The sequence below is a fragment of the Loxodonta africana genome, chromosome 4, assembly GCF_030014295.1.
Source record: "Loxodonta africana isolate mLoxAfr1 chromosome 4, mLoxAfr1.hap2, whole genome shotgun sequence".
Taxonomy (NCBI): domain Eukaryota; kingdom Metazoa; phylum Chordata; class Mammalia; order Proboscidea; family Elephantidae; genus Loxodonta; species Loxodonta africana.
Genome location: NC_087345.1, coordinates 97,833,471 through 98,321,057, shown reverse-complemented (window position 1 = coordinate 98,321,057; position 487,587 = coordinate 97,833,471). Strand labels below are relative to the sequence as shown.

Below are 487,587 nucleotides of genomic sequence, written 5' to 3'. Positions count from 1 at the left end.
CAAGCTAGCATTAAAATCAGGATGACCATACTCCAAAGTATCTTCTACACGTTTCAGATATGTTAATCTCAGACCTGATGTTGCTAATTACTACAATGAATTCCAGAAATGAGAATTCACTGGTGAAATTAGTGGCATTCACTATATGGGACTACACGAGCATCCTTACATGAACATAGAATAAGAATCTAGCAAGCTCCGTGGCCTGGACTGTTAGTGAAGCCATGTGAGGCTTGATCTCTCTGAGTCTAGCTATTAGATCAGAGGGCTCTGGTTTCCTGATGGTTACTATGAAGGTGAGTGAATCCTGTTTCTAAAATATCGTTCAGTCTGCCTAAACTGAATATTTCATGCCAGTTGTTGTCAGTCACAGAAAGCTACAGAGAGCTGGGATAACAACAAGCTTACAAAACAGGTTGTATGCACTATTTTGTGTCTGCTTGATAGAAAATAATAAATGTCTAAGCGTATGGCAGAGTTTGGCCTGAGATCTGCTTTTATGATAACGGTCTGTCCTTATTGCAGAGTCCATGAGTGGTGTAAATAGTTAACATGCTCAGCTGCTAATGGAACATTTGGAGGTTAGAGTCCACCCAGAGGCACCTCAGAAGAAAGGCCTGGAATCTACTTCTGAAAAATACCAAAAAAAAAAAAAAAAAACCGAACCCATCACCATCAAGTCAATTCCGACTCATAGCAACCCTATAGGACAGAGTAGAACTGCCCCACACAGTTTCCAAGGAGCACCTGGTGGATTCAAACTGCCGACCTCTTGGTTAGCAGCTATTGAAAACCCTGTGAAACACAGTTCTACTCTGACACTCAAGGGGTCACCATGAGTCAGATTGACTCAATGGCAACGGGTTTGGTTTATCCTTATTGCATAATAGCTTACCTTAATAACATCAAACTTCTTGGAGACCACATTTATCTACATAAACACCTAAGAGAGTGTACCATCCAATTGTCTTAGGGCAGTTTGCCCTGGGTTACTGGCACCTCTCATCCACTTACACAAGCTCGAAACCTGAGTCAGCTTTGCTGCTACCCTATTTCTTTCTTTTTTTTCTTTTTCAAAAAATAAATCAAACCAAGCGGCAAATCTAAACTGTTCTAAGATACTTTAGATACACTCTTCACTACTTCCACTGCTACTCATCCAGTGTAGCTCTTCATTATCTATCACAGGGATTATTGCCCAAATGTCTTTCATCTTAGTCTTTGCTTTCACATTTCTGCCATAACACTTCACAAGGGTAATCACGTCACCCACTGTTCAGAAACATTCAATAACTTCTCTCTCTCTCTTTTGTTTTTATTATTTATTTTTTTTAACAGTATAGAAGAGAATTCCTTAAATTGGAATTTGAGGACTGTCCCCATTCAGCACCGGTTTACTTTCTGGCTTCATATTCTCCCCTACTTCTCCCACAATAGCCACACACAGGCCAATTACTGCCAAGTCCTTGCTGTTGCTCTTGGGGTTCCCTCTGCCTAGAGTACACACCTTTCCTTCCTTGTCCTTCAAAGCTTATGTAAATGTCACCTCTTTAATCTTTCCGGATCCCCTTAATCAAAAGTAATCCTTCCTGCGTCTGTTATAACGTTTATCCAGGTTTGATGAGCATCATAATTAGTTGTTTTCTTCTGCCTCCCCTCCAAATTTAAGTGTCTTGAGGGCATGTACCACATCCTCTTCATTTTTTGACCTTTATAGCACAATCATATAGAGTCCCTTGGTGGTGTAAACAGTTAAGTGTTTGACTGCTAGCATTTTGGAAAACAGGCCTGGCAGTCGGCTTCCAAAAGTTCACAGCCTTGAAAACCCTATAGAGCAGTTCTCCTCCACATGCAGTGTTGCCGTGAGTCAGAATCGATTCTACGGCAACTAACAACAACAACAACACAGCACAATAATAGTATGTGCTCAGGAGATACTTTTGAACTGCATACTAGACATTCAGTTTAACAGTGGTTTTATTAAATGTCTAATCTAAAAGCAGTGACATTCAAACTTAGATGAATACAGAACTATGGTGGTGGTGGCGGGGTGGACAAGAAGATGTTACACTCACAGATTCTCCTGTCTCAACACCCAAAATGCTGATTTAGGGTCTAGGGCAAGCATTTTAAGCACAGACCAGGTCATTATGAAGCAGATGGTCTCAGGACCATCTTACAGTTGTCTATTAGTGAATGGTAGAACATGAACAAGGCAATCCTTGGAGACTGAACCCTGGTGGTCTACATATAAGCCCACATTCCCCAGCCTCTACATCTATCCATGTGGATAAAAGCACTTGGAAAGAACAACAACAATAAAGGTCTAAAAGTAAGGCTCTCTCTGTGTGGGAGATAGCCAGTCCCAGCCCCATCGGCAGCACCAGAGTTCCTAGAGTCGTAGTTATAGCTGGTGGGAGCACCTTAAGAAGGAGAGGTACGCTCTGCCTCTGTGGCTGGGTCTCCAGGGAAACACCTGCTGAATTTGCTCTCAGTGGCCCACACGAGTAATTCACAACTCTTTATTTTTTTTACTGTGATCCAGTGCTGCTGCTGGTGTGAGCGATTCCTCTCTACCTGGTGGTCCCAAGAAACCTCTAAATTCAGTTCAAGACCTTGTGTGGCAAGAGGAGAAGAAGCACAGCTCTCCAGAGAGGTGCAATCAGCAAGGACATTTGCCCTGCAGTGCCATCAGGGTAGAGTCATGCAAATATTGCTCCTCTCAGGTTTCAAACCTCACTGATTAGCCAAACACTGAATTCTCTTCAGGAGGAGAGAATCAGGCATCATCATTTCCTGAGAGCCCTCTAGCCTGGGTTACTGTCACAGCCTGCCCTCCTCTTCAACCTGCTGCTTAGAAATGCTGCTTCCTGATGCCACATTGTTTAATTAAGAAGCTTTGTTAAACTCTAATGCTGAGTTGGGCCTTACAGGAAGAAACAGCATTGTAACACCTTTTATTTTGAGAGTGTAACCAGAGTTTTTCAAGATTTTTTAAAAAAAAACAGATAAAAGAAAATCCTTGCATGTCCCCACTGCTCCCAGAACTTATTTTCATTTTAGTGGTAAAGATCACAGGAGCCATAATTTTGTGATCTGGGATAAGTTACCTAACTGACTTGTTGTGCCTTAGTTTCCTCATTTGCATAAATGAAATAATAATACTACCTCACAACTGGTGATACAACTGTTAAACAGTAGACTGCTAACCTAAAGGTTGGCAGTTTGAACCCACCCAGCAGCTCTTTGGGAGAAAGACCTGGATCTGCTTCCACAAAGATTATAGCCCAGAAAACCCTACAGGGCAGTTCTACTTTGTTTCACGTGGTCACCATGAGTTGGAATGGACTGATCGCACCCAACAACAACCTCACGGGATCATTGTGAGGATTACATAAATTAATAAGTGAATTAATGTGGCCATTACAATTATTGGAGCCCTGGTGGCACAGCGGTTAAGTGCTAGGGCTGCTAAACAAGGTCTGCAGTTCGAATCCGCCAGCCATTCCTTGGAAACCCTATGGGGCAGTTTTACTCTGTCCTATAGAGTTGCTATGAGTTGGAATCAATTCGACCGCAACAGGTTTGTTTTTTGGTTTTATTATAATTCTTACCCATGAAGAATAGAACATTTTCTGACATTAAACTAATACCACTTTAACCAAAAATAACTAGACATTTGCCACTTTTCCTGGTTGCTTCAATGACGGGGTGGGGGTGGTGAAGGGGGCACAGCTCTTTAGACCTTGCCCCGTATGACCGAGAGGCAGAAATCGCTTATCGGAGCACCACGACCCAAGCGTATGCTAAAAACCTCAGCCAATGTCGTTCAGGAAGAGAAGATTTCTGATGAATTTCTGCTGCCCAATTCATGCACAGAAAAAGAACAGCAACCAGTGCAATTAGCAAGCAGATCTTCAAGCAACCGGATTTACACCTGGACATAAACATGTTCGCTGAGGCTGGGATGAACATTTGCTAAGGCAAAAAAAAAAAAAAAAAGGCAAAAGCTTATTCAAAAATTGTAAAGCTAATGATCTTGCACCAACAGCACAACCTTGAGCTTACTGCCACATAGAATGCAAAGTGTAAACACTCAATGGAAGAAAACAAGCAACAATAATGGTTCTTCTTGTGACCCCAGTGCTGCGACTCTTTGAGTGCTTTTGAGGTCAGTGGAAACACTTTCCTACTTGCTGATAGTTTTTTACGCAGTTTTGTATGTATTTTATGATCTGACTTGATACAGATGAGAAGCACTTTATCAGTCAGCATGGATGCAATAACTGCTGCTCTTCCTCCGATTTCTTATCCCCAGAAGTGGAAATAATCAGCCCTTTTTGACGTGTTGTTGAGGGCTGTAGGTAAAATCATTAAGGTTCCTTCTGTGGCTTAGGGACATTTGTGGAATTTCTCACAGATGGGGGTTGGGAACTGGAGCTGTGTAAAAGTAAACACACAGTAAACATTCCATTATTTAGAATTCCAGTATCTATATCTCTCTATTAACTGGAAGAAGGGCATAGTGGAAGAGATAGAGAACATGAAATGAATGGACCTGGGTAGGGATGCTGTTTTCCAGCTTCCAACAAGTTAAATACCACTATGAACTTTCAGTTGTCTTATCGCAAAAATAAGGTAGACAGTAGATCAGAACTTACAGGATTTTCATGAGGATAAAATGAAATAACACATGTGAAACTGGTGTGTACAGTGCCTGGAACAAAGAGTTCAATAAATGTTGAATAAACATGCAATAATAGAAAGTATTTGACCATGATTAAATTGAACAATATCTATATTATAATAAATGTTCTCTTCTTTTTTTCTGTCTCCCCAACATCCAATTCCTTCCCCACATTAAGGGAACTCCCCATTGCATGTTCGTGATGAAGTGACCCCTTTGACTATTAAAGAAGTAAAAAATGGGAAGGCACCCTCTACTTACCTCCTAGAAACTAGGAACAGGCACATTATTATATATTTTACTAATTTGTCATATCTATGGTTCATTGTCTGTATTCTCCCCAATCATCTAAGCTTCATAAGAGCAAGTGTTTTATCTAAAATTCAAAATGTTCATTACTATATGCCCAGCATCTAAAATGGTGTCTGACACACAAAAGGTGACAATAAATCCATGTAGAATTTGGTACTTCTACCCAAAATACTAAGTTTCAAAAAAAACAATGCAAAATTAAGAGACAACAAGACTCAATGGAGATGCATGTCAGCGGATCCACCGAGCACTATAGCAGAGGAAGCAGCATGCCCAGAATATTCCTGCCTTTCACCCTCCACGTCCTCCTTGTTCTTGCATGTTTCCCAAGATCGCTTTTGCAGATTCCTCCAAATTTTGTAAGCTGCCCAGTACTCTTCCTATAAATCCCTTTATTAATTAAAACAGGACTAGTTTATTTTACTTGCAACTATGTAACTGATACGGAGTTGATGCTTCTCTCATGCCTGCTGAACAGTAACTGCTAAAATCCGCATTGCTGGGAACCTATGATGACAGATGCAATCCTATTTTTGATGGTGTCACATATGGCTTGAGCTAACTACCCATATGCTTAATCATCAGTTTAACAACTAGGTTGACAATTAGCTGTATTAGAACCTTGCCCTTCCAGCTCTAATAGCAATAAATTCAACAATCATACAACTATCTCTACTGAATGTGAGCAATGTCTTGAACCAGAGATAGTTCTTACCTTCAAAATGGCGACACGGTAGTAGGCAGAGACTTTTTTAGGACATAAAAAGCACTAACTATAAAAAAAAAAAAAAAAAAAGTGGTTTAAACCTCTGTTACTTGAAATATAATTTTAAGAAAATGGAAAGGTAAGCAAAATGATGCTGAGTAATAGTGAGTGGGAGTTCAGAGATGGTGAACGGGGTTGCTCTCTTAGATAGGGTAGTCAGCCAATGACTCTCTGAAAGGGTGATATTTGAGCAAAATCATGAGTAAAGAGGGATCTAGCGATATCTGAAGGAAGCACATTTCAGACAGAAGGAACAGTTAATTTGAATGCCTTGAAGAGGGGACGTGACTGGTTATTTGGGGAACAGCAACCAGCAGGGGAGGATGTGGTGGCTCCAGAGCAGAAACAAGGGGGAACAAGGTAAGAAATCTCAAAAGTAATAGGATTTAGGGGCAGGAGCAACCTCACAGAGCAGTGAATCTTAATATTGTGAATATGAACTACCTGAGGACCCTATTAAACTGCAAGCTTTGATTCAGTAGGTCTGGGGTTAGGGCCTGAGGTTTTGCATTTCTAACAAGCTCACAGACCACTTTTTAAATAGGAAAAGTATAGGGCCTTGGAGGGTACTTTAAGGAGTAGCATGATCTGCCAGCTGTGTCTAAAGGATCACAGAGTCAGGGAAAACAAGAGACTCTTGAAATGCATTGAAGAGATGATGGTGATTTGAACTAGGATGGTTATGAAGCATATGACAAGAAATGGTTGAATTTTTAACATATGTTTAAAATAAGGATGAAAGGCCATTTGCTAAAAAATTTAATTTTCCATGTGAGATTAAGAACGAGGCCCAGGATGACTCCAGGATTTTGTACTAGTAAATAAATATATGAGTCTGTAGGGGAAAGTTCCAAGGTTGGGACATAAACTTAAGAGTAGCGAGGGTATAGATGATACTTCACGCCATGAGGTGAGATGAGATCACCAAGTGACTGTAAATAGAAGAAGATATCCTAGGGCTGATTCTGGGTGTACTCTGAAGTTAGGAAGTCAGGAGATGAGGTGGAACCAGTGAGAACTGAGAAAGAATTGTGTCTCAGGAGCCAAGTCATGATAGTTTTTCAAGGAGAGCGTTGCTAATGTGTCAAATTTGCTGAGTGATTGAGTAATATGGAGACTGAGAATGTCACTGGATTTGGAAAGGAAGGGGCCACCGGTGATCTTTATAAGAGCTGTTTTGGTGGAATAGTTGTATAAATGCCTGAGCAGAGTGGGTTTTAGGAGCCCTGGTGGCACAGTGGCTAAGCGTTAGGCTGCTAACTGAAATGTTGGCAATTTGAGCCCACAGCAGCTCCATGAAAAAGATGTGGCAGTCTGCTTCCATAAAGATTACAGCCTTAGAAGCTGTATGGGGCAGTTGTGCTCTGTCCTATAAAGTTGCTACAAGGTTGTTTATGAGTTGGAATTGACTTGACAGCAACAGGTTTGCTTTGGCTTTAGGGTGGGTTTTAGAAAGAATGAGAGGGGAGAAGTAGAGACAATTTCTACAGATATTTAGTGGGGCTTTAGTGTAAGAGACAACAGAGAAATGAGATACAGCTGGAAGGGAAAGCAGAACAACAGGAAGAATTTTTTTTTGTGATGGGAGTTATTACTATATTCTGTAAGTTAATAGGAATATTCTGTATATCAATAAGAATGATTCAGTAGAGAGTAAAATATAAGAGAGAATTGCTGGGGTGAGGTCCTAGAAAAAGTGGGAGAACACAGTGGAGAGAGTGGCCTCAGAGCCACAGCAACAGAATACGTGGGCTTAGATCTAGCAAGGTAGGTAGGTATGGGAGCTCATGCAAGTTCTCATTGGTTCAATCTTCTCAATGAAAGAGAAAGAAGGTCATTAGCTAAGAGGTGGAGAGAGTGGCCTCAGAGCCACAGCAACAGAATACGTGGGCTTAGATCTAGCAAGGTAGGTAGGTATGGGAGCTCATGCAAGTTCTCATTGGTTCAATCTTCTCAATGAAAGAGAAAGAAGGTCATTAGCTAAGAGGGAGGAAAAGGGAACAGACATTTGATAAGAGAAGATCAATTGTGACATAGTCTTCTTGAAGGATGGGAGAAAGGGTGTACCACGGAAATGCTATCAGGTTAGCAGGAAGTACAAAGGTTAGTTTTGAATTTGAAAGAAGAAAAGTCAACATGGTTTTGTCTTTGTTCCAATTACATTCAGCTGTGTCAGTGTAGACTGAGAATAGGCAGAGAGTTGGAGGCAAACAGGGTTTTGCCAGACAACTATGTTGCAAGGAGGAAAAGCAAGGAAAATGAAAGTATATGAAAAAAAAGGTTAAAATAATGAACCATAGAATCTAAGCAGAAAAGGGAAGAGAAAATATGAAAAATTGAGAGGTTGTGAAAAGGTGATCATTTGATTATATGTCCTTATGAATGGAGTCAAAGAAATTTCAAAATTCAGGTAACAGAGGGAATATACTGATTAATAGGAGGTTGTAATCAGAGAGAAAGAGGATTGAAATTCAAGTAATGGAGGTTGTATAATTACTGGTAATAACCTGGCCTGGGTTTTGGTATAGGAGGTACTGATAAAGATATTATTGCAAAACAGGAGATAAAGGAACTGAGAGGCCAGGGCATTGAAAAGGTCATCTACCTAGGCACTGAAATCACCAAGACTTAGGTGTAGGGTGAGCAAGTCTGCCCATTCCTATTTTAGCATTGAAAGGCCAGCCTCCTGGAAAACTTCTCAGTCCCAGGTAAAAAGGAATGGTTTTCCTGGGACTGTCCCTGCAGGCTGGGGAAAACTGGGACAGTTGCTCACACTACTTATGACAATGGTACCGCTGGAGATAAGACAGTAAGTGAAAGGGTAAAATCTTCAAGAAATGTGGACGGATGACCCTGGGTTAGAGAGGACTCCAAAAAGGAATGGTGCTGGTGTCACCTGGTGTTTTTAGAGAAGTCCAGAAAAGAAAAGGAAAGTGGCCTGAAAGGACATTCAGCCTTTCTCTGGTCTGAGAGAGCTTCATGGAAAGTGGTGACTTAAGGGGAAATCTAAGTTCAGTCAGACCATGAAGTCCAAGAGGATGAACATGGTTGGTAATATGCTGTTGATTGACCATGAATGTATGAAGCAGAGAAGTGTAAGACAAGGTGGAAATAACGTAAAGATCAGTTTGCGGAGAACCAAAAATAAGAGAGGGTTTAAAAAAACTATTAGAGGATCTACATAAAATTCAAAGACAATGATTATAGAAAACGTTTCTAAGATAATATAAATAATGAATGTTAGCTCCCTTAAAAGAGTAAAAAAAAAAAAAGAAAGAAAGAAACTGATCAATTACTATAGAGTAGTTTGGAAGTAATTATAGAGATACAGTTTTATAAATGGACACAGGGACAACAGATTATTTCAAAGGTAAGTTCTTCCTTAACTTTAAGGAAAATATATTGTTTCTTAAACTATTGTATGTTTTAGGGAAAAAAATGCTCTAATATGTTGCTTGTGGGAATATTAAAGAGTACAATCACTTTGGAAAAAAGTATGACAATGTCTTATAAAGTTAAATACCACATGGCACAATAATCCTATTCCTAGGTAGGAGTGGGAAATAAAAATTCATATTCAGATAGGAACCCGTACTCAAATGCTTATAGCAGCTTTATTACTTATAATTACCAAAAAAAAAGGAAACAAACCAAATGTCCTTCATTTGGTGAAAGGATAAACATTCATATACTCAACAGTTTACAAAAAAAATGGATACACACAACATATCGGACAAGTCTCAAATGCATTATGTTAAGTGAAAGGCTTCTTTTCTATCATTCTATTTATAGGATATTCTAGAAAAAGCAAAACCACAGGGACAGAAAACAGATTGTTAGGTATGTTACTAAACAGGTTAGTAGAAGCTGGGGCTGATGGGGAGATTGACTAGAAAGGGATTGTCATGGATTGAACTGTGTCCCCCCAAAATATCTGTCAACTTGGCTAGGTCATGATTCCCAGTATTGTGTGATCATCCACCATTTTGTCATCTGATACAATTTTCCTATGTGTTGTAAATCCTATCTCTATGACGTTAATGAGATGGGATTAGCAGTAGTTTTGTAGATTCCTACAAGATTAATCTACAATTTAAAGCAATCTCTTTTGAGATATAAAAGAGAGATGCAAACAGAGAGACAGGAGGGCCTCGTACCACAAGAAAGAAGCACGAGGAGCATAGTACTTACTTTGGACCCAGGGTCTCTGTGCTGAGAAGCTCCTTGGCCAGGGGAAGGTTGATGTCAAGGACCTTCCTCCAGAGCCAACAGAGAGAGAAAACCTTTTTCTGGAGCTGATGCCCTGAACTTGGACTGTAGCTTCCTAGACTGTGAGACAAGAAATTTCTCTTTGTTAAAGCCACCCACTTGTGGTATTTCTGTTATACCAGCACTAGACATCTAAGACAGGGTTACCAGATTTCTTTTAGGGGTGAAGAAACTCTTCTATATCATGATTATAGTGATAGTTATATAACTGTATGTACTTGTCAAAATTAAGAGAAATGTACAGTAAAAAATGTGAAATTTACCTTATATAAATTATATCTCAATAAACCTGGCTTAAGAAAACACAGCCATGATAAAGCCATAAAAAATTATAAATTTTATCAAATCTCAGCCCTAGAGTTAACAAATTTTTAATATTCCCTGCGAGGAAATAGGAAGTACACAAAGAGCACTTTTGCTGCGTACAGAAGTACAATGTTATCTTCAAGAAATGCTCTTAAGCAACTGTATTGCAAGCTGAGCTAGTCACTGTTATCCTGAAATACCGTATTACCCCCCCCCAAAAAAAGACAAAATATATTTATTCAGATTTGGCCTTTTGACAAGACATTTTTTCCGGAATGAAGGAACTGAGCCCGCCACTTCAAGGGAAATAACTGATAGTATTTGTTGCCAATAATAAAATTTGACTTTTAAGCAAAAATTAGATTTTGGGTAACATTCATCCACTGTCACAGTTTTCTAATACCTAAAAGCTTTTTTGGTGAAATGGGGTGCATACTAACAAATCTGATATTTTGATATATTGTATAATAAATGTGTTATTGTTTTGATTATTTGCATAACTCAGTGAACCAATATATTCCAAAGGACCAAAGAAGGACATTACAAAATCATGCATGGGCAAAAGGTACGTTCAAATGCAAGACAGACCAATGGATTTTTATGTAACAGAGGACAAAAAGTTAATTGACAGGTGTCTTAGTCTGGGTTCTACAGAGGAGCAAAATCAGTGAAACATATGTAGATATGTATAGGGAGAAATTTACTTCAAAGAAATGGCTCACACAATTGTAGGGCCTGGAAAGTCCCAAATCCATGAGTCTGACAACAGGCTGAAGACTTCTGCCGGCTCACGTAGCTGATGAACCCAAAATCTGCAGGTCAGGCAACAGGCTGGAAGCCTCTGATGGCTTACAGGGCTGCCAGGATTGGGTTGGCAAATCCAAAATCTGCAGGTCAAGAGACAGGCTGGAGGCCTCTACTGGCTACATCCCAAGAACTGAAGATCAGGATGATGAGAACATTGCAGGGTGGAGAGAGAACAAGCTTTGCCAGAACATCTATTTATGTACTGGATACAGGCCATACCTTCAAGGAAACTCCCCATGCAACTGATTGGCTGCTCACAACAGACCACAAAATGGAAGATGGTTATATTGTGTCTGCCAAACCACCGAGAATCATAGCCTAGTCAAACTGATGCATAACATTAACCATAACAATAGGGTTGTAGATTTCACATTGTAAATAACCATTAAAAACTACTACTTTTCATGTTTTTGTGTAATATTAAAGACGAATATCTACAGTTATTTGGAAGGACTATTAAATTACTTCTCCTTGTTTCAGCTACATATCTGTGTGAGGCCAGGTTTTCTTCATATACTTCAACCAAACATATTGCAAAAGACTAAATGTAGTATCCTAATCTGTTCTATTAAAGCAGATATTAGATTTGAAAAAATAAATCACTGTTGCTTTTCTCACTATATTTTGAAGAATATTTATTTTGCATTAAAATGTTATTTATGTTAATCTGTAATGTATTATTGTTTTAATGAATTGATAGATCATTTTAAAATTCTCATTGAAATTTCCAATACAGTGATAGATGTAGCTTAATAAGTTTTAAGTGTGTGACAGAATCCTGATTCCAATATGTCTAAGAACTAATGAGGGGTGGGACAGAGAAAATGCTGGGGAATTTTGAGCATGGATGAGGAGATGAGATAGCCAAATTGCTCTCCTTAAAAAATTAAGAAAATGTGGATCTGGGGAGAATAGATGAGGAAGATTGAAAGAGAAAGAATGGAGGTATAAAAAAATAATGAGAGAATAGAGCTGAAGTAGATGAGACAGCCGATGAAGAGCTCTCAGGTCACAGGCACATGTCCAATCACCCTTGATACAGAAGTCAGGGACTGATGTGGTTGACACATTCTCCAGCTGACCTCCTGTGGCTCGTCCTCAGCTGTTATCCCTAGAGCTACATACCTTGGCCTCTTACTGACCTCACATGAAGACAGCTCTTCTGCAGCTACATTTCACAGCACCCATCTGCAATATTGAAACTCACAACCTCTTTGCCATATACACCTACTGCTGCCCTCTCTTCTCTCCCTACTAGCCTCCTGACTACATTTTGGTTTCTCTAAACAGAAAGGAGGCAGCCCATTAACATATGCCCCTCAACACTAGATGATGCATGTCAAGGTCTCCCAAGAACTCTCTCAAAATTCTCTGCTGGGTCCCAGGGTAACCTCGGCACCCACAATTCTACGGACAGGTAATCTCCAGCTGAAGAATAAAATGTCAGTCTCCTGAATGTTGACAGTCCCAGTTTCAATGGAAAGCTGTCTTAGAGCCCGCTTTCTTGGTTTAGAGGCTAGAGGTAGCCCACAGAGAAGTAAGGATAAATTCCAATCATTCTCACCCTCAGCCTTTAACTCACATTTCAATTCTTGTCTCAAATAAGCTGGAATGATGAATGGGGCCATATGGTCACAATTAAGGAGCCCTTGTTGTGCAGTGGTTAAGTGCTTGGCTGTTAACCGAAAGGTTGGTGGTTCGAGACCAACTGCAGCTCCGAAAAAGAAAGTTGTGACAGTCTGCTCCAGTAAAGATTACAGCCTTGGAAACCTTACAGTGTAGTTCTACTTTGTCCTATAGACTGGCTATGAGCTGGAAATGACTCCACGGCACACAACAACAACATGGTCACAAAGCAGCATAGATATCTCAGTATCTCTCTTTAGACTCTGAGGGGAAGTTGTCACCCATTGTTCTCTAAAGGCCCAGTTCTATAGGACTGGTTCCCTGGTAAAAAAAAAAAAAAAAAACTTTGAGGCTCTGAAATTTTTATACAGGAGGTGTATTGGAGAGTGCACTCCGGGTCTGCACATGTGAGGCATGAGTGAAGAGGGACTGGACAAAGGGAGCAGTTAAACTGTGAAGAAATTGCAATAAAACTCTTACTCAACCCCACAGGGAGCTCTACAGCCAGAAGAGCCCTTCAGAGTTGACCCAGATTGGGATAAGGATTTGAACCCCGCAGGAAGAGGGCATCAACTTGGGGGATGGGAAAGTGAGAGTGAGAGAATAAGAGTTACTAATAAATTCAATAAAGGACTTCCATTCTCTTTTTGCTCCTTTATCCTTGACTGTCCATTTTCAAAGGCAATTTGCCATACCATCTCACTCAATTTTTTCTTACTGCAGAAAATAAGAGAATATACGAGGTTAATGCCAATTTTCCTCAAACTTCAATGCCACAAATGGAGAAGTTCCCAAAGGTGGTACCAAAGACAGAGATGAATAGTCATTGATCATGTCTTCCATTTTAATAGGCACTTCACTCTGAAAGTAGCAACCAGGCTACATCCCCCTTGACCCATCACAGGGCTTTGAATTTATTACCTTTGCTTTCTCTAATTAGACCTTTAGAGACCTAAACAAATAATACAATCAACTGGATTTTGGAGGGGAAACTAACTCTCAAAGGGAAGTATTGTATTTTCTGTTAAGATTTCCTCATAATTCCTAACGGAAAATCTACTCTCTACTTGCAATGTCTGTATTGGCACAGTCCACACCATAGAAACAAGCTTACTGAAACATAAGTATTTCCCCACAGCGTATCTAATATAGATCGACTTTAAGAAGCAGAATGATTTCTGATAGCGGTACTTTATACTTAAAATGCAAGGTGCTTTCAAATCTGGGACCTTGGACAAATCACTTTCTTTCTCATTGTCTCACTTTCTTTGTCTCTAAGAAGCACTAGGAGGGAAGGGAGAGGCAGGAGCATTAATGCATATTCTGTAAACCAAGCAGGGTTTGCTCTGAGCATAAAATGTGTTTAAAAATATGTGAAGTCATCCAAAATTCTAACGGACAATGAAACGAAAATCATTATATGATTTTCTCAAAGAAAGCATATTATGATACAGGGACTCTCAAACTGAGTCAAGATTTGACTCAGTGTGCATTGGAAGCACCTCTCATACTTATTTAAAATGAGAATATTGCAGGGTGGAGATTCTGATCTAGTAGCTCTGAGATGGAGTCCCCAAATCAGCATGTATGGCGAGAACCCAGGCAATTGAGATGCAAGTGGTTCAGACAGACACACATTTAGGGATGCTTAGAGCAGCACAATTATGGTGACTGTCATGGATTGAATTAGGTCCCCCCAAAAACGTGTGTATCAACTTGGTTAGGCCATGATTTCCAGTATTCTGTGGTGGTCCTCCATTTTGTGATTGTAATTTTATGTTAAAAGGATAGGGGTGGAATTATAACACCCTTACCAGGTTATATCCCTGATCTAATGTAAAGGGAGTATCCCTGGGGTGTGAACTGCCTGAAAGGGAAGGAAGCTAAGAGTTGGGGACCTCATACCACCAAGAAAGCAGCACTGGGAGCAGAGTCGGTCCTTTGGACCTGAGGTTCCTGTGCTGAGATATTCCCAGACCAAGGAAACACTGATGACAAGGATCTTCCTCCAGAACCAGTAGAGAGAGAAAGCCTTCCCCTGGAGCTGACGCCCTGAATTTGGACTTGTAGCCTACTCAACTGTGAGAGAATAAACTTCTCTTTGTTAAAGGCATCCACTTGTGGTATTTCTGTTATAGCAGCATTAGATGACCAAGACAAAGACCATGTTTCTTTCCTTTCCCGTTCTGCTGGTCACTAGTATATGACCATGGTCAACTATACCCAATGGTCCTGAGCCTCAATTTCATCACATGTGCAGCTGAGACTATAGCCGTATACATCTCTCTTTCCCATACCTCGAGTAGATGCTCCCTATATATTTTATGCATATATTTATATTATATTATTATATACATACGTATTTTATTTTTTTTATATATAAATGTAGTATATATGTATATAAATATGTATATATATATTTAAAAAAAAAAACCCGTTGCCATTGTGTCAATTCCAACTCATAGTGACCCTATGGGACAGAGTAGAACTGTCCCCATATAGTTTCCAAGGAGTGGCTGGTGGATTCAAACTGCTGACCTTTTGGTTAGCAGTCGAGCTCTTAACCACTGTGCCACAAATCTCCATATTATATGTACCTTATATATAAATTCTTTAAAGGATTGCATGAGAAGTGGAAAAGATGTTATTTATATAGACTCAAACTACTGTACAAATGGTTGTTGTAGAATTTTATGCCTCTAAAAAAACTCCTAGAGAAACGGAGCTTAGTAGGAATGGGAGGAGACATGGTTACGGTGAAACAGCTCTTGAAATTTTAGGTGAGAAAAGGCAGAAAGGAGGCTCGGATGACATTCTTCTTGGAAAGATGAGAGTGAATTGTGAAACAAAGAGCTAAAGTCTGGTTCTTCTCAAATCTGCTTACTCCCAGCAGTGTTGTAAATACACATTTTCATTTCAATGGTCTTCCAGATCATAAATACTATTACCATTTCTGTATAGGAGTCATGATTTTTAATAAAGGCCATCCTACCATGATAAGTAGTATTAAAAAATAGAGTTTTTGCTCCTAAGAAATTTTCCACTAATATGTTTTACCTTAAGTTTAAAAGGCATCAATAGCCATTGTTGTTGTTGTTAGTTGCCGTAGAGTTGTTTCCGACTCCTAAAAACCCTATGGGACAGAGTAGAACTGCCCCATAGGTTTCTAGGAAGCAGCTGATGGATTTGAACTGTCGACCTTTTGGTGAGCAGCTGAGCTCTTAACCACTATGCCACCAGGGCTTCTCAAGAGCCATATACCCACCAAAATATACATATGGAATTAATTATGCTAAGTGTTCAAAAAAATGGCTTCCAACTCTGATTAAATCAACTTCCCATTATTCTTTTTCTCTAACAAGAGCAAAATTAAGTAGGTTATAATTCAGGCTACCTTTGACAGGTACTTAAAAAGGAGAAACCAAATCACAGTAGCGTTACCCTTTTTGACATGTAAAAAGTGTTCAGAGTTCCTGTTGCTCAGTCACCACCTGGCTTTGCAGGTGATTAACAGCTTTCTTCCAATTACTTAGGCAGCCTTAACAGTTATTAAGCGCATTCAAGAATAGAAAGCTCTTACGGCACTGGACTTGGCAGGAAAGGGTGTTTGTAGATAGACTCATAGCACACTCAGTAAGACCTTAAAGAGCCACTGTAATAGATCTAACCCCTGGAAGTTCTGCAAAACTGTCCATTGCTGCTTCTAGACTGTGCAGCTTGAAATAGGAAAACATGTATTTCCCCATTAGGAGAATGCAAGGCTTGGCTGAAACTTGTTCTGGGTCTATCCATTTCTCTGATGTTAAAAATAAGCGATTGAGCTTCCTCACACTATACAATGTGTTCAGGAAAGCTAGTGGAGGTACATTCCCAGTAAGAAGCAGGCCAAGATGATTACACAGGCAGTCTCAATTATCATACGGGCAGTCCCTGGCTTTCGAATTTATGTACAACTCGTACTTAAGAATGAACTGCCATAAAGCCTATTGTACGGAAAATTTAAGTTAAATACATACAATGGCTCATGAAAACATTACTTGGTTTGGAAGTCCTTCTTAAGTGTTTTATATGCATAGAAAGGTAAAATATATACCATATACTAAGACAAACATTTGACTGATGCTAAATAAGAACCTTATGTACTTGTTCCAACTTACTTACAAATTTTGACTTACAGACAGACTTAGGAAGGGATCTCATTAGTAACCCGGCAACTGCTTGCACTATACAAATGAGATGGAAAATTTGGACGACATGTAGAACGAATTAGCAAGCACTGCCTAGAACACAAAGCAAGTCATCATTATATGAAACATTTAAAAGTTTATATCCTAAAACTCTTCTCAGGTCATTGTGTCATTAAGTGCAATGCTTGGCTAGCATATTAACTATTAATAGTGTCATCTTCTCTGCAAATAGATGACATCTTTGAAAAATACATTCTTCCAGAAAATCGCTGAAGACAGTTGGATCATTTCAAGGGCATTGATATACTACTCATTAAAGAAAAAGAGTATCATGATGCAGGAACAAACATGCAGTGAATATGAAGCAATTTTTGAGTCTAAAAATGTCACATTAAAAAGCCAACCATTATCTATTTTTGTCAGTACCCAAATCAGGAAACTAAGTCTTGTACTTGTTAAGGAACACTTAAAACTGTGAGATCCCCCAGTGCCCAAGACAGTGGCTGGCACATGGTGGAAAGTCAATTGAAGAATGAATGTTTTTGCTTTTGATTTGCCAGATCACAATATTTATCAGAAATAGATCTGTTGACAGCTTGCATTAATAGGTAAATTTTATTAATTGAGCATTAATTTAACAGCTTATAATTAGTAAAATGAGCAAAACAACTCCTAGAGGATAATGAACACTAGTCAAATTCACACCTTGCTCATTGGCTTGATCTAAGAAGGTCCCTATTATGTTGATAAAGATCTTATAACACTTGGAAATTGTACTTTATTTGGGTCTACCCGGTATATAAAAGTGTGTTTGCAAATATGTTTTTTAAGTCGAGTGCATTTAACTCATTGAATTTAACTCGTTAAACCAACAATGCCCAGCTTCTTTAGCATTCTTAATCACGAATGAGAGACACTCTAGTGAGGTAGTTAAAGCACAGACTCCGGTTTTAGATTCCTGGCTTTGCCTACTTCCTAGCTGTGATACCGTATGCAAATCATTTCAGCTGTGCCTTCATTTTACCATCTGTAAATTATTATTAGTGGCTTAATCAGGGGAGAATTAACCAGTAAGCAAGGTACGTGGAAACCCATGTGAAACCGTGCACCACAGATTAGTGAGTAAGCACAAATAAGCCCATGTGTACCTTGCTTATTGGGTAATCTGTTCCTGGGCCTAATAATAGTGCTGTTGTAAAGATTAAAATAGCCAATACAGGTGAAGCACCTAGAAAGCAGAACAAAGTGAGCACTATATCGTTATTAGTCATTATGATTATTCATTATTTACTTTAATACTCTTTTAATAAAACACACAGAAAATAACTTGGTTTTCACAAGTATAGGTAATCACGAAAATCAAATAAATAAGGGAAAGGAAAATAAAAATTTAAATATGTTAATTAGTTAATTGATTTTGATCAGTTCCATTTTTCAGTTTCCATTTTATCAACCTAGAATCTCTGAGACTTATTTTGGATAAGAATTTATTTTGAAGATTGAAAAAAAAAACCACTGCCATCAACTCAATTCTGACTCATAGCAACCCTACAGGACAAAGAAGAACTGCCTCATAGAGTTTCCATGAGATTTGAACTATGGATCTTTTGGTTAGTAACCATAGCTCTTAATCACTACACCACCAGGATTTTCATTTTAAAGATAAACAAGCAAACAAACAAACAAAAAACAAACCCATTGCTATGAAGTCAATTCTGACTCATAGCGACCCTGCAGACAGGGTAAAACTGTGCCATAGACTTTCCAAGGAATGCCTCCTATATTCCAACTGCCAACCTTTTGGTTAGCAGCCATAGGTCTTAACCATTATGCCACCAGGGTTTCCCATTTTGAAGATTAAAAAAAAAAAAAAAGATAGCTTCATTAAATTCCAGAATGATCAACTCATAGCTATTTGGATGTGTTCTGTAGAAAAACGGCCCCGTGAGGATATACACATCCTAATCCCCAGAACATGTGAATGTGTTACTTTACATGGCAAAAGGGACTTTTCAGATGAAATTATATTAACAATTTTGAGATAGGGAGATTATCCTGGATTATCTGGGTGGGTGCAATGTAATCACAGGGTCCTTACAAGAGGGAGGCAGGAGGGTCAGCATCAAAGAAGGTGTGGCCACAGAAGCAGAGATCAAAGTGGGACAGCCACTACTAGTTGGCCTCTTGAAGCTGGAACAGGCAAGAAACAAATTCCCTTCTAGAGACTCCAGTAGGAACACAGCCTTGCTGACACCTTGATTTTAATCTAGTGAAACTAATTTCAGATATTTGACCTCCAGAACTGTAAGGTAGTAAATCCGTGCTGCTTTTATATCACTAATTGTATGGTAAATTGTAACAGTAGTAATAGAAAATTAATACAATGGACATCTCTGTGAAGTCTTTTGTATCAATGCCAAACCAAAAACCAAACCCACTGCCATCGAGTCGATTCCAAATCATAGCGACCCTATAGGACAGAGTAGAACTGCCCTGTAGAGTTTCCAAGGAGCACCTGGTGGATTCAAACTGCCGACCTTTTGGTTAACAGCTGTAGCACTTAACCACTGCATCACCAGGGTTTCCAAACAGTTTATCAATTTTAGGAGTTTATGAAGAGTTGCTTTTGTTCTCTTGAACCATAAACTCAGAATCCCCTTCTGAGAAAATGGTACATCCAGTTGTACAAGTCACATTGGTCAGCCCTTTCCCCTCATTTTCTATATCATCTATGTCTATTCCATGTATGAATCCTGACAGTTCTATGTTTCTGACCCATCTACTTCCTTTTACCTCCAATATCACCATCCAAGTCTAAGCTGACATCATCTCTCCCTCCTTTATCTCCAGCCGCACCTGTCTTCTGAGCTCTTAAGATGTTCAGGTCTTTTGTATTTGCTGTTCCTTCTGTTTGGAATGGTTTCTACCTTAGCTTCTCACAAGGTTGCCACTTTCTCAGGTCTCAGCTCAAATATCGCTGCCCCAGAGTCCTTCCCTTCCATCTTAAAGTTTCTCTCCCATCTCTTTACTCCCTACCACATCACCCTATTTCTTACTCAGGATTGTCACAATCTGGATTTATCTCTCTCTCTCTTTTTTTAAATTTGTTTAGGTACATAATGGCCAGGACTTTGTTATCTTACTCACTGCTCTAACCGCAGCACTGAAAATGTTGTCTGACACATAGTAGACAATATTTGAACAAATAAGCAGTGACGCACAGATGAGATACTTTTTCCAGAGGGGATACTTTTCTTTCAAGGAACCTCACTTGACAGTGAAATGCTGAAATTTTAATGGAAATTTAGTTTACAGTCCACTGATTGAGTCACAGGTTCTACTCCATTCCATTTCTAGGCAAAAAGAAATATGACTTCTCAGAAAACCAGTTGTGTACCCATTTTTAAAAATGTGCTGATTTGTAGAATCTACATGTAACCCCCAATACATTATGGTCAAGGTATTACTCTTAGAGTAAAAAAAAAAAAAAAAAAAGAAACTTTTTTTTTTTTTTTAGAGTAGGGAGACCCAATTTGGCAACATTAACCTTTTTTTTTTTTTTAGCTCTGGAATTTAGACTAAATAGTTCTGGAAGACTAATGATAATGGGTATGCCTCCAGTTTCTTTGCTGTGGGAACTGAGAGGAAAGTCCTAGGTAAACATTAAACTAAGGGAAGAGAGGACTGAGGTTCCTCAGTTTGGACAAATAGCCATGGGCCATTATAGGAGGCAAAAGCTAATGTGAAAAGGGAAGAACATTTTTGGTGGAACATGAATTTTTTCATTCCTCCTCTTAATGCCAAAGGAAAGGGAAATATATAAAAAAATCTAAGGACACCTTAAAAGGCTATTTTACTAAGACTTGTGGAGATAGTGACGGCACAAGGCAGTTCTTCTCTGCAGCCTGTGGGGAGTACAGCCTACAGGGCAGTGAAGGGTGATTTCCCATTTGTAGTTCCTGTTGGAGCATAATGTGGACTCAGCAGCTCCAGCAGTGAGCCAGAACAAAGACCATCGTGGAATGGAGTTGCCACAGGGGAGGATATCCTGTCTTGGTGACTTCACTCATCTCTGGCCTCCATGACAGTAATCCTCACATCAGTGACAAACAGCACATGGCAGCCAAGAGACATTCCGCCAAAGACTCCTGGGAAGATATGGGTTTAATTAAGGTGAACTGTTAAGAGTGGGGAGTTGATTCTGTTGTTGTAATTTTATTTTTACTTCCAGACTGGTATGCTATGTCAAATGCATTATATTCCTAACGCATTACTTCAGTCTTCACTGAAATTTAATCCTCAGTCTTAACAGTGAATGGCTGCTTGAGGAATCAGCTCTAATATTCTACCTCACATGACAACCACAATAATAATAATTATATAGTGCTTTATAGTGTTCTGTATCCTTTCAGCTGTTCAATAATGTAGCTATGATTATAATCCTCATGTTCCAGGGAAAGATCTTAGTAAGCTCTGGGGAAAGAGTCATGCACTTCCATTTTAATCCCTGGTTCTTTTTAGTCAGACTGAGAAATTCAGTGTTTAAAGGCAAAGCTTCTCACAATATTTAGTGTGTTGTTGTTAGGTGCCATGGAGTCAGTTCTGACACATAGCGCCCCCATGCACAAAGAACCAAACACTGCCCAGTCCTGTACTATCTTCACAATCTTTGCTATGCTTGAGCCCATTGTTGCAGTCACTGTGTCAATTCATCTCGTTAAGGGTATTCCTCTTTTTCACTGACTGTCTACATTACGGAGCATGATGTCCTTCTCCAGGGACTGATCCCTGCTGACACGTCCAAATTATGTGAGAGGAAGTCTCACCATCCTTGCTTCCAAGAAGCATTCTGGTTGTACTTATTCTAAGACAGATTTGTTTGTTCTTTTGGCAGTCCATGGTATATTCAATATTCTTCACCAATACCACAATTCCAAGACATCAATTCTTCTCCTGTCTTTCTTATTCATCATCCAGTTTTCACATGTGTATAAGGCGATTGAAAACACCATTGCTTGGGTCAGGAGCAGCTTAGTCCTCATGGTGACATCTTTGATTTGAACACTTTAAAGAGACTTCTTGCAGCTAATTTGCCCAATGCAATGTGTCTTTTGATTTCTTGACTGCTGTTTCTATGGGTATTGATTGTGGATCCAAATAAAATGAAATCCTTGACAACCTCAATCTTTTCTCCCTTTATCATGATGTTGCCTATTGATCCAGTTGTGAGGATTTTTGTTTTCTTTGTGTTGAGGTGTAATCCACACTGAAGGCTGTGGTCTCTGATCTTCGACAGTAAGTGCTTCAAGTCCTCTTCACTTGCAGCAGATGCGTCATCTGCATAATGCAGGTTGTGAATGAGTCTTCCTCCAATCCTGATGCCCCATTCTTCTTCATATGGTCCAGCTTCTCAGATTATTTGCTCAGCATACAGATTGAATAGGTACGGCGAAAGGATACGACCCTGACTTTAAACCATGTAGCATCCCCTTGTTCTGTTCCAACGACTGCCTCTCGATCCGTGTACAGATTCCTCATGAGCACAATTAAGTGTTCTGGAATTCCCATTCTCCTCAATGTTATCCATAATTTGGTATGATCCACACAGTCGAATGCCTTAGCATAGTCAATAAAACACAGGTAAACATTTTTCTTTTATTCCCTGCTTTCAGCCAGGATCCATCTGATATCAGCAATGATATTCCTGGTTCCATGTCCTCTTCTAAATCCTGCTTGAATTTCTGGCAGTTCCCTGTCGATACAGTGCTCCGACCACTTTTGAAAGGTCTTCAGCAAAATTTTGCTTGCATGTGATATTAGTGTTATTGTTTAATAATTTCCACTTTTGGTTGGATCACCTTTCTTGGGAATAGGCATAAATATGGATCTCTTCCAGTTGGTTGGCCAGGTAGTTGTCTTCCAAATTTCTTGGCATAGACGAGTGAGCATTTCCAGCACTGCGTCCATTTGTTGAAACATCTCAATTGGTGTTCTGTCAATTCCCAGAGCCTTGTTTTTTTGCCAATGCTTTCAGTGCAGCTTAGACTTCTTCCTTCAGTACCATCAGTTCCTGATCAGGTGTTACCTCCTGACATGGTTGAATATCGATCAGTTCTTTTTGGTATAATGACTGTGTATTCCTCCCATCTTCTTTTGATGCTTCCTGCATCATTTAGTGTTTTCCTCATAGAATCCTCTGGTATTGCAAGTCGAAGCTTGAATTTTTCCTTCAGTTCCTTCAACTTGAGAAATGCTGAGCATGTTCTTCCCTTTTGGTTTTCCATCTCCAGGTCTTTGCACATGTCATCATAATAATTTACTTTGTCCTCTAGAGCTGCCTTTTGAAATCTTCCGTTCAGCTCTTTTACTTCATTTCTTCCTTTTGCTTTAGCTACTCAACGTTCAAGAGCAAGTTTCAGAGTTTCTTCTACATCCATTTTGGTCTTTTCTTTCTTTCCTCTCTTTTTAATGACCTCTTGCTTTCTTCATGTATGATGTCCTTGCACAATTCGTCTGGTCTTCAGTCATTAGTGTTCAAGGCTTCGAATGTATTCTTGAGATGGTCTCTAAATTCAGGTGGTGATATATTCAAGGTCATACTTTGGCTGTCATTGACTTGTTCAGATTTTCTTCAGGTTCAGCTTGAACTTACATATGAGCAAGTGATGGTCTGTTCCACAGTTAGCCCCTAGCCTTGTTCTGACTGATGATATTGAGCTTTTCCAGATGTAGTCAATTTCATTTCTGTGTGTTCCATGTGGCGAGATCCACGTGTAGAGGTGCTGTTTATGCTGGTGAAAAAAGGTATTTGCAATGAAGAAGTTGTTGGTCTTGCAAAATCCAATCATGTGATCTCTGGCATTGTTTCTATCACCAAGGCCATATTTTCCAACTACCAATTCTTCTTCTTTGTTTCCAACTTTTGCATTCCAATCACCAGTAATTATCAATGCATCCCAATTGCATGTTCGATCAATTTCAGAGTAAAGAAGCTGGTAAAAATCTTCAATTTCCTCATCTTTGGCCTTAGTGGTTGGTACATAAATTTGAATAATAGTCGTAATAAGTGGTCTTCTTTGTAGGCATATGGATATTATCCTATCACTGACAGCATCATACTTCAGGATAAATCTTGAAATGTTCTTTTTGATGACAAACGCAACACCATTCCTCTTCAAGTTGTCATTCCCAGCATAGTAGACCATATGATTACCTGATTCAAAATGAACAATACCAGTCCATTTCAGCTCAGTAATGCCTAAGATACCATCCTTATGCATTCCATTTCATTTTTGACAACTTCCAATTTTCCTAGATTCATATGCTTTGTGCATTCCAGGTTCCAATTATTAATGAATGTTTGCAGCTGTTTCTTCACGTTTTGAGTCATGCCACATCAACAAACGAAGGTCCCTAAAGCTTTACTCTATCCATGTCATTATGATTGATTCTACTTTGAGGACACAGCTCTTCCCCAGTTGTCTTTTGAGTGCTTCCAACCTGAGGGGTTCATCTTCTGGCACTATATCAAACAATGTTCCGCTGTTATTCATAAGGTTTTCACTGGCTAAATCTTTTCAGAAGTAGACTGCTGGGTCCTTCTCCCTAGTCTGTCCTGGTCTGGAAGCTCAGCTGAAACCTGTTTGCCATGGGTGACCCTGCTGGTATTTGAATACTGGTGGCATGGCTTCCAGCATCACAGCAACATGCAAGCCCCCACAGTATGATAAACTGATAGACTTGTGGGGAACATTTAGCATACATGAATAATTTCGTTCTTAGCTTTTTTGCTTACTGTCCCAGAATACCCTTCAGGACTCTGAGAGAATGAGAGAAGGGAGAAAAAACTCAATGTAATACAACCAGTATTGATAGAGTCCTTCCTTCCCCAACTTTTATTTAGGATGGCCTGGCCCCTGTCCAACCTTTAACAGGTCATTCTGAAGAACCAGCAGATAGAAAACTGCAAATAGGTTGGGAGGACTCATGTCAGAAGGAACCTCTGTCCTGACTGTCTTAACCTGATTTTATAGACGTGACATATTGTAAAATATTAATGTAACCTACTATTAATGTTCATATTTTACAAAAAGCATTCTGTGGAAGCTATAAACATTCCTTCATTTAAAAAGAAAAGAAAAAAATGTATATGTTCTCAGTAAGTGGGGAAGAGAGTGAATTTTTTTTACATGGTTTGTTGTCCCAGGTGCAGGAGTGTGGCACCTAAGTCCATGATTTTCTCCGTAGTCTATCAGGACCTAAAACTGTTTTACAAATAAGAAAATTAAAGGTCTGAGGAGTTTAACAACCAAGAAGTGAGGGAAACTAGGCCTCCATTGCCACAATTACTTCTCAGAATTTTTTGTCAAGCTTTTTTGGAAATTTCAAAGCTAACTCTCAATTTCACAGTTTTCATTCAGATTTCCTTTTTTTTTTGCAAATGAATATGGCTATTAAGTATTGAATTTCTCTCCTCTGAAATTACCATCAAATTTTTCATTCCTTTGAACTAAATATCAGAGTATCAACTGACCTTTCAGTTCTACCAGTCTATAAATGTGTTCTTATTTCTGTAGCAAGAATTTCATTGTTAGCCCAATCTATGTCTAGTGTTGGCATTCTGATATGTCTAGAAAACATTGGCATGATTCTGACATGTCTGTTTTCATAGTCTGAGAAGCCTTTTGAAAAAGAATTCATCTAAAGGGAAGAAGGAACCAGGCACGACACATTAGTAATAAAAGGGAATAAGAATTTTGAGTACGACATTGTCACTCCAATTCATCTTCAGCCTAGATGCATGTCCAGAAAGAGAGAAAAATCTAACTAAAAACTGAAACGGTAGTTTCCTACAAAAATCTCCAGAAATACTGGTGTACAAGCAGTGCTGCATAGGGACAACTTATAACTCAAGTGGAGGAGAGGCCTTCTACCGCCTGCCCATTCACGACTATGAGAACTTGAGTGCATTGACAATGATACCTGGGGGAGCAATGGTGGTGCTTACTAGAAGATTATGGTGCCCCAAAGGATCTTTGGAACCTAATGGAGCAATAACAGAGACCCAAGTAGGCATAATTGTTCATGAGAACACATGAGATATCACTTTGGGTTTCCTAGAAATAACTGGTAAAAACTGCAGAGACTGGTGGACTTGCATCTGCAAGTGGGGCCAAGAGCCAGTGAAATTAAGTTTTTGGTTGTTTTTATTTTTGTAATAACCTCATCTCTACCATCAAGCTGGAGATGCCTTGGAAACTTAAATTAAAATATTCTCTGCTTTAAACCCATTGCCCTAGAGTCAATTCTGACTCATAGTGACCCTATAGGACAGAGCAGAACTACCGCACAGGGTTTCCAAGAAGCGGCTGGTGGATTTGAACTGCTGGCATTTTGGTTAACAGTCGAGCTCTTAATCACTGTGACACCAGGGCTCCTTTGCTTTAGCTTCTGTTGAGTACATAGGACTATAAGGGGTGAAATGGGGTTGAGGGAGAACTCCAAGAAAGCAACACATTCTCATACCCCATGTCCTAAGGTTATTTAATTATAATGTAATTGTAATTGACATGTGCAGCTGCCTACATCCACTATTTTCCAATACAATTCCAGGGTTCTGTCATATCTGCTAGTTTCTGTGCCCATTTCTTCTAGCACTTTAGCCAATTGCAGAATTGAGAACAAAAAGTAAATATAACAGGAAATCAATGGGTAGGAGCCTCAATGATAATACCAAAACCTTCCATCTTCTACTAATAAACCATTCAACACATTCATTTTTTACTGTTTACCTAAAGCAAAATGAGATAAGTTTAGAGCATTCCTGACATGTGTATATATTTCTGGCACATATGCACACACATTTGTTGTTGTTGTATGCCATGGAGCTGATCCCAACTCATAACAACCCTATAGGACAATGCAGAACTGCCCCATAAGTGTTTCATGGCTGTAATCTTTACAGAAGCAGATTTCCACATTTTTCTTCCTTGGAGCAGCTGGTGGGTTCGAATTACGCACCTTTCAGTGAGCAGCCGAGTGCTTAAGTATTTCACCACCAGGGCTCTTAAGACACATGCATACATATACACAATTATATATTTTAACTAATGTGCACGTATTTAAATATATTTTTATATGTATATTCTTACATATTTATAGTATTTTGGATCAAAATGCCCATTTCCCGTATTAGCTCTTCAATATTGTACTGTATTCTACTCTTCAGAAATATTTCCATGCAATGTTGTTTGTTTTTTGCTCTTAAGAGATGAGCCACTTTTGTTGTAGGTTAATGGGGGACATGTTGTCCTAATAATCGTTTTTTCATTCGTAAATCTATCAAGTTTGGAAATTTTTGACATTTTCAGAGAGATTAGAGAAAGAGGTACAAAGGTCATGTGCTTGTTAAAGAAAATTGCTTTAGATGTTTTCAAAATGGAAAAATGCTTTGATCTGGCCATTTACACAGGTGCAAATGTAAAATTGTAGTGGGCAAGCTGACACTGGTTTAACCTAGGTACATTAACGAAAAGCACAAGTCAAAATTGCATCCAGCTGAGTGACCCTTTGATCTAGTCTAATGTAAAAGTATTACATAAGGGCCCAGGTCTTATCTTACTGAAGACAGAAAAAATAGTCTTGACCTTGGCCCAAAAATGAAGATTTGCTGGTCAAATCATTGGGTAGGAAGACCATATAAAACATTCTAAGGTTTTCAGCTTTGGTTTCAGAGGACTCGTGTTTTGGAGAGGAAAATTGATGAGGGTCAAAATTTATTGAATGTACAAACATACTGGTGTTCTCTTAGTCTCTGAAGAAGGAAAAAAGAGCAAGAAATGGACAGATAAAGAGAATATTTATAGTCAGGCCAGCTTCTGTCATACGCTCTTGTGGCAACATCATAAAACATTTCATAGATATTTTATTGTGTAATCTCATGGCACATAAAATTGTTTAATATTGGTGAGTGTGGTATGACAATAGCAATTCCATTGCTTTGTAATCACTGATCTTGAATCTGGTACTTTGCTTTTCTGAGACTTGGTTTTCTTGTTTATAAAATGGGAGAAATAATTACTTATAAATATCTTTAGGAAATTGTGAGGAATAAAGGAGAAAAAGGTTTTTATACAAAGATAAGTGTCTTCAATGAAATCTACCTTTGACAGACACTTAATGTGACCCCTTGCACAAGCAAGCATGAAGGGCCAGGAACCTTCCTGCAAAGTAGCAATAAAGAAAGAAGGGAGGGAGGAAGGGAGAGAGAAAGAGATAGACAAGGAGGAAGGAAAGGGGGGAGGGAAAAAATATTAAAAGGGAGGGAGGTATTACTGCCACAGCCATAATTCAACTGTGCAGAACTCTCATTATGAAATTTTGCATTGGTCATAGTGCAAAGAGAGGGGAAGGAGGAGAAAGGGATTCTCATCTGGGGCATGGAAACTCAAGACAGAGGAAAAAAATTGAAGTGGGAGTAGGGGGTCAGGGAGACAATGAGCATCATGGGAGGGAGGGAGGGTAGAAGAAAATGAAAAAAAAAAACGCTGGTAGGGTTTTTGACATGTTTTCTCTAAAACAATTTTTTTTTAAATAATAACTTGACTTAACTGAATTTAGTCAAATTGGTTATTGTGAATAGATACAGTGCTACCCACTAAATAATTTCCTATTTAAAGGAGCAAACCAAATGAGATATCCACTTGCCATGGTTTACAGTTTGTAAAACAAGAAGGTGAAAACCTGGTTTTTAGTTTTGTTTTACTCCCTGTGTATAGGTTTTAGAGTATAGGTATTGTTAAGAAAATTAAGAAATACATATATACATATATATGTATGGTTATAAATGAGAAGTTTAAACCCTTGAGAACAAACTTTTCAAGATGCCCTCAGGCCCTTTAGCAGTTCCATTTCCATATAAATAATTGACACCTAATTATAAATAATTTTGATCTGTTCATCGAAACAGGTCCCAAATGGCTGCTGGTAAGCAATGCTTTGTTTGACTAGTTCCAATTATTGTATTAATTAAAATGTAATTGAACAGCCAAGTTCAGTTTCCATTACTCTATTAATTGATTCATTAACATAATAGAGAATCGACAGTAAAAACTGCAATTTTACAGTTAAGACTACCAATTTCAGATTAGCTTCCCCAGGAAACATGAATTACTGTATGTTACTGTATATCATGGCAAGCATTCTTTTTCTGGAATTGGGGGAGAGAACAGCAGTTGCATGTAATTTCACATTTTGGTTCTTTAATCCTCAAATTTTACACATTTATAACAGTATTTGTTAACCTATTTGTATTTAGCCTTCTTATTCCCTAAATCTGTCACATCACAGTATTGCTAAGTTTGTCTTTAGCTTCCCAATCGAAGCTTAAGGCAGTTTTGTTCAACCAACTTATTTATAAATATCTGAACTTTACCAAAATGCGTTGTTTGGATTGTATAATTTACAGCAGAGAAGGTCAGGGGGAAGGGGGAGAAGATGAGAGAGAGAGAGGAAGAGAGAGAAAAGAGGCAATGCGACTTCTTAGTCATAGCTCTGATTTCAGACACATAGTATGAAGGGCTAGATTAATTTACACAGGCTTTTTTTTTTTTTTTGACTTTCCAGTGCTCTTTCATATTTAGAGAAAGAGCTGGCTGGTCTAGCTGTTGCTTTCTTGCTTTAAGAGTGTTAAGAATTCCTGGAAAAGGTCTAGAGAGTAAGTCAAAGTTAATGAGTTTGACAAATTTCAGGTGTCTCTTGGCCTTTAAATAAAACTTCTGTTATTGTTGTTAGCTGACATTCGGTTGGCCCCCACTCATGGCAACCTCTCTGAATTATGATGTTGGCAAAGAATATTGAATATACCATGGACTGCCAGAAGAACAAACAAATCTGTCTCAAAAGACATACAACCAGAATGCTCCTTAGAAACAAAGACAGCAAGACTTTGTCTCACATACTTTGGACATGTTATCAGGGGGAATCAGTCCCTGGAGAAGAACATCATGTTTGGTGGAGGGTCATTGAAAAAGAGGAAGACCCTAAATGAGGTGGACTGACACCGTGGCTGCAACAACAGGCTCAAGCATAACATTGCGAGGATGGCACAGGACTGGGCCGTGTTTCATTCTGTTGTACACAGGGTCGCTGTGAGTCCGAACCAATTCAATGGCACCTACCAACAACATGGCAAAACCATGCACAACAGGATCACGGTTAGGATACATAGGGTTTTCATTGGCTGATTTTTGGAAGTAAGTCACCAAGCCTTTCTACCTACTCCATCTTAGTCTGGAAGCTCTGTGAAATCTCTTTGTATCATAGCAACATGCAAACCTCTGCTGACAAATGGGTGGTGGCTGTGCTTGAGGTGCACTGGCTGGGAATTGAACCCAGGTCTTTCACATGGAAGGCAAAAATTTTACCTCTGAACTACCACTGCGCCCAAATAAAGCTTCTAGTCTACAAAAATGGTGAGACCAGAGCTGTGTCTTGTCTGTGGCCTCATTGCACACAGCCATAAGTCATTTTAGTAGAACTGTCACTATGAAATTTTGCTTTGGTCTTGGTAAGAAAAGAGGTGAAGTAGGAGAAAGGGACTATCATCCTTGGAGTGGAAACTCAACACAAAGGGGAAGAAAATTGAAGTGGGAGCAGGGGGTCAAGATGACCATGAGCATTGACTATATTTTTACACAAATAATGAGCACCTTCTATGTTTGTTTACCAGCCATGCAATCCCCACCTCCCCCAGATATTTTCATAATTGTGCTATGCCAATTTTTTTTTACAGTGAAAATACGGGGTGGGGGGGTGGGGGGGTTAGCAAACAAACGTAGAAGGTGCACGTTATTTTTGTAAGAATCCGGTATCAATTTCCTTGCCCACCCTGTCCCACCCAGGGCTGCTGCTACCCCCCGCCCCAATCATGCCAACTCATTTATTCTCCTTTCCCCTTTTCACTGTGCTTCCAGTAAATGGTCATCTTTTGTTGTGATAAAACTCCAATTTCTAGACCCACTCCAAATTTGTTTGGACAGTAGAATGAATACTTACTCCCATTGTGTTTGGAAAGAAAGTTTTTGGAGTAATAGTATATTAATCAGTTGCTAAGAGTGGACACTACGATGAGAAGACAGAAACTCTGTCTGTCTTTGTCATTTTTTGCTTCCCACTCCAGCATCAAGACCCATACCCGGTCTCTTAGTTATCTTGTGCTGCTATAACAGAAATACCACAAGTGGATGGCTTTAACAAAGATAAATTTATTCTCTCATAGTCTAGGAGGTTAGATGTCTGAATTCAGGGCACCAGCTCCAGGGGAAGGCTTTCTCTCTCCATCAGTTCTGGGGAAAGGTCCTTGTAATCAATCTTCCCCTATCCAAGGAGCTTCTCAGTTCAGGGACCCTGAATCCAAAGCACATGCTGTTCTCCTGGCTCTTGTTTCTTGGTGGTATGAGGTCCTCCTGTCTCTCTGCTTGCTTCTCTCTTTTATGTCTTAAAAGAGATTGATTCAAGGTACAAATTAATCTTGTAGATTGAGTCCTGTCTCATTAACATAACTGCCTCTAATCCTGCCTCATTAACATCATAGAGGTAGGATTTACAACACATAGGAAAACCACATCAGATGACAAAATGGTGGACGATCACAGAATACTGGGAATCATGGCCCAGCCTAGCCAACGTGAACTTTCGGTGTATGCGATTCAGTCCATAATGCCTGGCAAACAGCAGGGCATAATAAATGTTTGATGAAGTAATGGATAAATAATCTTAAAGTCACCACAGAAAGCAGCTTTATTCTCCAGGCCTATTTGCCAGGTTTCATTGTTCTATTTCTCTTTCTTTGCCTTTTCACAAATCCTGTTGTTTTGATAAATGGACTCTCTGTGGAAACAATTTAAGTTACCACGATGTTAATTCTTATTCACATTTTATCTTAACCAAGATGAAAACAGATTTATATGGAATTAAGACTGACTTGCATGAAAGTTTAAATGCGTTCAGTATCAGCCTGAAATGGAGGAGGCACTTGGCTGAACTCTGAAGGCGTCGAATCTGATGCTTCATTAAAATTTCCTGGTAGCTCTCAAAATGTTACCCCAGCACTCAGGCAATGATCCAGGATTCCTGCTATGGGTAATTTAAAATCTGCCAAAGCCAATGGTTGTTCTTTCAAAGTTAGAGAAAAGAATTAAGTAGGTTCAACATTGTGATTCTCAAGGCCAGCTTCCAGTAATGATGGACTAGATAATTTGGATCAATCCTGTCACTCAGGGCAACTAGGAAAACTGGAAAAAATACAAAAATCTGTTTCCAGGCATTGGTCAGATAAAACAGCGAGGAATATCAGGACAAGACTGGGAAGAGAAAGAAACTCGGATGAGGTTAGCCCATTAACTGGGGCTTGTTTTACCCTGGGGACATTTGCTGATCTTGATGAGGCAGCTGGGGACAAAGTAGAATTTTCACACCTTAAAGGAATAGGAGGAGTCTGAGTGGCACAAACAGTTAAGCACTGGACTATTAACCAAAAGTTTCGTGGTTTGAACTCAACCAGAGGCACCTCAGAGGAAATGCCTACTAATCTGCTCCGAAAAGGTCATAGCCATGAAAACCGTATGGAGGGCAGTTCTATTCTGACATACACGGAGCCACCAGTAGTTGTAATTGACTCCACAGCAAGTGATGGGTTAGCCGGTTTGGTTAAAGAGATAGAGGGCTGTCTTAGCTATCTAGTGTTGCTATAACAGAACTATCACAAGTGGATCGCATTAACAAAGATAAATTTATTCTCTCACAGCCTAGGAGGTTAGAAGTCCAAATTCAGGGTGCCAGCTCCATGGGAAGGCTTTCTGTCTCTGTTGGCTCTGGGGAAATGTCCTTGTCATCAATCTTCCCCTGGTCAAGGAGCTTCTCAGCCCAGGGACCAGAAGTCCAAAGGACAAGCTTCTGGCTCTTCTTTCTTGGTGGTATGAGGTCCTCTTGTCTCTCTGCTTGCTACTCTCTTTTATATTTCAAAAGAGATTGACTCAAGACATAACCTAATCTTGTAGATTGAGTCCTGCCTCGTTAACATAACTACCTCTTATCCTGCCTCATTAACATCATTGCGGCAGGATTTATAACACATAGGAAAACCACGTCAGATGATAAAATGATGGACTATCACAAAATACTGGGAATAATGGCCTAGCCAAGATGACACACATTTTGGGGGGACATAATTCAGTCCATAACAGGGACTGAAGGTGGAATTTGGTAAACGCATTGCAACTTGGATTGGGACCCAAAAAGATTATACCTCAGGAGGAAGGGTGACCAAGAAATAACCCAATTCTCTCTCTACTAAAGCCTGGCTTCAAACTATCTGGATCACCCAGAATATCACTCTGAAATTGAAATAAAATGATCCCTGATTGCCAGTGCTCCCAGGCACCTAAGTAACAAACAAAAAGTCTCCTGGAGGAAAATAGTAATATTTTTCTATGCCTTGAATTATTTCTAGAAGCATTTCAAACCAAAGTCCGACACACAGTCAATGATATGGCAAAGCCCATGAAGAGATAAGACAATATGGATGAGAACCAGAAGAAAAGAATAGACAATAGGAATATTCAGATGTTCCAAATATCATATGAAATTATCAGACATAGTGGATTTCAAAATCTCTAAAAGTAATTTAAAATTAATTTTATTTCAGCAAAGAGTTATTGAGTACTATTCTAGATACAAGGAATCCTGGTGGCACAATGGTAAATTAGCTCAGCTTATAACCTGTCATAGTTATCTAGTGCTGCTATAACAGAAATACAAGTCGCAGGCTTTAACAAACAGTAACTTATTTTCTCACGGTTTAGGAGGCTGGAGCTCTGATGGTGCAGTCTGAATTCAGGGTGCTTTCTCTCTCCACCGGCTAAGAGGAAGTTCCTGCTCTCTTTGAGCTTTTGCTCCTGGGTGATCATCATATGGTTTGGCATCTTTCTTCCCCCATCTCTGCCCCTCTCGCTTGCTTGTTTAATCTCTTTTATATCTCAAAAGAGACTGACTCAAGATACACACTAATCCTGCCTCAATAACATAAAAAAGTGATTAAGAGTTTATGCTGCTAACCAAAAGGTCAGCAGGTCGCATCCACCGGCCACTCTTTGGAAACCCTATGGGGCAGTTCTACTCTGTCCTATAGGGTCACTATGAGTCGCAATCAACTCTCATTTGGTATTGATTTAGTAATTCTCATTGACACAACCTAACCCTGAATCATTAACATAACAAATACAACCCATTCACAAACAGGATTATAACCACAGGCAGAGGTTAAGATTTAAACACATACTTGGGGGGGAGGGACACAATTCAATCCATAATGTAACAGAAAGATTGACTGTTTGAACCCACCTAGCAGTACCACAGGGAAAGAACTGGCTACCTGCTTCCGCAAAGATTGTAGCCTAGAAAACCCTATGGGGGCAGTTCTACTCTGTCAAATAGGGTCCCTATGAGTCAGAATTGGCTGGATGACACCTAACAATAACAACATTCTGGGTACATTCAGGGATATAAATACAAATAGTCAGTGGCCCACTTTCCAGAAATTCACAAGGTAGTCATAGAAAAATATGTATACATTGTTTATGCTTTAATTTAGTAGGCATTTTTGTGGAGGCACTGTGAGGCCCTCAGGATAATACAGAAAAAAAGAAAAAAGGAGTTTCTAACTCCATTAAGCTTCCACATACATGGAAATGGCAGAGAGGCATTTATCAAAGAATGTCAATGTTGTTGTTTGGTGCCATTGAGTCAGTTCTGACTCATAGCGAACCCATGTACAATAGAATGAAACCCTGCCTGGTCCTGAGCCATACTCACAATGGTTGTTATACTTGAACCCATTGTTGTAGTCACTTTGTTAATCCACCTCCTTGAGGGTCTTCCTCTTTTTCAGTGATCCTCTGCTTTACCAAGCATCACATCCTCCAGGGACTGATCCCTCCTGGTGACACATCCAAATTATGTGAGACTTAGTCTCGCCATCCTTGCTTCTAAGGAGCATTCTGGCTATACTTCTTCCAAGACAAATACGTTTGTTCTTCTGGTGGACCATGGTATATTCAATATTCTTCGCAATGCCGTAATTCAAAGGCATCAATTCTTCTCTGGCCTTCTTTATTAATTGTCCTGTTTTTGTGTGCATATGAGGTGAGAGAATATCAAAAATAAATGTGAAATCACACCTGTAATTTTCTGAAAGAGAGGAAAACAGTGCTGCAAGAACACATGTTAGAAATAAGGAGCACTGCCTAGGTGACTAGGTGGGAGGAGAAGATGGAGGAGGCTCACCTGAGGAAGAAATGATTGGTCTGTGCTATGAACAAAGTTTAGGATTTTACTAGTGTTGCCTTTTAAGGGAAACCCTGGTGGCATAGTGGTTAAGACCTACAGCTGCTAACCAAAAGGCTGGCAGTTTGAATCTACCAGGCACTCCTTGGAAAGTCTATGGGGCAGTTCTAATCTACCCTATAGGGTCCCTATGAGTCAGAATTGACTCAACTGCAATGGGTTTGGGTTTTGGGTTTTTTTACTTTTTAAAATGACAACTGAGTCCATGTATCCCTGACCTAAAACTTTTAGAGACTCTGCATTCACTATAAGAGAATGTCTGTGTAATGGGTTTATTATATGGACTGAATCAGATGGTACAGAACCAATTTACAACTCAAATATAAAAATAATTCCAGCCCAGTCTGAATTAAAACTTCAGTTTCCCAACCAGTTCAAAGCTGGGGGATCCTTCTACAGGAAAAGAGGAGCCATGGTCAACTTTTTTGTTTTCCTCTGATTACCCCCTCTCATTCTTTTGTTAGGTGCTCTTGAAGCTGAAGCCTGTGCCTCAATCACCCTAATGTGTTTCTATTTCTTAGCTAACCTCCCTCATGCCCCTTGCTTAACCACTTTGTTAGCTTGTTTTGCAGAAAAATACCAAGTGTTTCAAGAAACCAAGGGCAGAGTGGTAAACAAGAACCAGACTGAACCAGGTCTGGCCTGAGGACCACACAACTGTGACCCTTTTGCAAGTGCTCTCTCCGCCCTGAATTACATATGCATGAGATTTCCCAGAAAACTGATGAATATGTATAACTTCTTAGATTAAAATCCCAATGAAGGGTGTAACCTAACCCCTGCCCAGGAAGTCAGATGTGGGCAAGTCCCCCAGCTCCTTGCACTGCTGAGTTGCAGTAAACTACTTTCTCTTTCCTCAAAACTCGGTGTGTATTGTCTCTTGGCCTTACAGAGCCCAGGCAGGGACCCACTTGGTATGGCAACACTGTTGAGTCACTTTTGACTCATTGAGACCCCATGTGACAGAAAAGGTCTCCCCACAGGGTTTTCTAGGCTGTAATCTTTATGGGAGCAGATCACCAGGTCTTTCTCCTACAGAGCTGCTGGGTAGGTTCAAACCGCCAACCTTTTGGTTAGCAGCCCAGTGATTAACCATTTCACCACATCTAATTCTCTCTTAACCACCCATGCCCTCCCAGCAGCAGCATCCAAACACTGCCTCTCTTGTGGAGCACTTTCATGAGCTCTTTGGTGGGATCTCCATACCACAATTCATGCAGTGGATGAAGTATTCTCTGGTGAGCCTGTTTGAGACCCCTCCACCCCTCAACAGCTCCTGCCCTAGGAACACAAGCCTGTCTCTTACCACAGAAGCATCCTGACACTGGAAGGCACCCTCTTGGTGGGGCAATCATCTATGAGGCCCACTTGGCCCGACAGTGCTAAAAGAGGAAATTGGCGTCTGCTACCCTTGCTCCCAGCCTTTGGGATTCTCTACTCAGGAAATAGGTACAGCCTTTAGGTCCATGTATACTTTCCTAGGATTCTTTGGCTGCCCTCTGATTCTGGCAGCTCTACCAGAAGGGCTAAGAGTTGGACAAGCATCAACTCATTGTTGAAATGCTGGCTTCTCCTATTTTAGACATCATCTGCCTCTTTAAATCAATTAATTTCACTCTCCTTTCTTCTCTAACCTCTCCCTCCCTTAACCTGGACAGAGAAGAGGAAGGGAGGAGAAAATGCAATGTACTTTTCTCCTAATGGAGATTCACTGCCTCTATTAATCTCCTCTTCAACAAACTGAGTTTTTATATAAGCCTGGAGGAGGGCTGGAGAGAAGAGGAGAAGGACTGCTTTGGACTGTTCTTAATAAGACCTAATGAGGTGTCTGTTGTTCCTCTTAACAGCAACTGCCTTCCACTTTGGGGCTTTAGCCAAGTTTAGAGATAACAAGAATTGTATTTAACATGCAGTCTCATCTGAGTTCTTAATTATAACTCAAAACGCATTCCTCATGTGACTGCTGATTTCTGTTCCCGCCTTTCCTCATACTCCTACACTTCAGGTGTTCTAGACTACTTAAAATATCCCAAACATGTCTTGTTCTTTCATGCCTCCCTAAACCATTGCCACCTCTGCTTGAAATCCATCTCGTTCCCCACTTGGTCTGCCAAACATCTATCTTTCCAGACAAAAGCAAACATCTCTTTGGTGAAAACATTCTCCTTTTGTTCTCTGAATGCTTCTTCATATGTATCTACTATTATGGCAGATATTAAATTGAAGGATAATTATTGAATTCAACAAAAATTTATTAATTACCAAGAGATGAAAATCTCTGCTGTCATGGAGTTTACAGTCTCATCTCCATTAATCTAGGATTTCCATAAAGGTGGGAAGTATGTCTTATTTACCTCATTTTACCAGACACAAAGTAAGCCCTCGTAACTATTGAAGGGTAAATGAACGAGTTGTGAAATAAGTATTGGGAACACAGAAGAGAGAGAAACTCCCACTAAAAGCATCAAGGAAAGCATTTTTCAGGTGATATTTGCTGTAGGCTTGGAAGAAAGGGTAAGATTTCATCAGGTAAATACAGAGAAGGGCAATACAACTTGAGCAAAAATCCAAAGTTGAGGAATAATGTTGAGTGTATTAATGATGTATTCTGGGAACAGTTGGTATTCCTCAGGAATAGAACAGATGTTGCATGGGGCAGGGGGCAAATATATGGCAGAAGTTAAGGCTATATGAGGTGTTTGGAGCCCAACTTTAGAAGACCTTGAATGTCAGGATGAAAAGCTTGGGCTTTTTTTAGGTAATAGGGATATATCACTCAGTGTGAGAATCTTATCAATCATGATCCAATCATTCATTTAATCAATAAGTACTAACTAAATGACTGTTACATTGTTCTAGGCATTGGGAATACAGTTGGGGGAGAGAGACAATAAGCAAATAAACAAATAAGTGTCAGATTGAAATAATTACGGGGAAAAAGGGGTAAAAAGTGGTAGAAGATTAATTTAAAAAAAAATGGAGGTCAAATAGTGATATCAATTGAAGAAAAATAAACCAGTATGGGGAGACAGGGAGTTAGACAGAGAGGAAGGCAAGCAGGAAGGGGTATATTACCGGAGGCAGATGGTCAGGGAAGGCTTCTCTGATAAGTGGCATTTGAGGTCAACAGGAAGGAGGGAGTAAGTCCTACAGTATTTGGAAGATTAGTAGTTCCGGGCCTGGAGAGTGGTGGTGCCTGAGAGTTGCGAAATAAGTATTGAGAACACAGAGGAAGCTATTAGGGCAGCCACGGAGTAAGCATAGGACAGAGTTTTTGGAAAAGGAAGTCAGAAAGATTGGGGCGGTGTGAGAGATAACAGGATATAAAGATGAAAAATAATTAAGGCTTGATAACTGGTTCTTTTCCATTGGGATGGCACATGGAGAATTACAATCATCCCAACCTGACCACTATGAATTCATTCACGACCCAGGTGCACACCTCCTGCCCTGGAGGAGTGCAGATACCTCCATACTATTACCCAGCTGTTAGTACTCCCAAATAAATGGAGGATCTGATGGCATGTCCAGCCCCTCCAGTGAACAAAAGCAATTTCGACATTGTTGGATACGTGGATAGTGCTTCGAAGTGTAAGTGCTGGGTTTTTCACCTCCAAAGAATGGCGAATTATTGAAAAACACTCAGCTTGATTCTTTTTTTCCCCTGGAAACATATTTTTTTTTTCTTATAGCATTTAATGCATAGGAGCCAGGAAACTTGCCAAGTATTATGTATAGAAAATATTTTCGACATCTAAAAAGTCAAGTCAGCAAGAGAGGTGATTGAATATTTACATAATTAGAAAGCATGGTCAGAATTTAAATAAATCATTATAGGCAGTATCTCCACAGAAAGCCCTAAAGCTCCCACCTAGCTCCAAATTAATGCGAAGGGAAAAATGGCACTAAATTACACACCAAGCTCACGCTGTAATAATTGCTCAGACCTCAGTCAATAACCTGGCCAATTTTAAATTAGACAGAGACAGTATTTTGCAGATATCCATGCCTATCATTTGATTAATATTTACAAACAAAAAATGAGTTCTCACAGCTCTCTGGTGAGGCATGAAATATTTTCTTTTTCTCTATTTAGAGGCAAAGAAATTTGCAAGAATCACTTTAAAGATTTTTTTTTTTTCCTTTTTAATGATTAAAAATCAGGGATAAAGCAGAAAATGAACTCTGTCTTGTGCTCTGGTTGAGAGGACAATTCTCATTTCCAACTTCCCGGAGGTTTGAATTCCAGCCATTGTGGGAAGACTGACAAAACTTATCTAAATTGCCATTTTTCAAAAGCTTCCTGCAAGTGTGGTAGGGAAAAATCGTTCCCCTCCCAACTCTCACCCTTATATAAATAGAACGTATCCTCATTAGGATTTCATTTTAGATTCATTGGAATGGACTCAGGTTTCACTTCTGAAGTTTCTATCTAACTAGGTAAAAAGAATACCCATCAGGAATTAAAAAACATTTTTGGGTTAAAAAAAAAAGAATAGAAATAATTCTTTAGTGTAGATGTCGTTAAGATCATCTTTTTTTCTTTTTTTCATGTAGTTCCTTGAATAGAGAAAGCATATGATTTTAAACTATTCATGATTATTGCTCTCTTCTATGTAGAAGCAGGCTTCAGGGGTTTGAAGTAGAAAGATGGTACAACTGGAGAGGAAAGGAAGTTAGAGTTTAGCTATCTAGTTTAACCCCTTCACTTTAAAAACCAGTGCCGAAGGGGCTAAGTAACTTACCCTAGGTAACATAGTAAAAAAATCTTACTCTGAAATTAAATATGTGTTTGAGATTCTGAAATGAAATTCTCTGTTCAAATGAAATACTTAAGCTCTTAGGGACTGAAATAGATTTCAAATCTCCCAGTCCTGGCTTGCTGCAGCATCCTGCTCTCCATGAAGTGGGATAATAATGCCTACAAGATATCATGCATGAAATGTGTTTGGCATGTAAGTATTCAAGAAATGTTAGCTATTATTGTTATTAAGAAATACTGTTCAGTGGCCCTCAAACATTAGACAGCTCTTACATGCCTGTAAGTTTATGTAATAAAGAACCTCCAAGCTCAGGCCCTTAACACGAATAGTTGCTTAGCTATAAAGCCACATGGAGATTTAACGACACAGAGTATGTGAGGTAACTATGCAACCCCATCATCCTCACTGACATTAAAAAAAAGAGCATCTGCCATCCCAGACATTCTTCCCTGGCCTGTTTTAAGGACACCTGAGATTCAGGTTCAGAGTATGGTGCCAGGAGCTTCCCTTGGGAATGAGGCAATCTCAAGGTGGATGCCCACGTGCATGCCCCACAGGAACACAGGGCTGAACTCCTTCCAGATTTTCATGGAGACGTTGGTCAGCACTCAAGATGAGGTCAAGGTACCACCTGGTTTATGCAGGCACTGACAATAAACAAAACCAAACCCAGCGCTGTCAACTTGACTCCAACTCATAGCGACCCTAAGTCTTGCCCAAGTATGTCAGGTGTAGGATCTCTGGCTGAAGAAGGAAGGAAAGGGAGAATATTTCTGGGTCTGAACTTCTTTATCCTTTCTTTCCACTCCCTGAATTCTGGGTAGCTGTACCTTTATGCTCATAGCATATGCCATGAAAGTTGTTAAGTAATTGTTTATTTAAGGTCAACCACTGTATAAGACTACTAGCTCCAGAAGAACAGGGACTGTGTCTGTTTAGTTTATTGCTATTTCCATAGTGTCTAGTGTAGTAGCTGACACATAGTAGGCACCCAGGAAACTCTGCTAAACAAATGAATGCACGCATACATTCTTTGTGTGATGACAAATGTAATAGCCTCAGATCTCCTCTTTGCAGACAGGTAATGGTGGTGGGTTGGCAGAGGAAGCTGAACTAACCTATTATCTACTTTGTTCTGAGCATTTGCATATGTTACTTCAGGAAATTACCACCTCACAAAGGGTGGACAAGGGAACCTAAGACAGCTGCTTGTGACTAACAGCCACGTGCGTTCCACTTCAAGTGCATTAAATTTGTCTCCTGCTTTCTTTTCCTAATGTTCATCTGGGAGTGCTCAAATTCGGAGTCATTTTAGTTAAGCACTAATTAACTAATTAGCAACAGTCAACTTTTTTTTCTTTCAAGCTCTCGAGGATCCATTGCTTCCTTTCTGTTTTAAAATTATGTCTAGGACTTGGCTCACGTATGTGGAAATTAAAATATAAGTGGAAAATTTCTCCTGTTTTCTACAACTCCTTAACATCTTAGACCCTGGTCATGTCCCAAAGGCTTTGTCCCTTTTATTTAAAAAAAACCCGCTGCCTTCGTGTCGATTCCGACTCATAGTGACCTCATAGGACAGAGTAGAATGCCCCATAAGGTTACCAAGGAGCAGGTGGTGGATTCGAACTGTTAACCTTTTGGTTAGCAGCCTTAGCTCTTAACACTGTGCCACCAGGGCTCCTGTTCCTCTTATAGGTGATAGTATTTGCTCCCCCTCAAAATCTTACCTCACCAAGAAAAAGAAATATAGATTTGTATAAATTTTATAGGAAAATAAATACAGATGAATGAAGAAGAGATTCAATTTCTATTTTCTGCTGTTTATATTCAATTCTATATTTAGATTGATGATAATAATAGAGCTTAAAGAAGATAAGCAAACCAAACCCATTGTGGTCGAGTCCATTCCGACTCATAGTGATCCTACAGGACAGAGAAGAACTGCCCCATAGGGCTTCCAAGGAGCAGCTGGTGATCTGAATTGCTGACTTTTTGGTTAGCAGACAAGCTCTTAACCACTGGGCCACCAGGGCTCCCAAAGAAGATAAACTGAAATAAAACTGGCAGTAGCCATTTTGTGGGAGCACAAAGTGGAACATACAGGAAGTATCCCACTTCCTGGCTTACTCTAGGTAGACCAGGGTTCTGGTAACTCTCCTGCTTATTAGCTCTATGATATTGAACAAGTTATTTAACCTCATTACATCTGTTTCTCATTTGTAAAATAAGGATAACAATAAAACCAGTTGTTGTTGAGTCGATTCCTACTCATGGCGACGTCACGTGTTTCAGAGACCTGTGTTCCACAGGATTTTCAGTTGGTGTGGTCTTTCACAAGTGGATCACCAAACCTTTCTCTGAAAGCACCTCGGGGTGATTTGGAACCTCCGACCTTTCAATTTGTAGCTGAGTGCTTAACTGTTCATGCCACCGTTAATGCATATAAATTGCTTTACACAGTGTTTGGCACATTCATTGGTCAGTGCCAAATAAAAAGTACCTCTTATTATTTATTTATTTTTAATAACATTTTATTGTATTTTGGTAAGAGTATACACAGCAAAACAGGTTCCGATTCAAGAATTTCTACACATATTGTTCAGTGACATTGGTTATATTCTCCGCCCCCCCCATTATTGCACAGGGTTTATTTGTTTGTTTTTACAAAAGCAGGATAGCTATAACAACATTAATCTACCGTGGCTGAAGTGGTCAGTGCCTCGTCCATATTTCCTAGGATGTTGGAGTCATTTATTTTATTTTATTTTGTTGTTGTTGAGAATATACACAGCTAAGCATATACCAGTTCGATTGTTTCTACATGTCCAATTCAGTGACCTTGAATATATTCTTCAAGGTGTGCAACCATCCCCACCTTCCTTTTCTGAGTTGTTCTTCCTCCATTAACATAAGGTCATCGACCCTAAAGTTCTTGCTTAATCTTTCTAGTTGCTGTTTTCACTTTGATCCCATATAGATAGCTCTTAAAAGAGCAGAATGCTTAAGGCAGACTTTTTTTTTTTTTACTAATTAAGCTAAACTATTGTTTGGTTTTAAGAAGACTTCATGGGATAGTTTTGGTTTAAGGTTTAAAGATTTTCTAAGGGCAATAATTTCAGGACTGAAGTTCTCATGGCTCCAGAGAGTCTAGAGTATATGAGAATTTGAAATTCTGTTCTGCATTTTCTCCCTTTGATCACGTTAAAAGTAGCTTTTATGATCATTCACTCAACAAACATTTATTGAGCATTGCTATATGGCAGGCACAATATTTGTTGCTGGAGCTTTTTTTAAATTATCCATTTTAATGGAAAAAAAATCTTCATCCACGATATGGTTTTTCTTTGGTAATTTCCAGAACTTTCTTTCCTCCACAAATTTTCTCATTAAAAACTATTTCGTTTATGGTGATGCTGATGATTTAAACATTTTTTTCCCCTCTAAATTATAAGGCCATTTAGACATAGAATTATTTTGAGAATGAAGTACTCTAATTATGGATACTATGTGTGTTTCAAGGGTTTTTTTTTTTTTTTTGGTATGTGTGTTTTACATAGAAAGGGTTTTAGTCTTTTTGTTTCCGTGGGCTAAGACAGAGATAGAATAGATCAATTACAGTGTTGTCAGTTATCCAGTTAATCTAGGAATGTAGAAAGTCTGATCAGATTCATTAGGGAAATCTGAAATTAGGCCAGAATAATTTTCTAAATGAACTAGGAAATTGTTGACTATTCGTAATGGACTCTTTGGCTACCTAATATCTGAGCCACCTTCTGATGTTGGGGACTCCCCCACTGTATAAATGTGCAGGTCTTCCCATGAGAGAAATGAAAGGAGGCAGACACTACCTCTTCTTCTCCTTCAGCAGCAGGCACATCACTTGGGCCAGACAATCAGGTGTTCTCACTTTGGACTTTGAATCTTGAGACAACTGTGCAAAAGAATGGGGACAGTTGATACCAGATTTCCAGAAGCAACATTGTAAATCCAATAACAGCTGTCTTCGGTGACCAGTAGTGGTAGGGCTACACAGATGCTCTAGCTGGACCTATTTGTGACAGGCTCAGCCTGTGGCTGTGTTTCTTATTGCCAAGCCTTCTTGATTCTAGGCCTGTTTTCTAAGCCTGGTTCTCTATCCTTTCCAAGGATTCTGTGAGCTCCCCAAATCCTTCAATAATTCTTTTTGCTTAAGTGAGCTAAAGTTGGTTTCTGTTTCTTGCAACCAAACGTCCTAACTAAAATGATATTCTTCTTCCCTTTCACTGGGTAATAAAGCTGAGCTATTTCACGGAGTATCTGCTCTACTTTGAACTTGAGGAGAGTCGCCTTTTCTTCTGCCTTGGGAGAAGTGTCCGCATATGCCTGGAGAAGACACACCTGACTGGGTGCAGAAGAAGATTCCGGTGAAATTAGAAAGAAAGTAAAAAGAAGAAAGAAAAGACCAACTAGGGATGTTCATGTCTCCTAGGACCTACCCTGATGTCTTTTAGGCCTCAAACTAAAGTGATGCTTTTGTTTTTATGTCAGCTCTGATGACTTTGGGCATAAACATGATTCTACTAGAGAAACACACACTCACACACCAGGAAAGGCCTCTAAGAAATATTGTATTTAGTTTTTAATACATTTTAATTTTTAAGGCATAAATGAACAGCTAAGGATAAAAACATAATTATGTAAATGGATAGCCAGTGATAGTCATTAGTAGGCATGCAGACACCACATGGAATTTTTACAACCTCAATCTGTGCTCTGGCCATTCTGTTACATGTAATGGAAGAATGTCAAGATACGAATTTTATTTCCTCAAGACAGAGATTAATAGTCCCTTTTAAGGGTAGAACGGTGAGGAGGTAAAGCATTCTCAGCCTCTTGTTTTCCTTAAAACCCTTGAGAAAGAGCATGCCATAAACCATATGGGTTCTACCATCTAGTTTCAAGAAGGTAGCATGCTGTGGGGGAAACAGCTATGAGTCTAGGGCCTCACCTCTGAGCTTACTCCTTTAGTTATTCCCTCAATTTCTGTTACATAAGAGGGTTTGCTTATCTTAACACCTTAAAGCTGAGGTGTCCTGTAGCCTTAGGTCTGTTGTTGATTTAATACTTTAGTAGGAATCAGAGAAATTAAGAATTGGGCTTAGAATGTGAACAGAGAAAGAAAAAAGTAGAGATGTTTACACAGCATATGAATAAAGTAAATATTGGAAGAATGGAACCAAGCCCAAACAAACAGGAAGTGGGAAGGTGATCTTCAATTACAGTTTTTGCCTACATCCTAACTTCAGTGTGATGGTTCCTTGGGTTGTGCCACTCAGGTGGAAGCATGTTTAGGGCTGGAGCTATGTCATGTCAGTTCAATCATCCCCTGCTCTGAGGGTGCTCCAAGGGAACCCTAGGGCCTATCTGAATGCAATATGAACACCTGTGACACTGGGGAAAGGAAAGACAGGCAGACCAAGGTGGTTTGCATCAGTCTCTCCCACTGAAAAGCTGAATGAACATGAGCAAGTTACTTAGGCGCTCTAAAGCCTGAATTTTCTCATCTGTAGTAAGAGGATAATTACATTGCCTTGTGAAGTTGTAAAATTAGCAATATTCTCTTACACTACCTGGTGGTGCAAAAAGAACAATCACCAATTGGCAGCCAACATTATTGCAATTGTTGCTGTTTTTATAGTTATTATTATGATATCTGCCTTTTGGAACCATAGGATGCCCTAGACAACTCTCTGGAACTGATTTGTGGATGTGGACCTAGGCTGTTTGGAGAGGTGCATAGAAAGAATTCCACCTACTCTATCTTGCTGAAGTGAAGACATTTCCAGAAGAAATTAATATGCTTAAAATTGCACCAAAGAAGTGCACACTTAAATAATATTATGAAGTCATTCTTCAGCTCCATCCCAAGGAGAGGTGCGTGCCACTCTATGGTGTTACACAGGTTATCTTTCCTAATGTAGCTCTAGGGGAAATGAATACAATTTTTGAAAATGTTTTGTAGGAGGATTAAATGAGATAGCGTATTAAAGGCACTTAAGAAAGGATTCTGGAAACATGGCTACCATGCTGTAGCGTTCTTCCTTTCCTGAGCAACTCCAAGCTGCTTAGCTCTCCTGAGTCAAGTGACTGCTGGCACCTACTGGAAAGTGGGTATAAGTGAAGCCTCAAGTTCCATGGGGCCCTGTTGTTGTCGTTGTTAGTTGTCATTGAGCCAATTCCGAATCATGGCAACCCCATGTGTGCAGAGTAGGACTTCTTCATAGGGTTTTCAAGGCTGTGACCTTTTGGAAGCAGATCCCCAAGCCTGTCTTCTGAGGCAACTTTGGGTGGGTTCAACCCAACCTTTCTCATAGTAGTTGAGCACTGAACCATTTGCACCACCAGCTGCATAGGGAGGAAAAAATGGCCCGGAGCTTCTTCCACTGTGATAACTGGAAGTGGTTGGTTAATAGCATTGCAGCCTAAGGGCTGTAGTAAATATTTTCGTATTCTTCCCTCTCTTACTCCATTATCATACAATGTAAAATGTAAAAGGGGTTAGTGCATTTTCAGTTGTGTGCATGTTAGCTGTACCATGTTAAGTGGAAATACGACCATTATTGTCTTTATTTGGAGATTATGTATGGTATAAAGAGATGTGTATGGGTACCAAGTTGACAAAGGGTGTTACTTTTATGTGTTAATTTGACTAAGCTGTGGTTTGGCCAAACACTAGCCTAGTTGCTATCATGAAATCCCTATGATTAATTCAGCTGGCGTTGGGTAGAGCAGATTACCCTCTGTAATATAATGTGTAATGTAATGTAATGCAATAACCTTACATCTAATGTTACATGATGTACCTTTCTATGATGCAATCAGTGTAATATAATCAATCAATCAGTTGAGGTCATGCCAGTATGAGGTGGATCCTAAACCTAATCACTTCTGATTTAGAAAAAGACCAGAATAGACACAGGGACACCCATACCCACAGGGAAAGACAGTTGGCATGTGAGAATTGTCTACAAGCAAAGGAATGCCAGGGTTTGCTGGCAGACACCAGAATTAGGAGAGAGGCTCACCCAAGGAATGGGTATGGCCATTGGACTTGTACCTTTTGTGAGAAAATAAATTTCTGTTCTTTAAAATCACCCACATGTGGTACTTCTGTTACAGCAGCACTAAGTAAGACATCCACCAAGAAGACATAAAAATCCTAAATTTATATGCATCCAATTATAATGAGGACAGACAACTGCTTTTCCTGAAAGACCTTGGCTAAAAACTCTCACTTTTGGGGACTTTCACTGGAACCGGCATCGAGTATGGGGTATGGAGATCTTATTGCTAAAGGTTCCTGGTCCTCGCTGACCCTTAATATGAGTTCCCTTTGACATCTGGGTAGTGGCTAGAAGATCGTTGCTGCTTTTATTTTTTTCAGACATGAAATATTAGACATAGTGGTGGGTTAATAGCATTGCAGCCTAAAAAAAAAAAAAAAAAAAAAAGGGCTATAGTAAATTAAAAAAATAAAATAAAATAAATACCTTCCTATTATTCCTGGGGCAGAAGTTAAGAAAACCTGGGTGCTGATTTATACTAAATATCAAGATTTTAAATTGTAACTAGACATTGATTTCTGGTGAAGGATAAGTCCAAGGTTAAGGGGTTTACACAAAGATATCATCCATGCCCTCAGGCAAACTAATCTTTAGTAAGGAAACCAACCTACGAAAATAACTGAAATTTGTAAGGCACAGTTTAACAAATGTGATAAGAATGGTAGAACCAAATGTATACAAAGCATAGTATTTTTTAAGTGTCACAAAGAGAGTTAAAAATAAAGGGAATGTTAAAGTATGGTGAAAAAAAAAAAAACCCATATTCAAAGTCACTGACTCAAATGCAAGGTGAGGAAAACCCAGGATTTTAATTCACATCCAGTGCTGGAATTGCCCAAGGCTAAAAACGCAATAATGTCATATCTGTGTGGGTCCTGGTAGGGCGTCACACAGCCTCAATCTTGCATTTAAGTATAGTTGGGTTTTTTCCTTTAAATTATGATTTAACCAATTTAAAAGATGTAGAAGATCAAACTGTAGAAAATGAGGAAGTCCCTGGGAGACCCTAGCCTCACCCAGCTTTCTGTAGGAACTGTCTTGCTTGGCAGAAGAGTTTGATTTCTCCCTTCTCTATCCAGGCTTCCTAAGAGCGCATCTTTGGGGGAATGCAAACACAGAGCTCCCACTGCCTTCAAAGGGCAGCCTGGCTGAGTCAACATGATAAGACTAAAAGAACGCAGTTGACACAAGCTGCGGGTTCCCAAATAGTATCCTGCGGCACCACCCCGCAGCCCACCACATGTCAACTGCAGGGCAGGAATCTACAGAAAACATAAGGGAGCTCAGAAAATGGGCTTGTAGAACAATTTGTCTTTTTAATTACCACAGTGCCTGACATAAACTAGGCTGAAGTGGTCACAGGTCAGGCTTGACCATTCCAGCATCCCCTTTTCTCCATCTATCTGAACATAAAACAAGTCCACAGCTCTCTGTTTCAGACATAGCCTTCTATTCCCTGAAGAAATGGTGGAGCAGTTGAAATCCCTTGATAGTGAATTTTATGTCTAGACTAATACCAAAAACCCATTGCTACTGAGTGGATTCTGACTCATAGTGACCTCCTAGGACAGAGTAGAACTGCTCCACAGGGTTCCAAGGAGTGCCTGGTAGATTTGAACTGTCGAACTCTTGGTTAGCAGCCATAGCACTTAACCACTATGTCACCAGTGTTTCCATCATATATCAGTAAAAAAATTAAATTCCTTTTAACATAACTAATTCTGTATAAACTCCTTGCCTGCTTGCCCAGAGAGAATAGCTCTTGGGCTAGAAAATCAGAAAAGATGGTCCGTGTTACTCATTGTATATCTGAGTGTCTATAAAGAGAAGGAGAGGTTAAGGGTTGACTATTTTTGTTGTTATTGTTTACCTGACAAACATTAATTGGGGGTCTACTCTGTCAGGTACTGATTAAGTACTGTTGTTGTTAGTTGCGATCAAGTCAGCTCTGACTCATGGCAACTCCGTGCACAGCACAACAAAACACTGCCAGGTCCCACACTACGCTCACGATCACCAGTATACTTGAGTCCATTGTTGCCTTCCAACCGAAGGGGCTCATCTTCCAACACTGTAATGAACAATATTCTTTTTTTTTTTTTTAATTGTACTGTAGATGAAGGTTTACAGAACAAACTAGTTTCTCATTAAACAGTTAGTACACATATCGTTTTACAACATTGGTTAACAACCCTACACTCCCCACTCTTCCTTCCAATCTCCCCACTCTTCCTTCTCAACCTTGGTTTCCTTATCACTGGCTTTCCTGCCCCTGGGCTGGTGTGCCCCTTTAATCTCGTTTTGTTTTATGGGCCTGTCCAATCTTTGGCTAAAGGGTGAACCTCAGGAGTGACTTCTTTACTAAGCTGAAAGGGTGTCCGGGGACCATACTCTCAGGGTTTCTCCAGCCTTTATCAGGCCTGCAAGTCTGGTCTTTTTTTTTTTTTTTGAGTTAGAATTTTGTTCTACATTTTTTCTCTAGCTCTGTCCAGGACCTTCTATTATGATCCCTGTCAGAATAGTCAGTGGTGGTAGCTGGGCATCATCTAGTTGTACTGGGCTCAGTCTGGTAGAAGCCGTGGTAGATGTGGTCCATTAGTCCTTTGGACTAATCTTCCCTTTGTATCTTTAGTTTTCTTCATTATTCCTTGCTCCCGAAAGGGTGAGACCAGTGGAGTATCTTAGATGGCCCCTCACAGGCTTTTAAGACCTAGACGCTATTCACCAAAGTAGAATGTAGAACATTTTCTTTATAAACTATGTTATGCCAGTTGAACTATGTTCCCCAAGACCTTGCCTTGCACAAGTTGTGCTGGCTTCCCCAGTATTGTGTACTGTCTTACCCTTCTCCAAAGTTACCACTTAACTATTGTCTGTTTAGTGTTTTTTTCCATTCCCACTCCTCTCCTCCCTCGTAACCATCAAAGATTGTTTCTTTTTGTGTGTAAACTTTTTCATGTTTTTACAGTAATGGTCTCATACAATATTTGTGCTTTCGTGATTGACTTATTTCACTCAGCATAATGCCCTCCAGATTCATCCACATTACGAGATGCTTCACAGATTCATCATTGTTCTTTAGAGTTGTGTAATACTCCATTGCATGTGTGATGGTTTGAATCATGTCCACCCAAAAATGTCAACTTGGTTAGGCCATGATTGCCAGTATTGTGTGATTGTCCTCCATTTTGTGATTGTAATTTTATGTTAAGAGGATTAGGGTAGGATTGTAACACCACCCTTACTCGGGCCACCTCCCTGATCCAGTGTAAAGGGAGTTTCCCTGGGGTGTGGCCTGCACTACCTTTTATCTCTTAAGAGATAAAAGGAAAGGGAAGCAAGCAGAGAGTTGGGTACCTCATACCAGCAAGAAAGCAGCACCAGGAGCACAGCATGTCCTTTGGACACAGGATCCCTGTGCCTGAGAAACTCCTCCACCTTGGGGAGTTTGAGGACAAGGACCTTCCTCCAGAACTGAGAGAGAAAAAAGCCTTCCCCTGGAGCTGACACCCTGAATTTGGCCTTGTAACCCACTAGACTGTGAGAGGATACATTTCTTTTAATTAAATCCATTCACTTGTGGTATTTCTGGTATAGCAGTACTAGATGACTAATACAGCATGTATATACCATAGTTTATCCATTCATCTGCTGATGGGCATCTAGGTTGTTTCCACTTTTTTTGCTATTGTGATCAATGCTACATTGAACATGGGTGTACAAACGTCTTTTCATGTGACAACTCTTATTTCTCTAGGATAAATTCCTAGGAGTGGGATTGCTGGATCATACGGTATTTCTCTTTCTAGATTTCTAAGGAAGCACCATATCATTTTCCAAAATTGTTGTATCATTTTGCATTCCCACCAGCAGTGCATAAGAGTTCCAATCTCCCCACAGCCTCTCCAACATTTATTATTTCCTGCTTTTTTGATTCCTGCCAGTAATGCTGGGGTGAGATGATATCTCATTGTAGTTTTGATTTGCATTTCTCTACAGGGTCGCTATGAGTCGGAATCAACTCAACAGCACTGGGTTTGGTTTTGGTTTTTTTAATGGCTAGTGATCTCGAGCATTTCCTTATGTGTCTTTTGGCCCCTTGAATGTCTTTGGTGAAGTGGCTGTTCATTTCCTTTGCCCATTTTTTAATTGGATTATTTGTCATTTTGTTGTAGAGGTGTTGGATTTTCTTGTAGATTTTAGATATTAGATCTTTGTCTGATTTGTAATAACCAAAATATTTTTCCCCGTCTGTAGGTTCTCTTTTTACTCTTTTGGTAAAGTCTTTTGATTAGTATAAGTGTTTAATTTTTAGAAAATCCTAGTTATCTAGCTTATCTTCTGGAGTTTGTGTGTTGTTGGTTGTTGTTTGTATCCTGTTAATGATGTGTGTTAAGGCCTCTAGCATTGATCCTATTTTTCTTCTATGAACTTCACAGTTTTTGGTTTTGTATTTAGGTCTTTGATCCATTTTGATTTAGCTTTTGTACATGGTGTGATGTATGGGTCCTGTTTCATTTTTTGCAGAAGGACATCCAGTTTTGCTATCACCATTTGTTAAAAAGACTGTCTTTTCCCCATTTGATGGACTTTGGGCCCGTGTCAAAGATCAGGTGACTGTAGGTGGTTGGATTTACATCTGGGTTCTCAATTCTGTTCCATTGGTCAATGTATCTGTCATTGTCCCAGTACCAGGCTGTTTTGACTATATATTGAACAATGTTCTGTCGTGATCCATAGGGTTTTCACTGGCTAGTTTTTTGAAAGTAGGTTGCCAGTCTTTTCTTCCTGGTCCTTCTTAGTCTAGAAGCTCTGCTGAAACCTGTCCACCATGGTGACCCTGCAACATGCAAGCCACCCAGTACAGCAAACTGACAGCCAGTGGTGTTGATAAATACTGGGAATATAGTAATGTACAAAACAAAGTTTCTGATCTCAGGGAGTTCAACTTCTAGTTGAAAGCAAACAATAAACAAATTAATAATGTGCAATGTATTGGGGAGGTATCTTGGTTAATCTACTGCTGCTATAATAGAAATACCACAAGAGGATGGCTTCAACAAAAATTTATTCTCTCATAATCTAGGAGGCTAGAAGTCCGAATACAGGGTGCCAGCTCCGGGGAAGGCTTTTTCTCTCTGTCACTGTGGAGGAAGGTCCTTGTCATCAATCCTCCCCTGGACTAGGAACTTCTCTGCCCTGGAACCCTCAGCTTAAAGGATGTGCTCCACTCCCAGTGCAACTTTCTTGGTGGTATGAGGTCCCCTTGTCTTTCTGCTTAATTTTCTCTTTTATATCTCAAAAGAGATTGATTTAAGACACAACCTAATCTTGTAGATTGAGTCCTGCCTCATTAATGTAACTGCCCCTAATCCTGCCTCATTAACATCATAGAAGTAGGATTTACAACACAGAGGACAATCACATCAGATGACAAAATGGTGGACAATCACACAATACTGGGAATCATGGCCTAGCCAAGTTGACACATATGGGGGCGGGGGGCAGGACACAATTCAATCCATGACAGTGGCTGATCAGTGCTATAAAGAAAGAAGAAAGCTGGATAATGGAGGTATGAATTGCCAGACAGTGAGAGAATTACTGTTTTATGTAATCGATCAGAGAAAGCCCAATTGACAAGTAAGCAGGGACATGAACACAGTGAGGGACCCAGCTATTATGATATCTGGAGGAATAACATTCCAGGGTGAGGGCACAATGAGTGCAAATGAGGTGGGAGTGTGACTGGCAGGTTTAAGGAGCAGCACACAGGCTGCTGTGGCTAGCCAGAGTAGATTGATAAAGGGGGCGAGCACTAAGAAAAGATATCAGAGAAGTAATAGGAGGCGGAATACCATGTTAAGTCTTTTAGGCTGTGGTAAGGACTTTGGATTTTATTCTGAATGAGATAATAATCCACTGAAGATTTTGAATAGAAGAGTGATGTGATATGATTTAGCTTTTATAATTATTACCTTGGGTGCCCTCTGGAAAATAGGCAAAAGCAAGCCAAGGACTGGAAACGGAAAAACCAAAAATTAGGAGGTTATTGCAATAATCCAGGCAAGTGATGATGGTGGCTTGAATCAGGGTGATAACTTGATATAGATATTCCACAGAGCCAAGATGGACCCCACCCAAAATTTGGTGTGGATGTCAGGACTAATGATGCCACACATACACACCGAGGGGTACGGACAGGTTTGTTACTCACAGAATGAGGCTTTTGGGGGCAAACAGGGCAGGCCTCACAAACTGGTCCAAAAATTATTTGAAAGAGCAGGGAAAGGAGGCTGGCTTGGAGTTTTTTGGTGGTGGCAAGGAAACGAGGCTAGAGTGAGTGTTCATGGTTTGAAAGTCCAGCTGGCACTATGGGAGGGAGCACTGGGCTTTCTTACCAGCTTTCCCAGATGTGGGCAGAAGGCAAATAAGCAGGAGTGAGGCTTAAAAGCTGTAAGCAGTCAAACATGAAAAAATGGAGTCAGACTTTTTATTATATAATGGTAGAAGTGGTAAGAGGTGATCAGTTTCTGGAATTCTTTTAAAAATAGAAATCATAGTATTTACACCGTGAATGGAATTTGGGGTGTAGGAGAAAGAGAGAAGTCAAGAATGACACCCTCTCTTACTACATCTTATACAAAAAATTTAAAAAAGCTAAAAAAATCAACATGAAATTTATTTTATATGTTCATTTTTTTCAATTTCTAGATTGAAGGTTTTACTGAAATATAAAGACTGGTACTTTTTCTCTTTAATCCTCTGTCCCCTTCCCAGCCATTTCCTCTGGGAACTAGGATGGTGCTCCACAAATAAGAATGTTCAAAACAGTGTTTGTTGATTTAAAATATTTACAATAATATATCATTAAAGTATTATGTTGACTTAAAATTATATGCTATCTTGCTAATCCTTCAAGCCGAAAATTTTTTTAAAGTCCTAAAAAATAAAACTGGGATTTCAGGCCAGTATTTATCACAGATTCATTTAGCTATCTGGGGTATAATAAAAAATCTTTTACTTACAACTTTTATTTCAAAAATGACCTTTTATTGCTTTATAGCTAATTAAGGAGGCAGCTACATTATAATAAAAGTATCCTAAAATAGGCACTGAGAATTCTGGTTTTTATTCTCATTTCTGCCACAAAGGAAGAAGATGTGTGGTCCTCGGTCCGTCATTTGAGCCTCATTAGTAAAATGTGGGGATTGGATTCAATAATTCCCAGGATTTCTCTTGCAGTGACACACTGTGGGTGCTGACAGCAACTGCGGAAGTTTCCAGAACGCTCTGTTGTGTGTTCACACAATTACTGTAATAGGAGCTTTTCCCTTTCTCTGCCTTCAAAAACACAAGTGAAAAGCTTTTACAGTTAGAGATACCTAGAGAAATATGTAGACCTCAAGTCAGGAAATTTTTTGAGAACTATTTTAAAATAAGTTTTTTTTCTTTTTTTAAACAAGCTACATATGCCCGTTATAGAAAATAAAGAAAAGATTAAATGATACATGAGAATATTTAGTGAAAACTAATCAAATTGGCTGTTCTGAAATTCCTGATCTCTTGAGATTTAGAAAGAATAAGGTCAACAGAAGCTATATGCCCTTAAAATTTTGTACGTTACTCTGGAAATCAAAGGGATTTTAAAACATTAAAATGTAAACTAAAATAACCTTGGCCCTGGACTATTAATCTTAAATATCAAAGTATGACTCATATAAAACTGTCAATATTATGGCTGTATGTTAGATATCCCTATTGAAAGAAAAGAAAATGTTATATGTAATTTTTAATAAGTCAGTAATTGAAAGTGTAAAAAAAAGAAGGCTAAAAGTAATGTAAAAATCTTTGTTTTATTGGCAACTAATTTTTTTAAGGAAGCACTTTCAAAACTGAAATAATCTGATTTAGAAAAAAGCTGTATTTCACAGACAGTATCCAGTTCCACTGAAATGACTCTTTTAATGGTCTTCAGTGGCTATTTGCTGTATCCAGTATTCTGTCCAATGAGAAGGATCTCAGTCTTCATCCTGCTTAATGTCTGTCGAATTTGGGACTGTCAGTCCCTTGGTGACTAAAATACTCCTCCCTTGTGGTTCTTTACTTCCACGCTGATGATTTCTTCTCCAGCTCATTTTCCTCTACCAGTCCCTGAATGTTGGCATTTATGCATGTTTAAACTATTTTTTTTAATCCATTAACTTAGTTTTAGTATTTTCGGAGTTGATGACTACCTTAGTTACCTAGTTCTGCTTCAGCAGAAATACCACAAGTGGATGGCTTTAACAGTTTGTTCTCTCACAGCTCACCAATTAAACCCATTGCTGTCGAGTTGATTCTGAGTCATAGCGACCCTATAGGACAGAGTAGAACTGCCCCATAGATTTTCCAAGGAGAGCTGAAACCAGCTCTAGTGAGAGCCTTTCTCTCTGTGTCATCTCTGGGGAAAGGTCTTTGTCTTCAGTCCTCCTCTGGTCTAGGAGCTTCTCAGTGCAGGGATCCTGAGTCCAAAGACTCACTCTCCTCCTAGTTCTTCATTCTTGGTGGCATGAGGTCCCCCTGTCTCTCCGCTCCCTCCTCTCTTTTATATCTCGAAAGAGATTGACTCAAGATACAACCTAATATTGTAGACTGAGTTCTGCCTTATTAACATCATACCCAAAACCCAATGCTAACATCATAGAGGTAGGATTTATAAAACATAGGAAAATCACATCAGATGACAAAACAGTAGACAGTCACAGTCCTGGGAATCATGGCCTAACCAAGCTGACACACATTTTTGGGGGACACAATTCAATCCATGACAATGACTAACACCTCTCTTTCACTAACAGTTCTGTCTCAACAGTCAAACCAGTACTTCCAATGGCCTCCTGCACGTGGATGTTCTACTAGAATCTTAGGTTTAACAGTGGGTCCCAGTGGAAATCATTATCTCCTCCACAAGCGAAAGTGTTCTCTCCATTATGTTCCCCATATGAGATAATATTACTACCCAACAAATAAACAAGGACAGGAAAACTTAGAACCACCTTTGGGCCTTTGTTTATCTAATTTCCACATTCAGTGGATCACTAAATCCTATCAACTCTAGGTCCACAGGCCTCTTAGAAGTACTCCCTCTTTTTTATCCCCACAGCCCTTGTTCATTGTCTTACTACTTTTGCTTAGACTATCCTTTTTTTTCTCTTAATTCCTCTGCCAGGCTCCAGCATATACCCCTCAAATCTACCCACCTCACTTTTTTCAGAGTTAGTTCCCTTTCTGAAACATATATCTGATCATGTTGTGTAAATACTTATCAAGCTCTATAAAATACTTATCATCATCACAAGCTCCTTGTTGCTCAAAAGATAAAAACAAGTTTACTGGAATTCTCTTCCTCAATCTGATCCCAGATTGTCCTCCAACATTTATCTCCACTATGTTTCTCAGTCTCCAGCCATCCAGAATATTTCATTCTTCTCTAATCATGTTCTGCAATCTCACCTTCGTGCATTTGTTTATACTCTTTTACTTGAACTGGTTTTCCCTTTCACCTAATCTCCCACCTGTTCAAATCCCACTCAACCTCCAAGGTCCAGCACAAACCAAACCCAGTGCCATTGGGTCAATTCCAACTCACAGCGACCCTATAGGACAGAGTAGAACTGCCCCATAGAGTTTCCGAGGAGCGCCTGGCGAATTCGAACTGCTGACCCTTTGGTTAGCAGCCGTAGCACTTAACCACTACACCACTGGGGTTTCCAACAAACAACCTTTATGAAGCCTTCCAAGTGTTCCAGACATAAGAAATAATTGTTCCCCATTGCACTCTGCTGATATTCACCTTGGAAATTGATCATATTGTGCCTTGCATTCTAGTGGTTTTAGTAAACTTGTCCATATTCCCACAGGCAATTTTTTGAACGGAAAGGCAGTGGCTGCTCATCTCTGTATGCCCAGAACCTTGTGCAGTGCTTGGCACATGAGAGGGTTTCAGTAGATGTTGCTATATTAAATCGATGGGTTTTAAACAAAGTTCAAACAGTGATTGGAAACTGTCAATCATGGAAGTAAAATCTAGAATTTAGCATTGATTTGGGCTATGCTTATTTAGATTTAGAGATTTAGAAACACTAATCGAGTTTGAGAGAGCAATTCAAAATACACTAGAATGAAAGAGATTTTTGCCTGCTTAATGAGAAAAAAGGTGGGGAAATTCATCAGCTCGGGTTTTCTGAAGCCAGCTGTAAGATGGCACCTGCCTGATGGAAAAAGGCAAGAGGCAAAGAGGGTTGGATGCCAGGCTATGCCCAGGTTAAAATATGTCAGATCTTTGTGGTGGTTAAAAAGGAGTTCCTATGAGATTATAGCCTATTAGGAAAATTGGCAGTTTTCTTGCTGTTTATAATTTTTATTGTTTAATTTTATCCTCCTTATATTCATTAGTAGTTAAAAAAAAAAAAAAGCCGACATAGCTTAGTTGTGCTGAAGGTAACTAAAGTTAAGAATTTGTCTATGACTGAGCCAGAGTTTTCAAGAAAGAAGAGTGGCATTGATAATGGAAATGAAGGTACCCTAGCAGAAAGATACAAGTCATGCAGTTAGACAAAATATTGCTTGGAGATTCTTGTTCCAGAACTCTTATCTGTTAAAATCTTGAGAATTTCACATTTGGTTACAAGGATAAGGAAAAGGGGCTGATTACAAATGAACAAAATAAAATTTCCCTCAGCAGAACTTATTTCAACCTCTATAATCTGATCTTTTCTCATAGCTCTTCCATCTCAAGGTCCACCACCAGTCATAAGTTCTACCCCAACTTCTAGCTTGTCATTAATCAAGGATACCTATTTTGATAGCTTACAGCTTCCCTTTGACTTCCAAATTTCCTGCAAGTGCATCTAACTACTGGAATTCATTTACATCCAGAACCTTAGCTATAAAAAAAAAAGAGTCTAAAAAAGCAGAAGAGAGGTGACTGAGCCAATCCATAATATCTAGCGTACATTTTAACCTCCAAAGTGAATGTGTGAAAGACTCTTGGTCCCTCACCAGATCTAATGAATCAGAGTCTTTGAAGCATGAGTACCTGCTTGTTAACAAACACCTCCTCACCCTAAGTGATTCTTATGCTTAGAAACATTTGAGAACAGTTGATTAGAATGATCGAGATGATATCCACAACATACAATCATATTATACATATCCAGGAACTTTTTTAAAAAGATATAATTAAAAAAATAATACTGAAGGCATGCTGATATAATTTACTTTTATGGACCTGATTCTACTCTAAATCAGAAAGTGAAATGCTGATCATTCGTGTAATCGTTCACTATATGATGCCAACTGCAGAAAAATTTCTCTCCTCAGTGTTTTGCTCTCTCTAGCTCCTCATGCAATTGGGACAAATATCGGCAATTTGATTACTGTATTTTATTACAGGAGTTTGCCTAGTGCTCTCTCTGAGTATATTTCAAAGTAATGTCCCATTCAGCTCTCAAAATTTGTTCTTTTCTAGCTTGCAAGCTAGGAAACTGTTTTAGCATCATTCCAAAGGGAAGAGAAATTCCTCATTTAGGAAAAGCAAAAATGTATGATGTTTCTTGGTCTCAGTAAAGATTTCCATTGAATAAATGATCGCATGTGACTTCTGATGATGTACTGATTTAAATTTGTTAAATGGCTCAGTTCAGAAATAAGTGAGAATTTACAATTTTAATCAGACGCATCAAATCCACCTTGCATATTGCCTTGCTCACAGTGCCTTGAACAAATGTTTGCTGAATTAATGAAAGATGAATTCCCTGTGCTGATTCGCTTTGCTAAGATAATGCATCTGTAGCCATTTCCTAAAGTGACAGTAGTGTTTCCTGGAAATAATTGTGGTTTCTGAGGTTTTCTTTAATGTGAATTTTCATCATGTAATTAAGAGGTTGTTTTAGTCATTGTAGGTAACACTGGCTGCTGTAACAAACAACCCACAAATCTTAGTGGCTTACCACAATAAAGGTCAATTTTTCACTGTGTCATGGTTCAACTGAGTGTTCAGTAAGCAGTCTTTCTTCTTATGTATGATGAGGAATCCAGTCTACTTGTATCTAGTGACTCTACCATCTTTTAGAGAAATGATCAGCAACCATTTTCTGTAAGAGGCCAGATAGTAAATACCTTAGGATTTGCTGACCAAAAGGCAAAATTCAAGTTCTTATGTAGGTACTTAAATAAGAAAGAAAACAAATTTCCACAAGTATTATTTTGATGAAGTTTAAAATGTAATAATAACTGAGTACAATTTTTATAATGTAAGTCTACCAATGAGAAGAATGGAGCTTTTTGTTAGGGGTGATACGATTTTGCCTAATCGGGGTCAAAGTTAGTTTCTCTATCATCAAAATTGATTTCAAATTTTTATTGGTCAATGCTGAGCTGTAATGAGCCTTTATGTATTTCATCTTTTGAAAATATCTTTTCACACACATTGGTGTTGTTACTGTTGTGCTCTGCCAAACACTGATACCAATTCATGAGCATATGACTTTGAGCATGTTCACTTACATACCATTACAATGCAGATTAATCACTTCCGATTGAAGATTGGATGAAAGCTCTTCAACTGAAAAATTAAACGGATTTTGAAACATGGAAATTTGCTTTGCACTTGCATCAATTTCCAAAATTGCTGCTGGAATGGTAGCTTGAGACAGTAATATATTTATCACTGCAAATATGTGTGCAAATGGAGATTTCACTTCTTATTTTTCAATGTGAAAGCAGAGAAGGTGTATAAAGCAGCTTGACGTTAGTTACTTGCAATTCAAAAAAACATTAGCTATCATTGAAATTAGAAACCCTGGTGGTGTAGTGGTTAAGAGCTTTGGCTGGTAATGAAAAGGCCAGCAGTTTGAGTCCACCAGGCCCTCCTTCGAAACTCTATGGGGTGGTTCTATTCTGTCCTACAGGGTTACTATGAGTTGGAATCAACTTGACGGCAACAGGTTTGGGTTTTTTTGGTTATCATTGAAATTACTTAGTATATGTTTCTCATAAAGTGCTACTTTGTTTTGTAATTTCTGGTTGGATTCACTAAATATTACCAAGTCTGTTGCAAAGCTAATTCCCAAAGCCATTCAGTGTTTGATAATAGTGGTTGAGTGTGGCTTTCCTTGTTCACAAAAATTTTAATCTTGACCCTGAACTCAGAATAATCTCAATGAAACATTAACACTGTTAAGCCATCAAACTGCATGTGGTAGGGCAAATCATAATATTCAGCTTCTATTTCTCACAAAAATTCATGGAACTCATGATAGGTAAGTCCATGAGAGTGAATGAAGTTCATGGCTGACACTTTTGCATCAATAACACATGATAAATTCAAATATTTTCTGAAAAGTTCCTGTTAATGAATATTGCAATGAGTAACAATAGGTTTTAAATACTTTATTTTTTCCTTACCTTTGTTACTTTCTTCAGCTAAACTTTTTATGCTCCACACATATTTTTGCCACCAACAGTTGTAAGACATCTTAGCAGATTCCACTTCAGGTTGTATTTAATTAATATTTTCCTAAATTCTTGTTAAAATATTCTCACCTATAATATTCTACAGAAACAATTCACATAGGCTAATTTTTAAGTGACTTCAAATTTTGTACTGAGTAAACAATAACAGATCAGTGTAGATAACATTTACTCATCAAGAACCAAGACAAACCACTCAAAAGCATTTGGCTTGTTTTGTTGTTAACTGTTGATTTTTATCCTAATGTTCTGAATTCTTTGAGCAACTTTTCTCATCAAAAGACTAATACCATATTTTGACATAAATAATGCATGAACTTCTACTTTGCTTTGAACCAATGAATTAGCATAGCTTGTTTACAGAAATACCTCAAGTGGGGAGGGTACAGTTGGCAAAACAGCTTAGAGGGTGAGTGTTACTTGCATAAAAACACAGTAGTTTTAAATTCATTTTCTCTGGGTACATTTCTTTGGCTGCTGCAGTCAACCACAAGTAAACAACTTTTCTTGCTTGGCTGACAAATGAGCCACTTGATATGGTTGCATGTTTTAAATTTTTTAATTCTTGTGAAGATCTACCATGATAAAACATCTACTGTGACGAATTATTTTGTTTTAAATTTTCTAATTTTTCTCACCATTGCTTTTTTGTGAATCGGAAATATGATGAGTGCTTAGCCTGGTAATATCAATGTATATTGTATTCTTTTAGTATGGTTATTACACTAGTTTCCTATTGCTGCTGTAACAAATTACCATAAATTTAGTGGCTTAAAACAACACATATTTATTGTCTTACAGTTCTGGAGGTTAGAAGTCCAAGGGGGATCTTAAGGAGCTAAAATTAAAGTGTTGGCAAGGCTTCGTTCCATCTAGGGGATTTAGTGAATAATCTGTTCCACTACTTTTCCCAACTTCTGGAGGCTTTCTGAACTACTTGGCTCATGGCCCCCAGGCAGCAATTGCATCACCCCAATGTCTGATTCTATCATCCCATTTCTTTCTCTGACACTGACTCTCCTGCCTTCCTGGTATCAGAATTCTTGTGATTACATTGGTCTTACTAGGATAATTTCCTCATTTCAAGATTTTTAGCTTAATTATACCTGCAAAGTCCCTTTTGCTATGTAAGGTAACATATTTACAGGTTTTGTCCAATTTCCTCCATTTGTCTTTTTCTTAATTTAATGGTGGCTGAAAAAAAAAAAAATTTTTTTTTTTTTTTTTAACAATGGAGCCCTGGCTATTAACCAAAAGGTTGGCAGTTCAAATCCACCAGCAGTTCCTTGGAAGCCCTATGGGGCAGTTCTATTCCGTCCTACAGGGTTGCTATAAGTTGGAATCGACTCGATGGTATGAGGTTTGTTTTTTTTGTTGTTGTTGCTGTTTTTTTTAACAATGACTGGGAGCAATGGTGGCACAGTGGTTAAGCCAAAAATCGGCAGTTCACATCCACCAGCTGCTCCTTGGAAACCCTATGGGGCAGTTCTACTCTGTCCTAGACGGTCACTGTGAGTTGGAATCAACTTGATGGCAACGGGTTTGGTTTTGTTTCAACAACGGCTATTGAAGCTGTTTGTGATCAGCTGCTAACCTAAAGGTTGGCAGTTCAAACCCACCGAGCGATGTCATGGAAGAAAGGCCTGGTGATCTTCCATAAAGATCACAGTCGAGAAAACCTTATGAGGCAGTTCTACTCTGTAACACGTGGAGCCACCGTGAGTCAGAATTTACTTGATTGCAATGGACATAATGATGGTTATTAAAGTGATCTTTGCTGCAAGACTTAATCACTTCGATCAACAGAAATTTCAGGGGGCCTTTGTGACCAAGGAAACCCTGGTGGCGTAGCAGTTAAGTACTACAGCTGCTAACCAAAGGGTTGGCAGTTGGAATCCACCAGGCATTCCTTGGAAACTCTATGGGGCAGTTCTACTCTGTCCTATAGGTTCACTATGAGTCGGAATCAACTTGATGGCACTGGGTTTGGTTTTGGGTTTTGTTTTGTGGCCAAAGAAACCCTAGTGGTGCAGTAGTTAAAGCAATCGACTGCTAACCAAAAGGTTGGTGGTTGGACACCTCCAGCAGTTCTGCGGGAGAATGATGTGGCAGCCTGCTTTTGTAGTGATTTACAGCCTTTGAAACTCTATGGAATCGCTAACTCTATGGGATCACTATGTGTTGGAATCGACTTCATGGCAGTGGGTTTTTGGTTTCGTGACTAAAATTATTTCTCAATCATATCAAGGACACTTTTGGATCTAAAAGCTATTGCAATCCTTTGATGACCCAAATTTTTATACTCTATTTCCTCTTATTTCTGCTTGCAACCTGGCCAGCTCTTTCCTGAGCTCATCTCTTTCATATAAGTACCCTGGAAAATGCAGGCAACATTAGCTAGTATACACTACTAAAATTGTTTTCCAACCTCTTCCCCTAGAGCGACAATTCAATAAGCACATGGCTTGGCTACCAAATTATTGTCACCAAGAGATTTTTGCAATTATCTTTTCCACAGTATAATAATACTCTCCTGATTTTCAGCCTGCTGACCACCTTCCTGTTGATAAGCCAGAGTGTCCAATATTTAATGGAAAATTTAAGTATTACTTAGGCTAAGTGCTTAATATGTTAAGTAGTACCCTGTAACCATTGCCATCAAGTCGATTCGGACTCATAGTGACACTGTAGGACAGAGTAGAACTGCCAGATATTAGATAGGCTAATTTAGGGATTACAGGCAGTTAGTTAACCTTAAAATCTCGGTAGTTTAACACAATTAAATTTAATTATCCTTCATGCTGTAGTCCAATTTCGTATTCACTGGGCAGCTTTCTATGCAGTGATTCAAAATCTAGTCTCTGGAAGGAGATTTGAAAGAGAAATTTAAGTCTCCAAACATAAAGATTCTGAGAAGATATTAACAGGGAATGAAACAGGAATTTAGGTTTCGGATAGATATTAAAACAAATTAGAAAAATTTAGAAAAATTCAGCCAAAAATAAATTCAGTTTAGATCTAAGAATGACTAGATGCTAAGTTCAAGAACTGGCCTAAAGCTGTTAAAATATATTAACGTATTTCCTGGGATGCTCCTATGACTAGGCCTGATCAAGGAGCCTCGATCAACAGGTAGGCATATACTGGCCTCAGCCATAGGATTCAGAGGGTGGCAGGGAAAGGAAACCAGGCAGATGTTACACTCTCTCTGCAATGGGCATCCTAGCATGGTATGTGAGATCACCAGGACCTAGGGAGAGTTCCTACTTAGCTGTGGGGGTTGTCATTCTTTCCTTGTGTTGATCATTAGTGACACTGTAACTTTGGGAATTGGTTTAAAGTTTAGGAGTAATTTCTCTCTTGTTTTGCTTTGGAACTTATTTGCAACAGTATTTACATCAGGGTTAGCTGTATATTCTTTTCTATCATTAATATTCTGTTTTATGGTTACTATTTTTTTTATGCTTTATTTTCTTAGTTAAAGCCAATAATGTCAGTGACTAAATATAATAGATTTAAATAAACAAAGAATGTAATCTCAACCATCTTATAAAATAGATATTATTGTCAATAAAAGCACACTATGTGTTAGGATATGTACCCGTTCTAATAAATGAATATGAGACTCGCCAAGATTAATTTAGTAAGAGACAAAGAAAGGATATGAACTCAGGTCTGATACAGTGCTTTCAGATTTTTCAGAATATTTAGGAGAATTTTGGATAACTAGCATTGGCTGTTCCAATCAACACAAGACATGTAGGTATGTATCTTTGAAAACTTAGACTAAAACAGAGGTGCATATAAATGCTGGCATTTCCTTGAGTTGAGGTAAAGGCTGGGAATCCAATATTGATACAGCTAGATGGATCATGGGCCACTGCAGAGGACAGTGGGTAGGGTGGCTCTAAGTAGGCAATTTTTTTCAGAGGTTGTTGTAGGGTTCTGTCTGTCCACCTATCTACCTACCTACCCATCTACCCACCTACCCATCTACCCACCTACCCATCTATCCACCTACCCATCTATCCATCTACCGATCCATCCATCCATCCATCCATCCATCCATCCATCCATCCATCCATCCATCCATCCATCCATCCATCCATCCATCCATCTGCCTGCCCGCCCGCCCGCCCACCCACCCACCTGCCCATCATCTACCTATTGTCTGTCTGTCTGTCTATCTATCTATCTATCTATCATCTATCTATCATCTATCTATCTACTGTCATCTATCATCTCTCCTTCATTTGCTCTAAATGGAAGGAAATTCTGACGTTATCTCTATGGATCTCACAAAATCTATGCTTCTCTTACAGTTTTGGTGTTTAGAAGTCAAGTCGCTTTGTGAAATTTCCTAGTCTTTTCTGAGCTGATGCCTCATGACTCTGCAAGTCTCTGGCTAAAAAAGTCACTCATGAGACAGCCCCCCTGGTACAGCTATAGGGAATCCAGAGAATCAAGGACAAGATTGGATATGCCAGAGCCCTGGTGATCTGGACTCTGAGGCTGCCTCTAGGCTCAAAAGAAGAGAGCTCTGTGTTTGAATAACAATGCATGTAATGGACTCAGGAGGAGAAATGCAGAAAGTGTGATAAATATTTGCTATTAGGGGAAAGATTAACTCTGGTTTTGGAAACCTGAGTAAATGAATATCTCTTGAGAAGAAAATTCAGCAGGTTAATTGATAGCAAGCTAGTGGCTTTAATTTGCTGTTTGTGCCTTTTGAAGGAATGTCCTAATTAGGGGTGAGGATCTTCTATCAGCCTCTTTGGCACCTGATAATAAAAATAATAATACTAATAATAATAATAGGTAACTTTTGCTCAATCCTTATGTCAAGCATTGTACTTCTGAATAATTTCATTAAATTCTCACAACAGGTCTATAAGGAGGTAATATCGTTAAATCCATTTTATAGATCAGCATACTTAGGCTCCTAGGCTGATAGAAGATATCTGACTCTGCCTCCCTGGGTTCAAAAGCGCACCTAGCCCCAGAGATCAGGGGAAGTAAACACACTTGCCTGTACAGATAAGAAGAGGAAAGAAAATTCTGGATCTTGGGTTGGCTCTGCCAAATCCTGAGTATCTGTTTCTGAAGTCCTGGGGTTTTAACATGTGCAGCATTTATAGGTCTGTGGAAAGGCAGAGGCCATCTTTGAATATCCTGTGGACATGGATTCTCAGCTTTCATTGGGTCAAGGTGAGCATGGAGAGAGTTTGGGGCTAGGAGAAGAGGAAGGTAGGTTTTACTGGGATGGGTGGCATGGCTTTGTTTGGATTCAGGGTTCTACAAATGTGATCACCCTTACTTTAAAAAAAAAAAAAAAAAGAAAAGCCATTGCTGTCAAGTCGATTCAGACTCATAGTGATGCTGTAGGAAAGAGCAGAATTGCCCCATTGGGTTTCTAAGGAGTGGCTGGTGGATTCAAACTGCCAACCTCTTGGTTAGCAGCCAAGCTTACACTGCACCACCAGACCCTCACTTTGGGCTTCCTAAAATGCTTTCAGGATTTCAATCATGAATTTCTTCTATACTTATATATAAGAAGTAGACAACGAAGTGTGTCTGGACAACTATTTCTGAATACTCAATAAACCAAAACCAAACCCATTGCTGTTGAGTTGATCCTGACTCATCGTGACCATATAGGATAGCATAGAATGGCCCCATAGGGTTTCCAGGGCTGTAATCTTTACAGAAGCAGACTGCCACATCTTTTTCCCATGGAGCAGCTGGTGGGTTCAAACCACTGACCTTAGATTCTATATATTGCTGCTGCAGTTTCCCCCGGGGTATCTATAACTTAGAGTAGGGGTTGACAAACTATGGCCTATGAGCAAATTTGGCCTGCCCTCAGTTTCTGTAAATATAGTTTTATGGGAACATATTGATCCTCATTTACTTATACGCTATCTATGCTAAGTGGTGCAAACGGTTTATGCTTGGCTGTTAACCTTAAGATTGACTATTTGAACTCACTAGTGATACTGCAGAAGAAAAGACTTGGCTATCTGCTTCCATTAAGATTACCAAGAAAATCCTATGAAACAGTTCTGCTCTGTAACACATGGGGCCACCATGAGTTGGAATGGACTTGATAACTACTAACAACAACATGCTGCTTTAGTGCTACAAAGGCAGTTAGAGGAAAAAAAAAAGATAATACAAAACTCAGAAATGGTTGACATATATCACATACAGGATAATAAAAAATAACTTTCGGAAAACATGGGTCAAATGTGTCAATGCAATAGCTCTTGTTTTTATTCTTCATCATCGCATGGTGACATGATTTACCAGTGTCCTCCTTTATGTAGACTGAAATTTAACTGAAGTGGTACGATTCTGTTTCCACTGGTCTTGTTTTGTGGTTGAAATTATTCAAATTACTGAAATAAAATCAAGCTATTTTAGTCACAGCAAGGTAAAATTACCTTCCTTTGGAATATCTTTCAGAGATGATGAAATGATGCACAAAGCCCTGTGCTGAGAAATGTATTTACTTCAGACGAAAAACCCAAGTTACTAGAAAAATTCAATTTGAAGTAGAAAATACATGCTACTGGATTCTTTATGGAATAGTAATATGCCACCAAATAGAATATGATTTTATGCAGCACTGAATGTGCTCTTGGAAAGATGATTTCCTAAACACACTTGGGAGAATATAATTTGAATATAAATGTTCTCTTATTTAGCACTTAAAAGTTTATATGAATTTCAAATATATCAGAAGAGATCACTTGGTGAATTGAGAGGAAAGTGTTTTTTCCTTCTCTGTAAAACAGAGAAGTCCAGTAAAGGCGTCTCCAATTATACAGTCTCAGCTTCTACAGCAAATATATTCTTAGATGAAGTGATTTCTCCTGGAATCTGGTGTGTTTCAGGGTTCTCTTGAAAAACAATGCGCGTGCTCACACACACACAGAAAGAGAGAGAGATAAATTTATTTTGAGGAATAATCTCATGTGATTGTGGAGCCTGGCAAGTCCAAAGTCCGTGGGTGGGCAATAGGCTGGACATTCCAGCAGCATTGTGTACAAAATCCATAGGTCAGGTGATGAAGGAGTGAGAAGAATTTTGGCACAATGTCTGAAGGCAGAATCTTCCCTTGGGAAATCTTTACTTTTGCTCTCAAGGCCTTCAACTGATTGAATGAGGCCCACCCACGTAATGGAGGGTAATCTGCTTTATTTAAGGCACTTGATTTAATCAAATGTAAATACTTCATAACAGAATCTAGACTAATGTCTAACCAAACAGCTGGCCACCATAACCTGGACAAATCGACACATACAATTAGCCATCACATGATATTTGGTTCTGGGCATGGCCCAACACAGGCACAGGAACAACTAGAGAATATTTAGAAGAGAACAACCGAAATTTTTTATGAGAACAGAGTAAAGAAATTGGACAAGTTTAATCCTGGAAGGAAAAGGTTCTGAAAGGATATTTGAAAAAGAGTTAACCATTACGGCCCAATGAGTAGGACCAACATGACGTATATTAAATAGAAATATAAGGAAAAGAGAGTTCAGCTGAAGGTTCAGAAAAACTCAAATACAGGATTTAAGGGTGGAATGGATGGTTAGGGGATGCCGAGTTTCCCATTTCTGAATGTGCACAAACAGCTATTCTGAGGGATAATTGTGAATTTGGAATTATTATAAGTAGTTATAAAAGAAATCATAAAGGATACATATTGAAATTCTTTATAATAAAAATGAAATAAACCTATAAAAACAACTCATTGAGGAAAGCATTGGAAAAAATATGGCAAAAGATTTCTAACAGCTATATGTGAAGATCTTAGTCTTATTCTGACTTAAAAGAAAAAAATTAAAGCACAATAGATAAGTGAACAAAGGATACATGTAGACAATTCACACATGATAAAAGAAACAACTGAAAATGTTTAACCTTACAGTTAAAAAAATTCAGATTAAAGCAGTAATGAAGTGCCATTTAAACCTATGAAAGAAATACGACAAAGGATTAAAATTAAATTGATAATACTCACTGGTGGCTAAGTTGTTTTGAAACTAATTTCATATATTGCCAATGGCATTGAACATTGGTACAGCCTTTGGACAGGCAGTAAAACAAACTAAACCACATCATATAGAATTGTTCATGACTTGCTTCATTAAATCCATTTTTGATAATGCAGCCTAAGGAAATAACTTACACAGTATGAATTGCAGCAGCATCTATAAAAGTGAAAGATTTAGAAGGAAATAAACTATATTTCCAACAAATCAATGAAATATTTACCAGCCATTAAAAAGTAATGACCCTCACGTGTCTGTCAGTTTGTCCTACTGTGGGGGCTTGTGTGTTTCTGTGATGCTGGAAGCTATGCCACCAGTATTCAGATACCAGCAGGGTCACCCATGGAGGACAGGTTTCAGCTGAGCTTCCAGACTAAGACGGACTAAGAAGAAGGACCCGGCAGTCTACTTCTGAAAATCATTAGCCAGTGAAAACCTTATGAATAGCAGCAGAACATGGTCTGATATAGTGCTGGAAGATGAGCCCCCCAGGTTGGAAGGCACTCAAAAGATGACTGGGGAAGAGCTGCCTCCTCAAAGTAGAGTCGACCTTAAAGATGTGGATGGAGTAAAGCTTTTGAGACCTTCATTTGCTGATGTGGCATGACTCAAAATGAGAAGAAACAGAGGCAAACAACCATTAATAATCAGAACCTGGAACGTACAAAGCATGAATCTAGGAAAATTGGAAATCGTCAAAAATGAAATGGAATACATAAACACCGATATCCTAGGCATTTGTGAGCTGAAATGGACTGGTATTGGCCATTTTGAATTGGACAATCATATAGTCTACTATGCTGGGAATGACAACTTGAAGAGGAATGGTGTTGCATTCATCGTCAAAAAGAATGTTTCAGAATCTATCCTGAAGTACAACGCTGTCGGTGATAGGATAATATCTATACGCCTACAAGGAAGACCAGTTAATACGACTGTTATTCAAATTTACACACCAACCACTAGGGCCAAAGATGAAGAAATAGAAGATTTTTATCAGCTGCTGCAGTCTGAAATTGATTGAACATGCAATCAAGATGCATTGATAATTACTGGCAATTGGAATGCAAAAGTTGGAAACAAAGAACAAGGATCAGTAGTTGGAAAATATGGCCTTGGTGATAGAAACAATGCCGGAGATTGAATGATAGAATTTTGCAAGACCAACGACTTCTTCATTGCAAATACCTTCTTTCACCAACATAAACGGTGACTATACACATGGACCTTGCCAGATGGAACACACAGAAATCAAATTGACTACATCTGTGGAAAGAGACAATGGAAAAGCTCAATATCATCAGTCAGAACAAGGCCAGGGGCCGACTGTGGAACAGACCATCAATTGCTCATATGCAAGTTCAGGCTGAAACTGAAGAAAATCAGAGCAAGTCCATGAGAGCCAAAACATGACCTTGAGTATATCCCACCTGAATTTAGAGACCATCTGAAGAATAGATTTGACGCATTGAACACTAGTGACCACAGACCAGACAAGTTGTGGAATGACATCAAGGACATCATCTATGAAGAAAGCAAGAGGTCACTGAAAAGACAGGAAACACCAAGACGGATGTCAGAGGAGACTCTGAAACTTGCTCTTGAGCATCAAGCAGCTAAAGCAAAAGGAAGAAATGATGAAGTAAAAGAACTGAACAGAAGATTTCAGAGGGCCTCTCGAGAAGACAAAGTAAAGTATTATAATGACATGTGCAAAGAGCTGGAGATGGAAAACCAAAAGGGAAGAACACACTCGGCGTTTCTCTAGCTGAAAGAACTGAAGAAAAAATCCAAGCCTTGAGTTGCAATAGTGAAGGATTCCATGGGGAAAATATTAAATGATGCAGGAAGCATCAAAAGAAGATGGAAAGTATACACAGAGTCATTGTACCAAAAAGAATTAGTTGATATTCAACCATTTCAAGAGGTGGCATATGATCAGGAAGCAATGGTACTGAAGGAAGACGTCCAAGCTGCTCTGAAGGCATTGGTGAAAAACAAGGCTCCAGGAATTGATGGAATATCAAGTGAGATGTTTCAACAAACAGATGCAGCGCTGGAGGTGCTCACTCGTCTATGCCAAGAAATATGGAAGACAGCTTCCTGGCCAACTGACTGGAAGAGATCCATATTTATGCCAATTCTCAAGAAAGGTGATCCAACCAAATGTGGAAATTATAGAACGAGATCATTAATATCACACGCAAGCAAAATCTTGCTGAAGATCATTCATAAAATGGCTGCAGCAGTACATGACAGGGAACTGCCAGAAATTCAGGCTGGTTTCAGAAGAGGACGTGGAACCACGGATATCATTGCTGAAGTCAGATGGATCCTGGCTGAAAGCAGAGAATACCAGAAGGATGTTTACCTGTGTTTTATTGACTATGCAAAGGCATTCCACTGTGTGGATCATAACAAACTATGGATAATACTTCTAAGAATGGGAATTCCAGAACACTTAATTGTGCTCATGAGGAACCTTTACATAGATCAAGAGGCCGTTGTTCAGACAGAAAAAGGGGATACTGATTGGTTTAAAGTCAGGAAAGGTGTGTGTCAGGGTTGTATTCTTTCACCACACCTATTTAATCTGTATGCTGAACAGATAATACGAGAAGCTGGACTATGTGAAGAAGAACAGTGCATCAGGACTGGAGGAAGACTCATTAACAACCTGCGTTATGCAGATGACACAACCTTGCTTGCTGAAAGTGAAGAGGACTTGAAGCACTTACTAATGAAGATCAAAGACCACAGCCTTCAGTATGGATTGCAACTCAACATAAAGAAAACAAAAATTCTCACAACTGGACTAATGAGCAATATCATGGATAAACGGAGAAAAAATTGAAGTTGTCAAGGATTTCATTTTACTTGGACCCACAATCAACAGCCATGGAAGCAGCAGTCAAGAAATCAAAAGACACATTGCATTGGGCAAATCTGCTGCAAAGGACCTCTTCAGAGTGTTGAAGAGCAAAGATGTCACTGTGAAGACTAAGGTGCGCCTGAGCCAAGCCATGGTATTTTCAATCACATCATATGCATGTGAAAGCCGGACAATGAGTAAGGAAGACCGAAGAAGAGTTGACGCCTTTGAATTGTGGTGTTGGCGAAGAATATTGAATATACCATGGACTGCCAAAAGAACAAACAAATCTGTCCTGGAAGAAGTACAGCCAGAATGCTCCTTAGAGGCAAGGGTGGCGAAACTGCGTCTTACATACTTTGGACATGTTGTCAGGAGGGATGAGTCCCTGGAGAAGGACATCATGCTTGGTAGAGTACAGGGTCAGCGGAAAAGAGGAAGACCTTCAATGAGCTGGATTGACACACTGGCTGCAACAATGAGCTCAAGCATAACAACGATTGTAAGAATGGCGCAGGACTGGGCAGTGTTTCGTTCTGTTGTGCATAGGGTCGCTGTGAGTTGGAACCAACTCGACGGCACCTAACAACAACAACAAAAAGTTATGAACATCTAATAACATAAATGTTATTTATAATAAAATGTTATGCAGAAAGGTAGAAATAAAAATGATACATACTATGATTGCAACCACGTAAACTATGGAGGCAAATGAACAAAGAGCAAAGAAAAATAAAAAACAAAGTACCAAAGGTGGGGAGATTATGGTGAATTTTTCTTTTACAATTTGTCTTTAAAGTAGCATTGTATTTATTTAAAGAAATAAAATTGAAACCTTTTAGGCATTACTGTGTATACTTTTTAAATCTTGAGACGTCCATATGTGCATGTGAAAAACTAACTGGCTTAGTTTTGGGAATAGAAATGTAAATAAAAATGCATTTAATCAATTTGTAAACTCATTTTCCCTAAATGTCAGCAATAGCCAACATTGTTTCGAAACACTGAAAATATACAGACTGATATGATAAACAGATGTTACCAACACAGTTAAGCAGTCTGTGTACGTAGTACCCCTCCTCTACATATAAGCTGTTGTTAGGTGCTACTGAGTCAGCTCCGACTCATAGTGACCTTATGTATACCAGAATCAAACGTTGCCCAGTCCTGCGCCATCCTCACAATCATTGCTGTGTTAGATCTCAGTTTTGCAGCCACTGTGTCAATTCATCTTACTGAATGTTTCCCTCTTTTTTTGCTGACCCTCCACCAAGTATGATATGTTTCCCCAGCAATTGGTCCCTCCTAATGACGTGTCCAAAATAAGAGGGATGAAGCCTGGCCATCCCTGCTGCTAAATAGCATGCCGGCTGTACCTCCTCCAAGACAGACTTGTTTGTTCTTCTGGCAGTCCATGCTATATTCAATATTCTTCACCAACACCACAATTCAAATGTGTCAGTTCTTTAGTCTTCCTTTTTGGCTGTCTAGCTTTCACATAGGAGTCCTTGAAGGCACAGTGGTTAAGAGCGTCACTGTTAATCAAAAGATCGGCAGTTTGAATCCACCAGGTGATCCTTGGAAACCCTGTGGGGCAGTTCTACTCTGTCCTACAGGGTCGCTATGAGTCTGAATTGGCTCAACGGCAATGTTTTTTTTTGGGGGGGGGGTGGGTGGCTGGTGGTTTGCGGTTAGATTGGCTCAATACCACTATCCTAATTTGGTGTTTATCGTCCCCAAGCATTTAAAAATATTTATACTTTCACAAATATATCCCTACACACTACAGATTGTTTTGTACATTTAAAAAAAATTATATAAATGTTGTGCTATGCATCTACTTTTCTGCATCTTGATTTTTTCCTAAACTTTGTCTTTGAGATTCTTCCCTGTTGCTATATGCAGTTCTTACTCATTTCCAATGCCATAGAGTATTCCAAACTATAAACATATCACATTTTATTGGTCATTGCTCCTACTGATTGACATTTAAGTAGTTTCTAATATTTTGCTATTAAAATATACACCTCCTTGTACATGTGGATGAGAATTTCTCTAGATGGCTGTTGTTCAGTAGAACTTTTTGCAACGATAGCAACGTTCATTGTGCTGCCCAGGATGGTAGCCACTAACCACACAGTGGCTACTGAGCTCTTGAAACGTGGCTCATGCAATTGGACTGCATTTTAATTTAATTTAGAATAAAATAGCCACAAATGGATAGTGGCTATTGTATTGCACAGTGTAGCCCTGGATCCCTATCCTTAGGAATACGTACTGGGTCATGTGGAGAGTACATTCTTAACTTTAGATATTGCAAAACTACCTCCAGAATTGTTTGGAGGATTGTATAATGTATAGTCCCACCACAGCCACTGCCATTGGGTCAGCTGTGACTCATAGTGACCCTATAGGACTGAGCAAAATTGCCCCATAGGGTTTCCAAGGCTATAATCTTTACAAAAGCAGACTGCCACATGTTTCTGCCGCTGACCAGCTGGTGGGTTCGAACCACCAACTTTCCACCTAATAGTCAAGTGCTTTAACTACTGTGCCACGAGGGCTGTTTATAATCCCACTACTGGTGTGCAAAAATTCCTGCTGGTTCATATCCTCACCAACAATGGTGTGATCCTACTTTTTAATTTTGTCAATTTATTTTTCAATTTTGCCTTTGTGGTTTTAATATACACTCATCCAACTCTTCGTGAGCCAAAGCAAATTGGGAAACGTTTATCGGTCATTTTTGGGTTTTATCTTATGAAATACCTGTTTTGTCTTCTTCCCATTTTTCTATAGAATGTTTGTACTCATTACTTTTAGTTTTTTTTTGTGTGTGTTTACCAACACTTTGTGATTATATATTGCCAATCAATATCTCACTAGGGCCTGTGACTTTTCTTTTCATCAATTTCATATAGCAGAACTTAAGTATGACTTTAAGATACATGCTTTTTGAGGTTTTTAAAAGATATCTTGAATTTTCCTCATGAATTTATTTTACTTTTCACACTTAGGTGTTCAATCTATGTGGAATTGCTTTTGTGTGAAACAAGGATATAATTTTATGTTTTTGCTCTCACATAATTAATTTTCATAGCCCCATTCATCTTCAGTGTTACTCCTGTCACACAGTAAGTATCCATATGTGCGTGGGATGGTTTCTGAGGCCTTGATTCGATCATAGATGTTGATCTCCCAAATATTTATTCTTGCAGCAAAGACTCTTAATTCCAATAACTTTATAACTTCTTGATATATGGCAGATTAAGTCTCCCCGTGCCCAAATATGATTCTTCTTCAAAATATTTTTGACCATTTGCTTTCCTATATTTTAGAATCACCTTAGAAGAGCTTTTTTTTTTTCTTATTAGAACTACCAGGGAGAATTGGCATTTTAATGATATTTAGTCTTCCTGCCTGTTTCTTCATTTAACTGGCTCTTTTAAAAAATTGAATCCCTTTGGTTCTCACTTCTGACCCTCACTGTTATTGCTGTTAACATCTTGTTCCAAGCCCCTATCATTGTTTGTGACAACACCTGCGGTAGTAATGTTCCTCCTACTTCTGCACTTGCCACTCCCTCCTGATCCTGCCTATTCTCCATACAGTGCCCCAAGTGATCCACCTGTCAATCAGATCATGCTGCAGCCTGGCTCAAAATGTTCTAAGGACTCCCATCTGACTCAGCATAAGTTACAAATCCCTAACCATGGCCTAGGAAGACCTTTGTCACCAGGCACTTTTCTGACCACATCTTCTGTTAAGTTTCAGCTCACTCACTCCACTGAGCCCCAGGTAAGCACGCTCCAGCTCAGACCTGTACACAGGGTTCTCTCTGCACTTCTCTTCCTCCAGGCATGTGCCGGCTCCCCCCTCATTTCATTCAAGTGTCTGTTCCAATGCAGCCTTATCTTAGATAGGACTTGCCTGCCCACGTGTCTAAAGTATTTCTCCTGCCCACATCACTTTACCCCAGCCCAGCTTCTTTTTTTTTTTCATAGCAGTAATTACCACCTGACATCACATTTACTTTTATCTGTTTATTTTCTGCTTCCACCATGAGGATGTGAGCTCCATGAGAATAGAATAATGGCTTTGTGTGTTTTCTTCACAAGGGGCCTAGAACTGTGCTGTTATAGTGTGTCCTCAAAAAATATTTATTAAGTATAGTTTTATATTTTTCCATAAGATCTTTTGTCTCTCATTGATAGACATATTCCTGGATCCTTTATATATTTTTTAGAAGATTACATTTTCTGTAGTTTTCTTTTTTCCCTCTTTATAGCTGTGGTTTTGTGAAAGAAAAAAAGTTACTCAAAAGTAAATTCATTGATATTGTTTCTACTTTTACATATAGTCACACTCTTATTCCAGTTTTTTAAAGCACTGAAAACTGGACATAAACAGGGGAGCAAGTTTTAAGTACAATATTTTGGTGGTGACAGGAATGTATCGTGCCATCTGTCACTCAGAATAAAGAAGAAAATTCAGAATCTGCCATGCAAACAATCTCTAAGGACAATGATTTAATCCTAATACAAAGGCAAAAGGCAGGGGGAGGGGGTTGTCTGTGGCTGAGGGTACACAAGAATCTGCAGCTTGGGTTAGCCTATTCTAAACTCCTCCAATGGTTCTATTCTTTGCCAATATATTTCACCACAGATGCAAGCCACTATGGCTCAAGACGCATTCCTGCTTTTCTACCTGGAGGTCTATTACGTAAGGGCAATTACTCTGCAAAGAGGTGACAATTCATTCATGGAAGATATTGAATTCTCGGGCTGAAAACTGTGCATCAATAATCAAAGGTCAGCAGACCACAGTAAGAAAACTTCACCGAAATAGTGCCACTGCAGATGGGCAGCATCCAGGTGCCACAATGAATAAAGTGTGTACAGAGCATAAGCATCTGCTTAGTGCCTCAGGGATCCTGTTGGCAGGCACCTCTCTGAGATCAATTTAGTATCATACCATTAATGCTCTACACCCAAAAAAATAAAAAATCTTGCTCCAAAACCAGTTGATATCATCAGTGCTTACATGCTAGATCAACAGGGCTGGACCTGTGTAGGCGTGGGATCTGCTGACCTTCAGAGGAACTGCTATCTAGTTAACAACATGGAGCTTTGATAGATGAGATAATGTTTAGTCAACTGAAGCTCATCTTTTACTCAGTACATATAATTTCAGCTTCGTTCAACTGAATAACTTCTGCTGCTCCAACATTCAGGGTATTGACTGCTGTCTTAGAGCTTTGATATACTGTTATTTTGATCATGGCAATTATAGGGTGTCTCTATATTGGCTATAGATAACCAGGTTGTTGGGAGGATGAAAGGGGCTCCATGACATTGCAACGTAATTGAACAACCCATGATTATCTTCACCAGCATATAAGGCAAAGAGGAAAACTAATATGGCAGTCTGGTGAAAAGGAAGAAAAATGATACAGGTTACCATATATTAATGACCAAAGAATCATACTTAAATGCACTTTGGGTCCAGAAAAGGGAAAATAAAGGAAGTGGAATAAAAACCATTTCCACCAAGGGCTGCACTTAAATGAAACAAGCTTGCTCAAATTAAATTCATGCTTCTTAGTTCTCACTTTCCCATAGTATTGGCATAATTCAAGGATGGCATTTTGCCAATTATTGCCAGCATGAGAAACAGCACATTAGCCACTTCTTCTTCAAGGAGCAAAGTTCTTAAGAAACAATTGATTACTGCTTGCTGGCAGATAAAACAGTAGTTCCCCTGAGGATAAACCTTGGGTGGGGGGGGGACTCAATCTGAACACATTCATCGCTTTAATGGTCCTTGGAAGAAGAGCCTTATTTTTTCCCTTTTTTCTGTTCAACATTAGAGGAATTTTGTTTTGTTCAGCAGTGGTCTGCAAGCTACTAATACACTCAGGGCCTCACAAAAAGCTACAAAGGATTTGGAATATGTAATTTCAAACTTCTTGGTTCTTCTTCCAAAATGGCATACCGTATCTAAACGATCTGTCTAAAATTTGTTACTGTCCTCAAGTTGTGGTTGTTGTTTGTTAGTTGCTGTTGAGTCTATTCTGACTCATGGTGATCCTGTGTGTACACAGCACTGCTCCACTGGGTTTTCAAGGCTGTGACCTTTCAGAAGCAGATTGCCAGGCCTGTCTTCCCAAGAGCCTCTGGGTGGGTTCAAACCACCAACCTTTTGACTAGTAGTTGAGGGCTTAGCTGTTTGTGCCACCCAGGGACTCTCCTTTCCTCATAAGAATGAGTAAAATACATTTTTTGGAGGATTTAATGTGAAATCCCAAATCAATGTCAGAAAAAAAAAAATCACAAGAAAAAAAAGGCCTTCAAATTAACAGATATCCTCTTGGAGACTAAATTGCTATTTACCATAGTAATATAGCTGATAAAAATAAACCTCATGCCCTGCTGAAATTTCAAATATAAAGAGGCTGCAGAAAAATTGTTTGTGATGAATCCAGGGTGTACAGAGAGACACTTAAATTTACACATTCAATAAATACTACACATGCCAAAGGAGTACGACATTTATAAATTATCGCTCAGCTCAGCTTGCACTAGGTTGTTGCCATAGCAATGGTGACGGGATAGTTAAAAACCACTTTACCATTTCTGTAGCTTGTGGTAGTTCTCGGCTATCCATTTCAGTTTTTATTTTCTTTAAAGAAAAATGCCTCTACACAGCATTATAAATATAATTTGACAATATATGCATCTTCTTTTCACTTGAGTGCAAAACATAAGAATAGGAAAACATTGGATTAACTGCCTTTATTGGGCATCGGCTTGTCTTTTTTTTTTTCTTCTAAGATTCTGGTGCACCAAAAATTTAACATGTAATATCATAATCCCTTCTAACACTGGGGCTCTTTATACTCTGGTAAAACAAAAAAATAGAGATGTGAAGGATCAACTCTTGAAGTGATTCCCAACCCTCACACGCTCCTTCCCTATACGCCTATCAGTCAGAGTCCTGGCAGGAAACAGATGGCCTACTCAAGCTGGCTAATTAAAGAGTTTGACAAATGGACTATTTATAAAGATGTGACTGGAGCTCAGGAAGCTAACAAGAAATGGTGCAGGTACCTCCCAAAGACAGAACAGCCAGAGCTGTTACTGCTCCTACGCCAGAACCTATAGAGGGCCGCTGTACAGAGAGGACCACCCATCAAGAGATGCAGTCCTCGGTAAGGTGACATAGCCAACCACGTTAGTGACCTGGCAAGGCATGAATGACTTGAACGTCACCTCCTCCAGGTATCCTGTCAGTTTTCCTCATTGGCCAAACCAAACCAGAATCCAGACAGCAAGGGAACCCATTAGTAGTCTATACAGGTCAGCCCCTAGGATGTAGAAAAGGAGAGAGAGGATCTGAAGTTTTAAGTATAAAGGAGTGGAAGGCAATTGGCATGTCGAACCACCTGTGGAAAAGATGAACACATTACACAAGAGACACAAAGACTCACAAGTGTTATAAGGTAAGAGAAATATTTAATTTTGCACAAGAACGAGCTTATACTGAACAAATTCAACCAAATAATATCAAGTGCAGTAAAACAAGGAAATAGGGATGACTTTTCCTGTTAGAAAATATTAAGTAACCATGCCTGTGTATTATTTTTTATCGTTACAATAACTTGTTTCAGATTTCTTTTCAGAGTGTGTACTATACATAACATGTTACAGCGTCTTTGCTTTGCTTCGGAAAATATAATTCATTCACTGCCTTATGGGGTTTGTTTTGTCTGTTTGTTTGTTTGCAGTGAGGAGCCTAACTAATGGTGACGATTCTGATCTAGAGTAAAATTTTCTGCACCAGTGAAGCTAGAGGTTTTCTGAGATCCAATGGGCTCGGGTTTACATCCAGGGGTCACGATGCCATTGTGTGTGTTCCACACTCATTCTTTTACACGGTGATGTCAGGCCCAGGAGAGGCAGAACAGTGGTCTCGTTTTGCCTCGAGAATTTTCCTTTTGTGATTTTCTCAAGCTCCACAAATTTCATAATTGAAAGTTCAGTCAGCTATTAACAAAGCTGCACTTAGCTGCCCACAATTCATCCAATTTAAGTTTTAACTTTTTTTTTGGTCTTTTTAATGAAAGAACATTGTTTTAACCAGAAATCTCCCATGAGACAGTTAACTTCACAGTTCCTGAAGGCACTGTGGATCCACTGAGCAACAGATGTGGCCATTCTGGAGAAAAAAAAGTAAGAAGAGGGGTATGAATTTTTAACGACATTGGTAAATGCTCACGCTGATTGATTGGTGAACACTGCCGTATCTGTAAAGTTTGTTATCTACTTCTGAAACCCAAAATGATGAATGGTGCGATCACTTTTCACGTCTCTGCTATGACAGAACCGATTATTATGCCGAGTTATTTGTGGCAAATCACAGGCTGGCTTTAGTTACCCACATGGCATCCTCTTGTTTCACATTTGTTCTTTTGCAGTGAAACCTGTGTGAGCTGGAACTCGACCAGACTACCTTGTTTTCCTGGTTCTCAAAAATTTTGCACCTTTGACAGGATGCAATCTTTCCACTTTTCTATTGCTCACTTTAGTGAAAAAAATTTGAATTTTCCTTCTCTGACAGGTTTCCACCTTACACAGGTTCTGGCTTTCTCACGTTTGAATGTATTTATTCATTTGCAAAATATTTATTGAATATATTGAACACTAGATACATAGATGTATAAAGCAAAGTGATCACTGGCTTCATAAGAAAAAAAATAAGACTTACCATTTATTGGGGGAGAAAACTAGAAGTTCCAAACAAACACATAATCACAAATTGTGAAAAGTGCTAGAAAGGAAACAAACTGGGTGCTATAATAAGATTAATAAAAGACTGGCTACTTAGACAGGGAGACCAGGGTCCCTTTCTCTGTGGAGGTTATATTTAAACCAAGACCTGAAGGAAAATAAGACAGCCACGTGAAGAGGGAGGCCAAAAGCACAAGGAATAGCTTGAGTAAAGGGTTTGAGGTGAGAAAATAATCGTGTAGTTAAGAAACTTAAAAAAGGCCTGAGTGAGGATTTGAAGTTGGTGAAGAGAACAGTGTATGATATGAAGTAGGAGAAACAAGCAGGGAAGGGCTCATAATTCATTTTTTATACAAAAGTACTAAAATAATAGTGTCTTAACAAGAAGAAAAAAAACTCATTTCCTATTCTTTTGATTCCTTGTACTCTCACTTTCCTCAACTAGCTAATTATAATGATAGTGTTAATACATCACAATGATATTACAAGCATAATGATAATATCCTTCCGCTTCTGGAGTGTATACTCTGTGTAGACACTTCGCCAGGCACTTTAAGTACATTATCTCATTTCAACCTCACAGCATTCCCAGTGGGATTGCTATTATTAATAGTACCTTTTAGATTCAGAAACTGATCAGAAAGCTTCAATGTCATGTCCAAAATCATACAGGTAACAGATGGTAGAGCTGGGATTAAAATTCAGGTTAGTCTGACTCTGAAATTTATCTTCTATATTTTCTCTCGGAAAATTGACTTTAGATGATTTGAAAATGTATTATATTTTAGTATGATAGAATCAAATGTGTCTTTGTTGTTATAATAAGATAAAACTTTAAAATATGTGTAGCCTGAGTTGAAGCACACTAAATAAAGGAAAAGTCAGTCTATATCCAAGAACAATAGAACAATATTATCAACTTAATCTAATCCTCTTCCTTTGTAAATTTTGATCAAGCAGACTGTTTTTTTCTTTTTAATTCTTACAGAATCATCTCTCAGCTCTCTTGTGCATTTTCAAGCTTTGTCATCATGTTCAGAGGCAGAGGTTTTCTGACCATACTTGGTTAACATGGTCCTTCCTAATCCCTTAACTCCATAAAATGTTCCCCTAACAACAGAACTTCAAATTATATAAAACAAAAACTGATGGAACAAACAAAAGTAAGAAATTGTAAGCCCACAATCATCACCAAAAATTTTAATATCCCTAACTCAGTAATTCATATTAGCAAGCACACAAAAATTAGTAAGGGATGCAATAATTGAAAACATGTCAACCAACTTTACCTAAAAATGACCCAAATGTCCATCACCAGGTAAAGGGATAAATTGTGATATTTCCATGCAATGGAATTTGACTTGGCAATAAAAGAATCACAAACTACTGATAACCTCAAAAAAGGAAAAATGTCAAAAACATTATGATGAATCAAAGAAAAATCAAAAGCCTTTGCAGTTGAGTTGATTCTGACTCATAGCAACCCTATAAGACAGAGTAGAACTACCCTGTAGGGTTTCCAAGGAGCGACTGGTGGACTCAAACTGCTGACCTTTTGGTTAGCAGCCGAGCTCTGAACCATTGTGCCACCAGGCCTCCTGAATCAAAGAAGCCAGACATAAAAGAGGACATATTGTATGTGTCCACTTACATGAACTTTTACAATAGGCAAAATTAATCTATTATGATGAAATACAAATAGAGGTGGCCTATGGGGAGTAGGAACCAAATGGAAGGGGACACAAAGGTATTCTTTAGAGTGTGGGAAATATTCTATATTTTGATTTATCAAACTCATCAAATTATACACTTAATAACTGTGAACATCACTGTATATAAATATAAAAATAAAAACTGACCCATTGAAACTTAGTCTACTAGAAATAGTAACCACCTCCTGTCAAAACTAATTATTTTTATATAGTAACAGTTACAATATGTTTCCTTATTGTTATTGTTGTTAGGTGCTGTCCAGTCAGTTCTGACTCACAGAGACCCTATGCACAACCAAACAAACCACTGCTTGGTCCTGGGCCATCCTCACAATGGTTGCTATGCTTGAGCCCACTGTTGCAGCCACTGTGTCAATCCATCGCATTGAGGGTCTTCCTCTTTTTTGCTGACCTTCTAGTTTACCAAGCATAATATTCTTCTCCAGGGACTGATCCCTCCTGATAACGTGTCCAAAGTATGTGAGATGTAGTCTTGAAATCCTTGCATCTAAAGAGCATTCTGATTGTATTTCTTCCAGGACAGGTTTGTTTGTTCTTTTGGCAGTCTATGGTATATTTAATATTCTTCGCCAACACCACAATTCAAAGGCTTTGATTTCTGGTCTTCCTTATTCATTGCCCAGCTTTTGCATACATATGAGGCGATTGAAAACACCATGGCTTCGGTCAGGTGCACTTTAGTCCTCAAGGTAACATCCTTGCTTTTCAACACTTTAAAGAGGTCTTTTGTGGCAGATTTGCCCAATGCAATCCATTGTTTGATTTCTTGATTACTGCTTCCACAGGTGTTGATTGTGGATCCAAGTAAAATGAAATCCTTGAAAACCTCAATTTTTTCTCCCTTTATCGTGATGTTGCTTATTGGTCCAGTTGTGAGGATTTTCGTTTTATGTTGAGGTGTAATCCATACTGAAGGCTGTGGTCTTTGATCTTCATCAGTAAGGGCTTCAAGTCCTCTTCACTTTCAGCAAGCAAGTTCGTGTCATCTGCATAACACAGGTTGTTAATGAGTCTTCCTCTGATTTTGATGCCCTATTCTTTTTCACATAATCCAGCTTCTCGGACTATTTGCTCAGCATACAGATTGAATAAATATGGTGAAAGGATACAACCCTGACACACACCTTTCCTGACTTTAAACCATGCCATATCCCCTTGTTCTGTTCCAATGAATGCCTTTGGATCCATGTGCAGATTACTCATGAGCACAATTAAGTGTTCTGGAATTCCCATTCTCCACAATATGTATACATAATTTGGTATGATTCACACAGTCGAATGCCTTAGCATAGCCAGTAAAACACAGGTAAACTTCTGGTATTCTCTGCTTTCAGCCAGGATTCATCTGACATCAGCAATGATATCCCTGGTTCCATGTTCTCTTTTAAGTCTGGCTTGAATTTCTGGCAGTTCCCTGTTGATATACTGCTGCAGCCACTTTTGAATGATCTTCAGCAAAATTTTGCTTGCATGTGATATTAATGATATTGTTTGATAATTACCGCATTTGGTTGGATCACGTTTCTTGAGAATAAGCGTAAATATGGATCTCTTCCAGTCAGTTGGCCAGGTAGCTGTCTTCCAATTTCTTGCATATATGAGTGAGCCCTTCCATTGCTGTGTCCATCTGTTGAAACATCTCAGTCCGTATTCCATCAGTTCGGAGCCTTGTTTTTCACCAATGCCTTCACTACAGCTTGAACTTCTTCCTTCAGTACCATTGGTTCCCACTCATATGTTACCTCCTGAAATGACTGAAGGTCGACCAATTCTTTTTGTTATAATAACGCTGTGTATTCCTTGCTTATGACCCTGTTATTTCTGGTTCCATTTTTAAAGAAATCACTGTCACTCTTTCCATAAAAATGCTAACCTCCAAAGTTAAGACAGTCAACTTTAAATTTTCATTAATATATAAAAAAAAATAAAAAATTATTTTATTTTATTTTTTATATATAGTACTTAAAAAATCCTGCTACTATTAATATTTTAGTATGTTTTCTTAAAGTCCATTTTAATATTTTCAACCTTCTTATAATCAAAGTACATACACATTTATATATCATATTTTATTTTAATTTTTATTATAAGCATTATCATTTTAATGACTAATAGTATAATATTATAATATAATGTAATAGTATATCATTATATATAGTGATAATATAAAACAACATGATAAATGACTTCAATATATAATATTCTATCCTATAGAGTCACCATAATTAAACCATTTTTCTATTATTGGACATTTGTTTCATCCTTGATTTTGCATTATAAATAATGTTGAAATGAATATTGCCATGCACTTAACTTACTACATGTTTTAGATTATTTCTTTACATTAGATTCTTAGACCTGGAGTAAGGGGACAAAAGATATCTGTGTGTGTGGCATGTTGGGGGGGGTAACTGTTGACAAGTATTTTCAATGGCAGTAACAGCACATCTCTATCAAAATTGGAAATTACCATGAAACCTTTTTTATTGTAGCATGTGAAAATAATGATTTATTAAGCTACTTTACATTTCAGTTTCAACTACTTAAAGGTTGAATATATTTCTCTTTTATTTTAATAGTACTTTTTTAGTGAATTGTTTATTCATCCTTTGCTGATATATGTATGGGGAAACAAGTATTTTTCTTATTAATTTTCATGCTTTTACTCTAGCAAAGAAGTCATATCTGTTGCTAATATTTGTCCTGTCTCTAGTGGTGAATTTTCATTTTGCTTGTCTATAGAGGCTCTAACTTTTTCTTTGAGGTCTATCCTTTCTAAGCTTAAAGAAGTTATTGCTTTTCTATAATTTTGATAAATATTTGATTATATTTTCTTTGTTTTGATCTATTTTTAACACTTTGTCCATGTGGAATTTAATTTCATATACAACATAATGGTATCTAAAATTATTTTCTCCAAAACCGTTGTTCAGCAATTCTAACATATATGGAATAACCCTTTTCTCCAGCATTGATTCACAAAGCTCCCTTGATCATACACCAAATTCTTCATTATTATAATGGTGCCTATATATGTTTTTTTTTTTTATATATATGGGGAGGAGCCCCGGTAGTGCAGTGGTTAAGAGCTACAACTGCTAGCCAAAAGGTCAGCAGTTCAAACCACTAGCTGCTGCTTGGAAACATATGGGGCTGTTTTATTCTGTTCTATAGTGTTACTATCAGTTGGAATTGACTCGACGGCAATGGGTTTATACATCGGATATTTGTTTCCATTTCTTAAGTCATCCATTCTAATGTCAGTACAGATATCTACTTTCACTTCAACTTTCCCAGTTTCTCCTTTTTTATTGTACTTTAGGTGAAAGATCACAGTTCAAGTTAATTGCTCATACAAAAATTTATACACATTTTGTTATGTGACAGAAGTTGCAATCCCTATAATGTGACAGCACATTCCCGCTTTCCACCCCGGGTTTCCCATGTTCATCCAACCAGAGAATCCTGTCTCTTCCTGTCTTCTCATCCTGCCTCCAGATAGGAGCTGCCCATTTGGTCTCATGTATCTTCTTGAACTAAGAAGCACACTCTTCACGAGTATTATTTTATGTCTTATAGCCCAGTCTAATCTTTGTCTGAAGAGTGGGCTTTGGGAATGGTTTTAGTTTTGGGTTAACAGGGCATCCAGAGGCCATGGCTTTGGGGGTCCCTCCAGTCTCAGTCAGACCATTAAGTCTGGTCTTTTTACATGAATTTGAGCTCTGCTCTATACTTTTCTCTTGTTCCCTCAGGGACTCTCTGTTGTGTTCCCTGTCGGGGCAGTCATCGGTGGTAGACAGGCACCATCTAGTTCTTCTGGTCTCAGGCTGATGGAGTCTCTGGTTTATGGGGGCCCTTTTGTCTCTTGGGCTAATATTTTCCTTGTGTCTTTGGTGCTCTTCATTCTCCTTTGCTCCAAGTGGGTTGGGGCCAATGGATGCATCTTAGATGGCCGCTCGAACTTTCCCAGTTTTTGATAGATGAATGAAACATTTAGGGAAGTCAGAAACTTCATCCTGAAAAAACTCCAATTTTTCCATACCTCAGTTATTTCAGAATTACGTCTAGAGTCTCCATAGGAGTTATAAGTGGTCCATTGGTGTCCAATTCTTGAAGTTTCCTGCTCAGTGATAATTTATTAAATGAAAGGACCCTTAGTCTCCCTGCCTCCTCCTCATTTCTCAGTTGGACACATCCTTCTCTGTTATTAGGAGCCCAAAGTATAATTGCCTAAAAGCACTCTTGCCAGTCATAAGGGTGATTCTCTATTAGATTTCCAAAAGGCTTTTATTACTTTTGACTCAAGAGTTTAACTTCTGAGTGGAGGAAGCATGTGTTTTTTTGACCTAAGCAAATTAAACTTGAAGCATTTAAAAATGGAAGGAAAAATCTTACCCTGTTTTACCCAACTAATTCCTATTCCTCAGATTTCACTTACAATGTCATTTCCTCAGGAAGTACAGATTCACATGTTGTATGACCTCTTAGTTCAGTGTACTTTTCCTTCATCACAGTTTTTAATGTTGTCTTTATCTGTGTCACTACTTTATTAATGTCTACTTTCCCAACCACCAACAATAACAATGGCCAGCAGTTATTGAGTATGAATGTACTGGGCATAGTATGAAAATTTTCGTATATATCATTTCACATAATTCTTTTTAAGAAAATTGAAAGGTTTTATTGAAATATAAAATAGATTTTAAAATTTCAATTGTGACAATTGTTGAACCCCTGCAATGTGTCAGCAATTTCCCCCTTTCCCTTTACATCTCGGTTCCCTGTGACCATTCTTCCAGTTTTCCTGTCTCTTCCTGCCTTCTCATCTTCGCTTTTGGGCAGTTGTTGCCCATTTGGTCTCATATACTTGCCTGAACTAAGAAGCACATTCATCAAATGTGCTACTGTTTGTTTTATAGGCCTGTCTAATCTTTGGCTGAAAGGTGGACTTTGGGAGTGGCTTCAGTTCTGAGTTAGCAGGGTATCCAGGGGCCATAGACTTGGGGGTTCCTTCAGTATCTGTCAGACCAGTAAGTCTGGTTTTTTTTGTGAATTTGAATTTTGTTCTACATTTTTCTCCTGCTCTGTCCAGGACTCTCTATTGTGATCTCTGTCAGAGCCGTGGGTGGTGGTAGCTGGGCACCATCTAGTTCTGGGCTCAAGCTGATGAAGTCTGTAGTTTGCGTGGTCCATTAGTCCTTTGGACCAATATTTTCCTTGTGTCTTTGGCTTTCTTCATTCTCCTTTGCTCCAAATGTGATGAGACAAATAGATGAATCTTAGGTAGCCACTCAAAAGTTTCTAAAACCCTAGACGCTACTCACCAGAGTAGGATGCAGAACATTTCTTTTTGAAATATGTTATGCCAATTGACCTAGATGTCCTGAGACCATGGTCTCCAGCCCTCACTCCAGTAACCTAGTCCCTCAAGATGTTTGGATGTGTCTAGGAAGCTTCTATGACTTTGCCTTGGTCAAGCTGTGCTGACTTATCCTATATTGTATATTGTCTTTCCCTTCACCGAAGTTAACACTTGCCTACTATCTAGTTAGTGATTTCCTCTCTCCATCCTTCCCCTCCCTCGTAACCATCAAAGATGGTGTTTTTTTCTGTGGAAACCTTTTCTTGATTTTTAAAATAGTGGTCTCATACAATATTTGTCCTTTTGTGATTGACTTATTTCGCTCAACATAATGCCCTCCAGATTCATCTATGTTGTGAGATGTTTCACAAATTCATCATTGTTCTTTATCATTGCGCAGTATTTCATCGTGTGTATGTACCATAATTTGTTTAGCCATTTGTTGGTGGGCACTTAGGTTGTTTCCATTTTTTTTGCCATTGTGAATAATGCTGCAATGAACATGGGTGTGCATGTCTATTCTTGTGATGGCTCTTATTTCTCTAGGATACATTCCTAGGAGTGGGATTGCTAGATTGTATAGTATTTCTAGATTTTTAAGGAGGCACCATATTAATTTCCATAGTCACTTAATTCTTATATAGCAATTTTCTAAAGTAAGTTCTATTCCCAGGTAGGTACTGTTATTCCCATTTTTCAGGTGATCAAACTGAGTCACAGAGATTGAGGAACACTCCCTGAGGTCTCACAGTTAGTTATGGTTGAACCAGCCTTCAAATTCAGGCTCTCTGACTCCAGAGGCTGCATTCCTGACCTCTAGACCACGGCTGTCCAAAACAGCATTCTGCAGTGAATGGGGATGTTCTCTACCTGTGCTGCCCAATATGATAGCCATTAGCAACATTTGGCGATTGAACACTTGAAACAGGGCTAATGTGACTGAGGAATCGAATTTTTAATTTTAATTAATTTAAATGTAAACAACTACATGTGGTTACTCACTACCATAGTGGACAGCATGGCTCTAGACAATAAGCTGCTAGACAATAACTTCCAGGAAGGACTGTTTTTGTTTATCATTGTGCCCCTGGTACCTATCACAATACCCTGCACAACTTATATTTATTGACTAAAACAAATAACTCAGAGGGGTGTAAGATGAGGAGACAGTAACTTAAAAAATAGTCCTCTGAAAGCACCAAACTGTGAAGACTGGTCACCTCCAAAGCAATATCTGGAGCCTGTTTTACAAAAATAAATTTTATTTTAAAAATAACACAAAATGAATATAATCAAAAAAAATGAGTATTTGGGATAAACTGGATAAACCTGAGCATATTCTTATAACTCATATTTAATCAGAGGAAAAAGGGAAATTGCATCATAGAGCAACTTCTGAGAATCAGCACTTCTCTGACAAGAAATGACTTAATGTCAAAATATACTTTCTGGAATATATTCCTACCAAGAGCCAAAAGATTCTAAGAGTTGCTCTTTATCCCAGAAAACATGCTTATATTTTTCTGTCTATTATTGAATGCATTTTTCTTAACAGAAGTACCTGTCTGAGCTATATTTGGTATTGTTTTCATACCATGAGCTGGTATATATTTTTGTTTTCACATATCAGAACACTTGGATAAAAGGTGTAAGGGAACTCAACTCTATTTGGTAATTAACTGTCAGGATTCTCTTTTGCTCATTAATGCTGACATTTGGAGATATGTACCATTAAGTGAACTCATATTAAATATGTATTAAAGGAACATTGTATATACATTATTGGTAACCTTTATTAGTAGTAGTAACTTTTATATTTGCTAACACACTTTCAGAAAGAGCAATAAATGTCCCTCAAAATGCTTTGCCTGATTGACAAATTGCATTGATTGGAAGGGCTAGAAAATTTTGTTTGAAATAGATAAAAATGATGTCTCAAATCATTTTATATTTATTTGTCCTGTTACCTCAGGCCACTCTAGTAAGAATCTGTACTGTGTGAATCTGAATTAAATTGCTCTATTGAAAAAATAAAATAAAATGGAAATGCTCATTCAAAAAACCAAACAGTTATAGATATCTGGTTGTGCTATTGATAAAATGTGACATCTCTGCATTTCTTATTGTTTTTGTTAAGCCTTCCAAATTATTTATTTCAGTGGTGATTCCAAAATTGTGACTATGAAGGACAGTGGGCACTAAATCAAATTTCCATAAGAACAATGCTTTCAACTTTGTTGCTATCTATGAACTCTATATATTCTGTCTACATTATTTGTATTTTTTCTGATTGATGTAAAAGGTACAATGCTCTATTCTTCTTTGAGAATAAACATAAAATCTTTATAATGATTTTTTTCCAGCTGTAGTAATAAAATGTAGTACATAATACATCTTTCATTTTTCAACTCAGTGTAATTGACCACAATAAACCAGAAATATGCCCATTTTTTGCCACATTGATTTCCACTTTGGAAAATGTAATATATCTACTTCATTGATATATCTTACAGACCTCATAAAAGAGCCAGATAGAAATCAATAAAATAATATTGTCTTCCATCATGAAAGAAGAAACATGAACACTGTTGTAGTTCTTTGTAGATGTGTACTGTTAGATACTCCAGGGCAATTTCAGTAAGCTGTCTTTATCTTAGTGATATAAATAACGCATCATTCTGTTTTCTGGCCATGCCCCCTTCCTCTCCTTGAACAGACCATACATATGACAGTCTGCCTTGATACTAATAAAGCTGAGTGGCACTCCTACCCGTTTGAACAATAAATAGAAAAAAAAAAAAGCTTTCCACTGCCCAGGTTAAGTACATTAATGTTGATGAGCCTTGGAAGCAGCTGGCAAAGAGCTTGTTACTGGAATTTAATGGGCTTTACCTTGCACTGGCAGAGAGTACACTCAGTGCCATGTTTGATCCAAGAGGATCCAGTGAAGCGAACCACATTCATCTCATCCAGGCAAGTTTTGGTGATGTCATTGCGGATAGTGTCTGCCTGGCAAGGGTCAGTGACACAGTGTGAGCAGCACTCATTCTCTGGGAGGACGCTGAATTCACACTCCACCTCTGGGCAAGGCAGCGGCCAACAGTCAACTTCCCCTTGCTATAAGGAGAACAGACATGCAGAGCAGAGGGAGAGGAAGGGAGGGAATGAAAGATGAAGGGAGGGAGGAAGGGAACAGTGTTTACTCAATACTCAATTTATTTGATTGATATTTATACTCAGGCCTTTGAAGCCATAAATCTTGCACGGAATCTACAGAAGCCCTATCAGAGTGATGAGATCTATATTGCAGCTAGATTTTAGAAATGCCATTAACAATTCAACAAGAATAGCAATAATAAAAAGAAAAAAAAGCAAAAACCATTTCTCTTAAAGCAATAACATGTGTATGCCCCGTCTTTCCAATGACAAAGGAGACATTTCATATGCAAGAGGTTTTTATTTAACTTTTATGGGATACCTTTTTCATTCTTTTGATCTTTCTCCCCCTAACTTCTTATTTATTCCCTTCTACATAAAGGTATGCCCATTTACAAGTAAATAAACTAAAAATGTGAAAGGAACTTTTCTTTGTTCATTTATATATTTCTCAGTGTTAAGACTTCGAAAAAACAAAAACAAAGTGATTCCAGTCTTTATTATTCTGTGTGGGAAAATTGTGAGAATTGAATCTTTTTTTAATGTAGTTCCCACCTGTTTCCTATTTTCTTCATAATTCTGAATCTCATGGTTTTGGAGATGAAAGTAGCCTTCAGGCACGAAAACTGACCTTGCTCTTTCAATTGATTTTTGGGTTGAAAGTATAAAATGGAAGCAACAAAAGAGGATTGCCTTAAAAAAAAAAAATCCTCACACAAATAGAAAGGAACCTAGCCATAACTTTAAAAGTAGCGTCTTCTGTGAAACTTTCTGTTACAAAGACACATAGACCAATTTTCCTTTTCACTTACACCACTAAAAAGAAACAAGAAGTTTGGTCAAATGAAAAAAGAACTGAGTTTTTCTTTATCATCAAGTTTTTAGTTTCTTGTTTACCTGCCTGTTATTTCTACTAGAAGTTTTATAAATATATACAGAAATTCAATTCTAACAAGTATTTATTGCATATCCATATTATGTGCAAAAGAGCGTACTGACCAGACCAGCATTGACCAAAATAATCTTTAGGATAAAAGAAGGGTTTTTTTTTTTTTTTTTTTAAGTCTGAGTATGATTGATAGAAATGAGTTGGCAAAAATTCTATCTGGAAAAAAAATGTTATTTTATTTTATCTTTTTCTATGAATGCCACTGTTATATCTATGATTGTTTCTCAATAAGCCTAAACTGGATGAGACAGGGGAGGCTGGGAGAGGCTTTTCTTCCTTTGAGCTATGGAGATAGTCCTGAAAGGGATACCACTCTCAGAGAAAGAATATACAATGTGTGTACCACATCTAGTCCTTCTTGGGTGTTGACTGTATAAACATCATCTCATAATCTGACTCAGACTCACTTTTTGTAACTGCGAACACTATGGCAAGATATCGAGTATGGGGCTGAGAAGAGGGCAAAGTTGCTTTCCTATTTAGATTCTGTACCTAAAATTTTCTCTATTTCATATAGCTGAGCTTACCAAGCAGCGACACTGTTGGCAATTCTGGACCCAGGTATCGCCACTGTTGTACAACGTTTCCCCATTCTGATGCAGGCACTGGCTGCTAAGCCTTGGGTCACATTCGGGGCAGCAAAAAAGATCAACCGTGGGATTTTCACAGTCACAGACCATCCGTCGACATGTTACAAATCCACTCTGTATGAGAAGAAAAAAAAAAGCCTCCAATTCTCATTATATAAAAATCATATAGCATCTTAATCACATGTTGACTTGGAAGTTGAGATAACTCCCACTGTTTACCCAATATAATTAATTTTCTTTAAAGTTCCACTTCATAATTGACACATAGAAATTACACAAGCCAGAGAACTTTCAATTTCCTTTCCACACACTATTCCTCAAATTACCTGGTCAGGGTTAGGAAGAAATTCTCCAGAAATGGCCAGTATAAAATGTCACTTATTGCATGGCCATTGTGTGTATATAAATGTATGTACAGTAGTCTCTCCTTATCCACAGGGAATACGTTCTAAGACTCCTGTGGATGCCTGAAACCATGGATAAGTACGAATCCTATATATACTATTTTGTCCTATACATACATACATATACATATACATATATACGTATACATATATATACATACATATACAATAAAGTTTAATTTATAAATTAGGTACAGTAAGAGATTAACGGCAATAACTAATAATAAAATAGAACAGTTATAACAATATACTGTAATAAAAGTTATGTGAATGTGATCCCCAGGCAGGACAGAACAGGAGGCCGTGAGATTTCATCACACTACTCATTTAACATTTTCAGATCACAGTTGACCTTGGGTAATTGAAATGGCAGAAAGCGGGAAGTGAAACCATGGATGACATAAGGGGTGGGGGGAGTCTTACTGTATGCATATATATATAAAAAAAGAATAAATGTGTCTTGGGAAAAGTACAGCCAGAATGTTCTTTAGAAGTGAGGTTGGTGAGACTTCGTCTCCTGTACTTTTGACATGTTATCAGGACAGATCAGTCCCAGGAGAAGGACATCATGCTTGGTAAAGTAGAGGGTCAGCAAAAAAGAGGAAGACCCTCAATGAGATGGAGTGACACAGTAGCTGCAACAATGGGCTCAAACACAGCAACGATTCTGAGGATGGCATAGGACCGTTTTGTTGTTCTGTTGCTCACAGCGTTGCTATGAGTCAGAACTGACTCCATGGCATCTAACAACAACAACAACATGTATATAAATATACATGTATTTATATAATTATATAGTAATTTGAATTCTAACTAAATTTGTTTTGTGTGAGGGTACATACGTTTATATTTGGGTAGCTATTTGATAAGTTTTATGTCTTGCTAAGATTCTGGAATATTTTTAAGAACTTGTGTTTTTGTACAAACTGCTATCAATTTGTTTCATAAAAACCGAATCCTTGGAGCACAGTATTATTCACTTAACTATAATTTAAGTGTCTATTATCAATGAGGAAGATATATTAGAATGCCTCCCTAAAACTGAAATATAGCTCATTTAGATATTTTTCAATCTTTTGTCTTATGTCCATTCTGACTTCATTCATGCATTCGTCCCAGTATGATACAGTGGCTATGAGAACATTAGAGTAGTTACTAATAAAATTTTATCAACATGTGAAGAGCTAAACCCACTGTGGTATATCCATATAATGAATTACTATTCAGGAACAAAAAGGACTGATAATATACACATAAAACAATATGAATGAATCTCAGAAGCATAAAGTTCAGAGAAAAATGCCAGACACTAAAGAATATGTACTGTAGGATTGCATTTATATGAGGCTCTAGAAAACACAAATCTAATCTACAGTGACTGGAAGCAGTGGTTGGGGCTAGGGATATGGGACTAAGAAAGGGCACAAGATAATATTTTAGGTTGATGGAAGTGTTCTGTTATTTTAATGACTATTAATTATTTATATTAATGACCAAGCAGATTATACATTTGTCAAAATTCATCAAGCTGTACACCTAAAATGTATGCCAATTACACTTCAATAAAACTGATGAAAAATTTGTATTTATACCAACCTGACATGAGCACACAGAGCACCGGTCATTTTCCAACACCCAGATCTGACCATTGTGCTTAATTTTCCCATCATGGATACAGTCCCCTGTGCAATTCTTTCCATGAGGACACCGGCAATCATATCCACCATCCACGTTAAAGCAAATGGTATCATTGGCACAGCTGTGCCTTCCGGTCCCACACTCATCGATATCTACAGCCAAGAAAAAGCAGCATGTAATGCTCTCAGAATCTGCTCAGTTTCAAGCAACGGCAGTCAGGGCAAGTTGTCTCCTGACATAAAGCATTCAACTGCAAATCCATTTTCATCTCACTGGCACTAGCACGCAGCTCCTAGTAAATGTGGACTAAAGTAATGTTAATGATCTGGGGATTTCACAGGAAAATAGTATCACGTTTGATTTGAAAAGCCAGAAAACCTTGGCTGGAATTTCAACTATTACATCTCTGTAAATACCATCAGGCTTTATGAAATAACTTCTATTTTTGGAAAGTAAGAATATGACTCAATTTATCAAGCAAAAAGACTGGGCAGTGGAAATTCTAAAATTGCCTACGACGTTTCATTGGAGGAAATCATCCCCAATGTTAAGATGGCATTTACAGAAAATCCTTTCTAAATGAGAGATTAAATGTCATGGGACCCCTGAGGCATTTCATTCAATTTCAAGCCCTATTCCTCAGTGCCACGCTACCACATGTGAGGTTTTTCCAGTGTTCTGCCTTGGTGTTTCCCCTTCATTTTCGCATGGTCCTTACACCTCACCCCTCACCTACAGAAGGCCAAGTGACCATCAGCGATTACTATCTCTCTCACGAAGAATACCTACTTCTTAACTTTTCCATTTCAGGTTATCATTTCTTCCCTTGCCTGACTCAGTTGGCAACTGCCCATTCTTCACCCGACGTCACCTATTCCATGGCAATCACAGCCTAAAGCATTTTCATACAGATGAAAAGCACACATATCTCGACCCATAGATCAAGTCCATAAGAGGAGATATGATTCATTTTATTTATCCCCATAATTTAAAGGTCACAAGCCAAAATACATTTCAGGGATATTGTATGAGTGGCAGTAAGCAGTTATTTCCCATTTCATCTGTTTCCCCTTAGTAAAGGTCAAGAAAGAAAGAATTAAACCACAGCAGGAGAAGTGGGTTAGAGAGAAGGCAGAACGGATAACTTTAACCAGGGAAACTGTAGAGTGATTTTCCTTGAAGATCTAAAAGATAGAGTTCAGTAAATAAGAATCTTTCTTAAATGGTTTGATTTTAACATTAACTGAAGGCTTGAAATAGTCAAGATTAATCTTAATGATACTTAAATTCTCAGATACTTAAAGACTGACATAAATCCATTCTTAACAATCAAATAAACCACATAATATACTTTCTCTCTTTTTACTTTGATTTTTACTACTTCCCATCTCAAGAAAACTAGTAAAATGAGACAATGGCTGAAAGTGTTTTATTATAATTACAGTGAGCCTTCTTATAGCTTGATTGGTCAAGGCTGATACTGTTTATAATTATGGGCTGTGACAAAAAAGAAAATATGTTAGTCAACATGAGGATAATTTTTTTTTTTTTCTTAATTTTAAGGTACATACTTCTTCCAGATCAGAGAAGATTTTCTCTGTTTTGGGAATGGAAATAAAATTTTATAAATTCATCCTGTATTTGGTCTATTCGAAATAATATGCTATATTTGATGAGTTAATCTTTGTCTCCCGTTAAATATTCTTATAATTAGGAATTATGGTAAGCAGAAAAAAACATTAACTATAGTTATTTGGTCTCTTTGACCACAAAATTTACCAATATCCCTTATTCCACACTTTTTCAATATTCACTATTAGAACATTATCCCATTAATGCCAACTGTTGGATTTTTACAACCATTTACATTTTGCCTGACACTTAAAAATAAAAGCTTTGCTACCATGGAGTGCATTTTCTTTCCTTACTAAGGCAGAGTCCTTGGGTTTGCTGCAGAAGACAAAGAAGAGAAGATTTCCAGTCATAAGGAGAACCTCTGTTCTTGAATAAATCCCATTTAAAAAATAAATATTTTTAAAAATTGCTATAATAATGGTTGGCATGTACCTACTGTACTTGGAGAAATGTGTAAGCAGAAACATCATAATGGCCTAATTATGGCTTTTTGCTATCTAATGGGATTTGAAATAGCTTGAACTCATCTTGCCTTTTCTGCTTGTTATTTACACTGGGTTTTACAATGCAGGGCCTCTTCTCAAATGATTGTTGGTACAGACTTTTGGGATTCATTTTTAAATGGAGTTTTATTGTAACATAAGATTCACAAATTGAACATACATAAAAGTGTATATACTGCTATGTAAAAGTTTCAACTTTAAAAATATTGGTAACTAGTGAGAGATGATTGAAGAAATAATGCTGCTAAAATCATCAATCGTTTCACAATCCTCATCTTACTTGATCTAACAGCAAGATTTGACACAGCTCACTCCCTCTTCCTGATAAAATTTTTTCACTTGCATCCTATCACGTTGGTAACTCTTTCTGGATCTTTCTTCTATCCATACATTTCTCGAGGTATAGCAATTATCAATTAGCCAAGCAAAGAGTAGACAAAAACAGCATTGTAAAAGACAAAAGCCATGTTTGAAGGTCTAGAGTTTACAGCTATGCAGATCTGTTAGGAGAACAAAAGTTTTGGTATGGTTGGACTATCTAATGAGAGAGCAGAGGGGCTAGACATGAAGCTGAAGAGGTACTCAGGGCCCAGATAAAGGCCATGATAAGATATTTGAACTTTTATAAAGGCAATAAAATTCCATTTTAGGGGGGAAAAAATCTGAATCATATTTTCAATTTAAAAATATTTCCTTTGGCTTCATTTTGAAAAAGGAATTTGAGTGCATTAAAACTTGAGGCCAGAAGACCAATTAATAGGTTGTAGTCCAGGTGAGAGATGATCTTATAATGAAAGCAAACACATAGTGCTTGGTTTGTACCAGATTCTAAGTGCTTTTCGTGAAATGACTCATTTAATCCTCACAACTCTTGAAGGTATAATTATTATCCCCCATTTTATATATCAGTAAACTAAGGCACAGAAATACTGTATAACATTCCCAAGGTCACACGGCCATTAAGGTATAGAGCCCAGATGGGGGTTCAAGTCAGACTCCCAGTCTAGCATTTAAGCACTGTGCTGTACTAGGTGATAGCAGTGGGGATGGAGAGAAAGAAACAAAGAAGATAGAATTAACATGACTTAGTGAACCACTGGAGTCCCTGGGTAGTGCAAATGGTCAAAGTACCTGGCTGCTAACTGAATCATTACAAACTGTTAGCTGTTTGAGTTCTTCCAGAGAGGCACCTTGGAAAAAAGGCTTGGTAATCTCCTTCCAAAACTTCAGCCATTGAAAACTCTGTGGAGCACAGTTCTAATCTGACTTCCATGTAGTCACCATAAATGAAGTCAACTCAACGGCAACTGGTAGCGAATTGAACCCTTGGCTTCAAAGATGAGGGAGGGGTCAAGAATGATGTTTAGAATTTTGGCCTGGAAAATCTGGTTCATGCTAGTTACAGAAAGAAGAACAAAGTTTTGTTAGAGACTGGGGGTGGGGGCAGGGATGATGGGTAAACATGAGTTCAATTTATAACATGTTGAATTGTACTTTCCTCTTAGGTTTCCAAATGGAGCTGTCCATTAAATAGTTTAATCTATGGTTCTGGAGCTCAGAAGATAGGACTGGGCTGAAGGTACAGATTTGGTACAGATGTACTTTTCATCTATTCCCCTTCTCAAAAGTGGTTCTGCAGACTCAAGTTTAAACTTCTTAGTGAAACTACCTCCTCTGTTTGCACTCACCTCTCCTATCTCAACTTGCCAATAATCTCACCATTCCTAAAGTCCCAAAACAAACACTAGATACTCTGAGAAGCCTTCCTGATTCCAAACAGGAAATAATTTGTCTCTTAGTTCCCTTACAGCACTGCATTTATATTTTTGCTCAAGTATTTATAATTTTCAACCTTGCCTTGTTGTTTTTACATCTATTAAGAAACTCACCACATTCTATCTTGAACGGCAGTTATTGTTGTACATATTTTATCTCTTCTACAAGCTGAGAGCAGTGACCACACCTCTTTCATATTTGTATTCAGCAAAATTCAGCATATTTGTATTCAGCAGGTGCCTGGCAATGTACCTCAAGGTATATGCATATATTCAATAAATACCTGTTGACCTGAATTGGATTACTTTCCTTTTTCTCTTTTTCTTAATTTAAGAATTTACAGCATATTTGGCTGGAACAGAACACTCAAAAGACACTATCCCGTAAACATTATACTCTTGGTCTCACAAGTTCAAAAAGTCTCACCAAGCTTAAACATCATCAAGAAACTATTGCCATAAAGGGAGATATGACCATGAAAATAAAAGACACTTACGTGAAATAAATAATGAAATACTGGGCTTTATTCCTAGACAGAGACAAATTTTCAGGCATAGCAGAAGTGATGCATGGATAAGGAAAATGGTACTCTAGCATGCTACCTGGTGATTAAATAGATAAGCGAAACAACACAATTTGTATGAATGCATCTTATAAACATATATGTTATAGATTTCACAATTGCAGCCTGAAAAACAGTGAAACAGTGCATGGTTATTTATTCAGATCTTTGAGTATGAAACTTATACTTCAGAGTAATTGTAAACCCACTGCTGTGGCTTTGTCCACTTGGAATGATTTTTTTGTTTGTTTTTTACCAGCAACAGAAAGATGGCACCTCACCTGGTCATACTCTTAAAACTGCATCCTTCTAAATATGAATATTACAATTGCACAAATCATTGAAATTGCAGTAAGTGGATAGTTGTTTAGAAGAAGCACTTTGGTCTTATTTTACAACGTAGGTGGGTCCTTTTAAAATACTCCTCCAGAGCACATTGTCCTGTGACAGAGCAGTAGATTCTTCTGATAATCTTTATAAGCTCTATTGGTCTATTGGTAGATAATAGCAGAATAATCTTTTCAGAATAAATATTTCCCACTGTTTTTGTGGAATAGCCTTGAAAAGCATTTTCTGTACAGGGTCTCATAAAATCCCTCACTTTCCTATCTTAATATTTATCACGTATTATTTTTATGGCTAGTTTGTCTTTTTACTTTTTGTACTGAGTGCACTGATTATGCTTTTTTCCTGTTCACTACTATAAATCTAACATACTGTTGGTTATATGCCTAACACGGTACCCAGTAAACAGTAATAGTTGAACAAATAAAATAGTAATTACCAATTTGGGGTAGAGGGAGATAGATTTTATTTATTTCTATTAAAAGCTTAACTATCTATTGATCTATCATCCATCTCAATCTTTTTCTTTAGACAAATAAAATTTATTATCTACTATAGGGTCACTGGAAACCCTGGTAACATAGTGGTTAAGCGCTACGGCTGCTAGCCAAAAGGTCACCGGTTTGAATCCACAAGGAGCTCCTTGGAAACTGTACGGGGGAGTTCTACTCTGTCCTATAGGGTCGCTATGAGTCAGAATCGACTCGACGGCAACAGGTTTTTGGTTATAGGGTCACTATGAGTTGGAATCAACTCGATAGCAATTGGTTTGGGTCTTTTTTTTTTTTTTTTTAATATGTCAGGTACTGTTCTAGGTACTGAACATATGACGGCTGAGAAGTGAACAGAAGCCATGAGCTTATACTCTAGTAAGCAGATAATATTAAGCCTGTGCTGCCTATTAGAAATCTAATTTGAGGTGCCTAGTAGGCAAATAGATATATGAATCTGGAGCTAGGGATGAGGTCAGAGTAAGGAATACAAATTTAGAAATGAAGGACATAATACAGATGGCATTTTAAACCTTGGAACTGGTTGATCTGGGGATTGTGAATACATGGAGAAGACTGCCAAGGTCTGATCCTGAGACACTTGTGTGTGTAGTCCTCACACAGTGAGGAAAGGCCTTTAGGGCAAAAGAAAGCCAGGAAAAAGAGATTTCAAAAGCCAGGTGAAGAAAGTTATGTTTTGATAGGAAGGAGTGATTAATTGGGTCAAATGTCTGAGTGTTAAGTAAGGTGACAATGATTGGCCAGTGTATTTGGCAAAGTGAAAATTTCCAGTACTCTTGAAAAGAGCATTTATCAGGGCAGTGAGAAAAGTCTTACCAGCATGTTTTAAGAGGTAAATGGAAGTGAGAAAGCAGAGATAACAAGTACAGAATATTCTTTTAAGGAGTTTAGTTCTAAAGGGGAGTAGAAAAAGGAAGAAATATTTGAATAATCAAGTGATGTTAAAGGAGTTATTTTTTGTTTATTTTTTAAAAATGGGTGCTATTCCAGCTTGCCCCCACGGATCTGTCAGTTTGTCGTATTATGGGGGGTTATGTGTTGCTGTGATGCTGGAAGCTATACCAAGAAGTCCACGCTGCACTGAAGGCACAGGTGATAAACATGGCTCCAGGAGTTGACAGAATACCAACTGAGATGTTTCAACAAACGGATGCAGCAATGAAGTGCTCACTCGCCTATGCCAAAAAATTTGGAAGACAGCTACCTGGCCAACCACCTGGAAGAGATTCATATTTATGCCTATTCCAAAGAAAGGTGATCCAACTGAATATGGAAATTATCAAACAATATCATATGCAAGTAAAATTGTGCTGAAGATATTTCAAAAATGGTTGCAGCAGTACATTGACGGGGAACTGCCAGAAATTCAAGTCAGATTCAGCAGAGGACTTGGAACCAGGGATATCACTGCTGATGTCAGATGGATCCTGGCTAAAAGCAGAGAATACCAGAAAGATGTTTACCTGTTTTTTATTGACTATGCAAAGGCATTTGACTGTGTGGGCCCATAAAAAATTATGGATAACACTGCTAAGAATGGGAATTCCAGAACACTTAATTGTACTCATGAGGAAATTATACATAGATCGAGAGGCAGTCCTTTGAACAGAACAAGCAGATACTGTGTGGTTTAACGTCAGGAAAGGTGTGAGTCAGGGCTGAATCATTTCACCATACGTATTCAATCTGTACGCTGAGAAAATAATCCAAGAAGCTGGACTATATGAAGAATGGGGCATCAGGATTAGAGGGAGACTCATTAACAGCCTGGCATTACACAGACGACACAACCTTGCTTGCTGAAAACGAAGAGGACTTAAAGCACTTACTGATGAAGATCAAAGCCTACAGCCTTCAGTATGGATTACACCTCAACATAAAGAAAACAAAAATTCTCACAACTGGACCAGTAAACAACACCACTGAATTTGTCAAGGATTTCCTTTTACTTGGATCCACAATCACCCACAGAAGCAGTCAAGAAATCAGACCATGCATTGCATTGGGCAAATCTGCTGCAAAAGACCTCTTTAAAGTGTTAAAAAGCAAAGATGTCACCTTGAAGACTAAGGCACACCTGACCCAAGCCATGGTGTTTTCAGTCGCCTCCTATGCATGCAAAAGAACAAAAGTCCTTTAGTAGGTGAAAGGGTGTGAGAAGCAAGGTACAGTGGAGGATTTGGATTTTGAAAGGAGCATGGCCACTTCGTCCAATAAAACAGGGGGGAGGGAAGGCAGCAGCACAGAAATAAATGGAAGTAGATTGGTATAAGTGGAAGTTAAGTAATTCCCTAATGACTACTTCTGTTTTCTCAGTCAAATAAGAAACAGAGCCTTCAACAGAGAAAAAGAGAAAGGAGATGGTACCCAAGATATGAGGAGACTGCAGAAGGTATAAAATGGCTGTATCAGAGAATGGAGGGGAAAGAACCGGGGGGAATGAAGTAGGAATGTTGAGCCTTGCTGATGGCCCTTGTGGGAGGGAGCCTCTTAGATGGTTCCCAGTGATTCTTCCCTTGTGGTATTCACACCCATGTGTAATCCTCTCCCCTTGAAAATTAGCAGAACTTATTGATGCACTTCTAACAAAGAGAATATGGTAGAAGTGATGGAATGTCACATCCAAGACTGGGTTATAAAAAGACTGTAGCTTGCATTTTTGACTCTTGCCCTCTCTTAGATTGTTTACTCTGGGGGAAGACACCTCCCACGTCTTGAGGTATTCCTGAGGTGTGGTCCACATGTTGAGGGATCCAGACCTACCAATAGACGTATAAGTGACCTTGGAAGCAGACCTCAGTCCCTTGCACTCCCAGCCGAGACAAACCTTCAAAATGAGACTGCGGCCCTAGCTGACAGCTTGACTGCAACCTCAAGGGAGACCTTGAACCAGAGGCACCTAGTTAAGCTGTGCCCAGATTCGTGACCCCTAGAAATTACCAAAAAACCAAACATGTTGCTGTCGAGTTGTTTCCAACTCATAGTGATCCTATAGGACAGAGGAGAACTGCCCCATAGAGTTTCCAGGGAGCAGCCAGTGAATTACAACCACTGGTCTTTCGGTTAGCAGCCGTAGCTCGCCATAGCTCTTAACCAGGGCACCACCAGGACTCCTCATAGAAATTGAGAGATAATAAATGTTGTTTCCACCTGCTAAGTTTTGGGATAATTTATTCTGTGTCAATAGATAACTAATACAGCTCTCCTGAAGCATGTAGTCATAAATTTAAATAAGATCATCAGTGAAGTTATAAATTTAAAGATAGTCAGCAGAGTTATGTGTTTTTTCTATTCACATTTAAATGCAGAGGAAAAGGTATGCCGGGGTATCAAACAAATTTTAAAACAGTCTAGCTACAGAGGACAAGTGGAAGAGATAGAAAAGAAGGGGGATGAAATACAGATCTCCAGCTTTAATCTATATATTTTTGCATAATTTGAATTATTTACAAATCAGCTTATATATATTCTTTATGTTTATAGTTTAAAAAAAAAAAAAGACAATCTTAACAAAAAAGTAGCTTCCCACAAAACACTTACAGGATACGGGCAAAATAACCTACCTAGGAAGAGCAAAATCACAATTTTTGATCTGGCCTCTGAACTGTGATCTGTGGCTCCCAGCATTCATTCTGGGACATTCACAAATGCAAGGTAAAGCCCTCAGGCAGCAGTGAAGGTTATTTGCAAATGCAGGTTTTAGCTCCTAAACATTCCTATTCTTATGTGAAAATCCAGATGAGGCCTCTGCTCTGGGTCCAGAGTTTTGCGGTTCAGACTCTGATGCTGTTGCTGGAGAAGAAGTGCTATGAGCCTTGGCATCCACCACCCAAGTCTGTTTCACTTTTCCCTGTGTGAAAAGCCTTTGAGGCCAAAGGATAAAAGGCATCTTATCATTTAGGTATCAAGTACTGCTAAGTTAGATTCTCAAAGGCTTTCACTGACTGTGTCATCTTAGCTGCATTATTCTCTCAGGCTGTTGCTCTATGAAGGTGTAAATACAAACGGGAAAAATAATGAGTTCTTGAGTTTTGTTTTGCCATTCCTGTGCCAAGACCTGTGATTGGCAAATCTTTCCAATTGTGAGTGGTTTCTGTGGGCGATTTTTCACTACGCTAGGCTTATACTCTGCCTATACTTTCTAAAAATCTTGTGCCTTAAGAGAGTATAGAGGGCTAAAGTAGTCTAATAGTCAATTCACTGAAAATAATTCAAAATTAATAGCAAGGAATTAAACATAATCTAATTAAATTTTTCACTCCTATTAGATTGATAACGTCTTGAAAGCACGGACCATATTTTCTTTACCTAACACTCAGCATTCACTGAGCATCTCTTACTTTGCCAGGCAAGCAGTATGTTAGGAATAGCCCAGCGTAGCATGTAGTGTAGATATTATCCTTGGCCATATCATCGCCTTATCGTTGTATTTCCTCTAGCCTCGTTTTTCCTCTATCTTACTTTCCTCACTTATTATTATTATTATTATTATTTTTACCTATTTGTAGATCAGATTTTGTACGCTGCCATATAAATTTTTAAATTTATGTGATATTATGGGTTCATTCATTCTAAAAATACCCTTCAATAATTGCAAGTATCTGTAAAGAATTGGTTTAGTGTCACAAACTTTAATTATCTAAAAATCAATTAACTACCAATATTAGCAAACACAAGTTACATTTTAACATGTTTCCAATCATTGTGGTGTAAACCCATGACAAAAATCACCAATAACTTAAAAATTTAACTGGATGTCTACTACTTATATCTTACAGTAGATTCCTCAAGTTCAAGAGGAGTTCTTGAACTCTAGATCTTCTTGTACTGACCTTCACAAGACTCTCCATTTGGTGAAAACATCCCATTGTCATGGTAGCCATCTCTGCACTCACAGTGGTACCATCCTGGCAGGTTAATGCAGTTAGCACGGCTGTCACACTGAACAAAGCCATCAGAGCATTCATCAATGTCTGTTTGGAAAAGAAAGTAAAAAAGGGGTTACAAAATTGCCCACAGAAACTAGAAATTCCGCTACAAGTCTACTAAAATTTTTAATGTCAGAAAATCCTTGAAACTGAAAAAATTTAAAAAATCAAGGAAGTCTACTTAGTTGTTAAAAGCTATACAGTAAGAATATAGAGGTATTAGTAACAAGGGAAACATCTTTATAAAACTTCTTTGTTGAAAGTCATTCAGCTGTAGAAATTGGAAAGAGACCATCTGTGATAGTCATCAGTATTGTTCACCAAATATTTCCAATTCTTCGTCAGGACACAAGCTAGGACTGCAGTTCCCAGGTCTCTTCAAGTCAGGTGCTGCCATGTGACTCGTTTAAGCCAATAAGGAGTCTGTCACATTACAGCAGAGCCTTTAAGATGCAGTATGTGATTCACATGTTCCCGTCCCCCATCACAATGACCACCCAGACTCTGAACACTCTACCAGCCTGAGTTCCTGAGTGAAGATGACATGGAGCATTCCTCATCTACCTGGGATGGATACATAATCGTGAACTAGAAATCAACCTTAGTTGCTGAAAGTCATTAAAATTTTAGGTGTCTTATTATCATCAGCATAGCCTATCCCAAACTGACTAGTAACCACATCTTCAACATGTGGCAATAGAATTCATACTTCATTGATATGCTTTGTTCTTTCAAGATACATGCCATTTATATCACTTTTAAGTGTGTTTTGTGTATATTAACTTATTCAATCCTCAAAACAAAAAACTCTTCTTATGTAGACAGTATATGGAACTTCTGGAAAAAAAATATGGCAAAAGAAAATTACGGTTTAACCAAAGTCAGTTGCCTGGCTTTCAGGACTGTGCTCCTTCATACAACTAGACCCAGACTGAAATTGGTAAAATATCTGTACAAAGAAACCTACATATTTTTTGTCTCAGATATTTTGGGGCTTATTACTCTTCCCAAATGTTGTAAGCCTTTTTTTTCTCTCTGTTCAGTCTGCCGAATGGTGGGAATATGCAACTCCATTCAAGTCCCTTCCTGGGCTCTCTGTGGGCAAAGTAATCACTGGAGTTGCCTTACGAAGTGTCCAGTTCTTCTTATATACCTCCTTGTTTTCTGGGGAGCTTTGGGGTTGACTCAGATCCTATTAAATTATCTACTGGCACTGTACTACTGAGACTGCCAAAAAATTCTGTATGCACCACCCCGATGTTGAGTCCCTTGCCACGGAAGATGTCAACTGCTAAAGCCCTTCTTACATGCTTGGCTCACCTAGATCATATTCCCCGCTGCAGTGGCAAGACCTAGTTATGTCTCTCACAGCACTGCAGGTAAGGCCAGCTGCTTATTAGGGTCCTTTCCTTTAGACAGTCTACTCCAACTTGTCAGAATTCACTTCCTTCCTATTTTAGCCTCATCTGACTCCAAGTACCTGGAAGTATATATTCCTTTTTTCTCTTTTAAATTTCCTCTCTTCTGATGTTCAATTTTGAAAGAGACAAATTGAAAAAAAGCATCAGAGGAATAAACTATCGCTCGTATACAAGAACTAGTAAGCCAAGTTTGAACAAGTTATTTTCCAACCTGAATAAAAATGTTCAAAAAGATTACTACAGGATCCCTAGGCTCCTAAGACAGAATCTTGGTTATAAGAGCCTTAATTTTATACTCTGTAGTTACATTGGAGACATGGTGGTACAGTGGTTAAGTCCTTGGCTGCTAACCAAAATGTTGCCGGTTGGAATCCACTAGCCGCTCCTTAGAAACCCTATGTGGCAGTTCTGCTCTGTCCTATGGGGTCGCTATGAGTCAGAATCAACTTGACGGCAATGGGTTTTTTGTTGTTGTTGTTGTTATTTTGGTAGTTACATTACATAGAACCCTAAAAACAATTTTTATGTAAAACTATGATTTTGTTACATATTCTGTCTTAGGAAAGAACTAGTTCCAGGAGGCAGTCAAAGATGGCGGAGCGGTCAGACACTTCATAACGTCCCTCTTACAACAAAGACCGGAGAAAACAAGTGAATCGGATATGGATGACAACTGTGAAACTCTGAGCATCAAAGACAAGGCTGAAGAATTACACCAAACGCCAAGTGGAAAGAGAGACAGCACAAAAACAGCAGACACGGAGAATTACAGATCACTGGCATCCTAGCAGCTGAACGTTCTCAGCCAAAACCCCCATCACCTGGTGCAGTCAAGCAGAAGTGACTCTGCACTCACACCCAGTGCCAGGGAGGAGTGCTGCCCACCCTGGGAAAGTTAAGTGCATGCATCTCACCTACCGTGCCCACTCCAGCCCCCCCATGCTGGAGGCCTATGGGCCTGCGGGCCCCCCAAAACTCCTCGCCCATCCCCCCTGCCTACAAGTGATCTCAGTCTGGCAGCATCCATCACTGCCCCAGCCCCTAAGCTGGGAGCCCACAGACTGGAGGTGCACCCGTTTGCTCAGCCACTTATGCTGGGGGACCACGAATTGTAGCATCTCCTACTCCCTCCAGCCACCTGTGTTGGAGGACTGAGGGCTGGTAGTGCCTTCTATTCCCTCCAGCCACCCATGCTAGGGATCCGAGGACCAGTGATCCCTCTTACTCCCCAAAGCTACCTGTGTTGGGGGCCTGAGGACCAGCTGCACAACCTCTCCCCTGACTCGCACTATCAGTCAGGGGCTTGTCCTTTAGCCGGGCATCCCACTAGACAAGTGACCTCCCACAGCCTTGCCTCACACATAGTCCCCCAGCCCTGCAACCAGAGGTTTGTGCCTGTTCCAAACACCCTTGGATAGCCCTGCTCGCCCCGGACTGTCAACGAGAGTTTCCGCATCACCCGCCCAGTGAATGAGCACCCGGGCATCCTTGCCCTGACCACTCGGCAGCTGGCAGAGTGCACACACAACACCCAACCCAGTGATAAGAGAGAATGCCCCCGTACATACCTTAATAAAGAAATACTATATTGCTAAAAAATGCTAACCATCACCTGAGCCTTCAGCAAGTTGTAATCTTTTTGCTGGTGGAGGATCTTGCCTCAATGTTGATGGCTGCTGACTGATCAGGGTGGTGGTTGCTGCAGGTGAGGGTGGCTGTGGCAATTTCTTAAAATAAGGCAACAATACCACATCAATTGACTCCTCCTTTCATGAAAGATTCCTCTGTAGTTTGTGAGGCTGTTTGAAAGCATTTTACCCACAGTAGAACTTCTTTTAGTGTTGAAGTCAACCCTTTCAAACCCTGCTGCTGCTTTATCAACTAAGTTTATGTAATATTCTAAATCCTTTGTTGTCATTTCAACAATGTTCACAGTAGCTTCACCAGGAGTAGAGTCCATCTCAAGAAACCACTTTCTTTACTCATCCATAAGAAGCAGCTCCTCATCTGTTAAAGTTTTATCATGAGGTTGCAGCAATGGCAGTCACATCTTCGGGCTCCACTTCTAATGCTAGTTCTCTTGCTATTTCCAACACATCTGCAGTTATTTCCTTCACTGAAGTCTTGAACCCCTCAAAGCCATTCATGAGGGGTGGAATTAACTTCTTGCAAACTCCTGTTAATATTGATATTTTGACCCCTCCCATGGATCATGAATGTTCTTAATGGTATATAAAATGGTGAATCCTTTCCAGAAGGTTTTCAACTTACTTTGCCTAGATCCATCAGGGAAATCACTGTCTATGGCAGTTATAGCCTTAAAAAATATACTTATTAAATAAATATACTTCTTAAATACTTCTTGAAAGTTGAAATTACTCCTTGACCCATGGGCTACAGAATGCATGCTGTGTTATCAGGCATGAAAATAACATTAATCTCCTTGTACATCTCCATCAGAGTTCTTGGGTGACTAGGTACATTGTCAATGAGGAGTAATATTTTGAAAGGAATCATTTTTTCTATGCAGTAGGTCTCAACAGTGGGCTTAAAATATTCAGTAAACCCTGTTATAAACTGATGTGCTGTCATCCACGCTTTGTTGTTCTATTTATAGATCAAAGGCAGAGTAGACTTAGCATAATTCATAAGTGCCTTAGGATTTTTGGAATGATAAATGAGTATTGGCTTCAACTTAAAGTCATCAGCTGCATTACCCCCTAACAAGAGAGTCATCCTGTCTTTTGAAGTTTTGAAGCCAGGCATCAACTTCTCTCTAGCTGTGAAACTCCTATATGGCATCTCCTTCCAATACTAAGGCTGTCTCATCTACATTGATAATCTGTTATTTAGTGTAACCACCTTCCATCAATTAACTTAGCTAGATCTTATGGACAACTTGCTACAGGTTCTACATCCATACTTGCTGCTTTACCTTGCACTTTTATGTTATGGAGATGGCATCTTTACTTAAGCCTCATGAACCAGCTTCTGCTAGCTTCAAACTTTTCTTCTGCAGCTTCCTCACCTCTCTTAGCTTTCAAAGAATTTAAGAGAGTTATGGCCTTCCTCTGGATTAGGCTTTGGATTAAGGGAATGTTGTTGCTGGTTTGATCTTCTATCCAGACCACTAAGGCCTTCTTCATATCAGCAATAAGGCTGTTTCATTTTCTTACCATTCGTGTATTCACTGGAGTAGCACTTGTAATTTCCTTCAAGAACTTTTCCTTTGCATTCACAACTTGGCTAACTGTTTGGCATAAGAGGCCTACCTTTTGATCTATCTCAGCTTTTGACATGACTTCCTCACTAAGCTTAATCATTTCTAGCTTTTGATTTAAAGTGAGAGACATGCGACTCTTCCTTTCACTTGAACACTTAGAGACCCTTGTAGGGTTATTAACTAGTCTAATTTCAATATTGTCATGTCTCAAGGAATAGGGAGGGTTGAGGAAAAGGAGAGAGACTGGAGAATGGCTGGTCAGTGGAGCAGTCAGAACACACATTTACCGATTAAGTTCACTGTCTTATATGGATACAGTTCGTGGCCTCCAAAAGCAATTACATCACAGATCACCATAACAAATATAATAATAATGAAAAAGTTTGAAATATTGTGAGAATTACCAGAGCATTACACAGAGCCACAAAGTGAGCATATGTTGTTAGAAAAATGGTGCCAATAGACTTCCTTGATGCAGGGTTGCCACAAACCTTCAATTTGTAAAAAATGCAATATCTGCATAGCACAATAAAGTGAAATTCAATAAAATGAGGTATGCCTATAAACAGAAATTAAGGGAATTTGTAAAAAACAGACCAAATTTACAAGAAATATTAAAGGGAGTACTTTAGATAGAGAACCAATATCATCAGACAAGAACCTGAGATTAGGACACAGGGCAGCATTAGCCAGATGCCAACCTATATAAATAATTCGAAAAAATAAAATAAAGCTAAAAGACTGAGAACAGGAAACCAGAGACGTCAATCTGTAAATGAAAATGTCAAAAGAAAAAGGGGAGTAAACCACGTAGGTACAGAACTTTCATATGGAGAGAAAACCAGGGTGATATCAAGAAATAAAAGACTGATTAAAAGTTGGGAAGATAAAGGTAAATTTCAAGGCACTACAAAGAAAGTTAACAAACCTATTCATCAAAATAAAAAATAAGAAAAACATAAAGACTCAGTAAACACAAAATCAATAACAATGAAAAGAAAAACACAAACAAAAAGAACTCAGCACAGAAAATTAAGCAGAACAAAGAAACCATCAATATCACCAAAAAAGTACAACAAAATGACAGCAGTAAACTCATATCTATCGATAATCATAGTGAATATAAATAGCTTAAATGCTCCAGTAAAGAGATTGAGAGTGGCAGAATGGATTAAAAAATACAACCCATCAATATGCTGTCTACAAAGGACGTACCTTAGACACAAAGACATAAACTAAAACTCAAAGGATGAAAAAAATATATCATGAAAACAACCAAAAAAGACCAGAAGCAGTAATATTGTTCTCTGATAAAATAGACTTTATGGTAAAATCCACCATAAAAGATAAGGAAGAACATTATATAATGATTAAAGGGTCAATCCACCTGGAGGACATAACCATAAGAAATATATACTTACCCAATGACAGGGCTTCAAAATACATAAAACAAACTCTAACAGCTTTGAAAAGAGAAACAAATAGTTTTGCAATATTAGTAGAAGAGTTCAACACACTACTTTTAGTGAAGGACAGAACATCTAGAAATGAATGCAACAAAGATGCAGAAGATCTAAACGCCACAATCAACCAACTTGACCTCACAGACATATACAGAACACTCCACCCAACAGAAGCAAGGTATACATTCTTTTCCAGTGCACATGGAACATTCTCCAGAATATACCATGTTTTAGGCCACAAAGCAAGCCTTGACAAAATCCAAAACATCAAAATAATACAAAGCGTTTTCTCAGATCACATTGCCATAAAAGTAGAAATCATTAACAGGAAGAGAAAGGAAAAACAAAAACATGGAAACTGAATAATACCTTGCTTAAAAACCACTGGGTAATAGAAGAAATCAAAGATGGAACTAAAAAATTCCTAGACAAATGAGAATGAAAACACATCTCACCAAAATATTTGGGACACAGCACTTAGAGGTCAATTTATAGCAATAAAGTCACATCAAAAAAGAAGAAAGGGACAAAACCAAAACATTAACCCTACAACTCAAACAAACAGAAAGAGAGCAGCAAATGAAGCTCACAATCACCAAAAAAAAGGAAATAATATAGAGTACAAATAAATAAAATAGAGAACAGAAAAACAATAGGAAGAATCAACAAGACTAAAAGTTTGCTCTTTGAAAAGATCAACAAAATTAACAAACCATTGGCCAAACTGACAAAACAGGAGAGGTAGCAAATAACCCAAACAAGAAATGAGATGGGTTGCATTACAACAGAACCAACTTAAATAGAAAAGGCCATAACAGAATACTACGAAAAACTGTACTCCAACAAATTTGAAAACCTAGAGGAAAGGGACAAATTTCTAGAAACACATAGTGCCTACCTAAACTAACACAAACTGAGGTACAAAAATTGAATAGACCCACAACAAGAGATTGAAGATGTAATTAAAAAAAAAAAACTCCCAACAACCACAAAAAACCCTGGCCTGGAAGGCTTAACTGGAGAATTCTATCAAACATTCAGAAAACAGCTCACACCAATACTATTCTACCTATTTCAGAGTATAGAAAAGGAAGGGGTACTCCTGAATTCATCCTATGAAGCCAGCATAACTCTGATATCAAAGCCAGGCAAAAGCACCACAAGAAAAGAAAATTACAGACCAATATCCCTCATGAATACAGATGCTAAAATTCTCAACAAAATTCTAGCCAATAGAATACAACGGCATATCAAAAAAATAATACATCACAACCAAGTGGGATTCATACCAAGTATGCAGGGATGGTTCAACATTAGAAAATCAATCAACGTAATCCACACATAAACAAAACAAAAGAATCACATGAACATCTCAATTTATGCTGAAAAGGCGTTTGAGAAAGCCCAGCACCCATTCCTGATAAAAAACTCTCAGCAAAATAGGAATAAAAGAGAAATTCCTTGACATAATAAAGGGCACCTGCACAACACCAATAGCCAACATTATTCTCAGAGACTGAAAGCATACCCCTTGAGAATGGGAACCAGGTAAGGATGCCCTTTATCATCCCTCTTATTCAACATTGTGCTGGCAGTCCTAGCTAGAGCAATGGGCAAAAAAGAAAAGAAAAGAAATGAAGGGCATTTAATTTGGTAAGGAAGAAATAAAACTATTCCTATTCACAGATGATATGATCCTATACATTAAAAACCCCAAAGATTCCACAAGAAAGCTATTAGAACTAATAGAAGAATTCAGCAAAGTAACAGGATATAAGATCTACATACAAAAATCAGTTGGATTCCTCTACATCAACAAAGAACTTTGAAATGGGAAATCAGGAAAACAGTATCATTTACAACAGCCTCTCAAAAGATAAAATACTTAGGAATAAATTTAACCAGGTACATAAAAGACTCATACAAAGAAAACTACAAAACACTACTGCAAGAAACCAAAAGAGACCTACACAAATGGAAAAACATACCATGTTCATGGATAAGAAGACTAAACATTGTGAAAATGTCAATACTACTGAGAACAACCTGCAGATATAATGCAATCCCGATCCAAATTCCAATAGCATTCTTTAATGAGATGGAAAAACTAATCTCCAACTTTACATGGAAAGGAAAGAGGCCCCAAATAAGTAAAGCATTCTTGAAGAAAAAAAAGAAGAACAAAGCAGGAGGCCTCACACTACCTGGTCTTAGAACCTACTATACAGGCACACGGTAGTCATAACAGCCACGTACTGATATAATGACAGCACACAGACCAGTGGAACAGAATTGAGAATCCAGTAGTAAATCCATTCACCTATGAACAGCTGTGATCTTTGACAAGGGCCCGAAGTGGATTAAATGGGGAGAAGACAGTCTCTTTAACAAATGGTTCTGGCAAAACCAAATATCCATTAGTAAAAAAATGAAATAGGACCTATACCTCACAAGCATACACAAAAAAATAACTCAAAATGGATCAAAGACCTAAAGATAAAACCTAAAGCTATAAAGATCATGTGAGAAAAAACAGGGACAATTCTAGGGGCCCTAATACATGGCATAAATAGAATACCAAACATAACTAAAAATGCAAAGACAACAGAAGATGAACCAGATAAATGAGACTTCCTAAAAATTAAATACTTACGCTTATCCAAAAGATAAAAAGAGAACTTACAGACTGGGAAAACTTTTGGCCACGACATATCTGACAAGCATCTAATCTCTAAAATTTGGAGAACTCTTCAACATCTCGACAACAAAAAGACAATCCAATTAAAAAGTGGGCAAAAGATGAACAGACACTTCCCAAAGAGGACATTTAGGTAGCTAACAAACACATGAAGAAGTGCTTGCAATCATTAGCCATTAGAGAGATGCAAATAAAACTACAATGATATACTATTGCACCCCAACATTACTGGCACTAATCAAAAAATCAGAAAATAACGAATGTTGGAGAGGTTGCAGGGAGATTGGAACTCTTATGCACTGCTGGTGGGGATGTAAAATGGTAAAATCACTATGGAAGATGGTACGGCACTTCCTTAAACAGCGAGAAATAGAAATACCATATGACTCAGCAATCCCAATTTAGGTATACATCCTAGATTTATAAGAGCACTGACACAAATAGACATATGTATACCTATGTTCATTGCAGCATTATTCATAATAGCAAAAAAGATGGAAACAACCTATGTGCTCATCAACAGATGAATGGATTAACAAACTGTGGTATATACATACAATGGGATACTATGCAACAATAAAGAATAATGACAAATACATGAAACACCTCACAACATGGATGAATTTGGAGGATATTATGCTGAGTGAAATAAGTCAATCACAAAAGGACAAATATTGTATGAGGCCAGTATCATAAATAAACAAGAAAATGTTTACTTACAGAGAGAAAAATTCTTTGATGGTTACCAGGGATAGAAGGGGAGGGAGGGAAAATTACCAAATAGATAGAAGATTTGTGTTACTACTGGTGAAGGGAAAGGCAATACACAATATGGAGGAAGTCAGCAAAACATGACCAAGGCAAGGGAGGACACTGGGAAGAATGCAAGAACAAAGGTCAATAAAGGTAATTACTATAGCACAGACAATCCTGTAACAATAATATTAACAGACAATTTATAAATGGATACATAGGTAGACAGGTATGCCAAGAGGTGTGGGAGGGCGTAAGGGAACACACCCATCTGCAGATAAAGGTTTGTTGGTGGATATTTCCATACACACAATTGCAGGTGCTGCTTATGTATTAATATAGACAATAGAACACACAAGGGTCACAGTCAGGGCAACTTCTTAGACATAACCAAACACCTCATGGGACGAAGCTCCTAGGCTCAAAGGTGAAGGATCATAGACTCAGGGGACATCTATCAATTGGCACAACATTGTTCATAAACACAAAGTTCTTCATCCTACTTTGGTGAGTAGCATCTAGGGTCTTAAAAGCTTGTGAATGGTCATCTAAAATACCACTATCAATCTCTTACCTTCCAGAACAAAGGAGGGTAAGGAAAACCAAGGACTCAAGGGAGTACTTAGTCCCAAGGACTAATGGACCACATGCAATATAGCCTATATGACCCCGAGACCAGAAGTAGATGGTGCCGGGCTACTACTACTGACCTCTCTGACCGGGATCACATCAAAGGGTCCCGGGAAGATTGAAAGAAAAATTATAGAACAAAAAGTCAAATTCACAAGAAAGACCAGACTTAATGGTCTGATGGAGATTGGAAGAATCCCCAAGACTATGGTCCTAAGATACTCTTCTGAACTGGAACTGAAGCCATTCCTAGAGATCACCTTTCAGCCAAACCACAGACAGTCCCATAATAAACAATATACCCAAGATTTGTATGCTAAGGATTGTATTTTTTCACCATACTTGTCCAATCTGTATGCTAGGCAAATAATCTGAGAAACTGGACTATATGAAGAAGAACGGGGCATCAGGATTGGAGGAAGACTCATTAACAACCTGTGATATGCAGATGAAGTGAAGAGAATTTGAAGCACTGGCTGATGAAGATCAAAGACTGCAGCCTTAAGTATGGATTGCACCTCAACATAAACAAAACAAAAATTCTCACAACTGGACCAACAAGCAACATCATGATAAATGGAGAAAATATGGAAGTTGTCAAAGATTTCATTTTATTTGGACCCACAATCAATGCCCACATTCAATGCAGCAGTCAAGAAATTAAACAACGTATTGCTCTGGACAAATGTGCAGCAAAAGACTTCTTTAAAGTGTTCAAAAGCAAAGCTATCACTCTGAGGACTAAGATGTGCCTGATCCAAGCCATGGTATTTTCAATTGCTTCATATGCATGCGAGAGTTGGATGATGAAAAAAGAAGACTGAAGAAGAATTGACACCTTTGAATTATGGTGTTGGTAAGGAATATCAAGGAATATTGAATATACCATGGACTGCTAAAGGAATGACTAAATCTGTCTTGGAAGAAGCACAGCCTGAACGCTCATTAGAAGCAAAGATGATGCGATTTCATCTCATGTACTTTGGGCACATTATCGGGAGGGACTAGTAGTCCCTGGAGAAGGACACCATGCTTGGTAAAATAGAGGATCAGCAAAAAAGAGGAAGCACCTCAATGAGATGGATTGATGCAGTGGCTGCAACAATGGGCTCAAGCATAAGAACGATTGGGAGGATGGCACAGGACTGGACAGTGTTTCATTCTGTTGTACACCGGGTTGCTGTAAGTCGGAACTGACTCGACAGCACCTAACAACAACAGACATTTAGAAACAGCTAGCAATGGTATTAGGATGCTGTTCTAAAGCACAGAAAATCTAAAATTGTAAAGACATTTAGCCATCCAATAAGTCATGAATAGCAGTCATACTCCAGAGACCAAAATCTACTTAGATAATAGAAATGTAAGGCTCTGTTGAGTGGAGATTTTCCAGGAAGCACATAGTTTGAGGCAATCATTAAAAACAAACCAAAAAACAGAAAACAAGAAAGGAAAATGTATGTTCATGTCTTATTTTCCTTGTCTCCCTCAGGTATGACGGCACATGATGGAGTGCCTCCCACAATGCCACAAGCCACTGGCTTCAGAGGTAACAAATACAAAATGACTTTTGCCATCAGCTTTTAAATGGTCATTTTAGAAAATAAAAAAATTATTTCTTTGTAAAATGAAATGTAGTTATAGACTGAGACACTTGAGTGATAAACAACCTCTTTCTCATACCTAGTAAGAAATCATTTCTAACATAACATAACTAAGAACAATTGAAACGTGCAAATGTCTAGGAACACCCATGGCTAAAATAAACTCTAATCATTACTTTAACCCTCTTCCTTTTAAGCTAAGAGAAAAATTGAGTTGCTGTTTTCATATTGTGTACAAAAGAAAAGAAAGCTCAACTCTTCTTTAAGATGAGCACTCTACTTTTAATGGCAGTCAAATAAAGAGAATACTGTCTTTCATACTCTTTATCATTAAAATATGAACTTATTTCTCATAAAAATAGTGTTTGGCCTATTTACATCAGCATTCTGTGCACTTGTAGTTAAATTATATTGATAAACAGCAGGCAATTAAAGAGCCTCAAAACAATTAATTAACTCTTGATTACCCACATGTGGGTTATTTGCTTTCTAGATTATCTGCAGTTTTTTTTTTTTTTAATGCAAGGTCATTTCTCTCTGCCTTTTGTTGAGTTTCTAGGGAGTCTGCCTTCAGTAGAATGCAAACTCATTTGTGAGTGCTCAAAGAATGCAAACTCATTTGAACACTACATTGTTTTTAACAAATTATGTCAAATTTGGGTATAAAATATTGTCTAAAATTTCCTATCAGAAGGCTGATATGCTCATCTAAATTTCTGAAAAAACAATATGATAACATATGCAAATGAACTTTGAAAACCATAAAATGCTCTGCACAAATTGGGTGGGAACATTGCAGATTTAATGAAAATTGTTTCCACTACTTTAGAGTTCATAATTAGGAAGTTAACAGCTGCTCTTAAAAAAGAACAGATATAATTTATCATTTAATCCTCACAACAACCATGTGAGATATTAGTATCTCAATGCTATAGATGAGGAAGCTTCCAGAGCAAATACATTGCCCAAGGTTATACAACAGACAAGTACTCTCTCAGCTTCAAGTTCAGGGCTGTTTCCCCCACACTAGATTGCCTCTCAAGATCAACATTTGGCCACCCGGAAACAGTCTATGCTTTGATATATCTCAGGGTGAATGAATCCCAGCTCTCTGCCTGTTAGCTGCATAATTTTGAAAAAGTTACTAAACCTCTCTGATTTTTCTGTTTTTGAAATAGGAATCAATTATCTATTTCTTAATAGTATGCTCTTAGCATGCACAGCCTCACAGGAGTAGTAGTACCTGGCTCATAAATGGGCATTTAATATGGTTAAATTCCACTCCCCACCTCTGAATAACCCTTCAAAGTTTACAAAACATGTTCACATCTGTCATTTGATTATGTGAAAAGGAGCAGAGGGAAGCATAGTTGTGTAAGTGGACAATCAGGAGCCACTAAAGGTTCACAATAGAGTGATGTGATCGAAGATAAACTTCGGAAGAGCAGGGCAACACCTGTGTCGGACAAATGCAAGAGGACAACACTAGAGACAGGAATATCCTTAAGAGTCTGTTTTTGATTATGTAGGCAAAAAGGTAATAAAGATTTGAACTAGGGTAAAAGCAATGGAAATAGGAAAAAAAAGCATGTTTTCCTCAAATGTTTACCTTCAGTCAGTATATGTCCTTCTCACGTTCCCTGTGTTGATTTCAGCCAGCCAAGTTCATGTTCCACATGACTTGGAAATACCAGAGAGAGAAAGAAGACTGGGACAATCCAACTTTTCTTTCGGTTCCTGGAGTCTACCAATTTCATTTTCCTTTGAGTCTTTTTGCATATGCTGTCCCTGCTATCTAGGATGTTAGAAGGTTCTTCTCGTTCATTCTCATCTCTTTATCTGATTAACTACTTCTCAGCTGTCTTTGTCTCATGCTAAAAGTGATTTCTTTGGAGACGCTTTCCTGGACTCCAAAGGCTATGCTAGATCTCCTACTGCTCGTATTTTTTTTTTTTTTTTTTTGGCTTTCTTCATATTTTTATTTTGCCTTTATAGCACCAATAACAAGACTTTGGTGTTTGTTTGCTTGGTCTAAGCTTGTGCAAACATCACATTGACTTAATTAGTATAACTTTAATTCTAAAGAAAGACTTCTCCCATGTTTTTTCCTTCTTTTCAAAAGTATCCTTCTTTTCAAAAGTATCTTGACTCTGGATTTTGTCTTGTCACCTAAATTTTAAATTCAGCTTTTGAATTTTTTCACCAAAAAAAAAAAAAAGGTGGGGAGGATGCGGATGGGAATGGGAGAGGGAAACCTGTTAAGATTTTGTTTGGGATTACACTGATTATATAATGCTGGGAGAACTGACATCTTTACACTATTGAATCTTTTAATTCATACACATGATTTATTTCCTTTTTCTCTAGTATTTTATAGGTTTCCTTTTTTAATTTACAATAATTTTTAAAGTTTTTATTGTTATAAATATAATGCAACATTTGCCAATTCAACATTTTTCAGGCTATTTTATGTATTTCTGGACAAATAACTTATGTATATTTTACCTGGACTTTAAATATTTTGTGTCTTCCTTCTTTTGTAGCCATCTTTGTTGAGGTATAATTTAAATACAATAAAATCCACCAATAATTACATGAGTTTTGATAGGTGTGTAGTCATGTAGCTACTGGTACCATCAAGATATAATATTTCCATCACCTCTAATATCTTTTTTTTATCAGAAGAGTATGAAAATTGTAATTTGTTTAAATATTAATGTTTGTCTCTTCTAATAAATTCTTATTGGTAGAGTCATACCATATCTCCAACATCTGAGGAACTGTACACATGGTTAGAGATTCATAAACACTTGGTGAATAAATACTTTTTTTTTTTTTTTTAATATCAAGTAACTAAATGGCAAGCTCACCTAATTACTGCCCTAGACAGGACAAAAGAGAGAGCCAGCAGGGTTGTCAGCAGAAAGCACTCATGGAGATGCAGTAACAAGCTGATAACATGACACCTTCCTCATCCTCCTTCCAAAATTTATATAAAAAATTTACTGTAACATGAAATGCAACATCAAATAATGTAAATGTGAGATTTTATTTTATGATATATAATTTTATATGTTTAACAAGACTTATGATTGCAGATGGAGGACTGAAAACATTTTTTAATCTTTTTTCCCTCCTACCCTAAAAAAGACCCCAAAAAACCCTGTAAACGTGAAAGGAACAACAACAACAAAAAGTATAAACTGGCAACAAAGACACTACCAACAGAGAATATAATTTAATAAATTTTTATCTTTTTTGGAGTAGTGACCAATGAGGCAGAGCAAAGAAAACCACAGCCAAGAGTCTATATGGAGTGATGAGATGCCACAGCTGACGGGGGTAGTAATCCGCCCTGTAGAATTCTGAAGAGGCCTGAAAATTGGAAACACCATGAACAGCTGAGATGTGAGATAGAGCTGAAAGTAGCTGGATTAATTAAAAGTCTACTGATAGTCTACCCACCTCATCCTGCCTTGAACAGAATCCTGAGAGAAAACAATTACCCCCAAAACTAAAAGAGACCGTTTTTCTAAACAGGTAATAAATCAAGTATCTGTGGAAAACTAAGGTAGCTAGCGTAGAAGGTGTCAGCGTCTGGAACAAAGTCCTCTGCATTTCAGTATTTAGAAAGCTAAAAGCATAATCTGACTCCCTTTTAGCTCACATAGGTAAGTCTAGGAGCCCTGTTGCCGCAGTGGTTAAGCGCTCGGCTGCTAACTGAATGGTTGGCAGTTTGAACCCATGAACCTCTCCATGGGAGAAAGATGTGGCAGTCTGCCTCTGCAGAGATTTACAGCCTTGGGGGCCCTATGGGGGTAGTTCTACCCTATTCAGTGGAGTCACTAGGAGTCAGAATTGACTCAATGACAATGTTTTTCTTTTTTCTTTTTGATAAGTCTGCCAATCAACAAACCTTATCCTGATATCAAAGCTCAAAATTAGTTTTTCTATTTATTCACTCTTCAATATGAATATGTAATCAGGGATTATCAGATATTTGAGAAATATCTATAACATTTAAGACAATAAGAAAGCTACACCATCAGAAAACCGACTCTGAAAAAGAATTCACAGAAAACTTAAAACATTCCTAATTAATGTCATTGGAGAGATCTGAAAGAATATTTCATCTATTAAAAAAAGAACACAATGCTATAAAAAATATTTAGAAAATAATAAAGAGTTCTTAGAAATAAAAAATATGATAGCAGAAATAAAAAAAAACACATAATAAAAGGTTTGGAAGATTAAGTAGAAGTCTCTCGAATAGTAGAACACATAGTAAATAGATGAAAATTGTGATAGAAAAAAAGCAAAGAGCACCAACCCAAAAAGTCCAACTTCTGAATAATGAGAAACCATACAAAGAGAAGAGATAACACAATGGGAGAAAAAATATTTTTTATAATAATAATAATTGAAGAGATTTTCCCAGAAATGAAGCCTTCCGATTAAAAGGCTCCCTCAAGGTCTCCAAATAATGAACAATACTTCCTAATTGCTTACAACGTGGCAGCCACTGCTGTATGCAATTTACCTGCATTTATTTATTTACTGCTTACAGCAGTTTCATGAAGCGGTGGCTATTATTACTCTCCCCATTAAAGAGGAGACAACTTTATTGTTGTTGTTAAGTGCCATCGAGTCTATTCTGACTCATAGCAGCCCTATGTACAACATGCCCTGTCCTGAGCCTTTCTCACAAGTGTTGCTATATTTGAGCTCATTGTTGCAGCACTATGTCAATCTATCTTGTTGAGGGTCTTCCTCTTTTTTGCTGACCCATTACTTTAACAAGCATGATGTCCTTCTCCAGGGACTGGTCCTTCCCTATAACATGTCCAAAGTATGTGAAATGAAGTTCACTATCCTTGCTTCTAATGAGCATTCTGGCAGTACTTCTTTCAAGACAGATTTGTTCTTTATTCTGGGAGTCATGGTATATTCAATATTCTTAGCCAACACCATAATTCAAAGGCATCAATTGTTCTTTGGTCTTTCTTATTCATTGTCAAGCTTTCACATGCATATCAGGTGATCGAAAACACTATGGCTTGGGTCAGGAGCGCCCTAGTCCTTAAAGTGACATCTTTGCCTTTGAACACTTTAAAGAGATTTCTTGCAGCAGATCTGCCCAATGCAATATATTCTCTGATTTCTTGACTGCTGCTTCCATGGGCATTGACTGTGGATCCAAGTAAAATGAAATGCTTGACATCTCCAATCTTCTCTCCATTTATCATGATGTTACTTATTGGTCCAATTCTGAGAATTTTTTTTTCTTTATGTTGAGGTGTAATCCAAACTGAAGGCTGTGGTCTTTGATTTCATCAATAAGTGCTTCAAGTCATCTTCACTTTTAGCAAGGAAAGTTGTGCCATCTGCATATTGCAGGTTGTTGATGAGTCTTCCTCCATGCCCCGTTCTTCTTCATATAGTCTAGCTTCTGGGATTACTTGCTAAGCATACAGATTGAATAAGTATGGTGAAAGCATACAACCCTGATGCACACCTTTCCTGATTTTAAACCATGCAGCATCCCCTTGTTCTGTTTGAACGACTGCCTCTTGCTCTACGCATAGGTCCCAAATGAGCACTATTAAGTGTTCTGGAATTCCCATTCTTTGAAGCATTATTCATAAATTGTTATGATCTACACAGTCAAACGCCTTTGCATAGTCAATAAAACACAGGTAAACATCTTTCTGGTATTGTCTGTTTTCATATGAGATACACCTGACATCAGCAATGATATCCCTTGTTCCATGTCCTCTTCTGAATCAACTCTCATTTCTGGTAGTTATCTTCTGATGTACTGCTGCTTCTGCTTTTGAAGGATATTCAGCAAAATTTTACTTGGGTGAGATATTAATAATATTGTTCAACAATTTCTGTATTCTGCTGGATCTCTTTTCTTTGGAATGGGTACAAATACGAATCTCTTCCAGGCAGTTGGCCAGGTAGCTGTCTTCCAAATTTCTTGGCACAGATGAGTGAGCACTTCCAGCTCTGCATCCATTTGTTGAAACATTCCAATTGGTATGCTATCGATTCCTGTAGTCTTGTTTTTCACCAGTGCCTTCAGTACGGCTTGGACCTCTTCTTTCAGTACCATTGGTTCTTGATCATATGCTACCTCCAGACATGGCTGAACATCAACCAATCCTTTTTGGTACAGTGACTCTGTGTATTCCTTACGTCTTCTTTCAATGCTTCCTTCGTCGTTTAATATTTTCCCTGTATAACCCTTCAATATTGCAACTCGAGGCTTGATTTTTTTCTTCAGTTCTTTCAGCTTGAGAAATGCAGAGAGTGTTCTTCCCTTTTGGTTTTCTATCTCCAGGTCTTTGCACATTTCGTTATAATACTTTGTTTTCTCAAGTTGCCCTTTGAAATCTCCCGTTCATCTCTTTTACTTCATCATTTCTTCTTTTCTCTTTAGCTATTCAATGCTCAGGAGCAAGTTTCAGGGTCTCTACTGATATTCATTTTGGTCTTTTCTTTCTTTCCTGTCTTTTTAATGACCTCTTGCTTTCTTCTTGTATGATGTCCTTGAGGTCATGTCATTCCACAACTCATTTGGTCTTCAGTCATTAGTGCTCAGTGGGTCAAATCTATTCTTTATATGGTCTCTAAATTCAGGTGGAATATACTCAAGGTCATACTTTGGCTCTTCTGGACTTGTTGTAATTTTAAATTCAACTTGAACTTGCATCTGAGCAATTGATGGTATGTTCCATAGTCAGCCTCTAGCCTTGTTCTGACTGATGATAATGAGATTTTCCATTGTCTCTTTCCACAGATGTGGTAGATTTGATTCCTGTGTATTCCATCTGGTGAGGTCCACATATATAGTCACCATTCACGTTGTTGATAAAAACGTATTTGCAGTGAAGATATCATTGGTCTTGCAAAATCCTGTCATGCGATCTCTGGTGTTGTTTCTATCACCAAGGCCATATTTTCCAACTACCGATCCTTCGTTTCCAACTTTTGCACTCCAATCGCCAGTAATTATCAATGCATTTTGATTGAATGTTTGATCAATTTCAGACTGTAGAAGTTGGTAAAAATCTTTAGTTTCTTCATCTTTGGCCTTAGTGGTTGGTGCGAAAATTTGAATAATAGTCATATAACTGATCTTTGTAGGCATACATATATCATTCTATTACTGACAAAGTTGTACTTCAGGATAGATCTTGAAATGTTCTTTTTGACAACGAACACGACGTCATTCCTCTTCAAGCTGTCATTTCTGGCATAATAGAATATAGGATTGTCTGATTCAAAATGGCCAATACCAGTCCACTTCAGCTCACTAATGCCTAGGATATTAATGTTAATGCATTACTTTTCATTTTTAATGACTTCCAATTTTCCTGGATTCACATATTTTGTATATTCCATGTTCCATATACAGGACGTAGTCGATGAAATTTTAAGCAAAATTTCCTAAGGTTGTTGAGAGACAGAGCTAGGATTTGAACTCAGGCACTAAGCCAAACTCTTATCCCATACAGAATGCTGCTTCACAAATGAATTAAACAAAGACCTACGTCTAAATACACCATTAAGAAATTTCACAACAATAAGGATACAAAGCAAATCTTAATATCTTCCAGTAAGAAAAGTATAGGTTATATATGAGGGAATGAGAGTTCATCCAGTATCACATTTCTTGCCAGCAGCACTGTATGTTGTAAGACAGTGAAGCAATGACTTTCAACACGGAATTCTATATTCAACATTGCAGTTAAATACCTATGAAAGAAGAATCAAGATATTTTAAGACATAAAATACCTTAGGCTTATGTCCCGTATGTTTTTTTTTCCAGTTTTTTAAAAAATTGTGCTTTAAGTGAAAGTTTACAATGCAAATCAGTTTCTTATACAAAGACTTATGCACACATTGTTATGTGACCCTAGTTGTTCTCCCTGCAATGTGACGGCACATTCATCCTCTCCACCCTGTATTTCCTTTGTCTCTTCAACCAGCTCCTGTCCCTTTTGCATTCTCATCTCGAATCCGAACAGAATCTGCCCATTTAGTCTCATGTATCTACGTGAGCCAAAAAGCACAGTCTTCACCAGCATCCATTTATGTGTTATAGTCCAGTCTAATCTCTGTCTGAAGAGTTGGCTTCGGGAATGATATTAATTCTGGGCTAACAGAGAGTTCGTGGGCCATGTCTTCTGGGGTTCATCCAGTCTTAGTCAGACCATCAAGTCTGGTCTTTTTACTAGAATTTGAGTTCTGTACCCCACTTTTCTCCCAGCTCCATCAGGGACTCACTGTTTTGTTCCATCAGGGCAGTCGTTGGTGGTAGCTAGGTACCATCTAGTTCTACCAGTCTCAGGCTGATGGAGTTTCTGGTTTATGTGGCCCTTTCTGTCTCTTGGGCTCATATTTTCCTTATATCTTTGGTGTTCTTCATTCTCCTTTGCTCCAGGTGGGTTAGGACCAATTGAAGCATCTTAGGTGGCCACTTGCTAGCTTTTAAGACCCCAGGCGCCACTCATGAAAGTGGGACGCAGAACATTTTCTTAATAAACTTTGTTATGCCAATTGGCCTAAATGTCTCCTGATACCATGGTCCCCAGACACCCATCCATGCTAATTTCACTCAGCATAATGTCTTCCAGATTCATCCATGTTATGAGATATTTCAAGGATTCATCATTGTTCTTTATCATTGCGTAGTATTCCATTATGTGAATATACCATAATTTGTTTATCCATTCATCCTTTGATAGGCACCAAGGTTGTTTCCATCTTTTTGCTATTGTGAACAGTGCTGCAATGAACATAAGTGTGCATATATCTATTTGTGTGAGGGCTCTTATTTCTCTAGGATATAGAGTGGGATTCCTGGGTTGTATGGTAGTTCTATATCCAGCTTTTTAAGGAAGCGCCAAATCAATTTCCAAAGTGGTTGTACCATTTTACATTCCCACCAGCAGTGTATAAGTCCTATATATTTAAAAATATATATATATATTTTACTGATGATGTAGTTCAGTAAAATAAAGAACTAAATCAAGATAGAGGAACACCTATCAGTAGTTCATTATCTTCTCCTTCTTGAAATACTTTTTTTTTTTTTTTCCTTTGCAAGGGTATACCATTTTCTCTTCTTCCTCTTACCTTTTTGGCCTCTATATCTTGGTCTTCTTTGTAGATCTTACCTTCTCAAACTCCAGAAGTTTGAATTCCCCATGAATGCACCTGCAAACCTTTTCTTTTCTGTTTAATAAATTCTTGGGTGATTTCATCTAGTACCAGGGCTTTAAATACCTAAATGCCACCAATACACTAAAAACTACCTATGATGGGTTTAATAGTGTCTCTCAAAAATTCATGTCCTCTGGGAACAGAAGAATGTAGCTTTGTGAATAGGATATTTGCAGATATAATTAGGTAAGGATCTCAGGATGAAATCATCCTGGATGTAGAGTGGGCCCTAAATCCAATGACTGATGTTCTTACGTGAAGAGGAAAAAACACATGTGAACACAGAAACTGAGATTACAGTTTTGTTTCCACAAAGCCAAGGACTGTCTGCTCCAGCAGCAGCTGAAAGAGGCAAGGAAGGATGCTTCCCTAGAGCACTGAAATGGAGCATAGCCCTGCTGATACCTTGAATTTAGACTTCTTCTATTCTGCGAGAGAATAAAATCGCTGTTGTTTTAAGCCACTCAGTTCGTGGTACTTTTCTATGGCAGTACTAGGAAAATAAAATACTACTTCATTTATAGTTTCATTCTAAACCTCTCTCCTCTATTCCAGACTTGTATATTCAATTTCTCACTTAACATTTCCACTTGAATACCAAATTGCTCCTTCTGAAGCCTTTTCCATCTCAGAAAATGTGATGCCATCTAGTAACTAAGGAAAAAAACCTTCTATTAATTCTGAATTTCTCTCTTTCTTATACTCCATATCAAATCCATCAGCAAATTGTATTGGTAATGCCTTCAAAACATATCCAGAATCTAATAATCACTTCCATCCAACCTCTATGTTTACCACTCTAGCTCAAGTCACTATTACTTCTAAATTGGGTTAATATAACAGCTGAATTAATCTGCCCGATTCTGCTTTTTCCCTCCTATAATCTTTTTTGAATTCATAGCAGCTACATGTACCTTTTCCATCTTTTGTCTGTTAGCTTGTCATACTGTGGTGGCTTGCACGTTGCTGTTGTGATAGAAGTGATGTTACTGGTATTTCAAATACCAGCAGGGTCACCTGTGGTGGACAGGTTTCAGTGGAGCGTTCAGACTAAGACAGACTAGGAAGAAGGACATGAGAATCTACTTCTAAAAAAAAAAAAGGCCAGTGAAAACCTTATGAATAGCAATGTAACATTGTCTGATATAGTGCCAGAAGATGAGCCCCTCAGGTTGGAAGGCACTCAAAATATGACCGTGGAAGAGCTGCCTCCTCAAAGTAGAGTCGACTTTAATGATGTGGATGGAGTAAAGCTTTCAGGATCTTCATTTGCTGATGTGGCACAACTCAGAATGAGAAGAAACAGCTGCAAACATCCATTACTAATTGGAATGTAGAATGTATGGAGTATAAACCTAGGAAAACTGGAAGTCATCAAAAATGAAATGGAACACAGAATTGATATCATAGGCATTAGTGAGCTGAAATGGACTGGTATTAGCCATTTTCAGTCAGACAAACATATAATCTACTATGCCAGGAGTGACAAACTGAAGAAGAATGGCATCACATTCATTATCAAAAAGAAAACTTCAAGATCTATCCTGAAGTATAACACTGTTATTGATAGGATAATATCCATACACCTACAAGGAAGATCAGTTAATACGACTATTATTCAAATTTATGTACCAACCACTAAGGCCAAAGATGAAGAAATTAAAGATTTTTACTAACTTCTGCAGTCTGAAATTGATCAAATATGCAATAAAGATGTATTGATAATTACTGGTGATTACAATATAAAAGTTGGGAACAAAGAGGGACCAGCAGTTGGAAAGCATGGCCTTGGTGATAGAAATGATGCCAGAGATGGCAGGATAGAATTTTGAAAGACCAATCACTTCTTCATTGTAAACACCTTTTCGACAATATAAACGGCGACTATACACATGAACTTCACCAGATGGAATACTCAGCAATCAAATGGACTATATGTGTCGAAGGAGATGATGGAGCAGCTCAGTATCATCAGTCAGAGCAAGGCTGGGGCCAACTGAGGAACAGACCATCAGTTGCTCCTATACAACTTCAAGTTGAAGCTGAAGAAAATTAAAATTAAGTCCACGAGAAGCAAAGTATGACCTTGAGTATATCCCACCTGAATTTAGAGATCATCTGGAGAACAGATTTGATACATTGAACACTAATGACCAAAGACCAGATAAGTCGTGGGGTGATATCAAGAACATCGTACATAAAGAAAGCAAACGTCATTAAAAAGATAGGAAAGAAAGAAAAGACCAAAATGGATGTCAGAAGAGACTTTAAAACTTGCTCTTGAATGTTGAGTAGCTAAAGTGAAGAGGAGAAATGATGAAGTAAAAGAGCTGAACAGAAGATTTCAAAGGGCAGCTTGGGAAGACAAAGTATTATAATGACATATCCAAAGACCCAGAATTAGATAACCAAAAAGGGAAGAGCAGACTCAGCATTTCTCAAGCCAAATGAACTGAAGAAAAAATTCAAGCCTGCAATAGTGAAGGACTGTATGGACAAAATACTGAATGATGCAGGAAGAAATACACAGAGTCCCTGTATCAAAAAGAATTAGTTGATGTTCATTAATTTCAGGAGGAACATATGATTAAGAACCAATGGTACTGAAGGAAGAAGTCCAAATTGCACTGAAGGCATTGGGAAAAAAACAAGGCTCCAGGGATTGACAGAATACCAACTGCGATGTTTCAACAAATGGATGCAGTGCTGGAAGGGCTCACTTGTCTAAGGTCTATGTCAAGAAATTTGGAAGACAGCTACCTGGTCAAACGACTGGAAGAGATCCATACTGGTGACCATTCCAGTGAAAAAGATCCAACAGAATGTTGAAATTATTGAACAATATCATTAATATCACATGCAAGTAAAATTTTTACTGAATATCATTCAAAAGTAGATGCAGCTGTACATCAAAAGAGAACTGCCAGAAATTCAAGCCAGATTGAGAAGGGGACATGGAATGAGGGATATCATTGCCGATATCAGAGGGATCTTGGTTGAAAGCAGAGAATACCAGAAGAATGTTTACCTGTGTTTTGTTGACTATGCAAAGGCATTTGACTGTGTGGATCACAACAATGTATGGATAATGTTGCAAAGAATGAGAATTCCAGAACATTTAATAGTGCTCATTCGGAGCCTGTATATAGATCAAGAGGCAGTTGTTCAAACAGAACAAGGGGACACTGCGTGGTTTAAAATCAGGATAGGTGTGTGTCAGGGTTGTATCTGTTCACCATACTTATTCAATCTGTATATTGAGCAAAGAACTCCAGAAGCTTGACTGTATGAAGAAGAATGCAGCATCAGCATTAGCAAAAGATTCATTGACTACCTTTGGCATGCGAATGACACAGCTTTGCTTACTGAAAGTGAAGACAACTTGAAGCACTTATTGATGAAGATCAAGGACTATAGTCTTCAATATTGATTACACCTCGACATAAAGAAATAAAAAATATGAGTGGACCTATAAGCAACATCATGATAAACAGGGAAAATATTGACACAGTGGCTGCAACAATGGGCTCAAACATAGCAATACCTATGAGGATGGCACAGGACCAGGCAGTGTTTCGTTCTGTTGTACAGAAGGGTCGTTACGAGTTGGAACTGACTTGATGGCACCTAACAGTCGCAAAGATAAAAAAAAAAAAAAAAAAAACCAGTGCCAAAATGTATGTCAGATTATGCCATATCTCTGCTCATATCCGGTCTCCCATTCCTGGAGGATTTTAAGAGGAAAGTGTCTTGTGAAAAATCTGTGTATGCATATCCTGTTATCAACTCACTTCTACTTCTAAGGCTGTGAATTACATTTCCCAGAAGCCCTTTTCCTTTGATTCTGTGTTAGAGTTTACCAATTAGAGGACCTCCTAAGATTTGCGAAGGAGAAGTAAAGCAGAAACCGTTACTTTTGGGAAGTTACAACGATCAGCAGCAGTAGCTTCCTGTGAATCCTGGCTTCTCCAATGGTTCTGGTACATCAGTCTGAGTGATTAGTGACCATTGCACAAATTCTCTGGCTGCAGCCTTGCAGAATTTCACTTCCCTAGTTCCTCCCACAACAAGAAATCCTAATTTTTGATAAAACACATTATTCTCTTAATACTTGTGGTGGCCCCATTTTCCTGACTCAACAAAGATGGATAGAGAACAGTCTATGTACCAGAAGATACAATGGAGAGCTTGATTTTAAATAACATATGATGAAGCGAGAAAAAAAAATTTTTTTTAATTTTTTTTTATGATGAAGCGAAAAAAGAAAAAAGAATGTCAATTAGAAGTCTTTGGAAAAAAGCAAAATGTTTTAATGATAAGAAATACAATCATGCTAGGTATATATTATTTGTCTCCCTTAGCATACATTATTTACAAGGTTACAATGATACAAATACTATGGATTTTCAATTTTTAGACTCAAACCATAGTGAAAGCATGACATATTTAATTGTGGTTACTGAGGAAAATTTAAATGTCAACTTGATAATGTGAAAAGAAGATGAAAGTTGGGAGATGGATCTGACCAATGGAAGTTGGGAGAAAGCAGGAAATAGGCTGGGAGTAGAATCAGTATCTTTATCTTACATAGTGAAGAATCAAGAAAAATGTGTATAGTAGATAAAACAAGAAATTGAGGTGAAATGTATATTGCTCAAGGCTGAAAAGATAACCAACAGAGGAACTGAAACTAGTGATATATTGGAACGACAGGGGTAGGGAAGACTGATACTATAAGGGAGGTAAATCTTCACCTGTCATAGCAAGTACTCTACTGGTAAAACCTAAAATCGACCAATTAAGCAAACCATGAAATTAATACACTAGCAGAATTAAAAGCAGAATTCATCCTAGCAGCTTGTCTCAACTGGGGGTTCACAAGAGAATTTAGTCCTAAGGCCCTAAGGCACCTGGTGTAAGTCATGAATTGACTTCTTTCCTATGAATCTGGTATGGTATTAGTCATGTAGCATCCTTGGGAGATGTAAGAAAATAGTTCTTCAAGTTATTTTCTATGTTTTGTAGTTAAGATGAAGGCCTTCTTTTTAGAAAGGCTGCTAGAAAATGAGCAGGAAGTGAGTTAGGAGATTATTGCCTTTCACTTGAAATTCTATGTTGTTTGATATTATTAAACCATATGTCTATTTTGCTTTCATACACATAAAAATATTTTAAAGGATATTCAGAAGTTTCAAGAACAGTCAGAAATGTTTAGTATAATAGGATAGCAATTCAGCTAGTAGAGATGTCTAGATCACAAAAAAATAAAACAGCTTCTCTGGAAAAAGATACAGTGGCTGGAACTTACTCAGAACTGAAATTGGAAGATGCTACGATGACTGAAACTGATTGGATGAAACTACTAGAGTTTAAATTATGTATAGAGAGAAAGAACCAATAACAGCCCTTGGGGAAAACTGGGGAGGGGGTGGAGAAGGAGGGACTGTCAGCAGCAAGGTGAGAGGATCACAGGTCTAACCACAGGAACCAACAGGGCTATCAACAGTGCTAAGGAACACTGGCAATTGCCTCTTGATATAGGTTTAAGGATAAACAGCTTCTGGTTTAATATATAATTGAAACTTCCTTTTATTTAAAGTATTAAATAAAACAGAATTCTGAAAATGGAATTCCGAAAAACTCCTTAAAACGTCTCATAAAATCTTTGCAGCTTCTATACACTGCACAAGGTGCTCAGTGTGTAGGAGATGAGATTTAGAAGACTTTTACTTATGCATTCATTTAACAAGTATTTATCAAATATCTATCACATAAAAAGTTTATGCTAGACAGTATAGGAATATATTTAAGAGCTCACATTCTAATAAGAAAAATATAGCATGAGTATAAGTAACTCAGATACAAGGTAGATATGAGGTCTGAAGGGAGAGGACAGATGAAGAAACACGTACGTTCAGGAAAGAGGCATTTCCTCACTCTAAAACTCTGATCAGGGAAAGCTCAGTGAAAGCTAGGTCACTGGAGTAAATCATGGCTGATCACAAACTTCCAGCTTTATTCCCAGAGATACTAGCAAATTACATAAAACATGTATTCATTTATTATATTGTGATCAAGTACCTTCTTTTAAGGCAGTCACACTTTTTTTTTTATATTAGATATGATAGTTAGGCCATGATAACATGAATGTTAAGCATCCACTGGCTTTTCAACAATAAGTAGACTGCTCTCAATCAGGCCGAAAACAGCAGAGTCTTAATTCCTGTGTTTCCCTGAGCCACTTTCTAATAGCAAGGATTAGACTGCCTACTTGATCTACGTCAAGATTATTTTCAAAGGAAGAAAGAAGCTGATTTTCCCAAGCTATCCAGTAGGAATAAGAGGGCTACAGTGCCTTTGCGCAATAATTTACTGCAAGCTTGGTAATTATTAATGTAGTGCTGCAAGAGGCTTTATGCATTTTGATGAGTTCACACTTACTGGTTTATTCAGGAAAACGAGCTTTGAATGGCATGCCAGGAGTGGTAAGATGACAGCTAAAATAACTATTCTGTATTTATTTTGCAAACTAACTGACAAACCTATATCACAAGAAATACTGCTTGGAGTGAACTGGGCTCACCGATGCCAATAAACAAAGAAATGCAATACCACAGTTTCCATGTATCTGAATAAGAAGTTGTCAGAGAGAGCTTTGAGTGAGTCCTAACCATGAAATGTACTTCTATTGGCTTTGAGGAAGTGTCATATCCCTGACAGACTGTCTACTTTCAGCCCATTTTATTATAACGACTGCTTCCATCTCTGCTAAAACACCCATTAGCTTGATACAGGTTTTTCAACCAGTGACAAAACATCACATCTCTCCCACACAGATAACTGAAGGAAAAAAAAGATACCAAAAAGAGAGCAATTGAGCAAACCCATAATCTCTTCCAATTACAATTATGTGAAACAGCCTACGGGTTTCTTACAGACATGTTTGCCCTTTAATAGTACTCTAAAACCTCTTAAGTGCACAGACTGATGGCAACTGTCTGATTCTGTCAATACGTGGTCACTTAATCAAACTTTTCCACACTAATTATATTTCTTGTTCACTTTAACAACTTATTTCTGCACGATCAATCAGATCAGTCGTACAATCCAATGTTGTCGCTAAGGCAACACCAAATGCTAGATAAAAGGGCTTACCTTAGTGTTTGATTATATAGAATTAACCTAATTGTGTACTTGGACAATGTTGCTTAAAAAGAAAAAATCATTTAGGTTGCTGTTTTATGATTAACTGATATAATGAAGGGAGGGGGATAACTGAGAGTTGTTGTTTACCTACTCTGTGCCAGGTACTTTACTTGTCTTTTGCATCTTATTTTCATTACATTATTGGTTATACACACACATACACACACACACTTTTTTTTTAGATTTATATAAGGATAGGAGAAATGGTATGGAAGGATCCAAAGAAAAAGCAATCTCTGTATTAACAGAACTGCCACAAGCTATTTGTAGTTTTCCTGTGACAGAACATGTGCTTCAGAGAAGTTCATCCTGCTACTGCTCAGAGGTAGGTGCCAACTTTGTAAAGAGGCTTGGAAAGAAATTTTTCCTTCTAGTAGCTTCAGTGCACTGCCAACAATATGAAGCATTTGGGAATCTAGTTCTATCTATAGTATCTCAGTATTAAGCTTCTGGAGCATGGGAAATTATCTAAACGGAGTGAGAAGGGAGTGAGTAAATAAATTACGGCACATGTATAACAGGTAATGTCACACAGTCCCTTAAAATTATGTTTTTGAAAACTCTTAATGACATGGAAAAATGCTCATGATAAAATGCCCCGTGAAAGAAGTAGGAGAGAAATTACAAATGAAGTATTATTTCAATATGTAAATGTGCATATGCATTCATGAATAAAAGATAGCGGGTACATCCTGTTAGTAAGATCACAGGTAATTTTCATTTCGCTTTGCATGTTTTTCTTTATTTTATGAATTTTCTACAATTAAATATACATTACATTTATAATTTTAAAAAATTTAGGCAAAAGATATTGGAGTTCATGAATAAAATCAGGATGGGTTAGAAGAGTAGCTCATACGTATACCTTACACAATGTCTTAAGAAGATGGTCAAGGCCTCTAGTTGCATCTCCCACTGCACCCTTTCTACATGTCCGGCACTCCAAGAGTCACACAAGTCCCCCCTTCCGTGTACATGAACTAGACTCTCCTGCATCCATGCTCTTGCCTACAAGCCTCCTTCTTTCCAGAATATACATTCTCTTCTTTTTGACTCATCAAAATCATATTTTCAAGGCTCTTCTTAGGTCTTACCCATGATGCCAGTCCAAGTTCTGCATGCTCTAGTTCTCCTACTCCATTTATTGTTGAACTTATCACAGACTGCCTGTGCCCATTAGTCTCATCAAAGCAGAGTTTGAGCCCTATAACCGTAACAACCAAACCCATTGCCACAAGCTGATGCCAACTCATAGTGACCCTATAGCACAGAGTAGAACTTCCCCATAGGGTTTCCAAGGCTGTAAATCTTTATAGGAACAGATTATCACATCTTTCTCCCATGAAATGGCTGGTGGGTTCAAACTGCTGACATTCAATTAGCAGCTGAGCACTTAACCACTGTGCCACCAGGGCACCTACTTTGCCTGTTTAGAACAAAAACAAACCCATTGCCATCAAGTCAAATTCTCGTTCATACTCGGGACCATATAGGACAGAGCAGAACTGCCCCAAAGGGTTTCCAAGACTGTAAATCTTTACAGGAAGGGATTGTCACATCTTTCTCCCACAGAGCAGCTGTGTTCGAACTGCTGATCTTTCAGTTAGCAGCCAAGCGCTTTAACCACTGTGCCACCAGGGTTCCTTGAGGGCACAAATCTTATATTCTTCATCTTTGAGTCTTTCTGTCTCTAGAATACAGGCTGGTGTGTTGTTGTTGTTAGGTGCCATTGAGTCAGTTCCAGCTCATGGTGACTCTACAGGACAGAGCAGAACTGTCCCATAGGATTTCCAAGGAGTGGCTAGTGGATTTGAACTGCTGACCTTTTGGTTAGCAGCCAAGCTCTTAATCACTATGCTGCCATGGTAGGCCTCAATAAATATTTTTTGAACTCTGATGAATTTATCCTCAACAAATAAGGCTGAGTCATGAGTAGGATGCATTTGGATTCACATGTGGGAGTTTCAATGCAATTGAAAGGCCATTAATGAAAGGAACTTATTTAAGCAATCGTATTTCTTCAAAGGAAATGATTCTGTGCTCAATTTAAGACAATAAGTTTTGGTGTTTTAAACTTTGGCCCACAGTGACTAGCATAAAACAAGAAGGATGTCTGGACTTTAAAATCAAAGATAAAACATCAGGGAGGCAGGCCTGAAAGACTGATCTATCAATTGGTTTGGTAGTTCAAAGAGTATAATATATACTGATACCTACCATTTTATTTTCCATTCCTCAGCACTTTCTTTTTAGAATTACACCAATAATAACCACTTCAAAATCTAAATTTGAGACTTTAAAGCTAATTCATAAATATTAACTTGGTCCCATCTTTTAACTGGAACTATGTCAAATAAAATGGATAAAACAGCTGTAATGCAAAACAGTATAAAATTAAGCACTATAATACTTCTCTCTATGGTAGATGATTTTAAAAATAGAAAAATCTTTAAATCACCTTTATTTATGGCCCAGTGGCATGTTCTCCCTAAACTATGGAGATAGCCACTGTAATTCTTTCCACTCTAATATCATCTGTGCCTGGAGAACAAAAGAACCTCACTTAACTAGAAAAGTAAAATTTATTGGACAGGCAGGGATAATTAATCGATGAATTCTAACTCACTGGCTGTAAATTTTTCAACCTGCATATTTAATTGCTTGTTATATTAAAGAAAATAGAGTCATAGTACCTACTAATAAGATAAATTCCTGGAAAGAATAAAAATATATGTATTTATGCTAATTGTGGCAGAGATTGCTAACAGTTCACAGAAATCTATTCCCTTTTCTTCTTTGGTACAAAGTTGACTATGTGAGTTTCAGCCAATGGAACAGGAGTGGCCAACACTTTAGGAAGTTAAGTGTTCTGCCTCTACCTTCTTTCTTCCCTTCTGCTGGTGAAAACAATGAACAAGGTCCCAGAGAACGGGGGAGCCATGATAGAAGGAGCCTGAGCCCTACAATCAGAAACACTTACTTTGGACAGTTATGTGGGAAATAAACATACTGCAATTAATTCATAATCCATTTCGGCTCTATTTGTTATCACTGCTAACATTCCCCTACTTCAATATTATACCTTACCAGACAACCTATCTGAAATCTATATCCTTCATGCACATGTGTTTGGGATATCCAAGTACCATTTACTGTATGCCCTGTTTATTTCTTCCCTGTTCAACATGGATTTTGTCTTTTCTAGAAACTTATGTAATATATATAAGCTATGTATGTCCACATTATATTTATTCACTCATTCAAACAATTTTCCTAGGACCTGCTATATATCAGAACTTGGGGATACACTGGTGAATAGGATATGGGGCCTGACTTTGAGAAACTCCTAATTTAGTAAGGAAGACAGTATAACACATATATTAGTACGGGTTATAGTATATAACACATACATAGTATAACTAATATATTAATGTGTTTCCCATTTCACTTTTTCTCTCTTCTCTCAATGGTAACCCAAGGGTCTTCTCCCCCCCTTCCAATACTCCCTTCCAGATCACACAGAAAAAAACTAAGTCACTCACTATGAAAGCAGCAATAAACACTGGGAAATTCAAAGACTTAATCTTAGATGGACAGATGGTTAATGATATTTGGAAGAATCAGGGATGGGTTTGATGAGATGGTGGTAGGTCTGGGGAAGCATCCGAAGACAAACTGAAGGTAGCATAGATAGGACCTGGTGCCCAATTTGAATTGGAGGACTTTTTTTTTTTTAATCACCAGGTAATAAAAAGCAAATGAAAGCAAAAGCTTTGCTTACTCATGAGACAAGGCACTCTCTTGTAACTCTGCCTACCAGAATGCCTTCAGAGAAAGTGAAGTTGTCCAGGACAAATAAAGTGGAGGGCTCTGGGAAACACAAATTATACACGTAAACATCCCTACGCATACTCTGGGGATACTGATCCCAGAAAATGACTGGTCTGGTTGCTAAAAATCAGGGACTCACCATGAAGAAACTTGGGATATTACTGCAAATATGGCATCTGTGTTGATGTCTGGGATGCAAAGTTACATGATTTTTAAAGATTACTGGCAGTCCATGAGTTACGAATGAGACAGTTCCTAAATCTGTATTTAAGTCGCATTTGTAGGTAAGTTGGACCAGGTACATACGGTTCTTATTTAACATCAGTCAAATGTTTTCCTTAGTGTACAGTATATATTTTAGCTTTCTATGTATATGAAACACTTAAGAAATACTTCTAAATACACTAAAACATCTTAAACACAATACAGTACATAATAATACAGCAATAATAAAAGTAACTACATATGGTACTGTATTGAAGAGAATCTGTGTATGTGTGTAGGTATAAAAAAACCCACATACAGTGTTGTAAAAAAACATTAAAAAACAAGTTCTTAAAGCAGTTTAGATAGAAAAAAAGAAAAACAAAAAAAGATCACTTTAATGTTACAAAAATTTACCCTCAATTTGAAATGACGGAACCAACCTGTACTCGCAAGAAAATCTTCATCACAATCACCTTCACGTGTTGCATGCGCAGCTATTAAATCATTGAAAAGGCTTCTAGCTTTTTCTTGCACTAAAGTAAGGCTAACAGGTATATTATGTTGATTTTGGTCATTTTATCAAATTATCAATAGCCTTTCCATTTCAAGAATTAAACCACTGTGTTGCTTGGTGATAACTGTAGCTCTCACCAGGACAGAGCCCTTCACATGCTCCGTTATTCTCACTTTATCCTTTAAAATTGTTCCGACTGTTGGCTGGCAGTAGCCTAATACTTTTCCAATGACTAATGGCATTTCACCTCTTCCCAATCGCTTTATTATTTCCACTTTATTTCAATTATTACCTTTTTCCTTTTCTTTCATGAATCACTAGCACTTGCATCCAATATGATGAACGACTGAAACTGCACAAAGTTTTCACGAGCGTCACAAAGTAGTGTGTGTGTTTATTATAACAAACCATTGTATTCAACTCAAATTTTTAATATAATAGGCTTTATGGTAGTCTGTTCTTAAGTATTTAAGTTGTCCGTAAGTCAGGCGTTCTTAACCCGGGGACTTACTGTACTTTTAGGTTAAGTATTTTACTCACTGCATATAATTTTCTTATATAATTCGATAACATTTTCAAGTACAGAAAATATGAATTTTTCCAAAAGATTAATGTTATCTATGACCCAGTTGGTAATTTGGGCTTGGTTTCCCACATGACTCTTCATTCTTCAATATTATGAAGCAAATGAGTGATATTTCTTACAGCTTGTCATTGTTAAAGATGGTCCTAATATTAAATTCCTATAGTCATTTCCTAGAAGAGTTTCTAAGCCTTAAGGATGCTAAACGTTCCTACATATTTCCTTCAAATGAATTACTTTTTCTGTCTGATTGACTCAAACCTTCTCTTCCACCCAGATCGATTGTTTTCTGGAATTCCAGCGAAAATTCCAGTTACAGGGGCTTTTATTATGAAGGTAATTATTCTGTAGTTTAACAAGTGGTTGTTGCCTTCTCCTGGTTTAAAAAAAAAAAAAAAAAAAAGACTTCTACCAATATTTATTATCACCAGCTTTCTTCATATTATATAGAATGTCTCCACAAAGCAAGCATTTACCAAATGATTTTTGGTACTTGATGTTCAAACTATATAAAAACATGAAAAAATAACAAATATGAACTAGTTACTTGTGTTTACATTTTGAGAAGCCCATCCCCAAATCCCCACATTAAAAACAGTGTTCTTTACCTCAATGTTTTAAAGTTATTGCTGTTGAGTTTCAAGTTTTATTTTGCCATAGGCCAAGGATCCCAAATGTGCCATAAAATATGACCTATAATTTGGGATTCTCATCTCTGAGGTTTTATTTGGTCAGCTTCTATTACCTACTGTATTTATCTCCCCATTTCAACTGGACCATGGGGGGCTGGCTAAAGCTGAACATTTCCTATAAATGAGTCTCTTCACCTCTATCTCCCAGATTGATTCATGACCTAATATAACCTTTGACCCTAAGAAGGCAGATTTCTAAGAGAATAACTCCTTGTCAGTTTTGGACTGTTCTTTGGCTTCATATCCAGAGTAAGGTGACCCTATTAAATACACCTTAGAACTCCTACCTCAGCAAATATATAAAAATGGTCTTCCTTCTCAAAATAAAAAATTAAAAACAAACGAAGCACTAAAACAGCCATTACTATAAATATAATGCAAAGGATTTATTTTTTAAAAGCAAATATACAGTCATTTACACACATTGAATGCTTAAAATAAATAAAACCTATTTTAGAAAGTAAGTTATAAAGTAAGACTACTTAAGGCAACAAATTGGACATTTTGAGAATAAAAGAGTTTAAGTGGTCCAAGCTGAAGAGAGAGATGATTTCTATACACACACCATCCTAGGCAAACATACACACACAAAAAGGGAGAGCTGTTTTCTTCTGTAACCTAATGCCTAAGTATCCTAGATCATTCACACATGCTAGCCCCACCTAGCCTCTGCCCATCTGTTAGTCTGTCATACTGTGGCGGCTTGTGTGTTGCTATGATGGTGTAAGCTATGTCAGTATTTCAAACACCAGCAGTGTTATCCACTGTGGACAGGTTTCATTGGACCTTCCAGGCTAAAACAGACTAGGAAGAAAGGCCTGGTGCTGTACTTCCAAAAATCTGCCAGTGAAAACTCTATGGATCACAGAATATAGTGTGAGATTTCAACTCACTTCTTTGGACAGGTCATCAGAAGGGTCCGATTGCTAAAGAAGGATATCGTGTTTGGTAAACCTGAAGGCCAGTGAAGGTAAAAGAATCCCTCAATGAGATGGAATGACACAGTGGCCACAACAATGGACTGAAACATACCAGTGATCATGAAGATGGCCCAGAGTTGGGCAATGATTCGTTCTGTTATACACGGGGTGTCCATGAGTCGGAACCAACTCAATAGTAACTAACAACGACAATAACAAATTACTATATTGCCTTCAGAAACAGGAGTAAAAACTAGTCTTCAGTTATAGAAACTGGGGGGAGTAAGAGAGGGAGCATTAGCATGAAGGGAGGCTGTGGGTTTGGGAATTCAAGTAAAGGAGCCATCAGAATTGGGAGGTACTTAACAAGAACACAGTACCGTAGCCTCACGTTAAGAGACAATTTTTACAAGGACCTGGGTTTAGGAATACAGGTTGACTGGAAAGCCTCCTTTCCAGAATGGGGAAACCGTGTGATGGCCAACAGCACTATACCTCTGAATAGTAACTGAGGTCAACAAGTCAGGCTTGGGGCAGTTCATCCCAGACCGGACTGAAAGCAAAGATGACTGCAGACAAGTCCATGGTTGAAGTTGGATGGGGAGGGGTTGGTGGGCAGCAGACTACTGAATGTACAGAAATCAGTGAATCTCGTGGTGGGAAGTAGGGACTTGTGAGGACTAGAAAGTCAGACACAGTTTGAGAAGGTTATCTTTTTTCCCTGAGCTCCGATGGCCTTTACTGGTTCATCACATGTCTACAAACACGAATGACTTGCTATATCACTATTTCGGTAAGTGCCTTATACCCCTAGCCCTCTAATTGAGCTCATGTTCCTTGAGTGCATAGGGGAACATTTCTTATGACTATCTGATACCTCATATTACATTAAAAATTTTGTGAAGGAAAAAAATAGTAGGCTTTCCTAGAGCTCATTAGCCCTGTTTCATTGTTAATACCATTATACACTTCAAAGACTTGCTGTTACAAACAGAGTCAGCCACCTAGATCATCTAAGTGCAGAGTAGACATCAGAATCCCAAATTGGACCACCCTAACCTTTTAACCCATGAGAAACCTCAGATTTATGTTATTAAAAAGTTACAGGGGCCCATGTGACAGGAGGCCAAGAAACCTGAACTCAATCCCCCAATTCAGAGAGCTCCTTGATCTTGCCTGCTGTGTGATTCAACTTGGCTGAGTTTCTGAGCAGTCCAGCTAAGCAGGAGACAAAGGCAGCAGCAAATCTGCCTGGGAACGGACAATGTGTATTATTGCCCCACTTTCTTTATTTTATCGGGGGCGGGGGGCTGATTAAGGAGAGGATGGCTAGGCACCAGGCACTGGGGATCTGTCAAGGTTAAGCTGTTAAGGCTCGCAGGCTGTAGATATACATGTGCCCAAGGTGTACACTGCTTTCAAGTCCACTCTGCCAAGCACAGCAGTTAGAAAGCACCAATCTGTACTATTCATAAGTTACCAAAATAAGCCCTTGAGCTTCTATTATTTCCATAATACATTAGGTAGGAGGGGGATATTCCCTTTAATTTGATGATATTAAACCAGTGTAGTTGGCATGACACAAGGGAGAATAAGGTCCCTGCAGCTTCCTTTGGGGCTTTTCTATCCAGTTCAACCAGACAAATATTTATTGGAGCCTAATAAATTCTATCACCACCCATGTGTCAGTCTGTCATATTGTGGTGGGATAAACTGGTATTTGAAGAGGGAAGCAAAGACAAGGATTCAAGGAATTTTTCGAGGTAATGAAATTTGAGTATATTTATAGTCTGAAGAAATGGGGCCAGTGAAAGGGAAAGATTGATGGTACAAAATACAGAATGGATAATTGGTTAAGCTTTAGTTCCATTTCACTATTTAGTCCATAAAACAATTTTTTTCTTCTCCATTGTTTGCTTCAAGATAGAAGGTTAAAAAGGGGAGGGCCCTCTCAGAAAGGAGAGAAAAATTTTAGGTGGGATTTTTTTCCCCTCCTGTTCCTGCCTCTGCCATCAGCAATATCCCAAGTCCTGAATTTAAAGCAGAGATCACTGCCTTAAGGGCAATATTATGTACATATGGATAAATGCACTAATATTATGTACATACGGATAAATGCACTAATATTATGTACATATGGATAAATGCACTAATATTATGTACATATGGATAAATGCACTAAAAAATGTACATATGGATAAATGCACTAATGTTATGTACATATGGATAAATGCACTAATATTATGTACATATGGATAAATGCACTAATATTATGTACATATAGATAAATGCACTAATATTAATCTCAGTCCCATAGATCCATTGCCATCCAGTCGATTCCGATTCAGAGCAACACTACGGGACAGAGTAGAATAGCCCTGTAGGGTTTCCAAGAAGCAGCTGGTGGATTTGAACTGTTGACCTTTTGGTTAGCAGCTGAGCTTTTAACCATTGTGGCATCAGGACTCCACTTAATCTTCGTAAGTCATCATTATTCCATATTTTTTGGGAAAGGGTGGGCCTGCTTTACTGTAGAGTGAATCTAATTAAGTAGATCATCATATATACCATTCAAGGATACATTTTCTAGTAATTACAAGATAAGAAAACTCATTAGCTATTAAAACTATTCTGAACATAACTGAATCCCTTTCTCTACTGATTTGGAAGATCTCACAGTGCCCCAGGGCCATCATCATAAATATTAATTCTCATTGAAAATGCAGAACTATCAGTCCAGTGATACTTTGTAGTAGAAATAGCTTTCTTTTCTATTTTTAGACTTGCTAAATAAATTGGCAAACAGGTTGGAAGAAATAAAAGGTTAATGTCACAGATATTAAAATGTACAGAATTACGACTTTGTGTCTGTTCTCTAGTGCTATGATTCTTTCCAGTGGAAAACTTTCCAGCATGGTTATTAGTAACCTTGTTTTAATAAATTTACTTCAGGTCAAGAAAATAGCATAGACTGGCATATGTCCCCACAACAACTATTTTGGGGGAAGTATTATATAAATGAGATGATGACATATTTCTATGGTTTAAGGAACTGCTTTTTGGTAACATGTGATGGAACATTTCTCTTTTCATATTCATAGAGCTGTATCATTTCACTGATGAAAGGGTATGACAGTTGACTTTCCAATTCAAACAAAAATTGTTCCTAAAGTTGTGAGTTAAAAAAAAAAAAATCAAGTCAATAGGAGAATGCTATTAATACATTTGAGTAAGTTGCACCTGCAGGAGAAACTACTAGAAAGCAAAAAAAAAAAAAAAAACAAAGTTTCTTTAGTAATGGACAGAAAAACAGCTATATTCAGGAACTTCTTTATTGAGAAGAAAAGCAAAGCAAAAATATTGACTATAGTTTATAATTAGAAAAGCTAAATTATATAAATATTTTAACAGTCTTCAGGGCTGATTGCTTCAGCTCTCAGCTATTTATGTAGTGTTCCCAAGGAGATGCAGTATTTTATCAAAATGTGTGGAAGCATTTGTTGGGTATTTACAGTATGCCAGGCACTGGGTGAGGCCCTGAGGGTATAAAGACACAGCCTGTGCCCTATGTAGTCCTCAAAGTGTGGACCACCTGAATTGGAATTGCCTGAGGATGACTGATAAAAATACAGATTTCTGATCTTTTCCCTAGGCCAGTGAAACCAGAATCCAATATAAAAAAAAAAAAAAAAAAAATAGAGTCTGATAATTTGCATTTTTTGATATATATATATGAGCTCTGGTGGTGCAGTGGCTAAAGTGCTCAGCTGTTAATATGAAGATCAGCAGTTTGAACCCACCAGCCCCTCTGTGGGAGAAAGATGTGGCAGTCTGATTCCACAAAGATTTACATACCCTATGACCAGTCCTACTCTGTCCTTTAGGGTTACTGTGAGTTGGAATTGACTCAGTAGCACTGGGTTTGGTTTGATACACACATACATGTATGTATATATATACACAGACATACATATATACATATTAAAAAATATATATATATACGTATATATACGTATATATACGTATATATACGTATATATACGTATATATACGTATATATACGTATATATACGTATATATACATATATATACATGAAATTGCCCGTGAGAACACACAGGTTGTTGTAATCTACCCTTCTGTTATTCTAGATACAAGTAGTGAGTTTAGGCTAAATTATTTTGATTTTCCCAGAACCAAGTTAATAGAGATATGTTTTCAGATTATGTCCTTATTTTTTCTTTCATCGGATGCTACACAAAGATGGCCTGCAAATGTCACTATTGTGCATTTGCCATGGAATGAGGTCATTACTGGCATTATTCCCTATATCAATCCATACCCATTCTGAAGCTCTATTTGAGAGCTATATACTAAAAAAGCATCCCTTAAGGCAGTGGTCCTCAAAGTGCAGACACCTGAATCAGAATTGTCTGAGAATGCCTGATAAAAATACAGACTTCTGATCTCTTCCCTAGGCCAATGAAATCAGAATTCAATGCAAAATAGAGGCTGATAATTTGCATTTTTTCACATGTTCCCCAGGTGATATTTGTGCATCTTAAAGTTAGAAAACCATTGTCCTAGGGAGTCAAGGAACGTTCTCCCCTCTAGCAGTCAGATCTGTGAAATGGGCTCTCTCCCTTTCTGTTTCAGCCTTCAAGAGGCTTAGTGTCAAAACCGATGTTTAACTGTAACAATTAGCATATTTTATCAAATCGAAGACTGCATTAATTGTACATTGCTGCATTATTATTTTATGCATCACTAAGAATAAGAAATGCTGCCAATTAAACAATGACACACCATCAATTGCAAGATGCATTCCGATTTTAGAAATGTTAAAAAGTGAAATATGTGCATCCTGGGACCGATGAAATATGGTCTATAGCCTGTTATCACCCACATTTTTTTTGTTCTATTTCCCTTTCTACTCCACACCTTCTAATCCTGATTTAGAACCTTACATTTTTATTTTACCATTCCCTAAATTCTATTCGGCATGAGAGAGAGTATAAATAATGATATTGTGCAAGATTTTGCCATAATAGAAAGAGGTACTAGTACAGAAGTTATAAAGAAGAGGAAATAAACTCTTGTGGGAGAGGGTTATCAAAATAAAAGTTTTGAAAGATGAACAATTTGCTAGGAAGCTTTGTGGAGGGTGAGGGTACCCTTATGTAGAAGGAACAGGAAGTGCAAAGACAAAGGGGCATGAAACTCACATCCTGATATAGTTGCTGTTGTTACGTGCCATCGGGTCAGTTCTGACTCATAGTGACCCTATGTACTACATAACAAAACAGAGGGTTCAAAAATCAGACAGAGTTCCAGTATGTGCATCGACATTTACTAATTGAATGACAGTCCCTCCACTGTTCCCACTGCCGTCGAGTAGATTCTGACTCATAGTGACCCCATAGGATTCCCAAGGCTGTAAATCTCTACAGAAGCAGACTGTCACATCTTTCTCCTGCAGAAATGCTGGTGGTTTCCAACGGCCCACCTTTCGACCTTTCAGTTAACAGTCCATCGCTTTAACCACTGCACCACCAGGCCTCCTTTGAATGACACTGGGATAATCTAATTTCAAACCTCTCTGGGCTTCTGTTTGTAAAATAAATTTAGTAACAGGACTTGCTTTATAGGGTTGTAAGGATTAAATATAAGAATACAAATGGAGTATTGAACACACCCAATACTCAGTGCAAAGTCCCAATTACAGTTGATGATGATGATGACTGCTAGGGTAAACAGTCTAGTAGAGAAGGAATGGTAGCAGGAGAAGATAAAGTTGGAGTGGTTTGTAGGCATCAGAATTGGATGCCGCAAATTTCTAAGAGCCTTAGAATTTATATCAAGGATGATAGGGAGCCACAGGAAACAGGATGGTGACTGATCTGATTCTCATTTTAGACCAATTACTCTGATGTCAGTTTGGGAAATGGATGCCAGGGGACGGATCAGGGAGGTAGGGAGTCCACTTAGAAGGCTCCTGCAATAATTCAGGTGGGAGATGATAAAAACAATGGCAGTAAGGATACAGATTAGGAAAGACTTCCTGGATAGATTCAAAAGCTATTTAGGAGGTAAAATGACATGACTTGGTGACTAACGTGATGTAGTTAAGTGAGTGGCTGGGAGAAGTCAATAAAGTTGCCCAGATTTTTGTTTGAGCATAAAGAATTACTTTTAGATAATATGTGTATATTTTAGAGATTCACAACTACTTTTGCTGTTAAGAAAATTAAAAATTCAAATAGAAAACCTTTAAGGTCAACCTATCATTAGTATTCATGGACACCACTAAATAAAGAGAAGATAATGTTAGGCAGAATAAATGGCATGGATAGTAGGTTAGAATTATCAGAAATGGATGACGTTAACTAGGAAAAGAAAACAAGACATTAATTACAGAGTTCATACGTCCTTTGTCATCTAGCCTAGTAGGAATTTCACAAGAAAGTTTTATGAACAGCTATAACCAAAACCAAAAACCCACTGCCGTCGAGTTGATTCCGACTCATAGCGACCCTATGGGACAGAGTAGAACTGCCCCATAGAGTTTCCAAGGAGCGCCTGGCGGATTTGAACTGCCGACTCTTGGTTAGCAGCTGTAGCACTTAACCACTATGCCACCAGGGTTTCCATGAACAGCTATAGTGACTGCAATATTTTGACATACAGGTAAGTCCTTTTATAAGACATCCTTTTATGTTATAGCTAGGGATTGGAATAAGAGTTGAATGATCTCTGTACTACAGTCAATTCAGAATTTTTTTAATAAAAAAAAATTTATTTAATGAGAAAGTGAAGAGAAGAAACAGAAATGGACTAAAGACCAAAATAAGAGAATCAGGGAACTGTGACTTGGACACGTACTTGATCATAGCCTAGAAACCTGAGAAAAAAGTGCGTACAAACATTTTCATTATTATGTGGCATTATTCATATTACATTTTTCCCTAGGTTTTTTTTTTTTTAATTTCCTACCCTAAACCAGAATGGAAAACTTGACCTTCATCCCTTAATATTGCCTTGAATACAGAAATATCTTTCATGTGTCTAAATTTAGACTTGCTAAATTACAGACTCTTACTCTAATTTCAACCCATCTTGATAGTATATCAAAAGCCTGGTGCCTATTACAGTTCTTAAGAGAGTAAATATATGTCTTTTGTGCTTTAAAAAGGTAAGTTATTGGGTGCCTGCTCTGTGTTCAGCTCTATGCTACGCACTGGGATACAACTGTGGAAAACGCAGATATAGTCTTCATGGAGTTTATTGATCTAATGGAGAGAATGATTACTGAATATGTACTTACAATGCTGAGTAATATACTACAATGTAGGAATCTTTGGGTGTGTTGGAACAGCAAAATATAGTACCCAGTTTGAAAGACGGGAGTCCAGAAGGCTTTCCAGAGGAATACACATCTAATTTGAAACCAAAAAAAAAAAAAATGTGTAGGAGTTAGCCGGGAGAAGAAGGATGGCAAAAGATAAAAACATGTTAAAGCCAGGAGCAAGAGAAATCCTGGTTTCTGCATATGTGCGAGTTTATGTGTGTCTTGGGGATGGGGGTGGGGAAGTAGTAAGAGAAAGGCTGAAAATGTAAGCAGGGGTCAGATCATGAAGGAGCTTAAAGGCCATATCAAAGTGCTTGGTCTTTCTTGTAAGTTAATAAGAGACCACTGAAGGTTTTAAAGAAGGAACCAATAGCATCATTTAGAGAAAGCATTCTGTCTGAAGAGTGGAAAACAGGTTGCAGGAGTAGTAGCAGGCAGACGGGTACCCAGGCTGGTCAGCTGATCATCACCATAATCTAGGAAAGGGCCTGACTCAGTGAAGTAGTCATGGGAAGGGAGAGAGCAGAAGACAGTCAAGCATGTATCATCTTGAAATTGAATCATAGTAGAGCCCCTCATTTGGCTAAAAGTAGGCTAGATACAGAATGAATTACAACATGGAGCAGGAGAGAAAAGGTCAATGAACATAAGAAAGGAAAGAATACTAAAATGTCCCCAAAATGTGCCCAGCATTATGCTCTGTGTTTAATATCAGTTACCTCATTTAATTTTCCGTCATGTTATAAAGTACTTACCACTTCCCTTTACAAATGAGAACATTTCCCTAATACACAGCCATTTGATAAGGGAAGCTGGGAATGCTGGCACAAGGTTGAGGTGGATATGGGAACTTTTAAAGTCATAAGGGGCATTCAGGTAAACACATATACACAAACACAAGCTATAAAATCTTATGAATTAAAAAAATAATTAATTGAATACCTGAATACTAAATAATTATGGAAGTAAAAAGGAAAAATATATTGGGTATGGTTGGCCTGAATGGCAAGACTGGAATCATTAAAAATCTGTATGGATGAAAGGAAAGAAAAGGAAAGAGACTTGATTCTATACGTAATTGTAAAAGAAATAACATGTGAGGTGGTTTGGTGGCGGGGACAGTAGCTCTGTCCGTGGAAGGGATGACACATAGGCCTGATGAAAGGCAAATGCACAAATCCAGCAGATTATTACAATTTCATGAAGGAGAGTATAGAATCACATAGTGAGGAACCAAACTTAAATAACATGTTTCCAAGTTATAGATTACTTTATAACAAAAATATGGATTGGTTTTTATGTAACTGTGTTATTTTCACATTTGAGATGGTTTGCTTCTATTCAGACTGAATTTTGATTTGAAATCTGATATCATAAAAATGACACACAATATAGTGAGAGCACCGACGCATAAAAGTCTTTGGATTTGGTATCCAAATAAGGTAGCATATGCTATACTTTCACAGTTTATCGTATTATCACTACAAGATTTTAAAAAGAATCATCTAGAAAGTAATATAAACTGATTTTTAAAGGCTATAATTAAAAGGAATGTATACATAATAATAGACCCAGAAATTAGTGAAATTGTTTCTGACATATGAATCGTGATAAACAGAGTTACTTTAACAAGATTAAACTGACCCATACGCATTTGTGATTCCAAAATACAGTGAACAGGAGACTCTACCTACCTACCCACCTAGGTAGGTAGGTAGGTAGATAGATAGATAAATATATGTGTGTGTGTATGTGTATATATTGCACTGTGATATAGGTAGTCTGTTAATTAGAAAGCAATAACTGCAATACATCTAGCATGATAAACTTCTTTCTTTATTTAAACTAATCATTGCCAAAAATAATGAAAAAAATCTTAATTTCAATTTATAAGTGGTTCTTTTTTTACACCTCTCTAAATATTTTTAAAGTTACATTTAGATTTGTAATTTTATAGGGTATAAAAACTATGGCCGGGGGGCGCAGCCAAGATGGCAGACTAGGCAGACGCTACCTCGGATCCCTCTTACAACAAAGACTCGGAAAAACAAGTGAATCGATCACATACATAACAATCGACGAACCCTAAACAACAAACACAGATTTAGAGACGGAGAACGAACTAATACGGGGAAGCAGCGATTGTTTTCAGAGCCTGGAGCCAGCGTACCAGTCAGGTACGGCACAAGCACAGAGAGCTGCTCCACCCCCCTGAACTAACCCCGGGAAGGGGCCCAGTCGGGTCGCGCGGGCAGCGTGGGACACAGCCAGTAGGAGAAGTCCCCGGGAGGCAGTGACTGGTCTTGGAACGGGGAGAGCAGCGTCCCAGCCGGGGTACCGTCCTGCCGGGATTTGGACTGGACGCAGCGGATTTTCTGGAAAAACAAGTTTCCCAGTGATGGCTCGGAGACAACAATCCATATCAAACCACTTAAAGAAGCAGACCATGACAGCTTCTACAACCCCCCAAACAAAAGAATCAAAATCTTTCCCAAATGAAGATACAATCCTGGAATTATCAGATACAGAATATAAAAAACTAATTTACAGAATGCTTCAAGACATCACAAATGAAATAAGGCAAACTGCAGAAAAAGCCAAGGAACACACTGATAAAACTGTTGAAGAACTCAAAAAGATTATTCAAGAAAATAGTGGAAAAATTAATAAGTTGCAAGAATCCATAGAGAGACAGCATGTAGAAATCCAAAAGATTAACAATAAGATTACAGAATTAGACAACGCAATAGGAAGTCAGAGGAGCAGACTCGAGCAATTAGAATGCAGACTGGGACATCTGGAGGACCAGGGAATCAATACCAACATAGCTGAAAAAAAATCAGATAAAAGAATTAAAAAAAATGAAGAAACCCTAAGAATCATGTGGGACTCTATCAAGAAGGATAACCTGCGGGTGATTGGAGTTCCAGAACAGGGAGGGGGGACAGAAAACACAGAGAAAATAGTTGAAGAACTCCTGACACAAAACTTCCCTGACATCATGAAAGACGAAAGGATATCTATCCAAGATGCTCATCGAGCCCCATTTAAGATTGATCCAAAAAGAAAAACACCAAGACATATTATCATCAAACTTGCGAAAAACAAAGATAAACAGAAAATTTTAAAGGCAGCCAGGGAGAAAAGAAAGGTTTCCTTCAAGGGAGAATCAATAAGAATAAGTTCAGACTACTCAGCAGAAACCATGCAGGCAAGAAGGGAATGGGACGACATATACAGAACACTGAAGGAGAAAAACTGCCAGTCAAGGATCATATACCCAGCAAAACTCTCTCTGAAATATGAAGGCGAAATTAAGATATTTACAGATAAACACAAGTTTAGAGAATTTGCAAAAACCAAACCAAAGCTACAAAAAATACTAAAGGATATTGTTTGGTCAGAGAACCAATAATATCAGATATCAGCACAACACAAGGTCACAAAACAGAACGTCCTGATATCAACTCAAATAGGGAAATCACAAAAACAAACAAATTAAGATTAATTAAAAAAAAATACACATAACAGGGAACCAAGGAAGTCAATAGGTAAAAAATCACAATAATCAAAAAGAGGGACTAAATACAGGAGGCATTGAACTGCCATATGGAGAGTGATACAAGGCGATATAGAACAATACAAGTTAGGATTTTACTTAGAAAAATAGGGGTAAATAATAAGGTAACCACAAAAAGGTATAACAACTTTATAACTCAAGATAAAAGTCAAGAAAAACGTAACGACTCAACTAACATAAAGTCAAACACTACGAAAATGAGGATCTCACAATTTAATAAGAAAAACGCCTCAGCACAAAAAAGTGTGTGGAAAAATGAAATTGTCAACAACACACATAAAAAGGCATCAAAATGACAGCACTAAAAACTTATTTATCTATAATCACGCTGAATGTAAATGGACTAAATGCACCAATAAAGAGACAGAGAGTCACAGACTGGATAAAGAAACATGATCCATCTATATGCTGCCTACAAGAGACACACCTTAGACTTAGAGACACAAACAAAAATTCAAAGGATGGAAAAAAATATTTCAAGCAAACAATAAGCAAAAAATAAGAGGAGTAGCAATATTAATTTCTGACAAAATAGACTTTAGACTTAAATCCACCACAAAGGATAAGGAAGGACACTATATAATGATAAAAGGGACAATTGATCAGGAAGACATAACCATATTAAATATTTATGCACCCAATGACAGGGCTCCAAGATACATAAATCAAATTTTAACAGAATTGAAAAGTGAGATAGATACCTCCACAATTATAGTCGGAGACTTCAACACACCACTTTCGGAGAAGGACAGGACATCCAGTAAGAAGCTCAATAGAGACACGGAAGATCTAATTACAACAATCAACCAACTTGACCTCATTGACTTATACAGAACTCTCCACCCAACTGCTGCAAAATATACTTTTTTTTCTAGCGCACATGGAACATTCTCTAGAATAGACCACATATTAGGTCATAAAACAAACCTTTGCAGAGTCCAAAACATCGAAATATTACAAAGCATCTTCTCAGACCACAAGGCAATAAAACTAGAGATCAATAACAGAAAAACTAGGGAAAAGAAATCAAATACTTGGAAAATGAACAATACCCTCCTGAAAAAAGACTGAGTTATAGAAGACATCAGGGAGGGAAGAAGGAAATTCTTAGAAAGCAACGAGAATGAAAATACTTCCTGTCAAAACCTCTGGGACACAGCAAAAGCAGTGCTCAGAGGTCAATTTATATCGATAAATGCACACATACAAAAAGAAGAAAGAGCCAAAATCAGAGAACTGTCCCGACAACTTGAACAAATAGAAAGTGAGCAACAAAAGAACCCATCAGGCACCCGAAGAAAACAAATAATAAAAATTAGAGCTGAACTAAATGAATTAGAGAACAGAAAAACAATCGAAAGAATTAACAAAGCCAAAAGCTGGTTCTTTGAAAAAATTAACAAAATTGATAAACCATTGGCTAGACTGACTAAAGAAATACAGGAAAGGAAACAAATAACCCAAATAAGAAACGAGAAGGACCACATCACAACAGAACCAAATGAAATTAAAAGAATCATTTCAGATTATTATGAAAAATTGTACTCTAACAAATTTGAAAACCTAGAAGAAATGGATGAATTCCTGGAAAAACACTACCTACCTAAACTAACACATTCAGAAGTAGAACAACTAAATAGACCCATAACAAAAAAAGAGATTGAAACGGTAATCAAAAAACTCCCAACAAAAGAAAGCCCTGGCCCGGACGGCTTCACTGCAGAGTTCTACCAAACTTTCAGAGAAGAGTTAACACCACTACTTCTGAAGGTATTCCAAAGCATAGAAAATGACGGAATACTACCCAACTCATTCTATGAAGCCTCCATCTCCCTGATAGCAAAACCAGGTAAAGACATTACAAAAAAAGAAAATTATAGACCTATATCCCTCATGAACATAGATGCAAAAATCCTCAACAAAATTCTAGCCAATAGAATCCAACAACACATCAAAAAAATAATTCACCCTGATCAAGTGGGATTTATACCAGGTATGCAAGGCTGGTTTAATATCAGAAAAACCATTAATGTAATCCATCACATAAATAAAACAAAAGACAAAAACCACATGATCTTATCAATTGATGCAGAAAAGGCATTTGACAAAGTCCAACACCCATTTATGATAAAAACTCTTACCAAAATAGGAATTGAAGGAAAATTCTCAACATAATAAAGGGCATCTATGCAAAGCCAACAGCCAATATCACTCTAAATGGAGAGAACCTGAAAGCATTTCCCTTGAGAACGGGAACCAGACAAGGATGCCCTTTATCACCGCTCTTATTCAACATCGTGCTAGAAGTCCTAGCCAGGGCAATTAGGCTAGACAAAGAAATAAAGGGTATCCAGATTGGCAAGGAAGAAGTAAAGTTATCACTATTTGCAGATGACATGATTATATACACAGAAAACCCTAAGGAATCCTCCAGAAAACTACTGAAACTAATAGAAGAGTTTGGCAGAGTCTCAGGTTATAAAATAAACATACAAAAATCACTTGGGTTCCTCTACATCAACAAAAAGAACACCGAAGAGGAAATAACCAAATCAATACCATTCACAGTAGCCCCCAAGAAGATAAGATACTTAGGAATAAATCTTACCAAGGATGTAAAAGACCTATACAAAGAAAACTACAAAGCTCTACTACAAGAAATTCAAAAGGACATACTTAAGTGGAAAAACATACCTTGCTCATGGATAGGAAGACTTAACATAGTAAAAATGTCTATTCTACCAAAAGCCATCTATACATTTAACGCACTTCCGATGCAAATTCCAATGTCATATTTTAAGGGGATAGAGAAACAAATCACCAATTTCATATCGAAGGGAAAGAAGCCCCGGATTAGCAAAGCACTACTGAAAAAGAAGAAGAAAGTGGGAGGCCTCACTTTACCTGATTTCAGAACCTATTATACAGCCACAGTAGTCAAAACAGCCTGGTACTGGTACAACAACAGGCACACAGACCAATGGAACAGAATTGAGAACCCAGACGTAGATCCATCCACGTATGAGCAGCTGATATTTGACAAAGGACCAGTGTCAATTAATTGGGGGAAAGAAAGCCTTTTTAACAAATGGTGCTGGCATAACTGGATATTCATTTGCAAAAAAATGAAACAGGACCTATACCTTACACCATGCACAAAAACTAACTCCAAGTGGATCAAAGACCTAAACATAAAGACTAAAACGATAAAGATCACGGAAGAAAAAATTGGGAAGACCCTAGGAGCCCTAATACAAGGCATAAACAGAACACAAAACATTACCAAAAATGATGAAGAGAAACCCAATAACTGGGAGCTCCTAAAAATCAAACACCTATGCTCATCTAAAGACTTCACCAAAAGAGTAAAAAGACCACCTACAGACTGGGAAAGAATTTTCAGCTATGACATCTCCGACCAGCGCCTGATCTCTAAAATCTACATGATTCTGTCAAAACTCAACCACAAGAAGACAAACAACCCAATCAAAAAGTGGGCAAAGGATATGAACACACATTTCACTAAAGAAGATATTCAGGCAGCCAACAGATACATGAGAAAATGCTCACGATCATTAGCCATTAGAGAAATGCAAATTAAAACTACGATGAGATTCCATCTCACACCAGCAAGGCTGGCATTAATCCAAAAAACACAAAATAATAAATGTTGGAGAGGCTGCAGAGAGATCGGAACTCTTATACACTGCTGGTGGGAATGTAAAATGGTACAACCACTTTGGAAATCTATCTGGCGTTATCTTAAACAGTTAGAAATAGATCTACCATACAACCCAGAAATCCCACTCCTCGGAATATACCCTAGAGATACAAGAACCTTCATACAGACAGATATATGCACACCCATGTTTATTGCAGCTCTGTTTACAATAGCAAAAAGTTGGAAGCAACCAAGGTGTCCATCAACGGATAAATGGGTAAATAAATTGTGGTATATTCACACAATGGAATACTACGCATCAATAAAGAACAGTGACGAATCTGTGAAACATTTCATAACATGGAGGAACCTGGAAGGCATTATGCTGAGCAAAATTAGTCAGAGGCAAAAGGACAAATATTGTATAAGACCACTATTATAAGATCTTGAGAAATAGTAAACCTGAGAAGAACACATACTTTTGTGGTTACGAGGCGGGGAGGGAGGGAGGGTGGGAGAGGGGTTTTTATTGATTAATCAGTAGATAAGAACTGCTTTAGGTGAACGGAAAGACAACACTCAATACTTGGAAGGTCAGCTCAATTGGACTGGACCAAAAGCAAAGAAGTTTCTGGGATAAAATGAATGCTTCAAAGGTCAGCGGAGCAAGGGTGGGGGTCTGGGGAACATGGTTTGCGGGGACTTCTAAGTCAATTGGCAAAATAATTCTATTATGAAATCATTCTGCATCCCACTTTGAAATGTGGCATCTGGGGTCTTAAATGCTAACAAGCGGCCATCCAAGATGCATCAGTTGGTCTCAACCCACCTGGAGCAAAGGAAAATGAAGAACACCAAGGCCACACGACAACTAAGAGCCCAAGAGACAGAAAGGGCCACATGAACCAGAGACCTACATCATCCTGAGACCAGAAGAACTAGTTGGTGCCCGGCCACAATAGATGACTGCCCTGACAGGGAGCACAGCAGAGGACCCCTGAGGGAGCAGGAGATCAGTGGGATACAGACCCCAAATTCTCATAAAAAGACCAAACTTAATGGTCTGACTGAGACTAGAAGAATCCCAGCGGCCATGGTCCCCAGACCTTCTGTTGGCACAGGACAGGAACCATCCCCGAAGACAACTCATCAGAAATGAAAGGGACTGGTCAGCGGGTGGGAGAGAGACGCTGATGAAGAGTGAGCTAATTATGTCAGGTGGACACTTGAGATTGTGTTGGCAACTCTTGTCTGGAGGGGGGATGGGAGGATAGAGAGAGAGAGAAGCCGGCAAAATTGTCATGAAAGGAGAGACTGAAAGGGCTGACTCAAGAAGGGGAGAGCAAGTGGGAGTAGGGAGTGAGATGTAGGTAAACTTATATGTGACAGACTGATTGAATTTGTAAACGTTCACTTGAAGCTTAATAAAAGTTAATAAAGAAAAAAAAAAAAAACTATGGCCAAAAGTTTTTATGCTCTGGGACCAAGAAATAATATGAAACAACCGAAATACGTATTGAAATACTAAAGGCATTTTGAATGTTACCTAAATTTTGATCTATGAACACTTTTATGAGAAGATATCCATTCTATCCAGTGAAGACTTTGAGTATAACTCTATTAGGGTAATTCAAAAACATTTTTCTCCTCAAAAAGAACGAGGGCTGGTAAATTAGTTACAACCTCCAGCTAGGGATTTAAAGGCCAATTTCAAGACACTTCAACAGGTTGAGTTAACCCAGCAGATAAGTTCTTCTCTATAAATTTCCTACTGACATGGTTTCACAACAGAACAAGTCCCGTCTGCAAAGCAGGTAACAATTTTTTTTTTTCAATCGGAGCAGAAGCATGATTGCATTTTTTAAAAGTACCCTGTCTATGGAAAACCAATTTAGTTCCATTAATGAAAAGGAAGCACAATGTGATTGAGAATGTAATACGGAATTATAGTTCATTAATTCTTCAAGTATGTAATTTTTCAGGCTCCTGACCCCCCATTGATTTCTGCACACCCCCATAGGTCCTGCTAAACGTGAGCAAAAGGAAATTTAATCATGTTGCTATATCATGTGTGGCGAGGGTGGTGTGCCACAATTATGTGGAAACATTGTGAAAGGGATTTTTCCAGTTTCTGCAACACCATGGAGCCCTATTAACATTTCTTTGCTGTCAAAAAATGATCAATCACAGACCCACAGACAACCAGGACTGTGACAATCTCCTATTACGTGACCAATAGCATCAAAAGAGATGACACTTATAACGATCGAAGCTGATAATTCAGAACACTAAATTAGGCATGATGAATTGGATATACGCTTTAATCTTTTTTTCTTTTAAAAAAAATTTATATACAATGTATTTTCCTAATTGTATCTAGTGCCATGGAGTATGTCAATGTCCATTAAAATTTAAAGTACAAAAATAGTGCAAACTAGTTGATAGAACACAATTATAACTTTGGGTGCTCAGAGAGGTACATTCTGATTTTCTTTTATAAGAATTATCTCTCCAAAAATATAATGTTCTCCTTTCTGCCGGCTTGTCCTTGTAACTTAAATTGCTCCATATTCCCACATCTCAGACACGAGGCAAAATTGTTCACTGTCATCCCTGAATATGGGGTCAATTAGTGAAGGCCAGTACATATAGTCTGAAGAATTGGACAGAAGTGCATTTTTTTCAAACTAAATTGAGCAAAATGTTGTATGGTGCTGCTACCTTGCCTTCTAGAGACAGCTAATTTTCTCAAGCCAGCAATGGAAGCTTCACTGCCAACCCTACTGGGGTTCTTCCATGAGGAATCAAGGTCAGAACAACCCTATTGTGCTTTATCAATAGGCTCGAAGCACAGCACACACTTTATATATTAAGAGAAAAAAGCCAGGTAGAAACATATAAAGAAGTGTTCTGAAAATAGCTGTGTGAACAAAGGCCATTTTAGCAGCAAGAGAAAAATCTTCCATAGAGGTCAGCTTTAAATAGCCCTTACAACCACTTCCTCTCTTAGGTGGTGAAGTAGTAAATGGGACAATCTTTGAAGAGTTTCGGCTATACATTCTTCCCTCTTTATACATATTTTTATGCATAGCTGGCAGAGTGTGAATGGATCTGTCACCTAGAACACACAATTCAGACACAAGCCAGTTGTTAGCCCACACTGATACACTGTCATAGATCTCAGGTCAGCAGTGACATGAATTGAAAGGCTAACCACTTAAATTTGAGGATGTTTATTAAAAATTCACTCACAAATACATTATTTTTTCACTGGTTTGTTGTCCAGCTCCTTCATTCTAATGCAAAGCTCTGTAAGGAAGAGATTCTTATTTATCACGGTGTTTCCAGCCCTTAGAAGGGGTCCAGCCACATGGTAGGCATTCAATAAATGTTTATCAAATGAATAAATTAGCTAATTTTATGTACAGTGTTGATATTTTCATATTTGTCAAAAATCTTTATTGAAGTATCAAAATGAGTTTTGAAGCATTTCAGTGAAATACATACAATATGAGAAGTTCTTATTCTAAGCCTCAGAGAGATCTTCTCTTGGGGCACCATGACTATAAGACAAACAAACGGTACAAAAAGTGTGATTATAAAATGACATTTATCTTTACTTGGGTCTAAAATAGCTTTTAAGTTTTCAACTTTATTTTACTAGGAACTTACAGCTCAATATTAACCACAAAAATTTCATACTTAACTGATAAGGGCACGTAGATGAGAGTCACCCACATACGAAATGAACAAAAGAAGAAAATGAGGAAGACAGAGAGACCATAACAAAAGTGATATAGACTTTTTACATTACTGATAAAACAGCAAACAGCCCAGAAAAGAAGTATCTCTGAGTGGGTTATAATAATTATTTTGTATTTTCTTCTTCTTTTGGGAAAGAAATTCTATTATTCCACAGCCCACCAGTGTATTTTTTATTTATAGCTAATACTTTGAAGATGAAATAATTCTAATATTTGCTATTCTTGATAATAAATGAAGAGTGATTTTTTAAGAAAAATAAATGCAAAGCTTAGCCAATTAGGAAATATACTAGGAATTTATTTTCACAAATATATAAAGCTATAATATCCAACCCTCTTAAGATATTTTATGGCCAAGTGTGTTTCAATATTGTTTACTTTTGAGTCTGTTTGTATATATGCATATGAGGGTGATAAATGGAGTCAGATATAGGTGATGGAAGATTTACGGTTGAGACAGCAGAATGGGCAACAGCACAGAAACCAGCAGCAACAACAAAATTACCAATAACTAAAAAAGCAAAAGGGTACAATTTGATTCCTTATGTAAAGAAACCTAAGTTTCTGCAGCCAACTGCATATGACAGTCTCAAATTCCTTATCCCATCCCATCTCTAAGAAGGCATACTGGCACCAGATTCTAAGATTCTTAATAATACTTCTAGATCTGGTAGAAAAAATCTAAGCAGGTATCCTTTTCTGTCAAGGCAGTGGTGGAAATAGTAGCTGGGGGAAATAGGTGAAAGAGGAGATGTACACAACAGGGCTGAGTCAGTGGCTGACGCAAGGTCTGAGAGTGAATCTCTGCAAAAATGGGACTGCTCTTCAACTATATAGTTTGAACTCTAACATCAAACATTCAATGAATGTTAGCTATGAAAGCAGAGCTCAAATATTTTCAGACCCTATCTCAGCTGAGCTCTCCCCTGAGCCTATCAGATCCTCAAACCAGAAAAAATTATGGATAAATACCAGGGAAGCCAGCACAACTTGTACAAGACAAGGTCATATAGGCTCCATGGATATATCCAAACTCCCTGAGGGGCTGAATTACTGGGCTGGGGGCTGTGGGGACCATGGTCTCAGGGAATATCTAGTTGAATTGGCATAATATAGTTTATAAAGAAAACATTCTGCGTTCTACTTTCGAGAGTAGCATCTGGGGTCTTAATAGCCTGTGAGCAACCATCTAAGATACTCCACTCGTCTCATTCCATTGGGAGCAAGGAAGAATGAAGAAAACTAAAGACACAAGGGAAGGATTACTCCGAAGGACTAGTGGACCACGATTACCACAGCTTCCACCAGACTGAATCCAGTATAACTAGATGGTGCCCAGCTACCACCACTGACTGCTCTGACAGGGATCACAAAAAAGGGACCTGGACAGAGGTGGAGAAAAATGTAGGATAAAATTCTAACTCACAAGAAAAGATCAGACTCTATGGGGCAGTTCTACTCTGTCCTATAGGGTCGCTATGAGTCTGAAACGACTTGATGGCACTGGGGTTTTTTTGGGTACTGGCCTGGAAGAGGATGGAGAGACCGCGAGAGTATGGCCCCCAGACACCATTTTAGCTCCGTAATGAAGTCACTCCTGAGGTTCACCCTTCAACCAAAGATTAGAAAAGCCCATAAAACAAAAGGAGACTAAAAGGGCAAACCAGTCCATGGGCAAGGACTAGAAGGCAGGAGGGAATAGGAAAGCTGGTAACAGGGAGCCCAAGTTGAGAAGGGGAGAGTGTTGACATGTTGTGGGGTTAGTAACCAATGTCACAGAACGATATGTGTACTGTTTAATGAGAAGCTAGTTTGTTCTGTAAACCATCATTTAAAGTGCAATTTAAAATTATGGATAAGGCACTAAGTACCCTGCCCACAAACCACAGTTCTCAGATGGGGACAACAAACAGTTCTCAGATGGGATACAAAGAAGTCCAATAAAAATGTGGACCAAACTGCCTATGTGTGAGTAAAACATAACGAAAGGAAATGGAATAAACACACAGAACTATGGAAAATAAACACTAAAAAATATAGCAAAGACAGAAATATCCAGCATAGAAGAATGTATAACTTCAAAACAAAAGAAAATTTCCCATAAGTGCTTAATAGGAATATATTAATTATATAACATAACCTTCAAAAACAAGATAGTAAAACCACAAAATAGAAAAAGAAAATTGCAGACTTAAGGAAATAAAATAGAAGACCAAAACAATACCTTTCCTGAATAAATTACAAACAACAAAGAACAGAGTATAACAAAAAAAAAAATAAACCAAATCCATTGCCGTCGAGTCGGTTCCGACTCATAGCGACCCTACAGGACAGAGTGGAACTGCCCCATAGAGTTTCCAAGGAGCGCCTGGCGGATTTGAACTATCAACCCTTTGGTTAGCAGCCGTACCACTTAACCACTGGGCCGAACAGAGTATACTTGGTTTAAAATCAGGGCTTCAAACTGGTTCAGTCATGGCTCATGAAAGTGAAACCAGAACAGTCCCGAATTTTTAAAATTTGGGTGATTTGGAACCAAAAGCTTAATGGGAAAAATTACCAGTCGAAGCGCTGAAATGGGAGACTTGGAAGAGGCTTAGCGAGCTCTTTCATGAGCCTGATGGGTGATTGGATTATTGCCAGGACTGAGGAGTACGACACATATTCAAAGCAGTGTGGTAGGCTGCCATCTTTGAGCAGGGTATGCTGTTTCCAGCTCTGCTCAAAATCCGACTTGCCAAGAGATGTGGTTGCTATGCAACACGTACTCTGCTCTTGTTTTCTAAGAGGGAGATGAAGTTTCTAGCAGGCCTGTGACCCATAATTTTTCTTGTTATTGTTCTGGTTCACCCAAACTTTAAAAATTTGGGTCTATTCCCGTGTTGCTTCCTTGGGCATGATTGAACCAGGAAGAACTGGTTTGAAGCCCTGCTTAAAGTTCTCAACTTTAAAGAAGGATTTTGATAATTACAGAATAAATAGTTGGAAGGTAAAAAAAAAAAAAAAAGAGAGATTTAAGCAATCAGGATGAAGCTAATAGATATGGAAGACTAGCAAACACAATTCAGTTTAAGGGTAATTGGGGTCTCTAAAATAGAGAACTTAATAAATGCAAGAAGAAATGTGTTCTAAAAATACCTAATATGAGAATTCCTCATTATGAAGAAAGATTTTAATTGTACATAGAAAGAATATACCATTTTCTAGAAAACTGGGTACAGAATGATCAATACGTAGACATTCCGTACTCATATCTTTGCATGGAAGGCATCTTGAAATTCTTCTGGTCTTGGTTCAGGTACTACCCACTGAGAGAGGCCTTCCTGAACCACACAATCCAAGAGCTCCCCGTCTTTTTTTTTCACATTACCCAGTTTCTTTTTTTAATTTCATTGTACATTTACCATCTGAAAAAAACTACATATTTTGGTAACAAAAAAAGATGCAAATCTCATAAATCTTGAAAAATATAAAAAATAAAAATGAAACACTTGGAAGCAGGGGTATATCATTGACAAGAGGGACTTCATCAATATATTGAAATGTTTAATCTATGTATCTAGAAAATACCTTCAGCCATTTAATATTTTTCATAATCTTTCTCTTTTTTTAAATGTTAGAGGAAACTTTTAAAACATACCTTGTTGAAAAACCATAAAATACCTCATATGCCATTTTAAATGGAGTTTGGAGAGATAAAGTAAACAAGATATTTATTAAAAGGTTGTATCATATACAAATCTGATTACCCGTATTTGTATATCAGTATTATGAAAAAATACTGTTCAAATCAAGAGAAGGTACCCATATCCATTGCTGCCGAGTCAATTCCAGCTCATAGCAACTCTACAGGACAGCGTAGAACTGCCCCATAGGGTTTCCAAGGAGCAGCTGGTGGATTCAAACTGCCAACCTTTTCATTAGCAGCCGAGCTCTTAACCACTATACCACCAGGGCTCCAATTAAAGAAGGCAGTGCTCCAGAAATTTTGCACTTCTGTTCTTCTGCATAGAATCTTCTTCCAGATTTTTCATGGCTTGCTTTTCTCTTTTAGGTATTTATGATAATGCCACTGGCTCAGTGAGCCCTTCTTTGGATGTCTAAAATTGCAGCCTTCAAATGCACCTATACTCAAACCTTCCTCCTTCTCTTACTTTTCTCACTAAGACACATACTATCTATTATAGGATTCATACTATGCTGCAGCATAAATATAAATTACAGGACACATCCTGTTTGCTACGTGTGTCTCATCTAACACACTATATAATCGACTTATTTATCTTGTTCATAGCATGCCTCTCTTCCCTACAACATAAACTCCAAGTGGACAGAAATTTTCATTTTACTATTGTATCCTCAATGCCTAGTACAATACCTTGCACATAGTAGTCACTACAACAAATATTTTTTAAATGAACAAATGACTGAAGAAAACAAATAGAAAAAGCTGATCACAATTGAGCATCATCTCATTAGATTCTATTCTTAATCCTTTTTTAACTTACTTAAAACCTTAAGTGTTAAGTAAATGGAGATATTATAATTAGGACTTGCTTTGAACTCCAAGGATTCATTTTCAGTCAGAATTTTGCAGGCAGATAATTCTACAAACTGCTAGATACTTTAGTTATTAGAAGCTTAGAACATCTGTGCTTCTTGATTTGCTGTATCTTTGCTACAAAGCACTGACATCTGCCTATACCTGGCATCAGAGAGATATGAAGTACAAGAGCAATTTTCAAGGAAATGTAAGATGAAGTCTTGACCAAAGGTCTTGCATTTTGAATATATTCAGCTCTAACATCTTGGCTAACATCTTAGTAGAGGTATGCTGCGCATGCTGAATGTGTTGGGACTGGAGGAGAAATGTAAACGTTAACTTTGACAGAGCATCTCATTTTCCTAGGCACATTCCCCATAATGCAGATTAGGCACTCAGCATAGTGTCTGTGAAACGGAGCTCAATTCATTTCAGTTCTTTCCGTTAACATCTCAGTTCCCATCATCTTTCCCTTTGAGTCACCTCCTAACTCTTCTTCCCACTCCCACTTTTACTCCTTTATAATCTCTTCTCCGCACTCACACCAAAATGATCTCTGATAACGCGATCCTGGCCATGTTTAAAACACTGAATAGCTTCTCTGTGGTTGGAGGACAGAGACCAAAATGTAAGCCCTCATGGTTTGTCCCCTGCTACCTTGGAAGACTCATCTCACACTGGGCTCCTCTGGCCTTTGTGCTCCAAGCATATTGACCTCCTTTCCATTCCTTCAATGTGCCATACTGCCCCTGTCACAGGCTCTTTGCACATGCTGTCTCCTTCCCCTCCCAGTTCACCTATTTAACTCTTATCCTTCCTTTAGATGTCAGTTCAATCCAATTGCCTAGTGAAGTCTTTCTGACATCCTGAGTAGGCCAGATCCTTCCATTACAACCCCAACCACAATGCGAACGGAAGTTTTCGTAGTCGTGCAGTACGGCTCCTCTGTAGGGCTTATGAAAGTTGTACTTGTGAAATATCAGTGTGCTTGTTTGGTTAAGTCTGTTGCCTCACTAAACCATGAGCTGCTTGAGGGCAACTGATGAGTCTTTTTGGGTCATTAAATCACAGTGCCTTCCCAGTGCCCATTCTACTTGCAGGCATGTGCTCAATGACTCAACACATTACCATTATCACTATTCCCATCATTACAACCTCGTTCCCTGCAAGACAGCTTTCTTTTGATTTACTCCTAAGGTATCCAAAAAAAAACCAAACCCAGTGCCGTAGAGTCGATTCCGACTCATAAGTGCCACGGCTGCTAACCAAAGGGTCGGCAGTTCCAATCCGCCAGGCGCTCCTTGGAAACTCTATGGGGCAGTTCTACTTTGTCCTGTAGGGTTGCTATGAGTCCTAGGGGATATCTTTTCTTAAAAGTAATTCCAAATAAACTAGCACACCTTTGATAAATCACTTATATAATTAGTAATTGTACTTGCCCTTGACCATTAATATATAACCTGAACAAAGCTAACATGCAGTTTTGAATTCTGCATAGATCTCACTAACAAGATAAATTCTATTCTTTGCATATTTTGAACCCACCTCCCCTCCCTCAAGGAGCTCTGGTGGTGCAAGGGTTAAAGCATTCGGCTGCTAACCAAAAGCTCGGCAGTTCAAACCCACCAGCTATTCCATGGAGAAAGATCTGGCAGTCTGCTTCCATAAGGATTACAGCCTTGGAAACCCTACAGTGCAGTTCTACGCTGTCCTATAGGGTCCTATGATAAGGGCTTTGGTTTTTGGTCTTGTTTCCCCTCCCCCATGGACCATGTATATTTTCAATTCTCTCTTTTGGATTTTAAATTCCTGGAGATAAAAGCTGGGATGTATTTATTTTTGAATACCACGTGCTACCAAACATTATCACTGAAATATAGGTGGTCCACTAAATGCTGAATTAAATTTTCTTTTAACTTGTAATTTCTCTCTGATTCTATTGCTTTATACTGTTCTTAGTCCCTATTTTCTAGGCCTCTATTTCATCAGTATATACATATATATATATACATTTATTCTGTACTAACTTTCTTGAAGAAACTATACCTTTTCTTGTACAATATCTTAAACAAAATAAGATCTCTAAAATAAAGCCTGTCTAATTTTAAATATAGAGAAACCAAAAAACCTCATCCTCTGCTGTATATATTTTCACCAAACTTAAAAAAAAGAAAAAATTTCATCCTATCACAGAGCATCTCAGGTGTGGGTAAAGAAAACGGAATTAATTTTCAATTTTGAAAAGAAATTTAAAGTAAGAGATTGATCAAGATGGATAAAGGCCCAAGGAGATAAAAGGGAGATACCCAAAAAACTTCATTGCCCTTGAGTCAATTCCGACCCATAGCGACCCTATAGATAAAAGGAATTAAAAAAATACCTTAAAAGTTCTGGGAGTACCACAACGAAGTCATAATAAGGCTATTCTACTTTCTCCCTTCTAGACCTTGGTTCGATTTTATTCAATTTGTAGAAAAGTGTACCTATTTAGTTAAGGCCTGGAGCCCTTGTGGCTCAGTGGTTAAGAGCTCAGCTGCTAACCAAAAGGTCGGCAGTTGGAATCCACCAGCTACTCCTCGGAAACCCTATGGAGCAGTTCTACTCTGTCCTGTAGGAGTGCCTGGGTGGCACAAGTTAAGCTCTCAACTACTTGCCAGAAGGTTGGCAGTGATCCAGCGGCTTCTCAGAGGACAGGCCTGGTGATCTGATTCTGAGTGGTCAGGGCCTTGAAAAACTCTATGAAGTAGTTCTACTCCACACATGTGGGGTCACCAATAAGTCAGAATTGACTCAACAGCAACTAACAACAATAACCTTGCCTAGTGGTTAAGAGCTCAGCTGCTAACCAAAAGGTCAGCAGTTCGAATCCACAAGTCGCTCCTTGGAAACCCTATGGGACAGTTCTACTTTGATCCATAGGGTCACTATGGGTCAAAATCAACTCTATGGCAATGAGTTTTGGGTTTTTTTATTTCCCACAGTTATTGTAATTAAATAAAAACATTAAAATTAAAAAGAAGGCAGCAAAAACCTCCCAGAAGAGAGTAAGGTGCACCCGGAGTTCGGCAAGAGAGACACCTGGCAACAAAGTCACAAATGGAAAGTACACCTAACAAAACGTGCATACAGGTTTTCCTAATGAAGCTGGCTTCTCCTGGATTGAATTCTAAGAGTAATTTATAAGAGAAATGTCTTAAGGTGATGGTCAATGTTTTATTATTTATTTTCGAAGTCTTCAAATGCCCATTTCCTCTCTCTCTCTTTAAGGAAAAAAACCAAACCCATTGCCATCGAGTCAATTCCGAATCCCTTTAGTTAAGTAATAACTTTATAACAACCTTTCTCAGAGTCATTTTTTGCTTCTTTGTTTTAAACTACCTTACTCAATACTGGATGGAGCTCAGAGAATACATAGGGATGGATTTTGATATGTCCTTTTGATTTCTGCTCTTTTTTTAAAAAATATCAGAGGTTTTAAGCCAGCTTTTGATAAATGATAGATCAAAATCGCTTTGAAATTTAATTTTTTGAATAGTTCCTGAAATGCTATTACTTTGCTTGTTGATTAAGGTGAGAACACGTTGCTTTAGATCCAAGCACGTGGGCAGGCAAGTTAATAAAGTTTTAGTAAAAAAATAAGAAGCTTGACTTAGCTTGTAGAGCTCACCTACTCTTACAGCTGTATCATGGGGTTGCTTATAAGATCAGATTTTTTTTCAAAAATTAGTTTAGAATCTGCTCAAGTACATCGACAAGGATACATACACCTGAGACTCCAGTCTGGTGTGCCGAAAGGCATAAAAGTAACCATTTTGTTCTGAAATATTTTAAATGTTTAGCACCTGTCCTCATACTTGTCCATCACGGTACTTCCAAACAACCAAAGTAGACTGATTTTGAGTAGAACTGAATTATCATATATCCTGCACGATATTGACTCCACAATTTATATTCCCAGCTAGTTGGATGCCCTACCACATCATAAAGAATTATTTAGTACTACCCTCTTAAAAGCTCAAGCATAACAACGATTTTGAGGATGGCACAGGACCAGGCAGTGTTTCGTTCTGTTGTGCATAGGGTCGCTATGAGTCGGAACCGAGTCGACGGCACCTAACAACAACAACCCTCTTAAAGTTGAAGAATACCTGCTAAAGTTGAAGAAAACCTGCTAAATATGAGTTTAGTTTTAACATTGTTTACTTTAACGCAATTAAATCGCTCTTTCTCACAATATTAAATCAACAAGGTCAGGTGCTTTTTCAAGTACATAGGGAATCAGAAGACAAGACTTTTTGATACCAGGTTCTGCCACTTTCTGGCTGAATGAGAACAGAAAACTGATAACACATTTATGCCTCAATTACCTCATCTCTAAAATGGGGGATCTATCTGTCTTATATATCTAAAGGGCTTTCTAGGAGTGTCAAATGGAATAATGTATGCTAAAGCTGTATAAAACTCTTAAATCATATTCTAATAATCTGAAACAGCAACATAGCTTTTATGGAATTATTTTTATGGGTTTTTAAAAACTAGCCAGAAGGCTTTCTGGAACCAAGAAATGGGTTCTTGGGATGGTTGTTGTTGTTGTTGTTACCTGCCACCGAGATAGCCCTAGACTCATAGTGACCCCAAGCACAATGGGTTCAGACTGTTGTGACTGGGTTTTCACTGGCTGATTTTAGGAAGTAGATTGCCAGGCATTTCTTCCTAGTCCATCTTGGTCTGGACGCTCTGGTGAAACCTGTTCAGCATCATAGCAACACACAAGGCTCCACTGACAGACAAGTGGTGGCTGCACATGAAGTGCGCCAGCCAGAATCAAACCCGGGTCTCCAGCGTGGAAGGCAAGAATTCTACCACTAAACCACCGCTGTAAAGACTGGTTTTTAAAATGTTCTACAATGATATGCACTTAGAGAAGAAGCCTTTTCAGAAGCCAGTCTGAGCAGACTTTGTACCTACTGCATATGAAGAGCAAGTTTCTATGAGTTGAAAATTGACTCAAACGGCATCCAACAACAACACTCTGTCATAGCCTTCTTAAATGCATAATTTCTTTTTTATGGGTTCATCACAGTAGAGAACAGTTATGTGGTAAGTCTACATGAATTTAAGGGAAAGAGAAGGTGTCTGTTGAGATTGAGTTGGGAGTAAGGGGCAGCCAGCACCCTCACTGCCTCGCTTCACAGTGCTGATGGCTCATGAGGGTCCATAGAAAAGCACCACACAAATGGTACAAAGTATCCTGTGAGTACGGAGGTAAGACAGATGCTATTCCATGGACTTCAGATGTTCTCTCCTCCTTATCTTTCTCTCCTCACACACATGAGTCTGTCCCTCAGAATGATGTGGCCCCTGGGGCACCTCCCAAAGTTCAAAAAAAACTGGTTCATGTCAAGAATGCAAGGCAGAGTAACCTCATGGATTTCTTGCTCATACTCACAAAAATTCCACACCCGTGGTAATAAGATATGGATAGTATATAGAAATTAAATCTATAAATGATAACAGCAACAACAACAAAAATTGAGTGTCAAATCGCTGATACTATAGTGATCTCAATGCGTAAATGTAATCCTTTGATGTATGTTATTCCCCAGAAATCACATGAAAAACCAATTTGCTTTTAAGCCATAAGCAATTTATTTCCTTAGACCAATTTTATTGTTCTAGATCGTTCCCCATTTATAAAACATAAATTCTTATCCAGATATATTCATACACTAATATAAAAAAATTAAAAAAATATAGGAAACATAAAAATCAGAAGGCCACGGTTTGCTGGATTTATGGAAATTGACTTTAAGTTCCAAAGTCACCATAAGGAAGCCTCAGGGGGTTTTGCCATTCGTAAGCCATAGATTCCAACTCATCTCTTATAACAAATGCCAATTTCTGTGACCTCCGAAGTAGAAAAAGCTTGAGTTTGAATTTAAATTATTTCAATGCTTTTAAGTCAGTATTGAAAAGAATCTGATTGCAAAAACTGTCAATTAACTAAATCGTTTACATGTTAACCTCATTTTGTGGTTTTTTAAAACAGGTTTAAATATTTGCATGGGATGTATTTACATTTCAATGTTCTGAAGCTTTCGACAATTTTATAAGTGATTCTGTTTCCATTTTTTAGGTGATTTCCATACGCATATGATTTCAGTTCTCTCAGGGAATAAATAAAGCTTTCTACTCATTCTTGGCTAAAGTCTACACTTAGAGTGATCAGTTTTTACCTAAGAACATGCCATTAATGGATAACTACTCTTGTTATGTTTTTTTACTCTTGTGTTATGTAGGTTTTAATTACAGGAAATGTTGTTAAAATTCTTCATTTTATAGAAATTTTAAAAGCAAAAAGGCAATTTCATGTTACAATCTACACTGGCCACTTGATAAACTGAAGGCAGAATAAACTAATGGAAGGCTATAATTTGAGTCGTAACTGGAAAGTTATATGTTCCTTTAGGATCTTATTACAAAACACTCTAGTAAATAAAAACACTCTTTTAAATATCTGTAACAATGCAGTTGCCTTTATAGTTGTTTAAACACTAACAATCAAACCCATGGATTAAAGGAGAAATCCCAGTGGAATGGGTATTATCTATAATTTCATATTTCTATAAAAAGTTTTAAAACTTAAAAATACCAAACTTACATGCAAAACAATTAATTGGCTCATTTTAACTACTTCTCTTTTCACAGACTGAATGAGAGAATAAAATGCATATTCTTGAAAAACTTCAGAGATCTTTCTGAAGTGAAAGTTAGGGTTCCTAAATGCCTGGGAGCCATTTTCTCTCTGAGAGATTACAATAATGTAATAACAGACAACTGAAAAATATGAATGCAAAATATGATCTTAACTTGAATATAGAGATCTTAGAAATAAATGGGAAATTTTTAATGTGGGCAAACAAAGAAGCAAGATCAATTAGGGATTAAAACAGGTAAATATTGAAAAGTAAAAAGTACGTGATGATGGCTTGAATTTTTAAAATTCAGTTCAACAAAAATTTTTAAGCTCATGCCAAATAAACACAATAGTACAGCATGCATTTTTGAAAAAGGATGTGGAGAAGGAATTACAAAACAATTTCATCCTTCCATTTTTCCTAATATTTGCAAGGCTGATTCTTCCTTTTCGTTTTCGTCTTAAAGAAGTTAGAGACGGGGTCATCAGTTATACAGAACAGGTGAGGTGGGAGGGGGTGATTCAATAGAGCTCTTAGACTCTTGAGGAGATAGAAAAGGGCATGAAGTAGTTATTTTGGAAAGTGGAAGAGGAACATTCTAAGGAATGGTAGCTTTGCATTTCGTTTTGAGATTTGTGTTCATGAATTTTAAGAGTGGCCAGTCAATGCAGCTCTGTATTTTTCTCCAGCCTCAGTCAGCTAGTCAGGAACACAGTGGAGGAGGCCAAAAGCTGTATTTGATAAGGGCTCAGTTTTTGCTATATAATACGATGTAGGGAGAAAGAGCAAGAGAGTAAGGGCATTCATAAAAAAGTGTTTAAGTTGATGAACGATGAGATCAGGTTGGGTATTGGAAAAGAATTTAGATAAAAGATTTAGCATTCTCAACAAAGTCAAACAATTAACGGAGTGAAGGTACTACAGCATGTGAGATGGAAGGGTAGGAGGTGGTGGCCAAAGAGTAGGAAGCTTGAAAGTAATTTTTGGTTGTAGTGTAATTATAAGTAAGAAAAAGGTCAAGGTTATGACCATTTGAGTGGATGGTTGAGGTAGGATGAAGGAGGTGAGAAGAACTAAAACAAAACAAAACTAGGGGTTGGACCATCTACATGCATGCAAAAAGAGCCAAGGAGGGTATGGTTGAAGAAAATAGTCAACCAGATGTAGAAATCTGCAATGAATAAAAGAGAGTGAACAAAAGGAGGGGTGAGGATTGTATAGTCTGAAGGCATAAAATTTAAAGCTTAAATTCCATTCCTTTAAAAAAGTCTTCTCTAACCACTAATGCTCACTCTTTACTACATTACTCTATTTTCACTTTCTTCCGGTATTTCACATCACATGAGATTATTTATTTATATGTACGCTTTCTAGATCCCCCACCAAAAAGTAGGCTTCATGAGAGCAGGGACCTTGTCATCTAGGTCACTATGATTTCCAGGGTGCTTAGAAAAGTGCCTAGCACATAGTAGGCATATAATAATATTTGCTGAATGGGTGAATGAGTGAATAAATAAAGCTATTTATTAGGCATTTACCATATGTCATGTACTATAATTATTAATGAAAAAACAAATATTTATAAGAATAGCAGCTTTCTCCATGAAGCTTTGACTCTATAGGGAAAGAGCCGAGCTCTTAACCATCATGCACCAGGGCACTTAAACACATGTACATATATGTATATATAATTATATATATTACATATATAGATATCTATATCATATAAATACATATATATAATTGATCATTAAATGTATGATTTCCCTCCTAAAATGTAACCTCCTTGAGGAGAGGAAGCCTCTGCCTTTTTCAACCTGTAACCCCAGCACCTATTCACGTATGACTACGTCTGAGTAATTAGAGTGGCCTTCCTAAAGTGCTGTGCACACCAGCTCAATGACAGCAGTCTGTGAAAAATATCATATAACGATAGATACTTCCTTAAGCTTTGCTAACAAATGTACCATGCAATTATGATTATCTCTTGTTAGATGATACCTCTTCAGCCATCAAATCTACTATGGTGTATAACCTGCTCCTTTAGCGTCATCTGAAAAGTAGTGCATTAAAAAGTGTTTCTGTACTCTGTATCTAAGCCTTATTTATAAAGTTGTTTTGTTTGGGAAAAGTTAGAGAAAGATACTATTTATGTTTTACTCTTCCATTTCTAGCCAAAAATATGTTATTCTTACAATTCATTTCTTCATGACTCCTTTGCTAATGATCTCAGTGGGCAACTTGTTTTCTGGTTTCTTTTTTCCTTGCTTTACAGAAAAGCCCAATAGCTATAAATCCTGTGGACAATTGCTGTTATTTCAGTTACCAGGCAGTTAGGTGAAGGGAGAAGACACACTGGATCATGTTAACAAGGCAGCCAAAATCCATTAGCTTTCTGGTAAACTTCCCAGCACACTGTAGACAGTGGATATACGTGCTATGGGGGTTCATTCTTTCAGTGTTATTGCTTGTGTAGCAGAATGATTTCTGTGATCATCACATTCTACTTTGGAATGACTACGGTTATGTTCTCTGGCACAGCCTGATGGGATTTTGGAGCTTGGTCTGTATAAACATTCTTGAAATCAAGAACAATTTTATATGCTTATATTAGACTCCTTTTCGGTAAAACACACTTGCAAAGTTCTAAATACCCCCACTATTCTCACACATAGTTGGTGGGATTGGTGGGAGTATAACTTGGGCACAGCCTTTCTGGAGGGCTTGGAGAACCTTCTAAATTTTAAAATATTCACATAATTTGACTCAGCAAATTCAGCTGTAGGAAACAGCCCTATAGAAATGTTTTCAAATCTGCATACAAATGTACATACAAGGATGTTCACTGCAATCATTTGAAATTGCAAAACAACTGAAAACAACCTAAATGTCTGCTAACAAGAGAAGAGTTAAATTATATACATTTACACAACAAAATATTATGCAGTTCTCAAGAATGAGATAAAGGAGGAGCGGGGCCAAGATGGCAGAGTAATCAGATGCTTCCTGTGGTTCCTCTTACAACAAAGACCCCAAAATACAAGTGAATTGACTATATATGACAACCTAGCAGCCCTGAATATAAAAGACAAAGTTGAGGAGTCGGACTGAGTGGCAGGGGAAGGGAGAGCCAGTTCATAAGCAGGAAGGAATGACCACACCTGACCTGGCAATCAAAAGCATTAACAAGGCCAAAAGCTGGTTCTTTGAAAAGATCAGCAAAATCGATAAACCCTTGGCCAAACTGACAAAAGAAAAACAGGAGAAGAAGCAAATAACACAAATATGAAATGAGATGAGCGATATCATGACACATCCAACTGAAATTAAAAGAATCATAACAGAATACTATGAAAAATTGTACTCCAACAAGTTTGAAAACTTAGAGAACATGCTCAAATTTCTAAAAACACACTACCTACCTAAACTAACACAAACAGAGGTAGAACAACTAAATAAACCTGTAATAAAAGAAAAGATTGAAGAGGTAATTAAAAAACTTCCCCCCCCCCAAAAAAACCCTGGCCCTGACAGCATCACTGAAGAATTCTACCAGACTTTCAGATAAGAGTTAACACCTTACTACTAAAGGTATTTCAGAGCGTAGAAAAGGATAGAATACTCTCAAATTCATTCTATGAAGCCAGCATAACCCTGATACCAAAACCAGGTGAAGACACCACAAAAAAAGAAAATTACAAACCAATATTCCTCATAAACATAGATGCAAAAATCCTCAACAAAATTTTAGCCAACAGAATTCAACAACATATCAAAAAAATAATTTACCGTGACCAAGTGGGATTCATACCAGGTATGCAGAAAAACAATCAATGTAATCCATCACATAAATAAAACAATAGATAAGAACCACATGATCTTATCAATTGATGCAGAAAAAGTATTTGACAAAGTCCAACACTCATTCATGGTAAAAACTCTCAGCAAAATAGGAATAGAAGGAAAATTCCTTGACATAATAAAGGGCATCTATACAAAGTCAACAGCAAACATCTTCCTCAATGGAGAGAGTCTGAAAGCACTCCCCTTGAGAACCAGAATCAGACAAGGATGCCCTTTATCACCACTCTTATTCAATATTGTGCTGGAGGTCCTAGCCAAAGCAATAAGGCAAGAAAAAGAAATGAAGGGAATACAAACTGGTAAGGAAGAAGTAAAAGTATCCCTATTTGGAGATAATATGATCTTATACTCAGAAAGCCCCAAAGACTCCACAAGAAAACTACTGGAACTAATAGAAGATTTCAGCAAAGTATGAAGACACAAGGTAAACAAAAAAAATCAGTTGGATTCCTCTAAAAGACGTATACAAAGAAAATTATAGGACACTACTGCAAGAAATCAAAAGAGACCTACTTAAGTGGAAAAATATGCCTTGCTCATGCATAGGAAGACTCAACATTGTGAAAATATCAATTCTACCCACAGTGATCTACAGATACAATGCAATCCTGATCCAAATTCCAACGACATTTTTAATGAGATGGAGAACAAAATCACCAACTTCATATGGAAAAGGAAGAGGCCCCAGGTAAGTAAAGCATTACTGAAGAAGAAGAGGCCTCATACTACCTGATTTTCGAACCTATTATACCGCCAAGGTAGTCAAAACAGCCTGGTACTGGTACAACAACAGATACATTGACTAATGGAACAGAATTAAGAATCCAAACATAAATTCAAGTACCTAGGAGCAGCTGATATTTGACAAAGGCCTAAATGAGGAAAAGACCGTCTCTTTAACAAATGATGCTGGCATAACTGGATATCCATGTGCAAAAAGATGAAACAAGACCCACACCTCATACCATGTACAAAAACTAACTCAAAAATGTATCAAAGACCTAAATACAAAATATAAAACAATAAAGATCATGGAAGAAAAAATATGGACAATGCTAGGAGCCCTAATACACAGCATAAACAGAATACAAAACATAACTAATGATGCACAAATGCCAGAAGAAAAACTAGACAAATGGGAACTCCTAAAAATCAAACACGCTCATCAAAAGACTTCATCAAAAGAGTAAAAAGACGACCTACAGACTGGGAAAAAAAATTTGTCTACAACATATCTGATCAGGGTCTAATCTCTAAAATCTACATGATACTGTAAAACCTCAATAACAAGAAGACAAATAAATAAAAAATGGGCAAAGGATATGAACAGGTTCTTCACCAAAGAAGACATTCAGGCAGCTAACAGATACATGAGCCATTAGAGAAATGATCATTAGCCATTAGGGAAATGCAATTCAAAACTACAGTGAAATACCATCTCACCACAACAAGGCAGCATTAATCCAAAAACCACAAAATAATAAATGTTGGAGAGGTTGTGCAGATACTGGAACACTTACACACTGGTGGTGGGAATGTAAAATGGTACAACCACTTTGGAAATTGATTTTGCATTTCCTTTAGAAAGCTAGAAATAGAAATACAATATGATCCAGCAATCCCACTCCTTGGAATATATCCTAGAGAAATAAGAGCCCTCACATGAATAGATATATGCACACCCATGTTCACTGCAGCACTGTTTACAATAGCAAAAAGATGGAAACAACCTAGAAGCCCATCAACAGATGAATGGATAAGCAAATTATGGTATATTCACACAATGGAATACTATGTAGTGATAAAGAACATCAGTGAATCCATGAAACATCTCACAACATGGATGAATCTGGAAGGCATTATGCTGAGTGAAATTAGTTGCAGAAGGACAAATATTGTATAAGACCACTATTTTAAGAACTCAAAAAAGGTTTAAACATAGTAGAAAACATTCTTTGATGGTTACAGGGTGGGGAGGGAGGGAGAGGGGAATTCACTAACTAGATTAAAAAAAAAAAAAAACCCAGTGCCATTGAGTTGATTCTGACTCATAGCAACCCTATAGGACTAGATTAAAAAAAAAAAAAAAACATAGTAGACAAGAATTATCTTAGGTGAAGGGAAGGACAACACGCAATACAGGGGAATTAGCACAACTGGACTAAACCAAAAGCTAAAAGTTTCTTGAATACAACCAAACATTTTGAGGGACACATTAGCAGGCGTGGGGGTCTGGTGACCATGGTTAAAGGGGACATCTAAATTAATTAGCATAGTAAAGTTTATTAAGACAATGTTCTCATCCCACTTTGGTGAGTGGCATCTGAGGTCTTGAAAGCTTGCCAGTAGACATCTGAGATGCATCAATTTGTCTCAACCCACCGGGAGTAAAGGAGAACAAAGAACACTAAAGATACAAGGAAAACATTAGCCCAAGAGACAAAAGGGCCACATAAACCAGAGATTCCATCAGCCTGAGACCAGAAGAACTAAATGGTACCCAGCTACCATCAATGACCACCCTGACAGGGAACACAACAGAAAATCCCTGATAGAGCAGGAGAAAAGTGGGGTGCAGAACTCAAATTCACACAAAAAGACCAGACTTAATGGTCTGACTGAGACTAGAGGAACCCCAGAAGACCAGGCCCCCAGACTCTCTGTTAACCCAGAAGTGAAACCATTCCAAAGCCAACTCTTCAAAGACTAGATTGGACTATAAAATGATATTCACGAACAGTATGCTTCCTGGTTCAAGTAGATACACAAGACTAAATGGGCAGCTCCTATCCAGAGGTGGGATAAGAAGACAGAAAGGGATAGGAGCTGGTTGAATGGACACAGGAAACTCGGAGTGGAAAGGGGATGTACTGTCACATTATAGGGATTGCAACTAGGGTCACATAACAAAATGTATGTAAATTTTTGTATGAGAAATTAACTTGAGCTGTAAACTTTCACATAAGGACAATTTAAAAAAAAAAGGAATGAGATAGAACTAAATATAGTGACTGAAAAACTTCCCACTTTTAATAAGTAGAAATATCAAGTCATAGAATAATAAATATTATCCTATTTGTATGTGAGTACATGCTAGATATGTATATAAACACATTGAAAAAGATCTAAGTTTATACACCCAACAATTAATAGTGGTTACCACTAGTGGAGGGTTTGTAACCTTGAACTGAATAATTCTTTGTGTGGAGGGCTATTCTCTGCCTCACAGGGTGATTAGCAGCATCCCTGGTCTCTACTCACCAGATGCCAGTAGCACCCCCACCCCCAGTTCTGACAACTGAAAATGTCTCCAAGCATTGCCATTTGTTCTCTGGGTGCAAAATTACTTCTGCGTGATCTAGACGGATGGAGAGTAAACCAGCTGGCACATCTGGTGGTGGCTGGCAAGCACCATGGTATCCCGATGCATCAGGAACGTTCCTCAAAATTGTGCTCCGCTGCTGCTGAGGCTGTGGGGAATCTGCTAATGAAACTGTTGCTTGTCTTCTGGCCCTGTACTCTAAGTGCCCCTCAGATTGCTAAAATGAGCTCCTAGCCTCTCTAAGGGCCTTGTGGAATGTCCCATAATAGGAATCTACTCCATTGGGACATAGGACACCAGAGGTGGCAATGAAAGTAGGTGGTGTGTTTGATCTGAAAGTATGTATATGTGTGTCTCCTTGCATAATGCAACACCAAGACAAAAAGAATCTAAGATAGGTCTCAACCTGAGTGACAGGCATCATTTTTATGCTTTCTTTCATTAATTTTAATAATATTAACATTTTTCAGCACTTGCTATGTGCCAGACACTGTGCTAAGTACTTTGCACGAATTAGCTCATTTAATACTCACAACCGCCATAAGGGATACTATTACCAAATCCTGTTTACAGAGAAGAAAACAGATTAGGAGAGATGGAATCACGTGCCCAGTATTGGCACAGGCTGTAAGTGGTAGAGCTGGGACAGCGAACTGCAGCACCCTGACTCCAAAGCTCACATTTCAGACTATGAAGCCGGTCTGCCTCCATTTTGCAAACTCTTTCTGACATCTAATCTTATGTTACAGTTTATGCACATTCCTTTGATTCAGTCCAGTGGCAAAAGAGCTGCTGGGCACCAAAATATTCCTTTTACGGCATTTAGTTCAAAGAAAAGGATGAGACTCTTGCTCCAGGCAGGCTTTTCACGCACAAAGAGGCACTACTTTTAAACAATGCTTGTTAAAAATACATCCTTTAACGTTACTCTTAAGTTGTCTTCTTGATTTTGTTTGCCACAAAAAGGCATACCAGAATTTGTTCACCAGAATACCTGATAAAGTTCTCCTCACAGAAACTTTGCACACACCCGTTCTTATGCTGGATATCACCTACTTGTTCCAACCCACTAAATAACATAGTTTTCCCTTTGAACATTTATCTTTGTTACTTGAATGACCGATGTCCAGTTTCACTCTCACTTTCTTCACATACCCATTCCATTTGAGGAATATTCCTCCAACCCCTCTTCAAGCTTCCTTCATTGAGTCACCAACTCATAACTCATAGTTCATAATATACTCACCCCATTTCAATCTACACGTAAGTACTAGTTTATTCTTTTTTGCTTATACAGGCAGTTTCCAGGTTACAAACGTCGGATTTTACTGGGCAACTCCTACTTGCCCTTTAATATTGTGTAAATTTCCCTCACTTTGAAACGACTGAACCAACCCCTACTCAAACAAATTCTCCATCATAATCACCTTCACTGGCCGCACGTGCAGCTTTTAAGTCACTGAGAAGGCTTCAAGCCTTTTCTTACACTTAAAGTGAGACCAAATAAGAACTGTATGCACCTGTTCCAGCTTACCTGTGAATTTAATTTAAAGACACAGAAACGGATCTAGTTTGCAACCCCAGGGACTGCTTGTACAGTATGTCAGTAGCCAAATTTCTCAAAATCAGGGGGAGCTATTAGTAAGTCACTAATTAGGGTTATAGTTGCTTCCCTTGTCAACTAAGAACACCTACTTTCTTCCAACAACGTCTCCTTGTTGTAAGAGCCAACATCACCCACTAGGAAATTAGACACATCTGCATTTTCGTTATGACTGCCGTAAGGAGCCCTGGTGCAGTGGTTGGTTAAGTGCTCAGTTGCTAACCAAAAGGCTGGCTGTTTGAACCCACCAGTTGATCTGCAGGAGAAAAATGTGGCAGTCTGCTTCTACAAAGATTACAATTTAGGAAACCCTACGGGGCAGTTCTACCCTGCCCTATCGGGTCGCTGTAAGTTGGAATCAACTAGATGTAAAGGGGTTTGGATGAGATACAGTGTACATAATGAGGGCCAGGTTCACCAATTAAGAGATGTAAGAGATATGGGCCAGGTAGGTTATACCCTACTTAGGGTAACAAATGATTACTCTTTTCAACAGAATTTTTTTTAAAGCAGCGTATTTATGAATTCCATAATAGTTATTTCCTATATTAGATTGTTTTGTAGCCATAAAAACCATCCCATAAATGATTACTGGGTTGATTTCCAGGAAGTACTGCACCAAGCACCATGAGGGGTTAAGAAAATGTCCTTGTGCTTTAGGAGTAATAACGATACAAGGTAGTTTGGGGAAGTGGAATAGAATTTATACAAACATAGGCATTAAAAAAAAAATGGTTGGATGTGTCAACAAAAGTTTCACAGAAGAGGGTAAAATGCAGAAAGGGTTACTTTATGAAGCATGTCTAGGGCCGGGTGTAACTATTCAAATCAAGAGTCACAAACCCGCTGTGTGATCTTGGCCATGTTATCTAACCTCTCTTAAACACTAGTTTTTTTTTTTTTGTTGTTGTTGTTTGTTTGTTTTTAAATGATCACAGAAGTAGTTATACCCGCTTCTGAAAGTTGTTGCTAGGATAAAAATGGGTTCATGAATGCACAGTGTTTGGCAGGGGGTGAGTTTTCAATAATGATAAGCTGATGTGTCAGGAAATCTTAAAAGGCAGTTCAAAATAACAATTGATATTGATTTTACATAATAGGAGAGTGTCATGTATTATCATAGAAGAGAGCTGTTGGTTTAGGAAAATAGGTTGATGACCTCTTTCAGTATGTAAAGTGATGGTCCCTCCCCTTCTAGAGCTAGGCAGGATGAAAGAGAAAGGTGGAAGGTGCATATTTAAAGGTCTGAAATTGAGAGTTAGAAAGAGAGAATAAGGGCCTCAGGAAAAACAGGGAGAGCCTAGAGAGAATAGAAGTAGAAAGTATCCCAGGGCTTTAAGGCAGGAGACACCCCAAAGTGAGAATTAACTTTTTAGTGGTGGATCTGTGAGGCCAGAGACTAACATAATTTTGAGGGCCTCTTCAGGAAAAGAGATTACCAAAATGTTTAAACTATTGCCAATTTTACAAAAATATATGGCTAGGTGAACATGTTGCTAGCTCCTTGAGATCTGCTCTCGGGTACATACATATATACATACCCGTTGTCATCGAGTTGATTCCATCTCATAGTGACTTTATAGGGCAGAGCAGAACTGCCCCATATGGTTTCCAATGCTATCAATTTTTACGTAATCAGACTGCCACATTTTTCTTCTGCACTCTCAGATAATATAGTTTAAATATTTATTAATGACTCCAATAAAATTTACCATAATTCTCTGCATTTGGCTCCTACATAAGCTAAAATAAGCTAATTGATTTTAGATACAAACTCTTGGCTCTCACTCAGCACAGGGTGCAAAATTACCTGTGTAACAAGGGATTCAGGACCCTCTGGCTTGTAGTTAAGTCTTATGATTTAAGGAAAGTGTCCCCTCCTCATAATTCAGGATGTAAAGGTTTTTGGCATTCTGTAATATTTAACTTATTCTAGATTCTTGCTCACTGAGGACTGTTTATAGGCATCTGTGTTTTAATTCTTTTTGCTATAAATGGTCAAAAACAGGATGATCAGAAAGAATAATAAATTGTCACCTTTTCAGAGTCCATTAGATTGATTGATTTTCAAGTACAAAGAAATAAACAGTCGAAGTCAACTGATTTTATTTTCCTTCAATTAAACATTTTTTAATAAGAGAATGATAACAAGTAGTAAAAATATACTTGGGTTTATGTAAAAAGCCCAAAGCAAGGTTAATTTTAAGACGTGAGTTGGACCTTTTAAAATCTGGAGAAAAAAATTTTTTGAGTGAGAGAGTAATTTATGTTTTAAAGGCTGCTCAAGACAAATGAAAATACCTCATCTAAGAAGGACAAGAAAGAGTTCCACATCTTAAAAGGCTAAAGATATTAGAGAGTTCCTTTAACTTGTTTTGTTGACGCTTTTGATTAAATAAGAGGTCCAAGTTCATTCCTATTCAGTCTTACAATTATCTTCAGACATGAATATGGAGAAAATTGGCAATGGAACCCTGTCTAACACTTGAGAGTATACTTTTCACACATTTAATCAGCTGTTTGCTTGCCTACTAGGTCCCACCAGTAGGAGTTTATCATGAAACCTTCCCCCTGTAAATTATAACTGCTGGGATTACAAGCTCCAAAATTCACTCTTCCTGGGTGCAGTTCTTCTGGAGTTACCGTTCCAAAGAAGATTAGTAGTTCGCAATCACTTAAAAGGTATTGCTATTATTTTTGTACCCACCTGTTCTCTCTCCTGTCATTTAGATAAAATGTTTCCCTGTGTATTAGACACTCAGAGAGATAAACTTCCAGGAGAAAAAAAAAATGCATTTTACTTTCTGCATCTTCATATACATGCCACATTGGGCTGGGCATGAACAGGAGCTTAATAAATGTTTAATTTAGATAATTTGGCACCTACATTCCACAAAGTTTGCTGCCACTTAAAGACATTGAATCATGTGCAGCAAAGACCACATGACAGAGCAAAAAGTGCACAGATTACTTGAATCTGACAGCCTTGGGCATGATTCCTTATTCTCCTCTTTACTGGTTATATAACCCAGGGCAAATTAATTTTTGAACTTCAGTTCCCTCATCTGATAATATGAGTTACTGAAGGGGTTAGGAATAAGGTCATAATAATAGCTAATATTTACTGAACTATTGATCTGTTTATATGTATTTACTAACTTAATCATCTCAACCATGCAATAAAATAGGTTTATTATTATTACCATTCCATTTTAAAACAAGGAAACTGATACACATACAAGGTTAAGTAACCTGCCACAGTTTGCAAAGCTACTCAGGGTTAGCACCCGAATTTATACCTCCAAGTCAGGACTCTTAACTCTTAACCATCATGCTACACCCCTCCTTATTATTACAGCAAGTGACGTAAGAAATGTAGTCTGAGGCAGTTACTGTTATGAAGACCTGTAACAAGAAGGGTCCCAGAGAATCCCAATGAACCAAGGCTTTCTAGTCCCACTGCAGGAATCCTGCAGGCCATACGTATTCCTAAAATTTCATCATATAGACTGTGCTTGAATATCCAGGGTGGTCCATTCCATTTTCAAATCATTCTTGTTAGTACACTGCTATATTTCTTACTTACAGCCCAAACTTGGCTCCTGCTAAACATACCAGTTTTACTCTTTGGAGACACAGAAAATAATCTAAAATGGACACAATAGCTCTTCACATGTTTAAAGATAGCTTTCATACCACCTTTCAGTTTCCTTTTTTTTTTTTTTTTTCCATTTCTTGGTTAAACACCTAGGGCTTATTCAACTATTCACTTATATTTGCCAGACCACCTATCTGTTTAACTCTTTTCTGATCAGCCTTCCATTTGCCAATAACCTCTTAAAATATGTTGGCCCAAAGTGAATACAATACCCATATACTGGAATAAATAATACAAAATTCAGGGGGACTATTATTTGCCCCCACATGACTGTCAGTTTGTCATGCTGTGGGAGCTTGTGTGTTGCGGTGCTACTGGAAGCTATGCCACCGGTATTCAAATACCAGCAGGGTACTCACGGTGGACAGGTTTCAGCTGAGCTTCCAGACTAAGACAGACTAGGAAGAAGGATCTGGTGGTCTACTTCTGAAAAAAATTAGCCAGTGGAAACCTTATGAATAGCAGCGGAACACTGTCTGATTTAGTTCCAGAAGAAGAGCCCCTCAGGTTGAAAGGCACTCAAAATACGGCTGGGTAAGATCCACCTCCTAAAAGCAGAGTGGACCCTAATGAATTCCACAAAAGCCAAAGTATGACCTTGAGTATATACAACCTGAATTTAAAGACCATCTCAAGAATAGATTTGATGCACTGAATGCTAATGACCTAAGACCAGACGAATTGTAGAATGATATCAAGGACATCATACATGAAGAAAGCAAGAGGTCATTAAAAAGACAGGAATGAAAGAAAAGACCAAAATGAATGTCAGAAGAGACTCTGAAACTTGCTCTTGAACATCAAGTAACTAAAGCGAACAGAAAAAATGATGAAGTAAAAAAGCTGAACAGAAGACTTCAAAGGGCAGCTCAAGAAAACAAAGTATTATAGTGATATGTGCAAAGACCTAGAGTTAGAAAACCAAAAAGGAAGAACATACTTGACATTTCTCAAGCTGAAAGAATTGAAGAAAAATTCAAGCCTGGAGGTGCAATATTGAAGGATTCTATGGGCAATAGTTGCAATACTGAAGGATTCTTTAAAGTGTTAAAAAACAAAGATTTTACCTTCAAGACTAAGGTGCACCTAACCCAAGCCATGGTGTTTTCAATTGTCTGATATGCGTGTGAAAGTTAGACAACGAATAATAAAGACCAAAGAAGGATTGACATCTTTGAATCGTGGTGCTGGCGAAGAATGTTGAATATACCATGGACCACCAAAACAGCAAACAAATCTGTTTTGAAGAAGTATAACCAGAATGCTCCTTAAAAGCAAGGATGGAGAGACTACATCTCAGATACTTTGGACATAGTATCAGGAGGGATCAATCCCTGGAGAAGGACATCATGCTTGGTAAAGAAGAGGGTCATTGAAAAAGAGGAAGACCCTGAATGAGATGAATTGACACAGTGGCTGCAACAACTGGCTCAAGCATAACAACTGGGCAGTGTTTCGTTCTATGTATGTAGGGTCGTGATGAGTCAGAAACGACATGACTGTACCTAACAACAATAACAACATTATTTATCTTGCTTTGGATACTCTATTTCTACTAACATAGCTAAATTTGCATTTTCTTTTAGAGTAAACACATCTACTTTTGGCTTATACTTAACTTGGAGTCAGGAGCCAACAAAAGCATGCAAACTATTTAAGTTGGTTACCTTTACCTTGTGCAACTGGTTTATGTAACTCAAATGCAAGACTGCATTTCTAATTTATTAACATTCATTGACTGCCTACTATTTGCAAAATATGATGCTAAACCGTGTGTAAAAGCAAAACTGTAGGCTTTACCTCTCACTGTCCATGGAGACCATATTCCAGTGGAAGGGAATGAAGAAAAGAAGCAACAAGGAGAAAGAAGGACAACTAAAGAAGAAAAACAAGGGGTAGGACAAAGGATACAATGAATTTCTGCCAAAGATGGCAGGGATAAGAAACCAACCAAAAAAAAAAAAAAAAGACTAACCCCATTGCCATCAAGTCAATCCTGACTCATAGTGACCCTACAGGACAATAATTTTTATGGAAGCAGAATACTACATCTACATCTTTCTCCAGAGAAGCTGCTAGTGAGTGCGAACTACTAACCGTTAGGTTAGCAGCTAAGTACTTTAACCACTGCACCACCAAAGCACCTTCAGAGCAGAATCAAGGCTTTAAAAATAAAACACTGATAAAAGCAGTGTGGCCTTATTTGAGATCTAAAAGCGGGACAATTCCAAGAGGGTCTCTGAAAAGTTTATTAACCATATAGGACAGATTAGAACTGCCCCATAGAGTTTCCAAGGCTGTAATCTTTACAGACTCCCACGGAGTGGCTGGTGGGTTCAAACTGCTGATAGATATTTCAGTTAGCAGCCCAGTACTTAACCACTAAGACACCAGGGCTCCTTAGTGTTGTTTAAATTGCAGTTTGAATGACTTTGAATCTTGATTCTTTATTTCATCATATTAGCTACTCTCCCCAATTTGCTTCATTCACAAATTTGATTGATTTTCTTTGACTTGATCCTATACCTGTATTTGACATGTAACATCTTTTTACATCACATTTTTGTTTGAATCTAAAAAATTTCACTTAGAATAATATATTTTATTCTCTAAAATTACTGTAGGTTCTTAAGGAAGATGCCTATCACGTGAACAAAGCTGACTGCTAAAGCATTTGTTGTACCTGAATTCTAATGGCTTCTTCCAGAAAGCTTACATGACAAAAATAAATGAAAAGTAACCATAGATGAGAGCCCTCAATGAGGATGTAGAGGCTCTCTGGGGGCATCTGAAACTTAGTGACGAGAAAGAAGCAGCTATTCCCAGCTCCACTCCTAGTGAATTCCATGAAGAAATCACATCACTATTGTTTCTATTTTTCATCCCATTTTCAGTCTATCAACCTGAGTTTTGCCTCACAGTCTGCAGATTTATGAGAGACCAGAGTTCATCATTCTCAGAAGTCAGTGAGCATCAACAAAATTATACTGACTTTCAGGGGTCTGAGAAATGCATAACCTGAAAACATTATCGCTATAAACACATAGCTTAAATATAATTTTAAATTCAACACTGAACTCATAAGAAAGAAATGGAAATTCCATATGCCACAAGAAGAAAAAAACTGAACAGTAGATTTGGATTTTATGGCCCAAGTGGTGACAGCAGAGAAAGCTTTATTCTGCACAAGATCTAAGACTCCAGTACAAAGTAGGATCCCTGAAGGGTTGCCTCTTAGTTTAAATGCAGAGTGGGAAAAAGCAAAACAAACAAACAAAATGAAACATCCACCAGCACAGGACATAAGGAGAAGACGGTCTGTTTCTGTCTATGCTCTGAGTAGGGATTTTAAAAAGGCTTGCTTTTACATAGTTTTAAGGTTGGAACTTCAGAAAGGAGCCCTGGTGACTCAGTAGTTAAGTCCTTGGCTGTTAACTGAAAAGTAAGCAATTCGAACCCACCAGCCACTACATGGGAGAAAGATATGGCAATCTGCTTTCGTAAGGATTACAGCCTAGGACGCTATGGGGCAATTCTACTCTGTGCTATAGGGTCACTATGAGTCAGAAATGACTTGAAGGCATCGAGTTTTCAAATCGTTCAAGACATGAAAAAAGGAGTTAAAGCCACAAGAAAGAATTAGAACTAAGGGAGGAAAAAAAAGCGAATTGAAAAGAAAATTCTCAGAAATGAAAAAGGTAATTATTAGAAAAAAACAAAAACTCAATACATAAGTTAAACAGGGTGTTAGACAAAGTTGAGGACATAATTAACAAACTGAAAGATTGTTGTTGTTGTTAGGTGCCGTCAAGTTGGTTCCGACTCATAGTGACCCTACGCACAACAGAACGAAACACTGCCCGGTTCTGCGCCATCCTTACAATCACTGTTATGCTTGAGCTTATTGTTGTAGCCACTGTGTCAATCCACCTTCTTGAGGGTCTTTCTCTTTTCCACTGACCCTGTACTTTGCCAAGCATGATGTCCTTCTCCAGGGACTGATCCCTACTGACATGTCCAGACTATGGAAGATGCAGTCTCGCCATCCCTGCTTCCAAGGAGCATTCTGGTTGTACTTCTTCCTAGGCAGATTTGTTCATTCTTTTGGTAGTCCGTGGTATATTCACAATTCAAAGGCGTCAATTCTTCTTCAGTCTTCCTTATTCATTGTCCAGCTTTTACATGCATATGATGCGATTGAAAATACCATGGCTTCGATCAGGCACACCGCAGTCTTCAAGGTGACATCTTTGCTTTTCAACACTTTAAAGAGGTCCTTTGCAGCAGGTTTACCCAATGCAATGCAATGTTTGATTTCTTGACTACTGCGTCCATGGGTGTTGACTGTGGATCCAAGTAAAATGAAATCCTTGACAATTTCAATCTTTTCTCCATTTATCATGATGTTGCTCATTGGTCCAATGTGAGGATTTCTGTTTTCTTATGTTGAGGTGTAATCCGTACTGAAGGCTCTGGTCTTTGATCTTCATTACTAAGGGCTTCAAGCCCTTTTCAGCAAGGAAGATTGTGTCATTTGCATATTGCAGGTTGTTAATGAGTCTTCATCCAATGCTGATGCCCTGTTCTTCTTCATATAGTCCAGCTTCTTGGATAATTTGCTCAGCATACAGATTGAATAGGTATGGTGAAAGGATACAACCCTGACGCACACCCTTCCTGACTTTAAACCAATCAGTATCCCCTTGTTCTGGCCGAACAACTGCCTCTTGATCTATGTAAAGGTTCCTCATGAGCACAATTAAGTGTTCTGGAATTCCCATTCTTCGCAGTGTTATCCATAGTTTGTTATGATCCACACAGTCGAATGCCTTTACATAGTCAATAGAATAAAGGTAAACATCCTTCTGGTATTCTCTGCTTTCAGCCAGGATCCATCTGACATCAGCAATGATACTGCTGGTTCCATGTTCTCTTCTGAAACCAGCCTGAATTTCTGGCAGTTCCCTCTTAATATACTGCTGCAGATATGATGAAATTACTGAGCACTGAGACAGAAAGAAGGGACGGAAAATACAAAAAAGTTGAGAAAACATGAAGCACAGAAAGATAAGGGCTTATATACATCTAATAAGAATTCCAGAAGAGAAGAATAAAGAAAATGGGAGAAAAGCAATATTCAAGGAGATCATTTGGAAAATGAGTATTTTCCAAAATTGATGAAAGAGATGACTCCTCAGATCCAAAAATCCAAAGAAGCCCCAAGCAGAATAAATAAAAACAAAGTCATGCCCAGACACAATGTGTTGAAACCATAACCCCCAAGGAAAAAGTTGTTGTTGTTGTTTGGTGCCGTTGACTCAGTTCCAACTCATAGCGACCCTATGCACAACAGAACAGAACACTGCCCGGTTCTGCGCCATCCTTACAATTGTTGTTATGCTTGAGCTCACTGTTGCAGCCACTGTGTCAATCCACTTCGTTGAGGGTCTTCCTCTTTTCCGCTGACCCTGTACTCTGCCAAGCATGATATCCTTCTCCAGAGACTGATCCCTCCTGATAACACGTCCAAAGTATGTAAGACGCAGTTTCACCATCCTTGCCTCTAAGGAGCATTCTGGTTGTACTTCTTCCAAGATGGATTTGTTCGTTCTTCTGGCAGTCCATGGTATATTCAATATTCGTTGCCAATGCCACAATTCAAAGGCATCAACTCTTCTCCCGTCTTCCTTATTCATTGTCTAGCTTTCACATGCATATGATATGCTTGAAAATACCATGGCTTGGGTCAGGTGCACCTTAGTCTTCAAGGTGATATCTTTGCTTTTCAACACTTTAAAGAGGTCCTTTGCAGCAGATTTACCCAATGCAATGCGTCTTTTGATTTCTTGACTGCTGCTTCCATGGCTGTTGATTGTGGATCCAAGTAAAATGAAATCCTTGACAACTTAATCTTTTCTTCATTTATCACAATGTTGCTCATTAGTCTAGTTGTGAGGATTTTTGTTTTCTTTATGTTGAGGTGCAATACATACTGAAGGCTGTGGTCTTTGATCTTCATTAGTAAGTGCTTCAAGTCCTCTTCACAATCAGCAAGCAAGGTTGTGTCATCTGCATAACGCAGGCTGTTAACGAGTCTTCCTCCAAACCTGATGCCCCATTCTTCTTCATATACTCCAGCTTCTCAGATTATTTGCTCAGCAAACAGATTGAATAGGTATGGTGAAAGAATACAACCCTGGCACACACTTTTCCTGACTTTAAACCAATCAGTATCCCCTTGTTCTGGCCGAACAACTGCCTCTCGATCTATGTAAAGGTTCCTCATGAGCACAATTAAGTGTTCTGGAATTCCCATTCTTTGCAACATTATCCATAATTTGTTATGATCCACACAGTTGAATGCCTTTGCATAGTCAATAAAACACAGCAAACATACTTTTGGTATTCTCTGCTTTCAGCCTGAATCCATCTGACATCAGCAATGATATCCCTGGTTCCACGTCCTCTTCTGAAACCAGCCTGAATTTCTGGCAGTTCCCTGTCGATATACTGCTGCAGCCATTTTTTTGAATGATCTTCAGCAAAATTTTGCTTGCATGTGATATTAATGCTATTGTTCTATAATTTCCACATTCGGTTGGATCACCTTTCTTGGGAATAGGCATAAATATGGATCTCTTCCAGTCAGTTGGCCAGGAAGCTGTCTTCCATATTTCTTGGCATAGACGAGTGAGCACCTCCAGCACTGCATCTATTTGTTGAAACATCTCACTTGATATTCCATCAATTCCTGGAGCCTTGTTTTTTGCCAATGCCTTCAGAGCAGCTTGGACTTCTTCCTTCAGTACCATTGGCTCCTGACCATATGCTACCTCTTGAAATGTTTGAGCATCGACTAATTCTTTTTGGTATAATGACTCTGTATATTCCTTCCATCTTCTTTTGATGCTTCCTGCATCATTTAATATTTTCCCCATAGACTCCTTCATTATTGCAACTAGAGGCTTGAATTTTTTCTTCAGTTCTTTCAGCTTGAGAAACGCCGAGCATGTTCTTCCCTTTTGGTTTTCCAATTCGAGCTCTTTGCACAGGTCATTATAATACGTTACTTTGTCTTCTCGAGCTGCCCTTTGATATCTTCTGTTCAGTTCTTTTACTTCATCAATTCTTCCTCTTGCTTTAGCTGCTTGATATTTGAGAGCAAGTTTCAGAGTCTCCTCTGACATCTATCTTGGTCTTTTCTTTCTTTCCTCTCTTTTAAATGTCCTCTTGCTTTCTTCGTGTATGATGTCCTTGATGTCATTCCACAATTCGTCCAGTCTTTGGTCACCAGTGTTCAATGCATCAAATCTATTCTTCAGATGGCCTGTAAATTCAGGTGGGATATACTCAAGGTCATATTTTGGCTCTCATGGTCTTGCTCTGATTTTCTTCAGTCTCAGCTTGAACTTGCATATGAGCAATTGATGGTCTATTCCACAGTCGGGCCCTGGCCTTGTTCTGACTGATGATATTGAGCTTTTCCATCGTCTCTTTCCACAGATGTAGTCAATTTGATTTCTGTGTGTTCCATCTGGTGAGGTCCATGTGTATAGTTGCCGCTTATGTTGGTAAAAGAAGGTATTTGCAATGAAGAAGTCATTGGTCTTGCAAAATTCTATCATTCGGTCTCCAGCACTGTTTCTATCACCTAGACCAATTTTCCAACTACTGATCCTTCTTCTTTGTTTCCAACTTTTCCATTAAAATCACCAGTAATTATCAATGCATCTTCATTGCATGTTCGATCAATTTCAGACTGCAGCAGCTCATAAAAATCTTCCATTTCTTCATCTTTGGCCCTAGTGGTTGGTGTGTATGTTTGAATAATAGTCATATTAACTGGTCATCCTTGTAGGTGTATGGATATTATCCTATCACTGACAGCATTGTACTTCAGGATAGATCTTGAAATGTCTTTTTGACAATGAGTGCAACACCATTCCTCTTCAAGCTGTCATTCCCAGCATAGTAGACTATATGATTATCCAATTCAAAATGGCCAATACCAGTCCATTTCAGTTTACTAATGCCTAGGATATCAATGTTTATGTGTTCCATTTCATTTTTGATGATTTCTAATTTTCCTAGATTCATACTTAGTACATTCCCAGTTCCAATTATTAATGGATGTTTGCCAGTGTTTCTTCTCATTTTGAGTCATGCCACATCAGCAAATGGAGGTCCCGAAAGCTTTACTCCTTCCCCTTCATTAAGGTCGACTCAACTTTGAGGAGACAGCTCTTCCCCAGTCACCTTTTGAGTGCCTTCCAAACTTGAGGCTCATCTTCCAGCACTGTATCAGACAATGTTCCGCTGCTATTCATAAGGTTTTCACTGGCTAATACTTTTCAGAAGGAGACTGTTGGGTCCTTCTTCCTAGTCTGTCTTAGTCTGGAAGCTCAGCTGAAACCTGCCCTCCATGGGTGACCCTGCCGGTATCTGAATACCGGTGGCATAGCTCCCAGAATCACAGCAACATGCAAGCCCCCACAGTACGATAAACTGACAGAAAAAGAGATCTTAGCAATTAAAGAGGGAGAAAAATACGGTATTTTTTAAAATGAACCTCAGTTTACCTTAATCCTTCCTCAGTTAAACTCATAGTAGACTTGTGAACAGAAACCTTAAAACCTCCAAAAACAATGGAATACTTCCTTTACAGTGCTTAGAAAAAACAACCTAGAATTCTACTCCTAACTAACCACAGAGTAAAAATGGGATAAGGATTTTTACAAATAGAAAGTTTGCCACCTAATAGATCCACTCTAAGAGAGTACTAAAGTATGAGCTTAATGAAGAAAGAAATGAAAAATAGAAGGAAGGAATGCGCTGCAAGAAGCAAAGGTAATTTGAGTACAAATAAAATGTTTCATGCTGGATACTCTTTGAAATAGAAAAGACCAAATCTCCCAAAAGAAGCCCTGGTGGCACAATGATTAAAGGTAGAAGTTCAAGTCCATCTAGGGGTACCTCAGAAGGAAGGCCTGGTGACCTACTTTAGAAAAACCAGCCATCGAAAACCCTGTGAAATGCAATTCTACTCTGAAACATTTGAGGTCACCATGAGTTGGAACTACCTCAACGGCAAATGTTTTTTGTTTTTTTTTAATCCCATAAGCTGAGAGAACCTGAGAGCTCTTCAAGTCTTTATGTCTTTTTAATGTTTTTCCAGGATATCAAGTCTGTACCTCTTCCTATCATAGCTGATGAACAGTTCATCAAGTTATCCATGTTTTTAAAAATATTATAATTTATGAATGAAAAGAGGTAGAACATTCCTAGCCAAAGTTTGGGGGTACCTCAAGGAAGAGAAAGATCTTGTCTGCAAGATGTGCACTGAGACAGGCAACTACAAACTTACACATTTCAAGGCTGCTATGTGAGTGGCCGCAGCCCTCGTGAGACTAGCTTTCCTACATAAACTCTCTGTCTCATAAGGAGTAACCCATAGTATGATTTCCAGGATATACTCTTAATTAAGGAAAGCATCAAACGGAAGAAGGGTTTAAAAGAAAATTATTTTTCACCATATTCTCTTTTGTCCTTTTAAATTTATACCCTGTGCATATATTTTTAAAACGATTGAAATATTCAATTAATTTTAGAATGAAACCAAACAAAAACCTAAAAATACTTCAGTGTTATTTTATTTTGTTTGCTTAGAATTAAAAAAAAGGGGGGGGGTGGGATATGGATTCTAGAAAGTCAAGTGTACAATACAAGTTATTATACAAAGGTAATAGATCCGCTCAATAATTATCAATTTAAAACAAAAGTGAAGATCTTCTCCATATTCCCCAAATAATTCCACTTGGCCTTTGTCTTAGAGACCTGCTCTCTAACAGCTTGAAAGATTTTTCCTCCCTCAGATTCACTCCATGATATGTCCTCATTTCCAGTGTTAATTAGGTAGGCCTTACAAAAAAAGCCTGAAAAATGTCCCCATCACAGTTGTTATCTATCATATATGACCGATGCATGGAAAGAGTGGGGAAGATGTTTTCCAATTAACCTGAAGGACTTGGAAGAATGACACTGAGATTTAACACTGAGAACCTGTAACTACATTTTGAATGGTACAAAGACTTAAAAACCAAGACTTAAAAAAAAAAAAAGACTTAGAGTCCCATAAAACATTAATTTTTAAAGATTTGCATGAAAACTAAAATAGAAGAGTTTTTAAGTAAATACAAGATACGCAAATTGCTACATAAAATATTTTATACCATTAAAATATAGTAAAAACTGTACTTAAAGCTAGTTTATAAATGAACCAGTAAAAGAAGAATCATTTATTTTTCTTAACCCTACTTTCATAACATCACAGGGTATCTCCAGTTAACTCAAGGGACAAGCAAAACCTCAAATAGTTCTATATTTAAAATTTTATTACAATTTATTTTAAAAATTATAACAAAATCATATCAGGTATCATTTCTTGACTACTTACCATGTCTCAGACATGGTGCTGAGTACTTTACTTACATTACTTTATTTAATTCCCACGACAAACCCAAGAGGTAGACATTATCATTGTTATTTTATACATGTGGGTACTGGAGCATAGAAAAATGAAGTAACATGAAAAAGGTCACACAGCTGGTCAGCAAGGGAGCTAGAACTCAAGCCAATGTCTCTCTCACTTTAAATTTTGTATTTTTAACCCTTATGTTAAATGCTTCAAGGAGGACCAAAGCTTGGCATATCATTAAGCAATTAATGGTAATTTGAAAAAGGCTAAGTGACGCCTACATAAAGAGAAGATAAGGAGTACTGGTGCACAGTGGTTAAGAGTGTGGCTACTAACAAAAAGGTCAACAGTTCAAATCCACCAACCACTCCTTGGAAACCCTATGCAACATTTCTACTCTGTCCTATAGAGTCGCTATGAGTCAGAATTGACTCGATGGCAACTGGCTTGGTTTTTATGTTTTAAGTACCCAAGTTAATTCATATAAAAACTATGGTCAAAAAGACTTTTTTTTGTTTGTTTGTTTCCTTCTTTGATTTAAATTTTGTAACAGGAAAAAAGTATCACTGGGATCTAAACCACTAGTTCCCCAAAGTAAATACGCATTCATTCATCTAATGTAATCCGATCACTTTTATGATTAGAGATTAAGTTTCAAAATCAAATGTAGTCTCAGCAAGTTGAGTAGAGGTCCCATTTTAGACAGACTCATAGAGTCCCCCATTCCACATGTGGGTATGTGCCCATGGTACAAAAGCCACCAAATGATCTGTCTGCCTTTCCCTTGAAAAATTCAGATCCGGAAAGTGACTTTTAATACATAATGAAGGACCAAAGCTTCTTTTATCTCGTTTTCTTTATTACAATAAAGATTATTTGATGATTCTTGAATCAAAATTTATATACGTTAAGTTTATATATGTTCAGCTAGCACAGAATAAGTTAGAAATAATACTAAAAAAAAAGTTCATCCTCGTGGCAAAGGTATCTAGTTTTTCTTTTTTTTAAACTACATTTATCAGGTTATCTCAAATTTTTTACTCAAATTCTCCTCTTTTCCCACGATGAGGTATGTACAATTTGAGAATAGAATTCCACTGTGAATCATTTTGGTAAGAAAATGTGTGCTGTGGCAGAGATGCTTTGAGAACTTTCTCTTGATTCTGAATCTCTTTCAGTCTTTCTATGAAAATAATATGAAATGATGTAAGCTCATGGAGAATATGCTAAAAAAAAAAAGCTATGTGATCATGAAATTAAATAAATATATTATTTTTATAATAAAAAATGTGCTAATTCAACCATATCAGTAAACAATATGGTTTGACACTGATAATAAAATCTAACTGTACATACTGTTGGAGCCCTGGTGGCCAAGTGGTTAAGAGCTCAGTTTCTAACCAAACGGTCAGCAATTCAAACCCACCAGCTGCTCCATGAAAACCCTATGGGGCAGCTCTACTCTGTTCTACAGGGTTGCTATGAGTCAGAATCAACTCAATGGCAATGGGCTTGGTTTTTTTTTTTTTTTTTTTTAAATACTGTAAAAGGAGCCCTGGTGATGCAGTGGTTAAGAGCTTGCTGCTAACCAAAAGGTTGGTAGTTCCTTGGAAACTCTATGGGGCAATTCTACTCTGTCCTATAAAAAAAAATAGGGTCGCTGTAATTTGAAATCAACTCGATGGCAACAGATTTTTGTTATAACAGGAGCCCTGGTGGTGCAGTGGTTAAGCGCTCAGTTACTAACTGAAATGTCGGTGGTTTGAACCCACCGGCCACTCTGTGGGAGAAAGATGTGGCTGTTTGTTTCCTTAAAGATTACAGCCTGGGAAACCCTATGGGGCATTTCTACTCTGACCTATAGGGTCACTATGAGCTGGAATCGACACGATGGCAGGGGTTTGGTTTTGGTTTGGTTTATCTATAACAAGAATGATGTAAGTATTTTTTAAAGCAATCAACCTCAGTCTATTTGAAACTTTCTTGGAAGTACAGCAACACCTACCTGTGCCTGGGGTCTCATTTTACCACTCTGAAACTATGAATATTATAAAGCTACAAAAGTACTTAGGAATGCAATTGAAATTTGTATTTACTTAACCACTTACTAAAAATTATTGAAATCTTGTGTTTTGATCTATGGCAAAGAAATGCCTTACTTTACACACAGGGAAAAAAAAGAGAAAAAAAAGATGCCACTTATTACCAAAATGTCTGATCTCCTCTTTTGATATTGCAACTTTTTTTTTTTTTTTTAGTTTTCCCACTTGAAACCAAATTTTTCTGCTATAAGCATTTTAATTTGATTTAGGTCAGCAATTGCTTATAGGAGACTGTCAAATATTTTAGAATTATACTTTAAATCATGACTGAAAGATTTATTTTTAGCATAATAAGACAGCTTTGCATATTAACTTGATCATCAGACACATGTTTGCTGAGTTTTAGCAATTGTGTAATAAATACAGCATGGCAGTGATAGAGCTGTTAAACCTCAGCACATAAAATTCTAATACATTTTACTGAGTTATCCAAAAAAAATAATATCCCTGCTAAATCCAAGTAAACATCTGATGGAATATTGTTGTTAGGTGCCATCAAGTCACTTCCGACCCATAGTGACCCCGTGTAATACACAAGGAAACACTGCCCGGTCCTGCACAATTCTCACAGTTGTTGCTGTGTTTGAGTCCATTGTTGCAGTCACTGTGTCAACTCATCTCCTTGATGGTCTTCTTCTTATTCTTCACTGACCTTGTACTTTACCAAGCATGATGCCCTTTTCCAGGGACATGTCCAAAGTACATGAGAGGAAGTCTCATCATCCTTGATTCTAAGGAGCATTCTGGCTGTACTTGTTCCAAGATAGATTTGTTCATTCTTCTGGCAGGCAGTCCATGGTATATTCAATAATCTTCACCACCACCACCATAATTTGAAGGCATCAATTCTTCTTCAGTCTTCTTTATTCATTGTCCAGCTTTCACATGCATATGAGGTATTTGAAAATACCACGGCTTAGGTTAGGCACACCTTAGTCCTTAAAGTGACATCTTTTTTTTTTAACACTTTGAAGAGGTCTTTTGCAGCAGATTTGCTGAATGCAATAGTGATTTGATTTCTTGACTGCTGCTTCCATGGGTGTTGATTGTGGGGAGTAAAATGAAATCCTTGAAAATTTTGATATTGTCTCCATTTATTATGATGTTGCTTATTGGTCCAATTGTGAGGATTTTTGTTATCTTTATGTTGAAGTATAATTCATACTGAAAGCTGTAGTCTCTGATCTTCACCAGTAAGTCCTTCAAGTCCTCCTTGTTTTCAGCAAGCAGGGCTGTGTCATCTGCATACTGCAGGTTCTTAATGAGTCTTCATCCAATCCTGATGCCCCATTCTTCTTCATATAGTCCATCTTTTCAGATTATGTACTCAGCATACACACCAAATAGGTATGGTGAAAGGATACAACCCTGATGCATACCTTTCCTGATTTTAAACCACGCAATATCTCCTTTTTCTGTTTAAAAGACTGTCTCTTGGTCTACGTAAGGCACCGCATGAGCACAATTAAGTGTTCTGAAATTCCCATTCTCTGCAATGTTATTCATAATTTGTTATGATCCACACAATCAAATATCTTTGCACACTCAATAAAACACAAGTAAACATCTTCCTCGTATTCGCTCTCACTCAAGATCCATCTGACAACAGCAATAATATTCCTTGTTCCACATCCTCTTATGCATCTGGCTTGAATTTCTAGCAGTTCCCTATCGATGTAGTGCTGCAACCATTTTTGAAATATCTTCAGCAAAATTTTATTTGCATGTGATATTAATGATGTTGTTTGATAATTTTCGCATTCTATTGGATCACCTTTCTTTGGACTGGACACAAATATGGATCTCTTTTAGTCGGTTGGCCAGGTAGCTGTCTTCCAAGTTTCTTGGCATAGACACGTGAGCACTTCCAGGATTGCATCCGTTTGTTGAAACATCTCACCTGGTATTTCATCAATTCCTGAAGCCTTGTTTTTTGCCAATGCCTTCAATGCAACTTGGACTTCTTCCTTCAATACCATCGGTTCTTGATCATATGCTGTCTCCTGAAATGGCTGAACATCGACCAATTCTTTTTGGTACAGTAACTCTGTGTATTGCTACCATCTTCTTTTGATACTTCCTGCCTCATTCAATATTTTCCATAGAATCATTAAATATTGCAAGCCAAGGCTTGAATTTTTCTTTCAGGTCTTTCAGTTTGAGAAATGCTGAGTGTGTCCACCACAGGTAACCCTGCTAGTATTTGAAATTCCGGTGGCATAGCTTCTAGCATCAAGCAACACTCAAGCCACCACAGTATGACAAACTGACAGATAAAGTCGTGGGATGGAATATTAGGATGCTTAGTTAAAAACAGAGATAGACTGCACTTGTGGGTGATTTTATACAATGGCTAATGAAGAAGGCCATAAAAAATTAATTTTACTTGGAAAAAGGCATACACATAGCCCTACTACAAAGCTGGTAAATGGTTTTAGTCCTTCCTACTGACAGAAGGGAAACCCTGGTGGCGTAGTGGTTAAGTGCTATGGCTGCTAACCAAAAGGTTGGCAGTTAAAATCTCCAGGAGCTCCTTGGAAACTCTATGGGGCAGTTCTACTCTGTCCTATCGGGTCACTATGAGTTGGAATCGACTTGACGGCAGTGGGTGTTTTTTTTGGGCACTAATAGAAGGGTGTAGGTACACATACAAGGAACCCTGGTGGTGAAGTGGTTAAGAGCTCGGCTTTTAACCAAAAGGTTGGCAGTTCGAACATAACTAGTGATCCTTGAGAGAAAGGCCTGGTGATCTGCTCCTGTAAAGATTATTGTTGTTAGGTTCCACTGAGTTGGTTCCGACTCATAGCAACCCTACGTACCACAGAAAGAAACACTGCCTGGTCCTGTGCCATGATCACAATTATTGTTATGCCTGAGCCCACTGTTGCATGCACTGTGTCAATCTATCTCATTGAGGGTCTTCCTCTCTTTTGCTGACCCTCCACCAAGCATGATGTCCTTCTCCAGGGACTAATCATTCCCGACAACATGTCCAAAGTATGTAAGATGAAGTCCTGCCATCCTTGCTCCTAAGGAGCATTCTGGTTGTACTTCTTCCAAGACAGATTTGTTCCTCCTTTCGGCAGGCTATGGTATATTCAATGTTCTTTCCCAACAGCACAATTCAAAGGCATCAATTCTTCTTCGGTCTTCCTTACTCATTGTCCAGCTTTTGTATCCATATGATGTGACTGAAAATACCATGGCTTGTGTCAGGCGCACCTTAATCTTCAACGTGACATCTTTGCTCTTCAACACTTTAAAGAGGTCTTTTGCAGGAGATTTTCCTAGTGTAATGCGTCTTTTGATTTCCTGACTGCTGCTTCCATGGCTGTTGATTGTGGATCCAAGTAAAATGAAATGCTTGACAACTTCAATCTTCTTCCCGTTTATCACGATGTTGCTTACTGGTTCAGTTGTGAGGACTTTGATTTTCCTTATGTTGAGGTGTAATCCATACTGAAGGCTATGGTCTTCGATCTACATCAGTAAGTGCTTCAAGTCCTCTTCACTTTCAGCAAGCAAGGTTGTGTCATCTGCATATCGCAGGGTGTTAATAAGTCTTCCTCCAATCCTGATGCCCTGTTCTTCTTCATATAGTCCAGCTTCTCAGATTATCTGCTCAGCATACAGATTGAATAGGAATCGTGAAAGGATACAATCCTGATGCACTTTAAACCTTGCAATACCTCCTTGTTTCTGTCCAAACAACTGCCTCTTGATCTATGTACAGGTTCCTCATGAACATAATCATGTGTTCTGGAATTTCCATTCTTCTCAATGTTATCCGTAATTTCTTATGATCCACACAGTTGAATGCCTTTGCATAGTCAATAAAACACAGGTAAACATCCTTCTGGTATTCTCTGCTTTCGGCCAAGATTCATCTGACATCAGCAATGTTATCTCTGGTTCCACGTCCTCTTCTGAATCTGGCCTGAATTTCTGGCAGTTCCCTGTCAATATACTGCTGTAGCCACTTCTGAATGATCTTTAGCAAAATTTTGCTTGCACGTGATATTAATGATACTGTCCGATAATTTCCACATTCAATTGGATCACCCTTCTTGGGAACAGGCACAAATATGGATCTTTTCCAGTCAGTTGGCCAGGTAGCTGTCTTTCAAATTTCTTGGCACAGACGAGTGAGCACTTCCAGCACTGCATCCATTTGTTGAAACATCTCAACTGGTATTCCATCAATTCCTGGAGTCTTATTTTTCACCAATGCCTTCAGTGCAGCTTGGACTTCTTCCTTCAGTACCATCGGTTCCTGATCAGATGCTACCTCTTGAAATAGTTGAACGCTGACCAATTCTTTTTGGTACAATGACTCTGTGTATTCCTTCCATCTTCTTTTGATGCTTCTTGCATCGTTTAATATTTTCCCCATAGAATCCTTCACTATTGCAACTCTAGGCTTGAATTCTTTCTTCAGTTCTTTGCTTGAGAAACGCTGAGCATGTTCTTCCCTTTTGGTTTTCCATCTCCAGCTCTTTGAACATGTCATTATAATACTCTGTCTTCTCAAGCTGCCCTTTGAAACCTTCTGTTCAGTTCTTTTATTTCATCATTTCTTCCTTTTTCTTTAGCTGCTGGACCTTCAAGAGCAAGTTTCAGAGTCTCTTCTGATATCCATTTAGGTCTTTTCTTTCTTTCCTGTCTTTTTAATGACCTCTTGCTTTCTTCATGTATGATGTCCTTCATGTCATTCAACAACTCATCTGGTCTTCAGTCATTAGTGTTCAATTCATCAAATCTATTCTTGAGATGGTCTCTAAATTTAGGTGGGGTATGCTCAAGGTTGTACTTTCACTCTCATGGACTTCTAATTTTCTCCAGTTTCAACTTGAACTTGCATATGAGCATCTCATAGTTTGCTCCACAGTCGGCCCCTGGCCTTACTCTGACTGATGATATTGAGCTTTTCAATTGTCTCTTCCCACAGATGTAGTTGATTTGATTCCTGTGTATTCCATCTGGCGAGGTCCATGCGTATAGTTGCCATTTATGTTAGTGAAAAAAGGTATTTTCAATGAACAAGTCATTGGTCTTGCAAAATTCTATCATTCGATCTCTGGCATCATTTCTATCACCAAGGCCATATTTTCCAAATACCCATCCTTTTTCTTTGTTTCCAATTTTTGCATTCCAATCACCAGTAATTATCAATGCATCCTGATTGCATGTTCAATCAATTTCAGACCACAGAATCTGGTAAAAATCTTCGATTTCTTCATCTTTGGGCTTAGTGATTGGTGTGTAAATTTGAATAATAGTAGTATTAACTGGTCTTCCTTGTAGGCGTATGGATATTATCCTATCACTGACAGTGTTGTACTTCAGGGTAGACCTTCAAATGTTCTTTTTGATGATGAATGTGATGCCATTTCTCTTCAAGTTGTCATTCCAGGCATAGTAGACCATATGATTGTCCGAATCAAAATGGCCAATACCAGCCCATTTTAGCTCACTAATGCCTAGGTATCAATGTTTATGCATTCCATTTCATTTTTGATGACATCCAGTTTTCCCAGATTCATACTTTATACCTTCCAGGTTCCAATTATTAATGGATGTTTGCAGCTGCTTCTTCTAATTTTGAGTCATGCCACATCAGCAAATGAAGGTCCTGACAGCTTGACTCCATCCACATCATTAAGGTTGACTCTACTTTGAGGAGGCAGTTCTTCCACAGCTGTTTTCTGAGTACCTAACCTGGGGGGCTCATCTTCCAGCACTATATTAAACAATGTTCCACGGCTATTCATAAGGTTTTCACTGGCTAATTCTTTTCAGTAGACTGCCATGTCCTTCTTCCTAATTTGTCTTAGTCTGTAGGCTCAGCTGAAACCTGTCCTCCATGGGTGACCCTTCTGGTACCCAAATACCAGTGGCATAGCTTCCAGCATCACAGCAACACACAAGCCCCCACAGTACAACAAACTGACAGACACATGGGGGCCTGTAAAGATTACAGCCAAGGAAATCCTATGGTCAGTTCTACTTTGTCATATGGAGTCACTATGAGTCTAAATCAACTGGATGGCATCTATCAACAACAAGCAGGGCTTGTGACTTGCTAGTCCTGGTTTGAAGTCCTGCTGAGAATTTGCATTTCCACCCCAGGTATACTGAATCAGAATTTACATTTTAACAAGACCCCCAGGTGATTCTTATGTATGATAAATTTTGAGAACCACTGTTGTACTAATGGTTCTCAGAACTGGTCCCTAGCCGGCAGCACTAACATAGCCTGGGAACTTGTTAGAAATTCAAAATCTCAGCAGTGGTTCTAACCTGAACTCACTGGTTCCAAGCCCTGACAATAAGATACACAAACACATGTAGGAATAGCCTAAAGAAAAATGTGGGGGATAGTGTGGGAGAGATCTCGGCTAAAGTAACAAGGATTGGTAAATGCCATGCAGGTTAAGACTGTCTTTTAAATCACTAATAAATCCTTTTACTTCATCCTCAGGGATTCCATTGCAAGGGCTCAACAGATAGGCACTGCAGCCAGGAATTATATCCTTTCTATCAGGAGGTACCAGCCCCTGGAGAAGGACATGTTTGCTAAAGTAAAGGGCCAGGAAAAAGAGGATGGACTGACACAGTGGCTGCAACAATGGGCTCAAGCACCCTGTCAAAGGCAGAAAATTTTCAAGATCTGGAAAAACAAGTCAGTCCTATCAAGTTCCAGCTTTCATAGGTTTCAGTGTACTTAGGAAAGCTTGACAATCCTGATTCTTCCCTTACCTTGGTAGGAAAAAACTGCCACAGTCTTCACTGTTAAGAAAACAGGATCAGTTAGCAGTTGAGGGTGTTCGCTTAACAAAAGGCAGAAACCTAGTGAGGGACAGTACATGTAAGAACAAATATGAATTGAAACTAAAAGGTTTTAATTCTCCCTGAAGCACTCCCTGGGTGGTGTGTTCAACTACTAGCTGGAAGGTTATTCATTCAAATCCACCCAGAGGCGCCTTGAAAGACAGGCCTGGAGACCTGCTTCCAAAAGGTCACAGCCTTGAATATTCTATGGAGTAGTTCTACTCTGCCACACACGGGGCTGCCATAAGTTGGAATGAACTGGACAGTAATTAACTACAACAACAACAACAACTAACCTAAAGGTTGGTGGTTGGAACCCAACCAACAGCTCCAGCAGAGAGGCCTGGCAGTTTGCTTCCATAAAGATTACAGCCAAGCTCCACTCTGTAACACATGGGGTTACCATGAGTCAGAATCTACTGAGCTGAAATGGGTACGGTCTTCTTTTTTTCCTTATTGAAAATAAGGGAAGAGGATCCCCCTCCTCCTCCGTTCGTTCAGAATTCACTTTAGAGAACTTGTAATTGTAAAATAATTTCTCTCTTTAAAAAGCGTGCAAATTAAAGATGTTTCCTCAAAGACCTGGGAGCCATCCCTTTTGAAATATAATCATCAAGGAAGATCATGTCCCTAACCTCCCAGTTTCCTGGAAGGAGATTAATATAACATCATGTGTCCTGCCATAAAGATACTAGGAAATTAGCAATTTTATCTTCAATGCCTATGAGTTCAAATTCCACTCCGTGGTACCTAACAACAACATCTTGAATTCATGAATATAATGGGTTGTATACACTCCCGATATAAAGGGTCAAATTCCTTTATGTCTTTGCATCATATTCTGGTTTAATGCTTATTCAATTAATAAAAAAAAAAAAAAAAACACTTTTCTTTCTCTTCTATTTTTGTGGAGAGGTTTTCTGGGTTGGGAGTAGATTTTGTTTTTAGTAACTTTTTCCCAACATATGGTAATAAATTCTTAGGCAAAAAGCAAGGCAGAGAGAGAAAGAGCTGTCAGACCTGGAATCAGAAGACCTGAGTTCTAGATTCTGGATCTTGGAACTGTAATGAAACACCTTGTGTGAGTTACTTCTGTGCCTTAATTACCTCATTTGCCACATGAGAGTACAGGACTAGATGACCCTGAGAGGCCTCCTTAAAGTAGCATTCATTTAAAAAAATCAATCAAATATAGACCCTACCACACCGTCTTTTTCCTTACCATTTAAATAATCATTCATTCTCACCTTTATTTATTCAGCAAATATTTATGAAACACCTACTGAGTTGTAGGTCTCATATCTTGATGACACAAAAGTGAACAAGATATACCCTATACCTCCCCAAAAGTTTACTGCCTAGGGGTAGGAATGAGGTGAGGTGGCAGTACCAAGAAGACAAAGCTGAGTAGATAAGCAGGAATCAAGTCTAAAAGGGCTTTATATACCACATTAAGAAATGTGGCTTTTATTCTGAGGGCATTAGGAAATAGTGACTGTTTTTTCATCATGGGGTGATATGATCAGATTTGTTCTGTGATACTAGGTGCACACTGGACTGGAGAGAGACAAACTTAAGCCCTGAATTGCTGTAATACCATCCAGATCGGAAAGAAATAGGCTGGTTGTAAAGTGATGGATCAAAGGACTTGGCAGGTGATTGGATGTGGAAAAGAGCATGAGAGGGATTGACACTCTGACTACTGTCCTAGAATACTTGTTGGGTGAAGCTGCCATCCACTGAAATAAAGAAAAGAAATAAAGCAGATTCTGGTGGGAAAAGAGGAGAAAGAGCGATGGAGGAGAGGAGGCATGAATTATGGAGAAGATGCTAAGTTTGGTTTGGGGACTTTGGATTTTTTTTTTTTTTTTTTACGGAAGCACAGCAGAGACACTGGATATCTAAGTTTGGATCACCCTTCTCAGAATGAAATAAGTTAGTTCTCATTATGAATCATTAAAGATTCTCTCACCAGTGGTTCTTAACTCTTTTTAAGTTATAAAACTCATATGAAAACTTTAAAGGTTACAGATCCTCTCTGCAGAAAAATGTACATATGTATAGATATTCAGAGGATTCGTGAACCCCTAAAGTCCATCACGGAATGGCAGGGTTCCAGGGATTTCAGGTTAATGATGTCTGCTGGAGGCAGAAAGAAGGCAGTGCTTCATAGCAAGTAACTCAGAGTTCTTCACTCTGAGTAGATAAGGCAAATGTACAAAATGGTTTGATTGTTCAGAGTAAAGAGTTCCCGCAATGCCAAACAGCAGATGTGGCAGAAGATTGGCTGATGCATACAGGGTACAAGGCACTGAAAAGTTATGTAACTTATCCAAGATCACATAACAAGCAAGTGGTAGAAGTAGATTTTAAACCCGCATCTGTCTTACTCTAAGCCCTTGGCTGCTACAGATAGCTACTTAGATTAAGTCTGTAATTGTCTTCTGATAGACTGAAAGTTCAAAATAGTTACATACAGAAAGATAAGTGTTCTGTTGGGTTATTTTTAACACCAGTATTAAATTTTACATTGCTAGAATTAATTTTATTCCATTCTAGATTTTAATAATCTCATTATATAATTTTTTCTAGTGGAAGAATGATATTCAGGGTTGAGTATGGCCATTATTCATCTCACATTTTCTTTGACAAACTTTATTTTAAAATTCTGCACCATTATTCCCAAACCAATAAAATACCTGAAAAAGCCAATATTTCAGTATCCAGACTCTGTACCAAAAGCAGCACAAATACAATACTCAGGAAACACGGTCACGACAGGAGCTGACGTACAGAGGTCCACAGCACACCTAGATGTGTGTGGGTGTACCCACGGGGAAGATCACAGCACAGAAACATTGGAGAACCACTGCATGAGAAGTACCAGATTTTGATCTAGTAAATCCTATAACAGTTTATTACCAGAAATCCGTATTTTTAACACGTAACAAGTTAACTGACTGGAGCCCTAGGGGCGCAGTGGTTAAAGAGCTCTGCTGCTAACCAAAAAGTTGGCAGTTGGAATCCACCAGCCACTCTGCAGGAGAAAGATGTGGCAGTCTGCTTCTGTAAAGATTTCTAGCCTTGGAAACCCTATGGGACAGTTCCACTCTGTCCTATAGAGTTGCTATGTGTGGGAATCAATTCCATTGCAGTGGTTTGTTTTGTTTGTTTGTTTGTTTTAACAAGTTAACAAGATCTGTGGGTGACCCACAAGCACAGTGCATTTGGGGAGCTCACATTTCGGAAGTGATCCACATATAAAAGTTAGCCACTATGCACTTTCTACTAGAGATCTTTGAAATCAGTTATTTACTGAAGTTTGAAAAACACCACATACAGGTACTTGTAGAAAGAGGTGATCTAGTGATGCAAGCCCTTTCATGAGGACTTGTCCTGTGCACAGTGGCAGTATTTTATTCAGTAAAACATTCATTTCTCAAATGGACCAGAACATTTTCTGTCTCAAATTCTAATCAGCCAGTGTGCTTATTAAACCAGATGGCTCGGCAAGTGGAATGGAGGTCACGCATGCACTGCATCGACTGCACTGAAATATGTGGAGAGCAACGTGGATGGTAACCGTCAATCACCGGTGGCAGCTAGCCTTCTCTCGGAACCACCACAGTCTCTGAGGTCATGTGGTATGGAAACTCACTTAAGCGACAGCAACAAAAACTACTGTTGACATGATTTAATTAGGAGCTAATACACAATTTTTTTATTCCCAAAGTATGCTTTTAATTAAATAAAGCATTTTACTTTGCATCATAAGCTATATACAAGACTACATATATATTTTACATATTCTTAAAGTTTGTAGAATTAGTGTCCACCAAAGAGAGTGAACTCAGAATGGACTTGGGTGAAGAATAATTAAGGAGGAGAAGACTTTAAACAGTTTCTAAATAAACAACAGTGAATGAAGACTGAATGAGCCAGGTAAGAACTTATTTAAAATTATCAAACATGGACGCAGAAGATAGTGTGTTAGGAACTCTGCTGGCCATAAGCTTGAATTCTGTACTTTAATATAATCATATAGATCCCAGAAAAAATGGGCTCCAAACAAGTAAAATGAATTGTGAAGTCATGAAATACTGGGCAACCTCACACATCTTTCTGAGAAAGTTCAATATGCTTCTAGTTATAATAGCTGCAAAACCTCCTTAAAGTGGCTTTGGGGGATGGCTCAAGGATTACGCATCACTGAAACATCCCACCTCCTCCCTTGCAGCACTTCCTTATTAATAGCTCCATGCTTTGAGAGCCCACTCAAAATTTGAAACATTATTTTCCTCATGGATTACTTCATACATTGGCATAAAAATCCATTTTCTAGACGATGAAATGGTATTCTTACCTGCTTCACAGCTGGGCCCGGTGAAGCCTTGTGGGCAAGCACACACATTAGCTGCAATACAGGCTCCTCCGTTTCTACAGCCATCTTTGCAAAATGCTAAAATAATTCAGATACATAATCTCAGCACCTTAGAAGCAAGTAGTTCAAGATACTCCAAAACCAACTTATCTTTTTTTCTCTCAGAGATATGAACAATGAATTAGGAAAGCTGTTATATTTTCATATTTATATAATGCTTTTTATCCATATAAGAAACATAATTTGTAAAGCAATGCTTTTTTCAATGTTAAATATTTCACCTCTAAATAAAATGCTTAAGTTTTTTTTAACAAATAAACAGTAACTGTATATAACATAAAGTACATTAAAATGCAGATTGCATCTCACCATAACAACGCACTTGAAAATAAAACTAAAAAAAAATGTCAGTCATCCTAGAAGTTTTCTTAAGGAGCAAACTACCATCAAAAGAATGAAACTAGGAAATAGGAAATATCTGAATTCCATGGGGCTGTGACCATTCTACTCATTGGCCAGAACCAAAAACTTGTTGCGTTGCCATTGAATTGATTCCACCTCATAGCAACCCTATAGGACAGAGTAGAACCACCCCATAGGGTTTCCAAACCAAGGAGCAACTGCTGGATTTGAACTACCGACCTTTTGGTTAGCAGCCCAGCTCTTAACCACTGCGCCACCCACTGGCCAAAGTACTAAAATATTAAGGAAACACCTGGTCCTTCAAAATTTTCTAAACTAGTCCTTATCCAATAGCAAAAAAGAATTTGCTATAGCGGTATTCAGGAAAAGCCTTACATTCTACTGCTAAGAATAAGTCAGGACCCAGGATCATGGGCATTGCAAAGGCATGACATAGACTACTGTAGTAGAGTGGGTTTGGGAGTGAGGGGACATGTCTTTCTTGTGAGTAGGAAAAGGGGTCAATGCCTGAGCCCTCTCAAAGGTGATCTATATTACCCTCAAAGAAGGTGAGAAAAATGAGACGGGTGAGACTGACTTCCCTTAAGAATTTCTGCTTCAACTTCAGTTTAGCCTTTGTCTCTGTAAGGCCCAGGGGCTGCTCCCCGAGCCTGACAAGGCCTGTCATAGATGAAACTAGATCAGCTTGGTTCTAGGTACTGAAGCAAAAGCTTTTTCTCCTGTTTTCTGGCATGTGCTTCTTCTAATTAGTTAAGATGAACTTTCTTTATCCTAGGCAAAAAGCATATCCAGATCACCAAGGATTTGCACAGGGATTTTGTATTTAAACTTCATCAGTAATAAAGGGTAGATCTACCTGACCATGTTTGCCAAGCATATCGTTCTTGGAGTAATACGCATAGGACTCAACAATTTAAATCCCACACCTAAACTATCTACTGCTCAGCTTCTTTTTCCCTATTCCCAACAGAGCTGCACACAGGAACTAGAAATTCTTTATTCAGGCCACATGTAATTAAACTTCCAAATGGAATTTATAGATTCTTGAAAGATTTCTTTCCTTCAAAGGTAAGAGTTATCTGTCTGCATCTGTTCATGAATTCAAAGTTCTTTATGCCATATACTACTATTTGCATTAAATTGAAGTCAGAGTCAAATAGACTCTGAGAAAAGAGAGAGAAGCTGTGGAGCTCTTTGATGAAATCTTAAGTCCAAACTCTCCGAATATCTGGATGCTTTGGGAAAGTCCTAAGGGTTCATTTATACTGTTCTATGGACTCTATTAGTCTGGTGTTTCTTGGTATTTATTTAGTTTTACCAAGCAAGTCTTTATAGGATTTGAACACCAAAATGAGTAGGCCTTCTTCACAGTGATCTGTATAATAATTTCCATAGACTTCTTCACGCTAGAGTCATCCTCTGGCCCAGATATATCTGGCTCTAACCTGCTGTTGTAGACAAGGCCATAAGATTCATGGTTGTGGTGCCACTATATTATCAACTATTTCTTGTTATTTCCTACCTCCAACATATACAATATTGTAGTATATTGAGTGCAGTGAACTACAAATAGTTTGGTAGGGATAAAGGGCACAGTTCATTTCAGGAATGAGTGGTTTTGCCTAAACTAGACAAATCACAAGTAAATCTATATGATATAATGACTAGGGATTTTATCCTACAGGAGTTGGCAGACTATCCAAAACAGATTCTCTGTTTTTCCTCGAGAGATGGGGGTGAGCTCATCTGATGAAAGAAAATAGGACAGTGGTGAAGGGTAACTGTATGGATGGTGGTGTACCACAGTCAGAACATCTACTGATGAAAATGGAAATCTGAGCTCAACAGGACATTTAAAAGAAATATCAATTGGTATTAACAAACCAGCTAAAATGGGAAAATACAACATGTAGAAACCCAATCAGCACAATTAATTTATTTTCTACAGTAGTATCCAACAGCTCAAGAGCGAGACAGTAGAGAAAATTCTCAGGCTGACTCAAAATGGAGATATTTCACAGTGAATTGTGGCAGTAGGACAAATGGGCTGATAAAACCAAATCAAACCCGTTGCCATCTAGTCAATTCTGACTCATAGTGGCCCTACAGGACAGAGTAGAACTGCCCCATACGGTTTCCAAGGAGTAACTGGTGGATTTGAACTGCTGACCTTTTGGTTAGCAGCCTGAACTCTTAACCACTGTACCACCAGGGCTCCAATGGGTTGATAAAAACCAAAAACCAAATCTGCTGCTGTCGAGTCGATTCTGACTTATAGCAACCTTATAGGACAGAGTAGAACTGCCCCATAGAGTTTCCACAGGGCACCTGGTAGATTTGAACTGCTGATCTTTTGAGAGAAGCTATGGAGCTCTTTCATAAAATCTTACACTTAGCCATTAACTGCTGCCTAAAAAAACAGCTGCCGCGATATGTACATGCTTGGGCTCAAAATAGAAAAACTGGTAAACTGAAAAGGAAGCGTCCAAAAAACTGAAGCCCTAGAACTGTGGAAGGAACAGAGTGAACAAACTGGAGGGAGAGAAACTTACGGTCAGAACAGTGAAATGTTGAAGTTTAAGATTTTTAAAGATGGAGCTATTTTGGATAACAAAAATGCCCAAGATGTGGTCATGGGTATGGTTTTCTACAGAGGAATTAAAAAAAAAAAAAAAATTTTTTTTTTTTAATGTAGCGATGAAAAATCCTGCAGAGTTAAGGTCAAAGAACATTAAACTGAAGGAGTTGAACGATTTAGCCACTTGACGCTGAAGTAACCTAGGAGGATAGCGAGACCTTAGAGGAAGACTATGAGCCACACACTACAGCTCTCAAGGACTGCGGGACATGTCCACAAGGTAGATAACAGTAAAACAAAGAGGTGGCAGGAGGTAGAGATGAATTATTGATGAGGTGTTGGCATTTAAACCTTTTACCTTTGCATGTGGTTCCATTCCCAGTATAGCCCGGCTTGCAGACACAGTTGTGTCCTCCAACAGTGTTGAAGCATAAAGCATTTTCATCACAGTTGTGCTGATTTGTGATGCATTCATCATGTTCTGAAATTATGAACACATTTTTTTTTTTTTACTTAAATACAGTTTTTCAAAAAACCATATTTTTAACTGCACCCACCTCTTGGTTATTGCATGTTATTTCTTTCAAACACAGACATACACAAATTATAAATTATAGAAGAGTCCAGATTTTGAAGTAATCTACTCCTCTTGAAGTACATACATAATTTACACATTCACAAGCCTTGAATGCAAAAGGATTTTGACAAAAGGCCCACCAAAGTAGGAAGGGCTAGAAGGACAGACAGGGCAAAGATGGGTGTCTACGGAGCGGAGACAGTAGGTGAGAAAACTTTTGCTACTGTGGTTAACTCTCAGAGGTAGATTCTAGAGCCTGCTGTATTAGGTCTCCGCAGGTAGTATCGGGGGAGCTATCCTTGGGATATAAATCTGCTGACTCTTTCCTGTAGCATGCTAAGGGTGACAGGGAAGGATCTGACACTGCATTGCTCCTTGAGTCCTGACCTGCAAGATAATGGAGTTGAAGCCCTGGAAGTTAGGTGCTGGACAATAACACCCACATCTACTCTTGCAGGCATACGTACGTGAACTGTTGGGGGAATATCTGACCTCCTTAGTAATTTCCCTCCCCTTGCAAGCAAAGTACTACACTTCTATTAAATAAGCAAACTTACTCTTATAATATGTGCAAGTATAAGCTTTAAAATACAAATTTGATATACAATCAATATGATACCTCCTCTAACTGCTTATCACTTGACACTTTTGAAAGCACTGAGTCATCTGATCCTCCCAGCACCCCTGTGAGAGAGGCAGAACTACTATCATATCACTATTTTAAAGATGAGTCGAATGGGGCTCAGATGCTTAGGTAGCCTTCCTAAATTCTTCTGAAATTCTATTGGATAACATCAGAATTCTATCTCAGCGTTCAGCAAAAATGTAAATGTAAGAAGTAAATAAAAAAAAATACAGTGAATATAAAAAGGAAAACAGATCTAACCTCAAAATCAAGATGAGTAGGAAATAAAATACAAGTGAGGAAATGCATACAAATTAGCTGCCATCTAAAATCCCTACCGTGCATGACACTACTTACTACTTAGTCTCTTATGTAAATATTGTTTAGGTCTAAAATTGAATATATTTTTAAAACATTTATGCTGGAAAAGCCATTAATTTACTATGCTGTAAATCATCAATGCTAAAAGAAATATTTGCTTTTAATTTTAGAACTCTTTGTATTCTGGACATTATAATGGTAATGTGTCTGCAACTTTGAAAAAATTTCCTGTGGCATACACAATTGAGATTAGGTTAAAATCATTCAGCTTAACTACTAAATCGGAACGCTCTCTGTTTTATTTTTTAAAAATAAAGATTAACTTTCCACTATGGCATTATTTTGTTTCCAGTGCTTTTGAAGCACCACACTACGATAGTTTTAATTATAGCCTTGTAATAAAATTCTTAGAGATTATTCCCAATAGTTTATCAGAGGAGAGATTCCAGTCAGTAAGGTTTCAGCACTGCACAAATGGCCATCTTATTGGCTCAATTCCTAGCTGAATTACCCCCAAATGGCACAAAATTCTAGCCCTCTTATCCAGCAGCAGGGTATTTCATAGTTTGTATAAACGCATGCTTAGCACTGGTATTTTAGAAAAATAGCTGGATTATACATGGGTCTCCTAATTAGGGCTACCCTTGAGGACCATCATAAAATTTCAGAAGGACCATAATGGTCCCATTAGTCCCAATGAACCTACCTACCTCTGGGTTCAGCTGCCTGAAGCAAAATAAATCCACACTCTGAAGTTTGCACCTGCTGCCAATTTTCCTCCCAGTGTAATTCAAACTGCTTCAGTTAATCTATAAATCTCTATATGCACAGCCATAGGCCCTTAAACGACAGCTGCTGATTGATTTAATGCTGTTTTCATCCCTGCCTGGGTTGTCTTCTTAATTGGACCGTACTCACTGGGTAGAAGAAGTGCCTAACAAGATTCAGTTTAGCACCCAGTATGATAATGTTCAATAAACGCTAAATAATGACGCAACCTGGGATGTGGTTTCCTATGTTGTCATTTGCTCTCACGGTTACTGAAATGAGTGTGTTCCTAAGTAATTCAAGGGTAAAGGCTGTTTTCAGGTTTTTAAATACATTCGTACCTTAACACTTACTGTTGCCTGTGCCTAAAGCGCCCTCTCATTGGTCCTCCTGGAAAGTCATCATTTTTAAAGATTACAATAAAATGTTATGTTTTGTGTTAAATTGCCTTACTTCCTCTCTCTTGAGGTGTAGTGGTTAAGTATTATGGTTGCTAACCAAAAGGTCAGCAGTTTGAATCCTCCAGGCGCTCCCTGGAAACCCTATGAGGCAGTTCTACTCTGTCCTGTAGGGTCGATATGAGTCAGAATCTACTCGATGGCAATGGGTTTCTTTTTTTTTTTTTTTTGTCTGTTTTCCCTGGCAATGTACAGATGGCTCTGTTGTTATTTTTATCATAACTATCTCTTTTTCCTTGTTCCTCTATCCTCAAGCACCACCCTGGGATTGTTAATAGTTGCATTGTTCTTGGTATTTCATTTCAGCATTCAAGGAATGTTTCTTGGATTAATGACTGAATAAATGAAGAAAGCTAGGAACTATCTTTATCTGCCATTATTATTCAAGCCAATTCTAATTTATTAGATTGTAGACTAGATGACAGAGACCTACTGAAAATCTGAGCTGTTTTTCACACTGACTTTATTGTGGTGGTGTTTTATTTGATTTGGGATATTTCGAGTATTAATTACAGTACCAGGACATATTTTTACAAACAGACAATATTAGTTCCTTAACACTAATATTTGTGAGTTTTTTTCAGACTACTTACAGTAAAGTTGGCCATAGATATACTCATAATTATTAACCAAAGTGCACAGTGATCTTAGATAAAGCCTTTTAAAATGTCTATAATCTCATGTAAGAAATAATTGTAATTTGACAGTCCTTCCCAAACAGAATGTGAATGGAAAAACGAGCAAATATTCTGTAAGGTTATCTCGATAAATAATTATTGGTGCTCTGTATCCAGTTTTGATCAAATGGCAACTTCTTGCCCTTTCTCTGACTCACACATCCCTGAGGACTCCACCACCAACCCACCGGTCAGCCTCTCCTAGGCCATCTTTAATAATTCCTCTAACACTTTCCAGATATAGTAAGTAAGATTAAATAAGGAGGGAGATTCTAAGACAAAATTCAAATCAATATTATATTTCAATGTTTCTGAACAGCGCGTCAGTATATAATAGTGAATGAATTTCAAGTTTTATTCATGTCTACTGAAAAGCCGACATTTCAGATCTGATGTCCCTAATATTCAATCCATAAGACACAATGCTATTTTCACATCCTCAGTAAAAATTTCATTGTTCATGTGATATGATAGTCCAAGTAACAGCTAGGATTGAAATCAAAAGTACCTCTCTCTAACTATTCTTCATTAAAAATATTAGCACATTTATTTTAATTAAAGTTTAATTGTTCTTTGTATCTATGAGAAAAATTTAAATGAAATTAAAAAAAAACATATAGAAAGAAAACACCACCACTCAACAGAACTAACTAAAAATAATATGGATGTCAATCATTGTAGTACATTATCTTTAGAATCCATGATCTTATAATAATAACTGGCAAAAATCTGTCCTTGGTGCCATAATTTCTTTGCTCTACATCTCTACATACTACTTAACTGACTTCTTACCAGTGACAAGGCTCATTGCAATAAAATTCCTCTACAGAAAAAAATATATATATACACATATATATATATATACACACACACACACCTGGATTTGTCTAAAAGCAGGTTTATATGTAACAATGGTGGTGCAGTGGTTAAAGTGCTCAGCTACAAACTAAAAGGTCGACAGTTCAAACCCACTGTCAGACATGGTAGTCTGCTTCCATAAATATTTACAGCCTTGGGAACCCTGTGGGGCAGTTTTGCTTTGTCCTATAGGTCTCTATGAGTTGAAATTGATTCAAGGGCAGTGGGTTTGGTTTGGTTTCATTGATTAACTGTAACCTGGGTGATTTAATGTATTTAAAATATTTTAAGACTGTAAACCCAACACTGTCATCAGTAATATCATATATTTGCACTTGAATTGAGCTTTAAATTTGGTATTCATATTGAGTTGTTTCCAGACAAAAGGGCCACTCTAAAATTCACATCATTTTTATCACTATGATTCAACACAGACATGCAATACATATAGCACATGTTCAGTATGATATAAAATGAAAATACTGTAGAAAATAGGAGTGAAAAGTAATCACTTAAATATATCTACATTCCAACTAAATTAAATACATTTTTCTTCAATGTCTATTGTGTACTAGGATGTTCTTGAGATACAAATATTATAAACAGGGATAGTTCTCAACAAGCTTATGGTTTAGTTGTGGAGATAAGACAAAACCACAAATGCCTTTAATACATGGCTTCATTATGAGAAATAATGAGATAAGGAAGTAACCTCTATTTATACAGGGCTGCAAGACATCAAAGGAAAAAAGCCATTTCTGGTTAGGTCAGGTAAAAGTCCAAGAATGACTTCATGGAGAACAGGGCATTTTACACGGATTTTTTTTTTTTTACATGTGTGTATATGTGTGTGGGGGGTGTAGATTCAGAGTTGAAACACCATCATGTAATCTGTTTTGTTTTTGAAATCTTGAAAGAATGAACCTAAATGATTTTTAATAATCATAGCTACAGCTCAGTTCTTTGTAACATATATGATCTCATTTAATTCTCATATTAGGAAATTTATTGCTATTTTATTAAAAATTAAACTTGGTTTGGAAAGGATAAGTAGCTTGGTCACCAAGGTAGTAAGTAGTAGAGTTGCAAAGTCAGATCTGTTTGACTCCAAAAACTAGGTTATTAATTACTACGCAGTAGAGCGTCCTGACATATTTGTATTTGTATTTTCTCCAATCTATTTTTTTCATCCTAGTGTTCTTCTTTGTAATTTTCCAGAGATCTTCACAGTTTATTTTTATTGAATGTGGTTTCTTCTATCACTTCACAATCAGGAAGTTATCATTACTAACTCTGTTCAATAGAAGCCTTATTAGAATTATAGACGGCCTTAGGGCAAAGGACTGAGTTGCTTTCTATTCATACTAAAATCCATGTTTTCACAAGGTCGAGAAAAGCTTTTAAAAGAAGAGGAAGATATCAATAGGGTCAAGTATGAATCCCTGCAAAACAAGCTAACCAGCTCACAGAGGTTAAACTTCAGCGATAATTTTCCCAACTTAAAAACCTGTTGCAGCTCAACATTAAGCCAGGTTGGCAAGTGGACACCTCCACTGCCTGATAACCCTCTCCTCTGGCACCAGCGGCCAGGCTCTGGCCATGCTGTTCATGGTTTGTGGATAACTCTGCTTCACACCCCTAGCAATATCCTAGACTTTCTGGTTGACATATACATGAGGCTTCCCCTGCTCCCCTGCAGCTCTCCTCCCCACCTTGCAGCCCATTAAGCCTCAGTTTCTAACTATGGCTTATCCCAACCATGTCTCAGCTCTAAGCAGTTTGGATTTGGTGCTGGAATCTTGCGCATGTGCAAACCAGGATCTTGGCATATGCCCAGGACCTGAGGAACCCTGGCCCTGAACTTGACCCCAGGCTTGAACATCACTGAAGAGGAAGATATTTTCCAGCACACCATGGTGCCTGAGCCCATTTGCAAAGCAAAAAGTCCTTTCCTTTGCAGCGTGACTCAGCACCCGGATCTCCTAATTTGGCCACGGGAGGGCTCAGGGTTTTGGATTTTGGGAGCCAATCCCTGTCCCCTGAGGACTTGAGGACATAAAAGCTCCCTGCTCCCCTGGGGCAGGGAGCCTGTGGTCTTTCCGCTGCTAGGTCCCATATTGCTCCTTGTTTGCACAAACAATAAACTTTCCACTTTCCATTTCCCTTGCAACTTGTGGTGTGGCCTTCGTCTTACTTTGATCAGCTAATAGGACAGGACAAGAACCACGTTCAGTTACAAACATACACAGCATATGCATACATATATGTACGTGCATATGCAGAATATTCTACTCATCTAGTATTAGAACATACTATACCTTCATATTTGGCCTACTGCCCTCACAGAACCTTTCTTCTTCTATGATGGAGTTCTCCACCCACGAGAAATACACTGACAATGTTGTATCTTTGATACTCCTCTCCAAATGTAGAAGCGCGAGAAAACAGTAGCTATAGTAACATACAGGTAAAAGTTCCACAAAGAGAAAGCTGCTTCCCTTCCCCTGACCCAGTGTTTTCTGAAATAGAGCTTCCACAATGACTAAATTCTCTCTTAGAATGTGGCAGAATATGGCCCTAAACACAGTGGCAACCGATTATTATCCTATTATCTGATTCTTGGGAACCTCAGCACAAGGTTCCTCAGGTTTGTTGTTGGCAGCTGTCATTAAGCTGTCCCCCACCTCATGGCCATGCCTTGAACAATGGAACAAAATATTGCCCAGTCCTGTACCTTCTTGCTGATCACTTGTAGATAGGACCACTGTGATCCATAGGGCTTTCATTGGCTGGTTTTTGGAAGTATATCACCAGGCCTTTCTTTCTAGTCCATCTTAGTCTGGAAGCTCCTCTGAAACCTGTCCAGCATAACAGCAACATGAAAGCCTCCACTGACAGAAGAGTAGTGGCAGCATATGAGGTACATCGGCCAGGAATCAAACCCAGGTCTCCCACATGGAAGGTGAGAATTCTACTACTGAACCACCACTACTCCCTCCCTCAGGTTTAATTAGGGATGAATAGTCTTGGAGCAAGGAGCCCATGGGAGAAATGTAAATTAACTCTTAAGAAGCTTATAAAACATGAAACTACATGTTTAGATTGATAGTTTATCTAAAAAATGTACAGCTGCTTAGTCATTTTTCCTCTTATATTTATATAGACCAAAATTGCTTGCTTTAAGCTCTCAGTGGGTTTTGCAGAGGCTTGTTGATAAATTTCACTCATATGTGTCCCCACTAAAGTAAATATGTAGTCATCTGTAGCGACCAATAAAGAGCATCAAAACAGTACAACCCTATAAAAAATATGGCAACAATCTGTGAACCCTTAGATAAAATTTATTCTCTCTATTCTATCAAACTAAACAACTCTTATGAACTTGTCGACAGCTCCCTATCACACTGCTATGTATTGAATTGCATCCCCCAAAATATCTATTGGAATCCTAACATTTATGCCCGTGGATGTAATGCCATTTGGGAATAAGGTATTCTTTGCTATGTTAATGAGGCCATATCAGTGTAGGACGTGTTTTAAACCTAATGACTTCTGAGATATACAAAGAGCAGTTTAGACACAGAGAGAAGCAAGCAAGCACCAACAAGGGGAAGACAGATGCAACGTGGAGATCTCCAAGGCACCAAGGAACACCAGTGCTAGAGAAGCTTATACAAGGATTTTTGCCCAGAGCAGACAGCCTTACCCAAGAGCCAGTGTCCTACATTCAGACTTCAAGCATTCTAAACTGTGAGAAAATAAATTTCATTAAAGCTATCCACCTGTGATATTTCTGTTATAGCAGCACTAAGAAACTAAGATAAACACTCATAATTATTCTACTGCAGATCTTTTCAAAATGAGGACAAACTGGGTTCAAAGGCTGTTCTGTATTATCAGCCTAACAAATTCTAGCTGGTTTGGGGATCTGTAAGGAAGAATTGGAAATCTTTCCTTCTCGCTCCCTCCTTTCTTCCCTTCTGGTATATGATGGCATTGTGATCATTGCCACCAGCAGTACAAATCTTTGCAATCAAAACATTACGTATCTAATGATTACTGATTTTTAGAGAACATTATTACAACTCATTAAATGATTTTAAATGACCTTGATCAACTTTTCTCTACTAGGACTATCAGTAAATATGAATGGTAAAAATACGAAAATTATGTAGATATCTTAATGGGCAATAACAGGGAGACAAAGTATGTACCATATTTTTACATAAATAATACATGCCTTCTATGTTTGCCAGCCATGCTCTCCCCCAGTGAGGTAGTGAGGTATTTTTGTAAGTGTGCTATACTATCTTTTTTTTTTTTTTTTTTACAGCAACATGTAAAAAAAACTGGCATAGCAGTGCTTTTGAAAACACCTCATGGGAGGACGGTGCAGTTGGCAAACAAAAGTAGAAGGCACATGTTATTTGCATAAAAATACGGTAGTCTGATTTCAAGATAGGCTTGCTTTTAGATGCTATTTTATCCTTGACCTTGAGAAAGTTAGCCAATCATCCTAAGTTTAAAATGAAAAATTAATACCTATATCAGAGAGTTGCTGTGAAGAATAAACTTAAATGATGAAAGTAAAGTCCCTGGAAAATAACAGATATTCAGTACATATTTTAGTTACCTTCTCATCTTATTTTCTATTTCAGTAGGAAAGTTTCTTTGCCTTTATTAGCTAGGTAATATCCTCCATTTTCTACTTCATTGCAATTCTGTGGAGAAAACCTAAATGACCCAGACAGTTTGTTTTCTTCACAATCTTTTCTGACATTAGACACATTTTAGACATTTTTCTGTTTTCCAAAATGCTGATACAACTACATTCTACAGTTTCATCCATGAAAAAAGGCCTGCCATCATACTGACCAAAAGCTATTTTGTTTCTCATGATTACTTATTTACTCACTTCATATTACAGAAAAAAATCTATTTACAAGGATGTCACTTTAACAGGAATCTACATTTAATGCCATTAAAGTGACTGCAAAAATCATACTTTATACTTGCTAAAGGTCCACATCAGCAGCAAACTCACTAAAACTCATTTTTACCAACCAAGCATTTTTTGTTCACTATTCAAGTTTCCTGTTTACTGACCACACCAATTCAATACTGACTTCTTGTATTCTTCAGTGTGTTTGGCAACTCTGAGTTTGTTCAGATTTCCTTTCTCTGACATGCTTGGTTTATTTTCTTCTAGTCTTTTCACTGGTATGTTCAGCCTCCTCTCCCAATCCTTATTTGATCAAAAATCTTAACAACTGAAGCACAGTACCTTCATTCTCACAGTAATTTCACAAGGTACTCTAAAATTATGATTTTATGGAAAACTTCTGTTTTGTGTTTAGTAAAATAAGCTTTGTCTAAATAATTCTAGGGCAAGCTATCATCCAGATGATTGACATTTGTTCTCTCAAGACATGTTTATGAAGCTTTTGCTAAATGTTCTAGTGCTCTGAAGGACACAGAGATGCATGAATTGAGATTCTTGACCTCAAAGCACTATGTAAGACTTAGTGATATGAATAGATATACCAGTATATAATTTGTAAATTGTTAAGTGCTATGAGAGAAAATAACAATAATGGCAATAGCTAATTTTTGAGTGCTTTTAGGACATGCTGTAAAGCACTGTGCTAAATGTTTCATTTGCATTATCACCTTCAGTCTTCACAATGACCTTCTCATATAGGTACTATTATTATCCCCAATTTTACAAATGGGAATACAGAGCTTTCATAGACGAAGTACATGTCTCGTTATATAGCTAGAACATGACAAGGCCAGGATTTGTCTTCAGTGCTTTAAAAAACTACAACGTATAAACAAAGATTTCATTAGGATTAAAGAGGAAGAGATGAGGATGGACCAGGGAGTCTGGAAAAGCATCATGTGAGAAAAAGGCCAGGCAGGCAGACCTCACAAGATAGGAGGAGTTTTAACAGGAAAAAGGTAGAGTGCTTTCAACGTGGAGTGAAAATACACACAAGAGATAAAAAGCATGGGGGTGGTAGGGCCATGAAGTCCTTGAGTTGGCACATGATGATGACTGAAAGAGAATAGTAAAGAACAAATGTTGGTAGGGTCAGGAATAAAGCATGATTTTATCTAGTAGGCAACAGTAGCTACTTCTTGATGTGTAAGAAAAGATAGCATGATAAGATAAGAGTTGATTTCTGAAAAAGTAATCTGACAGCCTACTGTCAATTTGTTGTACAGTGGTGGCTTGGGTGTTGCTGTGATGCTGGAAGCTATGCCACTGGAATTTCAAATGCCAGAAGGGTCATCCATGGTGGACAAGTTTAAGCAAAGCTTTCCAACTAAGACAGGCTGGGAAGAATGACCTGGAGATCTACTTCTGAAAATAAAGGCTAGTGAAAACCTTATTCATAGCAGCAGAACACTGTCTGATACAGTGCTGAAAGATGAGCCCCACAGGTTGGAAGGTACTCAAAATACAACTGAGGAAGAGCTGCCTCTTCAAAGCAGAGTCGACCTTTATGACGCGGATGGCGTCGAGCTTTAGGGACTTTCATTTACTGAGGTAGCATGACTCATAATGAGAAGAAACAGCTGTAAACATCCATTAATAATTAGAATGTAGAATGTACAAAGTATGAATCTAGAAAAACTGAAGTCGGCAAAAATGAAATGGAATGCATAAAGACCTATATCTTTGGCATTAGTAAGCTGAAATGAATTGATATTGGCCATTTTGAATCAGACAGTCATATGGCCTACTATGCCAGAAATGACAACTTGAAGAGGAATGATGTTGCATTCATTATAAAAAAGAACATTTCAAGACTTATCCTGAAGTACCATGCTGTCAGTGATAGGATAGTATTCATACACCTACAAGGACGACCAGTTAATGAGACTATTATTCAAATTTACAAACCAACAACTCATGTCAAAGATGAAGAAACTGAAGATTTTTTCCACCTTCTGCAGTCTGAAATTGATAAAACATGCAATTAAGATGCATTGATAACTACTGGTGATTAGAATGCAAAAATCAGACACAAAGAAGGATCAGTGGTTGGAAAATATGGCCTGGGTGATAGAAACGACACTGGAGATCACATGTCAGAATTTTGCAAGACCAATGACTTATTCATTCCAAATACCATATTTCAACAACATAAACAGAGACTATACATGAGGACCTTGCCAGATGAAATACACAGGAATCAAACTGACGACATCTGTGGAAACAGACCACAGAGAAGCTCAATATCATTGGTCAGAGTAAGGCCAAGGGCTGACTGCAGAAAAGACCATCAATTGTTCATATGCAAGTTCAAGTTGAAGCTAAAGAAAATTAAAACAAGTCCATGAGAGCCAAAGTACAACCTTGAGTACATACAACTTGAATTTAAAGAACATCTCAAGAATAGGCTTGATGCATTGAACACTTATGACCAAAGACCAGATGAACTGTGGGATGACATCAAGAACATCATACATGAAGAAAGCAAAGGGTCATTAAAAAGACTAAAATGGATGTCAGAAGAGATTCTAAACTTGCTCTTGAACATAGAGTAGCTAAAGCGAACAGAAGAAACAATGAAGTAAAAGAGCTGAACAGGAGACTTCAGAGGGCAGCACGAAAAGACGAAGTGCTATAACGAAATGTGCAAAGACCTGGAGTTGGAGAAAAAAAAGCAAGAATATGCTCACCATTTCTCAAGCTTAAAGAACTGAAGGAAAAACTCAAGCCTCGAGCTGTAACATTAAAGGATTCTATGGGCAAAATACTGAACAATGCAGGAAGTTATCAAAAGAAATACTGGTCAACTTTCAATCATCTCAGGAAGCAGCATATGATCAAGAACCAATGGACTGAAGGAAGAAGTCCAAGCTGCATGGAAGGCATTGGCAAAAAACAAGGCTCCGGGAATTGACAGAACACTGACTGAGATATTTTAACAAACAGATGCAATGCTGGAAACACACAGTCTATGCCAAGAAATCTCTAAGACAGTTACCTGCCCAGCTGACTAGAAGAGATCCATGTTTGTGCCCATTCCAAAGAAAGATGATCCAATGGAATGTGGAAATTATTGAAAAATATCATTAATATCATACACAAATAAAATTTTGCTGAAGATAATTCAAAACTGGTTGCAGCAGTGTATCAACTGGGAACTTCCAGAAATTCAAGCCAGATCCAGAAGAGGACATTAAGAATACCATTGCTGATGTCAGATAAATTGTGACTGAAAGCAGAGAATACCAGAAAGATGTTTATCTGTGTATTACTGCCTATGCAAAGGCACTCGGCTGTGTGGACCATAGCAAATTATGGATAACATTGCAAAGAATGGGAATTCTAGAACACTTAATTGTGCTCACATAGAACCTGCACCAAAAGGGAGTTGTTCAAACAGAACAAGGAGATACCGCATGTTTTAAAATTAGGAAAGGTGTGCATCTGGGTTGTATCCTTTCACCATACTTATTCACTCTGTATGCTGAGCAAATAATCAGAGAAGCTGGACTATATGAGGAAGAACACAGCATCAGGATTAGAGGAAAATTCAACAACAACCTGCATTAATGCAGATGGCACAAACTTGCTTACTGAAAATGAAGAGGACTTGAAGCACTTACTGATGAAGTGATGAAGATCAAAGACTACAGCCTTCAATATGGATTACGCCTCAACATAAAGAAAACAAAAATCCTTATAACTCGATCAATTAGCAACATAATAACGGAGAAAATATTGAAGTTGTTAAGGATTTCATTTTACTTGGACCCATAATCAATGCCATAGCTACAGAGTCAAGAAATCAAACTACCATTGCACTGGGCAGATCTGCTGCAAAAGACCTCTTTAAAGTGCTAACAAGCAAAGACTTCATTTTGACGACTAAGGTGCGCTGGACTCAAGCCATGGTATTTTCAATTGTCTCATATGCATGCAAAAGATGGACAATGAGTAAGGAAGACCAAAGGAGAACAGATGCTTCTGAATTATGGTATTGGTGAAAAATACTGAATATATCTTGGATTGCCAGGAGAACAAACAATATCTGCCTTGGAAGAAGTGCAGCCAGAATGCTCCTCAGAAGGGAGGATGGTAAGACTTCGTCTTTTGTCCTTTGGACTTGTTACCAGGAGGGATCACTCTCTGGAGAAGGATATCATGCTTGGTAAAGTATAGGGTCAGTGAAAAAGAGGAAGACCATCAATAAGAAGGATCAGTACAGTGGCTGCAACAACGTGCTTGAACATAGCAATGATACCAAGGGTGGTACCCAACTGCAGTGTTTTGTTCTGCTGTACAGAGGGTTGTTATGAATTGGAACCAACTAAACAGCACCTAACAACAACAACAATCTGTCAGCAATGTCTAGATGAGGAGAGACTAACTTTCCTTGAAAAAGTGGACTTCCTGTATTAGCAAGCTAACATTTCTTTATTTTTAATCTCTCTTTCTCTCTTCCTTTTATTTTTCTCCTTTTGAGTCATAGTCACATTATTACTGAAAGTTTTGAGAGGAGTCAGCTGTGCACGAGTCAGAGAAAGAGAAGGAGATGGAGACGAAGCTGAAGATGAAGAAAGATGAGGAGGCAGCTAACAGACAGGAACTGAGTGCTTATCACCTGCCAAGCACTGCACTGAGTAATGTTTATGAGCAGCATAAGGAAGTACTATAGGACCTAAGGGGAATCATTGGGAAACTGAATTTTACAAATCATAAGACCGAAATCCCTTTAAGGCAGGCATTATGTCCTGTTCATTTTTATATATACCAGTCCCTATGCCTTTGTGGAATTACACCACAAAATGGACGAGATGTGGAAAGATGGGCAGATATAGACACAGAACTGATAGGCCCCAAAGTGAATGAATATTCGGTCCAAGAGGAAGAAAGGCATTAAAGATGACTCAAGTTCTGAATCTGGGTGATTAGAAGGATGGTGGTGAAATGAATAGAAATAAGAGGGCTTCTTACTTGTAGAGATTTTATTTCTTGATCTTGTTATTCTAGTTTTTTTCATTTGCTTGTTTTAATTTTATGGAAAAGGAGAAAATAGAATTAAGTTAAAACATAAAAGCAAAGAACAATACTAAGAAACTGAATTTACTCTATTGATGATGATAATGATAATAAGCTGAGTAAACACCGTCCACCTAAAATCTGTCTCTTAGACAACCACTGAGGTGATACATCTCTGGGTTTCACTATCATTTACCACAATATCCAACACCGTGGCTGGCACTAAATTGGTCTGCAATGAATATTTCTTTAAGAGTGAATCAATCGTTATAAAACTTGTCTCTATCTAACATGAAAAACATTCAGAGACCTACTAATGCAAACTAGTCAAGGTAGGTATTCTGTAGTGATGGTCCTGACCGTCCCCTGCTTTCTCTTTCATTCCCTTCACTGGCCGTGCCAAACACTCAGCTCTATCCACAAGCACGTGCCCCATGCCCATCCCCTCCTTACACATAGCCTCGCCACCCACTTCACAGGAAAAAACCAAGGTCATCGGAAAGAAAATCCTCAGATTTACCATTCACAAATAAATTTGCAGCTAAATCTATCCTGAAACCTCTCTTCCTCCTAAAGAATCTACGCATCTCCATAGACCTCTCCTTCCCTCCCTTCCAGTGACCACATTCAGGGACTGATTCTATTTCCTTAGCAATGCTCATTTCCATCCATCCATCTCCATCCCTACTGCTCCACTACTCCCCACATCTGGGCACTACACATCTTGTGTTTGGATTACTGCAACAGCCTCATGATGATAACACTGCCTCTTGTTTTTTCCATCTCTAAACTGTTATCAGAATGACTTTTCAAAATAAAATCTGATCTGTCTCTCCCATTCTCTTGAAATTTTTTAAATGACACACCATTGTTTTTCCTAGCCATCAAGATCCTTTGCTTTAGGGAAACTACCATTTACAATTTCCCCAATGCATCATTTTATTAATAATACAATTTATCGAGAATCTACTAAAGGCCAAGGACCATACCAGCCAATTCCTGAATAATTTAATATATGCTTTTATTTTGTCACACATGCTGTTTTCTGCTCAGAAAGCCCTTCCCCACTTTCTTTACCTAATTCTTTTACTCATCTCCCACTCAGGTCAAACAATGCCTTCTCCTTCAGAAAACCTTCCTTTAAACCCTCTCCGTCTGGTAATTCGGATGAGCCCCATAGAACCTTGCGCATGATCCCACCATAACATTTGAAAACCAGAATGTGTAGTGGTTAAGACCAAGGACTTTGGAGTCAAACTGTTTCAGTTCAAATCCTGTGCCTCTTAATATCTGTGAGACCTTGGGCAAGTTACTTAATCTCTGTGAACCACAGTTTCTTCCTCTTACAAAATGGGCCTAATAATAACAATGCAGTAAGGTTTCCAACAGGATCTGGGGCAGTACCCGATATGTAATAAAAATATGATTAGTCATACCAAATGGGATAAACAGATGATAAACAGCCTCACATCAGATCAAATTTTGCTACCAAATAAATTTTTAGGATAACCATTTGATTTCCAGAACTTTCTAGATTTGAGGAATTTCAGAATTGTAGATAAGGGATTGTGGATATGTACGTTCCTAATAGAGGTGTGAGAATTAAACGAGGCAATGTATAGAAAGTACTTAGACCAGTACTGGCCCAGGTGGTGCTTCAGTGTATCAGACTAGCCCTTATCACACTGTCCAAGAATTATTAATTCTCTCATTTGTCTCTACCATTAATCAGCATACTGCTTCAGACAGGGAATTTTTATTATGAGCTTTGAATCCTCACTTCCTCCCATAACACCTGGCATATTTTAGGCGCTTGGTGAATGTAGATGAATGAATGACAGGCTCCAATATGTACAAAATCAATATCCTATAGTTTTTCAGAGTATATTACATTTGGAGTTCATTACACTCATTCAAAATCCATATAACAAGCCTGGGATTTAATATTTAGAAAAATACTTATGCATTGCTTAAAGGACCATGATGATTCAGCTCTTCAAGGCAAAAGTTTAAGCTCGTGTCTTCTAAGTTTCCTTGTCAGTGCTGCCCCTGAAAGTTGGCAAGAATCATATCTTTTTGTGTATTGACATTTATTTGAAAGGAAAGGCTTTCACTAAGCTAGGGAAAATCTCTGCTGGAAAAAAAAAAATCATCCCCATGTCTCCCCATATGCTCTATTCTTTTATTGAAAACTCTAAGGCCTGCCTCGCTTTAATACCTACAGAACACATAATAAGATTAGAGAGCATATTCAGCAAACTACACCAGAAAAAAAATAGTATCTCAAAACGAAATGCAATATAAAATAGGAATTTTTGAAATATAAAGTTATCTCAGGAAAACAACACAGTCCTCCTACCTAAACAGCCTTTCCAATGCATTTTAAGAAGATCTTAGAAGATTTCCACATTTGGATCAGACACTGCATTCTGACCTTTCGCTTTCCAACTTACGAAAACTAGAATGAATCCTCAGATTTTATGGGACTATGGGGCAAGAGAGAATCATCAACCTTAATTGAGGCTTAATTTTTAAAAACTGAGATTAATTACAAAATCATATTCCTTAGAGAATGTTATTTGGGTTTCTACTACAGCAAAATGTAAAATATAAGACTATTTTCTGTCCTAAATGATTACTCTTCAATATCTTGATAAAATCTACAGATGGACGTATATCTTTGAGTACTTTTATATTACGCTTTTGTGTGTGCTGCATGCTTCAGAGCATTAACTATCTCTGACTTTTTAGAGCTAACATCACTTAAGTATGGTTAAGTTGCTTCCTTAAATATTTCTATTTGCAGTAATGTGTTTATTGACGTTACAAATCTGTGAAAAGGTCTACTATGCTTAATTAACTAAAAGTTGTGGTTGTTACAGGAGGAATAAGGCGGAATCCCTGTACTGCAGACATTTATAGATGTTATTGCTTAATAAAAATAATACACATATATCTTTTTATGTGTGTGCATATGTGTGTGTTTATGTATATACATAGATACAGATATATGTATGTATATACATGTGTATGCATGAATATATATATCTTATAGATAGACAGATATATAGACAGACGAATGGTTGTTAATTAGCAAGTTGTTGGCTAATTTATACCTGTGTTTTGTTCAGTTCTTGAGTGGTAGAAACCAATTTAGGAATATATTAAAATCATTTTTTTGTGATTTAGAAAGCCATCTTTTTAAAAATCCATAAAGAGTTTCCTTTTCTGATAATATGGTCAGAGTGCCTTTTCTTTTTACATTATTTTCTTTCCTTAAGAATTTGAATTGGCTTTTATTCCAAACATCATTCAGAATCACTCACTTATACTTGAGAATTTCCTTCCAAAGAAGTAACTCTCTTCTCACTGCTTCTCAGAGGTGAGCTTCTCTCCCAGGAATCACCAAAAGTTTTCCAAGGAGTTTGATGAAGACTTTAATTTGCCAACTCATCAGTCACTTTTCCTGAATGGCAACTACCCCACCTCATCAGGCTGACAACTCTTCCTTTCTCCTTAAATTACGCCCTTGGGCTCCCGAATCTGACCAGATTTTTGTTTGGATAAGAATAGAAGTTTGATCTCAAGACAAGATGTGTGATATGAATAACAAAACAACATAAGGAGATGGATTTTGATCCTAGCTTTCTTTACTTTCTCTTGTCTTCATTTTACCGCTTGACTTCTTATGTCTCTGCTTCCTGCCCTAGTTCTCAGTTACAAGCTTTACTTACTCCCCATGCCAGTTTACTCATTTACTCACATTTTCTTTTATTCTTCCATAATATCAATTAAATTTTTTTTAATTGTAACTTGTGATATATTTTCATCACAATCAGCGAGGTCCTGCTCTAAGGAAAATACCTCTCTTTGCATTCACCACTCTTATTCTACCCTCCTTAAAAAAAAAAAAAGTTTTGTTTTGTTTTGTTTTTTTTAATTACACCCAGCACATTCTTCATTACCTCATCAACCTTCTTTCTTCTTCCTCCTTTCTCCTCTGGGTCCCAGATCTAGAACAACTGGCAAGTAGGCGTAAAGGACTTCTTCTTTTGTGTTATTTAAACATGTTCCACATACCTTCCCACAGATGATAAACTCCATACACTCACTCAGAATGTTCCTTTAAGATAAGGTGGGGCAAAAGGAGACAAGTAGGTAGGCAAGATGGAAAAGTTTTGTAGCTACCAATAAAGAGCTGGGTCAAGTAGCCTCTTGGGCCTCTACAGAAGATTGACCAAGCTCACTGACATACTAATATTCCTGCTTCTCTGTCATCTAAACATCCAAACTGGCCTCTACATTCTCCATGCTCCATCCCCAAAACAAAATGATGAACTAAATCAAAACGATTTTTTCTGAAATTGGGATGTGATCATTCTTAAAAGTTCTGGAGCTAGGAGAAACAGAATCATGGGATCATGACTTGAAACTTCTGATAAAAACTAAAAGAAAAAACCTGTTGTGGTCAAATCAATTTTGACTCACAGAAAATCCATGTGGGTCACAGTAGAAATGCACTTCATTGAAGAAGACAGAACTCATTCAGCTACATTTCTGAACAACTGAGTGTTAGAGAAAGTACAATACTGATGTTAATAACAGATTAGTTTTGGGATCGGGAAGGTAGAAATGCAAAGACTGATTTTTCCTCCCTTTTAAGTTCCCATTTCCCTTGCCCACTACCTCAGCACTTCCATGGCTCAGCGTCTTTGCCTAAGTGAACATGTTCCATTAGTTGGTGGTGATTCTCTCAGCCACAGCATTGAACACCTGGACAGCAGTTGTTTATTTACTTAGCAATCTTCCATTCAGATTGTGAACTCTCTGATGGCAAATATATGCTTTGTTTTCATACCACAATTAACTTAACGAAGAGTGGTTAAAGGGGAGGCTCCCCCCCCCCGCCCCCCGCCCAGTCAAGTTGATTCCAACTCATAGCGACCCTATAGGACAGAGTAGAACTGCTCCAGGGTTTCCAAGGAGCGGCTGATGGATTTGAACTGCCAACCTTTTGATTAGCAACTAAGCTTTTAACCACTGTTCTTCATAATGGGTATCAGTCAACTCCCAACTACCCCTAAACATCTGTGTATGTTTGATATGTAAATACAACTTCAAGAGGAGACTTTTAAGGTCCTACTTCAAGCATATATAGCCTCCGAATTTTCAGTAGGTACCCTTGCTAGGTCCTGAGTGTTTAGTAGAGTGCCTGATTGGTACTTAGTTCTCCATCTATGTTTGTTGATTGAATTTTTGCATGCATGGGGAAAAAAAAAAGAACCAGTTTTGCATGATACACCAACAGAAGAAAAATTCCATCTAGGATGTTTTAAGAAATTCCTGGCCTGAAGCTGAATACTTGCAACAGTCTTTTCTTCAGGCCTACTTAGATCTATGATCCTGAATTCTCTCTCTCGGTTGTCCCTATTCAACCGTTCAAGAGAAAAATCTCTACAGAAGTATTCATTACTCTGTGTTTAATCAAATATAACAACACATTATTATATCTCAAAGTCTTTTCTGAGTTGAGCTGAAAACCACAAGTTTGTCAGCACAAAAAGTTAACATTTTTTTCTTCCTTTGTGATTACTTCTGGCAATGCAGTATTATCTAAGGTCAAAAGAAAATCAAAGATAATTTAAATAAATCAAAAGATATAGGGACTTCAATTATAATCGTTAGTCTGTTCTAGCATCTTTACAAAAATTTTTCCCCACAAATATTCCCCCTGAATTTACTTTTTCCCATAAAATAATTTTTTAAAGTGGCCATATATATATACCAATAGATTTGAATGTTTCTGCTAAAATGCGAATATAGCCACCTGTAGCCTTCTTATTTCATACAGTAGGCAGAATGATCCTTTCAAAAACATAAAATAGATCATGACATTCCTCTGCTCTCAACCCTTCTCTGGCTTCTCTTCACACTTTGAATAAAATTAAAGTTCATGTCATGGCCCTCCAGTAAGGGAATCTTCTACCTCTCTCCTCCTTCCAGTGATACCTGCCACCTTGTGTTCTCAAGTAGACAAAGCACCTCGCTGTCCCTTCTTCTTGAGATGCTACTGACCCACATGTTTTCATGGCTGACTCTCTCACTTATTGTAGGACTCTGGTCAAAGGGCACCTCCTCAGACAGGCTCTGGGTGACACCTCTTCCTCACCCTCATTTCTTCATTTACAGTACTTATTATGTACTTATGGTCTTTTTTTTTTTTTTTTATGGTCTGTCTTCCTCATTAGAGTAAGAACTCCATAAGGGCAGAGACCATAAGTTGTTCACTGTTGTATCTACGGTGCCTAAAAAAGGATTTATTCACGGTAGAAACATAGAGAATTTTAAAAGGGGAACTGGACCTGAAAGACACATCCTTCACCAAGTTCCTTATTGGCTACACGAAGAAAGGGAAGCTCATGCAGATTAAACGACATATCCAAGGTCACGGTAAGCAATGGAACTGGACTTCAGTTATCTATACCTGTAGCCAAACACCTTTTGACTAAAAGAAACATGCATGAAGGAGAAGGAACACCCATGCTAAAATATAGCCTATACAGATTTTCACCCTTTTTTTTTTTTCTAAAGTCTCTCTACATAAGCTGTAATAGTTTTTAATCATGGTTTATTTTTGTTTTCCTTCCATTCACCAGCAGTGAGCCCTAGTGTGATCTTGCAAATCCCAGAACATGAAAGCTAACAGGATGTGACAGCTGGTATGTCCCATGCTCGTCACATTCAGTGGTCTGTAACAGGGTAAATGACACAATTACCTGCTGTAATTATTGCTGCTGACAATACAGTCCCCCTGGTGAATGCTTTATGAAATTCTGAACTGCTTTTCTTGTCAATCCAATCAAAATCTCTGCCTATGTATTTCAGACAATTTTTTGCTAAATAAGTGTTTAAAAATTAGGCCCCAAATCCAAACGGACATTTATTACTTAGTGTAATTCAAGTATTATGTATGAATTCTGCTTTAATCTATTTTGGGGTGGGGAGGCAGGGAAACGCAAATCTTTCTAACAATTTTTGCTTTAAATCAAAAGTCTGTTCTCATTGGTTATAAATGCATAGAATACTTTAGAGAAAAGCAAATGCACCAAATAGTAAAGACCAACTGAATAAATACAGCATCTGCCAAAAGCCCTGGTCTAGAGTGGTCTGCTGTACACCAAACTTGTTATGGATTTCATTTCAACTATAAAGACACTTGAGAATACACACAGACACAAACAATTGTAATAGTTGACTGCTCTCAGTTTGGCTGCCAGCCAAAATCTTTCTTAAATTACAGGTAGGCTGTCAAAATATAAAATAAAAAATGCACAGGGACATACATACCTACAGCTATAACTTGTTTCCTTTTTCTTTAAAAAAAAAATACAATTTACCAAATTCCCCTTCTAAAACAGAGATTAGCAGATTGAATTGTTTACCCAAAGTATTAAAAAGTAAAAAAAATATGAGGAAGGAATATAAGCTCTTTTTGCAAGTGCATTCAAGGGCCTTTTCCCCTGTATGATAACACCAATATACTATCAGGACTGCATTAACAACTAGATGATTTTGATTTTGCATATAAGTGGTTACTGCTTTAATGATGTAATATATTCCTGGAAACTGTACCAGAAGGCCGATTATCACTAAATGGAACTAATCATGTCCTTATTGGGTTCACATGTTTTAACACGGTTTGGCCTCATCAGCAGAAACCAATGAATAAATGGGTGAGGAGTAAAAAGTAAAGGGCACAAGCTTGATAATCAGTGCTGAAAGTGCACAGCAGCGAAACGCAACATGAAAAAAGAGGGCTGATGTGTAACTCGACAACACTGACTTGAAACAAACAGAGGTTCTCATTCCTTAGTGACACAAAAGAATTGAATCCATCTTCAATTGCTTTTAACATTCTTTGTAACAAAATTAAAGCAAATAAGTGTTATAAAAACATCAAGATGGAAGTCCTATATAAATATCAAAAAGTATGAGTAAAGATAAGGGTATAATTGGTCACATGTAACTTAAGGTAAAGTTTTAAATTACAACAACATGCAATGTTAGTTAATTACCCAATGGCAATCTGTTCCCAGAAGGAGACCAAAAAACTAAATCCAAATCCATTGCCATTGAGTTGATTCCGACTCACAGTGACCCTAAAGTACAGAGCAGAACTGTCCCTAGGGTTTTCAAAGGCTCTAATCTTTACGTAAGCAGACTGCTACCATCTCTCTCGTAGAACAGCTAAGTTAGAAATGCCAACCTTTCAGTTAGCAGCCAAGCACTTTAACCACTGCCCATCACCAGGACTCCATAAAGATTACAGCTTAGGAAACCCTGTGGGAGTAGTTCTACTCTGTCAAATAGGACCATATGCACTGGAATCAATGCAACAGCACAGAATAACAACAACAATTTTAGTATTACTTTTGGAAAGTGAAAGCAATGGTAAATCCTTTCTGAGTTTCTTAGACTTTGCAGTTACCCAGTGGTTGCTAAAGAACTGCGGGATATACACCCATATATGGCAGAGGCTGGTAAACCACTTTGCTACAAGCCAAGCCAAAAAAAGGTCTCATGCAAGCTGAGATCAACATGATTAAATCTGTTCATCTAGTCTCCAACCCTAGTGGATTCTGCAGAACTTTCCCAGCTTTGGGACCTGCCCTCTGTTGCTGGTCACCATCTCATTCTGGGATCTTTGGACATGCTGTTTTCTCTTTCTGCAATGTTCTTCTTCAGCTTCTTCATACCTTAGGACCCCAGTGGGGCCTTATCTGACCACATAATCTACGTAGGTTCCCAATGTTCATCTCTTCAGCAGGGCTCTATAGCTCTCATTCATAGCACCTAGTTAGCATTTGATATTATTCATCCACTTGCTTGTTTACTAGTCTTCCATCTTCCTAGGTTGTAAAATCAACAAAAGCAGGAATTGTGTACCTAGCACTGTGCCCAGAGCGGGCTCTCGATGAACATGTATTGGATAAATGTATTCCTCAGATGAAAGGGCTTCCCCCCACCCCCCATGTATGCCTTTTATCTACACATCATAACTCTAAATTTGAATTCTATAGATCTGGATACTAGTAAATATGCAGTTGAGTGATAAGACTAACAGCTTCTCTATTCAATGTAGAATAAATGTAATACCAGGCTTTTATTTAAAGGCAGTTACATTTCAAGAGACATGATATTATATATAATATTGTTAAATTTGGGTAAAATGGAGACCAATAATTTTCTTATGAGTGAGAACTATTTCTATACACTAATTTTCTTACAAGTGAGAACTATTTCTACACAAATGGCCTAAATAGTTACTTTCAACCTGAAGCATGAAAGGGTATAATTTCAGTTCTAAAATATTCGGAGAATCTACTATGAAGGCAAAAATAGCAGGTTAACAGAGTTCAATGTTATTTTCAAAAAAAAATCATTCAAAAATAATCTCAGGAGAGTTGAAAAAATAAAAGTCTATCGAAAACATTTTTCGATTATCTAATCAATAGAATTATCTAAATCAAGATCGATTTTTAGGCCTAGTCTACATCAGGTTAAAGAAATATTGCATTTCGGAGTAGGATGCAAGGTTGTGTTTTCCCTGCAGTAACGAATCAGAGGCCAGAGCATCACAAAAATGTCAGAGGCAAGCTTGTTTGGAAATGTACAGGATGCTACCTTTACAGGCACATATATTAACACATGGTTTTCATAGACTCCACATTTCAGAGATGGGCTGCTTACATACAATGAGATAACATATTGGTATCTCTTTCTGGTATTTCTGGGTTAAAAGGTTATTTTCCTCGTTCATTTCTATGAATATCATGGTAATTGACTCAAAATGCAGACTAAAAATATTAGCAAATCATCTGCCCTGATATATTACCACCAACCACCAGAACTGGCTTGCATTGTGCTATATATATTTGCCAACACTTTCATAAATTGTCAACTACACTGCAGCTGTTATTTCCTAACCTAGAACTATAAGTACCTGAACGGTTTTAGAACATCATTTTCGCTCTAGAAATTTCTTTTTTAAGCTGCCTTTTTCCTTCTGAAAAAAACTGCATAGATAGCATTGACTTAGCCAAAAAGAATACCGTTTAAAGGAACAGACTTGTTGGTTACATGTTCTAATAAACAGTAAAGCACTGTTACTTTGTCCTCTGTTACTGTCCCATTAATCACACTGAGGTATTTCATTATCCATATAGAGTCAATACTTAAGTGCATACTTTGCATATTTAATATTCAGCCACTTTGGGGATATATAATTTATATTTGTATAGTCAAGTAAGAGTAATATGAGCAGGGAAATGCCTCATCATTTGGCTGGCATTATATTCAGACCACTATTTAGCCACTATTTACTGAGCACTTTCAATGTGCCAAATACTATAACATGTGATTTACTTTGTTCTTTGATTCAGTTTTCACAACAACCCTATAAGATAGGTATTGTTATCCCCATTTCATAGATGAGGCAAATGAGGGGTGAAGAAACTCATTCTAGATCATATAATTTTAAGTGGAGGGGCTAGCATTCAAAGTCAGGTCTGTGGAATTCAAAGTCTGAACTCTTAAGTATTAAAATAAGTTAGGAAGATCTAATTGATTCAAAAGTCTTCATTTGAAATCTTATATTTTAGGAAAAGTAAATATGTTACCCTTTAACAGTGCTACCGACCAACAGCAGCCACATGACCACACTGTGGATTTGGTTATCACCAGGCACTAGTCCATATTCAAAATCTCAGACTTGATGCTTCACCCTGGGAATCATCCTTTAAGAAGTCAAGGACCATATTTATGTTATGAGGTCCCCACTACAAGAAGGATGAAGATTAACAAAAACACATCAACAAAACTGTCATAACGATAAAGAGACTACCTCAGAATAATAACTAAGGAAAGAGTTAATAAAATAAAAAAAAAGATACCCCAGAGATTTAGTAACTCTACTAAATATTGTTTTGAGTGCTGTTACATGGAATGAAGATTAGGCTGAGTTTCCTATGCTTCTGAGGGCACACGAGAACAGGGGAGTCACTAACCCAAGAACCAGTACTTCTGCCTTGAGAGCCTCATTTGTATGGGCCTCTGACTTAAATCCCCTTCCCTCAGCTAATTCACCCAAATTCTATTCTTTATGGAAGACAGAATTCACATGCCATCTCTTTTCAAGAAAATGTTTTTGACTGAGACAATCCCCATCGAATCCTCACCCTCAGAACTCTTGGGCATTATTATATAAAACTTCTCTTAGCTGCTATGATTTGTTATAAAAACTCTCCAACATGGCTAAGTCCCTTGAGAATATGGTCTGTTTATCTTTTTTTTTTATATTATATGCAGGTGAGGTATGAAAACAATGTTGTACTACATGTTTGACTTTCTTGAGAATTAAACCAGTGAAATAAAAAACATGATGAAAGAGAAGAGGTATCTACACACGTTATTTTTGTAGAGTTAATTAATAAAGTAGCAAAAGTAAAAGTTCGACCTACTGTGTGAAAAACACATCTAAATAACTCATAAGTTAAGGAGGAACCAAAATGGAAATTATGAAATAATTATAACTAAATAATACGGAGAATAAAATAAAACTTGTAGACTATAGCTCGATTAGTAATTACATGTAAATTTGTAGATTTAAATACATTTATTGAAAAAACATGGGCTTTTCAAAACAAATAGACTTAGGCACCAGTATTTATTAGTATAGGTTTAGGCAAGCTATTGAAAAATCCTAATGCCTCATGCTTCTCGTTATGCAATAGGGATAATATTAGTAAGCTTATAATGTTCTTTTGAGAATTAAATTAAATGACATAAGTTAAGCATCCAGAACCATGCCTGACACACTGGAGGCATTATTTTTTAATGTTGTTACCCCTTCTCCCCTTAAAAGACCAAAAGACCAAAGTGATAAAGGGATGTTGACCATCATTTAATCAATGACATTAAATATCTGACAGGAGAAGAAAGGACTGTCTGCATGAAGCCTAGAAAAGGAAAACCCAAAGAAGGAGAATTCAGTTGTATTCTTTTATTACCTAGGAAGTGGTACACTGGCCAGATACGTAAGTATCCCAATATCCTTAGAATCATGTCAATAATTCCATTTGCTCCAATTAACCCTGTAGTTTTTGCCACAGGGAACACTAGAGTCTTCTTGACTGCACTATTGGATGGGACTACCAAAGACAATTGTGTGCAGAAAGTTCAAAATAGAATAGGAAAGAGGAAAAGAAAATAGAAAAATAGGAAGAAAAAATACAAAATAAAGAAGTCAGATGAAAAAACATTCAGACAGGCAAAAGAAAAGCCAGAATAGCTTGGTTAATAGAAACTAAGAGCAAGAGAGCTTTGATAAAGAGGCAAGGGCAACATTCTAAAAATCCAGGAGCGACATGAGAAAAGGGATTTACAGTAGGCATTCAGGAGGTCGCTAGTGCACCCCATGCTAGCAAATTCAGAAGAGGAGAAAAAGCCAGTTTACAAGAGCTGAGTAAATGTCTAAGATGGATGGTAGCTAGAGTGGGGTTCTCCACATTCTACTAAATGTCAAGTCCACAGAAACTTGCCCAGGTTGGTTCAGAGTAGTGTGGCAGGTAGGGGAGGAGAGAAATCACAAAAAGTAATACACACATAAAACACTTTCACTTAAAATATACAGATGTGCATTTACTTGTCAGTCTCTAATGGAGGGCCAAGTCTTTTGCTTTGACTTCCTCAAAGTCTTTTTTTCATAAACCACACTGCTAATGCATTTTGTAGAATTTCCTAAGGGACAATACATTCTGACACAATAAAAGGTTGCCACCTGAAAAGCTCCATCTTAAAATAAACCTTTTACTTGACCACATTTCCTATACATAGCTGACATCAATCCAGTTCCTCCCATTATACAACTTTCAGAGCTACTTTAAATAAGAGAATGTAGGTGAAATTACTCAGAAAATTATAAAGCACTTTATAAAAGGGCTGATTATTATAAGATGGGGAAATATTTATATTACTGTCATCTCTTAACCCTCCTGTCTATTCAACAGCTATTTGTTGACCACCTACTGTATACCACACACTGTGCTTGGTGCTGGTTATACAATGGTGAAGAAAACAGCATGTCGTTTGCACTTGTGGGGCTCAGAATATAATGAGGGAAACAGACATTAAACAAGTGGATGTACAAGTCATGGTAAGTTATAAAGGAAACATAACTGTTATAAACGAAAAAAGTTTTGGATGTTTTCTGAGAGAATAACAGAGGAGACCAATATTAAATTAGGTGATCCCAGATAACCTCTAAAAGATGAGACTTTTAAGTGAGATGTATGTTATATGTGGAAACCCTGGTGGCGTAGTGGTTAAGTGCTACGGCTGCTAACCAAAGGGTCAGCAGTTCGAATCCGCCAGGCGCTCCTTGGAAACTATGTGGCAGTTCTACTCTGTCCTATAGGGTTGCTATGAGTCGGAATCGGCTCCACGGCACTAGGTTTGGTTTTCGGTTATGTTAAATGTATGTTATATAAAAGTATATTAGCATTTGTATGAGACCTGGCTGATGTTATTGAAATGCACAACATACAATTTTGAGTGAGAAGAATTGAACAGGAAATATTCATGGGCAAAATCTATTAAACAAACCTGGAGGAGAAAGATCTAAATCCTGTATGGAGAGTGAGAGAAAAATGAGAAATCAGCAAAGCTACGGAATGCTTTGACAATATTCCATATTTTGAATCAGGGAATTAATAGCTCTCCTGTGGGTAAGGCTGACTACTATCTTCCCCCAAGGGCTCTGGTCAAGTGTTTATTGAAAATATATCCTATAACCACTCATCTATACTACCTCACTTGCTCTGCTGATCAGGATCATTGCCTTCAAGTCCTGTGGATGGCAAGATGGAAGCTCATTCTGCAGGTGGCCCAGCTAAACTGGCAGAGTTAGGGGTGGACTATATCAGCATGCTGACCAACACAAATATAACGTGAATCACATATGTAAGTTTAGTTTTTCTAGTAGACCCACCAAAAATTTAATGAAATTAATTTTAGTAATATAGTTTATTTAACCTAATATATCAAAAATGTTATTATTTCAACATATAATCAATATAAAAATTATTATGGAGATAATTTTTTCTTCATATTAAGTCTTCAAAATCTGATGTATATTTTACACTTAAAGCACATCACAATTCAGACAAGCCAAGTTTCAAATGATTTATAGCCATATGGCCAGGGGCTAACCTACTGGAAAGCACAGGTCTGGACAGCTTGTTCTTTTTCTTCTTCTCCCTGTCCTTATCATTCCCCATGAGGACTAGGCCTGCCTAGAGAAGAAAGTAGAAGAGGGAGTCTACAGACAGCAGATATGATGGTAAATAATGAAGTAAATGGAATAACCACACCCACCCACATGTATGTGATTGACATTTATGAACCAAATGAAATTAACCACCTCATCAGCCTTATCTCACCCCACATGCACATAAATCATTGTCAGCTGAACTGGGTTACTTGTTATTGCCTAATTATACCTTGAGTTCCTGATTGCAAAATTTTGCTTGGAAATACAGTCCCTTTCTTTGCTAATCTTGACATTTTACTCCTTATTGACTATCCAGCTGCACAATCTAGAAATATGAGTCATCCTAGACTCCTCCCTTGCCCTTATTCTGTACAATACACAAATCATAAGTCCTCTTGGGTTTCACGAAAGTGTTCTGAATCTAACCAATTTCCTCCATCTCCAAGACTATCACCCTGGTCTGGGTCACCACCATCTATTTCCTGGAGGACCCACCTAACTTGTCCCCACAATTCCACTCTTACCTCAAACCAAACCATTCTCTACATAGTCCTTATAGGAATGTCTTTAAAACAATTCAGATCATATTATGTCTTTACTTATAACATTCCAATGGCTTAACCATGATACCTAGTCAAAAATCCAAATGCCTTCCATGGCTTAAAAGATTCTGTTTGATTTGGCTTTGTCCTACCCCTTCATTCTCACCTCAAGCCACTTCCCCCCTTTCTCACTACCCTACAAATCTAAGGCCTCTCTTCAGTCCCTCAAACACACTAGCCTTTTATTCCAACACAGGACATTTGCATATGCCTGGAAGTAGTTATCATTTCTCTTGTGTATATCTGTCTCCCAAATACAACTGTAAATTATTTGAGGCCAAGAACTTGTTTGTATGGTTCACTACCCAAGGCTAGTGTTCAACAAATCTTTTTTATTGCATCATAAATATGAAAGGGTTAAAAAACTCTTATGGCCTCTCAAAGTAGCATCATGATAATCATAATTTAATTTACTGGACACTTTTTTTATTATAATCAGGAATATGAATAATAAGGAATTACATGAAACACTTTACATTGAATCTCTTGGTCTTCACAACAACCCCATATGGTCAATGTTATTATCCCAACAGTAATAACGATGATAAAGCTAAGTCTGATGGGGTAAATATTTTGCCCGTTATCATTCAGCATTAACAGAGCTGGGATTTGAGCACTGATGTGTCTGTCTTCACAAATAATGAACTATTCTGCCTTCCTACATTGCAAAAAGGTTTAAATTAAACACTTAATTTTTCTATAACTTTCATAAACAACCACATTAACAACTCAAAAACTGTAAAAACAGTACACATGAGATCAGTTTTTATGCTCTACATTGTTAGATATCTCCTGCTGACATTGCAGTGCTTCGGCGGCCATTCTGGGAATGTTGTTGCATAGCAACAAGCATTGTTTGACTGAATGATCTTCCTGATTGTATTTTGTCCATTATAATATGATTAACATTCTATTCATAAAGAAATATCTAAGGACTGAGGTGGCCAAATTTAGTACAATATATTATAAAGCAGCAACTTTACAATAAAACATAGAATGTCTTTTCTCTACAGGAATACATTAGTTTCCAAATACTTCTTTCAGTCATCAAACATATTTGGAATCCAATATGGTTTGTGGGTGACTACACGTAACTGAATATGTTAAAACTTTAGTACTGAATCAGTTATGCACGGTAGGGTTGGATAAAGGAGCTCTGGTGGCGCAATGATTAAGAGCTCGGCTGCTAACCAAAAATTTGACAGTTTGAACCCACCAGTAGCTCTGCAGGAAAAAAGACCTGGGGATCTGCTCTTGTAAAGATTACAGCTGAGGAAGCCCTGTGGGGCAGTTCTACTCTGTCCTGTAGGATTGCTGTGAGTTGGGATTGTTTCAATGGCACACCACAACAACGAAAACAACAGGGTTGGATAGAACTATGTTTACTTTATTTTATACTGGGGAAAAACTGTTCCACAGATGCCAGATCCTATCCAGAATTCTCACAGCCACATTCCCTTGTACCCAGACTGAGCAGGAGCAGATGGCTAGCTCTGTAGACAGTCATCACCACTAGCACAAAAGTAAAACTACATACATATCTGAAAAATGGTGGCTTTAATACTATCATCTTCTCATATGAAAAATAATTTAGTGACATTTGTTGAGGAGAAAATGCAAGTACCTAATACACATCCAAAGCATGAACCAGGAACAATGCAATTCCTGCTCAGCTGACTGTATTTCTCTTCTTCAGCTATTTATTAAAATGTTTTATTTCTAAGAGTAAGGAATAAAATAAATTATAAAATTCAATCTAATGTAGCCCGTGATTTAAAAATGGATTTGGAAAACATGAAGGATAATAAGATGATTCACTTTTTCTAAGTGTCTGACATAAAGTCCAATTCCACTTGACAACTTGAAAAGCAACCTAAAACATGTTGATTAAAATGCCCGTTAGTGCAGATGTATTGCAAAAAAAAATTTAAATAGTGAAAAAGTAAATTATAATGAAGAGGAAAAGAAAAAGGAAGTATAACCATGAGTAAGGTGCTATAGCAGAAAGATAACAGGATTTGATGTCTGAAAACCTAGTCAAGGCTCTGGTATTTAAAAGCTCCGAGGCTTGTGCAAGTTTCTTAATCTTTGAAGTTATGATTGTCTCCTCTGCAAAATGGTGATAATGTTGCATTTCTTGCCTAATTCACAGATTTTTGTGACACTAGAAAAGATGGCTGAAGTCACTATTGCACTTCCCCAGGACTCAGCTTATGAGTCCCAAGGGATGGGTGCGGGCGGGGAGAACAGGTTGTGTTCCGTGACAGCAGGCAAGGGTTCCCAGATGATTCTTAACCTGGTAATTACTCTATCCAAAGTGAAAAAGACTTTGAAAACACACATAATTCGTTAAAAATCAATTAGAAAAAGATTGATAGCCCAGCTACGTAAAAGGGTCAAAGGACATAAACAAGCAATGCACACGGAAAAAAAAAAATGAACACATACATGAAAACATTGATGTTCATATTTACTGGTAATAAAATATATTGAAAACATCACAATACACACACATATATTTGTATTTATCTACATATTTTTTAACTTACAAAATTGACAAATAAAAATGGAAAACAGTACCAGTACAAGTCAGAGTTCAGAGAACCAGCCTTCTCATACCCTGCTGGTGGGTGTAAACTGGTACAAACTGTCAGAGGACAATTTGATAAAATGTATCTAAAGTTTTAAAATGTGGAGAATCTGGGCACAATGAATTTTCTTCTAGAAAGGATTCCTGAGGAAATTATCAGCAAGGTATTCAAATATTACTGTACCACACATAATCTGTAAGAGTCAAATTCTGGAAAAAGCCTACAATTTCAACCACAGATGACTGGCTAAATAAATTACGGCTTATCTATTTATATTATGCTATACCACCATTAGAAATTATGCTGTAAAATAATATTATTGATATGAGAAAATATGCTAAATTGATAATTTTAAAAGATTAAAAAAGTGTGATGGTATGATTCTAATTTAGTTTTAAAATATGTGCAGGTATTGCATACAAACAGATAAACAAATAAAAGGTTATTTCTAACATTAACATGAGTATGTCAAGGAGATAGGATGCTGGGAGATTCTAATTTTCTTTTTGTGTGTGTGTATGTATGTATTTATTATACTCAGTGCATCTATTTACATCTGTACCAGAAAAAAAAAAGACTATATAACAGATAACATGTAGTAATATGAAAACAGCAAGTTAAGGGTTTTTATGTATATTAAATCATCCAGTGTAAAGCTTTTTAAAATGTGTTTGTTTTCCCTTGAATTTCAGTAGGGCTTCTATTGACAACTAACTGACAGGTTGGCAGTTGGAACCCATCCAAGTGCCTTGGAAGAAAGGCTGGTGATTTGCTCCTAAAAAGTCACAGCCTTGAAAACCCTATGAAGTTCAGTTCTACTCTGCACACCTGGGGTCACTGTGAGTCTAAATTGACTCAACGGTGACTTTTTTTCTTTCCCTAATGATAAATATCATCCAAACTGATTTTGCTGGAATGGTTCCATTAATTGTACAAAATCACACAGATTCAGCAAAATTTAAAGAAAAAAAAAAAAGCTTGTCTGTATTTTTAAAAATATTTAGAAGAACTTAAAAGGCATTAGAAACATAGGTAAGAGTTTCTACTTGAAACAGTACCAATCAGTTCACCAAGGCAAACCTAACCTAATCACAGAGATGTTCGATAGAATAAGACAAACTAGAAAGGGATAATATTGGTAGAACATTTGGGTTGAAAGTACCTTAAACTTAGATCTACTACTTTTATAAAAGAATGTTCAGTTACCGAAATATCACAGGGAGCAGAGGGAGATTAACAACCTCATTCCACCCCTCTGTGGACATTATCTTAGAATAACACACTTCGGTCATTCTGTTTCATGAGAAGAGAAAAATTGGCTTGGTTTAGTAAAGAACAATAAACCAGAGTAAGAGTCTAGCTGGACTTACAGAGAGATGAGCTCAATTTTGTGGCATGTAACTGAGTTCAATTTTGTATAATATATGAGAGCAATTCTAAGTAATGTAATGAAGAAATGAAAAAGAGCCATGGCAACCACCTACTAATATTTCAAAGATACACCCTAAACTTCTCCTTAAGAAGAATCAGGCAACTGGTTGTGACAAAACATCTTCACTTAATGCAGCCTCAGCTTTCTGGTGAAGAACTATTTGGTTGTCAATCTTCTGAAGGAACTAATAAACCACACAGATATCCTATACCAGTCAAGGTGGGTATAATTTCTCCATTTTAGCAAGAATACACATAAGTATATACATACAAAATACTTCATACTCTAATACATTTTTGATTCTGTTAAAATCCCATGTGATGTGTTTTGATGCTCTTAGTACACAGTAGCTATTCAACAACCATTTCTTGCGTGAGTTAGTGGGCCTAAATGTTTACTGATAATCACTCCTCACGTACCTACTATGTCCCAGCACATACTTCCACGATTATGTGAGTGTGCCCAGACCCCTTAACCCACATACACTGTTAACCAATCCCACTCAAAGCCCTGCTTTGAGATATCCCACCTCCCGCTTTACTGATTGCTCGCCTACCAGTCAGAACATGGTAAACTTAGTTCCCGATTCAACCCTATAGCTATGCTCACATAACTGAAGAGAACCAGCCTTCTCATACTTCGCTGGTGGGTGTGAACTGGTATAAACTTTCAGAGGACAATTTGATACTATGTATCTAAAATTGTAAAATGTGGAGAATTTGGGCACAATAAATTTTCTTCTAGAAAGAATTCCTGAGGAGATTTTCAGCAAGGTATACAAATATTCCCGTGCCACACATAATCTGCAGCTTTTCAGAATGCTGGATTTCACTTTGTGAGATTCAATGTGTTCCTGGCTCAAGCTGCCTTTGCCCTCAATCAATCTCTTTACTTTCATTTAAACAGAGTACACATTGTCACTCAACTACAGTTACATAATAAAATACAATTTTAAATTACCTAATTAACATACTTTATAGTATAGGAATCTGAAGTGAGGAAAGGCTGAGTGACTTGCTCAACAGCCTGGGACAATTTAGTAAGAAGGAAAAGTAATATCTGCTGGCCATTGTCATAAGTATTTCAAACACCTTATCCTTTAATCCTCACAATAACTTTGTAAGGTGGCTATACTTTCTCCATTTTATCAAGAAAGAATCTCTGCAAGGTTTAGTAATTGGTTGTTTTCCAGCTAGTCGGTGATAGATCTCTTAAAAAACCTCTGATTTCCTAACTCCCAGCCAATGTTTTTCCAATATATCACATTCTTTTTACCCTTATTTTGTAACCATCTTTGTAAATTTATATAAGTAAATGGCCATCTGACATTGCTTATAGTTTTGTTTAGCAATCAATTCATTTTGTCTTTTATTAATTTTATTGGAATATATTATTATCTTCCTACATAAATTATAATGTCCCCAAGAATATTAAAAAAACAAAACAAAAACCCCCTGCCGTCGAGTTGATTCTTACTCATAGCGACCCTATAGGGCAGAGAACTGTCCTACAGGGTTTCCAAGGGGAGGCTGGTGGATTCAAACTGCAGACCCCTTGGTTAGCAGTCAAATGTCTAACCACTGGTGCCACCAGGGCTCCACTGATTATAATGTCCCCAAGAGTGTAGGTCTTATTTATATTTGTGTCCAAATAGCTATTAATAACTAAGAAAAAAAATGAAACAAAACATAGCACTTACCTGTGCCAGGCACTGTAGTAAGCTTCCTACATGTAGATTAACTCATTTAATCCTCACATCAAATGTGAGGTTGTTAGCTGTTGTTCACAGCGACACTCTGTGCAACAGAACAAAACACTGCCTGGTGCTGTGCCATCCTCACAATTGTTCCTATGTTTGAGCCCATTGCTGCGGCCACTGTGTCAATTCATCTCCTTGAGGGTCTTGCTCTTTTTTGCTGACACTCTACCTTACCAAGCACGATGTCCTTCTCCAGTGACTGGTCTCTCCTGATAACATGTCCAAAGATGAAGTCTCACCATCCTCACTTCCAAGGACCACTCTGGCTATACTTCTAAGGCAGATTTGTTCATTCTTCTGGCAGTCCATGGTATATTTAATATTCTTCACCAACACCATAATTCAAAGGCATCAATTCTTCTTTGGTCTTCTTTATTCATTGTCCAGCTTTTGCATGCTTATGGGGTGACTGAAAATATCACGGCTTGGGTTAGGCATACCTTAGTCCTCAAAGTGACATCTTTGCTTTTTAACACGAATATTTACCCAATGCAATATGTCATTTGATTTCCTGACTGCTGTTTCCACACGCATTGATTGTTGATTCAAGTAAAATGAAATCCTTGACAACCTCAATCTTTTGTTTATCACAATGTTGCTTACTGGTCCAGTTGTGAGGATTTCGGTTTCTTTACGTTGAGGTATAATCCATCCTGAAGGCTTTAATCTTTGATCTTTATCAGTAAGTGCTTCAAGTCCTTTATGCTTTTAGCAAGCGAGGTTGTGTCATCTGCATATTGCAGGTTGTTAATGAGTCTTCCTCTAATCTTGATGCTGCATTCTTCTTCATATAGTCTGGCTTCTTGTATTATTTGCTCAGCATATAGACTGAATAAGTATAGTGAAAAGATACAACCCTGATGCACACCTTTCCTAATTTTAAACTATGAAGTATACTCTTGTTCTGTTCAAATGACTGCCTCTTGGTTTAAGTGTGAGATAGATATTATTACTTTCATTCCCATGTATAGAAGAGGAAACTGAGGCATCAAGAGTTAGGTAACTTGCCCCAAATCACACAATGGAGCCACACTTGAAACCTAGGTGATCTGACTCCAGAATGATGCTTGTGAACAATATTATACTACCTAGTGAATGTGAAACGTCCAAATTAGTGAATGTGAAACATTCAAATTAAGGAAAACCAAACCCCAAACCCATTGTGGTGGAGTTGACTCCAATTCATAACAAGTAGGACAGAGCAGAACTTCCCCATAGGGTTTCCAAGAGCGGCTGGTAGATTTGAACTGCCAACTTTTTGGTTAGCAGCCAAGCTCTTATCCACTGTGCCACCAAAGCTCCAAGTTAAAGAAAGGCCAGGGAAAAACTTGAATGGAGCTTAAAATCACTCTTGGCCTATGCAGCTATTTTTGACTGCTAAGTCAAAGTACTGATGAGGCACTTAATTCTGAGTGGCTCTACCATATACAAACTTTCAAATTTGAGAAGTTACTTAAGCTTGTTTAGCTTTAGTTTCTTCTTTTGTAAAATGGGAATAACACCACTGACTTGAAAGGTGAGTAATTAAATGAGAAAATGAATATAAAAGGTTTAGCATTGTCTCCAGCCTATTGTAAACACAAACAGCTCTCATTATTTGTAGAATCCTGATGGCTCAACAGTTAAGTGCTCCTCTGCTAACTGAAAGGCTGTTGGTTCACACCCACCCAGCCACTTCATGGGGAAAGACCTGGCTATCTGCTTCCATAAAGATTAAAGCCAAGAAAATCCTATGAGGCAGTTCTACTCCATCACATGCGGATGCTATGAGTCAGATTTGACTTGACAGCGCACAACAACAACAAATTAGCAAAGTGCCTTATGTACTCAGTAACTAGTTGTTTAGTTGTTTAATGAATGCTTGGTTTTATGAGTTCTCCTGAAGAGGATATACCAAGGTGCAACAGCACACATCCATTCTAAATACCTAGAGGGAATCTGAGGCAATTAGAAACCAAAAGTGTGGAGGGAAATGCCAAGGAGGATAGCAGGGATCGCTTGACAATTCCATCTGGGACTAGCACTGACATATAACTTAATGGGCATGAACTCGATGACAGTGAGATTTGGAGCCAACTGAAGTTTAAAACTTATCTTTGGTTCACATGCGTATTTCTAGGGATGGTCATACTCCCCCTAAAATGATGGATGCAGAAGACCTGCATCCCACTTCTGGCCAATGCACCTCACACACCACTAACACCCTTCTATCAGTGGTGGTCTGCAGATTGGTATCATGCTGAACAAAAGGAGTGCTAGTGCTACAATGGTTAAGCACTCAGCTGCTAACTGAAAAGTTGCCATTTGAACTTACCCAACAGCTCCATGAAAGAAAGACCTGGCGATCTGCTTCCATAGATTACAGCAAAGAAAAACCTATGGGGCAGTTCTACTCTGTCACATTGGGTCACTGTGAAGTGGAATGACTCAATGGCACTCACAAAGCAACACCATGCAGAACAGGTTTCAGTGGCCCTTTCAGACTAAGATGGCCTAGGAAGAAAGGCCTGGCGATCTACTTCCAAAAATCAGCCATGAAACCCCTGTGGATCTTAATGGTCCAACCTACAACCCATAATGGGAAGGCTCAGAATCGGGCAGCATTTAGATCTGTTGTGCATGGGGTCCTCTTAAGTGCAACGTCAACTTGACAGCGGCCGACAATAACAAAATGATGAAAGAAGAGAGTAGGCAAGTGCTCTCTGTTCTTATTTGAATTACTGTTCCTCCACTTACAATATCTGTGAATTTGAGCAAGTTACTTAACCTCTCTGAGACTCAGCTTTCTCATTTATGCAATAGGGTAAATATCTGCTATATGGGTCATTATGTTAGTTAAATATCCAGCACATGGTAAACATTCACAAGCTAGCTATGGAGTCCATATAGATGCTGTCTACTCTAAAGTCTATTCTTAAATTCTTTTGATAAAACTCCTTCCAAAAACACAAAAATGCACTGATCACATGAATGCTTTAGCCAAACACTTGTTTGTTCTCACTCTAATACAGAAAGAATATCAACTGTTTGTTTCAAGAAATATTTATTAAATTCACTCTGTTTTACTCTGTGGGTGTGGAAATGAAAAAGACTTAATATCTGTATTCAAATAACAGGAAAAGACATATATGTGAATAACTAAACCAAACAGACTTAATTAAGAGCAATATAATGCTGATAAGAAAACCTACTGAAAATATAGTGACTAGAATGGCGAGTGCCAAATCAACTTGGGCTGCATGCCATTGGCTGTTAAATTAACTGGCACATTCTAATGAGAAGATTCAAAGAAACTTTATATAGGTGAGACTGTTTCCTGAGCTGTGGAAGATAAGTAACATTTCAATAAGTGAAGAGAAAGGAAATCTGTTCTGGCCACTGACCACCACATCAGCAAGGACATTCTTGAAGAATAGTACAATAAATCCTGCCATAAGGAGATAGATGGGTTTCAAAAACCCAATCAAGTAAAATAAAGGTAGCAATATTTTGAGGTTAACAAGAAACAATATTTTTCAGTTAATACGTGATGGCATTGTGTGACTGGAAGGAGAGGGATTTTGCTGCCACTCCTGGTTTTAGGCAATGTAGCTGTTCAGTTTTCTTGGCTGTAAACAGGTGGATCTGCAGAGTGCAGGGCCCTGGGTTTGGATGTAACCCCATCATACGGGAGAGGCAGTAGAAGCAGATGCAGAGGGTTATAGGAGCAGACTTTGGGATTGACACGTGTTGAGAACATTGTAGGTTTCTCCCACTAGAGGGTTTTGGAGCATGCCCTCTGTTGAAGTCTTGCAAAGTTAAGTGCGCTTTGAATGAACTGCTAACTGTTTTAAATGATCACGAATCAGTCACTTCTTACCTCTCCTACCCTCCCTTACCTCTTAAAAAAAAAAAAAAAAAACTAAACCCTGTAGCTCACTTCTGTTTGAGAATGGAGGCTAGAGGCAGTTATATCAGCATTTGTGTTATTGTGTGGTACCTAATCACGTTCTACTGTAAGTTTTGCAGAGCAGAAGCCTGTGGTTTATAGATGTGAAGCTGGGAAGCTAGGCTATATGAGTGCTATTCTGCGGGCAATGAGAAGTCACTGACGTTTCTGGAGAGGAAAATAACTACACTTAAAAGGAAGGTAAAGCTGGGAACAAAGTTGAGGGCATAGTGAAGAGGCAAAACATTTTGGACAGTGAGAAAGCAGAACATCTAAAAAGTCCAAGTAAACACAGTGAAAGTCTGAACTAGGACAGTTACAGTAATAATACCACCTGTCTTAGTTTCTCAGCGGTGCTTTAACAAACAGAAATTTAGTTTCTCGCAATTTGGAGGCTAGCAGTCCACATTCAGGGTACTGGATCTAGGGGAAAGCTTTCCCTCTCCGTTGGCTCTTGGGGAAGGTCTCTGTCTCTTTTCAGCTTCTGGAGCCCTAATGGCGCAGTGGTTAAACAGCTCAGCTGCTAACCAAAAGGTCGGCAGTTTGAATGCATCAGCTGCTCCTTAGAAATCCTATGGAGCGGTTCTACTCTGTCCTACAAAGTCACTAGGAGTCAGAATCAACTCAACAGCAATGGGCTTTTTTTTTTTCCGGTGGCATTTATCATCCTCCATCTGTCATCTGTGCTTCCTTGCTTCTGTGTCTAATCTGCTCTTTTTATATCTCAAAGGCGATTGGCTTAAAACACACCCCACACTGATATGGCCTCACTGACATAGCACAGAAAATCCTATTTCCAAATGGGATTACATCCATGAGTTCTTAAAAAATTAAACCCTTTGCCATGGAGTCAATTTCAACTGGTAGTGACCCTAGAGGACAGAGGAGAACTGCCCTATAGGGTTTCCAAGGCTGTAATCTTTAAGGAAGTAGACTGACACAGCTTTCTCCCGTGGAGGGGCTGGAGGGTTCAAACCGCTGACCTTTCGTTTAGCAGCTGTGTACTTAACTACTCAGCCACCAGGGCTCCTTTTTCCATAAGTATAGAGAATAGGATTTATAACACATATTTCTGGAGGACACAATTCAATCCATAACACTACTTCATATTATTATAATGCTTTATTCAGCAGTTTTTAATGTAGCTTACCAAAAATAAAAAAAGTTTTTTTTTTTTTAAACCAAGCATATTAAGGAGGAAGGGCAATCTACACTATATTCCCTTTTTTTTTTTTTTTTTTTGCCTATCCAGCATCCAAACCACCTCTTTATTTTGGAAACATCATCCATCGTGTCAGCCCAGGTAGGAGGACACAATGAAAGCCAAAAGAAGGCAAGATACTTTCTCCCCTTCGAATCTCCTCCCGTTTAGATACATGGCCATGTGATGCAAATCAAGGCAATTACAAGCTTCTGCCCAGAAATCCTGAATGTGAAGTGAGTGACTGGAAGGCATCAGGATAGAGTTCATTTCATTCGTTTTCATGCCCCCACAACAGCATCCTGCAGTGTCACTCAGCAGCAGTGGTGACAACATCCTATGATAGGCCCATCCTGAGTGTCTGTTACTACTTCGGAGGCTTCAGAAATGCCTTGGCCATTCTTCATTTTCCAGATTGTTCCTTAAGCTTTGTATGGATTCTTTGAACCAGAGACACCTTTCCAGGAAATCTCTTTAAACTTAAGGCAGGCAGAGTTTTTTTCCATGATTTACAACTAGGAGCCTTGTCTACACACAAACGAATCGTATTTTCCGTTTCCCCATCTCCTTTTGCAGGTAACTTGCAAGCAGTCCCATAGGGTTGCTATGAGTCAGAATTGACTCGATAGCAACGGGTTTGTTTTTTGGGTTTCCAAACAGTAAGAAATCCTCTTTTACTGATTAACTCACTTATGGTCAGATCCTGAACACTGAATCTAGGTGTTCTATTCCCTTGGATTATTACATGTAATTTCTATGTAACATCGTGACACCTCTTTCGAAATCATTAACTCTTACCTTTCTTAAAAGATATTACATGTATCAAACAACAAAAGGGCCATTAAAAAGAAAAACAACATTCAGTAGTTTCACCTCCACGGATCCTTTGTATTTATCAACAAATTTTATGCATTTTTTGGTCTAAACAATGTATTATACCATAAACTTTGTAATGAATTAAATTTTAAGAGTCTTTAAAATTGACCAAGTAACTGATACTACACTATAATGATGTATATAATACATACATATAAAATGTTTTACATATATATTCTACTTGTGATTTTACTGTTTAGAGTTATTATAATTTAATTTCACAGGGAAAACCAATCCATGTGAATTAAAAAATATATTAAAGTGTCTGCTAGTTCTTCTGGTGTTTATTTCAATGTGACTCATGAATTTAGCAGGCACATGAGTCATAAAAAAGCCAAACCTTTGACATTATTTCTATAGTAAAACTTCTACAGCTTAAGATGGCCATATTTATAATTACTTTAATACTATAAACCATGGATAACAAACTAAAAATACTCCAATTTATGGGCCAGGCAGATAAAGTAAATGAATGAACTGACTGGGTATAAGAGTTGTGTTTGAACATGAGTTTTCTTACTGGAACTTTTGAGTTTCAGTGTCTGGAAGATGAGGACTGTGGTAAGCTAGAGAAACCTTGCGCTTCGAAGATGACAGCTGTAGCTGAAAGTTGTGGTTTAGCACTGCAGAGAACAATTTGGAAATCTGGCTGAAAATCCAGATTTTATAACTAAATCTTTTGATTATTTAAATGTTGAATCATTAAAATGCCCAAATGCCAAATAAATTGCCACTGAGAGCCGACTGTGGTCCATAGGTCACTAATTTGTGACTCAGAGTCTCGCTGGCATGCAGCCTTCCCAAATTAAAAGGCCATTGTCATAACTCTGTATTCTGGAGATCTCTGACGGCAGTAATTTCCCAACAACCACCTATGTCTACAAATGAATTTTTAATGGAGCTTTCAGAATTATTGTCTGACAACTTCCTTCATGTTATTAGGTTTGGAAATTTTCCAAAAAAGAGGCAGATGAGAAATGTAATACATTATTATTTGATACGCAGTTTTAGGCAAATGATGACTAGGTACCTATTTCTACATGATCGTGTGTGTGTGTTTCCAGTGAGTAAACAAAAACTAGGAAAATGTTTCAGAACAAACTATACCCTTAACTTTTACAGCATAAACCAACTATTAAAAAAAGCAACTCAGTTGTTAAGATTAAAGTGAGGAATTTGGGAATAAATAAAACTGGATCTCCCTGCACCTCCTCAACAGACTTCCTCTTTAACCTCCCCCCAGAAACAGCAGACTTGCTCCAGAAATGATTGGTTCCACTCATAATTAGAAAACAGAACCGACTGCAGCCTGGGATGGAAGCTGAAAAGCCTTTTGAAAGACAGTTTGGGAAAATTCAACAGTGTTAGCTAATAATAACAGTGTAAAAAAAATAATAATAACAGTGTAGCACCCCAAAATTATTGGCTTGAAATAACACAAATTTAGTATCTGACAGTTCTTTAGGTCAGAAACTCAACACAGGTCTTACCAGGCTAAAATCAAGACGCTGGCAGGGCCAGGTTACTTTCTGGAGGCTTTAGAGGAGAAACTGTCACCTTGCCTTTTCCAGCTCTGAAGATCACCCACATTCTTTATCTCATGGCCCCTTCCTCCATCATCGAAGATAGCAACATCGCATCTCTCTGATCAGGGACGGAGTACCACATAAGCAAGGCACACACGGCCTTACTTGTACTTATTTACTAATCTGTAGTGCACAATTTCACTGGTTTTTCATCAGAAACCCATGTGAAATTGTGCACTACAGATTGGTAAGTAAACACAATTAAGCTCGTCCGTACCTTGCTTATGTTAACCTGCCGCTGTCTCTGACCCTTCTGCTGTAGTCACATTTCTTTCTGACTGAAGTCTGGAAAGGTTCTTGGCTCTTAAGGACTCATGTGATTAGATTCGCCTCACCTGGATAATCCAGGCTATTCTCGTCATTTCAAGACCCTTACCCTTAACCACAGCTGCAAAATCCCTTTAGCCACATAAGATAACAAGCTCAAGAACATGCACATCTTTGGGAGCCATTATCTGGCCTGCCACAGATCACAAAAATAGTAACTATCACATATTGAGTACTTACCATATGCCAGTTACCACACTTATTGCATGTTTCATCCCATTTAATTCTAAAACAAAGCCATGATTAATACGTTCCATCTTAAAGATGAAGAAATAAAGATAAGAGAGGTTAGGTTAAGTTGTTCAAGGCCACAGCTATAGCCTGGAGAGCAAGGACTCAAATCCAAGAGGTCTGAATGTGCTATAATCCACAAGCTAAAATGCCACAGATTGTTCCTGGAGAAGAGCGGGCTGAGGAGCCCTAAGGAGATCATGGTTCGATCTGGACAAACTAAAGACCTCTTGGCTGTTTCTGTTGTGTTTTTTGCTGTTGTTGTTTTTTTGTTGTTGTATTTTACCGCATTCATTGGACCTGTATATGCAAATACAGTTTTAAAAATGCCTCAGGCAGTGACTTAAGGGTTATGGGTTCGTTCTCGAAAAATTCTAAAATCAGTTCTCATTAGGCCACACTGGAAATTTGCTTTAATGAAGTTTCAAGAATACCAACAAAGCTTCTGTCTTCTTTGAAATCAAATACCCTAACACCTTGATTCCAGGCCTGCATTGGCTGTTAGAAGTATTATCAATTTAATAAACAACTTTTCATCAAGAAAGAAAAACAAGATAAAACAAAAACAAAATAAAACACTGGCACTGTCAGTGTGCACATCTTAATTAGAATGTGCACAACATGACTGAAATGTTTCAGAAAGCGTAAAACATGCCTTATTATTTTCTGTAGGACTTTCTGGCCTTTTCTCTTACAGTTCTATTCACACTAAACTTGCTATTACACAATTGCCCGTACCCTATGCTTTTATTCCTATGTTCCTTAGTGAAATGTCCAAACTTCTTCCCCTTCTGAAACGTCTATTCATTCTTAAAAACTTCAATTTAAATGTCACTTAGTCAGTGATTCAGCCTGCCCATATCCAGGCTTAAACCAGATTGATGACTGCTTCCTCTGGGCTTCCTACAGCTCTCTGCACATTTCTCTGTCACAAAATGTACCACATTGTACTATAATGATTCATTTATACTACCTCCATCTATTAAATGCAACAGTAACCTTACCATGCTCCTATATTCAAGGGTTGGTGTAAAGAAAAGTGAAAGAAATCTGGGACATCTCATGAGTTCACGCCCACACACAGTTCTTATGCAATACATTTTTACTATTCTCTCTATTTTTATTCTTCAAACTGGTGCTGTTTGGCAGTATTCGCTGCAGTGGTTTGGTTAACTATACGTAATATTCATTGTCTGTGGTTGGTAGCTTCTAATATGGTCCCCAAGGATCTCTACTTCCTGGTATTCACACCCTTGTGCAATAACCTCTCCTTTAGTGTGGGCTGGACCTAGAGACTTACTTCTAACCAACAAGCTACAGCAAAAGTAAGACTACTACAAAAGGTGGTAACCTCCATCCTGCCTGCTGGCCTTGAGGATGCAAGCTGCCATGTCAGAGAGGCCCTCACGGCTGGGAGCTGAGGGCACTCTATAATTAACAGCCAGGGAGGACCTGCAGCGCTCAGTCCAACAACCCTTAAGGTACTGAATTCTGTCAACAACCACATAGGTGAGATTGGAAATGAATCCCTCCCCAGCCCTGCATGATACCTTGATTGCAGCCTTTTGAGAGAGAAGCAGAGGACCCAGCTAAGCCGTGCCTGAATGAATTCCTGACCCACAGACTGTGAGATAATAAATACGTGTGGTTTAGGCTGCTGGGTTTGGGATGATGTATATGCAGCAATAGATAAATAATACAATGCCATTCACTTTGATGAAAAAGAATTTTGTTTAAGCAAAAGGAAACCTTTTCTTTGGTATCAGAAGTTATATGAAGAAAGTACTAATCACAATCACTAAAACAGGTGGCAACAGACAGCAGAAAGCAGGATCCCAGCAGTCGTGTGGCTGTCTGCCTCACCCTAGCAGAAGCACACAAGAGAGACAAAGCTTCTGATTTGAGAGAAGAAACTCACCCTCAAGACCCAAAAACCCTTGACCTGGATGTGACACTGCAGAGGCAGATGTGACACTGCAGAGGCAGCAAGGGCTGGGGGCATGTGGAGGGAAGGTGAGCATCAAGCTGAGAGAATGTCACTGGGAGGTTACACGTCCACTCTTAGATTAGATCAGCAGCAGAAGCAGATGAACCCTGTTCCATGGGGCACTCGAATAGTAAGGAGGCATAAAGAAGGTCAAACTTTCATTCTGGCTAGCACGTCAAAGCCAACAATCAAGAAATGAAATGAAAGGCATCTGTTGAGCTTAAACTTCTGTAATCCTGTCTCTACAGGTGTCTGTTGCTAAGACACCACTATTATTACACTCCTGGCATATATAATCTTTTTATTCCCCTACATGAGTTTTCAACACTATGCTTTTCATATAAAAATCTCAAAATTAAACTCAAATAATACATCCACATGGAACAAAGGTGAATTTGGTTTTACTGACTAACCACATCAAAGCAGGTGAGGCTTGCTAACAAGGCAGCTCCCAACTTCTCAGTGCTTGGGTGAGCTGGAATAGAGGCTGGCTTGCATGAACACATACTACTGGGTGCTCTGATGATCAAACCACTGCCGGGCTGGAGGTTGTACGTGGATACAACAGCTGCGCTGACAGGCTGCATAAAGGGCCTGGAAACCACGACATTGGAGCTGATGTGCTTCTCCCACTCACTGACAGATTCAGATAAGGCAGACTCATTTCCAAGCTTTTCATCTTTAAAAAGGCAATTCCAGCTCCCTGAGCCTTTAAGCCCATTCCATTTTGAGCTGACTGCTAATTGTATGCATGCACATATGTGTTTCAGAAAAGAGATAAGCACATTGCCTTGGCCTCCTCACTGACTCTGCAGACACGTCTCACTTCTGTTCTCTGCAAGTTTTCTAAATGTGTCCCGAAGTTTGCTAAACATTAACCCTTCCCAGGAACCACAGTGCACACTCTTTGAGAGATGCTTCCTTAATTGTTTAAAAATAGTTTTCATCATTAATTCTTTGAGTCCTGAAGCTTGGTATTTTAATTTGCATTTGCAATCATGTTTATATTTTCAAATACTTAATGATAGCTAAACATCATAATAATATGCAATAGGAAATGAATGAAGCATCTTTTAGCTTTAGGGCCCATATTTCAAATTTTAAAACCTAACATCTGATTTTCATGTTTTATAAAAAGGATGACATATACCATCATTTTGTTAAATTTTGCATTGCTGATTCCAGGAAAGAAAAGTTGAAGTAGTTGTTCATAAAAATGCAAAAGTCTTTCCCAATAGTCATGGCAACTAGTGGCCAGATGGTAGGATTGTCTGAGTGTCTCATTGTGATTCTTTAGAAAAGAAATCCACATAAAAGCACCCAGGCTCATAAAATCTCCTGTGCTTGAGAACTCACCAGGCTGACTGATTCTTTACAGGCCATATTCTTTAGTCTGGGAAGATTAGTATCCACAGTAAGGCCTTGGTTGCACCCATCTAATTCCTGGGGTATCACAATCTAATGCTCACTCGCAAGAACAACAGGAGCCTCCTCCACCCTCCAAAGAACGACAAATCCTCCACTGAAGGAGTTTTTCTAACTTCCAGAGATAGTGTATTCAGTAACACCAAGTTTCCTTTCCTTTTCTAAGCCCCTGTTCACAGGTACACATTAAGTACAGTTGAATAAACAATAATACATTGTGTCCCTTGCTCAAACAAAGCTATCCATTTGATGAAAATTAATGAGTAAGTTAAAAAGTAACCAGACAAAAGTGCCCAGCTGAAAGGATCCCAGAGTAATATGACATTTCCTCATGAGAATAGTTTGTCTAATAATATAATAATAATAGCAGCTAACATTTTTTAAATGTTTCTCCTGTGCTAGGCATTATACTAAAGATAACGTGCCCAGATAAAAATATTTTACAACTAAAATCATCTTGTTTATTTAGAAACTGTTTGTTAAAGTTGATATGCATATTTTTCACTGCCTATTCTTTGTCGTTCCTCTGCTCTGTGGTTGCTGGCATTCTATCCTCTCTGCCATTGCCCCCAGTATTCTTTCTTCCCTTACCATGTATGTACCAGTAATTGTTATGGTACACCGTACACACATACACACACTCTGATTCAGCTGTCTTACTCTGTACTTGTGATTTTTTTTTTTAACGTTTTATTTGGTGCAAGTATACACAGCCAAAGATATACCATTTCAACAATTTCCACATGTACAATTCAGTGCCATTGGTTACAGTCTTCAAGCTGAGCTACTATTCTCGCTGTTCTTTTCCAAATTATTCCACCACCATTGTCTTAAAGAGCCCTGGTGGCAAAAGATTTAAGTGCTATGGTTGCTAACCAAAAGGTTGGCAGTTCAAATCCACCAGCTGTTCCTTGGAAACCCTATGGGGTAGTACTACTCTGTCCTACACAGTCGCCATGGGTTGCCATTGACTCAAGGGCAACAGATTTTGTTTTTATTATCTTAAACTCACTGCCCCCTATGCTTCCCATCCATCCTTTTGAGTTACCATTGTCAATTTGATCTCACATAGATAGTTCTTTAAAAGCACACAATGCTCAAAGCAGATGTACTTTACTAATTAAGATAAGCTATTTTTTGGTTCACAGAAGACTTCAGGGGATAGTTCTGGTTTAAGGTTTAAAATTTAAAGATTATCTCAGGGCAAGGACTTGTAGTTCTTATAAATGAATCAAGAGCTCTTATTTAATAGCTGATTACTGCCCACCCATACAACATGTGACCAGCTTCAATTTAAATTCTTGTCGGAAGAAGACAGAATATAAAGAAATACTGTCACTGCAGCCTTTCTGAAATATTATTTCTTTAGATCATAAGGAAATTACCTCTTCTAGCATCATTTATATGGAGCTTTAAAGAAACACACACGAAGCAGCTATCTGAGGAAGGGGCATGCATGGGTTGCAAGTGGCTTAAAATCCTTGCCTTCGTTGCCCACTAGTAAATAGTTCTCTGAAACCTTCTGTACATGGCAATAGCATCCAAGATTCTTTGAAATGCTAGGAACCAACAGTAATAAAGAAAAGTGACAAAAACTTAATACCATCATAAAAGCCACAAGTATATCTCCATAATCCTCAAACTAAATGAGTCTGACAAACAGGATGCTAGTGATGATGGAGGAAAAAAAGTCACTATTGAACACGTTAGAGAAAAAGAAGTGACCACAAGGAAAAGACCATAAAATGTAAGCAGTAGGAACATTCAATATCTATAAAAAGTTGAGTACTTTCAGAAATGAAAGTTCCTTGGGGAAACACTACAGGAGGTTCCTTGATTAATGATAACAAAGTTCAAGTATCTGGTAGAGTCCATATGTGCTTAGACACTTTATGGACCTCCTGTGATACGTGACATAGACCAAAGCCAGAATCAGAAAGCCCTGGAATACCAGGCAGCGTCAGGAGAACCATGTTGAGCAGGGAACGGAGTAGTATAATTTGAAAGGCCCTAAGAAATCCCCTCTGCCTTCTTGGCTGAGGCCTCCAGGTTTACCATCGGAGAATCATTTCCCTAGGTTAAGAGTGGTTTTTGAGGAGAAAAGGTAGAGTAGATTTTGTAGTCAGAGGACAATAAAATGATACTAAGTACCATAAGAAGTGAGTAAGAGAAGACATCACTATGGGCCTAATGGAAGGGAAACAGGGAAAACTAAGGAATTATGCATCTTAAAATTTTGCATGGATGATTCTAAAGCAAGGATTCTCAGCTGTGGCACTATTGATATTTTGGGCCATATAATTCTTCGCTGAAGAAGCCTGTCCTGTACATTATAAGATGCTTAGCAGCATACCTGACTTATACCCACCAGATGACAGTAACATACCCCCCCACGTTATTACAGCCCCAAAATGTCTCCAGACATGGTCAAATGACCTCTGGGGGAAGATGGCAAAAACATCCTCATCTGAGAACCACTGCCTAAAGGATCAATTTACTCCCTGAATTGGGCAAGGCCATTAGCCTGGCAGGAACATATCCACTCCTTCTGTCTACTCTTCTCGTTTTCCTGTCCTCACTTTAAAAGGTCACAGAAAAGTATGAAGATAACAAGCTCATCAACAGAGAGGAAGAATCAGAAGTCTTTTTTATTGTAATAATCAGTTTAAGTTCTTAAGTTTGAAATGAGAGCTTCTTCACTCAGAAGATGCTTATCATTTGATAATTCCAAAATCAGCATTCTTGGTTCCATCTTCATTTCTGGAGATGTTTTCTTCCTTGTCTTTAACACAAGGCCAATTCTAAGAAGAGAAGCCCAGTAACACTGAAGATTTTCCCAATTTAATTAATGCTTATGTGAGTGATCCAAGAAAGCCATTAGCCCCAGTAAATAATCTAGGAACTTTGTTATGCATAAAAATTGAGTTATTTCTCAACCAGAGATAATAATAAATGGGCTTCCAACATCCTGGCTCATATGAATCCAACTCTTTTCCTTTCCGTTTTCTCTTTTCCCTTTTCTCCCTCCTTTCTCTCTTTCTTTCCTTATCTACACTCAGGCTTTCCTCTATGAGTATAGAAAAGAATGTAAAGAGGAGAAAAATCATGAAACATTAATTAGGAGGAAAAAAAATAACACCCTCACCAGGAGGAAAATTATTTTAATGAGCTTAGAAGCGTATAAACTGCTGTGTTATTTGTACAAATGTTACAAGTGAGTCATTAGTTCAACTGTCTAATAGAGTCAGAGGCCAGATAACAGTGATTTATATTTCTTCTACTGACTTCTGATTTAAGATTATTATTAAAAGATTTGTAGGGGAAAATTTTCTCTTGGAGTTGAAGCTAATGAGCTGCAATAATCTATATGAAAGTCAGTTTAATTACAGAACATTATAAATTGAATAATGTATTTCTACATAAAATATGAATCTTTTTGCTTTACTTATTTTTATATAGTTGCAAATTAGACGGTGAATAGCTAAGAACTAAGAGTAAGGAGGCTTGTTTTATGGCACCCATTTTGCCTTTCACTAACTGTGTGACCTTGGTTAAGGGAACTAATCTGTTCGAGCCTCAGTTTCCTCATTTGTGAAAGGGAGGGGATTGAACTAGATTTTCTTTAAGAATTCTTCCATCCAAAATTTTACGATCGGGGGAAAACATAACTCAAATCATCATCTGAAACTGAAAGAAAAGCTGTGCAATTCTACCAACTACAGAAGGTAATTACTCTGTAACATACATAATTTCTATGCCAGAGCTACAGGGTTATAAAAGCAAAAAAGGCTTCTTTTATTGATCAAAGCTCCTGACTATAAAGTGTATTGCTCTTGGATTCGTCTTTAAATTAGAATGCCTATGATTAGTTTTCAGATGGGGTAAGCAGCTTTGAGAGTCTGCTGGGTACAGTGTTGACAGCGTCAGTTTGTAAAGTTTTGTTGGGGGGAGGCTCTTCAACAAGAAACAGGGCAGAAGTACAGAAGCAAACTAAATTCTGAACTCTAAGAGCTCAGCCACAAACATCAGGGAAAGGCTTGTCAGTGGTGTCCAGGCATTTATTCTGGAATTCCTTCTACTTCAAGTATGTAGATGTCTGTTATAAGAATTGAGGGAAAATAAATTCCAGTCTTTATCAAAGAAACAAAGTCCTGCTCTGGTCTTGTACGCATTCTTGAGATGGTACAGCCTAGATGCCTTCAGCCGCAAGGCAAACCCCCCTGAGAAGAGTCATTTCTTCCAGGCTTTTGACAAAGCAATTCTTTTATATAAAAGCTAATATCAAATTGTAGGAAAGAAAGTTCTAAAGAGGTGAAATTTAAACATTCATTTCCTTTACTAAACTCTGAATATGTGCTGACCCTACATGGTCTATTATAAAGATAACTTTTGGCAATGATCACCTGAATCAGGACTGCAAAATGAAAAGCTACTCATATTCTCTAGAAAATCTGACTTTTGTGTACAGATATAAATTCTCAAATTTGTATACCTAGTCTTAGTAGACAGGAAATTTAAGGGCAAGAAAGTTTCTCTTCTTCAAGTGGAAACACGGAAATAAGTGGTGCTAGTTGGAAATGCCGGGGCCTCGTTAAGAAGATATATCCCATCATCTGCCAGGTCTTGAAATTCTTGGCTCCTTCTATAGGCACAAAAAGCTTGGCCTGAACAGGTTTTCTTTATAGTGATTTAGGCCTTCCTTAGCATTTTTGCAAGGGGATACTTCATTTATATCATTAGATACTTTGGAATCCTAAGGGAAAATTCTCCCTAAGTAGTCAAAAACAAACAGTAATTTGTGGGATTTTGTCTGGAAGGAAAATGCACTGGGAGATACAACGCCAAAGCAGAAGATTCTCTGTAATGGATGAAAACTAAACCATCTCATGGATTTACACCCGACAGACAGACTCAGAATGGAAATGAATCTCTTGAAAATACACTGTCCTAAAGAAACAATCCCTACTCAACACTAGACCAAATTGTGTATCACATACTATTACGTAAAATCTTTAACACTTTTTAAGGGTATAAGAAACACAAAAATATCACTACGAAGTATTAAAACATACAAAGCTTTTTAAATCTCTAATCCCAAAGAATCAGCAGACCCCTTGAAAATTGCCAGCTCTCTTATTTTTAATGAGCACATCATAAAATATCACTTTCTGAGGTACGATAGTTTTATCTTAGATTGTTTTTGTTGTTGTTCGCCATTAAACTGGAACTCAGGCTTACTGAAACTACTGATATAGAAAAATGTACTTTTCAGAGGTGTGAAGAATTTCAATTCTCTTTAATATTACTAGCACCCCAAAAAACTATTTCTGAAAAAAAACAACTCATCACAGGATTTATGTCATTATTCATTATTCAAAAATCTACCATAATATAAATGTTTTTAGGGGTTGTTTCTCATATTTACTATTAACACAAGTTTTGAGTATAGTTTAAAAATATAAATGTAGTACAATATTAATCTAGTTATTTAATTTGTCTTTGTGTTCCGAACAGGAGATACAAAGCTGATCCAGAACAGCCAGGTATTCCTTTCCTTAGCACAGATTCAGGATTAACTACCGAATCAAGATGTGCTTTTGCTTAAGACATGTTTTGTTACAAGGGAGTATTTTTAGAATACTGTTAGAAAAAAAAAAAAAAAACAGTCAAAAGAAAAGTTTAAAAGTAAACTTAACGCATAGAAAGATTTTATTTTATAAATAGCCTCCACTTACCTGTACATGAATAATCATCAATTCTGATGTATCCAGTTTTGCAGATGCACATGAAAGAACCTGGGGTATTGACACACATTGTATTCTCACGGCAGTAATGGCGCCCTTCCGCACATTCATCAATGTCTGGGGAGAAAAAGTAGGGCCAAAGGGTCAACAGTGGCCAATATACTAGAGTTTCCCTATAATTTGCCTTTAGTGGAGAGAGGAATAGTTACTAATTTAATAGCATTTGAAAAATACATTCAAAACATCTCTTTTAATAGGATGTTTTGAATATGTTTTCAAACGACAGAATGTTGTTCAAATGACAGAAACTATACGAGCTTTTCCCAACAGTTCTTGCTGTAGTTTCAAAGAGGCCTGTCTATTTCAACTTGCATCACTCAAAATACCTTTTGAAATTTTCAGTGCATTCATCTACCTGCGTTTGATAAAATGGATCAGAATGTACCGACTCAGCTGCCTTAGTATCTCAGAAGCTTCATAGTATAAAACAAGAGGGCCATCAGTTGATAACTGTAGAAGCTGGAAGATATATATATTTGAGTCATTTCGTTTGGCTGACACTACTGAGCCTACAATATATTATTTTTTGATTCACCACCTATTCTGCACACTTCAGGAGACCCTGCAAGAGATAAGTAATGTATTCAATATACACCAGAACTTGAATAACTTCACTTAAAGATATAAAGCCAATAACAATGTAATTTATTAGGGATAAAAGTAGAGACATAGCAAACTCAGTAAGCGTCTGAACAGAGATTAAATTACAATGTAGCAAACTGATATAGATGAGAAGTTTTAATATTGTAAAATAAGACATTATGTTGAAGATCTGCTGAGGTGATTCATACACCAAATTTCTAGTATAAAGACTTACAGATGCTAAGACATAAGAGGCACTAGTATTAATTGTGAAGAATGTGAATTTTGACAATAAAGCTGTCCCCATTTTACAGCACCTCTCTGCGTAGAACATGAGGTATCTCACTGGTATTCTATCATCATGTAAGACTGTTTTCTAAGTGCCTTGATGCAATGACCAGACAAGATATTTCTCCTCTAGACATTTGCTTTCTCAAATCCCTGTGATTTGATAAAATGCTCCCGACAAGGTAACACTGACCTTAACTGTACTATGAAGAGAAATGGAACAGCTATAGGAGCTGGCAGGTAACCCACCACTACAGGGATCCTGTTATGCCATAACCGGGACACAATTCAATCCATAACAAACCTCAATCATAGTTCCAGTGCCGGGGGCATCAAAAGTGGAACTGACACATCCCAGGAATCTATGTTTTACAGCTATACAGCTCTTGGCATCATCTGAGCTAACACCTTATTTTAAATTTGGAAAAACTGAGGCTCAGAGAACCTCAATTTTCCATTCTTCCCCACAGTCAACACAATAAATTTCAAACTTCTTATCCCGGCCTGCAAAGCCCTTCACAGTTTGGCCCTTATTTCTCTAGCTTTATATTTTATAAGAAGCCCTGGTGATGCAGTGGTTAAGCACTCAGTTGCTGAACAAAAAAAAGGGGGTTGGAATTCACCAGCCACTCCACGAGAGGAAGACATGGCAGTCTGCTTCCATGAAGATTACAACCTTAGAAACCCTATGGGGAAGTTTTACTTTATCCTACAGAGTTGCTATGAGTCAGAATCGACTCGACGGCAACAGGTTTGGTTTTCTTTTTGGTTTTACATTCTATGACTGCACTTCCATCTCCCCTTTCAGTGTTCTGGCCACACTGAGCCTCTGATCATTCTTGAATGGGCCATACATGCCTTTGCATATGCTATTCTTTCTACTTGTAACTACTTCTTTCACCGCCACCCCAGTAGTCTTGTAAACCAGTGAATTCATCCTTCAAGATTTTGTTTAAATGTCCTTCTTGTGAAAACTACGCTGTTGTTGTTATTGTATGCTGTCAAGCTGATTCTGACTCACAGTGACAATATAGGATAGAGTAGAACGCCCCTATAAGCTTTCCTAGATTGGCATCTTTATGGGAGAAGATCACCAGGTCTTTTCTCCCTTGAAGCAGCTGGTGGGTTCGAATCACCAATCTTTCAGTTAATAGCCAAGCACTTAACCATTGTGCCACCAGACCTCCTTGAAAACTTCTCTAATGAAGTAAAATGCTTCCTATGAAGTGCTACCTTGGAATTTTATAAATATTTCCATATAGATGTAACAATTGTACTTTTATTAATTTTTGTAAGCTTCTTTCTCCCAAATAAACTATATACATACATCTCAAGAGCAGAGATTATCTATTAGTGTTGCTTAACTATGGCTGCACATTATATTAATCTAAGATGCTTTAAAAAAAAAAAAAAAACACTGGTTGTTGGACCAAAACCCCACTCCAAATTCTGATGTAATTGTCTGGGTTGGAACACAGGACACATATATATATATATATATATATATATATATATATATATATATGTTGTTGTTAGGTGCCGTCGAGTCGGTTCTGACTCATAGCCACCCTATGCACAACAGAACGAAACACTGCCCGGTCCTGCGCCATCCTTACAATCGTTGTTATGCTTGAGCTCATCGTTGCAGCCACTGTGGCAGTCCACCTCTTTGAGGGTCTTCCTCTTTTCCGCTGACCCTGTACTCTGCCAAGCATGAAATATATATACATACATACATATATATAATTATCATTTTTATACATATAAGCAAATCCACTGCTGTCGAGTCCATTCTGACTCATAGCAACCCCACAGGGTTTCTGAGGCTGTAAATCTCTACAGAAGCAGACTGCCACATCTCTCTCCCACAGAGCTCCTGGCAGTTTTGAACCACTGACCTTTCAGTTAGTAGTTGATCATTTTAATCACTGCACCACCAGGGCTATATATATACTGGTTAAGAGCTCAGCTGATAACTAAAAGATAGGCAGTTCAAATCAGCCAGCCCCTTCTTGCAAACCTTACGGGGCAGTTCTACTCCATACTATAGGGTAGAGTCGGAACTGACTCGATGGCAACAGCGTTTATATATATACAAAGACCAGACAAGTTGTGGAACGACATCAAGGACATCATACATGAAGAAAGCAAGAGGTCATTAAAAAGACAGGGAAGAAAGAAAAGACCAAAATATGTCAGAAGAGACTCTGAAACTTGCTCTCGAATGTAGCTAAGCAACAGGAAGAAATGAAGTAAAAGAGTTGAACAGAAGATTTCAAAGGGCAGCTTGAGAAGACAAAGAATCACAATGAAATGTGAAAAGACCTAGAATTAGAAAGCCAAAAGGGAAGGACACACTCAGAATTACTCAAGCTGAAAGAACTGAAGAAAAAATTCAAGTCTCGAGTTTCAACATTGAAAAATTCCAATGGCAGAATATTAAATGATGCAAGAAGCATCAAAAGAAGATGGAAGGAGCAAAAAGACAAATAACCCAATTAAAAAATGGGCAAAAGATATGAACAGACACGTCACTAAAGAAGACATTCAGGTAGCTAACAGATACTTGAGGAAATGCTCACGATCATTAGCCATTAGAGAAATGCAAATCAAAACTACAATGAGATTCCACCTCACTCCAACAAGGCTGGCATTAATCCAAAAAACACAAAACCATAAATGCTGGAGAGGCTGTGGAGAGACTGGAACACTCATATACTGCTGGTGGGAATGTAAAATTGTACAACTACTTTGAAAATCAACTTGGTGCTTCCTTAAAAAACTAGAAATAGAACTACCATACGATCCAGCAATCCCACTCCTTGGAATATATCCTAGAGAAATAAGAGCCTTCACATGAACAGATATATGCACACCCATGTTCACTGCAGCACTGTTTACAATAGCAAAAAGATTGAAGCAACCAAAGTGCCCATCAATGGCTGAATGGATAAATAAATTATGGTATATTCACACAATGGAATACTACACGTCGATAAAGAACAGTGATGAATCTGTGAAATATTTTATAACATAGAGGAATCTGGAAGGCATTATGCCAAGTGAAATTAGTCAGTTGCAAAAGGACATATATTGCATAAGACCACTATTATAAGAACTCAAGAAATAGTTTAAACAGAGAAGAAAATATTCTTTGATAGTTATAAGAGGGGGGAGGGAAGGAGAGTGGGAGAGGAGAATTCATTAATTAGATACTAGACAAGACCTCCTTTAGGTGAAGGGAAAGACAGCACACAATACAGGTGAGGTCGGCACAACTGAACTAAACCAAAAGCAAAAAAGTTTCTTGAATGAACTGAATGCTTCAAAGGCCAGTGTAGCAGGGGCAGGGGTTTGGGGGACATTGGTTTCAGGGGACATCTAAGTCAACTGGCATAATAAAATCTATTAAGAAAACATTCTGCATCCCACCTTGGAGAGAGGCGTCTGAGGTCTTAAATGCTAGCAAGTGGCCATCTAAGATGCATCAATTGGTCTCAACCCACCTGGAGCAAAGGAGAATGAAGAACACCAAGGACACAAGGTAATTAGGAGCCCAAGAGACAGGAAGGGCCACATAAACCAGAGACTATATCATCCTGAGACCAGAAGAACTAAATGGTGCCTGGCTACAACCGATGACTGCCCTGACAGGGAACACAACAGAGAACCCCTGAGGGAGCAGGAGAGCAGTGGGATGCAGATCCCAAATTCTCATAAAAAGACCAGACTTAATGGTCTGACTGAGACTAGAAGGACCCTGGTGGTCATGACCCCCAGACCTTCTGTTGGCCCAGGACAGGAACCATTCCCAAACCCAGCTCTTCAAACAGGGATTGGACTGGACAATGGGTTGCAAAGAGATGCTGGTGAGGACTGAGCTTCTTGGATCAGGTGGACACTTGAGACTATGTTTGCATCTCCTGCCTGGAGGGGAGATAAGAGGGTAGAGGGGGTGAGAAGCTGACAAAATGGACTCAAAAAGAGAGAGTGGAGGGAGGGAGCAGGCTGTCTCATTAGGGGGAGAGTAATTGGGAGTATGTAGCAAGGTGTATATAAGTTTTTGTGTGAGACTGACTTGATATGTAAACTTTCACTTAAAGCACAATAAAAATTTAAAAAAAAAAAAAAAGAAGATGGAAGGAATATACAGAGTCACAGGACCAAAATGAATTGGTCGACATTTAACCATTTCAGGAGGTAGTATATGATCAAGAACCAGTGATACTGAAGGAAGAAGTCCAAGCTATACTGAAGGCATTGGTGAAAAACAAGCCTTCAGGAACTGATGGAATATCAATTGAGATGTTTCAATAAACAGATGCTGCACTGGAGGTGCTCACTTGTCTATGCCAAGAAATTTGGAAAACAGCTACCTGGACAATCAACTGGAAGAGATCCATATTTATGCCTATTCCGAAGAAAAGTGTTCCAACGGAATGTGGAAATTATTGAACGATATCATTAGTATCACACATAAGTAACATTTTGCTGAAGATCATTCAAAAGTGGCTTCAGCAGTATTATCAAAAGGAACTGCCAGAAATTCAAGCTGGATTCAGAAGAGGACATGGAATCACGGATATCATTATTGATGTCAGGTGGATCCTGGCTGAAAGCAGAGAATGCCGGAAAGATGTTTACCTGTGCTATACTGACTGTGCAAAGGCATTCGACTCTGTGGATCATAACATTGCAAAGAATGAGAATTCCAGAACACTTAATTGTGCTCATGAGGAACCTGTACATAGATGAATAATCAGTCGATCAAACAGAACAAGGGAATACTGCATGGATTAAAGTCAGGAAAGGTGTTCATCAGCAAAATGTCCTTTCCCATACCTATTCAGTCTATATACTAAGCAAATAATCCGAGAAGCTGGACTATATGAAGAAGACCTCGCCATCAGGATTGGAGGAAGACTTATTAACAACCTGCTATATGCAGATGACACAACCTTGCTTGCTGAAAGTGAAGAGAACTTGAAGCACTTCCTGATGAAGGTCAAAGACGACAGACTTCAGTATGAATTACACCTCAACATAAAGAAAATAAAAATCCTCACAACTGGACCAATAAGCAACATCATGATAAACAGAGAAAAGACTGAATTTGTCAAGGAATTCATTTTACTTGGAGCAACAATTGACGCCCATGAAAGCAGCAGTCAAGCAATCAAAGGACGTATTGCATAGTCCAAATGTGCTGCAACAGACCTCTTTTAAGCGTTAAAAAGCAAAGTTGTCATATATATATGTATATATATATATATATATTTGTTGCTGTTGTTGTTAGGGGCCGTCGAGTTTCCTCCAGTCGGTTGGTCAGGTAGTCTTCTAAATTTCTTGACATAGAAGAGTGAGCACTCCCAGCACTGTATCAGTTTGTTGAAACATCTCAGTTGGTATTCCGTCAGTTCCTGAAGGCTTGTTTTTCACCAATGCCTTCAGTATAGCTTGGACTTCTTCCTTCAGTATCACTGGTTCTTGAACATATACTACCTCCTGAAATGGTTAAATGTCGACCAATTCATTCTGGTCCAGTAACTCTGTATGTTCCTTCCATCTTCTTTTAATGCTTCCTGTGTCATTTAATATTTTGCTGTTGGAGTTCTTCAATATTGCAACTTGAGGCTTGAATTTCTTCTTCAATTCTTTCAGCTGGAGTAATTCTGAGTATGTTCTTCCCTTTTGGTTTTCTAACTCTAGGTCTTTTCACATTTCATTGTAATACTTTGTCTTCTCAAGCTGCCCTTTGAAACCTTCTGTTTAGATCTTTTACGTCATCACTTCTTCCATTTGCTTTACCTACTCTACATTCAAGAGTAAGTTTCAGAGTCTTCTCTGACAACCACTTTGGTCTTTTCTTTCCTCCCTGTCTTTTTAATGAGCTCTTGCTTTCTTCATATATGATGTCCTTCATGTCATTCCACAACTTAACTGGTCTTCTTTTGTTAGTATTCAAGGTCATACTTTGGCTCTCATGGACTTGTTCTAATTTTCTTCAGCTTAACTTGAACATGCATATAAGCAACTGATGGTCTGTTCTGCCGTCGGCCCCTGGCTTTGTTCTGTATGATATTGAGCTTTTCCATGACCTCTTCTCACAAATGTAGTCAATTTGATTCCTGTGTATTCCATCCAACAAGGTACACGTATATAGTCACAGTTTATGTTGTTGAAAAAAGGTATTTGTAACGAAGAACTCGTTGGTCTTGCAAAATTCTATCATGTGATCTCTGGCACCGTTTCTATCACCAAGGCCATATTTTCCAACTCCTGTTTCTTCTTCCTTGTTTCCAGCTTTCACATTCCAATCACCAGTAATTATCAGCACATGCTGACTACATGTTTGATCAATTTCAGACCGTAGAAGTTGGTAAAAATCTTTAATTTCTTCATCTTTGGCATTAGTGGCTGCTGTGTAAATCTGAACAATAGTAGTATTAACTGTTCTTCCTTGTAGGCCAATGTATATTATCCCATTACTGACAGCACTGTACTGCGGGCTAGATCTTGAAATGTTATTTTTGATGATCAACACAAGGCCATTCCTCTTCAATTTGTCATTGCCAGCATAGTAGACCATAGGATTTTCCAATTCAAAATGGCCAATACCAGTTCTTTTCAGCTCTTTAATGCCTAGGATATCACCGCTAACGTATTCTATTTCATTTTTTATGATTTCCAATACATATAATATATATATAATTTTTTTTTAAATTTTCTCCATGGTGAGTCTAATGTAGAAAAAAAAATCATTAAAATACTTCTGTAAAGGACCAGATAGTAAATATTTTAGGTTTTGGGTGCCCTAGGATCTCTGTCATAACTACTCAACTCTGCCGTTGTGGCATGAAAGCAGCCATAAACAGTACGAATGAAGGAAGTTGCCAGCGTTCCAATAAAAACCTATAAAAGCAGGTGGTAGGCCAGATTTGGCCCACAGGGCATACTTTAATGACCCCTGGTTTAATGCCTAAAATGGTTGAGGATTATTGAGTGTACAATAAAAAATTTAAACCACAATCTAGTGTAGAGTATCTACAACATTATAGGAATTAATAAATGCTACCGAATGAATGAATAAATACTTCAAGGCTCATTTCCGTGAGATCTAAGAATGGTTCTCAGATTTTCTGACTTCTAGTGTAACAGTCTTTTCAGGATACCACACTACTTCTAAATGTTTGTACTGGTCTACAAGGAAAATATCACATTCAATTATAGCCTAAAAATCAAACTGCAAGCCCTCTAGGGGAATATGATGAAAACTCAATTACTTCTAGGATCTTAAGATCATAATAGAAGTCAGGTGGAATTATTAATGTGCTCAGCTGGATCAATGAGCTTTAACCCAGCCCCTCAGAGACGGTTATGCAGAGCGTTGAAAGCTATTTGAAAAGCCAGAGCAGGAGTCGCTTAGGTTTAAGCTTGTAAACTGGAGGGGTGGACATCAAGAAGTCCATGTGCACAAATGGATAAAGAATTTACCCTTGGGAATGAAAGACCCAGGAATATAGAACACAACTCAGTGACAACACCTTGGTCTCAGAGAGAAGAATCACACTGAGTGCAATATGGCATCACCTCAAAACAAGAATAGTTCCAGTTAAGAGACCATGGTTCATCATAGAGGCAGAGAATCAACTTCAGTGCCTGGGGCAGGACTATGAGTCCCAACTGGAGCAAGTGTTGATTCCTGCAGGTACTGTAGCACTCTCCAAAGATAAAACATTATCCTATTGAAGCCTCCCCCAGCAGGAATATCAATCAAACATGACAAATCAAACTCATAAGTACATGTGAAACACTCCAGATCCTTCCCAAAATACTTTAAGGATGCGAATGTTTACAGCATTAAAAGCCTATGGGAGAAAGTAGAGAAAGGAGTCAGTGAATTAGGGTTATTTCTGTTAATAGGACCCTATTTACAGCTGCAAGTGAGTGTATAATTGGTTTATAAAGATAAATAGAGATAATTTCTGTAACAAGGGTTAAGTTGCCCTTCTATAATACTATCTTTTAACGTTAATTGTTGGGTCTACGTCCCAGGTGGTTGGGGGGACATTAACCTGTCCAATTTTTTTGTATATGTTTCCCTTTTAAACTATCATACTGTCAGAAAAAATTCAATGAAAGGTTGTAAAGCAAAATCAAGGAGGCTATTTAATGTGAAAAACCTTTTAGAAATTTGAATGCTTTGCATGATATAAACTATTGGTTTCATGACTAAGAGATATAGAAGGCCAGGCTTATTTTTTGGAGCAGTGTTATAAGGGAGAAAGAAGTAAAACACCAAAACATATCATTGTAATGCTGTATACCTAATTGCCACTTGCTTTTTCTGATTTCTCATGCCCTATCTTCTGAGGAAGAAGTCCCCAAAGATCTTCATTTTCATACTAAAACTGCAAGGCTATATAAATGTCATTTCCATTTACAGTGCTGATACTCAAAGGCACAAAAAATGGCATGACTAAAAAGTAATCTAGTGGAAAATCATGTTCAGATTTAGTCCAGTGTTTATTTTAGTTCCAAATCCCAATTCAGAAATTTAATGACTTAAATTCTTACGATTCAATTCAACTCTCTACACATTTATTGAATGTCTTCCATGTACAAGACTCTTTCCTAGATTCTTGGTCAGATATCAATGGATGGCCCTAAGGGGTAGAACTAAAACCACAGAGGGATACCAGGGGAAAGAGTTTGCCTCAATATATCTTTCTATTAAGCAGAAAGAGCTGCACAAAGTTGGAAAAAGCTGCCACAGAAGATCTTAGCTTACTGCCAAATGGAAGCATTCAAACATGAGCTAGGCACGTTGTAGAGATTCAAGTAAAGGGTGCATAGCTGGACCAAGTAGCCTTTAACGTCCCTTTCAAATTTGGTACAAAGAAAGTTACTATCCTAAGAGGGCTTACAATCCAAAAAATAATAATATCATCATAATAATCAATTATCATCATCATCATCACGCCTTAATGTTTTAAGCAAGCATTCCATTACTGCATTTTAAAGAGCAGTTATCTCTAAGAGAGCTTCATGGTTCCTTGAAAACAGACTATTACATGGTCAAATAAGTGTCAAGATCACTATATTACCATAGCTCCCCCTACTTTCCTCCTTAAAACCAACAGTATACATTAGCAAATTACAAGCTCTCAGATATTTAGTCATATTTTTAAGCCTTCATTTGTTTATTCATGTATTCAACAAGTATATAATGGGCATGCATTATGCTCCAAGTATTGTATTAGGCAACAAAGATAAATTCTAGCTGGAGAAAATGACACATAACAATCATAATGTTATCAAGCCACACCTAATATAACAAAAACATACACAATTTGCGTTGAATTGGGAGCAACTAACATTAAAAAAATAAAACGAAACACAATGTCTGCTTGTTCTAAGAAGCTTTTAATACAGAACCATTTGAGAATTTCTAGGTTCTAGAAATATAAATAATTTCATAACTCTGCTCTCTCTCCAACTTGATAATGAAATTAAGAAGCCAGGACAGAGTTACATGAATAACAGTATGAGGTAGTATATGCTAAGTGCCAAAAAATAACACTACAAGGACTGGTGTTCAAAGGAAGGTTGATGACTAGGAGTAGAGGCAACCTAGGAAAATTTGATGGCATGGCAGGGCTTAAAGCGGATTTTGAAGAAAACATAGGATTAAAGTGAATGACCTGCACAAAGGTGGAAGGAGCTGCCACAGAAGGGAGCTTCAAACGTTGTTGCTGGGTGCTATTGAGTTGATTCTGACTTACTGTGACCCCATGTGACAGAGCAGAACTGCTGCGTAGGGTTATCTTGGCTAATAAAGATACTCAAAGATGAAGGGGAATACTGGAGATATTCAAGGCTAGGATGGGCAGCATGGGCAGCAGAAGCATGAAACGTTGATGAACAATAAATAATCCATTTGACTGAAGTTTGTACAGGAAAAGAAGGAAATATAGTTATGGGATAAGGGACACTATGTGACTGCACTAAAAGTCCAACAAATAAGAGGAAGTCACCTTCTTTGCTGTGATATAAAGACATTAAAACATTTGGAAGGAGAGAATAGGGAGGTGGCACAGAAAAATAAATTTCAGGGGAGGTGGTAAAGGTGTGCAATTGAGGTAATGGTACTTTTATGAATTAATGAAGGTATGAGCCTTGTTGATGTTGTTCTTAGGTGCTGTCAGGTTGGTTCCAACTCATAGTGACCCTATGTACAAGAGAATGAAATACTGCCCAGTCCTGCACTATCTTCACAGCCGATGCTATGTTTGAGCCCATTGTTATAGCCACTGTTTCATTCCACCTTGTTGAGGGTATTCCTCTTTTTCACTGACTCTCTACTTTACCAAGCACGATGTTCTTCTCCAGGGACCGAGCCTCCTGATAACATGTCCAAAGTACGTGAGATGAAGTCTTGGTATCCTCATTTCTAAGAAGCATTCTGGCTGTACTTCTTCCAAGGCAGATCTATTCATTCTTCTGGCAGCCCATTGTGGTTATTAAATCTAATCTCCTAGCCCCAGTAACTTCATTCTGCTACACCTTTATTGTTTTCTTTATATTACTTATCAATATCCGAAGGTATCCTATTAAAGTTGTTTATTAATATGTCTGCTGTCTATCTATTTCCATTGGAATATGAGATTCAGGAAGGTAGAGACCTTGTCCAGAAAAATGGCTGACCCTCATTAATTATCTGTTCAATGAATCAATGAATCCCTTCAAGGCCTTTCATCTTGAAGGAGAAAAGGGACAATACCCTCATTCACACTGGTCTGACCTGGAGCTCAGCTCGGCAGAGTGAACCCACTGTCTTTCCAGCATGATGCCCATGCATTTACTTAGACATAGCCTATGTAAATGAACAACAAACATGAGCCATCATGGTGACGCAATCTTGTAGAGTAGAAGAACACTGATGTCGGGATAAGGAAGCCTGGGTTCTAGCCTTGGCCCTACTACAAACCTGACAGGCATTTCATCTCTCTGGGCCTTAGTTTTACCACCTATAAAACGAAGGCTGGATGTTTTCTAGGTCATTACCAGCCCAAGGTCACAGTAAGCCTTGGTGGTACAGTGGTTAAGAACTTGGCTGAATCTACCAGCACTCCTTGGAAACCCTGTGGGACAGTTCTACTCTGTCCTACAGGGTCAACATGAGTTCGAATCGACTCGATGGCAATAGGTTTTTTTGTTGTTGTTGTTCCCAGCCATCAAAAGTCCCTGAGTGATGCAAATGGTTAAGGTATTTGGCTGCTAACTGAAAGGCTGGATATTTGATTACACCCAGAGGTGCCTCAGAAGAAAGGTCTGGTGATCTACTTCCAAAAAATTAGTCATCAAAAACCCTCCGGAACACAGTTCTACTCTGACACTCACAGGGTCGCCATGAGTCAGAACCGACTCTACGGCAACTGGTTTTTACAATCCTCAAACTTTACAATTCTGACAAAGAGAATGCAAGATGTACAGGGTTGCAGTGGAGAAGCTGATTCTCCAGGACTTTGTTCACAGTCACGTTCCACTAAACTTAAAAAGCAGAAGTAAACTGTGTTTCTTGAACTTGAACTTGAACAACGTCTCTTGCCCCAGGATAATTCAAGCTGGTCTATTTTAGAAGCAGGAATTTATAAATTCCCTTTTATCCTATCTGAAAGCTGAGGCAATCTTTGTAATTATTCAGAATCGTAGATTTTTAGGTCTGAAAGATCCTTTAGAAATCACCTAACTTAACCCCAGCCATTTACAATTGAAGAAAAGGAGGCACAAGAATCCAGGGACAAATTAAAAAGGTGGTAGGAATCAAATCATGCTTTCATAAGCCACATTAAAATATTTGGACTTCATTCTTTCTATGTGAACTGGGAAACATTTTATGAAGGGATTAATTTACTCAGATCTGTGTTTTTGGAAGATCCCTCTAGTGTCCATTTACACAGTTAATCAGTGGCAGTCATACCTGGAACAATGTTTCCAGACTCCCGGTCCCAAATTAATGTTCCGTTTGGCTCAGGGACTTGTCTCCAGACTGACCTTTGAGGTAGTGGGCACTCAGGCATAAGGTTCCCTATCTTGCGTGCTCTGCCACATCCCAGAGCTACCCTCACCTTAGAACCTTGGATAGCAGGGATATTTCTAAGCCTACAGCATTTATCCCAATTTTACCCTGTAAGAGAATTATATTAGCATATTAATGAACACTTTCTTTAATGCCTTCTTGCTTAGCCAATAAAACCTCAAAGTCATGCAGCTCAGTTGCATAGACTACACATACTGAAGAATAACACAGATCAGTATGGGTTATTGTTAAGTACTGGCCCACCAGCTGTGAAAAACTGGCTGGGTAAAGTTGGCAAAGAGATCAATAACTTAATTTACATACCAAGAAAAAGGCTAAGTTCTGAGAAATATAATTCTGAAAAGAGATTTGAGAGTAACATTTGGGAAGATAAGAGTATTTTTTTAAAAAATTAAAAATTTTCAAGTATAAATAGGCTGCTCAGTGAAAAATCGGTAAAGCATAAATTAAAATGCCATTTACAAATAAGCTAACAAAGGAATTGCCAGCAATCATATGTTTTAAAAGCAATGGTATTACAGAGTTTGTTTCCCAAATATTATTAATTTTTATTTATTAAAAACTATATCCATCATACACTACTGAAACATGGTTTTTTGACATCTCAAAATAAGGGTCATAAGTTTCCTTTATTTTTTTTAATTTCATTGATTACAAATTGTACTCTACATTCTTTAAGAAAAGTGAAAGCTCTAGCATTGCATCAATTTTCTTGCTACTCTTAATACAATTATTCCTAGTTTGGGGACTCCTAAATTGAAATAAAAAAATATGGAGACATGCACTAGGAAAATTGGAGACAGGATTGAGTTTGGGTCACAAAATAGTATTTATGGTATTAAGGAAAAAACATAAGCATGAATAGCTCAGCCATGAAATTACTACTTATTGAATTCTTACTGTGCCCAAAGTACTAAGTTAGATACCAACGGCATAACTTTTAATAAGGCGGATGCTGTATTTGTCCTTGCAGAACTTGTCTCTCTGGAAAGGGAGATGAATAATAGTAATACAATGTCATGGCAGTTTAATAAGGATAGGACCAAGGTGATGGCTCCTAATCTCATCTTGCAGGTAAGTCAAACTTCTAGGAAGACAAGCTTCTAGGATGACAGCTGAACACAGTACTATAGGAGAAGTAGAGCTAGCCAGGTGTGATGGGAAAAGAGAGAGCGTTTCAAACAAGGGAACTATATGCAATTGCTGGGAATTGAGAGATCCGATACACTCAAAGAATAGCAAAATGTTCAACTGGGCTGATGAAGTAAGTAGGGGCTCTTTATGTAGAGGTCTTGCAAATCATACAAGAGTTTGACATTATCCTAGGATCAGTGGGAATCAAAGAAGTTTCTTTAATGAATTTTTTAATATGTCATATGTGCACATGGTATAATATTTAATAGATACAATACAGTGTACAGTGAAAGTAAGTTGAACTTCAGCCACTCAGTTCCCTGTACCTAATCCCTGAGATAACCACTGGTACCAATTTCTTGTGCAACTTTCCAGAGACAGTCTATGCATATATAAACTCATCTATTTTTTTTTATAGGTGTGTATGTGTTTCCCCAAGAGTGATCACCAGAAGTATATGATAATATGAGTTGCTAGGCACATGTTTTTTTAATTTCAGGGTAGAAGATGGACTAGAAAGAAGCAAAACTGGAAGCTAGGAGGAAACTCACTTACTACCTTGGGTTCCTATGTTTGTGACAATATAATCTAGTTCAATAAGGAAGGAATATGGTAGAATCAGGAGCTAAATTTGATTGCACTCTGGGACGGACTGGATGCCTGATAAGAGAGGGAAGTTCTCAAGGATAGTATCTTCATTTCTTACCTGAACAACTGAGTGAATTTGTAGTGTGTGAAACTGAAGGAATACATTTGCGTTACAAAGGAGTATGGTTTTAGACATGTTGAGACCTGATAGTGCAATGGTTAAGAGCTATGGCTGCTAACCAAAAGGTTGGCAATGTGAATCCACCAACTGCTCCTTGGAAACCCTATGGGGCAGTTCTAACCTGTCTATAGGGTCACTATGAGTCAGAATCAACTCGACAGCCACGGGCTTGCTTTGTTTTGTTTTGATATGACATATCCAGGAACCTGGTTGCTCAGTGGTTAAGCATTCAGCTGCTAACCGAAATGCTGGCAGTTCAAACCCACCAGCTGCTCTGCGGGAGAAAGATGCGGTGGTCTGTTTCTGTGAAGATTTATGGCCCTGGAAACCCTACGAGGCAGTTCTATTCTGTCCTATGGGATTGCTATGAGTCAGAATCAACTTGACAGCAGTGGGTTTTGGTTTATGACATATTCAGTAGAAGTGTCATAAGCCATTTAGATATGTAGGTCTATAGCTCAGGAGAGAGGATTTGGATGGAGATAAAGATTTGGAAGTCATAAGCAGAGAGGGTAATTAAAGTCATAGCGCTAGACAAGATCACTTAAGAAGAGAGTGCAGAATGGAGAGAAAAAAATTAAAATGGAGCTCTGATGAACTTGAACATTTAAGAGGCAAGTAAAGAAAGGAGACTGGGAAAAGTTGCTCAGAGGGGTAGCAGAAAAATAACGATCAAAATGGCCACCCATTACTTCTTGAGCACACAATTTACATTTAGGGGAGTTCCTACCTTCCCAAGATAAAAATCACATTCAATTTTTCAGCATCCTTAGCAGCTAGTATATAGGTCTGTGACCTAGGACATCAGCTCAGGGGTACTAATGCTGAAATTCAATTCAGAAGAGAACTTGATGACTAAGGAAGCAAGTATAGTGGAGGAGATATCCAGCGTTCAGGATGGTTAACAGTGGCATAGATTCTGGAGTGCAGTCCTGGGTGTTATCAGTGAAAAATGTGTGATATTTGTATGAGTTGTGGTGTTAACACCAAGAAGCAGAGGTCTGGGATTTATGCTCAGGTGTGATAGGTGTTGTCTTGGCTGAATATCACCTAAACCTGTTCTTCAGCCCTCCCAGAGATACTGTGAGGCTCTTTCAATACGTTCCTTTTGTACTTAAACTGCCAGCAGGGATTCTATTGTTTGCAACTCAGAGCCATGATCCGTATAGTGAAGAGTCATGAAGACAAGGTAAATAAGTATTCAAGGAGAAGTGATCAATAGAATTAATTGCTGCCTGGTCAAGTAAGACACTGACTGAAAGGTGTTCATTTGATTTCTCAATATGGAAGATATCATTGACCTAGGTGAGAACAGTTTGGAAGGGATATGGGAAAGAATCTAGATTTAAGTAGTTTGAATGTGTAAGACATGAAAAAATGGGTGCACTGAGTGTATGCTGTTAAGAAAGAGACGAGCATATTCAAATGTTGATGGGAAGGAGCAAACAGAGATAAAGAGGTTGAAAATTAGCTGAGATGAGGGGCTGGAGAAAGGTTCCTCTGAAGGCAGAAAGAAATGAGATTCAGTAACCAGGTGGACTCATTACTCCTAGAAGGAGGGGTGTCTATTCGAGGGAGACAAGGGAGAAGGAAGAAAGGATGGGGTGAAGCATGTGGGTTTATATAGTGAGAGTAGGTCTGGGATAAAGTCAGAGGTTCTGCATTTCTAACGAACTCCCAGGTGATGGTCCATATTGCTGGTTTGCTTCTCCCATGGACCACATGCACATTGTATACTAAGGTCTTAGAAAACAACTGCCAAAGGGTATAAAATAGAACTACTTATTTTATCAAAGCATAAAATCATCATGACCCTCGTTTTATCTGTATCTGGAAAAAGGGCATAAATCTTAAATGTTGCCTCTACTAGAAAGTAGTCAGATTTCTGAGAATAGGGGCTTAGACTGCTTTGCTTATGACCAACACCCACTATATGCCTAGCACATAGTACATGCTTGACAAATATTGTGAATGAATGAATATTGAACAGACTCTCTGTATGAAATCTGATGATAGAATTCAATCATAAATCAAAAATCCCAAGAATAATTTCTCGATTCATCCCAGAGAGAAGAAAGCAGTGGTTTTTAACTCTATTTAACACACAGATGTATCACTAAATGATAACTGAATTTATTCTTTTTTATAAAGCTTCCAAAGAAATCATGAACTCCAATGGACTTAAATATGAGTTTTTACAGAGAAGTGCACCCTTGAGAGGAAAAACATCAGCTGAGCACATAAAGTCACCCAACGATACTGTGTTGTTTCAAAAGGAGTACATGGGCAGCACTGAATGCTGCCTCTACGTCCTCTGTATGAGAAACCATGCCTTAGAAGAAATTCAGAAAATTTTCATCATTATTAGGTTTGATTTTAAAATATAAAAGTTCTCCCTTCACATCAAAGGAGAACCTGGCTTCAAAGCAAAAAAATGCCCTTTTCCTCTAATTTGAATACCTTAATGGTGTTCAAGTTTACAAATTAATGGAAATTACTTTTGGGTCAGAGAAAGCTGAAGTTAAGTGTTACAGAGAGTAAATGATAAATGAGCCCAGAAGAGCTGCTAATGCAAGTTCAAATTTAGCTATGTCACACTGGGAGAGATTTTCAGAACTTCTGCACCAAAACTCAATTGGAGGAGGAATGATCCTCATGGAAAAAAAAAAAAAAATCCATTATGTCCTCAACATTGTAAATATGTAAAATACATGTTCCCCAAAGCCTAAAAATGCTTTAATATTACCATATATTAATTCTGAAATCTGTCTCATGTGGCAACTTTTTCACTGGCTTTGATGAATAGGCGATCCCATTAAAAGGCCAATTCATATTCAGAAACAACAGAAACGCTTTTACTCTTCTTGCTTGTTTGTTCTTCACGTGTAACCTTAGATTTTTTTTTAATTTAAGAAACTCTACCATAACACACCATAGAGAGTGCATTATTAGCCACAGTCTGGAAAGTCACAGTGTCTGCTAGAATTCCTTAATTAATCCCATAGGACTCGGTCCTCTGGTTATTTATACCTGCTCTGTTAGCAGGCTTCCCATTAAATGCCAGTGGAGACTTGTGTGCTGGGTTTGCAATTGGAGAATCAAGCTCCATCCTACTTATTTCCCTTTATAGCTCTGGAAGCAGCTCTGTGGGGCTATCACTCTTCTTGTTCTTAAAAGGAAACCTCTCAGATTGCCTCTATATTCCATAGTTAATGATATAATGTTATGTAGATACTAGCTATGCCAGGAATTTATCACTAAGTGAATTAGGTGTGAGGTAGTAAGCAGCTGTGATAAAGAAAAAAAAACAACAACAACAAAAAAATCCTTTGCCGCCCAATCGATTCCAACTCATAGCGGCCCTATATAGGACAGAGTAGAACTGTCCCATACGGTTTCCAGGGATCCCGTGGTGGACTGGAATTGCTGACTTCTTGGTTAGCAGCTGTAGCTCTTAACCACTACACTACCAGTGTTTCCAATAAAGAGAGAGAGAAAGGAAGGAGGGAAAAAGAAAGGAAGAGAGAGAGAAAAAGTTTGTTTTCCTATTGTCTTCTTGCGTGGGTTACTTCTATGTCCCAGCTTATTATAGTTTCTCTAATGCCAATGAACTGCTATCTGGATAGACTACAGATTTGTTTCCTTTTCAGAAACATTCAAATTTTAAAGCCAGTTAGCTGCTAAAAAAAAAAAAAAAAAGAAAGAAAGAATGTCTTTCTAAAGAAAAATCTATATACTAGTGCTACTTACAAAAATAAGAATTAGGTTATATATCTAATAAGTAAGTTAAAAGTGGTGAAAAGAAACAAAATGTGGAGATGGGTGACACGAATTTGAACTCTGGATTAACTATTTTTGTCTGAGTAGGGGATTTTGGACAGGTCATATGATTTCCAAACTCTTCAGTTTTCACATCTATATAACAAAAGATTATAAATAATGCTTGCATCATAGGACTGCTGGATAAAATAAGGTGATACATGTGAAAAGCATTTTAAACACCTCCAAAGAACCATATGGTTATTGGTAGTTGGTGGTATTTTTTATTACAGCCCCATTTGACAAACAGAGAAAGAAGAATACAAAATAGAAAAGAATAGAGCACTTTTCATGAAACGTTATGCTCACATTACTTTCTATGTGGACTAGAATCCCCTGAAATGCAGAACAAGAAAGGAGGTAAAAGAGGAATCATTAGCCAAAGAATAGCACTAAAAAGACAGGAACAGGATTGGAGGATACAGCGTTTCTTTTGATACAAAGGGTGAAATAAAGAAGAAACTAGAAAGACGCTGAACTTCATGTCTAAATATAATAATTTATTTTTGAGGATATGACTGTGTCTAACACATAAACCCATTGCCATTGACTTGATTCCAATGCAGAGTTGCTAAACCAATGTTTATTAAGGTTCTGCTATCTAGGCTCAACTAGCATTTATTAAGCACTTTCTCAAGTTTTTTTTTCTCAAGTTCCTGGGTGGAGAGAATGGTTAAAGTACTCTGCTTCTAACAGAAAGGTTGGAAGTTTGAGTCCACTCAGAGGTGACTCAGATCAAAGGCCTGATGATCTACTGCAGAAAAAATCAACCATTAAAAGCCCTGTGGAGCACAGCTCTACTCTGACACACATGGGATCTCCTCGAATCAGAATCGATGGTAACAGTTTGGTTCAATTTTTAGACATGCTAGACATTTGATGTTCAAATGCGTCGGCTTGCGAATTATAGACAGAATTCAAATCTTAGGTAAAAATTTGAAGTCTTCAGTAACAGCAATGGTGGTGATAGTAAAACTTTTGGGACTTGCGGTCCTTTTAGTATGCATGTCATTTATCAGTACACATATAATTTAAACAAATAACGACTGTTATGAGTTGACAAATTCCTCTCTTACACTATGCAAAACAAGTTTTTAAGCCCAATACATATGCATTTGATACATCTGAATCTCCTTTCAGCTATAAAAATCATTATGACTTTTGTGCATTAGACTTCTTGTGCACAATATAAATACAACTAAATAAGCTCAATGCTTATCCTGAATAATTCTTTAGTGATGAGGTGGCCTAACAGTGCCCATCTGTTCAGCATATCTAAACACTTCAAACCATCAATCGACAGATATTTCTTAAGCTCTACATTGTCTCTATTTTAAAAGAATTCAAGGAAAATAAACAGAGTCTATGATCATAATACATTTATATGGGAAAATACACATGAATCTGAAACAGTAAACAATATACAATAAAATATTCTACAACTGGACAACTGAATATAAACTGGTACACAATAATGTGCTAGTTCTTCCGTCAGATAAAAAATTTTAAAAAGATTTGAGAAATTAAATCTATGTGTGCTGAATTCATCAGGGAAATCTTCAAAGAGAAGATAAAAATCAAGCAGAGTCCAGAAGGATGATTAAATAGTGGCTAGTTGGACCAAAAAGCAAAAAGAATTTCTGCCAGATGAACCATAATGAGTAAAGGAAGTGATGAAGATAGCTGAGGGACACCTGCAGGACTGAAGGAAGAGTTTCTTTTTGAGGAAATACATGGGCCAAGCAACAGAGGACCTCCAACCCTAAGCAAAGAAGTGCCAGCTTGATGGGATAAGCAACAAGAAGTCACTGTGGGCTCTCAAGTAGAAGAAATGGTGTTTTGTGGACGTTTATCTGGATAATGCATCCTGGTTGGGGAGAAGGTGGGAGAGGAATTAGAGACAGAATGACTAAATGGAAGATAACAAAGTATCTGGTAGTAGGAGTAGGAATAAAGGGGAATGAATGAATCCAGGATAAAATGGTCTATCAACAAGATATTTTGTACAGTTGGGGGGGGTTCAGATTATACCAAATGGTTTCCCATATTCTTATTAATTTTAAGGAACTGTCTCACAAACTCACTGTAGAATTTATTAAGAAGGTATCAATTATCAATTACCAACTTAAGTAATTGTGTGTGATATGCAATTATATAAATGATTCACTTGTGTAGGACTCTTGCCCTATTCTTAGCACAATGTCAAAGGTTTAGACGGCAGAAGTGCCAGTGATTTTAAGGGGTTTGGAAATCAGGAAAAATCTTCACCATAATGAGCACTGCTGAGTCAACACAGCTGTAATCCTGGCAACTATTATGCACTGAGGAGAGAAACTTACCAAATGAATGCCTTCCTAAGACACTACCTAAAATGGGATACCAAGCTGGCCCTAACATAATACTGAAAAATGGACTGTCAAGAAGGAAGACAGAGGCAAAATATCAAAAGCTCCCATAATTTTCAGTTTAAAGTGTAGACAGAACCATTCTGAAAACACTCTGAAAAGCATGATACACAACCTAATTTTTGACAACTTTTGTAGATTACAAGTATGGACAAAAGACAAAATCTAAGGGGAAACATACAGTTCACAGAAAAACTTAAAATAGGCCAAGGTCCTTTAAGGTATTTTAGAAGGCCCTGGTGGCAAAGTGGTTAAGTGTTTGTCTGCTAACCAAAAGGTAAGCAGTTTGACTCCACCAGCCGTTCCCTAGAAACCCTGTGGGACAGTCCTACTCTGTCCTATAGGGTCACTATGAGTCAGAATTGACTTGATGGCAATGGATTTTTTTAATGGGTTTATATATAAAAGCTGGACAAGCCATTCATTCATAAAATTCTAACACTAAACCACATTTGTAAAAATCTAAGAAACTGCAAAATTCATTCAAGAACAAGAACCTATCATTTGCATGGCTGAGATACTGATGGAGAGGTGGTCTTGGGGACCAGAACATAAAAGGGAAACATCTGGAAGAATTTTTCTCTCTTCATCAGATCCATTTTTTTTTTCCTTATGCAACCTTCAGTCTACTTCAAACTAGCTTTTGCCCCCACCATTGTACCAAACTCACCATTTCTGATGTCCCCAGTGTTATCCATGAGGTTACATGCAAAGTACATCTTTCTGTCTTCATCTTTTATTGATCTCTCAGAAGCATTCTACTATCTTCTTGAAATCCTCTCATTCCCTTAGTTTCTGCGACAACACACTACCTTCTCTTCTCTCCTCCTACATTGCAGCCATGCCCATGCCTCTGCTGTCTCTCACCAAATCATTCTTTTCTATAAAATGTTCAAATGGAGTTTTTCAGAACTCCCTATGTAATCTCTTCCACTCCAATTATCTTTGCTACCATATATATGTCAAAGAATCCCAAATTTTGTCTAACAAACTTCTCTGAAGTCCACATCCAAGTATATTCAATTGGCCACTCAACTTAGACGTCTCATGGGCACTACAAACACCCAGCATCATGATTTTTCCACTTAATCTGTTCCTTAAGTAAACAGCACCAACATCTGCCAATTTTCTGGCCAGAAATCTGGGAATCAACCTTGAAACCTCTGTTATCCTTATTGACTATAATCAATTGATCATCAGGTCTGGCTAGTTTTACCTCATAAATGCTTTCAAATGTGTTCAAATATCCATTTCCATTTTTTAGTGCAAGCTACCACTGTCTCTCACCCATTGATTTCACTGTACCCAGTCTTAACCCCTATTCATCCTGCAGCTAAAGTGATTTTTTTTTAAACACAAATATGATCATGCCATTTCACTACTTAAAACCTTTCATTGGCTCCCCCACGCTTGTTGCTTGAAACTCTTTATCTTTAACTGCCCTTCAAGGCTCAGATTCCCGTCATCCGCCTCATCCTGCAAATCTCCCCTGTTCTCTGTCCTACAGCTGCTGGCTTTCCTTCAGTTCTTACGAAGTGCTTCTTTCTACCTCAAGACTTTAAGACATGCTGATTCTTCCACCTAGAAGATTCCCTTCCTTCCCACACTAACTTCTATGCCAAGCTGATTCTTATTTACCTTTCAGATTTCAGAATAAAACTCTTCTTCAAGCAAAATATTCTCTGACCTCATTACCCAGCACCAGACTAGATCAAGCCTCCCTATTACCCTACTGCTCTTTTAGGGTACTTGCCATATTTGTAATTAATTGCTCTCTGGTGTAATGATCTATTTATTATCTTTCTTGCCGGAGAAAATATAACTCACGTATATCTTATTTACTGCTTCAACCTTAGCTTCTAGGCTTGCACAAAGTAGGTACTCAATAATATTTGTCAAATTAATAAATTAACTCCAACACTTACCAGTGATACATTAACCCTGATCAAGCAAACAGTAGTACAAATCGATAGTCTCAATTATAGTCATAACATTAAAACAACATCACAGTTTTAATACAAGTAAAATTTATGTCACAAACTATCACTTCCTTATTTTTATATGTATGGCAAATGTAATTTCTTAGAGACTCAGAACTCTGTAAGACCTGAGGCTGATATCTAACATGTACAACTGAATGAAAACAATAAAAGAGTTGCTTCTAAGAAGTAAAAAATCTTTAAAGTTAGTTACCACAATGCCAGAATAAAAAGGAAAACCAAATGCGATAATATAAGAATACTATAAAACCTTTGTAACATGGAATGAATTAACAAAAGGTAAAATAATACTAAACCACTTGCTATTGAGTTGATTCTAACTCACAAAGACCTAATATTGGAGTCCCTGGGTGGTGCAAGGGGTTCCTGGTTGATGAAAACTGTTAACATGCTCAGCTGATAACCAAAACATTGGAAGTTTGAGTCCACACAGAAGAGCCTCATAAGAAAGGTCTGGCAATCTACTTCTGAAAAATCAGCCATTGAAAACCCTATGGAGCACAGTTCGACACTGACACGCATGGAGTCACCATGAGCCAGAATCAACTTAACAGCAACTGGTTATACTAACATTAGAAGTCCTATGTACCAAAAACTAACTCAATAGTAAGTCAACATGTATTTTCATCATTTTCTGAACTGATGAAGATTATATTTTTTTAATGCCACCATAAAATTACAAACTATTTTTTCAGTATGATGCATTCAAGATGGAAAAACAGATGCCAATGTGTGTTACACATAAACTGTAAATAAAAACTGAGTGATTTAGTCATTATGATTAAACTACGTTTGAAAAGGTTTCAATAATTTTACGTAATTAAAAGAAATAATTTTATCGAAATCTCTGCCTTCTTCCTTTAAATCCTTTCCCTTTTCAATAAAAAGCAACACTATCTACATGGTGCTCAAGCTCCAAACCTTGATTCCTCTTATCTCCTATTTACCCTATTTCTACAATAAACCATTTGTAAGTACTGTTGGTTCTACTTTCAAAATACATCATAAATACATCCCCTGCTCTTTACCTCCTCTACTACTTTCCCAGTCCAGGCCACCAACATCTTTGCCTAGACTATTACAACAGCCTTCCACCTGATCTTCCTGTTTACACTTTTGTTCTCCCCACACACCCAAGCCCATAGGTCATCCAATACAGTGCGACCACAGCTATCCTTTTGTATGTAAGGCTATCCTTTTCAATACATCCCCCTGTTGTAGTTGTGTGCCATCAAGTCAATTCCTACTTATAGTGACCCTATATGACAGAGTAACACTGACCATTCTCCTACTTAAAACAAATTTAAAATCGTCACAGGCCACCCTACATTAGCTGGTCCTGCCCAATTCTGCAACTGCATCTTCTCCGACCCATGCATCTACTCCATCATGTTGTCCTCTCTGTTCCTGGAAAACACCAAGCAAGTTAGGCTACGCCATCCCACCACTGTATTTATTATTATTATGCTTTAGGTGAAAGTTTGCAGCTGAAGTTAATTTCTCATTCAAAAATTTATACATATATTGTTTTGTGACATTAGTTGCAGTCCCCATAATGTGACAGCATACTCCCCATTTTCCACCCCAGGGTTCCCTGTGCCCATTTGTCCAGTTGCTGTACCTTCCTTCCTTCTTCGCTTATGAACAGGAGTTGCCCATTTGGTTGCATATATTTAATTGAACTAAGAAGCGTGTTCCGCACATGTATTATTTTTGTTTTATAAGCCTGTCTGATCTTTGCAAAGTGGGTTTCAGGAATGGTTTCACTTCTGGGTTAGCAGAATGTCTGGGGGAGCAGAGTTATGGGGATTCCTCCAGTCTCTATAGGACTAGTAAGTCTAGTCTTTTTTTGTGAACTTGAAATCTGTTCTACATTTTTCTCCTTTTCTGTCTGGAACTCTCTGTTGTGACCCCTCTCAGACTGGTCATTGCTGGTAGCCAGGCACCATCTAGTTCTGGTCTGAAGCTGGTGGAGTCTCTATTCATGTGGTCATTTAGTCCTCTGGGCTAATATTTTCCTTGTATCTTTGGTTTTCTTTATTCTCCTTGGCTCCAGATGGGATGGGATCAATAGATGTATCTTAGATGGCCACTCACAAACTTTTAAGACCCCAGGCACTACTCACTAAAGTGGGATATAGAACACAGTCTTTATGAACTGTGTTAGGCCAACTGGCCTAGATGTCCCCCAAGACTATAGTCCCTGGCCCCCAGCCCCAGCTACTCGGAGTCTCAAAGTGTTTGGATGTGTCTAAGAAACTTCTATGGTTTTGTATGCTCCAGTTGTGCTGACTTCCCCTATATTGTATGTTGTCCTTCCCTGCACCAAGTTGATACTTGTCTCCTATCTAGTTAGTGATTTCCACTCTCTGTCAAGGATTTCATTTTACTTGGAACCACAATCAATATCCATGGATGCAGCACTGAAGAAGTCAAACTATGTAAAAAACAAACAAACAAGAAAAACCAGACTTACTGGTCTGACAGAGCTTGGAGAAACCCTGAGAGTATAGCCTCCAGGCACCCTTTTAACTCAGTACTGAAGTCACTCCTGAGGTGACGTTTAGATAGGCCCATAAAACAAAACTATAGTAAATGAGCACACCAGCCCAGGGGCAAGGACAAGAAGGTAGGAGGGGACAGGTAAGCTGGTAACAGGGAACCCAAGGTCGAGAAGGGGAGACTGTTGACATGTCGTGGGGATGGCAACCAGTGTCACAAAACAGTATGTGTATTAATTGCTTAATAAGAAACTAATTTGCTCTGTAAGCTCTTTTCTAAAATACAATTTTAAAAAATCAATGTTTTACACTCTAAAAATCTGCTGTAAAAACCTCTTTAAAATGTTAAAAAGCAAAGATGTCACTTTAAGGGCTAAGGTGTGTCTGACCCAAGCCATGTTGTTTTCAATATCCTCATATGCATGCGAAAGGTGGGCAATGAATAAGGAAGACCAAAGAACTGAAACCTTTGATTTATGGTGTTAGCAAAGAATATTGAATATACCATGAACTGCCAAAAGGACGAGCAAATCTGTCTTGGAAAAAGTCCAGCCAGAATGCTCCTTTGAAGCAAGAATGGCAAGAGATCGTCTCACAAACGTTGGACACGTTATAAAGAGGGACCAGTCCCTGGGGAAGGACATTATGCTTGGTAAAGTGAAGGGTCAATGAAAGAGAGGAAGACCCTCAACGGGATGGATTGAGACAGCGGCTGCAACAATGGACTCAAGCTTAACAATTGTGAGGATGGCACAGAATAAAGTACTGAGTCTATGGCAACTAACAAAAAAAACAATAATGCCCTCCAGAGTCATCCATGCTGTGAAATGTTTCAAGGATTCATTGCTCTTTATGGTTGCATGTACGAACCATAACTTGTTTATCCATTCATCTGTTAATGGGCATTTAAGTTGTTTCCATCTTTTTGCTGTTGTGAAAGTGCTTCAGTGAACATGAGTATGCATATGTCTGTTTGTGTGACAGCTCTTATTCCTAGGAGAGGGTTGCTGGATCATATTTCTATTTCTAGCTTTTTAAGGAAGCGCCATATCATTTCCCAAAGTAGTTATACCATTTTACAGGGCCACCAGCAGTGCATAAAAATTCTCACCTCCCCACAGTCTCTTGAACATTTGTTATTTTGTGTTTTTTGGATTAGTACCAGTATTGTAGGGGTGAGATAGTATCTCAATGTACTTTTTGATTTGCGTTTCTCTAATGGCTACTTATCGGGAGCTTTTCCTCATGTGTCTGTTAGACACCTGAATCTCTTCTTTGGTGAAGTGTTTGCTCATATCCTTGGCCCACATTTTAAATTGGATTATTTGTCTTGATGTTGCAGTATCTTGTAGAGATTAGACCTTTGTCGGATATGTTGTAGCCAAAAAATTTTTCCCACTCTGTAGGTTCTCTTTTTACTCTTTTGGTGAAGTCTTTTGATGAGCTTAAGTGTTTAATTTTTAGGAGCTCCCAGTTATCTAGTTTTTCTTCTGGTATTTGTGCATTGTCAGTTATGGTTCATATACTACTTATGCCATATATTAGGTCCCCTAGCATGTCCCTATTTTTTTCTTCTATGATCTTTATCCATTTAGATTTTATATTTAGGTCTTTGAACCATTTTGAATTTGTTTTTGTGTATGATGTGAGGTATGGATCTTGTTTCTTTTTTTTTTACAGATGGACATACAGTTAGGCCATCACCATTTGTTAAACAGACTGTCTTTTCCCAATTTAATGGACTTTGGCCCTTTGTTAAATATCAGCTGCTCATGGATGGATGTACGTCTGGGTTCTCAATTCTGTTCCGTTGGACCATGTGTCTGTTGTTGTACCAGAACCGGGCTTTATGTTATTGTTGTTAGGAGCCGTCGAGTCGATTCTGACTCATAGCGACCCTATGCACAACAGAACGAAACACTGCCCGGTCCTGAGCCATCCTTACAGTCGTTGTTATGCTTGAGCTCATTGTTGCAGCCACCGTGTCAATCCACCTCTTTGAGGGTCTTCCTCTTTTCCGCTGACCCTGTACTACGCCAAGCATTATGTCCTTCTCAAGGGACTGATCCCTCCTGACAACATGTCCAAAGTACGTAAGACTCAGTCTCGCCATCCTTGCCTCCAAGAAGCATTCTGGCCGTACTTCTTCTAAGACAGATTTGTTCATTCTTTTGGCAGTCCATGGTATATTCAATATTCTTGCCAACACCACAATTCAAAGGCGTCAGTTCTTCTTCGGTCTTCCTTATTCACTGTCCTGCTTTCACGTGCATATGATTGAAAATACCATGGCTTGGCTCAGGCGCACCTTAGTCTTCAAGATGACGTCTTTGCTTTTCAACACTTTAAAGAGGTCCTTTGAAGCAGATTTACCCAATGCAATGAGTCTTTTGATTTCTCGACTGCTGCTTCCATGGTTGTTGATTGTGGATCCAAGTAAAACGAAATCCTTGAAAACTTCAATCTTTTCCGTTTATCATGATGTTGGTCATTGGTCCAGTGGTGAGGATTTTTGTTTTCTTTATGTTGAGGTGCAATCCATACTGAAGGCTGTGGTCTTTGATCTTCATTAGTAAGTGCTTCAAGTCTTCACTTTCAGCAAGCAAGGTTGTGTCATCTGCATAATGCAGGTTGTTAGTGAGTCTTCCTCCAATCCTGATGCCCTGTGCCTCTTCATATAGTCCAGCTTCTTGTATTATCTGCTCAGCATACTGATTAAATAGGTGTGGTGAAAGAATACAACCCTGACGCACACCTTTCCTGACTTTAAACCAATCAGTATCCCCTTGTTCTGTGCCAACAACTGCCTCTTGATCTATGTAAAGGTTCCTCAGGAGCACAATTAAGTGTTCTGGAATTCCCATTCTTCGCAATGTTACCCATAATTTGTTATGATCCACACAGTGGAATGCCTTTGCATAGTCCATAAAACATAGGTAAACATCCTTCTGGTATTCTCTGCTTTCAGTCAGGATCCATCTGACATCAGCAATGTTATCACTGGTTCCACGTCCTCTTCTGAAACTGGCCTGAATTTCTGGCAGTTCCCTGTCGATACACTGCTGCAGCCGTTTTTGATCTTCAGCAAAATTTTGCTTGTGTGTGATATTGATGATATTGTTCTATATTTCCACATTCAGTTGGATCGCCTTTCTTGGGAATAGGCATAAATATGGATGTCTTCCAGTCAGTTGGCCAGGAAGCTGTCTTCCATATTTCTTGACATAGACAAGTGAGCACCTCCAGCACCTCCATCTGTTTGTTGAAACATCTCAATGGATATTCCATCAATTCCTGGAGCCTTGTTTTTCACCAATGCCTTCAGAGCAGCTTGGACGTCTTCCTTCACTACCATCGATTCCTGGTCATATGTCACCTCTTGAAATGGTTGAACATCAACTAATTCTTTTTGGTATAATGACTCTGTATTCCTTCCATCTTCTTTTGATGCTTCCTGCGCCATTTAATATTTTCCCCATAGAATCCTTCACTACTGCAACTGGAGGCTTGAATTTTTCTTCAGTTCTTTCAGCTTGAGAAACACTGAGCGTGTTCTTCCCTTTTGGTTTTCCATCTCTAGCTCTTTGCACACGCTATTATAATACTTTACTTTGTTTTCTCGAGACGCACTTTAAAATCTTCTGTTCAGTTCTTTTACTTCATCATTTCTTCCTTTTGCTTTAGCTGTTCAACGTTCTAGAGCAAGCTTCAGAGTCTCCTCTGACATCCATCTTGGTCTTTTCTTTCTTTCCTGTCTTTTCAGTGACCTCTTGCTTTCTTCATGGGTGATGTCCTTGATGTCATTCCACAACTCATCTGGTCTTCAGTCACTAGTGTTCAGTGCGTCAAATCTATTCTTCAGATGGTCTCTAAATTCAGGTGGGATATACTCAAGGCCATATTTTGGCTCTCATGGACTTGCTCTGATTTTCTTCAGTTTCAGCTTGAACTTGCATATGAGCAATTGATGGTCTGTTCCACAGCTGGCCCCTGGCCTTGTTCTGACTGATGATATTGAGCTTTTCCATCGTCTCTTTCCACAGATGTAGTCAATTTGATTTCTGTGCGTTCTGTCTGGCGAGATCCACGTGTATAGTCACTGTTCATGTTGGTGAAAGAAGGTATTTGCAATGAAGAAGTCGTTGGTCTTGCAAAATTCTATCATTCGATCTCCGGCATTGTTTCTATCACCAAGGCCATATTTTCCAACTACTGACCCTTCTTCTTTGTTTCCAACTTTTGCATTCCAATCGCCAGTAATTATCAATGCATCTTCATTGCACGTTCGATCAATTTCAGACTGCAGCAGCTGATAAAAATCTTCTATTTCTTCATCTTTGGCCCTAGTGGTTGGTGTGTATGTTTGAATAATAGTCTTATTAACTGGTCTTCCTTGTAGGCGTATGGATATTATCCTATCACTGACAGCGTTGTACTTCAAGATAGATCTTGAAACATTTTTTTTGATGATGAATGCAACATCATTCCTCTTCAAGTTGTCATTCCCAGCATAGTAGACTACGTGATTGTCCGATTCAAAATGGTCAATACCAGCCCATAACAGCTCACTAATGCCTAGGATATCGATGTTTATGCATTCCATTTCATTTTTGATGATTCCCAGTTTTCCTAGATTCATACTTTGTACATTCCAGGTTCTGATTATTAATGGATATTTGCAGCCGTTTCTTCTCACTTTGAGTCATGCTGCATCAGCAAATGAAGGTCTCGAAAGCTTTACTCCATCCACGTCATTAAGGTTGACTCTACTTTGAGGAGGCAGCTCTTTCCCAGTCTTCTTTTGAGTGCCTTCCAACTTGGGGGGTTCATCTTCCAGCACTATATCAGATAGTGTTCTACTGCTATTCATAAGGTTTTCACTGACTAATGCATAATAGGCTCTAAAATCAGGTAGTGCGAGGCCTCCCACTTTGTTTTTCTTCTGTAATGCCTTACTTATCTGGGGCCTCTCCCCTTTCCATAAAAGTTGGTGATTTGCTTCTACATCTTGTTAAAGAATGTTGTTGGAATTTGGATGGGATTGCATTGTGTCTATTGATCGCCTTGGGAAGAAATGACATTTTCACAATGTTCAGTCTTCCTGTCCATGAGCATAGTATGGTTTTCCACTTACGTAGGTCACTTTTGGTTTCTTGCAGTAGCGTTTTGTCTCCTTCTTTGTATAGGTCTTTTATGGAAACCCTGGTGGTGTAGTGGTTAAGTGCTATGGCTGCTAACCAAAAAGTCAGCAGTTCGAATCCACCAGGCTCTGCTTGGAAATGCTATGCAGCAGTTCTACTCTGTCCTATAGGGTCGCTATGAGTCGGAATCGATTCGATGGCACTGGGTTTGGGTTGGGTTAGGTCTTTATGTCCCTGGTTAGATTTATTCCTAAGTATTTTGTCTTCTTGGGTGCTATTGTAAATGGTAATGATTTGGTGATTTCTTTTTTGAAGTTCTCTTTGTTGGTGTAGAGGAATCCAACTGATTTTTGTATATTAATCTTGTATGTTACTACTTTGCTGAAATCTTCTGTTAGTTCCAGTAGCTTTCCTGTTGATTCTTTGGGGTTTTATGTATATAAGATCATATCAGCTGCAAATAGGGATAGTTTTACCTCTTCCTTACCAGTCTGGATGCTCTTTATTTCTTTTTCTTGCCTTATTGATCTAGCTAGGACTTCCAGCGCAATATTGAATAAGAGTGGTGATAAAGGGCATCCTTGTCTGATTCCCTTTCTCAAGGGAATGCTTTTAGTTTCTATGTAGAATGATTCTGGCTGTTGGCTTTGTACAAATGCAATTTATTATGTCAAGGAATTTCCCTTCTGTTCCTATTTTGCTGAGCTTTATCAGGAATCAGTGTTGGACTTTTTTACCTACAGTAGACAAGGGGGAGCTGCAGATTTGTGACATTTGACACTGCCCCACCCCCTAAGAAGGGGCCTCACAAACCCATAGTGGGGGCCTGAGGGCCGGTGATACCGCCCACTCCATAGCCACCCATGATGAAAGCCTGAGAAAGCAGCGCTTCTCAGCCATGGAGCTCTGGTGGGGGAAAGGCATACAGTGGTTTGGAAGCTTGCGCTTAACTTTCACAGGTCTGATATCATTCCTGTTTTGTTCTGGAGGTGCCTACAGATTCTCTCCTGCTTGCTGCACCAGTTGCAGTGAGTTTGGGCTTGGGACGTGGTTGCTTGCCTTAGCCTGTGTGCACTGGGCAGATTGAGTTAGCAGGATGCCAGTAATCCCGTGATTCCCCATGTCCAGTGTTTTTGAATTGTCTCTCCTTCCACCTGTCACTCAGTCCAATTCTTTAGCTTTGTCTTTGATGATTAGGGTTTCTACATAGAAACTAAAAGCATATATATCCAATTCACTGGTTTTTCCAGGTCTTTGTTATAAGAGGGATGACACGAAGCATCTGACTACTCCACCATCTTGGCCTTACTCTGCTAACACCATTGTATTTTGGAAGCAGAACTTGTTTTCTAAATTCTAAGGTCCACATATGGGGAGGAGTTTTGCCCTAGGATGGAACATACCCAGTACCCATCCCTACATGATTTACATAACATAGAAGATGGGATTTGAGACTTTTTGGGTTGATTACATTTAGATGAGGTTTTGACTTGGAGCTGATGCTGGAATGGGGTTAAGGCTTCTGAGGATGTTGGGATGTGGTGAACGTACTTTGCTGGTGGTACGGATATGAATTTGGGGGGGGCGCAGAGGGCAGACTGTACTGGGTTGAATAGTGTCCCCCCCCCAAAAATTCATATCTACCCAGTACCCGTGAATACGACCTTAATTAGAAACGAGGTCTCTGCAGATGTAATCAAGATAAGGTCGTAGTAGGTTAAGGCGGGCCCTAAATTCAATGACTGTGGTCCTAACAAGAAGAGGCATGGAAAGAAAGCACCACCATGTGAAGGCAAAGGCAGAGATTGGTGTGATGTGTTTACAAGCCAAGGAACTCCAAGGACTGCCAGCAACCACCAAAAGCTGGGAAAGACACATGGAACAGACAGGCCCCACTTAGAACCTTTCCACCTGTTAATCCTTCGGTTTGGAATGCTCTATCCCAGGTCTGTTCCACCTCCCATGGCAGTTTCCCTATTATTAAGTCTCAGATAAATTGTCATCTCCCCCGAGAGGCTGTCCCTGACCACCCCATTGAAATTTACCCCCAATCAAGCTCTATCATATCATCTTGTTTCATTTTCTACCTCCTTCTTCCTTCCTATTTATCACTACTTGAAATTATCTTCTCTATTTCTACACTTACCCATTTATTCTCTGCCTTCCCTCTTAGAATGTTAGCTCCTGGTAACAGAAACCTTATCAGTCTTGCTCACCATTTACTGCCCAGAGCCCAGAAAAATGCTTGGTACATACTGGGTGTTCACTAAATATTTTTAATGAGTGAATATATTTAACAACAATAAAAAAGAATGAGCAGCTCAAAATAAAAATGAGGCTCATAAAATCAAGATTTAAAAAGATGTATCACATGGATTTGTACTATGTGCGTTCATATTATAAACAATAACAATATCAGTGGGGCTTATTACATATTGGATATCACAAATATTACTACAAAAATACATTATTTTACATGTAAAGTCTAACTCTACAGTATGAAGGATAAAAATCATTAGGTAAAAATCCATTTCTCATATACTGTATTTCCAAACAAGGAATTTTAAAGAAATCTGCATTATGAACTGGGAAGGGTGGGAGTCATATGTCTTTCCTTTATCACAGAATAATACCAGCAAAAATGAAGTGATCCCTGTAGGACTGATCCAAAGGTCAATTTCAAAATGGACATTGCTTTTTAAAGCAGAGAAAATCTGTTTAAAATTAAGAGAAACAAAAAGAGTTGGTTTCTCAAGGGCCAACTAATCATCCCATGGCTAAACAGAGACTCTGTGTATATACTTCAGGTTTTCTGTCTCCAATGACTTACGGCACACACTTGATGTTTGGAAAGGATTAGTCTAGAATCCTCCTAATTCTCCAAATGACCAAACATCACAAAATTAGTGCTATCACTTGCAAGATGCACAAGTTATGTAAGTTGCTCAGAACCGTAGTCACACAACCAATGGGAACGATTCAAATCCATGCCTCAGCAAAATTATAAATTACTACATGTCATAGACCTCAAGACTGTTCATGAGTGGTCAAACCCACGCCACTTGCAAATGCCAAGGGGCTGCTCGCTGGATTTGGACTGTTTCCAGGAGATAATAAACTACCACGAACGTTAGTTACAACTCCTAATAATAACTAGGAAACCTCTTACTCCAATGGAGCTATTTACTAAACGCCATAGCACATAAATATAACCACTGAGATTACTTACGATAGCAAAGGAAAATAACAGTGGGTACTTTATCTTCCTGTTAATTGATTGCCTTTGTTATACAACATTGTCTGGAAAAATCTGACTACTATTCTAACTGCAAGCCACAGTAATCATGTCGATATATGAGCTGAGTACCTAATTATGAAAAAAAGCAATTTCACAATGGAAGTATTGTTCTAATTCAAGAAACCAGCCATATTAACTTATTACTCTGACATATAGCAGATATCTGAAAAACTGTAATTTGAAAGATAATTATTTTTAGCTGATTAATATGCTTCAAATTAAATTCACTGCTTTTAATGGGCCCATCAACTTGACAACCTGGGAAATTAATAAATTCTGCACACAGTAATCCTGGGAAATTTCTACAGCTGAGCTACACATCATTACAAGGATTACCTTCACAGTAGGCATTGTCCTCTCGAAGGGCCCTGAAACCATCTCGACAGCTACAAACCGCCCTGTCATTCAGATTTCTGCAGACAGAATTCTCCATGCAGTTATGCCTTTCAGAACAAAAGTCATAACCTGAAAGAAAAAAAAAAAAATTTAAGGTAAATTAAATCACGACAAAGCAAATAAACTTCATCTACTTAATTGTTTCCTTTGACTTGGAAGCTATGTTTCTCTAAATGACTTTTTTTAAATACCTTCATCCAATGTTTATAGAATCACATGCAATGAGTACCAAAAAGTTCTTTTGCATGTTTAACTAAATTAATTTCTAATTCAAGTTAATTCTATATCTTGTTTTTAATTTTATAAATGCTACCTAGTCCCTAATATTTTCATTATAGTCCTTCATATATCTGAAACGAAGATTCTTAAAGTCCAAAATGAAGATCTACAAAAGAGAAAGGTAACATAATGAGATGGTAATCTGAGAGCTACTGTTGAACACTACCTTTAAGTATGGTTTTTAATAGAGACCACGCCAGACAAAATTGTGTATTTAAGAAATGAAACAAAAAGCTTAGCCTTCTTTAAAAATTAATTTTTTTTTTCTAAATGTGTTAAAAAGTGAAAATTACATCACTTTAAACTGATTTTCTCTAAAATCTGCAAGGCAAAGTATGTCCACTAGAAAGAAGAAGAAAGTTTTATGAATAACAAAGATTTCAAAGATCCCAGGGTCTTTATGAAAAGAAAGAAAAATGGAACATGTTATGATTAGTGACACCAATCACGTGCAGTTTCTCAGGATCTCTTTTTCCTGTCTGAACTCTCTTGTTCGGAGATCATACTAAGATGCTAAAATGAAAAGCATCAACACCAGAGTCCATATTTAACGGAAACTGCATGATTATACATCATTCAAACATTTTTCAAATTGCTTGATCATAAGTTATCTATCTCGTTTTACATTGTCTAGTGAATTACTATTTCAGTCCATGTATAAAAGAAAAGAGGGCCAGGGGAATATATTTCTTGTAGCTTAGAATAAACTGCCTAAAGCCAAGAAAAGACTTTTATTTGAGAAAATCAGAGGATGGAGGTTCTAAAGTGGTTTAACTTATTCGGTAACCAAATTTCCATAGAAAATGTGACTCGATGAGTGAGTGGATGAAGCTATACTACGACCATCAGATACACTCTGGCACAGTACAATCGGTGGTGTCCATTCTGATTTTTGGGTGCCCATTCTGACTATTTTGAGTATCACCCCAAAGTTAAAATACAACTCGCATAAAATGTAACTATGAAGTATAGTACAATCCTGCTGGTACAATTTGACAAGACTTAAGAAGAATGTTCTCCTGAAATGTAATAATGGCATTAAAAAGGAATACACAAAGAATGAAATTAGTGATTTCTAAGAAAACAAAACAAATAGAAAAGAGGTGTATTAAGACGAGAAAAATACAGAGTTCATAACAGCATTTAAATCACTTGGCAACTTATCTTTTGACAAGATTCTTCAGAATTTAAATTTACGCGATTAAAGCTGAACATTTAGAAGTAAAATGTTCATTCTTAAGAAGACGAAAAGCTAAAAATGCTTTCTCCTAGGGTCTTTTTATTTCCTTCTTTAAGTAGCTAAATTCTTAAAATGTATTCCATTGTCTTTTTATAATACCTGAGGGGGAACTGTTTCAGCTAAAAAGCCATCTTCACTCTCTATACCAATAGCTCAGCACATTACCAAACTAAAATGAAAAATCTTCAAAAATCACTTCATATTTATTGTAAATTAAAACAAATTCACACACACACAAAAATGGCCTGCTTTTTTTTTTTTCTTAAGACACACAGAGAATCAAGATATCAAGTTCTAAAAAAAAAAGTTCTAACAGTGCTAAATCTCTGTATGACGTTACCTATAATGTTTCAAACAACTTTTAGGCAGCTGTGACTAAGAACAGGCACTGTTCCTGATGTATTTTTATTTTTCTTTCAAAGGTTTATATTTTCAAAACTATCTTTCAAGTTTTTACTTTGCTATATTTTCTCTTCTCCCATTTTTCAGACTCCTTCCAATACTGTCTACGCCATAGGCTGCCTCTATCTGTGAGCATCCACTTCCAGTTTTGCCTCACTAATGGTGAGGCTGCTCATCTCAGCATCAAACACCGTGCACACAGACCACGCAGCGTTTAATAACTTCAAGAATTTTCCAACTAAGTAAATAGTATGATCTGCCTTTCTCTATTTTAGGTTAAAGTCAGCTTTAGTTTTTATCAAGTAGGTTTTTATTAACTGAAAGAGTTGAAAACTGAAATTTTCAGTCAATCAAATTCTAATTTACTCTAAATGATGTCAAATAACTATTTTGATTTATTTCTCAACAAATAAATTGACTGGATCTACTGGTTGTTTTGCTGCTTAGATACAAAACGCCAGGGTCAAAACACTAACTGCTGATGGGTAGAACATTCAGACTTGATTAAAGTGGGTTGTTTTCAATCTCTAGGGAATAACTTCAAAAAAAATCATAGTATGGATTGGCAATAAGCCATATTCCCATTACCTTCATAGTTACATTTCTATTCACGTGTGCTTGGCTCGTAGAGCTGACAGACCTGGGTTTGCATCCTATCTCTGCCATTTATTGGCTGTGTGAATTACTAGCTTTTTAAGTTAATTAACTTTTCTAAGCATTTAGATTTTCTCACCTATTAAATTAGGATATCTGTCTTACAAATATGTGAGTTTCAAACGAGATCATCTATGTAAAAGCACAGTAAATACAGTATATGTTAATAATTAGGAAACCCTGCTGGCATAGTGGTTAAGAGCTACGGCTGTTAACCAAGAAGTCAGCAGTTCAGACCCACCAGGCACTCCTCAGAAACTCTGTGGGGCAGTTCTACTCTATCCTATAGGGTCACTATGAGTCAGAATCAGCTCGATGGCAATGAGTTTGGGTTTGGTTTTAGTTAATAATTAAAACTACTAGAGTATTACTAATAACCTACAAACTATATTGAGATCTGTATTACAGAAAAAATTCATATAGACTAATGGAATAGAAGAAATCTAACTCAGCATAATCCTTTTATTTCCTCCTCTGGATTTTGACATCAAGGATACCAAATCTTCTATTTCTATTTTAATCTTTGTAAAGTTCTTTTTTTTTCTAATAAGTGTAGATTTTTCTATAAAGTATTAATATGCATTTCCCTATAACTAGATTAGTAGATAAGGGCATATAAAAGGTTGTGAGTAGCTAAGAACAATACACATTAACTGTTACACATAATAACCAAGAGACAGAGAATACAATGCTTTTGTTATGAATATTTGATAGTTTTGCCAAAAAGTACTTCCTCCTTTCTGGGGGGGGCGGAAAAAATAGCCCGGTTATATCTTGGATGAACCACTCATCCCTACTGTCAGCCCAGGTGCTTATAGGAAAACGGACTCTACCCCTCTACAGATGAGGCCATTCCAATAATGAATTCCACTGACCTGGACACAGTAATTTGTTCAGGTAGGGCCATAGGATCCAGTTCAGGTTAATAAAGTCCATTGAAAAGCAATTCTGGAACTTTTGTTCAACTTATGAGGACAGTGAATTGTCTCTTCCACCTATCTAAGTGTCATAATGATGTGAGTATAACGCTGTCAGTAGTCTACTTTCTAAGACATAAAAACCCATTGAACCCATTACACATAGAGCCTGAAAATACAGTCAACTCCGAGGAGACAAACCGATAGATGCACCTTGGTGAACAAGGGTCAGAAGTCTGAATCAAGTTTCCTCTGAAGCCAATTTACTGTCTGCTTATTGGAGCTAATATACTCCATTTATTACTTATTCCAGTGGACTGGGTGCTCAATCACTTGCACCTAAAAGAATACTAATTTACAAGATGATAGATTATCCTAGGGTTTCCTAAAGTGTGGTTCTTGTACATGGATGAACATAAAAAGAAAATACTAATAGCAAAGGATTTCTTTTAATGTGTGTAAGAAATACATTAATTTATATAACTCCATTATTTTATGGGTACCAATGCCGAGGAATGAAACTACATTTAACTAACAGCAGATTTTTAAAAATTTAACTAAATAATACTATTACTAAATCACAGATAACAAGAATCATGAATGTGATAATTGAATAGAAAACTATGGATTATCCAGAAGTTGGGAAGAAGGAGCTGTATCACCGTCTCTATCCTGTTGTAATTTGGTATAAGCGAATAGGAAAAAAAGTGAGAAAACACTCATGCTATACTGCTTCTGACTTGCCACTATAGAAGATAGCCATCTGCCGGGTACCTAGAAAACAGTCTTCGTTGAATTTGATTTGGTGCCTAGTGATTTGAAGCCTTATATCTGTGCACAGCTTGGTTTCTGACCAACCACTAGCTGAACCTCTAGGGGAAAGGTCAACACTTTAATCTCATGTTCTCCCCTTAGGGAATATTTACTCAGTGTTGCTGAACAACTTCCTCCTGCAGATGAGAATGAATATAGCATCGTTAGCACTACAAAAGCAGGCCTGGAAACTGGAGGCTAATTTCATTATGAGGGAATTTGTCACAATTTATGTGTAGGTGCTGACTCAAAATTTAAGCCTTGAGAACTTGATTTTTTTTTTAATTATTATTATTTTGGTTAAAAATGCAGAGAATGCCATAAAAACTTATTTGTTTATTCTGTATGGAGTAATCTTTACTATAAATGGTGCTGAATGTTTTGAGAAGGGCCAACTTGTCCAACTTGTTTGAGGATTACCGAGACCAGTGGTTCTCAATCTTGGCTACACCAAAGAATTCATCAAGGAGTTGTTGTTGTTTTTAAATAGTGATCACAATGCCCCATCTCATATCAATTATATCAGAATTTCAGGTGTAGGGGTGTATATCATGGTGTATTTTGTCAATGTAATTTTTGAATGTGCTGTATAAGCACAGTAATTTTCAACACTATAAACAATTTAAATATAACACATTTATGAAACTACTTTTTCCATTTCCTAACTTGCTTTTTGTAATACATCAGGACCCTTTTAAAAAGAAATGGTGCAGGTGAAATCTTGACCAAGGTAACTCAACAGTAAGGGACTTTTTGGTAAATCCTATAACATTCACACTTTCTCAACAATAACAACCAAAATATCTGTGTGTGGTAACATAGGTAGATATGTACACATATATGCATATAAGAAGGCATATGTGAGTATATGGGTGTGCACGGATAGGTGTATCTGTAGGCATATGTAGAGACGTGTTTGTATGTGTTGCATATATATTAATATATATAATAAAGCACATAGAAGGCAGAGTTATGGAGACTCCCTAGACATAACCAAACGCCTCACAGGTCGATTTACTGGGTTTGAGGGCTTAGGACCATAGTCTTGTGGGACCACCCAGTCAATTGGCATAACATAGTTCATGAAGTTTATATTCTACATCCTAATTTGGTAAGTACTGTGTGATGTCTTAAAAGCTTGTAAGCAGCCATCTAAGACACAACTATTGATCTCTACTCATCTGGAGCAAAACAGAAAGAAGGAAGCCAAAAACTCAAGGAAGAAACTACTTTATAGGACTAATAGCCCACATGAACCATGGCCTCATCTATCCTGAGACCAGAAGAACTAGATGGTGCTCAGCTATCACTACTGACTGCTCTGACCAGGGATACAATGATCGTCCCAAAAAGAATGTGAGAAAAATGTAGAACAAAATTCAAATCCTTAAAAAACTGATAGAAACTAGAGGAGTTCCCAAGATTGTTACCCTGAGATGCCCTTTAAACTTGGAACTGAAACCACTCCCGGAGGTCACCTTTTAGCTAAATAACAAATTGGCTCATAAAATGAACAATATCACCAAAGAGTACTGATCTCTTTTTAAAAATCATCTATATAAGACCAAACAGTCAACATTTACCCTAAAGCAAAGATGAGAATATAAAGGGGATGGGGGAGGGGAAGAGAAGCTGGATTAATGGAAATAGAACAACCAGAATGGAAATAATGAGAATGTGGACACGTTGTGAAAGATGTAACCAATGTCACTGAACAATACGTATAGAACTTGTTAAATGGGAACCTAATTTGCTGTGTAAACTTTCACCAAAAACACAAAATGTATTATAAAAATGGATATAGCCAGGGCTTCCCTTGATATCTGAAAGACCCGAAACCAGCATCTTACACAAATCATGTTCTATTCAACTTTGACAAACCTCTAGGTTATTCACTTCTCTAATTTTTGAGTAGTCCCTGAATACTTTCAGTGGATTAAAAATGGCCACAAATTTTAAATGCTCTTCCTGTCTATGGTAGACCTATTTCCCCTACACTTTAATCTGGGCTGGCCTGTGACTACTTTGACTAATGCAGTACGGTGTTGTTGTTGTTAGGGAGCATTGAATTGGTTCCAACTCATAGCAGTCCTATGTACAACAGACCGAAACGCTACCTGGTCCTGCACCACCTTCACAAGCATTGCTATGTTTGAGCCTATTGGGTAGCCTACTGTGTCAGTCTCTCTCACGGAGGGTCTTCCTCTTTTGGGCTGACCCTCTACCAAGCACAGTGTCCTTCTCCAGTGACTGTCCGTCCGGATAACATGTCCAAAACACATGAGAAGAAGTCTCGCCATTTTCCATTCCAAGGAGCATTCTGGCTGCACTTATTCCAAAACAGATTTGTTTATCTGGCAGTCAATGGTATATTCAATATTCTTTGACAACACCACAACTCAGAGGCATTAATTCGTCTTTGTTTTCCTTATTAATTGTCCAACTTTCACATGCATATGAGGTGACTGAAAATACTTTGGCTTGGGTCAGGGGCAACTTAGTCCTCAAAGTGACATCTTTGCTTTTTAACACTTTAAAGAGGTCTTTTGCAGCAAATTTGACAAATGTAATACATCCTTTGATTTCTTGACTGCTGCTTCTAGGGGTATTATTGTGGATCCAAGCAAACTGAAACTTGACAACTACCATCTTTTTCTTCATTGATCATGATGGTCCTTATTGGTTCAGTCGTGAGATTTTGTTTTCTTTAAATTGAGGTGTAATCCATACTGAACACTGTAGTCTTTGATCTTTATCAGTGAGAGCTTCAAGTCCTCTTAGCTTTCAGGTTGTGTCATCTGCATATCATAGGTTGTTAATGAGTCTTCCTTCAATCCTGATGTTGTGTTCTTCTTCATATAGCCTAATTTTTCAGATTATTTGCTCAGCATACAGATTGATTAAGTATGGTGAAAAGATACTATCCTGACACACAACTTTCCTGACTTTAAACCACACAGTATCCCCTCATTCAGTTTGAATGATTACCTCTTGGTCTACGTACAGGTTTCACATGAGCACAACTAAGTGTTCTGGAATTCTCATCCTTTCCTATGTTATCCATAATTTGTTATGATCCACACAGTCAAATGCCTTTGCACAGTCAATAAAACACAGGTATTCTGGTATTCTCCACTTTCAACCAAGATCCATCTGACATCAGCAATGATATCCCTCACTCCACATCCTCTTCTGAATCCAGTTGAATTTCTGGCAGTTCCCTGTCAATGTACTGCTGCAGCCGCTTTTGAATGATCTTCAGCAGAATGTTACTTGCATGTGACATTAAAGATACTGTTCAAGAAGTTTCACATTCTGTTAGATCACTTTTCTTTGGAATAGGCACAGATACAGATCTCTTCCAGTCAGTTGGCCAAGTAGCTATCTTCCAAATTTCTTGGCGTTGATGAGTGAGCACTTCCAGCACTGCGTCCATTTGCAGAAATATCTCAGTAGGTATTACGTCAATTCCTGGAGCCTTGTTTTTTGCCAGTGCCTTCAGTGCAGCCTGGATTCTTATTTCACTACTATCAGCTCTTCATCATATGGTATCTCCTGAAATGGTTAAATGTCAACCAATTCTTTTTGGTATAGTGACTCTGTGTATTTCTTCCATCTTCTTTTGATGCTTCCTGTGTCATTCAATATTTTGACCACAGAATCCTTCAATATTGCAACTCCAGGCTTGAATTTTTTTTCTTCAGTTCTTTCAGCTTGAGAAAAACTGAGAGTACTCTTTCCTTTTGGTTTTCTAACTTGGGGTCTTTGCACATGTCATTATAATACTTTACCTTGTCCTTTTGAGGCACTTGAAATATTCTGTTCAGCTCTTTTACTTTGTCATTTCTTCTGTTTGCTTTACCTACTCTACATTAAAGTGCAAGTTTCAGAGTCTCTTCTGACATTCATTTTGGTCTTTTCTTTCCTTCCTGTCTTTTTAATGACCTTCTCTTTCTTCCTGCATGACATCTTTGATGTAATTCCACAACTCAACTGGTCTGCAGTCATTAGTGTTTGATGCACCAAGTCTATTTTTGAGATGGTCTCTAAATTCAGGTGGTATATACTCAAGGTCATACTTTGGCTGTCATGGATTTGTTTTAATTTTCTTCAGCTTCAACTTGAACTTGCATACAAGCAATTGATGGTGTGTTCCACATCAGCTCCTGTGCTTGTTTTGACTGATGATATTGAGCTTCTCTAGCATCTCTTTCCATAAAGATAGTCTATTTGATTCCTGGGTATTCCATGTGGCAAGGTCCATGTGTATAGTTGCCACTTATGTTGCTAAAAAAAGGTATTTGCAATGAAGAAGTCATTTGTCTTGCAAAACTCTATCATGCAATCTCCAACATAGTTTCTATCACCAAGACCATACCATATTTTCCAACTACCAATCCTCCTTCTTTGTTTCCAACTTTCACATTCTGATCACCAGTAATTATTAATGCATCTTGATTGCATGTTTGATGAACTTCAGACTGCAGAAGTTGGTAAAAATCTTCAATTTCTTCATCTTTGGCCTTAGTTGCTGGTGAGTAAATTTGAATAGTAGTCACATTAACTAGTCTTCCTTGTAGGAATATGGTATTATCCTATCACTGACAGTGTTGTACTTCAGGATAGATCTTGAACTGTTCTTTTTGATGATGAATGTGACATCATTCCTCTTCAAATTGTCATTCCTGGAAGAGTAGAGCATATCACTGTCTGATTCAAAATGGCCAATACCAATCCACTTCAGCTCGCTAATGCCCAGGATATCAATCTTCATGCAGTCCATTTCATTTTTGATGACTTCCAGTTTTTCTAGATTCATACTTGGTACATTCCACATTCTGATTATTAATAGATGTTTGCAGCTGTTTCTTCTCATTTTGAGTTATGCTCCATCAGCAAATGAAGGTCCCAAAAGCTTGACTCCATTCACATCATTAAGGTTGACCCTTCTTTGAGCTCTTCCCCAGTGGTATTTTGAGTGTCTTCCAACCTGAGTGGCTCATCTTCCAGTACTATATCAAACAATGTTTCACTGCTAGTCATAAGGTTTTCACTGGCGAATATTTTCAGGAGTAGGCTGCCAGGTCCTTCTTCCAAGTCTGTCTTAGTCTGGAAGTTCTACTGAAACCAGTCCACTGTGGGTGACCCTGCAGGTATTTGAAATACTGGTGGCATAGCTTCCAGCATCACAGCAGTGTGCAAGCCACCACAGTATGACAAACTGGTAGAAGTGATGAAAAGCCAGTTCTAGTCCTAGCCTTTAAGAGTTCTGAGTCACCATTTAAGAAATCTGACTGTCCCGCTAGAAAGATCACACAGAGAGATCCTGAGATTACATGGAAAGAGAGGGATCCCCAGCTGTGCCCAGCCTTCCAGTTACCACCAAAGTTCCCTGCATAACAGCAAGGCCATCTCGAAACCCTCCAGCTCAGCCCAGCTTTCAGCATGTAACTGAGTTCAATTTTTCATAATATATATGAAGTCGATTCTAAACAACGTGATGAAGAAATGAAAAAGAACAATGGCAACCACCTACTAATATTTAAAAGATATATCCTAAACTTCTCCTTAAGTAGAATCAGACAAGTACTGCAACTGGTTGTGACAAAGAAGGAAAACATCTTCACTTAATGCAGGCTCAGCTTTCTCGTGAAGAACTATTTGCTTGTCAATCTTCTGAAGGAACTAATAAGCCACACAGATACCCTATACCAGTTAAAAAAAAAAAATTTTTTTTTAAGGTGGGTATAATTTCTCCGTTTTACCAAGAATACGCTTAAGCATATACATACACAACACTCCACACTCTACTACATTTTTGATTCTGTTAAAAGCCCATGTGATATGCTTTAATCCTTGTGGTATACAGTAGCTACTCAGCAAACATTTCTTGCAGGAGTTAATAGACCTAAATGTCTATTGATATTCATTCATCAAGTACTTTTATGTCCCAGGAACCATTCTGGGTATCCAGTGGTTAAAAAGGCAGAAACGGTAGGGCATTAGCCCTACCTTTGAGAAGCTTACAGGAGCTGGGAAAACAAAGACAAAAAAGTAAGGTATGTGTGCGTGGGAGTGAGGTGTGTTAGCTTTTGAAGGAAATGCAATAGGTGAAATGATTGAGAACTACAATTTATGGGGAAGACGCTCTTTGGAGTGGCACAGAAGAGTTCCCTAGCCAAGCCCTTCTGAATTCCTGGCCCTCAATATTGTGATATATAATAAAATGGTTTGTTTTAGTCGTTGAGTTTTGGGGCAGTTTGTTATGCAGCAACAGATAACTACTCAAAGTGTGGTACTGCTGACATGCAGCACCAACACCACCTGGGAGCTTATTATAGATGAGATTATACAGCAGTGTTAGCATCATCTGGGAGCTTATTAGAAATACAGATTCTTGGTCACTCTCCATACCTACTGAATCAAGATCTGCATTTTAATAAGACCACTAGGTTATCTGAATGCATATTTAAGTTTGAGAAGTACTGATACAGTCTTCCTTTGGCTGCCAAAACATTCTAGTCAAGCTGCAACCTAGGAGTTCAGTTCCAAATCAAATGAAATGACCAAAATGAATATCCTTACTTCATATTAAATTCCACACATGCTCTGAGCAAGGCACTTATCCAGATACTATGAGGGGTAAAACTAATGGCCCTCATCATATGCCTCTTTGATTCTAGTTATTTGTGGAAGTGTTTTTAGTTCTTAAGGGCTACCCTGAAAGCTCCCTGAAGGGCAGACCAAGTCTTAAACCACTTTGTAATTGCCAAAGAGCTTTGCACAAAACTTGGATTTTAAAACTCTTAATTGAATGGATAAAAGGAGCTTTAAAAAGCAAAAATAAACAACATAAAAAGAAAAACAACAACTATACCACCCCACTAAAAACAGGAGAGGGGATCTTATGTCTACTTTTAATAGAAAATGAAACAAACTTGTGTATATTTTATAAAGTTTCTTCTTCTTTTTCTATTTAAGTCATGCTGTACATAAGCATAAAGGCTATCATTCAAGCTACATTCCAGATGTTATACTAAGTATTAAGGATATGGAGATGAATATCGAGACCCAGACCTGCCCTCAAAGTGCATAGTCTAATGCAAAAGACAGATTCATAAACATATAATTTCAATATAATACAGAAAGGCACATATAAATTTGGGATTGACCTTAAAGAGTTGCATATAATCAATGCTTTAGCTCAATACTTGAATCTATAATAAAATACCAAGCTCAAGAACCTTTAGTGATGGGAACTCATTGCCTCTTGAAGTGGCCCATTACATTTCTGACTAGCTCTAATTTTAGTGTTTTCTTATATTGAACTAAAAATCTAAGTACCTTCTACTTATTGGTCCTAGGCCCGTCATCACAGAGGTCACATACAACAAGCAATGCATATCTGATTGTTGCTATCTTCTCAGTAAACCAACAGGCTATGAATGAGGGAGAACTGAATTGAAAAAAGAGGGATTTGAAGTAGTCATAGTGGAAAGTATGCTAGGTAATAGGGAAGAAATGAATATCAAACCAAAAACCATGCCAAACAACAGTGACTGTCAATAAAATAACAGCATTGTTGGTAACTGACTTCAGCAATACTATGCTGACTCAGAACAAGCACACAGAGAGCAGTATAGAGATCCAGAGCTTGAGAGGCACAAGACACCTAGCAGAGTTGGGGCATGTACGTTTAAATTCAATGCAATAAATATGCCTTCACTGTCTATTGTGTGCCAGGCCCAACTGGTAAAGTTATCAATTAGGAAAATCTTTAAGGAAATATTATCAATCTTTGAAAATAACTTGCATATAGAAATCTCCATTTTAATGTCAACTGTACAAGCTTCCTAGAATGACTCACGCACATGTTGTTGTTGTTATTAGCTGCTGTCAAGTCAGCCCAAGACACACAGCAACCCCATGCACAATGTGATCAGATAGTTGTGATCCACAGGGTTTTTGTTGGTTGACTTTCAGAAGCAGATAGCCAGGCATTTCTTCCTAGTCTTCTTTGCCTGGAAGCACCACTGAAACCTGCTCAGCATCATAGCAACATGCAAACATCCACTAACAGAGAGGCGGTGGCAGTACATGAGGTGCATTGGCTCAGCATTGAACCCAGGTCTCCTGCACAAAGGGTGAGAATTCCACCACTGAACCAACCATGTCCCAGACTTATGCACATAAATCACACCAAGAAAAAAAGAAGAAAAAGAAGTCTTACCTTTACAAACTTTGCAACAGCTATGAGACAAGGTAATCTGATGAGACTCTGGACAATTCAAAACTGGACAGCCTGAATTCTCAACGAGCTTCATGGTCTGGTCCTGTTGGAAAAGAGAAAAAAATGCTTCAAACTTCTTAATTAGGGCTTACTGTTTAGCTTCCAGATCCAACATCTGAAGAGACTCTTCCTGTATGAGAATGAAATTTCAATTCTCAGAACCTCTGCACAGGTCAAAGGCTCACTCCTGAAATTAAATCACAACTGGGAAGTCTTTCAAAATAGATAAGCAACACTGAGAATTGGAGTATCCCACTGCAGCCATGTCTACAATTTGCCAAGCACCTGGATAATCCTAGAAAATTCTGTTGGTTTTACATACATTTTGGCAATCCAAGTGGCCATTTCGGCACTCCAAATGGCAAATTTGGCAAAAATACATCTTGAATTAGATCTACAGCTCACTTTGAAATAAATAATGAATTTTTTAAACATGCTCATTTCAAAGTTTTCTAAATTATTGTAAAGAGATTCTCACAGGTGATTTTGGTAAGGAGTAACTGGAAAAATAAGAGCAGAGTCCATGTCTCTCTTGTGAATGAATTCTTAGCACATCTTCTGACATATAGTTGGCATTCAGAAAAGTACTGAAGTAATAAATAGATCAATGTAAAATCAATACAGTTTTAGCAAGAGTGGATAAAATCCTTCTCAAAGAGAAACCAAAATACAAAATACTTTTCTGATAACTATAGTAGCCCTCCCCTAGAAGCAAACAATTGACTTCTATATTCTCAATCTCCAATCTCTTAAGAACAAGGGTCATTAACTATGCTATATTATGCTTACCGGTAATAAAATGAACTCTTGGAACTTGCAGACTTCCATTTTAACTACTGCTTAATAGCTTAGTTTTTTTTTTGGATGTCACTTCTACTACGTACTGCTGTCATGCATCAGCCTTTTCTCTGGTTTACTTATGTAAAAGATCATCATAAGCTCTAACGCAGAAAGTGTCAGAAGACATGGATACGGTGGAGTCAAATGCTTTGGTTTGACAGTAATATCATATCTGGGAATCTTATAATGTTCTTCTCTGTGTTACTATAGAAGTCATAGACTCCCACACACATTTTCAATGCCAATAAAAGTAAAAACCAGGAACCAGAATTGATTGCCCAGAGAAGGGAAGAGTGAGAGCAGTCCACTAAGTAAAAGTATAAATATGGAGCTATGGGTCCTGAAGGAAGAAGAAACAATGGAAGTCCTTAGTCCAAAAATTCAGTTGATAACTACAAAAGCTTATGATAATATGTATAGTGGTGTTACCTAATCAATAGCGCACACACACAAGAGTTTGAAGACTTAGTATGACAAAAGAATGTAACTATTTCATCAGTTATTTTATATTAATTACATGTTGAAACTATAATGTTAGGCATATATAGATTTAAATACAGAAATTTTAGCTCAATAAAAATTAACAGGTGGTTTGTATCCTATTCCTACAGGACAGTACTATATTTGAGGGTAGGAAATTATGCCTTTTGTTTGAGCAAATACAAGGTAACATTCACTCATTCATCAAATATTTACTGAGCACTTGCAGTGTTGCCTATATACGGGCCTCTAACAACATTAAATTAAAATCAAGTAACTTTATAGCTACTTTAAAACCAAATAGGCAACTATCCCAGTAAATGTCTAAATCATAATTATCAGCATTATGGGACACACTCTAATCACATAAAAAGTATGTATCTGTAGTATATTTATACACATACACACACATAAACATTTAAGTAGAGAAACTTCAAATGCTCTCAAGATTTTGAGCTGATACTTTAAAGTTACAATTTACCATTAGAAATCAGCAGACAGAAGTGTCCACCTTCCTTAAAGCAATATTTCTCTGATTGCCTTTTCTCATTTTGGATTTACTACATCTCACTTTAAGTCTTCCAATCCCTATATCTATAGTGAGAGCTACTCTACTCAAAACAGCATTGGTGTACAGTTGCTAATAGGGAAACATTCACCTTGAAGTACAGGTTCAGCAATTCATTTTAATGTTATGCCTCAGCTCTCTTATCTTTAAGTGGTAACACACATCATAGGATAGACGATTTAAACTAAAGAAAAAAAAAAAAAACCCAGCTAGAATGCTTTGAAATGGGCATGAAGAAATCAGCACTTTCACATTCTAGAAACCAAATCTATCACACAGTCTTGCCTCTTTACACCTTCTCCTTCTTTATCCCAAAGGATTTCCACCTAAAGATATATATAATCTGTTTAGAGTTGACTTCTTTCAGATTTAATATTTCTTGGCAAAATTCTTAGGATTTTTCTTTCCTTAACCCTCAGTAATCATACAGATGCTGTGATGTTTAATTTTACGTCCAAGTTGGCTAGGCTATGGTCCTCATTTATTTGGCCAAACACTAGTCTGGTTGCTGTAATCTAAAGGGATGCAATCGACCAAGCAGATGAAAAGGGAGTTTTCCTAGGGTGCGCTCTGCCTCCAGACTATAGATATTTTGGCACACTTCGCTCTTTCCATCGCCTGACCTTCAGAACTTAGAATGTAAGCCTGCAGAACTCTTCAGCCTATCGAATGACGTACAGATTTTGGACTTGCCAGCCCCTCAAAATCATGTGAGTCAATTCCTTGAAATAAATCTCTCTCACTCACTCTTTCTCTCTCTCTCTCTCTATATATATAATTTCACTGGTTCTGCTGCACCAGAGAACCTAAGACAGGTGCTTGCAGTTTATTTATGGTGCCGGCAGAATAAATCACCTATCTTAATTTTCTCCATAATTCATATATATTAAATCAGCCCCAAAACCCATCTGAGGGAGACTTTTAAAGAGTAAAATGAAGGATCAAATATAAATGGAACTCTAAGGTAGAAACTTTATACGTATACAGTTTCTTTCAGATAGAATACAGTTGAAACATAACATTATAGTTTACAAAAGGCAAATATGGGGAATGTTTCGAACCATATTTAGTTTTTCAATTAGTAGGTCAAGGAGCAGAGTTCAATGGAATCACATTTGCTTCAGAAGCATAGGTCAAGAGACCACGGCAAGTAAGTTTGTGAGGAATTCCCCTTCAAATAACTTAAAATACTCTTCCCAGAGGGATTAATGTAAATATCAGTTTCATCTCCATTCAACAGATAATTTTTATTAGCCTATTTTAATTGAACTGACTGATACTTCTCACATGGGTCAAAACAATGAGTGACAGCGAGCTGAGTGTAACTTTATAATTTCTTCACCACAGCAAACCAGGAGCATATCTGAATTTGGAAAATAGAAGACAACTTCGTAAAACTTCACTTTGACAAAAGAGCATTTTTATTGATTGGGAAGTTATTTTACAACAATTAATTTATATGCTTGCAAAAAATAATGGGATTTCTTTACATTTGAATTATAATTAATATTTTGAATTTTTTGTGCCTTAAAATTTGAAAATGTTTTATAAGGGTGAGCTTTCACAGAAAAGTCTACTGTGTTTACAAAAGTGAAACAATTTTAAAGGACCCATAAAGAGTTTCCTTACCTTGCACTCATAGAGAACACACACTCCAGAAGAGGAATAGACCGTGTTTCTTTCTCCTTCAAAGTAGGTTCGTCCTTGAAACTGGCATATTGCTTTAGAATAAAAAATACATATATATTTATTTTTTATTAGGAAAAATAGCATAGAAGTGTTTAGATCATTTGCAACAGTATTTCACATGCTCACAAATCTTTTCAAAGAGTTTGAACGACTATAAACCTAAATTCAATCTACTATAAGGCACATGTAGGTTTGGGAGTTACTGCCACGCTCACTAAGTTCAGAGAGTAAAATAAGGTGCAAAAAGGATAAGAATTAGACCTTTAAAAAGTAATTCCTATAAGCATACTGGAAGGCTTGCTAGATGATGTTCTCCTAAGGGCCTTGCTTCCAAGAGGCATATTAAGCAAGTGCTTAAGGCAACAATAAGTCAGGGTCAACCTAAATATGAGAAAAGTTCATTTTTGTTGGGCAATTGCAGAATTTTAAAACAGAAAATTAGAAAGAAGCTATTTTAATTTCAGCTTACATGAAAGTTTTACATTTTATGGCTTATTATTTTCTATCCAAGTATAAATGGGTTAAACAGCCCGGTGGTACAGCAGTTAAGTGCTCAGTTGCTAACCAAAAGGTTGGCGGTTCAAACGCACTAGCCACACCATGGGAGAAAGATGTGGCAGTCTGTTTCCATAAAGATTACAGCCTTGAAAGCCCCATGGGGTAGCTCTACTTTATCCTGCAGGGTCACTATGAATTGGAACCGACTTGGCAGCCACAGGTTTGGTTTTAGGTTTTTTACATGTGGGTTAAAAGACCAGTTGCTATTGAGTCGATTCTGACTCATGGCAACCACATGTGTCAGAAGAGAACTGTGATCCATAGGGCTTTCAATGGCTGATTTTTTGGAAGTAGATTGCCAGGCCTTTCTTCCAAGGCACCTCTGGGCAGACTGGAACCTCTAACCTTTCAGTTGGCAGCCCAGTGCATTAACCATTTGCCCCACCAAAGGAAACAACATATGTTTTAGGAGATCCTATTTTTTTTATTTGGGATGTTGGAAGGTATTAATCTGCCCCTGCCTTGCTTCCATAAAATTTTAAAATATAACTTCAGATTCAGTGTGGAAAACATAATTTTAATTAGTGAAAATGCATACAGAGTATCAAATAAATATTTCTCTGAAATTTCCAAGATATTTACAATTCACACAAACTTGTAGGCAACAGAAATTCTTTGCTTGTTTTTAAATGAATAGACCGTATTCTATTCACTTAAAAACAAGCAAATAATCATGTTGACTCATCATGTAAACAAAAGAGATTTTTCCTGAAGCTAATGAAGCTTGACATTCAAGATTCCTCTATGCCCCAAACACCTTCCAAGACCCTAAGCTAAGTTTTGTTTCCGTAAATCTGTACTGTTTTTCTTTGAAAGCACGCCCAATATTGCAGATGCTCCAGAGCTACGTAGTGGCTAGATCAAAGGCCAAGATGGTGGCATAGTCAGAGGCTTCCTGTCATCCCGCTTAAAACAAAAAGCGAAAAAACAAGAAAATTGGATAGATATGATGATCTAGGAGCCCTAAGCAGCAAAGACAAGGCTGAATAATTAAACCGAGCAACTGGTGGAAGGAGAGAAACTCAAAAACATTGGAAATGAGGAATTATGGATCACACGATCACCAGCATCCTGCTGGCTGAATCTGTACAGTGCACACAGGTTGAGGCAAGTACCAACATCCCAAGTCAAAACCCACCCCATCTGGTAAAGCCAAGCAGCAGCAAATCTGCACATACCTCCAGAGGCAAACAGGGGCGACACCAGACCTATGAAAGTGCAAGCTCTCAACTTACCAAATGCATACCATAACCCAATAGTAGGTCAATAGACAACTGAACAGAGGGTCATAAGAGCAGAATTGAGACAATGGAAGTCAGAATAAATGAGACTAAAGATAAATCCATTGGCACCAATTTGTTAGAGAAAAAAGAATGAAGAAAGCCTAAGAATTACGTGGGACACTATCAAGACGAAAAACCTATCAGTGGTCGGAGTTCCAGAGCAGGGGGGATAACATAAAACACAGAGAGACTTGTCAAAGATTTGCTGAAAGAAACTTTCCCTAATATCATGAAAGACAAGAAGATATCTATCCAAGGAGCTCAACGAACCCCACACAGGGTAGACCCCAAAGAAAGCCAGCAAGATGTATTATAATCAAACTTGCCAAAGCCAAAGCCAAAGAACGAATCCTGAGAGTGGCTAGGGACAAACGAAAAGTCACCTACAAAGCAGAACCAGTAAGACTAAGCTCAGATTACTCAGCAGAAACCATGCAAACAAGAAGGCAATAGGACATATATAAAGCCTTGAAGGAAAAAAAAAAAAAAACTGTCATGCAAGAATTATATATCCAGTAAAACTGTCTCTCAAATATGATGGTGAATTAGGATATTTCCAGATAAACAGAAATTAAGGGACTATGTAAAAACCAGGCCAAAATTACAAGAAATACTAAAGGGAGTCCCTCTATTACAGAACCAACAACAGACAATAATCCAAGACTAGGATACATGGCAGGTCAACCAGATACCACACCCAGATAAGGAATTCACAAAAACAAAACAAGGTAAAATGCTGAAAATAGGGAAACAGAGATGTCAATACATAAATGACCCCAATGTCAAAACAAAAAAGAGGAAATAAATGGTCATGGGACTTCCATATGGAAAGGAAGTCAAGGTGATAGCAAGAAATAACAGACTGATTTAAACTTAGAAAATGAAGGTAAACACAAAGAAAGCTAACAAACCTACCCATCTGCAGTGTGACAGATCACTTTTGTGTGGCCTTTCTAGCCACGGTTGTGTAATTCTCACCCAAGTAATTGGGCGAGACTGTGAGATAGGGAAACTGTGGCCCGCCAAGGGGATTGATTAGTTGTGCCATCCCGCTGGGCTTGAAATGAGCAATCTCAGAGTATGGTCTGTGAGTTCCGTGTGGCCATTGCGATGAATTATAAAATCCAGTACAGAGTGCTGTGGGAGGGACAGCTGGTGTTAGAATTGGTAAAGATGGCGAAGAGAGGACACTTGTCTGGTCTCTGCCTCATAGGAAGCAGCCTTGGACTGTTGATCCCTAGTCTCTTCCTGCCTCATGAAGTTAGAGGAGGTCAGATGCCACCCCTACGCCGTTCTTACACCATCAAAATAAAAAAGAAGAAAAACATAAGACTCTGCAAACAAAAAATCAACAATAATAAAAGAGATGAAAAGAAAATACATAAAAAGAACTCAGCACAGAAAATTAAGCAGAACAAATAAACTGTCAACACCACAAAACAACAACAACAAAATGACAGCAGTAAACTCAAACCTATCTATCAATGATTACACTGAATGCAAATGGCGTAAATGCACGAGTAAAGAGACAGAGAGTGCAAAACGGATAAAAAAAAGTTGATCCATCTATATGCTGTCTACAAAATACACACCTTAGACACAAAGACATAAACTAAAAATCAAAGGATGGTGTCTTAGTCATTTAGGGCTGCTATAAGAGAAATACCACAAGCAGGTGGCTTTAACAAAGAGAAATTTATTCTCTCGCTGTCTAGTCAACTAGAAGTCCAATTTCAGGGCGTCGGCTTCAGGAGAAGACTGTCTCTTTTCACTGACTCTGGAGGAAGGTCCTTGTCATCAATCTTCCCCTGCTCTAGGAGCTTCTCTGTGCAGTAACCCCAAGTTCAAAGGATGCGCTCTGCTCCCGGCACTGCTTTCCCGGTGGCATGAGGTCCCAGTCTCTGCTGGTTTCCTTTTGCGTTTATCTCTTGTAAGATAAAAGGTGGTACAGACCACACCCCACGGAAATTCCCTTCACATTGAATCAGGGAGGTGACCTTAATAGGGGTGTTAAAATCACACCCTAATCCTCTTTAACATAATCTAATCTTGCCTCATTAACCATGGGCAGAGATTGGGATTTACAACACATAGGAAAATTACAATCACAAAATGGAGAATAACCACACAGTACTGCAAATCATGGCCAAATCAAGTTGACACATATTTTGGTGGGACACAATTCAATCCACAACATATGGGAAAAAAATACATCAAGCAAACAATAATCAAAAAAAGAGCAGTAGTGGCAATATTAATTTCCAATAAAATAGGCTTTAAAGCAAAATCCACCACAAAGGATAAGAAAGGACACTATATAACGATTAAAGGATCAATAAATCAGGAGGACATAACTATAACAAATATATACACACCCAATGACAGGGCTTCAAAACACATAAAACGAACTCTAACACCACTGAAAAGACAAATAGTTCCACAATAATAGCAGGAGACTTCAACATACCACTTTCGACGAAGGACAAAACATCTAGAAAGAAACTTAAAAAAGATACAGAAGATCTAAATATCACTATTAACCAACTCTACCTCATAGACATATATAGAACACTCCACCCAACAGAAGCAAGGTACACATTCTTTTCCAACACACATGGAACATCCTCCAGAATAGACCACATTTTAGGCCACAAAGCAAACCTCAACAAAATCCAAAACATCAAAATAATACAAAGCATCTTCTCTGATCCTAATATCATAAAACCAGAAATCAATAACAAAAACAGCAAGGAAAAAATTATCAAAAACATGGAAACTGAACAATACCTTGCTTAAAATCACTGGGTAATAGAAGAAATCAATGATGGAATAAAAAAAATCCATAGAATCAAAAAAGAATGAATGCACATCTTACCAAATCTTTGGGACACAGCAAAAGCAGTACTTAGAGGTCAATTTACAGCAAAAAAACACACACACATCAAAAAAAGAAAAAGGGGACAAAATCAAAACATTAACCCTGCAACTCAAACAAATAGAAAGAATGCAGCAAAAGAAGCCCTCAGGCACCAAAAAGAAAGGAAATATTAAAGATTAGAGCAGAAATAAATGAAACAGAGAACAGAAAAACCATTGAAAGAATCAACAAGACCAAAAGTTTGTTCTTTGAAAAGATCAACAGAATTGACAAGCCACTGGCCAAACTGACAAAAGAAAAACAGTAGAGGAAGCAAATAACCTGAATATGAAATGAGACAGGAGACATCACGACAGAACCAACTGAAATAAAAAGGATCATAACAGAATACTACGAAAAGCTATATTCCAAAAAAATTGAAAACCTAAAGGATATGGTCAAATTTCTAGAAACACACTACCTGCCTAAACTACTGCCATGCATCAATCAGTTTGTCATACTGTGGTGGCTTGTGTGTTGCTGTGATAATGGAAGCTATGCCACTGGTATTTAAATACGAATAGGATGCCCATGATGGACAGGTTTGGGCTGAGCTTCCAGACTAAGAAAGGCTAGGAAGAAGGACCTGGGCGTCTACTTCTGAAAAGAATTAACCAGTGAAAACCTCGTGAACATAGTCTGATATAGTGCTAGAAGATTAGCTCCTCAGGTAGGAAGGCACTCAAAAGACGACTGGGGAAAAGCTGCCTCCTCAAAGTAGAGGCGACCTTAATAACATGGATGAAGTCATGCTTTTGGGATCTTCATTTGCTGAGGTGCTACTACTCAAAATGAAAAGAAACAGGTACAAACATCCATTAATAATCAGGGCGTGGAAAACTGGAAATAGTTAAAAATGAATCAGAACACATAAACATGGATATCCTAGATATTAATGAGCTGAAATGGACTAGTGTTGGCAATTTTGAATGAGACAACCATATGGTATTCTATGGTGAGAATGGCAAATTGAAGAGGAATGGATGGTGGTTGGGCATTGCATTCTTTATCAAAAAGAACACTTCGAGGTCTGTCCTGAAGTACAACATTGTCAGTAATCGGATAATATCCATGTGCCTACAAGAAAGACCAGTTAATATGACTATTATTCAAATTTATGCACCAACCACCAAGGCCAAAGATGAAGAAATGAAAGTTTTTACCAGCTTCTGCATTTTGAAATTGATCAAACATGCAACCAGGATGCATTCATAATCGCTGGTGATTGGAATGCCAAAGTTGGAAACAAAGAAGAAGGATCGGTAGTTGGAAAACATAGCCTTGGTGATAGAAACAATGCTGGAGATCGCATGATAGAATTTTGCAAGACCAATGACCTTTTCACTGCAAATACTTTTTCCATTAACATGAAAGGTGACTGTATGCATGGACCTCACCAGATGGAATGCACAGGAATCAAATCAACTACATCTGTACAAAGAGGTGATGGAAAAGCTTACTATCATCAGTCAGAACATGGCTGTGGGCCGACTGTGGAACAGACCGTCAATGGTTTATATACAAGCTCAAGTTGAAACTGAAGAAAATTAGAAAAAGTCCACGAGAGCCAAAGTACGACCTTGAGTATATCCCACCTGAATTTAGAGACCATCTCAAGAATAGATTTGACATGTTGAACACTAAAGATCGAAGACCAGACAAGTCGTGGAATGACATCAAGGACATCATACATGAAGAAACCAAGAAGTCATTAAAAAGACAGGAAAGAAAGAAAAGACCAAACGGAGTCAGAAGAGTACATAAAGCAAACAAAGAAATGAAGTGAAAGGGCTGAAGAGAAAATTTCAAAAGGCAACTAGAGAAGACAAAGTATTATAATGACATGTGAAAAGACCTGGAGACAGAAAACCAAAAGGGAAGAACATGCTCAGCACTTCTCAAGCTGAAAGAACTGAAGAAAAATTCAAACCTTGAGTTGCAATACTGAAGGATTCTTTGGGAAAAATATTAAATGATGCAGAAAGCATCAAAGAAGATGGGAGGAATGCACAGAGTCACTGTAACAAAAAGAACTGGTTGAGGTTCAATCATTTCAGGAGGTAGCATACGATGAGGAGCCAATGGTACTGAAGGAAGAAGTCCAAGAGGCACTGAAGGCATTGGCAAAAAACAAGGTTCCAGGAATTAACGGAATACCAATTTAGATGTTTCAACAAACGGATGCAGCACTGGAAGTGCTCACTTGTCTATGCCAAGAGCTTCGGAAGACAGCTTCCTGGCAAACTGACTGGAAGAGATCCATATTTATGCCTACTCCCAAGAAAGGTGATCCAACTGAATGGGGAAATTATCGGACAATATCAGACGCAAGTAAAATTTTGCTGAAGATCATTCAAAAGCAGCTGCAGCAGTATATCAACAGGGAACTCCAGAAATTCAAGCCAGATTCAGAAGAGGTCACAGAACCAGGGATGTTACTGCTGATGTCAGATGGATCCTGGTTGAAAGCAGAGAATACCAGAAAGATGTTTACCTGTGTTTTATTGACTATGCAAAGGCATTCGACTGTGTGTATTACAAAAAGAATTATAGATAACATTATGAAGAATGGGAATTCCAGAACACTTAATTGTGCTCATGAGGAATCTGTACATAGTTAAAGTGGCAGTCATTCTAATGGAACGAGGGTATACCATGTGGTTTCAAGTCAGGAAACGTGTGCATCATGGTTGTACTCTTTCATCATATCTATTCAATCTGTACACCGATCAAATAATCCAAGAAGCTGGACTGTATGACAAACATGACATCAGGATTGGAGGAAGACTCATTAACAACCTGCGGTATGCAGATGACACAACCTTGTTTACTGAAAGTGAAGAGGACTTGAAACACATGCTGATGAAGATCAATGACTACACCTTCAGTATGGATTACGCCTCAACATAAAGAAAACAAAAATTCTCACAACTGGACCAATAAGCAACAGCATGACAAATGGAGAAAAAATTGAAGTTGTCAAGGATTTCATTTTACTTGAATCCATAATCAATACCCATGGACGCAGCAGTCAAGATATCAAAATATGAATTGCATTGGACAAAGCCGCTGCAAAAGACCTCTTTAAAGTTTTGAAAACCAAAAATGTCACCCTGAAGACAAAGGTGCCCCTGACCCAAACCATGGTATTTTCAGTAGCCTCATATGCACTGGAAAGCTGGATGATGAATAAGGAAGACCGAAGAGGAGCTGACATCTGTGAATTCTGGTATTGGTGAGGAATACTGAATATACCACGGACTGCCAAAAGAATAAACAAATCTCTCTTGGAAAAAGTACAACCAGAATGGTCCTAAGAAGCAAGGAGGTGAGACTACGTCTCACATACTTTGGACATGTTATCAGGAGGGATGAGTCCCTGGAGAAGGACATCATGCTTGGTAAGGTAGAAGGTCAACTAAAAAGAGGGAGACCCTCAAGGAGATGGATTGACACAGTGGCTGCAACAATAGGCTCAAGCATAACAACGATTGTGAGGATGATGCAGGCAGGACCAGGCAGTGTTTTCTTCTGTTGTACATAGGGTCGCTATGAGTGGGAACTGACTCAATGGTACCTAACAACAATAACAACACCTAAACTAACACAAACTGAGGCAGAAAAACTAAACAGACCCATAGCAAAAGAAGAGATAATAAATAAGCTTCCAACAACAACAACAAAAAACCCTGGCCTAGACAGCTTCACTGGAGAATTCTACCAAATTTTCGGAGAAGAGCTAACACTAATATTACTCAAGCTATTTCAGAACACAGAAAAGGAAGAATAATCCCAAACTCATTCAATGAGGCTAGCATAACCTGGATACCAAAGCCAGGCAAAGACACCACCAAAAAAGAAAACTACAGGCCAATATCCCTCATGAACAAAGATGCAAAAACTCTCGACAAAATTCTAGCCAATAGAATTCAACAGCATATGAAAAAGTAATATGTCATGACCAAGTGAGGTTCATACTAGGTATGCAGGGATATTTCAACATTAAAAAAATCAATCAACGTAATCCACCACATAAATAAAACAAAAAACAACAAAATAGAATCACATGATCATATCAATCAACTCAGAAAAGGCATTTAACAAAGTCCAACAACCATTCCTGATAAAAACTCTCGGCAAAATAGGAATAGAAGGGAAATTCATTGACAGAGTAAAGGATATTTATACAAAACCAACAGCCAACATCATTCTAAATGGAGACTGAAAGCATTCTCCCTGAGAACGGGAACCAGACAAGGATGCCCTTTATCACCACTCTTATTCAACATAGTCCTGGAAGTCCTAACTAGAGCAATAAGGCAAGAAAAAGAGATAAAGCACATCCAGATTGGTAAGGAAGAGGTAAAACTATGCCTATTTGCAGATGATATGATCTCATACACAGAAAACCCCAAAGAATCGACAAGAAAGCTACTGGAACTAACAGAAGTCTTCAGGAAAGTAGCAAGATACTAACATAAAAAATGAATTGAATTCCTCTACACCAACAAAAATAACTTTGAAAGGGAAATCACCAAATCAATACCATTTACAATAGCCCCCAAGAGAATAAAATACGAATAAATCTAACCAGCAACTTAAAATACATATACAAAGAAAACTACAAAATACCACTGCAAGAAACCAAAAGAGACTTACATAAGTGGAAAAACAAACAATGCCCACAGATAGGAAGACTCAACATTGTGAAAATACCAATTCTACCCAAAACAATCTATAGATACAATGCAATCCCAATCCAAATTCCAACAGCATTCTTTAACAAGGTGGAGAAACAAATCACCAAATTTGTATGGAAAGGGAAGAGGCCTGAATAAGTAAATCAATACTGAAGAAAAGAACAAAGTGAGAGGCCTCACACTACCTGAGGAAAGTCAAAACAGCCAAATACTGGTATGACAAAAGACACACAGGTCAAGGGGACAGAACTGAGAACCCCAACATAAACCATTCACCTATGAGAAGTTGATATTTGACAAAGGGCCAAATGCATTAAATTGGGAAAAGACAGTCTCTTTAACAAATGGTGCTGGCATAACCGGATGTTCATCTGTAAAACAATGAAACAAGATCCATACCTCACACCATACACAATAACTAATGCAAAATGGACCAAAGACCTAAACATAAAATCTAAAACAATAAAGATCATGGAAGAAAAAATAGGGACAACGCTAGGGGTCCTAAGACATGGCATAAATAGTATACAAACCCAAACCACCAATGCACAAACACCAGAAGAGAAACTAGGTAACTGGGAGCTCCTAAAAATTAAATACTTATGTTCATCTAAAGACTTCAGCAAAAGTATAAAAAGAGAGCCTACAGGCTGTGAAAAAAATTTTGGCTACTATATATCTGACAAGGGTCTAATGCCTAAAACCTACAAAATACTTCTATACCTCAAAAACAAAAAGACAATCCAATTAATAAATGGGCAAAGGATATGAAAGACACTTTGCTAAAAAAGACATTCAGGTGGCCAACAGACAGATGCTCGAGATCATTAGCCATTAGAGAAATGCAAATCAAAACTATATATCATCTACTGCATATCATCTCACTCTGACAATTCTAGCACTAATCCAAAAAACACAAAATAACAAATGTTGGAGAGGTTCCAGGGAGATTGGCACTCTTTTGCACTGCTGGTGGGCATATAAAATGGTACTACCACTTGGAAAACAATATGGCGCTTCCTTAAAAAATAGGAATACCATAGGATCCAGCAATCCCACTGCTAGGAATATACCCTAGAGAAATAACAGCTGTCACACAAATAAACATATGCACACCCATGTTCACTGAAGCACTATTAACAATAGCAAGAAGATGGAAACAATCTAAACACTCATCAACAGATGGATAAAAAAAATCATGGTGTATACACTCAATGGAATACTACACAACTGTAACAAACAATGAGGTAACTGCAAACATCTTACAACACAGATGAATCTACATGGCATTTTGCTGAGTGAAATAAGTCAGTCACAAAAGGACAAGAGTTCTACTATAAGAACTCAAGAAAATGGGAAGTCAGCACAACTGGTCCAAAGCAAAAGCATAGAAGTTTCCTAGACACATCCAAACACTTTGAGCGACTAAGTAACTGGGGCTGGGGGCTGAGGACCATAGCCTCGGGGACATCTAGGTCAACTGGCATAACATAGTTCATAAACAAAATGTTCTATATTCCACTTTGGTGAATAGTACCTAGGGTCTTAAAAGCTTGCAAGTGGCCACCTATGATACATCTACTGGTCCCATTCTGTCGATAGCAAAAGAGAATGAAGAAAACCAAAGATGTAAGAAAAATATTAGCCCAAAAGACTAAAGGACCACATGAGCCAGAGATTCTACCAGCCTGAGCCCTGAAGAACTACATGGTGCCGGTTACCACTAACAACTACTCAGACAAGAATTAGAACAAATTCAAATCCATGAAAAAGACCAGATTTACTTGTCTGACAGAGACTGAGAGAACCCCCAAGACTATGGCCTCTGGACACTATGCTAACTCCGAACTGAAACTCACTTTTTCCCCCAAAGCCCACTTTTCAAACAGATTAGACAGGCGTATAAAAGAAAATAACACACATGAGAAAAGTGCTTCTTAGTTCAATCAAATATAAAAGACCTAATGAACAATTCCTTTCCAAAAGCAAGACAAGACGGCAGGAAGGGACAGGAACTAGAAGAATGGACACAAGGAACTCGGGTGGAAAGGGGGAGCATGCTGTCACATTTTGGGGATTGCAATCAATGTTACAAAACAGTATGTGTATAAATTTTTGAATGAGAAATGAACTTTCACCTAAAGTACAATAAAAATTTTTAAAAATGTGAACAAGTTCAAAAAAAAGTATCAGCTTGCCAATAATAATTAGTAACAAAAAATTATTACTTTCATTAATAACATTGTGTATATAAAAAAATTTTGTATATATATAGTTGGAAACCCTGGTGGCGTAGTGGTTAAGTGCTATGGCTGCTAACCTAAAGGTCAGCAGTTCAAATCTACCAGGCACTCCTTGGAAACTCTATGGGGCAGTTCTACTCTGTCCTATAGGGTCACTATGAGTTGGAATCGACTCGGCAGCAACGGGTTTGGTTTAGTTTTTGGTGTATATATACAATTGACCAAGTATTCACACCTTAACGGCAACCCAACTCCTACCTTCACTGCAAAATTAACTAATCATTTAAAGCTTCACATTTAAACAGTGGAAACCATGCACATTTAAACATGCCATCCATGAACTGATCTCCTTAAAAAAAAAGAAAAAAATACCTTTTATTAACAAATTTCACTACATAACATAATCTAACGGGAAATTGATTTTAAATTACTGGAGACTGCTGGAAAAGAATACAACTTACTTGCTGGCTAGAACGTGCTCACTCATGAATATTCAAAGTGAAACAGATTTGTCAATTGCATACTATCATATTATGAATCCAAACGTGCACTTACATAATGAACCTGATTGTAAAATATGGCTCTCTGACATGTAATATTTTTATTTTTTATGTGGTCTAGTAACCTCAAAATACCAAGATCTGGCATACTGCATGTTCAATTATACTTAATAAGTGCTACATTTGATAAGATAATGAGAATAAATAAAACTTTCTTACTTCTGTTTAGCACCTGCCCTTCAATGGTTTCTAAGCCTATTATATAACTTGATAATATAGCCTATTCAAGCTTAAGGGTATGCTGAAGAGGAGGGACAAAAAATGATGCTCCAAGTCTTTCTTACAACAGAGGAGAAAGGAAACACCCTAGAAAACACAAGGGTAAACTCTCCTTATACAAAGTCTTATGATAATTTAATATTCATGCAGAGCAGATGGACCTTCTGTTCTAAACTCTTAATTCAAAAGACTCAAACAGGCAACTTGTGGGACAATAGGGCACCAAATGGAGCTTGGCAGAAAGCGAGAAAACACAAAAATGAATGAGATCACAATTGCCTCACTCTCTTTCAAAGAATGAGCACAGACAGGGTGAACTTGGCTTAGGGGGAATCCAAAGCAAGTGACTTTTGTCTCGTTTCTTTTTTCATCAGTTTCTGTGATTCTTCATAATTCTGAGGTTTATCATGAATATTCAATAATACTAGCAGAGTATGACTTGCCTCAGCTCTTTAGGGAAAAAGAAATATTAAGAAACTCAGGAAAGCCACAATTAATCCTGAATTCCACAATTCAAAAAATTCTGAAAATATAATTAGAACAGCTCTAGGACTTTCTAGGAGCAGACTGAGGACAGAAGACTCATATAAATCTATTCAAACATTTATAAACATTAACTAAGCTCCTAGTACAGGTCAGGTGCTCTGCTAGGTACTGGGATTCAAAGCTGAATGAGACATGATTTATGACTTCACTATTTGGTAGACAGATATATACAGGACTAACTATAATAAAAGTCAAACTGAGGTTCTAAAATTGAGCAATTTGCTAAATTGTATGGAAACACAAGGGATTGAGTGGTGAACTGGGAGAAGACAGCTGGATCAAGGTTAAGGGAACAAACAAGGGCTGGTGAAGGATCCAGACTCTGGCAACAGTAGAAATTCATCTTCCAGTAGGGCTGAGGAACAGGAGGAAATGGTTTTACTGGAGCCCAACATGACACAGAGGCATGGAAGAGAGGCTGTCTACTGGGAGCTGTAATCAAGAGAGACACAGCTACTGCCAGAAACACAGCCTGATGCAGGGAAGAAGCATGGCCAACTCTTTCCCTCTCCTCCAATTTCCTGCCAGTGCCTCCCACTGGCAAACCCAACAGAAAGCCAGCTGGCAAGTGGACCAGAGTGATGCAGTCTGTACAAGTCAGCCTTCTGGAACACAGAGTAGGGCAGAGAAGTAGAGAAAATGAAACTGGTAGCATGGGGTACTAGAAAGAATAACCAATACTGGCGGCTATTATAATAATTCACTATAAACCATTAAGAGGTCTAGTTTACAATTCAAGTTTCTTAGAAGGGTATGAAAGAATAAAACAGAATAAATAAATTTTGAAGAAGAAAAACAGAAATATATATATTTTTAATGTACATCACCTTTAAGGAAAAGTCCAGATAATTTACCAAATGAGCTCCACAGGCAGACAGAAGGCAGGATGAGGGAACGGAGCCAGGGAGATCAAGTGCCCAAACAGAAAAAGAAAAGCAAATCAGACTTATGTCTTGATTTTAATCAAGGCCAACCTCTGCAGGCATCAGGGGCAAAGCCTCAAAGATAACACTAACCACAGTGGATCACAACAGCTACAGGGAAGTCTCTAGAATTCCCTAACTGAAAAGTATCTGTTTTCTTACAAAACAATGAAGGAATGGCCACTTTTTGCCTAACTGATTTATTTTGGTAATTCGATTACATTTATATATTCTTAGAAACTTCATTTCTTTACTAGTTTTGGTGTGTGTTTGCAAGTGTATGTGTGTGTATATATGTGTGTGTGTATATAAACAAACCAAACCCATTGCCGTCGAGTTGATTCCGACTCATAGCAACCCTACACATACAGAAAAGGTGTGCATCAGGGTTGTTTCCTTTCACCATACTTATTCAACATGTACACTGAGCAAATAATCCAAGAAGCTGGACTGTATGAAACAGAGCATGACATCAGGATTGGAGGAAGACTCATTTACAATATGTGATATGCAGATGACACAATCTTGCTTGCTGAAAGCAAAGAGGACTTGAAGACTACAGCCTTCAGTATGGATTACACCTCAACATAAAGAAAACAAAAATCCTCACACCTGGACCAATAAGCAACATCATGATGAAATGGAGAAAAGACTGAAGTTGTCAAGGATTCATTTTATTTGGATCCACAATCAACGCTCACGGAAGTAGCAATCGAAAAATCAAATGACGTATTGCATTGGAGAAATCTGATGCAAAAGACCTCTTTAAAGTGTTAAAAAGCAAAGATGTCACTCTGAGGACTAAGGTATGCCTGACCCAAGCCATGGTATTTTTAATCACCTCATATGCATGCAAAAGCTGGACAATGAATAAGGAAGACCAAAGAATTGATGCATTTGAATTACAGTATTAGCAAAGAATACTGAGTATACCATGGATTGTCAGAAGAACAAATAAATCTGTCTTTGAAGAAGGACAGACGAACACTCCTTGGAAGTGAGGATGGCAAGACTTCATTTCACATTCTTTGGACATGTTACCCGGTGAGACCAGTCGCTGGAGAAGGACATAATGCTTGGTAATTTTTTTTTTTTTTAAAGTAGAGGGTCAGCTAAAAAGACAAAAACCATCAAGGAGATGGACTGACACAGTGGCTGCAACAATGGGCTCAAACACAGCAATGATTATGAGGATGGCAAAGGACCAGGCAGCGTTTTGTTTTGTTGTACGTGTGGTCACTATGAGTCGGAACTGACTCGACGGCACCCAACAACATATATATCTCACATTAAGGTCCTTACATAAACTCCAGATTCCTATGTCCCCAACCATTTGCCACCTTAAAGAATTATATTAACTAGGCCATATTTTCAAAGATCTATGCTTAGTGATTGACTGAGTACATTATGTGTATATATTTTAAGATATGGAGATGGATACTAATTTATTCATATAGGCTCATCACTTTGAAGACTAAAAAGCTGGGCCTCCATGAAATCAGACTAAACCATAGCACTACAGCTATTCTCTTTAGGTATTAATATTAACCAATGTCAAATGCATATTTACTATGACCGTAGCAACCGCTGCTGTTCACGTAACTCCAGGGAGTACCACCCACATTATTTTCTATATGAATTATTTCACTCAGTACATAGCCTGTTTGGAAACTCTGGTGGTGTAGTAGTTAAGAGCTACATCCGCTAACCAAAAGGTCAGCAGTCAAAATCTAGCAGGTGCTCCTTGGAAACCCTATGGGGCAGTTCTACTCTGTCCTATAGGGTCACTATGAATTGGAATCAACTTGACGGCAATGAGAGTTTTTTTAATAGCCTGTTCAGCCATAGGTGAGGACATTAATAAAAAGATGTTGGTGAAAGTCAATGGGGTGATATAATAATTGGTGTATGTGTTTCCAAGGCTATGTTAAGCATCATTAATTAGTTAGTAGTACCATAATTATGTGAGAAACTGCAAAAGCAATTAATGTAAATTACATTCACTTCTTTTTCTCCCAATATAAATACAATTAACAGCAAACAGGAAGACAGGGGATACTGCGAATGCAAATTTGAAAGTCATCAATTGTTAAAAGTAATTTATAGCACAGATTGAGAAACGGACAAGTGAAAGAAGCCAGTAAAACTCTGAAAGTTCTAAACTACACATTACAATCCTGATTTACTGGTCATTAATGCAGAGATAGCAATCGCACATCCCTCTAATGAGATTTAACTCAACTCCATAAACCTTTGTAAAAAGAGTTATCTAAATCTATCGAAAAATCTTTTAGAATAAGCAAAAGGACATGTGATATTTTATTTCTAAACATTCCTCACTCACTACATATTTAGCTTTTCTTTTTTGATCAAAAATGCATAAGTGTACTTTAAAATTCCCAACTGGCATCAACACCTTTAAAAATGATCCAACAAAAAAATTAAAAGTTATAGATACCAAAAAGATAATCAGCGTAATTCATTTATGTGGGAAATGGAATTCATGATTTCTTTAAAAATAATTCCGGAAACACCAGGTATAAGTCACCTTTGGGTTGATTAAAATGGCTAGTAAGGGCAGAGTTTTATATAGAAGTGGCCTTTATATGGTGCTCCTTGAAATCTTGATTTTCTTTAGGGGGGCTCTTAAAATCCCATGCATAATGGCAGTTATTTAATTCTGAGCCAACACAATAGTTATTTGTTAGTGATGCACAAATCAAAGCTGTTGGATGAGAAAATATCTCATTAACTGTAACTATCATACATGTATTTTATTATAGCCTTTAAAAAAGAATGTACACTAACTGCATTCATTAAGCATGCTAAGGTTCTGTGGAGTCAAACAAAAAAATCTAAAAGTGTTTCAATATCCATAAAAGACTCAAATCAGCCATGCTGCATTTATCCAGCCCACAATCTTTTTTTTTTTTTTCTGTTATCTAGACTCATTTGGAGTCATTTCTTAGCAATAAGGTTGTAATAAAATTCTTGAACACTAACTGACATAAATTAATCTCTCCCTTCTCGACAATGTTGAAATCTCTATTAGAACGCTTAACACATTTTTTCCTTTGCTTTAGTTAGTTGTACATTTGCTTATTTTTTCTACATGAGGACAAAGACCAAGTCTTCCTTATCTCTTGGATCTTATTCAGCACTTAGCACCAGCCCTGCATAACACATTCTAAAGGTGTATTGAATTTTTTTGATAAGTGCTGTCCAGTTTCCTGTTTGAGGAAAAGCCTGGCATCAAGTGAACTGGTCCTCTCTGACCCTCACTTTTCCTTTTACATTTGATCTTATTCTTTTTTTTTTTTTTTTTATATAATAGTAAAGGTTCTGTAAACTGGGTCTCTTATTCTTTCTTTTTTTTAATAGTAAAGGTTCTGTAAACTGGGTCTCATGGAAGGATTTTACCCTTTCTGTAAAATGGAAGATTACTTTCCACTGGAGTAGCTCTGAAACATCTAAAATTCAAGGATGTTTCTCTATCAGGCACTGGGTTTTTTCAGTAAAAAAGTATCTGGCTACTATCATATTGTTGTTGTTAGGTGCCTTCGAGTCGATTCCGACTCATAGCAGCCCCATGCACAACAAAACAAAACATCGCCTGGTCCTAGACCATCCTCACAATCGTTGTTATGCTTAAGCCCCTTGTTGCAGCCACTGCATCAATCCATCTCCTTGAGGGTCTTCCTCTTTTTTGCTGACCCTCTACTCTACCAAGCATGATGTGCTTCTCCAGGGACTGATCCCTCCCGATAACATGTCCAAAGTATATGGGACATAGTCTCACCATCCTTGCTTCTAAGGAACATTCTGGCTGTACTTCTTCCAAGACAGATTTGTTCCCTCTGGCAGTGCCTGCTAAATTCAATATTCTTTGTCAACCCGTAATTCAAAGGCATCAATTCTTCTTCAGTCTTCCTTATTCATTTTCCAGCATTCACATGCTTGTGAGGTGACTGAAAACACCATGGCTTGGGTCTAGTCCACCTTAGACATATCACAGCAGTAACTTATTAACATGAATAATGCCAAAATAGCATGTACGAAGGATTGTCCTTGGACTAATTGATGACAAAACTTTTTCCTTTCCCCAAATAAACCCAATTTTTTGTGAGTCAATGCTATTTAAAATGATCAGAATTTCAGAGTGCTTAAATAATTTGCAGACTCGTTAATTATACATGATCACTTCCTTTAACTAAATCTCACTGTTTGGGAATTTAGTTGTTTGCAAAACTAATATTAGAGTTAAGGCATGAGATCCTGAGAGTAGTGGCACAACCCTTCTTTCCCGTTTTATATATGTAATGTCCTTGGGCTTCTGAAGGACCAAAACAGGGCTTCTCCTGGGGGGCTCAATTTGAGTCAGTAGCCTATTCTTCTAATAAAAAAACAAGCCCTGAAACATGATAAATCTAGCAGTAGTGTTGGGTTAGGAGGCAAAGGAGGATAAAAATAACTTCTAGAATAGAAGAAGAGCAAAATTTCAAACATACTGTCCAGATCAGTTTTGGGGTTAGAAGGGCTATACGCTGGGAAAACAAGAATTGTGTATTTAGAGGATAACAGCAAAAAGGCCAAGTCTATTCCTGGAAGGAAGAGTTCAGTGCTTTTGACTCTGATTTAATTTCATCCATTTAAATTGCAATCTAAGATAAATTCTGATTTTTTGTTTTTTTATTTAGTTGTCTTTACATCACTAGCCTTATTCTTGATCCTGGTTCATATACTATAGAACTAAGTCTTTATAAGACAATGCAGTCATTTCATTTAGTCCCCTTGGGAAAAGAAGAAAATTTAATGAATGAAGATAAAGGTTAGAAGAAAAATATAGATTGTGTCAATATACAAATACTATTAAAATGACAGAGCATGAAAGGGTGTTGAACATAAAGTTCTTTGTGAATTCTAAGGTGGAGTACTTTTCATTATAACCCACACATCAGTGTTCAGTTAACAGATGACAAGTAAAGACCCTAAAATGGTGATTACATTGTTTAAAACAGCCTCTGATATGCAGGTAAATCAAAGAAGAGGGAAAGGGTTATCTTATTTTATTGGAGAATGCATTGCGGGGGGGTAACACTACTTATTTGGAGCACATTTCTTTAACACAAATTCCTAGCAGGCATAGTAATAACTTCATCCATTATGCAAAGGATATGAGCCAAGAGAAGAGAAGAGGCACAAGGTTAAAGGGAGCAAGCTCAATGCAGAACAAGAGAAGCAGAAGGGACAGCACAAGGAGGAGTAAGAGAGAGCAGAAGGAGCAGCAGGGGACAGAGCAAATTAAAAAGTACAGTTCAGATGGAGCAGGAGAAAGAAAAGCTGAAAACAAAAGGATAAACAGAAGAAGCAAAATAATCCCATAAAGACTTACAGCAAGAGTGGCAAAACCTGGTGGAAATGAGAAGCATTTTGATAACCTACTGTCCACCAGGCACCTTCCTAAAAAGACAGCTTCCCTGCCTGCAAAGAGTCTTCAGCCCAGTGTAGGGGAAAGATGGGCACACACTAACTACATCTACCTCACACTAACTACATCCAACTCAGAGAACAGAGGAGAAGAAGCAAGTCTAACAAGGGTGGAATTGGAAATGCTTCACAACAGAGGAGCACTTGAAAATGAGCACTGAAGAAGAGTTTTAATATGATTTAAACCAGGGAAAGAGCACTCATGATACATTCAGAGAACAAAAAAGTAGGCCAGTGAGATAGAGATACAGAATGCCAGAGAGATGATATAAAGAGGAGTCTGGAAAGGGAGGATGGAGACAGATTGTGAAACCATCCAGTGACAAAATAAGGGGTATTATATGACTCCATAGGTAATATTTGAGCCACCAGAAGGTTCTTAGGATGGGAATGATATGATCAAACTAACTTGTATTTTATAAAAAGACAACTCTGTGGCTGAGAAATCAAACATGAGGAGAAAAGTTAGGCCTCAATTGCAACAGTCCAAGTAATAAATATGTGCTTAGAAAAAATGGGTATTAGGGACATTACAGGAGTAGAAAGAATTTAACAAGTAAAAAACATGAGAGGTAAGATAGAAAAAGTAGATGTCCCTGAAAAAGAAGTCAGCTGAATGAGTGGGAAGATGATGATTATATTAACAAAGCCAGGGAACATAGACAGTAAAGCAAGTATGGGGATGAGGAGGAGAACAATGTCAAGTTTGTGATGCCAGTGAGAAAGTCAGTGGAGCAATTTGTCAGCTAGTTGAAAGGGCAGGCAGAAGTCAGTGTACAACTCTTAGGTTTAGGAATCATCAGTATAGCAAAATAAGACAGAGATATTTGAAGCTACTATTGCAAAATTATCAAGCAAGAATAAAAGGAGGTCAGATAGAGAGGTTCAAGGAATTCTGGCATTGAATAAATGGTAAATAAATAATAAAGGAAGATAAGAGAGGTAAAACTGGAAGGCTGGGGAAAGAGCAATGTCACATAGCGAAGAAAGAAAGGATATTCAAGGAGCTATGTCCCACTAATGATCTGCCTTCTCTCATATCTTCGATCTCTCTCCACTTGGTCCATATCCTTATCTCCAAATCTTTCCTAGATTTAAAAAAAAAAATTTTTTTTTTATTTATCTACTCAGATCTTTCTAGTTTTTACCTCCATGATTTCAAACAAGACAACTGAGGCAACATGAATAGGAAAAAAAGGATAGAATACAGGCTAGGTACAAATGTGGAAAAATCCTCAGTCATGCAGTAGAGAGAAGTTGGGGGCACTCACAAAAGAATGGATTTTTTTTTAATCAGTGAATTACGATACAGCACTTGTGAATCTCCCTTTGCCATGGACCCCATGCACTCTCCTTCCCTCTCTGTCCTGCTTGGCATCCTGAGAGGTGGATCACTGCGCACACATCCCCCAGACTCCCTTGCTATTGGCTTCCAGTTGGAAGTTTGCCCAGTGGGAAGCATTAGCAAAAGTTTGGAGGGCAGGAAGAGAGAATGATCAGGGCATTTAATTCCTGCTCCCCTCCTCCTCCAGATCCATTTTTGACAGTAGTTGCAACCCTCTCTGCCTATGGCTCCCACAGGGCAGCCCCCTCCACAGTCCAGATCTCTCTGGGCTCTCATCTACTAACACTATTTCATTCTCTTATCTCTTTAACTTTAGGGATGGTATCAGTTTCCCACTGTTACTCATTTCTGGATGTCTTATGATTCCTTGTTTTTCCCTCCTTCCTCGCCCTCACCTCTGTAAGTGGGCTCTTCATTAAAGACTCTAAATACCCTTTATTAGAACCACTTGGAATGAATTCTGTTTCCTGCGAGGAACCTGACTGATAAAAATATATGGCAAGGCTAATGGTGAAGTGGAGAATTAGAAAGAGTGGAAAATATCTGCAATAGCAGTTTAGAAAAAGGGTAACAGGAAGTTAATTGGTGATGAATACAAGTGTTAGCAACCAGCAATGCGAGCCCAAGTGAAAAACAAAAAAATGAATTGAGAAAAATGCTTCCATTACTCACTGTCTGGAAAGGGGGAAGTGAAAGGAGGCAAAGGATGATTTAATTTAATTAGGATTAGAATTGACCACTACTGTCAAGAATAGGAAACCCTGGTGGCGTAGTGGTTAAGTGCTACAGCTGCTAACCAAAAGGTCAGCAGTTTGAATCCGCCAGGTGCTCCTTGGAAACTCTGTGGGACTGTTCTACTCTGTCCTATAGGGTCACAATGAGTTGGAATCGACTTGATGGCACTGGGTTTGGGGTTTTGGTTTTGGTTAAGAAGAGACAGCATCAGGGGTTATTTACTTGCTCCCATAAGGTGGCAGACCATGGAAGGCAATTTAATCAGGCAGAAAAAGAAAACATGGAAAAGGTTCACTGATTAAGAAGATTGGAGTTGGTGAGAAAACTCCAATCAGGGAACTCAAAAATGGACCTAAGGGGTCAAATAGCTGAAGTACAAGGGATATTTAGGGCAGTGAAACTATTTTGTATGATGCTGTAATGGTGCATTTGTCCAAACACCTAGAACTTGACAGCACAATGAGTGAACCTTAATGTATGCAAATTTAAAAAATCATTTAGAAGATCAAGGGATCCCAGGATGGAATGCATAATGTGACAAAAATAATCTAACTCCATTACAAATGTATGAAAGAACCTCACTGAAGGTCATGGGAGAAAAAGATGCTGACTTTACTAACTTTGGAAATGAGTGGAGTATATAAGAATAAAGGCAAAAGAAACTGAACATAAGCACCATAGCTGATAACTGCCCACATGGGTAGAAATTAAGAATTCTGATACTACTGAATGATTATGTAACCAGATGGTGTATAGTGGGAATCAAGTTTCTCACTGCTGGAATGGAAATTTATAGATCAGCAAGGGGAGGAGGCTAGAATGATCCATGTGGTAATAGATTATAGTTAAGAACTCATGGTTAACTTAATATATAGATGGTTACAGAAAAAATGTTGATTTATCTACTCTGATGGTTACATATAGAAATATTTATAGATGTGTGTATGTACACGATTTTAGTAAATGCATATAAATTTTCTTCTTCTGTCAGATAACAGGGCTTAGAAGCAACAATATTCCAGCAGCAATGAGCACTCCTAACAACCAGATCTTGGTTTCTAATACCATCGTCCAATAAAAGGAACCAGGGCTCCTTGGGAGAAATAGCTGATTCTAGGACTGGGGCGAGAGCTCTAAAACCTGGAGCATCTTGTAGTGACAGGAAGTAAGGAAGTGTTAAAAGAAAAAAAAGAGTGAGATATGTCAAAAAGACATAGGAGCTAAACTGAAAGAGCTCTAAATGACCAAAGTTAAAATAATTTAAGTAGAAAAATAAGTAATGTAGCACTGAATTATGAGCCAAAGTAAAAAATAAATACTCATGAGTCTATGATCCTTACAGTTACGGGTCAACTTGGCTGGGCCTTGATTTTCAGTGGTTTGGCAGTTAATGATGATAGAGTTTGGCAGTTTGGTAGTCATATGATGATGTGATCACTTCCATGATAAGATCTGATATAATGTGATCATCTGCATGATGGGATCTGCTGTGAGCAGCTAATCAGTTGAAAGAGAGTTTCCGGGGGCGGGGAGGGGGCATGTGGCCTGTATGGAATATAAGTGGATATTCTGGCAAGTCTCCTGGGCTTTTGCTCACTCTGGATCCTGCAGCTGGCTCCTGTCTGTCTCACCTTCGGTTCTTGGAACTTGAGCTAGCAGCTTGAGCTAATCTTGCCTGCCAATCTTGGGATTCATCAGTCTTTACAGCTTGTGAGCAAGAGTTCTGCTGTCTGACCTGCCGATCTTGGGTTCACCCGCCCCTGTGATGACATGAATCAGGAGGAACCTCCAGCCTAACCCACAGATTTGGGACGTTCCAGCTTCTACAATCGTGTGAGCCATTTCCTTTATATACATCTCTCTACATAGCTACAGATTTTGCTTCTCTGGAGAATCCAGCCAAAGATAGCATCCATACTGACAGAAATAAATTATTGAATAAATTAAGAGGTAAGAAGAGACAGATTTCCTGTACAGCAGTAATTTATATAGATAATTTATAATAAATTAAATAATTTATATAGATACTCTACCCTCAAGGAGGTGAAGCACAGCTCCCTGCTCCGTAAGAGTGAGCTGAGCATAGTCCATCCTTCTAAAGAATACAGTATGGAAAGGGGTCAGGGGAGAGTAACTTTACAGTGGAGAACCCTGAAAACACCACCTCAGCTGGGTGATCAAGGCAGACATCAACAGTGTGAAGTCGTATTGATAGTACATGGCCTTGATAGGATGTGATAAAAATGTAAATTTAACCTCTGTGATCTTCCTTCTAAAATCTTATAACTCTAGTCTAATAATGAGAAAAACATCAGATAAATCCTAACTGTGGGACATTCTATTAAATATTTGACCAGTGCTCCTCAAAACTGCCAAGGTCATCACCCTCACCACTGTTATGCAACATTGTATTGGAAGTCCTACCCAGAGCACTTAAGCAAGAAAAATAAAAAAAAGAAGGCACCCAAATCAGGAAGGAGGAAATAAAACAATCCCTTTTGACAGATGATATCATTTGATAGTTAGAGAATCACAAAGATTCCAGGAGAAAACTATTAGCACTGATAACAGAATTCCACAAAGTGGCAGGATACAACGTCAACACACAAAAATCAGTTGAGTTTCTATACATCAGCAATGAGCAAGCTAAAAAGGAAACTACAGGAACATTTATTGTAACATCTAAAAGAATAAAGTGCCTAGGTATAAATTTAACCAAGAAGGTGAAAGACTTGTACACTGAAAACTATACGATATTACTAAAAGAAATTAAAGATGACATAAATGGGGAGCCATGGTAGCACAGTGCTTAAAGCGCTCAGCTGCTAACCTAAAAGGTAAGTGGTTTGAACCCATTAGCCACTCCGTGGGAGAAAGATGTGCCAGTTGGCTTTCGTAATGATTACAGACTTGGAAGCTCTACTAGGTTGTTCTATTCTGTATTTTAGGGTTGCTATGAGTCAGAATCAACTCTATGGTTTTTTTAATTGAGTCAGAATCAACTCTATGGCAATGGGTTTAGTTTTTTTGTTTATTTGTTAAATAAATAGAACATTTTGTGTTCATGGCTTAAAAAGCTTAATATAGGTAAGATGTCAATTCCATCTAAAGTAACCTACAGATTAATAGAACTCTCATCAAAGTACCAACAGCCTACTTTGCAGAAACAGAAAAGCCAATCCTCATATTTATATGGAAGAGCAAAAACCAACAACAACAACAAAAACCCATTGCCTTCAAGTGATTTTGGACTCATAGAGACCCTATAGGACAGAATAGAACTGCCCCATAGAGTTTCCAAGGAGCACCTGGTAGATCTGAACTGCCCACCTTTTGGTTAGCAGCTGTAGCTCTTAACCACTATGCCACCAGGGTTTCCATGGAAAAGCAAGCGACTCCAAATAGCTAAAGCAATCTTGAAGAAGAATAAAATAGGAAGACTCACAGTTCTTGATTTCAAAACAAATTATAAAGCTACAGTAATCAAAACAGCCTGGAACTGGTACAATAATAGACATAGAGACCGGTGGAATAGAACTGAGAGTCTAGAAATAAAACCATACAACTATGGTCAATTATTTTCAATAAAGGTGCTAAGTCCATTTAATGGGGGAAAGAATAATCTCCTTAAAAATGGTGTGAATGGTGCTGGGAAAATTGGATTTCCACATACAGAAGAATGCATCAGGATCCATGCTTGAATTTTATATATCCTATAAAAAAATTTTTTTTTCTTTTTTTTATATACAAAAACCAAAAAAAAAAAAAAAATTTTTTTTTTTAATATACAAAAACCAATTCAAAACAGATCAAGATCCTAAATTTGAGAACTAAGACCATAAATTCTTAGAAGAAAATGTAGGAAAATGTTTACAGGGCCTAACAGATATGACACCAAATGCAGGAGCAGCAAAAGACAAAATAGATAAATGGGACCTCATAAAAATTAAGCACTTTTGTTCATCAAAGGACTTTATCAACAAAGCAAACAGACAACCTACAGACTGGGAGAAAATTTTTTGGCAACCATATATCTGATAAGGGTCTAATATTATTTATTACAACTTAAAAAAAAAAAAGACAAACAACCCAATAAAAAACTAGCAAAGGACTTGAACAGGTATTTCACCAAAGAGGATATACAAATGGCCACCAAGCATATGAAAACGTGCTCAATGTCATTACACCAAGCTCACTGCCATCGAGTTGATTCCAACTCATAGCAACTCTACAGGACACAGTAGAACTGCTCCATAGGGTTTCTAAGCAGCAGCTGGTGGATTTGAACTGTTGACCTTTTGGTTAGAAGCCAAGCTCTTAACCACTGAGCAACAATGTTATTAGCCATTAAAAACCAAAAACCAAACCCATTGCTGTCAAGTAGATTCCAACTCATAGCAACCCTGCAGGACAGAGTAGAACTGCCCTATAGGGTTTCCAAGGAGGGGCTGGTGGATTAGAACTGCTGACATCCAGGTTAGCAGCCAAGCTCTTAGCCACTGCACCATCAGGGTTCCACATATGTGTATAGAAAAGCACATACAAGTATACGGGTGTATATGTACAGGTGTATTTATTATTGGGCTTCCATTATTAGCCACTAGGGAGATGCAAATCAAAACCTCAACGAGATACCACCTGACTCCCACAAGAATGAATGCCTATGATCAATTAAACAGAAAACAACAGATGTTGGCAAGGATGTAGAGAAACTAGAATCCCCATCCATTATTGGTGGGAATGCAAAATGGTATACCCATTATGGAAAGTGATTTGGCAGCTCCTTAAAAAGTTAAACATAGAACTACTGTATGACCCAGCAATCCCAATCCTAGGCATATGCCCAAAAGATTTGAAAGCAGAAACACAAACAGATACATGTACACCAATGTGCTCACTGCAACACAATTCACAATAGCCAAAAGGAGGAAACAACCTAAATGTCCATCAACAGATACACAGAAAAGCAAAATGTGGTATACACATACAGTGGAATGTTACTCTGCAATAAAGAGAAATGAACATTAACTTTGAAAACATTATGCTGTGTGAAACATTAGTCAGTCACAAAAGGACAAAAACTGTACAATCTTACTTACATGAGATAGTAAAAAATACAGAGATCAAAGCTTATTAGTGGTTACAAAGGGTAGCAGGGAGAGGGAAAGGGGAGTTATGAATTAGAGGGCACTGAGTTTATGTTAATAAAAGAGGAATATTTTGGAAAAAGATAGTGGTTGCACAGCATGAAAACTGTAATCACTCTCATTGAATTATACATGTAAAAATTGTCAAATTGGCAAGTTTTGGTATGTATATTTTTACCACAATAAATAAATTGCCAAGGTCATCAAAAACAAGGAATGCCTGTCTGAGAAACTATGACAGCCAGGAGGATTCTAAGGAGACATGATGACTAAATGTAATGTGATGCCTTGGTTGAGATCCTGGAACAGAGAAAAGGACATTAGGTAAAAACTAAGGAAATTAGAATAGATTGTAGGCTTTGTCTCTGAAGCCATTGAGCCAGTAGTGACTCATGAAGACCCTATGTACAATGGAATGAAAGGCTTCTCAGTCCTATGCCTTCCATACAATCATTGCTATGTTTCAGCCCCCTGTTACAGCCATGGTGTCAATACATCTCACTGAGGGTCCTCCTCCTTTTCACAGACCCTCTACTTTACCAAGCATGATGTCCATCTCCAGGGACTGGTCCCTTTTGATAGCATGTCCAAAGTACCTGAGATGAAGTATTGCCATCTTCCCTTCTAAGGAGCATTTTGGCTGTACTTCTTTCAAGACATATTTGTTTGCTCTTCTGGCAGTTCATGGTATATTCAATATTATTTGCCAGCACCATAATTCAAACGCATCAATTCTTCCTTGGTCTTTCTTATTCACTGTCCAGCTTCTGCATGCATACAAGGCAAATGAAAATTCCACGGCTTGGATCAGATGTACCTTAGTCCTCAAAGTGACATCTTTGCTTTTTAACACTTTAAAGAGGTCTTTTGCAGCAGATTTGCTCAATGCAATACGTCATTTGATTTCTTCACTCTGCTTCCATGGGCATTGATTATGGATCCGAGTAAAATAAAAGCCTTGACAACTTCAATATTTTCTCTGTTTATCATAATGCTGCTTATTCGTCCAATTGTGAGGATTTTTGTTTTCTTTATGTTAAGGTGCAATCTATACTGAAGGCTATATAGTCTTTGATCTTGGTTAGTAGGTGCTTCAAGTCTCCTTCACTTTTGGCAAGCAAGGTTGTGTCATCTGCATAACATAGGTCGTTAAATGAGTCTTTCTCCAATCCTGATACCCCGTTCTTCTTCATACAGTCCAGCTTCTAGGATTATTTGCTCAGCATACAGATTGATTAAGTATGGTGAAAGGATACATCCCTGACACACATCCTTCCTGATTTTAAACCATGCAGTATCCCCTTGTTCTATACAAACAACTGCCTCTTGGTCTATGTACGGGTTTCATGTGAGCAAAATTAAGCATTCCGGAATTCCATTCTTTGCAATGTTATCCATAATTTGATATGATATATACAGTTGAATGCCTTTGCATAGTCAATAAAACACAGGCAAACATTTTTTCTGGTATTCTCTGCTTTTAGCGAGGATACATCTGATATCAGCAAAGATATCCCTCGTTCCCCTTCCTCTTTTGAATCCAGCTTGAATTTCTGGCAGTTCCAACTGTTTTTGAATGATCATCAGCAAAAATTTACTTGTGTGTAATATTAATGATATTGTTTGATAATTTCCACATTCCATTGGATCACCTTTCTTTGGAATAGGCACATATATAGAACTCTGTCAGTCAGTTGGCCAAGTAGCTTTCTTACAATTATATCAATATTTGTCAATTAATTATAAAAAAAAGTACCATAATAATGTAAGATGTTAATAATGAGGGAAACTTTCATTTGTCCAGCCCCAGGATAAGAAAGGCCACTGTAGAATAAGTAGAGTTCACCTGAGAACTTTTCAAAAGTCATTTGTCACCAGGAATTCACTCGTGGAAAAGAAAGTTCATTCAGAAAGCTGAAACAATTAGGAAGCTTCTTAACTATAGAAAATTTGCATCAGATGGTCTAAGTAGAAGAAGTCCAAAGGTGAAGAGGTATGATGAGTATCATCAAAGAACGGAAGAAAGGAATTAGAATCTGAGGATGGAGAGGAGGCTCTATCTTAGATTGGGACTAGAGATCAGAAAATCAAAGGAGACCAGGAAGTACAAGTTAAATTGGGGGGATATGATTTTAATAGGAAGAAATCCCCACTGCAATGTGATTTTATAAATAATAATGTGATCACACATCATCATAACTAATATCTATTGATCATTTTGTGCCAGTCAGTTTTAAGCAGGCAAGCTTTTATATGTATTCTCTCATTCAATCTTCACAGCAATAATGTGCAGTAGCTGCTATGATTATCCCAATTTTAAGGAGAATAAACTGAGTATCAGGAAGAAAACATTTCAAATTACTACAACTGATAAGTGGACCCAGAAGTTAAATTTGGTTCTGACTTCAGAACCCATGTTCTTAAACACAACACTGCCTAGCTTTTTATTGTGGGCCAACCAATAATAAAAATAACAACAATGACAACAATAATAATATACTTAGTCCTAGATCCTAGTGAACATCCAATTAGGATACTCATATAAGGTGCAGCTGACAATAATAAATTGGTTTTACTTACACTTCTAACCTATTGGGCCATGATTTTAAAGCTTGAATGCATACTAGAATCACTTAAAGAACATTTAAAAATATCTATGCCCCAGCTGCATGCCAGAACAATTAATAAGAATCTCTGAGTGTAGGGCATGGGACCCTTTATTTTTTAAAGCTGTCAAAGTATAGCTAAACTTGAAAACTATTTTACTATACAGAGAACCACCACTCATCTGTCAGTTTGTCGTACTGTGGTAGCTCGCATTTTGCTGTGATGCTGGAAGCTATGCCACCAGTACTTCATATACCAGCAGTATCATCCATAGTGGACAGCTTTCAATGGAGCCTCCAGATTAACACAGACTAGAAAGAAACACCTGGCAGTCTACTTCCGAAAAAGGCTGGGCAGTGAAAACCTTACGAATAGCACCTGAACATTGATATGAAAACATAGCACCAGAAAATGAGCCCCTCAGGTTGGAAGGCACTCAAAATATATCTGGGGAAAGCTGCCTCCTCAAAGCACAGTCGACCTTAACGACATGGATGGAAGTAAGGATTTCAGGACCCTCATTTCCTGATGTGGCAGGACTCAAGATGAGAAGAAACAGCTGCAAACATTCATTAATAATTGGAACATAGAATGTGCAAAGTATGAATCTAGGAATATTGGAAGTGGTCAAAAATGAAATGGATCACATAAAGATCAATATCTGAGGTATTAGTGATCTGAAATGGACTGGTATTGGCCATTCTGAATTGGACAATCATATGGTCTACTATGCTGGGAATGACAAATTGAAAAGGAATGGGGTCGCATCCATTGTCAAAAAGAACATTTCAGGATCTATCCTGAAATACCATGCTCTCGGTGATAGGATAATACTACGTGCCTATAAGAAAGACCCATTAATATGATGATTATTCAAATTTACCCACCAACCACTAAAGCCAAAGGTGAAGAAATTGAAGATTTTTACAAACTTCTGCAGCCTGACATTGATCAAACATGCTATCAAGATGTACTGATAATTATTGGTGATTGGAATGTGAAAGTTGGGAAAAAAGAAAGATCTCTAGTTGTAAAATATGGTCTTGGTGACAGAAACGAGGTCGGAGATCACATGAAAGAATTTTGCAAGACCACCAACTCATTCACTGCAAATACTTTTTTCACTAACATAAACAGCAACTATACACATGGACCTCACCAGATGGAATACACAGGAATCAAATTGACTGCACCTGTGGAAAGAGACAATGGAGAAGCTCAATAACATCAGTCAGAACAAAGCCAGGGGCCGATTGTGGAACAGACTATCAATTGCTCATATGCAAGTTGATGTTGAAACTAAAGAAAATTAGAAACACACGAAAGCCAACATATGACCTTGAGTAAACCCCACATGAATTTAGAGATCGTCTCAAGAATAGATTTGATGCACTAAAAACTAAGGACATCATACATGAAGAAAGCAAATGATCATTAAAAAGACAGGAAACAAAGACCAAAATGGATGTCAGAGAAGACTCTGAAACTTGCTTTTGGACATAGAGTAGCTAAAGCAAATGGAGGAAATGACCAAGTAAAACAGCTGAACAGAAGATTTCTAAGGGTGGCTCAAGAAGACAAAATAAAGTATTATAATGAAATGTGCAAAGACTTGGAGTTAGAAAACCAAAAGGGGAGAACATGCACAGTACTTCCCAAGCTGAAAGCAATGAAGAAAAAATTCAAGCCTTGAGTTGCAATATTGAAGGATTCTGTGGGCAAAATATTGAACAACGCAAAAAGCATCAAAAGAAGATGGAAGGAATACACAGTCACTGCACCAAAAGGAACTGGCTGACATTCAACCATTTCAGGGGGTAGCATATGATCAAGAAATGATGGTATTGAAGAAGTCCAAGTTGCACTAAAGGCACTGGTGAAAAACAAGTCTCTGGGAGTTGACAGAATACCAGTTGAGATATTTCAGCAAAAGGATGCAACTGTGGAAGCACTCACTTGTCTATGCCAAGAAATTTGGCAGACAGCTACCTGGACAATCGACTGACAGAGATCCATATCTGTGCCATTTCCAAAGGTGTTCCAATAGGATACAGAAATTATGGAACAGTATCATTAACATGATATGCAAGTAAAATTTTGCTGAAGATAATTCAAAAACGGTTACAGCAGTACATCAAAAGGGAACTGCCAGAAATTCAAGTCAGATTCTGAAGAGGATATGGAACAAGGGATATCATTACTGATGTCAGATGGATCTTGGCTGAAAGCAGAAAATACCAGAAAGATGTTTACCTGTATTTTATTGACTATGCAAAGGCATTCAACTGTGTGGATCATAACATAATATGAATAGCATTACTAAGAATGGGAATTTCAGAACACTTAATTGTGCTCATGTGGAACCTGTACACAGACCAAGAGGCAGTTGTTCAAATAAAACGAGGGGATATTGCACGGTTTAAAATCAGGAAAGGTATGCACCAGGGTTGTATCCTTTCACCACACTTATTAAATCTGTATGCTAAGCAAATAATCCGAGAAGTTGGACTATATGAAGAAGAACATGGAATCAGGACTGGAGGAAGACTCATTAACAACCTGTGATATGCAGATGATGCAACCTTGCTTCATGAAAGCAAAAGGGCTTGAAGCACTTACTAATGAAGAGCAAACACTATGGTCTTCAGTATGGACTACACCTCAACATAAAACAAAAATCCTCACAACTGGACCAATAAGCAACATCATGATAAACAGAGATAGTATTGAAGTTGTCAAGAATTTCATTTTACATGGATCGACAATCAACATCCATGGAAGCAGCAGTCAAGAAATCAAATGACGTGTGCATTGGGCAAATCTGTTGCAAAAGATCTCTTTAAAGTGTTAAAAACCAAAGACGTCACTTTGAGGACTAAGATGTGCCTCACCCAAGCCATAGTACTTTCAGTCGCCTCAAGAGTATTCAAAAGCTGGACAATGAATAAGGAAGACCGAAGAAGAAATGATGCATTTGAATTATGGTGTTGCTGAAGAATATTGAATATACCATGGACTGCCAGAAGAATGAACAAATCTGTCTTGGAAGAAGTACAGCCAGAATGCTCCTTAGGAGCAAGGATGATGAGACTTCATCTCATGTACTTTGGACATGTTATCAGGAGGGGCTAATCCCTGGAGAAGTACATCAGAGAACTCCCAATGAAAGAGACTGACACAGTGACTGCAATAATGGACTCAAACATAGCAGAGATTGCAAGGATGGTGCAGGACCGGGCAGTGTTTCATTCTGCTGTGCATAGGATCACTAGGAGTCAAAACTGACTCGATGGCGTCTAACAACAACAACATAAGAGAAAAAGGAACTAGAAAAGAGAGAAATAAAATTAACATTTGAATGAGGTCAGTCAATAGATACTCAATAGAAGACTTTTTAGCCTGTTATCTGGATGAGTATTTGGTCCATTGTTTGAAAATAATCAGTTAAACTGAGTAATCCTCAAGTCGATTCTGACATACAGCAACCCTACAGGACAGAGTAGAACCGCCCCCATAGAGTTTCCAATGAGTGGTGGATTCAAACTGCCAACCTTCTGGTTAGCAGCTGTTGCACTTAACCATTAGGCCACCAGGGTTTCCAAATAAGTACCTAAATATTCTAATTGAAAACATACAAATCTACACTCATTCAACAATGTTTTGACGTAGAGCACTTTTCTTTAGTGTGGATTCCTTGATTGTGGCTCTTTGTAGTCTTCATTATATAAATAAAATGTATAACGTGTTGCCTACAATTTCCAATATAAGTATTTTTTCTTCCAGTTGAGTTTTTTCTTCCAGTTGAGTAAGACAGATACTTGTCAAGCAATCCAAAGAGGAATCTTCCTAATCCTATGTTGTTTTTCCCCATTTTACAACTTTCTTAGCTACACCTAAACTGAGTACATTTTTTTAAACAATTTGAGTGTCAACTTTTTCCAAAGAATTCAACTTAATATTAGCCAAAAAAAAAAAAGCTTTTTTTCACATTCATCTATTATTGGTTTACATATTATGTAATGCATGTATGTATGCATCATATTTTTATGTATATGTATGTATTTATAACTGTTCAATAATATTAAAATACAATGGACATAAAAACAGACGGAACAAACACCTACCTCTTGATTAGCATGCAAATCATATGGTTGGTGCATAAGTGTGCAGGCTAACCCTCATGTTCAGCTGGCACTTTTTTTTTTTAACAGACCAATGGAAATTGTAGACGAATGTTCTCAAACTTTAAGGTTCATATGAATCATATGGAAACTTTACTTAAATGTGGATTCTGATACAATAGATCTAGAATGGTGCCTGAGATTCTCCATGTCTGACAAGATCCCAGGGGATACATACACTGCTGGCCCAATGATCACACTTTAAGTAGCAATGCTGTAGATCAATAATTATCAATCCGGTTTGCACACAGGAGATTGTTGAAAATATCGCTGTGTAGAACCCAGACCAATTAAGTCAGAATCTCTAGGGTGGAGGCCCAGGCATCAATATTTTTTAACAGCATTCAGGTGATTCTATATATGGCCAGCAGTGAGAATCTCTGGTGTAGATTAACTAGTCAATTCTAGGAGCTTTTACTATAGTTATCCATCTAAGATAATACCAATGAGTGACTCACAGGATGTTACTATAAAATTCTGGCCAAAAGTATCTTATTCTTATGTTATAATGGTAATAAAATAAGCCTGAAGTTCTATTCCCAGTGGTTTCTTCACATCTAAATCATTTACTTATGTTTATAATTCCAAAAAATAAGTAAGAGAAGTGGACAGAAAGGAAGAAGAAGATGGAGAAGGGGTGGGAAAAGGAAGAAGAGGAAGAAAGAGAGAGGGAGGGAAAAAGAGGAAAATGTATGTGTATTGTTAAACTGTAGATTGAGCCTCATTAAATACAGCTGTACTTTGGAAATAAATATTTGCCAAAGCACATCACTTTTCCCACTTTTCAGATAGTTTTTCCCCTCAGGGATCAATTAAGTAAAAATTTTCTAAACCATGCTAAATGAAACATTGAGGTTAAAATGTTAAACACATTATGTTAAGTCTAGAAATTAAGAATTAAAATACCCCCAAATTTAACCCTTGTGGTGAAGTGAATTACTAAATATGGCCCTTCCAGACATTGTCTTGTCAATCCTACAAAATGATTGGGTGAGACTATGCATATAAGGTGCTTGTGGCCCACGAAGGGTATTAGCTTGCTAATAATGCAAATAAGGTGCGTGGAACTCCTGTAGGGTGGGACCATGCAAATATGGTGAGGGGACTGGTGAGTTTTGCCATCCCTGCAGGTTTCAAAGAGAGCCAATCCCAGAGAAGAAAGGGAAGCTCACTACCATCAAGAAGAGAAACGGTCCTTTTGACCGAGGGTCCCTGCACTTAGAACCTCTTAGACAGGAGATAGAAAGAGAGCTGTAACAACAGAGATGGCACAAGACGGTGAGAAGTAGTGGCAGGGAAATGGTGGCAGCAGAACAAAGAGACCAACTGTTGTTGAAAAGTCAGTATGGTTAACCTATTCATCACTGTTCCTTTGAAGGTAATATTGTCTTTGACCCCTTTTTAGATTTTTTTTCTTTGTCTTCAGTTTTTGGAAATTTCACTATATTGTGTCTGAATATGGATTTATGTTTATTTATCTTTCATGGAATACACTGGGCCATTAGAATCTGTGGATTGGTGTTTTTGTTGCTTCCAAAAATTCTCAGCCATTTTTCCTCTTCTCTCCTTCTTGGATCTCAGAGGAAATGCATGTTAAACCTTCCCCTTCATCCTCCCTGTGTTTATAGAATAAACTGATTTTTAGAGTTGCTTGATTTTGCTTGCATTATGTAGGGTAGTTACATGAAAAGCATACAAGCTTTTAAAGCCCATAAAACTTTTTGTTTTCCATCAATGAATTCTCCAGCATTAGCGTATCTTCTTATAAATGTCTCAGAGTAATTTGTATGAGTGTGTGATTTTCAAAATTTCTCCTTTTTATCTATCTGCTCTGCTAGGTAATTATGGAAGAAGTTATGTAAACCATGAAGAAAGCATGGAACTGGCAGGAAGAGAAAATGAGAAATTCTAGAGGGGATTCCAAGTACATGTACCAAGCTCTGTGTAACATGCTGTCCAAGAAAAGTACTTGCCTCCACAAGGAGTCAGAACTAGAGGGGCATCATTCTTCAAAAGGAAAGAAAGCCAGCCAGAGGAGATTTTTTTCCCTCTTATATTTTCCAAAAATAAAAGAGTTAACAAATGTGTATTGCTAAAGATAAAATGAAAAGGGAGATAGGTTTCTTCATGTCCTCTACAACAGATGGTGTTCAGAGAATCCCATAATTGTGATAATAACCTTGCTGCTTGAGAACGTTGTCCACTATCCTTGTCTCGTGTACATTTATCAAGTGACAGGTTTTATACAGTGGACTAGATAGTGCTTCTTACGTTACGTTGTGGCCGTTTCTCTTTTTTTTTTTTGGTGTTAACTTGCCCTTCTACGTAACCATGTTCTGCAAGATGGAGTCACCTGCCCTCTTCTCCCATCACACTCTGTAGCTGCGCTAGGAATGCCCTCTTGATACTGCTCTCCTTTCCATTTCTGACTGGGGCATTACCTCATTATACTTGTTAGGTAACATAATAGCATCTTGGTAACAGGTGTAATAATCCCAAAATGTTATAAATTTTTTCTTACTCTCTCTTCTGAAGAGGTGAAAAATAGTTTTGTCTACTGAGATGGAAATGTTGAAAGAAATAACATGTGTGAGCAAGAAGAGGTGTCATCTGACACACTTCAGCACTGCAGTAGTAATTTTTGATGTGTGTTACGTATGTCCGGGCTGGAAAAAGTCAGAAAGAAAGAAAGAAAAATGGTCAAAAACATATTAAAATAGACTCAGGAAAAATGATAGGACAACGACAAAAATTTTTATTTTTTTCATGTATTGTATACTTCATACAAAGGGTAAGATATATAGAGATGGAGATAATACTGGAGAATATTGAATATGTGTAATAAATAATTTTTTAAGGATCTGATAATACTTATCTTCTCACCTTTACAGTAGCTCCTAGTATACTGAATCCTCCAGGGAAATTTCTTTTGCAGTTTGGCTTTAGCGAAACTTGTTGGGAGAGACTGAACTGAAGTAACATTACCTGCCAATCTTTGATTCAGACCCTTGTGAATGTTAACGAAATATCAGTCAGTTCCAACTCATGGTGACCCCACGTATGTCACAGTAGAACTGTGCTCTATGTGGTTTTCAGTGACTGGTTTTTCAGAAGTAGATCACCAGGCCTTTCTTTTGAGGCGCCTCTGGGTGGATTCGAACTTCCGACCTTTCAGTTACTAGCCGAGTATATTAACCATTTGCACTACTCAGGGATTCCATTTTTAAAACCTCTTTTTCTTAGCTTTTGAATCTTGCACTTTTAGCTGTGCCTATGTCCCTTCCTATAATAAATGTTATAGAAATTTTTTTTTTCCCATGGACCCAATAACATGCCATACAATTTGGGTTTGACTCTGTATGGTTAGATGCCTTGTGCCGCTAACTACAGAAAACTTTGACGCAAATAGAGTGGGAAAAAAAAAGAATATGATTTCACGTAAGAAGCAGTTCATCGACAGGGCAACTCAAGGAAAGGTATGCCAGGGTTCCATCTTTGCTTCGCTTTGCTTCTTTTTTTCTACCCTCTTATGTGTGTTGGCTTAATTTCAGCAATCCCAGAAATTACATCCAGATACAAGTATATCCAGGGGAATAAAGAAAACATCAGTTCTCCGTATCTATTTATCATTCTAAGAGTGAGAAAATCTTTCCCAGAAGTTCCTTCAATGGCCTTCATTTCTCATTAACCAAAATCGAGTCACATGCTCATAGTGCAACCAATGTGTAGTAAGGGGAATTGGATTACCATGTTTGGCAAAGAAGAATAATTTGGATGGAACACAGATTGGCTCTTTTTTTTTCTATGAAGGGCCATATAGTAGGTAATTTTTACCTTGTGCTTCAAATCTGTAGCATGAAAGCAGCCACACATAGTATCTAAACAAATGAACCTGAATGTGTTCTAGTAAACCTTGTTTATTGACACTAAATTTGAATTTCATATAATTTTCTTGTTTCAAAAATAATATTCTTCTTTTGATTATTTTCCAAACATTTAAAGAGGTGAAAACTATTCTTAGCTTTCATGCTAAGACAGATTTCACCTGTGGGCCATACTTTTCCAACCCCTGAGTCAGCTTCCACAACCACTGTAAGCTATTTCGACTAGGAAATTCTAATCTTGATATTTGTACATTTTTAGAACTTCATTTTTCATACCATTTAGATACACAAAGAATATTCATTTTACCTTTCTGAAACTATTTTTAGGAAAAAAAAAACACAAGCAGTTGTTTATACTTCCATTTGATACTTTGGTTTAGTGGTTAAGAACATATGCAGACAAAACATGCATATATCATTACAAATTATGGCTAATGCAATACGTTGTTGTTAGGTGCTGTTGAGTACATTTTTGAGCCATAAGTGACCCCATGTAACAGAATAGAACTGCCCCATAGGATTTTCTAGGCTGTAATCTTTTTTTTAATCTTTATGGGTGCAGATCACCATGTCTTTCTCTGACAGAGCCCCTGGGTGGGTTTGAACCACCAACCTGTTAGTTAGCAGCCAAGCGCTTACTGTTGCACCACCAGGGCTCCTTAGTGCAATATAGGAATAATATAAAGTGCTATAAGGGGCAAATTTTGGGACTTATTTACATTGGAATTCAAAGGCCCTTTCTTAAAAAGTAACATTTATGATCAGAAAGAATGCGTATGCAAAATATGCAAGTGTGGGGGCGGGTGAATCATTCTACAGAAAGGAACTAGCAAGTGTTAAGGTCTCTAAGCCTGAAAGAGCTTGGACTTTAAAGATCAGTGTATGTGAATCATTATGCTCAATGAGTAGGAGAGTTGGAATATAGCACTTTTTAAATCATTGAACAAATCTTTATTTTCTAGGCACTTGGCTATATGCTTAAAATCTGAGCACAATAATACAGTCCTTCTCAATAATTTTACAGTTCAGTAAGGGGCAACAGATTACACTATAATGTTCCTGGTGTCGTATTATATGAAAGTGCTATGGATTCGTGGAGCAGAGGAAAACCTCCTTCATTTGGGGGAATCAAGGAAGGCTTCTCAAAGGAGATCATATGTGAATAAATCGGAACTTTATTTGTTCTATATGTTGTCTTCCTTGACTAGCACCAGGTCGTTCCTATGCTTCATTGTTGAGTCCCTCAGCAGCTGGTCTATATTTTTATGTTGTTAATTGTAGTTGGTCACATTCCTTTTGTCTTTTTCCCCTTCATTTACATCTGGTTTTTAATTAGAGCATGAGGTCCTTGAGAGCAGAATTCTGTCTTGGTTGGATACCAAGGAAGGGTATTCAGAGATGCAGAGCAAGACTTAATTTAGTAATTAAATGGCAATATGGAATTAATGCCGAGCAAGATCCATGTAAAATCACCAGCAAAAGAGTGGAAGAATGATTCTCTGTCGGCCAATACTCATTATTTAATGATGGAGATTCAACAAAATTGTTATGCAGCCAGGTCACACTGTTTTAAGTGCTGGACTCAAGTATTTATCCTGGAAGATTATTACAGAATAAGAAATATGTGCCAAAAATAATTATAGGAAAATAGGCAATTTGGAATTATAACAACAGTAACAATATCCTTAGAAACATCTTGCATGAACAATTGGAAGGGAGAAGTGGTTAAACAAATACCGTGTCTGCCAATTAAAGAGGCATAATTTCACCGACAGAAGGAAAAAGAGCAGGTGTTTTGTTGTTACACCAATTGATTGATTGTGAACTAAATGTATGCTGGCTGACACTATGTGATAGTCCCAATTGTTACAATGGCCAGTATTGTTGTATTCTGACCAATTTCGCACGACTAGGAACACTGATATTTAGCAACTAAACATGGGAGACTTAGAGTAAAATACAATACTCAAAGAATGAACATGCTTTATATTAAACTTAGCAAATGCTCTGTGAATTTTGGAAAAGAACAAATTCTAGTATAGAATATTTATTTTTAATTTTTCGTACAGTTCTCGCCTTCCACGTGTAAGACCCGGGTTCTACTCCCAGTCAGTGGCCTCATGTGCAGCCACCAGCTGTCTGTCTCTGAAGGATTGTGCGTGGAGCTTTCAGACTAAGACAGACTAGGAAGAAAGTCTGCTGATCTACTCCTCAAATCAGGCAGCGGAAGCCCTGTTGATCACAGTGGTCCAGTCCGCACCTGACCACGGGGATGGCTCCGGACTGAGCAGCAATCCGTGTGCTGTGCACTGGGTCGCTGTGAGTTGGGGTCCAACCTGACAACAGCTAACACCGATCTGAACTAGCTGAGAACAGAAAAATCAGAAACTCTCACTACCAGAACTTTCACTAGATTCGCATGAGCATTTTTCATGGGGAAAAAAAAAAAAAACTCCTTCCTCTTCCTTCCTCAGGTTCCAGTCCCTGGGATGGTGTGTGAAATCAGCCAAAGGTAATCAGGCTGGCAAGGCCCTCAGACAAGCCTACTCCTGTCGTGTGGCTAGGCTTACATATGCAACACACATGCAGGGAGATGAGGCTTGATAACAAAAACTAGAATATTTTAACTGGAAAAATGAAGGTAACAGGTTATGAAAGCAATTAATTCAGATGACTTCACTGGAGTTCTGCATTTCTAAAAGTGATCTAATGCCAAAAGAATATTATGACAAGAGTAATAAAAAATGAAGTGTGAACAATATTTTGGTTCTTCCTAAAGAATTACTCACAGGAGAAAACATAAAAATCAAGGCTTGGCAACAGCCTTCCAGCCCTAAAGTTAGAAAGCAGAACAGAGCTCTTAAAGGGCCTTGAGGAGCAGATTAAATTACTACTGAATTTCATAAAGAATTCATTGAATGCTTAAGCAGTCTTCTGTGTAGGTCAAAGCGGACCAATCAGAAAATTGGGGTCATTAAGGAATGAGAGACAGGGTAATAAGAACTAAAATATAATTACAGAGCAAGTGAAAGGGGAAAGGAAGAAATAGCAGATGTACTAATAAATATTGTCTTGTGTTTGGACAAATCAATTTTCAAAGATATTCATATACCAGCATAGATTTTTTTTTTCCATGCAATTGTATTTTATTCTTCATATTCTGTTTTACATTGAAATCCTGATGGCCTCAAGGGAGTGGCCCAGGCACTGGAAACCTGTGAGCCTGTGAGATAACTATATTTCACATATATTTCATTTGAAATTTAAAGCATACTTTATCATCCTTCTTAAAATATTATTAAAATTAGCTATTTAGCTACACAAATTGCTGCAAGTATTAAATTTCAGCATTCGTTTTCAAGAAACAAATAAGGAGAAAACAAAATCAGAAACTGTTGATAAGATAAATATTTCCACGTGTGGCCAAGCCATTATCTTATATCTTTCCTAAGAGTATTTTTGAATCTATAATTCTAAAATTATATACATTATAAATATTACTATGAGTTTTAAACAAGACTTTCTTAATTTATTGAAGTTTAAGGTAAAAATGAGTTCATCAAAATATGAAATATGTACACTTGCAATTTTACTATAAAACTACAAAAATAAATTATTCTGAGCCTTACTAATTGGTGCATGATATAAACCTTCAATTTGAACTTCCTTGCAAAAAGGTAATACCACCATTCTGCTTTACACACATTTCTAGAAAACGCTGCTATAAAACTGTCTTGAATTATAAAATTAGCATAAGAGTTACTATAGTTAGAAAGCAGTACAAAAAAACTAGGCACTCAGTTTTATCCACATAGCAACAACTCACACTTCTGGTTCTTTTCATATTTACAAAGTGCTTTCATACTTATTATTTAAAATAACTGCCCGGTATTTAATAATTATCATAGTAGCACCATTTAATAAGGGCTTATTTTGTTCCAGCAGGAAAGCTGACCTGCAGTACCTCTTTTAAGCCCACAACAAATAAATAAATAAAGAAGTTAAGATGAGTTTAAATGATTTGCCCGGGTTCACTATGCTCAAAAGCAACAGACTGGACTTCAATCCAGATCTGCCTTAAAAAAAAAAAAAAGTTGCCATTAAATCAATTCCTGCCAATGGCAACCCAACGTGTTACAAAGTAAGAACTGCTCTACAGGGTTTTCTTGGCTATACTCTTTATGGAAGCAATTCACCAGGCCTTTCTTCCAAAAAGCCTCTGGGTGGGTTTGAACCACCAACCTTTGGTTTAGCAGCTGATCACAAAATTACTACCACACTACAGCTATTGCCTTCCAACAAATGTAATGATATTCTTAAGAATTCATTCAATTCGACCAATAAATTCAAATTTAGAAAGCCCTGAAAAGTACCCTACAACACAGCCTAGGACTCAGCACTATCTCAGTTTCCACCCCCGTCTCGTGGAAAAAAAAAAAAAAATTTTTGCCATAGAGTCAATTTCCACTTGTGGCCACTTCATGCATGTCAGAGTAGAGCTGCACTCCATAGGGTTTTCAATGACTGATTTTCTGGAAGTAGATTTCTTCCATAATTCTGTTGGGTGGATATAAACTGCCACCTTTCTGTCAGTAACTATGAGCAAACTGTTTGCGCCACCCAACCTCCCTAATCACTCTTTTTTTCCTCTTCTACTACCCATTCCCTAAATACATACATTCCCCCAATTACCTACCTTCAGAACCCATCTTCTTACACTGAATGTCGTCCTTTCCTCTCTACACAGCACCATCATTCTCACAGTTACTTCCAGGGGAAATGTTGACATTATTTACTCCACCTCCAAAATACAATCCCTCTATTGCCAAGCAGTGCACTGCCACTGCCACTGCCACCACCAGGGTGTAAGTCCTCAATTGTTGATGTTGTTAGGTGCTGCTGAGTTGGTTCCAACTCATAGCAACCCTATGTACAACAGAAGGAAACAATGTCCGGTCCTCTGCCATCCTCACAATCGTTGCTATACTAGAGCCCATTGTGGCAGTCACTGTGTCAATCCATCTCATTGAGAGTCTTTCTCTTCTTTGCTGACCCTTTACTTGACCAAGCATCATGCCTTCTCCAGGGACTAGTCCCTCCTGAGAACATGTCCAAAGTCTCCCATCCTCTCTTCTAAGAAGCATTCTGGCTGTACTTCTTCCAAGACAGTTGTGTTCATTCTTCTGGCAGTCCTTTGAATTACAGTGTTGGTGAAGTATACTGAATATACCACGGACTGCCAGAGGTCCTCAACGATATCTCCTAAACAACTGTAAGCATGCCAAGAATAAATCTTAAGTCCCTACCATGTGTTATGGATTGAATTATTTCCCCAAAAAATACATGTTGTAAATCCTAACTAACCTCTATGCCTGTGCTTATAATCCCATTTGGGAATGGGCTGTCTTTGTTATGATAATGAGACAGGATTAGTGTGAAGTGTAACTTCAGCCAATCTCTTTTGAGATATAAAAGAGACTAAACAAGCAAGAGGGAGCCCTGGTGGCACAGTGTTTAAAGTGCTCGGCTGCTAACCAAAAGGTTGGCGGTTTGAACCCATCAGCTGCTCTGTAGGAGAAAGATGTGGTAATTTGCTTCTGTAAAGATTTACAGCCTTGTAAAAAGCTAGAAATATAAGTACCATATGATCCAGCAATCCCACTCCTTGGAATATATCCTAGAGAAATAAGAGCCCTCACATGAATAGATATATGCACACCCATGTTCACTGCAGCACTGTTTACAATTGCAAAAAGATGGAAACAACCAAGGTGCCCATCAATGGATGAATGAATAAACAAATTACGGTATATTCACACAATGGAATACTATGCAATGATAAATAACGATGCATCCATGAAACATCTCATAACATGGAGAAATCTGGAAGGCATTATGCTGAGTGAAATCACTCAGTCCCAAAAGGACAAATATTGTATGAGACTACTATTTTAAGAACTCAAGAAAAGGTTTAAACACAGAAGAAGACATTCTTTGATGGTTACCAGGGTGGAGAGGGAAGGGAGGGATATTCACTAGTTAGAGCCAAAACCAAATCAAACCCACTGCTGTTGAGTCGATTCCGACTCATAGCGACTATACAGGACAGAGTAGAACTGCTCCATAGAGTTTCCAAGGAGCACCTGGTGGATTCGAACTGCCGAACTTTTGGTTAGCAGCCATAGCACTTAACCACTATGCCACCAGGGTTTCCACTAGTTAGATAGTAGACAAGAATTACTTTAGGTGAAAGGAAGGACAACACACAATATGGGCAAAGTGGACTAATCCAAAAGCTAAGAAGTTTCCTGAAAACAACCAAACACTTAGAGAGACAGAGTAGCAGGGACAGGGGTCTGGGGACCATCGTTTGGGGGACATCTAGGTCAACTGGCATAACAAAGTGTATTAAGAAAACATTCTGTATCCCACTTTGGTGAGTGGCGTCTGGGGTCTTAAAGGCTGGCAAGCAGCCATCTAGGATGCATCAATTGGTCTCAACCCACTTGGAGCAAAGGAGAATGAAGAACACCAAAGACACAAGGAAAATACGAGCCCAAGAGAAAGAAAGGGCTACATAAGCCAGAGACTCCATCAGCTTGAGACCAGAAGAACTAGATGGTACCTGGCTACCACCAATGACTATCCTGACAGGGAACCCAACAGAGAATCCCTGATGGAGCAGGAGAAAAGTGGGAAGCAGACCTCAAATTCTAGCAAAAAGACCAGACTTAATGGCCTGACTGAGACTGGAGGGCCCCTGGACTCTCTGTCAGCCCCAAACTAAAACCATTCCCGAAGACAGCTCTTCAAAGATTAGACTGGACTATAAAACATAAAATAATACTGGTAAGAAGTGTGCTTCTTGGCTCAAGTAAACCCATGAGACTATGTGGGCAGCTCCTGTCTGGAGGCAAGGTGAGAAGGCAGAAGGAGATAGGAGCTAGTTGAATAAAAAAACATGGGAAATACAGAGTGGAGAGAAGGAGTGTGCTGTCACACTGTAGGGAGAGCGACTAGCGTCACATAACAATGTGTGTATAAGCTTTTGTATGAGAAACTGACCTGAATTGTAACCTTTCACTTAAAGCACAATTAAAAAAAAAAAAAAAAGATTTATAGCCTTGGAAACCTATAGGGCAGTTCTACTCTGTCCTACAGTGCCGCTATGAGTCGGAATTGACTCAGTGACAGTGGGTTTGGTTTTGGGGGGTTAAACAAACAAGCAAGGGAGCAGAGGTAGGAAAAGATAAACACCATGCCACATGAAGATCACCAAGAAGCCAAGGAATAAAGATTTTCCCCCAGAGCCAACAGAGAGAGAAAGTCCTCCCTTAGAGCCAGTGCCCTAAGTTGGACTTCCAGCCTCCTAAACCATGTGACAATAAATTTATTTGTTACAGTCACCCATTTGTGGTATTTCTGTTATAGCAGCACTAGGCAACTAAGACACCATGGCTTACATGGTCCCACGGATCTGGCCCCAGTTCCTTTCCCGCATTATCTCCCACCATACCTCCTGTGCTCTCTCACCAAGTCTTACTGGGCATCTTGCAGTTCATTAACACATCAGGCCAAGCACATGCCTGGCCTACAGTCTTTACATTCACTGTCCCCCAAATGCCACATGACCGGTTCCTTCACTTAATTCAGGTCTTAGCTCAAACATCGCCTCCCAAGAGACCATAGCACCTGTCCCCAACCCACTCTGCACCCTTATCTCACTGTTTTCCTTCATAATACTTTGAAACTCAAGTTATTATAATGTATTTCTTTCCGCCACGGAAAGCAAGCTCTTTTCAGTCTAGAGACTTGGAGATTTTTGTTTCTTTTATTTCATCTTGTCTCCTGCCTTTCAACTGCTGCCTGAAGCATAGAGGCACTGAGTTACCTATTGAATGAATGTATGAATGAATGGCTGGATGAATTCTAACTGGATTCTAATCCACTCTCTTTTCTTCTCTACCTTACTGTTCACAATGCTGCCAGTGTGGTTCAGATCACATCATTCCCTACTCAAAATATTCTAATAGCTTTTGATTCTTTAGGAATAAATTAGGTATAAACTCCTCACCATGACATTTAAAGCCCTAAACTAGTGATGGAAACCAAGTAAGCCATTATATTGCTAATGTTTACCTAATGCTTACAACATACTAGCCCTTCTATCAATATTTTATATACAATTATTATATACATTGTCTCATTAAATCTTTAAAATGGTCTTATTAAAAAAGTAAGTATTATTATTATTTCCATTTTATAGATGAGGAAACAAAATTTTAAGCAATGCATGCAAGGTTACACAGCCAAGTCCTAGGCCACTATTCATAGTTTATTTCACCAATCTACTCACTGTTCCCCCAAAAACGCCTTATCTTTTACCAAACTCCATGTTCTGTTTCATACTATTTCCTTAGCATGGAATTCCCAGGCCATACTTCCCTCTTCAAAATGCTACCCATCTAGTGTTACAAAAACTAGTTCACTCTTTGGGAGACAAAATCACATCTGTATCTTATGCCACATAAAAAGATTAATCCCAAACATATTGAAACATAAAAAAGATACTAGGAGAAAACATAAGACAGAGAATATTTACCTGACCTCAAGTTAGAGAAGAAGGCCATTTTAAGAACTCATAAAGGAATAATAAGACAGTATTTTACTCCTATTTATCTATGAACAACAAAAATTTTCTTAACGATGATAGTATTAGTGAAGGAGCATGGTAACATTGCTGGTATAACTGGATGGATTTGGTAATTTGTGGCAAAAATCTTAAAATGGTGCATAATCTTTGGCCCAGCTATTACCCTCCCGAACATTTACCTTAAGAATATAATTCTTTATACAAAGGTAAAACACAAAAGGCATTCCCTTTGTGTTTCTATTACCTAAATGGAAATGTTGGAATCATTTTTAACTCCCTCCTTCAAACTCTCTATTCAGTCAAATGCCAAAAATTTTATTACCAAGGCTATTTCCTTTCTTTCATTTTCACTGCCACCACCTGGTCTAAGTATTAAGCATTAATTTTTACCTAGACTACTGGATAAGCTAAGAATAAAATCCACAGTCCTTGTTGTTCGATGCTGTCAAGTTGATTCTGACTCACAGCGACCCTATGTACAACAGAATGAAACACTGCCCAGTCCTGCGCCATCCGCACAATCTTTGCTATGTTTCAGTTCATCAGTGCCGCATTGTGTCAATTCGTCTTAAGGATCTTTCTCTTTTTCGCTGACCCTCTACTTTACCAAGCATAATGTCCTTCTCCAAGGACTGGTCCCTACTGATAACATGTCCAAAGTATGTGAGATGAAGTCTCGCCATCCTCGCTTCTAAGAAGCATTCTTGCTGTACTTCTTCCAAGACAGATTTGTTCATTCTTCTGGCAGTCCATGGTATATTCAACATTTTTCACTAACACCATAATTCAAATGCATCATTTCTTTTTCGGTCTTTCTTATTCATTGCCCAGCTTTCACATGCATATGAAGAAGAGAAAAGCACTGCAAACCCATTATCTTTCCATCAAGATTTACTACCGACAACACTATGTGATCCTACCAGGTGAGTTCTATTCATTCTTTCCTCCTGAATACCAATCGTCATAACATGTTTTGATTCTTCTCCTTTTATGTACCTACCCGCACCCCACAAATCTTCCCCTTACCTTACAAACTCACCCAGTCCTCTGCTAGAATTCTAGTTCTATCCTTTCTGTTACCTCAATCTCTTGGCCTTGACTGAAGTTTTGTTACCCTACAAGAATATCATGTGCCCTATGAACTTCTCAAGTGGTAGCTGTATATTCTGATATCACCATGAAGTACTCTGTGCATACTATTAAATACACCATTCTGTAATTTAGAGTCAGAATGTACAGTTGTTGTCACTTTTCTATAATCACATAAAAATACCTGTCTTTTGAGGTTCATGTCACCAGCTTTCCTACCATTTACACACACGTACACATACACATGCGCACCCCTGGACAGCCCCCTACCCCACCCTATTCATTGCTTAATTTAAAACCTGGGGCACAATCTTTCTGCAATGTCGGCAATATTCTAGGGGATTTCAACATCTAAATGGTTGGTCTATGAAGCACCCCAGCCTCTTGGATCCTGGACTCCCCCATCCCACCTGCACAGTCATATTCTGCATCTTATCATCACTCAAAACTGCTCTACCTCCAAAAGCTCGAGAGTAAACATTCTACTCTCTGACTCCAGCTCCTTATACCTCCAGGTTGCCTCCTCAACTACATATATTCTTTAACCTCACTCATTAGTGCTTCCCGTTCAATACGAATCAACTTTCTCCCTATTGTTTAGCCCTTAACTGTCTCTTAGGTCTACAAATTTGATGGAATTATTTGTTCTGTGAGGGTTTTTGTTTTGGTTTTTAGATTTTGGTTTTTGTTTGGCAATACCATAAACGTCATTCAGAAAGGAAAATCAGAACTATGAATCAATCAACTTAACCATTTTCCTTGTCCCTATATCTGGATTGCCAAAAAGTTAGGGAGAAAATTGTACAAACAGATGAATAACATAGCTTCTGGTGAACAATTTGTCTGGGTTCTCAAAACTGGCCACCTCAATACGTTTCTTAGGCAGCTTTCAACCCATCTCCACTCCGCCTCTTCTCCCTGATAATTCACCTCGGTTCCCATTTCTTAGAGAAAAAAAAAAAAGCTGTCAAAGGGGGACTCAACTCTTTCAACTTACTTTCCATCAAATCTACATACATTTATCTACATCTGTATCCACCCACTCCTCCCTCCCTCCTGTTTCTATGTAGAAGGTCTCCTTCCTTCTAGCATGTACTTTCAGTAACTGCCCATCTCTCATCCTATTCACAACTAAGCTTCTTGTAAAAAGTATCACTTCTCCCATCCATTCTATAACACACTGTAAGCTGGCTTCCCTTCTTCTCCGCCACAAGTGTTCTCACTAAGTAACCAACCATTTCCATACTGCCAAATTCAATAAAAAATGTTGGATATCATCTTCCCTGTCCTCTCAGTAGCTTCTGTTACTGTGCATCCCTCCGTCCTTCCTACAGCATTCTTCCCTTACCTTTCATGGTACAATACTTCTGCTTTTCCATGCAATTTTTTGGCAACTCTTTTTCAGACTACTTCACAGGCTCATTCGCTTCTTACAGATTTTAAATGTTGGTGATCCTCAAGGATTGATCTTTGCCTTTTTTCCTCTCGCTATATATCCTCTCCCTAGGTGAATCTAACCATTCCAAGACTTCAATTATTATCTGTATATAGATGACTGCCATATTTACATCTCCTCCCACAAAACCTGCTTCTCTTGCAATGTTCATTACTTCAGTAAGTTACAGCATAACCATCCACCCACATGCACAAATTTGAAACACAAAACTCACATCTTTTTCCCTCATCCTCTGAAATCCAATCACCATAAGCAATCTATTTTATTTCCTATTTATTTCTCAAATCCATTCATGTCTTTCCACTTCCACAGCCATTATCCTAACCCAGACCACATCTTCCCTCAACTGGACTAGTATTAGTGTTTCCTAACTAATGTATCACAGCCCCTCTGGCTCCTTTCAATCCCTTTCTCACAATGCTGCAGAGTGATCTATTGAAAATGTAGTACTTAATCACATTCATACTGCTGTTTAAAACACTACATATGCTTTTTAATGCTTTGGGATGAATATCGAAGTCTTTCAAATCACCTGAAAGACCCTGCATTATCTAACCACTGCTTCTCTCTCCACTCTCATTCCAAAATATACTCTACTTGCATTCCCACACCATTCACTATGCTCAAGTCACATGAAATAAGACAGCATATATCATACATCAAATTACATAATATTTTCTTGTGAATGATGATAACACCTTGTGCTGGAGTGGGTTAGAGAAACAGGCACCCTCATGTATTGCTAAAGTATAAACTGGAAACAAGAACAACGGTTTTTAAAAGGAGATTTTGGTAATATTTGTTAAAATTCTATAAATTTTGTACTATGTTCAGCCCGTAAATTGCCCCCTTTTTTTAGAATTCAAGCTAATTAATAATTATGACAAATTATGGCAACATTTTCATAATAGTGAAACTTGGTCAGTGAAGCCAAACATTTATTCATACCTTCATCATTCCTAACCACAATCACCCAATTTGAAAACAACATCAGACACATTTCTTCTGCTTTCATCCTCATCTCTCTCTAGGTTTCTCCCAGGGCACAGAAGATTGTATAAATGGTTACGATTTCTCCCTTCACTATTTCTATGCTCCTTTCAATGTGATTTTACAGGTCCTCCATCATCTATATTGGCCTTGTAACTCAATTTGGCCAATAGAATGTGGCAGAATTAACACTGTCTGAGTTCTTAGCCTAAGTGTCAGGAGGCCTTGCAAACTTATACTTTCTTAGAAATCTAAAACTGATGTGAACAAGCCTGGGCTAACCTGCTAGGCTGAAAGAAAATATGGAAAGAGGCGCCAGTCACCCTAGTCACAAAATGAGGCCATCATTAACCAAGCAGCTGAGCTGAGCCACCAGCCAACTACAGATGCATAAGCAAGCCCAGCCAAATTAGACAAACCAGACTCAGATGAAAATAAAAGAAAACACCCAGCAGAACCATTGCTTAGAACACTAAGTTTTGGGATGTGTCGAATGTGTTATTACACATGAAAACCAAAAGCCATTGCCGTCAAGTGGATTCTGACTCATAGCAACCCTACAGGACAGATTAAAGCTGCCCCATAGGGTTTTCAAGAAGCAACAGGTAGATTCGAGCTGAAGACCTTTTGATTAGCAGCTGAGCTCTTAACCACTGTGACACACACAGCAAAGAACAACTGATACATAGGGCTTCCAACCATCCCTCTCAAACACTGTCGATGTGTACTTTCCATAACTAACACCACACAAAATGCTCCCTCCACCTCCCTGCTCTGATTGAAACTTGGATTTTCAGTGAGGATAACATGACTTTTTACTGAATCCATCTCATTTAGAATATTCCTTTCTCGTCATCACACGTATGCTTGAAATAGAAAAGTGTGCCACTTCCAAAATTCTCTTCGTCTTCTTGAAAGAACTCACCTTCCTTTGATATTTATGACCTCTATTTCTTCCACCTACTACTCATTAATATCTATCTAGGAAAAACTCACTGAGGATTTTGGAACCTGAAAAACGATCTTCCCATCCAACTAAGCTGAGTTTTGTGTTTGGAAATTTCAAATGGCCTTCAGAAAACTTGTGAAACATCTAGAATCTAAATTTTATGACTTTCTCGTGTCCAGTAAATTTCATTCCCTCCCTACTTGAACATCCTATTTCCATAGCCTTGCCTTTGAACTTGCTGACACTCAAAATTACTCCACCTCTGAATATTTCAACTCTTAAACCATGGGTCTGCTTTCACTAATACATACAAAACAACAAGCATACAAAAATAACCACACACACACACACACAAATGTTTGTGGTGTCCATAAAAGAAACATCTCAAAAAAGGAGTTGACATATATATGACTGAGATCTTAAAACCAGTTAGAGACAGGTAATTTTCATGATATATAAATGTTATCTGGAAGCATAAATGAGAGAAAATAACCAAGAACTTTTTTTAAAGAATATTAGACTTGCTCTCCCAGATAATAACTCATTCTGCGAAGCTAACTAAAATACTGTAGAAACAGTGCCATAAGAGACAAACATATTAATAGAGAGTAATAGAAGTCCTAGAAACAACTCAAACACATAAATATTTAGTATAAGATAAAAGTGGCATTCTGATTAGTAAACAAAAGGGTTATTCAACAAATGGTACTAGAATCATTCGTTAATTTGCTTGATTAAATAAATAAAAAGGTAACTAGAAATTAACTTGAAAATAAATCCAGATTGTTTACGTTTAAAAGAAAAAAATCCCAGGAGTCAGAAGGTGAATAGTTTTATAAATAAAAGAGGAAAAGACCTTTTTAAGCATGACAACACTGAAGGTAGAACTATTATGAAACAACTAAAATATTCAATTGCATATAATTTAAAATCTTCTTTAAGTTGAAAAACCTAAATAAAATTAAAAGACACATTATAGAGTATATTTCCAATAACACCTGACAGATGAGTCTTATAAAATATCTCTTACATAGGAATAAGCAAAAACACAAAAAACTGAATTTTAAAATGGACGATGTACATGAAAAATTAATTTAATAAATGAATGCAAACGGTTGACAAACCTATGAAAAAAATTCAAGTTACAGGATTTTATCTACAATTCAGACCTTTGTACCAGACACCAGACCACATCCAACCACTTACTCTACATTTCTACTTTAATGTATAATACACATGTCAGAGAGAATATGTCTAAAACTGAAAATGTGATCTTAGCCACTCTACCAAATCCTCCTCAGTTGACAGCAACCCCATCCTTCCACTTCCTCAATCCAAAAACCTTGGAATCATCCTTAACTTTTCTCTTTTACTCATACCCTATATCCAAAAAAAAAGCCATCACAAAATCCTGTTGGCTCTACCTTTAAAATATATCGAGAATCTAACCACTTTCCATGACCTCCACCTAATGAAGCTACCATAATCTCTTCCCTGAATAACTGCAAAAATAGACCTTCCTTGCTTAAATATGTAACTTGGATCCTATTTCTCTTAGGTGAAAAATAGAACTCATTAATATGGCCCCTTTTTACCTCGCCAGCTGCACCTCACATTATGCTTTTAAAATCTTTGTACGCCAGTCACATAGCCTCTTTTTACAACATGCTTCCTCCCTACACATAGACTTTGTATATTCTTTTAACCTAAACACTTCTTCCTTATCCTCTTCACCTATTTTCATGCTATCTGCTCATCAGCTCTCAACCAGAACTTCATTTTCTCAGACTGCCTTCTCTGATCCCCCTGCTTAGGTGAATTTCACTTATTATAGACGTTTATCAGTGCCTTGCTGCTCCAACAGTGCACTGCATGCTTGATCATTATATGATTGTCTGTCTCCCTGACTTCATTATTAGGTCCATGAGGACAGAGAGCAATTTTATTTTGTTCACCACTGTATCCTCAGTGTCTAGTGGAGCCTAACTCTTAGAAGTGCTTAACAACTATTTGTCGAATGAAGGGAGAAGAGGCTCAAAGGTAACAAATTCAATTTCAACTTTATTTCACTCAGTTTCTATGTACATAGAACAATCACCCACACACAGTTTTTTCTTGGATTATTCCAGGCTTTCCAGCTCCCAAGTTCATTCCTGGGCATATGGAAAACCCAGCCAGGATAGTTAATCCAAAGCTTATATCCCACTTCCCACTCACAGATTTGTCTTCCTCAGCTCTAAGTCCTTCAGCATTTAGGAACTGTGGTCTGAGGGGACATTGACAGATGAAATGAATCAGTGAACAAGTACAATGTCCACCTTGTTCTACACCAGCCCACCCCCTCCCTTCTGCCCAACCAACAAATCAAAGTAGTGACCTTCTGCGATGCAGGGCCTGAGAAGTGCTGGAGGTAGACCACAGGCATAGACATATTTAGGAAACTGTTAACACTGCTTTGCTGCAAGATGGCCTAATTTGTGATCAGGAAAGCTCAAATTTTCAAAGGTTTTAAAAGCATGATACTTACTCACAAAAGAGTATGAAAAGAATGTGCTAGTCATTGTGTTTTTTGTTGCTGTAGTTTTGGGGTTTTTTTCTTTGTTTTAGTTTTTGTTTTTTCTCCTTTTCTAAGCATAACAAAGAATCAGCTTCCCAAACATAACAATCATAACTTAGAGGGAAAAAAGTTCATAGTTCATGTGTTTTTACAAATGATACTACAAGAAACTACGAGGACCTGAAACTGGTCAAAAAGGCTTCAATAGGTTGAATAAAAACAGAAAGAATATCCAGAGCCATCTGTACACACTCGGCTTTGGCATTGTGAGTTACATTTGTGCAGGCTCACCAACTCCTCCCACATCACCATCTTTGAAATAACCCAGCAATCAAGAGGCAAAGAGCATAATTCCAAGAGATGGATTAATGGGAGAATTTTTGCAAAGGAGAAAAGGGAATTTAAGCTTAGGGAAAATACATTGGTCTCAAGCTTTCTAATACTGGTTTGCTTTTATTAAACTCCTTATTTTTACAAGATATTAAAAAAAAAAGACTTCAGTGTATTTGAGGCATTAATAGCTACAAATTGGATGAGAACAGTTTAATTTAACATAGAGACAGCACAATCCATCTCAGCAGAACCACTCAGCATAAACTAAAACTATATATTTTATGAGAATGTACAAGCAACTGAAAGCCTGGGAAACTGCGCAGATGTGAATTATTCTACCACCAGTATTTAGAAAGAGAGCACGTCTAATGAAATGAAAAAAAGGTTTTGGAACTGTTTTGGTTACCTAAAGCTGCTATAACAAAAAATACGACAAGTGTGTGGCTTTAAAGAACAGAAATTTATTTGCTCAAGTTTGGGAGGCTGGACTTCTGAATTCAGGGCATGGCTCTAGGGGGAGGTCCTTGCTTGTCTAGTTCTGCTTCTGGGAGTTGCCAACAATCCCTAGCATCTCTGGGCTTATAGATGCATCTGTCTCCATCATCTGTCTTCCTCTTCCCCCTGTATGTGCTTCTGTGTCTATTCTGGTATTTTTATAACTCAGAAGTGAATAGGTTTAGGATCTACCCTACACTGGTATGAACTCATTAACAAAAGCAAAACCCTATTTCAAAGCAGGGTCTTAGGTACAGGGAAAGGGATTAAGATTTGGGGAGGGCACGATTCACTCCATAACAGGGGCCAAGGAAGACTTCTCTATGTTCACTGACTTTCAAGAATTCCAGTTAATAATTCAGGTAGGTCTGAATCCTTTCAACAGGCACTTTTAAACTTTTGATTCAGCTTGCGTTCCCTGTCCTTTCTTTAGCAAAATCAAATAAAAATCTAACCAGAGCATATCTGCCTTTGAAATTTCTATTCCTGAACTATCAGAATCAATAGTTTCTGTTCCATGTATAATAAAGCACTGCAAAGTCATGAAAAATTACACTTCCTATAATAACACAGATAAAAAAACAACCAAACCAAACCCACTGCCATCGAGTCGATTCCGACTCATAGCAACTCAATAGGGCAGAGGAGAACTGCCCCATAGAGTTTTCAAGGAGTGCCTGGTGGGTTCAAACTGCTGACCTCTTGGTTAGCAGCTGTAGCACTTAACCACTACACCACCAGGGTTTCCAAACATATAGTATACTTCCTTTTAATAATGAATATTGGATAATTTATATTTTATTTTTCTCTCCTTTCTTACTTCATGCAGAAATAAATATTATACAATTGTATTTCCGAAGTACTTACATATCCTTTGAACATATGGTCCTTACTATCTCCAGAACATCACAAACTCTTTGGCCTCTCCATTCAAACTGACTTTCCGTTTCCATGCCCCATTACATTACATATCATGAAATGTGTTATGAATTATTGAGGCAGTCTATGAGCTAGGAAGAAACATTGCATGTGTTCAAATCATGGTGCTGCTGTCTTACTGGCTGAGTAATCTTGGGCAAGTGACATAGCCTCTCCCTAAGCTTCAGTTTCCCCATCTTTAAACAGGGAGATAATATGAGAAGCAAGGGAGATGATGTTAAGTTCTTGCACTCGGAATATATTTAATGAATATCAGCTTAAAAAAAAAAAGGGAAGAATGGAGAAAACAAGCTGAATTAAAACTTTAACAGTATCTAACAGAAAAGTTAAGTATATATATGTATATATCCTGACACCTCACTGCATACTGGAGTGCAAAGAGAAAAAAATAAGAAGAAAGCCACACTGAGATACTGGATAGTCAGGGAGGCATACCCACTAGCTAAGTGTTTGCTAATCAAAGTGTATTCCGCATACTAGCACTGTTGGCATCACTGGGGGGCTGGTTATAAATGCAGAATCTCAGGCCCCACCTCAGAACTACTGAATCAGAATCTTCCTTTTAACAAGATCCCCAGGGGATTCATAGTCCCATTAAAATTTGAGAAGCACTGAGCTAAGTGTGTGCTCCGGTACACAAGCCTCACAGCTTATCTGACTAAAATTCAGGTCTCAGCAAAATTACAAATGAATATGTCATGAATCATTGGGGTCCCTTGGCAACAGTTAAAATCATAAATATTATATCTGTATATTATCTATGATGCTACATAGACCTATATTTTCTTTTCTGAATTGTTGAGCTTGTGGCACAAGGGTTTGTGAAATACCACTTTACAACTGGAAACAGTATTTATAAGTGAGGGCCATTCTGAAGCCAGTCTAGATATCGTTTTATACCTAAGGTAACTAAAGTGTAAAGCAAGCAATAATCCCAAGATCTGCACCTCAAATACTAAAAAGCTAGCGTGGCCCTAGTGCTTAGGCCCAAACTCTATAGGCCACGTAGCCAGTTCACCAATAGGGGTAACACTTCAGCAACTGGGGTGAAGAGAAGATATGGACAGGAGCTGCTGCTGTTTAAAAACAAAACCTAGTCAGAGGCTCTAGCATATAATGTGGGTGTGATATTCTAGTAGGAGGCCATAGGGTTGCAGCAGCCATTAATGAGGATAGATAATTGATAAGCTTAACGTTCCTGAGTTGAACGCAGCTCCATTCTTACCACCATCAACTCCAGGGACAATTTTTCAAAGCAATTTCATGTGATTTCATATGCATTTTTTACAGTCAAATAGTTTTGAATTTGGGGTCAGATTTGCATAGAAGAAATGTATCTGAATTGTAGCCTACTGTAACCAACTTTAAACTGAAAAAGATAATTCCTTTCTGCCCTGTCCTCACACTTAACTCCTATATCATTGTGTCTTCTTCATCGAATTTTTATTCTATAATAATTTTATATAGTCTGTAAATATTTACTAAACTTAGGACACATATAGTACTCACGGCATACAGTAGAGAGTCCAGTACAGCTGAGCTGCTGTTTCGCACTTTTTGTTGGGGGTGGTGGTTTCTGTGGCTTTATTGTCCAATGGGCACTACAACGTTCAATTACCTTTATTATTCGGACGGTCTTCCTGAGTTACTGTTTCCACGTAATTGACAAAATCAACTTCCAAGGTGCTTTAAATTGCATATATCTTATTTTTCCCTATTCTGATTTCAAAATGCTGTCTTGTATGATCTCTACTGAGAAAAAAATAAGCTCATTTGTAAAACAATTGCCTAACAACACTGTAGATAAGAAGCTGCATTTCCTACCTGTTTTTTGTTTTGGTTTGTTTTGTTTTTCCTTCTCTCTCTCTTAGAGGCTCATATGAATGATACCTGGATTATCACTCTACTGCATTGGTAGGAATCCGAAATCCTCTCGCTTGTTTCAAATGCTTGCTCTACTAAGAGGGAGGACTAGCCTTCTGATCACGTAAACGGTCCCATTTTTAGCCTCCACAGTTTGATTTAATTATTATTCAGACAGATTTGCACAGGGCTTTCTTCTGAAGAGTTTTAGGCCATTTCAGCAATGCCATAATGTGAGCAAAGAAACTGTTTTAAGAAAATGTAATGGGGCATGAAAAATAACAAAATCTTAAAAATACATTTATTCAAGGATTTTAACAATGAAGAGAAATTACAATTGAGAGTGAAGAACCAGGAGCCGAGTACATCCCATTATTTTAAAATAAAACACGATTAAATAGGCACAGCATAATCCCTCAGAATCAGAGGGCAGCACCCTGTGTTATGTCTTCTGGAAAAATAGTTTCATTTCAGGACAAATAAATTCAATACATTCTTAGGCCGCCTATGGAATTCGCTGAAGATGCAAAATGGCAATTAATTTTAGCAATAATTTCATATAAGCTCACTAGACAACATTGTTTGTGAAAAAAGGAGGATGTTTGGGTTTCCACAGACTCTCTTATTGCAGAATCTCCCATGAACTGTTATGTTACTTTGTCAAGGTTGCTTGGAAAAAAAAAAGAAAAAAAAGCTCCATTGACGTCCTTTCTAAAAACCTACTGAAACCCAGAGAAAGATGCTGTTTTCAGGTTTCACTCAAACACTGCTACTAGTTTGGCAAGTGTCACAGCCTTTGACACAGCAATAATATCATCGGCAATATAGCCTACAGATTTTATTTTATAAATAAAATAACACTAAGATTATATATTAATGACATCTGTAATACTGTTTTTCATAAGAAAAGCCATGACAAACAATTGAAAACAGCCAAAATATCCTTTGAAATGGAAAAAAATAAAATGATAATCAATTATACAGAGGAATGGTGCCCCTCGTGGCACAGTGGTTAAAGAGTTTGGCTGTAAACCAAAAGGTCAGCAGTTCAAATCTGCCAGCTGCTCCTTGGAAACCCTATAGGGCAATTCTACTCTGTCCTATAGGGTACTTGTGAGTCAGAATCAGCTAGATAGCAACAGGTTTATACAATGGAATGGTTTATACAATGCAATGGAGAAGGAACTAAACATGTCATCCTACAGTGAGACCTGTGAGAGCCAGAACTCAGCGGGACTGCCTTGTTTTTCCAGGCCTCACAAGTCTTCCACCTTTGACAGTGCACAGTCTTGCCACTTTTCTGTCGCTCACTTAACGGAAAATGTTTGAGTTTTCCTTCTCTGACAGCTTCTGGCATTCACAGGTTTTACCAGGATCAACAATCAACATCCATGGAAGCAGCAGTCAAGAAATCAGATGAAATGTTACATTGGGAAAATCTGTTCCAAAAGAGCTCCTCAAAGTTCTAAAAACGCAAAGACGTCACTTTGATGATTAAGGTGCATATGACCCAAGCCATGGTCTTTTCAGTTGCGTCATACGCATACAAAAGTTGGACAATTAAAAAGGAAGACAGAAGAAGAACTGATGCATTTAACTGTGGTATTGGGAGAAATACTGAATATACCTTCAACTGCCAAAAGAACAAACAAATCATTCTCAGAAGACATACAACAAGATAGCTCCTGAGAAGTGAGGATACAGACATTTCAGCTCACGTACTTTGGACACATCATTAGGAAAGACCAATTGCTAGAAAAGGGCATCACATTTGGTAGCATCCCAAAACAATAGCCGCAACAATGGACTCACACATACTGATGATCACGAAGAAGGCACAGGATCAGGCAATGGTTCATTCTATTACACAGAAGGCCGCCAGCAATACAATAAAATAATATGCAGCCATTTTGAAAAGTTAATTGATATGGCGAGATCTTTAAGATATATTATTAATAACAAAGAAAGGTCCAGGAAAATGTATGATACAGCTTAAAACCCAAAACCAAACCCGTTGCTGTCGAGTGGATTTCGACAGCATATACACGCGCACGTGGGTGGATGCATCAAAATTTGTCTGGAAGGAGACACAAAACCTAGGAGTTTGGGAGATGAAAAAGAAGGCAGATTTTAATGTTTTATTTTGTATCTTTTTTGTGGTGTGAATAATTACTATATGTATGCTTTGTTTTTAGTTAAAACACTAAAAATACAGTCCTAGGAATAGGAAGAAAGTTGACAGAGTTAAACAACTTACACTACTCAGGACTGTGAAGTACAAGACGCAGGAGTTAAACCACTCTTACACTGTCATCCCCTGAGATGATGCCCCACATTTTCCTGGCATTTCACCTCTACTATAAGCTGACTAATTAAGAGTAGATTTATAGTTTTCTACAGACCATTAAAGTGTGTCATGTAATGTCTCATATAGTAATTCATTTGAAGACTACATTATTAGTTATTCTTGTTTATTGATGTATCACCAGTTCATTATTTTTTCCACTGATATGGCATTTCATAAGCTTTTGAATGTTTAAAATGTAACAGTATGCCAAATGCCTTTTTGAATAGTTTATGAAAAAAAATCAGCATAAAATTAAGGACAGTATTTAAGAAGCCTACAGGATTTTCTTGATGAAATCTCTTTTTAATAAAACAGGTCTCTCTCAAGTGAAAACATTCTCTACCATAAGCTTAATTGTCTTTGCACAAGTGGATTTTTTTTTCTTTGCCTATTTTTTCATACACACCTATAGAATTAAAAAAAGTGTCCTAATTCTAAGATTTATCCAATATTATTTTAAACACTAAATTATTAAGGTGGTTTTAATAAGAAAAGACTGAATCCGGACCAGGGCTGCACACATGATTTACGGCAACATCACTCGCTTCCGGATCACTTAGTCATTTGCTGTGGCATAGCTTTCCTGAATAATCACAAACTTTCAGGAAACTTTCTAAAAACTAGGTGTCTGATACGTTAAAAACAATGCCTACTTTTTTATTTTTATTTCTACCTTTTTCGTTATTGCCTAGATCCCCTTACTCAGCACTTCCATTCTGGTGCCATAGCCCCTTGGGTCTTTATTTTATAATTGTGTTCATGCACAAGAGCCTCCAGCTCATCCTGCATACTTCCCATGCTTCCAGCATTACTGTAGAGACAGCTAAGCTTACTGGTTACTTTGCTCCAAAAACATTTTCTTTTTTAACATAAAAACCAAAACACCAAGCCCGTTGCTGTAGAGTCGATTCTATTTTATCAATAAAAACATGAATAGTTTTTTTTTTAATGATAACAAGAGCTAACATTGTTCTAAGCACTTAACATATATTTTTCATTCAATCCTCATACCAATCCCATGAGATATGTGTAATTATCATCCCCATTTTACACGTAAGGAAACTGAGGCTCTGAGAGGTTAAGTAACTTGATCAAAACTGCACAGCTAATAAGTGATGGAGCCAGGATTCAAACTCAAGCAATCTGACTCCAGAACCTACATGCTTAACCACTCAGTATTCAAAGAGATTATAGTAAATCCATTTGATCTAATCCAAGAGGGCTTTTTAAGCTAAGTTTAAAACTATCTGATATCTAATCAGCATACAGCATGTTATATTATGCATTGAAACTCAGATTTTGTTCATCAAAAGGATGATGATTTTATTTTATTCACACAAATTCGACTCCTTTTAGAAAGCACCACTTAAAATAACTCTTGCTTTTTTTTATTAGGCAAGCACCAACCAATTTGGACGAGCACATTGACATTTGCTGTGGCTGATGTCTCTCCAGAAGTAGAGAGGGAATCAGCCTTCCATTTCTTTTTAAACATAGCCTCTTCTGCATATGACAGTATAGCATCACTATGGTTTCCTACAGATTCCCTATTTTCATGAAAGGTTTTTGCTGTGAAGTAGGGCTTTGTACAAACCTGTATCCATAATCCACTGAATGAAGAAACAATGAAGGCCCTGAATACTTTAAAATATTCTATAATTTCAGTGGCACTAGCTTTCTATTTCCTAGCACTTTAGTCAATTATTTTCTGATAATTCTTTTTTTTTTTTAAACCCAAGCTGAGATTGACTGTGGTTTAATTATCTTTACCTCATTCTATTCCAGATTAAAAGTCACCTAAAATATTTATACTTTACATTTTCTAGAGCTATCTTAAATTTGTGTCATTCACCCTCGCCGTCAGCTAGTTGAGAACCTATGACTGGGATAAAGGATATGGAAATAGCAGCTGAAAGATGATATAGTAACAAAGGCAAACTCAGCTTACTTCACAATTCTGCCTAGACTCAGCCACCTACCATACCACCCACTGCTGTTGAGTTGATTCCGACACATAGTGACCCTATAAACTCAACCAGGACTCCAAAATGCCTTTCTACCAGTCAGTAAGAGTGGACTCCTTGATGAACATAATGTCACTGAACTGTACATGTAAAAAATGTCAAAATGTCAAGTGTTTTGTTATATATATTTTACAACAATTGAAAACACACACACATACAAGTTCACACAAACTAAAAAAAAAACCAAGTGCTGTCGAGTCAATTCCGACTCATAGCGACCCTATAGGACAGAGTAGAACTGCCCCATAGAGTTTCCAAGGAGCGCCTGGTAGATTCGAACTGCCAACCCTTTGGTTAGCAGCCATAGCACTTAACCACTACACCACCAGGGTTTCCTCACATTCACTAAAAAAAAAAAAACTAGGATGGCACAAATAGACAGACAGACAGATAGATACCACTAAAACCCACTGCCGTAGGATAGATAACAGTAAATAACAGGTGTTGGCAATGATGTGAAGAATTTGGAACCCAAGTGTATTACTGGTAGGAACGTAAATTGGTGCAGGCACTTAACCATCTGGTGGATTCTCAAAAAGTTAAACAGAATTACCATATGATCTAGCAATTCCACTTCTAGGTGTATACCCAAAAGAATTAAAAGCAGGGACTCAAACAGATAATTAACTGTATACCAATGTTCACTGCAGTACTTTTCACAATAGCCAAAAGGTGGAAACAACCCAAAGTCCATCTACAGATGAATGGGCAAACAGGATACGGTATATCCACACAATGGAATACTATTCATCCATAAAAAAACGAAGTTCTGATACATGCTATGACACAGGTGAACCTCGAAAACGCTATGCTAAGTGAAAAAAGTCAGATAGAAAAGGACAGATATTGTACGATCCTACTTACATGAAATATCTAGATTAGGCAAATTAATAGAGATAGGAAGCAGATCAGAGGTTACCAGGGGGTAGGGGGAGGGAAAGTGGGGAGTTACCACTTAATGGGTACGGAGTTTCTGTTTGGGGTGATAAAAAGGTTTTGGAAATAGTGGTGAAGGTTGCACATCATGAATTAATTGACACCACTAAATTATATGCTTAGAAATTGCTAAAATGGCAAATTTTATGTTACATATATTTTATCACAATAAAATTTTTTTTTAATTTTTTAAAAAAAGAGTGAATTACTTAGATTAATTGTAATGGATGGTTTTAAAAGAAGGAAGTAGGCTGGCAAAGAATAGCACTTTTAGACATCACTTATCTGGGACTTCTAACTAATTGTGTGTGTCTGGACAAGTCATGTCATCCCTCTTATTAGGAAGATGGGGGCAATACGTATCTTATAGCGTTATTGTAATGCTAAACAAGAAACTAAGTATGGGCCTTAGAACCTATGGAAGTGATATGACTTCGTTACAGCTGTGATTATTATTACCTGAATAATTCGGCGTTGACATTCTCAACTTTGGTTTTTATCTCATCTCTGATTAATCCTACCACAGCAGCTCAAGGATAAGGGCAAGAAAGGTTAAGCCCCTCCTCCCAATACTTTATTATGGAGATTCAAGTAAAGAAAAAGTGACAAGCTTGGTTCTCTCTGACTTCTTTCCCAGAACAGCCACCTTCTTGCTATTCATCAGTATTTAGACTAGGATAAAGGGCTGGCACTGAAGTGAGAGGGGAAATACAAAGCAGGAGGCAAAATAGGGCTGCTCGGAATTGCACAAACAACTCTAATGAAGCAAGCCTAAAAGCATTAAATAAAGAAAACCAAACAAATGACCAGCCACATGCACTTGTTTTCTTCATTTCAATCTTGGCAAAGTTAACATTCAGCAGTTAGGTTATGTGTTTTACCTCCAGGCGCTTTAGAAACAGTAAGTAATTAATCTGCTTAAACAGTTCTCCATAAAGAAAATATTTTATTACTTATTTGTCATTAAAAAGGCAATTGAGCACAAGTGTTTCAAAGATAGTTAGAGTGCAGGGTCTAGAAGAGTTATGTCTGTGTTTTAAAAAGTGAAAAACATAGGACTTCATTTATACTCCACTGAAATGAACTTCTCATAAATTATAACGATGATAATACTAGGAAAATTAACATAGGAAAATGAGACTGTTTCTCATCATATGTAACCCAGCTATACCATAAACCCAAACTCAGTGCCGTCAAGGCGATTCCGACTCACAGCAACCCTATAGGACAGAGTAGAAGTGCCCCACTGAGTTTCCAAGGAGCGCCTGGCAGATTCAAACTGCCGACCCTTTGGTTAGCAGCTGTAGCACTTAACCACTGCACCACCAGGGTTTCCAATATAGGCATAAACCCTCTATATTCCATGGCAATTGTCTGGCATATTGCTGAGTGTAACCAGAAAGACAGTGTCCTTTTATCTTCATTATCTTTTAGCTATATAAAATGAGAGGCCCAAATGAATTATTTTGTTGTTTTTTTTTTTAAGTAATGCTGTCATTCCCTCACTGATTATTTGGTTCCAGCTCTCACCATTTTATATAGAAGGCCAAAATAGTCTGTTTTCAATCTTTAATACCAAAGTCTGCCAGAAACACTTGGCATTAATGAATCTTGCAATATTTTAGCAATTCATTAACTCTAACTGCATAGTTGTTGGAAGATTTCAAGCGTTAGTCTGATTTAGTAGGCCTCTTACTATGGAGACAAACAAAATCAGAATTTTTTACTAATACATTTATCACAATGGTCCATTATTTCGATCAACCTGTCTCTAATAAAACTGACACCACTTCGTGCAAATCCGTCAGACTCACAGGTTACATAAAAGTATGGGCAGAAAGAAGGATAAAAGAAGTTAGTGCAAAAGTATGATGCCAGCTATTGTTGTGTTATGAATACAAAGCCTTATATAGGACCTCACTTCTGCCTACCTCCAAACACCTACAGAAAAAACTACAGAATATCACCACAAGCTTCTAGTTATTAAGAGAAATCCAAGGAAAAACTCAGATTACTTCTCTCACCAAGAAAATCAGCTGGTGATATGCATAAGAACAATTACATTCAATCCTCCCTGGTTCCGCCGAGTCTATCTGACTAGGCTAATATATTTTCATGAAATGGATTGACTTCAGTGTAAAGCCTAATAAAATAAAATATAAATGAGCTCCCGAGGGAATTAAATCAATGGACTACAAAGCAACTTCTGATTTTGCTCTGATAGCTTGTCACTCTCACCAGCAGTAGCATATGGCACACTGTGTAGCCAAGAGAGAGGTATGAAAATGATAAAAGAGCAGGGTAAACATAAAAAAGGAGCCCTGGTGAGGCTGTGGTTAAGCACTCGGCTGCTAACCAAAAGGTCAGTGGTTTGAACCCACCAGCGGCTCCATGGGAGAAAGATGTGGCAGTCTGCTCCTGCTAAAGATTACAGCCTTGGAAACCCTATGGGATAGTTCTACTCTGTCATATGGGGTCACTATGAGTCAGAACTAACTCAGCGGCTATGAGGGGTTTTTTTTAACATAAAAAAAACCCTAACAAAAGCAGCTGTTAGTTTTCTCTCTCTCTCTCTGAGTGTGTAGGTTGTGTGTGTACATATGAATATACTTGCATATACACAGTCCCTATATATTCTATAAACAAACTTAACGACTGACTTTTCATAAATGTTACTATTCCTTTGTACAAAAATAACTAAATAGTTTAGATGCTTCTTTTAACAAGAATTTAAGTGCATCATTTTAAAGCATAAGTAACATAAGTGAAATGTTTTCCTGTTATTGAATGAATTATATAGAACCCATTTGAGGATAGCTATTTTTTTTTTTATGGATGATTCAAAATGTATTTCCCGGCATCAGAAGTGAACTGATACAATGATTACTAAAAGTCAGGAGAGCTTCCTACTCAGTAGTATGAGCCTTTTTTTTCCTTATGAGGGCCAGGGACATTGTTGGCACTGGATGATCATATCCTAACTTAGACTTCTGTGGTCTGCCTAATGGAGCAGCATAGCCTCTACTGTTGAAGATCACTTCTACCACGGACTATCTTGGTTACTGTGGCTCCATGTGGGCCATTCTTGACCTGTCTGGGAGGTATTCATATGAAGCAGTGTAATGAGTGAAACGCCTTCCAGTAAGTTTCCTACACATCTTTCCTATTAATGCCACTACGGAGAAGAGATTCTTCCAAGAAAAAATTTCCCTGCCAGAATACAAGTATAGCATTTTAAAATGGAAAAGAACTGATCAACCGAAATAGAGAAGATATTCTTCCTATTTCCATCATTTTTGAAAACTATTTAGCTTGTCCAGATTTAGTCAATGATGGGTGAATATGTATGATTACAAAGCTTTACTTTTGCCCCAAAAAAAGTATTTGTCATAAAAACTGTTCTCACCTTTGCACTCTTTGCAGCACTTGCCATCCACATATGTAAGAGCAGACTTCAGTGGGCAGTCAGGAGTCGGGCAGACGAGGGTTTCACACTGGATGGTTCCATTCTGAGAAGAAAACAATATTTAAAGAATTTCCAACTTGTATTTTGATAGTCTTCAAGCCTTTTTGAATCTGCTCCTTAAATGTCAAACTCTTCACATAAAATGTTATAAATACCACTATTCTCTTTGGTTATTATACAGTAAAACCCCATGATACAGAGACCTACACTAACGCAAACTGGATTTTAACACAGCTGATGGTTTGCTCCCATTTTCTGCCCAGGCACTGTTCCTATCTGAGTCAGAGTTCTCATCTCTTGTAAGGAGGTGGGTAAGCGCAGAGGTGGAGGGAAGGGCGTGACCTGGCAGGAAAAGAGTAGGCTGAGGGCACCCAAGTTTCCTTCACACTAGCCCACAAAATAAGCACCAATAAACTAGGAGATTCCTGGAATAGCTGCTGCCATCCTGCAAGGCCAGTCACCAAACCAAACCCACCGCCATCGAGTCGATTCTGACTCATAGCAACCCTACAGGGCAGAGTAGAACTGCCCCATAGAGTTTCCAAAGAGTGCTGGTGGGTTCAAACTGTTGGCCTTTTGGTTAGCAGCCATAGTAGCGCTTAACCACCGCACCACCAGGGTTTCCAAATCACAGACCCCAGAATTTCCTCCATGGATATTTAAGCTGGGGCAGGCCACCACCACAAGGCAGTGCTGACATTCACCACAAGGAGGCGCCAAACTGCACACAGGAATGTGCAAGGAATTTCATTCCTGAAGGTCATCAAGAGCTCCCAGATAGCTCAGGCTCAGGCTTCCCTAGTCATTTTATTGATCACTCTACCTCATCCCCATATTTTACTCAATTCAATTTTTAATAAACTTTTCTGTATTCTTTAAGTGCTAAAATTTGATAGGAATATAATATGTTCCTGAGTAGAAATCATATAGGGCATGTGCACCCACATACACAATCATTTCTGAGCTACCTTTTTATATGCATGGTATTCTGCTTTTGAATAAACTGGGTGAATGTGGAGATTTTTCTTAAAGGCTAATTCACATAGAACTCTTGACTTCTTTCCAGTCAACCAGATGAGTTAACGTGGAATTTAAAAGTTCAAAACCAAACGAGTTTTGAACTTTTCTTTGAAAAAGAACATATATTTTAAAAATAATAATACACTAATATATTCTACTTCATTAGCAAACAGAGAAATCTCATTTATTTAAACTCTAAAATTTGAATTGCATTGTATTAATAAACTAGTAAACGTTACCTGATTTACTTAAAAGGTATTATTTGTTTATATGGCTTGGTCAAGTCACAGCATTTAATGCTGCATATAATTTTTTTATAATTTAGCTTCATTGAAATGCACTAAGATAAGCAAGAGGTGAAAGCCCCTGGAAATGTTAAGAATAACAGGAGGGAATCCTGTTGGGGAATCACCTTACTGTCCTAATAAAAAGGGATAACTTCGTGTACATACCATATAAACTTAAACTTTATAGCATTCTGAAACCATAAGCATCTTTATAGGCTAGAAAGTGCTTTTAATAATGCAAAAAATAAAGTCCTTTAGATTTAACCAAGTTTTGCTGGCACTTTAGTTTTGTGTCTTGAGAAAATGGGTGCTGAAATTTTCATAATTACATTGTTTTAATAAAATGTGAAAGAGTGGGACATCTGAGTTGCCTTAGTGTGACTCAAATGGAAGCCATACCAGGCATGTGCAGTTCTTACAGCCATCTGTCCAGGACTCGAATTCTCGGTAGGTGGTTCCCTTCATGGTGCAAGTCCTTTCACAATAGCACTGATCCAGTCTATTCATTCGCTGTTCAGCTCGAGACAGCTGTGGCACAAAGGAAGTGGTTCACATTGTTCACCGCTCCAGCAACACAGAAATGCAAAACACTCCAGTAGGCATCTTAATTGTTTCACTGTACAGCAGTAACGATGGCTATGCCGTACCAACTCTTTTTTATAAATACACCTAAGCCTTTAGGTGGGAAGAAGTGTTTTTCTCCCCCCCCCCACATATTTTTGTGATAAATTTGCTCCCTGCCTTTGAAACAAAAGCATAGTTTTTAAGACGTAAATCGAAGGCTAATTCAAAATAGCGTCACACACAATGCAGAGAAGCAGTTTCCATTTTAAAAAATGTTTAATTTCATGAATATGCCTACTCAAGTGAAAAATAAATTTTAAAATTTATATTGTGTAAAAAATAAATCATACATCATACAATATTTGGGTTATTAGCAATTGCTATGCAAAATATTTTTTTATTTTTTATTTTTTATATGCAAAATGACAACAGGCTGGTGAAATTGTAGGTAAATCTGATATGTACCGAAGACATCAGTGAGTAATCCTACAACTGTAACACTGTGGAAGCAAGTACTAGGTGGAACCATTTCCTTGATACATTTCTAGTGTCCATATTCTTTACAAGCTCCTCCTCACCTCTCTCTTTGTAATGAAAAACTAAATAAAAAATAATAATAATAAAAACTAAACAATAAATCCTGTTGTAGTGATTGGTGTATAAGCAGGTAATCTGCCTCATTCCTGATTTACTGGATCATTTATGATACAGATGGCTAAGGTTTGGATATTTATAAATTCTTTTCCTGAGTGGGTTTTTAGATTCAGTGACTGCTAAAGCTTACAGTTCTCAGCAAACAATACAGTATAAAGAAATTCTCAAAGGCAAACATCTGTGGTTATAAAAGGAACTGTGAGGAACCTCAAGGATGTCTGTGCTCCCCCACTGTATTTTTGAGTAGCTTTTACCTTGGCTGATGTTTTGGCTAAAATGTCTTGCAGCTCCATGATTTTCTGCACGAGTCCGTGGAAGTCATTGCAAGTTGGACAGGCTGGAATTACAAACACTACATTGGTCAAGTTGTATTTATAAGGGGTTCAATCTGATTAAGTCTGTGCTGACAACTAATATATGGGAACTCCAATTTCAAACTGACATTGTGGACAAAATTAAGCAAGAAGCACACTTTTCATCACGCGGTGTAAGAACTAATAGACTTACTGCGATTAAGATCTGGACACTGAGCAATAAATCCTTGAGGCATGACAAGTAATTGCACATCTTGCATTATACCCTGCGTGTGAAAAATAAAAAAAGACATATTACTTTCATTCGCCCAAATTATGTTCAACAGTCAAGTTCATGGAGGAAAACATTACAGCATAGAATCACTGAACTCCCTGAGAAAATAAGACATTTTGAATACATTACTTCCCCTTCATATCAAAAGGAAAGAATTATATCAGGCAAAATAGAAGATTACTCATGTACTCTCTTATTGATAATCTTTTTAAAGCCTTAAGATTAAATGTCAAGATATAATTAAGAGGGAATAGTCATGTTGTTTTGAGATGTTATTTTTAGTTAGCCACTGAAGTAAGGCTTGAAAATGACCTTTAAAAATCAACCTGAAAATCAGTTCTGGTTTCAGCAACACCAAAACTGACATTAATTTTAAATTAACAGCAATCAGCAAAAACGAAAAGCATAGAAAAACTAAGTCATGAATGCCATGTTCACTTGGATATTTATCATTTTTCAGCTGGATGTTTTAAAACTAATTTTTCAATTCAAAAAGGACAATAGATTTATTAAACAGCTGCAGCAAGATGTAGTAACGAGTTCTTAGGAGTGCAAAAAGTTTAGCATGAAATTTTTTTAAATGCCAACTAGAAATGACTCATTTTATACAGAAGGCCATATCACACGTTCATAGGCAAAATTCACATGCACCCTTAGTCATTAAGGTATAATTAGCTTCCATCTTGCTGAGCTCTTAAAGGCCAAATAGTAGCTCAGAAAGGATCTCACCAGACACACTCCAGCTGTCCCTTTCATCCACCACCTCTCTTTCTCCTTCTACCAACTTTATATATTTTCTTTAATTGGTATTTCACTTTATCCCTTTGAGAAATGCAAACAGAATGTGTAATGACAGGGGTGACAGTGCCAACATATTGTGAAGGCAATCCTGAATGTACTTATAAAGATTTACCAGGCAATACTGGCCTATATATCTTCTACATGCTAATCTGGTTAATAGCACAATAAAAAATTTATGTCAATGTGAACGATATTTTAGTGTATTGATATATTTGAGTATACTGAGTACCAATTGCAGGATTTGTTGTTCACTTGGGTTTGGATTGAGAAGGGAACTTTTGTACAAGCTCTTATTACCTGGAAGCAGCAACATGGAAACAGAGCTAAAGAACAGTTGTATGGTTTGTGTACTGCACAACTCTATTGGGCACCATTCACAGATTATAATAAAAATTATGAGCCGTAGAGCTAGTTATACCAATGATCTGCCATATCTGAGCTACATGCAAAAGATTACCATGGTTTTAAATATCTTTGTGGTCCCAAGAAGAGAAATTTGAAACACACAGTTTATTTGCCATCCCTTGTGTGGAAAAGAGCATTGATTTTTGAGAATTTGCAAACATGGAATCAATTCCCCATCTTTGCCATTTACTAGCTGTCTCACTTTGGGCAACTCACTTAACCTCTCTAAGCAGGTTTATGCATATGTAAAAGAGGAACAAAATACCCTCCATCAAAGCTAGCAATGCCAGGATAAAATAACATTCAAAGCACTTGGTACATAACAGACAATGTGTAAAGAAAGCTTCTAAAACACCTTTCTAGGATTATAAACTTTGCTTACAGCCCAGTTTAAAACTGGTACCTACTCTACCTAGAAATCCACGAGTTGGACACATCACCTATGATTCATCTAACAACCATCTGTTGAGCCACTTCTGTATTTCAGGCGCTGTCGTAGTAACTGGGAGGGAGGGATGGGGAAATGATTACACCATGGGCTTGAAGTAGTAGCTGGGAGGGAGGGATGGGGAAATGATTACACTATGGGCTTGAAGTAGTAGCTGGGAGGAAGGGATGGGGAAATGATTACACTATGGGCTTGAAGTCAAGCAATCGTCTGGACTTTTTTTTTTTTTCCTTGAAATATGCAAAGTTAATTGGGATGTCTTTTAGGTCCTCTACAATGATGAAATTCTATGGAATGTTGTCTGTAAGTAGACACTGAATAAAAAGAAATAAATCATGGCTGCTTTCTACTTTTGATGGATTTGTGCATATATATTTACCCTTTCTCACTTTCTAGAGTACAAGGAGACCATGAGTAATGAATATTAAAAAGCTTTCAATCCTGTATTACTAACATCCTCGTAAAAGTATCATCAAAGGTTTTGTTCCAGTGGTGGAGAGTTTATTTGTATACTAACATTTTAGACTTTTACTACTTTGAATGCTTAATTTCAAGAATGACATGTTAACTATGTTGACTGCAGCTTTGTGAACACCTCAAAGATCAAAATCATTCAGGAAACAAGGGAGAAAATATTTTTTGCTGGCTAAATAAAATATAAGTGTAAAAAATACAAATAGAAATAGACACAAGTAGGAAAAAAAAAACTATACAAATCAAATTATTTTGCTTCACGCCAGGAAAAGAAAAATGTACTTTTCAAGCTCATCAGAAAGCATTTACATTTATACGTCATGCTCAGACTTTAGCCAAAAGATACCTTAAAATATCCATGTGCATTATTTCTCTGACCCAGCCAAAAAGTTGTGCCCAGAGGCAAGTCCATGGAGGGTTTTTCCACCACTCTTTCATAAATTCTGCAAAAAAGAAACATCAGAGAAGGAACATGACAGTCATTTCTCAGAATCTTCAATTTTCTGGATGGAGAATGTTTCACTTACTTATTGCAGTCAATGTGTAAAATCAAATGGGAGGCACTGACGGCTAAGGAGAGCTTGTGCCACTTATCATCAGCCAAAATGTAAGGAAATACTTCCGTGTGAGGACTGTGACTGCCTGAGCGGTAATGCAGTCTTACTTCATTCCGATGGCCGCTACTCTCCAATTCCAGGTACCTACACAAAGAAGAACAGCCATATGGAACCCACTGTAATCAGAAAATAAAGTTCAAAAATGACTGAAATGATCTCTGCCTCAGGAAAGATGGAGTAGACATACTGCTCCCAATTCCTCCCCATAAATAAAACTGGACATTATATATAAAACAAATATAAGAAGAGTCTGAAAGATGGAGAGAAGACAGAAACTGGCTAGGGATTTTGGGACCCAAGGAATAACATGATGGTGAGTTTCCTGGGTTTTCTTTTTGCCTCATGTATCCCAGACTCGGAGCTGAAGAAGCCAGCAACCTGGAAATGAGAACAAATTCAGGGCCAAAAAAAAAAGCTCCAACAAAAGCCTGTTCTCTCTAGCGAAAGGATCAGGAAAGGGAATGCTTAGACATACATAAAACTTTTAGACAATACAAACTCTACTCCAGCCAAGTACTACAAAAGATACTGTGGGTCCAACCCCATTCATGCCAGTAAAATCCAGATGGGGTGCCTAGAGCTTTACCTTCTTGAGGAGGCAATAATAAGGTGCCCCAAACCTCCACTGGGGTGGTATAGAGAAGGCCAAATAGAGAGCCAAGACTTTCATACCTGCTGGCTAGTGATGAGGCCCCCTGCCATATCAGTGGAGATCAAATGTAGAGCCTGGATTTCCACCTCTACCTGCCAGTAATGAAGCATACCTCCCCCTCTCCACTGAGATGCTATCAGAAGAAACTTAGTGAAGAGTTATGATTTCACTATCACTCAGCAGTAATGAGACCACCCCACCCAGGACATTGTCAGTGGAGACCATGTGGGGAGCTGAATTCCCATCCCTACCCACAAACAACAGGAGCACCCCTTTCAAGTGTCAATGGAGGCCAAGTAGGGAACCTGGACTTCTATCTCCATCTGGTAGTAACGAGATGGTACCCCCCACTTCTGCAAGATAATATGAAGCACATAATCAATCATAGATTAATTTTCACAATATATGAAGAGCACCTACAAATCAATAAGAAAAAGCAATTCAATGAATTTACTAATCAGATCCATACTATGGAACACCATGCCACTCTACAAAAGAATAAAGTTCTGGTATAAAACAATACCATATGTACTACTAAGTAAACAAGTAAACAAACAAACAAAAAAAAAAACCTCCATGTAGTCCCATTTTGTTTGAAAAAACTGTGTGTGTGTGTGTGTGTGTATGCATGTGTGTGCTTGCTTGTGTGTGCACTCTGTCTGTCTGTTTAGAGAGAAAAAGGTAAAAAAAAAAAAAGAAAACTACATGCCAAATCGCTAACAGTGGTTACTTCAGAGTAATACAATTAGGGGAAAAGGATGTGAGGAAGCTTCCCACATATTTTTATATCCTTGAATTTTCTTCATTAATTACATATGGCCTCAAAAATATAAACAAGAAGACAGAGTAGTAAAAAAAAAACTCTGTTTTAAGATAAAAAGAAAAAAAGACAAACTACGGAGTCAAGAGTATAAACCATGTTTAGGATTTCTTAAGAGTAAATAAAGGACCAATTTGTTTGGGTTTTTATCAGAAGACACTAACCACAAGTATTCATAATTTAATCAATTTAACGAGGGAATTCTATAATGATAGAATTTTTTGCATTTTTAAAAAAATAAAATCAGCAAATAAACCACCCCATTGCTATATACCTGTCAGTTCTTAAGATAATGAGGCAAGTGCCCTATTGTTGCTGTCATATCTCCTTTCTTGACATTTATATATTATTAGAAATGTCACTTGTGCTGAATTCCTAAATTTGTGCCACTGAAAGCAGCCTTCAACAGCATTATGGATGACAGTATGCTCTATAAACAAGAACTCTTGAAAAATTAATATTTTACTAAAAGTTATATTGTAACTATCATCATTTACTGGTTTTTAAAAAAAATGAAATAGCTATGTAACATACACAAAAATGTTTGCGAGGAAAATAAAATAATGATGTAAACCACTGAAAAGTGTGCCTTGTACATGGTTAAACCAGTTGCCATCAAGTCGACACCACCTCACGGTGACCTTATGTGCGCCAGAGCAGAACTGTGCTCCATTTTCGATGGCTGATTTTTTGGAAGTAGATCACCAGGCCTTTCTTCTGGGTGGACCTGAACCTCCAACCTTTTAGCTAGCAGCCAAGCATATTAACCATGTGAACCATCCAGGGGCTCCTGGTTAGTACTCAGTAAAAAATAGTTTTCAACAATAGAAGGGAGGACACGATAAAAGGAGTCAATTTACAACTTAATTATAAATTAATAATAATTACAAATATAAATTATAAATTTTATGAAACAGATTGCCTTCAAAACCACTCAGCCAATAGAATTCAACATTATATCAAAAAAATAATACACCACGACCAAGTAGGATCCATACGAGGTATGCAAGGATGGTTCAACATTAGAAAATCAATCCACATAATCTACCACATAAATAAAATGAAAGAAAAGAATCACATGATCATCTCAATTGATGCAGAAAAGCCATTCAACAAAGTCCAACACCCATTCCTGATTAAAAAAAAAAAAAAAAAACTTTCCATAAAATAAGTATCGAAGGGAAGTTTCTCAACATAATAAAGGTTACCTATGCAAAACAAAAGGCCAACATCATTCTTAATGGAGAAAGGGTGAAAACATTCCTCTTGAGAACAGGAACAAGACAAGGATGCTCTTTATCCACTCCTATTTAACACTGTGCTGGAAGTCCTACCTAGAGCAATAAGGCAAGAAAAAGAAATAAAGGGCATCCAAACTGGTTACAAACAAGTAAAACTGTCCATATTTGTGGATGATATGATGGTATACATAGAAAACTCAAAAGACTCCATGAGAAAACTACTGGAACTAATAGAAAGATTCAGCAGACTAGCAGGATACGAGATAAACATACAAAAATCAGTTGGATTCCTATACACCAATAAAGAGAATGATGAAAAGGAAATCAGGAAAATAATACCATTTATAATAGCCCCTAAAAAAAAAAAAAAAAAAAAACTTGGAAATAAATCTAACCAGGGATGTAAAAGACCTATACAAAGAAAACTACAAAACACCACTGCAAGAAACCAAGAGATCTACATAAATGGAAAAACATACCATGCTCATGGATACACAGAATCAACATTGTGAAAATAACAATTCTACCCAAAGTGCAATTCCAATACAAATACCAACAACATTCTTATAAAGACATGAAAAAACCTATCGTTAACTTTATATGGAAAGAAAAGAAGCCCCGAATAAGTAAAGCACAATTGTAGAAGAAGAATAGAATAGGAAGACTTGCACTACCTGACCTCAGAACGTACTATACAGCTACAGTAGTCAAAACAGCCTAGTACTAGGACAATGACAGATACATTGACCAAAGGAACAGAATTAAGAACCCAGATGTAAATCCGCCTATGGACACCTGATCTTTAACAAAGGCCCAAAGTCCATCAAATAGGGAAAAGACAATCTTTTTAACAAATGGTGCTGGCAAAACTGGATGTCAATCTGCATAAAAATGAAACAACCCATATTTCACACCATATACAAAAACTAATTTGAAATGGATCAAAGACCTAAATATAAAGCCAAAAACTATGAAGTTCATAGAAGACAGAATAGGATCAATGCTAGGGGCCCTAATACACAGCATTAAGAGGATACAAACCACAACCAACAACACACAAACTCCAGAAGATAAGCTAGATAACTGGGATCTTCTAAAAATTAAACACTTATGCTCATCAAAAGAGTTCACCAAAAGAGTAAAAAGAGAACCTACGGATTGGGAAAAAAAATTTTTTGGCTATTACAAATCAGACAAACATTTAATCTCTAAAACCTACAAGAAAATCCAACACCTCTACAACAAAAAGACAAATAATCCAATTTAAAAAATGGGCAAAGGAAATGAATACACACTTCAACAAAGAAGACATTCAAGCGGTCAACAGATACGTGAGGAAATGCTTGAGATCACTAGCCATTAAAAAAAAAAAAAAAAAAAACTCATTGCCAGAGAAACGGAAACCAAAGCCACAATGATATACTATCTCACCCCGGCATTACTGGCAGGAATCAAAAAACAGGAAATAACAAATGTTGGAGAGGCTGTCGGAAATCGGAACTCTATGCGCTGCTGGTGGGAATGCAAAATGATACAACCATTTTGGAAAATGATACGGCACTTCCTTTAGAAACCCAGGAATAGAAATACCATATGATCCAGCAATCCCACTCCTACAAATACATCCTAGAGAAATAAGAGTTGTCACACAAAGAGACATATGCACACCCATATCCACTGCAGCATGGTTCACAATAGCAAAAAGATGGAAACAACCTAGATGCCCATCAGCAGAAGAATGGATAAACAAACTCTGGTACTTACACACAGTGGAGTATTAAGCAACAATAAAGAACAATGAATCTGTGAAGCATCTCATAACATGGATGAATCTGAAGGGCATCAAGCTGAGTGAAATAAGTCAATTACAAAAGGACAAATATTGTATAAGACCACTACTGTAAAAACTCATGAAAATGTTTACATGCAAAAAGAAACAATCTTTGATGGTTATGAGGGAGGGGTTGGGTGGGGATGAAAAAAACTAAATAGACAATAGATAAGCGGTAACTTTGGTGAAGGGTAAGACAGTACACAATACTGGGGAAGCCAGTACAGCTTGTATAGGGCAAGGTCATGGAAGCTCCACAGACACATCCAAACTCCCTGAGGGACCAACACTGCTAGGCTCAGGGCTGTGGAAACCATGGTCTTGGGAACATCTAGCTCAATTGGTATATCATAGTTTATAAAGAAAATGTTCTATATTCTATTTGGATGAGTAGCATCTGGGTCTTAAAAACCTGTGAGTGGTCATCTAAGATACTGCACTGTCTCACCCCTTCAGAAGCAAGGAAGAATGAAGAAAACTAAAGATACAAGGGAAAGATTAGTCCAAAGGACTAATGGACCACATCTACCACGGCCTCCACCAGACTGAGTCCAGTACAACTAGATGGTGCCCAGCTACAATCACTGACTGTTCTGACAGGGATCACAGTAGAAGGTCCTGGACAGAGCTGGAGAAAGATACAGAAAAAATTCTAACTCGAAAAGAAAGACCAGACTTGCTGGCCTGACAGAGACTAGAGAAACTCTGAGAGTATGGTCCCTGGACACCCTTTCAGTTCAGTAATGAAGTCACTCCTAAGGTTCACCCTTCAGTCAAAGACTGAACAGGCCCATAAAACAAAACGTGACTAAAGGGGCACACCAGCCCAAGGGCAAGGACTAGAAGGTAAGAGGGGACAGGAAAGCTGGTAACAGGAAACCCAAGGTTGAGAAGGGAGAGTGTTGACATGTCGTGAGGTTGTTAAACAATGTTATAAAACAGTATGTGTACTGTTTAATGAGTAACTAGTTTGTTCCATAAATCTTCATCTAAAGTACAATAAAAAAAATCATAGTAAGATGCACGAAACCATATGAAAATACATGGAAATATGATTATTGCATAATTATAAGTTTAAAAATATCTATAATGAACACTTGGCATATTTTTATGGATCATTTTTCTAATAATAGTCATATTCATTTCAGGAAATTCACTGTCCCCCACTGGATAGAGTCTAAGGTTCAGCATAGCAGAGTGGCTAAACGCACTAGCCCTAAAGCCAGACCACTGGGTTTACATCCCAGACCCCTTTTCAAATTAGTAAGTTACTTGACTCCTCTGGGCCTCATCTGGTTCCTCAACTATAAGATGGGGATGCTAATAGTACTTGCCTCACAGGAATTTTATAAGGATTGAAATGAGTTAACTGAGAAAACACTCAGAACAGTACTCAGCACATACAAGATACTTAGTAACTGATAGCTATCTTTTTCATTTCAAAAACCAAAGCAATCAAATTCTCCCACTTTATTCTTGGTATTCAGAATCTTGATAGAATGCAGCAAGGAAGGGAAGAACATTTTGTCCCACATTCTCCTAGTGGCAGCAGCATCCTGGTCAGCTATGTGAAGGTCACGGTGCATCTTCTTCCTGTTTGTTGGCCCAGCAGAGCTCCTTTGGTTAGCGCCTATTCCAAACCCTGGTGCCCCAGCCTCCCATCAGTTCTGTACACTCCCTCCTACCTATCACCTCCATAAGTCACTTTCTACCAACAACCTGATACATTATGATTGTAGCCATGTGGAAAAAATATATAAACTGGAATATAAGGTACCACTATGCTTAAAAACAAGTGTTTGAGTGATAGAACAATGAGTGACTTTTCAACTCTTTTTATTGTCCTTCATTTTCCCGTTTATCTTTAATGAGCATTTACTACCTTAAATTAAAAATCAAGTCTTAAAGCCCAAGAAGATAATTTGTCACACGTGAACATATCACATCTCTCTGATTTGTTATTCATAATTTTGGAGATGTAACTGGAATCAGAAATAAAGTTCACCCTTTATGATAATTTATGTCCTTGTTATTCAAATACCCTTTGCACTGGCAGAAATATAAACTAATTTAAGATTAGGCTTCAGTGAAAGAGGCAACAGTGGCAGGATATCATTCATTTTAACAACCTCCTCATAACTCAAAATCAAAGGATAAAAATAAGGTCACGTCTCATCTGACAAAAAGGTTGCACACAACATGAAATGAGAATTTCTCTGCTGCCTTGAATTAAACCTAAACATAAAAATGATCAGATTATCTCAGTACATTAAGCTACAACCTAGTTGTAAATTAATCACCTAAAGAAAAGTCACAAGCACTTCTAGTGCTAGATACATCATTAGTGTAGCTTATGGATGGCACAATTGCAAAGCAGTTACATGCCTAGGCTTTGGAATTGAAAACCCAGCTCTGACTCTCACTACTACTTATTACCTCGGCACATGGCCTGACTTCTCAATGCCTCAGATTCTTCATCTGTAAAATGAGGATGCAATGCGATAATATAAAGCAGGGTACCTGAAACATAGTAAGCACTCAGTAAATGGCAACTATTTTTATTGTTAGTCAATAATTCCAATTCGGCATCATTTCTAAGGTCCAGCTTCTTGTAGCTACTTCTCTGAATAGCAAGTAATTTGAATGCATTTTTTAAGTGGAAGAATGCAGAAACCAGGAGACAGAAGTTAGAGGTAAAAACAAGATATTAATCCACTTATATAGAAATTAATTGACAGCACTTGTATCAAGTGGCTCCAGGATAGCCAACAAAATATGAAACATGGTCGGGCGAAAACTATTGTGAGTTAGGTGATTTTCTTTACTTGTTATAAAAAATAACTGTATGTTTCACCTCATCACATCCTGTGATTCCCTCAGATGTCACCTTTAAGAAACCTCCAAATGGGGAGGAATCTCAAGGCTGTGGTTCGCCTTCAGCTGTGCAGTGATGATAAACAGCAAAAGCCTCAACACCAAAAAGTCATTGTGGTTACTGAGGAAGCTGGGAGGAAGAAGGTTATTGCTAGGGGTAGCTTGGAACAGAGAAGGTGGTGAGAAAGGTCAGATTCTAGAGATATTTTGAAAATAGAGCGATAAAGATTTTCTCAGAATTCAACATGTACTGTGAGAGAAACAGGAGTCAAGAAACACCCCAAATTTTTAGCCTGAGCAATTGGAAGAAAGTAGTTGTCATTTTCTAAGAGGGAGAAGACCAAAGGAAGAGCAAGCCAGAGGAAAAGGATGGAGAGCCTGGTTTCTGACACGTACAGTTTGATATTCCAATTAAACATCCAAGATAAGATGTGGGGTAGGCCATTGGATATATGATCAAATTCAAGAGCAAAGATCAAGACTAGAGAAAAACTTTAGGAAGTCATTGTTTCATAGAGATGGGATTTAAAGTCATTAGACTGAACGAGATCACCTAGGAAGTGAATGTACATAGAGAAGACATTTGAGCATCAAACCTGGCACATTCCTACATTCAGATGTCACAGTGGTAAGAACGAACCAGCAAAGGAGACTGAGAAGTAAACCAGGAGAGCTGGAATTGTGTAAATCAACCTAAGAAATGTGTTTGGAAGAAGGGAATAATCGACTACGTAAAATGATGCTTAAAGGTCCAATGAGATGAAGGCTCAGAATTGGAGTTTGGATTTCGCAACACGAACATCAGTGGTGACCTTGACAAGAGCATTTTTAGTGATGTATAGAGAGCCAAAGCCTGAATGAAGCAGACTGAATAGAGGGGAAGAGGAGGGAAACCGGAAACAGCTAGTAGAGGCAATATTTGGGAAGAATTTTGCTAAAGGGAATTAGAGAATGGGCAATAACTGAATAGGGAAGTGAGGTCAACAGAGGGTTTTAGTTTTTTCAGGCTATAAATATTACAGCATATTTCTATGCTGATGAAAAGATCCAATAGAGAGGTGACAAAGTAATATGCAAGAGAAGGAGTCAATTTCTGAAACAATGTCTGTAAGAGGGGATTAGAATTACTATGCAGCTAAAATGACTGGGCTTTGCTAGGGACATGGAGTCTTCAACCTAAGTAAAAGGAAGAAAAGAAAAGAAAATACACCAGCAAAGATGCAGGTGGGTTGGTACGTGTGGTGGGAGGAGCTTGTAAAAGCTCTCTTCTGATTGCTTTTAGGAAACCAGGTTATCAGTCAAGTGAAGATGAGGGAGGGTGTGCTAGAAATGTAAAGAAAGGTATAAAATAGTCATCCAGGAGGATGAGAGAGTGAATGGATTAGGAAATTAGGGCAGGGCACATCTGAGATAAAAAATTAGGCATTTAAAGTAAAATCACTCAGCATGGTTCCATGTTCTTCCAAAGCCAAGTTCAGATGAGGGAGTGTAGGTGAGGCAGAGAGCTGGAGTTAACAGGATTTTGGTTTTGCCTAGCAAGTACTAAAAACAAGACAGGACAGTCCCTACATGAAAGAAATTTTAAAGATAGACTGCAGAATTTAAATTGAAAAAGACACAAGTCAGTACATGAAGGTGGGTGAAAGACAGTGAAAATGTGGTCTGGTTATCGGATTGTAGATTACAGGCAATGCTGGAAATCACATTGCTAAATTCATCACTGGAGTAACTGTACACCAACAGTATAACATAACTTACTTCCCCAGACATTTCGTCAATAATGAGTATTACTGCTTTTCCATAATGTGTATGTATGTATGTGTGTGTATTCTTGTATCCAACTATCTCACTAAACCCTCTTATTAATTATAACACAACTTTTCAGTTCATTCTTGTAAGTTTTCTAAGTAGAAAAATCTATCAATTGGAAATATTTTGTTTAAAGCATTTACATTCATATAACTTTAAGAAAACCTACTTGGTCCTGGCATTTTGTTCTTTCACAAATATTTTATTTAAATAGTAACATCTCTATTCATACATGAGTTTGTCTTATGATTTCCATGTGCATGTGTGTGTGCGTGTGTGTGTGTGTGTGTGTGTTCCATCATCGGATTTCCAAGGCAGGCAGGATTAAGATAGTGATGAGAAGTAAACTGGGAAGCTTTCCTTTTTCACGCTCGAGAACAAATTACATAGCATAAGTACCAACCATTCCTTGAAGATCTAATGAAATTCATACCAAAATAATAATAAAATCAAGGTCTGGTAACTTTGGGGAGAGAGAATGAGGGGATATAACTCCTTGACCAATGTCTCTATTCCTTCTATTATTACTAGCAATCAAATTTCTATACTTTATTCTTGAGTTGGTGTTCTAATTTAGTTTTTCTTAGAAAATGATTGCATGCAGCTTTCTAATTTAGCAGCATGAGGTTGTATATTAATGTTATGTTGTGTATTTTAATCTCTTCTGTTTCTGTGATTCCCTCTCTCAGTTATACTGTTGTTTATTTGTGTCTCTCCTTTGTCTTAATCAGACTTGTCTATTAAACTGACTTTTTCAAATAACCAGCTCTTGGTGCTCCTTTCTAAATCATTAAATTTTTTTAATTTATCTGTATGAATACCTTTTATAATAATCATGTTTTGTTTTTATATTCCATAGTCTTGAATTTAGTGTTTAATGTATTCTCTATATTGATTATTAAAAAGCACAAATATGGTTTGGCAGCATTTTACACATATTTAAATGTAATATTCTCATGTTCATTAAGTTATAAGAACTAAAAGAATGTTTTTAATTTTATCACTTAATTTTATTTTTAGATCATTTTGTCATTAATATTCATTTTGTTTCATTACAGCCAAAGATGTACTCTATAAAAAGTTGTACTTTGGGAAAGTTTTTGAGCTGTGTGTGTATGCAGTCTACCATATTACCAATTTTTGTAAATGTTACATACTTTTTTTAAAATGTACATTTTCTAGTTCTAAATTTGGAACTTTCTAAATATAGGTGTTATATGGTTGATCAAGTGTTTTATCCAAATCCTATGATTATATTCATTTTTGTCTATTAGATCTGTTAAGTTCTAAGACAGTTTTGTTAAATCTCCCACTACAATTCTAGTTTTGCATAACCTTTTTTTTTGAATAATTCTATAGTGCTTCTGTTACATCTTTGTAGAGAATAAAATTGTTATCAATGTATAATAACCCTAGTCATTTAATAAATTTTATCTTGAGCTATGTGTCTAATATCAATATTACCACTCTCACTTTCTTTTTATTTTAATTTTCTTTACTTGTTTTGTTTCTTTCCTTTATTTAAATCCACGATTTTAGGTGTGGCCCTTGTAAGTGGTTAAAACCTGGATTTTATCTTTTTGACCCAATATAAGAATATTTGTCTGGTCATAGGAAAATTAAACCTCTACATTTACAGGGATCACAGATATATTTTGCCTTATTGTGATAGTTTATGTTTTCTCATTATTAATCTTTCTTGTTTTTTCTTTTCTTCCTTTCTTTTATTTTGCTATATGAATCAAGTTTTCTTCCTCTACCTTCAAGAATGTAATCAAATCTACAAACACCTCCAAAAACAATGCTACAAATTTATAGTATACTTTTATTTCTTCTTTGCTCCTATGTTCTATACTTTGTTCAAATAATCTTGAATATTATATTTTTACAGTATGTGTCTGTCTTCTACTTTAAAAAAAATTCTTCCTTTAAATTTTTCCCAGTGAAAAGGTTAGTCTGATATCAGCTACACTGTCATACCCAGAAGCAAAATTAAGTTAGATATCAATAACAAAAAGACAAAGAATCCCAAATGCTTTGAAATTAAGCAATAAACTTTTAAGTAACCCATAAGTCAAAGTCATAGTAATATTAGAAAATATTTTGAGCTGAGCTATAATTTAAAATAGAACATATTAAAATTTGATTCATATAAAACCATGCTGAGGAAAATTTATGGCCTTAAATGTATGTATTAAAAAAAAAATGTATTAGAAAAGAATAAATGATGAAAATCAATAGTTCAAACATTCATCTCAGAAGGGTGAAGAAAGAAAAGCAAATTAAACCTAAAGAAAGTAGTGGAGGAGGGGAAAAAAAAATGTAGAGATAAAGCAATGAAAAAAAGTCAGTGACAAAACAAAGCTAAAGAGAGATTCTTTTAAATGACAATAAAATTTATAAACTCCTAGCAGGCCTGATCAGGAAAAAAGAAATAAGATATAAATTATCAATGTCAAGAATGAAAATGGGGACATCAATACAGATTTCATGGACAATAAGGAAAAAAATGTTATGAAAAACTTTGTCCTGATAAATTTGATGCTGTTTAAAACAGACAATTCCTTTAAATACCCCCAATTTCATGAAAAACTAACATAAGTATACATAGAAAATTTGAGTAGTTTCTACGTCTATTTAAAATTTTAAAGGTGTAATTACAATCTTCCTATGAACATAATTCCAGTGTCAGACAGATTGGAGAATTCTTCTCAATACTTATGGAAATCTTTTACAAAATTATTCCAGTAATTACCAAAAAAAGAAATACATCTTAACACATTTTATAAGGTCAAAATCTGACAAGACATTTAAACACAGGATAATTACACACCAATTTATTTCATAAGCATGAATATAAAAGACTAAACAAAATATTAGCAAATACAATCTACTGATATATAAAAAGAAAAATACATCTCAACCAAGTGAGATTCGTATCAGAAAATTAATGTTGGTTTAACATTTGAAAATTAATCAACGCAATTCACCACATTAACAAAATAAAGGAGAAAAATTAAATGATTATCTTAACAGTTGCAGAAAATTCATTTAATAAAATTCAACCTCCATTAGTTATTTTTTCAAAACTGAGAAATAAAAGATAACTTCCTTTATTTGACATGAGGAACCTAAAAACAAAAACACAATAACAAGAACTGTGGAAAACATCATACTTAATGTTGGAATACCAAAAGCTTTCCCCATGAGATTGGGAAGAAGATAATGATATCAGCTAGCAAACTCCTAGTCCATATTGAATTGGAGGTTCTAGCAAGTGCAATAAGATAAGAAAAAGTAATAAAGGTATAAGAATTAGAAAGAAATACAATTCTCATTATTGGCAAACAATATGATTGTGTACTTGGAAAAACAAAATAATCTACAAATAAACTATTAAATTAATAATTAAAGTAGGAAGGTTTCTCCATAAAGGATCAATGTATAAAACTCAACTGTAATGTTAACAAACAGAAAATTAAATTTAAAATGATGCCACTTAAAGCAGCACCAAAACACCATATACCCAGGTATAAATTAAACAGAAAATGTGCAAGAACTTTGCAAAAAAGATGTAAAACACTGCTGAGAAAAATTAAAGAAGCTCCAATATATTATGTGAATATGTTAATCTACCCCCAAATGTATGTAAAGATTTAATGAGCTCCCAATCAAATCCAAGTTGATTCTAAAATTACATAGAAATGTAAAAAAGCCAAGAATATTCAAGATAATCTTGAAGAAGAGCAACAAATTTGGAAGAGTTACACTACCATACCTAGAATTATTATAAAACCACAGTAATTAAACTGTCATATTGGCAGATGAATAAAAAAATATATACCAATAGAACAGTATAGAGAGTTTGGAAGGAGGCCCACACAAATAGGGTCATTATAGCAAAGGTGGCAATGCAATGCTGAGAGAAAAGGATGGTCCTTTCAATAAACTGTACAGAAAAAACTGGACAGCCATACAGGGAAAAATGACCTTTACACTGATTTCCACTTCATATTTATCACTTATTACACAGGCTATGTGCAATACAGTGATACCCTGTTCCTGAAAACTCAGGTATAGGTTTGGAGACTGGATTCATCTCACTCCACTCTTGATGGCAGCTCCAAAGCTATTCTACCTCTAGACTCTGCTCCAATTCAAAGGAGGCTATGATATTTGAAAGGAAGGAGGAAAAAGTAAAACCCCCTCACTAACTCTCTAAATGGGTTTTCCCTGGATTATGGTAGATTGAGAAAAGGTCACCTGCACTCTTTCTTACTTTCTAAAACTTTTCCGACTTCTCATCCATTACCAGTTGCTGTTGAGTCGATTCTGACTCATGGTGATCCCATGTGTGTCAGAGTAGAACTGTGCTCTAAAGAGTTTTCAGTGGCTGATTTTTCAGAAGCAGGTCACCAGGCCTTTCTTCCAAGATGCCTCTGTGTAGACTCAACGCCAACTTTTCAGTTAGCAACAAAGCACTTTACCATATGTGCCACCCAGGGACTCCCCTTCCAACTTACTGCCCCTTTATAATTTATTACACCTTTCTAGTTTTCAAAATGGTCAGAATTTTCCATACAACTCAGATAAACCTAAAATGAGGAACATTACAAATGTTTTTAATACAGTTAAGTTATAAAATACTTTTGTTCCTAGGGGAATTATTACCAGAGGTATCATTGTATTTGAATAAAAAATGAAACTCCTAGCTAAAAGTTATTTTAAAAGAACTTTGTAATATTTGAATGTCTTTCTTCACTGAGTGTATATGCTGTTCTACCTCTTTAGAGATAGAAAGTGGAGTGAAGACATCCCGGGATCTATAAGATTATCTGTGTTGGGTAGAGTAGGATTCAGTAAAAATGGAAATTATACTTCATATCTCAGTCTTAGAACACATCCACTCAGATATGAAAGGCTCAGCTGCTAACCAAAAGGTTGACGGTTCAAACCCACCAGCCACTCTTCAGAAGTGGCAAGCTGCTTCCGTAAAGATTACAGCCTTAGAAATCCTATGGGACAGTTCTACTTTGCCCTATAGGGTCGCTATGAGTCAGAATCAACAGTACACAACAACAACGGAATACGGATACAGGCAGATTACACCTTGTAAGAGAATAAAACGCTCATTGAATACTTTAATATACAGACAGTATGCAATTAATTTTAATATAAAATATGTCACTTTTTAGTTTCTGAATTTGGCTACTCAAATCAAGCTCTTAATTTTGTGTGTGGGGGGTGGGAAACTCATCTTTTCTAGGTATAGTTTTACCAGTTAGAGAAGTTTAAATCAGCTCTGCCTAAAGTTAAAACAATTTAAGATGGGATCTTAAAATCCAGTATATCCCACAAATTAAATATTTTGGGGGTTTGGAATAAATATTGATATTTCATTGTGTGTGTGTGTGTGTGTGTGTGTGTGTGGTCCCAAGAAAATGTACTGATGTTCTCTTCGATTTCCAGATGCCTAAGTGATTTTGCAAGTCTATTATAGTACTACTCTGTAATCCTATAGGATCACTATGAGTCGGAATCGACTCGATGGTGGTGGGGTTTTTTATTACAGTATACAAGCAATTGCACTCTTTCAAAGAACAAAGAAGTTGTTTTGTTTTGGAAAAAAATACTCCTGAACCTGTTTTTAAGAAAATATTCCCAACTTCAACTTCACCTAATCATCCATGATGCTTTTAGAGATATGTCTATCTGGAGTGACTAAATGGCTCTCAAAGACTCTCAACGCCCTATGATTCTATGAAGTATTCTATCAGGTTTCAGATTTTCCTCTTAAGTCAACAATTTGCTTTCCTAAGCTCATAAAAATCAATAGGAATATTTAGGCCAACAGAGGCTGCCTGGGTAGGAATTTTCAGTGGCTGTATATGTGACCCATTCTCAAACTATCAACAGACAATAAAGGAAAAGCATTGAAGCATGTAAGACAGCTAGAAGTTCTATGCAGACTGTATTTGAAAGAAAGGGAATTAATCACAGGGGAGAGTAAGCTGTCAACACTGCAACATCTGTTTTCTGACATGCTTCATGGGTCATCGTGTGTCCTCTATTGTTCAGTATAAATGCCAGTCAAGGAAGAAGAAAACAGTATTCATGGGTCACCCACTGAGGTGACATTTTGCTCTTTGTGAGCCATTGTTACCTCAAGAGTTCCCAACTGAGGAGAATTTGGAGCCTACCCACCTAGAGAAATTATAAGAACTAACCCATCCCCAAATTCTAGCTATTATAGAAATGCCAAAAGGTTATAAACCTTACTCTCAAGTTTTACTACAAACTTTTTATGGAGAAGCAATTAGAAAAATGAAAGACAAAATATTTCCCCAACTATGAAGACTACAACTAGCTTTATTTACACTACATCACCTTTAATATGCCATGATGACACTATTTAAATAAAGAAGTAAATTCTGAGGAAGAAAACTTCTTCAGTATGAACAAAAAAGTCCAATAGAAGAAAAATATATGACCCTTGCCTTGAAAAGCAATAGCGCTAACCCGGTCAATAGAGTTCTCGGGTTTTTAGGGAAATGTTAAGGCCACTGTGCTGCTCTGAAAGAAGCAGACAGATAAGTTGTCAAGACAGTGGTTGGGAGAATGGGCTCTGATGCCAGACACCCTGGTTTAAATCTTGGATCTGCCACTTACTGTGTAACGTTGGACCCAAAACTTAATCCTATTTTCTTATATATAAAATGGGGATAATAATGGTACCTACCTCCAGGATTGCAGTAAGGATTTAATGAGACTAATACATGCTTAGAAGAGTACCTAACACAGGGTAGGCACTTAATAAGGTATTAACTCATACAATGAAAGGAAAACATTTGAATGCACCTAAGAAATCAGCCAGCTACCACAATACCTGGTATCAGCAAATGTTACATGGTTCTTATTCATGCATTCATTCATTCAGCAAATATTTGTCAGCCATCTATATGGCAGATCCTACATCAAGGACACACGGTACAAAGATAAAGAGACAGAGTCCAGGCCCTCAAAGAGTTTCCTATTTCATCATTTTCCTGAACCAACCTTACTCCCCAGGATGATGATTTGCTATAAATGTGGACCATTTCTTAACGTACAGAATTCCTACATTTCTGCCAAATCTTTATTTTACATCACCAGACATGTTCACACTGTTTTCATGTTTATTAGTTCATACTACTGTACATTATTGAATTTACTTAAAAATGGAGCACAGTTTTTCTTAATGTGATTGAGCAAAACTGCTACAATAGATCTTGAATTCTGACAAGTTGGAGGTTGGAAAGATTTTGTCATATATTTATTTCAGTTACTGGCTAAAAGAAAACAATCAGATACATTTTTTAAATGAAGAAAATATGCATTTTAACCTATTAGAAATGTCAAAAAAAGAGAGAATCAATTTCATTTATTGTTTACCAATAACTAAATTAAATGAAAAATCATACAAACTGTAAATAAGACAGTCATATCAGACTAAATATAAAGGCCCCTCACAAAAATTTATTTGCCTGTAATATATATCATACAGTCTGACCTTATTTTATAAAGGTATGTGGTATTTTATTTCGATAAGTGCAATACCACTTATAAAGCTGCCAAGAGAAAGGTAGAAAAGGTAAACAAATCACCTTTTTGGAAATAATATGTTTTCTCTGAATTTAATTCAGTATATATGAATAATTTTCATAAAGAAAAATACCACAGTTAAAGATGGCTTTCATAATAAACACTGATATGGCCTTTAAAATGAGATGCAAAAAAGTTTTATTTATAATTTAGTTATAATTTTTCAGGAATATATTTTATATCTGGTACTACTAGAAAATAAGTGAGAAAAAGAGTCAGTTTTGACTTTCAATTTTATCACTTTATTCATGTCACTACGAAGCAATAGTACCTGAAAATAGGTGGGCATCATCCATGGATGCTAAGGCTGATGGGTGAAGGTCTGATGAGAAACAGGATATTAGAATAAAATTGGCACAGCTCTCTCATAAAATACTAATTAAAATCAAAGGGAAAAATAGTGGAGAACTAGCAGATCACGAACTTGACTAGGTGATCAAGGTTGACATCATTATCGTAGGATGGGGTGACACAGTATACCCTGAGATGCAGTGAACTGAGAAGAGCCAGTATCATTTCTGTGGTATTCCTGACAAGAATACATAGTCAGGAAGAAACACTGGACACATGTTGAGGGTCATCCTACTGAATGTAAGGCCTATTCTCCTTAAGACCATAAAAGATACTAACCCACTGCCGTTGAGTCAATTCCACCTCATAGCGACCCTATAGGACAGAGCAGAACGGCCCCATACAGTTTCCAAGGAGCAGCTGGTAGACCCAAACTGCCAACCTTTTGATTAGCGGCCTGAGTCCTTAACCACTATGCCACCAGGGATCCATAAAAGATACCAGAGACAGAGAAAGACTGTTTCGGATTGAAGGAGATGATGAAACATGACAATCGAATGCAACATCTCCTCTTGGATAAAATTCCGGATGAAGAAGTGAAAACAGACATTGTTCAGATAGCTGGTGAAATTCGAATAAGGTCTTTCAATTGGATAGTATTGTGGTATCAATGTTGGTTTCCTGATTGGAAGGTTATATACTGGCTATAGAGGAGAGTGTCCTCATTTTAAGAAAATATGCACTAGAGTACTTAGGGATTGATATAGCATCTTTTTTCAGTAAAAGGCTATAGACGAAATACGATGGAACAAATAAGCTTAAAATGTTACCAATTAAGGAATCTGGGTAGAGAAGATGTGGGAGCTCTTTGTTCTGTTCTTAAAACTTTTCTGTAGGTTTAAAACTAAAAAAAAAAAAAAATTTTAATTAATATCAAGCATTAACTTAGGAAAACTGCTGCATATATGACTGAGAGCGAGTTTGCATCCTTAACGTATAAAGAGTTCTTACAAATAAGCAAGAAAAATGACAAGACTGCCATTGAAAAATGGGAAAGGAGGGGGTGGAGCTAAGATGGCAGACTTGCCAGATGCACTAAGCCATCCCTCTGCAACAAAGACCAAAAAAAAAACAAGTAAAACAAATAGAGATGCCAATCCTGGAACCCTAAACCTTAATGGAAAGGATAAAGTATTAGATTGGAAACCACTGAGAAGAAATGGATAGAAAATGGTAAAACAAGTAGTGACATGGAGTGGAGGTTCCTGGCCAATAAGCAAGACACAGCACAGCTGTCTTGGAAGAAAGGCAGCAACCCAGCACAAAGAATTCAAAAAGGCACCTTCACAGAATTCTCAATAGGAGGTAGAGGCACTGTCCCCATAGCTAAGTGAGACCCGTCTGCTGGCTGAAGCCCAAGGAAGTGCCCAGACATTCTCACACAATAATCACAGGACCACGCTCCTATAGCCCCACACCTCTACTGAACAGTGGCAAGAACCACCCCATCATGGCAGCCTCACCCTATTCCTTCCTCCATCTAGATCCATCAACCCCTCACTTTGCCACCCCCTCCTGCCCCTCTCCTCCACCCTGCTGAGTTTTAGGCTCCTGAGCAGGACACCTCAGACCCTTGGGCCCCTCCCTGCCATCTCTGACCCTGCTAGGCATAGTGCCGTGCCCCAAATGGAATCAGCCTGGAACTCCAGAACACTGAACCCCTCTGCGAAGCCTCTGGCCCTGCCCCATTGAGCACCATGCCCTAAGCAAGACCAGCACAGACTCTGGACTGCTGGACCCCTCCCCGCTACCTCTGACCCCACCCTGACAAGTGTCATGCCCCCAAATGAGACCAGCCCAGGCCCCAGGCCACTCCCCATTGCCTCTGGTACCATCCCACTGAGTGCCATGCCCCAAGTGGGACCAGCCCAGACCCCTGGACCTGGGATCCATACTCACTGCCTCCAGCCCCAACCTACCAAGTGCCACACCACCGACCAGAAGGTGCCCAGATATCCAGACCCCTAGACCCCTCTGTAACTCCTCTGGCCCTGCACTGCCACAAGATGATGCCCTGAAGGAAACCGACCTAGTCCCCACCCTCCACCCTGCCAGTCTTGGTTTGCAACACAAATAAATGGCTTATCTCTGTACCTCTCCCCCAGAGCAAAGAATGAAGAAAAATGAAGACCCTAAGGACTATATGGGATACAATCAAGGGCAAAAATTGCATTTGATGGGAATTCCAGAACTGGAGGAGGAAATGGAAAGCACTAGAGGATCAGTGAAGATTTGCTGACAGAAAATGTCCCTAATATCATGAAAGATGAAAAGCTGACCATCCAAGATGCTCAACAGACTCCATATAGGGTAGACCCCAAAAGAAAGTAAAAAACGCACACCATGATCACATTTGCCAAAACCAAACACAAAGAAAGAATCCTGAGGGCAGCTCAAGAAAAACAAAAAGTCACATACAAAGGGAAAACAACAAGACTAAATACTGATTACTTGGCAGAAACTTGGCAAAAAGGCAATAGGAGGACATATATAAAACTTTGGGAAAAAAACTAACAACCAAGAATAATATATCCTGCAAAACTCTGTCTCATATATGATGGTGAAATTAGGGCATTTCCAGATAAATAGAGATTAAGGGACTATGTAAAAACCAAACTTAAAAGGATTACTAAAGGGCGTCCTTTGGTTAGAGAACAAACAACAGCAGGCAAAACCTGAATCTAGGACACAGGTCAGCATTAGCCAGGTATCATCCTAGGTAATGAACTCTCAAGGATTAAAAAAAAAAAAAGAACTAAAAGATTTACAATAGGGAACCAGAGATGTCAATCTGTAAATGAAAACAATGTCAGAACAATAAAAGGGGGAATAAATGTGGAGGGTATAGACCTTTCAAATGGAGAGGAAGTCAAGGTGATATCAAGTAATAAAAGACTGGGTCGAACTTAGGAAAATAAGGGTAAATTTCAAGGTACGCACAAAAATAGTTAACAAACCTACTCATCGAAATACAGAAAAATGTAAAGTTTCAGTAAACACAAAATCTATAAAAATGAAAGAAACAAATTTCACAAACAAAAAGGACTCAGCACAGAAGAGTAAGAGGAACAAAGAAACTGTAAGCACCACAAAAAAAAAAAAAAAAACACTACAAACTGACAGCAATAAATTCAAACCTATCAATAAACACTCTGAACATAAACGGTTTAAATGCACCCATAAAGAGACAGAACAGATTAAAAAAACATGACCTATCAATATGCTGCCTCCAAGAGACACACCGTAGACACAAAAACATCAATATATTAAAAATCAAAGGCTAGAAAAAATATACATCAAGCAAACAGCAACCAAAAAAGACCAGGAGTGGCAATACTAATTTCAGATGAAATAGACTTAAACCAAAATCCACCATAAAAGACAAGGAAGAACTTTATATAATGGTTAAAGGACATCCACCATGATGACATAACCATAATGAATATCTATGCACCCAACAACAGGACTACAAAATTCATAAAACAAATTCTAACAGCACTGAAAAAGAGAAATCAATAGTACCAGAATAATAGTAGGAGATTTCAAAACGTCACTTTCAGTAAAGGACAGAACATCTAGAAAGAAGCTCAACAAACATACAAAAGATCTACAGGCCACAATCAACAAACTTGACCTCACAGATATATATAGAACATTCCACCCAACAGCAGCAAAGTATACATTTTTTCCCAAAGCACATGGAATGTTCTCCAGAACAGACCCACATCCTACACCACAAGGCAACCCTCAGCAAAATCCAAAACACTGAGATAATACAAAGCATCTTCTCTGATCACAATACCATAAAAGTAGAAATTAATAACATGAAAAGCAAAAAAATTTTAAAAAACATGGAAACTGAATAACATCTTGCTTAAAAACTATTAGGAGAAATAAAAGATGGGATCAAAAAATTCCTAGGATCAAATGAGAATGAAAACACATCTAACCAAAACCTCTGGGAAATAGCAAAAGCAGTGCTCAGAGGTAAATTTACAGCAATAAACACACATCAAAAAAGAAGAAACGGAGGCGGGACCTAGATGGCCGAGTTGTCAGATGCTTCCTGTGGTCCCTCTTACAACAAAGACCCGATAAAACAAGTGAATCCATTATATATGACAATCTAGAAGCCCTGAACATCAAAGAAAAAGTTGAGGACTCAGACTGAGTGGCAGTAGGAGGGACAGACAGTTCAGAAACAGCGAGGAGCTGCCAGGCCTGACCTGGTGGGAATTGGCATCTCACAGGCCGAATCTGCTGATGCAGGCATGGTGAAGTAAGCAGTGGCATTCGGGACACATTTTCCACATCAGGAGAGACTGAGTGGCAGAGAGTCTACTCACACCTCCAGAATCAGTGAAAACCAGCACTCAATCAGCAAAAGATAAATACATGCATCTAACCTACCATGCAGATCAAAAAAAGCCCCTTTGACATCTAGATCAATTGGCAAAACAAAGTGTATTAGGAAAACGTTCTGCATCCTACATTGGTGAGTGACGTCTGGGGTCTTAAAAGCACCAAGTGGCCATCTAAGATGCATCAGTTGGTCTCAGCCCACCAGGAACAAAGGAGAATAAAGAACACCAAAGACACAAGGTAATTATGAGCCCAAGAGACAGAAAGGGCCACATAAACCAGAGGCTACATCAGCCTGAGACCAGAAGAACTAGATGGTGCCTGGCTACCACCAATGACGGCTCTGACAGGGAACACGACAGAAAGTCCCTGATAGAGCAGGAGAAAAGTGGGGTGCAGAACTCAAATTCTAGTAAAAAGACCAGACCTGATGGTCTGACCGAGACTGGAGGGATCCCAGAAGACATGGCCCCCCAGACTGGCTGTTAGCCCAGAACTAAAACCATTCCTGAAGCCAACTCTTTAAACATTAGGATGGAATATAAGATATAAAATGATACTGGTGAAGAGTGTGCTTCTTGGGCCACGTAGATACATGAGACTAAAGGGGCAGCTCCTGTCCGGAGGTGATATGAGAAGGCAGAAAAGGACAGGTGTTGGTTGAATGAACAAGAGAAATACAGGGTGGAGAGGAGGAGTGTGCCGTCACATTGTAAGGAGAGCAACTAGGGCCATATAAAAATGTTTGTATAAGTTTTTACATGGGAAGCTGACTTGAATTGTAAACTTTCACTTAAAGAACAGTAAAATAAATAAATAAGAAGAAGAAAGGGCCCAAATCAAAACACTAGCCCTACAACTTGAACAAACAGAAAAAGAAAAGCAAAAGAAGTACACAGTCACCAGAAGAAAAGAAATAATAAAGATCAGGACAGAAATAAGTTAAACAGAAAACAATAGAAAGAATCAACAAAACCAAAAGTTGATTCTTTGAAAGGATCAACAAAACCAAAAGTTGATTCTTTGAAAGGATCAACAAATCATGGAGCATATTGACAAAAGAAAAACAGGAGAAGAAGCAAATTACTTAAATAAAAAATGAGATGGGAGACATTACAACAGCCCCAGCTGAAATAAAAAGGATCGTAACACAGTACTATGCAAAACTGTACTCCAACGAATTTGGAAACCTAGAGGAAATGGACAAACTTCTCAAAAGACACTACCTACCTAAACTAACACAAACTGAGGTAGAAAATGTGAACGAACTCATACCAAAAGAAGAAATTAAAAATGTAATTTTAAAAACTCCCAATGAAAAAAGTCGTGGCCCAGATGGCTTCATTGGGGAATTCTACCAAACATTCAGAGAGCTTGAACCAGTACTATCAAACTATTTCACAACACAGAAAAGGAAGGGATACTTCCCAATTCATTCTATGAAGCCTGCATAACCCTGATACCAAAACCAGGTAAAGACACCACAAAAAAAAAAAAAAAAAATGCTCGTGATTACTAGCTATTAGAGAAATGCAAATCAAAACTACAATGAGATACTGCCTTACTCCGACATTAATGTCATGAATCAAAAAAAAGAAAATAACGAATTTTGGAAGAGTGCAGAGAGACTGCAACTCTTATGCACTGCTGGCAGGAATGCAAAAAGGTAAAACCACTTTGGAAAATAATATGGCGCTTCCTTAAGAAGCTAGAAATAGAAACACCATATGATGCAGCAATCCCACTCCTAGAAATATATACTAGAGAAATAAGAGCCATCACACTAATAGACATATGCACACCCATGTTCACTGCAGTATTATTCACAAGAGCAAAAAGATGAAAACAACCTAAGTGCCCATCAACAGATGAATGGATAAACAAACTATGGTACATATAAAAAAAAACATTATACACAATGGAATACCACACAATGAAAACGAACAATGATGAATCTGTGAAACATCTCAAAATATGGATGAATCTGGAGAGCACTATGCTGAGTGAAATAAGTCAATTACAAAAGGTCAAACTGTACGAGACCACTATTATAAAAACACAAGAAAAGGTTTACACACAGAAAGAAACAATCCTTAATGGTTATGAGGGAGTAGAGAGAGAGGGAAAAACAGTAACTAGATAGTAGATAAGTGGTAACTTTGGTGAAGAGTAAGACAGTACACAATACTGGGGAAGTCAGCACAACTTGACCAAGGCAATGTCACAGAAGCCTCACAGACACATCCAAACTCCCTGAGGCACTAAGTTACTGGGCTGATAGCTGCGGACCATGGTCTCTGGGGACATTTAGCTCAATTGGCATAACATTGTTTATAAATAAAATGTTCTACATTCAACTGTGGTGAGTAGCATCTGGGGTCTTAAAAGCCTGTGAGTGGTCATCTAAGATACATCTATCGGTCCCATCCCATCTGGAGCAAAAGGGAAAGAAGAAATCCAAAGACACAAAGGAAAGATTAGTCCAAAGGCACCACAGCCTTCACCAAACTGAGTCTAAAACAACTAGATGGTGCCTGGCTATCACCACTGGGATCACAATAGAGTCCTGGACTGCGCAGGAGAAAAACATAGAACAAAATTCAAATTCACAAAGAAAGACCAGACTTACTGCTCTGACAGAGACTACAGAAACCCCAAGAGTGTGGCCCCCAGACACCCTTTTAACACAGTACTGCAGTTACCCCTAAAGTTCAGCCAAAGATCAGACAAGTTTACAAAACAAACAATAACACACATGAGGAATGTACTTCATAGTTCAACCATGTATACAAGACTAAATGGGCACACCAGCCCAAAATCAAAGAGGAGAGCGCAGAAGCAACAGGAAAACTGAACGAATGGAGATGGGGAATTCAGGGTGGAGAAGGGGAGAGTACTGAGACATTGCAGGGTTGTAACCAATGTCACAAAACAATTTGTGTATTAATTGTTTAATGAGAAACTAATTTGCTCTGTGAACTTTCACCTAAAGCACAATTTAAAAAAGAAAAGAAAAATGAGAAGAGAAAGGCTATTGAGAAACTATTCACCAATTCATACACACCATAAAAAATATATTTTAAAAAAGCAAAACTATCTCAGGATAGGAAGTCATTTAACCAAAAGAACAAGCTACAAGGAAGAAATCAATTAAAATGACAACCAAATACACACACACACACACACACACGCACACACATAAGACTAAAACTCTGAAATCAGTGTTGTATGAAAAGCAGGCTCTGCCATTTACCAATAACTTAATTAATTTACTTAACCTTCGTGCCTAAGTCATCTCATTTGTGAAATGGGGAAAATAAGAGTTGTTACTTCACAGAATTATTGTGGGATAATGCATTTAATGAAATTATTTTAGCACAAGGATATAAAAAGAAAAAAAAAGCAAAAAACAAAATTAAAAGACCGAGAACAAAACAGAGAAGAACAATTATGCACAGTATGTGGTTAAGCGCTCGACTACTAGCCACGAGTTTGGTGGTTCAAATCTACCCAGAAACACCTCAGAAGACAGGCCGGGAGATCTGCTTCTGAAAGGTCATAGCCTTGAAAACCCTATGGAATAGTTCTCTTCTGCATACATGGGGTCACCATGAGTTGGAATCAACTCAATGGCAATTAACAAAACGACATATGGTAGGTTACTAGCCATAATTATATAAAGAACCCTTGTAAACCATTAAGAAAATAATAATAGAAAAATGCCCACAAAAAATGCATATGGGCAGTAGAATTATTTTTAAAAGTTCAGTCTTGATAATAATCAAAGTAATGCAATATACTATTTCCCAAATCAAAGTGACAAAAACTTACTTAATGTGATAGTGCTCAGTTTTAGCCAGGTACAGTAAAATGGACATTCTCGTACATAGTTTCTGGAACTTTACATTGGTACAAGTTTTCCTGAAGGTAACTGGACAATGTGTATTTTTTTTAACCAGAAAATATACAGGAAAAAAAAAAAAACACAACTACAACCTGTTACCCAACAAATTACACTTCCTGGAATCTGTCCTAAGGAAACTATCAGAGACTGAGCACATACTACATACAAGATACAGTGCTGCTTGTTGCATTAATTATAATTCTGGACAACTGGAAAAGAACCTAAAGATCCAAAAATAGAGGTTAGTCAAAAAAATTTCAGAATATCAATATGATAATATATCACGAAACCAAGAAGTAAATTTTCTAAATATATTTAATGACTTTGGAAATTGAATATGCTATATTTTATCTATTTAGAATGATCACATGATCTCAAAACATATGCATCTAAAAAAAATTAGAAGGAAATAAACTGTTAATAGTTATTCTGGTAAAGTGATTAAGGAAGACTTTATTTTTCCTTTATATTCCCACATTTTTCAAATACTGTACAATGAATATAGATTACTTACAACATTAGAAAAGTCATAAATGTTGCTTTAAAAAACACAGCAAGGGGGAGGAGACAAGAAACTTCAGAACATGGCACCAAGCTTACAACAATGCTGACAGCTGGGTCTTAACAGTCTTATTTGAGAAATTTAGGTTCAAAGAGGGAAAAGGACTTCCCCAGGGTCATCATAAGAGGAAGTGGTATAGCTCAAATTGAAACCTAATAACCCGTTTGGGCTCCGAGTCCTGGCTTGCCCAATGCATCAGGCAGAGCTACTCACGCCCAAGGCTGGGCATATAATATGTTCTAAGTTTTTATAGGTTAATTAATTCATCAGTGCTTGACAATAGAAGCTCAGTGAAAGGTCAGGGTCATAGCATACTGTGCATCACTACAACATAGAGCATTCATCACACTGGAATGTGCTTGTTTCTTCACCCGCCTATTCCCCTACCACCCAAGGGACTCCTAAACATCAGGAACCATGTGTTCCAACTCCTATCGCTCAGGGCCTACCACAATGCTGCAGGGACCTTATGCATTTTCTGAACAAATGAACAAATGCATAATAATCTTTGCAATGATCTTTCAAATCTCTCAATAATTTTTGAAAGAGATTTTCAAAACAATTCTATGGTAATCATACTTACAAATAATAACAATATTAATTAATTTGTTTCTTTTCCAAAATATTACCTTCTGTTAAAGCTTTTTAAAAAGATAGAAACTCCAAAATGAAAAATTGTGATCATTGTTTCACCTGGCCATGAAGTAAAATGAACAAATGTACCCCCTACAAAAAAAAAAAAACCCACTGCCATTGAGTCGATTCCAACTCATAGCGATCCTGTAGGACAGAGTAGAACTGCCCCATAGAGTTCCCAAGAAATGCCTGGCTGCAACCCCAAATGAACTTAAGCAAGTAGGCCCGTGCAAAGAATGGCAGTATCTTATCTTCATATGCAAGGGCACAGACTCATAAAAGTACATTTCTAAAAGGAATTATAAATCTAAAAAGGTTGAAAAACTTAAGGCTCTGTTTTGAGCAAGCACAGCACAGTAGCTGCCAAGAAAAATATGTATTCATGCTTAGAAAATTACTTATTTTTCCTAACATTCAGAATACAAAAATCCTTTTTTACAAAAATAATAATAATAAGTGAAGTTCTCAGAAAAGTAGAAGCTTTAACGGTGCCACATTTAATCTGAAGGCATCATTTACAAAAAAAAGAAAAGAAAGGAAAAGAAATAAGAAAATGTACCTATCTGAAGCACTTACACAGGAGCCCTGCTGGTGCAGTGGTTAAGCACTCAGCTGCTAACTGAAAGGTTGGCAGTCTGATCCCACCAGCTGCTCTGTGGGAGAAGGAAGTGGCAGTGGGCTTCTGTAAAGATTACAGCCTTGGAAACCCTATGGAGCAGTTCTACTCTGTCCTACAGAATCGCTATGAGTTGAAATAGACTTGATGGCATTCAGTTTGTTTGGTTGTGTTTGTTTGTTTGTGTGTGTGTGTGTGTGTGTGTTTGTTTAAAGCACTTATACTTCATAGGAATTGACACATTGGATGGATTTGTTCTTTCTCAAAAACAAAAAGAATTCTGGGCTAACTGAAAAAAAAAATCTTCATTTATGAACAGCTTCTGCATGAAACATGGTATTAGATATTAAATCATTTAATCATAATAAGCTTAGGACTTAAAGGAAATCAGGGAGAGCTACTTGCCCTTACAATTTAGACATGTTAACATCTTCGATAATGCTGAAAATGGAAATAATAAACTCATAAGTGCTGTTCAGAACAAAAGAAAAGAATCAAAATAACATTCTCAAAATTTCATTTACCAGTAAAGAAATATTTATAAAATTCCTTAAATCATTAGAAATATATTTTCTAATGCCAGAATAAATAAGTAGCAAACTGATCACTATCAGCTACATGAGCCAATTATCTCTAGTGAATAATTCATCATTACCACCATTTTAAAAAGGAGCCCTACTGGCGAAAAGGGTTAAGCACTCAGCTGCTAACCAAAAGGGTGGCAGTTCAAACCTACCCAATGGCTCTGGAAGAAAAAGGCCCATAAAAATCCCAGCCAAAAAAATCTTACGGGGCAGTTCTACTCTGTCACATGCAGTCGCTATGAATCGAAAATTACTCAACGGCACCCAACAACAACAACCATTTAAAAAGAAATGAAATGGCAGCAGACAAATGGAAATATTCAAGCAAGAACAAGTCTGTCCTAAAACCCAGGAGCTTTGGTTCTCAGCTGCCTACACGACCACCAAGGACTGGTACTCTAGGTAGATGTAAAGAGCTACAAGATGGATTCGGCAGAAGGGTATTATAATAGCCCAAGAAATCTGGAGCTTGATAATTAGACATGACCAAAATAGTGTGGAGACCTGGAAACATCCCTGGTCCTCTTCATCTCTGTCTAGTGAGGTAAATACCCAAAATGTGAGATGGAAGTAGATATGGGCTGATTAGTCTATGGGTCACAGCGGCAGTAGCCACCTAATTCATTCCGTGGCCCTGCGGGAAGGGTTGAATGCTGACAGGAAAGAAAAGAATGCCTTGCTTCTTCAGCATGACAGATTTGTGCTCTATGAAATAACCTCTATATATTAAAATATGTACTTTTTTCCATTACTTCACCTCTATGAAAATTGGGTACATATAAGAAGTATGAGAAATCCCATTTGCTTGCTGAGTCTTAACTTTAATTCAACTTCTTCAATCAGCGCCTCACCAAGACTGAGAACTCTTGTCATACAGTAACGATATATATATGCTTAACCACATTAGAATACATATTACAACTTTCCTAATAATAAGGGAGGGGTATTAAAATATACATTCAAAATGCATTTTTATTAGAGATAAGTAAAGATACAGAAGCAAACTTCGAGAATAAAAATCTTTTTTTTTAATTATGCAGAACTTGGGGGGGTTGAACATTTAAATTTCTAAATCCTATTACATTTAATGCTCTTTATTAAATAAAGTGCAACCAAAAAGTAAAGACCGTAGTAGCTTTTATGTCAGTCTGTTAATTTTATCCATAATAAACAAAGTCATCTTTTAGTTCAGAACCATTAAGCCAAGCAAATATTGCAAGCAAGTTTAATTTTTACTTACTAATGTCAAGAAAGAGAAATGGCTTAATACATGACAAGTACTCACAAATATGAAGATATATTTTATCAACCTCATACATAAATACATTCTTGCTCACCCAGAATATATAATAATTAATGGTAGGAGAGTAGGGAAAAAAACTCATTTATTTTACCTCAAGTTTATTAATACAGAAGATGATGGCAAACTACAAGACAGTTTTGTATTTATTTGCAAGGCAATTGCCACAAATTATTTCCATGTATGCTATTCGCAAAGCATTTAAAGTTAGACATATAAATAATATTTGTATATGAGGAAAATTCCTAATAACAACATTTAGAGACCCAATTAATATATCTAAAGCCCAAGACTATTTTAAGTAAAGGAGAAATATTATAAACTACAGAATATAATTAAGGTAACTGTACCAAATCTACACCAGGGGATAACAGAAGGATTTTATTTATCCTGGAGAAACTGCAGTTTTGTAAAATATGGACAGAAGAAACACAGTCCTTTTTGACATTTGGCAGACAATTCTGATTTATTCGTACTGATAAATATTCCTTTGCTTTCAATGAGCCTTTACTTTTGCATAATCTTCTTCTACCATCCCTATTCAAATGGATAAATGAACCAGTATCTTGGAATTATTTCTTTAGTCTCTATTCTTTCCTTTTCAAAACAAAATAGTCAGAAAACTATAATGGTGATTTTTTGGAAGTAGATAGCCAGTCCTTTCTTTCAAAGTACCTCTAGATGGACTCAAACTTCTATCCTTTAGGTTAGCAGCCGAGCATGTTAACAGTTTGTACCATCCAGGGGCACCAACATTTAAAGGTAAACATCAATAAATCAGGCTGCCCTGTGAAGGAGCACTATTTCTTCTATTATATGTTACTCATGTTGCCTACAAGCCTGAGTGAGGCGGGCAGAGGCACAGAGTTGTAAGCAAGAAGCTCACCTCATGTCAGTCACCTGACACTGAGGCCTGCCCCTCAAAGCAGAAACCCTCTCAGAGGAAGAGCCCAGTGAACCCGTAGAGATGGGATTTCGCCCTCTCTCACTCTGCCTTCATCAAGAAGAACCCAAGCTTAGAACCCAGTCACCAAGTAAATATAATTAAGACGGCACCCTCCCCTTACACACAGTCCAGAACCTGCGAGGAAACAAACACAAGCGAGGGGCCTGGGATGTTACGCCAGTCCTATAAAGTGAGAGATGGAATAAAACAGAGCCTTCAAGCCCTGGAAGCATGACAGATAAAGTGTTATTAAAAACTTTGTAAGTCAGACTCGTTTTATTTTGTTCTCCATGGATGTTTGCTTGTGTTTGTCCTCTAGTATTTACCAAAGATCCGCAAAGTCCCAGGTTGTCTCACCTCTAATAAGAGAAACCAGGAAAAGAGGTTGCTGCCCACACCTGAACAGGATCATAAAAGCCTTTAGATGCATAAAGAGCTTTACAAACACAAACCCTTTAATCTTCACAACAACCTACGCTTTACTATTATCATCCCCATTTTACAGATGAGGAAATTGAGGCACTGAGAGGTTATGTGACTTGCCCAAGGTCCACATATAGTAAGTAGTGGAGCAAGGATTCAAAATATGAACATGAAGGATCTGTCTTTGTCAGAACTGTGGTTATTCTTTCAAAAAGGAATCATGTTATGCTATTTGGTATTATTTATCAGCAGTTTATGTATATGTCAAATGTCATGAATTAATTTTCTCTTTTTCCTCCCTCTTCTTCTCCCTACTCCCACCAGCTCTTCGAATCATGCTTCTACATATGAAAGAAGCTGGAAAACATGAGACATCATTTTTATTCAACACTACATTCAAGAGCACAGCTCTAACTATTGCAATCTAAGAGGCACACTGAAAAAGAAGTTATCTGTCAGAGATAAAAATTACAAGACTATTAAACTCTAAGGCCAGGCAATTTCCTGAAGAAATAGAATATAGTATTTTTGAGGATACTATGAGTCGGAATCGACTCGACAGCAACAGCTGTGGTTTTTGGTATTCACAAATCAAGATGTATGTTTGACTTTAACATTGAGGAAGATATCTCATGAAGAATTTAGCAATTAATCAATTTGTTTTTGGAATAGTGACATCTGTGTGCTCTTAGCAATCTGAAAAACAGCAGCTCCTTCTGCTTTTAAGCAGATTTCAATTACTTATGTTTGTGATTTTGCATAATGTAGCAAAATTATTCTCATCGTTTTAAACCAACTTGTATATATCCTATCTTATTTTGTTTACTTACTCTTAATGTGCTCTTTTAACCATATCTAACGAAAACAAGAGAAACTCCAGCAGCTCCACTTACCTGTGATCTAAGTGGTGAATGGATAGAATAACTCCTGAATTTAAATGAGTCTGTTTTAGGGTCACCAAAACAGTAAATTCATGTTTATTTCTCAGCTTCTGAAAAAACTGTTCAGCTGCAGCAGTAGATGCTTTTATACTTCTGGGAGTATCTAAAAAAGAAATAAACATACACTAAGAATAGACTAGAATTTGGCTTTTAAAAGCATCTTTTACATACAGCATCCTTCAAGAAGTATTTTCAAGGAATAATAGGTAAATACCAAGTTCCAGGCTCTACTAATAAATCCTTTCAGCAAGACATTATGCTACATACAACACTGGACAGTAAAATCACATGAATTACTGAGTTTGTCATGTGTTTCAGGAATCTTTTTTCAAAAATGTCACCTTTGAGGCAAAGAGTCGAAGAGCTTCATCTGAAGAAGTACACTCCCAAGTTTTCTCCATATGCGCTTCCTACACCCTAGATGCCACAGCCACATCTGTGTCAACAATGAACAAAAAGCTTTACCTCCTAAAATAAGACCTAAAAGACCACGTTAGAGCCATTAAGCTTTTCTGATACCTCATGACAGAAAACTGGATTTAAATCTATACGCCACCTTTCACACTGGTGTCTTTAGCCAGAAGGTTTGCTGTAAATAGATTTTAAAAGATCACTAAAATTAGTCACTCTCAGTCTTCTGTGCAGTGGATGAAGCATTAAGATCAAATTATCTCATTGTATTTGTTGAAAAAAATACATAGGATTTAATTTTAATTCCCATCTCCTTCTCCCCAAGCTTAGAGAAGTCTAGCCAAGGAAGGTTTGCAATGGAGAGGATAAACTTTTACCCTTCATTTCCACGATTTAGGCTTGCACTCCAAACCAGGACCCCGGGAACATGGAGGAAATCAATAAGGATGGAAATAATCCTGGATTTAGAGGGCAGGTATAATCTATTGTTCAAGCCATCTGCTACCTGAGCCTAAGCCTCTCCTACTCATAATGTGTGCAAAGGGCTGATGGGCTCCATCATTTTTTGTGTGTGATCGAATCATCCTCTTCTTTTCTATGTTTTGGCCTTGGTAAATAGCTCTCAATGGAGGAACTACTGGTATTTGGTGGGGAACTGCCCCATGCACTGCAGGACATTTAGCACTCCTGGATCCCTACCCTATGAATGCCAGTGGCACCCATTTCCAGTCATTGTGACAACTAAAAGTATTCCTACACATTTCCAAACATTCCCACGGAAGTGGTAGTAGCAGAAACCTGGTTGAGAACCACAACCTTGGTGAAATAGAGACTGTAGATTAATTCAAAGTTCCCCACTCTTCTAGGCCCATAAATTTATGAAAAAAAATATAATTACCTAGCCTATGTCTGTCACTGGTAAGTCACAGACAAATAAGACATGGAAAAGCCCAGAAGATATTCATAAATTAGCAGAGACAAATAAACCCAATACAATGCAAGAAATGCTCCCACGCAGGTAGACAGAAGGAGAAGTAGTCAACATTATCTGGAGGGAGGGTTCATAAAACAGATGGCATTTGATCAGGAGTTCACCGGATAGGAAGACCATTCCAGTCATAGGAATACCTTGTGAAAAAGCAGAGAAGTATGACATGGCTGAAATCAGTGAGGAAGGGCCATTGCTGGATGGGGCTGTATAGGAAAGGTGGGCTGGATAATGCAAAAGGGCCTTGTATGCCCATGTAATAGACAGCTGTTGTTTCCATCACCATCATCAATTTACCCTACCGGCAATACAACTCAGATTTGTCACAGGGAAATACTCCCTCTCCGCTCTCAATCCATGACTTTATCCAATCAGATAAACACTAACTGCTGTCCACAGTAATTGCATCCAGAAATCATAACCAGTCCAGGGCAATGAAGTCAGAAGCTTCAGGAAAATGAAACTTTCTTGTTGCCAAAAAGAAACTTTCTAATTTCCACTGGAAATTCACATTTTACTATCATGACAATAATCTGCAATTTTTGCCATGGCCAATGAAACAGTATCTCCATAGGCACCATCAGGTATAAAACAGGTAGTAGGGTGGGTTCCAGATAATTCCTCCCAACTCTAAAAGATTCTGCTTCCTCAAGAAGGCATACAAAATGTAATGCTGGGAGAATGACTTAATCTAGTGTTAACTTTTAATCCACTCTAATTTATATGAAAGTGAAGCATTCGCAAACTTCATTATTTCATTTTAATTTGATAGGTTAAAAACAAATTAAAATTAAATTATAAATATTTATTAAGCTTCCCCCTTTCCACACAGGTAGAGCTTGAGCAGCATCCTTTGTCTTGCTGAGCCGGATGGTAGATGCGGATGCAAATAAGAGAAACAGCAAAAGGACTACATTGAATACATAACTGATGATCAACCCACAAGGTGATGCAAGGGTGTGGCCTGGAGAGCTTGAGCTCTGAGAGTCAGAGAACGGGAATTTAGAAATATGTGGCAGCTGCCTTACGAAGGGACACATTAGAGGAGAGATGCTTAAAAACGATTTTTTAATAAGTTTTGTTGTTTGGTATGAAGACAGGTCCTACAGTAAATCTCTAGATTATTCTCCATTGCTTTTGAAGTCAGGTTTGGAGGGAGAGTTGGGAGGCTGTATTATTTTTGTTTTTGCTTTTTCATTTATTTTGTTTGTTTTCAGATAACAAAAGCATGTAGAGATTGGCCTTAGGTGCAAGGAAGAAGCTAAAAAAAAAAAGACTACATTTAAGGATCAGGAAAAATGTAAGACCCCATGGTTGAGAACATGGTGAAGGAACGGTTAAAGGAAGTCATTTTAAAAAACTCATCAATTTGCTTTTTGAAAAAATTTCTCTGATGGCCATGTGAAAGATTATTTACAGAAAGAAAAAAAAAATGGAAGTGGGAAGAACACTTAAGAAGTTTTGGCTACTCAGGTGATCACTAGCATTTATGTTATCTTTCACATATTTTTAAACATCACATTTTTACATCCCTAAACTACCTATCCTAAGTCAAATTGATTTTTTTTTTGTCTTTGACTGATAATGGTAATAGAGAGCTATGGGTCTTAACAAGTGAACACAAGAAACATGGATCCTTAAGTCGAAATGTTTAAGGAAGTGCTTATGGAGCCCTGCAGAGCAGAACCACCCTCCAATCCACCAGGGTGGTAAGTAGGCTTCCAGAGAGCCTCTGTCCTTTGACTAAAAGCTTATCTACTCAAGCTGGGTCACAATTCAGGCCAGGACCCCAGCCCATTACCTTCCTGTTTTGCCCCTCTTTTTTTTTTTTAGGGGTACAGCGACCTGCAGGAAGGAGGGATCTTCCAGTATGGACATAGCCAGCAGAAGCCCCATTCAGCTCATGCTGAAGTGACATGAAAAATAATGCCTTTTTCCATTCTGATTAACCCAGTTCTTTGCAGAGGTTTAAAGCTGGGCTTACGTGACTTGCCCACGTGTAGTGGCATGGGAGGCAATACACAAACCCACTGGGAAGGCGAAAACTGGCCTGATTTACCAAGACCCCAGGATGGTCTCCTCACCTGGCACCCTCAGCCCAGAGGCCCAGGACACAGGTGAAGGTTTTTAAATTGCGTGGATGTGACAAATGAACACCTTCGGGAACTATAAATCATGATCGTATAGTAATTTTCGGCTCTCTGTCAAAAGAACACCATCTCTCACCCACTCTAGCCCTACCCTAATAATATTTAAATTCACTGCTCCCCTTACAAACATGTTTTCAGGAATTCATTGTGCCTGACTCCAGAAAGGACTTGATAGAGGCCTGAACTCTGTGAGCGGCATCAGAACAAACTGGGGCGGGGGGCGGGGGGGAGAACTCAGGAGTTGAGGAGATATTTAGAAAGTAGAATCTAAAGAACTTGGTCCCTAATAAGACACATGCCAAGAGGTCAAGGAAAGGAAAAAAGTTGAGGATGAACCCAAATGTAGCTCAAGAAACTAAATGAAATGTAGTAGGAGTGTATTAGTACCAAGATGGGATTTCAGTTTTAGAAACGCTAAGTTTGAAGTGCTGTGGAATATGCACATGGACATGTCCCGTAGGAGGCTGGCACTAAGAACTGGATCTCACGACAGAGGCCAGGGTTGGCGATATAAATTTAGAAGTCATCAGGACATGGTACCTAAAATCACAGGAATGCCTGAGTAAATAACAGGACTGAGAAGAGGATAAAAGGAAGGACCAAGGAGACACTAAATCTGTAACACAGCGGGGACAACATACACAAGCTTGTGTGTGTGTGTTTGCGTGTGTGTATGTGTGTACGTATACACATATATAATGCTGCACATATGATATGCTACATCTTTTATCCTTCAAAAATGTATAATAAAATAGTTTTCTCCTTTGAATCCATATTTTATTTTGTTCTCACAAATTCCTGGAAAGTTCACAGGGGCAGTTATTACTACTCCCTTTTTCAATGGGTAAAACAAGCTAAGTACAATTCCATGATTCACCTGAAGACACCCAGCAAATCAGTGGTGTGATGGGGATGACAATTTCTGGCCCAGTATTCTTTTTACTAAACTGCACTGCTGCCTGGACGTAGCATCCTTTATCTATGTTTAACTGTCACTCACAAACAGACATAGCACCAACACAGAAAATAATCCAGAAAAAGGCATTATATAAGACATTTTCAGCTCCTTAAGTGACCAGCTTAGTAGGGATTTTAAGAAAGGTCACTTTCCCCATTTGCATTTCAGCTGCCCAATTTATAAAACTAGCATCCCTCCTTCTGTATTCATCTCAAGGATTACATAATGTTCAGAGAGACTTCTAAGTCCCCACAATTACTACTATAATACCCAATTCTGGTACCCACCAGAAAACCAAGTCAAATAAACCAACATAAATTCTTTTTTTGCTATCAGTTAAATATTGAGAATTAAAATTTTAATTCAGAGATGCAACTTCTCAACAAGGCTTCCTATTAGGAACCAAACAGGAAAATAAAGTGTGGTGGTTACGAGAACAAACTCTGAATTCAGAGGAACAAGGTTCCAATGCCATGCTGTCCCTGGCATGTACTACACACCATGTGTTGGCTCCTAGAATTATGATACTTATTATGATTTGTCTAAAGAGGCAATAAGACTATGGAACTCACTAAAACTACCAAGAGCCATAACAGCCTTGTGTTGATTTCCTGAGCTTACTTTCATTCTGTTGTTGTTGTGTGCTGTCGGGTTGATTCCAACTTATAGCAACCCTATAGGACAGAGCAGAACTGCCCCATAGGGTTTCCAAGTAGCAGCTGGTGGATTTGAACCACTGACCTTTTGGTTAGCAGCCGGGCTCTTAACCACTAGGCCACCAGGGCTCCTACTTTCATTCTATGTATCCCAAACTCGGCCACAAAATATCAGTTTATGAGTTTGAAAATTAACGTAGAAGTTTTTGGCAATCAAATTACTCTTAAAATACAATCCTGCCCACCACTCTGTTTCTAAAGAATTATGAATGATTATTCTTTTATGGACAAGATTCAATGTAAACTGAACTTCTTTTAAAAGTAGAACAAACAAACAAAAACTATATAAATTGCCTCTTCAGAGAAAAGCAGACTGAGAAAAGGGGCTATGAAATGCTACTACTAAACCCTGCAGAAAAAGTTGTTAACACACCATGCTGCAAATAGATCTTTTTAACTGGAGAACTGCTGGAGTTTAAAACTAAAATTTGTTTCAATGTTTTTCATTTTTATTATGTGCAGAGCCTAAAAATCTCATGAAGAAAATAACTAGTGATGTTTTAAAGCAACTATTAATAAGTAATGAAGCAGCTCAAAAGCAGTTACATAAAAATATTCCTTTAGTCATGGGACTACCAGAATGAAGTGATGAGTTCATGTGCGGATATATTAACAATTTCTCGGGATTTAAACACTGTGCTATGTATTCCCCTGTACACATTGTTAAAGGAGAGAGAGAGAAGTGACATTTCCATAACAGATTGTAGCTTAATGCATTAGTGCATGTGATAGTGAATGTGGATGTTTACTGATAAGCAGAGTCGGCTTGGAAATTCTTTACATATATTTAATGAGTTAGTAGTAAAAGTAATGAGGAAAGATTTGTATATCTTCCAATAACAAAGAAATAGGTAAGCGTCATTTGCTTCTTTCGCACTTAAACTGAATCACTACAGTTCCCGTCATGAATCAAATGAATCTCTTCCCACTGACAGCTCTCTATCCCATCTGCAGAGTATAAGAACCGGAATTTTTTAACCAGACTAGTAAAAATACCATGTGCAAATTCAATTATGAAAGCTGTCTAATCTCAGACATGGGATGGCTGACTTAGAATGCTCCAAAATTCACCAAATTACCATTTTTTAAGTCTCCAACTATGAAACTGTATTGCCTTCTAAATTCAGGTTAGAAATATACTAAGTTAGAGCTATTATCATAGTTACTGTCCATTGCTATTACTCTTCCTTCAATGTACCCATGCCAAGGCAAAATAATAGCAATTACTATTCAAGGCAAAATGATAGTAATAATTTTAAAAGCCATTAAAATTTGATTAGTAGTATACAGTTTGCAAAGCCTTTAAACATGAACAATCTCAAAGAGCCTCACAGTAACTTTAAATAAATGATATTATTAGTTTTACAATAATAGACGTTACAGATGAAAAAACAAAAGCACAGGGAAGTGGCTCAAAAACAAGGCTCATTTCTATGAACTTACAAGACTAGGATATATCAAAAGCAACAATGACAAGATATGGGGATGAAGCCACTAAATTCAAGTGGTAGAGCCAGGTTCCCATCCTACCAACACCAAGGTGATGCCCACTCTGCGGGTGGATAAACCCACATTGTCAGCTGATTTTCATAAAAGTATATTTGGAAGATAAATACTTCAAATCTTACGATCAATTTGGGCTTTTCAAATCTACAAAACCACATCATACAATCCTTCAGCTAGATACCCCAATCTAAACTATTTTAGATGTAAACTGCACTAAATTTTAAAACAACAAGCTTAAAAAAAAGGCGGGGGGGATTCAAATAATTCTCCTTCAGAAGTTTTTGGGCAAAATGTATGATGGACCCACATCTACTGATGCTACATCCTCCCACTTGAGACATCTCTGTGCCCTTTACGGAAACCCTGGCGGCATAGTGGTTAAGTGCTACAGCTGCTAACCAAAGATTCGGCGGTTTGAATCCTCCAGGCGCTCCTTGTCCTATAGGGTCGCTATGAGTCGGAATCGACTCGACGGCACTGGGTTTGGTTTTTGGTTTTTATGCCCTTTACGTTACTAGCTTAAGAGAGTACAAAGCAGACTTTCCCTTCAACATTTTTATTTCCATTAAAGCCCAAGGGGTACAAACAACAACCTCAAAAATTTCTCTCAAATCTACAACTAACAATTATTTTATTCAATAAACATATATATTTTCACGTATTATTTACAAAAACATTGGTTGGCTTAATGTTGTGGATATACAAACACATAAAAACATACATGCATTAATGTAATCAGAAATAAGAAACATAAGCATCAACCAAGTAACTAAACAAACAAAACAGGCTCCACTCCTAAATCTAAGGAGCACTTGTGGTGCAGTGGTTAAAGTGTTTGACTGCTAACAAAAAGGTTGGCAGTTCAAATCCACCAGCTGCTTCGTGGGAGAAAGATGCGACAACCTGCTCCTGTAAAAACTTACAGCCTTGCAAGGTCATGGAAGCTCCATAGACACATCCAAACTCCCTGAGGTAACGAATTACTGGGCTGTGAGGACCATGGCCTTGGGGAATATCTAGCTCAAATGCCGTAACATAGTTTATAAAGAAAATGTTCTACATTCTACTTTGGTGAGTAGCGTCTGGTATCTTAAAAGCTTGTGAGCAGCCATCTAAGATAACTCCATTGGACTCACCCCATGTGGAGCAAGGGAGAATAAGAAAACTAAAGATACAAGGGAAAGATTAGTCCAAAGGACTAACGGACCACAATTACCACGGCCTCCACCAGACTGAGTCCGGTACAACTAGACAGTGCCCAGCTAACACCACTGAAAGGGATCACAATAGGCAGTCCAGGACAGGACTGGAGAAGAATGTGGAACAAAATTCTAATTCACAAAAAAAGGCTGGCCTGACAAAACCGGAAAAACCCCAAGAGTATGGCTCCCAGACACCCTTTTAGCACAGTAATGAAGTCACTCCCGAGGTTCACCCTTTAGCCAAAGATTAGACAGGCCCATAAAATAAAGTGAGACTAAAGTGGCACACCAGCCCAGGAACAAGGACTAGTAGGCAGGAGCGGACAGGAAAGCTGGTAATAGGGAACCCAAGGTCGAGAAGCAAGAGCGTTGACATGTCATGAGGTTGTTAATGTTAATATTTATGTTAGTACACATAAAACAACATGTGTACTAACTGTTTAATGAAAAGCTAGTTTGTTCTATAAACCTTCATCACAAGCACAAAGAAAAAAAAAACTTACAACCTTGGAAATCCTATCGGACAGTTCCACTCTGTCCTATAGGGTCTACTCAACATAAACGGGTTTGGTTTGGGTTTAGACTCCTGGATCGTTGATCTTAAGGAAATAAATGATGACTCACACATTGGAATTTTCATTAATAAGTTAGAACAAAACGTAGTCAGGGTGTAGGAAGGCTACAAAGAAAAATAAAATGTCTCTATAATTTGGAATTTTAAAGTATTAAAACAGTATATAACAGATATAATACAAGTTATTAATATTTACTTGTTTTTATTCCTTTCTAACAAGAAACTTTTGAAAACCATTTGGCTTCCCGGGTACATTTTCCTCTTGCAGGTAAAGCAGCACTGATCAAACAGTAAGAGTATTTTGGTTTAGTTCACTATTGTTAATTATCATTGTGGATTAAAATGAATATTGGCACTTGGGTTGATAATCAGATTGATGCTTTTGGCTAGTACGAAGCATTCCCTCAGAACCTCATCAGTGAAGTTTGGAGGGAAAACCAAGCAAAGTAGTCTCCCTCTTTATCATCTCTTCTTCCAACTGCAAGATTGCTCAGGAATAAGATCAAATAGGCAAAAGCAGTGAGCAAATAAAAGGGATGATGATTTATGATGATGACATCAGCCACAACCCTCCTGCATTCCTCTGTTGATCCTGCCTCATCTCCTGTACTTAGCAATCTCAACAACATCACTTGAAAATATGTAGATTTAAGAATCATAAATTTGGAAGACCTTGACTTAAACCAATCCAAAAATGTTATATCATCAACAGGTTGAACCCAAACCGAATACCTACAATTTATCAGCTAATATCACAAGCCAATGGCTTAAATGCAGAAGGAAAATTAACAAACTCATTATCACAATTTACAGAATATGCTGCTGCCTTGACTAAAGCCATTGAAACTTTGAATACATGAAATGTTTAAATTTCTAAAAGAAAAAAAAACTTGACTTTTCACAAGTTTTATCCTTAACAGTAGATAAGAGGGTTCAACTGCACCTCTGCATACTACAATAGTTATTAGTATAGAAGTAGTTTGAATTTGCAAGTTACTTACCTTGCCATTTATGTGTAAATTCATTACTTCTTCTCTCTTGTAAATTATCCCATGTAATACCTATAAGACTCTACTGTCTTTAAAGAGCTCATTTATTATGAGAATAACTATAAACTCAGAATAAAAATGTATATGAATTAATGTTTTCAAGTGAAAGCTGAATCACAAGTCATTCCTTTATTTTCTTTGAGGTCTGATCAAATATTCATACCAACCCTGAGAGGATAAGAAGAGAAAAAGATATCTAGTCAAAGTGCTGATTATCTTTGTATCCACATGCATGCTAGTTTTTTTTTTTTAACTTGGTTCAAGTACAATGATTACTATATAAAGATCGAGGTGAGATTTCTGTTGCACATCTTTATAATCTGATTGATATCATTAATTGACAGGAATAAGGAAAGAACAGAGAGCTACAAAATATCTTTAAATCTATGAAATGTGAAGGTTATGAATTTGCGTCCTCAGATTACACAAGCAGACTCTAACAGAATCTTTGCTGAATAGCTAGAGATGGTATTTGGTGCCCCACCAATTGTGCAGAGCTGAAGTGCTGAAATGCACAATTCCATCTTCCACCTAATAAGCCAATTTGACCTGAGACAACAATTTTGGAAGTTTGTTCTGCTTTTACCCTTCTTTAATTATAATAATCAAATTATTTCAGAATAACAAGACACCAAAATATCAGTTATCATGATTAATTACCCTATCAAAATTGGGCTACTTTTTTTTTCTATTATTATTTTCACTGCAAGAAAGAAAACAGCATTATAAAGTAACAAAGGACACAGGGCACATTATAATCAACTTCTCAATCCAGAGATTCAGACACTACCCCTTATGGCAGCCTCTGGCCTTCTTTCCCAAGGCCCCACATCTCCCTCCCCATGGTTTCTAATGATGCCAGAAAATCAGAACTGGGGCTCAGAATTAAGTCTTGCTGCTCAGAGATTCAACAAACAATTCAGGGAATTTGTGCAGCCTCTAAAATAAATCATTTTCCAGCCCCATAATGTTGGCCAAGTCTACAAAGTTGAGCTTCCGCTTAAAGTTCTCAGCTTGGAACTCTAAACTCTGCCCTGCACACCCGCCTGCTTGGCTAAAGCTCTGATGCTCTTCAGGATCTTGCCAAATCTCGCTTTGTTCCGCCCAGGAATGGATGAATCCTGCTAAAATGCGCTAGATCCATCAAATGACGTTCTACCTCACTTGAGCTTTCGGGGCTACTGGACCCATCTGGACACTACTCCCTGCTTGTCCTCCCTACCTTGCCCCTACCCCATCTTACCTCCCTTTTGAAGTTTTTCAGATTAACTATTTAAATGATAATACCATCCTCGGATAAAGCACAGGAGACTCACTTACCATCTAAATTAAACTCTGGACTTTCTCTTACTGGAAGCTATATAATCTCCAGAGCTGATTTATCCAGTTCCGGAAGCCTTACATCTAATCCCACTAGACTGAGTCTCTCCCCATTTCAAGGCTTGGATTTCTCCCTAAGCACCATTCCTAGGCTGAGAAATGCCTTCAGTTTCCTAATCACTTTAATTAATTCAACAGATATGTACTGGGCACACAGTAAGTGTTCAGTATATATTACATAATTATCGTACTGGGAATTCAGCAATGAAGATCAGGAATGAGCCAGCACCATGAACTGTCTACCTCACTGTGGCAGAGAGTGCCAAATGTCCTCCAGTAAAATATTCTCTTCTTTTTAGTCACTGAATCTCCTATTTGTGTCTGGATACAAGGCTGCCTAGCTAGAAATTACATACCCTAGTGTCTTCTACAGCTTAAGTGACCAAGGGACTAAGTTCTAGCCAATGGAATGTGCGTAGAAACAATATAAGCTACAATACAGATTTGATTACTAAAAAGCAAAGTGACTGCCCTCTACTCTCCTTTCCCTGGGGCTGAAACAGGGATATAGTAATAGAAAGACAATTTCTTCGAAGAGGACAATGACATGGTGGAGCTAGAAGATTGAAGAAAACCTGGGTCCTCAGGTAATTTCATGTGACAGAGTTGTCCATCTTCCCTGGCCAACCTGCCTACCTCTTATTTAAGCACTATATTTTGAGTATATTTGTTACAGGAGCGTAGCCTATTTCCTAACTAATATATTCCTCCAAGTTTCCTATCATACTTTCAGAGTGTCATTTTTTAAAGCAGGGGTCAACAAACTTTTTTCTGTATAGGGTCAGATAGTAAATATTATAGACTTTGCAGGCGACATACATCTCTATTGCATATTCTTTTTTGTATTATTATTTATTCTTGTTGTGTGCCACTGTTATGGATTGAATTGTGTCCCCAAAAACTATGTGTGACTATCCACCATTTTGTCATCTTATGTGATTTTCCTATGTGTTGTAAATCCTACCCTAAAATGTTAATGAGACAGGATTAGAGGCAGTTACGTTAATCTACAAGATTAGGTTGTATCTTGAGTCAATCTCTTTTGATGCATAAAAAAGAGAAGCGAGCAGAAAGACAGGAGGACCTCATGCCACTAGGGATGAAGAACAAGGAGGAGAACGTATCCTTTGGACTCAGGGTCCCTGCACTAAGAAGCTCCTAAACCAGGAGAAGGTTGAAGACAAGGACCTTGCCTCAGAACTGACAGAGAGAGAAAGACTTCCCCTCAGACTGGCACCCTGAATTCGGACTTTCAGCCTCCTAAACGGTGAGAGAATAAACTTCTATTTGTTAAAGTCATTCACATGTGGTATTTCTGTTTTAGTAGCACTAGGTAACTACTACAGCTATCGAGTCAATTCCAAGTCACTGCAACCCTACAGGACAGAACACAGCTGTCCTGTAGGATTTTTTTTTTTTTTTTAATCTCCACAGGAGCAGATTGCCGGGTCTTTTCTCCTGTGGAGCCACTGGTGGGTCAAACCGCTGACCTTTCAGTTAGCAGTTGAGTGCTTAGCCATTGCGCTACCAGCGCTCCTTATTTACTTTTACAACCCTCCAAAAATGCAAAAACCATTCTTAGTTCAAGGAGCCACACAAAAACAGGCTATGAATTTAGCCTATGGGACCACAGTTTCCTGACCCCTGGAAGGAACAAACATGATTTCCCCTAAATAAAGAATAATTTTTTTATATCTTTAGTTGGTCATGTTTATGGCTAGAAAGGAGGTCCAAAATAAAGAGTTACAGCACGACATGACAAAAGAGAGTAAGAACTACACGCTACGGAAGCAGAAAAGGAAAGAGGTGAATACAGCCTGCTAACGTGTTCATATTACTAGTGTGATAAATATATTTGGGGATATATCTAATCTTCCCTCATTAGGTGATAGCCTTTCTGAGTGCAAGGAGCAAGTTTTTAATTCTCCTTTTTAGCACAGCAGTCTGAATATATAAACAATCAGCAAGCGTGGCCAACTCTCTTGTTCAATGATGACTTTGCCACCCATTGCCATGCCTTTTCATAGCAAAAAGCACCTTGTTGTCTGCTCAAATAACTAAGTACAGATTACAGATTTATTTTGCTTCAAATATTTCTTAGCGTTGCAACCTATTGTAATATTATAATTTAAAAGATACAGTAGGTGATAATCCCTACAAACTAAACTAAAATACATACCAAAACCTTTATAATATTGGTTTATATTGTTACATATTATCCTAGCAGGGGTTTGAGTGGATGATCTTTTAAACCAAAGACTCTCTCCTTTCCCTTTGGAAATATGAACTGGCAAGTCTGCATGAGGATCCCAGATTTGTAAAGGAAATTAAGTCCTTTGTATCATTCTAAAATGACCCTGCTCCTAGAAAAAGCAATAGTGGAGGGCTTCGGTTAATAGCAGGTACAAAGCTTTCCCCTCAGATGATTTCAGTGTGGGTTGAGTACTTTCTTTAGAAAGTTACAAATTTCTGTAATATCAAAGAAAATAATTTCTAACTGAATGGTCAGAAATACCTTCCAAAGCCAAATGAAAGCATTCGATTTGTCTGCTCTCAGTTCCACCAACAATTTTGGGGTTAGTTGTGAGCCCACCTGTAGTCCCTGGGTGATGCGAACGGTTGACATGCTCAGCTGCTAACTGAAAGGTTAGAGGCTCTAGTCCACCCAGAGGTGCCTCAGAAGAAAGGCTTACCAATCTAATTCCAAAAACATCAGCCATTGAAAACCCTACGGAGCACAGCTCTATTCTGACACACATGGGGTGGCCATGTGTCAAAATCAACCTACGGCAACTGGTTTCGTAAGTCAACCTACACAGAATGGTCAGAACACTTAACAAATAGATGTTCTTAACTTTTTTTTTCCTTTTCTTACATAAGCCTGGATGTTAAAAAACAACTCAGATAAAAAGTTGGATGGTCTATACAGTGGTCTACAGATAATTTCTTCACTATCTTTTACACCCTTTAAAACAAAGAGATCTGGGCGTTAAAGTAATCCTGGAATTTACACTGCAATCAGGATTTAACATCTCATATCTCATTTTCCAAGTCCGTAGGTGGTACAAACAGTTTGCACTTGACTACTAACCTAAAGGTTGGCAGTTTGAACCCTCTCAGCTGCACCACAAAGAAAAGGCCTGGTGATCTTCTTCCATTAAGATTACAGCTAAGAAAACCCTATGGAGAAGTTCTACTCTGTAACACATGGGGTCACTATGATTCGAAGCCAACTCAATGGCAAGGATTTTCTTTTTTTTTCTTTAATCCCACTTCCCTGGCAGTTGTCTTCCCTGCATGACAGTCCACAGCTCTGCTTACTATACATTTTCATTCTTTTTCAGTGTAGCACTTTGTGCTGCCTTTTATCTTTCTCTATTTCTTGTATAGTTGCTTTATATGCCAATCTTACATCCTCAGAGCGAATAATTTAAATCTCCTGAGGGCAAGAACTGTATATTATACTACTATCCTACCCCAGGAATCACCAACAAATATAGACCAAGACAGAGAGAAAGAATTCAATAAATATTTGTTAGACAGAGTAGAATTAATTTTCCTTTTCAAAGTGGGGAAGATAAAACAATGTGCCTACCTTGGCTGTGTAAGGAGAAGTCACTCCCCTCCCCTCCTAGCTCTCCACTGAAGCAAGGTTTATAACCAAGGGCCTCGCTGCACAGCTCTAGGCAATACCTGATAATCTCACATGCAAACACAATTTATCCTGCACAAGGTTTACGGAGAGGTCCTGGGAGGCACAGCCCATACTAATTACCAGGTCCAACTATCTCATTAGTCCGGGCTAGGGAAAGTTGTTAGGATTTAAAAATCTATTGAAACTACACTGAGTGGTGTATAAAACAAGCTGCTTTCTGTCATCCCAGCATGGTCTATTTGGAAAGTATTCCAAGTCATATATTTTCTTCTTTGTTTCATATTTCACTCTCCCAAAATCGTTTTCTTTCTAGCATTTGGAAGATAAAATGGGCAGTTCTACCTTAATATCACGCTTAGGTATGGTTCTAATATGCACACAGGTTTGCAAAAGATATACTTCCATTTCTAATCTAGGAATTTAGGCCTAAATATCAACAATATATTTCATACTTAGATACTAACAGCCAATGATTAATTCATATATTTCCCCATTCCCATAACTTCTCTCCCTTATAATCTCACATTTACTCACTAGGCCCATGCTCTAATTTTGTATTTACTTCTGTATTCTAGTTTTTAGCATTTTGTTCATTCTTTCCTTTTATTTCATAAAGTACATGCATGAATGCAGGAATAGAGATATAAATACAGTATATAAATGTGTGTATACATATGGATAAGGTCCTGGGTGGCACAAATGGTTTACGCTCAACTACTAAAGGCTAGTGGTTCAAACCCACCCAGTAATACCAAGAGAGAAAAGGCTTGGTAAACTATGGGCCACTATGAGTCAGAATTGACGGAATGGCAACGAGTTTGGTTTTGGGGAAGTTTTTGTGCATGTCTGTTTATGCATGTACATACATATACACACAAATATACACACATTTTTACCATGGTCCATCTGTAATTTATAAATGTGACTATGTTCTAAAATATCTTTGGTCAATCAGTTTTTAGGAACTTGGTCTGTATTTTCACATGGTAACAATACCATCAGGGTGATTAGATCCTTAGAAGATTCAATCTACTATAGCATGTTATGGCTGATTTAAATCCAGTAGATTCTGGTTTCACGAACCCAGCAGACTGAGCTCTGCAACATCTGACATCTCAGTGGGAAGGGGGAAAACTGGAAGGCAAGATGAGATAACGGGATGGGATAACTGACCAGGCTGTAGGCTAGATACTGAAAAAGAGAGTTGGTAGTTCGATATTTAATATTCAGTGGGGCAGCGGTGAACTGAAGCTTGGTTCAAGTGGGGAAATCTGGGCAGGGGAAGAGCAGTATGTGCAAAGCATGGAGATGTGAAGAAGCACGGTACGTTCACTGACCTACCAGTATTTTATACTGCTGGGCCATAAGTTGTGTGGGAACAAGAGAGGTGGGGGGGTGGAAGAAGTCTAGACACGTGGTTAAGAACACATCATGGTTCTGTAATCAGCCTTTTCAGAGATACTGTGTTACTCAGAGAATTACAGGGCTAAAAGGAAACCAAAGTAGAAGCCCAGTCATATGAACTGAGCCAGAAGAATGAGTGTAAAGAAAAACCTATGACTCAGTCAGCATGTAGTGCCTCAGAGCTCTTCTTAGGATAGCAGGCACCAGTCATTATCACAGAGAATTCCAATCTATTCTACCCCTACATTGGAGGGTGAGGTTCCAATGTATTCCATGTCCTGGTCAGAACTGGCTCAGAAACTGGGAATGATTGGCAAACAGGACCTCTGTTATCCCTTTCTAGAAGTGTTGACACAGGCCATCATTTGGAGCATGACCTACAGGTCATTCAAAGTTCCCACTTAGGACCCCAAGAATGACTCCTCCCTAAACAGCACCTGCAAAAGGAATGGACAGCCTCCCTCCCTGAACCACATCAGACCACATGAACAAGAGCAGGAGTCTGAGATGTCCATGGCAGTTCTGAAGGAGTAAGTTGAGGAGAGACTAGAAGAATCTCAGGGATCCCAGCACTGATGAAGAGAGACCAAGCATACCCACAGCCAGTGGAGAAGGAAAAGAGGCAGTCCTGGAGCAAAGAAGACTCCCCAGCTGGAGAGCCACCAGCAAGACAGTCCTCCTCAAACCCAAAGTGTGCTTAGAGATACTGGCAATTATCTGCACACAGATCAGGGGTAAGAGGTTTATGATGCTGAGATTTGGATGAGTGTGTTGGGGAACCTGGGACCAATATTTTCCTTCTTTTTGAATATAACTGTAGATTCTTTTAATGATCTCTTTCAGAGGAGAGATCTTTAAAAAGAGATGAGGAAGGAGCATTGTACTGTGAGAAGAGGGAGGCATACAGAGCAGGAGGCAGCTCTAACAGTGGTAGATGCTGCTGCCCCTACACAGCAGTGGGCACCTCTGCAGTGACCACTGCAGTCATAAGCAATAAGCTTCTCAAGGACAGGGATCATGGCTCTTTAACTCCCACTGTATTCTAGGCATCTAGGACAGTGCTTGGTGCATACTGAATGTCTTAGGCTGGGTCTCTAGAAAAGCAAAACCAGTGAAGTGTGCATGTGTGCATATATAGAGATTTATATCAAGAAAATGGCTCAGGCAGTTGTATAGGCTGGAAAGTCCCTAGTCCATGGGTCAAGTGTTAGGCTGGAGGCTTCTCCTGACTCACGTAACTGCAGCAGCTGATGAACCCAAGATCAGCAGATCAGACAGCAGGCTGCTAGCTCAAGGGCTAAGCAGGCTGATGAATCCAAGATCAGCAGGTAAGACAGTAGGCTGCTGGCTCACAGGCTGCAGAGGCCAAAGAGTTCAAAGATTGGCAGGCAACATGGCAAGCTCCTGGCTCAAGTCTCAAGAACCAGAAGTTAGATGATGACAAGCCAGAAGCAGGATCCAGAGCGAGCAAAAGCCAGCAAGTTTTGCCAGAAGACCACATACATTGGGTGCAGGCCACACCGCCAAGGAAACTCCCTTTCAACTGATTGGCTGCTCACAGCAATCTCATCATGGAGGTGATTACATAACTACATAACTGCCAAACTACATCATAACTGCCAAACGACTGAGAATCATGGCCCAGCCTAGCTGACGCACAACCTTAACCATCGCAATGAGCATTCTACAAATATTTGTTAAATGAATAAGAGCTAGCATTTACAGTGTGCTTACTATATACGAAACACTTTTCTAAGTGCTTTCTTTGTGTTAGCTAAGTAGGAACTATTAGTGTCCTCACTTTACAGAGAAATTAATTGTTCTAGGTCAGGGTTTCTCAATTTCAGCACCAGATAATTCTTTGTTATAGGGGAATCTTCTGTGCATTGTAGAATGTTTAGAAGCATCCCTGGCCTCTACCCACTGGATGCAAGTAGGACCCCATCCCCAATCTAAAATGTTTCCAGACATCTCCAGATGTTACCTGGAGGAATAAAATTGCCTGCGGTTGAGAACCACTACTTAGGTTACCCAGGCGATAAGTGATATGTCAAGATTTGAGCCCAGGCAGTTCACTCCAGAGACTGTGCTATTAACCTCCACACTACAGCTGCCTGCTGTAGGAGTATATGGCAGCTAGCATTTACTGACTGCTTACTGTGCACCAGGCACCATGCTGAGCTCTTTCCTACACCATCTCATCTAATTATCACCATAGCCATATATCTGGATAGCCACCTTTGAAACCAAACACTACAGAAGAATAATTTACGGTGTTTTCTTTTTCCTTAACAAGTTGATTCATATCTGCCAGATACTTTTGCAAATATTTTTGCAGAACTCGGAACTACATTTTGCTTTTCTGATTACTAAGGCCCTGACTCTTCTGTCCCATTTTCAATAACAGCAATGTTCCTTAGAGAGCTACAAAAACGGATTAAATTGTCCGCATTAAATCAATTCTGATTTTTATGCAGCATTAAGGACTTATATTGTGCCAGTTTTATTATAATATCCTAAAATCATTTTAAAGTAGAAGCATAAATCATGGGAGGATGGATTCCTAAAGATGTGAGCTCCAAGAGTAAAAATGGCCTTTGTGAAACCTGCACAAGGGTTACTTTATTGTAATGTTGCAAATGCAATTCACAGAATCCTAAACTCTAGTAATAATACGAGCAAACTACAATCTACAGAGCTCATCTCTCCCACTTTTTAAATTTATCTAGAAACTTGAAGTCCAAGGAGTTCAATTTCAAATTCTTCTACTTGCCTTTTAGAAGAGGCAGCATGAAAATATCCCTTATTAAAGGCAATAAAAATCACCAAGAAGCATGATCCCAGAATTTGATATCGCAGTGTCTCCCAAAGCACAAAAAGGATGTCAGAAAATTATGCCAATGGAGGATACCTTTGAAGGTCAGTAAGAGCACTGAAGAGTTCCTGGGTGGCTCAAGTGGCTAAGCACATGGCTGCTAACCAAAAGGCTGGCAGTTTGAGTCTACCCAGAAGTGCCTCAGAAGAAAAGCCTGGCGATCTACGTCCAAAACTATCAGCCATTTGAAAACCCAGTGGAGCACAGGCGTACTCTGACACACATGGGTTTGCCATGAGTTGGCGGTGCCTTGAGGGCAACTGGATGGTTGGTTTGCTTAAAGAGCATTTATGTTGTTAACATATTGAAAAAATGGCAACTATTGCTCATCTATAACAATTACCAAAAAAAAGTTTCTGCAGATAATGTCAATATGAATTGCTTAGGTAACAGACAAGTTGTGAGTACTGATTCTTCACTGCATAAATGTACCTACACTTAGAATAAGCATTTTAAGTAAGAATGACACTCTGGGGTCAGTTTATACGGAGTTTCTCTGTCAGTTAAGTCATTTTCTAGCTAGAGTAAGTTACTTAACCTCTCTGGGCCTTAGTTACCTCATCTGTAAAATGGATATAATAATACCCAAGCCCATTGCCATCGAGTCTATTCCAACTCATAGCGACCCTACAGGACAGAGTAGAAACGCCCCATAGAGTTTCCAAGGAGTACCTGGTAGATTCAAACTACTGACCTTTTGGTTAGCAGCCGTAGCTCTTAACCACCACACCACCAGGGTTTCCGGATATAATAATAGTACAGAGGAAATAATAATAATAGTCAATGTCAGGACTAAATTAGTCAATACGTGCAAATCACTTTGAACACATAACTGGCACATAATAAATGCCTAATTAATATCTCTCTCAAACACACACAAGATAATTTGTATTCAAATGGTCATTATTACAAGGTGAATGAACAGCCAAGCCTTCAATACCAGATACGTCTATAGCTCTTCTTGCAGAACTAAGATACTTAGATTTTTATTACACAGCGAGTGACAGAAAAATCACAGGAAGAGTAGAACCCTTCTCTAACAGCTTTGGATATGAACCATCATTTCAACAGGCACATCATCAGCTTTTAATAGGCACAATTGTAAATGAGTTTATCAACTACATGCGAATATGTTGAACTATGAAATTTTTCTTCTGCTGGCCTGGGAGCATAGCGACAACATCTGAGGAGGAGGAGGACCTGATGGCTACACAATGGCACTTTTCAGGGTGTGATGAGGGGGTTTAATTTTATGCCTCTCCCACAACTCCCCACACATGCTTCAATCTGTGCCACATGAGTGAATTTATGTTACACCATTTCCTGTTCTCATTATGAGCTTTTTAAAATTCTTTTCTTACTCCTTTATACCACCTGTGAAGGACTATTAGCTATCATTGCACTACCTATGCTCCTGCAGAGTATTTATCTGCCCCTTTGGTAACCTTGGTAACCCCCAAACAAAAATCTGAGAGAGAATTAAGGCATTATTAGAGAAAGAAGTCTATAGCTATGCTTTCATATCACTACAACAATGGTAGTAAAGAAACAGAAAATTAGAAGAAACAGAGATGATCTATATACACTAATAATATTTAACATAACTTATAAAAAAGAATGACTGGTAACAATTACTGGTAACTGGCAATGTTTCAGGCATCCCCAATGTTTCTCTTCATAAATGTCGATTCAGAACATGAGCATCAGTGCACAAAACCAGGAAAACGCTGCACTATCTTCATAATATCCATAAAAATGCTTTCCAAAAGGAGCCCTTTCCTTTTATACAGTAATATGAAGTGTGTACTTGTTGTAATCTAATTCCAAGCTCTTTCCTCTATTAGAATTTTTTTCAAACTTCTAACAGAACTTAGGAAAGTCTTCCCTGAAGGAGTATCATTCCTTCAGTTTCCTATGTCAAGGCTACAACCATGGTGAAAAGTTTTAATAATGACTTCACTGAAAAAGATAATATTACTTCTGCTCTTCACATCCATGATGGCATATTTGCCTGCCATCTGGAGACACAGCTTTGGAATGCCTTTCTGAAAGTTGGGCTCAGTTGCACTGCTTACCCCAGGCTTTTTCAGTCCCTTCCATGACCAATGGCATATACTTGTACGACAGATTTCTCAGGTCAGGTTTCCATTCTGATTCTCAGAATTCAATCTTGTCTTCTCGTCGTTACTTGAGCCTCATTCCATCCATTCCATCCACCCCAAAACACCTGCAGGTCTCCAAATGCCAAGCTCCTGAACTCCCCATAGCTTTGGAAATGCTGTGCCTCTGCCTGGAATGCCCTTCCTGACTTTGTTGGCCTAGAAAGCAAATGCCTAATCAAGTTCCAGTTCAGTCAAGCACCCTAGCCCAGGAAGTTGTCCTGAAGACTCAGAGAGATCTGGTAGACTTGATGACTTATCCCTCAGAGTGCCATTCTATTGAGCACTATCTCCACAGTAGAGCTTTCCACACTGCAGGGTATTTACTTGACTTCATGTCAGTCTCCCTCACTACACTATGACCTCCTTCAGAATAACAGTCCTTTCTATTCCAATTTAGCCCACTTTCTGACATAATTTAAAACTTAATAAATGTGAGCTGATTAGTAATAACCCTCATTTACTGGGAACTTAATCTGTTCCAAGATTTTTTTTATCTCATTCAACAACCTCATGAAAAAAATGACAGATGACAAAAATGAGATTCTTAGTCACCATGAAATATAACCCCGACCTATGATGAACAACCAAATGAAGGAGTGAGTGACAAGGTGAATAAGAAAAATCTCTGAAGTAAACTGAAATATTGGGTCTAGTGATCATTTTTTAATAAGTGTGTATACTCTGGAGTCAATGTATACTGAGTGTGCCAGTTCTATCATTTTCTAGCTTGAAGAAGTTAGTTAACCTCTCCGGCCCTTTAGTTACCTCATCTGTAAAATGGGAATAACTAGGGTACGTAGGACCATTGTCAGGATTAAATGTGCTAACCTATGCAATATATGCATCTCCTTTCCATTTCCACTCTAGTTCCAGCTTTGATATCCCACTTCTGAACTACTGCATTAGACAACTAATCTCCCTGTATCCAATCTTTTTCTCTTCAAATCCACTCTTCAAGATTGTCTGTTAAACTATGCGTACATGATGAATGGACACAAGGAATCTGGGGTGGAAAGAGGGAGTGTGCTCTCACATTGCGGGGATTATAACCAAAGTCACAAAACAATATGTGTATAAATTTTTGAATGAGAAATTAACTTGAGCTGTAAACCTTCACCTAAAGCACAAGGAAAAAAAAAAAAACCTATGTGCACATGAATGTATTCTTAAGAGTCTACAAGTTGCCCAAGGAGCCCTGGTGGCACAGTGGTTAAGCGCTCACCTGCTAACCCAAAGGCTGGGGGTTCGAACCCAATAGCCACTCTGCAGGAAAAAATGTAGTAGTCTGCTTCCGTAAAGATTTACTGCCTTGGAAGCCCTCTGGGGCAGTTCTACCCTGTCTATAAGGTTGCTATGAGTCAGAATCAACTGGACTTTATGGCAAAAAATAGGTTGCCTATGAGAATTTTATAATTTTCTGACTTGTTATGACAATGTTTTAAAGATTAGTATTAATAAACACATGTAAACATCTAGAAAGCCACCTTTTAATGGAGGGCTGTCATGAAGTTTCAATGCCTGCCTTTGTGTTTTTGTCTATAATTGCACTGACCTGAGCAGTACGGTGCTCCTTGGAAACTTTACAGGGCAGTTCTACTCTGTCCTATAGGGTCGCTGAGTCAGAATTGACTCGATGGCAATGGGTTTGGTTTTTTTGGTTTGAGCAGTACTATTTTAACTGTTAGAGAGAAATCCAAAAAAAAAAAAAAAAAGATGTTGATAACACACGCAAATGACGGATCCATGCCATGAAAGGGCCAAGTTACATCACAGCATACTGCAAGAAAGGCTTTGCAAGAGTTCACAGCAAAGCGATGGCAGAGTTAAGTCATTCCACAGTGCATGAACTGGGCTTAAGAGAACCTGCAGCCTAGCAGTCACCACTATATTTATGCCGTAAGGAACAACTTAGTTTTTCAGCAAAGCATTTGCATTTACTGCTTTTTTTGTATTTAAATTGTAAATCTGCTTTGATTTAAAAGTAGTAAAATGGCTATTAACACAAGGAATTTATACTTTGTTTTATGTTTATATAAATTTCAGGAACAATATAATACAAATAATTTAGGACCTTAATGGGAGTCAGCAAGAATAGTTTTTTTCCTTTAAAAAAGATTTATATGCAAAACTTGGTTGAGAAATACTGACTAAAACATCCCAGACGTTTAACACAGTAGGCTATTTTAAGTTGTTAATGTCTCTCCATCACAAAAAAGTCAAAATCCAAACTGGCCCAGATTAGGTATGAAATGTGCACCTATTTCTTTGATGTTGACTTGCACTTTCCTAAGCAAGGCTTTCTTTTTCTTTTTTTAACTGTTATAATGTACACTGTATTGGCGCTTAATAAACCCTAAGTAAGCAGTGAATCATAGGGGTTCCCTGACAAACAGAAATTTCAACCACTTTTTTGTAGATCTCTAACTTAGAACAAATTGTACTATGAGTAAGTGAAAGGGCTTCAGGAAATGTAGCAATTCGTTTTCTTTCTTTTTTTTTCCTCCCCAGGGCAGGAACAGGTCAAATGCATAAAAAGAGGTGTCTTTTCCAACGTCTTGCAAAGGCACTTGTTTGTGTGTCTGAATTTGAGGAGATAATGAGTAGTTTTGCAAAATACTATGAGCAGGCAAACCCCTAAGCTTGATATTTTAATATTGTGAAAGTGGTGTTTTTTGTGGCACAACAACCTATTAGAGGAAAAACCGTAATAATTCTATTAAAATTCAACAGTTTAAAACTAAATAGACCAATGTACACTTGTGCACTGGTAATGCCTCAGGAATCTATTAGCTGAAAGTACAATGGATAGAAGAGAGCAGAAACTGGCAGGCTATACGGTATGACATTTCAAAATTGCTATAATCTCCCTGATTGCCAAAAGTAATTGAACTTCTTTAAGTGTACCCCGTGGTACTTTTCACATCCCTTATTTCTGTATCATATGCCTTGTCTCAACTTTCTATAGATCAAATCCTTCAATAGTAGATGCCTTCAAGAACATAGTTGATTGGTAATCCTATTTACACTTTTCTTCCCCAAAAGGATAGCACAACTCCCTGGCCCATCTATAAAGTAGTAATGGGTATGGGATTTACCTCTACTATACAAAACTAGACGGACTATAGAAAGCAACTATTTTCAGGCAATAGACAACAGATAGCACAGGGCTGTGATCCCTGTAAGAAAGAAAACACAGAGCACCAGCTCCACAGCCACTCTGATTTTCTGCCTGAGGGCACTTTCCAAACCAAAGCACAGGGAAGTTCAAGGGGAGAACAGCAGTCTTTGCTGGACAAAGGCAGAAGAGAGATGTGCAGAAAAGAAGCTCCAAGAATCTACACAGGGTTCCCTTTGAATTTATTACCGATTATTAAGCTGTGCATATGCAGGAAAACACTCTGCTAGGTTGGGAGAGAATATTTCCTGGAGGCTGTAAACTGAACAGTCACACACAGTGCTAGGAAACATTGGATTATGGCCATCCTGAGTGGAGAGACCTCTCTTAATACCCAGAACATTCATCCCCAGAACAGTCACACCTTCGGAGTACAGCCACTCTAGCTTTAGGGTAATGGCTACACTAGAGCCACCTTAGTAAATTCTAAAACCATGCCTTAACAAAATAATGATAATCCTCCAGCAAAGTGACTGGTTGCCAGAAAAAAAAAAAAAAAATACAGCATTCTTTGAAGAAAGACAATGAAATTTAATGGAATGCAAAGCTCCTACAATAACCAAAAGAACTTTGGAAAGGAAGGAAAGGAGGGAGGGAAGCAGTTACGGTCATTAGTCAGAGGACTTACACTATCTGATATCAAGACTTGTTATGAGTCCTAAGTAATCAGATGAGTATGGTATTGGAATTTCTCAGAGAGTCTAGGAATAGAGGCATACTTACATGTTCAACAGATTTTGACAAAAAAACCAAAGCAATTCAATGAAGAAAGGATAACATTTTCAATAAATCATGCTGGAACACATAGATATCACTATGGAAAAAAAATCATCCTTGAAATCTGCCTCACTCCATGAACATGAATACCAGTTCAAGATGGATTCCACATCATGAGGCAAACAAAAACTATAAAACTTCTAGCAGAAGGCAAAGGAGAATACCTTTGAGACCTTAGGATAAGCAAAGACTTATTATTAATGACAGAACACAGAAAGTATTATCCATAAAATTTTTAAAAAAGACAAATCAGATTTCATCAAAATGCAAAACTCCTATTATCAAGACTTCATTAAGAAAATAAACGGGCATTATAGATGGAAGAATATATTCACAATACACATATCTGATCAAGAATTTGTAACCAGATATGTAAAAAAAACTCAGAAAACTCAAAAATAAAAAACTAATAAAAAGTAGGTAAAACAGTTAAATAGACACTTCACACAGGAAGATACATGAATGGCTCATGAAAAACTACTTCACATCTTTTGTCACCAGGGAAATGCACATTAATGCCAGAGAAGACACCACTATGCACTTTCTACAATAGTTAAAATTAAAGAAACTGACAACACCAAATGTTAAGGTGAACTTGGAGCACCAGGAACTCTTATACAGTGCTGGTGGGAATATAAAGTGGTACAACTACCTAGGGAAACAGTTTAGCAGTTTCTTATTAAGTTAAACATGCACCAACCCTATGGACATCAATTTCACTCCTAGGTATTTACAAGAAAAATGAAAACAAATGTCCAAAAAATACTTTTAGAGGAATATTCATAGCAGTTTTAGCCGTAACAGCCAAAAATGGGAAACATCTCTAGTATCTATGAACAAAAGAATAGAAAAACAAGCTATGATATATCACTACAATGGCACATTACGCAGCAATAAGAAGGAACAAACTTATACAAAACAAGGATGAATCTCAAAAAATTATGCTGAGCAAAGTAAGCCAGACACAAAAACTAGAGACTGCATGATTCCATTTACATGAAGCATTAGAGCAGGCAAAATTCAGATATGGTTACAGAGATCAGAACTTCCTCAAAATGAACTGGAAGGAAGGTGACTGGGAGTGCCTGGAAGAGGCCCCAGGATGTTAGAAATTTTTTCTTGTGGGAAATGTTAAGAGTATATAGAGTGACGATATGGACTACGGATATATGCATTTGTCAAAACTCCAACTGCACACTTAATTCTGTGCATTACCCTGTATATACTTTAGAACTCAAAAAATATTTGTAAAGATGAACACAAATATGTCTACTCAATTTTAAAATCCAGTTCAAAATCTTAAATAAGTCATTAATTTGGCTGGAAGTATTCACGTCTGAAGATCTGATGAGAGCAAACCTCCATTTTCCTTTTATTAATACACTGCAAGATAGTTTATCATTGTGCATAATTTATATAACAAACACATTGCTGTCGAGTTGATTCCGACTCATAGCGACCCTATAAGACCAAGTAGAACTGCCCCATAGGGTTTCCAAAGCTGTAATTTTTACAGAGGCAGACTGCCACATCTTTCTCTCGTGGACCAGCTGATGGGTTCAAACTGCTGACCTTTCAGTTTGCAGTCAAAAGCGCTTAATCATTGCGCTACCAGAGCTCCTAATTGGTATAAAAGAAATATAAATTTTTAAAAATTACAATTGGTACTCATTCTACTATCCCAATTCTGGCAAGCTATAAACTGCCAGATAATTCTAACCTGTCCCTTACTGAATATTTTTGGACATACCCTCTTAATCCACTGTATTCAAAAATGAAAATAATGAGAGCCCAGTGTTCTACTAAAGTTGCTAAAATCTGAGGGGACCTTCTTTTCTTTAAAAACTAGAAAAATTCAAAGTCTTTAGATTTTCTTTAGAAAATCTTCTTGAGAAAATTATGATTAAAATAACATAAGCTCCAAATTTTATTAAATCATTGTAGATGTCAAACAAAAGACACTCCCCATCACGAATGTGTGTATATATAAAAGGACAGAGACCATTAACTGAGCATAGCCTTTCCTAATCAAGTGTTATGATTCCTGACTTACAGTTCACCAAGCACAAGGAAGGGGCAGGAATGAGCAACGGTACTTAGAACTGTGCTGCTCATTACAGTACGTGTATTGTACACTGAGTAGATCAATACACTGCCCACATGAGGCTATTTAAATTTATGTTCAAATTATTAGAATTTCAGTTTTTCATTTACACTAGCCACATTCAAGCGCTCAATAACCGCATGTGGCTAGTGGATACTTTACTGGACATTTCCAACACTTAGAAAGTTCTATCAGACAACTCTTAGAGAGAGAGGAAGGCAGAGAACTGGGCACGGGTGGCAGCTCGAAGGTAAACCTACATTTTAAATTAAATGGAAACTCTGGATTCTGAAGTAAAGGAAGTGACCCAAAGCCAAAGATTAAGATTTGGAAATTTGTTGAACCAGAGAGTTTTCATAAACACAGACACACCCCTAAGGTAAAAACTAAAGGTCGGTAAATTTTATTATCTGTTTTCAGGCCACATGAGAGTTGTGCTCAAAGAGTTTGTGGCATCAAAATTCAATTTGCATCCACTTCCAGGGAAAATCTTTGAGCCAAGATATACTTTTCTTGGGCAGCCTTGGTTAGTCTTTATTTATGTCAAGGGTTTAATCCTAAAGGTTTTTAAAATTCTAGACTTTAGATTAGAAAATGACATGAGCTCCATGTGAAAGCAGTGCTTTCTCTGGACTTATAAAAATGCTAAGATAATAAAAACGGATTTGGAACATTTACACTAGGAGCACTAATAACCATACGGACTAATGATTGTAGCCAATTCCTTGAAGTTACTGAGTTGGCCGTATACATAGTTTAAGGCCATTTAATAGGCAACTTATAGGCCAGATGTCTATAAAAGTGCTCTCGTAGCATCTGTGGTTCCTTATGCAAGTATATACTTAGGGGTTATTGACCCCCAAAGACCACGAAAGTTCCTTTGGAGCCATCATATTTAACGATTCATTTACATTAAGGAAAACTTCCAGCACTACTAGGCAGTCTATGGTGTCAGCATCAACATGGACATTTTGTTTTTATGAAGATTCTTGACACGGCAGATGGGAATGGCTTCTTTAGCACCACTGTGGGCAATCATATCAAAGCCTGCTAAGAAGAGTCCTCAGTTTACGGATCACTAGCAATATTGATCAGCACAGCTCCTCTGAAACCATTATCATTTGTCATGTCAATATTGTTGCTGCTGCAACCTACTGCATTTTAAGTTGCTGCAGAGTAGCCCAGGTTCCGGGTGAAAAAAATTCTAATTTTTCTTCCACATTCTCACCTTTCAGGCAATATGCTAAAGCATTATGACATTTTATTGCAAACCATGGAGTCCACTTAAGGTGACCAACACAAAATAAATCCTAAAATATATTTTTCTAGGTTTTCCCAGGGAAAAATTTTAAAGTTGTCCAAATGATCTCTCCATGTCCATTTGACCTCAGTATGTATGATAGATACAAAAGTTACTGGGGATTTTTCAGTTACACCACTTTTCAGGATGAAAGACAACCAATCCATCTGTATACCGTGGCATTCTGACATTTCACAAACAATAATGTTCTGAAGCCAGTATCAACCCTGGGTCTTCCAAGGAGGATTTTTAAACTCAGAATATCTTGTGGGAGCATAAAAAAGAATAGCTGATTATCACCAGACAAAGTTTCCCCGCATACTATACAATGCCTGATACCAGAACTCAGTATATGTAATACCCTATCCTTCTAATAGAACCAAAGCTGATAGGCCAGGACAGAAAAAGGACCACAGTAATCAGCTAAGGACTCAGCTTGTATAGTCACAACCACCACCAGTAATTACCACTGGCAGGTCAGTAACTCACCCCATGCCAAGCTCACAGATGCAGAAAGGATTCAAACAGGTTAAGAATGGAATATTTGATTCTATATACTTATGAAGTAAGTGTATGAGGTTACTATCTTATTTATATGTGTACTTTATTAATATTAATCCTATTGTCCAACAACTATGGTTTATGTTCCTTAAATACTATAATCATATACCCTATTACTATTTACTGTTCAACTCCACTGAGACTAATACAGTATATTTAATCCAGTGGACTTATTTCTGTTTTCTTATGTGTGACAAGGATAATATTCTATAGATTATTAATGTGTCTTTCTGAATGCATTCACCTTAGCTAGCCTGAGCATCCTTCTGCCTGGGAGGAAGGTTTTAATTCAGTACACAATCAATGAAAAGAAAAAGACCTAACTAATACTCAACTTCTGCAATTCAAAAATAGGGTTTTGCAGGAAGACTATAGCTTTGCAAGCCTGCTACTATCTCCAGAGAAAATAGTATAGATTTCCAGATCTTTTCCTTGAATTTACCAAGAGTTACACTTGTTGAATATAGGTCATGGAGTTCCCTAGTACTGAATAAAATATACCCCCTTCCATCAATGACAGCAAGAGAGGAAAGAAAGAAAAGATTAAAAAAGAAAAACACTCTTTTCAAGGCCAAAAGGGATTGTGAAGGAAAAAAAAACGAAAATAGGAGAGTGATGCAGAGACTTGGGTGCCAAAATGCCCCTCTTGGTGCTTTGGCCCGGACAGGAGGAGTTGCATTAAATAAGTAAGGGTATCAAAGACAACAGTCCAGGAGGGCTCTTGCACACTCTCCATTTGAACACCAGAAGGTGATGGCTTTTCTGGCTGTACTGTATCAGCTTATGGAATAGCCACATCAAAGTAAACTTAGAAGAGTAGTGGGCTAAGGAACAGGGATGTCCTGAGATTTACCTTTCCCAAGATCTAGTTGAGGACCTTGCCAGAGATAGCATCAGAGGGGACAGTGACCCAGGCTAGGGTTGAATGGGTGCTAGAACCAGACCTGAGGTTCTACATCACTACCAGTAGCCAAGATAAGGCAGAATTAGCCAGGCGGTACCACCAGGCTGTGACTGAGCTAAGAAACAGGCCAGTATACAAGTGACAGCAGCCACAGACTTGAGTCACAAGTGCCAGAGGGACAAGCAGCAACAGGTGGGCAAAGAACAACTCGCCACAAAGCAGCAGAGAGATGGACCTAGGGCACTGACCCCCAGATACAGGAACCAGAGGATATGCCTCCCAAAGATCTCAAATCTTTCCTTTAGGCATGAGGTCACCAAAACCACACCCCTCCTCTTATGAACCTTCATCTTTTTTTTTTTTCTTTTTTTGAAGTAGGAGAAGGGGAAACTGGGCCTTTTTTTTCAATAGACTGACCACTACTTCTCATCTGAAAGGAGCTCATGTTTTAAGCAGTGATCACCGGGCAAGATAATTGTTTAACAAGAATATATTACAACAATCCTTTGAGACAGGGGTCACAAACTGGTAACCCCTACTGGCCCATCCATCTCCAGACATGTAAACTTGAAGCTGAATAGCTTTAAGTTAAGCCTGTACTCTCCCTTAGCTACTGACCTCACTATTGCTTATAATCTCATACCTAATCAGTGAACTCATTTATGTTACTTGCCTGGCCCACGGAAGCAATGCTTTGTGACAGGATGCTTTAAAATTTTAATATGATTTAGGACAATTACTTTCTGCTCAATTTACATGTTGGGAAAGAGAAACTCAAGAGAGGTTTTTAAAATTAGAGTAAGATTTCTTGGACAGGGCACAAAATGCACAAACCATAAAAGAAAAAATTGATAAATTGTACTTCAGCAAAATTAAATATCCCTGCTCCTCAAAGAAGTCCATTAAGAAAATGAATAGACAACCCATAGGCTGGAAGAAAATATTAACAAAACATATGTCTGATAAATAATTTGTATTTAACAAATACTAAGAAATCCTACGTACCAATGATAAAAAGATAAACAACCCATTTTAAAAGTGAGCAGAACACTTGAACAGACACTTCACAAAAAGATATATAATGGCCAGTAAGTATTTCATGCAATATCAAAGAAATGCAAATAAAATTCAAAATAGATAGTATTATAGTTTGAATTGTGTCCCCCAAAAATGTGTGTCAACTTGACTAGGTTATGGTTCCCAGTATTGTGTGATTGTATACCATTTTATCATCAGATTTGATTTCCCTGTGTGTTGTAAATCTTATCTCCATGATGTTAATGAGGCAGGATTAGAGGCAGTTATGTTAATGAGGCAGAACTCAATCTACAAAATTAGGTTGTATTTTGAGTCAGTCTCTTTTGAGATATAAAAGAGAGAAGCAAGCAGAGAGATAGGGGACCTCATGCTATCAAGAATGATGAACCAGGATGGGAGCATGTCCTTTGGACCTGAGGTCCCTGTGCTGAGAAGCTGCTAGGTCAAGGAAAGATTGATGACAAGAACTTTCCTCCAGGGCTGACAGAGACAGAAAGCCTTTCCCTGGAGTTGGCACACTGAATTAGGACTTTTAGCCTCCTAGGCTGTGAGAGAATAAACTTCCCTTTGTTAAAGTCATTCACTTGTGGTATTTCTGTTGCAGCAGTACTAGGTAACTAAGGCAGACAGAAACCCCTCATATCCACTGAAAATGGCTAAAATTAAAAAGACTACAAAAAAAAACAAATCTTGGTAGGGATACAGAGCAACTGGGACTCTCATGCATTTTTGTATAAGTTCACGATGGTGCAAAATAGTCCAACCACTTTGGAGGACTGTTTGGCAGTTTTGTAAAAGGTTAAATAAACACTTACGCAGCAATTCCTGTCCTAGATATTCACCCAAGAGAAATAAAAGCGTATGTAAAAGTACATGTATGGAGCCTTATTCATAATAATCAAAAACTAGAAACAACCTAAGTATTTATCAACAGGAGAATGAATTATCAAATTGTAGTATATTCATATAAAGGAATAATATTCAGCAATAAAGAGGAATATGGAGCAGTGGTTAAGAGCTTGGCTGTGATCAAAAGATCTGCAATTTGAATCTACCAGCCACTCCCTGGAAACCCTATGGGGCAGTTCTACTGTCCTATAGGGTCACTACGAGTTGGAATTAACTCAACAGCAACAGTGTGGTTTTGGTTTTTAATACTGATACACACATGAATAAATCTCAAAAGCACTGTTAAGTCTAAGAAGCTAAACACAAAGGAAAACGTGCTATATATCATTTCACTTACATGAAATCCAAATACAGTCCCAACTAATCTATCGTATTAGAAATCAAAGAGTAGTTGTGAAAAATGGAGTGCAGAGCTGACTGCAGAGGGGCACAAGGGAAATTTCCGGGAGAATGATAATGTTCTATGTCTTGTTTTGGGTAATGGTTATATGATTGTATAAAACTGTAAAAACTAAACACTCAATATTTATGCATTTAATTGTATGTTAATTACATCTCAATAAAAATATATATAAATAAAAAGTAGATAGATATGGTTCCAAGGATAATAATCATAATTTTGAGAGACAGAACTACTAACCTTGTACACCTACTCTTCATTTATCTACTATGTCACACTTATGACAATAGTAAAAAATCTACTATCTGCCTATTTTGCACATTAAAGAGGCAGCAGGCGTGGCTGCCATGGCTGCAGGGTGCCCTCTCCCTTGAGGAGGGTTTCCGGGCGGCCTCTGGGAAGCTGGGCCATGCTGTCTGGCGCCCTCTGCTCCCTCCTGCCGGCCGGCGCAGCATCCAGCTGCTGTGCACATCTGGCCTCCTTCATGGCCACTGCCTCCGGGTGGACACACAGGCAGCACCGAGCCAGCAAGTACCTGAACTGGGTTCCCAGTTCCTATGCGACCTGAAGCCCTGCAGCTCAAAGTTGCTGTGGAGTGGGAAGGGAGGAAAGAAAAAGGCATCAAAGAGGGTGTTTGGAAGAAATGCCTGTGAGTTCAGTAACATTCCAAAGTGAGCCAAACTGGGTCTGAAGCCTCTGCCTTGGTGGGGCCGGGTGCACTGCCAGGCTCCCAGAGCCCTTGCAGGAAGCCCTGAGACTCGGTGACTCGATAGGCCTGGAAGGCAGAGCAGGCTCTGGGATTGTGAACACAGGGTTTGCAGAGTGGGAGTGGCGCCCTGGAGGCTCTGTCCCAGCACAAAAGGGAGATGAAGTGGTTAAACTTTGGGACCTTCAGTCACACAGCTGGGTTTTATCCAGCTTTGTCTCCTCTAGCTTCCTTCTTCGCAGAGGAATAATCCATAACTGGACTCATCACAGTGACGAGCACATCAGTAAATCTTAAAAATTATTATTTCTTTGATCATGTTTTCTAAATAAAATAAAAAATCAAACGAATGGTGTGAAAACAGAAAAAAAAAACCTTCATTTCTCATGTCTTGGTCATCTAGCGCTGCTGTAACAGAAATACCACAAGTGGATGGCTTTAACAAAGAGAAGTTTATTCTCTCACAGTCCAGTAGGCTAGAAGTCTGAATTCAGGGGGCCAGCACCAGGGGAAGGCTTTCTCTCTCTGTCGGCTCTGGTGGAAGGTCCTTGCCATCAGTCTTCCCTTGGTCTGGGAGCATCTCAGCACAGGAACCTCAGGTTCCAAGCACACACTTTGCTCCCACCTCTGCTTTCTTGGTGGTATAAGGTCCCCATGTCTCTCTGCTTGCTTCTCTCTTTTATATCTCAAAAGAGATTGGCTTAAGACACTATCTAATCTTATAGATCTCATCAATATAACTGCTGCTAATCCATCCCATTACATCATAAAATAGTGATACGATTTACAACACATAGAGAAATCACGACAAATGACAAAATGGTAGACAATCATACAATATTGGGAATTGTGACTTAGCCAAATTGATACACATATTTTTTGGAGACATAATTCAATTCATGACATCCTATAATACTGATTTTTGCATAATGACCTGGTCTTTGGAACCTAACCACATCCATAAGTGACGAGTGGGTGTGTCCTAAAAAACATTTTTACATCATTATTTCTAATGGTTATAAAAATAAGGCAGATCCGTAAAAAATCCAATAGTATAAAAATGAATTCAGTAGAAAGGGAAATCTCTGTGTAAATTAAATTGTGTTAGAGATAAAGTGACGCGGATATTTAGCCCATGCACTTCTCGATACAGGTATCCCCCGCTTCCCGAAAGTTCTCTTTACACCACTTCCCTTTCACAAAAGACCTACATTATTATCTGTTTTTGCTAACCGAAAGAAATCCAAAGAGGAATTTCGCTTTTATGAAGAAAATTGTGTAGCGTTCAGCGTTTGTTTTGCAGCGAGCAGTTAAAGAGGAAGCGCATACAGCGAGTGGCATTGCCAAGCTCCTTCCCTGGGAACTATACAACATCTCAGCTTTTACTACATGTTAGTGTTATTTTAGGTTTTACGTGCTATTTGGTATTGATTAAGTAGGCTTGTTATTTTTTTGGTTCAGGAACACCCAGAAACTTTTCCCGTATCAATTAATGGTAATTCAGTGGCATTACTAGAGAGGTACAGAGGTATGGACCACACCCCCTGACACTGTCAAAGTGGGTAACATCAAAATGACCCCAGGGTCCACGGCGGTAGCAGCAGGCAGGCTGGCACTGACAGAAGAGAGGCCACCAAGGCAGTGGCGTCACTAGAGTTGATGTCACCTGTCACCCAGTGCGGTAACTTGTCACTCCCTGTTATGGACTGAATTGAGTACCCCTCAAAAATGTGTTTCAACTTGGCTAGTCCATGATTCCCCAGTATCTTGTGACTGTTCACCATTTAATCACCTGGTGTGATTTTCGTATGTGTCGTAAATCCTACCTCTATGATGTTAATGAGGTGGGATTACCAGCACTTATGTTAATGAGTCAGGACTCAGTAGATTGTGTTTTATGTCAATCTCTTTTAAGACATATAAGACAGAAGTGAGCAGAGAGACAGGGGGAACCTCCGACCACCAAGAATGCAGAACCAGAAGGGAAGCGTGTCTCTTAGACCTGAGGTCCCTGCACTGAGAAGCTCCTAGTCCAGGGGAAGATTGATAACAAGGACCTTCCTCCAGAGCCGACAGAGAAAGACTTCCCCTGGAGTTGGCACCCTGATTTCAAACGTCTATCCTCTTAGACTGTGAGAGAATAAATTTCTCTTTGTTAAAGCCATTCACTTGTGGTGTTTGTTATAGCAACACTAAAAAACTAAGACACCCCTATCACCTACCAGTCACTAAGGTTGGTATCATCCAGTGCAGTAACTTGTTACACACATAACCCCCTCCCCCGTCAGCCAGTCACCCACTAGTCAAGCTGGCGGACATGCCATGGTGCCTGCCATTGGTCAGAGAAAAGGGTCTCCACCTTTGCCAATGGGAGAAGGGAGGAGCTGCAGGGAGCCAAGGGGGTGGAGCCGGGAGGGCCAGGGCCAGCACACACTCGGGTGGGTTGGGGCTGCTCCATCCACTGGGGGAGGTTCACTGGCCAGCCCCACCCACCCTGGGCATGGGGGGTGTTGACACCATAAGTTACTGCATGGGGTGACACCAACCACCAACCCTAGTGATGCCACTGTGGTAATTGCTTCTTTGCTTTATGCCATTTCAGCTTATGAAAGGTTTAATAGGAACACTCTACTTTCACATAGTGGTGGAAACTTGTAATTTAAGAAAAATTAAAAAACAGTGTCAGGAAAGTCATTTCAAAAATGCTTTGCTCTAAAGATGTGATATAATAATGGTTTTGTTAACAAGTCTTTATTTAAAGATTATTTAATTTATAATTTATTTTTTGAAGATTACATTAGCGGGTAAGCCTTCACTTATCAAAGAAGGTATTGATACAAAATAGTAATTCTTTTTCTATAAAAAGTTAATGTCTGAAGCAAATGCTAAAACTTTTGGTGGAGCTCACTGAGTAAAAAAATTCTACGAAACTAAAGTTTCTCAGAGTCATTGCAAAATTTGCCAAATTAAAACACAGGATAAGCAGCTACATTAATAAAAGAAATAAATAATCTGAAATGATAGAATCTTGCAAGGAAGCCATGGCAGTACCATTACATGGCTCCTACTCCCACAGGAATTCTATAAGCCTTTTGGAGAAATGATAATAACGTAGATGTCAATGTTACAAAAAAAAAAAAAAAAAAGCCAAAGAAATCAGGAAGGGTAAAGTGCAATTTAAGAAGGAATTAGAAGAAACACACAGATACAATTTGGCTCTTGGTGCTAATCAAGAGGAGGTGGTAGTCTAATATCATCTTACACACAGTATACTTAAAAATATCTACATCATATGTAGATATTTATATTAACTACAAATGAAATTAGGCTAGCATGCTATCCAAAAAAACAAACAAACCAAACTCAGTACTGTCGAGGGGATTCTGGCTCATAGCGACCCCACAGGACAGAGTAGAACTGCCCCATAGAGTTTCCAAGGAGTGCCTGGCAGATTCGAACTGCCAACCTCTTGGTTAGCAGCTGTAGCACTTAACCACTACACCACCAAGGCTTCCATATTGTATTAATCAAGTCATCCATCGACTTTTCCTTTTTTCTTCAAAGAATCAATAAGAGAGCCCTAAGCAGTCATTGTTTATAAAAGAAATACCTGAATCCACCTGGTCCACACACTATTGTCCTGGACATACTAATCAATCTCTGATTGGGTTAGTTTTCTGAATCTACCCACCCACTCATGCCTCCCCCTGCATAAATAAATCAAGGGGAGTAAAGAATTCATATTCATAAATAAATATTAATGATAAACTTTAGGAAGAATTTGGTAGTCACTTCTATGCATTTTATTTCAGAATAACAGTGAAACATTAAGCGTACTAAAACCCCAGGCAAGCCTGAAGTTGGTTTCTTTGTTTATGATTGCATGTTAATAACAAGATATGTACACATAAAAAAAATAGGCAGGTAGGTAGGTAACTGGAAGGTAGGTGGGTGGGTAGGTGAATAGGTGGTTAGGTAGATAGGTAGATAGGTGACAGATAGACAGACAGACAGATAGATGATCAAACACACTTAGTACCTGGTAATGCTAAACAGAATGACATAGACAAAGTCAAGTATTAGCTTGTTTCGATCTTTTTTAACGTCTTGCTTATGACTCTGCTGTCATTTTCACATTTTTGCCAGTAATTTGTTTATTTACATCTATAGCTATAGATAGAATTAAACTATAGCTTCAAATGTAAGAGTGCTTTCAAAACCAAAATGCAAAAAGGCTTAAGGAATCTGTCTGGAGGAGGGAATAATGTCTGCCTAACATTTATAAACCTTATTCCTCCTACAGAGGGATGATGCACCATGTGCAAAACGGCCTATTTCAGCTTCCAACACTGGCAACAATCCACACCAGCAAGACCCATTTCCAGAGCCAGCAGAACCGAGGTCTTTTCATGCATCACATACTGACAGCTGAATCTGTTTTCTGGTGTCTTGTGCCACATCTTGTTCTTCCTCAATTCCTACAAAGCCACAAGGACAGATTTTGTCTTTCAAAAACATTTGATATATTTTGTTTTCAAGCACATTTTGTTCTACCTTGTCTAATTAAAACCAGGTCTCTGCAGGAAGAATTTAGAAAGAACACTTATTTCACACTTCCCATTGTCCCTCTCATATTTTTATAGATTTATTTTACAATGAGCCTCTACATTTAATCCACTAAAATACAAACATATTCACTAGCTGTCTAATGGTTGTCTATATGAACAAAGCATTTTGTTTTCCTCTTTTTCCTAGAATGAAGAGCCTTTTGCCTGAAATTCTATTCTTCCATTTAATGGTTTGAAGAATTCCTTTCCATGGATTCATATCTCAACATACACTGCAGAAAAAAAAATTTTTTTTTAATTATATTTTCCCTACCTACTTCTATGAAAGCAATGTGGAAAAGAAAATAAATCCTTTTCTTCAATATCTTGCAGTTATATGTGTCTGTTGCATGATTATTTAATAACTTTGGAAAGTCTAAAATGAGGTAGTTCTACATTTGCACCTCTAATCTATGTTTTCCCCATGAGAGAAAAGCTTCCTTACACACAGATGGGTAAAGTTTAAACAGTCCCTCTAGTTTCTTCATGAAGCAGCTAAGAGAATGTTTACTTAAAACCCTTTCTTTGTTGTCTGACTCCTATGTAATTAACAACAGTCCCAGAAAGTTTTAGAAATAAGTCTGAGCCTATGATTTTCCACAGCCTAATTGGCCTTTTCCCAACTTCACCCTCTGACTTCACTAATTTGCTGACCAAAATAAGAAAAGGTAATCATCCCTTAAATAGGTCGGCTCTCCCTACTCAACAGTTTCCCACCTGGTCAAAGATTCACAGAGTGAATACTCATTGTTTTTCATTAGATTCTGAAACATGTTCTAATTTGAAAGTATGTTATCAAAGAATAATTTAAATTGTACTATATTCACTAGAAATGTACTCAATTATTAAAAATTAGACCCACAGCAGCAAAAGGACAGAAATGTACTATAAGATGTTGTAGAGAGGCATCTAGGATAAGGATACTGAAATTTTTGAAGGAAGTTTTAAAAATTTGACTTCTGCCTCAGAGATTGAATGCGTCCAAGGTGAGTTGACAATAAATACACAACCATTCTCGGTTATTTTCTCTCACTTTGCCTTTCTTGCAAATTCCCAGGCTCCCACTGTATACTCAACTCAAGTTCTCATATCCACTTCATTTCAGCTTCAAATAATTAACCCACAGTACAACAGTCTTATAAAAAGTATAACTTGAAAGAGCATCCTATTTCTTCCAGATCATTGTTAATCATAAATGTTAATGATAAACTTTAGAAAGAATTTGGTAAAGGGTTTTATAAAGGCAACCCAGATTTGAGTTAGAACTGTTAAAAATTCAATTAAAATGAGTTCCAGTTTCTGATCCTTCATTTCTAAGTTGTAACTCAACAATCCCTCCTTTGAGACTTTCAAAACATTACGTTTCTTCCCTTTGTTTGGAGTATGATGTTTCTTCTCCCAAAGTGAAAAAAAAAAAAATCCCTCTGTTTTCTTTTGAAAGGCAAAAATATAAAGCCTAGAGTCACAGTACTTTTTCTAAGATGCTTGAATTAATTTATCTGTTAAGTACCCTACATAAATTCAATCTGAACATCAGGGGATAGAAAGAATTAACAAAAGCAGTAACACTAATACTTGTATTATAACGAACTTTTGAAAATCAGTCTCCAAAGGAAGAAAAAACATATGAATGATAGTATCATAATATAAGTTGCCTCTCTGGAGTATTCATATACTTTAAATAAATCTATATTTATAGTATAATTAGCAATTTGATGAAATGTAGCAAGAATATAGCATAGCATATCAGTGAACAACATCTCTCTTTCAAACCAAGACAACAGGCTTTCCAAAACATCCAGATTCACATTCAGTTACTAGGAGCACGGCATCTCACTGGTAGCCTAGAGCAACCATTTTTATATGCCTACTTTATTTTCTTTTTAACAATCTGTCAGTCTCCAGGAAGAACTCTGCTCAGTTACATGTCAACAAACACAACTGACAGTGAAGATGCTCAGCTACCAATTACTGCTGGAAACTTAAGTAAGTTCTAAAAATATAGGCTATATTCTAATCTGAAATACCTAATCTCTTTGGCACTTTTTTCTGGGTCATTTAATGGTCCAATCGGTACAGTGTGTTAGACTGCAGGAACGCAGAATTAGACACAGTGCTTGCCTAGGGGATTCTCAATTTAAATAGATAAGTAAAATAGATTAAACCATTAAAACACTGGGTAAGCAGTCTCTAAGAAGAAATAAAGTGGATCACTACCATTAAGAATGAATATTTATAAAACAGATATTCAATGTATAGCACAGTAGTAAGACAGATGTCTCTCAGGAGCACACTTCAGAGTACAAAAACAATCCAAGGTGCTTTTTAGAACAAAATTGTTTTGAAGAAAGTGTTAGGGATTGTCAAGTAGATGACAAATGAGGATGTTCTAGACATCAGGGGTGTCATGGATTGAACTGTGTCCCCCAAAAATATGTGTATCAATTTGGCTAGGCCATGATTCCCAATACTGTGTGGTTGTCCACCATTTTGTCATCTGATGTGATTTTCCTATGTTATAAATCCTGCCTCTATGACATTTAAATGAGGGCGGATAGGTGGCAATTATGTTAATGAGGCAGGACTCAATCTACAAGACTGATTGTGTCTTGAGCCAATTTCTTTTGGGATAGAAAGAAAGAAAGGAGCCGAGAGACAGGGGCACCTCATACCACCAAGAAAGCAGGGCCAGGAGCAGGGCACATCCTTTGGACCTGGGGTTCCTGTGCAGAGAAGCTCTTAGTCCAAGGGAAGACTGATGACAAGGACCTTCCTCCAGAGCCAACTGAGAGAGAAAGCTTCCCCTGGAGTTGACACGCTGAATTTAGACGTCTAGGCTACTTTACTGTGAGGAAATAAATTTCTCTTTGTTAAAGCCATTCACTTGTGGCAGTTCTGTTATAGCAGCACTAGATAACTAAGACAAGGGGTTACATTAAAAAGAATGAATTAAAAGAGAATAATTTACTTTTGGTTGAAAGATTTTCCCTATAAAAAGATAATTTAATTTCTACTTGAGTATTAGAAATGTACCTATTGGGTGGGTAGGTGGGTAGACAGATGGACAGATACATATTTCTTAAAATAATCCATTTAGTTTTTAGAAACTTTTGATCTAAATGCTTTTCTTATATTAACTCAAAATCTCCCTCTTTCTAGCTTTCTTTATAGATACAAGTTTTAATTTAGAGTATTGCTATACAGTAGAAGTATAATGAGAGCCACAAATGGGAGTTATATAAGTAATTGTAAATTTCTAGGGTGCATATAATAGGAAAAAGAAACAGGTAAAATTAATTTTAATAATACATTTTATTTAGCCCTCTTTATCCAAAATACTGTCATTTTGATATTTAACCAACACAAATTATACTAACGAGAGTTTACTTTTTTTTTTTGTAAGTCTTTGAAATCCAGTATCCATTTTTATACTTAAATCACATCTGAATTCGGACTAGTCACACTTCAAGCACTCAACAGCCACATGTGGCTAGTGGCTACTATATTGGACAACTTGGTTCTAGAAATTAGTTCAGAAATTAGGCTGAACATCAGAATCACAAGGAAGCTTTATCAAAATATGGATTCCTGGAACTCGCCCTTTGAGATTCTGATTCAATAAGTTTAGGAAGGCCAGGGGGTCTGTATAAAACCCTTGACCATCAAGCTGACATTTGGGAATCACTGCTCTAGAAGAACACAAAATAAATCTGAATTCCCCTTTACATGACTGTCCTTCAAATATCTAATAGTAATTGTCACATTTCCACTAAGTCTTTTATTCTCCAGGCTAAAAATTCCAAGCCCTTTCAACAATCACTCATCAAACATGGTTTCCAAACCTGTCAAATCTCTGGTTGCTGTCCTCTGGATGCACTCAGGTTGTTCTGTTTATTTGCAATAATGGAGAAGTATCATAGCATAGATAATCCAAATTAATCCTTCTTTGCCTCTGAAATGTTTCTTAGTACTTTCATATGAATATGGGCATCTCTGCTAAACCTTGAATTCCCGATACTTCAAATTAAAATTTTAAACTCTCCTTGTCAAGAAGCATTCTGATGTCCGGGTTCTTCATCACACTGCTACTTCCTCTGTGGTACACTTCATCTTGGGACAGAGAAGAGCCTCTCTCAGAGTAATTCAGAGGACTAAATTAAGCAGAACTACCTTGTTATCCATGCCTCGCTACCCTCCTGCCTCTCTTTATCTCTAGAGAAGTTGTTTTGATATAAAAGAAGGATTCTTCAGTCTTCTTTAAAGTTACAGAGGTATAAAACACAATCACATCACAAAAAAAGACATTCAGATAGTCTATGAACAAACAGACTTAATTCAGTGCCACATATTTACTCACCAATGGTTTATTGTGCACATTATGGGTGTCACCATAGTAGGCTAGGAGGTTACAAGAAGGAATAAGGCAGACTTCTAAGCATCAGGAGGTCACAATCTAGTCAGGAAGACAGCATATTCACTTGTCAAATATTTATAGAGAGTCTACTATATGCTAGACATTTGGGAAATACATCAGCAAATAAAACATTCAAAAATACCTAGCCTTATGGAGCAGTTGTCAGGAGGGATCAGTCCCTGGAGAAGGGCATCATGCTTGGTAAAAATACAGGGTCACTGAAAACAAGGAAGAACCTCAATGAGATGGACTGACACAGTGGCTGCAATGATGGACTCAAGCATAACAATTGTAAGGATGGCACAAGACTGGGTAATGTTTCGTTCTGTTGTACACAGGGTCACTACGAGTCAGAACCGACTCGATGGCACCTAACAGCAACAACAACAACAACATGGAACTTGTATTCCAGATGGGAAGATGATAAACAATTAAAATTATAAATAAATGAATTATATAGTATGTTAGATGATAAAAAGAGCCTGGATGGCACAAGCAGATTGTGTGCGATTGGCCACTAGCCTAAAGGTTGGCAGTTCAAACTCAAAACGCTGGCAGCTCAAACTCACTCAGTGGCTCTATGCAAGAAAGGCCTGGTGAACTGCTTCCATAAAGACTCCAACCAAGAAAACCCTAAGGAGCAGCTCTTCTCTGTAACACATGAGGCTGCCATGAATTGAAATCAACTCAACGGCAACAGGTTTGTTTTGGGTTTTTTTTTTGGGGGGGGGTGGGGGGAGTTAGATGATTAATGGAAACTAACAAAGCAGAGTAAGGGGTAACAAAAATACTGGTGGGAGTGGAAGACAAGTTGAGATTTTTAAATGCAGTGGTCAGAGTAGGCCTTATTAAAAACTGGTATTTGAACAAATATTCGAAAGAGCTAAGTGGGTAAACATGCAGATATTTGGGGGAAGAACATTCCAGGCAAAGTGAATACTCAGTGCAAAAGCCCTGTGGCAGAAGAGTGCCTGGCCTATTTGGGAAACAGCAAGGTGGTCAGTGGAATTAAAGCAAAGTGAGCATGGGAGACAGGAGCAGATTAGGTCAGAAAAGTAATGGGGTGGGGGTAGAAGAGTTCATACAGGCTTTTGTAGGTCATAATAAGGACATTGTCTTTTATTTTGAATGAAATGGAAAACCACCACAGTTTTGCACCAAAATGTTGCTGTTGTTAGGTGCCATCGAGTCGGTTCCGACTCATATCGACCCTATGAACAACAGAACAAAACACTGCCCAGTCCTGCACCATCCTTACCATCGTAATTATGCTTGAGCCCACTGTTGTAGCCACTGTGTCAATCCACCTCGTTGAGGGTCTTCCTTTTTTCCACTGACCCTGTACTTTGCCAAGCATGGTGTCCTTCTCCAGGGACTGATCCCTCCTGACAACATGTCCAAAGTATGTAAAACACAGTCTCGCCATCCACGCTTCTAAAGAGCATTCTGATTGTACTTCTTCCGAGACAGATTTGTTCATTCTTTTGGCAGTCCGTGGTATATTCGATATTCTTCGCCAATACCACAATTCAAAGGCGTCAATTCTTCTTTGGTCTTCCATATTCACTGTCCAGCTTTCACATGCATATGATGTGATTGAAAATACCATGCCTTGGGTCAAGCGCACCTTAGTCTTCAAGGTGACATCTTTGCTTTTCAACACTTTAAAAAGGTCCTTTGCGGCAGATTTGCCCAATGCAATGCATCGTTTGATTTCTTGACTGCTGCTTCCATGGCTGTTGATTGTGGATCCAAGTAAAATGAAATCCTTGACAACTTTAATCTTTTCTCCGTTTATTATGATATTGCTCATTGGTCCAGTTGTGAGGATTCTTGTTTTCTTTATGTTGAGGTGCAATACATACTGAAGGCTGTGGTCTTTGATCTTCATTAGTAAGTGCTTCAAGTCCTTTCCACTTTCAGCAAGCAAGATTGTATCATCTCCATAACGCAGGTTGTTAATGAGTCTTCCTCCAATCCTGATGTCCCATTCTTCTTCGTACAGTCCAGCTTCTTGGATTATTTGCTCAGCATACAGATTGAATAGGTATGGTGAAAGGATACAACCCTGACAAACACCTTCCCTGACTTTAAACCAGTCAGTATCCTCTTGTTCTGACCAAACAACTGCCTCTTGAAGTATGTAAAGGTTCCTCATGAGCACAATTAAGTGTTCTGGAATTCTCATTCTTTGCAATGTTCTCCATAATTTGTTATGATCTACACAGTAGAATGCCTTTGCATAGTCAATAAAACACAGGTAAACATCCTTCTGGTATTCTCTGCTTTCAGCCAGGACCCATCTGACATTAGCAATGATATCCCTGGTTCCACGTCCTCTTCTGAAACCAGTCTGAATTTCTGGCAGCTCCCTGTCAATATACCGCTGCAGCCGCTTTTGAATGATCTTCAGCAAAACTTGGCTTGCGGGTGATATTAATGATATTGTTCTATAATTTCCACATTCGGTTGGATCACCTTTCTTGGGGATAGGCATAAATATGGCTCTCTTCCAGTCAGTTGGCCAGAAAGCTGTCTTCCATATTTCTTGGCATAGACGAATGAGCACCTCCAGCACTGCATCCATTTGTTGAAACATCTCGATTGATATTCTGTCAATTCCTGGAGCCTTGTTTTTCACCAATGCCTTCAGAGCAGCTTGGACTTCTTCATTCAGTACCATCGGTTCCTGATCATATGCTGCCTCCTGAAATGGTTGAACATCGACTAATCCTTTTTCGTATAATGACTCTGTGTATTCCTTCCATCTTCTTTTGATGCTTTCTGTGTTGTTTAATATTTTCCCCATGGAATCCTTCACTATTGCAACTTGAGGCTTGAATTTTTTCTTCAGTTCTTTAAGCTTGAGAAACATCGATCGTGTTCTTCCCTTTCGTTTTTCTATCTCCAGCTCTTTGCACATGTCATTATAATACTTTACTTTGTCTTCTCTAAGTACCCTTTGAAATCTTCTGCTCGGTTCTTTTACTTCATCATTTTTTCCTTTTGCTTTAGTTCCTTGACGTTTGTGAGCAAGTTTCAGAATCTCCTCTGACATCCATCTTCATCTTTTCTTTCTTTCCTGTCTTTTCAATGACCTCTTGGTTTCTTCATGCATGATGTCCTTGAAATCATTTCACAACTCGTCTGGTCTTTGGTCACCAGCATTCAATGCATCAAATCTATTCTTCAGATTATCTCTAAATTCAGGTGGGATATAGGTCATATTCTGGCTCTTGTAGACTTGCTCTAATTTTGTTCAGTTTCAGCTTGAACTTGCATATGTGCAGTTCATGGTCTGCTCCACAGTCAGCCCCTGGCCTTGTTCTGATTGATGATATTGAGCTTTTCCATCAACTGTTTCCACAGATGTAGTGAATTTGATTCCTGTGTGTTCCATCTGGCGAGGTCCATGTGTATCACCGCCATTTATGTTGGTGAAAGAACGTATTTGCAATGAAGTCATTGGTCTTGCAAAATTCTGTCATTCGATGGCATTGTTTTTATCACCAAGGCCATATTTTCCAACTACTGATCCTTCTTCGTTTTCAAATTTTGCATTCCAATCACCAGTAATTATCAATGCATCCTGATTGCGTGTTCAATCAGATTGTAGCAGCTGATAAAAATCTTCTATTTCTTCATCTTTGGCCTTAGTGGTTGCTGCGTAAATTTGAATAATAGTCGTATTAACTGGTCATCCTATCACTGACAGCATTGTACTTCAGGATAGATCTCGAAATGTTCTTTCTGATGATGAATGCAACACCATTCCTCTTCGAGTTGTCATTCCTGGCATAGTAGACTATATATGACTGTCTGATTCAAAATGGCCAATACTAGTCCATTTCAGCTTACTAATGCTTAAGATATTGATGTTTATGTGTTCCATTTTATTTCTGACAATTTCCGATTTTCCTAGATTCATACTTAGTACATTCCAGGTTCCGATTATTAATAGATGTTTGCAGCTGTTTCTTCTCATTTTGAGTCGTGCCACATCAGCAAATGAAGGTCTCGAAAGCTTTACTCCATCCACTTCATTAAGGTTGACTATACTTTGAGGAGGCAGCTCTTCCCCAGTCATCTTTTGAGTGCCTTACAACCTGGGGGCTCATCTTCTGGCACTATATCAGACAACGTTCTGCTGCTATTAATAAGGTTTTCACTGGCTAATGCTTTTCAGAAGTAGATTGCTAGGTCCTTCTTCCGAGTCTGTCTTGTCTGGAAGCTCAGCTGAAACACAAGCCCCCACAGTACAAGAAACTGACAGACACATGGGGGTACAGCAAAATAGTGACTTCATATATATTCTCTTTTAAAAGGGTCATTCTGGTACCTATATTGAAAAAAAACTGCAGAACAAGAGTGTAAGCAGGAAGACCACTTATAAGGCTACTGCAGTAAACCAGGTGAGGTACTGAGATATGGTAGTGGCTTGGATGATAGAGGAAGCAGGAAGGGAAAGAGAAGTAGTCAGGTTTTAGATAGCTACAATGCAGTGAGATTGTTTTTTAATAAAAGATGCTAAGGCAGCACAGAGGAAGGAACAATAATTCCACTAGAGGAAGGATTTGTAGCCCAAGTGACAGCTTAGCTGAGTCCTGAAGAATAAGGAAAATAAAGCAGGAAGGACAATCCTGAGAGGAACCAGCATGGAGTCCTTGGTGGCCAAAAGAAATACAGGGCTTGATCCTTTCCCTGAGGGAACTTACAGTGTCACTATGGAGAGAAAATAGTTAATCACTCCACTTGTTACTAGAATCAAAACTGACAGAGGGAGTTCGGATTGCAGAAATAAACAATAATGCTAGCAAGCTATCCAGAAGACACAAAAGTAGCAGAAAATGTAGGGAAAGGGATCTCAGTTCACAAAAAATCCAAAGGACCATCCCAACGGTTTTGTCAACCTTACACTGGCCCCAAATCACCACTCAAGGTTCCTGAAATCTTATGCTCTATCGCTATTCCTACCAACAAACCAAACAGGTACTCTGCCAAGGGAAGCCAACTAACCAGCCAGAGTCAGGTAAAACAATTGCAGCATTTGTTTCTCAGAACATCTAACATCTCCAACACTCACGACTCAAAACTTAAGCTTAACTTTGTTTATACTCTGAACCTTCTTTTGCTAGTTTTCTCCATTCTCCCCCACCTCTGAAACAGTGGTACAACAGGGAAGATTATTTTCCTCCCTTTCCTATTTTGCATTCATTCTTATCTCCTTCTATATCCCAAATCTTAGCATATCCTCTTTTCTCCTCAGCAAAGCGAAAAACATCCAAAATAGAACAGAAGATGCTTCAGGGCCTCGTTCTCCCCTACCCGAGATTACCTTCATCCACCCTTCTGTCATCATATGAAGTCACCTTCCCCGAGCACCTCAAAAGAAATCTAGCATTTCCACCTGACAGCCCCTAAAAAAATGCAAGGAAGCATGACCTGCTGTTAAGCTAATTTCAAAATAAAACTGATAGTTAACATTTACTGAACGCCTAGTTAATGCCAGGCACTGTTTTAGCCGCATAATCTATACATCCACCCTAAAAAGTAGTACTGTTATTACCCCAATTGAAGCAGACACAAGTGACAAGATCATGCTCACACAACTAGTCAACAGGGGAGCCAAGATTCGAACCCAATGTGCCTATCTCCAGATTCCATGCTCTTAACTACTACTGCACACAAGGACTGATTAACCAGTAAGCATGGTATGCACCGGTTTACATTGTATTTACTTGCTAATCTGTGGTAAGCAATTTCACGTGGGTTTCACCACACCTTCAGTGTGGTGGTGGAGAAGTGAAATTGTGCACTGCAGATTGGTGGGAAGGTACAACTGGGGCCATATGTACTTGCTTAAGGAGCCCTGGTGGCACAGCGGTTAAAGTGATCAACTAACTGAAAGGTCAGCATTTTGAAACCACCAGCCACTCCACAGGACAAAGATGCAGCAGTACGCTTCCGTAGAGAATTATGGACTTCGAAGCCCTATGGGGTTGCTATGAGTTGGAATCAACTTGACAGCAGTGGGTTTGGTACCCTGCTTATTGAGTAGCCTAGTTCTGAGTCTGCACATCAATGTGGGTTCAGAATTATCTCTATCACTTCTTCCCTTTGTCTAGACCAGGAGAGTATGACCTTTCAGAGCAGCAGCTTGCTAAGTTTTCTTTTTATACCTTCCCTTTGTGGGGAGAGACACGTGGCTGCCTGGTCTCACCATGCCGTCCCCAGAATGAAGACTGGCAGCAAAGATGAATCCAGAACAGCTCAGGGAATATGCATCTAAGTGCCTGGTTCCTGGAGGCAGGCCAAATGGGAGGAGGAGGAGTTGTGCTCCACTTTTGTTCCCACCAGCTCTTTCACTAACTCTTTCTAATCACAGTGGTCCTGACAAATACGAGTTTATATGGGTTTATATAGTGAAGCAAAAGTCACCGTAAAAATAGTCACTAATAAATTGTTTGCTTAAAAAATCCATTTCCACATAGGACTAGCATCTATCTATTCCTTCAATGTCAATTAGAAACTTAAAGCCAGAAAAAGATTAAAATTTTTGTGAAGCTTATAAAAGTGATGAAAGAGAAGTGTTCAGATCACACACAAAGACACTAACATATGATGATCTAACAGAGAATAAAGTAAAAAATGAAAAAGAAAAATTTCACAACAATAATAAGTACTTCAAAATAGAATGATTTTGCATTAGAGTATTAAGAACATGCTCTCGGATATTTTTGTAAAAAAAAAAAAAAAAGAAAAAGAAAAAACTACACTTGATTTTACTCCTGTCTGGTTCTAGAATTAACTCATAGTTAAATAATTATCTACATTTTGTCATATTTAGACTAGCATGAAGTAATTTTCATAGTTTCTAGATTGATTCTTTAAGATAAAGTTTACAATTAATTTTTTTCTTTTTCCTTATTTACAATAAAATTTTGGTTCCTATTTTACCTCCTGTAATAGCTTTTTTATACACATCTTCCTTCCTCATTATGCTGTGAGCTCCATACTGTGAGCACACAGAAGCAGTGCAATAAACATTCATTAAATTGAATTGAAGTAAAATCAAGAGGAGACATATCACACCATAAGGCCATAATGTCTAACACTTATCAGTTAACTCTTTAGCAGGTATTGAATTATACAGAGATAATGCCAAGAATGATACAAAGGATAAATGCAAGAGTGGGGTCTGGGGCCAACATGAGGAGAATTCCAGCCAGTGAGAGGTAGAATAAAGACAGAGGTTCTTCAACTATTATCCAGGGTGTACCTCAGCCATGACATTCAATGTCACCCTCTTGCTAGAGCCTGTCACGGCTATTCCTGCACCTCCCAAGTCAAACCTAGTCAGCATCCCACAAAGATCCCTGGCACTTTTGATAGAAGACTTCTAGTTAAGCTGACCATTCCATAATTATAGCTACTACACTCTCTGAGTACCAAACACCATGCTAAGTAAGTGCTGTCCATTTCACCTCCAAAATATTCGTGTGTTCTAATTTTTCCCCCTCCACCTTGGGATTAAACATTTCAGGGAGGAGGGGTAGTGGACAAGAAAATAACAGACAGGGCAAGAAGCTGAAAGTAAAGAGGTGATTTCTTGTATCCTCTTTACTATTCTGGAGGTGTCACCTTAGAGGAGGGTCCGCAGCAAAAGATAATGACTAGAGTAAAAACGGTGATGTGGGATGCTTAGAAATGGAAAAGGACGGAGCTGGTGCTTCAGAATCTCTTTTAGCTCCCATGAAGGAAGGAAGCACTCCGGAAATTCCCACTTCCTCTGTGAAGTAGCACAGAGTTAGCCAAGGTCTTCAGGGAAGACCATCTAAGTCCCAAGTGAGATGGAAATTTCAGCAAGCATTAGGGGAACCCTCTGTGCCTTTAGGGGCTGCATAGGTAGAAAGTGATGATATTGAACAAGATGAGATGATCACATTGCCTGGGAACAGCACACCACAAATTTAATCAACCACAGATTTTAACATGAGAGTCTGGAGAGTACCTAGTGTATAGCACAAGGACCTCCATGGATATAAAATCCTTTCCCCTATTGTCCCAAGGACACATCAGCTTTCCACTACAACCATATGTCATATTAAAACCAGTGAAACCAGTTACCATTGAGTCAATTCCGACTCTTGGTGACTCCATGTATGCCAAAGTAGAACTGTGTTCCACAGGGTTTTCAATTGCTGGTTTTGCAAAAGTAGATCACCAGGCCTTCGTCTAAGGCACCTCTGGTGCAACTCAAACCTCCAACCTTTCATTTAGGAGCCAAGCACATTAAACATTTACACCACCCAGAGAATCCTAGATGCCATATTGAGGACAAGGAAATGTGATTATAATATTCAGTATAACATTATGATCATTTACTACGAAGACTCTGAGTTTACATGTAAGAAAGTCACTGGCTAAGTCCAAGTTTCCAACCACCCCACAAATAATACTCATTATATAGCTGGATGCAGGCCTGTAAGAAAGGATAATTCAGTTATAAAAATAATGTTAAGGTTTATCATATGTATTAGTCTCCTATTGCTGCTGCAACAGCAATTGATGTAGGCAATCAGTCAGTGTGGCTGAATACCCCAAGTCTTTTATCCTTCTGAAGCACTAGCAAGAAGTTCTCCCACCACATTTTTTACTTTCTCTCCAGAGCAGGCTTTCCTGACACTTAATCTCCTAATTTTAGCACCTTCTGCAATCTGGATAGGCTGAGAATTTCTCAAATCATCATGTCCTGGTTCCTTTTTGCTTAACAGTTATTCCCTCAATCTATCTCTTTCCTCTCACATTTTACTATAAGCGCCAAGAATAAAGTAGGTCACACCTTCGACACTGCTTGGAAATCACATCAGCTAAATATCCAAGTTCACTGTTTACAATTTTTGCTTTCTACATAACTGCAGGACACAATTCAGCTAAGTTTTCTGCCACCATATAACAAGGATCTTCTTTCCTCCAGTCTACAATAACATGTTGATCACTTCCATCTGAGCCCTTACTGGCAATACCTTTAATGTCGATATTTCTACCAACTGTCTGCTATGACAATTTATGTACTCTCTAAAGTGATTCAGGCTTTCTCCACCACACTCTTCAGCTTCTTCTGAGCCCTCATTAGTAGGGTCACTAACATCCATATTTCTACTAACAGTCCATTCAAGGCAATCTAGGCTTTCCTATCATGCTCATCAAAATTCTTCTAAGCCTCTGCCCACCACTCCTTTCCACATTGTTTTAGGTATTAGTTTCTTACTGCTGCTGTAACAAATCACCTCAAACTTAGTGGCTTAAAAAATACAAATTTATCATCACACAGTTCTGAAGGTCAGAAGTCCAAAATTAATCTCACAGGCTAAAAAAAAGGTGCTGGTAGGGCTGTGTTCCATCTGAAGGCTCTAAGGGAAAATCCATTTTCTTGCCTTTCCTAGCTTCTAGAGGATGCCCACATTACTTGGCTTGTGGATCATTTCCGTCTTCAAAGCCAGCAAAGGCTGGTATAGTCTTTCTCACAACACATCACTCTGATACTGATTCTTCTACCTCCTCTTCCACATTGAAAGGACACTTGTGATTTTATGAAGCTCATTCAGATAATCTAGGAACATCTCTTTATCTTAAGGTCAGCTGAGTAGTAACCTTAATTCCACCTTCAACCATAATTTTCCCAGAATTTCCCCTTGTAATAAAACATGACATATTCACAGGTCCCAGGAATTAGAACATGACCATTTTGGGGGTATTATTATTATGCCCACTACAACATATCTTTATATAACAATAAATTTTCAACTCTGTTATGTTAATATGGCCTGCATTCAAATTGTGACGTTGGCAAAAAATATTGACTATGCCATGGACTGCCAGAAGAATGAACAAAGAATTTGAGGTGAAATAAAACCAGAATTCTCCTTAAAAGCAAGAATGGCATGACTTCAGCTCGCTTACTTTGGACACTTCACCAGGAAAGAACAACTGCTGGAAAAGGACATCATGGCCGGTAAAGTAGAAGGTCAGTGAAAATGAGGGAACCCTCAATGAAATGGATACACAATACCCACAACAATGGACTCAAACATACTCTAGTCTCTGCTTTCCTCATTTGCGGCATTTCATGTCACAACTCCTATGTCTCCACTACTTCTGGACTTATTTCAGTTTGTCAAATGGATCATGCTCATTCCAGGCTCAGGACCTTTGTTACTGTGTTACTCAGTAACACAGGACCTGTATTACTCTTCCTCTCCCAACCCCACAATCTCTTTTCCAGATTACACTTACTTATCCTTCAAATTTTAGCTTAAATGTCTGTGTTTTCAAAGACAGTTTCCCTGATCCTGTGACTCTCCAAATTAGAATATTTATTGTTGTTGTTGTTAGATGCCATCAAGTTGGTTTCAACTCATGGCAACCCCATGTACGACAGAACAAAACACTGCCAGGTCCTGTGCCATCCTCGTAGTCTTTGCTATGTTTGAGCTCATAGTTGTAATCGCTGTGTCAATCCATCTCATTGAAGGTGTCTCTCTTTTTTGCTGATCCTCTACTTTACCAAGCATGATGTCCTTCTCCAGGGACTGGTCCCTTCTGATAACATGACCAAAGCATGTGAGATGAAGTCTTGCCATCTCCACTTCTAAGGAGCATCCTGGCTGTATTTTTTTTGAAGACAGGTTTGTTCATTCTTCTGGTAGTCCCTGGTATATTCAATATTCCCCACCAACACCATAATTCGAAGGCATCAATTCTTCTTCAGTGGAATTCATTGCCTAGCTTTCGCATGCATATGAGGCGACTAAAAATACCACGGCTTGGTGCACTTAAGTCCTCAAAGTGACATCTTTCTTTTTTAACACCATCTAAATTAGAATACAGGTGCCCATCATATCCTAAAATTTTCTTCATATCAGTTACCTAGATGGTAATTAAATGATTGCTTATATAGTTATTTAAGAGAAATTTTAAGGTACTATAAAGGCATTTTTTTTATAAAGGCAAAGGTATGTTCTAATTTCATTAGTCATATACCTAGCACCTAACAGAATAGTAGTTGTACAATAAAATTTATTTGAATGCATGAACATGTCTCATTTAATCCTCCTAACAACATACATTTTATACTTCAGGGTCCTGAAGCTCAGAAAAATTAACTCCACTGTAATAATACAACTAATGAGATGCCACCTAGGTCTATCTGGTTTCCAAGCCCATTTCTTAATCACTGTGCTATTCTATTCTACCAGGGTACCAATGGCCACTACCCAAAAGTCCATAGATGCTAAGTGACCATCATACTGAAGACAAGTAGTCACCCCACTCCTATCTGTTCTTCCTTAACACAGTTACCTTTGCCTACTAAAGTCAATGACCCACCACCAAACATTCTGTTTCATTCCTGTTTTTTGAAACACTGGCATAAGAGTAGACCTGTGCATATTTCTTTCCTTTAAAATCTTTAAAATAATTACTAAACTTAGTTTAAAATTACCAACTCTGGGGAAAAAAAGTGTTTTGGATTTATCTACTTCTTTTGCAGAGATTAATAAGATTATAAAATCTGTGAACACTTCAGAAGAAGTTTTATTAAACAATTTACTTTGTGAACCCGGCCAAATGAATTGTTGAAATCAAAGATCTGAAAATTGTGGTAATGCTGCTAGAAAGTACTAGAACTGTGCTTCTGTATGCCCTCATTCTTGGTCTCTCATTTACACAGAGGGAAGAACATTATTATGATCATTATCTCAAAAAATATTTCCTAGGCCTTAAAATAAGATAGGTAAAATTCTATTTATAACTGTGCTAGTTCTTACAATTTCAGACCTTATAGCTTTTCATAGCACTTTTCATTGTCAGCATTCAGTTTTTTTATTTTTAAAAAATATATAATAGATATATTTTTGTGGCTATGAGTCAGATTATAGCTACAAAATTATATTCAATGACTTAGGACATCTTGCTGTAGATTTCAAATTGTTGCCCAGACACTCTTCTCTTTAGAAATTTATTTCAATTGGCACAAATTAAAAGCTGCACTTATTAATGGGTGGTCTAATTTACCATCTTATTACTTAGATTTCCTAAGCAGCTTTAAATGAAATTTCAACAACAGCAAAACAATTTTAGTGACACTATGACTTTTTTTTTATGACTGCTGTTGTGATAAAAACAAGGTATGACTTTGCATACATTTTTACTTGTTCTTTATTATGTGTATGTTGAGATTTCTTTATTTTAAAGCTAAGAGACAGAAGAAGATAGTTATATTATTACCAGAGAACTCTTATGTTTCAAATTCTCTTCCATCTATTTGGAACAAATTTGATAACACAAAGAAACATATCTCATAGGTTCATACAAAATCTGAGAGCTATCTCACAGGCTTGTATAATTTGGTACTACTCCCACTAAGGCATTTTACACACTCTACAAAAATACCTGTGGTACCCTCAATTCACTAGAAACCAAATCTATAAAATCTTCAGATTCTGAAAGCTTCTGTCTCTCTAAAGCCTATGGAATCCCAGTGAAGCAGCAGGAGTCAGACTGACTTCCCAACAATTTTCATATCCTAGTGGCAGAGAAAAACCTTTCCAAGGTAATTCTACCTTTCAGAACCACCATGTAGGGCTGAAGGCCCACCTGTCGTTGATTTTAGAACCCAAAGCTTAGGATAAGAGAAATTACTATTAGTGCACAACCAATACATCAGAACACAGCAGGCATTAAATACTTGTTGATTGATTGACTGCATGAAATACAGTTCATAATTTACCAAGAAATAAAATCTTATATCATTAAATCTGATAAACTGTACTTGTTAGGCATTTACTGTCTAAACATTGGTCTTGGTACTAACAAGGAAATAAAGTCAATAAATTAAGCATATGTATTGCTATCTAGTCAACTGTGGATCATTCAAAGAGAATGTATTTCATGACCCTTATCTATTTGGAACACGATGCCTAACTGGAAGAAGCTGGCTATTGAAGTCAAAATGAATTTAAGCTAAAATAAATACTAAACATTCTTTTAAAAAATTAACCAGACTACATCCTAGTAACTCTGTAATTGTCTACCATAAGGAGACAAAATGTGTCGTCCTAAAGGTTTCTATTTGTGACAGCCCAGGCACTTAAAACGCTAGGAATAACATTAATAAAATGAAAAAGACCTTTGAAATGTTAAGGGCACTTCATCACCATTTATTTATTGGGCTTCTGTAAAGCTTCCTACTTACTCAAGTAGGCAGTTTTGAAATAAATTTGTTTCCAGTTCACAGAGGCTGAAAATCAGACATAAAAAAAAAAAAAAAAAACAGCTGCTTAACCCTCATGACCCTTCTAGTCAACTCCGTGAAATTTCGCTGACAGTCTAGCTTTACTTCCTTTATGAGCTTTGGTAATTGTTTCTGAAGGATTCAAGACACAAGGAAAAATAAAGCTTTAAACAAACGAAGTATCATCATAAATATTTGTCATAATAATCATATTTGGTAGGCTCAAAATAATTAAAACAAAGTTACATTTTTATGTAAAGGTAAACTTGTTTTAAATAAATGCAACACATGTCAATTTCCTCCTTTCTCAACTATAGGCTTTGCTGTGTTACTGTCCACGGTGACACATACTGGCGGTACCAGGCAACAACATCACTACAGAAACATTCCAGTTTTATTTTACGCCTATTTCTTGATGGCAGATTTGCCAAAGTGGTTTTATTTTGCATACCCAAGCCTCTAATAATGATGAGTTGTACTTCTTTTGACCCATGGTACCCAACTCACAAAAGAAAAATCTGGGTGAGGAGGAGGAAAGATGCTTTAGTTCATCAGATATACGAAGCCAAATTCCATTTCTCTCTTGCCTTCATCAATACTTCACCATATGTGGGACTAGTCTTTGTGTACTTGTTTAGCAACCTTTTAGAAACCAAGCAATCTTTAAAAGCTTTGGTAAATCAAAGTTGAAGGTTTGATGAATTAGAATTTGCTTCTGACTATACAACAGGTTTGGAAACTCTAGTGGTGTAGTGGTTAGGTGCTACAGCTGCTATCCAAGAGGTCAGCAGCTCGAATCCACCAGGCACTCCTTGGAAACTCTGTGGGGCAGTTCTACCCTGTCCTATAGCGTCACTATAAGTTGGAATTGACTCAACCGCAGTGGGTTTGGTTTTTAGTTTTTATACAACAGGTTTAGTATAATTTAAAAGGTAGCAAATGTCCATCAACTTCAAAAAAGAAGTTTTTTAAAAACATCCTAAGTATAGAATTGATGGTGATACTACATATACTTCTAGATTAACACTGACTTGAAATATTCCAAATAAATTTTAAGAGAATATCATTCCCCCTCTCTTCTCGTTGGTGAAGAGGGAAGAACCATGATCTTTCAGGGTTGAATCTTGTCTCATATACAGTGTAATATACACTGTAATATACAGTAGATAAAAGTCCTGAGACTTTTACAGTAGATAAAAGTCCTAAGAGATATTAATTTTTCCAGAAAGCCACCTACATAAAGAAATTCCTCCCATCAGGGCACCACTGTACAGAAACTTTCAGATAGCAGTGTTTTAACTAAGATTAAGCTATCCTGTTTTCTACCTGAATCCATTTCACCCAAATGAGGTGTTTGTGTTATAATTTATTGTTCCCCTGACTCTAAAATCAACCATCTGCCATCGGAATTTCTGTAGGGTAATTAAGGGACTATCCATTAGAACTGGCAAGAGTACAAAGTAAGAAGGAAGATGGGGGCTGGAGGAGGGAGAGCCAAGCCACGTAAAAAGAGATGGAAGGTGTGTGTCTCAGGCTGACCCATCCACACTTCAGCCCGGATATTGTCATCCAGCAGACAAAACAGAAGTTAGGAGGAGGATGAGACCAACTCCTCCGGGGTTATCCAAACTGAAGCCGCACAGGGGACTCAGCACGCTCTTCATACCTTGAAAGAGAAAGGCTTTCGTCCCATTATGTAGCCCAGAGACCTGGCGCACTCCAGTCGTGGACTCCCCAAGTTCTAACTCTGTTAAGACGTCAATCTGTAGGGAGGGGTCCACACCAAGCCCCAAAGCTGGTGGCAGGTTGGGGTGGGGGAGAGAAAGAAAGAAAGAAAAAAGCTCCATCAAAATTCAAGCCTCTTCCTTTGGGGCAGCAAAGAACCACATCTTCGCGACAACATTGGAAACTGACAAGAGGCGACTCCCCTCCTCCGCCGCCAAGAGCATTACCTGTGATCAGCAGCCAAGCTTTAAATAGCGGAGCACCCAGTCCCGTTTCCCTGACCTACTTTAGAAGCCCTCTCGGTGCAAAGTTCCCCCTCGGCCCTCAGACCCTGCACTAAGGGTGTGACCCACCTTGCCTTCTCCACGCAAAACACACACAGAAAAATCCAAACCCAAACCCACCCCCCACGCCAACCTTCCCACTCCAGACCTACTTCAGGTCCCAGAAAAGCGAGGCTTCCCCTAGCTAGCCGGGACTGCCCCCGGCGGGGGCCATCCCCTTCCCCGCCACGACCCTGCGGCCACTCACCTGCTCCGAGACCGAAGATCAAACAGAATGTTCTCAGTAACACTCGAGACTCCATGGTGTGGCTCTGCTCAGTCCATCGTCTTCCTCTTTAAAAATAAAAACCGAAAAGCTTCTTGGAATAAAGCGGGAAAATAGGGTTTGCCTCTTCTGCTGCTGCCTCGGATCTACTGATTAGGAGGATTAATATGATTTGGTTGCCTAAGAAGAAAAGGCGAGCACAGCCCAGGCGAGTGAAGAACTTAGACCCTCCAATGCGCACATCATTCCCACACGCAGAGCCGAGGCGGCGACGCCGGCTGGGAGGGTGGCCCAGAGGGAGGGGTCGGGCTCGCCTCGGAGCTGCTCCGCCGGGGAATTAGCGGCCGAGCAGAAGGGAAGCAGCCGGAGGCACGCACATCTGGAAGAGGGGCGGCCCCCAGAAAGTAGCGGGGGCCTTGGACCGCCCCGCACCCCCTACGGTCTTTTGCGCTGCGCGAACCTGTAGTAAAGGCAGAGACAATGGAGAGAGCGCCCGGAGACGCGCGGAGGAGAGACTGCTCCTCCGGGGAAGGAGGGGCGAGCCGGGGGAGGCGGGGAGAGGAGGAGCAGGGAGGGACCGCGGAGGGCGAGGCCCGGCGCTCGGTGCCCCTCTCCCGCACGGGCTCCTCGGTCACCCAGCCCGCTCTAGCGACCCCAGAGCAGCTGCAGCCTCCTCCCTCCGCCCTCCCCCTCTCGCTGACCCCGGGCAACGCCAACCTCCTTTCGGGATCTAAAGATCTGAATTCAAGGTGCTAAGTTGATACGCTGTCTTTCCTGAATTTCGGGCGCGTGTCTTGAAAGGCAGCCTGAGAGAGTGAAAGGACCACCCAGCCGCAGAAGGCGAGGCTAAAAAGAGCCGCGCTAGCCCGCCCTTCAGGCAAAGGAGGGAAGCCCGCACAGCCCGTGGACTACAGCTTCGGAGCAGCCCCGGGGCGCAGGGGACTCCCACTCCCAGGCAGGCGTAGAAAGGCTTCCAAAGCACCCTAAACTCCCGAGATGGGGCTGGACAAAGTAGGGAGAGACAGGCTAGATAGCGAGCCTGAGAAGTCCCGGGAGCCCTGCTGGATGGGTTCCCTGCCCGGGGCGGGGCGCTGGAGAGCTTCCCCGGTGTGGACAGCGGAGAGGAGAACTTAGACCCGAGCTATGGGCAGCTGGGGGACCTCGCGCGCCCCCTGCCAAACAGCAACGCTGAAACCAGGTCGCCCGTTCTCCAAGACAAATGATAGGAGGCACGGGTAACAGCCAAGGTGTCTGCCCACGCCGCAAAGGATAGGTTGGTGGATGGACGGACGATAGATGATAGATAGATACGTAGAAAGGTAGGTAGGTAGCTAGACAGATAGATAGAAAAAATATGCAGAATGAGAAGACAGAGGTAAGATGAGGGAGAAGCGCCACAACACTATTGACCATACACATGCGGGCTCTCCCTGCCCTTCGCTAAGCAAGATTGGAATCGGGTCTGGAGCATAAAAATGAGATCGTTTGAGAACTATTTCTCAACAGGCAAAAGTATATTGAATGTCCATGGCGCATAATATTTTTCATTTTTCCAAGGGAAATTTTGAGTAACAACATTCACCTTTCATATTTAAAAAGTAAGTAAGAGTTTCAAAAGCAATTAAAATGTTAGTCTGTATAAGGATCCATTGGGCTTCTTAACCTTCTCTCAAAACAGTCCATCTGGACTTACCAGACGCCTGAAAATAGAGTCAGAAGTGCCTGCAGAGCAGTATGTACTATATTATACTACTATATGGGGGGGGCACGGATGATGAAGTAAAGGAACTAAGCAGAAGGTTTCAGAGTGGGGCTAGAGAAGACAAAGTCTTATGCTGACATATGCAAAGATCTGGAGATAGAGAACCAAAAGGGAAGAACACGCTCAGCATTTCTGAAGCTGAAAGAACTGAAGAGACCTCAAGCCTTGAGGTCCAATATTGAAGAATTCTATGGGAAAAATATTAAATGACAGAGAGACATAAAAAGAAGATGGAAGGAATACACAGAGTCATTATACCAAAAAGAACTGGCTGACGTTTAACCATTTCAGGAGGTAACATATGATCAGGAGCTGATGATACTGAAGGAAGAAGTCCAAGCTGCCCTGAAAGTACTGGCAAAAAACAAGGATCCAGGAATTGACAGAATACCAACTGAGATGATTCAACAAACAGATACAGCACTGGCAATGCTCACTCGTCTATGCCAAGAAATTTGGAAGACAGCTACCTGGCCAACCGACCAGAAGAGATCCATAGTTATGCCTGTTCCCAAGACAGGTGATCCCACCAAATGCAGAAATTATCGAACAATATTATTAATATCACATGCAAGCAAAATTCTGCTGAAGATCATTCAAAAGCAGCTGCAACAGTATATTGACAGGGAACCGCCAGAAATTCAAGCTGGATTTAGAACAGAACGTGGAACCAGGGATACCACTACTGATATCAGATGGATTCTGGCTGAAAGCAGAGAATACCAGAAGGATGTTTACCTGTGGTTTATTGACTATGCTCAGGCATTCGACTGTGTGGATCATAACAAATTCTGGATAATACTGGAAAGAACAGAAATTCCAGAACACTTAATTGTGCTCATGAGGAATCTGTACATGGATCAAGAGGCAGTCATTTGAACAGAACTAGGGGATACTGCATCGTTTAAAGTCAGGAAAGGTGTGTGTCAGGGTTGTATCCTTTCGCCATATCTATTCAAACTGTATGCTAAGCAAAAATCTGAGAAGTTGGAGTATATGAAGAAGAACAGGGCATCAGGATTGGAGGAAGACTCATCAACAACCTGCAATATGCAGATAACACAACCTTGCCTGCTGAAAGTGAAGAGGAGTTGAAGCACTTACTGATGAAGATTAAAGATCACAACCTTCAGTATGAATTACACCTCAACATAAAAAAAAACAAAAATCCTCACAACTGGACCAATAAGCAACATCATGATAAACAGAGAAAAGATAGAGGTTGTTGAGGATTTCATTTTACTTTGGATCCACAATCAACACTCATGCAAGCAGCAGTCAAGAAATCAAAAGATGCATTGCATTGGGCCAATCAGCTGCAAGAGATCTCTTTAAAAAGTGTTAAAAAGCAATAGGGACAACGTTAGGAGCCGTAATACATGCCCTAAGCAGTATACAAAACATTACTAACAATGCAGAAGAAAAACTAGATAACTGGGAGCTCCTAAAAACCAAACACCTATGTTCATCCAAGGACTTCAGCAAAAAAGATTACCTACAGACTGGGAAAAAGTTTTTAGCCATGACATTTTCAATCAGCACCTGATCTCTAAAATCTACATGATACAGCAAAAACTCAACTACAAAAAGACAAATAACCCAATTAAAAAATGGGCAAAAGATATGAACAGACACTTCACTAAAGAAGACATTCAGGTAGGTAACAGATATATGAGGAAATGCTCACGATCATTAGCCATTAACCCAATGCCGTCGAGTCGATTCCGACTCACAGTGACCCTATATTAGAGAAATGCAAATCAAAGCTACAATGCGATTCCATCTCACTCGAACAAGAATGGCATTAATCTAAAATACACAAAATAATAAATGTTGGAGAGGTTGTAGAGAGACTGGAACACTTATACACTGCTGGTGGGAATGTAAAATGGTACAACCACTTTGGAAATTGATTTGGCGCTTCCTTAAAAAGCTAGAAATAGAACTACCATACGATCCAAGGAGTGGGCCTCCACTCCTTGGAATATATCCTAGAGAAATAAGAGCCTTTACACAAACACATATATGCACACCCATGTTCACTGCAGCACTGTTTACAATAGCAAAAAGATGGAAGCAACCAAGGTGACCATCAATGGATGAATGTTGTTGTTGTTAGGTGCCGCAGAGTCGGTTCCGACTCATAGCGACCCTATGCACAACAGAATGAAACACTGCCCGGTCCTGAGCCATCCTTACAATCGTTGTTATGCTTGAGCTCATTGTTGCAGCCACTGTGTCAATCCACCTCATTGAGGGTCTTCCTCTTTTCTGCTGACCCTGTACTCTGCCAGGCATGATGTCCTTCTCCAGGGACTGATCCCTCCTGACAACACGTCCAAAGTATGTAAGACGCGGTTTCGCCATCCTTGCCTCTAAGGAGCATTTTGGCCGTACTTCTTCCGAGATAGATTTGTTCATTCTTTTGGCAGTCCATGGTATATTCAATATTCCTTGTCAACACCACAATTCAAAAGCGTCAACTCTTCTTCGGTCTTCCTTATTCATTGTCCAGCTTTCACATGCATATGATGCAATTGAAAATACCATGGCTTGGCTCAGGTGCACCTTAGTCTTCAAGGTGACATCTTTGCTCTTCAATACTCTGAAGAGGTCCTTTGCAGCAGATTTCCCCAATGCAATGTGTCTTTTGATTTCTTGACTGCTGCTTCCATGGCTGTTGATTGTGGATCCAAGTAAAATGAAATCTTTGACAATGTCAATCTTTTCTCCGTTTATCATGATGTTGCTCATTGGTCCAGTTGTGAGGATTTTTGCTTTCTTTATGTTGAGGTGCAATCCATACTGAAGGCTGTGGTCTTTGATCTTCATTAGTAAGTGCTTCAGGTACTCTTCACTTTCAGCAAGCAAAATTGTATCATCTGCATAACGCAGGTTGTTAATGAGTCTTCCTCCAATCCTGATGCCCCATTCTTCTTCATATAGTCCAGCTTCTTGTATTATTTGCTCAGCGTACAGATTAAATAGGCATGGTGAAAGAATACAACCCAGACACACACCTTTCCTGACTTTAAACCAATCAGTATCCCCTTGTTCTGTCTGAACAATTGCCTCTTGATCTATGTAAAGGTTCCTCACGAGCACAATTAAGTGTTCTGGAATTCCCATTCTTCGCAGTGTTAGCCATAGTTTGTTATGATCCACACAGTTAAATGCCTTTGCATAGTCAATAAAACACAGGTAAACATCCTTCTGATATTCTCTGCTTTCAGCCAGGATCTGTCTGACATCAGCAATGATATCCCTGGTTCCACGTCCTCTTCTGAAACCGGCCTGAATTTCTGGCAGTTCCCTGTTGATATACTGCTGCAGCCGTTTTTTTGTTTGTTTTTAATGATCTTCAGCAAAATTTTGCTTGCATGTGATATTAATAATATTGTTCTATAATTTCCACATTCGATTGGATCACCTTTCTTGGGAATAGGCATAAATATGGATCTCTTCCAGTCAGTTGGCCAGGAAGCTGTCTTCCATATTTCTTGACATAGACAAGTGAGCACCTCCAGCACTACATCTGTTTGTTGAAACATCTCAATTGATATTCCATCAATTCCTGGAGCCAACGGATGAATAGATAAATAAATTATGGTATATTCATACAATGGAATACTATGCATCAATAAAGAACAGTGATGAATCTGTGAAACATTTCACAACATGGAGGAATCTGGAAGGCATTATGCTGAGTGAAATTAGTCAGTCGTAAAAGGACAAATATTGTATAAGACCACAATTATAAGAACTCCGGAAATAGTTTAAACAGAGAAGAAAATATTCTTTGATGGTTACGAGAAGGGGAGGGAGGGAAGGTGGGAGAGGAGCATTCACTAATCAGATAGTAGATAAGAACTACTTTAGGTGAAGGGAAAGACAACACACAATACAGGTGAGGTCAGCACAACTGGACTAAACCAAAAGCAGTTTCCTGAATAAACTGGACGCGTCAAAGGCCAGCGTAGCAGGAGCGGAGGTTTGGGGACCATGGTTTCAAGGACATCTAAGTCAACCAGCAGAATAAAATCTATTAAGAAAACATTCTGCATCCCACTTTGGAGAACAGCATCTGGGGTCTTAAACGCTAGCAAGCGGCCATCTAAGATGCATTGATTGGTCTCAACCCCCCTGGACCAAAGGAGAATGAAGAACAAGGACACAAGGTAATTACGAGCCCAAGAGACAGAAAGGGCCACATAAACCAGAGACTACATCAGCCTGAGACCAGAAGAACTAGATGGTGCCTGGCTACCACCGATGACTGCCCTGACAGGGAACACAACAGAGAACCCCTGAAGGAGCAGGAGAGCAGTGGGATGCAGACCCCAAATTCTCTTTAAAAGACCAGACTTAAGGGTCTGACTGAGACTAGAAGGACCCCAGTAGTCATGGCCCCCAGACCTTCTGTTGCCCCAGGACAGGAACCATTCCCAAAGCCAACTCTTCAGACAGGGCTTGGACTGGACAATGGGATGGAGAGAAATGCTGGTGAGGAGTGAGCTTCTTGGATCAGGTGGACACTTGAGACTATGTTGTCATCTCCTGTCTGGAGAGGAGATGAGAGGGTAAAGGGGGTTAGAAGCTGGCAGAATGGACAGGAAAACAGAGTGAAGGGAGGGAGCCGGCTGTTTCATTAGGGGCAGAGCAACTGGGAGTATGTAGCAAGGTGTATAAGTTTTTGTGTGAGAGACTGACTTGATTTGTAAACTTTCACTCAAAGCACAATAAAAATTAAATTAAAAAAAAGTATTAAAAAGCAAAGATGTCATCTTGAGGACTAAAGTGCACCTGACCCAAGCCATGGGGTTTTCAATCGTCTCATATGCATGTGAAAGCTGGACAATGAATAAGGAAGACTGAAGAAGAATTGATGCCTTTGTATTGTGGTGCTGGAGAAGCACATTGAATACACCATGGACTGCCAAAAGAACAAACAAATCTGTCTTGGAAGAAGTACAGCCAGGATGCTCCTTAGGTCTCACATGTTGTCAGGAGGGATCAGTCCCTGGAGAAGGACACCATGCTTGGTAAAGTGGAGGGTCAGCGAAAAAGAGGAAGACCCTCAATGAGATGGACTGACACAGTGGCTGCAACAATAGGCTCAAGCATAGCAACAATTATGGGGATGGTGCAGGACCAGGCAGTGTTTCATTCTGTTGTACATAGGGTCGCTATAAGTCAGAACTGACTTGACAGTACCTAACAACAACAACAACATGGGGTGGAGGGGGGCATTTTTAGTTCTATCCTTGGAAACTAGGGATAAAATCAGAATCTGGGAGGTTTTCCAAATTAGTTTTTAATTCTCTCCCTTACCAAATTTTCCATTATAATTCTGTATGTAATTTTGTAAACTTTGAGACCTACTTCAATACCTACATGTGATAAAATATTGTTGTGTGAAACCTCATAAATTTGCAAAACAACACAACATAAACTTAATGTAATTTAATTAATTAATCCAAGGTATTGAACTGGAATAAGTACCTACAAAAGTTATAGAAAATCAATTTTAAATAATGCTATTTAAATTTTAAATAATGCTATTTTCCATTACTCAAATAGGAAGCCTTAAAATAACTTTGTTTCCAGTCCACAGAGATTGAAAATCAGAGATTTAAAAAAACAAAACAAAAAAAGCAGAAGCTTAATCCTCATGACCATTCTATTCAACTCTATGAAATTTTGCTCTGTGAAATTTTAAATAATACTATTATTTGAAATGCTACTGGAAGGGAAAATGTAATGAAAGGAAAATGTAAATATGTATATACACACATATTTACATGTAGAAGTTCCCCTAATCTACCTGCATTCAACTACTCACAGAATCAAGGATACCCTCCAGTACCTCTGACTCACGCCATGACATTCTGAATGCTGGTGGTTAGTAGGCTTTTCTCTAGTACCCCCCAAAACACTTATGCTTCCTCTAGAAAATTGGTATTTGTACACAAAGTTATTTATTCTAGCTGTACTTATGTGATCTAATTAAATATTGTGGAAACCATTAAAATAAGAGTGCGGAGAGAGCTATTTCTATAAAACTAAATTTTAAAGCTTTGGAAAGCCATGATAAAGGTAAGTCACCGCATTAGTTAGGGCAAGGTTTCTCAACCTAGGAAGGGGCTCTCAACCTTGGCACTATTGACATTTTTTGCCTATACAATTCTTCGTTGTGGGGGTTGTCATCTGCATTGTAGGATGACTAGCTGCACCCCTGGCCTCTACCTACTAGGTGCCAGTATTTTTAGTGCTATTCCATTTTATCTATGGTTGCCTTTAGCTATAACTCTTTGTATAGCTTTTCAAATTAGTGGTCTAAGGAATACAATATACGTATTTAACTTTCACCATCTACTCAGAATCTGTATGTTACCACTTTAATTGAATATAGGAACTTTACCGCTATATACCAAAAAAACCAAAAACCAATGCCATCGAGTTGATTCCGACTCATGTATAGGTTCCTTTATCCTCACACATTTCCACTGCTGTTGTTTATGTGTTAAATCTACATACAGCAAAAGTCCCTTTAGACAAGGGTAAAATTTTTGCCTTCAGTCATCGTGGTAGGCATAATAATGCCCACCTCTGAAAAAAGATACCTATATCCTAATCCCCCCCAAACCAAAACCAAACCAAACCCGTTGCCATCGAGTCGATTATGACTCATAGCGACCCTATAGCACAGAGAAGAACTGCCCCACAGGGTTTCTAAGGATCGCCTGGTGGATTTGAACTGCCAACCTTTTGGTTAGCAGCCATAGCTCTTAACCGCCCCCAACCTGTGAATATGTTACCTTATATGGCAAAGGTGCTGAAACCCTGTGTCCCGCCCACTCCAAAACACTGCATCAGATTCTCCTTTCAACTTCCAATCTTGAGATAATTCTTTTTTTTTCCTAGCATCTGGGGATTTTCTTTTTTTCCTTGAAGTTTATTTACGAATAGTAAAAAAAAAAAAAAAAAAACTGTTGATATTTCATTTAGCTTTGATATGTGTTTATAGTGGGAGGGGATCCCCAGAAGATCAAAATCTACTGTTTTGATTGAAATTTTCATCATGTGGTTAGTATTTCCATGTATTTTCTATAGTTGCTGTAACAAATTACCAAAAAATTTAGTGAATTAAAACAACACAAATTTATTATCATACAGTTCTGTATTTCAGAATTCTAAAATACATCTCACTGTATTTGTTTTCTATTGCTACTATAACAATTACCACAAACACTGGTTTAAAATACAAAAATTTATGATCTTACAGTTCTATAGATCATAAATCTAATACCATACTCACCAGGCTAAGACTAAAGTGTGGACAAAGCTGTATTCATTTCTAAAGGCTACAGGGAGAATCCATTTTCATGCCTTTTGCAGCTTCTAGAGGGCACCTGCATTCCTTGACTCCTGGTCCGCTTCTTGTATCTTCAAAGCCAGCAACAGTGAACCAAGTCCTTCTCATGCTGCTTTCTCTCTGGTTCTCTTACTACAGCCGGGAAAGTTCCTCTATTTTAAGGATTTATGTGATTATATAGGGCTACCTAGATAAGCGGGATTATCCAGGATGATCTCCACTTATGAAGGCCCTTTACCTTAACCATATCTTCAAAGTCCCTTTTGCCATGTAAGGTAATGGGCATTAGGGCATGAACATTTTTGAGGGACCATTCTTCTGCCTACCACAATTATCACAAGCAAAAAAATTTAACACTGTCTAAAAGGGCTTTGGTTCTGTTATCAGGAGGGACCAGTCCCTGGAAAAGGACATCATGCTTGGTAAAGTAGAGGGTCAGCGAAAAAAAGGAAGACACCCGATGAGATGGATTGACACAGAAGGCTGCAACAATGGGTTCAAGCATAACAACCATCATGAGGATGGCGCAGGACTGGGCAGTGTTTTGTTCTGTTGTACATAGGGCCACTATGAGTTGCAACCAACTCAACAGCACCTAACAACAACAACAAAAAGGGTTTCAGTGTGTGTGGATTTAATAAATAAAACAACAACATAAAGAACTGAGAATAAAGGGACCTAGACAGTGGTAAAGTGTCTACATTCCAACTGAAGCTGTAACATATAGACTCTAAGTAGACATGAAAAATTACGTATGCATATTATATTTCCAAGAACACCAACTTAAAAAGATATACAAATATATACAGCTAAAAGATGCAATATATAAAATGAAATGTTCAAATAACTTGAAAGAAAGCAGGAAAGGGAAAAGAAAGGAATGGAAAACAAGGAACAAAAGCAAAACAAATAATAAAGTGGTAAACTAAAATCCAAATGTATCAATAATTACATTAAAGGTAAATGGTCTAAACACAACAATTACAAAACCATAATTATAGAACAGATTTTTAAAAACATAACCCAACTATATGCTGCTAAAAAAAAAAAAAATCCACTTCAAATACAATTTTCCATAATAATAAAAGGGTCAACTCAAAAGGCAGACAGTACAATCCTAAATGTGTATGCACCTAACAACAGAACTTCAAAATACATGAAACACACTCCCTGGAGAGAGATGATAGAACTTAAGCGAAAAATAGACAAATCCAGAAAAATAGTTGGAAGCTTCATATTCTTCTTTCATAGTCAATACGATTGGTAGAAATCTCTAGTAACCTGATGATTTCCCTATCAAATTCCACCAAACATTTAAAGAATACACAAAAATTATGCACAAATCTATGAGTCGGAATCAACTTGATGGTAACAGGTTTGGGTTTTGTTTGTTTAGTATCCTTATACCAAAACCAGACAAAGATGGTATAAAACAAAAAACTAGAACATATATGCAAAATAAAGCTTTTTAGCATGGGTGCAAAATATATCTTTTGAATATATATGCAAAATCCTCAACAAAATACTGGTAAATCAAACCCAACAATATATAATAATAAACTATAACCAAATGGGGTTCATCGGAATAATCCAAGGGTTTTCAATATTTAAAAAGAAAACAATGTAATCTCCGTATTTATAGTCTCAAGAAGAAAGCCACCTGATCACATCAGTTGATGCAAGAAAAGCATTTGACAAAATTCAACCATTCATGATAAAATAAACAAATCACTTGCTGCAAAGTAAAAATATAAGGGAACTTTCTCAGCCTAATAAACCAAAACTAAACCCACTACCTTTGAGTCAATCCCGGCTCACAGCAACTCTGCAGAGCTGTCAGATTCCCCCACAGGGCTTCCAAGGCTGTAATCTTCATGGAAGCAGACCACCACATCTTTCACCTGTGGAGTAGCTGGTGGGCTCGAACTGCCAACCTTTCAATCAGCAGCCCAGTGCTTAACCACTGTGCCACCAGGGCTCTTTCAACCTAATAAGGGGCATCTATAAAAACCTCCAGCTAACAAGTCAACATTGATTGGACATTCCAGTCAATGCAATGAAATAAGAAAAATAAAGAAAAGGCATTCAAATTGGAAAGGAAGAAATAATAATCTTTTTTCCTCAGACTATATGATCATCTATACTTAAAAAATTCCAGAGCATCTACAAAAAAAGCTACTAGAACTACTAAGTGAGTTAGCAAGACTGCAGGATACAAGGTCGATATACAGAAATGAACTGTATTTCTATATGCTACCAACAAATGAATTGGAAATAAAAATTCAAAAAGAATACCATTCCCAATAGCATTTAAAAAAAAAATGAAATACAGAAAAATCTAACAAAATACAGGCAAGATTTTACACTGAAAAGTATAAAACATAAAGAAGACCTAAATACATGGGAATATTTACCAGACTCATGGATAAGAAGACCTAATATTGTTGTTAAGATATCAATTATCCTCTTGTTGATCTATAGATTCAAGGCAATCCTAATCAAAATCCCAGGAGGCTATTATGTACCTGATAAACTGGCTTTAAAATTTATATGGAGAAGCAAAGGAAATAGAAAAGCCAAAAGAAAATCTGAAAAAGAACAAAATTGGAGGATTTTTACTATCTGATTTCAAGACAATTCTATAAGGCTATAGTGATCAAGACAGTGTGGTATTGGCATGGGGATAGACATATAAATTAATGGGGTAGAATAAAGAGTATAGGAATAAATCTACACATAAATCCTTAATTGCTTTTTACAAAGGTGCCAATATTTCAGGGGATAAAGGATAATGTTTTCAATAATGCTTCATATGAAAAAAAGGAAGGAAGGAGAACCCCCAGTGTGTATCTTGCACCATGTACAATTGTTAACTTGAAATGGATTATAAGCTTAAATGTAAAAGCTAAAGCTATAAAAATGTTAGAAGAAAACATAGGTAAAAATCTTTGTGACTTGGGTTAGGCAAAGTTTTCTTAGGCAGGATACAAAAAGCATGTACATTAAAAGATAAATTAATAAATTGTACTTCATCAAAATTAAAAATTTCTGGCTTTTTGAAAGACACAATTAAGAAATTAAAAAAAGACAAGCTACAGAATAAGAGAAAATATTTGCAAAACATATGTGAACCAGGCCTGTATTCAGCATTTGTGTATATATATAGAATGCTTACAATTTAGTATGACAAAAATCCTACTAAAAAAAATCAAGATATTTAAATAGAAACTTTACCCAAAAGGAACTATATATAGATATATAAACATATAGATGTACAGATAGATATGGATATAGATATGCAAAATGAGTGCCAACATCAGTAATCATTAGGGAAATCCAAATTAAAACCCCAATAGAGATACACACTTATTAGAATAGCTAAAATTAAAAGACTGACAATTTTAAGTGCCAAAAGATACAAAGTAACATGAACTCTCATTCCTTGCTACTAGTGAGAATCAAAGTAGTATAGACACTTTGTAAAACTATTTGGAAGCTTCTTATAAAGTAAAACATTCACTCCTAAGGATTTACCCTAGGAAATTAAAACGTATTTCCTCATGAACACCCGTTACTGAATTATAGCAGCTTTGATTTATTGCAATGAAATGCTAGAAACAGCCCAAATATCCATCCACTGACAAATGAGTAAATAACTTGTGGTAAATTCATGTGACCGAACACTACTGAGCAATGAAAAGCAATGATTTACTAAGACATGCAACAATATGCTCCTGTCACGTTTTGTTGCCTGTTCTAAAACCTAGGGTTGACATTAGGGTGATTCTTGACTCATTGTCTTGTTCCCATCATTACACACTGACAATCATCAAAGTAACAGGAAACTCAATTTCTATTCCAGGAGTCAACACAGAGTGGCTCAGAGTTATTTAACCTATCACAGGCTCTGACACCTCCCTTGCCCCATATGTAATTTGAAAGGGCCTAACACTTCAAGACTTTATTTGTGAAGCTTTGCTAAAATCAATTGTTGCTGTGTGCCGTCGAGTTGATTCTGACTCATAGCAACCCTATAGGACACAGTAGAACTACCCCATACGGTTTCTTAGGTGACCAGGTATTTTCTCCCACGGTGCAGTAGTTAAGAGCTTGACTGCTAACCAAAAAGTCAGCAGTTCGAATCCACCAGCTGCTCCTTGGAAACCCTGCGGGGCAGTTTTACTCTATCCTATAGGGTCACTATAAGTTCAAATCAACTCGACAGCAATGAGTTTCGTTTTGAGGGTTTTTTTCTCCTGTGGAGCTTCTGGTAGGTTTGAACCACTGACCTTTCAGTGAGTAGCTGAGCTCTTAATCATTGCAAGACTAGTGCTCCTTGCCAAAATCATAGGACCACATAAAAAAATAATTCTGGAAGCCAAATTTGACTAAGAAAGGCACAAAGGAATAAAAGATGACGGATAAAATTAAATGAATAGCGGGAAAAAAAGTATAAAAGAAAAAAGATCAGAATAAAGATGCAGTGTATCAAAATGAGAATGATTAAGTACGATATAGAAAAAAGAATGGTAAGTGGGAGTAAGGGATTTGTATAACAAAGGTTTTCCCCCGTGTCTGTCAGTTTGTCGTACTGTGGGGGCTCATTTTATTTTACTGACTATGCAAAGACATTCGACTGTGTGGATCATAACAAACTATAGATAACATTGCAAAGAATGGGAATTCCAGAACACTTAATTGTGCTCGTGAGGAACCTTTACATAGATCAAGAGGTGGTTGTTCAGACAGAACAAGGGGATACTGATTGGTTTAAAGTCAGGAAAGGTGTTTGTCAGGGTTGTATCCTTTCACCATACCTATTCAATTGATATGCTGAGCAAATAATCCGAGAAGCTGGACTATATGAAGAAGAACGGGGCATCAGGATTGGAGGAAGACTCACTAACAACCTGCGTTATGCAGATGACACAACCTTGCTTGCTGAAAGTGAAGAGTACCTGAAGCACTTACTAATGAAGATCAAAGACCACAGCCTTCAGTATGGATTGCACCTCAACATAAAGAAAGCAAAAATCCTCACAACTGGACCAATGAGCAACATCATGATAAACGGAGAAAAGATTGACATTGCCAAAGATTTCATTTTACTTGGATCCACAATCAACAGCCATGGAAGCAGCAGTCAAGAAATCAAAAGACACATTGCATTGGGCAAATCTGCTGCAAAGGACCTCTTCAGAGTATTGAAGAGCAAAGATGTCACCTTGAAGACTAAGGTGCACCTGAGCCAAGCCATGGTATTTTCAATTGCATCATATGCATGTGAAAGCTGGACAATGAATAAGGAAGACTGAAGAAGAGTTGACACCTTTGAATTGTGGTGTTGGTGAAGAATATTGAGTATACCATGGACTGCCAATGGAATGAACAAATCTGTCTTGGAAGAAGTACAGCCAGAATACTCCTTAGAGGCAAAGATGGCGAGACTGAGTCTTACATACTTTGGACATGTTGTCAGGAGGGATCAGTCCCTGGAGAAGGACATCACGCTTGGCAGAGTATAGGGTCAGTGGAAAAGAGGAAGACCCTCAACGAGGGGGATTGACACAGTGGCTCCAACAATGAGCTCAAGCATAACAACGATTGTAAGGATGGCTCAGGACCGGGCAGTGTTTCGTTCTGTTGTGCACAGCGTTGCTATGAGTCAGAACCGACTCAACAGCACCTAACAACAACAGCAACACAACAAAGGTGCCTTCCTTTCCAAAGCACACTCTGGGTAGAGCAGTTAAGCGCTCAACTACTGGTCCAAAGGTTGGTGGTTCGAACCCACCTAGAGGCGCCTAAGAAAACAGATCATCTGCCTCTAAAAGGTCACAAACGCAGCCTTGAAAACCCTATGGAGCATTTCTACTCTGCACATACGGGATTGCCATGAGTCTGAACTGACTTGTCAGCAACTAACAACAACTCACTTGCTGAAGATGAAATATAAAAAATAATGCCCATTTGGACATGGGAGAAGGTTAGATTTTAGCCAACATTCTTTATATTCTCCACACACTTTGAACTATTTACACAACTCAGCTGAAACTCTAAGAAAAAGATGTGAAGTGTTGCCTCAAATACAGGTACAGAAGCTGCATGGAGAAAAGAAACAAACTTGGAACTTGGTCAGGAGCTCTGGGGTCAAGTTCATCTCTTACCTCTTACCTGGGCCAGATACAACCTTGCTGCACCTGTTTTCAGAAGAGTATAGTAACTAATGGCTATCCATCCCAGGGCTGCTGAAGGTCAAGTCTACTTAAAAAATAGCCATGCAGTATACATATGCTACTTGTCCTTGTTACTGTCACATTAAACAATGCCACATCAGGATCAGCCTGTTTCTGTCACTACCCTTTGTAATTTAGTTATCATAATGCAAAATAATGGTAATTAAAATCAGTCTGTAGGAACAGGCTAGTAAAAGAGACCTAAGTGAATAAAAAAAAAAAAGAGGAACTAAATAGCACTGTTAGCTAGTGAGCCTTATTGGTTAAAAAAATATATATAGTGTTCTGAGTATAGGACTGACTTACTGGCTTATCAAATGTATCAGTCTCCAAGAGCCATGAATCATCGGTTTAAAAGCTCATCCCACCATACGGACTTTATTTTTAACCGCCAATAGTCGGCACAGAGAGCTGGCTGCTCTTGCCAATAGGCTGCAGTACTTAGTGTTTATCTGAATAGAATGAAGCATCCACATGGACCCAGCCAATCTGCTGGCTTCTGGCCTTGCTTAAGGTTCTGCTACTAAAGGACAAGGCTTTTCCTAGCAACCTTAGGAGACAAATAACCCTTCCCTG

The 487,587-nt window shown here is 38.1% G+C and overlaps 1 protein-coding gene and 1 long non-coding RNA gene across 2 annotated transcripts; one reads left to right on the top strand and one right to left on the bottom strand.

Moving 5' to 3' along the window:
* Positions 1 to 5,867: 5,867 nt before the first annotated feature.
* LOC111752325 (uncharacterized) lies at positions 5,868 to 110,363 on the top strand. Its single transcript, XR_002787288.2, has 3 exons — positions 5,868 to 6,125; positions 97,946 to 98,019; positions 106,546 to 110,363. It is a non-coding gene; the product is annotated as an uncharacterized LOC111752325 (long non-coding RNA).
* On the bottom strand, positions 78,793 to 471,696 carry NELL2 (neural EGFL like 2). The gene is made up of 20 exons (XM_010595995.3): positions 471,621 to 471,696; positions 471,031 to 471,159; positions 414,098 to 414,248; positions 382,563 to 382,736; positions 382,382 to 382,478; positions 379,827 to 379,899; positions 379,574 to 379,656; positions 378,501 to 378,629; positions 376,735 to 376,837; positions 311,303 to 311,394; positions 307,726 to 307,828; positions 295,131 to 295,259; positions 260,686 to 260,811; positions 208,730 to 208,852; positions 205,353 to 205,448; positions 104,468 to 104,608; positions 94,261 to 94,454; positions 92,198 to 92,374; positions 90,458 to 90,682; positions 78,793 to 79,898 (listed from the first exon to the last, which is right to left on the bottom strand). The coding sequence occupies exons 1-20, from the start codon at positions 471,673 to 471,675 to the stop codon at positions 79,848 to 79,850; spliced, it is 2,451 nt and encodes an 816-aa protein (XP_010594297.2). The 5' UTR covers positions 471,676 to 471,696; the 3' UTR covers positions 78,793 to 79,847.
* Positions 471,697 to 487,587: the final 15,891 nt, after the last annotated feature.

Bases quoted from the DNA above. Each gene is read 5' to 3' on its own strand.
- NELL2 (XM_010595995.3), bottom strand. From the start codon at position 471,675: ATGGAGTCTCGAGTGTTACTGAGAACATTCTGTTTGATCTTCGGTCTC. The intron at 205,449-208,729 runs GTAAAAGGTTTA...GAATTATTTTAG, and splicing joins GAATGGAACCACATGCAAAG to CATTTTGCAAAGATGGCTGT. The intron at 79,899-90,457 runs GTAAAGCCCATT...TTTTTTCTCCAG, and splicing joins GTACTCTCTGCCAGTGCAAG to AATGGCCACATCTGTTGCTC.